The sequence below is a fragment of the Lytechinus pictus genome, chromosome 10, assembly GCF_037042905.1.
Source record: "Lytechinus pictus isolate F3 Inbred chromosome 10, Lp3.0, whole genome shotgun sequence".
NCBI classification, from domain to species: domain Eukaryota; kingdom Metazoa; phylum Echinodermata; class Echinoidea; order Temnopleuroida; family Toxopneustidae; genus Lytechinus; species Lytechinus pictus.
The window spans coordinates 24,470,991-25,047,706 of record NC_087254.1 but is presented as its reverse complement, the minus strand read 5'-3'; the positions used below and the strand labels follow the sequence as shown (position 1 = coordinate 25,047,706).

General features: G+C 35.9%; 25 protein-coding genes, 4 long non-coding RNA genes and 1 other non-coding gene across 32 annotated transcripts; 13 read left to right on the top strand and 17 right to left on the bottom strand.

The window, feature by feature from the left end:
• Positions 1-25,089: 25,089 nt before the first annotated feature.
• On the bottom strand, positions 25,090-27,697 carry LOC129270376 (uncharacterized). The gene has a single exon (XM_064106153.1). The coding sequence runs from the start codon at positions 26,185-26,187 to the stop codon at positions 25,156-25,158; it is 1,032 nt and encodes a 343-aa protein (XP_063962223.1). The 5' UTR covers positions 26,188-27,697; the 3' UTR covers positions 25,090-25,155.
• Positions 27,698-33,616: 5,919 nt separating this feature from the next.
• Positions 33,617-36,752, bottom strand: LOC129270375 (uncharacterized). Its single transcript, XM_064105659.1, has one exon. It carries the CDS (start codon positions 36,663-36,665, stop codon positions 35,637-35,639), a length of 1,029 nt encoding a protein of 342 aa, XP_063961729.1. The 5' UTR covers positions 36,666-36,752; the 3' UTR covers positions 33,617-35,636.
• Positions 36,753-43,070: 6,318 nt separating this feature from the next.
• LOC129270368 (uncharacterized) lies at positions 43,071-51,235 on the top strand. Its single transcript, XM_064106066.1, has 4 exons — positions 43,071-43,081; positions 43,612-43,687; positions 45,393-45,527; positions 48,842-51,235. Exons 1-4 carry the CDS (start codon positions 43,071-43,073, stop codon positions 49,781-49,783), a joined length of 1,164 nt encoding a protein of 387 aa, XP_063962136.1. The 3' UTR covers positions 49,784-51,235.
• A 3,782-nt stretch (positions 51,236-55,017) lies between these two features.
• Positions 55,018-58,718, bottom strand: LOC129269360 (ATP synthase subunit f, mitochondrial-like). The gene is made up of 4 exons (XM_064106065.1): positions 58,696-58,718; positions 57,958-58,115; positions 56,364-56,480; positions 55,018-55,504 (listed from the first exon to the last, which is right to left on the bottom strand). Exons 1-4 carry the CDS (start codon positions 58,716-58,718, stop codon positions 55,473-55,475), a joined length of 330 nt encoding a protein of 109 aa, XP_063962135.1. The 3' UTR covers positions 55,018-55,472.
• Positions 58,719-83,801: 25,083 nt separating this feature from the next.
• LOC129269352 (coiled-coil domain-containing protein 33-like) lies at positions 83,802-111,795 on the top strand. The gene is made up of 21 exons (XM_064105658.1): positions 83,802-83,889; positions 84,601-84,934; positions 88,109-88,338; positions 89,030-89,242; positions 90,034-90,185; positions 91,790-91,953; positions 93,194-93,303; positions 94,017-94,210; positions 94,956-95,076; positions 95,814-95,949; positions 96,265-96,398; positions 96,735-96,806; positions 97,445-97,651; positions 102,365-102,516; positions 103,296-103,570; positions 104,164-104,252; positions 104,614-104,803; positions 105,535-105,626; positions 106,057-106,143; positions 107,204-107,326; positions 107,904-111,795. The coding sequence occupies exons 2-21, from the start codon at positions 84,667-84,669 to the stop codon at positions 107,994-107,996; spliced, it is 3,102 nt and encodes a 1,033-aa protein (XP_063961728.1). The 5' UTR covers positions 83,802-83,889; positions 84,601-84,666; the 3' UTR covers positions 107,997-111,795.
• A 28,878-nt stretch (positions 111,796-140,673) lies between these two features.
• Positions 140,674-158,544, top strand: LOC129269351 (luc7-like protein 3). The gene is made up of 10 exons (XM_054906844.2): positions 140,674-142,747; positions 143,660-143,699; positions 144,354-144,492; positions 145,244-145,417; positions 145,881-146,054; positions 146,653-147,131; positions 147,587-147,681; positions 148,283-148,480; positions 152,035-155,129; positions 158,067-158,544. Exons 3-8 carry the CDS (start codon positions 144,382-144,384, stop codon positions 148,441-148,443), a joined length of 1,194 nt encoding a protein of 397 aa, XP_054762819.1. The 5' UTR covers positions 140,674-142,747; positions 143,660-143,699; positions 144,354-144,381; the 3' UTR covers positions 148,444-148,480; positions 152,035-155,129; positions 158,067-158,544.
• A 3,402-nt stretch (positions 158,545-161,946) lies between these two features.
• Positions 161,947-180,788, top strand: LOC129269350 (evolutionarily conserved signaling intermediate in Toll pathway, mitochondrial-like). Of its 2 annotated transcripts, none has more exons than XM_054906843.2 (6): positions 161,947-162,071; positions 171,504-171,665; positions 172,013-172,412; positions 172,885-173,105; positions 176,235-176,478; positions 177,957-180,788. In XM_054906843.2, the coding sequence occupies exons 2-6, from the start codon at positions 171,543-171,545 to the stop codon at positions 178,175-178,177; spliced, it is 1,209 nt and encodes a 402-aa protein (XP_054762818.2). In that variant the 5' UTR covers positions 161,947-162,071; positions 171,504-171,542; the 3' UTR covers positions 178,178-180,788. The 2 variants fall into 2 exon arrangements, with proteins under 2 accessions (XP_054762818.2, XP_063961726.1); XM_064105656.1 differs by having other exon boundaries at positions 161,971-162,071; positions 171,491-171,665.
• A 1,950-nt stretch (positions 180,789-182,738) lies between these two features.
• LOC129269357 (N-sulphoglucosamine sulphohydrolase-like) lies at positions 182,739-193,403 on the top strand. The gene is made up of 6 exons (XM_064105655.1): positions 182,739-182,916; positions 185,712-185,978; positions 186,909-187,062; positions 188,200-188,432; positions 189,196-189,371; positions 189,742-193,403. The coding sequence occupies exons 1-6, from the start codon at positions 182,817-182,819 to the stop codon at positions 190,417-190,419; spliced, it is 1,608 nt and encodes a 535-aa protein (XP_063961725.1). The 5' UTR covers positions 182,739-182,816; the 3' UTR covers positions 190,420-193,403.
• Positions 193,404-195,848: 2,445 nt separating this feature from the next.
• LOC129269348 (dual specificity mitogen-activated protein kinase kinase 4-like) lies at positions 195,849-226,503 on the top strand. Its single transcript, XM_054906841.2, has 12 exons — positions 195,849-196,271; positions 204,820-204,934; positions 205,819-205,879; positions 210,210-210,323; positions 211,684-211,803; positions 212,563-212,682; positions 213,074-213,125; positions 213,499-213,626; positions 215,071-215,148; positions 216,136-216,284; positions 217,558-217,603; positions 219,247-226,503. Exons 1-12 carry the CDS (start codon positions 196,250-196,252, stop codon positions 219,337-219,339), a joined length of 1,098 nt encoding a protein of 365 aa, XP_054762816.2. The 5' UTR covers positions 195,849-196,249; the 3' UTR covers positions 219,340-226,503.
• Positions 226,504-226,508: 5 nt separating this feature from the next.
• LOC129270016 (uncharacterized) lies at positions 226,509-232,387 on the bottom strand. The gene is made up of 2 exons (XM_054907446.2): positions 231,756-232,387; positions 226,509-228,619 (listed from the first exon to the last, which is right to left on the bottom strand). Exons 1-2 carry the CDS (start codon positions 231,931-231,933, stop codon positions 228,396-228,398), a joined length of 402 nt encoding a protein of 133 aa, XP_054763421.2. The 5' UTR covers positions 231,934-232,387; the 3' UTR covers positions 226,509-228,395.
• Positions 232,388-236,449: 4,062 nt separating this feature from the next.
• Positions 236,450-242,750, top strand: LOC129270015 (uncharacterized). Its single transcript, XM_064105654.1, has 3 exons — positions 236,450-236,883; positions 239,247-239,464; positions 240,281-242,750. The coding sequence occupies exons 2-3, from the start codon at positions 239,269-239,271 to the stop codon at positions 240,514-240,516; spliced, it is 432 nt and encodes a 143-aa protein (XP_063961724.1). The 5' UTR covers positions 236,450-236,883; positions 239,247-239,268; the 3' UTR covers positions 240,517-242,750.
• Positions 242,751-245,085: 2,335 nt separating this feature from the next.
• Positions 245,086-254,058, bottom strand: LOC129270013 (aquaporin-8-like). The gene is made up of 5 exons (XM_054907444.2): positions 253,438-254,058; positions 248,878-249,004; positions 248,086-248,336; positions 247,394-247,528; positions 245,086-246,252 (listed from the first exon to the last, which is right to left on the bottom strand). The coding sequence occupies exons 1-5, from the start codon at positions 253,674-253,676 to the stop codon at positions 246,207-246,209; spliced, it is 798 nt and encodes a 265-aa protein (XP_054763419.1). The 5' UTR covers positions 253,677-254,058; the 3' UTR covers positions 245,086-246,206.
• A 4,532-nt stretch (positions 254,059-258,590) lies between these two features.
• LOC129270012 (large ribosomal subunit protein mL62-like) lies at positions 258,591-266,717 on the top strand. The gene is made up of 6 exons (XM_054907443.2): positions 258,591-259,095; positions 261,685-261,733; positions 263,657-263,716; positions 264,518-264,600; positions 265,047-265,216; positions 266,209-266,717. Exons 1-6 carry the CDS (start codon positions 258,925-258,927, stop codon positions 266,294-266,296), a joined length of 621 nt encoding a protein of 206 aa, XP_054763418.2. The 5' UTR covers positions 258,591-258,924; the 3' UTR covers positions 266,297-266,717.
• On the bottom strand, positions 258,600-258,681 carry TRNAL-AAG (transfer RNA leucine (anticodon AAG)). The gene has a single exon. It is a non-coding gene; the product is annotated as a tRNA-Leu (tRNA).
• Positions 266,718-269,623: 2,906 nt separating the features above from the next.
• LOC129269344 (coiled-coil domain-containing protein 57-like) lies at positions 269,624-298,901 on the bottom strand. The gene is made up of 21 exons (XM_064105651.1): positions 298,829-298,901; positions 294,275-294,554; positions 293,427-293,615; positions 292,940-293,150; positions 292,265-292,422; positions 291,108-291,182; positions 289,829-290,029; positions 289,015-289,173; positions 288,400-288,562; positions 287,891-288,028; positions 286,908-287,136; positions 286,170-286,367; positions 285,596-285,696; positions 285,099-285,299; positions 275,405-275,464; positions 274,948-275,052; positions 274,175-274,423; positions 273,280-273,427; positions 272,572-272,781; positions 270,239-271,880; positions 269,624-269,974 (listed from the first exon to the last, which is right to left on the bottom strand). The coding sequence occupies exons 2-20, from the start codon at positions 294,511-294,513 to the stop codon at positions 271,636-271,638; spliced, it is 3,279 nt and encodes a 1,092-aa protein (XP_063961721.1). The 5' UTR covers positions 294,514-294,554; positions 298,829-298,901; the 3' UTR covers positions 269,624-269,974; positions 270,239-271,635.
• An 898-nt stretch (positions 298,902-299,799) lies between these two features.
• On the bottom strand, positions 299,800-308,557 carry LOC129269347 (uncharacterized). Of its 2 annotated transcripts, XR_010294878.1 has the most exons (6): positions 308,341-308,557; positions 305,632-305,725; positions 304,512-304,671; positions 303,323-303,478; positions 301,280-301,735; positions 299,800-300,944 (listed from the first exon to the last, which is right to left on the bottom strand). XR_010294878.1 is itself a non-coding variant. In XM_054906840.2 (5 exons), the coding sequence occupies exons 1-5, from the start codon at positions 308,484-308,486 to the stop codon at positions 301,569-301,571; spliced, it is 723 nt and encodes a 240-aa protein (XP_054762815.2). In that variant the 5' UTR covers positions 308,487-308,557; the 3' UTR covers positions 299,800-301,568. The 2 variants fall into 2 exon arrangements, 1 of the variants encoding a protein (XP_054762815.2); XM_054906840.2 differs by having other exon boundaries at positions 299,800-301,735.
• Positions 308,554-323,359, top strand: LOC129269346 (NAD-dependent protein deacetylase sirtuin-7-like). Its single transcript, XM_064105653.1, has 10 exons — positions 308,554-308,735; positions 309,745-309,882; positions 310,335-310,439; positions 310,944-311,020; positions 311,915-311,987; positions 314,392-314,490; positions 314,975-315,211; positions 315,769-315,849; positions 316,126-316,232; positions 316,793-323,359. Exons 1-10 carry the CDS (start codon positions 308,577-308,579, stop codon positions 317,208-317,210), a joined length of 1,494 nt encoding a protein of 497 aa, XP_063961723.1. The 5' UTR covers positions 308,554-308,576; the 3' UTR covers positions 317,211-323,359.
• Positions 323,360-328,578: 5,219 nt separating this feature from the next.
• LOC129270366 (uncharacterized) lies at positions 328,579-339,172 on the bottom strand. The gene is made up of 9 exons (XM_064105652.1): positions 338,741-339,172; positions 337,483-337,537; positions 335,803-335,874; positions 333,860-333,952; positions 332,413-333,060; positions 331,580-331,834; positions 331,073-331,235; positions 330,446-330,558; positions 328,579-330,171 (listed from the first exon to the last, which is right to left on the bottom strand). The coding sequence occupies exons 1-9, from the start codon at positions 338,741-338,743 to the stop codon at positions 329,918-329,920; spliced, it is 1,656 nt and encodes a 551-aa protein (XP_063961722.1). The 5' UTR covers positions 338,744-339,172; the 3' UTR covers positions 328,579-329,917.
• A 2,407-nt stretch (positions 339,173-341,579) lies between these two features.
• On the bottom strand, positions 341,580-374,772 carry LOC129270011 (neurogenic locus notch homolog protein 1-like). Its single transcript, XM_064105650.1, has 26 exons — positions 373,614-374,772; positions 370,280-370,319; positions 369,794-369,877; positions 368,751-368,849; positions 365,937-366,056; positions 365,164-365,451; positions 364,883-365,006; positions 364,042-364,172; positions 363,517-363,636; positions 361,862-362,155; positions 358,413-358,536; positions 357,624-357,748; positions 356,796-357,092; positions 356,017-356,140; positions 355,576-355,706; positions 354,796-355,092; positions 353,870-353,993; positions 353,195-353,325; positions 350,257-350,553; positions 349,667-349,790; positions 348,488-348,618; positions 347,320-347,616; positions 345,343-345,466; positions 344,923-345,056; positions 344,256-344,540; positions 341,580-343,849 (listed from the first exon to the last, which is right to left on the bottom strand). Exons 1-26 carry the CDS (start codon positions 373,614-373,616, stop codon positions 343,722-343,724), a joined length of 4,176 nt encoding a protein of 1,391 aa, XP_063961720.1. The 5' UTR covers positions 373,617-374,772; the 3' UTR covers positions 341,580-343,721.
• A 1,885-nt stretch (positions 374,773-376,657) lies between these two features.
• LOC135155693 (uncharacterized) lies at positions 376,658-392,121 on the bottom strand. The gene is made up of 10 exons (XM_064105649.1): positions 392,051-392,121; positions 390,933-390,984; positions 388,252-388,464; positions 385,789-385,899; positions 385,026-385,223; positions 382,387-382,680; positions 381,441-381,686; positions 380,662-380,815; positions 379,277-379,398; positions 376,658-378,363 (listed from the first exon to the last, which is right to left on the bottom strand). Exons 1-10 carry the CDS (start codon positions 392,063-392,065, stop codon positions 378,113-378,115), a joined length of 1,656 nt encoding a protein of 551 aa, XP_063961719.1. The 5' UTR covers positions 392,066-392,121; the 3' UTR covers positions 376,658-378,112.
• A 1,200-nt stretch (positions 392,122-393,321) lies between these two features.
• On the top strand, positions 393,322-395,878 carry LOC135155787 (uncharacterized). Its single transcript, XR_010294959.1, has 3 exons — positions 393,322-393,475; positions 395,008-395,077; positions 395,798-395,878. It is a non-coding gene; the product is annotated as an uncharacterized LOC135155787 (long non-coding RNA).
• Positions 395,879-406,622: 10,744 nt separating this feature from the next.
• On the top strand, positions 406,623-410,713 carry LOC129270364 (low-density lipoprotein receptor-related protein 4-like). Its single transcript, XM_054907757.2, has 5 exons — positions 406,623-406,721; positions 407,187-407,588; positions 408,216-408,381; positions 408,847-408,968; positions 409,582-410,713. The coding sequence occupies exons 1-5, from the start codon at positions 406,700-406,702 to the stop codon at positions 409,893-409,895; spliced, it is 1,026 nt and encodes a 341-aa protein (XP_054763732.2). The 5' UTR covers positions 406,623-406,699; the 3' UTR covers positions 409,896-410,713.
• Positions 410,293-423,562, bottom strand: LOC129270010 (uncharacterized). The gene is made up of 8 exons (XM_064106152.1): positions 423,473-423,562; positions 420,858-420,911; positions 419,556-419,813; positions 419,066-419,254; positions 418,625-418,861; positions 413,462-413,624; positions 412,859-412,977; positions 410,293-412,608 (listed from the first exon to the last, which is right to left on the bottom strand). Exons 2-8 carry the CDS (start codon positions 420,898-420,900, stop codon positions 412,304-412,306), a joined length of 1,314 nt encoding a protein of 437 aa, XP_063962222.1. The 5' UTR covers positions 420,901-420,911; positions 423,473-423,562; the 3' UTR covers positions 410,293-412,303.
• A 6,529-nt stretch (positions 423,563-430,091) lies between these two features.
• LOC129269343 (UPF0764 protein C16orf89 homolog) lies at positions 430,092-459,339 on the top strand. The gene is made up of 9 exons (XM_054906836.2): positions 430,092-430,507; positions 437,298-437,438; positions 438,319-438,499; positions 441,380-441,500; positions 448,238-448,415; positions 449,095-449,214; positions 453,512-453,568; positions 454,385-456,654; positions 456,825-459,339. Exons 1-8 carry the CDS (start codon positions 430,153-430,155, stop codon positions 454,462-454,464), a joined length of 1,233 nt encoding a protein of 410 aa, XP_054762811.2. The 5' UTR covers positions 430,092-430,152; the 3' UTR covers positions 454,465-456,654; positions 456,825-459,339.
• Positions 459,340-462,545: 3,206 nt separating this feature from the next.
• Positions 462,546-465,157, bottom strand: LOC135155863 (uncharacterized). The gene is made up of 3 exons (XR_010294984.1): positions 464,870-465,157; positions 463,681-464,162; positions 462,546-463,352 (listed from the first exon to the last, which is right to left on the bottom strand). It is a non-coding gene; the product is annotated as an uncharacterized LOC135155863 (long non-coding RNA).
• Positions 465,158-468,613: 3,456 nt separating this feature from the next.
• LOC135155862 (uncharacterized) lies at positions 468,614-474,372 on the bottom strand. The gene is made up of 2 exons (XR_010294983.1): positions 474,208-474,372; positions 468,614-469,848 (listed from the first exon to the last, which is right to left on the bottom strand). It is a non-coding gene; the product is annotated as an uncharacterized LOC135155862 (long non-coding RNA).
• Positions 474,373-479,753: 5,381 nt separating this feature from the next.
• Positions 479,754-481,630, bottom strand: LOC129270009 (uncharacterized). Its single transcript, XR_008585503.2, has 2 exons — positions 481,341-481,630; positions 479,754-480,631 (listed from the first exon to the last, which is right to left on the bottom strand). It is a non-coding gene; the product is annotated as an uncharacterized LOC129270009 (long non-coding RNA).
• Positions 481,631-492,174: 10,544 nt separating this feature from the next.
• On the bottom strand, positions 492,175-529,754 carry LOC129270363 (uncharacterized). Its single transcript, XM_064106064.1, has 37 exons — positions 529,727-529,754; positions 528,873-529,378; positions 528,024-528,192; positions 527,101-527,273; positions 525,922-526,570; positions 524,657-524,800; positions 523,850-524,041; positions 523,209-523,435; positions 522,491-522,638; positions 522,062-522,156; positions 520,701-521,618; positions 519,753-520,054; positions 519,179-519,360; positions 518,223-518,480; positions 517,242-517,399; positions 514,023-514,182; positions 513,608-513,681; positions 513,198-513,260; positions 512,094-512,219; positions 511,018-511,143; positions 509,803-509,926; positions 509,175-509,233; positions 507,945-508,196; positions 507,078-507,462; positions 506,181-506,452; positions 505,359-505,586; positions 504,240-504,341; positions 503,643-503,758; positions 503,019-503,184; positions 502,171-502,449; positions 501,623-501,820; positions 500,938-501,141; positions 500,092-500,310; positions 498,894-499,023; positions 497,682-497,935; positions 497,120-497,291; positions 492,175-495,626 (listed from the first exon to the last, which is right to left on the bottom strand). Exons 1-37 carry the CDS (start codon positions 529,752-529,754, stop codon positions 494,203-494,205), a joined length of 9,282 nt encoding a protein of 3,093 aa, XP_063962134.1. The 3' UTR covers positions 492,175-494,202.
• A 15,332-nt stretch (positions 529,755-545,086) lies between these two features.
• Positions 545,087-549,681, top strand: LOC135155861 (uncharacterized). Its single transcript, XM_064106150.1, has 3 exons — positions 545,087-545,438; positions 546,749-547,010; positions 547,765-549,681. Exons 1-3 carry the CDS (start codon positions 545,415-545,417, stop codon positions 547,827-547,829), a joined length of 351 nt encoding a protein of 116 aa, XP_063962220.1. The 5' UTR covers positions 545,087-545,414; the 3' UTR covers positions 547,830-549,681.
• Positions 549,682-557,598: 7,917 nt separating this feature from the next.
• On the bottom strand, positions 557,599-570,535 carry LOC129270008 (pre-mRNA splicing regulator USH1G-like). Its single transcript, XM_054907440.2, has 3 exons — positions 569,891-570,535; positions 561,496-561,667; positions 557,599-561,068 (listed from the first exon to the last, which is right to left on the bottom strand). Exons 1-3 carry the CDS (start codon positions 570,052-570,054, stop codon positions 560,229-560,231), a joined length of 1,176 nt encoding a protein of 391 aa, XP_054763415.2. The 5' UTR covers positions 570,055-570,535; the 3' UTR covers positions 557,599-560,228.
• Between the last annotated feature and the right edge of the window lie 6,181 nt (positions 570,536-576,716).

Sequence of the window (576,716 nt, the reverse complement as noted above, 5' to 3'; positions counted from 1 at the left end):
CGCAGTAGGGGCTCTTCATCTATAACCATCAAATAGCTCTATAACGCCCCCGTTTAATCACGTTCAATCACTCGGGTACAGGCGGGGGAGGGGGGGGGGGTTTGGTTCCACACCCAAGAGGAAATAAAAGGAATTATAGGAGACAACGTATAATGGAATGAATGGAAACAATGAAATGTGTTATTTGCTGAATATAATGGAAAAATCTATCACGTAATATTAAATAATTTAATTTCAATAGGCAATATTTTCCAGCTCGCTTTGCACGCTGGCGACTTTTAAAAAAATCAACATACAAATCAATATAATGACAAATAGAAAGAGTAGAACCAACATGCAGTGGATGTAGGATGAAATTTTACCACATTGCTATGTTATGCCCCCTCAAATATATTTGGTTCATTACGTAACTGGGTTGAATAAATATGTTGTGTAAAAGCTATAATCTGTATATACCCGCGATTTGATTAAAATAGCGGCAATCTTCGAGGTTTAAATGGCTTTGATATCAAGAAATTCCGGGGGCTCCGCCCCGGACCCCAACCGCACAGCACTGCTGTATATGAGAATGGAAGGGTTGGGCCATTGGCCCTCAAAAGTTCTACAAACAAGAACAAAAAAGGAGAAAAGAAAAGCAAAGGAAAAGTGTAGGATATCATTTTATTTACTGAATATAATTTCAAAAATATCTCAAAGTTAGATTCTCATGAAAAGGTGATTTTTTTTTCTCGCCCCCTCGGGACTTATATTAAGCAGATTTTTAGCACATGTGTGATACTGCGCCCCTCGGTTTTTTTACTCTTCACGCTACTGCCGCAAAGAATCCTGCTCACAGTGGCGTACAGACCACAAAAAATGAATGGAAAGAGAGAAGAGTGAAATATATATTTTTCTAGATATCATGTCAAAATCTATCACAACATTGGATTTTTGTATTAAAAAGGTCAAAATTTTCGCTCGCTTCGCTCGCTCGCTACTTTTTTTTCAAGATAAATTCTGCCCGATACACAATATCTGGCCCTCTCAAAATAGTCGCCTCATTATACCATTACGCCTGTTCATACAATGATATGACCGGGAAATTGTTGGCTCTCGCCCCCCCCCCCCCCCCCCTGGCCACCGACCCCTGTTACGCCGCTGACAGAGAGCGCCTGAGTCAAATAAGAGCTGTACATGAATCTAGGGGGTTCCCAGAGGGTCTCCATGAGGCTGGAAAGAATCACACCTCCCCAGCCACACTAACTCTTATCCAGTTTCGGTAACACCCTCACAGGAGGAGAGTATATCATGTAATGAATATGAGGGGCTTGGTCCTCTTCAGCCCAGGGCCCGAATCAGAATCTATAATAATCACACCTGAAGAACACCATCAGGGAAACGATATAGGATCGGAGGAATTGGTCCGACCCCGATCCCAATATGTAATCTTCTCTCCCTGTTTCTAGTTCACATGATATCACATCTATCAGGATTAAGGACACATCATGCCCGGTATGTGCCGCGGGCGAGACAAAAAACGGGGGCCTTGGAGCGGGGTTACTGTAAAAAGGAGGGTCCTCGGAACGGGCTTCGGAACTACAAATGTTTGTTAAAACGGGGGTCCTTGGAACGGGTCGCCTGTGTGTGAGTGCGTATGCATCCCTATGGAACGTGCATGCAGCTAGCCCGGCGGCACGGGCGCCGGGTGCGCTAGCGCAGAGGCGATGGTCGGACAGCGCTCTGCGGCCGCTTTTAACCAACATTGCGGCTCATTGTAGCAGATCAATACGGCCGGAACGGCGTAACGGAAAATATGCGAAGCTTTGGAGCGGATTTCTTACTTCTTTTTTCTCGATAAGAAGAAAATGCTATGCTGTGGAGCAGCTTTCTTTGTTCTTTTTCTCAACAAGACAAAAATGCTATGCCTTGGAACGGAAATTTGAGTGTAAAAATGGGGGCCCGGGGGGGCACTCGACCAAAAAAGTGGTAGGGGTGTGCCGCGGGCGAGGCCTTGGAGCGGGCTAATTGGAAAAAGGAGGGTCCTCGGAACGGGCATCGGAACTACTAATGTTTGTGAAAACGGGGGTCCTCGGAACGGATCTCCGTATCTATGTGAGTGCGTATGCATCCCTATGGAACGGGCAATCGTGCATGACGCAGCTAGCGCGGCCTCCGCCTGGTGCGCTCGCGCTTAGGCGATGGTCGAAAAGCGCTCTACGGCCGCTTTTCACCAAAATTGTAGCAGATCAATGCGACCGGAACGGCGTAACGAAAAATATGCGAAGCTTTGGAGCGGATTTCTTTCTTCTTTTTTCTCGATAAGAAGGAAATGCTATGCCTTGGAGCGGCTTTCTTTGTTCTTTTTCTCAATAAGACAAAAATGCTATGCCTTGGAACGGAAATTTGAGTGTAAAAATGGGGGTCCCCTCCGCGGCACATACCCACTATGCATTATATACTGAGTGCCCCCCCCCCGGGAATGGGGGTCCCCTCCGCGGCACATACCCACTATGCATTATATACTGAGTGCCCCCCCCCCCCCCCCCCCCGGGAAATCATGTTCAGGGAGAAGCATTGATAGTTCCAACAGGTGGCCATGGTGAATTGAAGCAGTTGTTTGGCCAGACCTCCTGGGATGCACTGGGAATGCGAGACGGTCCCTCCACATCTCACGATGAGGAAGGGACTCTCTTGCATGCGGAGATACTCCACCATCTTTGTGCATCCTGTAATTGATCCCGCCTTGGACACCACATAATAAAGAAATGGAGAGGGAGAAGTGAATTCATTGCAATGTTGTACGATGACCAGATTTTAAAATTTCATGCAGGGTTGTGTTTTGTCATGTTTTACATTGTGTAAAGCATAATATATCAGGCATGTACGGTTGACCTGTTGACGACATACGCATGCACTTCCCCTTTTAGACCACTTAACATGCTTAAGCCAAAGTATATCTCGGGAGGATAATGTTAATTGTCATGAGAACAATGATATGCGTGAAAACTTTGTCGAATAAAGACATTCCAATGTTGCAATGAAAATCCCTAACTAACTTTATAAAGCAATATGAAGTGCAATATACTTTGTAAAGAAACTTGGCTTTGATTCTTGCAAACAATATCAGCGATATTTTTAATTTGTGAGGACATGACTTAGCTTTTTATTTATTAATGTTCACATGTCATTGGAGATTGCGTTGTACCTTTAAAAAGGTCAAGCGTTGCATTTCAGTGAGCAGTTTTAATTATGCATATGCGGCTAATAATTTGAGCAAATGATTTTAACGTCACATGTGCCCAATTTTCTTATGGTACATGTTAATTAATTACTCAGCCAACGAGAAACAAAAGAGATCATTAATAATCTATGTCCCACCTCTATTTTAACCCCGTACTTTAAAATATTGGGTTTACCCTACGGGGTTCATCTGGTCATGAAATTACCAGCATGGATATAAGACATCGGGCGATATTTTGAAGTCGCATTAAAGAGATTCTGAAATTATTTTGACCGTTTACAAGTAAACAATTACCTTCAGAATTAATAATAATTCGTTACGACCTTTGAATCTCACTGGGTAACCCAATATGTACCGGTATGATGTTCGAACTCTTCCCTCTTAAGGCACATAATGCCCTCAGTTGAATTAAAGGTCAAGTCCACCCCAGGAAAATGCTGACTTGAATAAATAGAGAAAAATCAAACTAGCATATTGCTGAAAATTTCATCAAAATCGGATGTAAAATAGGAAAGTTTTGACATTTTACAGTTTTGCTTATTTTTCACAAAACAGTGATATCACTATTTCTTTTGTTTTTTATTGTTTGAATTGTACGATATTAAATTTTTTATAAATTTGACAATAAGGATCAACTTGCCTGAACCATTTAGTATTACACAATGCTAATTTCACATGTTCAGGGAGGAATTAATCGTTGTATCACTTGACAATGAGGAGAAAATTAGAATATTTCATATAATAAAATACAAAAGACATAGTGAGTGGATAACGTCATAGTCTCCTCATTTGCATACCAGCCAGGATGTGCATATAGCTGTTTTGTGAAATTAAGCGAAACTTTAAAATGTCATAACTTTCTTATCTTACAACCGGATTTGATGAAATTTTCAGTGTTATGCTTGTTGAATTTTTCTCTTTTTATTCAAATCAACTTTTTGTTGGGGTGGAGTTGTCCTTTAAGATCTAGCTATAGGGCTTATATTGTTAACATCAAGAGTTGAGGGACATGATACATGTTCAATATTGAAGACGTGACACAAATTATTTTACAGTACGTTTTTATTGAAATGTCATGCTTTATTCTTTTTAAAGGATTTTTATTGGTTTTGGGCTTATGCAAGTTTGAGACAAAGCCCCAAAATTAATCATTCTTCCAGCGCCGTATCCGGGCGCCGTATAGAATTCCTAGACAGAGACATGAGAGAGGTGGATGGTAGTGGCCCTGATTTGAAGGAAAATCGTATCAAGGCTGTGGTGGACTTGCCCTCTCTTACAAGAGATGGGGCAGTTACTCGGTCTTGTCGACTATCATCGTGTATTCTTCAAAGAATTATGCTCAGGTTGCAGGGCCACACTATATGGCCTCACCAACAAACATGAATATAATATGATTTGGACGGCAGAACATCAGGCCGCCTTTGACCATTGCCCTGTCCTTTCGCTACCCCATCTTTTCACCCGTCATTCGAGAATAGCTTACGAAGAATCAAGCCAGGCCCAGGCTGCATGGATTTCCTCTTTGTCCCCGGGCCTTAGAAACGTCAATGCGAGGGTTAAAGGCATATATAATGGGTAGATCATTCACAATTTGTACATAACATAAATACAGGTGATTTGAAAGAAAGCTATTACCTTCGGCCTTGATATTTTTGGCTAAATACGGGAGGTCTTCGTCGGGTTTGACCTGGGCTCTTTCAGATTAACGGACTAGGTTTAGTTTAAACTGAGAAGTCTGCCCGACGTACTGGACTGTCTAGATTATACATTCCAATTGGAAGGTCATTCAGTGGTCAATCAGTCGAGAATAACGTTCAGTTAAGCACCTCAGATATGAAGAGATTTAATTAAACAAACAAGCTGCCCTACTTTGAGTTAATGCCATGTGTGGATGTCTTTTCAGCTCAGACTCCTTACCATGGGCATGAAGTTATATACAACGGATTTGCCCCTCACATTTTCCCGGCCGTATCCCATATATATTTCACGTAATAAGATGGATAATAAAAAGAGATTTATGGGGATAAATCTTGTCGGCCGGGAGGTGTGCTGTGAAATATAGTATATGGTAGTACATACGCATGTATTTGGAACACATGGCTTGCCATACTCGAGGTCGCACGTACGTACGCCCGTGCCGTACGACCACTGATCTCTCCACTGTACTAGCTTCAGTGTGCAGACAGCTAGCGTACCGCTCCAATGCACATGCAGTGGAGCGATCGTGTTCCTTTTGGGGGACAATCATAGAGATGTATACTAGTAACGCTAGAGGGCGTACTTCGTCAAATCGCTGTGATTACGTGGAGATTGGCCGCCATTGCTCGATAGGTATTCGCAGTCTGCCATGAGCGTACAGTACCTATGGGGCATGTACACGGATGAGCACAGAACATGACAAATTGATGACATATGAGCACGAAAGCATATGGAAAAGCAAAATTGTAAATATTGCACTGGATAAAAGTTCAAATACAACAAAAATCTAGCAAAACTGAGGTCAAAAGGCCTATATAGGCCTATCTATAGCGCATAATATAGGCCGATACAGCTATAATACAGGCAAACGATTTAAAGTCCCAATTGTTTTTGCTTAGGTAAAATTTCGATACATTAATATGACTTCTATTTTCTAATGATTTGGAAGAGATGAATATCAAAAATAACATTTAGGCCTAGGTCCTGATAAATAAATTTAATGTGTTTTAATATGATTTGATGTACATTAACCTAAGAAATTTCATAGGCCATATCACAGTGTCTGATGCATCTGAGACGCTGTATCGAAAAAAAAACCACGATTGTATTTTTATAGTTCATAGTTTCCTAATTACTATTATGCTGATTGCTGATAATTTATTTCTTCACTTTAGATAATTGTTATAATTCATTTTCCATATATATCTACACAATAGGGCCTATAATAACTCGATCCCTTTTCCCCATGTCTTACACGCTGATGTAAACCAACATCACAAAAACTCGCGAATCATAAAATGACTTTTTATTGATATTTGGAAATGATTTACGCATTGATTCAGTTAAAAATTGATGATTTAGATTTCCTTTGCTGGCAACCATCCCATCATATTTATAAATATGTATATAAAAGTATACTTTCTTACTTGCGATCAATGTATAGAAAAGTTTGTTGACAGCAAAATTTGCATATCAAATGCGCGCATGCAGTCGTACAATTTTGCAATGTACAGGAGGCCTAATGGGGGGTTGGATGTTTATGTACAGTGTTATTGCCTTGCAAACATTTTAAAACTTCGGAGAGTAAACAAATCACAATGCGCAAAACAATTTTACTTTGATTTTCTGGAAAGTATAGACTTGATTCTCCCCGGCTGAAAATATGCTGATCGGCAAACTGGCTGAAATATTTTGTGTATCGCCGTTGTTTCTGATCCTATAATGATTGGACCAATATCATGTGAACAAATCAAGGATAGAATAATAAGGAGAGGAAGAAGGGGGAGAAGGAGAGAAGAAAAGGGGCGGGATTATGATATATAATTTGTATTATACTATAAAGAATATTATTACTACTGCAAGAGTGTATAAAACTAATATCATGAAAGACATCAATGCAAACTTATCATAATTATGAAAACGGTTGCAAAATTGTGAGTACTAAAACCAAACATAATTATGAAACAATAATATTGCAAAAGTGACAATACTTGGAATAAGATATTAAAAATCCTAATTTAATCTCAAATTTGATACCTGCCTTGAAATTGTGTTAATTAACTGTGTCTGTGTCGCTTGAATAAATGAACTTTATGGCAAATATTTGTAAGCACTGGCACCGGCCTAACATATAAACAGATAAACACGCGTTTTGAATATCCAGTTTTTGTTTTTCATTTTAAAAGTATAACTGAATTTGATTTTCTAGTTTTCTTCCTTTAATGTCATTTGCTGGCCTATGGACCTGAGTTTGGTTATTCGATCAGTTTTTTTTAAATAAGATTTCCATGGATGAACAAAATTATTATATTATGTTAAAGGTCAAGTCCACCCCAGAAAAATTTTGATTTTAATCAATAGAGAAAAATCAAACAAGAATAACGTTGATAATGTCATCAAAATCGGATGTAAAGTAAGAAAGTTATGACATTTTAAAGTTACGCTTATTTTGCACAAAACAGTTATATACACAACTCGGCAACACGCAAATGAGAGAGTCGATGATGTCCCTCACTCACTATTTCTTTTGTTTTTTATTGTTTGAATTATACAATATTTCCATTTTTACAGATTTGACAATAATGACCAACTTTACTGAACCATAAAATGTTAGAATAATTGTAATTCCCCATGTACATGGAGGAAGAAAACTTGTTTCACCTTCCAATGAGGAGAAAATTAAAATATTTTATATATCATATAATAGAATACAAAATAAATAGTGAGTGAGTAACGTCATCAGTATCCTCATTTGTATACCGACCAGGATGTGCATATAAATGTTTTGTGAAATTAAGCGAAACTTTAAAATGTCATAACTTTCCTATTTTACATCCGATTTTGATGAAATTTTCAGTGTTATGCTTCTTGGATTTTTCTCTATTTGTTCAAATCAACTTTTTGTTGGGGTGGACTTGTCCTTTAATTACGGCGTCGCGGAATGATTTTGAAAGTGATGGGGTGCATAAAATCACAATCATTTATTATGTGTAATGTTCATTTTCATTTCAGGGAGGGGTCCGGTCGCGCCTCCTGTATTTTATTTTGATCAGTATGTTAAAGCGAATTTGCTTAGGTGTGTTTGTTATTTTAATTGCACACACGGCCCCTAAAAAGCGAATTAAAACAAATCTAACTTAAAGTGAAGGGAATTAAAACTGTCATTTTTGAAAAGTTTGAACAAATTAGGCTATATTCTCGACATTTTAAATCAATATTTTATTTTCGGGCCATATAGGCCTGCATATTTTGGGGAATTTATTATGTTCCTATAAGAACAAAATCAGCACGTTCACCAAATAACACAAATTTCAACATTGATGGTGTAACGGGAGGCTCACCAAGAACAATAATGAGATGCCCTTTAATAGCGCATGTAGATCAAAACACTAACTTATACAGAATTATTGTACAACTTAATATATAAAAATGATAGGCCTATATTTCATACAAATTAAAGCAAGTTACATATCATGTAGGCCTATATAGAAATTACAAAATATATCCAACATAAACATAGAATCAAAGGACGTAAATGTGGGAAGGATGGAAGGAGGACGATGCAGTTAAAGGTAGGGAAATCCAGAGAAGGGCTAATTCACTGCAGTCTTTTTAATTAATTGTCAATCTTTCTATTAATGTCCGCTGTATGTTTTTATTTTTATATGATTGTTTATATGATAGTATATCAACATTGTTATCTATTACAGGCCTATAAACGGACAGGTAAATGCAAATTATTTAGAATTTCATCCCGAGAAATCAGGTTTTTAAAATGCCAAATTGATAGCATAATCCCCATGTAATCACTCTAATAGTGTATTGAGATGCAATTTGTCATTCATATTTTCGATTTTTATGAGGTTGTGTTCTTTTCTTCAAGAAAAAGGCCGGAGACGGCACCCCTTTTCACAGCGTTACAACGCACGAGCTATGGGTACATCCGGGTACTTTTGCGAATCTATACCTATCGAGCAATGGCCGCCACGCTCCACACAATCACAGACGTTAAGTACGCGCGCCTATGGCGACTCCGCACTCTAGCGTAGTTAGTATACATCTCTATGGGGACAATAGAACTCGCGGGCTTCAAACAAAGGACCGTCCCCGCAGATCCAGTTAGTGGAGAGATCGGTGCGTACGACCAACGCACCCTGGCGGGCGAGTTCACACGCACGACAGAACAGAACTGGATTTGGATTAGAACTGAAAGGACGTACTTACCAATCCTTTGGTTTTCGGTTCTCAACTGGATCTACAGCAAGTTGTATTTCGTAAGTATTAAGTTATAACCACTCGGATATTCACAACAATATATACATATATATGTTGTATAAGATCAATGTAAAATTAATGGAACATGTACATGTTTCAATCATGTCTCAATTTGTAATGCAATAATGTACAGGGTGCTACATAAGCACAAGTGTTTTGAAGTGAAGACCAAACTACTTGCCCAAATTGGGCAAGCGGCAAGCAAAATTCTCACAGTACAATGACCAAAATTAGGGTCGATATGATATATTGACCCTAATTTTGGTAAGATAAAATCACTTTGCTCATTTATGGAAAAGAAATGCAATAAGAAAGTAGATCATAAAAAAGAGACAAAAAGGTCAGTGGTTTATAAAACCGCAAAACTTTCTTTTTGAGAGGTAAAACTTTTTTCATTGATTTTTTTTTCAGGCAAGTGAAATAGATTTTTTTTGCAAGTATATTCCAAGTATTAAAAAAATCACATGCCCGACTGGGCAAGTGCTTCTAAAAAGTTATGTAGCACCCTGATGTACTTTAAGCAAGGTGCCATGGCGAGTGGTCTAAGGTGCCTGACTATACATGGAAAGTCCGGGGTTCAATCCCTGGCCGAGGGCCTATGCCCGTGAACAAGGCATTTAATCGATAATGCTCTTTCATCCTGCATTCAAATAAATGACAATGCTTACAACATTCTTAGTAACTTGGTGTGCATTTGCTCATTTAAAAAATGTCAATTATTTTTTTTTCAAACATATTTTTCAAACACTATATGTTTATACTGATTAATTGATTTTTTTATTATTGTATTTGTTTTAATTGTGATTAGAAAATAATCTGAGAAGTGAGGAAGTCAATTTTATTCAATTCAGTATAAAAATGCAAATAAAGATCAATCATTAAAGGCCTGCTCCCACTGCACTTAAGGATGCAGAGAGGATGTAAAATGGAAAAGAATCTTGCCATCCGTTGGAAAACATTTTGTATCCGTTTACACTCTTTGCATACGTGTTTCATATGCTCTTAAATCGAGCATCCGTCCACTGTGTTTACATTATTCGCCTATTTGTCCGTTGTCTGGAGTGGATGAAAACGGTTTGAGCCACTCCGAAATTTCGCTTGTCTGCTCGTATCCGTTATGAATATGTTTTGTGTCCGTCGGTTTGATAAAATGAATGATTTTCTTTTTTTACATATAAACTCATTCCTTATTAGTTTGACATTGTCAGTTGTGCAACTTAAACTATGTGAGATCTTTGCTTGAATCAGATGACTTGACCAGGCACCTCTAATGCAGGCAAAAATTATTATTATATTTTTATAGGGGGGGGGAGTGGCTATTTTTTACAACATACTGTATCAGTCTGCAACATTGGATAAGCATTAAGATTGAGATGAATGGGGATTTTCCAGTGCTATTTTTTAAAATACCAGGGCTCTTTTGAGCATTACAGGGGCAGAATCAACCCGAGCACCGCAAAATCTTTTCCCTGCTCTAATATCTCTATAAGAATACAGAACTAATTTTACCTCTCAATTTCAACATTATTTTCACAAACCTTCCAAAACAGAAAGTTTATATTGAAACCAAATGTTTTTCTTTTTGATGATAAATCATGAGTATGATAAGGTAATTTTATGCTATATAAAGGTGAGATTGTAAAAAAAAATATGTAAAGTGGGCATAAAGTGATATCTTACAGTTGCCAACTCTACCGCTTTTGGCGATAGTATACCGCTTTTTACATATTTTGACCACCTACCAATTTTACTTGTCATTTCCATAGAAACTACTGCTTTTTAAAAGAATATTTTGATAAGAACCTATCTAATATTATAAAAAATGGACGGTATCGTATGATGTTACAAAATCAAAATTATCATGCTGTAAAGTCTTGTAAAATGCAAATTTCATTCTACATACTTGATTGTTTTTCCTTGGTCAATTATCGTACTTAACTCTTTCGCACATACTGCATGCACTCCATTACTGTAATCGGATCAGTTATTTAGTAGTGCATGCAATGTCTTTTCAAAATGCAGCCACCTATAAGAAATGAAGATACCCATGATGTAAAATTTAGATTTTAGATTTGAAAACATGCCGCAAAGGGGGGAAATATAAATATATATATAGAGAGAGAGACAGGAAAATTTGTTATTCTTATTATTGGCTAAGACTTAGAGTCTAAATTTAACCTCAGTTCTTACTTTGTGTGAAAATTCAGCAGCAGGCGTTGTTGTTCATTAAATCCAGTTTGAACCGGTTTGAGAAGAAGTGCATATATAGTACATGAACAACACACTGTGTTACAGGAGGCTGCACAAGGGGTCCTTTTTATAAAGCTGAACATACATGGCAAGACTGATATCCCTTCCTGGTGCTATTCCTATTTAGCTCCAGTCGTGCGTAACTTTAAGAACTGCTAAATATCAAACACCACCCCGGGCTGCCAACATTGACACATTGAGCATGAGCCTCATTTACATCAATAATGATTTCAATGAAATGGCTGCCAAAACTTGAGAATGAATGAAGCGCTGAAAAACTTAGGAAAAGGCTTTTCTGTCTTTTTTCTAAAGCTGTAAAAGTTCTCCCCTTTTGTCCTATCAGCCCTTGATCTCTTCTCATTTTGTGCATGTGTGAGTGTAAGACCTGGGGTTAGAGTAAAAATTTAGGCAGTACACCCCTTTGCAATATATTCAGCAATATAAAGAAACCACATACCTGATAGAAAAAACATTGAATGATTAAAAGTGTTTTTCATGTTGCAAACGTTTGCTCCATATCAAGCCAGAAACGGATACACCCTGATAGCTATATTGCAGAATACACTGATGAAACTTCACAGCCCGAGCTCCCAGGGGGGGGGGGGGGGCTAGCTGTTACACCCACAAATGTAATAATCGCCCACAAATGCAATAACGCCCACAAATGTAATAACACTTTACCTACAAATGTAATAACGCCCACAAATGTAATAACACTTTACCCACAAATGTAATAATTTTTGATCGCCCACAAATGTAATAATGCCTTTACCCACAAATGTAATAAATTTGAAGGGATTTTTGGCGGATACGTTCTAAACTAAAATCCTATAATAATACGTTCATATAGCACAAAAGTGCAGTCTTTTTTTTTCAGACCCGGTTAATTCAAAAATTATAATATAAGTCCAAAGTCTTTTTTCCAGACCCGTTTGTTAACAAAATTATAATATAAGTCCAAAGTTGTGGGTAAAGAGCATTATTACATTTGTGGGTAAAGGGTTTTAGTTTTTTGTTTTAAGTAACCGGGTCTGGAGAAAAGACTACGCTTAAAACAACAACAAAGACATTTATTCCACCAGTTTTAATTAACTGGGTCTGGAGAAAAGGCTAAGCTCGATTTCATTTTTATTCCACTGGAATATCATTATGGTATCTTAGTTTGGACTTATATTATAATTTTTGAAATAACCGGGTCTGGAAAAAAGACTTTGGACTTATATTATAATTTTTGAATTAACCGGGTCTGGAAAAAGACTGCACTTTTTTGTTATATGAACGCATTACTATAGGGTTTTAGTTTTTAGTTTTAAGTCACCGGGTCTGGAAAAAAGACTTTGGACTTATATCATAAATTTTTCAATAACCAGGTCTGGAAAAAAGACTTTGGACTTATATTATAATTTTTTAATTAACCGGGTCTTGAAAAAGACTGCACTTTTGTGCTATATGAACGCATTACTATAGGGTTTTAGTTTTTAGTTTTAAGTAACCGGGTCTGGAGAAAAGACTGCGATCGATTCTCAATTTACTCTTAGAGCATATATCCACAATACGCGCCATATAAGTTAAAACAACAACAAAGAAATTTATTCCACCAGTTTTTATTTACTGGGTCTGGAGAAAATACTAAGCTCGATTCTCATTTTTATTCCAATGGAATATCATTATCGTATCTTAGTTTGGACTTACTGAGTATATTATAATTTCATTATCGTATCTTAGTTTGGACTTTTATTATAATTTTTGAAATAACCGGGACTGGAAAAAAGACTTTGGACTTATATTATGATTTGTGAAACAACCGGATCTGGAAAAACGACTTTGGACTTATATTATAATTTTTGAATTAACCGGGTCTCGAAAAAAGACTTTGCACTTTTGTGCTATATGAATGCATTACTATAGGGTTTTAGTTTTTAGTTTTAAGTAACCGGGTCTGGAGAAAAGACTACGCTTGATTCTCAATTTACTCTTAGCACATATATTCACAATACGCGCCGTATAAGTTAAAACAACAAAAAAGACATTTATTTCACCAATTTTAATTAACTGGGTCTGGAGAAAAGACTTAGTTCGATTCTCATTTTTATTCCACTGGAATATCATTATCGTATCTTAGTTTGGACTTATATTATAATCTTTGAAATAACCGGGACTGGAAAAAAGACTTTGGACTTATATTATAATTTTTGAATTAACCGGGTCTGGAAAAAAGACTTTGTACTTATATTATAATTTTTGAATTAACCGGGTCTGGAAAAAAGACTTTGTACTTTTGTGCTATGTGAACGCATTACTATAGGATTTTAGTTTAGAACGGATTCGCCAAAAATGCCTTCAAATTTTTTGTGGGTAAAGTGCATTATTGAATTTGTGGGTGAAATTATTACATTTGTGGGTAAAGTGTTATTACAATTGTGGGCGTTATTACATTTGTGGGTAAAGTGTTATTACATTTATGGGTGCAACAGGGGCCACTTACATTGACGAGTGGATACCATGCGCGGCCCCAAAAATGCGTAAAAAGGATGTCTTTTTCAAGATAAGGCACGTTACGTACGTAACGTAATAAGGGTGTAAAAAACACTCAAATAATGAAAAAAGGGTATCTATTTCGCTAGGATAGCTACGTGTTTAGGGTCAGATTTGCGAGGGTATAAAAAATTAAGACTAAAATGTCTTATAAAGGATGTACTTTTTGCCCCAACTGTCAACACTACGTGTTTAGAGTACGATTTGCGCGAGGTGTGGGAGCTCGGGCCGTACTATTAGTACTACGAACTACTAAACCCAATGATGTAGGTAAAGGTAAAACAAACGACCAACGTCCGTGACATAACAATTACTTGTTTAGGGGTTCAATTCAGGGAATTCTTGCCAAGAGTATTTGTTTCTAATACTTGCTAAGGGTAGGGTTTCACACGCCAATACTTGTTAAGGGGTGCATTTTCAGAATATACAAAATACGTGTTTAGGGTGCTTTTCGTGACCCCATGGTCGCGCATGGTATCCACTCGTCAACAGGCCCGAGCTGCAGTGTAAGCTTTGCATTTCAATGACTCTCTGTGGAGCGTTGTGGCCAAGTGGATTAGTCTTCGGACTTTGAAACAGAGGGTCGTGGGTTCAAATCCCAGCCATAGCGTAATTTCCTTCGGCAAGAAACTGATCCACAATGTGCTGCACTCAACCCAGGTGAGGTAAATGGGTACCGGTAGGAAGTAATTCCTTAAAAAGCTGTGTGCGCTATGAACGCCTAGCTTAGCCGGGTAATATAGGAGCGCCTTGAGCACCTAACAAGGTGGATATGTGCGCAATATAAATACCCTATATTATATTATTATTATAAAGATACCAAAAACATGAAATTTGGTTGATATTTAGAGCAGCAATGGCCAAATAAAAAGAGGTGTTTTGGTCCGCACCAAGCTCATTAACAATGCAAAACCACTCTAGTCATGAATATCACTTGGATAAAAGAAGCCACTTTTTGAGGGCTTGCCGACTGACTGTCGTGCATGTTTCATGACTAGTAACAGTTTTTATAAAGAAGAAAAATCATTCTTTCAGGTCATGTGTTTGGATTTAAAAAAAAGATATTGTAATATAGGGGGAACTTTTGATATAAAACATGAAACAAAAAAGTTATTTCCATGCAACAAAAATTGTTGTTTTTACTCTTAATTTCTGTTTGAGCACAAATGATTTTTAGATTATGATAAAGCTGCAGATCTAAGCTTTAATGTGATATAATTTTTATAAGAAGAGGTATTTTAGATGGGTCAGCAGCCAGCTTTTTATAGGCCAAGTACATTTAGCAGCTCAAAAACAAGAATACTGCTCTCTGATTGGTCATAGAGGCCACACACCCACACAAATTCAAATTTTCCCCACACTAGGCCTCTGAAGGTCACACTCACCATGTGGTAATCTCTTCAAATTACCCGTGCCTGTTGTTTTGAAAACATTATTAAGCCAATCACAACTCTAGATTTTACGCTACTTAGAAATTTCAGAAATATCGTCTTGCATCTTGATGAAAAAGACTGGCTGCTGACCCATCTAAGGTGTCATATATCAAGAGTGACATTGTATGAAAGTAGAGACCTTGAGCTTTCTGATGATATAATAATGTTTGTGCCCAAAACACAACATTTTGCACAATTTGCCAGAGAAAACAGAGGAAGAGAACTTTTTTTTAGGCCTCTTTTCAGGCCTGAAATTCACCTATTTATCAAAATATTTTATTCAAAAGAAATAACCAATATTAAAGAGTAATGTTTACTCTTTTCTATGGTACAAAAATAATCAATTTTACTCGAGGAGAAAATGGTTAAATTCCTTGAGAAAAAAGTCTCACAATTCACGAGATTTTGTAGGGACATGAATTCAGCCACTAGAGGATAAATATTGCTCATTTGCTCATTAACAAAGGGGCTTGCAGACTGACTGACATCGTTTTGTTTGCAGCCTTCCACTCTGCAGAAAATGCTGCTCAAATCACAGAACTGAGAATTCTATAGAATATTGTTGATCTAACAATCAGATGCCTCAAAGACTTCTCATTGTATGTTCCTCCCTCCCCATTGCTTTTCCTCTGCATTTTCTTCATTTGCCTCCCTCTGAAAATTATTTTGGGTTTTCCCAGTGACGTACTATGTGGTTCAAAATAATGGATCGTTTCTTCAATTGTGTTTGTATGGTGATCCCCAAAGCTTTACACACAATTCTGAAGGGTAAATGAGAATAAGTTTGAGAAGATATTTATGATTCCTTTTGTTTATTGTTCTCTTTCTTACTAGTCATCTTCATACCATTTCTATAAGACGGATATCCAACCTTGCGAATAAAATGAAATGTGTGAAAGATGAAAATGAGACAGTTTCAAAGAGAGAGTTGATAATGAACAAAAAAGCTTTGGCTTGAGATACACTTAAGATGATGTTAATTTTGAATTTTGGACTGTGACTGTTTAACAAGTGGTGGGGACTACTTACTTAAAGGACAAGTCCATCCCAACAAAGTTTGATTTGAATAAAAAAAGAAAAATCCAACAAGCATAACACTGAAAATTATATCAAAATCGGATGTATAATAAGAAAGTTATGACATTTTAAAGTTTCACTTAATTTCACAAAACAGATTATATGCACATCCTGGTCGGTATGCAAATGAGCAGACTGATTACGTCACCCATTCACTATTTCTTTTGTATTTTATTATATGAAATATGAAAAAATCTAATTTTCTTCTTGCATGCGAAACAAATTTTCTTCCTCCCTGAACATGTAGAATGAGCATCATTTTAACAGTTTACAAATAAAACAAGTTGGTCCTTGTTGTCAAATCTGCAAAAATTGAGATATCGTATAATTCAAACAATAAAAAACAAAAGAAATAGTGAGTGAGGGACATCATCGACTCCCTCATTTGCATATCACCGAGTTGTGCATATAACTGTTTTGTGAGAAATAAGCGAAACTTAATAATGTCATAACTTTCTTATTTTACATCCGATTTTGATGAAATTTTCAGCCTTATGCTTGTTTGATTTTCTCTATCATTTCCAATCAACATTTTCTGGGGTGGACTTGACCTTTAACTATCAGGATTTTTCTTTTCTAGAGAAGTAAAATGTCACTTAGAGAGTGTTAATATTTGCCTGTGATCATGAATTTTCATCACCCACATGAATGTGAGTTTCACATTTTATAAGCAACATGTTTATATGGGAATTGTGTAGTTGACCGAATAACAATTTATAGGTCAAGTATCAGATCGTGTGCCATTGAATAGTAGAGGGGATGTGAAATAAGAAAATGTCAATCCTTAATTGAAAAAGTGGGCAGAATATCTTTTACAATGCATGCTCTTCAGTTACCACTCCAATTTTGTTATGTGAGCTTATACTCAGAAGCAAAATTTGAGAGGTCCTTTCGCACTAGCTACCTAGAAAAGTGGAGATTGGAAGAGCCATCACATGCTGTGTCTATATTAATATGGAGGAAAAATTTGAGAGGTTCACTCGCATCTTAATCAGCCAGAATTTGCTGGTATAGAGCTTAGAATTTGATTATCTGTTTATGTCCTAAAATATAATTTTCATTACATCTAGATTTTTTGGTCATTTTATGTATTTGAGCAAAAGAATTATACCACACATCACTGTGATGGTGGATTTAATTTGAAATCTCCAATGACTTATTAAAGAAACAGTCATGACTTGCTCATTTTTTGTCCAAATTTGTCCAAAACATAACTTCCTTCAGTCCAATGGTACCCATGGGCATGTACATGATATTTTTCTGTGTTGCAAATACGGTTGTTTGATTATATCGTTTTCACATGAATGTGCTATTATGACCTTGCACCCACGCAGCTGTGCAAATATTTATTCCATGGTGGAAAACTTGACAAAAATATATCTTTTTTTATTTGTATGGATACAAACATGGCTCAGCCATATGTGCCTTGTGTTATTGGTAGGCCTACATCAGCACTGGGAATTCCCAGTTCTTTAGTTGAGTATTATAAATGCATAGAATCAAAGACATTGATGTCACGCATGCAGCGCAGCGCTAGACCCCAATTTGCATTAACGACCCTTCTATTTTGAATTTGTAACAGACTTTATGGGTGATCAAAAACGTGGCCAATGAAAGTCAAAATCTTGTGTCCCTTATTGCGTCGCTTTGCTGGCATTTCACAGTGGCGGATCCAGGGGGTGGCGCAGGGGGCGCGCCCCCCCCCCTAATATTTGAGCGGCGCCTTCGGCGCCGCTCAAAAAAAAAAGAAAAGTAAAAGAAAGAAAAGGCGCTGCTTGAAAAAATAAAAATAAAGGAAAGAAAAGAAAAGAAAAGGCGCCGCTTACAAAAATTATACACTGATATAATATTAGCAACAGTAAGGAAAGACTATCCCCCAGCAAAACACAATCATATCATCTTCCTTATCTTTTCTTTTAACAACCCTTTTCCCCAACAACTTCGCCGGTTAAAAATAATCAGCAGTGCGCTGCCTGCATATAACTGGCGCCAATCAAGAATAATCAGCGCCACCTTAATCTAAATCGGCGCCGGACAAGAATAATCAGCGCCATTTGGTTATAAATCGGCGCCAGTCGAGAAAAATTGGCATTGCCAGAGTCTTAACTGGCGCCGATCAAGAATAATCAGCTCCACCTAAATCTAAATCGGCGCCGGGCAAGAATAAACGGCGCCATCTGGTTATAAATCGGCGCCGGTAAAGAAAAATCGGCGCTGCCTGAGTTCGTAACCGGCGCCGATCGAGGGTAATCAGCGCCACCTATATCTAAATTGGGGTTGGTCAAGAATAATCAGCACCACCTGGTTAGAAATCGGCGCCAGTCAAGAATAATCGGCGCCTCCTGGTTCTCAATCGGCGCCAGTCAATTATGAATTGCCGCTGCCTGAATCTTACGTGACGTCGGTAAAAATAATCAGCAAGACTAGTTCTAAATCGGCGCCGGTCAAGAATAATCAGCGTCCCCTGGTTCCAATAAATAGGCGCCGGTAGAATAATGAGGAAGGGCCTATTGCCAACCAAATCTAGATCGGCGCCGGTCAAGAATGATCAGCGGCACCTGGGTATACATTTTATTTTTGAATGGTCATAACAAAGCTTATCGCATGCCCTTACAGAGTGGACTGGGGCGGGGCAGTTGCCCACAGAATGACAGATGTCATGATATCTTTAATTTATTTAAAAAATCCCAGAATCAAACAAAAGCGTAGAGCAAATTCTTTAATTTTGATCTTATTTTCCAATGCTTTAATAAAAAGAAGGTCAGTCACTTTTCTTCTTTACACATTCCACATTGTGCTGCCTCTATGGCCTTTAGTTTAAGACAGCTACTATAGTGTTTTATGAAGATGATTCGATATTTTAGCCCAAAACTTTGCTAAAACCCGTTGCTAGTACCGGGAGTGTATAATTACGCAACCAGTCGTACATTGAGATTGAGCTACACAACTCGTTCTTTATTTAAAATCGTGCTTAAATTATCCGCTTCTCAGATTGGAATATAAAAATTTTCAGCTCGCGCTTCGCGCTCGCATAATTTCTGTAGCAAGACCCCATACTTTTCATGATAAAATAGGTGAATAGAATGTCCCTTTTTCAGGACTAAACGTCAAAAGAACTCCCGCTTCGATTTGCAATAATCTTTTGCTGGATATAATCTTGTTCTTTATTACAAACGTCCATTAAACTGTCATTTTTTTCGCGCTCGCATCTATTGTTTTTTTAGATACCCATCTTAATCATTGGTACCAAAAATGCATAGAATATCAAGCTTCTGGTCAGAATATAAAGAAATTTCAGCTCGCCCTCGGCACTCGCATTATCTGTGTAGTGAAATATGTATCTTCCTCATGAGTTACTACAAACAGTCCTAAACAGGCACCTTTTTCCTGTTTTCAGGTCAGTATACTAAAAAATTTCAGCTCGCGCTTCGCGCTCGCATTAATTTGTTGGTGAGATATGTGTTTCTATCTCATGAGTCATATAAATATATATATATATATATATATGCATATGTGTGTGTGTGTTTGTGTGAGTTTGTTTGTTTTGTGTGATATCGAGCGCCTTTGGAAAGTTGATTCATGAGTTTGCCCCTCAAATCTTAAAAAAAGGATCGACGCCCCTGTATATATATATTTATATATACATATAGTAAAAAAAACTTGTATCTCTCTTAATATACAAAAGTATTGGCCTCATCGCAATAAAAGGGTTAATACACGAGATTTTGAAATCGCACACACACTAACATTTTCATGAACTTGATGTAGATGTGAAAAAAATATTCAATTCCATTCTAAGGTAAAACTTGAGATTTTATCATGCTTTCAAACGAGACATGCCAGAAACAGGCTGCCTATTATTTGTTGACATTACCCTCAATCAAATGCTATACGTGCAAAAAGTATATATAATTATCATCTATATAGAGCGTTTTAGCCATACATCAAAAACACGTATTTTGGTCTCCATCATTGCCTGTGCAGTATCAGAGCGTATCCCTAAAATGACCAAAATCCGACGAATATCCCACAGGCTCCTGTACAAAGGGTTGTATAGATGATAATAATTATATTGGATGGTTTTATTTCATGAAATACCAGAAATATTAAACTCGTTAGGGTCAATATTCCACTCATCTGCGATTCGTGGAATATTTTCCCAAACTTTTTGAATATCTATGGCATCCATTCTGAGCCATACAATATAATATTAATATTGATGAGGCTTCATTCCTTGTATGGTTGAATTTTTCTCAAAGCCGGTCTCGTATAAAGATAGAAAATTATGATTTTGTAAAGGCCTTTACCAATAAATTTGTACTCATCGACACCTTAAAAAAAAACCTCATTCGACGTGTTAGCCGGAACCTGATTTCGATCACTCAGCTGTTCACGAGTTATGCAAGGTTGTTGCAATTAAAAAAACTGATCAGTGAAAAGCCCCTCTGATAATTTTGCACAGTTCAGACACACTTGTTTATTTTATGTAAATCATGTGCACTTCCAACGATGCGAAGACCTGTAATTGGGGTGTAGCGCTGTGCCGTTGATTTCTCTTGGAACAGACACTTGGTGTCTATTCCAAGCAACTTTCAACAAATATGGACCAAATTTAATTCTGTTTAAAAAAATAGCACAAAATTATTCAGTGCAGTGCAAACCCAATCTATCCAAATTTGCCAAAGCAAACTCATGACATCATTAGAACAAAGTCATTTTCCAACTTTCTAAAAATTTTGCTCCGCCCCCATTGTGAGACAAGACTATCATGCATTCTATCAAGAGATTTTTGTCATAATTAACTTCTTTCTTTGCAGTCAATATGATTCTTATGAAGAAATGGCGATTCCTTTAATGTCATTAAGTTCTTTTCCTTTATCTCATTTTATGAAATTTGTACTACATAATGCATTTTTTTCTTTATATACACCAAAGAACAAATTAAATGAAAACAGGAAATTAAATGAGCAGGATGCTAAATATTTTTATTTATATGGGAGGTGATTATAAGAACATTGTTACATTTGATTTCAAAAGAAAAGTTTCTCTTTGTTTCAGAAAAGTATTATATGAACAACACAGGACGTATGCAGACAAGGCATCCAATGACATCACACAATCACAAATTGTTTTATATTTTATTCCATTATATATGAAATAAATTAATTTGGTACAATGTTTCTGATTGGTGCGATTCACTGTGCTTGCCATTGCACAATTGTTTACGGCAATAAAACGTCAGGACCATGTGATATAATGGCAGTTACTCATATAAACTCATATACTCATATAAACAGTTGTATATTCATTCATATCTCACTCTCATTACATCTTTTAAACATTGAATGTAATAGCTAGAAAAATAAATGCAATACAGCACTTCTTTTTTTGTAAAAAGATACAATTATTTCAAATGTTAAACATATACATGTAGGCGCTTATGGTCTTCTGTAAATTAAAAATATCAAAACTACCGTATATAGTGTCTTGACTCGTGATAAACAGTTTACCATGAGATGTGTAATTTAAATTAAAAAAAAATCATAGTTTTCAATCTCCCACCTTACTTCTTTAATTATTCAATTTAACATTTCATACAATTCAAAAGTACTTTTTACTGTTTTACTTGTTTTCAAAAGTACAAAAGTATTTTTACAAGCATAATATATTGATATGTGTATATTGCATGTAAGATGAAATCACATACTCCTAAATATTAGCAAGAAAAAGTGCATATATGTTTTAAGCTACTATTGCAACACTCAAAAAATTTATACAAACAAAATTATATTAAATGGTACATCATATCAACAGAACTGCTGTGTTTTTTTATAGACATAATAGGACTTCATACTTTCTTGAGTGTTAAGTTGGTACTTTCAAGGGCAACCACCTTTTTGTATACACAAGTCTTACACTGCAAAACAACAGTGTTAAAACTACACCAGTAAATGTTGTGAGAGGACCACACCAAGCATACACCATGGTTCTTATTCATGGTGTTAATTGCACACCCATTGGTGTCCTGTTTGTTTTGTGTTATAATACAGCTCCATTGTGTACTTGTACATGCACTTTTAACATTGTGGAATGCAGTCCTCTTATAACACTGCTGTCACTGGTGTTCTACTAGTATTTAACACCATAGTTTTAACATAGTAGTTTTAAATTTTCATTTGTGTTTTTTTTATTCCAAGTGACAACTTTGTATCAACTGAATCAAGATTACAATGTCAGTATGAACTATGGGTAATTTTTTTAATCAAATATTATTCCAGATACCTTTTCTCATAGAACATTATCATTTCATAAACCATTTCATATTTACAGAAAATTCTATAATAGAAGAGTTAAATCTGAAAATATATATGTAAATGATACAAACATCACAACAACTTCAAACTCAATAGACAGCAACATATAAAGGCAAAGTGAGATAACTCAACAGAAAATTGTTTAAATGTGATTAGGTATAATGTTTTGAAACAGCAGAGAATAACATTGGTAATTTTATTGTGGCATAACAAAGGAATTGTGAGATTTAATCAGCTCTCCTCATAGATATGTATACATGAGTAAATAAATAAAAAAATATATACATATGTATATACATACATGTATTTATGTACATATTGTTAAGAATGAATTTACCATATCTCTCTTCTTTGACATCCATTTTTATTCTGACATTTTTAGTGTTGTAGGATTTGATTTTCCTGTTACGATTCAAATCAACCTGATGTTGGAGTTGACTTGACCTATGATCATAATAATAACTAGAATTTTAATTCGTCATGAGGACGAATTAGGTGATCTGTCTCTGATTTCATGATCAGGAAGACAATTAGCATGTTTATTGAGATCAATATGATCATCATGATGAAAACGGAACTTGTCTTATGAAAAGAACGTGTTGAATACTCCTTAAAAAGAGGGAAATGAAAAAGTTGTGTGAAAAAGTGTAGGTCATACACATATTGAACAGGAACATTGTACCTTAAAAGGGATTTTAATCTCTTTTATTGCCAAATGTTTTTTTGGATATACATTGTAATGGTCATAAAGGACCATTTGTGAAATGTTGAAAATAAAAAAAAAAGGAAAAAAAATCTCATGTTCACCCCTGCCCGCTGGGCTCGAACCCTCGACCTTAAGGAAGCAAGTCTCATGCCTTTATACCCATTGGGCTAAATCCCATAGACTTAACACATAAGCAAATTAATAGGATCTCAAATTCAATTTTGCAAGTGAAATACAGGCATGATCCCGGCATCTGATCGGAAAATGGGGACCACAGTTGAGATAGCTTACAGTCTCAGCTACAACATACTCCAAGCTCAGAGAAAACCGACAAATAAAAATGGAGATATGGCTCGCGAAATAGAGGAATGTAAAATCCAGTTTTGAGAAAAAGTCATTTCCAATAGAGATTGCACACAAAATGAGCGAAAATGACATGCCTCTATAACTTGCCATTTTTCAGGATGATCCGTTCCTTTAAATGTTGATATAGCCCTTACAATCAAAAGAGTATGTATTCAGCTACAACATATAAAAAACTGGGCGAAAATTGACCAATATTTACGGAGTTAGAGTCAAATTTGCATAATTGTGATGACGTCATATAAGTAGCAAAATGGGAATTTTGAGTTCCGACGCAATTTTGATGACGTCATGATAAAATTTCGGGTCAAATGTGACATGAAATCATATCTCCCATCCATACTCTATTCCAATATGAAAAAAAAATTGGGGGTCAACGGTCTTCTTAAAGAGCTATAATAAATTTTGTATAGGCATGTTTTTGCACATACTGTATATTGTCTATGGTTAGTGCACGCGCGTGCGCGTGCTGTAAACTTTGATGGAGGCTAATTCCGTTATTACATTGTACTTGTCGTAGAAGGTTGATCAAGGTATCAAATTGTTCAGAATTATATTAGCGGTGCATTGATATGAAAAAAATGGCGATCCTATTTTGCATAGCGCCGTTACGCGCGTGTAAATTTTTGAAATGCTTAAAATGACCTGATTCATACTCTACTTTGGTCAAAAAGTGATTTTGAGCATTTTAAAATTTTGATGCGTGCGTACGCGCACGTCGTGACCTTTACATGACCTTTGATGACATGGACAGTTGACCTTCGACCTGAAGTTAATGTGATGTAAATATGGTTAATTTTTGATAATTGATAATGAAGATATGATTGATTAAGTGAATTTACAAAATGGCGTCTAGATGACGTCATGATGACCTTTTGACCTTGAACTTGTTTTACACAGATGACATGGTAAGTCCCCATATCTGATGATATTTTGAAGAAAGTTGATCATGTCGATTTTGAGATTTTATGGTCACAAGAAAAGGGCGGAAAAATAAAAATAAATAATAAATAAATAAATAAATAAAAAAGAAAATTCGTACGAAATTAATAGTTGATCTGTCGATTGACAGATCACCTAATAATAATAATAAAGGTATATTTACCCAGGGTAGCCACTTCAGTTCCAACAACTGTTCTCCCAGCAGGCCCTGCTATTATTACCCGGTTAAGCTAGGCTACCTATTCGGTGCACACACCTAAAGTGGCTCTGATTTTATTGTTTATATTGAAATTTTCATTATTGATGATTGATCTACTAAATTTTTGTATTTTCCTTGATTGATTAATTTTCCACCATTGACCCATTTTCCTTTATTTGTCCGTTTTCCAGTGCAGGACCATTTAGAAGGGATACCATTGTCTTTGTAGAACCTTGCCCAATGTTCCCATCATTTCTGTTTCTTTTTTTCATTTTACAAAGATACACCAGACTTGATACTAGCAATAAAAAAGTTATAGAAAAGAAACAGGACAAAGTAATAAATTGTTTCTTGTAAGTGTATTCTCTCATGTTATTTGTAGGTTTTGATATAGTGGTAGAATGATTATAATTAGGGTTATTTTTGATGGCAATAGTGGGATGATACATTGTTGAACTTTCTGACGAAAGTGGACAAGGATGATTACTGTCATTATCATCTAGATTCATACTAGTATCATTACATTCACATCTTGGTTTATCTTCAAAGACACTAGAAGAGCAGCAAAATACTGGCTGTGATTTTCTGATGAGAATAGTCTGTTTCAATAAAGAGCCACTTTCCACAGGGTCGGTCAAGGGAGGCATCCATATACCATTCTGATAGCATTCAATCTTTCCTGGTATAGTACCAGCATTAGCTGTACAGTCTACTGCTACCCAAGCTCCACCCCTATCATCACCCATAACACACAATGCCTTGTCAGGAGGATAATCTACCTGAAGCCATACTTTATGTGTATTATCACCTAATATGTCACCATCCTTGTATACAAACAAGATGTATATCCCTTGATCACCTCTCATGAGATCACTTATTGTAAGTTCCAGAGAGCAGCTTCCATTGTTAATTATATTTGTAACCTTAAATCTTTGAACCTGATTTTCAGGCAAAAACAGTGGTGACCCATCTGTTGTTCTATAAAACGGCCATCTGTTTGACTGTTGTAATGTAGTTTCTGTCCTATCACATGGATATGGGAAAATCATGATTGCTTTTTCCCCTTCTATTTTAGGTGATGCTGGAAAATTACACTCAGATTGAATTGCAAGAAAAATTATAATTGTAATAAGAAAAGCAAATCCATCAGACAATATGGACAAGAATGGACTCATTTTTAATTATGTAGGAGAGATTCTCTAAGAAAATTGAAATTATGAGGGTATGTTATACAAGGTTGAAAACTGAGATGACAATCACTTTAAATTATGAATTTAACCACTTGAATCGAATAAACTTACCATTTGTCCAAAATGGTTTCCAAATGGACATCAATTAAATTGATTATAAATTTCCTTGCTATATAATATCTATGTTATTGCTTAAAAATATAATATAGACCTTCTTGTTAAAGTAAATGTATACAAAGTGTGAATAAATTTGATGAAGAAAACAGACTTTGCCACAAATTTTACATCAAATCAGTTCAAAATGCTCTGATGAAAATTTCATGTGGCTTTAATGCCTGCAAGTATACTTTTTTATTTTATAGTTCTGATATTTTTATATTGGCTTCTCATGTCATTCACAATGGAATGAACAATGAAGTATATGTTTCTGATATCATTCAACTGCTTATTTTGAATAACGTAACAGTCATTAAACCGAGCAACAGCTACAGCAAGAATGTTGGTTGTCACAATATGCTCCAGCTTCTGTTGCTGATGACTTTTGAGATTTTGTAATAAGCATCAGTTAGAGCCAGATGACAAAAATAAAAGCGCCACTTTACTGTCAAGTGCTTGCACACTATTCAACTTTTCATAGAGCAACAGCATACAGATTTGTAGCTTGTCAAATCATCAGATTTATAGAAAGAGATCTTGACATCGCAGATAAAGTAGATCCCTCCTCAATCATTAGGACTGGTTTTGATTTGACGAAACAATGACAAGGAGAAGTATGCATAATTCATCTGAAGAAAAAGATGGAGAGGGAAATGATAACATAATTTGTCCATTTACTGATTCATTACACCAACCAACAACTCACATCAAATACAAATAACAATTTCTGTTCCTCATAAACCATGCATTTGTTTCATGGATGTTATTTATTTATTCTTTTATTTATTGAAATTTGTTTAAGTGTAAAAGGGGTAGCCCAATCAACTTAACCTGGGTTTCATTGATGCCTAGCTGTTGTAAGCAATATTCCAAATATATACAATTTATGAATTAACCCTTTATGCCGCCAAACAATTGATCCCTATAAAAAGTAGAAATAAATTTGTAAAAACGGAATTAAAGACCAAAAATAAAATATTTCAGAGAAAGAATAGACAGATGAGGCATAAGGAGCAGAAAAAAGGGAGAAGAAAAAGGTATAAATTTGGATGACCAATGAAAATGTATGTATAGGTCTATATACAATTTAACAAATATGAATAAATATGTTGATGAATAAATGCTACATTTACCTGAGATTAAAAGAGTACTTTAGTTTTATCAGATATTAGCAATTGAAAAGAGATGTTATATTTTCTCTTGCTCCTTACTACCATGGGCCTACTATAGGTCCATGGTACTACCCACCTTCCTTCGTATCTTTAGTCTAACCATGGACCTACTACTCTGACAGAGTAGTAGGTCCATGGTCTAACCCAATTATTTGAAAACAACATCATGCACTTTCATAACCAAGTACATCAAACCATGGACCTAGTAGGTCCATGATCATACATGTACAAATATAACGGCTAGACAATTGTCTAGAGCACTGCTACTGTATAGTAGTACATCGATGGAAATATCAATATCAACGGCCATAGTCAGGGTCACTCTTTGTCAAAGACATCTGCAATATTTCTCACATTAAAAGGTATAAAGACAATTAAACACTTACCTACAACTCTCTTTCCAAATTGTTTTGATGATATGCCTTTGAATTGATAGAGAATTTGAAATTATAGGCAGATCTGATAAAGCGTCAATCGCAATTTACCTACAACTCTCTTTCCAAATTGTTTTGATGATATGCCTATGAATTGATAGAGAATTTGAAATTATAGGCAGATCTGATAAAGCGTCAATCGCATTTTGTTTGTTTTGAAAACACTCCCAGGTGTCTTGAAAACACTCCCAGGTCAGTTGGCAAGAGAGAACAAAAATAGCATCAAATCGGCTGCAAGCTGGAAGCGTTCTAAAACAGCAGTGGCGGCAAAATGATCATAACATTGGGGCCCATTCACACCATGGATAATCATATGAAATATCTTATAAAAAAGAATCACACATGATTGAAAACTAAGTACTGAAAAGTGGGCTCTTCCAAATCTGTCAATCTTTGTAATCTAACTTGTTCATATATCGGAAAAGTGATAATATAAAACAACATGTATGAACTGAACACAACGATGCAGGAGGTGGTTATCATTTTCATGTTTATTAAAAGTAATCATGTATGCATGAAATCCCCAAATTGAATGAGAAGTACTTCATGATTTGCTCTGTATATGGGCTGGCTGTATATTTTACTAATTTGCCTTACTCAGCATTTTCCCTACAATCTAGGTCTGATGATGAAGCTGGATTGAGGACAACTTTCTTCTTCATCCTCTTGAAAAATTAATTAACCTTTCACATACAGTTTTCATATATATTTGGCTTTTGGTGCAGATCGATTTTAGACTGAGATAAAGGTTATGTTTTTATTGTGACCAGCCCTTTACAGATGGATTCCCCCCCCCCCCCCCCAGTTGTGATATGATATGTTGGGCTTAGGTCCAAAGTCCATGCCTTGAGTAAAGTAATACACTTGAACAATCAGTTTCTTTCAAATCCTGGTTGACAGGGATCAACTTCAAATTTGGTTCATATAAAGAGGTGCTAGAACGTAAGTGAACCCTGCTACAAAATGCACTCCTTCATGCTGAGTGTTGAATGTAATATTTTATCACCTTACTTCACAATTAAATATCTATAACATGGCAGAACGTGGAACACTTTTATGAAATATGTTCACTTTCTGGTGAGGTTCACTAGCTTTTTAACACCACTGTATATATGACATATATGAAGATGATCTGATGAGTGAAGATGAATAGCTAATTAATTATATTCTGACTAATTAATTATTTAGCTAATTATATTCTAGGGTCACGAGGTCAATGATCAAAGGTCACTTGTCAAATGTCACAGAAAGAGTTGCGTTTAAACGCAAGTAAAAAAATCAATCGCAAGTCCCAAATGCGCGCTGTTGATTGGTTGAAAATCAAGTTGCGCTTGATTTTTAAAGTTGTGATTGATTGCAACTCTTTCTGCATCCACTAGATTATTCAGGAATTCACTTGGTACCTGAATGAATTGATGATTAGTTCAATAGTATTTCAGATCAATGATCTCGGCATAATTGTGAATCTGTCTAGATTCAGAAATAACACCATTCCATGCATAGACACCCATCCAAACACACACACACACACCCAAACACCCTCACCCTCCCAAACATGCACACAGGTCCACCCCCACTGACCCATACAGCTTGATGTATACAAAGCATGATAGCATTTTCAGTTACAAAAATAAATACAAATATGTGTACAGTCATGTACCTATTATACCATATAGACACACAAAAGCAAACAACAGAATGTGATAATTGCATGTGCATCAGAAGTTTATAGTTATTACCAAAATGACTTCACAACAAAGTTCGTTAGAAATTTCCAGTACAGTAGATACATGTTTGAATTTTCTGTATTGATAACTGATACAAAATACAAAGTGCCTTAAAAAGACCCCCTAAAAATATCACAAGTAATTGCACTATTTGTATGCAAGATTAAATGGAAATTTCAAAACTTTTTTTGTCCACACAAATTAAATTTTCTGATTCTTTTTTACCTTTGAATAAGATAGAATTTACTTAAATTGCATTTCTTGATTTTTTTTCTGTGTATTCTCTCTCATACAGAAACACAAATTCCTTCATTTAAAAAAGAATTAAACAGGCACTGAACTACAATGAGCTCTAGTACACTATGAATCTCTTGACATGAGGTTATGTGCGTAAGGATTATCTTGATACTCTTTGAAAATATTATTGTTAATTTGCTGTAAAAAGTATTATACTGATTCAATTTTCATTGAAAATCAAGGAATTATTAGAATCTTAATGTGAATGATTTATTTCTTGGCAATTTTTTTATATGAAAGAAAATCAGTAAACTTTTAACTTATTTTAATGTATAAGAATATGTAAACATATCTAAATATTGAAGCCTGGGTAGGGATCAAGGACTCTCTTTTGGTGGGCTAGGTCTTGAGCTTGTGCTGCAGTGGATAGGGCATAAGCTGTTTCATTATTCTTTAATTAATTAGCTCTAGAGCCACTTTTCACAAATTACCTTTTAATGATATCAGTTTGATAGGTATCAAATAATCATCTGCTCGTGTGCAAACTGTAATCATGAAGTGGCTTATTTTGTCTTCAAGAGATATTTTTCATGTATAAAATTTTAATTTGACATAAAAAACAATGCATTTTGTATAAACTGAAAAATTCCCCTTATCAGATTAGGATAGAAGAAAGAATTCACTGAATACTAAACAAAGAACAATATTTCTCTACTTTTTCATACACAAACAAATAATGTAAAAAATAAAGATATATGCTTACAAAATAGACAGTCGAGTTACGATGCATTAAAGACGTAAAACCCTTAAATTATAATAATCAATGTATAAGCATGAAGTGCAACCTACTCATAAAATGCATGAATTAAGTACATTTGAATTTGATGTGAAAAGGCAATATTTCAGTAGATATTTATCAAGGTTTTTTTTTCCTGCGAGACACACACACACAAAATAAATGCATAGTATGTACATGTTGTATATATTTGATGATTTTTTTTTAGGAAATAAACTTATACAAAAAACACCAATTTTACTGATATTACAAAATAAAGTGTTGTTATTATTATTTATTTCGGCAGTGCAAAGTATAAAAATTGGTACAGTGTAGTACAACACATAATAAACATAACAGAGTATAGATTGAGCACCCACTGGACTGCCAGGGTCAAATAAAGTTAACTGAATTACTGTAGTCAATGAAGACCATTTCACCCTATCCAGTGGGTGCTTACATAATACAGAAGCGGATAAAAGAGTGAGTATGAACAAAAAGGTTTAAGATCAATTATAATAGAATAACATAGGTCTACTTGATATCACTTCATCTTAACTTACAATATCAATATTAATGAATTTAAATTTAAAAATAAAATAGTCGTTACGAAGATGTAAAAATAACAAGGATAACTGCCACGATAACAGAATCCTGTAATAATAAACTCCTGCAAAGATGAATATGGTCATTCATTACTGGTTAAGCACAAAATTGTTCCTTAGTTCATTCGTCCATGAAATACATGTAAGTGAGTTAACAACCACCCCAGAGCGCAAACTTACTGGCAATTCATCCCAGTAACGGGGAAAAGAATTAATAGCTGATAGATGAAGTCGATTTGTTCGCGCTCGGAGGTGGTTGAACTTCACGTCCTCCAAATGCTGACTGTTAATCATAACGGAACATCTGACTGCATCACAACGTACAATACCATACAAAGCCTTGACAACATAAATTAGTAGTGAAAATTTCCTTCTTGATTCCAATGTTTGCCAGTTGAGTTTTAGTAATCTGTCATGATAGGACATTTCTTGTTTTTTTTTTTTTTTAGTATTATGCGGGTGGCTCGTCTCTGAACATTTTCGTCCTTTTGGGATAGATATTTTGTATGCAAGTGCCAGGCTGGTTGACCGTACTCAGGAATCGGAAGGACAATTGTTTTGAATAATAGTGGAATAAAAATGGATGGAAGTGAGGGATGGCATATTATAGATCACTTTGATAGTACAAAAATTACTATAAGAAAAGATACAAAAAGAAGATATGAATTCCCGGGGGGGGGGGGTTTTTTCAGTTTTGGACTTGGGGTGCGCGTGCACTCGTTAAGGGTATGAAAAACACTGATTTTCAAAAAGGGTAGTTTTGAAAGACTGGTCAATGGTCAATCACAATGTCAAATGTTTTTAGGGAATGTTTTTTCCAAAGCTTTTTTTTTAAGACTAGCCAAACGTATTTAGGTATGTTTTTTTCCTAAGCTTTTTCTTCAGGTCATATTCTGGCGACAACTCGTTTAGGGGCCATAAATGTGTAAATAAAGCCCACGAAAAACTTGTGTAGGGGGTATTTGAAAACAATTTGGCCATGCCTGTGTACAGCAATACATTTGACAGCCCCCCCCCCCCCCTGGGATGAATACATTTACAATGTAGACAGTTGAAGTGAGATACATAGAGATTAATTGCACAACTCTTAAATAATCATGGTTTTGAAATGAATCACAAGCATGTCATGAAAACATTTTTTTACATATAAAACAAACATCAAAATGTAATTATTACATGTTCATGAGAGGTTCAGGTTTTATTATTAGAAATATTTTTTTTCATGTTACAAAATAGACAGTTCAGGAACGACGTATTAAAGACAATGATCAATAAACATGAAGTACAGCTTACTCATAAAATGCGTTAATTAATTAATTGAATATATTTGAATATAAAATTCATGATATAAAATGGCAATATTTCAGTAGGTTTTTATCAAGGTTTTTTTTTCGTGTGAGACACACAGACACACACAAAAGGAATGCATAGTATGTACATGTGTATATTTGATGATTTTTTTAAAGGAAATGAACTTATACAAAAATACCAATTGTACTGATATTACAAAATTAAGTATAGACACAATAGTGGAATTAAAATGGATGGAAGTGAGGGATGGCATATCATAAATCACTTTTCTAGTATGAAAATCACTATAAGAAAAGATACAAAAAGAAGATATAAATACATTTTCAATGTAGACAACAGACATATAAAATCTGTCATACGAAAGCATATTTCAGTAAATTCTTATTCATGGTTGTTTTTTCCACAAAACACACAACCACCAAGAGAATTTTACATAGTAATTTACATGGTATATACATGTTGGATATGTTTTCTAATATTTTGGTAGGAAATTAATGGATACAACTTAGAATTGTACAGGTATTGCAAGTAAAAAAATCTATGAAAATGTCTCATACCTTCCCAATAATACATTTCATGTACATTCTCATCAGATTTGTCAGCCATCTTAATAGTCAAATCTATCCCAGTGAGATGTTCATTGTAATAAATGTGAAACAAAAATAAATATAACACCAAAGAGTTTTATCAAAGTCAGAGATGTGAAATTCGAAATATTTATTTCAATTTTGTTTTAGTTTCAGAAAATAGTGATATGCACATTGCACACCAAGGGCATATGCAAATGTGAAAGGTAGTGATGGCATGTACACATAAGCATTACAACTGCTTTGTTTTTTTTTCAATAAAATTAAGATTTAATATGTGAAATGATGATTTAATATAGAGCTTCTTTAATACCAAATCAATGAAATTGAAGTATTTGCCATTTCACACAAATAAGAAACAAGAGGAGTAGTGAGTGTTAAATATTTTTCATGGTTATTTTTTTCAATTTTCTCCAAATATTCACTCATTTTTTTGTGCATGGAGTTGACTTCTAAACATATTTGAATTTTATATATTTTTTATTTGATATTTCATTGCATGGCTGGCAGAAGGGCGCACACACTAAATCCTATCTAACCTATAAAATATGAAATTATTTCAGACCAAAGTTAGATGAATGAATAAAAAGATGAAATTGAACATGCATAGTAAATTTGGTCTGAAATAAGTTGATATTTTATAGGTTAGATGGGATTTAGTGTGTGCGCCCTTCTGCCAGCCATGCAATGATTCTTAATTGAGTCTATTTTAGCTATTCAGTTTCAAAAGGAACTTACCAATATCACACACATCATAACACCCTCCATTACAGACACCCTTACACAATCTCTATTTTAAGAATATATTCATTAAGGGTGCTACATAACTTTTTAGATGCACTTGCCCGACAGTACAAGTAAATTTTTAAATAGTTGGAATACACTTGCCCGAAAATTGATTTCACATGCCCAAAATCCTTGAAAAAAGTTTTACCTCTTAAAAAAAAAACATTACAGTTTTAGAAACCCTTGACCTTTTTTTTCTCTCTTTTGACTTGAACTGATGTTCCTTTTTCTTGCATTTCTTTTTACAAAGTAATTTTATTTTGCCCGTCATGATCAAATTTAGGGTCGGTATCGACCCTAATTTTGGTAATTCTACTGTGAGAATTTCGCTTGCCCAATTTGGGCAAGTAGTTTTGGTCTTTACTTCAAAACACTTGCCCGACTTTAACTTTTACTTGCCCTGGGCAATCGGGCAAGTCCTTATGTAGCACCCTGAGGGTTGAAGTGGCTTATCACCAACTTGAAGTTTGGTAGTGAAATTAGATGCAAGTTAGCTGTAAATGGTTTTATGAATTGACAGCTTAGTAAGGAATGACTAATTTGGCTGGCAATAAAGATGTCATAATTCCTAGTATGTGTTCTTTCATTTAAAAATGGATCTTCTTGTATATGTCATGAGAATGGATGAATAGGCCCATGCCTATAGCAGGTAGAGAAAAATTTAATGAGCTTGAAAATATGAAGACTATCACATATTACTATCTGCCATCTGCCTAAATATTTTTATCAGATTATGCTACACAAAGTAACCATTTGTCACAGGTATAAATCATTATATAAACCAGTTGGAGAATGGAATCAATAGTTTCAATACATTCTTAAATATCATTGTCAAAGTGCAGTATGTGACTGACCCTGAAAAATCCAATGAAGCCTGTGAACATTCTACAAATGTGAAAAATGTCATTTTAGCTATTATGACCTGTGATACCCAGTGCATTTGATCATTATTTTTCTATTTGCAATATTTTTTACACAGCTGCCTTCATGGAGTAAATTTTTGATATTGTATATTTTTAAATGAAGAGTCCCAAAACTTGCTTTAATTGCTGCTGCTGCTGCTACTGATGATGGTGAGGTATACATTGGCCTTTGTCATACCTATTAGAAAATTTAGAGTTGATAGTTGACATACCATTATGTTTGGTGCTACAAGATCCATGAATTGCACTGAGAAGAAATATAAATTAGCTTTGTATTGTACAAACATCAGAGAAAAAGCACACAGGGCGGCAAAGTTGAACAAAGCAAATAGAAGTTATAGAACCTAAAAAAAAATCTAGTTCTGACTGGCTCGAGAGCCTATATCAGCCCATTAATCAGGGCATTTCATTTTTCATGGAACTTGTTCCTGAACTATTTTCTGTTTGATTTTACTTCTTTTCATTCTTGCATTTATCATCGATGACTGAGTGCGGAATAAAATCAGCACAATGTTCCTTGATTTATCATTTTATTTGTTTATACTTTCTCTCTCTTTCTTTCTTTCATTGCGCCTTGGGCACTCTGCCGAGGGGATTTGGCGCATTACAAATCCCATCTATTATTATTATTATTACAATCTGTAGGCCTATCGTTTCAGAAATTGTGGATTGGAGGTTTCTTGATGAACTGGTGGCAGTAGCATTCACTTTGTTCTCCAATTCAAATAAATCTCACCATTGTACTTTCTTGAGCATCGTTATTATTATCTTCAAACCTTTTTGATGAAGAAGCGCCATACAATCTGTTATTGTTGGTACTACATTTCTGTCTCCTCTTTATACAAAGGAGACATTGGATCATTACTACAATGACCATAACAATTGGTGAAATTATGAGTGCCATTTTCAGATTATGTGGGGACTTATTACAGGCATCCTGGAATTTTGTGGATGTTGATTGGATGTAGTTTGTAGAGGTGACAGACAATGTGATCTCTGAAGCTTCTGGACTTCTGTACCGAGAGGTTGTTGGAATTTTCCTTGGGACAGTTGGGCATGGCGTATTGCTGCTGGAAGGCTCCAGGTACAATGCAGTATCATTGCATGCACATACATCTTTATCTTCATTGAAAACAGAAGAACAGCAAAATACAGGGTGTGATTTTCTGATGAGAATAGTCTGTTTCAATAACGCATCAGTCTCAGTTGGTTCAGAGAGTGGAGGCATCCATTCACCACCTTGATAACATTCTATCTTCCCTCCAATGCTCCCCAGCGGAGCTGTGAAATCCACAGCCATCCAGTTTCCACCCTTTGCTTCCATTCCGACGACCGATGCCTTTCCTGGAGGATAATCAACTCCTAGCCAAATCCTCTGTGTTGCATCACCCAGTATTTCCCTATCCATATATACAAACAGAATGTATGTCCCTTGATCGTCTCTTGTGATACTGCTAATTGTGAGGTTGACAAAGCATTCTTTAGGACTGTCCTCATCACGTGTTAACTCTACTCTGTATCTGTGCTCCTGACTTTTCTGTAAAGACAGTTGCGATTCATCCGTTGATCTGTAAAATGGATTTCTGTATGAATATTGTAACGTGACTGACGTACTGTTACATGGATATGGGAAAATCAGGATTCCATCTTGCCCTTGCATTAAAGATAATGCATTACACTGACATGTTTTCAGAAATATGGGAATAATGAACAACAACGCAACATTATGGTGGATAAATAATCCGTCCATTTTTACACTTTTTATGGATTGAAAATTAAAATTGTGTTGTTTCGACCTATATTCTGATTATTCTGTCTATTTATTTCTTAATTTCTCATGATCAAATAAAACCCAGACTGCAATACGTTATGATTTTCTTGAGAAATATTACAATGGTACAATAATTTTTATTGTGCTTAGAGTCATGAAGCTTTATGCTCAATATTTTTAGTGCTCTGTTCTGATGTATTTCATAATTTGAACACCTTTTGTTTTTGTTGGTTGGTCCTTGATGAAGCGTGCTGCTCATCATCTTTGAAAGTTACTTGATGGATTGCTTGAAGGTTGAAAGCTTTCTTGTAACTTAAACTTGACGATCATGAATAAGTAGAAATCTACTGCTCCAAATCCTAAAACAAGTAAAAAAAAAAAATAAATAAATAAAAGAATTAATCAGTGTTGGGTGCTTTGAGACATATTTGCCGAACTTTTGCAGAAGGAAGCAAGTGACACATCAGTCATCTTTGAGTTATTGTTGTTGCTGAGACATGTATTTATGTTGCACGTTCAGGCAAAATTTTGGGAAGAAATTATCATATGGAAAGATATCGAAGAAGATATGCTGTTAAATTGCATTGATGCCTATGTAAATGATGAACACACGTTGCTTGATTACAACAAATGATAATTTTGTAACTTGCTGCCTTTTGCCAAAGTACGGCAGATATGCCCCGGTGCAACTCACAATATGGCTTGCTGGAATCGACAATTATCAGTCCTTGCAGTAAGCTCTCATGAGGACAAGGCAATATTTATATGTAGAAAATTCTGGTTGTTGATTTCATTGTTGTATTTGGATACATAATTAGAAAATGTGTTAAAAAGTGATTGGGAAATTTGTAAATCATCAATCTAAAAAATAGGCAGTCTATAGTTAGCCTGTATAAGAGAAATATAAGGAGCTGCAGGGTGATAAGAATTATTTTGAATGTTTGTGTGAAACTTTGTTTTCAAAATTTTATTTAAGAAAGATGATAAGGAAAAAGTTCAAACACAAAGGATTGTTCTCCAAATACCCTTTCATTCAAACATGTATGACAAAAATAAATGGAAAACAACCACAATCCTATACTACAGGCTGCACTATATGGTCACACTGTACAGTGCTTTCAACACTCAGAAGAATGTAATCTATATATCTCATTTTCTTTGTGATTCCTGAAAGATTGTTAGTCATTCTGAGAAAGTTTATTCCACAATTTAATGGACAATAACCACACAAATGTCTCTTCTTTTACTATATCCAAGGCTTGCTTATACAATGCATAGTGTATTTGTCTGGATTTTTTTTAAAATATCGTTTGATGACAATGAGACTCCTTGAACTTATGAATGAAGTTCTATTCAAAATTAGTGTAATTTGCAGTGAAAATTAATAACAAATTCAAAAGTTAAATTAAAAAAAGAAAGAAGGAACACATCGTACCTTTACAATAGCAGGAGAAGTCATACATTCTGGTAGTGTTCAATAAAGCTTTGCTGTTTCCATGTTGGCTGGGCCAGCCAAAAAAGCTATAAAATCCTCCAATCCTCCATATTAACTTGTGCAGTACGAGGAATCATGCCCATGGAGCTTCAGTGCACCATCCGTTGTCAGGTTGCTATGACACCAGGTACAACAAAAATCATTCCCACATCCTGTTAACACCAAGGTAAGCAATTAATGGTACACTCAATTTTATGATTGATTGTACAATGTAGTCAATGCAATCAATCATAGAAAAATGTTCTACGATCATTGCTAAGCTTTGTGTTACAGGGCCCCAGATCAGATAACCACCGTGACCATCTCCCTGGCAACATCGTGTTTATTGAGCATGAATAGTACATTGAATGATGCATTTGCTCCGTGGGGGATTTTTGTTTGTTTACAATATTCATTATTCTCTAAGTGAACATAATTAACAAGGAGGCTAGCTGTTTGCACAATTTAAAACTACCGGACGATCAAGGAGAAGAAAAAAGAGTACTTAGTTTTCCATTATTTTTCGTTGGAACAATAATAACTATACAAAATTAAATTGATAAAATAATGGTAAATAGTAGTGATTTTTTACCTTCTTGCTAAGAAAGCATAAATGCTAAAAAGCAAGCAAACGGAGGACCGACGGCTTAAGGTCTTCTCCGAGGGACCTGGTAATGAGGATTTAAATGCCATACCAAAGGGCACTAGTGCAACAAGTGGGAATCAAACCCGGGTCACTGGAATACGGAACCCCGCTCTACCGACTGAACTACCAATAAACTTATTGGCGGAATCAATTTTGAAGTCTTAACCTAAGGTTTAGTTTTTGAAATGTCATCACAACTTTGAAAGTTTATGGATCTAGTTCATAAAACTTGGAGTTATCCCCGGGGGGGGGGGGGGCACTCGACCAAAAAAGTGGTAGGGGTGTGCCGCGGGCGAGGCAAAAAACGGGGGCCTTGGAGCGGGCTTATTGTAAAAAGGAGGGTCCTCGGAACGGGCTTCGGAACTACAAATGTTTGTGAAAACGGGGGTCCTCGGAACGGATCTCCGTATCTCTGTGAGTGCGTATGTATCCCTATGGAACGAGCAATCGTGCATGACGCAGCTAGCGCGGCCTCCGCCGGTTGCGCTCGCGTTTAGGCGATGGTCGAAAAGCGCTCTACGGCCTCTTTTCACCAAAATTGTAGCAGATCAATGCGACCGGAACGGCGTAACTAAAAATATGCGAAGCTTTGGAGCGGATTTCTGTCTTTTTTTTTCTCGATAAGAAGGAAATGCTATGCCTTGGAGCGGCTTTCTTTGTTCTTTTTCTCAATAAGACAAAAATGCTATGCATTGGAACGGAAATTTGAGTGTAAAAATGGGGGTCCCCTCCGCGGCACATACCCACTATGCATTATATACTGAGTGCCCCCCCCCCCCCGGGGAGTTATCAAGCATCACTGAACATCCTGTGCAAGTTTCTGGTCACATGACCAAGGTCGAAGGTCATTTAAGGTCAATGAACCTTGGTCATGTTGTGGATTTGCCATCTTAACTTTGAAAGTTAATGGATATAGATAATGAAATGTGGACATAGGGGTAATCTAGTATCATTGCTCATCTTGCCTAAGTCGTAGGTCGCTTGATCAAGGTCAAATGAAATGTAGGGTCATTGGACGTAGTAGCATATTATCATATGAATGGTGTTTTTTTGTGAATAAATTATTTTATAGTCATTTTCAAAGTCAGCACTGCTGCTATATTGAATTGTGTAATGCAGGCAAGACTGCGCTCTGCTCTACTTGTTTAAACTATTAGCAAGACAAAAAGGGTTTCATCTTTATACTCAGTTTGTAAGGTATATAATTTTGAATTATATCTTCTTTTTGTTTATTTATTTTCTTATTAATACTCTCCTCCCCTTCATTTTTGTCTCACCTGCGAAGCAGAGTGAGACTGTATGCGCCGCTTTTCCGACGGCGGCGGCGGCATCAACACCAAATCTTAACTGAAGGTTAAGTTTTTGAAAAGACAGCATAACTTAGAAAGTATATGGACCTAGTTCATGAAACTTGGCCATAAGTTTAATCAAGTATTACTAAACATCCTGCCTGAGTTTTGAGTCACATGACCAAGGTCAAAGGTCATTTAGGGTCAATGAACTTAGACCATGTTGGGGGAATCAACATCAAAATCTTAACCTAAGCTAAAGTTTTTCAAATGTCATCATAACTTAGAAAATATATGAACCTAGTTCATGAAACTTGGACATAAGTTTTGTCCAAGCTGAACACCCTGCCTGAGTTTTTTAGTCACATGACCAAGGTCAAAGGTCATTTAGGGTCAATGAACTTTGGCCAAATTGGGGGTATATGTTGAATTACCATCATAACTTTAAAAGTTTATAGATCTGATTCATGAAACTTGGACATAAGAGTAATCAAGTATCACTGAACATCCTGTGCAAATTTCAGGTCACATGACCAAGGTCAAAGAACTTTGGCCATGTTGGGGGTATCTGTTGAATTACCATCATAACTTTGAAAGTTTATGGATCTGATTCATGAAACTTGGACATAAGAGTAATCAAGTATCACTACACATCCTGTGCGAGTTTTAGGTCACATGATCAAGGTCAATGAACTTTGGCCAAGTTGGGGGTATTTGTTGAATTACCATCATAACTTTTGAAGTTTATTGGTCTAGTTCATACAACTTGGACATAAGAGTAATCAAGTATCACTGAACATCCTGTGCAAATTTCAGGTCACATGACCAAGGTCAAAGAACTTTGGCCATGTTGGGGGTATCTGTTGAATTACCATCATAACTTTGAAAGTTTATGGATCTGATTCATGAAACTTGGACATAAGAGTAATCAAGTATCACTACACATCCTGTGCGAGTTTTAGGTCACATGATCAAGGTCAATGAACTTTGGCCAAGTTGGGGGTATTTGTTGAATTACCATCATAACTTTTGAAGTTTATTGGTCTAGTTCATACAACTTGGACATAAGAGTAATCAAGTATCACTGAACATCCTGTGCAAATTTCAGGTCACATGACCAAGGTCAAAGAACTTTGGCCATGTTGGGGGTATCTGTTGAATTACCATCATAACTTTGAAAGTTTATGGATCTGATTCATGAAACTTGGACATAAGAGTAATCAAGTATCACTGAATAACCTGTGCAAGTTACAGGTCACATGACTAAGGTCAAAGGTCATTTAAGGTCAATTAACTTTGGCCATGTTGGTATTTGTTGAATTACCATCATAACTCTGTAAGTATATTGGTCTAGTTCATAATACATGGACATAATAATACTTGGAGATAAGAGTAATCAAGTATCACTGAACATCCTGTGAGAGTTTCAGGTTACATGACCAAGGTCAATGGTCAATGTACTTTGGCCATGTTTGGGGTATTGTTGAATAACCATCATAACTCTGAAAGTGTATTGATCTAGTTCATAAAACTTGGACATAGAGTAATCAAGTATCATTGAACATGTCATGTGAGTTTCAGGTCACATGACCAAAGTCAAAGGTTATTTAAAGGTCAAGTCCACCCCAGAAAAATCTTGATTTGAATAGATAGAGAAAAATCAAACTAGCATAGTGCTGAAAATTTCATCAAAATCGGATGTAAAATAAGAAAGTTATGGCATTTAAAGTTTTGCTTATTTTTCACAAAACAGTGATATGCACAACTCAGTGACATGCAAATGAGTCAGTCGATGATGTCCATCACTCACTATTTCCTTTGTTTTTTATTGTTTGAATTATACAATATTTTAATTTTTACAGATTTGACAATATGGACCAACTTGACTGAACCATATAGTATTAAACAATGCTAATTCCATATGTTCAGGGAGGAATTAATCGTTGTTTCACTTGACAATGAGGAGAAAATTAGAATATTTCATATTTCATATAATAAAATACAAAAGAAATAGTGAGTGGATGACGTCATCAGTCTCCTCATTTGCATACCAGCCAGGATGTGCATATAACTGTTTTGTGAAATTAAGCGAAACTTAAAAATGTCATAACTTTCTTATTTTACATCCGATTTTGATGAAATTTTCAGTGTTATTTTTGTTGTATTTTTCTCTTTTTATTCAAATAAACTTTTTGTTGGGATGGACTTGTCCTTTAAGGTCATTGAACTTTGACCATTTTGGAGGTAATTATTAGATTGCTGTCATAACTTTCACAGTTTATAGATTTAGTGAAATGTGGATATAGGGGTAATCAAGTATCACTGACAAGTCTTAGGTTGCATGATCAAGTCAAATGTTATTTATTGTCAGTGAACGTAGTATTTTATCATTATATGAATGGTGTTTTTTTTTGAATAATTATTTCATAGTAGTTTTCAAAGTCAGCACTGCTGCTATATTGAATCGCATGATGCAGGTGAGACTGCCAGAGGCGCTCCACTTGTTTGGCTACTACATCTGTACAGACTGTTTTGTTTTCTCTTATTTTTAAATTGTTATTGGTTTCATTTCATCAGTTACAATTTTTTTGTCTCAGAATTACATTTGAATATATTGCTCTCACTATAAACTACTCAGTTTATATTTTTGTAATGTTAAATGAATGAAAAATATTTTGACTTATTCTGAACTTTTTACATTACATTTCCTTTAATTCATTAATCTGTAATAATTAAAGGATAACATGCTCAGCACTGATGAATTTATTATCATGCAATCAATCTCATCAGACTCTTTAGATTTTAGAGATATATTTTCTACATTTATTTAGGGGTTAGGCTTTTTCATCATTAGAACAGTTTTCTTGCAAATTTTCTCTTTTCTGTCATGAAACCATGCTATCTGTTGAATTAATATGATTATTATTTCTTTGGTATCACCTTTGCCTGGGAGGCTAGAAGCGAACTGAATCACTATGACCCACAGGTCTCTCCTCCCGATATAACTGATTAGGTGGGAATGCAGGTGGACTACTACACAAGGGTATTCCCTACCTTTCTATTCTGCATTTATCAGAACTTCAGAGTTTATTTTATAGTCGTTCATAGGAAAGAAATGACCAATAAGTACTGACATTACTTCCATGTTATTTGTCAAATTATTGTTATTATTATTATTATTATTTGTTTTGGCGTCACCTGTGCCTGGAAGGCGAAAAGCGAAATGAATCACTGTGACCCGCAGGTCTCTCCTCCCGATATAACTGATTGGGGGGAATGCAGGTGGACCACTACACCGGGGTTTCCCCCTACTCTTGTACGAATAGTGCATTGGGTTCTTAACGTGCAAAGGTGGTGACTCTCCTCTACACGGGACCTCCATTTAACGTCCTATCCGAGGGACGGGTTCACAGCTTACATCAACCCATTTTGATTTTAGGGAATACATTTGATGTAATTTACATATTTTTGTAGCATTTATTTAGTTCATCATATTTTGTTTTACTTTTCAACCAGGAGTTCCTCATTAAACTGTGAAAAGATAATTGAACTACTGACTTCACATCTAACATCATCCAAAAACCTACACTTGGTAAGTAGAACAAAATTGACATTTCATCTTAAATTATTACCTTTTTTAGAAATATAAATATGTATAGAATCTAGCAGTTTGATTGTTTTCAATTTGCTTTTCAGAAAAAATTATTATCAAGCATAGCAGACCTTCCAACTAGTATGTTTTTTGCGTATTTAGTACGTTTTTGCAACCAAAATACGTCAGTTCGTTTTTTCTTTTAAAAATATGTTTTTGTAAAATAAAAATAAAATATATATTTTTTACAAGATCGTAATTTATTGAGAAAAATCATCTCTATATGCACTCTTAAAAACGTTGGGCAACATACGGTCCACACAACAATTGGTTAAAACTTTATCAAATTCTGAGTAGCTTTAAACCAATAATGTGTGCTTTTGGTGAAAACTACACAGTATTGGTTGAAAACTACCCAGAGTTGGATAATGTTTTAACCAATTGTTGTGTGGACCGTATGTTGCCCAACGTTTTTAAGAGTGTGTCTTTATTTCATAAAACTTACACAAATATGGTCATTAGATCAATGTAATTTCAGGTAACTTGTTTTTTTTTCAATCATTGTGTTATAACCAGGGTGAGATATACACATGTTTCAATGTTTTTTTTTTTTCATCTGCAAGAGCAGTGCGCATTTTAGCTTGCATGCAGCTTGAGCGCCGTGATAAGCGAGTGCGCCACACATTTTATTATGAAATACACTTTTTTGGGGGGAAAATACAGAATACAATTTTTCATTCCCAGAGGTTGGCAGGTCTGGCATAGTCTCTCTTCTTAAATGTATGTGTAATGTACCATTAGGTTCATAGAGTCCAAATTATAGATATCATGAAAACATCTACTTACATTTGATAAAAATTATTTGGAGTATTTAGAAGTTTTAAACAGCTCAGACTTTAAGACTCCTAGATAAGTATCTATCGATTAGTTTCAATTTTTTTCCTTGATAGTAAAAATATTCCCATTGATTCATTATTCCCATTAAAATCTGTATCAGAAATTCAATGATTAAGATTATTAGATCTATTAAAATTTCATATCCCAAATTTGTGATCCATGCACTAATGAATGGAAATGATACCTCATACTCAAATAAATCATATGGGAATTCTATAAATATATTGCAGGTAATAAAAATTGATAATCTTGCATTCACTGAATGATGACAATTCTTCTAATGATGTTTTTTTTAGTCCTACTTTCCTTATTGCATGCTTGATACAGGTAATTATTATCTAAATGTTATTAAGATCGCTTGCCATTTGTGCTACCTGTAGTATGAAGATGAAGTAGAAAATTAAGATCGCTTGCCATTTGTGCTACCTGTAGTATGAAGATAAAGTAGAAAACTAATTATTTAATTGTTGAACATAATTGTTTCTAAGTGAAACTGTGCAATAGCCACCCTAAAAAGATGTGATAAAGAACCAATTTATGCTGAATGTATACAGTTTAGAATGTTTATGTTACTTTAATCATTGCATTTCTGTTTCTTTTTATTCAAAGTGTAAATAAAACACTTTCAGATTCAGGGTTTTGTGCTTTCAATCAATGAGTTTTCACCATTGGACATAACTTGAATTGGATGCAGTGATATTTAAATTGTTCCCACCATATACATGTAGATCAATAGTTGAGTGAAAATCTAGCGTTCTATTTCTAGTTTTCTTAACCTATCATTTTGATATTTCTATTTTTTTTCTAGCTATGTTTGTTCGGTATTGAAGGAATTCTAAAGGAGGATGTCATCTCATCAGATGTGGCTCTTAGTCTGCTCAGTTCTCACCTTAAATCTTTGCAAGATAGTCAGGATAAAGCAGTCAGGGCAAAGTCACTCAAGGTATATTAGTCTTAATGAAACTTCAAATTTTCACTATGGGTATTTTTGGTAGGGCATAGATTTTTGAGTGCTTGCCTGGAAGTGTATTTATTGAGGGTAAGAGAGGAACATGGAGCAACTCAATCCAAACTAGCTTATCTGTTACCATCAATAAAGACAACAGTAACTTGATTACTGACTTTGTATATTTGAATCATGTTCCCTAACTAGATTACCTGCCGATGGAGATCCACGACTTGAGTCTTGGGAAAAGACAATTAATTTCAGTCATGATTTGTTTGGATACTGCATGTAGACTCATTTTCCCAGTTAGAGAAGTAGTATTCTTGAGTAACAACAAAGGGAAGGGGAAATTTAGTAAATGTGTGCCAGATTAGACCTTTACTTTCCAAGTCATTCTACACTGTGCAATATTCAAAAGCCATGATTTCATGAAATCTGGGGCCCTGTTTCATATAGACTTTCAACTATGGTAATTTTGCCATAAACTATCCTAGAAAACCTTCATTGTGATTGGCTTCTGAGCCCTAGATGCCATAATGGCAAAAGATACCTTAGTTATAGTTCTTTGTTAAACATGTCCATTTTTGAGGGCATGATTTATATTCGCAATTCAAATAACCATTTCTAATTTCGAGATGTCAAGTTACCTGACTAAACACCCTCTATGTTGGTGGGCAGGTAGGAAAGAGTGTCAAGTGCTGTTATGTAGATAGCTACATGGAGGATTGAAGGGTTGGGGTCAATAGGTATGTGTGTATGTGTAAGCAGGGTGCCTGTGTGGGTGTGTGGCAGTGTGGAAGTTTAGATGTGTAAGATGTGTTACTAGTTTTCAGGGTGGATGGGTGGGTGTGTGGGAAGTAGGTATGTAGCTTGATGTGTGAGTAGTTGTCAGGGTGGGTTGGTTGGTGTGTGGGAGGGTAGGTGTGTAGGTTGATGTGTAAGTAGTTGTCAGGGTGGGTTGGTTGGTGTGTGGGAGGGTAGGTGTGTAGGTTGAGTAGTTGTCAGGGTGGGTGGGTTGGGGTGTGGGAGGGTAGGTGTGTAGGTTGATGTGTGAGTAGTTGTCAGGGTGGGTGGGTTGGTGTGTGGGAGGGTAGGTGTGTAGGTTGATGTGTTAGTAGTTGTCAGGGTGGGTTGGTTGGTGTGTGGGAGGGTAGGTGTGTAGGTTGAGTAGTTGTCAGGGCGGGTGGGTTGGGGTGTGGGAGGGTAGGTGTGTAGGTTGATGTGTGAGTAGTTGTCAGGGTGGGTGGGTTGGTGTGTGGGAGGGTAGGTGTGTAGGTTGATGTGTGAGTAGTTGTCAGGGTGGGTGGGTTGGTGTGTGGGAGGGTAGGTGTGTAGGTTGATGTGTAAGTAGTTGTCAGGGTGGGTTGGTTGGTGTGTGGGAGGGTAGGTGTGTAGGTTGATGTGTGAGTAGTTGTCAGGGTGGGTGGGTTGGGGTGTGGGAAGATAGGTGTGTAGGTTGATGTGTAAGTAGTTGTCAGGGTGGGTGGGTTGGTGTGTGGGAGGGTAGGTGTGTATGTTGATATGTAAGTAGTTGTCAGGGTGGGTTGGTTGGTGTGTGGGAGGGTAGGTGTGTAGGTTGATGTGTGAGTAGTTGTCAGGGTGGGTGGGTTGGGGTGTGGGAGGGTAGGTGTGTAGGTTGATGTGTGAGTAGTTGTCAGGGTGGATGGGTTGGGGTGTGGGAGGATAGGTGTGTAGGTTGATGTGTGAGTAGTTGTCAGGGTGGGTGGGTTGGTGTGTGGGAGGGTAGGTGTGTAGGTTGATGTGTAAGTAGTTGTCAGGGTGGGTGGGTTGGTGTGTGGGAGGGTAGGTGTGTAGGTTGATGTGTTAGTAGTTGTCAGGGTGGGTCGGTTGGGGTGTGGGAGGGTAGGTGTGTAGGTTGATGTGTGAGTAGTTGTCAGGGTGGGTGGGTTGGGGTGTGGGAGGGTAGGTGTGTAGGTTGATGTGTGAGTAGTTGTCAGTGTGGGTCGGTTAGTGTGTTGGAGGGTATGTGTGTAGGTTGATGTGTAAGTAGTTGTCAGGGTGGGTGGGTTGGGGTGTGGGAGGGTAGGTGTGTATGTTGATATGTAAGTAGTTGTCAGGGTGGGTGGGTTGGGGTGTGGGAGGGTAGGTGTGTAGGTTGATGTGTGAGTAGTTGTCAGGGTGGGTGGGTTGGGGTGTGGGAGGGTAGGTGTGTAGGTTGATGTGTGAGTAGTTGTCAGGGTGGGTGGGTTGGTGTGTGGGAGTTTAGGCGTGTAAGTTCTGTGAGAAGTTGTCAGGATGGTTTAGCAGTGTGTGGGAAGGTAGGAGTGTAGGTTGATATGTGAGTAATTGTCAGGGAGGATGGGTTGGTGTGTGGGAGTTTAGGTGTGTAGGTAGATGTGCGCGTAGTTGTCAGGGTGGGTGGGTTGGGGTGTGGGAGGGTAGGTGGGTTGGTGTGTGGGAGTTTAGGTGTGTAGGTACATGTGTGCGTAGTTGTCAGGGTGGGTGGGTTGGGGTGTGGGAGGGTAGGTGTGTAGGTTGATGTGTGAGTAGTTGTCAGGGTGGGTGGGTTGGGGTGTGGGAGGGTAGGTGTGTAGGTTGATGTGTAAGTAGTTGTCAGGGTGGGTGGGTTGGGGTGTGGGAGTTTAGGTGTGTAGGTACATGTGTGCGTAGTTGTCAGGGTGGGTGGGTTGGGGTGTGGGAGGGTAGGTGTGTAGGTTGATGTGTGAGTAGTTGTCAGGGTGGGTGGGTTGGGGTGTGGGAGGGTAGGTGTGTAGGTTGATGTATGAGTAGTTGACATGGTGGGTGGGTTGGTGTGTGTAAGTTGATGTGTGAGGGTTTACTGACGGTTGGTCTAATATCGCTTGGTCTAATCATCAGATGGGCTACCAACATCCAGGCTAAACCCACTTAGTCCATATCTCTGTTGTTCTAATGATCACTTGGTCTAATAGCCAATAAGTCTAATAACCACTTGGTCTAATAGCTGATTTGTCTTATGACCACTGTTGTCTATTATATTTCACAGATTTTCCACATATTTGTTATTATGTTATTCTTGATTTAGAACAATCAAGTGTCGTGTCACTCTTGATATTCCTAAATGAGTATTTGCTGCTTGGTTAGTTGGTCAGTCTTTTGCAAATCGCGTGGGTCAAATTAAGTACCCAATATTAGGATCAAAGTTTTATGCAGACATTTCATCATTGATAATCGCATATTTTAGCTTATTTTCAATAGAAGTTATCATAAAGGTAAAACTGTCAGCTTTGAGTATCAAGTCATATTTCTTTCATGTCAAATTTTGAGTCTATTCTGGTTTATTCAGATTCTGGTCTTTTTTTCACCCTCAGATTTTACGGCAGTTGGAGAGGCTTGAAGCAGACACTAGTCTAGATCAGCCATTGATGCCTGAGGGGCAGCTCAAGCCCCAGTCAGTATTTGAAGCTGCTGGTCAGGATATACCAGGACCCTTAGTTAACACAACTTCAATGAAAGCTGCTGTTTCAAGAGAAACACCCTCTGCTATAATAGTTGGCAACTCAAAAACATCTGGTGGTTCTTTGTTCAGCGGTATGACTGTAGCAGCCATGCCCCAAGTAAGTCCTGAAGATCAGGTATCAACAGGGATGTCTTCAAGTGCTTCCTGTAGGACCAAGGATTCTGAAGGAAATCCAGTTTCCGATTTGTTGATAGACAACCAGTTCATGTCAGAATCAGGCTCATCAGAAGCAAACCTACTTCTTCCAGATGCTAAGGCAAATTTAGTATCAAATCATGAAACACATGGAGACAGTACTCTGATGAGTTCACCTGTAACCCATGGTGTCATTCCTGTAAACCCTGTAGGAGCATCAGAATATCAAGACGTTGTTCATCGAGAGGCAACTCAGCACAGAAGTGTGGATCCCATAATGTCCAGAGAAGCAGGATTTGCAGACCTCTGGAAAACAGTGTCCCCAAAGAAAGCGTCTTCTCACCCAAAGTCTTCATCAGAACAAGTTCTTTCAAAGCTCAGTACTGTAAACCCTCAAGTCGATATGCCTTCCCAAAGACATCCCAGCGGTGCATTTCAACAACCAGTCATGACTGCCCAGCATATTTCTCAGATGTACCCACAGTTGTCATCTGTCATGTTGAGTGGGACTACCTCGGTGCCAATCAATCTTGCCAAGAAGCCAACGACAGGGTTTGGATTCGTTGTGGACACTGATGATGATGAGCAGCAGAAAGCTGGAACAAGTAGAGATGCCTTTAGTTTCATCCAAGATGCAATAAAAAATAGTAAATCATGATAAGAAGGAAATAACCTTCCAGAATGGTATTTCATGGCAACGTTTCTACCAGTACAGATTATGGATATTGTTCTAAGCTTCTTGCATGGGTGTAAGGAGCCTGTTACATATAACTAGTTAATCAAATGCATTTCCCCTAATGAAATACAACTCGACAACCGGCCAAGTGAATCCATTTGTTTATAAATGCGTTTAATTCCAAGAATTACCTTTAATCAAAATATTCTGTTCTACTGTATACTAAGATTTTTCATGTTTTTTTGAGAAAATATCAAATTTGTGTCATTCAAAATCATACCTGTTGAAAGTAAACGCATAATTATTTAAACCAAATTCAATTTGATATAAAACTTTAAATCCGAGATTCTGAATGGTCCTTTTATTCAGATAATTTTTCAATCATTGATTGATCTAAATTAATATGACTTTTGATACATTATTGGCTTTGTTTTCATAAATAGCTGTTAATTTGAAATTCTAGTTCCCATTTAAGTCATTCAAGTAATTAAAGGATGAATATTATGCACATCTATAAATAAAGTTTATCTTATGGCCATAAACTGTTTTGTGTAAAGTGCACCCCCCCCCAAAAAAAAGAGAGAATTATTGAATAGTTTTATCCTGACTTAATCACAAATATAATTAACAAATGACATATAATTGAGAAGCTAAGACTCTCTGCTGCTTTTCATGTGATACATATTTTTAGAAAAACAATTTTGAAGAAAGGATACCAAAAAGTCATTTGATGGATGGTAAACGAATTTAGATAACAATATCACATATCTCAAAACCTCCAATTAATATCCATATCCATTTTATAAAAAAAAGACGTTTTACAGGCTGGCTGTCGGACTTCATTGCGTAGTCCTCTTTTCTATCATGTAAAATAGAATTATTGAAATACTAGTAACAGTTTAAAGAAATGGGACTTCATTTTGTCTTCATTTTCTCTATATACATTGTGCATTGAGCGCTCTACAGAGTGGATTTTGCACTTTATAAGTCACATATATTATTATTACTAGTATATCATATGGTAATATCCAAAATATATATAACTTTTCAACAAAAAGGGAAATACGCATATTTCTTATTTGATAGAACTTACTCAGGTTTTTACTTATAGTTTATTTTTAGAGGGGATAAGTAATTGAATACATTCTAGCTAACAGAAAAAACTTCAGAAGTAGATTTTTTTGCAAAATCATAATTTTGCACTCATTTATAGAGCACAGAAACTAAGCCCTTCCATCAATAGATGTATTACAAAAGCTCCTGATATTATTCCCAATTAATAGAATTGTTTGCTTGCTTGGGCTATAACCTGTCTTTCTAAGAATCTTTGATGCTATATTTGAGAGTTGTTTGCCTCAAGAGCTTAAGCCCTTGATTTGCGAATATCCATCTGTGTTAATTTTTGACAAGTGCAATAAAGTATAAAGTCAACTAGTTATTCAATTTAATTGTCGAGTTTTTATTTAAGTTTGTTTGGTTAAATATGATCTATTTAGTTTGTATGTCAAAGTCTGTCTAAAGCTTTGTTAAATATTCAATGATATAATTATTAACCGTATCAGAAATCTGAGCAGGGCAACTTTGATACATTGTTGCCTGCTTAAGAGTGGGATCAAATGGCCGGTCAATAAATTTCCAATTGTTTATCCACGGGCCCAATTTATTGCCCGCTCAGGAAAGTCAATGAGAAAATACATGGAAATGTACCGGGCAATAAGGCAGAGCTAACATCCGGATATTCTACACATTTGTATACACGTCCTAAAGTTGATGGTTGATAATATTTTAGTGCCTTTCCTTGATAAAGTTATCATTTTCCATGATAGAAGACATTTAACCACTTCATCTTACAGGTTTGTTTTTATTAAAGGAATGGTTCGGGCTGAAAATATTTATATCTAAATAAAAAGAGTAAAATTCACAGAGCAAAATGCTGAAAATTTCATCAAAATCGGATAACAAATAACAAAGTTATTGAATTTTGAAGTTTATCAATATTTTGTGAAAACAGTTATATGCACATTGTCATGAATATTCATTAGGTGGGCTGGTGATGTCACATCCCCACTCCTTTTTCTTATATTATTACATGAAATCATAAATGCTTCATTTTTTCATACATGTGTAAATGATGTGTCTCCATTATGATGAAATAAGTTGCGGCAGTACATTACTAATGCACTTCATCAGTTGTCAATCCAATTGTTTTAGTTCTTGGTAGAAAAATTTTCAATAAACCTTATTTCATATAATAAAATACAAAAGAACAAGTGGGGATATGACATCATCAGCTCATAAAGCCATATTCATAAAGACATGCCTAGAATTGTTTCAGTGGAATAATGCAAATCTTTAAAATTCAATAACTTTGTTATAAGTTTGTTATCTGATTTGGATCAAATTTTACTCTATTTATTGAGATATAAATATTTCCAGCCTGAACCATCCCTTTAAGTAGATACCGTTGAATAGTGTATCCTGAAATTTTTCTTTGTATGCTTGAGAAGTAGTTTTACTTATTTTAAGATTTACAAGGCCCTCACAAGTTTTGTTAAGATTTACTTTTTCAGCTGGTCAAACACATGGCAATAGCCAGGGGCTGTGAAGTCATTTCCTCTTCAATTTGACCTGAAAGTACTGGGCTGTTTCAACACCTAAATGCCGAGATTCAACTCCACCCCCAAAGCTTACAAACTTTTTTTTTTTTACTAAGAATGATATTAGGGGAAAGCAGAAGACAAGTATGAGAGGACCTTCTGGAAAAGTATACTCACAGACCAATATGATGACTCTTCTCTCCCTCTTGTCCATTCTCACACTCCCTCTTGTCCATTCTCACACTCCCTCTATCCCAATTTGTTTTCTCACAAGCTATCATGATTCCTTCTATCTCATTCTCCTCATTGTTTATCTTTATCCCAATCCTTGCACTTTCATTCTGTCTCATCATTTTCTCTTCATCTGTATCTCCTGAAGTCCATTTTGTTTGCTACACTTCATCTCTTCTCATTCACTCTCATCCACATTTATCCTATTCTATCCCAGAGGATAAACTCATTACAAATACTTTATCAAGCTACAGGAATAGCTCAACATGACCACATCATGAGAAAATATCACTCTTTCTCTTCTTTCTTCATTCCTTCCCTACATTAGTCCCCATTCTGTCCCTTTCTTTCTCTATCTTTATTTTGGTGTGTTCCTCTCCCAAAATTTGGTTTAAATTTCTTGATCTGTCGAGTGTGTCAAAGAGTTTTGTCTGTGATTTGCCCTGAAGGATGTTATAAGCTAATATAAGTATGATAGGCTCAGAGAAAATTAGTAAGTGAGAATCACTGACAAGAACTCTTCTGCATGTTGCTGACTGCAGCATTTATATAGCCATATGAATTAACACCACTTAGTCAGATTTTAAACTGCCATCCTGTATGTGGGTGTTTCACAAAGGTTTCCAAATTTACACTTGAATTCTAATGTGTAGGGTATATAATCCATCACTGTATCAGTAAGATCAAGCTCATGGGACCGCTCTACCATGTTTTATAATCAATGAAATTATGTGTTCAGTACCATGTGTAACAGGTATGGAAACATCGCATTTTGTCTGACCAAACTCTTTTGTGAAACACCCTCCTAGTCTGCTTAGTGTTGGGTTCAATCAGGGGCCCATTTCATAATTACTTGTAATAACAAATCTGCAATATCAAACTACTGAAAATCTGAAATCATTCAATATGATTGGCTGATAGTAAACTCATGGGCCCGTATTCTGAAGTCGGGTTTAACTTAAACTCAGGTTTAAAGTTGTGGTTTAGGTATGGATAGCTAATTGGTACATAAATCACTAACAGTAGAGATATCATATTTCAGCTCATTTGGCTCTCAATTCATTCATAATTGTCTAGGAAGTATAAATAATAATTGTCTTCACCATTAAAGAATCAGGAAAGAGCACAGTAGATGTAAGAAACATACAACTTAACAAAAATTTTGACACTTGGCTTCTCATAATTTTAGCACAGAGTTAGACCATGGTCTAAGTTAAACCTGACTTCAGAATACGGGCCATGCATTTGTTTAACTAGTATCAAACTGGACCCAGGACTTGGCCTTATAATGTCATCTTGTCTCATAATCAAAAGGTGTTATTTCCAGTCAATAACCCAACTCATCAAATGACCATTACATTTCATCTCGGTTCATTCCATTAGATATATAATACCGAGTTGTTTGAGACCTGGGTCCCGTAACACAAAGGTTAGCGATTGATCGTACGCATGATTTTCACGATTGATTGTACATTGTGTCAATGCAATCAATCGTAGAAAAATGTTCTACGATCATTGCTAAGCTTTGTGTTACGGGCCCCAGGTGGGTATTACTATTAGCTAGCACTTTCAGAGCCAAGGTTGATAAAAGATGGAAATATTTTGAGTCAAGGAACTGCAGCATACCAGGATCACAGGCCATTGCAAAGAGTTGCTTTAAAAAAAACTTATGAATTAGATGAATGAGTGAAATTAAATTCACATTCCATTTTTTGGGGGGGACATTTGATATTCTTTGTGGAACAATCCCAAGATCAACCAGGGATCAAAACGCTATTGGAGTGGACTCATGTAGCAATGCACCCAAAGTCGGAGTGTCTTTCCATAAATTCCATGCATTAATCCATCTTGGATTACAAAATACAAATAGCATGTCAGTATCAGTTTCCACTCTGAAGAGGATTTCACAAAATGATTTGTCAATGATTTTTTTTCACTCCTGTTATAAGCTATACAATCGGGCCCAACCGGCACAGATTTCTGACCACCACCCATAAAAAACACTGGTTCCATCCACCACTTATTTCGAATAAAGTGTTTAAGAACTAACTCCTTGCAAAAAGGAATTGCACTAGCATTCATTTCCATCTTTAATCTTGTTATATTTGCATAATTTACATTAAACATTCTTATATTTGATAAAGATTTGCTAATGTAACATTGTTATTACACTGATGTTCCTTCACTTTTGTCTTTTAGACCACTAACTTGGCCTGATTTTTGTTTTGTTGTAATGCCGTGAAATAGCGACCACCACTAAAACGGGACCAGATACATGTAGAACACTGGTCAAGATATTACATGAAAGTCATCGCCCCCTTCCAGTTACCACTAAAATCAATAAAAACACAATACTTAACAAAAAGAATCAGGTATGCAAGAAAAGGCTCACAGGTTAACAACTCATTTTAATTCTCATATACTCTTTCTGCTCTGTTACACAGCAAAATAATACAAAGTCCTACATATCATTTTACAAGACAGTCAACAGATGACTGTCAGCGGGCATTGGTCAACTATTGATTCCACTCCACAGAGTATTTCTAATGAGGTTGGGGGACTTCTGATGGACTGAAAATGGGACCTGGCTGAATACGTAAGTGGAGAATTGCTGTGGTCTTCACATCAAACGCGACAACTTGTCAGATGGCAACCCTTTCCACATCATGTTCAAATTCAAATTTCCTTCTAATTGGTGCATTTCCTGATGTTTTTATCAATAGATCATGTTAATTAATTCCACTTTGGTTGTGCCTATTGAAGACAGAGACTGAATTATCTTTATAGCTGGGAGTGGGAATAGTGACGAGGGTAGAGGTCGGGTCAAAAGCAGTCCATCTTCATCACCAATGATGCTTTCTTAGACGATGTTCCTCTGTAAAGGCAAAACATGAAAGATACAAACAAGTGAAAATGAAGTGACAAATTATTTTCTTTGTAACAAAGAGATAAAATCATCTCTTGAATGATAAGCCAGTTCCTTGATACAATTTGAACAAGTGCAGATAAAGAGAGAATCAACAATTAGAAAAAAAATCTCAACAAAAATGCTTGTAACATGTTAATGAATGTAAGATAGTAATGTGTCAAAATCAAAAGATGATTGAGAGCAAACTTCAAATTATAAAAGAGATGCTAATTGCAAGCCTGGTTATATCTTGGATTTCATTGAGCACAGGTAACTAACTGCTGGGTAAAAGAAGCTATGCTGTTAGTAATCCCATTTGAGCGAAAGATGCCCATCAATGTGAATGTCAAATATTCGACCAAAAATCACTGCTAATTTAACGTTTGTCATCACATCTCTTGATTCTTGCAAAGCTAAATACATTCTTCTCAAGAAGAACAAACAGTGGATGTGTTTGTTTTGGCTTCTTTTTACACAAAGTTATCAAACTGTACTAAATTTCAAGATAGTAACAAGACCTCAAATTACATACACTCATGTATTTTATCAACAATCCCAATAGTTTCAACCTTGGCAAGTTTGATGGCATTAAAAGACAGAAAAGTTGGAGATGGAAAACTAATGGGAAATTGCACTTAAAAAAAAAAAGAAGTTTTTAGAAGTCTTGGCCCGTTTCATAAACACTTGTGTCTATTAAAGCTATTTCTCCATGTTACCTAACATGGAAACCTGTTTTCATGGTAGCTACAGTACCATGATGGCAAAGTTTCAATGGTATTAAATTAATTGTGAAATGGGTCCTTGATAATAAGAATTCTTTACTCACTTTCAACCCTGAAACGCCACATGTAGTTAAGAACGACAAAAGTAGCTATAAACTGGCCAACAGGAGCAATATTGCCTCGTACTACATTGATATATTTGTTGTAATACCTTGTGCGACCTGTAATTGTAGATAAAAATGGCAAATTACATTTAGATTCATTTAGGCATTAATTAGGTCAACTAACCTCAAATATGCAAAAAAATATGTTCATAATACTTAGAGCAGCATAAATACAATAAACCTAACATTTGAACAAAGGATATAATGATACCCAAGAAGGGGAGGGGATTGTCAATAAGGTTGTTTTGAAAGGATGAATCAACAAGCCGAATACATATATGGAATGCTAAATGGGATGCCAAAACATTTTATCATTTTGCATGAAAAGATACAACCTTCATTATTTTCAAAGTCAATTTTAGTAAAACACTTAAAATATAATGTGTAACAAAAAAGGTAACATATCGAAGCCCAGTCTAAGTTTTGGTTAATGACCTCAAAGTGATGGTCAAAAATACAGTGCATTACTACATTAGATATGAAAAAAAAATGTTTCAGTTGAAACATGTTTTCTATGTTTACAGGAACATGTATTTAAATTGAAATATTTTTGCATACTTCTTTTCTATTATTGCTCTCAAGTATTGAATAGGCTAATATGTAGCTTTCTGATATCCAATCGCTACATTTGCATGTTACATGTTCCAATAGTGCTAACCATGGCTTAATTTTGTAAGATTAGAATGACAAATGACTTTGATTAGAAGTGCTTTAATCTACCATCCAGGCATCCACATACTTATATTCAAACATTCACTAATAGTACGATGGATTTAATCTCTGTAACTGCTGCATTATGCTGAGTAAAATGACCTTACTCGGCAATGTTAACACATCAGTTTTAATGTAGCACTGTTGCTTGGCCTGAGACTGCCATAGAGCCTTGCCAATTGGCAAAGTTGGCAGAATAGGTTCAAAGACAGTGCATATCATCTTATCCACCTTTGATATGTTCGCCCTTAAGTTCTTGATTTAAACTAATAATTTTCAACACTTTACCAAATGAAAAAAAAATAGGAAAAGATGATTACATTTGGTTATTCAGATAATTGCAATTTTTTTAGAAAGTTTTCTGCTTCCTAAAAATGTTATTGACATCCTTCATTATTTAGAGATCAATTAAGAACACAAGCTATATTTTAGATTTATGGTACCATGGTGATGGACAAAACTGGAGCAAGATTATAATTTACAAATATAGCTGGCTAAGTCTGGCAAAAGATTTAACAAAAGGTAAGCCAATTTTATGCATAGAGCCCTGGCCTCTCTCTCACAAACTCATTTTTTTAAATGTCTTAATTTCTATAAGACCTGAAACAACTCTCAAGTGATTTTAGTGATATTTCCTATAAAACAGTCTGATCCACCTCACATCAACATCAATTTTAACTTTGGGAATTATGTGACTCCTTCCCCTTGAATATATGCTCTAGAATAAAAAAAAATATATTCAAAGCATAATGCTGCAATTGATTAAAAAAATTGACCCAAGATACAGTATAACTATCAAGGCTTCATTGTATCCTGTTCTTACCTCTTCCTAAGGCTCTGACAAGACCAGCTGGTGTGAAGGAGCAGGTTGACAGCCACCTGGGAAGCTGACCAAGCTTCACCTCACTCAGTCTCAACTCTGCAATAGCTAAACAATACAAAAAGACAATACATTCAAATAATATAGTCAAATATTGCCAACTGTCACCAAATTAAAAATCTGTATTCCCAGAGCGACTACTTATCTGGCATGTTGAGATGAGGGCTCGCATTTCTCTGCTAAGATCAAACTTTCTTTTGTCTAATTTAAGATCTTCCAAAACTTATGGAGGGACTGTATAATACAAGGGGCAGGTAGAGGTAGGTGACTAACTGCAAAAAAAAACCATATAAACCATTGTCTACAATTTTTGAAAGAGACAAGTGTATCTGTTTGAAAGAACCTGGGATATTTATGAAAAATAACCTCAATATTGAAATAATTACACAGATAATATTTTCCACTTGATTAAATGAGAATGACACCCTTGAAACAAGTTGAATTCATATAAAAAGAGAAAAAAATAAACAGACAAAATTAAATATTTGAGACAGATTGAATGAATAACCAGAAAGTTTTTATCACTAGAATATTGATGTAGATCCTCCCATTCCCATTGGCAATGGAACCAAGATCTGTGATGTCACACATGAGCAAAGAAGAGATGTTTTGGGGTTTACTTTTAGTGTCTAAAGAGGAGAGTAGTACATACTTGTATGTAACATCACAGATCTTGTTTACATTGCCAAGAGGAGGATCCACATATCTGACAGTGTATAGTGGTCAAAAGCACAATCAGGGTGTGCAACTATTTTTTTGAACTTTCAATTGCTTTAACATATGGATGCATCATTTTTTTTTTGCATGCTGATTGCTTATACTTTATCAAATAACCCCTCAAAATTTGATGAGAAATAGATGAATATCACTGAAATTTACAATGCAGATATAAAATATCCCCATCCTTTTTCAAGTTTTTTTTTTTTTCAAAGCAAAATGGGCATCGTAAGCAAATCTTCTGCATCGCAATGTACACAACAGATAAAATACATGCTGGCACTGCTCTGCTGTGTGTCATTTTAAGATACGTATACGTAAGATAACATGTATTTCAGATAAAATATGAAATTTTATGGGGTAAAAAGTGACCTCAGAATGCAAGTTTCATTATTAAAGGACAAGTCCACCCCAACAAAAAATTGATTTGAATAAAAAGAGAAAAATCCAACAAGCGTAACACTGAAAATTTCATCAAGATCGGATGTAAATTAAGAAAGTTATGACATTTTAAAGTTTCGCTTAATTTCACAAAACAGTTATATGCACATCCTGGTTGGTATGCAAATGAGGAGACTGATGACATCATCCACTCACTTTTTCTTTTGTATTTTATTATATGAAATATAAAAAATTCTAATTTTCTCCTCATAGTCAAGTGAAACAGTGATTAATTCCTCCCTGAACATGTGAAATTAGCATTGTTTAATATTATATGATTCAGTCAAGTCAGTCCCAATGGTCAAATCTATAAAAATTGAAATATTGTATAATTCAAACAATAAAAAACAAAAGAAATAGTGAGTGATGGACATCATCGACTGACTCATTTGCATGTCACTGAGTTGTGCATATCACTGTTTTTTTAAAGATAAGTGAAACTTTAAAATGTCATAACTTTCTTATTTTTCATCCGATTTTGATGAAATTTTAAGTGTTATGCTAGTTTGATTTTTCTCTATTTATTTAAATCAACATTTTGCTGGGGTGGACTTGACCTTTAAGATAAAATAGAAAATTTTAATAGAATCCAAAGATGGATCAAAGATGAGTCAGAATACCACCCCACCAGCATATTCAATTCAATCATTACTGGCACAACACAGTCAGTCACACTCGGTAGATCTAATGTTACACTACAGATACACTCACTCTTATTTTCAATCACCACACGTGACACATGAATTTATCAATGATATTGGGTCAGATGCAAAAAAGTAGCAATTGCTTTTGCTAGGCTTTTGCTTGATTCCGTAAGCATAAATATGAGTGAGCAAATGCTATTGCTAGTAAATTCAAGCAATCGCTAACTGACTGCTAGCATTTCCTTGACGGTTAAGCTATTGCTAGAAGACATATGCATAAAGCAAGCTTTTCACTTTTGCGTTTAAGTACTTGCTTGGGTTTTTCAAGCTCCAACAGAGCAGCTTGAGCGTTTGCTTGATCAGAGTATTTGCGTTTTTAATGTTTATGCACATGAGAGAAAACCCCTATGTGTACCGCAACCTACATGCAGGCCTCTACAAAAAACATTTTTGTCACTTGCCCTGTTTGGCAAGTGATGAAAAAATTTGCTTGCCCGATAGAAAAAACTGCTTGCTCTATTTGTTTTATAATTTTGTTTTATTATGACGGCACTACTCTTATTTTTAAAGGTCATACAAAATAACAATTGAGAATCATGTACAGTATAAAAGAACACACATTTGAAAGTATATTTTCAGCAATGTAGGCCTGAGTCATTGCGTTTATTTTGAATTTTTTTCGCCATTTATAAATGGGGCTTAATTTAAGGTTAAAAAAAAACCTTCACCAAAAGTTGCTAAAATTTCATATTTTGCATCTTTAAATCAACAAAATGGTTATCTGTTTGCCATATTTCCTTAGAATTGTTTTTATTTAGTTGGAAACTAAAGAAAGCCAGTGAAAAATATTCAGCTCTTTATTGACTCTGAAAAAAATCGTTGTATGATGTAAAAAAAAGAAAGAAAAAAATCAAAAGTGGAGTGGCTAAAATTTCACATTTTGCATCATGAAATGGTCATTTATTTTCCATATTTCCTTTAATTTTTTTTTTTAATTAGTTGGAAATTATCAAGAAAATTAAGAATATTCACCTCTCTCTTGTCTTTTCTTCATCATTTTATGATGTTACAATGGGTCAATATTTTTTTGTTGTAGTCCCGCATGTAAATTTTCATGGGTTTTTTTTTCATGGTGTTGCAGCATTGATCATTGATCGTATCGTTTAATCGTTTTGATCGTTTTACACTTGGTCAACATGAAATTCTACATGTGGGACCACAATAATAAAAAAAAATTTACAGAGTGTAACATCATCAGAAATCAGAGTAAAGAAAGAGAGTCAAGAAAGAGCTGAATATTCTTCATTTTTTCAGTAGTTTCCAACTAAAGCAAAACAATTTCAAGTTAATATGGAAAATAGATGGCCATTTCATGGATTTTTGCAAAATGTGACATTTTAGCCACTTTTGGTGGTTTTTGCATCGGCAAATTGCTCAAATTGCTCAAGTAGCGCATGCGCAGTCATTGCACACATAGAACGTAAGATGCGATGGCACAGTTTTTCGAACGAGGTACCTGGCGATTAATTATTGGTAATTGGCACTGATTTTACATCAGTTTCCACTGTTTTTTTACTGGTTTGACATAATCTGAGAGATAGTTGTGATTATCCAAAAGATATTGAAATTTAGAAGGTCTACTGATATTTTATTTCCAAAACAACCACTTGCCCGATCGGGCAATTGACTTTGAGATATGCTTGCCCGCACGTCATTTTCACTTGCCCCGGGCAAGCGGGTTTGTCGCGCCCTGCCTACATGTACTTGTTTTCTTCCTAAAGCAAACCAAATGCCACATATATGAATTCATAAAAAAGAAACGAGTTTGTTAGACACATCTGAGGAAAAGATTTTATAGGAAAGTGGTAATTTGCACTGCAACACCTTAGTGTTCGAGTCTTGCCTTTTCTGTGAGTCATGTTCACACCAGCGTGACGTCTCTATTGATCAAATTTATAAAAATGCTATCAATTGCTTTCTGAAGGCAAGAAAAGGGTTGAAGCACTAGCAAGGGGTTATGCATATGGAATAAAGCAATCGCTGAAGCATGACCTTTTGCTTGCCAGCAATTGCTACTTTTTATGCATCTGACCCAATGTCCCATTACATTTCAAAGTTATAACTTGACGTTCCACAGTTTAAGTGAAATCCATGTCATTTCCACCAAACTTTGCAAACAGATACTTTAGCACCTGAATATTCCAAATATGCAAACATTAACATGGATGACTGGGTCCATGTGTTGATTTTTTTGCTATTGAGCTTCAAAGTTCACCCAAATGGATGTTCTTAAGAACTGCGCATTCTAAAAAAATTAAATGAAGTCCATGCCATTTTCACCAAATTTTGCAGAGTTACTTTGGTATCTATGCATTATGAAAATGCAAAAAATAATATAGGTTTATGTGCTTATTTTATTTCTATGGGACTTCAAAGTTGCTTTATTTGAATGTGAAATGTTGTGCAATGAAGAGAATTATGCCTCTCTTAGACCTCACAAATTCACCAAATGAGTTTAAATCATCTTTACTCTGTCGATATCGCATCAAACTTTCAGGATATGTAACTAAGTGGATACCACAGTAGGAGAATATCTTTTAATTGGCAAAACTGTATCTGTTTGGAGTCAATAGCGCCCTCATTTGACAAAAATGGTGCATAAACTTCCAACAAGTGGAATGCCTCTGGCCGTCTCACCTGCATCACGCGATTCAATATAGCAGCAGTGCTGATTTTGAAAACTACTATAACTCGCACAAGATGTTCAGTGATACTTGGTTACTCTTATTTCCACGTTTTATGAACTAGACCAATACACTTATAGAGATATGATGGCAATTCAACAAATACCCCCAACGTGGCCAAAGTTCTTTGACCTTACATGACCTTTGACCTTGATCATGTGACCTGAAACTCGCACAGGATGTTCAGTGATACTTGATTACTATTATGTCCAAGTTTTATGAACTAGACCAACACACTTTCCAATTTATGGCTGTAATTCAACAAATACCCCAATTTGGCCAAAGTTCATTGACCCTAAATGACCTTTGACCTTGATCATGTGACCTGAAACTTGCACAGGATGTTCAGTAATACTTGATTACTATTATGTCCAAGTTTCATGAATCAGATCCATAAACTTTCAAAGTTATGATGGTAATTCAACAGATACCCCCAATTCGGCCAAAGTTCATTGACCCTAAATGACCTTTGACCTTGGTCATGTGACGTGAAACTCATGCAGGATGTTCAGTGATACTTGATTAACCTTATGTATAAGTTTCATGAACTAGGTCCATATATTTTTTAAGTTATGATGACATTTCAAAAACTTAACCTTAGGTTAAGATTTTGATGTTGATTCCCCCAACATGGTCTAAGTTCATTGACCCTAAATGACCTTTGACCTTGGTCATGTGACATGAAACTCAGGCAGGATGTTCAGTAATACTTGATTAACCTTATGGCCAAGTTTCATGAACTAGGTCCATATACTTTCTAAGTTATGCTGTCATTTCAAAAACTTAACCTCAGGTTAAGATTTGGTGTTGACGCCGCCGCCGTCGGAAAAGCGGCGCCTATAGTCTCACTCTGCTATGCAGGTGAGACAAAAACTAATCTTCAAAAGGCGTGATTCCACTTGAAAATAAAAAAAAGTATAGTTTAAGCTGCACTTTATTCAAAATCCATGTCATTTTCATCAAATTCTGCAAAATTGTAGAGGAATGCATTATCTTAATTACGAAGGTGTAGGGAAGTTAAAAATAGGGGGTCCATGTGCTCGTTTTTAAACTATCGGTGTCCAAAGTGTTGCGAGTTGGCTTGAAAATCGCCTAAAATGCGCCAAAAACAAGCAAAAGTCTGATAATACTGTCTTAGGGAAATCCATCTTTGTTTTGGTCAGTCTCTTATGCGTCTATGGGAAGAGTGTCAAGAGTCCATGATGAAGTATATGTCAAAATTTTCTTTAAAAAACATCATCATGGAGTCCTCAAGACTATGTCTGCCTAGTATTACACGGACGAGTCCTGGGCTTCCCGGGCCGGAGCTCCCAGGGTTAGTTTTAATAAAAAAATGTGGATGCATCTCATTCAATTTCAAAACTAGATCAAAAGCTTCGGTCTCTGTTATGTTGGTTGTTCCACTGAGCTCCGTTGGCTCCACTCACCAAATACAGAGACCGAAGTTCTAGCTCGATCTGTACAGGGGACTCAATGGTCATATGTTTATGTATTATTTAAGTTCGGATAAAACAGTAAAGTGAAGCTGCTAGACAGCCGAAGCAAGTCACTGTTTTTTCTAATGTTGTAACCCGCACCCGTTGCGGTACGGGTTAACCTGCCGGTATGCCCTCGATCGCGGGTTGCGGGCCGGGCCGAGTTCATTCTCAAACCCGCAGACCGTCATGCGAAAAAAAAGGGAGAAGTAACAACGCATAATAAAAACATTAACTATGAAAATTGAGTTAGGATCATGTGCTTCTTACGTTGCGGATTCTTTTAGAGACGTAGATATTTCCTTTTTAAAAAATGCTGGCGTATTTTTGTCTTGTGAACAGTGAACAGGACTGAGACAGTTCGACATAAATATATCGAGTTGCTCTTTCGAAGAAAGAGCGCGCGCCAGTGCAGCGCAGCACAGTCGAGTCTAGTCAAAAGCAATCGCATAGGCCAATGAAACTCGATGTCGAGTTTCCCGTCCCATTTTTTCCAGCTCATAATGAGGATTTCATTATTCATTCTTTTCCAGAAGATAAAAGTTTGACCTTTTGTAACCTTTGAACGCACTTTTATTCTGTGGAACTGTCTTGAAGCCAGGGAGCAAATCAATCGTTGTTTTTCGGGGGTTCCATTTTCATTTTTTGGGTAATATTTCAGGGTCTCCATTTCTACCGTTTTGGAGGCTACTTTTTTCATTTCGGGGGCTCTTTTCAAATGCTACGTTTTTGTATTTTGAGGAATCCCTGTTCACTTATTAAATTAATTATTACTTATTGTTTAATATTGCATGATTTTAAAGTTATTTTTTTCATGCTTAGAATCTTGGATGTGGGTGTGTTTGTGTGAGTGTGACTATGAGTTGAACTTGGATATAAATGAATTCAATATCTAATTTCTACTCCATCTAATTCCAGTACTTGGCCATGTAATAAAGGCCCACATACCCTAACTTTTCCTGATGTTCTTTGAAAACGCAGATCTCCACGAAAATTGCATTTCTCTATGGGGGAGTCTAAATTTGGTGAGAATGAACTCATTCATAACTTAAATATACATGACAATGAAGAAATCATCTAACTTTATTGGCAGTTTTGAATAATATTCCCGAAATATAAACTCTGTCTGAAACATAAAATCACCATCATTGAGGCCTTTACAGAGCGAATTGTCCCCCAGAGCTCTGGCAGAGAGACAGAGCTCAGACTGGCTAGCTAGTACAAGCGCCAATGCGTACGTGCGTGAGCCTCCCGTCGGCCTTGTAAAACAGATTGAGTTTTGTTTGATGATTTTTTTGTCTGATATGCCGTATGACAACTCACCAATGCGAGGTTACTAGACTATGGGATTTATTGAGGTAGCTCGACCAAACCTCGAGCGATGTTCGTGCAGGCTCCACTCCACTTCACTACCGCTACATCGGGTAGGTAGAGCGTAGTGTAGCAGAAGTGAAGTTGAGTGGAGCCTGCACGAACATCGCTCGAGGTGTGGTTGAGCATGCAGTGTAGGGACAGTGATTTTCCGCGATCGCGGAAAACGGACGGAATTCACGGAAAGGGCCTTTTGAAACGGAAAGTGGCATTTCAAACGGAAAATCACGGAAAACGTATTTTCCCTCAAAATACACAGAATAGCAACAGAAATTACTCCAAACTCACAACAAAATGAGAATATTAAATGGCCAAAAAAACCCAGAAAACACGATCTCACTTCGCTACTATCATGACAATTCACACATCGTGACTGCACTCGACATCAGCACACTCGATTGTACCCCGCACCGTACCCGTACCCGGCCGGCCGGGTTGGGCTAGCTCACATGCACACATATCGTTCAACTCCTTACACGGTCGTGTGTTGCTGCCCTCTACGTTTGAAGATGTAACAGCACGATATCGTGGTCTTAAAATCCAAGATGGCGGATTGGCAATAGCCGTTGACTGATGATAACAATGTTCAAAAACCCCCAAAATTATCGATGAAATATCATTTCACCGTGAAATAATGCTAATAATATGAAAGGTGAGGATGTATGCATGCTAAATGGGTTCATAAAAATATTTTATGCACCCGCATAGATCCGATTAGAACGGATTTTATTGTGTTGTAGGTACAGTAGCAGATACAAATTTTGACCAGTGCGAGTGTGCGTGTTGTGATTTTGCTATTCAATGTGTAAACGGAATTGTCACTTTTCCGTGTGTACAAAGTCTATGGGGAAACGGAATTTCCGTTTTCTGACATGCTGAAACGGAATTTGAGATTTTCTGAAACGGAAAAAGCAATTTTTTGAAACGGAAAATCACTGTCCCTAGCAGTGTCATTCCATTCACAAGAAAAAAACAAGAAAAGAATTACAGGTACTTACATGATATACAAGTAATTGTGACTGAAAAGCTTATATTAATGTTTTATATCAGTTCTGAATCTAGATCTATGTCAAAATAGTAAAATAATGAATTATTTTCAGAATTTGATTTTTAAACGCGGTCCAAATTTCATAACCCGGGCGACGACGGGAAACTGAACATCAAATTTGCTGGGCAGCCTGGGCTACATGTAGCTAGCGCGCGCTGAGCTGCGGCTCCGATCCGAGGAGTTAATTGCGCAATGCTTTTGATTACGAGATCAGAGCCGACCCATTTTGGGTACAAAGTAACCAAAAAAAACATTTTCTCTCCGGAATAAAAGGCGAATTTGCAAATTGTAAGTAAATTCACTCTAGGCTAGGTCAGTAGTTGGCATATATTTTCATGATTTGAGCCTGTATAGTGTGGGGATTGCAGAAATAATTTTCATTTTTCAAAGATAAATTTACTTGCGGGTTAAAACCCGACGGGTCAGCGGGTCCCGCTTGCAAATTATTGGATTATACGGGACGGTACGGTTCGGGTTTTCACTTGCGGGTTACAACATTAGTTTTTTCCCCTTTTAAGTTTACCCCGTTTTGGTGCATTTCAGGCCAAAACAAAATAACAATCTTTATTTTGGTAAAGTTCTTTTATATATTTTTATGAAATAATGACAAAAATCGATGAGCCCCGTCCGGGGGATTTTGCATTGTTACCCCCTAATAGCGGCTGCACGATAGCGAGCAGTCTGTGTACGAGGAGAAATTTTTAAAAAAATGTTTAAAAAACTTGAAACAGACGGCTAGCGGCTGCCAGCTGTCTATTTCAAAACAAGCATGCAAAGTACTTCTCTGAAGTACCGTAATCTATCTAGAGTAAAATTGACATTTAGACGATGGGGGTATTCTAAGCAGTATACCGTCCACGAATACGGAGTGCCCACCTAGCCTGGAGGCGTCTGGGGAGTAAAATTATTTCTACTAAATGTAGGCTTACTCCCCATGACGCCTGGCACGGCAAGGCATTGGGCCACACGAAGGAGAGTTTTTGGAGAAAACAATGTTGCTCCAAAATACTTGATTTGTTTAATTTGCTTATCACACAATTTTGTAAATGGAAAAGAAGTTCATTTTCCCCCATTATACACTCAATAAGATTTTTTTACACGAAAAATAATACAAATATTAAGAAAAATCATGTAAGAAGTTGAGCAGATACTCACCGATGATCTTGTCGCCATATTTCCTTCTTTGACTTTGTTCGTAGCCTAGTTACAAGATGGGTATAATAGAGTGCGACAATATCATGAGCAGTGCCAATAAAAAAAATAAAAAAACTTCAATCGGCTGATGAATATCGTGAATTGTAAAATACTTGCAAGCAATAGCTCATAAATATTTATTGGCTAATGCAAGTATTTTACAATTCACGATTATCATCGGCCGATTGAAGTTTTTTGTTTTTTAATTGGCACTGCATGCTCATGATATCGTCGCCCTCTCTTATACGCGTCTTGTAACTAGGCTACGAACAAAGAAGGAAATATGGCGACAAGATCATCGGTGAGTATCTGCAAAGGCGGGACGTCAATATCCGGGAGGGGTGTGCAAACGCGTTTGCACGCCCTCATTACTTTTCATGCACGGGCTTGCACGCCACGAAGTTAATGAGGTTGAATTTGCATATCAATAGAGCACCCTTGCGATCATCGCGGAGTGACATAACGAGCGCGTGCAGTCGCGTTCTGGCACTTCTATTGTTCCCGGGCATTGGGCTGGCAAGCCTAGAGGAATTTATTGGCGCGTGTAGAGAAGTTCCTTACCTCAATTGTTTGCCGTGAAATGTTGTGAGGGTGCAACTACTAGTATAATGAATGACGATGTGTGCCGTAATTAATTGGTTGGAAGGCGTGACAAGTATTCAAAGGGACAAGAACCTGGACGCAAAAATTTTGCTCCGGCGAATCGCTTATTCATGCTTACACCTTCGTCACATTTGCTATACGGCGGCCGTACGGCGAGTCAATAACAGGCGTTTTAACATTTTATGTACGAGCTACATAATGTGGTTTGTATAAAAATGAATAAAACGGCTGCATTCGACTCGCCGTACGGCCGCCCTAGAGCAAATGTGACCAAGGTATTAGTACCTGATGATGTGAGCTTCCAAAAATATGTATATAATTCCCGTAAATTCCTGACAAAGATGGAAAGGGAAATAAATTTTGTTTTGGCTACCAGCGGAAGTAAAATGCGATCCGTCAAAGCGTTCGATCAACCGCGGCGACCGCGCACAACGTCTACAGGCGCTGGACCCACTGAATCAGCTTGCAGAGCTCTGTTCGCTCCTGAAGATGTGACTACAACCGTGCCTATAATAATTCCAAAAGCGCTGACAAATACGGCCGCATTGTCACTTGTACGTGATTCCTCCAAATTAGTCCTCAAAAAAGTTTAGTCACGACTCAGTATCGTTCTTGCGGTATAACCGCACGCTTAATATTAGTTTAATAGATACCATGTGCGCGCAAGCATACACAATACAAGGTACTTGAGGCAGAGCTTTGCCGCTATGAAACAAAATTATCTTTACGCTACGTATAGCTCCAATAGCTCTAGCTTTTGCAGTAGCGTACGCAGAATTTTTGAAAGGTAGAGTTCGAGTTCAATGAAAATTTGACAGAGGTTTTCACCCCCCCCCCCCCCATTAGGTCTTTTCATAACAAAAAAATTACAAGCAATTTTTTTTTTATCTAAGTGGAGGGGGGGGGGGTGAACTCCTGCAACATTCCCTGACCTTACCTCGGTCATTTTTGCTCTATGACGGCCGTGCGGCGAGTAAAAAACAACCGTTTTAACATTTTTTTTTGGTAATAGCTACAAACACGTGGTCTGAATAAAAATGGATAAAACAGGTGTTTCCGACTCACCGTACGGCCGCCGTAGAGCAAATATGACCGAGGCATTAGGAACGCAAAATCATGAGGATGGAAACTTGGATAAAGCAATGTTCATTATTCAATATTTGTTATGACTTCTCTTAATATCATGAAATGGCTGAGCAAATTACTTGTATATTTCTTAAAATAACTCAAAATGATGAAGAAACGAGTATTGATTTGAAATTATGAAATGATGAAGATTGACTTGCATTTTTACATTACAATTTTTTATTTTGCTTCTCAAAAGGGGGCATGGACCGACTGTGCCCCCCCCCCCTGCTGCATCCTCCAATGCTCATGGGTACTAGCATTCGTATTTATGCATACAACTTATTGAAATCCTCATCCATTCCCATTTCCCAGTCATGTTCAGTTCTTAATCTCCTTTGTTATTCGTTCTTTGAGTAGTTCGTAGTGGTCAAGAATTTGTTTAAATTATTCTCAAGACCCCAATGCACTTGATTTACTTCGTTTTAGGAAAGATAACTCTTAAAGTCCCTTTGAAGCTTTGAAGTGAATGCCCCGGAGTGACTTGAATGGGTTCGATTAACTACACCGTCTCGCACGTGTTGCGAACAAAGAAGGTGTGAAAATTACAATTAACAACTAACAATAGGAAGAATCCGTTTCAACTGAAGTTACGCAACGATCTCTGATAATCTCTAATTGTGCTTTCTTGACCCCAATGAATCCTCCCAAACCACATTGTCCAATGACGGAACTACTACAAGTAGTCAGCGTTTGTGAAAACGGAATGATGATCGAGGATGATATAATGGTGATGGTAATAATGATGTTGGTGATAATGAAGAAGGATAAGGAGGATGAGGATGAAAGCGGTGGTAATGATGATGACGATAATAACATTTTTTTGTTTTTTAATCTATAAACATAATGATGTGTGAATAAAAAAAGACATTATGATCGTGATGATGACATCGAAAAGAAAGGTAATGATGGCTGATTATGATAATGGTGATGATTATGATTGTAATCCCAACGATGATGGCAATGACAAGAATGGTGATAATAATAATTATAATGTTGTTATAATGGTGATGGTAATAATGATCGTAATTGATCACGAGAATATTTATTACGACAAGATTGATGATTATGGTAGCAATATATTTTGATGATCAGAGGATAATATTTTGCTGTGGGGGACAATAATGATGCACCCTATGAACAAAGGATATATCCTCTGCTCCGCTGCCCGCGTTGATGATTTATTAATGTTTTATGATGAATTTATTAATGTTTTATGATGATGACGGTGATAATGACAGTGATGAAGGTGCTGAGATTAATTATGATAATAATCCTAGTTTTGATGATTACAATGATTATGATTATGGCGATTGTGATGGCATGACAGTGGGGGAAGGGGCATGCTTGTCGAGATTGAATTTCATTTGAAAATTAAAGGTAGGTCCTAGACTGAACAGTTTCATGAGTGTTTCTCACCAAGGCGAACTTCTACTTCAAGCTAATTACGGAGCTGCAACTCTCTTTAGTTGGTTCGAGATTCGACCCATGAACCTCATATACAGAGAACGAATGATCAATAACCAGGTAACATAATGGTATACAATGTCAATTATGGACGAATTTTTCTCCTTATGTCTATTTATCATATGGTTGACATCACAATGAGGCAAAATTTGATTGCATGGTGACTTCTTAAAAAGAATCCTAAGTTTGGGATTTTTAAGGGGAAGGTAACACTTATGCTGGATTTTCCCCAACAAATATGATTTTTGAATCTTGTAAGAATGATGGTTGAGTGAACAGGAATTGTAAATTTAGTGAAGCCTATTCATCTTGTAGACCTAAGCAGTGTGTTTTGTGAGTCGGAGTAATGTGATGGTACCTGTTACAAGCGAGAGGGCGAGATATGGTAAGACTTGGTTGAAAGGGCATTCATCATCTTTTTGTCATTTTACAAATAAAATTCTTATGTATCTCCACCCCCCCCCCCTCAATTTCCCAGACCCCTCTCACTTCCTGGATGGTAGCCTATTCAAAACTTATTTGCCACTGAAGTGACCAGTGGCTGATAGTCATTTTTTTTTCTTTTTATTGAATGATTACCAAGAAATTGACTTGATTATAATTTATGAAATACTTTATTGAAAAACTGAATGTTTGATTGATTACATTGCCCATTGAAATAGTTGATTTATTGATAAATTGTTGATTGATAGGAAAAGTTGATGCCCCAATTATCATTAATTAATTATCATTAATTAATTAAATTAACATTCTGCTCTGGACTTCACGCGTACATGACAATACAAATCAGTCACTCAACAGAAGGGGAGGGCGAGAGAGAGGGAGGGGGGCTAAAATGTTCTGTTGACCCTTTTTCCATCAACCTACTTCTCCCACTTACGTCAAATCTCACCCCCTATTTTCCTGACTCCAATGAACACATGACTGATTACGACCCTTTATGTGATAATCGCTTCTCTTCAAGTCGGATCTGACTTTTAGATAATAGATAATCTACACATTTTCGTTTCACGAGTCTTATTATGGTATCGGCAAAGTGAAAATAAAAGATCAATACAGTCGAGCCATAATAGAAAAATTACGAGGAAATTAATTACGTGCAAGTCAAATATCTTAAGAGTTCAGAAAATTTTTAATACAATTAGAGCCAGGGGAGGGGGGGGACTTACGAAATAAGGTATACGGGGATGTGCCGCTGAAATGGGTCGCTCTTTTGGAAGAAATCTCCGGGAAATCTCTAAACATGGGGTATGGTTTTATGCTGGAAAATCCCTAAACATGCATGGCCCAAATTTTTAGATACTTGCTTTTAGATACATGGGTTCATGCCCCCAATTTTTGTCTCGCCCACCAGAGGTGAAGGCGAGACTTAGGGATCCAAATGTCGTCCGTCGTCCGTCCGTCACAAATCTAATGACACATAACTCCACAACCGTAAGTCGATTTTCAACCAAACTTGGATGGTAGATGGACTTGGGGGACCTGCATGTTATGCTGCAGTCGGAGGTCACATGGTAAGGTCAAAGGTCATGTTCAGGTCAACGTTAAAGTTTACATGCAAGACTCTCTTATGACACCTAACTCCGCAACCGTAAGTCGCTTTTCAACCAAACTTGGATGGTAGATGGACTTGGGGGACCTGCATGTTATGCAGAGACCGATGCGAGGCATATTTCGGAGAGGCATTTTGAGCGTTTTTTAATCGGCGATTTTCACCTTATGTATTATTTTCGTTATTTTTGAATGACCCACTGATAATCCCCACATCGTTACCTTTCCATTGACATATAATAAGACCACATTCATAATCAATATAGTTCTCCTTTAATGATACGCGTACCGCCTTGACCGAACTGTGCGAAGTCTGTGTGGTCTGTGTGTAGACGATAGACCGGCCCATAAACACTATTTCTTGGGAGTGCATAAACTGTCATAATTAGGTTTATTGTGACATAATAAAATTAATCACTGTAATCAATTAATCACTGGGGCAAAGGATTAAAATGGTACCCACAAAATAAAGGGAAGTACACGAAGTGAAATTTTGTACTTTTTGCATGTCATGGATGAAGACCCTCATTAAAGTATTGCATACGGGTGGACGTTTTTGTGCATAGCTTATTTTGTGTTTGTAAATGGTATTCCGTTCTATAGTCTGAATTCTTAACCTTATATCAATTCTTTTCTCTCTTTTGGGGATTTTGTAGATTAGCATCTATATCCTGTATTTTATGTTATTAATAGTGTTATGTAATCCAGGCCCCCGCTCTCGCTTTTAAAGGGGTCGATGCATGGAGTCGATTTAATTACGTTGTGAATCTATTGTTCAAGGGATGTGACCCCCCCCCCTTCAATAGAATGACATCACGAACCAGCAGCAGTGGGCCTTGAACCGATTTGTCTATGCTTATTTATGTTTTATAAATAAATTATCACATACAAATCCTTTACATCAAATGTTCGCCATAAATTACACATCAATGATAATTGATAATATATACTAGGCCAATATTTACATAAGATTGAAGTGATCAGGAAAATGAACAGAGAAAAAAAAAGAGAAGCCAGAGTACATTTCATTAAAACAATATCATACTTTTACTGTAGTCATTTACATCGCATTGCATGCCTATATTTATTTTTATTATAATGTGATGTTTGTTTTTAAACTTTGAATAAATAAACTTGGACTTGATTTTGATACAGTGACCTGAATGTTTTCATAATTTTATATGGCCAACCTCTCCTTCCGGCCCTACCGTTCTATTATGTTTCTTCCTCCCATTACAGATCCTCTTCCTCTTTTTCTCCCTCCATCTCGAGTAATCACTTTCTTCCTTTCTCACTGACAATAGGGAAGGGGTGCAGCTCCGATCGCCTCCGTATACATCGAGAGGTACACATCGACAGGGCAAAAAAAAAATCCTTTTAATGGAGACCACCCTGCTGATGTCCACGTTTAATGAAGTGCATATACTTTCACAGTATTGACATTTCAGAAACTTTTTTACATTTGCTAAGATTTGATGTACACGAGATGACACTCAAAACTTCTTTTCTAAAATCTTGTACCATTATTTGAGAACTCGGTGTAAATACCAATAAATCATGTAATGGACCTCAACACTCTTCATGTAGTCAGCATGTTCGATTGATACACGTTTGTAAAAAGTAAAACACACACATTAATTATATAATTGATTTATTTGTTTTCTCATGTCTTAAAGATAAAATAGACCTATGTTTTTATCATAAAGACCAGCCGCCATTAACAAATTTAATAAATATCATCCCGTGTCGTTTCTTTGATCGTGTAATGTTTAGAAACATAGCTGCTGCATAATTAGTGTGATTCATTTTTGTTTTGTCAAAATTATCTCATCGGCGATTCCGTTAAAAATGCCCTATAATGGGACCTAGAGTTACATGTATATTTGTATTTTACGTGCATTAAAGACACCGACAAGCTATGAATCGGCTTGGAGAAGACATGCACGCAACTATAATAGAGTCTATAACCATGGACCTACTAGTACACAGTAGTAACATACAGACAATGAGGCATTCAGCATGTTCAGGGTTCACATTCAAACCGCTATACGCAATCTATAGCATAACTTCAGTTGAAACTGATTTTTCCTATTGTTAGCTGCTTTGTGATTTTCACACCTTCATCCATTGTTCTCAAAACGTGCTAGACGGCGTAATTGACCCAATTCAGGTTCAAGGGGTCGTTATATAGGATCGTTGACTTCAACCAAGGACCTATAGATGTACAGTGCAGGCACATTATGGCCCACTCTAGACCGTTGCATGAAACCACCCGAAATATCTTAAATATTCATGAATGCATAATGAGGGCGCGAAATCTGATGATATTATGGCCTGAAATCTGGAAATTTCAAGCACCTTTGTAACTATAAATATGATGCATCAAGTTAATATATTTAATAATTAATGCGAACGCAAACCGTGAGCCAATTTTTTTTTATAAACTGTCATGAAAAGGGGATTTCAAGTAGTTTGTTGTATAATCAATATTGAGACATACATAACTCGCCAATCAAAATGCAAGCGTGCAGCGCTAGCTTAGGCGCGATAGCTCAGTCGGTAGAGCGGGGGTTTCGGATTCCGGTGAACCGGGTTCGATTCCCAAGTGGTGCGCTAGTGCCCTTTGGTAAGGCATTTATCCTCATTACCAGGTCCCTCGGAGAGGACCTTAAGCCGTTCGTCCCCTGGTTGCTTGCTCACAGGCATTCGTGCTTTCTTAGCAGTCAGGTAAAACAACCTCGGTATAACCTTGATACGATTTGACAATCAGACCCAAAAAGGGATATTTTGAAAAATTATGGAATGCACGAGAATAATAGGTACCAATCAAAATTCGCGAGTGTGCAGCACGAACAGAAAATATTAATATTCAGACCATAAAACTGACATGTTTACAGAGCACTTTTAAAAAATCAATTTGTAAATCACACAAAATAATGAAGTTAAATTTCCGAGTTGAAATGTGTTTTGTAAATTAACTTTCAAACTTGATATCTAAACTCATTGAACAAGATATGAAAATCACCTAACAGGCAATGCGAGGGCGAAGCGCGAGCGAAAATTGTATAGAGTGACATGAAAGATTTTTTCCCCCCAAGTCTTTCCCTCATCTTATTTTATTCACTCGTCTTCCTCTTCTTTTTTCTCCTCTCTTTTCCCTCCTCTTTTCCCTTTTTTCTATCTTTTTTTGCTCGTCCAAGAGGAGGGGGGGGGGGGGGGGGTCCCTCGCGCCCCGAACCGCCTATGCTTTACGGAAAACATGGTATCATAATGAAATGCATATAGAATATATTTTAACCTGTTGTCACCTTCAAACAATCTTAAAAGATGTCCTGATAGATCGCAAATAATTATGAAAGGCTACCAACTGACTTCTATTTTGTCTTATTTACGTTTCCAACATCGTCAAGAAAAGACGTATTTAATATTTCTTAACGGAGAACAAGGGATCATAACGAAAGGTATATATCAAATCTATTTTAACTTGTTGACCCCTCGAATTTTTTTCAATCATGCCCTGATAGATCGCACACCCATCTGCGATGTTTGTGACTTTTATTTTGTTTTATCTACGTTTCCAACTTTGTCGAGAAAATGCATCTTTAATATTTCTTAACGGATAACAGGGGATCATAACGAAAGGTATATCAAATCTATTTTAACTTGTTGACCCCTAAAAACAATTTTAAAACATGTCCTGATAGATCGCACACCCATTTGAGATGTTTTTTACTTCTATTCTGTTTTATTTACGTTTCCAACATCGTCAAGAAAAGACGTATTTAATATCTCTTAACGGAGAACAAGGGATCACAACGAAAGGTATATCAAATATAATTTAACTTGTTGACACCTAAAAACAATTTTAAAACATGTCCTGATAGATCGCGCACCAATTTGAGATGTTTGTGACTTCTATTCTGTTTATTTACGTTTCCAACATCGTCGAGAAAAGACGTATTTAATATTTCTTAACGGAGAACAAGGGATCATAACGAAAGGTATATCAAATCTATTTTAACTTGTTGACACCTAAAAACAATTTTAAAACATGTCCTGATAGATCGCACACCCATCTGAGATGTTTGTGACTTCTATTTTGTTTTATCTACGTTTCCAACATCGTCGAGAAAAGACGTATTTAATATTTCTTAACGGAGAACAAGGGATCACAACGAAAGGTATATCAAATATAATTTAACTTGTTGACACCTAAAAACAATTTTAAAACATGTCCTGATAGATCGCACACCCATCTGAGATGTTTGTGACTTCTATTGTTTTATTTACGTTTCCAACATCGTCGAGAAAAGACGTATTTAATATTTTTAACGGACAACAAGGGATCAAAACGAAAGGTATATCAAATATATTTTAACTTGTTGACCCCTCGAAAAATATGTATCACCAATAAATATGAGATGCTACCAACTTCTATTTTGTTTTATCGACGTTTCCAACTTTTTCGAGAAAATGCATCTTTAATATTTCTTTACGGAGAACAGGGGATCATAACGGAAGGTATATCGAATCTATTTTAACTTGTTGACCCCTAAAAACAGCTTTAAAACATGTTGTGATAGATCGCACACCCATCTGAGATGTTTGTGACTTCTATTCTGTTTTATTTACGTTTCCAACATCGTCGAGAAAAGACTTATTTAATATTTCTTAACGGAGAACAAGGGATCACAACGAAAGGTATATCAAATATATTTTAACTTGTTGACACCTAAAATCAATTTTAAAACATGTCCTGATAGATCGCAAACTATTCTGAGATGTTTGTGACTTCTATTTTGTTTTACTTTCCTTTCGTCAATTACATTTCGTCATGGAGAACGGGGGTTCATAACGAAAGGTATACAAAATATATTTTCACTCGTTCGCCCCTCAAAACAATTTAAAAGCATGTCCTAATCCGCCACCGTTTTGCTTGCGCGACTCTCGTAAACACGGATGTTTTTATTTTTATTGGTACTTTGTACAGGAAGCTAGCCCCAGGCATCCCCTATTCCCCCCTCTCGTAGATCCGCCCGCACCTCACGCGCTGCATTCGCTGCAAAGCTTCGCTGCAAATGTTGATCCGACGTGCACGCCGAACACTGACCTCATTTTATGTGAAGTGTACGCTGGCGCGCTGTGTGTGTGTGTGTGTGTATGTGAACCTGCGCTATTCCGTGTATTCTCGTGCGACGCTCCGGCGGATTAGCCAATAGCGATCGAGATAATAATTGCCCCGTTCCCCAGCGTGTACGGATTATGCAAATTAGCTTTAATGTAGAATATAACGGTACTTCGTACTAATCTCTTGGAACTCCTTTGCACACTCATTATGGAACAATGGCTATGCACGCGTTGGAACGCATTTGGGGTTTTGACGCCTCGCCTAATCTTACATGATTTTTCTTAATATTTGTGTTATTTTTCGTGTAAAAATTTTTTATGAGTGCCTAATGGGGGAAAATGAACTTCTTTTCCATTTACAAAATTGTGTGATAAAACTGATAAGCAAGTTAAACAAATCAAGCATTTTGGAGCAACATTGTTTTCTCCAAAAACTCTCCTTCGTGTGGCCCAAACAGGCCAATGCCTTGCCGGGCGTCATGGGGAGTAAGCCTACGACACGTTTAGTAGAAATAATTTTACTCCCCAGACGCCTCCAGGCTATGCCTATGCCCACCCCCCTGCATGCTGCACACACTCAGTCACACTGCACTGTGTCAGTCACACACACGCATACCATACCGGCGGCAAGTCGCAGCCTCCATCCACCCGAAACTCTTTTACGCTCCGCCGCTGCTTCCCCGTACCGTGTAAACTTGTTACCGGTAAATGGTGCAGTTTTTTTGCGGACTGAGCCGGGCCGAGGCCCAGTTAATTCAAACGACCGTGTAGTACATTCGTACTAAAAGTTAAGGGGAACATAACCAGGAATTAAAAATCATAAATATTTCTTATAACTCATCTCATTCCTCAATCAACATTCTTCACAATCAATCACTGTAATATACAAGGTTTTAAACAAATAAATTAAAAAATTGTACCTTTGTCGGCCATGTTGAAAGTAGACCAGGCGGAAGGATATCCAACGAGTGTCATGCGATCTCTCTCCGCTCCGAATAACACTTGCATGCGCCCCAAATAATATAGGCCTAACTATATTTTTTTTACATGGGATGAGGGTGTGAAAGCGAAGCGACCAAGTAAAGTCCAGTGGTCTGCCCTTCAAGTGGTGTAAATTGAGTAAAAGAATTGAGGGGCTGATTAATGAATAGGGTCGGTACATTTATTCTTTTCTCAAACACTGTGCAGCGCGGCAAACCTGCCCCCCCCCACCCCCCAAAATATATATCTATATTTCCCAATAGGATTGATTTGATTTGATTTATCATATTCAACGTTCACTTAAGGCATGGTAACGGGCTTGACTCTGGATTGGTGCGGAGCAGGGCTCGATCAAGTCAAACAATTGGCGGCACCTATTATATAGGGCTGAATTTAACTGAGGGTTGGGGGAAGATTATATTTTCGAAGAGTTTATGATCAGTTTTTCATCTTCAATTAATGGTGATAAGTTTAAGGATTTTCTTAATCAATTTTGATGCATTTTAAATTCGGAAAGTAGTGTTACCAGAAAGCTTCAGCCTTTTATGGGGGGGGGGGCTCGGGCAAAAGGCCCCTTGACCGTACTAACGCTTGGTACGACATGTAGGTGACCCGAAATCTGCATGCAATGCAAAACAATTTTTTAACAGAGGATGCTGATGTAAATTTAACAAGCAAAAAGGGGGTTCACAATAATGGAAGTCAATTTGGTTCAGAGAGAAAAAAAAGGTTCCTACAAAATGGGGGTAATTTTGGTTACATTTCTCCTTTTTGCCACATCAACGAGAATTTCAGGCGTGCTGCCTTTGGAAAATTCTGACACAAGGCACAAGGAATGCTTCATTCCAGCGTGACCCCCGCTTCCCAGGGCCATTGTAAAACAGGTCCTATACAGTTTGAAAGTGGTGGGGGCTGACTATGCAAAAATCATAATCAGATGGTCATTTTTAAGTTTTGTAAACGGTTTTGGAAAAAAGTGCGGGGGAGCTAGCCCCCCTCCCCCGTTTCCTTGGCCCCTTCTATAATGAGTCTATTTCCCACAATTAAAATTTAGTTGCAACTACGATCCTGTCCCACGTAATTGAAGTACAGCCCCAAAATGCACTGGGGGGATGGGTTATATTTTTATTCCTTATCATGCCCATCGGCTGCTAGAAGAACCGTGGAAGTTGGTCTTTTGATTTAAGTGAAATTTAAGTGATTTTTTACTTTATTTTTTAAAAAGATTTTTTTTTCACCAGGCTTATTTTTTTCTTGTTGCGCGAAGCTCGAGCTAACAATAAAAAAAAATCTTACATCAAAATGGAAAGCTTAAATTGGATAAACTTTAAGTGCAACATTCTAGGTGATAACAAACATAATATACATTTAAAATATATTATATTTCATTTCATTTCGTTTATTTCCGTTTTCAACAATTACAGTTTGTTTTGTACATTTTGACATACAAAACGTATTTCAAGTACAGTATCCCTGTACAAAAATTATATTCAAGATTATTACATATCACGTTGGAAATGGAAGCGGAGCTTGTAGAGTGCAGCCTCCTAATAAAATATTCTTGTAGTTATATAGCAATAGCATATAAAAATCAAAATAACAACTTGAGCATAAACCAGTTAAATGATATATATATATGTATATATTTGAAACATTCAGTATTTCATGGGGGTGCGCATTACCAGAATAGTAGTAACATTGTATTCTGTTTCTGTTCAATTCTGTTGAGGTAACGCCAGTAGGAACTTGGCAAAACAGCTTTCCGCCGCATCAACGCTGAACTTGTATAGGCCTATTAATCAGCCTTAGTGGCTGATCGTTACAGACGACAAAAATTATTCTTGGGCCTAGGCTTCGTTGGTAAAAGTTGAGTTAATGGCAGAAATGGAATTTGAACTTACAACGTTTCAGTCATGAGTCCAGTCATTGGCGGCGGAAGCCAACAAATTTAGGGGGGACACCAAATTTTTTTGACAAGCAAGAAAAAAGGGTTATCAACCTAAATTTTAGGGGGGATCGTCCCCCCACCTCAAATTTAGAGGGGGGTAGGTCCCCCCGCCCCCCCCCCCCGCTTCCGCCGCCTATGAGTCCAATACTCTAACCACTAGACCACACGACCCATATTATCATAAATACCATACATACAAGTTTTTTGTTACATTAATAAAACTTATATTCCTCATGGACCATTTTCATTGGTTTTTTATTGTATGAAAATACCCACTTTTGATTTTTGTATAATAACCCTATAGTCCTCACAATATCAAGAAAGCTCTGCCCCAAAAGAAAACCGTATTATGAACAATCTCAAATGTTTTCGGGGCATTTTTGTGTATTCAAGAACTTTTTTTCTAGTCAAATTGTTATTCACTGCATGGTGAATGTTTCTATAGATCAAGCAATCTTGTTTGATTCGCTCTAATTTTTTTTCATGTAACTTTTTGTCAAATCTTCATATCAATATTTCACAATTATCAGGTGAAAAGGAGGCATGGTGAATTAAAATACTACAACATTTTGGAACACCTGTAAAAATTATACTTTGATATAAGAGATTGTTTTATTGGTATATGCCGGCCCCTAATGTCTTTTCTCAGAAATGGGCCATAAATTCAAATTCTTGCTCATGCATGCATTTCGCTATACTAATAATTATTGTTTGTGCTTATGATCGGTAATATAGCCTACTTAAAATTCATTTCCATTTTTTTTAGGTTGCATGGTTGAAGATTCACATCGTGGGAATACAAATCATTGACAGAAACATATACACTGAATTGGGACTTAAATGGGCTGCCTGTTATTGACAGTTTTCAGTAATTATCCCAGACTCTGAAAACGGGCAGGGCAATGCAGAGATGAATGTTTAAATGATTAACAATATTCATTTTTGCAAGAAAATATTGCTTATTTTCCCATATTATATAAGTTATATAATGCCCTTTTCTTGCGAAAATCACCGGCAGAATGACTGACATGCATGTAAATATTTCTTTCTTTGAGAGTTTTCATTATGACCCTGAAACTAGGCAGATGATACTTTTGCATTATGGAATTATTTGCTGTCCACGATACCCGGCCTGCCACCCCCTGCACCCCTCCCACATCTAGTTCATCTGTGTAATTTAATTTGTCGGAAGGAGAGCAGCATGCATGCAATGGTCATATACTTTGATAGTGGATTGGTTTGAAAGTGGGTGGGGGGGGGCCGACCATGCCAAAAAAAAATCACAATTAGATCGATGGTATTGGTAAGCCTAATTTTTACACGGTTTTGGAAACAAAAAGTGGGTGCGGGAGGGGGGTGGAGCCCCTCGAGCTTCCATCCCCGGTTCCATGGCCCCTGCTACAACATCGTTGGATCTGGAGTAACTAAAGTTAAGTGAATAATTAAACAGGGGCCGCGGAAACGTAGGGCTGCATGGCCGGGGATGAAGCCCCCCCCCCCCCCCCCCACTTTTTTTTCTCCCATATGAATTTGTTGTGTTCACTTTAACGCGCACCGTGGCAAATCCCCTATTCTGGCGTCAAAAACTTGACAAAATAGACCCATTTTCGGCTCTTTTAACTCATATCTCAAAAACCGCTCGAGATTTTTCACGGGTTCAAACGGTTTCTTAATCTTAGACTTGTTCTACATCTCATGATATCTGTCATTTTATATTCTGATTGAAAAAACAACCGTGTTTTTTTGACTGAAAATACACAGTTTCGGCGTGTTTTTGTGTGAGAGAAGCACTTTTTGCACTGTTTTGGGCTCGATCTTCTCTTACAGCGTCGGACTTTCGTATCAAAATGTCTCAGTTCAAAGACTATCAGATAGACAGGTTGTAACTCTTTCTTGTGATATAAGGTTCAACCTAATTGGTTGAAAAAAACCGCCGTGTTTTTTAGGTCAAACTTTACAATCCAAAGAACTTTTTTTTTGTATTTATCACGCATAATCTACGTTAAGTGATTAGCCGCACTGCGCACGATTGTCTATTTTAGTATGCCTATCAACTCTTTATACTCTTTCCTCTCCTATCAAAAATTGAAAGGGGGTACAATATCCTCGTCCTAGATATAAGAAGAAGAAGAGAACATTTCCTTTTCATTACATGTAAAATCATGCCCATTCTTGAAAAAAAAACATTCGTCACTTCTAGGTTAAACTTTACAATGCAATTAACTTTTTTGTTCTTATCATGCACAATATCCATTAATTGGTCGCACTGTGCTCGATTGGATTTTGGTATACGATGTTCAACCTGGCAGCAGCGCGTTTTGCGTTAGATTTGGAAATCCTCGTTCCCAGACAGGGATATGTAACATGTAAGCTTTTCATACATATAAAATTCATATTGATTGATTAATATTTAGCTCCGTCAATTTTCACGTTAAATCATGCTTGTCTCATTTTAAGAAGCCAAATCCAGGGATGAATAATGTGTGCATACCGGTGCATATACGTATACGTGCAGCGAATGAACGATGTATACACCACACAATACGCCGCGAATACCTAGCTTTCTATGCAATAATCACGTACACACACAATGCGCGCAGTAGTAAACACCGCGTCGCTAAGACAACTGAACCTGAACTCGGGAGTACATCGAGGGAAGGAGTACAGAATCAGAGAAAATTATTCTCACTTTTTGGTCAGAAGAAAACATTTCCTTATATGTCTATATCTTAACATAAACAGAAGCTGCTCCGTTATCCTTATGTCGTACCACAGTCAATATCATAAACAAATTACAGTGATTCTATTTTGTCACAATTAATAAACTTAATTAGGGCAATTTATGCACCCCCAAGAAGTAGTGTTTACGGCCCGGCCTATCTCTACTACACAGACCACACAGACTTCGCACAGTTCGGTCAAGGCGGTACGCGTATCATTAACTGCCATATACAGCCGACCCAAGCTGAATAAAACCTTCATATTAGGTGAACAAAATAGGGGGTAACAAATTCATGAACCCTGTCAGACACCCGGGTCAGACATAGGCCTATACAAATGATCGACCATATCTGATTGTGGTTTTTTACATGATCAGCCCGCCCCCCTTTCGGATCAGCATCCCCCTCCCCCCACTTTCAACACCGTTCCGCGGTCCCTGAATGCAGAAAGTAAAGAATGTGTTCGTTTTGTCTTTTATATAGAGCCTACATGAATTTTGAGCGACATGTGCATTGGAAGCCGCTTTGGGCGGCCGGCCGCGTCGGCGAGGCCGGAGGCTGTGGCCAGGGCTAGGGGCCGGGCCCTTTCGTCGTCTGCGCTGCATGCGTACGTACGTACGTACGCTGCAATGCTGCGCTGCATGATCGAGTTAGTAAGCTTTATGAAACTATGACAACATGACCCCTGACCAGCTGTTGCACATACGGGTTTCCTCTTTGTGAGTGAGATTTTGTCTTTTATTGATGAATGCGTGCTTTGGGCAATGTTTGTGATAATCATTTAATTCATGACGTCCTATTTATTAAAATCTGTACTGTGCCGGCTCGCTTTCTGTGTCGCGCCGCGGCCGCCTGGGGCTGGCAACTGCGATCAGGACAAGTTACGGTCCTACATATTGAATCCTGTGTTACCCCCACTTGATTGATTTCGGCAACCTATGACTATGTCAGACTCTGAGTTTTGTGTGCAAATCAAAATGCATTGCACTCGCTGGGATGAAAAAGGGGATGACAGTAAATAAATCCACAGAAACAATGATTATTTCTGTCTTGATCTTCTTAGTATACCATGTATACTGACTCTTGCGCTTTCAACAGTTTGTAACATAACTCATATTATGTTTATGAGTCATAAGACCCTTTTTTGGTATAGATACTAGATAGGCCTAGGGTCTATTTTATTTTTAGTAATATTGTCTGGTTCAAATCCAAATCAGTTTAACTTGGACATGGTTCATACATTTGTTTTATGATATTTGTTATATTTTTATGACAAGTGATAAAATCACCTTGAAAATTGAACATCCCTTTTTAAAATTTTAGGCTTGGCTTAGTTTCACCAAACCAAACAGCTTCAAACTAAATTGATATGTTGATCTAGAAATCTAATTATAATAATCTATTTCTTTTCTTTCTCCCTCATTCAACAGGATTCAGGACTTGTACATGCTAAATTGTAGAGCAGATCTGAGACCCAAAGTCGTAGAAGAAACACCATGAGCCTTGCTGGAAACAACTCTTTCGTCTTCTCATTCAAACTCAACAATGTTCTCATCAATGTTGTGGGAAGTGTCTTTGTACGGCTCACCATCTTGTCTCCATTAAGGAAGGATCTTTTGAAGGATGTTGTCAACCAATCAGGCGAGTCTGGAGAAGAGGTCAAAGGTCACATATTTGTCACTGATGCGGTGACAATATCTCCCGAGTCCCAGCATGGATATCACTCATTGACCAAAAATGATGTCACATTCTATTTACCTAAAGGTAATTTCATGATCATGTATTCAAGTCTTGGATGTTTTCAGCCCTACAAGTGGCAAAAATAAATTATGGTATTTTCTGAACAATTTCTTCGTATATAGCCAAATCTGGATACAAGATAAATTGAAAACTGAATTTGAAAATTTATTGTGCAATATGCATAAACCAAGGCTCCACATTAACTTTTTTTGGTGGTGGCCAGTTCGGGCCACCAAAACCTTCAAACAATTTTTTTGGTGGCCTGATATTAAAGTTTGGTAGCCTGAAAAATATAAAGAAAAACATTAATCAAACATGAATCAAACTTCTGCAATATTAATTCTGCAGCCACTACCACTAAGTTCCTTTCACTTTGTACATCTTGTATGTAAATCTTGTTTGTTGTTATTTTACTTTGCAAGCCTTTGAGGCTTTTTGGGATACCTTTTTCTTTCATTATTATTTTTTTTTTCAAATCTCATCTTAATGTTTCATGATTATATTTGTATATTTATGTTCAAAATAATGTATGATATTTGTATGTTTTTACATGTATATATTATTGAAAGAAATATATGAGAGTATTCCCACTCTCCCTCAATACAATACTTTGCTAATTGATTTGTGGTAATATAGAAATTGTTCTATCATTGTAAATATGAAATGATTGAAAGAGAATAAAAGAATTGTATTGTTCCCAGGTTGTGTGGACTTTTTTAAAAATCTCTGTATAGACACACACTCATAATGGTAAAGTAAATAAATAGTGCATAGCAAACTCAGATAGATGTACAAAACGATGATTTTTCCTTTCTTCCTTTTTTAATCCTAAAACCTAGATTATGCAGGCCCCAAATCCAGTTTATTTTCTCTTTTCCAGCATATTATAGCAGGAGAAAAATCAGAGAAAAATATGCTGCAAAATTAGAACAATGCATAAAAGGGGGAAACAAACAAAAATAATTTTTAGTATATATAATAAAAAAGAAAACAAAAATAATAAGATAAACAAGTGAAATAAAACAAAAAGAAAATTAAGAAAGAAAAAACAAAGAACAGGAAAAAAAAATTAGAGAAAAAAACAAAAGAAAATGAAAGATAAAACAAAATTAATAAAACTTGGGGAAAATTATTATTTTATTCAGTAGAAACATATTCTTTAATCAGGCATATTCAATGGGAAGGGGTATAAATGGTTTAACCACTATAAAAAAAATGAAAGAAAAAAAATAAGGAAACGGCAAAAATTATATCTGGAAAAAGCAGTGTGAGGAAAGTCCTTCCCTATATTTGCCAAAATGCTGGAAAAATTCACATTTTATATCAATGAAATGCCTTCCCAAAGTATTTACTTCCTCAAGAGTGGTTTAAGAAGTCATTTATAAACAAGAAAGAAAGAAACTGTCTTGTTTATTTTTGGCTAGAAAAGACACAGCTTCGAAAGAAACCAAGTATCAACATATATACAAATGCACACTTGGGACTGTGATGTACTCACCTATGTGTTTTATGTGTATAAATGCATTTGGAAATCTGTCTTTTTGAGTCAAAAGAGAGGTCATAATTCCTCTTTTTGATGCTTGCAAATAATCAGGTTACACCAGATTTTAGTAATATGGACTGTAGAAAGGGCATTTCATTGTAAAATGTGACTTTGACGTAGATTTGCAAAGTTCTGTGGAAGATTTCTTAGCAGCAACATTTCGTATCGCAGCTGAGTCTGAATAGTCTGCTATAGCGCACAGCTAGCTGCAGTGGTTTCATGCATGCAAAGCTCACGCCAGACCGCCGGCACGGCCAGCTGGATAATAGTTACTGTATGCTATATATAGCGGTAGGCCTACATACTGTCATGACTATGCAATCTTTGTGTGTGTGTATTTGTGTGTAAATTAACAAAAAGGGCGCATGACGAATTGGCTTGCAATTTGAACTGTAGAAAGTTGATAAATGCTTGCAATATATCGGGAGAAAAATTGCGCTACTTTGATAATTATTGGTTGCCCGATTCGGGCCACCAAAACTTAACATTTTTTCAATAATGGTTGCCCGAGGTGATTTCTGGTGGCCCTGGGCCACCGGGCCACCGGGCCACTGCTAATGTCGAGCCTTGCATAAACTGTTTAATTAGATTTTCTGCATGTGTTTCTGGTATTGGTATCATAGTCACAGAAATGGTGATGATGATTTCTATTGTTAAAGGGGAATCCAGCCTTGGCCATAAAATGTTGTGTTGGGAAGGTGAAAAATAGATTAAACAGAATGGTGAAAGTTTGAAAGAAATCGGACAAGCTATAAGGAAGTTATAGCTGCTTTAAAATTGAGATCACTAATACTATGTAGATTTCAAATTGGCAACTGGGTAAGTAAATTATGACAAGGGGCAAGGACAACTTTCCCATAGGCCATGTACTTTATTATCAGGGATTTGTGGTTTTCTCCTAAGTACCCATTCCCCTGGGGCAGTAATCTAAATATAACCCAGGTAGTAACTAGTATATTGTTTTATGCCTCATGAAAGAAAAATATAATTTGAAATAAAACTTTTAGGAAAAATGACATTTTAGCCATAATATGTATTGGAGTACATGGAAGAGTAGTCCTTGCCTTACATCACTATGACATCCCATATGCGGCCAATTTGAAGTCTCCATGGGTATAGTGATTACCAATATTTACAACTTTTACAAATTCATAACTTTCTTGTTGTTTGTCCAATATTGTTGAAACTTTCACCTATCAACTTGTCTGATTTTTCTTTTCCTTATAAAAACAAGTTTTTATTTGGGTTGGATTCCCCTTTAATGATAATGATGATGATGAATATTGTTATTGTTACGGTACTATTATTATTATTGTTGGTAGTGTATTATTATTATCATTATTATTATAATTATTATTATTATTGTTATTATTATCATAATTAATATGAAGATAGATAATATATCTACATCATCGTCATCATCATCAATCATTTTAGCTGATTTCATAATCTTGATGAACCTTCTCAATCCCCATGGTCTTCGTCCTTTAGTTGTTATATTCAAAATTGGTTTCTTTTGTATTCCGCTTTGAGCACCCTTGTTTGTCTGAAATATTAAATGTAATATGTAATGTAATATCCTGAATTAGGGATAGCCTGTAGTAAATAATTGATTGGAAGTGATGCATCATATATTTATTTTCTTTTCCTCTTAGGCTTATGTCAAGACGGAAGAGGTAAAGAGGTGAGCCTGGAGATAGCCGTCTTTGATCAGATAGAGAATGTGAAGTTAGCCGAGGCTTCATTCCTCATTCACCCAAGAGATAAGAAAAGCTCACATGTTGGACCCAGCGATGAGATATACCAAAAATCTGGAGAATTGTTACTTGTCACAACACTTAAAGAGGAATCTATCCTAGTCCAGCTTGGCAAAGTGAAATATGAAGTAAGTTTATCAGGAAAGTCCATCAACTGTCAAGTTGGTTTCATGGAAATTTTAACTAAAAACCAAAGCCTGTAAAGAGGGTTTCTAATTTTTGAACTTCTGATTTTTTGGTGGTCATATGTGAGTAAATCTCTCTAACATAAGTTAATTCCATAGTACTTTTTCATAGAAAATTGAAATTGATTTTACCTGTGTGTTCATTATATAATTAGAAACACTATCATTAATTATCAGAAACACTATTGCTTTGGTTAAGCAAAATGAAATGGTGTATTTTGATTGGATGTCTGATCCAAATAAGATATCTGTGTGTCTTTTTTCCTTGTGCATTAATAACACCTATTCCAAATAATTGAATAAGCTAAAGATTTCAGGATATAATTTTTGTCCCTAGCTTCCTAAATTCACTAAAATTTAAAGGTAAATGCTAAAGTAGCCTTTTTAGAAAGAAAGATAAAAATGTCACAGAGAGAGGGCACTATTTAATATTTTTCATAGAGACTCGATTGTTTAACAGAGATATAACAGTTAGTACACTTTTGTAAGATTAGCTTGATCTGTGTTTTTACTATTGAAATGGCAAGTCAGAATTATATTACATGACCTAAAGGAGCAGCTCGTATTTATTGTCACAAAAATTAAAACTTTAGAAATTCATTTCTTTGCTATACTTAATTCATTTCACTTTCAGGCCAGCCTACGATTACAAGATACCCCCTCACCAATCCCCTCCACCCCATCCCCTCTACCTTCCCCTACCATGGTGCCTACACCAGAGCCAGAACCCCTACCAGAAGAGATACCAGACCCCCAGCCAGAACCTCCCCCTGTGGCTGTACCAGAACCAGAGTCGGAACCGGTAGTCAGGCAGCGCACTCCAACCCCACCTCCTATGCCACCTGTGGTGAGTTCTCCTGAGTTTAGTGAGATGACATAATCATACTAACTGCAAACAAACTTTGAAGATAGTTGACATGTATATACTGTGAATATTATCCCTGGTATTGCATCGTAATTTGCTTCATAATTTTCTAAAGATTCCTGCACAAAAACTCTGTGTAGAAACTAGTTCAGAGCTTTTCTTTTATGATCTGAAATGTTAATCAAATTTAGTCAGGAAAATTATTCCCTGATGAAGAAATCACCATACGATTATGCGGGTGGTCCGTCTGTCCATCAGCCTGTTGTTAACATTGAAGATTGAACTTCTTCCTCTGTTTTCGCCCAATTTGTTGGATTAAAAAAAAAAGAAATTTACCCTTCCACAGGGTTCCTTTATTGACAATACAAAAACACTTCTTCACAAAACATTTTGATACATATACAAAAATATTTCACTAAAGATCAGTTCATACAATACATCCATGAATCGTACATATTAAAAAAGGTAGAAAAGTAGACTCAAAAACATTTGTTGGATATGATGGTTTCTACATCTGTTTGAAGTGTATGACACTTACTGTGAATCAATTCTAACAATATCAAAGTCATTGATATGAATTAAAATCAAGAATTTTGAATTGTCATAAGCATGTATTAAGTTCTTGTTCCTGACATATGGTACACATGTACACTCTGTATCTTTTAAAGCACTGTTTTGTATGGATTGATTTCTTTGTATTCATGATTACTATCACTATTGATTGAAACTGATAGTGATAACAACTTGTGTAATTCATATTGGCCATTCCATAGGTAACCTTTGACCCTCCAAAGCGTAGAGAACCCAGCAAACCATCGGGTATGGTAGCACTTCCAAATCATGAGGAAGTAGTTGTAATCATTCATGCTGCCAGTGGCCTGACTCTCCTCCAGGACAACTCTACCCCTCGCCCTTATGTACTAGGGTAAGTACTGTTACCCTGGAGTGTTTGGTTCATCCACATTAATTTTTTTTTCTTTTGAACTTGGAGTAAGTCATGTTTCTGCTGAATCTCAATTTGATTGAAGTTACAGTGTGTGCAAATGAATGTCAGATATCAGGAAAGAGTTACATCAACATTTTCATCTTACACTGACAACTTTCCTTGAATTTGATTGGCTGAGAAGCACTATTCCTATAGGAACTGTATTATAAAACATTTGCCAGGTCCTTTAAAGAATTGGTCCCCAGAAAGCCTAAACCAGTTTTATTAAAACAATTCTTTGATCCCCTAATATCTGTTAATATATATGTATGTGAAAAACTTTATATGTGAATAACTTCACTGTATTCATTTAGTGCAATGCTATTTATGCCATATTTGAAATGTTTTTTTTTTTTTTTTTTTTCTTTTCAGATGATCATTTGCAAATTTGTGAAAAACACACCTCATTACATTAACAGAGCTGCCAAGTAGTACTGATTTTCAGTATTTATTACTGAAAAATGAGAAGAATACTGATAGTTTCATGTAAAATACTGATCTCTAAAGTTTCAGTTGTATGTGTGGTCCTATGGTATTTTTTGAAAATACTGATTTCTTCACCGAAATACTGATTTTCAGCTTAAAAAATACTTAAAGGAGAATGAAACTCTTGGAGCAAGTTAGCTTTTGTGAAAGCAGAAAAATCAAAGAATAAGATCAACAAAAGTTTGAGTAAAATAGGACTAGCAATAGAAGAGTTATGAGCATTTGAATGTCGAGATCACTAATGCTATGGAGATCCTCCCATTGGCAACGCAACCAAGATCTATGATATCACAGATGAACAACTCTCCCCTTTTGGACACTGAAAATATACCCCAAAACATCTCTTTTTGCTCATTCTAATCATATGACAAACGATTCATCAATGATATAATGTTGTGAAACCTCTGTACTTGTCCTCTCATAAAGAGAACACCTCACCTTGTGATAGATTCTATAATAAGTGAGAATATAAGTGAAATAAATACTAAAGCAATGAGGGAGTTGTACGTGTGTGACATCACAGATCTTGGTTGCATTGCCAATGGGAGGATCTACATGGGATTAGTGATCTCAATATTCAAATGCTCATAACTTTCTTATTATTCATTCAATCTTCCTCAAACTTTCAACAATATGTTTCTTTGAATTTTTTCTTTGATATGGATTCAGCTGGTTTCAAGGGTTTCATTCTCCTTTAAATGTTCCTTTTCAGGTTGGCAGCTCTGCATTAAGTATTTTGGGGTTAAACCATACTTACATAAATAGAATAGCAATTGATAATATATTTTTTCCTTTAACCCATAACAGAGGCATCTAAAATTGATAATGTATAATTAGATAGCCACCCTATACCCATAATTCTTCCTGAGAAGAATCACTTTTCTAGGGAAAATTTTATGAAGTTTTCAGTTAGGTTTTCACTGACAACTGATCATATTACTGGTATTGTGACAGCTGATTGGCTGAGAGTAAAATTGATGACAATATGTTGCATGAAAGGCTTGATAGTTCTTATCAGAATGAACCAACTATTTTTTCACCATTAACTTGTGATATAGAAAAATTGTACCTGGTTCTTCCAAAGGCAAGACAGCTGTTCCTCAGGCAAAGGCTCCCTGGCATAGCACCCACTCTACTGTTGATCCTACTCTGAGTCCTATATGGGAGGATGTTATTTGTTGTAAAATACCTGCCCCTGAAAGTTCCTCAACTCAATCTGATGGTAAGTGAGGTGAATCAAAAAGAAATAAACACTCAAGACCGTGTTCCAGTCATGCATAAGGTCACACCCAATTTACAGATGGCTTCATGAAAAGCCATTTTGGGAACAAAAGGAACTAATATTACATTCACTAACAACAAGTTTACAAGAATTTACCCTCCTGTATTTAATTGGCTTATTTGATGAAATGAGCTATCTGTATTGACAATTTACAACATCAAAATTGGCCTGTTGCATAAAGAGTTGCGTTTAAACACAAGTAAAAAAGAATCACTAAATCGCAAATAATATGTGTCAAGTTGCATTTGATTTTTTAGTTGCATTTAGTCGCAACTCTTCTTGCAGCAGGCTCCTGGGGGTGTATGATAAATGGATATGATTGATATTTACAATTGATTGTAACTTTTTGTACATGAATTGCCCTAGACTTGGAGTTATGCTTACTTTTATAATTCATTGTATCTTTTGTTTTACGGAACCTGATTTTTTTTATTTTCAAAAAGGTTGAAATGTAAAAAATCAGCATACATGTTTCGGTATATTATTGTCAAGTAATAGAAACTGAGGGTCTTAACATGTCAATTCGAATGGTGCATCACGTTTCTGGTATGATTTATGCATTCTGTAGTTTATACCCAGGGGGCTACTTACATTGACGAGTGGATACCATGCTCGCCAAAAAAAAAAAAAGTAAAAAGGATGTCTTTTTCAAGATAGGGCACGTTACGTACATAACGTAATAAGGGTGTCAAAAACACTAAAATAATGAAAAAAGGGTATCTATTTTGCTATGAAAGCTACGTGTTTAGGGTCAAATTTGCGAGGGTATAAAGACTAAAATGTTATATAAAAGATGTACTTGTTGCCGCAACAGTCAACACTACGTGTTTAGAGTCCGATTTGCACAAGGCGTACGTGGGAGGTGGGGCCGTACTTAACCAAATAATGTAGGTAAAGGTAAAACCGACGTCCATGACATATTAAAATATCGCTGTACTTGTTTAGGGGTTCAATTCAAGGAATACTTGCCAAGAGTATCGTTTTGTTTCCAATACTTGTTAAGGGTAGGGTTTAACATGCCAATACTTGTTAAGGGGTGCATTGTCAGAATATGGAAAATACTTGTTTAGGGTGCTTTTTGTGACCCCCATGGTTGTGCATGGTATCTACTCGTCAATGGAAGTGGCCCCACCGGGAGTTTATAGTTAAAACTATGTATCTGTTTGGTCACACTTTGCAGTTCTGACGTTGAAGATTGTTGATCAACCTACCAGAATTGACATCTCTACATTTGAGCTCCCACTCTTCTTGCTTGAACCATTTCATCACTATCACTTAGACCTAGTACAGGTAAGATACCAATAATCTGTTCATTTTAATAGTTACACCTATAAGGAAATCATTTGGAATAAAGTTGCCACATTTGGTGATTTTGCTCAACGACCCGTTGCTAAACACTTTATCAGGAAAAAAAATTAAAATCTATAATGATTGTGCCCATTTTGATTGTACTAGTATCTTTTAGTCATTGCTAGATTGTGTGTTTCAGAGAAAGTAGCCAATTAGATCATTAGAATAGAAATGCAATTCAATGTAAACATAAAATAAATTGATTTTACATAATTTTGAAAACTTGAAATCCGACTAAATAAGGTATGAATAATTTGTCTGAAATGTAACACCAGCTTTTATAAAGGAAAGCTTACTGTAAAAATAATAACAATAATAATATGCAACATTTATATAGCACTTAATACAAATGTTTCTAAGTGCTGCATACTATTACCCCGGCTTTCCTGATCAGACACTCGAGCATTCAAGGAATATCTTCGTACCTGGTACCCATTTAATACACGTGGGTGGAAAGTGGCAAATGTAGATAAACGCCTTGCCGAGGACATGAGTGCTGCAGTGGGATTTGAACCCCGGCCATTGTGGTTCAAAGTCCAGAGACATATCCACTGAGCCACATACCTCTACAATGATATCTTATTAAACTACTGTAGTCGCAAGCTAACATGTAATTTGATGAAACAATTATCTGCATCTTTTGATATATACAGGCGATACCTTTATCACCCAGTTCAATCCATCTCTATGTTACCGTCTATCGTAAGCTCAGCATGCTACCTGAATGTGGAGATTTCTCCTTCCATGGTCTTGAAGTAAGACTAGTATCAGTGGACCATCATCTTTATGATGCTATGGGTTGCATCATGGCTGTTACCAAGATTGTTCCTGATTATCAGAAGTATAGGTGGGTGTTTCATCAAGCTGTCGTAAGTTACGGATGATTTACGCACGACCGGTGACCCTTTCTTATGGTACATGATAATCCCAATGTTGCTGTTGCATAGCACCTAAGAACATGTTCCAGTCATTTGTAAAGATGTGCGCAACTTTAAAAATAGCCTCATATAAAACCCTCACCAGGGGCCCGTAACACAAAGCTTGGCAATCATTGTAGAAACATTTTTTATGATTAGCATTATTGACTACAATATAATTATAGTTAAAATCAAGTGTGTGATTAATTGCTTACCTTTGTGTTATGGGGTCCAGGTATGATAACTAAAAAAGTTATGAAGGTTAAACAAATATTTTTTGATCGATTGATTGATTGATTTACTGATTGTCTAATTGACTTGTTAGTTGGATGACTGATTGTTAATTGGGGTTTTGATTTTTTTTTACACCATTTGCAGGAAATATTGAAATTGAATATAACAATAACAATTGAGAGATTGAATATAGCAAACTTAAGATAAAGTAAGAATAAAAGTAATACTACACTATAACTAAATCTTTCAGTTTCTGCAAATGCTCTTTGCATTTTTTATACTTGGAGAAGATGTTGATAAAAAATGAGGTATACAAGAATTTCATGTGAATGGCACATGTTATTCATGTGCAAATTTATTAGACTTTAAACAAATTCAATTTTTTACAAATCAAGATGATCAAATTCTATAATGGCATAATTTTGTTGTTGTTTAAACCAGAGATGCCTTTCAAGACCACACTCATCTCCTGAGTGTGGAACCATTAGTGGTGGAGATGCCGGTCCCTCATCCATCTTCGTTTCTCACTGCAACCAGGGGTAAACATCAAGGTTATTCACAGGTGAGCAATGAAAAATATACCTCAAAGGAGATAACAGGGGCCCGTTTCATAAAACTTGATATGATAACACATTTCAAAGAACAGCTAAAAGCTACCAAAATCCTTCCAACTGATTGGCTGATAAGTATTTTTTCTTATAGATTGTGCATTTAATATTGTAATGGGACCCAGATAGGTACAAAGCCTCCAATGTAAGGCAACTTGTAAAAATAAAGATGCTATGCACTTTTCCTTCAGTCCCCATTGCTTTGTCTATGGTGACTGTGATGATTTGTAATGCAAAGCTGCTTGCAGGTTTCCTGCGGGAAAGACTTGGCTCTGACTTTTATTTTGACATTTTCATAGCTGGTTCCTACGACAGGGCGATAAAAGTCAATAAAAAATATCAAAATCAAAGTTTCCTTGGAAGCTACTATTTATTACAAAATAAATAGGTAGGTTTTTGTTTTTCAATAGGGCTTTGGATATTGGATTGTGTCCTTTAATTGAAATACACTCTGACAAGGGTCAAAGATGACTCTTTCAGATGTATATATATATATATATATATATATATATATATATATATATATATATATATATATATATATATATATAGGCATTCAAAACATTTTCAGAAGCCCTGTAATTCAGCCATCCCATGGTTGATAAGAAATTTATGTATGAAACATGTAGCTATTGAAAGGGATGGTCTGTATCAATGCCAGTAAACATTTGGGTGTTTATTATTTGTACAGCTGTGGCTAGCTGATGTTTCTGAAATCACACAGCCCAAGTGGGACCATTCCTTTGTCTTCTGCCATGAAAGGGAGCTGGCATCCATGTTTGTCAGCACAGCAGCCGTGGTGGTTGAGCTTTATGATGTCAATTCAGGTAATTCTTTTTTTTTTGCTCTTTGGTAAATGTATTGTTAAATTATGCACATTAGCATATTGATATTTCCAAGATTACAATAACTTTATGTTATTTCCTATATCCACTGTAGATTGTTAAAGTGAAAAACTAAATTTTTAGTGGCAAGTTCACGGTTAGTGAGTGATATTTCACACACCAGAGGAGGTGTCCACATTGAGCCAATGAAATTTCACTTTACACAGATCAACGTTTGGTGATAGAATTTCAGGTGAATTTTATGAAGTCTATGGTAGATGGTCTTTACAAGGGAGTGTTTTTCTTTTTATATTACAGCCTATGATGGGACGAGATGGCACCCTCAGAAACCTATTGGATTTGCAGTGGTTCTCTTGGATAACAGGGTTTATAATGCTTTGACCAATGACAGAGGGAAATTAGGTGTTCGGATTCCTAATATACCGCTTCAGGTGAGGTATTATGCTGGAGTATATTGAAAGAGAAACTAATATTTCTGTCACGTTTGTCAAACTTTGTGAGGATTTTTTCTTATTTGTTTCTTATTAATACAAAAAGATATAATGAAGAAAAAAATTGAAAGTCTGTCATTTTAAAAGAAGAAGAAGAGCAAGAGGAGGAGGAAGAAGAAAGAAAGGAAATTTAAGAAAAAGATATAAGAAGAAATTACAAATGAATCAGAATCAAATGAACATTCAGATTTTGAAATGACAGTATTATTTTCATTGACAGTATGATTTTCAATTGACCCTTCCACAATATTCTCTTTAATATTTGTTTGTTTGAAGATGTGTATTTTACCAACTCGTGGCAAGCAGACGCCTTCCATCTCAATTGCACTCAGGTTACTTACATCTCGGGTAAGTCATAATTCATTATATCTTTCTTAGAGATTGTCTGCACTACCATTCCATAACTACTACTCCTCCCCAACCGAATGATTGTTCTATTAATGAATAATAATAATAAACTGGTGCTTATATAAAGCATAATCAGTATAAACTGCTCTATACGCATGACTAATACAGCTCTCCAAATTTACACTACAACAAAAAAGATATGTTATTCTACTAATTTACCAGACCATAGATGAGCAGATTGTTCCATAATTTGGGGCCACAAAATTCCAATCTAGCTTCTTCCCTTTTTGAAAATAATGAATATTGAAGCGGACAAAACTCTGTATTTACTGGCTTGCCACAAAAACACAAGCTGCCTTCAAAATACATTGTACTTGTAACAATCACCTGATTGGTTTATATTTGTGTGTGTTTTAGGTTTATATTACAGACATGTATCAATCAGAAATGATTATTATTAAACGTATTGGACAGACCTTTTATCACTATCAAAAAGAGCACCACTCTTTCTACAGTAACTGTCAGATATATCACATTTTTTTCAGATAATACATCTGGCAATTCATTTCATGAAAGGCTCGACAGTCATATCTGATATCCAAATACTCACTTTTCCATCCTTCATTTAATGTTTGTAGGTTCCAGATTCTTTACCATCCGTGTCTAAATTGGACACCCTGCCGTCAGTCGATGGTTTTGTCTCTCCTGAGACTCCCAGAGACCTCTTACCTCCAGCTGAACCCACCACTGGAGGTTTGAACCCAGAACCCGTCTATTCTCCACCTACTACGCCTCTGCCTCAACCACTCTATGATGTGATAGTTATAGACACCAGGAAAAAGCTGGTGAGTTTGTTTTATTTTGAGACACATTTAATTTCTTTCAGATATGGGATGAATCACACTTTGATAGTATATATGGAGAGCTGGGCCTGTATTCCATAAATGAGATAAGCATGCTTAATGCTAACCAGGCTGGGCTTTTTTGGGTGTTAGCTGGCCGGGTGGGGGGGGGGGTGGCTGTTGAATCAACCCTCCCTTGTGATCTTGAGATCTCTGCTGCTGGTCGCACGAACGCCGTTAAAATTGGCATGGTAATAGTGTGGGATATAGTCTACAAGGCTGTATGGTGATTTTTCCAAAAGAATTAGATTTTTTTTATATGAAATGAGTATGATAATTCATGGGTAAATCATATTTTCCCCTCTAATTCACTAAAAAAGCTCCTAGAATACCAGTCTTTGGTAGTAATATTCTTTATACCATTGCTAACAATGACAAATGAAAAAAAAATCCTTGTTTGAAAGTGAACTAGTTATATGTATTTTATTGTTTCATGAATTTCCTATGTATTTCTTAGTTTTTTGCCAAATTTATCGCAGAAAGTTTTTGAAGTAAAATATACTAAAAATCCATCAATTTCAGATGATGAAAGTAAAAGTTCAAAGATAAAACAGACTTGCTTTGAAACCCACTTTTGCATTCATGTGGCTAATGTCAGTGATGTTGAAGAGTTAACAAAAAAAAATTTTTAGGTAAAAAGTGAAGAGAATACTTTATTATTACGTGTCCACGTTAACATTGCACCCTACACATTAAGCAAAACTTCTTTAAAATTAAATACATGTATCTGTCCATTTACATCCCTATGTACACTATTTATTTACATGTATTTGCAAATATGGCACATTTTGCATCTGTTCTATTGAATACGACTTCAAATGAATTTATAATACTGTGTGTTGTGTGGGAAATCTCTTTTTTTTTCTCAAAATGATGACTTTTGAGTTTCTTGAGTACTGCGTTTTACTTTAAAAGGTTGGCAGCTCTGTAGAAAGTATTTAAGGCATTAAAATTATATGAATCAGAGTGTTTAATGATAGATTTTTTTTAATGTAATATTTTATCAAACAAGCACATTATTTCATATCAAATGCCATCAATTTTTATGATATTTCATATGTAATCAGAGTAGCCGTTCATATTCAAATCAAGTCAAGTTGTACCTAAAATTTTTGTCTTCTCACAAATTGAAAATATGATATATGTATATAAAATGGAAATTATCTGGAATCAAGAGTTTAAATGTTAGTAATTTAAAGAGAGATAGCAAGGCCAATGATATGCAAAACTTACGGACAATCACCATAACAATAACCACAAACCAATATTACAATAAAATAACACTGCAGATACATTTTTTGCAATATTCTCAGTCATATTGCTTCCTATATGCATGTATCATACTTTAAAAAATGTTTGATACATGCTGATAGTTTTTTTTTCTTTCTTTCTTTCTTGCTTAATTATTATTTCTTTTCCATTTTCTTTCTTTAATACAATTTCTGTTCATCTTTCTTTCTTTCTTTCTTTCTTGCTTGCTTAATTATTTCTTTTCCATTTTCTTTCTTAAAATTTCTGTTCATCTTTCTTTCTTTCTTTCTTTCTTTCTTTCTTTCCTTCCTTCCTTTCTTTATTTCTTTCTTTCTTTCTTTCTTTCTTTCTTTCTTTCTTTCTTTCTTCCTTCCTTCCTTCCTTCCTTCCTTCCTTCCTTCCTTCCTTCCTTCCTTCCTTCCTTCCTTCCTTCCTTCCCCTTTTATTTTATTATTATTGGCTGCTGGTTTATTAAGTTATTAAGTCAAAGATATTTTTATACATTTTGCTGAATTCATATCATATGTAAACTATTCAAATATATTTATTGCTTAAATTATTTTTTTCAGTACATACTTTTCATATTTAGGATTTTAATACATAGCAGTTAAGGTACCCAGGAAGATATACAAGGAGAATGAAAGATTATGGTTGAATTATCCTGAATTAAAAATAGGATATAAAGGCAGCACAAATGAAATTACCAGGTAAAAAAAGAGACTTCAGTTCAAGGAGAAATCTTTGAACAAAATGAGAGAGAAAATAGTGGAAAAAGGGGAAATAAAGTGAAAATGTATTGTATCAGTAGGAAATCACTTCATCCAATTGAGTACTCATCTATTGATTATTAATCAGTTTCTTGTCAACAATCAATATGGTATTATCACCTTTCACAATTATTGCACCTGCTAGCAGTACAGTCAGTTTGAATGGACTTGTCCACTTTTAATAGGGGTGATTGGATTGATGAGGGTGGGATGGAAATTAGCAGAATATTGACAATATACTCACCAGTAATGATCAATTTATGTTGAAATAGAATTGATTTTAATTTATTCTTGTAAAATGATATTTGTGTATTCTTTGTAATTCATATTTTGATAATTCTCATAAATCACAATGTACCTACTCAAAAGTCTGACTAAGAAAGTATTTTTCACCCTCCAAGTAAAATGGATCAGTCCTCTCTGGTTGGTTGCCTGGGTAGTGTATAAACAGCATGAGTCCCTTGTGGCTTGGCCATGAGAAGAAAAGCTGATCTTTGATCCCATCTTTCTTTCACTCCCTGTGTGTGTTTTTTTTCTTTTCAAGATCCTTTGAATAGGTACAGAGTCAGATTTAGGGCAGCTATTCTTGTCATATTGTATTGCGTAGTATTGAGTGTAGAGTACAAAAGCATGAAATATAGCGTGCAGTTGTCTGTATAGTTCGTTTTTCAATCTTGCCAATGGTTCTTGGTCTTGAAATGATAGATTAGAACAAAATCTTGGAATATGAGTGGAGGTGCATATTACAGGCCTTTTACGGCTGATCTAGAAGAAGTGAGTACTGCTTTATTCTGAAATATTCTGCTTCTAAAAGTTTTTGGGAAAAAAGGATCTTTAGTTTATTAGGATACTTTTCAAATATTTTCATATTTACAGTGCATTGTCAGCTGAAGTTGAGCTGAGTGTTTCTTCTTGTCAACTTACAGTACATGTATTTACAGTTGAAGAATTATAAGATGATTTTAAAAAAGTACTTAAGACCCTAGCTGTTGTATGCATATATAGGTATACATACAATGTATGCGAAATATCAGTGATTCATTTTTATTTTGTTCTCTGTAAGAACTAAGAGAAACCAAATTCTGGAAAATAAATTATCAATACACTTTAAAAGCAAAGTTCTAATACTACATGCACATCAGACATTTCACAATCTTTCTCTTGTATTGTCTTAGAAAATAAATGTATATGTGCATGTACAGTGTATACAGGGGTAACCCACATACACAATATTCCAGTACATGTACACCACCACACATATTGATCATGTATTGTGTGTATAATTCAGTCAGATTATTATTTATTAATAATTGCTTCTCATATTCATTAAATCTCTCTTCATGTAAGTAATTAATCTGCTTTGATGCATCGTGAAACTAATAAATCCTGGGCCCAGGTTCACTTAACAGTATATCGAATTGGAATGATAAATATATATGGAATTCATTTAAGGTAATTAAAGAATACTACAATTCAAACGGCTGTGAATCGTTATTTGACTGGGAAGTGATAATAGTAATACATGTAGGTTTCATCAAATTACACTGGATACAGAAAAATAACAGAATGTCATATACCCTTCATGAATCAGATAAGTGTATATTGTAGGTTTTTATCATTTGACGAATGGCTTTTTAATTGTCAAGATTTAAAAAAAACTGTAATAAGTCAAGTATATTTTCATGTTCCTTTATTTATCTCATTCAAGATTTTTTTTCAAAGAGTTGGCCTACACTACATGTATAAACAATACTTTCATGTCTTTTGGCCAAATTTGAGTAGTTTGATAATATTGTTATAAAGATCTACGTGTAATTGAAAAAATATCACAGAACAATTTGTTTTAGCACTATTTACAAGAAAATTGTAAGATTTTATGCACAGTTTTTTGTTATAAAAGTAGATGAAAAATATACTTTTAAAATGAGGAAAGCACATTTCACATAAGATGCAAGTACTGGTAGTCAGGTAAAGCCCTGCCCCCTTCTTCACTACAGTGTTATCTCACCCTTAATTGGGCAATGAAATAAGCATAAATAAAAAAAAAAGCACATTGCCCTTGCAATAACAGTTAACACAATAGAATTATGTTCTCTTTGCTTTCTGTGTGCAATTGAAAGATTTGCACATACATATATATATAGAAAGCAAAGATAACATAATTCAGCTGTGTATAATTACATGTACCTTTTGGTTTCAGTGAATGAGACACACTGTTACTTTCTTGTCAAGATGACTGTATAAAATTATCTTTCTGAAGCGAAGTTGAGAATAGATGGATCATACCGGTGTGTTGGCTCAGTTGGTAGAGCGTCCGTCTCACAACAGGGAGGTCGGGGTTCAAACCCTGGCCGTATCAGACCAAAAGACATTAAAAGATGGGAGTTGCTGCTACCCTGTTTGGCTTTCAACGTTTAAAGGGATAGAGCCTCGTCGATCTGGTGCTGCACAGCAGCTGCTTGACCCACGATCAATTGGGCAAAGCAAATTTTCGGAGTATTTCATTTCATGTCTATTTCGAACTATAAAATATGGATTTTCATCATTTTTTTCATACAAATTGCCTCGGATATTATATTTCTGTCTCCTTCCTCAGCAGTATATATTCATGATGTGTTTATTTTCCTTTTTTCAACAGTCCTTGAAAGATGATGACCTCCCACCCAGTGATGCCCTTCAGAATCTTTTGGATTCTAATCCTCAAGATCGCTTGGTTCAGCCTGGAGAGAAGCCTACATCTACCAAAGGATTGATACCTACCAGGCTCCCGCCCCCTTCAGACAAGCCACAGTATGTAGACAATACATGAAAGAGAGAAAAGGAGACAGAGAGAGATAATGAGAGAGATTGTGTTTTATTGTACATATCAAATATTCTTCATAAATTTTAATCAATCATATATTAATCCAACTGTCATGGTTGTCACAAAGTGAACAAAAAATTAAATTCCATAAACATGTAGTCAATTGTAATTAATGAAAAATTACCAGTCATTTATTTCAGAACAATGGAAAGAAATTAATGACGTTTACATAATTCAACTCATTTTGCCCTCTTTATATTTTGAGTAATTTACACGCACATGAAGTGAAGGGTTATCAGTCAGCAAACTATATGGGTTAGGGGCTTCAGAGCTCCAAGAAAATGTTGCAGTTTAGTTTCTAAAAGTATATCAAATTTTAGAATATTCACAAAATTTAAAACTGTCTGAAAATTTGTGAAAAGAAAGAATTTCACATAAGTGCATGAGAAATTTCAACTAATATGTTAGGGTTTACAGTCCTCATTTAATTTATCTTTTGAGTCAGCAAAACCCAATTCTCGCACTCACAAGACCTAGTTCTTCTATCATACATGGTAACATTGTTCCACATTGAAATGAGGAGGAGTCATTGAATTATTTCTATATATCATCCAGTATTTGTATTTTTTAAATGTTTGGTTAAAGATACTTGAATAAGGTGGTATGATTTTCTTTTGTAAACAATAATATTTACATATGACAATGAGGACAAGATACTCTAGTGTTCATTCCCATATCTGGTGTGAATTTTGTATTTTCCTTGAAGATCAAAGGGAGGGAAATCCCCTGTCAGTGGAGGTCAAAATGATCAGACGCTTCTCAACCTGATCGACTCACAGCAGAGGGAGATTGAGAGCTATCGGCAGGCTATGAAGAGGATGGGAGAGGAAATGGTACAGCTACAGGACGCCCTCACAAGGATAGAAGCAGACAACTCGCGCCTTCGTCAGCAGGCTAACATGTATGAGGATACGACCAGGGCGATGGTGACTGATGCTAAGCTAGAAGGCATGAGCAAGGCAGAGATGCTAGAGAAATATGGTAAGGAAACACTCATCAAGCATTTCTTAAAAGAGCACTAAAATCAGATCACTCAATAAGAAAATAAACAAAATGCTTTTTTTCCCTTAAATTTTAAGAAGAGGTGAGATTTATATATTTACTATAATTATAGACTACATTATTTCGTTATCTAGGTGCATTTCTCAGAGTTAAGTCATGCTTAAGTGCCAATGCATACATGATATTTGATTTGTTATCTTATTGATTAATACTTGGTAGAGTGCGTCCAATGAGTAGGACCAATTTATTATATACCACATGTTACTGGGAATATAAGTGCCATTTTAAGTCAGACTTACATTTTTATGAAATACCCCATGTTATGGATGTTACAATGGAGGTTTTGATATATTTTAGACCAGAAATCTGCTTCAAAATTTATCAGACTCACATTTTTATAAAATACCCCATTTCATTTAAAAGAAGTGTAACTCACTAACTTGTTTGTTTATTACATTTTCCATACTCTTTGCCTGCCAGATTGGAGAGCTTTATTTGAGGTATTGCAACATTACAGGAGGGGGAATAGGTGTAAAATAATTCATATGTTATCATTCCTTTTTATCATGCAGTGACATTGAAGCAGTCCCTTTCAAAACAGGTAGCAGAAGCTGCTAACTACAGAGAAAAACTCCTTCATGCACAGAATGACCTGATAAAGGTACAGTCTGTCCTTTAGTTTTAATCATTAAGTTTTGATGATTCTTCCCAAACATGTGTTGATTGAATGTCTCGTGACTTCAGAAATTTATTTGACTCGGGTTGAATTAAACTAAGAATATGTAAAAAAACAAAAACACTTGTTTTGCATATTCTAGTCTGGAAATATCTTCAAATGGGTAGGTTATTTGACATATGAAAGGTCAACAATAGACTATAAGGTATGTAATTAATGTCAGTGACTGCAGTTTGCAGCACAATGATACACAAAAAACACATTAAAAAATTAATGTATTTGTTTCTTTAGCACTCTTACAGGGAGAAATCAAAACAATAAAAATGAACAATATTTGTTTCTTCAGCACAATGACAGGGAGAAGCGATACCTGGATCAGCAGGAGGCCTTGCTTTCCCAGTCAAAGCTCCTTCAGGAGAGGCAGGATAAGGTCAAGAAGCTGGAGCAGGCTTGTAGGGAGCAGGAGAAAGCACTGGAGAAGATGGATAAAGCATTGAAAGGAAAGATAGGCAAGCAGGGAGTCCGATTTAAAGAAGGTAAGTAAGAATGCCATCTATCCGTTTGCATACTTACCAACTGGCAATAATCTTTTTGATTTGATAAGTCCGCTCTCTTTTACTTGATTCCGAAAGGCAAACTAGGCCCATATGTCATTGTTTGCATACATACCAACCAGTATCATATTTTTATCTTAACTTCAGTAATAATTGAAGCAGTAATTCAATGCTTCAAATCAGGATCAATTATCATTATCGTCTTTAAACATTCTAACGTAATTAGTATAAGCATGTCAAGCATAGGGAAGCAATGGAAGCTAGTTAAGGGCCAGATTCAACCCAACAGAAAGTTCATTTGAATGAAGAGAAAAAAGAAAGCAAACCTGTTCAATACTAAAGATTTCATGAAAATCGGGAGAAGAATTAGAAAAAAAAGTTATTACAATGTTAATTGGTGATTAAATGATGTCACACTGTGACACACACATTTTTTATGTTGTATTGTGTATATTAGATATGAACTGTGGCTATTTGTTTGGAATTTAAAATAAGGATTAAATGGATTGAATCATAGCAAGTTACAATAATTTTGATATCACTTGTTTGCTGTGCACCCAAACCCATGATTTATATCATAGAAGACTTTTTTCCCATTTTTTCATATAATAAGATAGTGGGATCATCACATAACCTGGCTTCAACATTTGCATATTGTCCTTGTTATGCATATATTCTTAAAATTGACAATTGTGTTAATCTTCTCATCACAGAATCACAAGAGACTACAGCACTATCAGCAGATAATGCCAGATTAAAAGCAGAACTAGAACATATGAAAGCTCTATCTGCTTCACAACCAAGGGTAAGGCAATATATTATTACTGTATGTTTCTGTCCAGTGGGTGTTTGGAAAGACATTTTTTGTTCAAAATGGCTCCCTAAAAATAAAGAGTAATTTTAAAACTTGATGCGGGAGGGGGATGCCGCCCCTCTTTTCAGCCTATATTATTTATTGATACTCCTTCATCCATGAGCTATGAGTCACCTTCAATAATTTGAATAATTGCCTAAATCTTAGTATTATTTCAGACCAGAATATTTAAAAGGTGTTAATAATATCTTCTAACTCAAATTTCACCTATTTAAAAGTCAATTTCTGTGGTGTCAAGAGATTTGACTTTATAGGCAAAGTCCCCTGTACCTTACTTTAACATCGGTCCATAATTTCTAAGGCTACTTTACATAAATATTGATGGCAGTAGTATTAATTTTTTCCCTCTCGTTTCTCTCAGGGAGGTTCAGCAAATGAAGCTGAGAAGCTAAAGATGCAATACATGTTAGAGAGAGCCGAGAGCAGAGTATCCTCCTTAGAAAGAGAGGTAAGTCAGGAGAAAATATTGTTACAACAATAGATCGGTCCTTTATCATGAAATGGTTCATACCATTTCATATTAAAACAGGGCCCTGTGAAATGAAAGATGTAATCAGTCGTGCAATTAATCAAAACTGTAAGTACTTGGCAAATCATCTATAGAAATTCACGTTTTGTTATCAATATTGATGCTGTCTCTGTATGTCTCTGGGTCCAAATTGGAATTACCTTATATTGGAAATCTTACTTCATGAAGTTTAGAATAAGCAGTATCAAGTTTGATCCCCCCCCCAAAAAAAACAACAACATACAATTAAATGAATACAACAACTCATGAAAAATAGATAGGTTGCAGTAACAGTATCTCCCACTCATGCACCTCTTTTAACCCTAAAGGATCCGGGTTATTTGGACCCATCTCACAGCTGGGGGGGGGGGGCAGGTTCCTCCCCCCTGAGATCTTGGCCTTCAATTGCGCAAGCGCCGCGAAAATTTGCACAATAGAGGTGTGCGATAAAATCTACGAGCCTGTATGGTAAATTTTTTTTTAGATAATAAAGATTTTTGTTGAATGAATTAATTATGCTAATTTATGCATGAAATAGCACATTTGCTCTAATCAACTATCATACGGCCCCAAAACTGCTAATTTTTTATTCACAGACTCTTTGTTGGATCCCGATCAAATTTACTTAAATAACAATTTGATATCGCAATTTTTTAAAATGTATTTTATTGTTTTTTAAATTTCTTATGTATTTTTTTTTTTACGTTTTTTTTTTTCAATGGAAATTGTTGCAGACTTAATTCTGATCATAAACAAGATAAAATTAATTAAGTTTAATCAGTAAAAGTAGAAATAATGATACATATATGAATTTTGTCTAAATACCCAATTTGCATTGGATTTGTACATGAATTCACATTTTTGAGCAGTTTTGGGTCTGACATGCACTTACATAATGTTGTGTAATTTCATAATCGCGTATCCTGGCATTGCAAATGAAGATAGAAGTTAAAGAGCAAGAACTTGTGGTAAAAATGATTTTTGTTTTTGTTTATTAAAGCTCCTAGGAAAAGCCAAAGAATGGGGAAAAGAGAAGGCAAACATATCACTAAGATCAGACGATTCCTTGAGACAACGCTCATTACCACCCTTACCTTACTATGACAGAGGTAAACCACGACAGGTAGGTTTGCTGAAAGTATTTTAAGGAGAGGAGCATCTATAAGTAAAACATCTCTTTGTATTCGGTTCATATCCAGCTAAAAAAACTAACTATCGATGATCGCTGTTATCAATGATAACATTGCCATATGTGATAACTTCCAATGAAAGTTTGATGTTAATTGACTGTTGACGGTCATTTTTACTGATTTTGACTGCAGACTAATGTATGTGATCGGATATCAATAATTGTACATTTTGCAGATTTCGGAATCGTTGGTTGTATCACATGTAAAGGGAAAACTTATTGTGCACACCTTACAATACTTATCACGTGACAGGCATTTTTAGGTCCATTTCTGAGAAAAATTAGTGATAAAAAGTGTCTTCTTTTGATTAAATCGTTGGTTTAGAATGAAGTAGGCACAATGTCTAATGCTGATCAATGTAGGCCATCTTATCTATGTTTGGTAGCTTAAATAGATGCAATCCCTTACTTCTCTCTAGTAAATAATTTACTATATACCTGTGATATCATTTGTAAGATGTATAAAAGTATTTTTTGTTTTCTCTTCCTTGCTACCTCCCGCGTGTTACAGGACTATACCGATGCATACACAGAGAGGTCCTATGGAGGAAGAAGACCTAGACTAGGATATGGGACACCTACAAGACTGAGTCCCCTCTACTAGACCAAAAGGCCAGATATGTCCTATCATGGAAGAAGATCTAGACTAGGATAGGGACCTCTACAAGACCGAGTCCTCTCTACCAGACCAAAAGGCCAGATAGATCCTATGGAGGAAGAAGTCCTGGACTAGGCTATGGGGCACCTTGAAGTCCTCTCGACTAGATCAAAAAGGTCAAATGTGTCTCATAGAGGAAGACTACCTAGAGACTATGATATTGGACACCTGCCAAGTCCTCTCTACTAGATCAAAGGACTAAATAGTTCTTATGGTGGTAGATGACCTAGACTAGGATATGGGACAACTACTAGGTCCTCTCTTCTAGACCCAAAGGCCAGATAGGTCTTAATGTGCAAGAAAACCAGACTAGGATACAGGAAAATACATTTTCTTTTCTTAGCAGAAGTATCCGATTAGCATAACAATGCTTGCGTGAGGAGTGTCTGAATTCCTAAACATTCGGAATTCACTGACCGAGTTCGACACAGCACAGTACGGACGTCTTATTTTCAACGCTTCTTCCACGTGTTAAACTCTATAGGCCTTATCGTAATAGATCTACGTTTGGATTCGATGTTAAATATAAAATAATGGCGAATCAAGAAATTAACCTCGGGTTATGCCACAAATTAAAGGCAGTTTCAGAAAATTTTACTCAATAATCTGGAGTCTCTTCGCCTTCTTGTAAGCAATGCTACAAAGGAAGCATTGGCTCGTTTAAAGATTGGGCTGGCTGTTTGATTATGTTGATTCTCGATACATTGCCCGGGTCAGCGGAGCTTCTACAACTAAAAAAGGGCGTCGGAGATGTCTTTCGAAAGGTAATAAGGTTCAATATGAATATAATTCTAGACGCCAGGAGGAGTTGGATAAGAAATTTGCCTTATTAGAGTAAGGTAAGCAGCGGGCGCAGCCCTTGCTTTGCTGAAGTAAGGTATTGCAGATATAATTAAAAGGAAGAAACATATCAGAAAAGCAGATGAATCTGAAGCAGGTTAGTGAGATAAAGATGAATGAAAATTCCAAACTAGGCTATTGCTTTTGAAATTTATGAACGGTTGTACATAATAGATATGGCCTTATGTTGTTAATGGAAGCTGTTCGTTTTTCAGCGGAATTACTTTATGACTTAATTATGGGAGATTAATCAAATAAATATATAGAGATCATTTTTATATTTTAGGTTGGTCCGCATTGGATGAATACTGATGAGGGAGAAAAGAATGAGGCAAGCTCAGGCTTGTGTAAATAGAAAGCGTAAGTTATTTCGTTCAACAAACAAAGGTTATATTGGGCAAGAATGTTGGAAATTTTCAAGGTTCTTCTACTACTTCCGACAACTTATTTCGTATACCCTTTGGGTCAAGAAATCGATATTCGCTTGGCAGTGTCGCCAACTTATATGTACAAAATAGTTGGCGCGGGTATGCAAGTTGCCTCAGACCACCGACGAACGTTTTGCCTGTGGTAGACATGGGCACTGGAGAAGTTGCCCAGGTATCAGGAAGCAAGATTCATCCGTCAGAGATAACAATGCTCAACAGAGTTAAATGATCCATTGATCATGGTCAAACTGAGCAAGGTAAATGTCAGTTTTGTTCTGTATTTGACGAAGTGTGGTATTTGAGAACTGAAGAGTAGAATGATCAGAAGGGCGTAGCAAAGGAATCTATTCTTGATTCTACCTAGTCCATAATTATATGTTAAGAAAAGATGTGTTATTTTGGTTGAATTCCACCTCTTACTAATGAACCTAGACATAGATATGACACAGATCAAACAATCTGGAATATATTGACTACTCCTGGTCCGTCAGCGGGCCCTTCTAAATTAAGAAATACAGAAACAGAGCATTGTTGAATTTGTTTCGGTTGGGAAACATCGAGTAACGTTAGTGTTGATTCGACAAGATGTGCAGGGTAGGAGGAAGAATTTTATTTGAGAAATTATGAGTATGATCAATGAAATTCAGAACCTTTGGTTAAAGGTAGATTGAATGCTTCCTTACAATTTGGAAATCAACTGATGCATCTCAATTTGTTGTAGATGTCAATGAACATGGTTACAAATTACCTTACAATAAGATGATAAGTCAGCATTGACATCGATCCCGATTTCGTTTCTGAAGCCATTAACGAATTATTATTAAAAAGGGTTTGGTTGTTGAATCCACCACTGCACCCCATGAGGTTATCCCCTTTCAGATTCAATTCAGAGTTCAGATATAAAAAGAGACTGATTTTTGGTTAACGTTATGTCAACTAACACTTGTGGAAGAACACTATTATACTTGAAGACTGGAATGTAGTCATGTCTTATTTAAAACAGGGAGATTTTAAGCTTTCCTTTGAACTTAAGCAAGGTTATCATCATTATTACATTTTTCAAGTGCATGAAAAATTGTAGGCTTTAGTTGGGATTTTGGTAGTGGTACAAGGTTTTTCTCCTTTTAGGTGTTGTCATTGGGTTGGCAACAGCTACCTTTGTTTTCATTACACGATTTAAGCCTATCGTTAATCATTGGCGTATAGAAATGGTATTTTCATTTTTTTTTTGTATATAGATGATTGGGTCGTGCTGCTTCCTTTGATTCGTATGATACTATGGTCAAGACGGTGAAAAATGACTTACTTGAAGCAGGTTTGATACCAAATGTTGAGAAATATCTCAATGGACTCCTGTCCAGTGTTTGGATTGGTTAGGAATACCACGGGAAAGCAGAGTAGCTTATATAAAGATTACTGAAAGAAGGATGAAGGATCTTGAGTTATGTTCAGATTCATTTCAAGCAGAATTGCCTGAGGTTTCAGAACGAAAGATCGTAGTTATAGTTGGAAAGATACATTGTATCCAGTGTTTGGCACAGTTACTCAAATTAAAACCAGATTTATGCATCACGAAATCATCCGGAGGGTACATTGGGATAGGACATAATGTGATCAATAGTGATGAATTAATATTCGTGTTCTTCTTCTGGAGAAGAATTTGCATATTCTTAACGTAAACATTATTTCTGCTTATTCAGTTCCACAGACTTTCATCTATTCTGATGCAAGTCCATCAGGCTGCGGGGCCTGGGTTTCTGAGTGCGCAGGCATGAAATGGGATGAGATTGGTTTGAGTTTGAAATGGTTAAAAACTCCACTTGGAGAGAACTCAAGTCAGTAAGTATGACACTGCAAACAGTTGTATCTCACATGAGACATAAAACTGTCAAGGTCCTCTGTGATAATAAAGGAGTAGGATCGATTGTAAATAAAGGAAGTATGATTGCAGAATTGCATGAGATGAGTTTACACATCTTTGAGTTGTGTAAAAGAAACAACATTAGTCTTCACGTTCATTGGGCTCCCAGAGAGGAGAACCGTTTTGCAGATGCATTAAGTCGCATGATAGATTTTGATGATTGGGGTGTGTCAGATGAATTTTTCGGATTTTTGGACAAAATCTGGGGCCCTCACACTGTGGACAGACTTGCGGACGATTTTAATTTCAAAATTAAGAAGTTCAATTCTAAATATTGGTGTCCCCTAATAGATCATGTTGATCCCTTCTCATGTGATTGGTCGGGCGAGAATAATTGGTTGGTTCCACCTATCGAATGTATAGCATGTATAGGGCAAGTACTTAAGCATCTGAAGGTTTTGTTCTGCTAGGGGGACTTTGGTTGTTCCCTTCTGGCCGTCTGAACCCTTCTGGCCGATTCTTTTCTCTGAACAAAGTGATTTTCGTTCCTTATTCTCTGAATACTTCAAAATTGATAATCCTCAAGGAATTTTCGTTCAAGGCAGAAATAATAATTAAAAAAAAAAAAAAAAAAAAAAAAAAAACGGTTTGTGAGAGATGGCTGACATGAATGCTGGTATGTAATAAATCCATTTGATGGAGGTTAATTCAAAATTATACTGTTGGAATGCAACATGTAATTTTTACACGGCCGCATGGCAGATAGCTGCATAGCTAGGATCCACTTATGCTGCAGAGCAAAGAAGTGGTGATGAAAATTGGAGAATGTTATGATTATGTAAAAGGATAACCATCGTAAAGGTTGATAAGGAATTGATATGAGATTTCATTCTCAAATTAGTTACAATTTACTGGCGGCGGAGCTCAGAATGAAGAAATTGGTGATAATTGAAAACATTCAAAGTCTCAAAATTACAGAATTCTTGTGAATGAAATGTTTCAGAAAGTTTTTTGCAAGTGTTTTAAGGCAAAAATAAATATTTTCGCAAAGGAAATGAATCCCAAAGCTATTGTTTTGCTAAGCCTTCAAGACGATTGAAACGAATTATGATATGGAATTGTGATCTAATGAATTTCATACTGAAATTTTAGTGAAAATATAAAACCACCTGGTTTGAGGATAGCTGCATAGTTAATGTTTAATTTTGCTGTCATTGCTGTAAAACGTATTAGAAGTGATTAAATTTTGAGAATTTGATAAGAATGACTGAACTTGAGAATTTATCACAATTTGAATATATTGTGTTGAGATAAATATATACCAGCTTATAAGTTTTGTTTATTTTTTCTTAAATCCAGAAATTCTCTTCATGAAGGATATGATATAACTTTGAACAAGGTCTTGACAGCTTCGAGAGCTGATAACACTATGAGTAAATACAACAGAGCGTTGAATACCTGGAGAGATTAGTGTAAGCAAAATAAAGTAAATTCTGACACAGCAGAACCAGAAGATATTAGTCGCTATCTTATTCATTTGTATCAAAGAGAAGCTCCTTATTCGAGGATAGAATCGGCTTTTTACGCCATTAAGTGGCATTTTGACTGCAAGCCAAGGATGAATGTTAATCCCTGTGATCGCAAGTTCATACATATTGTTTTACAATGTTTAAAGAAATTACTAAACAAACCGATCGTTAAGAAAGAAGTTATAACCCCAGACATTTTGAAAGCAGTTGTTGAGAAGTATGGATCTTCAACGAGTCTATTAGATATTCGATTATGTGCTATGATTTTGATTTCCTACGCAGGCATTCTACGATTTGATGAAATGATACATATTCGTAAATGTGATTTAGACTTGTATTTGTCTCATGTGAATACTTTCATCATGAAAAGTAAAACCGATATTTACAGGCAAGGAGCATGGGTTCTTATAGGTGCTACAAATTCCCCACCTGCCCCGTATTAGCTTTGAGGAAATATTTGATTGCAGCGGGGCTTAACGATGCCTCTGATGAAGTATTTCTTTTTAGGCCTCTAAATTACTGTAAATCCAGTAATAGTTACAAGTTAAGACGTGGACAGTTGTCTTATACTAGATGTTTAGAATTATTGAGAGAGGCTTTGGCGAAAGTAGGGTTGAATCCAAAGAGTTTTGGCATGCATAGCCTCCGAAGTGGCGGAGCCACAGCAGCAGCGAACTTTGGTGTTCCAGACAGGTTGTTTAAGAAACATGGTAGGTGGAGGTCGGAGACTGCTAAGGATGGATATATTAAAGACAATATGAAGGATTGTCTTTCAATTTCTATGAATTTGGGGCTTTAGAATTATTTTTATACCGGGTAAATTAGCCTCAGCCTAGTATGATTATACGTATAACTTTGTTAAAGATGGATTGTAGGCGTTCGATGAGATTGTTGAATGAGACATGTATTATTATCATTATACATTTAAAGTTGGTTAAATTGAAATGATTGCGTCGTGTAACTCATTTTCTTGTTTACCCGTTCTTTGATTGACTGAGAGGGGGAGCTATAAGTTTAGCTTGTCTTGCCGTCGAAGCTTGGTGCTCCCCTCGAAACAGGTATGTTTTTTGTAAAGTATATAAATGTTTTCTATTTCAGGTGTTGATGTTGTTGCACTGGTTGTGCTTAAGGATAGTGAGGCGTGACTGAAAATAATTTATTCACGATTGAGAGTCGAATTAGGGAATAACCAACAAGACTAAGTCTTCTCTAATAGATTCGAAGGCCACTCTTTACTCATCCCCATGTCTGAAAAGAAAGATTGTTGGATCATTAACAGAATGGCTAATGTTGGTCAGCAAACACTTCTATACCTCAGTGATGATGTCAGCAAAGATATCATTATTATGATGATCAATCCCAAACTGTGCCCTGAAGCATGTTTAGAATAAGAAGGTTGATATTCAAAGCTTACTCAATATACTGGTAACAATGCAAATTTTCCTGGAAATAGAAATATATTTCTTTGGCTATTCAGTAATCCCTTTACTTGTATCTTTGATTCCATACATGATTAAATACATTAATCTGGAAATAGATCAGAGGGTATGCATGTAGATTCAGTTCAGGGTGTGGTTATGGTAAAAGGGACAAAGTGGGATGGCAGTATTTTCAGCAATAGATTGATTAAGAATGACAATGAAGTTGCTAATAACAGCAATGTTTAATGACATAGAAATCAAAAAGATTAGGCATCAGTAAAAGTTGTCTTAACCTTTCATTCGTTTGCTAGTATATTGTGAAATTTGGATTTGTACTTTTTGTTTTCTATATCAGTTTATTCAGTCAAAGTGGCATCAACAATGACGCTTTTAACCAGATATTTTCATCCATCACCGGTACAAGCAAGGTATCTTTGAAAAGCTGAATACTTTTTTCTCTCATTTATAGGTCAATTTGATTAATTACATTAGCTTTGATTCTAACTTTTTTTTCACAAACAGTACAGTGATCCATATACATACAGTGGTGCTAGAAAGTTAGTGAACCCCGGTCTCTTGTAGAGCAGTTTTGTACAAAAAAAAATTGTATGCCTTCATTCTGAATGTTGAATGTAGACAATAACACTACAATGTTAGCGAGCCCAGAGAAACAGACCTCATTAAATGTAATATTTTATCACCTGACTTCACAATTAGATATATATAACATGGCAGAACTTGAACACTTTTTATGTATACATACATTTTCTGTTGGGAGTTCACAAACTTTTGAGCACCACTGTAATAAATAGTTTGTTACTTTCATGTAAGTTTTTATTGTTTGATATGGATGTTTGGTTTATAATAGTTAAAGTAGTAGCAGATTGACTATGTGAGTTCAACCTCTTATTCCAGCGTTCTGTATTCAGATGATTCCATCCAGAGTTCTTTACTTCTCAGTGAATATCCGTCCAAACAGCTTCATCCATCCACTTTTTAGCACATGAGCAGTTGGCTCATGAATATCAAAGTAAATTTGAGAATACATTTTCTTTCTATCGCAGCCCATCCAATTTCCAGTTACATCAGACATTGTGATCATGTTATTTTATCAAAAGTTATGATTTAATGCTAAGCAAAAAGCAAAAAAAATCTGGAATCCAAAAGGCTTTAGAAATAAATCACTGGACACTTGACAATTCCCCCTCATAGCTATCCTATCAACTTTCCAAACTAGATCATCCCATGTCTGACACCCTGTCTATCTTATGACAGGGAAAATCTGCCATTTGCCCTTATTTTTTTTCCTCGACACATTTTTCTCCCTTTCTATTTTTACTCAATTATTTAGTCAACTCAGTATACCTTTCATCTCTTTTCAAGTGTATCTCAAATTTAATATATTCCTTTTGAAGTAGCGATAGCCTGCTGTAACCCATCCTTTGCATTTCAATTATTTTTGTGTACTTAATGAATTCCATGGAATATGCACACAAAAAACCCATCAAAGAATCTGTACAAATCAAAATAAAGTTCATGATTAGATATTTTGCTTCCCAACTCAATTTTCTTCGTTGTTTGAATTGTGTAACAAACTGTGCTTTTTAATCTGTGCTTCTCTTGATCTTGCCAGTACATGATTTTGTTTATTTCTATATTCATGTACATATGTATAATATGTAATGTTTATCAAAGATTTATATGAAAAGTGTACAAGTTTGTGAATACAAAAATTATAGACTTAAGTAAGTTTTGTTTATTAAAGGAAAAAGAGTATTGATATTTTGTTACATTAGTGAAATGATGATACAAATGTGATTTGTAGGTTATTATTTATGTTTGAACTCAAATGGTAAATGTAGCTTTTTAGGTAAGCAGAGTAAAAGATTAAGAAAAAGAACCCAAATGTATTTATACACGTTATTGGAAAGATATGTTTTGTTTTAGGAATTAGATGTAGTCTTAAATTACATTAAAATCCAACTAAAGTCATTAAACAGTATAAGATAATTCGTAGTAAGAGCAAAATTTCATATATTATTAAGGTCTAATTTCTTGGTAAAAAAGAACTCTTTGGTTTTCAATTAGGCCTAATGATGAATCTGAAATAGAAAAATCTGTACGCATACACTCCAGTTGTGGATATTATCATGGCATGTATTCAACCAAAATAATCACCCAAGCATTTGACTGCAAGTTTTTATTATTTTATGTATATAATTGGTGCATTAATGACCAATTAGCTCGGTGGATCTCGCTGGATTAAAAACCGTACTTTGGACGAACCAACCACAGCCCTCCAAAATGGTTTAATATGGCTAGATCCACCTCTGAATGGTTTGCATGTAAACTTATATGTCAGAACTTATTATAATAATGGAAAAAATATATCACCTTGATTTAAAGTATGTTCTCTTGATATTATTGTGCACTGGGACTGCTCAATTTTGAAAGTAATGTGAATTGTAAACTGTATGTATAAGTATACTGAAATGAAATAATATCAATAAATTTTGTTTTATGGATCAGACTTCAATTAATTGGTACAGCAGCTATCATTTTCTTGCAAACGTAAAATATGTTTATGCTTGGTTATTCCTAAGATTCATCATTCTAAAAATGCAAATTGTGTATACCGAGATGTTAGTTAGTCCAAACATGAAAGGGGGTTTGTTAAAACATTTATGGGATTATTTAGATGGTTCCTCATATTCGATAATAAAATAATAAGGTTCCGTTTGAACATTCAATAGTCCAAGAACGAAATAAGGTTTGTACCGTAACTAAAATAAGTAATGAGTTATATGACAGTTTTAGCCTTATTTTTTTCTTCAGACTATCAAATCTTCAGAATGATGCACCTTATTTCATTTTTTCTAATCAACAAACCTTCAGTGATGTCACAAAATAAACAAGCCTTTGGTGTCCTTGGATTAACCTTCAAAGAAGTAAACCTTCAGAAAAACAAGCTGTAACTGAAAAATTACAATGTTTAATAGGCCTACATATGTAAATATTTGGCAACACTGACAAATTATGGTATTAGAAGTGCAAAGTGAGAGAGATATGGTTGTGTGTTTATTTTCACTCAGAAATTAATGCCTTATTACTTCTCAATTTCCATTTTTATTTCAAAGTTTATTTGGTGACATCACTAGTGACCATATATATTGAAAGAAATGAGAATGGTGTATTCTTCTAGAGTGTACACATCTGTAAGGCATGATGTCCATGGTGCTATGTACAATCATACAAATTCATAATTAGATATATTAATATAAAATATTTCCTAAAGACTCTGGAGATATTTTTCATAAATGAATGTATGAACAGTGTCAGAAGTAAGTATAGGATATTTTCCTTGGGATATTTTGAACAAATGGCAGCATCATATAATTTTAGAAGATCATACTTTTTTAGACAATAAGTAATGTCGTGAATTAAAATGTCCCTTTTTATCCTGTATTTGATTTTTGTAAAAGCTTCATTGTTACGCTTCTATAAATTTTTGTTGTTGCTCAAATTGAAAAGAATGTATTATCAGTAATGACTTCTTTAAATTGAAAAACACCGTGACCAAATATATTCATGTGCATAGAGTCATCTAAGCATTTTGACATAGTGGAATAAGAATTAATACATGGGCAAAAAGAAAGAAGAGTAAGAATAGAGGATATCAAGTTAAGTTGTCCCTTGAAACTTGTGAGTCTTGGGTTCGGTTTGGCATTTATGCCCGTCAGCAAGCCGAAAGACCCGCCAGAATGATAAATAGAAAAGCTTTTAATGAGCAGGCTGTAGGGGTTGCCGCAAACCAGAAACCAATAGAAATGAGTATAGAATGAAAGATATATGCACCATTAGAAATGGAAACCTTTAAAAAGTGTAATTTCAAAAGATTGGACACCACCAAAAAAAAAACATGTCAGTTTGGTAGAAATGATGATTATCATTATATATAATTTTTCTTCTCATTCTCCTTCTTTTTTGTCTTCTTTTTCTTCTCATATTGTGATTATTATTGTTATAATTGTTATAAAACTTTATTTAAAAATATGTAAAGCATAGTACCATTTGTTACCTAATTGTTGATTTTCTTATATGTGTTAAGGCGACCGCACACCTTACTACTGGTCTGCGACCCGATTTAGGAACAAATCGCATTTTGCTCATTTTCTGAAGATGTGAAGAGAACATATCATTTTATTTGAGGTTGAAATTAATTGAAATAATAATATTATAACAATTTTGAAAGATTGCAAGCCCTTATTTTGGAGTAAAGTCCAAATTAGGTTCAAATCGTAGCCAATCGTAAGACTGCTATGACGTCATTACGACTAGATATTAAATTCGCTTTTATTCTAAGAAGGATGATAGCATAGTCACAAATTTGATCATAGGTATTCGTACAATGATTTAGAACATTACACAGTAAGATATTCCAAGTCTCAATAGTAGCATCAAATTCTATTACATTTTATTCTGAAATCGGGTCGCAGACCAGTCGTAAAGTGTGCGGTGGCCTTAACAAATAGGCCTGTACATATATAGCATTTCAAGTTCTTCCTTTTTACCCCTTAATTAGTTTTGTCACTCATGTCAATATATTCAGTTGCTTTGATTATATACATTATAACCTTGGTTCCATATCACAATCATGATTACGTATGTAGGAGATAGTTAATTATATAGCTAGCTCGCAAGGTTATTTGGCTTTTATAAGTCTATTCCTATCTGTGTTAAGGCAGCGATTTTGATATTTTTGTTGATGTTTTTTAACCTACAGGAGGGGGGCCGGGCTACATAGTTGTACTTATTATTTTGCAGAGATAAAATTGAACAAGTAAACTATGAACCGGCCGAGACATCATTATTATTATCACAATATCATCATCATCATAATCATGCATCTTCGTCATTTTTCATGTCATCATTGATCACCATCATCATCATTATCACCAATATGATTATCTGACATGTGCTTCTATTAGCTTCATTGTCAACAAGTGTGTTTGGAAGGCCATATATGTTCTGAACCCCCCCCCCCCCCCCGGGGGGGAATCGTCCTGTCCAAATCCATGCCGATTGCAAAATGCTCGCGATACCGGTAATCGATATTAAGCAAGATGGCGTCCGCCGCGGCTGCACTACTTGATGAGTTGATGGGCAAAAATCGAAATAATGCCCCTGATGAAACGTCTTCTGGCATACGATGGAGTGATCCGGAGGTAATTGTCTCCCAGAATATTGTGTTGTAATCATTTCCAATTAATTATTTCATTTGATATGTACATTGAAGTGTTTTGTATTGATGAGTGAGTGACTGAAACTGAATGCGCAGTGTTGCGTCGAATTGTGTTCTTGAGACTGACTAACGTTAGACCGAGGCCGAGTCACCGGGGTCACCATGTGGTCAGGCCAGGGGGATTTCCGCCGAAAGCGCCGGGGCCGGGGCTCGGCTAGCCTGGCCTCGGCTAGCCTGGCCTGGAGGCTTCTGGGACTGGGGAGTAAAAGTCATCTACTCTACGTAGGCTTACTCCCCATGAAGCCTGGGACACTAAGGCATAGTCATGCACGTAACGGCCACAAAACTTGAAACTTTCGCCTCCGAGATTTCTACTTTCCCTCTAAAAAAAAGTAAAACTAAAACTCAGTAAAATAAAACTTAACACTAAAAATCACTAGTAACAGTAGGGATGCCACCCCAAATTTGATAAAAAATTGAAATGGTGTAAATTTAGTTTTAAATAGTTTAACTGGAATAAGCTTTGAAGCACGAGTAAAATGACACCAAGATCATCAAATTGGACCAGGGGTTGCCGAGATACGGTCAATTTAAATTTTGAAAAAAGGTTGATTTTCTGCCAAAAAGTGGCCAAAATGGCAAAATTGTGTTTTTTGCCATTTTTACAGCTACCCATTTTAAAACTTGATGAAGTATAGAGGTTGCTTGTTCTTGGGCCTTGGGGCACCTAACATGTTAACCACCAACAAGTACCGTAAGTAACGGTCTATTAACCGCACCTTTTTCTCGGCGGGATAGAAGCAAAAGTCGGGGGTGCGGTTTATCCACGGTGACGGGTATGAGCCAGCCTGTCGTAACCCCTCCCGAACACGTAAGACGTCTGCCAGTTCACAACACTTCGAGTGGCCGGGCGTAGCCGCCCAGGGCAATGTCATTTAGACGGGTATGAGCCGCGGGTTATGAGAAGCGATTATTACAATCTTAATCAAATATTGTCCATAACAAGCGCACCCACCTTCATGACACTAATTTCGACTTTATTCTCGATTTAAAGCAGCGAAGTTCTCTGGCTAAGTTCAAAGAGACACCAAGCATACTCGGTAATATTTTGTCACAGCTGAGCGAGAGTTGAGTGAGCTGAGCTAGCTTGCGTTGTATTGTGGCTATAATGCGACTTAAGCTGGCGCTATTCACTTTAACCCCTCCCCTCCAAAGTCCTGTTTCGCGCCAGCTTATTTTTTCTTTCCCGTTTGCTTTTCATAAGATACCATGTACACCACGCACGAGAGAGACGGCACAAAGCCGTAAAAACAACTGGAAAAAATGCAAATTTCTTTGTTTCTTGAACCTTATTGTAATCCGTATCCAAAATTCATGCTAAGACATCGAATGCTAGACAAATTCTGAAAGTGATTGTGAGGTTGTGATGCAAGAAATGTGAATGTTTCTTCCTCCTACGCCGGGAAAGACACATATCATAATTTGATAAGATGTACTGGTACCGTATCGTAGTTTGCAATGTACAAGAACGGCAGTGCTGTGTGTGTGCACTGTGACTGTGAGGTGAGTGAGTGTGTAAGTGGCCACAATTGTCGGGACCTTTCTTTCTTGCTAACATTTGTTGATGAATTGATCAAGAACAGCAGATTTCCGCATACCGGATATCTCTTTGGATACTTTGAAATCTTTAACTTAGTTTTTGTTTCTTCGTACCTCAAATATGCATGTAAATGTGAGGATTTTTTTGTTTTTGTTTTTTTTGTTTTAGTCCAAAGTTGGGGGTGCGGTTTATAGTCCGTTACTTACGGGACCTGAAAAATTGGGTCCAAAACTACTTTTCGTTTTCATATAAACATAGTTTAAAAAATGGGGAAAACACAAATTTTCGCCTATGGCACCAGAGAAAATTGGCAAAAAATGACTAAGTCCAGCTAATTATTATGCGAAAATGGCTTAATTTGAAAGTGGATGGGCAATTAATCACACAATTTCACAGAGATGTAGTGTTTGTAATTTTGATTCATATACACTTGGCAAAAAAAGTTCTTGGACACTTAGAAAACTTAAAATAAACATAAATAATCATAAAAAGCAGTCTACTATACGTAGGCTTACTCCCCATGGAGCCTGGAATTGCTTCCCATACGGCTACACATACAGCCCCAAAACCCTTTCCCTCTAAAAGATCTAGCCCTAAATCATGTACATGGGCATGATGGGGTAAAACTTCATTTCCGACATTTCTACGATATTGATTTCATTTTTAAACAAGAATTCATTCAAAAACGAGAAAAATGTTATGAAAAGCAGGGACTCGATTTTAAGGCACGCGAGACCTTTGCGCGCTACATGCGCGCCTTAATCCATTTTAGGTAGCGCGATTAATAGCGCGCCTCGCAATCGCTGAGCTGCGCGGAAATGCCTAAAGTCGCCCTCGAAATCACCCAAAATCATGCTTTCGGGGATGACATTAAATCTGAATGTCGCCCCCGAAATTATTGCCGAGTGATAACAACTCACGGCCCACTAGCGCCATATGCTCGAGCTCCGCTTACCATTTAAAAATCATCCAAAATCATGAATAAGCCTTGAAAATAGCGAGGAGCGCAGTTTCAAATTCCGAAGTTGCGTCTTTTTTTCTGTACCACGTATTTCCATACACATGGTACCAGGTATGGAAAAAAAATCAACGCAACGGTCGGGAAACAGTTGCATGTATAGGGGTCCATTATGACCATTATGACTAACACCATGTGCTATTTCGAATGCACATGTTTGCCCTACAGATATCACAATTCTGTGATAAAATAATTCGAATCTAGTAACCTAGCATTTGGTGAGTTGTCATTCGGCTTTGCTTTTCAAAACGGCCTATTAACATCCAAAATAAGTTACCTTATTTATTAATTATAACTAAAAAATCATTTGTTTTCTTTTTCTAGGGGATGTCATGAGGTAAATATCAGACAATAAATCATCAAACAAGGCCGGTGGCAGGCTCACGCACGCAAGCATTGGCGCTTGTACTAGCTAGCCAGTCGAAGCTCTGTCTCTCTGCCAGAGCTCTGGGGGACAATTCGCTCAGTAAAGGCCTCAATGATGGTGATTTTCTGTTTCAGACAGAGTTTACATTTTATGTATATTATTCAAAACTGCCAATAAAGTTTGATGATTTTTTCATTGTCATGTATATTTAAGTTCTTAATGAATACATTCTCACCGAATTTAGACTCCCCCATAGAGAAATGCAATTTTCATGGAGACCTGCGTTTTCAAAGAACATCAGGAAAAGTTAGGGTATGTGGGCCTTTATTACATGGCCGAGTACATGGTATTGTACTGGAATAGATGGAGTAGAAATTAGATATTAAATTCATTTATATCCATGTCCAACTCACAGCCACACACACACGCACACACCCACACACACCCACATCCAAGATTCTAAGCATGAAAAAAATAACTTTGAAAATCATACAATATTGAACAAAAGTAATAATTCATTAATAAGTGAACAGGTATTCCTCAAAATACAAAAAAGTAGCATTTAGAAAGAGCCCCCGACAAAAAATTTAAAATGGAGCCCCCCCCCCCCCCAATTTTTTTTTGTCAGTGACTTAACTTATAGCCAAAGTCAAAACCTCACTCAAACAGGTTTTATAACACACAATCTAATTACAATACATTGTAAAACAATTATATTTCAAGAATTACAATAACAAGTTTAATGAGGTACAGCATAAATATTGCATATTCGATTGTTTCCTTCCTTTGGTTGTTGATTGTAACTTAGTACATATATTTCCTCCATCCGTTTTGTTAATTGGACAAAAAGCTCCCCTTGTATGTTGAAGAAGAGCTTTTTGCAGTGCTCCTCTACCGCTCTCCTTAAAAGTTCTAGGAGAGCTTTTTATTGCTCCCCTCATAATTATAAAACTGAGTCCCTGCAAAAGACGGGAAGAGCTTACGGTCGTGTTTACGTCGCCATCTTGATTTCTTTGTCTTTCGCTTGGAGACAGCACGCAAACCGCGCGATTTGCATGCTGTCGCCAAGCAGAAGACAAAGAAATCAAGATGGCGACGTAAACATGGCCGTAAGCTCTTCCCGTCTTTTCATAACATTTTTCTCGTTTTTTTAATGAATTCTTGTTTAAAGATGAAATCAATATCATAGAAATGTCGGAAATGAAGTTGTACCCCATGTACATGATTCTAGGGCTAGATCTTTGAGAGGGAAAGTAGAAATCTCGGGGGCGAAAGTTTCAGGTTTTGGGGCCGTATATGTAGCCGTATGGGAAGCAATTCCAGGCTCCATGGGGAGTAAGCCTACGTATAGTAGACTGATTTTTACTCTCCAGGAGCCTCTAGGCTATCTCCAACGTGGTCAAGTGTTGGGCTGACGGTGATACTTGGCAAATGAATTTCAACTTGGAGAATTAAGTGGGTAGTTATGCACATCACAACACAAGGACAGGAAGAGTCAAACGATTCACTTAAGCCCCAGTCACATATAGACCCCGGACCATCCCGGATCTGATCCGGGGTGGTCCGGGGAGAGATTTGGTTGGCGCCTTGGGCATCCTTGGAGGTCCGGGGTGGTCCGTGTTGGTCCTTGAACGTCCGGGAAGCCAACACGGCAGTTTTTGACTGTCAAAAACATCCGGCGTCATCCGTGGACTGCCGGGTTGGCAAAGCCATCCGGGATGGTCCTTGTAGCTGCCGTGTAGGTCTTGTGGCTGCCGTGTAGGTCCGTGTAGCTGCCGTGTAGGTCCGTGTGGCTGCCTGGAGTATCCTTGGCAGTCCGTGTTCTTTTTTCCCATCAAATCTTTACAACGCTATTTACTTTATGAACCTTTCAGGAGTTGTTAAACAGTTGACACAAACATGCTTAATTAATTTATGATTAAATGGATGATTAAACGATTCAGGATATTTTCTTACGCTTTGGAGATTGGCCCCAACCTAATATTTGTAAACTTAGTACATGTACATGTATGAATAATTCTTTTTCTCTTTTTTTTTTAAATATTTACCCCAACTTTGTCTGTTATTATTATTTCACATTTCATTTTCTTAAAATAAATGTTATGTACCTGTTACATCAAAATTGTACATTAAGTTTTATACTACTGCCCTGCATCGACAGTTATGTTTTCTATTGACTTTGTAAATTTCTTTCCTTTATTGTGATTTCAATAAAGTGATATCAAGTCAAATTGAAATTAAATTTGTCGTTCAAGATTTAAAGTACTTAACAACTACTGTTAAAACAGTAAACTGTGTTGTATAAAGAAACAGCGTTTTTACTGGTTAAGGAAGTTCTAAGTTTTGATACCTTTTTTAAAAAACAACACAATATAATGTTGCGACAAGGATGAGGAAAAAAATTAATAAATAAATATCAGCTCATTATTATGAGCAGATTTTCATTTGCCGTGTTGGTCCTTGAGCTGACGTGTTGGTCCGTGTAGCTGACGTGTTGGTCCGTGTAGCTGACGTGTTGGTCCGTGTTGGTGACGTGTAGGTCCGTGTTGCTGACGTGTTGATCCGTGTTGGTCCTTGTAGCTGACGTGTTGGTCCGTGTTGTTGACGTGTTGGTCCGTGTAGCTGACGTGTTGGTCCGTGTTGCTGACGTGTAGGTCCGTGTTGACGACGTGCTCTGCCGGCATGATCCGTGTAGATCCGTGTGAAGATGCCGTGTAGATGCCGTGTTTACAGTCATCAACGCTCAATCCGGGGCAAAACGATCCCGGACCTCCCCGAATCATGCCGGCATTGCCGTGTTGATCCGTGAGGATCCGTGTCTATATGTGACTGGGGCTTTACCACCTTTTGGGAGTTTAATCTAAGACTAAAATAAAGGCTGTCGACCAATGTTGCTACCAAATTTGGACTCAGAGTTTACTTTTCAAGCAACGCGTCCTGGGGTAAATCATGTTTTTTTACAAACGAAATTGTAAATGATGCCAACAAAATTTGGAAAGGAAGTAAGAAGGAATTTGTCCAAATGTGACATTGCTGGCGTAAAGAAAGCTGCATAACTTGCCCTACATGTAGTTCATACCTCGTCCTAAATTGGAATAGAGTAAATTTTGAAGATGCGCTTCTAAATTTGCGAGAAAATTATTGTACTTGGAACAGAAACAAGGATTCTGTGTACAGAGGCAATGCAAATAGTGTTTTTAACCCAATATGTGTTGACTTTGTACACGGAATCACATTTTTGAACAATTTTAGGTCTGACATGCACTTACAAAATGTTGCTTTATTTCGGAACCACGTACCCGCAGTCAGTCCGCAGCCCGTCCGAAAGTGCTCTATTTTATTCAGCGGTATGCATAGCCGTCCGTGGTTATGCATACGTAATGAGCTGTGGAGACGAACTTTCCGATCGGTGTTTTTTGCTCTTAGAATCGTTTATTCCTCACAAAATTGGTCTTATTTTATAGATAAAACTTTGAAATTTCTGATCAGCTAAATAAAATGCACATTTAATGGATTTTGAAGACCGATATTTAGCTTAGAAAAAATGATTTTTTTCAAGAAATATATGTGAATAAACAGAGCGCATTTTTGCATCGAAATCACACTTGCGTCAAATTGATATTATAATCAATATAAAGCGTAGACATTCTTCTTTACGACTGAAAAAGAATTATGAAATTTCATGATGTAGCAAAGTCAGGAACCACAAAAAACCACGGCAATGTCCATCGCGAAATGATTGGAATTGCAGTAGAATTGCCGACGCGTTCTGATTGGTCAACAGCGGCGCACAGACTTACAACATTTCATATAGCTTAAAAAACCCGGAAGTAGTATGGAAGAGATCGATGGCGAGTTGCGTAAGCACTATGTTTTGACGTGCGTAAGGACCCTGGTTCGAACCCGCCTAAATGTTTTTTTTTTTTTTTTTGGGGGGGGGGGGGGGGGTTGATGGGGATATGTTTATGCTTTTTCTTTAAATCATATTCCTTCATCGTTCCTACCCAGCTTTATTCTCTTTTTACTTTCATATGAAGTTCTATTTAGGCCTGTATTTATTAAATCATGGAGCTATTAATAGCTCTATGATTAATTCTTACTTCTTCTTAATCACTGCTTTTGATTTTCAAGTTCTTGATTACACTTATTTGGGCAGGGGTGGGAAGGGAAGTGAGTTAAAGGTCAAGTGCACATCAACAAAAAAGTATTTGAATAAATACAGAAATTTCCCTGTTTTAACACAAAACAGTTATATACACAAAACAATATTATGCAAATAGAGTTGATTATGTCACTCACATCACATTACTTTTTATTATATAAATTTTAGCAAATTTGATCTAAAAAATCTTTCTCGAATCACAATAGGTTACATTTATGGAAACTACGAATGTTAATGGAGGAATTAAAATCCCTCTCAAAATTTGTTAATGAAAATTAAAATAAAATATACATGTCATGTACATGTATCAAACAAAAAAATTCACAAGAAATTAGAGTGCGTGTGACATAATCGGTTCTGTAATTTGCACATTGACCAAGATGAGCATATAATTGTTTTATAAAATTAGGCAAATTTCTCAATGTCAAAATGGTAATTTTTTGAATTTTGAATCATAGTTTTTATTAAATTTTCTGCAATACTTTATTTTTCTTTAAATTCAAATTAATTTTTTGGTGGGGTGGACTTCTCCTTTACTCTTTGCTTGGAATAGGGAATGCACATTAATATTTATCCACGAACAAAATTGTCTAAACATATGCAAATCAGTAATTGGACACATGCTCACTTTCCTTTCATCCAGGCCACTCCCTCACATCCCCCAGGTTTACAGTCTTATAACAAAAATTATGAATTAATTATAATACCATCACACCATAGCTCCATGATCACACAACATTCATACAGTGCTTCACAACAAATATTTCACTTCTGTTCATATATGCAATAATTACTGTGGAAAACAAAAACAAAGGCGTAACCACATTCAAATACCGTTTAAAAGGACAAATATATTATACCTTTCGAAAAAAAAAAATTGTGAACATACATGGCACTTAACCTTCAGCACATTAGATAACATATAACAGAGTTGCTTGAGAACAAAATATAATTATGGGGCATTGCAAGAAACTCATGTTCAATTGCAAATCAACTACATGTTTGTGTTTAATCAAAGGACTTACCCTTAATTTTGGAATGTGTGATTGAGTGGAAAGTTTCTTGCAATGCATTAAAAATGTTCTTTGGTTTTGAATTGTGAATTTTTATTTTTGTCAAGCTGGTTTCATGTCCAAGTCAGTATTCTTAGTCCTCCCCAAAACTGTGCTCTAATTTTTTTATTCCAATATCGATAAAGATCAATTTTCTGTTGTATCATTATCAGTCCAAAATTTGCAAACGAAAAAAGGGCTTTGTCCAAATCATGGTCTGACCATTATAGTACATGATGGAATCTCCCAGAATGAAGTAGCAAGCAGAGACCAGAGTCAGCAAGATTGCAGATCTGTGTGTAGAAGAGACAAAAAAGGGAGAAATAGTCTAAATTATTCAAAGTATGAATTATGTTACATGTAAGTCAATTAAGAGACTAACCAAGTACTGTCTGTGACAGCCACAATTTTTTTATTTGAACAAAATGGTTTATAAATACTACTGAGTACGGTAGTACCAGACTTTTTACTTTGACTTTAAAACTGTTTATAGTCTCTAGAGTAGACTGTCTGAGCTAATCATCATTTAATTCTTAACCGCAGCCTGGGGCAAAAATCATCATGGCCCATGGGGCTCAACTTCGACTAATTAAGAAAAAAGGTTAACAATTTTCAACATAAATTAAGAAATATCTCAATCTATAAAAACTTGATGGAATTCGGAAACCTGATAATCATTGAATAAAACTTTAGAAGGGATCTACTTATTAAGCTTCGTTTATATTAAGTCTTAATAAAAAAAAAACAAGTCCACCGTCCACAGTCACATATATAATGCGAACCATCTGCCATCATTACAGAAGTTTCAACGTATGGGACCAAAGGCGAAATTCTACCAACCCGCGACGAACGTAATTTTGGCATTATTTCGCGCCATCGTGGAGTGAACGAGAAGGTTACTTCCGGGTAAAACGTAAATTTCTTGATTTTTAGGGTATCATTTTCTCTAAAATAAAAATATAAGGTGAGTTTGCGTCAAGTTGGTTCTGACATATTTTGAACAGTGACTTTTCTTCTTTCTAAAAAACCCCGATCGAAACAATTTGGTTATGTAGCAAAGTCAGGAACCAAAAGTGAAATTCCGACTACAAAATCGCAGTTAAAATATTACTAAAATAAGCATCAATTAAAGAGGTAAACATGGTAGGTTGAAAATGTCGAAATATGGAGAATTATATACCAAAATGTAGATGAAGGTCTTGAGAATAACTTACCACAATTCGTTTCGACGTAAACTGAAGTTAGCGACCAGTACAGAGCTATAACTTCAGCCCCTCCCATTCAGTGGGAAAATCAAGCCAAATTGATCGCACGTTTTCCTTCGGAGACCGCTAGAGGGCCGCTGAATAAATCTCCGTGAATATGCTCATTATCGCGCGAGCTGCGGTCTGACTGCCCGGGCATCGCAAATTTGGTCTCAGCAAGGCTTGAAAGTAAAATGTAATTGAGCTGTAAGGTAAAAAAAATGTTGTGGTCGCGTAGTAACAAAATTTCTCATGGAGGGGTCAAATTGACTCCCTCCCAAATTAAGTAAGGGTCAAAGACAGCATTTATTCAATTCTTTGTCCAAAATAATGTAGAAGTTGACACAAAAATCATTAAAATAGCTTGTGCAGAAGCCAAGATATACAATTTTGATGAAAATGGGTGGGGGTCAATGACCTTTTTGTCCCAAATTGTTTTTTTTAGGTCAGCCAGTGGCTGGATGAAGTCTTAAATGGGGTTTTTCCACCAGTCATATTTCATGCGACATGATTTTCGGGTACCCGCCCGAAAATTATCACGGGTACCCGAAGACAAAAATACCCGAAAGTCTCAGGCCTACTCCTGAGTAATTTGACGCCTTCTTAGAAATATCGGTCAAACATTGAGGGGGTGCCACCTAAAAACAGGGATGCCACTAGGTGTCCTCCAAAAATACTTAAACTTATCGTAACAGACTATAACCCGCACCCGTGAATTAACCACACCCCCAGCTTTGGACTAATCACACACAAAAAAAAATCATCACTTTCTCTAAATCCTAATCCTCTAAAGAAACAAAAATTAAGTTCAAGATTTCAAAGTATCAAAAGAAATTACCGGTATACGGAAATCTGCTGTTCTTGATCAATTTACAAATGATAGCAAGAAAGAAAGGTTCCGACATTATTGGCCACTTACACACTCACCTCACAGTGTTACACACACACAGCACTGCCATTCTTGTAGGCCTACATTACAAAGTACGAAGCGGTGCATCACATCACGATATCATCAAATTATGCTACCGTGTCTTCCCGGCGTAGGAGAGGAAGAAACATTCATATTGCCCACATCACAACCTCACTACCACTTTCAGAATTTGTCTAGAATTTGATGTCTAAGCATGACTTTGGATGCGGGATTACAAGAAGGTTCAAGAAACAAAGAAATTGGCAATTTTTCAGTTGTTATTTAAGGCTTCGTGCATGCCGTCTCTCGTGTGTGGAAAAAAAAGCTGGCGCGCGGGCACTAATTTCAGAATGGGACTTCAGGGGAGGGATACAATAAATAGCGCCAGCTTAAAGGGATGGTTCGGTGCTTAAAGTATTTATAGCTTAATTAATAGAGTAGAATTCACTGAGCAAAATGTCGAAAATTTCATCAAAACCAGATAACAAATAACAAAGTTATTGAATTTTAAAGTTTAGCAATATTTTGTGAAAACAGTCGTCATGAATATTCATTAGGTGGGCTGATGATGTCACATCCCCAATTGTTCTTTTGTATTTTATTATATGAAATTAGGTTTATTCAAATTTTTTCCTCTAAGAACTAGAAAAATTGGATTGACAACTGATTTAGGCGGGACGTCAATATCCGGGAGGGGTGTGCAAACGCGTTTGCACGCCCTCATTACTTTTCATGCACGGGCTTGCACGCCACGAAGTTAATGAGGTTGAATTTGCATATCAATAGAGCACCCGTGCGATCATCGCGGAGCGACATAACGAGCCCGTGCAGTCGCGTTCTGGCACTTCTATTGTTCCCGGGCATTTGGCTGGCAAGCCAAGAGGAATTTATTGTCGCGTGTAGAGAAGTTCCTTACCTCAATTGTTTGCCGTGAAATGTTGTGAGGGTGCAACTACTAGTATAATGAGTGACGATGTGTGCCGTAATTAATTGGTTGGAAGGCGTGACAAGTATTCAAAGGGACAAGAACCTGGACGCAAAAATTTTGCTCCGGCGAATCGCTTATTCATGCTTATACCTTGGTCACATTTGCTATACGGCGGCCGTACGGCGAATCGATAACAGCCGTTTTAACATTTTATGTACGAGCTACATAATGTGGTTCGTATAAAAATGAATAAAACGGCTGTATTCGACTCGCCGTACGGCCGCCCTAGAGCAAATGTGACCAAGGCATTAGTACCTGATGATGTGAGCTTCCAAAAATATGTATATAATTCCCGTAAATTCCTGACAAAGATGGAAAGGGAAATAAATTTTGTTTTGGCTACCAGCGGAAGTAAAATGCGATCCGTCAAAGCATTCGATCAATCGCGGCGACCGCGCACAACGTCTACAGGCGCTGGACCCACTGAATCAGCTTGCAGAGCTCTGTTCGCTCCTGAAGATGTGATTACAACCATGCCTAATAATTCCAAAAGCGCTGACAAATACGGCCGCATTGTCACTGGTACGCGTGATTCCTCCGAATTAGTCCTCAGAAAAGTTTAGTCACGACTCCGTATCGTTCTTGCTGTATACCCGCACGCTTAATATCAGTTTTATAGATACCATGTGCGCGCAAGCATACACAATACAAGGTACTTGAGGCAGAGCTTTGCCGCTGTGAAACAAAATTCTCTTTACGCTACGTATATATATAGCTCCAATAACTCTAGCTTTCGCAGTAGCGTACGCAGGATTTTTGAAAGGTAGAGTTTGAGTTGAATGAAAATTTGACAGAGGTTTTCGCCCCCCCCCCCCATTAGGTCTTTTCATAACAAAACAAAAAAATTACAAGCAATTTTTTTATCTAAGTGGAGGGGGGGGGTGAACTCCTGCAACATTCCCTGACCTTACCGCGGTCATTTTTGCTCTATGACGGCCGTACGGCGAGTAAAAATCAACCGTTTTAACATTTTTTGTGTGTAATAGCTACAAACACGTGGTCTGAATAAAAAAGGATAAAACAGGTGTTTCCGACTCACCGTACGGCCGCCGTAGAGCAAATATGACCGAGGCATTAGGAACGCAAAATCATGATGATGGAAACTTGGATAAAGCAATGTTCATTATTCAATATTTGTTATGACTTCTCTTAATATCATGAAATGGCTGAGCAAATTAATTGTATATTTCTTAAAATAACTCAAAATGATGAAGAAACGAGTATTGATTTGAAATTATGAAATGATGAAGATTGACTTGCATTTTAACATTACAAATTTTTATTTTGCTTCTCAAATGGGGGGCATGGACCGACTGTGCCCCCCCCCCCCCTGCGTCCTCCAATGCTCATCATGGGTACTAGCATTCGTATTTATGCATACAACTTATTGAAATCCTCATCCATTCCCATTTCCCAGTCATGTTCAGTTCTCAATCTCCTTTGTTATTCGTTCTTATTCTCAAGACCCCAATGCACTTGAGTTACTTCGTTTTAGGAAAGATAACTCTTATCTTCCCTTTGAAGCTTTTGAAGTGAATGCCCCGGAGCGACTTGAATGGGTTCTATTAACTACACCTTCTCGCACGTGTTGCGAACAAAGAAGGTGTGAAAAAAAATTAACAACTAACAATAGGAAGAATCCGTTTCAACTGAAGTTACGCAACGATCTCTGATAATCTCTAATTGTGCTTTCTTGACCCCAATGAATCCTCCCAAACCACATTGTCCATACAATCACGGAACTACTACAAGTAGTCAGCGTTTGTGAAAACGGAATGATGATCGAGGATGATATAATGGTGATGGTAATAATGATGTTGGTGTTAATGAAGAAGGATAAGGAGGATGAGAATGAAAGCGGTGGTAATAATGATGACGATAATTTTTTTTTTTTTTTAAATTTATAAACATAATGATGTGTGAATAAAAGAACAAGACATTATGATCGTGATGATGATATCGAAAAGAAAGGTAATGATAACTGATTATGATAATGGTGATGATTATGATTGTAATCCCAACGATGATGGCAATGACAAGAATGGTGATAATAATTATAATGTTGATATAATGATGATGGTATAATGATCGTAATTGATCACGAGAATATTTATTACGACAAGATTGGTGATTATGGTAGCAATAATAGTGATGATCAGAGGATAATATTTTGCTGTGGGGGACAATAATGATGCACCCTATGAACAAAGGATATATCCTCTGCTCCGCCGCCCGCGGTGATGATTAATGTTTTATGATGATGACGGTGATAATGACAGTGATGAAGGTGCTGAGATTAATTATGATAATAATCCTAGTTTTGATGATTACAATGATTATGATTATGGCGATTGTGATGGAACGACAGTGGGGGAAGGGGCATGTTTGTCGAGATTGAATTTCATTTGAAAATTAAAGGTAGGTCCTAGACTAAACAGTTTCATGAGTGTTTCTCACCAAGGCGAACTTCTACTTCAAGCTAATTACGGAGCTGCAACTCTCTTCAGTTGGTTCGAGATTCGACCCATGAACCTCATATACAGAGAACGAATGATCAATAACCAGGTAACATAATTGTATACGATGTCAATTAAGGACAAATTGTTCTCCTTATGTCTATTTATCGTATGGTTGACATCACAATGAGGCAAAATTTGATTGCATGGTGACTTCTTAAAAAAATCCTAAGTTTGGGATTTTTAAGGGGAAGGTAACACTTATGCTGGATTTTCCCCAACAAATATGATTTTTGAAACTTGTAAGAATGATGGTTGAGTGAACAGGAATTTTAAATTTAGTGTAGCCTATTCATCTTGTAGACCTAAGCAGTGTGTTTTGTGAGTCGGAGTAATGTGATGGTACCTGTTACAAGCGAGATATGGTAAGACTTGGTTGAAAGGGCATTCATCATCTTTTTGTAATTTTACAAATAAAATTCTTATGTATCTCCACCCCCCCCCTCAATTTTCCAGACCCCTCTCACTTCCTGGATAGTAGCCTCCCGGGGGTAGCCTATTCAAAACTTATTTGCCACTGAAGTGACCGGTGGCTGATAGTCATTTTTTTTTCTTTCTTTTTATTGAATGATTACCAAGAAATTGACTTGATTATAATTTATGAAATACTTTATTGAAAAACTGAATGTTTGATTGATTACATTGCCCATTGAAATAGTTGATTTATTGATAAATTGTTGATAGGAAAAAGTTGATGGCCCAATTATCATTATAATTAAATTAACATTCTGCTCTGGACTTCACGCGTACATGCATGACAATAAAAATCAGTCACTCAACAGAAGGGGAGTGCGAGAGAGAGGGAGGGGGGCTAAAATGTTATGTTGACCCTTTTTCCATCAACCTACTTATCCCACTTACGTCCAATCTCACCCCCTATTTTCCTGACTCCAATGAACACATTGCTGAGAGCCACATGATAATGTTGAAATGTTGCCCAAGATGTGTAATTTTTGTTCAATTTAATAATTCATAAAACTTGCTTAAACATTCCTAACTGGTTGATCAATAATTTATCACAACGCCCATAACATTGCAAGTTCCAAAGCCAAATAATTTGCCCCTCAAAAACTGACAAAAAATGGAAGGCTAATTCCAGCCCAGCATAATTTTCATACCCTTTGTTTCAATAGGCAGTGTTCGCTCAAACGTGATAGTATTTCAACTTTTTGGTGTCATATGAAAGTTGATTTTAATGGCTTCCATAACATGTAAGTCTTTCCCCCCAAAGTGATATATTTGGGGGCGCACTGTGGTAGTAGAAGGGAATAATTATAATGCCCGTAAAAGAAAAAATGATAAAATAACCAGAGAACCAAATAAACGAAAATCCATACTCCACAACCCGAGCCTCAAAATAGAGGCTCTTTCAAAAGTCAGGCAAATGCAGAACTTGTTCTTGTACAAGTGACTCGACCCTGGCCTGGTACTTCTCCAGTACCCAGTAGAGCCGAGACGTCGCGACGGTTGCCCGTGGATCTACCGGTAGTCAACGCTTGTGCAGTCGGAGGCAGCCGGACTTGTGCAAAACAATTCCACTCACAAAATTTACGATTGGAAGCCAGCATTAAGAGAAATGTAACAAAGTCGGGTACAAATACATATTTCTAATATACCGGTAGATATAAAACTTTAATGCATGACTGATTACGACCCTTTATGTGATAATCGCTTCTCTCCAAGTCGGATCTGACTTTAAGATACTAGTACTAGATAATCTACACATTTTCGAGTCTTATTATGATATCGGCAAAGTGAAAATAAAAGATCAATACAGTCGAGCCATAAGAGAAAAATTACGAGGAAATTAATTACGTGCAAGTCAAATATCTTAGAGTTCAGAAAATTTTGAATACATTTAGAGCCAGGGGGGGGGGGTACTTACGAAATAAGGTATACGGGGATGTGCCGCTGAAATGGGTCGCTCTTTTGGAAGAAATCTCCGGGAAATCTCTAAACATGGGGTATGGTTTTATGCTGGAAAATCCCTAAACATGCATGGCCCCAATTTTTAGATACTTGCTTTTAGATACATGGGTTCATGCCCCCAATTTTTAGATATTGGCCTTAAACATGGGTCCATATCCGGGGTCCATATTCTCAAATTTGGGGTGATAAACTTTTTGGTCAAGTTTTAAGCCCTTATGATGCATATCAATTCCTTTTATAGGAAAAGCGCTCCTCACAATTTCCGTATATTTGGCACCGGCCGTTTGGTACCGCCTTGACTGAACTGTGTGAAGTGTGTGTGGTCTGTGTGTAGAGATAGACCGGGCCTTCAACACTATTTATTGGGGGTGCATAAATTGCCATAATTAGGTTTATTGTGACATAATAAAATTAATCACTGTAATCAATTAATCACTGGGGAAAAAGGATGCACTTCTCTTCACAAAATGAAGAGAAGTACACGAAGGGAAATTTTGTACTTTTTGCATGTCATTGGACGGATGAAGACCCTCATTAAAGTATTGCATACGGGTGGAAGTGCTTGTGCATAGCCTATTTTGTGTTTGTAAATGGTATTCCGTTCTATAGTCTGAATTCTTAACCTTATATCAACTCTTTTCTCTCTTTTGGGGATTTTGTAGATTAGCATCTATATCCTGTATTAAATAAACTTGAACTTGATTTTGATAATAGTGACCTGAATGTTTTCATAATTTTATATGGCCAACCTCTCCTTCCGGCCCTACCGTTCTATTATGTTTCTTCCTCCCATTACAGATCCTCTTCCTCTTTTTCACCCTCCATCTCGAGTAATCACTTTCTTCCTTTCTCACTGACAATATGGAAGGGGTGCAGCTCCGATCGCCTCCTTACATCGAGAGGTACACATCGACAGGGCAAAAAAAAAATTCCTTTTAATGGAGACCACCCTGCTGATGTCCACGTTTAGTGAAGTGCATATACTTTCACAGTATTGACATTTCAGAAACTTTTTAACATTTGCTAAGATTTGACGTACACGAGATGACACTCAAAACTTCTTTTCTAAAATCGTGTACCATTATTTGATAACTCGGTGTAAATACCAATAAATCATGTAATGGACCTCGACACTCTTCATGTAGTCAGCATGTTCGATTGATACACGTTTGTAAAAAGTAAAACACACACATTAATTATATAATTGATTTATTTTTTTTCTCATGTCTTAAAGATAAAATAGACCTATGTTTTTATCATAAAGACCAGCCGCCATTAACAAATTTAATAAATATCATCCCGTGTCTTTTCTTTGATCATGTAATGTTTAGAAACATAGCTGCTGCATAATTAGTGTGATTCATTTTTGTTTTGTCAAAATTATCTCATCGGCGAGTCAAAATGCCCTATAATGGGACAGAGAGTTACATGTATATTTGTATTTTACGTGCATTAAAGCCACCGACAAGCTATGAATCGGCTTGGAGAAGACATGCACGCAACTGATCTATATAACCATGGACCTACTAGTACACAGCAGTAGTTAACATACAGACAATGAGGCATTCAGCATGTTCAGGGTTTCACATTCAAACAGCTACACGCAATCTATAGCATAACTTCAATTGAAACGGATTTTTCCTATTGTTAGCTGCTTTGTGATTTTCACACCTTCATCTATTGTTCTCAAAACGTGCTAGACGGCGTAATTGACCCAATTCAGGTTCAAGGGGTGTTATAGCTATAGGGTCGTTGACTTCAACCAAGGACCTATAGATGTACAGTGCAGGCACATTATGGCCCACTCTAGACCGTTGCATGAAATCACCCGAAATATCTTAAATATTCATTAATGCATAATGAGGGCGCGAAATCTGATAGTATGGCCTGAAATCTGGACATTTCAAGCACCTTTGTAACTATAAATATGATGCATATATTTAACCATTAATGCGAACGCAAACCGTGAGCCAATTTTTTTGATAAACTGTCATGAAAAGGGGATTTCAAGTAGTTTGTTGTATAATCAATATTGAGACATACATAAATCGCCAATCAAAATACGAGCGTGCAGCGCTAGCTGAGGCGCGATAGCTCAGTCGTAGAGCGGGGGTTTCGGATTCCGGTGAACCGGGTTCGATTCCCAAGTGGTGCGCGAGTGCCCTTTGGTAAGGCATTTATCCTCATTACCAGGTCCCTCGGAGAGGACCTTAAGCCGTTGGTCCCCTGATTGCTTGCTCACAGGCATTCGTGCTTTCTTAGCAGTCACGTAAAACATACTCGGTATAACCTGATACGATTTGACAATCAGACCCGAAAAGGGATATTTTGAAAATGTATGGAATGCACGAGAATGATAGGTACCAATCAAAATTCGCGAGCGCGCAGCACGAACAGAAAATATTAATATTCAGACCATAAAACTGACATATGTTTACAGAGCACTTTAAAAAAATCAGTTTGTAAATCACACAAAATAATGAAGTTCAATTTCCGAGGTGAAATGTGTTTTGTAAATTAACTTCCAAACTTGATACCTAAACTCATTGAACAAGATATGAAAATCACCTAACAGGCAATGCTGCAAGGGCAAAGCGCGAGCGAAAATTGTATAGTGACATGAAAGATTTTTTTTCCCAAGTCTTTCCCTCATCTTATTTTATTCACTCGTCTTCCATTTCTTTATTCTCCTCTCTTTTCCCTCCTCTTTTCCCTTTTTTCTATCTTTTTTTTGCTCGACCAAGAGGGGGGGGGGGTCCCTCGCCCCCCGAACCGCCTATGCTTTGTGGAAAACAAGGTATCATAACGAAATGCATATAGAATATATTTTAACCTGTTGTCACCTTCAAACAATCTTAAAAGATGTCCTGATAGATCGCAAATATGAAAGGCTACCAACTTCTATTTTGTCTTATATTTACGTTTCCAACTTTGTCGAGAAAATGCATCTTTGATATTATTTTCTTAACGGAGAACAATTAAGGGATCATAACGAAAGGCATATCAAATCTATTTTGTCTTGTTGACCCCTAACAACAATTTTAAAACATGTCCTGATAAATCGCACACCAATCCGAGATGTTTGTGACTTCCATTCTGTTTTATATACGTTTCCAACATCGTCGAGAAAAGACGTATTTAATATTTCTTAACGGAGAACAAGGGATCATAACGAAAGGTATATCAAATCTATTTTAACTTGTTGACCCCTCGAAAAATTTTCAATCATGCCCTGATAGATCGCACACCCATCTGAGATGTTTGTGACTTCTATTTTGTTTTATCTACGTTTCCAACTTTGTCGAGAAAATGCATCTTTCATATTTCTTAACGGATAACAGGGGATCATAACGAAAGGTATATCAAATATATTTTAACTTGTTGACACCTAAAAACAATTTTAAAACATGTCGTGATAGATCGCTCACTATTCTGAGATGTTTGTGACTTCTATTCTGTTTTATTTACGTTTCCAACATCGTCGAGAAAAGACGTATTTAATATTTCTTAACGGACAACAAGGGATCAAAACGAAAGGTATATCAAATATATTTTAACTTGTTGACCCCTCGAAAAATATGTATCACCAATAAATATGAGATGCTACCAACTTCTATTTTATTTTATCTACATTTCCAACTTTGTCGAGAAAATGCATCTTTAATATTTTTTTACGGAGAACAGGGGATCATAACGAAAGGTATATCAAATCTATTTTAACTTGTTGACCCCTAAAAACAACTTTAAAACATGTTGTGATAGATCGCACACCCATCTGAGATGTTTGTGACTTCTATTCTGTTTTATTTACGTTTCCAACATCGTCGAGAAAAGACGTAATTAATATTTCTTAACGGACAACAAGGGATCACAACGAAAGGTATATCAAATATATTTTAACTTGTTGACACCTAAAAACAATTTTAAAACATGTCGTGATAGATCGCTCACTATTCTGAGATGTTTGTGACTTTTATTCTGTTTTATTTACGTTTCCAACATCGTCGAGAAAAGACGTATTTAATATTTCTTAACGGATAACAAGGGATCAAAACGAAAGGTATATCAAATATATTTTAACTTGTTGACCCCTAAAAACAACTTTAAAACATGTTGTGATAGATCGCACACCCATCTGAGATGTTTGTGACTTCTATTCTGTTTTTAATACTTTCCTTTCATCAATTATATTTCGTCATGGAGAACGGGAGTTCATAACGAAAGGTATACAAAATATATTTTCACTCGTTCCCCTCAAAACAATTTAAAAGCATGTCCTGATCCGCCACCGTTTTGCTTGCGCGACTCTCGTAAACACGGGATTTTTTTTTTTTTTTTAAATTGGTACTTTGTACAGGAAGCTTGCCCCAAGCAACCCCTACTCCCCCTCTCGTATAGATCCGCCCGCACCTCACGCGCTGCATTCGCTGCAAAGCTTCGCTGCAAATGTTGATCCGACGTGCACGCCGAACACTGACCTCATTTTATGTGAAGTGTACGCTAGCGCGCTGTGTGTGTGTGTGTATGTGAACTTGCACTATTCAGTGTATTCTCGGGCGACGCTCCGGCGGATTAGCCAATAGCGATCGAGATAATAATTGCCCCGTTCCCCAGCGTGTACGGATTATGCAAATTAGCTTTAATGTAGAATATAACGGTACTTCGTACTAATCTCTTGGAACTCCTTTGCACACTCTCATTAAGGAACAATGGCTATGCACGCGTTGGAACGCATTTGGGCTTTTGACGCCTCGCCTTAGTGCATTAGATATTTATTGCTGCAACTTATTTCATTATAAGGGAGACATATTATTCACACAAGTTTAAAGTATGAAATAATGAAAAAATTATGATTTAATGTAATAACATAAGAAAACGGAAAGTGGGGATGTGACATCATCAGCCCACCTAATGAATATTCATGACGACTGTTTTCACAAAATATTGCTAAACTTTAACCTTCAATAACTATTATTTGTTATCCGATTTTGATGAAATTTTCGGCATTTTGCTCAGTGAATTCTACTCTATGTATTAGATGTAAATATGTAAGATGTAAATATATTCAGCCCGGACCATATCTTTAAGTCTTACTATAACCACAATGCAAGCTCTCACTCTCGCTCGGCTGTGACAAAATATTACCGAGTATGTTTGGCGTCTGTTTGAACTTTGCCAGGGAACTTCGCTGCTTTAAATCAATTACTTCAGAATAAAGTCGAAATTAGTTTCATGAAGGTAGGTACGTTTGATAATCAAACTTTTATGGACAATTCTTGATCAAGATCGTAATAATCACTTCCCATTACCCACGGCTCATACCCCTCTAAACGACATTGCCCTAGGTGGCTACATCCGGCCACCCGATGTGTTGTGAACTGGCAGACGTCTACGGTACATGTTCGGAATGGGTTACGACGGGCTGCTGATTATTATTTTCTTGAGTCTTTCTCTAGCCTTATCATCATAACAGACATCAAATATGTTAGCTACGGTATATAAAATAAACCAAAAACGATTTCCCTGTGAAAAACCTTCGTTCAGGGGGAAATGGACTTGGTTTTTTTTTCAGGCCGAATCTAGCTCAGATATTACATCGTGTTTGTGAGTTTGTAGAATCTATCGCTACATGCACAAAGTCAATTGATTTCCGAGTTTCGGAGCATCGGATGTGCCAGCCAATAACGATCGTGTTACCATTTTCGGTTTATGATGAACTGAAAATGGTAACATGAACGTGATTGGCTGGCGCTTCGTATGCTGAAGGTGCAAAAGAAACATGGCGACGATTGAACGATCTCAGTCACATCATCACTTGAAAAACTTGTATTTTTTTATATTTCGAAGGTAATTTGTGAGATTCAAAATGAGACTTGTGTACTTTTGTGATGAGTTACAATCACGTCTTAAACTATGCAATACAAATCCAATACATGTACGGTATACTGGTAAGCAATTTTCGGGTATCAGGTATTGATTTTTCTACCCGGGTACCTGAGGCATGCGGGCGGGACCAGGGTACCCGGGTTTTAGACCCAGCCCTACTCAGGAGCACAAACTGCATCTATGGAGCTGGTTCTCTCTGTGATTGGAAACATTGACATTTTCTCACCTTGTATAGCCCACCACTATTTTTAGTCTTTTTAGATCCATCCATCACCCATCGTATACTCAATATTATAATATTTACTTGTCCTCGGTATTCTCTTTAAGATGAAATAAAAATGGCAATGTACATGTATGGAATGTTATTATTAAAAAAAAGTGTGTGTTTGAGAGGGGGAAAAAAGTAAAACAGAATGCTGAAAATTTGAAAGAAATTAGAATAAGAAAGTTATGGCAGCAGTGTGGTGATCCCTAAGACTATGTAAATTTCAAATTGGCAATTTGCTAAGTGAAAGATGACACGTGACAGGGACAACTTTCCAATGGGGTTTGCCCTTAATTATAGATTTGTGAGTTTCTCCTAAGAACTTATTCCCCTGGTGCAGTAATAAAGTTATAACACAGAATGTCCTCGTGGAAGAAAACTTCTTAATAAATTACATCTGAGCCATTTTGTGTATTGGAGCACATAAAAGAAGAGTCATATCTACCTTATATCACAGTGGCAATGTCTCCATGATTACATGTATAGCAAGATCACAACTTTTAAAAATGCAACTTGTTGGCTTGCTATTGTTCAAACTTCACCTACCTGCTTTGATTTTTTCTCTAAAAACAAAAAAAGGTGCATTTTAATTATTTTTTCAGATAGATAATGAAGTAGATATTGTCATTTTTATAAATAATGAAAACTGATAAAAGTCAAATTCACCCCAGAAAAATCTTGATTTTAATCAAAAGAGAAAAATCAGACAAGTATAACACTGAAAATTTTATCAAAATCGGATGTGAAATAAGAAAGTTACAAAATTAAAGTTTCGCTTATTTTCTACAAAACAGTTGTATGCACAACTCAGTGACATGCAAATGAGAGAGTCGATGATGTTCCTCACTCACTATTGCTTTTGTTTTTTATTGTTTGAATTAAGGACAATATTCCAATTTTTACAGATTTGACGATAAAAACCAACTTGACTGAACCAGAAAATGTTAAAATAATGGTAATACCACATGTTCAGGGAGTAATAAAGCTTTTTTCACAGTACGGGAAGAAAATTTAAAGATTTCATATAATGAAATACAAATGGAATAGTGGGTGAGTAATGTCATCAGTCCCCTCATTTGCATACTGACCAGGATGTGAATATAACTCTTTTGTGAAATTAAGCAAAGCTTAAAAATGTCATAACTTCTTATTTTACATCCGATTTTGATGAAATTTTCAGTGCTATGCTTGTTGGATTTTCCTCTTTTTATTCAAATCAACTTTTGTTGGGGTGGACTTGTCCTTTAAGAATTTCCTATCTGACTGTGTAACCAAGATTTCATTTCGTCTCAATCCCATACTACAACACTGCATGTTTACATCAGACAAACACCAATTATGAATTAATCTCACCTTTTTCTTTTCCTATCAGGTTTGTAAACACTATCTGGTGGATTTCTGTCCAAATGAGCTTTTTGTGAACACAAGATCTGATTTAGGTGAGTTAAGCATTTTTTTTTCTTCCAGGATTGAACAAAATCCAGTCAATATCCCAGATAATTATCATGCCCCTGTTTTGTTTATTTATTAAACTAACCCCCCCCCCCCCAAAAAAAAAAAAAAAAAAAAATCATCATTCATCATGAAAAGGTTACATACATTGGCATTCGGCAGGGTTTTATGTTACAGAGATGGCATATGATTGCAGAGGCAGGGCTTTATGTTACAGAGATGGGCAACTCACAGGAGTGCCCATACAAGAACCCTTGATTATTTGATTTTTTTACAAAGCCATAGGCCTTTTGAAAACTAATTTTAAACAGTTTCTTCCCCACCACTATATTAAAGAGTTCATTCTTGGCTTTGATAATAATGAGACTGTGGAAGAAGTAAGCGTAAATGCCTGTTAGTGGACCAATAGCTGTTTGTCTTCCTAATAAAGCAACCTTCTATTGTGGATTAAGTGGAGATTTCACCCTGATGTCCATTTATTTATATTTGATTAAACACAGGAAAATTAGATAAGGTGTTGTGATCCATTAAAGTATGCAGAACTGATTTTTAGTTTTTATTCTATAGTGATGTCACATGCTAGCAGCTCATTTAATACAAAGTCAATAAACCAGCCTTTGTAAATGGTAAAAAAAAACCTAACATAGAAGCATCAAGCATGTATGAAATCTGTCTGGTGATGTTTTAAATGCACATGTTCAGTGTTCTGACAAAAGTGCATCCTATGGAATTTATGATATATTGAGAGCTATAAGCTACAAAACCACTGTTATACAAACTGAGGTATCATCTGCCTTCTCTGTTTTGGAGTAGCCCAAAATTTAATAGAAAATAGTCAATAATATAAGTATTATGATATGAAAAAGACATATTGAGATTTTTTTGTTATTTCATTTTAGGTCAGTGTGAGAAAATACATGATGATCATCTGAAAAAAGAGTAAGTGTACTATTTTTTTAGCAGATTGTTAGCATTCTATTTCTAGAGCAGTTTATGTCAGGATTTTATTGGGGGGCATTCAAATTATTTATATCTTTTCTTTTAGGTATTTCCAGTTGAATTATCAGTTATCAGGTTGTTAAATTGGCTCATTTTCAATTCATTTGTTTTTGTTTAGTGAATTAATCCTTTTCAATCTCATGAATATTTCATGAATATAGTTAAGTCCACATCAGCTTTTTTGTTGACCACTGGTAAATTCATATTTCTTACATTCCTTAAATGTTGAAATTATCTTTATCAACACTGTGACAGTAAATTCCCTTTACATTGTTAATTACAGAATCAAATAAAATAACCACCAAGTATTAATGTATGTATGTTTGTCAAATGATTCTGAATAATTAGCCAAATAAGTAAGACCTATGAAATCGTTCTCTGGTATAGGGTTTCTAAACTTTGTATTAAGTCAGTTGCTCACAATAAGTATTACAATGAACAAAAGTTTTAATTTAAACTTGAGATGCTTTCATTTATTTGGCTACTAGATTCATGTCATTGTAACTTCGTAAGCAGGTTCCCCTTCCCACATGTTACCTGTACCCATTTCCTTCCATACCCGCTGACATCTATTTCATGTCTTTTATTCTGCAGTTACAAGGAGAGTAGCCGTTTTAAGCGGATGAATTATGAGGAGGAGTTCTTGCAATATCTCCAACAGATCATGAATGATGTTGAGAAGAGAATCAAGAGAGGCCATTCCAGACTGGCACTCAACAGCAACAGAGCAAATGTAATCATCTGTCTCATCTCTCTTTATTTAGAACTAATTATAATCAAGGGCTGAATGTATATTTCAAGATTGATACTGGTCAGGATATTTTTGCAAATTTTATATGTTTTTTTTTCCAGGAGCAGTATGTCTGGTGATTTGTCAGTTTCTTCTTGAAAATACTTTGATTTTTTTTCTATTAGGGCTGCATAGTATGATGATAATGGATGATATTGGGAGGCAATGTATCGCGTTCGGTAGTATTGTAAACAAGTGGGCCTCTTTTGTGTTTCAGACATAAATACTAGCTCAAAGTTCAATCATCAGTTATAACCAGCCGAAAACCCAGTCATTCACAATTCAACTTGTGGATAATGAAAGTCTAGAGAAAGGGTCATAATACTTTCAACACAAACCATTTCTTACCTCCCCCCCCCTTTTCAGTGTACATTGTCGAGATATTTTTATGCCAGCCAAGTGGCAGACATTGAGGATGTGTGTCTTTTATTGATAGGAGACAATATTTCAACAATATTTTCCTGCTAAACCCAGTTGTGCAATATCATGCAGCCCTATATAGTTTGTCTTTTTTGTTTAAATCTTGAAATCTTGGTATTGCAAAGTCGCCAGTTTGCCCCTGCATTGTACACACATGCTGCAATTTCTCTAGCTTGTTAAGAGTAATAAAATCAAGGAAGAAATCAAAATTGAATTGAATGAAAATTATGTCCTTGATGTTATGAAAGCAACCTCTCCATTTTGTGTTGTGCAGCTGACAGCTCCTAATAGAGGTCCTGATGAAGAGCAGATTAAGATCCTATCAGAACGCATCACCTCACTCCTAGAGCAGGTGGAATCCTTAGGCTGTGAAGGAAGGGTAGATGAAGCCCAAAACGTCATGAAGCTATGCGATAAACTAACCATGGAGAGGGCAGAGTTGCAAGCTGTAAGTATTAATGAAAGTCAGAGTAAGAGGCATTGATATAAGATGAGCCATTTGGTAGAAGGCTTCTGTTTGGTTAGATTTGCCTCTTGCCAGTGCACAATTAGATAAGTCATGAGCATTGGGTATACCAACAATTTGTGGTTACTTTTTTGTTTACAAATTCACTTATGGCCCAGATGCCCATGAAAAAGCAATAATTGTACTGACATCACTGACATTGTGCAGGGAAAAAGGTCTGATAATTTACAGAATATAACCAATAAGGAAAATTGTTGTCATAAGTTCCACTAGATGTTATGACAGCTGACTTTGAAATGTGAATTTAAAAAGTAGTGAATGTGAAGCTACAAAGTCAAGTGAAATTTGCATAGTGCAATGATTGGATTCCCAATCATGTAACCACTCACATTAGAAAGTTTGTCAAGAATACCCTTCACGTTCTTTCTGTACTTGATATTACCAGGCATCAGAGGAAGTATTGGACACCATTCTTTCCCAGGAAAAGCAGATGGAAGTGTGTGAGGTTTGCGGAGCATTCCTCATCGTAGGTGACTCACAGACAAGAGTAGATGATCATCTAATGGGCAAACAACACATGGGATTTGCCAAGATCAAACTCACTATTGAAGAAATTAGGGTAATTAATTCTACTCTGTATGGCCTGAATTCATGAAGTTAAGAACTTTATCAATGTTTACATAAAATCCAAAAGGAAAGGTTTGAAATGAAAGAAGAATATTACTGATGCCAATTTGCAGTTATGGCACATAAGTGATGAAATATGTTATTTGTTTAATTTACTTGTTAAAAAAGATAATTGCGACAGGGTTCATTATACTTCTGAAACTCCCTGAACAAGAGGCTAATCTAATGAAATGTTTTGAATTGATTCCAATAGTAATACATTCATTTGGGCAATTCCATAAAATGATCAACCTTTTTGTACGTCCGACCCCATTTATAAACTGACCAAGTCATGGTCAATTAGAGAACGTTACAGACTGTCAAAAGAATAAGAAATCAGAGACAAAAAAATCATGAAGGTCCCACATATAGGGGGTCGGACGTACATATTTTATGGAATTGCCCATTTGTAAATGTTACAAAATGGCATATAGCTTTGGAATCAGCATTTTTTAAATAAAAAAATACCTGTAAATCTTGCTTCTTTTTGTCCAGATATGTTATTGATTATATGATTGAAATATGATTTTTTTTCCTTTTGTGTTTCACAGGACAAAAGGCATAAACTAATAACAGACAGGGAAGATAAAATCAGGAAAGAAAGAGAAGAGCGAGAAAAGGAAAGAGAAAAGGAGAGGGAAGAAAGAAGGAAAAGAGAACGGGAAAGGGAAAAGGAGAGGGAAAGGGAGAGAGAAGAAAGGCGCAAGGAGAGGGAAAAGAGAGAGAGAGAAAGGTCAAGGAGGCGATCAAGGTCGAGATCCCGTGATCGGAGGAGGAGGAGCAGGTCCCGCGATCGTCGCCGCAGCAGATCTCGTGATAGACGTCGTAGCCGCTCTCGGGATAGAACACGTGATAGACGAAGGAGCAGGTCAAGCGAGCATCGCCATCGAAGCCGATCAAGAGATCGTAGGAGGAGTCGTTCCAAAGAGAGGAGAAGGGATAAGTCTAGGAGTAGATCCAGGGAAAGAAGACATAGCAGAAGGGGCTCTAGAGAGAAGAGCAGTAGATCAGAAGAGAGAGGTGATAGTAGGTAGGTGGGATACCACTTCTAAAAGAGGCATGGCTAGTCCAAAAATTTGTATACACTACCTGCTAGTTTTTAAATATACAGTGCGTTTCAGAAAAAAGGTAATCCAAATCTAGAGGGTTGATATTCAAATTATATTGAATTTTGTGAAATTATTCTGCATGGATGTGAAAGAGAAACTAATCTGCTTTCCTTTGATACCCCATTTGTGCCATGCATGAGCAAATTAAGTGATGTTATAGACAACAGGTTCAAATATTTTAATGAAATTAACATATAAAATGGGTCTTTCTGATTTTGCAATTGCTTTTGATGAAATTGTCAGTGTTTTTTTTATTTTTCTTCTGTTCAAATCAACTTGATGGGGGGGGGGGGTAGACTTCACCTTCGTTAGAGATTGCAAGTCTTGTAATATAGAATCTTGGATGATAAATTAACATAATTTTTTCATCTTTCAGGAAAGGAAGTCGTGACCGGTCCAGGTCCAAGTCTCCTGCAAAGGATACCAAAGATGAGGAAAATATGGATCAAGCCCCACAGGAAAATCAAGAAGGTAGATGTTATTTAACACTCTTTATATTTTCTGCTTCTTCTTGGATTCCATTTTTGAGAATCAGTATACATGTATTCAAGCCTGTGTATTTGGTAAAGGGCCAACTATCTGAAATATACTGAGTAAAATCTGACATTGCAATCTTACAAACATGTATTGGCCATTGATTCTTTGTTTCCAATTGTTGATTATTTGTGGAATTTTGAATTAAAATTTTTTTTAGCTATACTCTCTGTGATGTTTTTATTTATGTTTTTAAATTGCCCTTTGATGACTTATCTTAAAAACTTAGCGATTGGATATAAGATGAGATTTAAGACAAATTTAATCCGGATAATTTCATCTCATCCCATACTGACAAATGGTTTTATAAAAAAAAAAAATAGCAAGATATTCAACTCATTTTCAAAATCACAGAAGTTATCAAGTGAAACACAATTTTGTCACTATTCATATCATAACTGTTCAAGGGGATAAGCAGTCAAATTGTCTGTAAAAGCTGACAATATGTAAATAAACAGTCACACCTGTTGTCCAATGAGTATCATGTGTAACAATTTCTAAACATTTTTGTTTCTTTTTACTACTTTAATGCTCATAGACCAGAAGATCGGAGAAGAGGATTCCAGCAAGGCAGAGGAGAGTATGGATACAGTCGACCGAGACCAAGCTACCACTGATGACGGCGAGATGGGTGAGGGAGAGAAGAAGGTCAGCGTGAATGGAAGCGATGAACCCCAAGTCCAGATGCCAGCATTTTAACCATCCAATACTCAAGGTGACACTCAACTCTCAACAGGTGAGTGTTCTAACCAAAGGTCCTAACCTCCCAACAGATCTACACATCGATAACTATCTACCACCCCCCCACTTCCTTCAACACAACATACAATGACCCCACTACATAACTTGTATCCCATGTCCAGTTATATTGTCACTCCAACAAGATACCTATATTCTCTTCTTTCAGTTACCGTACTGAATCAATATTTTATTTTTGAAAATTGTATCCAAATCAGAAAAGATGACCACATACACTTATCCAGTCACACACATTAACATAGCCAACATGAAAATAAAAACAATATGAGATTTTCATTTAACAATTTAGGCCCCCTCCCCCATTAATATACTACATTACTTCACCTTCCTGAATATTTACCTGTGAACTCTCCCTTTTAATTCCAAGCCAATGTCTTTTTTTTTCTACCATTGTGAGAATTGTTTTGACAAGTGCTGTTTCCGCAGGTACAGTATGCCATTTTACACTAGGCCCAGCACTGCCTCTGTATTCGTGATTCTGAGGCTCCCATTCACAGCTCACACACCTCTCTCATCAGCGTATTATATGAGGTATGTGGACGTGAAACAACATAAGGTGTAGCACAGTTATGCAGCTCTTTACATGCGATGAAAGTAAAAACAGGATGCATTGCTCTGTGTATTACAGTTCAAAGACATAAATGAAAAGATATATGTATAAAATAGAAATCTCTATTAGAGCCTGTTGCTACTCTGCTTCAAATTCTCTATGTATGCTAATTCTTTATATTTTTTTGTAACACACACAAAAAAAATACTTATGCACTTTAATATGATGTGTTAAAAATGAAAAATGAAGTACATGTTTTTCTTTCCTCGAGCACTTATGAATCGTAAACAAAATGAACAGCTGCTGTACATTGTTTATCAATTTTTCATACCTGTTTCTGTTTTTGAATTGTAATACAACGCAATGCATCCTGACTGCCTAAAAACCATCAATATATTTTCATAGTATTATGTGGGTGTGGGTTAGGGTAGATTGCTTTCTTTTACTTAAGAATCCCAAACCAATATTTTAAAAATTAATCATGTCATGGAGTTTAGGAAATGGTAATTTATGGTAGCTTCTGATCTCTTGAAAATTTAATAAGTCAACTGGAAATTAGGGGTCTAGATCTTCAATTTACTATTTTTGTAATGGATTTCTTTTTCTTGTTTTGGGCCTTTTGTTTGTATTTGCTTTTAAAAAGAAATTTCATGGTACTCTTTTGCAGTATTGACCAGCATGCAATTATTTTTTGCAAAAATAATGATACATGTATGAATTTTGGCTGAACACAATATGTTTATAAGTAATTTTCGGTCCAACATGCAGGTATACATTTACCTGTAACTTCAGAACTGCATCTCTGGGCGTAGCAAATTTGGTCTCGAAACTTTCACGAGAAAAAAGTCATGAAACATCACAGCAAAGTCTTTCTACCATTTTGAATTTTTTATATCAAATAGAATCTTAACCCTTTCCAAATTTTTACATTCTTCAAGCATGTTTACCAGTATTTCTCTGCATTGTGTGACTTATGAAAGGAAATGTTAAAAAAAATCAAGATATGGTCATAATTCAACTAGTCTACCATTTTGCTTGGAAGTAAAAACAAACGCGGATAATGAGAAAGAGAAAAAATACCAAAATATCTGAAAGAGGTATAATTAGTTGATATATATTATCCTTAGTTTAGTATGAGCACCAGTGAACTTTGTAGAATACAGCATCTTATTTCTATTGTCAAATATATACGTAATATTAATCACCTTTTTTGCTTCTAGGACATCCTTTTTTATCCCATAAAATTTGATTACTGAAGAGTACTCCATGGCATGTCACTTTTGTATAAATGCTATGTCACCACTTATCATTGTATTGCACTCCCATTCATTATGAGGAAAGTCCACAACAAAAATTTAAGACTTTTTTTTATAGAAAAATTAAAAACAGAGACTATGGTACCAATGATCTGTCATATACAAATATACATGTAAATATTTAGAAGAATATCGTTCCATTTACTTTTCAAACTGAATTTGATATTTAGGATTTGAAAAGAAGAAAAAATACACATTTATAAAGTCGTCCAAATAACTATATTGTAATTTGTATTTCCACTATTAACTCAAGATGAAGGCATTGCAAATATGTATAGAAAAACCTTCCTATGCACCTGCAATGTGTTCCTTAAATAAGTTGTTTATACAAAGAACATGTAGACTTCATACTGAAGAATCCAGTCTGCTGACAAGATTTTTTTTTCAATCGGAGAAGCTTTTCGGTTATCAGGAAACATCAAACAAATTATCAAAATATATCCATGAATTATGGTTGGGTTGTTAGATAGGTCTATTAAATTTATCAAGTACATAACTGATGTGTAAAAGGAAAGGTATAGAGGGTTGTGTGTTTTATATATTCATTTTTTTTCAAATGAAATAAATCCATGTACCAAGTTACCCATGTGCTGAGGTATGGCACATCGGGTGACGTTAAATATGAAATGTATTAAAAATGCTTGAAGCCGGCTGAGTCCTGAGATGATGGAGAGAGAACCCACCACTGTCATGGCTTGCGTATTTCCCGCATCATGTGATAAGCAACAAAGGAACATGGTTCATTTTTCATGCTTACACAGGTACCTCAATCCACGTTACAATATTCTGTGTCGGGATGTATTTTTCTCCTTTTTTTTCCTTGTATGCATCCACTTCTGTAATATATTACTTTTTTCAGCAGGCCTTGTTTTTGCAGAATGTTCTCTGTTCTTTATGGAATTTGTGACTTTCTATTCTTAGGCAACGAATACAATTTTGTTTTCATGATCAGTTTGAATTAATCCCTGGAGCATTGAAAGAAGCCGTTTTGCGACCAAAATTATATACTTAAGAATATGTACTTTAAATATTTGACATTAGAAAATGAAAAGTTTTGTAATTGTCTGATTTTATATAAAGTAGAAAAAGAAGGCAAATAAAAATACAGCAATATGTCCTGAACGAATCTTCTTATTAAGTATGTTTTCAATGCCAATTCTAATTTCTGTCTCCACTATTCTTTGTTACATACCTCCCTTTTACTTTCCTATGAAAAACATTGAAACTGTAAGGTTTATTGCAATTATGCTAGATCGTTTTTTTTAATCATTTTTCTATAAACAAATAGGAACATTTTTTTTATATATGACTCCCATTTTAACAAGTTTGAGAAAAAATGTTCATTTTATTCTCATCAAATAAAAAAAGAAAAAATTCTTAAAGAGGAAAGGCATTGGTTTTTCTAATTACTGTAAATACTCAACACGCCTTTACACATAAGTAATTTATGCTTTTCAAAATGAGCAGTGGAAAAAAGAAGTGATTTAGGGTCTTCCACACTTTAAAAGTGAAAGTAATGAACTTGCAATTCTCTTCATCCCAGCTTTTTATGTAAGTTCCAGTACATGAAATTCAATATTGCATGCTCCTATCCCACTCATCTTTTTATAAAAATGTTGTCAATATTCTTCTAATGCTTGGGTATGTATCTTCTCTTTGCTCCAGAACTCTTTTCAGGATGTACGGTACACTCCAGGATCTCACTACCTTGGAGGGCACTCCAGAGGGCGACATTTGGCATTGGCATCAATCCACAACACTCTTGAGTTGCTTCAGTATAGGTTAGAGCTTTAATTAGGCAACACTGTACTTCAGTATGTTATGAAAGTTATTTTTGTAGTTTGTTTTTTTACATAACATGGAATTGAAATAATTGTTTTTTTTCCCTGTTTGCACTTGTTCTATACATGGTTCATCGGTGTAAAGATTGTACTATGGTTTCAATGCATTTCGTGTGTATGTACCCTTTTTTGTCAGTCTCAATTGAGTATAATTATGTCCCTGTCAAGCAAGGAAGGTCCTTATGTTCATCAAACCTGGATGTGGTACTATCCGATTTCCTTGAACAGATATTATGTGGCCATGCATTAGTCTTCACCTATCAGGTATGTGTAGTTTTAAGATATTAAAAAGGACTATATCTTACATCTCATTTGTTAGCTTGCTTATCGTACCAATCAAAGTGAACATATTAATAAATCCAGACAATTGTGTATTGTAAGTCAATTTTGGGATAAAAACAAGCACATTCAATCTTTCTTTCCCCTGCAGAAAAGTTCATGTGAAAACTGCAAAATTGATTTGTAGTATATTGATATTTAGAAAGATAATAAACAATGATTTTCTTGTGAGTTACCCAGACTTCACTTGAAAAAAAAAGTTTTGTATCAGCACTTTGACCATGGAAACCTTGGTCCAGTCTCATAAAGCTTGTATGAAAATGTAAACTTTGAAGCTTCTGAAATCGCAGCATTTGATTGGCTAAGAGTAATTTTCATAGTGCATGATAACATGCTTTGTGAAACCTGGTCCGATTACGAATCCCTTTGGAATTGGAGAATCAATTTCAATCAGATATTTTTGAGATCTCTGTCTTAAATGTTATCCAAAATTTAAAATTATAACAATATACTTTACTGAAATCTAAGGAAAGAATTTACATTCGAGATTTAAGGTGATAAGTATTATTTGGGAATTTATTCCTCTTGTGCATATTTAATATTTACACAGAAAATTATTAAGTTGATTGTTTTAATCAAGCCTCTGAAATTATTATTTTGGATAATATGATGGAAAATGTGTGTGATAGTTGTTTGTCCATTTTTTCCACCTCATTTTCATGAAAATAAAGTTATTTTTGTTACACAGAGTTCTGAACTTATGGGGCCTGTTGCATAAAACTTTTTTACCGGAGAAAACTCTGGTAAAAACTGAAAACTTAAAGGTTAGTCTGATTTCTGCCATTGACTTTAAGACAGGGCAAAAACTCCGGTAAAAAACAACCTGAGATTTCTCAGGTAAAAGGTTTTATGCAACGGGCCCATGATGTCCGATGTTATATTTTTAGGTTGGGATGTGATAAATCAATTTGCACCTAAAGTACTTCAGAATATCATACAATATGTAAGTTGGGTTAAAATCATACTGCTGGATCATTCTACTACAAGTATTTAAACATGTATATTCATAGCAGGAATTCTGGTTATTATTTGGGGGATAGAGACATTGATTGACAAAATCAAATATATGTTGTGGATTTTTTTATGTGAATGAGGAGCACTACATTGTGGAAATTTATGGCCTGTAAAAAAAGGTGTTGATTTGATCATTTGTACATATTTAATCAAAGAAGTGGGTTTTTTTCTGTTTTTTTTTCTCCAAGAAATGCTGAAGCGTATGTTGTTCTACATTTGAGAATTACATTTTGTAAATGAATGGAGGAAGAAGGAAGAAAAAGAAAACAGGAGAGTATTTCATGAAACAATAGTTGGTGAATTTCACTGACAAATGTTTTAAGCAACTGAAATCCTTGCATCTGATTGGCTCAGAACAAATTTGTAAGTGAAAATCACTGACAAGGTGCTTCGTGAAGTACTCTTTCTGATGATTGTTTATATAAGTGAGACTTAATCAGTAGCTACAGATACTTATCTCAGTATATGCAAACTTGGGGAGGAAAATCAGTTTATACCTGTCTGTATATCCAAGGTAGATTTGTAAAAGAATTTTCAATTATTTTTGGAATGAAAGGATATAAATTATACTTATCTCTGAAAGAGGTGAATTTAAAATACTTAATTATTTGATGGGCTAAACAAATGGAAAATTTTCAACTATTTGGGTTTAATTGTGACAGTCATGTACAGAGATATCTAGGATGTGAATGCAGTATTTGATATTTACTACATGCATGAAATGAGCTTCAACGTTTTTTCCATATATTTTTGTTAGTACTCTTTCTGTATGCTTGCAATGAATGATCTCCATATAAACACATGAGGGAGAATGTAAATTAATCTTTCATCAAATTGAAGAGATGGATACTTCTTTGATTTCCTGCTTACTTGTTTAGAATGAATACGACAGCCATAGGAACCGTTTGTGTACCTCGATGGGCTGAAGGGATTGGCTCTGGGTTGGGGAATTTGGGAGTGAGTTTCTATGCTAGCTTTGAAAAGGAAATAAAGCCCCCCCCCCCCCCTCAATCAAGGTCCAATCTGGACTAGAATTACACTTAATCCAGGGACGTCCCTGCTTAATCAAATCTTTGAAATAAAAAAATATGGAATGATATGAACCTGCCTGTCAAAAATCTCATACTGTTTTGCCTTCTTGACACCTTGGATAGCATTTTTAAGTGAGATGCAGGAAGAGCTTGATATGTGTACTCAGAATGTAACATTTCCTGTTTTTTTTAACAAGATTGTTTGCATCAATAATTTTTCAAACTTGAACTGCCCAAGGATGCATGATCTTGTGTACAGGAGAAAGGCAAATGATGCTTTATTGGTGAACATCTTACACTATCATTTATTGTACACATTGTTAGATGTAAGAAAAAAAAAGAAAATGTCACTTCAAAATACATTTTTCTTGAAATTTGTTGAGAAGCATTTTGTATGAATGATCCTTCTAAAGCGTTGAAATGACAACCAATCCCAATGCCACCATTTAGTCCAGGATAGGCCCCATAGAAACTTGACCAAACCTTGTTTTTTTATATATACAATATTTTTTGATGGTTTCTTGTCAATTCGAGGGTGCTGATTACGAATCTGGATGATGCCACTCGTGTAACCTTGAGCATTTTCCGCAAATTGGCAAAATCCAATATGGCCGCCAAAATATGCAAATTACCCATGAAAATCATAAAATTGTCCGCACATTGGCTATGAAATGCATGACATTGTGTGGCAGGAGTGAAATACTCTCTGAAAAAATAATTTTTGACAAAATATTTATTTTCCTGATATTCAAAATGGCTGCCATAGGCCATTGTATACTCTATTATGTACAATATGAATAGGGAAAACTAATTTTCACAAAAATTAGCACTAAACCGCAAAAAAATCGCGATGTATGAACGAAGTAATATATGCCAATCATCAGTACTAACGAGATATATCATTTATTATGTCATATATGGGGACATTGCTGTATTTTGGTATCTAAAAGCCGCCACTGGCCCAAAGAGTATTATGTACAATGGCAATGGCCTGGGCCCAAAAAATGACAAGAGTGAGCACTAAAATGCATATTATTAAGATAAACAAGGGGAATACTGACTAAAAACATCATTGCCATTAATATACCATTTATGTGATAAATGCTGTATTTTGACATTCAAAATGGCCGCCATAGGCCATGTACAATGCGAATGGAGAAACTAATTTTCACAAGAGTGAGAATCATAAAATGCATATAACTGTGATAAACGAGTAAAAATATTGTCTTAAACATGTTTTCTAAGTGAATACATCGAATATTGGTCGTGGAGGTAATAAATGCTGTACTTTGAAATCCAAAATGGCTGCCATAGGTCTTAAAAGTATTGTGTACACTGTATTTTGATATCTAAAAGCCGCATGGCCTGGGCCCCAAAAATGACAAGAGTGAGCACTAAAATGCATATTATTAAAATAAACGAGTGGAATACTGACTAAAAACATCATTGCCATTAATATACCATTTATGTGATAAATGCTGTATTTTGACATTCAAAATGGCCGCCATAGGCCATGTACAATGCGAATGGAGAAACTAATTTTCACAAGAGTGAGAATCATAAAATGCATATAACTGTGATATACGAGTAAAAATATTGTCTTAAACATGATTTCTAAGTGAATACATCGAATATCGGTCGTGGAGGTAATAAATGCTGTACTTTGAAATCCAAAATGGCTGCCATAGGTCCTAAAAGTATTGTGTACACTGTATTTTGATATCTAAAAGCCGCATGGCCTGGGCCCCAAAAATGACAAGAGTGAGCACTAAAATGCATATTTTTAAAATAAACGAGTGGAATACTGACTAAAAACATCATTGCCATTAATATACCATTTATGTGATAAATGCTGTATTTTGACATTCAAAATGGCCGCCATAGGCCATGTACAATGCGAATGGAGAAACTAATTTTCACAAGAGTGAGAATCATAAAATGCATATAACTGTGATATACGAGTAAAAATATTGTCTTAAACATCATGATTTCTAAGTGAATACATCGAATATCGGTCGTGGAGGTAATAAATGCTGTACTTTGAAATCCAAAATGGCTGCCGTATGTCCTAAAAGTATTGTGTACATTGTAACATGGGACATATAATTTTGACAGAATTTGGCTTTGCTTGGCTCTAAATATTGCATATAATTGTGAATTGATAAAGGGTGAAATATTGTCTAAAACCATGGTTTCTACCAAGATATATCATATCATGTGTAATTAAGTTGATAAATGCTGCATTTTAAATTGAAAATGGCCACCAAAGGCCCTTATCGTATAATATATAATTTGAGTGGAGACAAATAATGTTCACAAAAAGGGCATATGGTAGCCATTTTGAATGTTGAAATACAGTATTTATCACCTAAATTACATAGGATGTGATATATTTTGACATAAATCATGTTTTCAGACAAAATTTCACTCATACATCACCATTTGGCCAAGCAAAGCCAAATTCTGTTGAAATAATTTGTTTCCATTCACATTGTGCATAATACCATAAGGGCCTGTAGCAGCCATTTTGACTTTCCAATAACAGTATTTATCACCTAACAGACAGAATAAATGATATATCTTAATAGAAATTATGCTTTCAGACAATATTTTACTCATAGATCACTATTACATGCATTTATGGTGCTCACTCCTGTGAATATTGGTTTCCCACTTTGCATTGTACATGATACTGTTAATGTCTATGGCGGCCATTTTGAAAGTCAAAATACAGTATTTAACACAAACTTGAAACCTGAATTATATATTTCGTTAGAAAAGATGTTTTTAGACAGTATCCCATTAATTTATCACATATATATGCATTTTAGTGCTCTCTCGTGTGATTTCTTTGCTCCTCTTTCTCATTGTGCCTAATACTTTTAGGGCCTTTGGCAGCCATTTTGAATATCAAAATAAAATATTCATCACATACATGGCATATTGATAATATATTTCGTTAACAATTATGTTTTTAGTCAGTATTCCACTCGTTTAATCTTAATAATATGCATTTTAGTGATCACTCTTGTGAATTTTTTGGCCCCCATTGCCATTGTACGCAATACTGTTTGGGCCAGTGGCGGCTATTTTAGATATCAAAATACAGAAATGTTCCCATATATGACATAATAAATGATATATCTCGTTAGTAATGATGATTTGCAAATATTACTTCGTTCATACATCGCGATTTTTTGCACTTTAGTGCTCATTTTTGTGAAAATTAGTTTTCCCTATTCATATTGTACATAATAGCGTATACAAGGGCCTTTGGCAGCCATTTTGAATATCAGGAAAATAAATATTTTGTCAAAAATTATTTTTTCAGAGTATTTAATTCCTGCCACACAATGTCATGCATTTCATAGCCAATGTGCGGACAATTTTATGATTTTCATGGGTAATTTGCATATTTTGGCGGCCATATTGGATTTTGCCAATTTGCGGAAAATGCTCAAGGTTACACGAGTGGCATCATCCAGATTCGTAATCAGCACCCTCGAATTGACAAGAAACCATCAAAAAATATTGTATATATAAAATAACAAGGTTATGCCTCTTCTATCCTGGACTAATTCTGATTATGATGAAGAGAGTGGGAATCGTCACCTTTCTTACCTCTTGCTGTGATATTTAATTATACTCTATTCGACTATTCCTTTACTCTCTGATTGAAATGCTGTTTCTTTCTCATTATATTTTGTTTAATGTGATAAACCATTCCGATTTTGCAGCTAAAGTGGTTGGGAGTTCTGTTAACAATATAAAGTTAAAGGACCATTGACTTTTCAATTTCACCTCGGTAGGCAAGGTCTAAATTTGCATGATAATTGATCTCCTATTCGATAATAGTGACACTATTATATGATAGTCATGTAAAGCTTATAACTATTCCTTGTCCTACGATCTTCCTGTAAATAAAGCAGTTAAATAATGAATAAACATACTTGATTGAATTCTGTTTGTCTTTTGTATAAACTGTAGCTATTATGACCTATGCATTTTTTTTAAAGAATACCACACATCATTTCCATAAATTTACATCAGAGGGATGTTGCTTTTCAGGCCACGATCCAGGCATGTGTTCATGTTATATTTTACACAAAAAAAGTACCGGTAACAATAAAAGACCACTAAGAAGCAGAACTGAACTTATTTCTGTTTCCTATGATTAATTATTCACATTCCTGATATCTGAACCTTGTCCCCTTCCCCCTCCCTTGTCTTTACAAGCCTGAAATTTTGAGAGAAAGAAGAGAAATAGAGAGAAGGGGATAAGGATGGGGGGAGGAGAGAGTCAGAGAAAATTGGGAGGGAGGAGGAATGGAGAACTGGTATGGAGATTAGAGAGAGAGAGGTGAGAAATGGAGCATGTAGTAAGAATTGAAATGGAAGGTGATGAAAAGGAATGTAAAAAATAATTTTTCAATAAATATCCCCTCATCTCCCTTTAGTTTTTACCTCCTGTATACCGGTATATCTGGGCTATTACAAAAAGTATGTATGTCCGACCCCATGTTTGTGGGACCTTCATGACATTTTCTGTCTCTGATTTCTGGTTCTTTTAATAGTCTTTAATGCTCTCAAACAATCATGACCTGGTCAGTTCATGAAGTAAAGTAAAACTTAAAAATGGGGGTCGGATGTACAAAAAGGTTGATTATTTTACGGAATTGCCCATCTATATCTTCACTTTTTGGAGTGGGATGGTATATATGAAGAGATATATACAGGTGATGAAATGTGCACTCGGAAGGCTACTTCAAATTTCGCAAAGAAAAAATGCCGTTGTGAGCATCTGCCCGAAAAAAACAATTTTTATGCAAGTGCATCAATATGACTGCCAAATGCAACAGAAGTATCTCAAATCTAAATCAGTTTATGGTGATCTTGGGAAGGGTGATTTATTTTCTCAATGGGGAAGCAAGGATAAAAATGAAAGATGAGAAATATAAGATCATTCCCTTGGTAATGGTGTGTGTATATGAATCCTTTGGTCACAAAACTTAGTCATCTATTACTTATTTCATATATATACTACAAGGAGAGCCATTACTTTAGGTTGTCCAGGTTTACACATGAGGAAGTGCATTAAAGGGGAAATTCACCTTAAAGAAAAAATTATTGTAAAAATACCAGAAAAACATTGAAATATTGGTAAAGGTTTATGGAAAATCCATCAAAGATAAAGGAAGTTGTTAAAATTTCAAGTTTTTTTTATTTGTGACTTCATATACCAGTAGCTGCTCCTTAATGTATAAAATGCATTTTTTTTTCATTATGACTAGATATTTTTTTCTTTCAAGCATCGCAGTGACATAATTTGTCTGTTGACATACTGAAGGTACAATAAAAATCATTTTCATTTTTGTTGTTGAAAAAGGGACATTTTATTGATTTTTTTACTACATGATACCGGTATATGGTTAAGCTGCTCGCATATATTGTGTACCATTATATTTGCTCTGGGGACAATTGCTCTGCTGTGAATTCCACAAAATTATGGAATGGCCATCTTCGACCCTGGATTTAATACCCTATCCTCTAATCCTAAACCTAACATAAAGCCCTATACCCTAACCCTATATCTTACAGGAAATAAAGCCCGGAGCAATTGTCACCAGAGCAAATGCTGTGTCGCCGCTCGCATATGACGTCACAAATAAAAAAATAAGACTTCTAATAACTTTTAAAGGAAACCAAAACCCAAGAAGAGAAGCAATCTTATTGGAAAGAGTAAAATGGGAGGAACAATTTAAAACAAGTTTCCATCAAAATGGGTTATAGAATAAGGGTATTATGGAAGTTTGAAAAGTCTTGTACTTTCTATGGGGATCCTCAAATTGACAAACATGCTTCAATCTGATTTTGTGGACAACCCTCCATTTGTCTTGTACACTTGATATTCCCCTTTTTTTTTTACAGATTTCACATCTCCTCCTGACCTTGACATACGGTATGTGGTGTGAATTATATTTTCCAATGACATATTTTATGCTCAGAATGAGGCAATATGCAATTTTAAAGATAATGGGGAAAATCTGTAAAATTGTGTACAAATCAGCCATTTTGAAGCATGGACAATTTGAGGATCCCCATAGAAAGTACAAGACTTTTTAAACATCCATAACTTGCTTATTTCACCACCGATTTTGATGAAACTTGTTTTAAATTGTTCCTCTCATTTTACTCTTTCCAATAAAATTGCTTCTCATCTTGGATTTTGGTTTCCTTTAATACTTTGATGGATTTTTCTCAAACCTTCACCACTGTTTTTTTTTTTTTTCTTCACAATAAACATTTTTTCAGGGTGAACTTCCCCTTCAACATATTATAATGGTGATGGCAATGATATTGATGATGATATGATTCAATTCAAGAAAGATAAAAGCATTAATACAAGTTAAAAAATATAACAACACAATGGGAGGTAGCAACTCTGTAAGCAGTGCTTGTGATGATCGAGTGCACCATAAAGACATATAATTCATAAAAAAAACTTATCCACACAAAGTACATTATAAATAACAAGTGAAAAAAATCAGGGCAACTCTCTATATATATATTATATCAAATGAAACAGTAAATAAGTCGTCACACCAATCAACCCACAACTGTAACTACTATATAAGCAAATCCCGTAAGCAAATCTCTCAATTTAGGGATGATGATGATATGGGATGGTGATGATGGTGATGGTGCATGGTGATTGTATTTGATGGTGGTGATGATGATAATGAGGTGATGATGATGATAATGATGCTGGTGGTGGTGGTGGTGATGATATTGATGGTGATGATGATGATGATAAGGTGATCGATGATGAGGTGATGATAATGGTGATGATATTGATGATGATGAGGTGATGGTGATTATATTGATAATGATGTGGATGGTGGTGGTATTCATGATAATGGTGATGATGATGGAGTGTATGAGTGGATGCAAGGCCATAGCTATAGGTTAAGTAACCCATCATCTAAATTTAAATTTGCATTTGAGCCCTAATTTCCTAAAATGCACGTAAAAATGCAATTTCTTATAAATTTTGTCAATGATTCATTAATACCCTATGAAAGAGGTCAGCAAATCAGAAATGAAGTTGAAAGTACTGTGTTGAAAAATCAACCACTTCCAGAAAAAAAACTATCTAAAAATCGCCACGGTCATGACGGTGGATGATTTTTTTTGGGGGGTGCCTGCATGGCAATTCTCTATTTCATTTTAAAATATACACCATATATCCCAAAATAAAATTGCCCCACAATTTTTTTTCACTTGGCATCCCATCATGGGATCATGATTCCTTAAAATTTTAGAAACTGAGCTTTGCATGCATGCAGCAGCAGTATTGGAATTGTTCGCGAATAATTACGCATGCTCCCTCCGATCCGGATCCGATCGAAGTAAGGAGACGATCGACAATCACCAGAGCGAGCTAGGCCACAGCAATGAATTAGCAAAGCCAAATAGGGTAAATATTTCTACTTATTGAGATTTATTTGTGTAAAAACTATATGTCTTATCATGCTGCAATATGAGATCCTCATACATGTGGTCAACAAAGTCAGACCAGACTTTCCCTTCCACTGTTTTCATCGTTTACGGTAGGCTATTGCGTTTCAGGCCGGGCTTAACTTTGGGTGCGCGGTTCGGTCCCATCAATATGGTTTTTGGTGTTTGGGGGCACAAGTTTGGGCGCTCATGCAGTTTCGCACCAGCCGTCTCCCAGAGAATATCCTGGGATTTTCTCCACCAGTAATTGTTCACAAATGTCATAACAAGTCTCAATTGAATTTCAAGGTCATTATGCCCAAAGCTTTTTCCAAATATTGTGATCGGAATGGCTGTAGACGTAGAGTCTAGGCCCCCTAAACTTCTAAAGCCTTTACTTTAGTAAAGGCCCTATTTCCATTTTCACTTTCAAAACTTTCGAACTAGGCCTAAATTAAAGTAAAGCCTAGTAAAAAAGGCTAGGGCCTAAGCCTAAAGCTAAGTTTCAGCTGACCAGTACTAGTAGAGGTGCACGGCCAATTCATATGGGAGACAATCTCCCATATTGGAGACTTGCTTTGCAAAAGAAACAACACCAACAAAATGAAAAGCATGATTTTTTCCATCCAAAATTTTGTCTCGCCATGCTCACTGCGGTCAGCTAGAAGTAGAAGAATAGAACTTAGAAGCCCATTTGTGTGTGGATGTTATAAAATAGGTGTATTATTTCAAGCATCGCGATTGGCCAATACGCGTCACATGACACCCAACTTTTTTTGTGCACTGCACGGCAGTGCAAAAGGTGCGCAACGAAAATTGACATTGCACGCTCAAGCAAACCAGTGCGGTAGAAGTCCAACTGTAACTTTTCAAGAATTTGTTTCTGTGTTGCTATTTTATAAAACAAATAATGCACTTGCTCTGTCGTGCGTAAAAGTAAATGCAGAGAAAGCTCGGTTTCTTCAGATGGTGCACGCTGGGCACTCGCCGCCAGCGGCTCGTGCACAGTGCGGCACCTATCTAAAGAAACCTCGCGTGCTCTGCATTTCCACTAACGCACTCGACTGCATGCATTATTTGTAATTGTATAACATGAAATTGACAACAAAAATAAAACAAAAGTAGACGGTGGATTTTTAAAGTAGACTGCAAAGCCAAAGGGGTGATTTTTCATGAGGAATCTGTTTATCACATTTTTATTTGCTGCCAGGTTAATCCCTTTGCAGCAAATGTAAACGAAGGAAATTGGTCCCAAACTGGAGACTGAGTGTCTCTGAATTATTGGATACCCAAAATTCTTTACAAAAGTCTCTGATATTGGAGATAATCTCTCTCTTGGGAGACACTCTCTCATATTGGCCGTGCGCACGTCAACTTAAGTTTAAAATCGTGTTTAACGTTAGTGAGGTGATTACTATTACCGACCGGCCTTGTACTTGTAGTTGTATTACTGAACGCGTACATGATCGTACACATCAGAAAATAATTTCATAATGCTCAAAACTTTAGAACATCCAAAGGCAAAGCCGGCTTTCCTCTTGTTCATTCACTAAGGTCTAGATAACCCAATGAGCTCCAGGACTCGTCCGTGTAATACTAGGCAGACAGGGATACTCTTCAAAATGGGGTAGAATGGGATCACAATCAATAGCACTCCAAATAAAAGGGGGAAAAGAAAATTATGCACTTAGCCACTTACCTCATACATGGATGAAGGTCTATCGTGACACAGAATCCTGACATTGAGGCACGAACTGGACCCTCAAAAAAAGGAAAAGTTAGACCTCCATGTCGCGTTCGTTCTCGGTATCGATAGGCCATTTTGTTTTCAATTTTGAAAGAAGGAGAACGAACGAGGTAGAACTTATCCTTTTTTTGAGAGTCCAGTTTGTGCCTCGATGTCAGGATTTTGTGTCACGATAGACCTTCATCCATATAATCGAGGTAAGTGCATAATTTATTTTTTCTCCTTTTATTTGGGGTGCTATCACGACCCCATTCTACCCCATTTTGGTGAGTACCCACTGCCTAATATTACACGGACGAGTCCTGTGCTCCGGCCCTGTGCTCAAAATCTGTAATGGCAAAAATGTGAGAATTGTGTTGTGATGTGAGACTGGTTGAGGTAGTTATGTTGAGCAGAGTAGGAAATAGTTTTTATTTTTAGGGGCTATCTTTTGAGGGCTATTTCTTATATTTTAAGGGAGCTACATTTTTGGGGGCAACAAACAGCTAGACCGGCACTACTAGTATGCAATAATAAAAGCAAATATTGTTCTGCTATAGAATATTGATTTTCAAGCTTTTTATTAACTCGGCGTGGACCAGGAGCCACATTTGAAGGCAAGTGGCTCCTGGTCCCTTTTATTTTTTGGATGACCAGGTGCCACGTTGGTGGAACCAGGAGCCATTTTTTAAATGAAATTTCAGTCAGTTCGGACATTTTTAAACTGTCAACTACGCATCAAAACTGCAATAACTGTATTAAGATAAAGGAGAAGAAGAGAAAGAGAATGTTTTATTTTTTTTTTTCAAATTCAAAGATGACTACTAGAGTACCTTGTAATTGTATTTTAATTTTGTCTATCATGTATGAGGCGCCGAATGTACCATTATTATATAGAACAATTATTTGTTATATAATCATTATTTATTAAATAATAACTATTATTTATATATAATTTACATTTTATTTGTAAATAACTACTATTATATAAAATATCATTTCTAATTATTTATATATAATTCCAAGTAATACTTCATTATTTGTAAATAATAATAGTTCGACATTCCATTATTTATAAATAATGATTATTTGTTTTTCATTATTTATAAATAATGATTATTTGTTTTTCATTATTTATAAATAATGATTATTTGTTTTTCATTATTTATAAATAATGATTATTTGTTTTTCATTATTTATAAATAATGATTATTTGTTTTTCATTATTTATAAATAATGATTATTTGTTTTTCATTATTTATAAATAATGATTATTTGTTTTTCATTATTTACAAATAATGATTATTTGTTTTTCATTATTTATAAATAATTTGTTGAGTTTTCCATTATTTATAAATAATGATTATTTGTTAAATAATGAAAACGTCTACTTCATTATTTATAAATAATTTTTTCGAGTGCACCATTATTCTCATTATTTATAAATAATCATTATTTAATGTTCGAGTTTTCCATTATTTATAAATAAAGATTATTTGTTAAATAATGAAATATCTACTTCATTATTTATAAATAATAATTTTGTTTCAATATCCCATTATTTATAAATAATCATTATTTATAAACAATTTTTACAGTTTGCCATTATATACAAATAATCATTATTTATATACAAATAACCATTATTTATTAAATAATGCCATTATTTATTAAATAATGCCATTATTTATTAAATAATGGAAAACTCGCTATAACATGCAAATGTGGGACCGCCCATGATATGAATATTCATGATGCGATTTCCTTTTTCGTGATTTTTCTTCACAAATTTTTGTCCATTTCCTCTTCATAATGACATTTCTTGAAGCAATTTTCTAGGGATATGGTCTGATTGTAATATTCTTCATTTTCTATATAACTTCGTCTTCGTAGAAATATCAAAAAGTGTAATTTTATACGATTTTTCCTACAGTTCACAATCCCCATAGGCGCGCGTGTACGGTAGGGACAACCGGTGAATCGACGGAGTGCTCTTCATCGAAATACTACGTTGGTTGGTCCCCGGAAGTGGCGGGCGGAATTTAGCCCGAATCCTCGATGGAAGTCGATCAAGTGCATATGAGCTGAGAGAGTGAAATATCAGTGTACTTGTACAGGCCCTTCTACTTTTTATAAATATTTCTTGTTGCTTTTTTTGTTAAGTTAATTTTTCCTGGTGTAGAGATAAGTTTCAGTTCTAATAATGCACTTCAAATACATTTTGGAGTGTCTGTTTGAGGCGTTTGGGGCGATTTCACCCTGGCCCCAAAATGCTTGCAACGACAATACGGGGGCATGATGACCCCTAAATTTTTAAAAACTTATTTTTCTATTGAAAATTATCACAAAATTCACCAAAAGTGTGCACGAAAGCCTTCGTATTTCACTTTTAAAACTCCGAAAAGTGCCCAAATGACAAGCTTGGTCGCTTCGCTGTGTCGCTTTCAACTTGAGAACGTTTACGCGTCTGCTCCCCCCCCCCCCCTCCTCCGAAAGAAATTCTGTATACGGCCATGCTCTAAAGAGCCTGGCACATTGATTTATGTATACTTTCATTTTCATTATTTTTATCTCATTATCAACATGGCCTTACGCAGAATTTTTTCCAGGGGGGCCGGGGCCGGAGCATGACGCGCGTAAACTTTCTCAAAAAAATCTTGAAAGCGAGACAGCCACGGGACCAAGCCCAAATGACAAGCTTTGTCGCTTCGCTGTCTCGCTTTCAACTTGAGAACGTTTACACGCGTCTGCCCCCACCCCCCGAAAGAAATTCTGTGAACAGCCATGCTCAAAAGAGCATATGGCACATTGATTTATATGTACTTTTCATTTTCATTATTTTTATCACATTATCATCATGGCCTTACACAGAATTTTTACCGGGGGGGGGGGGGGCAGCTAGGACGCGCGTAAAGTTTCTCAAAAAAATCTTGAAAGCGAGACAGCGACGCGACCAAGCTCAAATGACAAGCTTGGTCGCTTCGCTTTCTCAAGATTTTTATGAGAAAGTTTACGCGCGTCCTGCTCCCCCCACCCCCCCCCCCCCCCCCGGAAAAAATTCTGCGTAAGGCCATGATGATAATGAGATAAAAATAATGAAAATGAAGTATACATAAATCAATGTGCCAGGCTCTTTAGAGCATGGCCGTATACAGAATTTCTTTCGGAGGAGGGGGGGGGGAAGCAGACGCGTAAACGTTCTCAAGTTGAAAGCGACACAGCGAAGCGACCAAGCTTGTCATTTGGGCACTTTTTGGAGTTATAAAAGTGAAATACGAAGGCTTTCGTGCACACTTTTGGTGAATTTTGTGATAATTTTCAATAGAAAAATAAGTTTTTAAAAAATTAGGGGTCATCATGCCCCCGTATTGTCGTTGCGAGCATTTTGGGGCCAGGGTGAAATCGCCCCAAACGCCTCAAACAGACACTCCAAAATGTATTTGAAGTGCATTATTAGAACTGAAACTTATTTCTACACCAGGAAAAATTAACTTAACAAAAAAAGCAACAAGAAATATTTATAAAAAGTAGAAGGGCCTGTACAAGTACACTGATATTTCACTCTCTCAGCTCATATGCACTTGATCGACTTCCATCGAGGATTCGGGCTAAATTCCGCCCGCCACTTCCGGGGACCAACCAACGTAGTATTTCGATGAAGAGCACTCCGTCGATTCACCGGTTGTCCCTACCGTACACGCGCGCCTATGGGGATTGTGAACTGTAGGAAAAATCGTATAAAATTACACTTTTTGATATTTCTACGAAGACGAAGTTATATAGAAAATGAAGAATATTACAATCAGACCATATCCCTAGAAAATTGCTTCAAGAAATGTCATTATGAAGAGGAAATGGACAAAAATTTGTGAAGAAAAATCACGAAAAAGGAAATCGCATCATGAATATTCATATCATGGGCGGTCCCACATTTGCATGTTATAGCGAGTTTTCCATTATTTAATAAATAATGGCATTATTTAATAAATAATGGCATTATTTAATAAATAATGGTTATTTGTATATAAATAATGATTATTTGTATATAATGGCAAACTGTAAAAATTGTTTATAAATAATGATTATTTATAAATAATGGGATATTGAAACAAAATTATTATTTATAAATAATGAAGTAGATATTTCATTATTTAACAAATAATCTTTATTTATAAATAATGGAAAACTCGAACATTAAATAATGATTATTTATAAATAATGAGAATAATGGTGCACTCGAAAAAATTATTTATAAATAATGAAGTAGACGTTTTCATTATTTAACAAATAATCATTATTTATAGATAATGGAAAACTCAACAAATTATTTATAAATAATTAAAAACAAATAATCATTATTTATAAATAATGAAAAACAAATAATCATTATTTGTAAATAATGAAAAACAAATAATCATTATTTATAAATAATGAAAAACAAATAATCATTATTTATAAATAATGAAAAACAAATAATCATTATTTATAAATAATGAAAAACAAATAATCATTATTTATAAATAATGAAAAACAAATAATCATTATTTATAAATAATGAAAAACAAATAATCATTATTTATAAATAATGGAATGTCGAACTATTATTATTTACAAATAATGAAGTATTACTTGGAATTATATATAAATAATTAGAAATGATATTTTATATAATAGTAGTTATTTACAAATAAAATGTAAATTATATATAAATAATAGTTATTATTTAATAAATAATGATTATATAACAAATAATTGTTCTATATAATATTGGTACATTCGGCGCCTCATAATCATGACCAAAATAAAAAAATAAATATAGAAAAGGAAAGAAAGAAAAAGAGAACAAAAGAAAGAGAAAGAAAGAAAAAGAGATAAAAGTGATGATGAAAGAAATGAAAAGGAAAAAGGTAGAAAGACAGAAAGAAACAAAGAAAGAAAGGAAGGAAGTAAAATGAAAGTATAAAATAGAAAGGATGGATGGAAGAAGGGATGAAAGGGGGAAATAAATGAGAGTGAAGGAAATAAAAAGGAAGATGAATGAAAGTTAATGGGAAAAAGAGTCTTAAGCAAAAAATAAAGAAAAAAATTAAATGAGGAACAGGCAAAGAAAGAAAAGAAAAAGGAAAGGAGGGAAAGAAATCCAAGTAAAGCAAGAAAATAAAAAAAATAAAAAAAATGAAAAAAGGAGGGGAAATTGAAAGAAATAAAGGAGGTATGGAAGGAGGAAAGGGTTAAAAGAAATAATGGAAAGAAGAACTAGGGGAAGGGAAAGAATTGATGAAAGGAAGGAGAAACAGACAAGGAAGAAAACTGAACAAATGGGAAAAGAAGAAAAGGAAAATGGAAAGAATGAAAGTGAAAGGAAGAATGAAAGAAATTAGGAAAGAATAGAGGATCCAACTGAGGAAAGAAAAAAGGAAAGAAATATTGATGAAAGGGTGAAGTTAGGAAGAGAGAAAATAAAGATAGAAAAGGATTGATGGAAGAATTGATAGAAAGAAGGAAGATGGAAGGAAAGAAAGAGGAAAAAAAAATTCATGTTTCATTTTGGCTCAAACTGATACCTAGATCTACTGTAGTTACGTATGAAACCAGCTTAATCAGCACACAGCCCCCCACACACAAATGCATACATGTATATGGGACTGTAATGTACTCCGAAATGTCAGGACAGTCAATGCTCCCCAAAACCTAAGGCTATTTCAGGGACTCAGTTTTATAATTATGAGGGGAGCAATAAAAAGCTCTCCTAGAACTTTTAAGGAGAGCGGTAGAGGAGCACTGCAAAAAGCTCTTTGTCCAATTAACAAAACAGATGGAGGAAATATACATGTATGTACTAAGTTACAATCAACAACCAAAGGAAGGAAACAATCGAATATGCAATATTTATAATTGTTTTACAATGTATTGTAATTAGATTGTAAAACCTGTTTGAGTGAGGTTTTGACTTTGGCTAGAAGTTAAGTCACTGACAATTTTTTTTTTCGGGGGCTCCATTTTATTTTTTTGGGTCAAATTTTGGGGCTAATTTTGCATTTTGGGGGCTCTTTTTAAATGCAACTTTTTTGTATTTTCAGGAATACCTGTTCACTTATTAATGAATTATTACTTTTTGTTATTAAAATATTGTATGATTTTTAAAGTTATTTTTTCATGCTTAGAATCTTGGATGTGGGTGTGTGTGGGTGTGTGGCACTGTGCGTGTGTGTGTGACTGTGAGTTGGACTTGGATATAAATGAATTCAATATCTAATTTCTACTCCGTCTATTCCAGTACAATACCCTGTACTCAGCCATGTACATGTAATAAAGGCCCACATACCCTAAGTCCCTAACTTTTCCTGAAGTTCTTTGAAAACGCAGATCTCCACGAAAATTGCATTTCTCTATGGGGGAGTCTAAATTCGGTGAGAATGTATTCATTAAGAACTTAAGTATACATGACAATGAAGAAATCATCAAACTTTATTGGCAGTTTTGAATAATATACATGAAATGTAAACTCTGTCTGAAACAGAAAATCACCATCATTGAGGCCTTTACTGAGCGAATTGTCCCCCAGAGCTCTGGCAGAGAGACAGAGCTCCGACTGGCTACATGCGCCAATGTGTTCGTGCGTGAGCCTGCCGCCGGCGTTGTAAAATAGATGGAGCTTTGTTTGATGATTTATTTTCTGATATTTACCTCATCCCCTAGAAAAAGAAAATAAATGATTTTTTAGTTATAATTAATAAATAAGGTAACTTATTTTGGATGTTAATAGGCCGTTTTGCAAAGCCGAATGACAACTCACCAATGCTAGGTTACTAGACTCAGAATTGTGATATCTGTAGGGGAAACATGTGCATTAGAAATTGCACATGGTGCGTGGTAGTCATAATGGACCCCTGTTTCCCGACGCGACCGTTGCGTTGATTTTTTTTCTCCATACCTGGTACCATGTGTATGGAAATACGTGGTACAGAAAAAAAGACGCAACTTCGGAATTCGAAACTGCGCTCCTCGCTATTTTCAAGGCTTATTCATGATTTTGAGTGTGGATATTGGATGATTTTTAAATGGTAAGCGGAGCTCGAACATATGGCGTTAGTGGGCCGTTGAGTTGTTATCACTCGGCAATGATTTTGGGTGATTTCGAGGGCGACTTTAGGCATTTCCGCGCAGCTCAGCGATCGCGAGGCGCGCTATTAATCGCGCTACCTAAAATGGATTAAGGCGCGCATGTAGCGCGCGATCGCTCTCGCGCGCCTTAAAATCGAGTCCCTGCTATTTCTCCATTTCAAGAGCTATTTTTACAGGTAACAAGCAATTATGTATTGAAAGCAAATATCATTATTCTGCCATATCTTAAATATTGTTTTTGACAGATCTTAGGGCAACTCTAGAAAGAATTAATTTGGGGCGACCATTCTTTCTAGATTCACTCCAAAATTGAGTAAACAAAAAATTTTCCTTAACATCTAATAGTAGTAACTTACTGTGGTAAGAGAAGAATGGTAAGAAATTAATCATTGGTACCGTTAATTATTCTTGGCGATGCTATACATATCGCCTTATTCTGAAAGTTGGATACCAAATATGTGCAGCCTTTGTTTTTCAGGACAACATAGAGATGTTAAATACATGACAAATGTGCCTTCAATTTATTGATGACTACCTTGCTTTCTCAGTTTTCATACACAGATATGACTTAGAGTGTGATCCACCCAACACACTATAGCCATGGCTTCATTAGGGCGTCATATGATCCTGACTTGCCTCAAGATTAGAACCATTTCTTCTCCAAGAAACCTCCCACTACAGTGTGTGCAAAGACATTTTCCCACATTCTTTCAGCTAACCGAGGTAAGACTATTCAGCCATAATGTTTCTAGAACAAAAAGGTCATACCCAAACTTTTATTTAGGGAAAATATTAACAATGTATAAACAAATATTTTGTAATACAAAAGGGAAACAAAAAGCTCATTTAGAACAATAAACACTTAAGGAAGTAAGTTTTTACTTGTATTTTGAAAGCATCATTCATGTATTTGTTTGAAAATGCTTCAAAAATATGCTTACAAATCCCACATTGCATAAAGCAGCATCTATTAAGACCACAGTTTCCTAAATATGTTGACAAAACAGTTTCTGATTGAAACATGTTCTTATGTGTTAACTTCTAAATCAGTTTATTTTTTGTAACTGCAGGCTACACAATCATTTCACAGCTGTGCTAGATGCCTTAAAAATTCAGACATCCCGCAAGGATCAGGCATCTCTAGAGTCGAGAGAAATACCATGGTCCTCTCTAAGACCCTCTTTGAGGAAGCCTCGCAGGATTCACCAAACAAAGGTGCCTTCAAGGATGTCGTCACCACCTTCACAGAGTTGGACAAGAGACGAAGAGGCCACATTCAGTTCATTGAGACGGCACTGAGATACATGAAGGCCTTCGGTGTGGAGAAGGACGTTGATGCCTACAACAAGTTGCTTGATGTCTTTCCCAAAGGAAAGTATGTTGCTAAGAATGCATATCAGTCCATGTTTAATCACTACCCGGAGCAACAGGTGTGTGGTATCAAGGTTCTACAGCAAATGGAAGACAATGGTGAGTCTTAAACCATCCAAAGAGGACAATAGAAAGTTATTTTAAAATTTCCACTATAACCTCTTTATATTTTTTAATAAAGCTTTTCAAGGATCTAATTATGTCAAGGATATCAAAACATGTTATGATATTGCTGTGTAATGTATTCCTCTCAAAGTGACTGCTTCTGTATCTAGAACAGATCTTTACTCATAAAACTTCATGTAAACTCTAAATGAAGAATGTATGATTGCAGAGTAATCTTGGAATGAACTGTTTAATGAAAAGGCTGATTTAGAAACTACAGTTTAGACTTTCAAATGCAGGGTTTTTTGTGCTTGTGTTATGTCCTTTGGAGATTTGGCATCACAGCTTATTGTGGGGACTTTTATAATCAAACCCAAATTAAAGTTGGTTTATAATTTTTTGTCAATGTTCACATGTAAACCTAATATATTCATCATTACTAATTTTCATATCTTTCTGATGGAAGGGGTCTTACCAAACAACGATACCAAGGAAATCCTTATCAGTGTTTTTGGTCGGAAGGCCCATCCCATCAAGAAGTACCAGCGCCTGATGTATTGGTTCCCTAAGTTCAGGAACATCAATCCTTTCCCGCTCCCCCAGGAGATGCCATCAGACCCCATTAAACTCAGTGAGATTGGACTGAAGAGGATATCAGAATATGAAGCAGAATTCACGGTCTATAGTGTGAGTAGTATATCCTTTCCTCCCACAGGGACATTCACGGAAGGTGTCAGTATGCAAGTGAGGAGACTGATGACATCATCCACTCACTATTTCTTTTGTATTTTATTATGTGAAATATGAAATATTATAATTTTCCTCATTGTCAAGTGAAAGAACGATTAATTCCTCCCTGAACTTGTTGAATAAGCATTGTTTAATACTATATGGTTCAGTCAAGTTGGTCGTTATAGTCAAATCTGTAAAAAATGAAATATTGTATAATTCAAGCAATAAAAACAAAAGAAATAGTAAGTGAGGGACATCATTGACTGCCTCATTTGCATGTCACTGAGTTGTGCATATCACTGTTTTGTTTAAAATAAGCAAAAGTTTAAAATGTCATAACTTTCTTATTTTACATCCAATTTTGATGAAATTTTCAGCATTGTGCTAGTTTGATTTTTCTCTAATTATTCAAATCAACATTTTTCTGGGGTGGACTTGACCTTTAAGTCTGGATAACTTTGGGCCATGTACTAAGACGCATCTCTTTCTGCAAGGGGCCCATATAATGCAAAAGCAGAATTGGTGCAATTCTCTCATCATGTATGAATACTGAAAATTGTCGCTGAGCTATCTCACATCATGGTATTAAGACAGGACTTAAAGCTGTTTGTAAAAGTGTTTTTTTGTATTTTGCTTATATTGTATGAATGCATTACTTTATATTGCATTTTTTAAACATTTTTTAATATTAGAACATTAGGAAATGAAGGGTAATGGGGTGATTCCATACGTGTCGTACGGGACATTTAGAGAACATTTGACAGTTTTTTGACAAGAAAAACTAAAAATATTCCAGTAACTAAAGGTGATCATCAAGTACTACCAGAGTGTTAGAAAAACCAAAACTTAACACGACTTGAATTCACATCCTATATAATACAGATTTAAAATAGTAATGTGTCGTACGGACGCAGAAAAAGTGGCTTTTTCGAAACCTCAAGTTTGTACTCTAAAGTCTGTGAGTTGGACAGATAATTTTCATAGAAACTGAACTCAAATTGATATTCAATTACCTAAGAACAAACACATCTATGAAAGAAAGCAAAATAAACATCCATGAATAAATAAAGCAAATTACAATTTTCGAGAACATTGTGGCGTACGGGACACTCAAAATGTGTCGTACGGGACATCTCTAAATTGAAGCCAAACTTTCTTACTTTATGTCTCTTTGACTTCTTCAATCACTTTATTTGGCTGATGATAATGATAATCCTATCAAACTAAAGACATTCATTATGTTAGAAACCGCTATTAGTTGAATATTTCTGTCAATATATCATAAACAAAATAATGTGTCGTACGGGATACTTGTGTGTCGTACATGACACTTCTGTGTCGTACGGGACGCTTGTGTGTCGTACGGGACACTCGTGTATTGTCAGGCATTTGCGTGTTGTACTGGGCAGTCTGAATAAAACAATGAACTTTTTATCAATCAGAAGGGGAGCATTGCCCCTAAATTTTTCCCTTTTAATGAAAAGTCTTTTAATAAGTAGTCATTCAGGACAATATAATTAAGTAACCTCAATATATACAATCGGGAGCAATATGTTATTATTTTTTTTCATGATGGGAAATGTACAAGGGTTCACAGCATTTTTACGAGCTGAAAAACTTGAGGTGTTGTGTGAAGTTATATTTTAGTTAATTAACTGATGATTTCCAATACACTATTTAAACAATGAATTAATGAAACTGTTTGTGTAAATTATGGGGCTAAATGTTATAACTTTTCATATAAAATGTATCTATATACATGATATATGTCACAACTCTCATTTTAATTCCACAAAATATTTTTTTTCTAGAGAAATGCGGTTCTACTTTTTCAAACCTTTCTGTATTTCATGAAACCATATAGTTTGTCTTATTTCCAGATTTTTTTTTTAACAACATGGTTCGTCTTATTTTCCAGATTTTTTTTTACAACTTGAAAAAAGTAAGGAGTTTCAATATAAAAAAATTAGTGATCATCAAGGGAAGTCCAAATAGTTGTTTGATATGTAATTTTTTTTTTTTTACATCTTATAATAATTCCACATTAGCATGCAAGAGGAAGTCATCTTCCAGGCTAGGGTGAATCAAGTATAAAGGTTTTCTTTTCATGCTCAGTGACAAAGAAATTAACCTGCTCTGACCAGTGAAAAATCACCAGTTTAGCTGAAGGGATTCACAAAAGAATACACCTACATGAAATCAATTAGAATAGTTAGAATCACCTATTTCATGTTCTATGGAGATAAAAAAGTATTTTTTCAGTTCACTTTATGTCAAATCAATTACTTGAATTAAACTAGGCCTACTATTTGTAGTTTCTGAATCCAAATCCTGCAATTAAATGCATTATATATTGTGTGTTGTACGGGACATGTCCCGTACGACACACACTGTGTCGTACGGGACAACTTTTAATAGGACAATTATTGAAAAATGAAGGGCAGTGATTAGATCCTTATGGGACAAATCGATCACCCATGGGTCAAAGAAAGAGAAACTGATATTGTGAAATTGCATCATCAAAAATACATTTGTAGGAAAAACTTTTGCATTTTCATGTGTCGTACGGGACATTGCCAAAAATAGGTTCGGAAAAATCAGGGCTGCCCCTATTATGGATCATGAAAATGTTGTAGATATTATTTGGAACCATCAATGATACATTATTCCATTGACCTGCAATATTTTCAATCTTCTCGTGCTTTGCCAATAATTGTTTCAGGCAGTCTTTGTACTTGACTATTTAATTAGCAAAATTATTGAAAATTTAAAATTCTATTGTTTCCCCCCAAAAAAACTATATCTGACTTCACTTTTGGTTAAAACTCATAATTTTCATAAAATTTAGGTATCATTGTAAAATATCACACTACTTATGACTTATTGAAAGCATGTTGAAATTTATGATATTTTTGAAGTTCTAGTGTGGAATCGCCCAATGATGGAAATTTAGAAATATTTGTCACTCAACAATTATGTAGCATTTTTTTTGGTTAATGATGAACATCTCTTGTCCAATCATCAGAAAGATGCTTTGAAATAGTCTTTGAAAATCTAATTATTGTTTATTTATTAATTGTGTAGTTTGATAGGTCTAGTGAGACATCAGTAATATGCCAGGGCGAGGATTACTCTGATCTCCAAGGCCAGGACTACATCGCTAGTGTGCAGAGTCCAGACCAGAAAGAGGACCTGGCCCAGCACCAAATCTTCAGACCTCTCTATGTAGAAGGACCTTACACACTATGGCTCAAAACAACCAGACAGCCGTACTATGTGTTAAGAACAGACCCAATGGAGTTACAGGATCCCATCATGTATGACAGAGGTATGAACCAAGTTAATTGTAATCTTAATTCATGCCTGTCATTTCCATTAGTATGTCATCAACTTTTTTGCAGGTCCAACCCCCATCTGTCTCCATTCTTACCCTTATTCATGAACTGCTAAAAAAAACTTTGATACTTTATGAGCATTACAATTCAAGTTTTCATATGAACAAGAAAACAGGCAGAAAATAATGTCAGAAAGGTGCTACAAATAAGGGGTTGGAGATGCATATTTTATGGACTTGTCCCGCTTTATACTTCATGCACCAAGAATCTCTGTGGTCAGTGTTTGTCTATATCTACATGAATATTCACACTTATATTACTATTATAATCAATAAATGTGGTAATGAAAGAAAAATTATAATGTTGCTAATTTGAAGAATGAAAGCTGGTTTAATAGGGCTTCAAATAATTAATGGTCCTAAATGAGAAAGATAATGAGATTATGAGGTTCAATGAAATGAGATATTTAATGAATGCAAGCATACTGTGAGGATCTATTCCGCCGAGGAAGTCTCAGGTGACACGACCTCTGCAAGAAATGCTCCTGGCTTTATTTCGTCTAAGGTTTGAGTTAGGGTTGCAATAAGGTTTATGTTAGGTTAAGGGCTAGGTGTAGGATAGGGTATAGCGAAAAAATCCATGTTTGAAGTTGATCATTTCATTAGTAGGAGGATTTTACAGTGGATCAATTGTTGCCGGAGCAAATGTTAGGGAACCAAGTCAAATACCATGTCTACTCTATGTTGTCTGTATAATTACATTTAAAGTTGAGGCCAGAAGTTTACATACACCCAGGAAATTCAAAGAAAAGTTGACACTTGCCAAACATTATAAAATATTTGTGCTATCATGACAAATTTTATATCATGTCATGTGCCTTCATCACATTGCTTTGTCATCAGGAGCTAAAAAATATTTAGGTGTCATTTTTTCCCCCAAAATCTTCATATTTTAGACAAATTAAAAATAAAAATTTTACAGAAACATTTTGTATTTGTGCTAGTTACTTCTCAACACAAACATTTCAGATTTTACTTTTTTGTTCAGTGGTGACATATCATTATAGAAAATGTAATATAAATCATAGATTAGACATTTATATATCTTTTATGAAACGATGTTTGAAAATATAATAACAAACAATAGAATACATATGGCACAAATATTACTTTTTTTTCTTCAAAGAAAATTCCACCTGAAATATACTTTAATCCCTAAGGCATCCAAATGATGTGAAAGAGATTAATATGATCTTTCATTTGATACCAAATTCGTCATGGTAGTATTCATATTTCTGAAGATAAAAGTTTTACGATGCTTGGCAAGTGAACAAATTTCACTGAATTCCATGATGGGTGTATGTAAACTTATGGCCTCAAGTGTATGTAGCTAAAATAAAGAGCACACACTTTTCGTATAAAGCATGCAGAGAAGATTTCAGATATCCTTTCTTTGGCTTCCTTACCTTCAGGTCAACTTCCCCCAGCCCCTCGAGAAGGCAATGTCTACGCCATGTGCATGACCAGCGATGGAAACCGAGCAGTGTTGAGTGAATGGATCAATAGACTACAAGATGAAAATCCTCACTTAGCGAGGCTCACAGTCATTTTTAACCTGTTTGACAAGAAAGGTGATGGCCAGGACACCCAGATTCATCATATAGGAGAGGGAAACAAGATGCTTGGAAGTTGATGTTAATTGAACTGAGATAAACTTAATTGGATAGAGTATTTATAACCCCCACTCTATCAGGTGTGTAGGAGTTTTTAACCTATTCTACAAGACATGCAATGGCTAGGACACCCCCATTTATCATAGAGGAGAGAATCTTTAAGATACTATGATGATGGTGGTAATAGAAATGTGAGCACCCAGATCTAGTCAGGCTCACAGTGATCTTTAATCTGTTTGACAAGGAATACAATGGCAATGACCCAAATGATTCATCATAATACAGATGGAATTTAGACACAAGGGAGTCTAGAAAATACTATATTAAGAAACTGATTTATATAAAGAATTAAAATTCCTCACCCAGTGTTTAACTTTCTTCATCATATAAGGGAGGGAACTAAGATGCTATGAAGTTGATAGGAAAATGGTTATGTATGGAAATTAATAGGGAATATAGAACCCTCACCTATTGGAGCTAACAGTCATCTTTAACCTCTTTCAGCTCACAAAGAATGTTTTGTTCTTAATGATTAATGTGCAAGATGCTCGGTAAAGGGAAGCAGGTTGAATTTATCATTGTTGCACCCTTTTGAAACTAGGAGAGAGTAACATGTCATTTATCATTAAGCTGATTTGCATCCTCAACACAGACATAGAATCTGTTGGTTGTGTGTAAATGGGGAAGTTGCCATAGTAAAACCATGCTTCTCATTCTTGTTTTAAATTTTGATTGTCCTTGGCAAGATCTGTGTCAGTGGAGATATCAAACACACAGCTTATGCCATGAAGCAATGGCCAAGGACCCTTTTTCTCTAGATGTCACACATCCATGTTGTAGTGACAAAAGCAGTTGGTAATGAAAGTTGTTATATGTGGCATGACTCTCGATACCCTATTAATACTCCCCTACATCAGAGAATGCTTTGTCTGTCATCAAACCTTTAAGGATATATTGGAGGATTTCAAAAATATTCAATTTAATAACACTTGTATATGAAATGGCTGTCAGATATCACAAATGACATGAATGGATAATGTGTTACCAAGTCAAGGTCAAAGGTCAATTGAGGTCAATGAACTTTTAATTTATATTTTTTTAAATCCAATTTTTGACCAAATGGCCATCTTCTAATTTTGGAATAGCCTTAGAACTCTCATTCTGACTGCATTTGGGCTAATTCCAACTTTAATGTGACTATGGTACAGTTTTTATAATGGAGCTAGCACATAAAGAAAAAAATAACAGCTTTCCATTACAGGTTATATTCTGGTTCTCAAAATTTTAGATATGTGAATAATGATACTGGTTTTGACCATCTACTTTGTCAGGAGGTACTTGATAAGAAAAAAGCTGGTTAATGTTTGCCATTGAAAGGGCTTAGAGTTGGTTTACTTCTTAAAGGAGATCCAAACCATGAGCCTTGTGAAGCACCACCTAAAGTCCTCAACTACTCAAACCTGGCCAGGTTGCTAACCCATAATGCAACATTCTGAACGGCTTATTTTTATATAGACCCATTTACTGTATAAGCTAGTTTTGTGGGGGCTTATTTTCGTGAATTGCCGATAGACCGCAAAATTAACAACGCGCAAAATTATTGACACATTCAGTAATCAGTGCCAGTGTCCCCAACAGCAAAGCTTTGCTATTGTAAACATCCTGTGTGGTAAAAAATTGAGAGATGCACCTATATATATATACAAAAAATAATGTTGAGAAAGTACAGTTAGTAATTCCAAAAGTTAGCTAGAATTTCACTTTATATTTCTCGAACAAAATCAGAGCCTAAATTATTTCTTATCCCTATTTTTATCAATATTCAGTCTTTCACTGTAATATTACAATGTATTTTCCATGAAATGATTTGATTTTGTTGTCATCTGATTTACTCTATACACAGGTACATTGCCAGCTATTTGCATACTCATTCATAAGTCACATGACCAGAGGTGTTAGAGGTGTAAGATTTTGTTCACCATTTTTGCACTTAAAACACATCTTCCAAAGATTGCTTTTTACAGATCAAACTGTGACAGGATTAATTTTTAGATCTAAAGGTACAAAAAAGGTGAAATTTAAGCCACTTTTCTAATACTTTTTAACTTTTTTTACAGGGACATATTTATGTACAAAAGACAGGTCAGCATGGGGACTTTAAGGAGCATATTTTTGTGGATGTTTTGCACCATTTTGCTTTTTCTGAAATTCTGTGGAAGTGTTGGGTACTTCTATTGATCGAGAATTCAACAACCCGCGAAAAAGTCAGGACCCCTGCGATTCGAAAATAATTTCTGTACGCGAGTGTTAGTCAGTTCACTCCCTCTCTGAAAATTGTTATTACTGGTATAGTTGCCAAACCAAAGCCATATTGCAAGTGGATGTCAAAAGTGGAGATCAAGTTTTCAAATATCCGTCATACCTACCCATGCCCATGCATGTTCACTGTTGAATTTACTCATTTAGAGTTTAAAAGAATAAAAGATATTTCTCATATTATATGTCAATCATTGATATTATGTTTGTGATATATGATTACATTTTTGAATATATCAAACTTGTTGAATTTTTTTGTTGGGTTTTACTTTCACTTTCTTTATAATAATATATTACATGCATGTCAAAGTCAAATGCATTTTGTTGTCTTGAAATTTTTGTGCATTTTCTTCAGAATGTCAATTGTACAAGAATAACACTGAAATATTTCTTGTTTTCAACATGAATTTTTCTTTCTTCAGAAGTAAAACAATATCGTTTTCCTCTTCAGCAGATTTGTTCATTTGGTTCAGGAGTGTGAGACTGTTTTTTCTGAAATTATTCAAATTCGACACTGCCCTGGGAATATCAACATTTCCCTTAAATTGATAAAACTAATTTTAACCTACATGTAGGCTACCGTATAGATTCTTAGAATGTTTCCGAATATGAAAATTTGAGAGTGTTGGATTGACCAAATGGCTCAAGCATATAATCAAAAGCCTTCATTTCTACGCAATCTTGGGAAATTCACAGAATAACAAGTTTAGTAATGAAAAAAAAAATGTAATGGCAAAGTAATAGCCTTCTAGGGCTTAAGATTGGTATCAATTAAAAACAAATAAAAAGATGTCTAAAATCATTTTTCAACTAAATTATATAACACCACTGGCACTGAGCATAAGAGTAACTTTAATCACCCTACTGAGCCAATCTCTCTTGACTTTATGGGAGTTTCCTGTAATTGCGATCAAATTTAAGAACATACTGAATTTTCCACTGAGATGCCTTTCAATCCATGTGACCCTTTCTTTTGCTAAATGAGATCCTTTCAAAATGTCCGTTTTTACAAGGGATTTCCCTAGTAAACTCTATAAACTTTGGAAAATATCAAATTTTTCTTCTAGGTGTCTGTTTAATCCAAAAATATCTGATTTCAACTTAACTTTATGGGAATCCAAAGGGTTGAGAATGATGAGGCATCCAAGAAAAGTTCACCAGTTGGGAGTAAGGTCAAAGTATGTGATTATCTTCTACATGTATGCTACATGTAGCTATTTCTTCATAGGACATACATTTTCCTTTGGTAGGGTTTTACCTCCAGAGGGCCATTTGATAAAGCGGTTTTGTAATGGTAAAGTTACAAATACCTTTAACTACGTACTGCCAAGATCGTATTATCAGGATACAAATCTGATATAAAAGAAAAGACATGAAAGCCTGCTCACATTTTACCAAAGAAAGGGTCGTCAGTCTTGTCTGAAGTTGAGTGCAAGTAACTTTTTAAGTTAAGAAATTTATAAAACTGACCCTGCCCCCCCCCCCCCCCCACTCCGGGTCGGAGGGACTGCATGCGTGTTCCCCAAATGTCCGGTAAAGGGCTATTTTTTTCACAGGACAAGTCCGCGGGCCCATGGATTGTAAAGAAAGGGGGTGTTTTTTTTCTCTCTCTTTGGACTCCTGAGATATTTAAAAATCTTTCCTAATGTAGTAATAGAGGGTTCACACAGCAGCCATATTGAAGGACAAACAATAAAAACCTGTGCATCAGACTGAAAAGTCATTGTTTTCATGGTTTTGCTATTGTTTTATCCTCCATCATGTCATCAGGGAACCTCTATTACCTGAGATGAAGGGGGAGGGTTGTCTTTCCTGGGATAGGGGGTTGGAATATGAGAGCCCACCTGAGATAAGGGGGTACATTGAGCAGTATACATGTTCCGGATTTAGGGGGGTCTCGAGTCCAAGGCACGCGAAAGGGGGTTCAGAAATTTTGGCAGACATGAGATAGGGGTGCTTTCAAAGGGAGGGAACGAGCATGGGCCTACCCTAAATAACACTAGTGGGGGGGGGGGGCGGGCCCCTGACATGGCCTAGCTTGGCTATATATAGTATAGCTTGTAGATTGATGATTAATTAAATAATCAGTGTTTATCGAACATTGGGGAAACAATTAAAGGGTGGTGGTGTTTCATAAAAAAAGTCTTTAACAAAGAAAAGTTGTATATAGGTCGGGGAGGGGGACCGCGAGGTGCTCGATCCATTTTCCGGACCCTGGAAAAATTAAGAGAGGTATACGCCCCCGACGCGACCGATCACGTGAAGTTTGTCACGTGACATGTTATTATTGACTCTACCGTATCACTTAATTTAATACGTTTGCCGAAACAAAAAGGAGAAACCATGAAACGCGTAGTTTTAGCCTTGCTAATGGGTATTTTGATACCTGCTGTAGTTTTTGCTCAGCCGCCCCATGATAAGCGAAATGTTCTCGTGATAATAGGTAAGTTGAATTTGATTGAATTCTTGTGACCTGTGAAATTGAAATTATGAAAAAGGGCTCGACGACGGCGGCACACAGCCGTCACTTGTTCACTGCAACCATCCTGCTAACCCAGGAAGCTCCCGCTGCGCGGGCGGGAGCTCCCTGGGTTACCATCCTGCCTGTGCCTGGCTGTGGGGAATCTAGTACAGGTAGGACTATGTCATGCCATGAAAATATCACTTTTGTGACCAAATTACTAATTTCCATACAGTTGCAATTTATTTTTCATAAGTAACTTAGGAATAATTTTTCTATTCACCAGAGCGCTCAAAAACTTGAATTTTGGGCATATTTTTGTGTACGCCCTCTATGGAAAGTAATATGGCAAGAAAATTTTCATTTTTCAATCTCTATTTTTAATTAAGAAAAAAATAATTTGAAGAATCAAATTTACTTAAGAGCCAAGTGGTATGATGAATAGGTGTAATGGAAACTGTCAGTGACAGTGTAAAAAAATAAAGCATTTGTCCCAAAGAAAAAGAGAAAATCAGCCAAATATTGCCACCCTTATTTTGCAACACATGGAGATATATTATTAACAGAGAACAAGGTTATTATATCATAACCTTGTTTCATTGAATGAGTGACAGCCGCCCACTCAAGCTCACCGCTGGAGATGGAGCTCCGATGCGACGGCGGAGCCGAGACGAGCTCTTTGACTTTTTGTCCTGAGCCCGGGGGGGGGGGCACTCAGTATATAATGCATATAGTGGGTATATGTGCCGCGTGTTTCAGGAACATGGCCAAGATCAAAGGTCATTTAAAGGTCAATGAACTCTGGCCGTGTTGGGAGTATGTGTTGAATTGGCATCATAACTTAGGAATTTTATGGTACTTGCTCATGAAACATCGACATAACGACATAAAGGTAATCAAGTATGAGTGATTGTTTTGCACATGTCTTAGGTCACATGATCATGGTCAAAGGTAATTTTGGGTCAATGGACATAATATTTTATTATCATATTAGTTTTTCTTCTGTGAATGATCATTATTCATTTAGCTGTTTTTCAAAGGAAGCACTGCTGCTATATCGAATTGCGTAATGCAGGCGAGACTGCCAGAGGCGTTCCACTTGTGTATTTTATTCTATGAGAGAATACCATATTTATTCAAATACTAGAGGTGTCTTTTCTTATTTTGTATTGTCGGAAACAAAGTTTCATTCATCCCTGAACATTGCTGCACCTACCATGATTTGGCAATCTAAATAAACTGTCAAAATAATGTGCTAAATAAAAGAAAATACAGAAAAATAATAGTCATATTACCCCTATGAACACAATTTCTGTTTAATTTTCCCTCGTTTCTAATTTCTTTATTACCAAATAAATTCCCTATTCCTTATTTTAGACCTAGACTTGTTTCTATAAAACCATCTTTCCATTTATTCTATCCCCTTTTTATACCTTTCTCCTTAATTCTCTTCCTTCCTCCTACTTTTCGTCACAGTAGTAAACCGATTTGATATTTAGAAATGAAAGCCACAATTAGCAAGAGATGATGAGACTTAATGGACCTCTTATCACCATTATCTTTCCCCATTGGAAAGTCAGCTAATTGAGCGCTATATGGGACTTTTCAGAATACCAAAAGTATCGTAACTACTCAATTAAGTCTTCGCGCGGTCATAAAACATACTACATGTATTGCAAGTGCGCATAACACAACCCTACCAAATAAGGAAAGGGGCACTTAAGTGACTTCAGAATTTACCAAAATGCTAATTGAGCCCTAATTGACTGCTATTAATTGAGCTTTCAGAATACCGCCCCTTGTCTTTACGTAAATGCCTGTGATTATAGACATAGTCATATGTGTACGTAGACCAATGATAGATCAGTCTATTTTGGTCAGGGATATATGATCCACTGAGACTTAACTTAGACTAGACTCTAGACCTAACGTTAGACTAGGCCTAGATCATGTCTTAAGTTTGTCATGTTTATGGAAGAATGACAAAAAAAATCAGAAAATGTTAAAAAACTTTGCGCTAACACTAGTTTCGTACCGGCTGACTTCGAGCAAGTTTCCCCACCAGAAATTGTTCACAAATGTCTCATAGCAAGTCTCTCAACCGATTTCAAAACATCGCATGCGAGGGTCGCTGGTCAAACAGCATGAATATTTATATTATATTGGATCGCTCAGAAAACACCAGAAATATTCCAAGAGTTTGGGAAAATATGTGTAAATATTCCACTGATTCGTAAAATATTTTCCCAAACTCTTGGAATATTTCTGGTATTTTCTGAGCCATCCAATATAATATAAATATTCATGCTGCTTGACCAGCGACGCAATGTTTTGAAATCGGTCGTGAATAATTACGTGTGAGGAATTAGATACTGGCCCAAAATCACCAATTTTGAGGATAACCGGAGGATGGACACGGAGTGAAATAAGGGTTAAGAGTAAGAAACAAAACTATTTTTCTTTCTTGTTATATTTTTTTTCTATAATTTTTACAATAAACCACCATTTGATTTGATCCCACCTTTGTCACTCGGTATATCCGAACTGGTTCACCGTCCCTATGTTCGGGCAGGTGGAGCGTAGTGTAGCGGTGGTGAAGTGGAGTGGAGCCTGCGCGAACATCGCTCGAGGTAAACTGACTCATGATAAGTTATGTTCGTGTTTTTTTTGTTTTTTTCAAATGTAGTTATTTCATTGTTTTCTACATATTCTTAATTGCCATGGTTATGTGTTTTTTCCCATCCTATCCCAAATCAAATGCCACCCATTTCATGCAGCTGATGATGTCGGGTTCGAAACATCTGTTTACAACCACACTGCCTGCAAGATGCCCCATTTGGCAAGGCTGTCACAGCAGAGTGTAACGATACGCAATGCTTACACATCAGTTAGCAGCTGTTCACCTAGTCGGTCTGTGATCCTGACGGGAATGCCGCAGCATCAAAATGGGATGTACGGACTCCATCATCAGGAAAATCACTTCATGTCCTTTGATACAGTCAAGAGTTTACCTCTCCTTTTAAAACCATATGGAATTCATACAGGTACATGTAACGTCATTTAGCCTAACCCATTCTACATGTATTATGCGACCTGCACCCGTCATCCCAAAACCAGCAATAAGTCTCCAAAATGAATCCATAGATCTTTATTGAGTTTGAAAAAGCACATCGCTTTAACAAATAATTGATATATAACCTGGCAAAATTGATCAGCAATAACCCATTCAAATACCACACAAGACCAATTTACTATATTAGCTATTTACAGAGAACAATCCCAGGCGACTGATTATTGGTTTGGGGGTGATGGGTGACATACATGTAGGATCTGATGTAATTTTGTAAGTACATAGCTATACGACTCAGACAAAATCACTTTTTTTTCAGGTTCTTTCTGTTATACAGATAAAAGTGAAATAGAAATGACAGCATTGTAAGAATTCTTATTCAAAGAAAGGCTATTAAAATAAGTTCTGAATTGTGATGTTAAAACAGTTGTGTGATAATCTATGATTGAAACTTATTTGGTTTGTATTCTGAAGGTAATGGTAAGCTAACTTTGCAAAAATCCTGCAATATATTTATACTTTTGTTTAGAGCTTGGATCAGGTATTTATGATTTTGTGAACTTCCCTGTCATTTGATCTGCTGTATGAATTTGACTATCTTTGTTCCTGTGCAGCAATGGATTTGCAGGGTCCACTGCCAGACACCTATCAAATTAAAAACCATGAATGCTATGGAGCCATCGGTTGTGCATGTGGACAAGTGTTTTTGTGGGCTAAGTTTTAATTGTGATTTCCACAGGGGCACCTCCTTACACAAAAATAATCAGTACATTTTCAATACTACCAACTTTTTTGTTATGTTGTTGATCAGAGTTAAAATCTTTATTCCTTCATGGGATACTTTTCTATCTCTACTTAGTCTAGAATGTTTTCTTCTGTGTTGATTTTTCCCTCTCTTCTCAAGGTATGATCGGAAAGAAACATGTTGGGCCAAAGTATGTCTACAAGTTTGACTTTGAACGAGACAGTGATACCCTCAACATGCTTCAGTGTGCAAGGAATATCACTCAGATGAAGCTTTATGTCAGAGAGTTCTTTGCAGAGCAGAACAATTCAACGTATGTTTATTTTTTTTTAAATGATGCACATTTAGCTGCATTTAAATGTCATGTTAGTATGATGGTTATGACATTTTACAGTTTTGTGTAATTCAACAAGGCACTTACATGCATAACACATGTTATATGCAAGTGATGACATCACACCCCCGTAATTTGTTTTGTATTTTTATATTATGTGAAAAATATCAAGTACATGTATTTTAAATATTTTATCTCACATTGGTTTGGCTTCAACTTGAGCATGTTGAATTGCCAACATTGCTACTTAATATTCAATAACAAGCTTCTTTCTTATAAAATCTACATGAAATTTAATGTTGAAAATTTTCATAACATCATTGTGCATTTAACTGATTTGTGAAATTAAATGAAATTTTAAAATTTTATTTCTTTCTGTTTACATCAAATTTTATCAAAGTTTTCTCTTAGATCATCTGCTTGTCTTTATTCATTAAAATCAACTTGTTATTTGGGTAAACTTTACTTTTTAAGGTAATACATGATCTACAGATAAAACTAGATTACAACCGGCTTTAGTTCTGAATTTTTCTATAGCCTTGTCACAGTCAGCAGGTTTGCTATAGTACATTGTAAGAATCAGTCTATTAGACTGTCATAGTAGAGGGCCTTGTATCAGGAGTAGATTAAACTTTGGAATGACCTTTGAACTATTATAGAATGCAGATCACCTGACATGGCTTTCATTTCATCTTGAGTTTGTGTTGATTTTGTAATAGTTGGTAGGTGGGAAGAAACAAATATTTCAAGTGGTCTGTATTAGTTCTTGACATTTCACCGGCAAATGACCTGAGCAATGAAACTCTTTGTTAGTATTAATGGGGGTTAGAGACAATTCATGAGAGAGAGAGATAGAGCTAGAGAGAGTCTGTAATTCATAGTAAACTAAAATAGGTGTAGAATTGTGGGAAATTTGAGGTAGGAAGTAAAGGTGAGAAAGAGTGAAATGAGAAGGAAAAATAATGTTGGAGGTAGTTCATCGGAAAATGGTATAAAAGTACAGCTGTACTTTTGGATTTAATCCTCCCGTCCTTTATTGGACTGAAACTATTAATTTTTTATTTTTTGTGGCAGCGGTGGGATTAACCATACTTCACTTTTCTGATCTACTTTCAGCCCATTTATGTTGTACATGGGATTCAATGACGCCCATCGATGTGAAACTGGCAAATATGGCACTTTCTGTGAGAAATTTGGCAATGGAGAGGAAGGTATGGGGATCATAGAAGACTGGAAACCATTCTACTATGAACCCAAAGATGTGGAGGTTCCTTACTACTTACCTGATACCTTGACAACAAGAATTGACATCACCAAACAGTACACCTCACTCAGCAGATTAGATTCAGGTGAAGAACTGAACTAGCATTATAGGGCAAGTCCACCCCAACAGCAGTTTGATCACAATAAACAAAGAATAATAAAACAAGTTTAACACTGAAAACATCATCAAAATTAGTTATAACATTTTAAAGATTTACTTGATTTTACAAAACAGTTTTATTCACAACATGGGCGGTACTCTGAGAAATATCACCCTTAGCTATTGGTGTATGAAATATTTGTAATATGTAGTATTTTGTTAGATCTTCAATCTTGCCATCTCTCTTCTCCCTGCCTTGATTTATTTTTGAAATGTAAAATAATCATTGTTGTAAATTTACTTTCTTTGAGAGGAGTGCTTCTTTAGTAGTAGCAGTAGTAGTAGTAGTAGTAGTAGTAGTAGTTGTTGTTGTTGTTATGGGAGGGGGCAAGAAATGAGAGGGAAGGTATGAAGATGAATGGGAAGAGATAAGTAGAGATGAAGAAATGAATGGAGTGAAAATACAGAATAGAAAGGAGAGGGAAGAGTTAAAGAACTTAGGCGATCAACATAGAGGGAGAAGGAAACCAATTCAATTTACTGTATCATGTTTTGTTCAATATCAATAACAATTATCATTTTTCGAATTCAAAATTTCAAAGTGTTTACATCATCAAATCATCTAAATTGGAATAATGATAAAAAATTATAGAATTATAGAATGTTAAAACGAAGTTTTATCAAAGCCATCATGGAAATAAAAATATGTGAGAATTCAGGTATATGGTGTAACTTCTTTTTCTCTTCAGGTATCGGCATGCTGTTAGCTGAATTAGAACGAGTTGGACATCTGAACGATACTCTGATCATCTACACAGCTGATAATGGTATCCCATTCCCCAATGCTAAGACAAATCTATTTGAGCCAGGGATGGGAGAACCGATGCTTATCTCAAACCCCTTTGACAAACACAGATGGGGACAGGTATGTATCTATTAATAATCATTAACATAAATGATATAATATTTTGATGCACTTGAGTGAGATATCAGATATATTGCATTTATCAATGATGCATGCAATATATCTGATACACCACAAAAGAAGTCCAATATCAATATTCATACAAGCCAATTTCCATGACAACAGAGATGCATGCAGTTAAAAAAAAGGAAACAAAAATAATTTTGATCATTGACACGCATCTTACTTGCTGAGAGTAAATATTTTTTCAATAGTCCCTCAATAGCCTACTTAGCACAAAAAGCTTTGTCACATTATGACTGCACACAGCAAAGATTGTCTTACCCTTGCCATTTTCAAAATGTTCGAATGTGTTTGTTTGCTGTCCTAGGTGAGTGACTCCATGACAAGTACAATGGATATAGTACCCACAGTATTAGACTGGTTTGGTATACCTATGCCTGGCACGGAGGAGAAGACCCCCAAACCAGTTCCAAAGACCACTGACCCTCCAACTTTAGAGAAGACACAGCCATCTGGCACCAAACTCACTGGTCACTCCATGATACCAATCACTGCAAGTGAGCCTGTCTCAGGATGGGACCATGTCTACGCCAGCCACAACTTCCACGAGGTCACCATGTACTACCCCATGCGAGTCCTCCGCAACCGCCGCTACCGCCTCATCCATAACCTAAACAACCGAGCCCCGTACCCCTTGGCCACCGACCTCTATTCCTGTCCAACTTTCCTGGAGATCCTCAACAACACCATCAGCGGGCAGCCCACCTACTGGTTCAAGACCCTCGAAGACTACTACTACCGTGACGAGTGGGAACTCTATGATCTTCAAGATGACCCTCATGAGTTGAAGAATCTTGCCGATGACCCTGATCATCAAGAGATAAGGCAGAACATGACAGCTCAGTTACATTCTTGGATGATGGAAACTGATGATACCTGGCATTGTTTTCCACATGGTGTGCGGTATGGTCCTAATAATGGATGTGGTCCCAAGTACGATGAACCTACTCAACAGGGAAACCCTCAAGTTAATATCATTCATTGATTACCAGTGCTTAATTTAGATGAAATATATTGATATGAAAGATTCCAGGTACCGAAGTATATATTGAATAAATGTACATTTCCACCTCGCTCTTTTTGGCCATTTTGATCTAGCCCTCTCTAATAACTAGCTTCATCTCAAGCTAGCCTCCCTGTACTACATTCACCTGAAAGCCTCCCTCAGAAAATATACACATCTCTATGCATGGGTGAGATGTTAACTGCAATATCAATATCAAAAAAAATAAATAAAGAGTCATCCACAATGCCAATGAAGTTTATACAAGCCTGCCACTTACAAAATATGGGGAAGTGGTGTCCAACTACATTACACCTAGTCTGCAAGCACAGACTCAAATTTGACACTCTAACAAAAACCATGTCTAGAGAGAAGACTAGACTCCAAACTCTGTCTGTGTGAAATAGAGTCAGCCACAGTACACAGTGAATCTAGTCTTGCTATTTCAGACTCTTCATTATGTACTATGCATCTTGCAAAAACGAATGGTCTGTGCCTGCAGACTACTTTACACCAAAACTATATTTATGGATGGGCAACAGTTCCTGTGATGTTGCCATATGAGAGGGTTTGAATTGGACATACTGCTTGAAAATATGAATTCAAGTATGGGAGGATACTTGTCTTTTATCACCCCCCCCCCCCCATCGATATTCCTTACTTTTCCATGAAATGGAGAAGAGTATTTGTTTTTCTTTGTATCTACCTCAGCTTATTAGTAAATAAGCACACACACAAAAGTAAAGTATGGAAATCTTGGCTGAATTCTGAATACCTTTGAAATATTTATGGAAGTGTATCCGATTATCGTTGCACTTATAATGAATTTTATTAAGTGATATCACGACCAGTATTTTCTTCAGTATCAGACTACTACTTCTACCATAAATACACGAATGATAATGTTGAGACCATTTGTCTTTGTTATGCTATCATCTTTATATCACATCCTCTTTTCATATAATATATGCATCATTTTAATGGTTTGAAAAGGTACTTACGTACTATGTGTTTTCTATGGAAAAAAGTTGGACAATCATCAAAATCATTGATCTTACTAGGTAGTTGGTACTAGACCTAGTACTTTTACTAATATGAGGTTATATTAACAGAGACGTTTCAAATATGTTTTGCCCCTTTTTGTCATCTTTCTTTGAAATTCCCTTTGGGACAATGTTGTGTTTGTTGTTGTTGAAGATTATGTCAGTGCATGAAATCATTTTCTGATGTCGGTGTAATAACTATGTCTGTAGTCTTGTAGATTATTGCAGTGGCAATGTTACTAGGTTGGGGCTGTATGTTTCCAAAGTACATTTGCATTCATTTTCTTTTAGATCCAATGTTAAATGGAAAAATGCCTGCCTCCTTTGTATTGATTCTTGCCCCATTCTCTCTTGCCTGCATTTCCAAAATTTTACAGGATTTGCAATGAAGGCATTGTGCGGGATGCACCATTATATTTCAAATTTTACAGGATGCGCCCGCACATTCTGCATCCCCCGACCCCCACGAAACTGATTAAATTTATGATGTGATTTATTTTGACTTAAGAAATAGATGGTTAAAGTATGGGGTCTCATGGATGGATAGGCCAGGATTTCACCCTGTGAGACAGGGCCCTGGGATTGATTTTTTGACCGGGGGTGCTGAGGTAAATGGGTTTCACTCCATAAAGGAATGTCATTTTGGTCCAGAAAAATTTGACAAGCATACATGTAAAAAAATGTTTCACTACAAAATGAAGGTAATTTGGGTCCCGAGAAATTTGACAAGCAAAAAAAAAAGTTTCTGTACAATTTTTTTTTAAATATCTCCATTTTGTCACACCTTCCCAAAATTCCAGGTTTGCTGCCTAAGGAGAATAATACATGCAGCACCCCCATTCCCAGGGCCATGCCATGAGATTGTACTGGCTGTAGATATCCAACTCCATATTTCAACTGTACAAGTACAAGATGTTCACAAACCCCGTTTTATTTTTTTTTCTTTTTCTTTTACACAATGGGTGATTTCAAGTTTGGTGTTGGTGTTGAGAGCGTAAAAAGGCTGCTGAACCGAATTCCAACACCGAGCTGGGTGTAGAGGAACAATACCGATTGCGTTACTGATAGCATATGACATCACGCCTCTGTGCTGCGCTGCTAAATCATCTCAACTTCACGCGAGAAGTCTTGGCGAATATCCGAGAGAAATGCATTAAATTCTCATCGTACAGAATACCAATGCTTTAATTAATTCAAGAATTCAAAGAGTAAACATTATTCTTCATCAAAATATATAAAACTCAAATGATTTGTACTCATCTTTACTGTAAAAGCTAATTTTACAGGGATTTTTCATTGTGTTCACCGAGATTTCCAACACCGAGCTTGAAATCACGATTTTCCCAATCCCTGGGTGGGGAAATTGCACGTAGATTGTCAACACCAGCCGCAGTGCTGGATTCAGCAGACGACGTTCAACACCAGCCTTCAACGCGAACTTCCGGAAATACATCATATTTTCCGACGTCAATCCCAACACCAGCCTGATTTCAAGTACGATGTTGTTCCTTGTAGCTGGTGTTAGTTTTGTCACAAAATCAACACCAGATTTCAACACTGTTTAAATCACTCAATGGATATATTATTCAAAGTGGTTTCAAAACTGTAGATTCAATTTTTGCAATGTCCTCAGTTACAAAATGTTCTGTATCTTATAACATTTTTCATTATGACTCTACTACAAAGTTTCACTGTGAAATATTTAGAAAGCTCATGAAGGCTGAATATGCTAATTATATCGTTTTTTTAGAAGTGAGGTTAGAATGTATAATGGGCATGGATGAATTCATTAGAATATGTGACTTGTCAAGTGTCTTATTTTATTTTTTATCTATTTGATTTTTTTATACTGGTGTTTTATGTTTTTTTTACAAATTAAGAGGATATATTAAAAGCTATATTTTAGTATCATTCTTAAACTAACATAGTTTTTTTTTGTCTCTGTGCTTGCATGTGATTCAGTTTTGTTGAGTTTTATCAATCCTGTTATAAGATCTGTAAGTTGACCATTTTGAGGAGACAAAGAAGTTAGATGAATAGATTGTAATGAGAGAAATTTGATTTCAGATTTTGTGAGCTCTTTGGTATGTATTAAAATCCCCTTCATACCTAAAAATATTATACCTGCACTCCACCACAATCAATTACCCAAGAAGAATGAGTTTTAAGATCAGGCGCCCACCAGAGGTGAAGACGAGACTTAGGGATCCAAATGTCGTCCGTCCGTCCGTCACAAACCTTATGACACATAACTCCACAACCGTACGTCGCTTTTCAACCAAACTTGGATGGTAGATGGACTTGGGGGACCTGCATGTTATGCTGCAGTCGGAGGTCACATGGTAAGGTCAAAGGTCATTTTCAGGTCAACATTAAAGTTTACATGCAAGACTCTTATGACACCTAACTCCGCAACCGTAAGTCACTTTTCAACCAAACTTGGATGGTAGATCGACTGGGGGGACCTGCATGTTATGCTGCAGCCGGAGGTCACATGGTAAGGTCAAAGGTCATTTTCAGGTCAACATTAAAGTTTACATGCAAGACTCTCTTATGACACCTAACTCCGCAACCGTAAGTCACTTTTCAACCAAATGTGGATGGTAGATCGACTGGGGGACCTGCATGTTATGCCGCAGTCGGAGGTCACATGGTAAGGTCAAGGGTCATTTTCAGGTCAACGTTAAAGTTTACATGCAAGACTCTTATGACACCTAACTCCGCAACCGTAAGTCACTTTTCAACCAAACTTGGATGGTAGATCGACTGGGGGGACCTGCATGTTATGTTGCAGTCGGGGGTCACATGGTAAGGTCAAAGGTCATTTTCAGGTCAACATTAAAGTTTACATGCAAGACTCTTATGACACCCAACTCTGCAACCGTAAGTCACTTTTCAACCAAACTTAGATGGTAGATGTACTTAGGCGACTTGCATGTTGTGCTACAGTTGGAGGTCACATGGTAAGGTCAATGGTCATTTTCAGGTCAACGTTAAAGTTTGCATGCAAGAGTCTCTTATGACACCTAGCTAACTCCGCAACCGAAAGTCACTTTTCAACCAAACTCGGATAGTAGATGGACTTGGGAGACCTGCATGTTATGCTGCAGTTGGAGGTCACATGGTAAGGTCACAGGTCATTTTCAGGTCAACGTTAAAGTTTACATGCAAGACTCTTATGACACCTAACTCCGCAACTGTAAGCCACTTTTCAACCAAACTTGGATGGTAGGTGGACTTGGGGGACCTGTATGTTATGCTGCAGTCAGAGGTCACATGGTTAGGTCGAAGGTAATTTTCAGGTCAACGTTAAAGTTTACATGCAAGACTCTGTTATGACTCAGGTCAACGTTAAAGTTTACATGCAAGACTCTGTTATGACTTATAACTCCGCAACCGTAAGTCACTTTTCAACCAAACTTGGATATGGTAGATGTACTTAGGCGACCTGCATGTTATGCTGCAGTCGGAGGTCACATATGGTAAAGTGAAAGGTCATTTTCAGGTCAACATTAAAGTTTACGTGCAAGACTCTTATGACAAGTGTTGGCCATCCCAGTCATTTCACAATTAATTCTGTTGTGTGCCCTCGCAAATCACGATATTTCTGCTTATTTTCATACGTGGGCGAGACACAAAATCACTTTTGCCTTGTGTTTTGAGTTATTGAGTGAATGAGAAGATTAATTGGAATGAAAAAAAGGAGGAGAGAGAAAGGGGAGAGGTGAAGGATAGTTTCAAGGAAAAGATTGAGCATATACATGTACTGTATTAAGAGAGTAAATTGCCAATTTGTCTACTACCAACTTGTCCACTCACCACATGGTCTACTTTCATTCAGTCTAATGCCATTATATGTACATCAACATTACCAAACAACCATTTGGTCCATTGCAATCATCACTTTGTCTAATCACCATTTCATAACCAGTTGGTCTAATATCCGTTTCATTTTCATTCATTTTGCACAATTAACACTTTGTCCAATTAGACCAAATGGTATTTGGACTGAATGGCTATTGGACCAACTGGTTAATAGACAAAATGGTGAGTGGACGAATTGGCAATTAGACCATGTGGATAGTGGACAAACTGATGGTAGACCAAATGATAGACGAGTTGGCAATTGGATGAATCGGCATTAGAAGAATTGGAAATAAACCATTCAAGGACAGCTGGGGAAGGGGAGCAAAAAAGGGAAAAAGAAATCATAACTTGATGGAAGGTGAGCAGTGAGATGTGCAGGTATGGGGATCATAATATTGAAATATCAGAGGAGATACATAATTATTTCACCAAAATGGAGAAATAGAAATGTCAGAGGAGAGCCCCGAATGAATGTCTCCACGATGATTTTCGTCGAGCGCCCTCTCCTGCTGCTGTAAGCAGTTCGGAGATGATGATGACGACTTTGCTTGCCGAAGACTTCATCTGAGATTTTCATTTATAATTTCTGCTGCGTTTTACCGATATGAATACCATATTTTGCGACAGGATAATTGGAATATAACCTTACAATTGGAAGATACTATATATTCATCTCTAAAACTCAGAGAGAATTTTGTTTCTGTACGATCAATCCAGCACAGCACCAGCCGGGCTATCTGGATCTAAGTTCTGCGGGCATTCGGCGATTGTGGAGCGGGTGCCTGTCCGTGTGTGTGTCATCTCGCAGCCGATGAGTAATCGGGGAACCGGAACGTAGTCGTAGCTGCAGAGCCAGAAATTCTTTCGCACCAAGTGACAGCAGGTTGACAACCGATAAAATTATGGCGCTGGCAAATAGAGATGGTGAGTGACTCATTCTGACGAATATCCCTTTTTAGTGCTACTGACTGTCTTACTGGAAATGGACTGTCAAGTTTTAGTTCATAAACACAGGAGGCAATTTATTTTGAATCAGTTATAAACTTATTTCTTGATTATTAACTTAAGTTAAACTTAATTTTTAAACTTAGTTTAGTCTTTATAAAAATAGGAGGCCTAGCCCTAGACTAGTAGACAGTGTCAACTGTCATTTTCAATTTCACTTGTCAGCAGAATTCAAAACTTGACTTCTTGATCAATAAATAAAAATAGAGAAGTGTTTGATCTACAGTGCGCAGTGTTGGTGTTATAACTTATATCATAACCTTGTTCATTGAATGAGTGGTGTTGTCTACTCTTAAGTTGAATTGAACTTAGTCTTAACTGAAGTTGAAAGTGAAAGTTGCAGGGCTTGCTGCATGTGCTGTAACACTAACACTACAGTTCAGTGCCGATCTCCGAACAGCGGAGGAACTGAAACGAGAGAGAGTTACATGTAAATCCAAATAGGCCTAGGCTAGATTCTAGCCAGGCCAGGATCGGACTATTTACGTTAGAACTAAGATCTAGGTCATCCCATTCCCATATTCCTTGTTCAATGAATGAGTGGGTCATCATAGGATCGGTCTAGATCTAGGTCATTCCAGGGCCCCGTCTCACAAAGAGTTACGATTGATCCGATTAATCGCAATTATGGACGGCAAGCAACATGCAACATCAACATATGTTATTCATGTTTGTTCAAAATATTTTCTATGTATATTCATGCATTCATTGTTTTCTTGAAAATTCACTGTGCTTCTCTTTGTTTACAACGGACATTGTGCAAATTTCCTATAGAAAAAATTATGACACTGACGGATTTCCATAGAGTTAAGATTGATTGGATCAATCGTAACTCTTTGTAAGACGGGGCCCAGAACTCAGCTGGCATTTATTGGATGCCCATTGATTGGACTCCATGCCCTTCACTGGCATTGTGTCCTTTTCATTTTTTCCCACAGAAAAAAGGTAGAAGTAGACCTAAAAGTAGAACCTAATATAAAATGTCCATATTTGAAAAGTGGCCTTGCCTTGAATTATTGACAATTATTAATCTGAAAAATTTATTATGTTTTTTAGTAAAACTCATTCTCATTTTATTCATTTTTTTTGGGGGGGAGGGGGTGAGTTGCTCAGATCTCCCATTAAGAGTATTAGATGCCTAGATGTACTCCACTTTGATATCAAGTTGTTGATACATTTAAAAAATCAAAAAGTAATTTGCATATTAAATGTACATGTACTTTAGTCTTTCGGGAAGAGTTCCATATGCACCCCCCCCCCCACTAAAATTGAAAATAAAAATATGGAGAAGATTCAATATAATATATCTAGCCCTAATACAGTATGATGGGGGAGTGAAAATAGATATCAAAATATGGCGTGTACTTAATTGTCCATATTGGGTAGATTGGTTTATTTAATAAAAGTCAGTATGTGTCTGCCTAGACAAGTCGAACTGTAATCGCTAGAAAACCTCTTCTTGTATCAGCGCTTCTCGCTGGCATAGTGGGAAAAGAGCTTGACTGCAGTTACAACGAGGTGAGTTCGAGTCCCAACTACATTTTGTAAGATGTAAGAAACACTAAAAAAATCAATAGAGAAATCTGAAGTGAACAAACTGGAAGTCTCAACAATCTTTTGATGTTTTTGGTAGGGGGTGCGATATTGAACTCATTCCAGTCTTTGGGGCACAAATTGTGACATTTCAGCAGAGCGCGTTACGGAACTGATTATAAATTAAAGGAAAATGAAACCTTTGGAACAAGAAAGCTTGTGTGAAAACAGAAAAATCAAATAAACAGATCAACAAAAGTTTGAGAAAAATCGGACAAATAATGAAAAAGTTATGAGAATTTGAATATTGCGATCACTAATGCTATGGAGATCCTCTAATTGGCAATTCGATAAAGATGTATGATGTCACTTGTGAACAACTTTCCCATTACTTTAGTATATATTTCACTTAAACTGCCTCTTTTATCACATCTATCAATAGATCTGTCTAGAGGAGGGCATGTAATACAGATTTTCAAAGAATACATTATGGATAAAGAGTTTGTATCACCATAAGAAAGACCAAAAAGAGACATTTGGGGGGTATTTTATATTCCATCAAAGGGAAAGTTGTTCACAAGTGACATCACACATCTTTGTCGCATTGCCAACTGGAGGATCTCCATAGGATTAGTAATTGCAATATCCAAATGCTCGTAACTTTCTCATTATTTGTCCAATATTTCTCAAACTTTCTTTGTTCTTCTTCTTTTATTTTTCTGTTTCCACACAAGCCCACTTCACTTGTTCAAGAGGTTTCATTTCCCTTTAATTGTTTATAGGCTTTGCATTTTTATTATTAAAAGACTACATTTTACAAGAACTTTTGTCCCATTTTAGACTAAAAATTTCTTTAGTTATTTAGCAGAATAGTGCATGGGCAGTGGTATGCACTAGCAAATCGGGAGAAAATGTCAAACTTCAAAGTATGGCAATTATTGAAATACAAATTAGTTTTTTATAGATCTGTATCTCAGATTTCCTACTATACAATGTACATATACATTGTATGTTTCTATTTTGAAAAGAAAATTGAAAAATTGTGATCTACTTGTACAGATGTGTATGTAGATCTATGCTACTGGTGTCGGGTGTGGTACATGTGTACATGTACATGATACAATGGAGCATGTGATCTCTGGGGTTTTTTTTTGTTTTTTTTTACAGTTTATGAGTGCATTCGTATACTTAAAAAAAAATTGTGGGATTATGAGAATTACAGAGAGGATCAGAGGAAGATACAGTATGTACATGTAGGTACATGTAGGCTTGCAATTTTAATTTATTCTGAAGTCTTTACAGATGGGTAATTCCAAGCAAAAGTGGACATTTTCCACAAATTTATATTGGCTCTATTTCAAATCTGGATCAAATTTTTCTATCAAAACTAATATGGAATTTCTTGAATACAAAAGGGGAACATAATTAGCAACAATTTGTTTTTCTTACGCATCTCCTTATAGGAGAATCCAAACCGTACAAGAAATTCCATACATGGGACTACATATATTGTTTTTACTTAATTTTAATTTAACAGAAAACCATTGCTTGTTTTGTTAAATTTTCTTTTGGATAATCTGAAGGTCATCATTTTACATCATATCAAACAAAAATTTTAAAATATAAATTCATTTTACGCTTCCCGTGAGTGGATATTTTTGATGTCACTCCGTAACCGTCACTTCGTAACTGGGTATGGGTTTACGTTTTAAGTCGTAATTAATGAAATAATACACCAATTTTTTAATGTAATGCAGCATATTAAAGCTACATTGTAGAACAACATAGAATCTAATCAATAAATCAAAATTATGATAGCAATTCAAAATTCACAGAGTTTTAGCAATATGTTTTCTCCTCAAATATGCATGTCCATTTTGCGTCACTCCGTAACCATGTTTATGAATATTCGTATCTCATTAATTCATTGGATCAAAATAAATGTTATTATTTGGAAAAGTGGGTTTCAGCAACTACTGTCAGGTACTATTTCTTTGCAAATAACTATTCAAATATGGCCGATATCTTTGTTTTCAAGAATGCAATAATAGAACATTAAAAAACAAAGTTCTAGATGTTGGTTCATTTTTAAGTTATTTTAAGTTTTCAAATCATAGAACAAATGTGTGTTCTCTTTGGGAGACAAAATGTCCCATACACCTGTATGTTACTGTCCCTTACAAAACTTGTCCTCTCAAACTTCATTCAAGGCTTACCAGGTACAAAAAATACAAACTACAACTCTTACAGTATGTACAGTGTATGACATTAAACGTTACAGCTAGAAAAAAAAGTATGCTAGAGTAAATGAACCTTTCCTCACATCAAACTGCAATATAAAAAGTACATGTACATTCAGAGAGATGTTTACTTGAATTATTGTGGTTATTGTAACACAGTACGTACATGGATATGACATCAAAGTTCACAGGTCATCAAATTCTTCTCTGGGTATCTACATGTACAAACATGTACATGCACATGTGACAAATGTGGATGAGAACAAAAATGTACTCATTAGTGCCTTATAGATTTTATGAAGGGTAAAAAAGTCTCTGATTGTCCTACATACTGTGTATATAACATGCATGTTTTCATGGACTTGCCCATTACATGTTGGCCTATTGTTTTGTTTTGTTTTGGTTTATTTTTACATATTTGTACATATATGGAACATAAAACAGTATTACTGTTTATCATATTTGAGTTTTGAATATTTCTTCCCTATTGTAATTCTATCAAGAGATTGTTATTAATCATTTTGAAAAAAAAATCCTTTATTGATTGAAAGAGCCCAGTGCACTCTTGAAATACCCAGCATCTTTTTTTGAGTAAAAGTTCTATAAAATCACTTGACCTCAGTCTCACAGTTCAGATGACTCATGAATTCTTAGATTTGCCCTGGGTATGATGACTATGCTCTAGGATGTATTGTGTACACCTGTATCCACTCCCATGGTATATCCTACATGTAGTTCGCTCACCTGTAGAATCTCCAGTGTGTGATGTGTATATACACTGTAGTTAGATTAACCCTTCACATACCAAGGGATAGCAACTCTACTGGATTGTGATACAATTGCTGGTGCAATGGTACATGTACAGTTTGCACACATACCAAGGCTTCATCAATTTGAATTAATTATGGAGTACTATACTTCCTAGAAACTTTGATTTCAAAAGCAGTACATGTTCCATGTAGGCTCATGGGAGTCAACCAATTGACATTTAAAAGGAAAGAAGATATTTGAAATGAAAAAAAAAAGTTATTTTATTACCCCACCCATCAAACTCGTTGTTTTAAATTATTATTTAAAAAAACACAGTTTTGCTGAATTTTATTGTGCATCAATTATTGATATATTTTACTCAATCATTTGCCTACATGTATGGTAGTTATCCATAACTCTTTATTTTTTAAAGTAAAATCTTGAAGCTACATGTATGTTTCATTTTAAATTTTGAATCCAAAATAATTGTTACCTAGTGGTACATTTACGTACTGTGTAATATAGTATGTACACATATTAACTCTATTTTTTATCCTTTAGTGTAGACCTAACCTTTTTTTAGATTCAATTTCAAGATTCATTCCTTCAACTCATGAATTTGTTTTCTTATCATAAAATGTACATGTAGGCCTACATAAAAGTTGCTTCTACCTCCATTATTCCATGGACATGTACATGTAGGTCCCCCAACTTGTATATTTTCTCTTTTTCCTCGGTCAAACCAAGAAAAATGTATCCCTAAACCTTGGTACAAGTAGCCGATATTCGAAACATTCAAGAGAAGAATGAAGCAAACATATTATACATGTACATACACTGCATACATACTGTAGAAGAAATTGCCAAAACCTTGAAACCCTATATATGTATGCATGTACATGTAGGCCTATTACTAGTAGATGGAGGCCTTCATGTAGTATTTACTTCTATGCAACATAAAACAGGTCATTGTACTTTACCCCCCCCCCCAAAAAAAAAAAAAAAAAAATAGTGAAGGCCTACATGTTATACATCATGTACATTGTACATCTACATGAATAGCTCCATGATGAAAGCTATTCATGTACGCATACAGACATGTACTGTCTGCATGTATATTACAGGTCATCGTACAATGTACTTGAAAGAAAAATAGACCATGGCATTTTTTAAATACAGTGTACAGTACATGTAGGACAGGTCTTCATTGTACATTTAACCAAAACTTTGCAACTCTATTAAAGCCTACTCTCCAGACTACATGTACAGGTCATTGTACTTTTTAGTACACAATGTATGTACTGTACATGTACTGCCTAGTTTAATGATTTAAATTTTCTGTATAGGCCTACAATTTCAGTCATTATATTTGTCAAATCTGCCATTTTCATTGTACAGTGAACTGTGCACAACGGGTCCACAATTTCAGCAATTTACATGCGTGTACATGTACAAATAGACTTTTTAAAAGAGTTATTAAATGGTCCGTATTAAATTAAGACTGCACTGAACGTTACAAGTGTGTGACTGTAGATTGAATCTGAACAACAGATTGAAATTTGAGCAGTGCGACCTTCTCTCAGCAAAATGCAGGAAAGTGAGTCACAAATTGGGGTCAATGGTTTTCATGAATCACGGATGTCAGTCAGGGAGTTTAGTAAGGACTTTGGAAATGAATTGTAAAGTCAGCATCTGTGTGTGTTATCCAACATTGATTAGGCAAGGTTGTAATTATGTTGCTGGTAGTACCTTCTTGACATACATTTATGTAGGCTAATACAAAGTACAGTATGGATTCGATTTGTTTCACAATAGGCCCTACATGTACAGTCCGACCTCTCATATCTCTTTTCCGGCCTCAAACTCTCTATTATCCGGCCAATTTTTTTTAATAAAAATTGTTTTTACAATATTTAATTACTGGGGAAAAGGGGGGATTCCCAACTCAATGAGAAAGTCACATGAATTACATGTACATACTGGTACATGTACATGTATGATGTATGTATGTAACATGTATACATTAACATCAAATTTTCCTCTATTTTTTGCATTCTGACATTTACATGTACACACCCCTAATCATCGCAAGGACATGGGCAGATACACAGTATCTACTCTCTTTCACATTGCCACATGTACAATGTACATTTACTGTTAGGTCAAATACATGTACATATACACAGCCCTTGCATAGTAGGCCTACCTACCGTATTCAAATTTGTGTAAAGATTGATTTTAATTAGGCCACCAATGTCATGGCCATGTACACAGGACTATCGAGGTGTATTATGAGGGCAGTTGTATAAACCAGTGACTGTAAATAAATGATACTGTTTGTTGATGCTGTCATATTTATGCTGCTTTTACTGCACATGTTCATTTAGATGTAGGCCAAGAGGTATGTACATGTAGGGCCATGTACACTACCAGTCTGTTTTGTGGAAGAAAAGGTAATGAGTCCTGTATGTTTTGGGCTTTAATATAAAAATAATTGCATATCAACTCTCAATCATTATTCTAAATAGACAAGATTCTCATTTCTCAAAATGAGTACATGTATGAAAATGCAATGTATTGCCTTGAATGTGTTCTGTAAACCATGAACTATTTCCTTTATTTTGAAGACACAATACATTATGATTTGTATAAAAATACCTACTGTACAAAAGGTACTGCCAGATTCCCAAGTAGATAATTGTACAGGACTTAACTTGCACATTGTATAGCAGGTCTACATGCAATCATAGAAATTCCATAAAAAATTGACACACTGCTTTTTAATATGCCCTTCCTATAAGTGTACACACACACACAAAAAAAAAAATACAAATCCTAAACCCTCAGAAAATTGTTAAAGGGGAATGAAATCTTTGGAACAATAAGGCTTGTGTCGAAACAGAAAAATCAAAGAATAAGAACAAAGAAAGTTTGAGAAAAATCGGACAAATAATGAGAAAGTTATGAGCATTTAAATATTGCAATCATTAATGCTATGGAGATCCTCCCATTGGCAATGCGACAAGGATGTGTGATGTCACATGTGAACAACTTTCCCTTTGAGGGACTATAAAATACCCCCAAAATGTGTCTTTTTGCTTTTTCTTATGGTGATACAAACTACATGTATTTATCCATGATGTATTCTACTATTCTTTAAAAATCTGTATCACATGCCCTCCTATAGAAAGAACACATGATTTACTGATAGATGTGATAAAAGAGGCAGTTTAAGTGAAATATAAACTTAAGTAATGGGGAGAGTTGTTCACAAGTGACATCACACATCTTTGTCGCATTGCCAATATGAGGATCTCCATAGCATTAGTGTCACAGTATTCAAATGCTCATAACTTTTTCATTATTTGTCCGATTTTTCTCAAACTTTCGTTGGTCTGTTTCTTTGATTTTTCTGTTTTCACACAAGCTATCTTGTTCCAAAGGTTTCATTCTCCTTTAAGAAAAGATCCGGGCCCCGTCTTACAAAGAGTTACAATGTACGATTGATCCCATCAATCGTAACTCTATGGAAATCCATCAGGAAATTTGCAAAATATCCTTTGTATAAAACAAAGGAGAACACACCAAATTGTCAAGAAATCAATGAATTTATGGATATACGTTCATTTATCTAGAAATTTTGTTAACAAGCATGCATTTTATATGTTAACTTTACTTGGTTTCCATTGTTGCGATTGATCAGATCAATCGCAACTCTTTGTAAGACGGCCCCAGAAAGTATTTTACATAATTTACATGTACATTTTTATTAGATAATAAAGCTGAAACTACATGTACATGTAATAGTCAAGATAGCAAATGTCATGACTCATGGAATCATTCCTTCCCCTTTTTGTATTCAATTCATAATGCTGTGTAGTGTGTACACTGTATGCTTGTTATTTATTTGGCTAAAAAAAAATTATGATCATTTGTTTTTCCAGCTGAACCAGGAAGGCGTGGTCTTTCTCTGAAGTTGAAGATACATACAAGTACACCAAACCTTGTAGAGAACCAAACAGATTTTAACAATGGACCCAGTCAGGAGAGGGAACAGTTGTAAGTTATTATTATTATTATTATAAATATTATTATTGTTATTATTATTATTATTATTGTTATTATTATTATCATTATTATTGTTAAATAGGTATTAATATAATAGTTATTATTAGTAGTAGTAGTAGAAGTAGTATTAGTACATGTATTAGTATTATTATTATTATTTGGAATTTAAATTTTAGCAATGAAAGTGAAATGTAATTTCTTTTACTGTAGCCTACATGTATGTATGCATGTGAGCCAAGTTGGGAAGTGGTCTCATTTAACACAGAGGTTAGCAATATATCGTACATTTGATATTTTACAATTAATTGTATGTAGTCAATGCAATCAATCGTAACAATAAATGTTGTATGATGATATTATTAATAATAATAATAACAATAATATTGAGCTTTGTTTCACGGGTCCCTGCAAAGGATTTCATCAACATTTTTCATCTGCCAATTTGTCAGAGCTGACTACTTTCCTTGATTTTGACTTGCTGTGGTACAAACTGTTGGATAAACATACTTTCAGATATTTGACAAGTCCTTTCATGAAACGCTCCACAAATGATTTGCAGAACCAAAGTGAAAAGAAGGGGAACAGTTTACTTTTATTATTGTATTTCATTATATAGTTATTTTTCCAATTGCATTTTTACTTGATTGAATGTGCATGTGATTGTGAATGTATTCATCTAGAGATTTACTTTCCTTTATGTCCCTGCCGCTCTCCTGAAGTACAGTAGTTATGTTTGCTGTATTATTATTATTCATTAAAAAAGAGAGTGGATGACATCTCCACATATGACAGTATTTGATTTTTAATTAATAAAAGACATGATTATAATAGACAATGCATCATTGTTTTACATGTACAATGTTCCCATTTTACAGAAATTCAATGAGATCAAGAAGCATGGAATCAATTGGAAAGTTAAGCATATCCCCTGATGAGGTAAGTTGTGATTATTACAAAGCAGAGTTTGTGTCATGCCAATACTGTACAATATTTGACATAAGATCTGTAAGCAGCAGATTCGTTAAACTCTCCATCTACCAATTTTTCACAGGTTCCGAAGTTGATTTTTTTTAATTCTCTGCTCTCAATTGCATGTTTTTCCTTCTTTACTTCCATTTAATCAGCTCAAATATGAAAGTTGCATGCAGGATAACTTGTCATAATTTTCACCCTCAGTTCCCCTTTTTCCTGCTCTCTTTCACCTTCCCTGTATCTACCATCTCTTCATCTTTCCCTTTTCTTCCCTTTTAATTCCCCTCTTGACCTTAATCACAAGCTTCTATGGATCATGAGGAAGCACCTGAATCTATTCAAATTAAATTCAAAGTACTCAGTAATTCAACAGTGATTCTTATGCATGTACAAGTAAGTTAGGAAGCCAGTTTGTGGGAAGTGGCATGCAGTGTTCGATTCATGTAGGTTCAGGCTTGCAAATTTAGATGACACGAATCAAAATAATTTTTCATTCAAAATCCCCAAATCTATCAACTTATTCATCATTATTTTGTACCCTTTTATCATACGTTCTTAGCCTGTTTTAAATATATACTCATCTAGTAATGGATGGGAATAGTGACATTCAATTTTTAGGAGATTCATCAAAACTTAAAATAGGTTTAATTCAAATTTCACAGATCTCTTGATGAATCGTCATAAGGCCCTGTAATTTAAAATGATAAGCAAATATAATGTACACTTTACAGTTACTTATTGAGTAGTTTATGGGATATATATGTGAAGTTAAAATAAAAATGATTGATTAGAAGCCTATCAACAAATTATGAACAGCATTACTCATCTGTAGGAGTTTTATTCATAGGTTCTCAGAGATGACATTTTCCATAGAGAATATTCAAGATGGCATATCTATTATCCCAGTTTAGGTATCAAATCCAAATTTCCAATTGAATATTCATTGCATATGGTGTGGAGTGGAATGGTAATTGGTAAATCAATTTATCCAAGAAGACATGTACTGAACCAACCAATTGTGGTGGTAAAACATAGTAAATATGTCGCAAGATATCTTGTTTCCATGGAGAAATCACTGAAAACTTTTTTTTTTAAATATTTTTTCTGCTTCTTTAGTTTCCACTTCATTTCAGTGTTAGAGTACGCAGAGATACAAATACAGTAGCCCTGCAATTATTCCTACCGTCATGGACAGTACATGTACATTAATTTTATTTCTCAAATATTATTAATCATTTTCCTTGTTGTTGTCGGTGTTCCCATTTTTCTTCTTTCTTAATTTTCTCTTGTTTCCTCCGCCTCTACCCACCCCCCCCCTTCTCCCCAATCCTCCAATCCCCAGTGTAAATGCATTTCAAATGTATAGTAGAGGGACATGATGAATCATTCATACCGAAGCAGTGTGACCAAACATCTGGATGATCAATGCATTAACCATCTACTTATTCATTCATTGCTTTGGGGCCCATCGGCCATCTATCTATCTAGTATTTGGGACAGGGTCACCTCGGGCACATCCTGAGGTCATCCTACCCCCCCCCCCCCATGTGCACAGTGCACATTCATCTCGCCCAATTCCTTTGGTCATTGCATTGCTGATTACTGAATGCTTCTTGCGTCGATCACGCGCCAAGCAGAAAAAAAAAAAGAGTATTCTATTGCCAGCCAGCGTGTGTCCATGTATATGCGTGTATAGAAATGTGTGTGCTCACTTGCATCCAGCCATGCACTGATGCCCATGCATTCTGCTCTAACTAATTGTGGGTGGAGGTTGATAAATATTACAGGGAGCTCATTTTGCCGAGGGGCGAATGGCAATTTTCTATCAGGTTTAATGTGTTGGATGGCTGTTGCATTTTGGGTATTTGTTGGGGTATACCGTTTTAAAGGGATGATTCATAGGGATAAGGGGGTGATTTTGAAGACAACATCTCTTCCATTGAGATAATGGATCTATCCTGCTTGTATTTAAATGTTGGAACTGATACATGTAGCTCTTGGTGACCTTTCATGAAGAGATACGCAGTAATTCTGTCATTATACAAAGTGTACCATGTAAACCTTGATTTTGATTGGCTGCGAAGCCCTGTTATACTGGCACAGTATATACCATACCATAATGGCAAAGTTTAACATTCTCAAGGTTGGCAAAATACAGTATTGAATTATTGAACTTGGAAGAAATCAGCAGTAAATTGTAAAGCCAAGTCCACCCCATCAACAGGTTTTACAGAAAATAACATGTATTAAAAAACAAAAATAAGCAATTAAAACTGAAAATTTCATCAAAATTGAATGTTAAAAAGGAAAGTTTTATTTGTAGAACATTTTAATGTTTTCTCCAAAACAGTGACATGCTCACCCTGGGCTGTATGCAATATGGAAGCAGATGAATAACACACTATTTATTCAGTACTATCATACAAGTAGAATGAAAATATTTACATTTTTATATCTTAAGGTGATAAAGAAGCCCAATGAGGAATATCAAACCAAGTTTTACACAATTGGAACAAAATTGGTATAATGATGCATACATGTATATAAATACATGTAAACACCTATACAAGCGATGACTGTGGTATTATTGGATTTGTGTTACATAATAGTGGATACCACTGTTCGATTTAATAAAACATGTCATAACTTTCATTTGACTTTCAATTTTCTTTTAACTTCCATTGCTACATGTACATGTATGCTTGTTTGATTTTTCTCTATTTACATGTAGTTGACTGGACTTTTTGTTTGGGTCACAAACATGACTTTTTGATAACTTTTAATAGTGAAGCCAATATTTTTTAAAATTTTTGTCAAGATTGGTAATGTTCATTTTGAGGATAGTGTAAATTAATTGGGAGGGAAGGTATTATTCTCTTATATAAAATGAAACTAAATTGTAAGGACTACATGTAATGTAAATTGATGATATATTTTACTTAACTGGAAATTTCATATATTTGATGAATAAATGTTGAAAAACATACATGTACTGTACATGTACACAACAGCTGTAGTCAGAATCAGGAATAATGGGAAATTCAGCGAGTCAACTACTTCCTCTTTCAAAATTACAACAGTGACATTTTGTACCTTTTACAGTGTAATGTGCAGTGTGTGTAAATTACCAGTGCTACATGACACTTGTACTTTATCAAAACTAATAGCACTTTTGATACATGTACAGTATATCACTGGCATAAAATTCAAGTAGTAAAGGGGGTGGGGTGAACTGTTGTGTCATCCCTCCTTGAAAAGTGGGATGTCATGAATTTACCCTCGTGCCTTATATCTACGGTACATGTACATGTACATGAAGCCTGCCGTATATTAGATGGAGGATAGAGACAGGGTTTGGTAGTGATATAAAAATTGACATGGATGTTTGTAAAAGTCTGATATTTTCAGCCTTTCAGAACAGCTCCATGCAAACAATGTATTTCATAAGCAACTTTTGTTCTTTGAAGGGTATAGTTTCAGATTTTTGGGCCACACCCCCTACCCTTTCTAAATCCAAATCTCCCCCCCCCCCCCCGAACGTGTACATGTAGGCCTACGTGCCAGCTCCCTGAATAGCTGTACATTGACATTGGTTCGTACAGTACATGAACGACATTGTTCAAACAGTGCCAACAACAAATCTCATATTGTTTTTGATATTTTGTAGCCATTCCTGAACTAAATTTGCCGTAATCATGTTGGAAATTTTTTTAAGTAAAACATATTACCATAGGTGCTGTCAAATCTAACCAGTCACAAAAAATAAAATGTTGCCAGTGTGAAATGAATCTCTCAATATCCCCCAAAGAACAGCAAATTACTATACATGTATAGGTAGTTAAGAAAAAAAAACTTTTTCAGGGGCTCTCTGAAAATCGCAGAGATATTGCAATGTGAAAACAATCAGAACCTTGTGAGGCAAGATACATGTTCATGCACATGTGGGATGTACATAAAATGTGAGTCTTTTTTAACTTGCTCATATGCAGGAAGTTCCAGGAACTAATATTCTTGTGGTTGTGAACATGCAATTTAGATAAAGCCTGAAGAAAGTTCTTGTACTTTACAGGTATTTTTTATCAGATGGGTGTGAAGGCATCCACAGTGTATCAGCTGAAATACTATACTTTGAGCAGGCCACTGAAAGTTTTTTTTATATATATTCTGATTCATAAAATAAAAATGAATATTTTGATTTGAAATAAATTTACATTACAAGCAGGTTTATTTTGGCAGATCATTTTTCGCATGTGAAGAGGGCTTTTATTCTTTCACTGTTTCTCTTATTCTACAGACGTATGAGTTCACATCAGAAGACTTGGATGACATGGGAGAGATCGGAAGGGGTGCTTTTGGTTCAGTGAACAAGATGTGGCATAAACAGAGTCAAAGTATTATGGCTGTCAAGGTAAGGAATGGTTATAGTGATATTAAAAGAAGTTGATTGGGGTTAGGGGGTGTGTCACCAACATGTTTTTATATCAATTTTCACCTTTTGCAAACTACAATGTACATTGTACATGTATCCTCTTTTTTGTGTGATTATTTCTGAGAGGCAGTCCGAGAGTCATGAATTTTTTTGTTTTTAAAATTCATCAAGTAAATATTACGTATTAATATGGACTTTAATATGATGGGAAACTCTCTAAATATATTTTAATTTAATTTAAAGAGTTTTATTTGAAGCAGACTTGGGTTTTCACACGTAGAAACTCCCTTTTTGAACCTTCAGTGTGTAGAGTGTACTCTGTAGTTGCTTAACCTCAAATGTGCATGCACACTGAATTTCAAAGACCAATAATGAAACTGAAACCATTTGATACACATTATTTGTGGTTCTCTTGACATATGAGAGCAAACATACTGTTCTTTAAGTTACACATATAATTGTGATTACATGTAGGATCAATTTTGTTGTGGATACCTTAAAAGACAAGATAACTTGAGGCATGTGATAATTTTTTGTTTGTCTATTTAATATGAGATCAACTTTGGAGAAATACACTGATTGCCTGCAAAAAGTTTTTGCTGGTAACCTTGCATATTTTTGTAATAAAATGGTTAAATCTGATTGCATTTCTCATTATTAATGAAGTATCAACTTTGACGATTACTTTTACCGGTATCCCAGGGCCTCATATTCTGAATAGCTTGTTTCAGTGTAAAGGGAAAGTTATCCCTGAAGATGAATTGGCTTTGATAAAATCAGAAACAGAGAGCAGTATTGGTGGAGGTTTGGTCAAAGTTTGTAATAAAATGTAAGTTTTTTTTTTTTTTTAATGTGATTGTGATTGTATTTGTGGAGGAGATACATCATCAGACACATTAAGTAATTTGTATTCATCATGATGCATTAAAAAAAAGTAATTTATATTACATGATATATTTTGGGGAGCTGCTTGCATTTGATGTCACAAATTAAAAACTTTCAAATTATTAACTCTCTTATACTTTCATCAATTTCCGTCAATATTTTTTTGCTCGCAATAAAAACAACTTATCTAGTCAGGGTGATATTTCTTTTTTAAGTTAGAGCTGCCTTTCTATGCTACTGAAACCATGGCATTACTTGACACATGGGTGATGTGAAATTTTCAATATTAAAGAAATTATTGGATTTGTAAAATCCTGAAGGCTCTCATGTTTTCTCGAGTCCTGTTCTCACAATCTTGTTTGTCAAATATGTCAGACTACATTCACGACATGCTCCCCCTTTTTGTCTATTCATGCCTATTCTTACAAACTGTGTTTCCGTTCTCATATGGCAGAGAATACGTTCAACAGTAGATGAGAAGGACCAGAAGCAGCTCCTCATGGATCTGGATGTTGTAAAGAGAAGTGCTAATTGTGTCTACATCATTAAATTCTTTGGTGCTCTCTTCAAGGAGGTATGCAACCTTTCCGTAAAAAGATTGGTGTCTTTTTAATAAATGAAGCAAATATTCTACACTCTTTATCTGCACATAGACGTACTGTACATGTATTTTTGTGAACATTTTCGACCAATCAATGGTTCCATGACATTTACTCCTTCGACAATCCTACTACCGAAAATCCACATGTTATGCCAACTTAAACCTGAACTTCAAACCTAACCCTAACCCCAATCATAATCCTCATCATTCTGAACCAAATACCATATCTCAACTCTAATCCTCACATTATATTTTCAGAGAAATTTGCATAGGAGCAATTGTCCCAGGAGCTAATGTCATGTTTCCTTATCAATGTTTCCTTGTCAAGTATAATTCTGAAATGACATTGTGTGTTCAATAACTGACCGCTAAACTACATGTAACAGCCAAAGTCATCAGGGTAGGTCCTCTGTAATGAGTATTAAAGAATGTGACAACTGGGCTAAAAAATAACTACAAAATTGTCTTTGAAAAGGAACTCATCCTACTTATTAAAATATGAATCTTTGAAATTCATTCATAACTTTTAGACACATTCACAGAGCATTTTTCATTAAACAATTATCATAGACCACTGATAGGTTCTTTTAGGTCTATCACAGTTCAGTATTAAAAACAATGTCCAGTTCTTCTCTTGCAGGTTTCAAGTAGTCATGAGAATAAAAGCATTGATGATTATGATGATGATGATTATAATGGTGATGATATGCTGTATGTATTTTGTCTTTAAAGGGAGATTGCTGGATTTGTATGGAGCTTATGGATTCTTCTCTTGATAAATTCTACAAGTTTGTGCATGAAGTCCAAAACACATTTATACCAGAAAATATCATGGGAAAGGTTGCATATGCGGTAAGTGTGCGTGCGCATAATTGAGTTATTTCTGATGTGTATTAATCAGATATGTAAAGATCAGATGGGTTATACCAAATTTCATCCAATTTTGATTTTAAATGACTTATCAGTGTGCAGTGTATATGATATGTAAAATATTTTTTGTATAGATTAATAATAAAAGTATCAGAATTATTTAATCTTGTACTTGTTATACCATGTACGCGTGGACCAGAGATACATGTATATCTATTACAAAATAGGAACCCCTTTCTTAAAGAATTTTCAATTTATATTTTAAACTATGATGATAACACTCAGCAGCCATTCAAAATCAAGGTTTCCATGGAATGTTTAATAACATAGTATTTAATCTTTATGGACCCTTTTGATTATTTTCTTCTCACAGACTGTAAAAGCTCTAAATTACCTAAAGGAAACCCTCAAAATCATTCACAGAGGTAAGTAATGTTTTTAAAATATTTCTTTAGCAGATTGACTACTGGGGAAAGTATTCTTTCCTTTGAAGAGAATATGTAATATCTTTACTGCCAAAGTCAGAGTGTTAGTACTTTGAGACTTCTAATAATAGTGTGATATGATAAGTAAAATGATTATCAATATCATTAAAAGAAGAAAAAAAATTCAAGACAGGAGAAATGAATTCAAGAGTTTCTTTCAGTGATGATTGGTAAATACAAATGGTAATATCCAGCCATCACTTTTCTGATTAATTATTTGCATTGCAATGCTTATTGCACTAGACAACAATGCTATTAATTTCCATTTCATTTCTAATTACCGGTAGGCTTCTTTTGGTTTTGTTTGATATAGATGTGAAACCATCAAATATCCTCTTAGACAGAGGAGGCAACATTAAATTGTGTGACTTCGGAATCAGTGGTCAGCTTGTAGACTCAATAGCAAGAACGATGGATGCTGGCTGTAAACCATACATGGCTGTGAGTATATGGTGCTGATTGAATTGGATGGAGGCATGATAGCCTTGCTAGTATTTAAAGGTGGTTGCATTGTATCAATAGGGACTTAACCCACAGTGATGCGGAATGAATCTTACAACGCGATCAATTCCTCTAAAAATGCAAGTCAAATCACAATGAAGTCTTTGTCGAGGATCAGTGAATCGGAGCAGCAGTTTCGTTCAATGTTTCAGAGCTGACGAAAAATTGCAAATATGTCGTCTGTCCAGAGCCACGGATGAAACTGCTGTTGCGATTCACCAATCCTCGACAAAGACGTCATTGTGATTTGACTTGCATTTTAAAGTAATAGGCGCGTTTTAGGATTCATTCTGCGTCGCTGTGGAAGAAGTCTCTGTTGAAAATTTTAGGGGCAAACATATTGATTGGCATGAGATAATGTACGTATGATTCAAGGTCAAATTTAGTGTAAGATATTTTCCATGGGAGAATTCTTTCGAGCATTTAAGCTGTAATCAAGCTCAAAAGAAGAGGAGGATATTCTCACTAATAACTTTAGCATACCAGTGTCTCGTAAAAATGTTTGTGAGTTACAAGTGACTTTACGAGTGACTGGTGACCCATTCATAGGAACTACATGTAAATCAACACCTATTAAAATAGGGTGTACGTATATCATATACCATAGGAAAGGATCACAAGTTATTCGTAAAGTCTCTTGTAACTTCCAACAGCTTGATGAAACCCTCACTAGACATTATAGTCTGGTATGTTTGTATTTTACTTGTGAATCAGAAACTCACCTTGAGTACATCTGAACCGGCGGCGGGGGGGGGGGGGGGTGCACTTGACCACCAAAGTGGTATGTATGTGCCGCAAGCGAGACAAAAAACGGGGGCTTTGGAACGGGCTTATTGTAAAAAGGAGGGTCTTCGGAACAGGCTTCAGAACTACAAAATGTGAAAACTGGGGTCCTTGGAACAGTTCGCCTGTGTGTGAGTGCATATGCATCCCTAAGGAACGTGCATGCAGCTAGCCCGGCGGCATGGACGCCGGGTGCTCTCGCGCAGAGGGGATGGGCGGACAGCGCTCTGCGGGACGCTTTTCACCAAAAATGTAGCGGATCAATGCAGCTGGATCGGCGTAACGAAAAATTTGCGAAGCTTTGGAACCGATTTCTTTGTTCTTTTTCTCAATAAGATAAAAATGCTATGATTTGGAACGGAAAGTTGAGTGTAAAAATGGGGGTCCTCTCCGCGGCACATACCCATCATGCATTATATACTGAGTGCCCCCCCCCGGGTCTGAACCGCATCTTAACCTGAATTACGGTAGGGTTTATACTTTGTATGATAAGTTCAAATAGGAAAAAGACATTGCTCTGATGTATTACTAATTTCTGAGAGAATGTAAACGGAGCTGTAAAGTGATTTTCTATATGTATCTTTTCCTCATTTCATTACAGCCTGAGAGGATAGATCCCTTCCAATCAAGACCTGGTTATGATATCAGATCAGATGTATGGAGTCTAGGAATCACAATGGTATGTGAAATATTAGAATAGATTTACAAGCAATTTTACTACTGCATTCTGGGGAAGGGGTGTTTCACGTAGAGATAATCATGACTTAAAATCATATGTATAATCCAAATTGTTTCCAGTATGTAACATGACCATGTTGGTGAGATCTTGCACAGGAGATATATACTGCTGAATTTTTATCACTGAGATTTAAATATTATATTCATCAATCGCACTGAAGCTTAAATGAACTCTTATTCATGCTTACCTCTTCGTAGAAAAAAACAAAACACAACAGCCCCCTCCCCTCCTGAAATGACAAGACCTTAGATATCAATATTTTAGGGAAATATTTTTTTGTGGTTTTAAACACTATATTGGTGGCCCAAACAAGTTTGCATCAGTGGAAAGATATAATACAATAAAACTAGAGCCAGGCATTTTGAATGATTAAAAACTTTTCTCTCAGAAATGCTTAATTCGTGACCCTAAAAATGGTGTAAATGCTACATGCATGTATGTGAAAGGGACCTATTGTGAAGCCTAAATTTTTATTGATAGCCCCATAACAAATTAAGTTGTGTGCAATGATTTGACAGTGTAAAATAATGGAAGAAAATCAATGGGCCTTAAAAATTGCTGAACTTCACAAGTTTGAAAATATAAGAGTGCTACCAAAATGGGGAGACCCGGGTCCTATAACACAAAGGTTAGCGATTAATCGTACACTCAATTTTCACGATTGATTGTACATTGAAGTCAATGCAATCAATCGTAGAATAAAATGCTCTATAATGATTGCCAAGCTTTGTGTTTCAGGCCCTAGACAAAATGATAGAGGAGCAAAGAAGGCTCTTCTATTGTTATTCAAATTTTCAGGTTGACAATTATTTATTTTATATCAATGGATGACTTAAATGCATGAAAGATATTTCCCTTAATTCACACCAGTGTGTAGACAACCATTTGCTTTTGAATTAAATCGTAATCTTGTTTACTCCCATTCAGTATGAGGTATCAACAGGGGAGTTCCCCTATCCTAAATGGAACAGTGTTTTTGAGCAGCTCTCTCAGGTCGTCAAAGGTGACCCACCAAGGTTGAAAAACAGTGACAAGCATTGCTACTCAGAAGACTTTATTTCCTTTGTCAATAAATGGTGAGCAATTTCACTTGGTTTACTTTCTTGAATGTGTAGCACTTGGTACAAAGTTTCTGATAGCCGACTAGAGAATGTTTGTCATATTAAAAGAATAACCAACCTTCAAGTTCCATGTACTTTCACAATTAAGTTTAGATGTGACATGCATTTGAAGAAGAATGTTAATTCATCATCAGTAACAACAACAACATCAATATCAGAAACATCTACAGCAACAATAACAGAAATATTCCACATTGTAGCAAACAATAACTATTATTAAATTATTGCTTCGTAACACTTACTGAGAAATTTCTGCTTGGTGCTCAGATTGGATCTTTAATCTATAAAAATGACTGGGCTATTTTGGAGCCCCCCCAATAAAAAATATAAAAAAAATAAAAAGAAATGCATTTTAGTAGTTTGTACTACATGTGTTTTGTATTCATTTCTTTTTTATTTTGGATGTATTTCATTGTTTTATGATCTACAAGATTTATTTGTACTCACAGGTAACACGTTAATACATGTACTTGAAATAATTCCATGAAAATATAGTTTTGGAAAACAGCATCTGTGATATATTCTCTAGCCCCTATTGACTTCACATACAAACAAGGGCAAAATATATTTATGCGTATTCGTACATGTGGACATTCATTTTAATATCGAACGGCAGCACAAATTGTAAAAAAGTAAAAACTGCATTGCCTTCGTTGTTTAATATCACTTTTGAATAGCAAACACACTGCAATCTAATTTTCCCTTCTTCCTGACTTGTCCTAAACTACCAGTATACCATGCCCACAAAAGTGGCTGGGTATTGCACTCTGGTATTGTACAGGTAATATTTAGGGGATTCCCCCAGTTCAACTTTGTATTAGATGTAGTTTGTAGAAGTGTTGAAGGGAGTTTTAGCTGTGTTAAAAAAGTCCAGGGGGTGCGGTAATAGTGTTCTTCTTTATGGCTTATTGTATAATGATAGTAATATTGTAGAATGATGTACATTTGCAGTGTCAGTTCAGATATTTGGCCTCATTACAATAATAATCATGTATGGGCATGATATTTTGCTTATATAAGATGAAAAATCAATATAAATTTGATTATATTTATACAAGAATTTCTTCTTTTTCAACATATTTTCAGCCCTAGAAAATATCTTTTTGTGAATGAAAGGACCCATTTTACAAAGGTGATTTTCCTGCTTTTTTTTAGATAGTAATATGTAATGTTATATTAATTAAAATGATGAGAATACAATGTTTCCATTGTTTATTGTTTTTTACAGTCTTACAAAGGATGAGAAGTACAGGCCAAAGTACAAGAATTTATTAGTGAGTATTTGGAATTCATTTTTTGGTTAATAAAGACTTTGATAGATTGAATTTGTAGTTTTAGCTATAATAAAAACATAAGTGTAGATAGAAATGAAGTGAGAAAATAAAGAGAGAGAAAAAAATCAGCATGCCAATGTTATTAGGAAAGTGCAATAGTGATATCGGCATGCTATGCTACCATAGATTATAACATACATGTGTAAACTTGAGGGTCTTGAATCCCATTGTGGTGGTGATTTTTTGACCTGATTGCTAAGAAAGCATGAATGCTTGTTAGCAAACAGAGAACCGATGGCTTAAGGTCCTCTCCGAGGGACCTGGTAATGAGGATAAATGCCTTACCAAAGGGCACTAGCGCACCAAGTGGGAATCAAACCCGGGTCACAGGAATCCGAAACCCCCGCTCTACCGACTGAGCTAAGAAAACATAGCGATTGATTTTAATTAGTATGATTGATTGCACATTGTTACCATTGCAATCAATCTTTAAAAGTAATTCCTACAATAACTTGCTAAGCTCTCTTTTATGGGGCCCAAGGCCATATTTCAAACTATAAGTAAGTAAACGCACAACTGATGACCCTTTCATTATGCTAAATGAGAAACTCTAATATGTTCATTGTTGAAATAAGGAGGTTGTATTTTCTTTAACCCTAAGAAAACTTTTAAAGAATCTTGAAGTCTCTTTCCATTCAGATGGTAGTTAAAAAGTAAATTTTTTATTTTCAAAGATCGGATATCTACTGAATCGGATGTAAATAAAAATAAAAGGGTTATCACTCATGCTTTAATTTGAGCATACTGTATAAGCTGTTATATTTGCGGGTTTTTTTTAATTTTCATGGCTTGCCGATCGGTCGTGAATTTAACAACGTACGAATTTTTTTTGACATTTGACATTTTTGACATTGTAATTGGTAACAATGTCCCCAACAGCAAATCTTCGCTATTGCAAACATCCTGTGTGGTGAAAATGTGGAAATAAGCACCTATATCTGTACAAAAAAAAGGTTGAAAAAGTTAAGTGAGTAATTCGAAAAGTTAGCTAAAATTTCAATTTTTTATTTCTCAAACAAAATCATAGTCTAAATTATTAAATAATTTATTTAACAATTAACAAAATCAGAGACTAAATTATTGAATAATTTATATTAAATAATTTATTTCCTGACTACATGTTTATCATTATTATTTAGATGTAGGGTTTTAGAGGCGCAGATATTTTTTGACATCTTGCAAGGTTTCAAAGAGACAAAATATAAAAACTGATTTCTAACGTATATGCCTATCCAATATTTTCCATATTGGATGAAATGAATATTTTGCTCCGCCCGCAAGATTATCATTGGTTAGTAAATGATTGTGTGCATGAAGCTATTGTTACATCACACTGAAATTACATTGCGTATTAGTTGCCAGGAGGTGTAGCAAAGGAGCGTCAATTTATTCACTCATATCTTAGACCCATGACTGTTTATATACCGTATATATCCCCTAAATCCTATTTGTTAAATGGAGTATTTGACTTTATCATGTACACAAAGCCCTCATTTATAATCTCACCTCTTCAGTTAAAGACATGTAGGGTCACTGTTTCATGCCCTTATTCATATTTCTCTGTTTTTCACTTTTTTTTATAGGAGTACAAATTCATCAAAGAATACGAACACGCCAACATCGACATCGCAACCTATGTCTCAGAGATCCTCCTTGCGATGAGTGGACAGAGTTGAGCCATGCTGTTAATTTAATAGACTTTCACTGTATATCAGGAGAAAACTCAAAACAGCCAAACATCATGCTCTTTGATAGTGCTATTCTTCATGTGTTTCACCATAGGACTCTCTATGCGTGGGACTGTTTTGAAAGGAGTCTTCTGATCTTGGGAGCGTTCACATGGCGTTTTAAATGGGACTTTTAATGGGACTGCTTCACAGTTCAGTGCTGATGAGAACAAAGGGTTCTGTGGGAACATTGCTGTTGTTCTTTTTGTGCTTTTTTATTGTGTTTGGGATATTACATCTAAAGTTTCATTTATTTCCCTCCTTAAAAATCAAAACAATTTTGGTGATTTGCTTGTAAGTGAACATAGCCTCGTGTTGCCAGCAACAAGGGTGACAGTATTAAGCCTTTTGGTCATGTTCTTTAACTCCCACCATCATCCAGATTAAATGTAATTTTGCCAAAAGGAGTTTGAATAAGCAAGAACTTGATCTGTTAACTGCCAATAAAATGGGTGCCCAGTAGGTTGCAAATCCAATATGATATGCTGAGTAATTTGAGCTTGGTTTCTCTTGTTGGAACGCTCCCCAGGGAGTAGAGAAAGTGCGGACAATGCATCTGGTTAAGCCAGGTCTGATGACCAGGAAATGATATATCTGTATACCACCTAGCAAAAATCATCCCAATACATTGTGGAAGATAATTATTAGGGAAATTCCATAAAGTATGTACATGTACATTCAACCCTACATGCGGGACCTTCATGAGATCATTTGTATTTTGTACTTCATATAAAATGATTCAATGCTCTCAAGTTTTCTTGGCTTAAGTAGTTCACGAAGTGGAATAATGATGGAAAAAATGGGGGTCAGACATGCAAAATGGTTGATTGATTTAAAATGGAATGGCCAATTATGATTTCAAAATGATCTTGAGTGGAGCATTTGATAAATAACTGTCTTGTAAGTGAATTCCACAGACAAAATGGATCTTCACTAGAGGAAACCTGTCTGAAAACTACATGAGGAAAGACAGTCACAAAGCTGGTATCCTCTTGCGTATTGTCTGCCGATTGTATCTTATGAAGTTCTCAACCAGTCTCTGGGGTGTTTCACAAAGATATTGGCAAGTTAAAGATGGCTTTATGTGTAAATGTCTGTAAGTATGAATAAAAAAATATGCACTAAAGGATTCTGGATGGTAATTGCTAAGAAATTAGCAACATAGCTTGGCATTTCAGTCAAATTTCAGATTTTTTCCAGTCAAAAATAATACACTGTCCCACATGTGCTTTTCTGTGGTGTCGATCTTCACTTTGATCATTTTCAGCTTAGATTTCATGATTTCACAGAGTTCAGTCTAGGTAAGAGTACAGATCTATATCTATGACGATAAAGTGACAATTTACTTTGGTTTTACAGACTTTCTCATAAAATCAGTGTTCATTGCAATATCATTAATGTATCTTTAAGTCTGAAGCTGCTTTTGATTTCTGAAATTATTTATCAAATCTAATTAGTGATATAGGAAATGTTAAAACAGGAAAGCCATTTCCAGTTTCATTTATGGTCTGAGCAGTCTATTTTTCAAATCGCTTGCCCAAGTTTGATATTCCTTTATTAAATAAAGTCATTTTGCAAGATTCCTGTCATCTTGCTATCAACTGACTTCTTTTGAATAAGACTTGACAGTAATTGATATTTATTTGCCAGAACTTGTGCTTCTAAATTTAGCTGCATATCGATTGTTTTCTGTGCATATGTACGTGTGTATATGTGTGTGAGTCTCTCTCTCTCTCTCTCTCTCTGTTTGTTTGTATGACTGTCTGTATGTTCCATGCACCATTGTGGGGGTTCAATGGGCACAATGAAAAAAAAACTTGTTATTAAGTAAGCCTCCTTCATGTATGTCATGAAAAAGCTCAACAGAAATTTCTGCAGTGTTTAAACATTGAAAGACATCTTACTTGTTTTTTGCATTATATGCATCAACTCTCAAATGATGATTTGTTCAAACTGTGCAGAAAAAAATTGCTTTTGACAGTCTCATCCATCCACAATGTGGTTTGTGACAAAAATACTCTGCATCTTTAACAATTTATCTGATGCCTCATGTCCTGCCAATTTTGTAATAATAATAATATACAGTTCTTGTATAGCGCATATCACAATTATGAATAGTATCTCTATGCGCTTCCAAAGGACTTGGATATTATTACCCCAGCTGTAGCTTGGTAGCCGTAATTCCTAAGATTACAGCGCACACGCATTTCAAGGAATAAATTCCTGCCAGGTACCCATCCACCTCACCTGGGTTGAGCGCAGCACAATGTGGATAAATTTCTTGCCCAAGGAAGGAAATTACGCCATGGCTGGGATTCGAACCCACGACCCTCTGTTTCAAAGTCCGGAGACGAATCCACTGGGCCACAACGCTGTACATAAATGTTGCTCAAGATTTCATATGACATCGTAGTAAAGCAAAGTAAAACTCGAGGCAAGATCTCAAAGGTTTTTGTGCAAAGGAAACATGAAGTCAAGGTATGCAAAATAAATCACTGTAATATTTGATTGTGCACATGTTTTGTTGCTTTGTGAATTTTAGCAAACTTTATTTAAAATGAATAATTTTTGGGCAATCATGGTTACAATGAATTAATTGCAATTATGATAAGCTGCATACAGTGTATGCCAAGTTGTAAATGTTCTAAAGGGAGTTTTGCTGCTATCAAGTGTGAAATATATGTATATCTGCCATGTTTTTTTATTACAACCAAGACGAAAGGATTAGTTAGTGTAAGTTTCAGTATTTGTAGTCATTATCATCATCATAATGATATAAACTTGAATTGCCACCACCATCATCACTGATATAATAATCACCATCATCATCATCATCATTCCCACAAGAACCAAACTTTGCATCAGCATACATATAGATTCAGAATATATACTACTTTATGATGTATAGGAGGGTTTCTTTCTGAAACCATGTTTGATGTGTAAAACCAGAAAAAAACTGTAGTATGTGTGATGCGTTGGTACTTTTCATACTAAATCTCATTTTGCAAAAGATGCTATTGTATAATTTCACATGACATGTCTCTGAATTCTTATGGTTTTCTGTAACAACATGGAAATCTGCTCTCATTTTCATGTTAACATGCCATATTGCCAAAGTTATTTGGGTTTTTAAGGAAAGTGACAATTAACCAAAGCCAATACCGCGAGTGCTCTTTGCAAACACTCAGGAAAATGTCATAATGTCATAATGTGCACTCCTGACTAGTTTCAGCTGTTTCTATTCAAATGAAGTCTAGATAGTAGGTATTAGATGATGGTTTATTTTCAGTTGGTCTAATAATGCCAATTCATCCAATTGCCAACTCGTCTACTATCATTTGGTCTACCCTCAATTTGTCCACTATCCACATGGTCTAATTGCCATTTCGTCCACTCTCCATTTCATCTAAAAACCAGTTGGTCCAATAGCCATTTAGTCCATGTACCATTTAGTCTAATTGGACTAAATGTTAAATTGGCAAAATGAAAATGAAACGAAAATGGGTATTAGACTAAATGGTTGTGAGATGAAGTGGTCATAGGCAAACTGGTGATTAGATAGAGTGATTATTGGACCAAATGGTTGCTAGACGAAATGTTGATGTACTGAATGGCATTACACTAAAAGAAGGTAGACAATGTGATGGGTGGACGAGTTGGCAATAGACAAATTGGCAATTTACCTTAGATGATATGAGGCCCATCGCAGATAGAGTTGCTATTAAACACAATTCTAAAAAATCAAACTAATCAACTAATCAGAAGTGCCCATTCGGTAGTTGCATTTGATTTTTTTAAGTTGCATATCAATCCTTTTTAAAAATCAAACCGTTGGATGTCAAAACTATGTTTATGCAATAGTTTTGAAGCTTTGTAATATCTAAATAAGAATACAAACAGTACTATCCACAAAGTATTGTCAGCTTAGGAAGTGGCTTACTGATGATCTACTTTTGAAAAGTTTTCCCTACTTCAAATAGGATTGTATAGATAGTCATGCATTGGATATTAGCTTCCTAGCTATTTTTCTTCTTTAGAATAACCCATTTAGCTAATCTTAAGGATAGCAAAATCTGTCATTGAGTATTGTCACCTGCAACAACAGAAACCCATTTATTGCAATATCAGTATTGATAAAATAGCAAAATTTATAAATATTCTGGGGAAATTTAATGAGATAATGTGAAATTTTATATCTAATGCATTTATAATGTATTACAAAGTCACTGGCTACCAATTAACTGGTATTTCTTGTTGCTGAAAATGAATTTACAGATTGTAAAAATGCTAATAATATGTTTGGTAGCATGGTATTACTTAAATGTAAGTTACCAGTGGACTTTCTTTGTTTAAAGTGAACAGTGTTAGCTTGAACGTACATAGGAAATATGAGAATGGTTCAATGGAGATAGAAAATTGTGAGAATTTGATATTTTTAGAAGAGAATCATGAATTTCATAGGTAATTGAGGAATAGGAGTGCAAAAATAGAATTTACATGTGTGAGTGTTTAATCGTGTTTGTGGACTCTGATGCCAAACTAATACAAAGAGAAATGGAGAAGTGAGGCCACTAGCTTTTTAAATGTATATTTGTGCTTGAAAATGCATGGAATCATGCAATTTGAATGGATATTTATTGCTTAGAATTGTGTTTTCCCATGCTTTGGATATGACAAAAGTTTTTGTTTTGTTTGTTCATCAAAAGCATAAATTCATGAAATGTGAAAAATCATGCCTTCTCCTGTTTTGTTCAATCACAAATTTGCCATACTGTCTTTACGTGCTGGGGAAAGACGGTGAATTTGTAAAATTGATATCTTGACACCCCCCCCCCCCCCACACACACACACACACCCCACCCAACATGGTACTTTGAAAATTGGGTTGTTTTCAGTTTTCTTATAGTGATGATGAATGGAGCACATTTGTATTTTGGAAGGCTGGTCATGTGTGACATTATTGAAGTGGATAGTTTGATGAAATATCTCCTCAGCCCTAAGATTCATTCATTGATTTTTGTTATGTTTTGAAAGTTACCTTTTTAATTTGCACTTGAATGTGCAGTGATTTCACTCTTGCTTGTGTCATCTGTGAAATGTTGACTCTTATTCTGATACTTCCTTCTGTTATTTTTAAATACAAAATATGATTTATTATGATCAATTTTCTGTTTGGATATTAGTATCTTACAATCAAGAATTACGATTTGTCAACTGGACATATGAATGAATCAAGAACGGTTCATATCTGATCCTGGATGCTATGTCAGATTTACTGGAATAATGCTACATTGTAATCGACTATATATCTCTGAATGAATCAATTTAATTCAGCTTAAATCTGAGTTGTGTTTTTTACCCCAGAATAATTGTTTCAAACTTTCATCTGGATTTAAGAGACTGAATTAGAAGTGTTACAGAAAAATGATGTCCCTTTTTTTTTCATTGTTCATCGGTTAATCCTAAATTTGCTTGCCTTGATCAAACAGGATGTGTAGTGTCTCTCATATGTTTATTATTGCAACATATCTTGAACTGCAAGAAAAAGCAACATCATAATGGGCATCTTGAAAAGTTTGTCACTTGGGTATCTTCCCAAAAGTCAGCGATGCATCTTTCACAGAGGTATCCTGCAAGCACCTTTTTATCACTTATCCTCACATTCATAATAAACAAAATGTGGACTTTGTGAAAGCTGCTATGAAGATCTTCTGTGAATCCCACTGTTACAGTGACTCTTCTGCATTCACCCTCATTTTGTCTATTATGATTGTGAGGATTAGTGATTAAGAGACTTGTATGATTCCTCTGTGAAAGACGATGCACTGACTTATGGTAAGGCGCCTTACAATGGGTAGACAGACAATCAGAAGGGATGAAGGTATTTTTATAAAATGTTTTTAAGAGATTTAACTCGCATTGATCAGTATTCTTGTGGGTCTGCTTTTCTGTAAAAAGGAGTCTGTATATTGTTTGACCATAGACTAGTCTATCAAATGGAAAATATTCAGTTTACACATTTTAGTTTAAATGCATATCTATTGCGCTTTACATTCATGAAAATTGTTGCATCTGTCATTAATTCAAGAGCACTTGACGCTCTATTGTCACACCTTTCTTTATTCAAGCTTGATGTTGGCATCAAACTTGTCAGCATTTAAGCCTGTCTAGAGGTTCGGTTAAGGTCCAATAATGGAAATTATATTGGAATATCTTCTGATTTAATTTTATAAAAGTGTTTGACTGTTAAACTTGTATTCTTCCATTTATTTTTATTGAATGTTTGAATTTGTTTGAGAATGTTTAGCATCCTCTCTTGGTAATGTTCTGGTTTTATTTTCATATCAGAAAGTTTAAACGATCTTACCCTGAGCCTTTTAATATAATATTTCACATTTGAGAAGTGGCCTCATGCTGAAAAGCAAAATAAGCTGTTATTTTTATTTTGTTCTGGATCTCGACCCCTCCAAAAAGTAATTCATGTGAAATCGCATAATACATCCATGAAATAATGACAGCCACTTGGGGAGGATTTACCAAAACTCAAATATTAAAAGAATAACATAAATTGTTATTTGCAAAGGGATATTTTTTTCTTTAAATAACTGTAGCCTGTTTCATAAAGAGTTGCAATTATGGTTACTTTGATTCTGATTGGCTGCTGGACCCTGTTACCATGTTACCTCGCCTTAATGACCGAGTTACAGCTGTTGTCGTTTATGAAACAGACCCTTGGTCTATGGTCAGACCTAAATGGAAAGCAGACCCCAATGTTTATAAATATACATGTATGCTAGAAGAAATCATGTAATTTGTCTCCTATGAACTTGAAAGTAACTTAGTAGAGAAGAATAGATATTTGATACAAGAATATTATCAAAGATGTTGGTTGTTTTTGTGTTTTAAACAAAATATAGAGAAGAATGTATTTATATATTATCTATATGACTGTTGGATTATTGTATGTCTCGTTATAGCCATATTATTTTGGTTCAAAATGGAAAATGTGATATCTGTTGTAAATGTTTATGAACTACTAAAAAGCCGTGTGTGTAATGATTTGTTCTGTTATACTATCACTGAACATTAAAAATGACAAATAAACAATGAAAATGTTTGGTTTTCTTTTTTTCTGTTTAATGAATCATTGTGATAGGTATGTCCAGAGGGAACAGAAAAAAAGAAGGAGAGAGAGAAGAGAAGAGAGCATGAAGTGAATAAAGATGAAAAAAAAAGTCGTTATATAAAGTGAAGGAAAAAGAAAACAATACAATGAGCTTTGAAATCGATTTCATATCATTCTTTAATTGCTATTCTGCATTTCAAATATTATTTGCACTTAAGAGACAAAGGAGAGTAGCAACCCCCCCCCCCATAAAAACCCCAGTTTAGATAAAGATATAAAAATACATAAGGAAGAAGCGAGGCTTAAAACGGTGAACGGAAATGGGAGAATTATTCGCATTTCACATATTTTCTTATGCAATCGTGAAATAAACTGAATGATACTTTAACCAGGTCGTGTAGATTACATTTTTTCTAATCCGAGAGAATATTGCACGGCACCATTAAAGAAAACCTACCAGTCTTCCTATTATTCATATTTATCAATCAAACACAATCCCTTTAGCTCCCAACATGGACAGATTAAACAATAGTGTTAATAGACATTTAATTAGCTTGATGTAAAACCTTGTACTTTTTATTTAATTATGGTTTATTACGTGGCAGTCATGTGACACTTTTCATCATTTAAGTTATGATGGCAACATCAGGCTCAAAGAACAATCTGAAATATATTATGTGGATTCAATTTATCATATTAAAAAGTTCATATTTGTATTTTTTGTCTCTGTCAGAAATATTGTAGTGCGTACAGACTCCAAACTCGACCTCAAAATTTTATATACGCCAATGTTTTCAGATTTCATTTTGTATCATAATCTGTTTCTGGATTTACCTTCGTGGCCCTTAAAGTGGGAGTGCTGGGGGTGCTGAAGCAACCCCTCCCCTAAGATGGGGTGCTGCGTAGGCCTATGTCATACACCATAGGCAGCAACCCCTGGGGATCAGATCAGTATGCTAAAAAGTATTAATTTGACCAAAATCACCTTCAGTTTGGAGTGATAACCATTTTTTTTTGCTTATCAGATTCTTTTCTGACCAAATTCACCTTCATTTTTTTGAGAGGCCATTTTTTCCTTGTCAATATATATTTTTCAATACCAGCACCCTCTCTTCCCAGGTCCCTGTTAACATTTTCTGTTAGGAAGGATCTATACTAACTGACTTTGTCCATCATTTTCAAGGGGGGGGGGGGGGGGTAACTGGTTAGTCTGATAATCCAATACATACTCATGAATTGAATGTATTGAAACGGCGTTGGCATATATTGGCACTTTTTTAGTGAAAAGGTATCAGAATTTTAATTTTTTATCCCAAATGACCTTTACTCTATCACTTGGAAGGCCATGGTAAGGACTGGTGATCAGTTTTTTTCAGGTCATGGTGAAATAAGCGACTTCACTTATTCATCGAATAAAATATGGGCTATTACACGACGCATAGCTTAATTTCTCTTTTTATTTCTTCTTTCTTCTCTTATTTTCCGCCCCTTTTCTGTCTTCTCATTTTTTCAATAAATTCCACTTAAGGGGTCATCCCCTTGCCCCATGGCGCTTTCACTGATACAGTGCCTGTCATCTTTTCGTCCTTTTTAAAAGTTTTTATACCGAATATTTCTTCACTCACTTTCAGATGCACAAATTTTTCGTACGGTATGCAAAGCGTGAATATACGCCCATATAACCAACTTCTCGTTCTGCGTGAAAGGTAGATTTTAGATAAAACGGCAGGTCGATATATTTAAACAAAAGTATTAAAATCCTGGTTCTTAAAACCATTCTATATACGACTCGCACAAAAACTCTCACTTAGGCTCAGCCCAAAGTGAAGTTAAATTTGAATTTGATTACTAAATTTGAAACAAGTACGAGAGAAGCTTTCTAAGCGTTGTGAGTGAAGCTTTCTACGTCGATAACAAAACTGGATCCATTTTTCTTCCACACTGCTGCTAACTTTCCTTCTTTTAACACTTGACCACCGGCTTTGGTCAGTCTGACATAGCTCCATTCGAAGAGCCGTTCGCTGTCCATGTCATCTCCGACTTCCTGCACGCTGATTCCCAGTTTTGTCCCGCCAAGTTTTCGGAACCAGCGAAAAACAGCCTCTGGTGAAATGGACAAGTACAAAACACAAAAGACAAGTTAAATATAAATGTATTAAAAAAAATGTTTTAAAAAATTTATATAAACGTTGAATATATGATGGACACGTACAAAACACAAAAGACAAGTTAAAATGTATTACTCTCCAGAGTCGTTGGATTACATGTATAGGCTATATTACTTGTGTTTCCAAAGATAATGTTCATATTAGTATTACCTTTAGTCAATATTGATCAAACTACAAGCACCCCAATTTAAAGATTTATATTTAAAAAAATGTTAAACAATAACAAGAAAGGAAATTTTTTGTCCATGAAATGATATATATTAACATAAACATTATTATCTTTTCATCCCACTCCCTCTTCAAAACGAAATTAATGATGGACCCGCCCTGGCATATCTTTAAGGGTTTCACGCATTGTATTTTTTTCCACTGAGCAGTAGAAGACCTTTCTTGGTATCAATAATTAAATGCTTTATCCGGAAAGTTGTCATTTGATAACAACACAAACTTTTTTTGTAGACATTAAAAACATATTTCTTGCCATCAAGAAGTCGGTTAATTGGTTTGAAGGATTGAAAGAAAATGGATTAGATTTTAAAACGACATTCTATGCATGCTCCGACCGTCCGACGTACCATATCTGTTAAACCGTTGGTGGGTGTTTCATAAAGCTGTTCGTAAGTTAAGGACGTTCCACAGTTAAAGTGAAATCCATGTCATTTTCACCAAACTTTGCACATAGATACTTTAGAACCTTAATATTCGAAATATGCAAAAATTAACATAGGTCCATGAGCTTGATTTTTTGCTATAGAGCTTCAAAGTTCACCCAAATTGATGTTCTCAAGAATTGCGCATTCAAAAGAATTTGACATTTTTAGACCGCCCAAGATTACTACAATGAGTTTAAACCTCCATTACTCATTCAAAATACATGAAAAAGTCATCAAATTTCGCAAGAGAGTTAATAATTGTATCGTTAGAATGGAAAATCTATTAATAGTGCTATTTGTTTGCAATTTTAAGTTTTACAGCACTGTCAGTTCTTAAAAATGGCGTAAAAGATAACAAAATCCCAATCTAAAAAATGTAAAATTTCAGTAACAAACTACAAACGTACAATAAATGCTGCACTTTATTCAAAATCCATGTCATTTTCACCAAAAATTGCAGAGTTGTAGAGGAAGGTATACCTAAGAGGTACAAACATTAAAAAATAGGGGTTCATGTGCTTGTTTTTAAACTATCAGCATTTTTATTAGAGCAAATGTGCTTTTTAAAACACCAAAAATGGGCCGAATGCTTAGTATCTATGTGAAGAAAAAATCAAAACCACTCTACCATTTATTCAAACTCGGGCTAATATTCGTGATTCTTGGCAGCACTGCAGAGTAAAGTATTTTGAAATTGTAGAGAATATTTTTTGAATGGTCCATGGAATAATTCAATTTTTTAGCTTCATGAAATAACGCATCGGATCTGCAGTTAAAGTGCAGAAGATGAGAAAAATCAGTTCATATCCGCAGCTAATTAATCACCTGTTCATCCATTGTGACGTCAGCGCGCAGAGTGTAAACTATGCGCAGATCATAATGCGCACAAATATAACTGTGGAACGTCCTTAAGAGCGACTTTAAGAACGATTGGTGATTCTTTCTAATGGCAAATATGGTATATTCATTAGCGATGGTTTTGCGCGTAAGAAAGGATCACCAGTCGTTCTTAAAGTCGCTCTTAACTTACGAACAGCTTTATGAAACGGCCCCCCGGGGGCGGGATGCATCATAAAGAGGTACGCATAATTTTTACAATTGATTGTAACTTTTTGCATAAAAGTTTTCCATAGACATACAGTTACGATTAATTGTACAAAATTATTGATTATATCTTTTGTGCTACAGGGCTGAAGTGTGAAATCCCCAAAGATACAAAATGCTCTTCTCTCACATGAGTATATGTTGCATATTATATATTGTATTCAGGCGATTCGACGTGTGCGACCTTTCACATTCTACGATGTTTTAGCAGCCGAGGTTTTCAAATGGCAAGTGCATTTATAGAATCGGTTAGCAGACCATGCTTTTTATCCCTTAACCTTCTGCAATTTCTAAATTTAGAAGTAAATCGATTTGATGGCTTAGATTCTTTCAAATTGGCAAACGTTTGACCTCCTTTGGATGGAATTCTACTTCTTTACAGGGATGCATTTTTTCTTACTTATTCTTTCTTTTAAGATTATTGCGAACTATAGTTTTTATAATTAACGTATGAGAGGTATAAACAAAAACGACATTGCTTGATATGCCCATGGTCTTCATTATACTACCCTCCCCATATAAAGGGTGGAGCCTATAGGTATAAGGCATGATAATAGTAACATCAAACTACTACTACTACTACTACACTACTACTACTACTATACTACTACTACTACTACTACTACTACTACTACTACTACTACTACTACTACTACTACTACTACTACTACTACTACTACTACTACTACTACTACTACTACTACTACACTACTACTACTACTACTATACTACTACTACTACTACTACTACTACTACTACTACTACTACTACTACTACTACTACTACTACTACTACTACTTCTTCTACTTCTACTACTACTACAACAACAACTACTATTACTACAACAACAACAACAACAACAACTACACTGTAAAAAATGAGCTTGTATAGTGACTGCACTACGAGTGCTGATTTTTAGTTCAAATTTAAACTAGAAAATCAGCACTCGTAGTGCAGTCACATATACAAGCACTTTAAGTGCTAAAATAGCACTTCATTTTTTTTACAGTGTACTACGAAGAAGAAGAAGAAGAAGAAGAAGCAGAAGGAAGAAAGAAAGAAAGAAAGAAAGAAAGAGAGAAAGGAGAATTATTATAATTCATGAAGAGGAAGGCATATAAGGAAATTAAAGGGTATGCGAGAGGGGTGAAGAGAGAGAGAGAGGAAGGGTGAAGAGATATATAGAGAGAAAAAGAAAAGGAGAAAAAGAGACAATCAGAGTCACGGTGAGAAGGGATGATGCAAGCGCAAAACTAAAGAAGGAAATGCACTGAGATTCATAGGATGCTAACAAGCACCTAGCTATCCACTGACCTGGTGATTTCTCCTCCATGGGGCTACACCCCGGGTACATCATGTGAGCATTGGGTGAGTAGAGTTTGCTTCCGATTCCCGCCAAATCCTCGAAGTTGAAGAGGGTCATCTGCAGACGTCGCCTTTCGAGCACGAACCCGCGAACCGCAGTCCTAGTCGAAGACGGAGTGGCAGCCATGTTGAAACATTAATGTCAAGCTGAAAGCAGTTAGTGTTGTCTCCAAGGCGAAATTAGGACACGAGATTAGGTCGTAACCATATCAATTTGCAGATACAGGAAATTCGAATGGTATAGGATACTAAGAAAAGTCCAAAATCTTGTTGACACTAAACTTGACATTAGAAGCGCATTTATAGTTAGAAACCGATCACATTTAACTGATCATGGATTCAACTATACTGTAACTGATGATTATTCGTCAGATTATAAATTTAATGAATGATTTCCCAAGCAGCATCCCACTTCACTTAGGAATGGTTGAAAACGGGTCTGGAGATGTTGAACCAACCGAGAGGAGAGAACCACGATGAGCAAACAGCCCTTCGAGGGATGCAAGAAAAAGGAGATGCATATCAAACCACTTTAGACGTGCACATGTCATTATACATCTTGTGTGTAGTATACTGGAATCAAACAGGTGACATAGTCCTTTACTGTATGCTCATGTATACAGTCAGCTAGGGGGGCGTTCACACTTGATTTGTAAATCAAACTGAAGAGTAAGGCAAACGACGGGGATGAGTGCATGAAAACCGTAGAAATCGTTTTCATTTCATATTTTATTTTGTAACCGCTATTGTTTGGAAACAAAGTATTGAAGAAAATTGGAGTATGATAATTTCTAAGTTCTTAAACATGCTAGAGTTCGAATTGAAAAAAAAGTAAATAATAAGGAATTGCTGGAAAAAAAGAACGTGAAATAAAGAAAGTGAAAAGCGGGAGAAAGTAAATTTAGAAAATAAACAAAAGGATAAAAACGGGCCGAGGAGGGGGAAGTAAATATAGGAATGCATAGAATATCAGGACGACGAAGAAGAGGAAATAAGGGAAGGAAGAAGGACCGTAATCAGTTTAAAGTAGAGAAAGAAGAAGGAGAAGAAGAAAAAGAAGAGAAAGGAAAAGAAGAAGAAACTTAAAAAGAAGGACAAAATTAATTAGAATAAGAAAGTGGTAACTCGGGAGAGAATGGAGGGAGGAGGTATAGTATTTTGAATCGTTCTGGCAAAGGGGGTTACATGGGGTATCATAAATCATTCGAAATCATGATGATGGTTAATCATTCACAATGGGGGCAAAGTGTGTTTGATTAGTAAATGATGTATATTAGCTTTTTGAACGATGTAGTTATGATGTTAGTGAAATCTATAACATCCAAAATAACTATTTTGACGTTGGAGCGAAATGTTATATATCAAGTGAACATCCCCCTTTCTCATACATGGAAAAGAGAAATAGATAATAGAGCACATTCCAGAATTATTACAAAAGGATGGGTCAATATTGAACGTATTCCTGTGTAACTATATATCCCGCATTATATAAGATTATCATTGGCAATCACAACGACATCATGTTCGGATATAATGACTCAGCCCACAATGTGTGCATAATTCATATCGATATTATAAAGTGGTTCGATAAAAGGTGAGCTGATAATTCTGTCTGGAAAAAGGAAAATGAATGGATATGACCAAAAGGCAAATATGTTATAGGTCCCCGAACTTTTTTTGCACTTAACCAATTTAAAATATTATAATAATACGTTATTAAATCTTGTTCACTACTTTCGTTCCTCAGTCATTATTCATCATTTTGTACGATGTATATCTTTTTTTATTACAAAAAACGAAATACAATAAACGAACTGGTAAAAACGCTGTGAAAATTACATAATGTCTCGAATATTTGTTGCTACTAGTTACAACGAATGATTGAATGTTTTATCACTGAAATCCATTCCCCCAAATCGTAACTAATATTTTATATCTATTTTTTACCGCTTGCACTAGAATTCAACAGCTGTTATTTCCGCATTGGTACACCGTGTATTTAAACATATTTTTTCTATCGATAAAAAGAGTTTGCATTAGTTATGACTCATCACCCCATCTCTCCCTCCCTCTCTCTCTCCCATTCTCTCTCTCTTTCTCTCTCTGAAACAAAATCCATAACTCTGTGTTTGCTGGAGGTGTTATCATTGTCATCAATGTGACGTAGGCTGGCGAAGCTCTTTTCATGTTCGGGGTAATGAGGGGTGAGAACTAGCACCACCTAATAGAGCTCCAATGAATTTGAAGAAAATGTTTATAATTGGCTGGTGTAGAGGTCAATCATGAATAAATTTAAAAAAATCATTAAGGTCGTGGAAGTAAATATTTTTGTGGTTTTTAAATAGAGTAAAGAAGAATATGAATCTTGCTTATAAATAAATTGCATTTCAGAGTGTTGTAATGAAATGTCAGATACATAATTATTCAGATGTTGTTTTCAATCTCAAAGCAAGAAAAAAGAGAATAAATTTTATGAACAATTTATAGGTTTAGCAGAACCAAATCTAGGTAAAACATGACTTTATTTTAAATAAGAAAAAATGTAATAACAACGTTAAAGTTTGTGATAAATTGGATAATGAATTTAAAAAACCCTCATAGCATAGCCGATCAAAAATAAGATCACATTGTTAAAAAAACCCTGATTTTACAGGGGGAAAAGAAGATTTTGCAGAAAGCAATAACAGAATAATTCTGTAAATTCATAAAACAGGAATAAAACTGCAATTTAATAGAACAGGTCTGTTTAAAAAGGGGAAAAGGGTGTTTTCTTTAAGGAAATTTGTAAGGTTCCATACACCAAATACCAATTTCCTGTAAGATTACGCAATCTGGTATAAGATTACAGGTGTTCTCGAGACTCTGCTGCAGGAACTTCTTTTATTTTAAGGATACATTTTCTAACAGTGCAGAATGTCACTCTCAAATTGATAATTTAATTAGTAGATTATGGAAGTTGATGAGGACAACTCTTCCATTTACTTTGTAATTCATTATATCAGAAATGGTTTTACCCTGTTTGTATAGCCATTTCCCTCGGATAAGTAATCAAAATATAACTATAGATAACACGTTTTTCACAAAGAACTTATACTTTTGAGTGAAAGTTATTTTAAAAGATTTTTTTAGTTGATTACCCCTTTTTCGTCCGATTCCTATAAACCAAATATCGACCCTTTTTTCGACAGAACTTTTTGGGACAAGGTGAACCCCTACAAAGGGTTAATTATTTGCTTAGATTATTATAATAGGTACACACGATTGCAGCCGATCAGATTTCAGAAATACTGGAGACAAAACAAAACTATGATCTTTAAAAGGCTAAGGGAGGCTTGCTTGCTTCAGAATGACATTAAAGAAAACATGACCACATGACATCATGGGACAGAATCTTGTCAAACTTACTGAAATGTATATGGGTATCTGCAGGTAAACGGGGGGGGGGGGGTGATAACGTCCCCATCATTATGATTGCCCCTATGAGATGTTGGATTGTACAAAAATACGCACCAATTCAATTTTATTCAATTCAATTCAATTCAAAATTTATTTCAATCAATCAGTCATAAAAATACAGGTATATACAAATTAGATAAAAACATGTGATTAGGAGCCCCTGGAACTTTTCATTTTAAAAACTTGTGGGTGGGGCACCTCCATGATACAATTAAATGCAAATAAATATAAGACATACATAAAGAGTAAACAACAAATAACATTGAAATACAATTATAAAACAATAGGCTAATATAGGGGGGGGAACAAGAGGTAATAATTATAAATCATAGTGACCTACAGTGTGCTATTGGCAGGATTTTCATACTGAGAGAAAAATTCAACTTTCAGAAGTTTTTAAAAATTATTTAGAGTTTTAATTTGTTTAATATCATTATTCAAATCATTCCACAGCTTGATTCCTCTACAACGTAGAGAATTTGGGGTAATTTTAGTTTTTGGAAGATGAAGATCTGCTTAATGACGCATAAAGTATGAATGGTAAGAGGAATTTGTGTTGAAGAGATTTATTAAAAATATTTGGCAAGAGATTTGAATGGTAACTGCGCTTCGAACCCGGGTTTCGAATTTTGAGACCATTGCTCTATACCAAAATGATCGTGGCTTCCCATGCAAATACGAAAGAAGATGAATTCATGTCTTGACGAGTTTTTTTTTTAATAATCATAATAACTGCAGCAATAAGATTGAAAGACAGTGATACACGTCGGAGTTAATAAAAGTTGGCTCCAGAACTCCCGGTAAAATAAATCTTGCAAAGCCGTCTGCTTCTTATAATTGGAAAGGTTTTGCAGAAATGGCGCCAGTAACACCCCCGGCTAACAAATGCCGATCTTAGTGTACCGTGGCGCCATATTCCTCCTGATCGTGAGGCTTGTTATTATGAAGAAGTTATAACTCATGCATGAATCATGTTCTTTAAAGCTCATCCCTAAATTATGAATAACTTCTCTGAAGTTTTGCACGTGATAATGATAATTTATCATAACAATGGTATAAAAGAATTCTCATCGTCGGGATCGTTGCGGTTGGAGATTCGTGCACCCCTCAAAACTGGAGCGTCCTCGCTCTGCCACCTCGCCTAGAGTTCCATGCATATTATCCAGTTGCCTACCGTATGTGTGTGTGATGTGGCGCTTTCTCGCCGAGGGGGACGCATCAAGTGTGTGGAATTAAAACTAAGGGCAGACGACACTCTAGCAGACAATAATAGGAGTCTCATAATGATTTTTAGGTGCGTTTTTAGAGATCTCAGCTTAGCATCGTCGACCGGTATGTCTCTACCTTGCTATATTATCTTCATCTGACATTCAAATCACCTGCAGTGTCGTGGGATGTGTTTAGGAAGGAGAGGGTTAGAACTACGATGAGCGTGATGACATTCTCGAATCTGTATTAGGGGTAATGAAAATGCTTGCTCTTCCTGGCATTACTCGCCGACAATTTGTAGGGATCAATTTTGTGAATCAAGTCCACTTTCGCCGCGGCATCAATTTCAACCTTTACTCGATTCCAGCATTCCAAGCCTTCCCCGTTACTTTGGGATAAGAACTTAAAATCAGTAAGTATGCTTTATAATATTCATATTTTTTTCTATAATTTTACAATATAGCAAATATTCCATAATTAAACTTATTATTTGTTGATCGTTGAATCAATTATGATTCACCCATTCGTTTGTTTTTCATTATGCTCCAGTGCACAAGGAAACTATTCTTCTTTTTTTTGCGGGTGAGAAACTAAAACTGAAAACGTCGAACCGAACTTCAGCTGGAATTGTGAGTGATTAACTATTCGTTTATGAAGGTTGTCTAAACAATGACGCATAGTTCAAGAGTCTGGCGTCTACAGCTGCAAAATGCATACAAAACAGCTTTCGATGTGTCAAGATACATTTTGATAGATCCATGCTTATCTCTATTCAACTAATAAAACATATCCTTTGAAATGTGGAATCTAAATTTAAATAATTCACTGCGAAGATTTTCTAGCAACATCATGTGTCTGTAATTAAACGACAGGTTCCTTGTCGTTGGTTTAATATTGTACTAAATACTGTTTCAATAATTCTCATGAAAATTCAATTAGAGAATTAGGCTTCACTGAGGTCAATTCTCCTCATGCACTCCTCTTTAGTAAAGGTATGATTGAAATATATTAATATCATATGAAAGAGTTTCCGGGATGATTATGCATGCATGGCCCTGGGAAAAAAATCCTTGGGGGTGCTGCGTGTGTTATTTTCCATAGACAGCACCCCCGGTGCTGCGTGTGTTATATTCCATAAATAGCACCCCCTGCAAATGAGGTAGATATGACAATTGGCAGAAATGTATAGTGAAAATGAACCATATTTTTTAGGGAAAACTTCATTTTTTCGCTTGTCAAATTCACTTCAACACCCCCACTCAAAATCGTTCCCAGGGTCCTGTATGCATGTATTATACACTGTAAAAAATGAAGTGCTAATTTAGCACTTAAAGTGCTTGTATAGTGACTGCACTACGTGTGCTGATTTTCTAATTTAGATTTGAACTAGAAACTCAGCACTCGCAGTGCAGTCACTATACAAACACAGTAAGTGCTAAATTAGCACTTCATTTTTACAGTGTATACCAACATGAAATAAAAATGTGAACTTGCAAGAATACAGCTTTAAGAGTATCGTCCTTCATCAAAATATTTTGATTACTATTTGAACATTTTAAAATTTACTATTCACATGATGACTAATTCTATGTTTGATGTTTATAACCACAAATGACCACCGTGGTGATGATAGTTACCAACCACCTTAACAAAGAAAATATGTTTATTAAACCAATTTTGCGGGTTACAGTGGTTGGGTATATATCAATTAATTCGTCATAATGATTTTATCTCTTGTTTATCCTATTTATTTACATATTTCCGCATTATGAGAAGGGGCCACCCCTTTCTGTCAAGCTATATGATATATGCTAAACAGGTATTCAGATTTTGGTCGGACGAAGGTGTGGGGCTGAGAACTTCAAATTCATACCCATGTCTATTTTGTTTAGCTGTAATAGACACCAATAGGATTTTGGGGATGAAAATGGACCCATGTCTAAAGATTTTGATTCTTTAATATTTTAAATGGCCAAGACTCGTATTTTTCGTGAGAAATATGACCCATGCCTAAGTTTTTTTTTATGGAAAGGGGACGAATGTTTCAGGTTCTGTCATAAAAAACTGACCCTTCCCATTGACACATACCCAATATACATGATATACGTATATCCCTTCTGGCCCTATTGCCCCCCTTAAAGAGACTATACGCCCCTGCTTGTATGAGCTCTATCGAATTTTATTTATGTAATATAGTTTTGCCCAATTTTGGTGTTAAATAAACAATATATGTACCCTATTTATGAATTCCTGCAAAACAGTCCTTAAAAAACGTTTCCTTTTTTAGATCACGATAAAAAAAAAACAGGTTGCCTTTTTGCGCACGATTAACTTTATAGAAATGTATCCTCGTAATAATTCTAGAAGGCCTTAAAATGTTAGAATGTTAAGCTCTAGGTACATTAAAATATACAAAAAGGACAGGCCACCGAGGCCACCGTTCGTCATTAGCGTACGGAGGGGGGGGGGCGGGGGCCGGGGACCATGCCCAAAAAAGTTCTACGACAAAAAAAATGATAAAACGATTATCGTTTGCGGTGCACAGAATTTCGTTATTTCTCGGAGTTTTGAATGAAGATTTAAAGCGCTAAACTGCTAAAGTAATGTAAAATTTCCAGCAATAAATACAAATTCAAATGAAATCAAGGCTCAATAATTTAGGAATATTAAGGCAATATCTTTCGATTTCAGCTGATACCATATTATGCTTGATATTCTTTCCAGTGTAAATAAACACTTTTTTCTTGCTTTGAAATCAATAACTATTTTTCTCAGAGATTGGCCGACCAGATTCACAATGGCATGCAGCGCGTCATCAGCGACCACGGGAAACGATGAACTTGACGTCTCGATCACGGAGGCGATCATTCAAGCCCATTCTATGTACGACGAACTCTATAACACCCGGCAGCTCGAGAAGGTGGTCGATTGCATCTATGCCGAGGATTGTTGCGTCATGATGGAAGGGCGTGATGTCATCAGGGGAAGGAAAGGTGAGTTGAATTGTGCAATAGTTTTCTGAGTAACCTTAGATCATAACTCACGATTGCACGGGGTCAGTTTTTGGTTATCTGTATATAAAATTTGACATTTTATTCTTTCCCTAAATAAAATAGATATATACACATAACTGCAAGTCGTCATGTTTTAACATCTTAATAAACATAACTTTGTAGGCCTGTAGCGCAGTTTTCATATTCAGCTGTATTACCGTTCATCGTTGGAAATGACAAGCCATGTCTTGGCTTTTAATGCACCACTCTTTTTCCCTTTGTTGGATTACTCTTAGAAACTCATTACCATTCGACCTTTTGGGGATTTCCAGAGCGGAAAGGTCACCGTCATGTTAACTATGAAAAGGATAATCGCAAGCTTAAAAAGCAGTCTCAAGTTATGAATAATGATAACCTTTTAAAAGCATATAGAGAAAATGAAGAAAGCTATCAGAAAAAGAAAGTTGGACAGAAAAAAATAGAGATAGAGTGATGAGGAATGGGAGGACAGAGTTAACGAAAAGGGAGATGGAGATAGATAAAGGATTAAAATCACATCGAATAAAATCTACTAAAATTTGAAAATAGTCAGAGGGACGCTTCATAGAATTCCTATTGAAAATGACTAGCTAATTTGTAATATAATACAGAAAACAGCGTTAGGCATGAACTATACTTTATTCTATGAAGGCGAGATACCACGATCGTGTGCGGTTAAGCTTGAATTGATGACGTCTTTATGAAAATGAACTATGATTAAAAATCAGATTTGATGCACAATACTAAGATTTTGTTAAACAATTTGGTTTCTTACAGCTTTACTTGAGCTTCTCTGTGGCTTTTCAAAGGACCCAAGTCACCATAGGGTTGAAAGCACAGCGATGGAGATTCGTGAGATCACAGCACCGGGACAGAGAATTTACGAGCTGGGTCGCTATTCATTTTTCGACATCCCAAACACGGGACGCGCCGACGGCAGACACGTGATCGTCTGGACTCGAATTGGCGGGAAATACCTGATCACTTTGCAAAGTATAAACCCGATTACATGAGGGTGATCGTATGCAGGTGTTTTCTACATCGCAACAGCATTTAAACTCTAAACAGAGTGAAAACAAAAAAGCTATAAGAGCAGACTTTTCTTGTGAAGAAGTGAGCCTAGATTGTTTAGATATTGCACTAGAAATTATTTTTCTTCTATTTTCTAAGTACCTTTGAGGCACGGGACACTTACATTTTTTTCTCCGAATGTGGTGCACGATTCTCATTAAACAGGAACAATTATGAATGAAGAGATCAAATAGATAGAGTATAGCAAGCTGATATTTACTAACAAACACAAGCCCATCGTCGTACGATTGTGACTCCTTCGGTTGCAGTGCAATAACTATTTTGTCACCGTTTCTTCTGTGACAAGTTAGAACCGCTAAAGCCCGCGTGTCATCCTTTATTCAAAGTAAAATGCCTTGCTCAAGGGTAGGAGTGCTGTGTCAGGAATCGAATCCCAGATTTCTATGTCATGAACGTTGAACACGATATCGTCCTATCGATAGTCATAACCAATATGTGACTACATTTAATTCTTATGAGGCTAATAATGTTAACTCGAAAAGATCATTTTTCTGAAATCATGAATGTACCAATAACTTCATCTTGACAATGAGAATAACTTTATTCAGAATGGATGGGTGTTGACCAAGCTGTCCTTAAGTTAGCAGTGCCTTCATCACGAGCGACTGTTGATCCCTTTTCTTGTGGTAAAACTAAATGATATACACCAGGGGCCTAGCTGTTGCATAAAACTTTTGCCAAAAAAATCTGGCAAATAAACAAAAACTCTGGCAAATACATTATGCCACGCCACTACACATTAAAAAAATCTAGTCAGAAATAGCTATGTTCTAGTAAAATACGACTGGAAAATAGTCAAATATGATTAGGATAACAGTTGCACCCAGCTGACCCTATTAACTAGTCATTTTTGACTGATTTGTTTTTACTTGTCAGAGTGTATACTCCAGGGCACGGGGTAACCATGGAGAGGGCCATCAGGAATCTCGCTATCGAAACGTAATTCATCGAGCTCTACTCTGAAAAGTAATTATAATTACCAATGTATATCACCCCTTGAATAATGCAATGATTTATTATAGATTGTAACCATTAATCGTCGATGTCATCATCATCATCATCATGATCGCCATCGTCATCATCATCATAATCATCATCACCACCACCACCACCATCATCATCATCATAATCATTCACCGTTATCATTAATATTATCATTATTGTTAATATTATTCTTTTTTATGCTTGTTACCATTGCAATATTCTTTTTTTCTGAGAGAATCATTTTCATTACAATATTGGAAATTAGAATTATCATATTAGTACACAGTTTGCACTTTGACATTATATCCCAACAATTTTATCTAATCAAAGTCCTGGATGTTGTGAATGATGAAGTTTAATTTTGACGGATTGGATGGTGTTATTTTTTATTGCAATTTTCAACTGACTCAGCTTCACTGCTCATATTCTCTCCCGGTATTTCCTGCAATAAAAGTTATATAACACAGAGATATTATTATAAAATATTAAAGGGCTTTTTCTATGATAGAAATTATTTCTAATGAGATTGAAATGTGTATTGATATACACTCTAAAAAATGAAGTGCTAATTTAGCAATTAATGTCCTTGTATAGTCATAGTGACTGCATGCACTGAGTCAAAGTTCAAATTTGAACTAGAAAATCAGCGCTCACGGTGCAGTCACTATACAAGGACATTAAGTGCTATATAAGCACTTCATTTTTTTAAGTGTAGAAAATAATGCATTAATTTTACCGAACACAACTAGAATGCTCTAATAATGTGTGTTTTTTCAAGCATCTCAGATAATGCACACCTTCATGGCCGGGGGCAGGTTTGCATCCCTTCCTCACTCGATACTACATTATGTGCACCCCAATCATGACAGTGCCCTGATCAGTGTTTCGGCAAAGATCTGCATTCATACTATCAAATTATACGACAATGCTGGAATAATGGAAATTTTGAAATTCGATACTACCCACATCGCTTAAGAGTTGAAATGGTGATTACGTGTGATAATGCAAATGAATATGAGAAAGAAATGGGAATGAATAACATTTTTTTTTCTTCAAATACTTGAGTTGAATATATAACAGCAGTTTACTTTATATAGCATTTGTGATCGCTAATGAAAATGTGTATCAACTCGTTATTACTGAATAAAGAACGCAATACAAAAACCTCTGAGATTCCTATTTGTTCAAGTCTAATTATAAAGGTTATTTGGAAAAGAGTCCGACAACAGGTTTGCATAAAATGTGCCACTTCTTTTGTCCTTTGATTAATTTTTAATTCTTAGCATTTTTTTTCTGTATTTCTCCTTTTCTATCCCCCTTTCCATTTCCCCTTCTCTTTTCATATCTCTCCCTTTATCTCTCTCTCTCTTTCTTTGTCTCCCACTCCTGCATCATCTTCCTTTCGCAGCTGATATTAGGTTTCATTTACCATGTTCTTGTTTCATTTCACGTCATTAAGAGTTATTTTCCGCCAATCCTTAGTGTATCAGCAGGAACTATTGAAATCAGTCTAAAATGAATAAGAACAAGTGAACAATGCAATGAAAATAATACAGAACCCTATTTATAAATGAAACCAAATTACAATTGTTTTTTGCTCAATCCGAAAGAAATCTGATTTCATAATAATGCACATGTTTAATCTTAACAAAAAATAAATAAATAAACAATATGGCACAAATCCCTACACTGATTTGCGAAATCCCTTTGTTACGTCACGCCTAGCTCTAAAGCATTTGCGCCAATCACACAACGCCGACTGGAACTACTTCGCACAATAGTGTGATTTCATTGTTACGTCACCCCTAGCGCTCAAACTTTGCACCAATCAGAAACCGCAAAATGTGCCGTGACAATGAAAGGCCAAGACGTAGCTAGGCGCTTAACAACACACGATATCGAGGACGCTAGCTATAGCTGAATGCCAACCGAGAAGAGCGTTGACAAGATGCAATGTCTAAACCACTTGTTCTTGTAATCGAGTTTTTAAAAGGGATGAGAAATGTGACAAAAGAGAGGAACAAATAAAACCAGTTGGCAGATAATGTAAGTTAAATTCTCACATTAGAAATAATAATAACCTATCGATTTTTTGTTTGTTTTAAAAGCTTTAACTTTATCATGTTTATTAGTCCGGTACTGGTTTTCAAATAATATTGATATAGTATAACATAAGATTTATAAAGCGTACTTTTCTTCAGAGCAAATTTAGTAAAAAAAAATACACCACTCAATAACATCATACAGTTCATTTAATGGAATGATAAGATATATATGTTAATCATTATTTCCAGAAACGGATATTGATTCGGGAACGAAAAAGAAAAACACATCTTCTGAAGACATGAATGCATCGCAGGCATTGACAGGCAATAGCCAAACAACCGAAAGCGAAAAGGAACTTTGCCGTGAACAAGAGATGGCGTCCTTTACATCGTTACTCTCAGCAAGTTTAAATCATGGCAATGGCGTTTATGATCCGGTTAGCAGTTCAAATTCCACTCTACCAGGAAATCTGACAACGCGCTTTCAGAAGCTTTCACTCCGAAGTACCACCGATGACAATTCTTTGCAGAATGGAATTGATAAGGGCGCTGATCACCAGGGCGACCGAGACAATGGTGTCGGTATTCCAAAGAGTGTGTTATCTTCGCCTGATGTTGACATGGTGGACGAGGTCGTGGAAGACTGCGACGAGGGAGTATCGAGGCATCGAAACAAGTTTGATCGAATTCGGCTTGATGAATATCGCACCCATCTTGTCGACCACGCAAGCGAAGTCATCCAGTCGTTCTATCAGACATGTAATGTTCGACTAGATAGTATGAATAACAATTCCAACATCGATCCGATACAGATGTTGACCTTGCCGTTTTCTTTAGATTTACCAAATACACCTGGCGATGTCGGCTTATCAATTCCAATATCACTAAGACATAAAACCGTCAGACAGTTGTCGTCAGTGCAAGACGAGCTCGTCAAGAGACGACCACGGAAGAAAGTGTCGTTCACGAGTGCGCCATCGGTCAAATGGTTCAAGAAAGATGATAGGATTGAACTGCCAACAAGCAGATTAGGGAAACGTAATCTCATCGCCATGTTAAGACAAATCGTACTCCCCCAGAGGAGATATAGACCGAAAGAAGAGAGTACGTGCAAAAAGAAAGTTATACCTATCCTTACGAAAAAGTATAAGCGACTTAAAGCATGATTGTGTGTATCCTTTTGAATTTTTTCAAAAATAATTTTTTTGAAATACAAAAGTATACAACTTGAACATGAAAGGTATAATAACGCAGATAACAAGAAAAATAAAAGTTGATGTAATCAACAGCAACAGCATCGACATAAAAAATACAATAAAAATACAATTTTGTTGGTGAACTTAAGATTCGCTTGCAGTATTAATGAAATAAAGACCTTTAGGCTTCTTGTTCTAGAATAAGTAATAAGAATGGTCGAGGAACAGCTATATTTCCAGAAATAAATGAAGTGAACACAGATAATGTTTATAAACTAGGTGGCAAGTTTATTACCAGTATAAATCAGATTATTTTTTTTATACAAAGGTGACTTTATTCGTAATTTGATTATCAATCAATTCAAATCATGTTTTGCGCAATTACGAACATATTGTGAATTAATTGCACTTAACTGATATTCAAAATATTGTTTTTTTTGTTTAACCCACCTTAACTCGTACTTGGTCTTATTTTATGTATTCCTACAACAATGTATGGCTTGCATTTTATTTTGTTTACACATTTTAATCTAAAATGACATGACTGATAGCAATGGAAAGGGGCACAATTAAACATGAACGACAAACTATGTTTTATTACAATTTCTACTTGAGTTTATTTGATAATTGTGTCATGATCTGTTTTGTACAAGCTTACTATTAACCTTGCTAAATAATTAAATAAGTCTAAACTACAAGAGTGCAATAACAACGCTTTATCAAACGATTAACTCTTAAAACTGAAGTAGTGATTAAAAAAAAGAGAAAAAAAAGCTAAGACTGGCAATATATACAGAAAAGAAGATTACAAAGTAGTAAAGCACTTAAAAATATACAACTACTCACCTTAATTGAACAGGTCAAAGCAATATTTTAAAGAATGTGCCAGAAAGATTATACTAAATGCTGACTTATCTGCTTATGTAATTTTGCTTTTAAAGTACTTCACTACTATGTACACTAAAAATTTGTTTATGGTGTGAGTTGCTATTTGATAAATTGTGCAGAAATGATACAATATTTCTCTTTACCAGATGTAATATTTGTATTCAACATATCTAAAATTTACAGTGGGTTGTATAGACTTCTGATATTTTCTCGATGTAAATATCTTGAATGTCTTTCTCTTAAGTATGAAAATATCAATAGTTTCACGTGCGACTTTGTTTTAACAGTATAGAGTAAGTAGCTTCATCCCCATATAATCTAGTTTAGAGTGTATTTTCTATTTTTGTGATATATCCGGATAGAAGTTATTTTTCATTAACCAGGTAAACTTTTGTTATTTATGGTTAGGCAACAAGATGTTAAGTTTGTGATGACCCTCTTCCATGTTTATGTAGTCCAGAATGAGAACATGTTGACCTATATGGTAGTTGTCTTGACTTAATGTTTGAGGATGAAACGCTTCTTCCTATCTCCGAGAATCAACCTAAAAAAGAGGAAAGATGAGGGATAGAAAATTAGATCAATATTGTACATTATTATTTTGTTAACTTATCGTCACATCTTAACATAAAAAAAAAATTGTCCCGCACTGTCATATAAAGTTCAGTTCAGTTCATTTATTTCAAATTCCATATAAAAATAACATTACAAAAAATACATATATTTTTACACAACAGGAAAGCAAAGATTAAACAATAATTTGGTATACATGGCATATACGAATAATGTTAACATATTGTAGTTATAACAGGAATTACGGGAAAGCCACAAAAAGCCAGATGGCTTGTCGAGCAGGCTACCCTAGTAGGGGGAAATCAATCATTGTCAATATTAAAATAAAACCAGATATAAAACTATATTGAAATTAAATTAACAGAAGAACAGAAGAATATAAAGCTATTACGAAGAATCGAATAGTATGATGTGGCTTAATCTCGTTGAACCATAAGAAGTGGAGAGATGAATTTCACGTTTCAAGAGTAATCATAACTCTTTGAAAACCAAATCTCTTTAGATATCATAAAGAGGTAGATATTTCTCTTAGAGGCAAGATAACAACAATTATACCATTAATTTAATGCTATAAGGGACCTGATTCTAATTCTATGCTTTTCCTTCCTCCGTAATGCAGTTTTGAATTTCCAATATAATTATCAAACTACTAGTTTGAATGTATTGTTATGTTATATTGCTAAGTAATATGAATTGTATTTTTCAAATATTGATTTTGATTTGTATAAACTCTAATTACTTTGCTGTTATTGTGGAAATATAGGAAATGAATTGAAAGTTATATTTTTATTAGTGGGGGTGGGGGGCAAGACGCAATTTCTAAAAAGTGGAAGTTAAGTATTTCGTGCACACCTTTGGTGAATTTGTGAAACTTTTCAGTAAAAATGTAAGTTTTGAAAATTTCTGAGGGGGGGGGGGGGCACTGACTGCCCTTCGCCCACTAGCGTACCTAAGGGGGGGGGGGGCAGACTGCCCCCTGACGAGTCACAACTCATGCAGGGGACGTATCCCTGCCCCCCCTGACGAAATATCCTCCAAAAAATTTGCCCCCCTTCTGGAAAATCCTAGGTACGCCAGTGCCCTCGCCCCCTACTCGCTGCATACGGACATACCTGTACAAGAGACCTGCCAAGAGACCACCAATGGCTGGACCAGCCCAGTAGATGTAGTGTTCTGCCCAGAAGCCTGATATGACCGCGGGTCCAAAGCTACGGGCTGGGTTGAAAGATGCTCCAGTGCAATGATACCTGTATTTTAATAACCAAGAGTGAGAGATGGGGAGGAGAGGAGGGGTTAGTTTAGATTAAGTTGAATGCATTGTAAAGTAAGATGGAAATATCATCTATACCACATTAACCATTGCTTACACATATATCACAATTAGCTTAAAGATACGGAAAGAGAGAAAAAAAATGAGAGGCAGATCATGGGGTAAAAGTTCCAAACAGTCGCGAGCGAGAATTTTTTTTTTTAATGTGAAAATCTAAACTTATGACAGATTTCGAAAAAAAAAAATCCCTTTTGCTTTTTTCCTTTTCATTTCTCCTTCCCTTTCTTTTCTTGGCCGAGAAAGTTTTGGGGGCCCAGCAGTGGCCTCCAAGTCTCCTTTCTTAAGTGACGGGATAAACCATTATTTTCAAGTCAAACAGGAAGATGATGCTGTTGTTGTTTCTTTCTTTTCGATTGTTACAAGTAATTTTATAAATATTGTATTTGGGATTGAAAATCGATAAAATGAATAGCATAAATCGAGGTAACTCAATATTATCTCGCGGTTGTAATAATTTCAAAGATTGACTCTTACGCGCAAATGATACTGACGAGGACCGCGAATCCGTAGGCGAGAGGGCCGGTGACCTGGCGGGCTTTCGTGTCAAGATTAGACATGAGGTAAACGAGATAGATCATGGTACTGAGGATGGCCTCAATGACCACGGCGGTTCCCTGTGTCATGTCTATCTGTCGGTTAGCGTCATACTTGTCGTAAGGCACCAGTCCACGGTACTGGTTGCAGCCTCCCTTGATGTCGTAGTAGGAGTCATTGAGGACTACGGCCTGGTGTGATAGAAATAGAGAGAAGTTGTAAAGGCATAAAGGGGTTGAACGATATAATAGGAAGAGATTGAGAAAGAGAGAGAGAGGGAGAGAGAGAGAGGGAGGGGGAAGGGGAGTTCCTATCTATGGACCCTATGGTGATCAGCACCACCACAATCAACATCATCGTCATCATCATAACCACCACCACCATCATCATCATCACCACCATCATTATCACCATCACGTCATAATCATCATCATCATCGTCATCATCGTCATCTTCGTCATCTTCATCATCATTCTCATCATCCTCATCATCGTCATCTTTGTCATCTTCATCATCATTCTCATCATCCTCATCATCCTCATCATCGTCATCTCCGCCATCGCCATCATCACAGTCATCTCCATCATCACCATCTCATATTAACAATAGGGAACCTCACAATTGTTTCATGTAACAAAATATCAATCTATTCTTTCTTTTATTCTTATTTATTTTTTTAATATTCGGACTCGATGTGATTTCCCCGACACAAGCAGACTCCAAAGATATTACCTTGACAAAAGAAGCCCCAATTAGAGCTCCGAGTATCTGGACAATGAAATATAAGATGGCGGCGAGTGCGTTGACTCCTCCAGCCAATGCCATGGCAAATGTTAATCCTGGATTGAAGAGGCCTCCACTGTTCATAAGAAAGGGGGAAAAGACAAATTGGGAAGGGAAAGGGGAAGGGAGAAAGGAAATGAACAGAGAAAGGAGAAAAGACAGAAAAGGAGAAAGGAAAATATAAAAAGAGAAGCTGTTATTTATTGCGATGCATATTAATTGATCAACTTTTCACGGAAATTTATAAAAGAAATCCTTCTCTTCCTGGTAACAGTTACATTTAACAGAAGGAAATCAAATATCGTGTTTGTGAACGGGAGGGAGGGGGGGGGGGGGGCTATTATCGTGTGAATATGAGGTATACACAATATCATCGTAAAAACAAGAAAAATCATTCGAGAATTTAATGTACTTTGCACTTGCATAATCGCTCCATTGCCTCTATCATGACTATATAAATCGTCTTTTCCTACGATATTACATGACGAATAAAAATGAAATGAAAATGGCAAATGAAAAAAATAACTATGCTATAAAGGAAATACCTGTAGAACAAGTAAAACAATAATTTCAATCAACGGGACAACAGAGGAGAAACCCTATAGAGCTATCAGAACTATGTTAAAAACAATATATTTCTTTAATGGACGTCGCCATATATTACCATTACCACTTTGAATACTATCATCTATCATTTTCATTTTTAAAATGTCTAAATTTGCTATTACTTGCGGAGCACCTACTGGCGTATAGCTTACAGGGCCCGGTGCCCCTCGAAAAAGTTCCACTCCCCCCAAAAAAATGTAGAAAAGGAAACAAAACGAAAGGAAAGGAAAAAAAGTAAAATAATATTTCATTTTCTATATATATTTTCAAAACCTATTACAAAATTATCTTTTCGTATAAAAATGTCAAAAAGTTTGCTCGCTCGCTTCGCTTACGACATTAAAAAATGTTGCTCCCTACACCCCGTTTGGCCCATTGGCCCCTAAACCAATTTTTTTTGTGCTCATTACGCTACTTGGAGCAAGCACGGTGAAGCACCCCTAATTGTGCAGTTAGATTGATTGATTGATTGATTCTTTATTTCCATGCAAAAGATAAATCATACAACAGAAAATATATTGACAATATTTCACGGTAAAATAACAATAAACAATCAATGCATGGGAGGGGACAGTCATAAGCACAAAGGCTTGAAAAAGGACGCCCCTCAAGAAAGACTACGGCCCTGAATAAAATAAATATAAGTCATATTTAACAATAAAAGCAGGGCCAAAAGGAAAACACATCAAGCATGTCAAGAATAAATCAAATGATAATAACACACCAGCCGTGTATCGATTAATATTACTATGTTTAACATAGATACGTCGTATAAAATAATACAAAAAATACATTATGCAATATGATGAAACTGATGATAGAACAATATCTTAACTCAAATAAGTGCTAATAATGGAATGCTTAAACTCAACCTTAAATTTGTTCAATGTAGGTGCACAACGTATTGTTAAAGGTATATCTTTCCAGGTATCTGGACCAGTATGTCTTATTGACAATTGGGCTAAGGCGGTTAGCGGGTTTGATAAATGTAAATTTGTTGAGGTTCTCGTAGGATAATTGTGAATAAATGAATTCAAAAGGAACATATGATCAAATGTTATTGGTAATTGACGCCAGTGAAACCTAAACATAAACAAAGCAATTTGAAATTTATGTATATCATCAATTTTTTAAAGTCTTGAAACGGTTAAAGAGGGGACCAGTATTTTCATAATAACCTGCTTTGGCATACAAACGAATAGCTTTCTTTTGAAGTAAAAGGATATGGTGATTTTTTTTATTTGAATAAGCCCCATACAATATTGCAATAAGTGACATGTGGAAGTAAAATAGAATTATAAATTGAGAGTAATGTTTGGGGAGGTAAATAGTATTTCATTTCATTTATTTCCATATTCAATTAAAAACAAACATAATCATCAAATCACAAACAAGAATATATACATATATATCACATACAGAAAAAACACCTATAAAACTTTAAACATTATACCTATACATATTGATACAGACGTCAATATTTTAGATACATGGTCATTCCATCTTAAAAACTCATCTAAAATGACAACTAAAAATCTCACATTATTTTTTTGTCCGATAGAAATCCCACTTATCTTTATTTCTTCTGTATAATGATCAGCTATTGTTTTGGAGTTCTTGAAATTAACATAATATGTTTTTTGCAAGTTTAAAGACAATTTATTACTTTGGAACCATGTGGATCAACCAGTAACCTATATTTTGTTAGCATTTTGGAGGATCGTAGAATTTTGTTATTAGCTTATTAAAATGCTGCAGACCAAGCCTTCAGATTAAGTAAACATTTTGATTTACCATAAACTAAGCGAACTGCGTATTTGCCTGTTGAGTCATCATCAATCTGCGTCACGTGATTATAACCCAGTATATTTTGTTAATGATATAAATATTTCAGTAGGGTTTCCTTAATGAATTGAATTTTATTACCAAATCCCATTACATGAAATAGTACATCACAAATGAACATAAACATTTGGTAATTGGAGCTAACATAATAGCGAGATGCTAATCGAGGTTACACCCAAAATAATGTCACTATAATATGCGAATGATTTGGAGGACATTTGAAATTAATCATTTAATCAATTACATGTATTTTACAACTTAGGTCATGCATCACTTTGAAAGACATTTGGGGTTCATTACATCGAAAAAAATCGAAAGTTTTGGACTCATCGAGTATTATCTCCGAGATTGGAAAGAAGGAGTTATCGACTAAGAATTATGATAGAAACATAAAAACAAACACCAATTCTACAGTTATATTGGAAACCGAAACTTTGTTAGTTTCAGTTTGGAATTTTATTCAGAATACTTTTTCGAAAGATCAACATAAAATTGTATTCTTTAAACATATTGACGTATAACCGTCTTAGAATAACACCATCCGTAGATTATACCCTACACGCTTATTAGCATAGCATTACATGTATCACTTTTCTTTCAGAATCCCATTAAATCAAACATGTCAAAAGTGTAACTTAATCCTGCATGTATACGTTGTTGGCTAATAAATAAAAGACTTATACCCTATTATGCTCCGAGAGTTATTGATGGTGAAAACATTAATTTCATGTGCCATTTTAGGCCTACTCATTACTAAGCTTTTTACCAAATAGAATTCAGTAAAAAGTTATTTAGCAAGTTATTTTGGTAAGTGTTAAATATGTAAGGCTATATATAGGGCGGCGGCGGCTAGGGCCAAGCAGAAATACTTTATTCACCAATCTCCTCTAAAATATTCTAAGTTGGCTTTTCTATTTCAGTACATCGACCAGGGAAGTGTTATAACACTTCCCTGCATCGACTGTACATTCGGTATTCGGCTACTCATTTTCAGATTGGACATATACAGTATATATATATTTTCGCCAGGTACACACTGCAACATTCTGTCATATAACCTATATACAATATGTATCATATGTACCTGAACTAATACTGACTACAAATTAAACGATTAATTAAAAAAAAATCAATAAGGATAAGGAAAGGGGTAAATTGAATGGAGTTGAGAAAATAACAAAATGATAAGACATAAACTAAAGAATTCGTTTGGAATTGATGAATGTATAGTAGCATTGGACGTATATAAAGTTAACGCTAGTTAAATGGCTATACATGTAGTCAAATCGACAAAACGGAGTTGAAATAGAAAATTTCTAAATGGCAGTCGTGCAGTATTTTGTTTATTTCACAATATCATGAAAATACACATACAAATCATCAACATCATTAAAACACAATTAAAAGTGCTTTGTTATTCTTGGATCATTTTTGTTGTTTGAGATCTAATTTATAGGGGAACAAAAACAAAATGATAAATGTGATTTTCTCTTTGAAAATTCAAAATTCAGATGCTGCCCGCTATTGCTTGTTGGTAACCGTTATTAACATTTACTAAGCCTGTGGGAAGCCATTTGCATAAATTGAAAGTAAGGAATACAAGTTTTACAAAATATGCACCATTTATCGTTGTTTTATTGTGATAAAGTTATGATAAATTCGTGTTTTTTGAGGGGGGCACTGTATAATTTTCAAATAAGTTTAGTGAATTTCACGACATAGGTCACTATTTTGATAAACATATAATATTATTTACCGGAAGCATATTTATATTTGACAGTCGAATGGGTCAACACAATGTATCAGAAAGAGTCGTCATTTTTAGTGTAATAGAAACGCCATTTAAGTACCACATTATGTTGCACATCTTGCATGCAACCTATATTACACTACAGGAATTTAAAAAATCGTTTTAAATGGCACAATTTTACAATATAATATGTATTTTTATGTTATTTGTGATGAATGCCAAACCAAATAATTTCAAAGTTAATAAAAATTTCAGACTTACAACCAAGACTTCAAACTATATATAGCTAAAAAATAAACCCAACTCACCTGACATTCAAGAATGCTGAGCAGAGGAAGGCGATTCCAAGTCCTTCTGCGAATGCAATCAGCGTTACATCCATCGTAGTTACTGCCATACAAGCAAGGAAGGTGTAGATCATGGTTCCAGCGAACTCAGCAAATGTCGACTGGATGAACTTCTCGAAGATCGACGTCGCTTTCGACAGTTCGACGATGTCGCTGGCATCGATCGAAATTTTGTCATCTCTATCTCTCCTGCGTGCCATTTTTGTATTGCTACTCAGTCTAGAATTTATCCCAAAGTATGTTCCAAATGGGGAATTAGAATAGCAGCCTTACAGTGACTAAATGGTGCCAGTATACTGGATAGCAGATGAATGGCTTTCCTCAGGTATAACTGCCAAAGATTGAAGAAGAAAAAACAAGCGTGAAGATAAAAAATGGCGGTAAAAGAACCTTATGAGCAAGTGGTTTTTTCATAAACGGGCTACACCTTAGTATTTTTCACGGACGCACACGCAAATATATCACTCGAAGAATAGTTCGGGGCCCTTTAACATAAAACTTAAAGATTGATAGTAGAGTTGGTTTCCAAAACAGGTTGTGTTCATTTTTATGTGCTATCAATGGTAAAATCAATGGTACAATGGATTGTTAAGCTTCGTGCTACAGGGCCGTAATTATTGATGAGGAAGACGCCACGCTATTGGCTCGTTCTAACGGCATTTGTTTGAATAGTTGCAAAAGCAAAGTATGCATATTATTAATGATTAACCCAAGATGATGTTTGGGGGAATGTTTGGTATATGAGTGTTGAGATGATCAGATCAATGTAAATGAGCTTCACCTCTCCCTATAAAGCCATTTTGGATGTTGGTTTTACATGACTATTTCAAACCGTTAAATCAACACATGTCTTTTTTCAGTCTCCAGTCGCTTTAAATGGTAATCGTATTCGCATTCTTATTTCCAATCACTTTATAGTAATATTAAAAGGTGAAGTTCGAGCACGAACAATCATAGGTTGATTTAAACATTGAAACACATATAGCACTGAGGTCATCATTAATAAAAACATACATTTTAAAGTTTCACAAAGCATTATACTGGTATGCACAGAGCGAGTGTTTCTAACCGATAAATATTGGTTGATTTTTACACTGACCCCCGGAATCCCCAAAGTAGTCTATAAGAAAACCCATTTATTCTACTAAAGTCATCAGTAACTGTAAACAGGTAAAAAAGCACGTTATTTAAGCAAGTTTGTTGAACAACCATTTTTGCCTAAATTTTTAACAAGTTGTACAAAGGTTTAAACAAATTGTTTAGAAAGTTAAACAAATGTTTAAAAGTTAAAACAAAGCTAACAACGTGCTAAATATTTTTAACAGCGTTTTTACAGTGTTTATGAAAACTCTTTTTTTTTAATATAGCACTCTGAAACATGTTAGTTTTCATCCCAAATAAGTTACTCTAGACTGAAGTAACAAAAACCATGAAATGCCAAAGTCATTCATTTGTGATTGACTTTGCAACCTACGAGACGTCCGGGACATATATTGCTTCAGCGGCTAAAAAACAAGGATGGCTCAAAAGCATGGGGCAGGGTGGGCGAGCGCTTGATAGTCAGTTTGATAAAAAAAATAAAGAAAGAATAGGGGAAGGAAAAAAGGAGGAAGAAAAATAAAAGAAGAAAAAAGAGTATTAATGAAAGAGGCTTTATTCGTGTAATTTTATGACACCCTTTTTGAGTAATTGATAAAAATATGTCACATTTAGAAGGTGTTGCCCCCTCCACTACCGGCCCCTACCAAAATACCCTAGAGCCCCCACTTGTATAAAGATTGTCACCACAGTCCAAAGTTCAGGTGATTCAGAAATTTTGATTGCTTTAAACATTAACAGACAAACCGCGTACCAGGAGTCACCCTTCAGTGGGAACCAAACACAAATTGCAAGTTAAAGATTAACCATGTTCACATAATTTCGAAGAGTTTTCGTATTATTCATCTTTGCGTCCATGTACCCATCTCAAGAGTGGGTCCATAGTGTACTACCACTCAGAATCAGACTTTGAGCGAGTTATATCGCTTATTTATGTTTATTTACTGAGGTCATGATTAAACAAATAGTGTTCTAAGGTGGCACCTAAACTTGTATTTCACCATCTCACACCAGATTCAGTTTATCATTATTATTGTTTGATTATGGACTCATTGATTACAAAACTGGAAATTAATTAAAGAAGAAAAGTTCATCTGTATATCTTATTGGGTGTGTGTGTGTGTGTGTGGGGGGGGGGGGGGTTTCACCAAACATCAATAATTGATTATTATCTTGGTGCGTATTATGAAGTTATAATTCTTCAGTTAACAATATATTGTCATAATGTTGATGTCACTAGAACTTTCAAGCGAATAAAATAATATTTGAAAACATACACACTCACAAAATATTTTTACACAGTGTATGGTCATGTACACCATAAAACGAACTAATTGAAATTATTACATTGATAAACAATGGTTTGCAACTGCTCCCTCTGTTAAATCATGGAGCTATGTGTTAACTGAATTAATCAAAATGGCTGAAATAGAAAACTGCACCCAGCTGATCATTTCATCTGTATTAGATTTACAAGTTATTATAGGAGTGCATTTTTGTTAATATACTAGTATATGCTGAGTATAAAGAGGGGCTCTAAAGGAGAACATATTTTTTTCCTTAATATTGGACAGACTCTTGAATAAAAAAGTGGAATGAATAATGTCCATTATCAGAGTTTCAATAATATTGACGATGAATTTTAACCGATTTCCGATTTATGTACACACTTTCATAAAAAAAAAGCACTGTGATGATTTATGCCCATTCAGGACAAGAAAAAAATTATATCACAGTAGACTAGACATGATGGAATTAGAAAATATTTAAGAAGTAATATTATTTTTCTATCACTCACTGCAGGGGCGGAACGGTTTTGAAAGTGTTTGTGTGTGGAGCGGCGGGGGGGGGGGGGGGCTGACAATTGTAGAAAATCACAATTAGATTGTAATTTTTACGTGTTTGTCCTGAATCTGGTCCACCAGTTCCCCGTTCCGCGGCTCCAAAGCACATTATCAAAAATGGCCGTCTCAAAATAATGCTAGCTCAGTTTAAAATTGGTATGACGATCGAATGTATCCTTTTCTTGATCTATATCGGAGTTCAGTTCCCATCAGTGTGCATACAAGGCTTAGGCCTACGCAGTGTAATGTGGTTTATTTTTCCAAATTATCGTTATCAATGTTATTTTCAAAATGATAACACAAAGAATATATATTTGTATTTGGCTCTTTGGAAAAAGTATTAGTGAAGGGGGGGGGGGCATTGTTGGGCGGGTACGTAGGCAAGCAGATTAAAGATTTGCAAAGTCTGAATTGATTTTAGTTTATTTACCAATATAAAAACAATAAAATTACAACATAATACGTGATAAAATAACATTGGATAGATCGCTCTACTCAGCTGAGCCATTACAGCACATTTGTTCTGCCGAGGGGTCCAGCTATATCAAACAAAAAAGATAAAATTCATATTACAAAAATAAATTCATTAACAAATTTGTATAAGGGAGAAAGAACAGCAACCCCACCCTACTGTAGAAACCGAGTACCTATAACGTACCCACCCACCCCAAAAGTACCCCCAAATTATATTTTTTGAACTTTGGTTTAAAAGGAAATATGTCATAAAGTGTCCTATAATGAATTTGTTATAATTAGAAGATGATTTTATACTAGAAGGAGATAAATAATTAAATTGCGAGGCTCCATCCGCCAGTGATGAAAACATTCGACGACGTGGCTTAGGTAAAGATATAAGTTTCCAATTGAGAGCAATGAATAGTTGTGATAAATAGTATTGAAAGAATATTTTAAGTAAGGGGCACTGAGATCATGAATGATTTTGAAAATCATGGAGTTTATACATTTTTGTCGATGACATTCCAAAGATTTCCAGTTTAGGATTTGGTGAATATATACGATATGATTTTATGTTTGAATGGATATATCCAAAGTATTATTCTTCCAGCTGTGTTTTGCAACTTTTGCAATTGGGTAACACATCCTTTATTACTAGAATCGTACACTACACCAGCAGAGTAAAAAATAAGACGAAAATTTGATTGGTAGATAAATTTCAAGCTAGCTTCATTAAAACTGTATCGAAGACGGCCACCAAAACTTATGAGTTAATTTGCTACTTTTTACCATGGACCAATTCATTTACAGTGAATTAAAAATGTTGTTTGTCCCTAACGTCAGTCCAGCTGGGTCATCATCATTTTACTTACTAAAGTTAGAATTTTCTTTTACTTTTCCAGCTTTGAAATATAAGGAGGTAACTTAAAGGAGAATGAAACCCTTGAAACCAGCTGAATCCATATCAAAGAGAAAAATCAAAGAAACATATTGTTGAAAATTTGAGGAAGATTGAATGAAGAATAAGAAAGTTATGAGCATTTGAATATTGAGATCACTAATGCCATGTAGTAATTTCTGAAGGTTTCCATGGCGAAGAAGAATAGTGTAGTAGGTTTCACGGTACACCATGTATCTTTCTTGGGCATATGTTGGTCCTTTTCAGGACCAACATATGCCCAAGAAAGATACATGGTGTACCAACATATGCCCAAGAAAGATACATGGTGTACCGTGAAACATACTACACTATAATGCCATGTAGATCCTCCAATTGGCAATGCGACCAAGATCTGTGATGTCACACACGTACAACTCCCTCATTACTTTAGTACTTATTTCACTTATATTCTCACTTTTATAGAGTCTATCACAAGGTGAGGTGTTCTCTTTATGAGAGGACAAGTACAGAGGTTTCACAACATTATATCATTGATGAATAATTTTGTCATATGATTAGAATGAGCAAAAAGAGATGTTTTGGGGTATATTTTCAGTGTCCAAAAGGGGAGAGTTGTTCATCTGTGACATCATAGATCTTGGTCGCTTTGCCAAAAGGAGGATCTCCATAGCATTAGTGATCTCGACATTCAAATGTTGATAACTCTTCTATTGCTAGTCCTATTTTACTCAAACTTTTGTTGATCTTATTCTTTGATTTTTCTGCTTTCACAAAAGCTAACTTGCTCCAAGAGTTTCATTCTCCTTTAAAAAAATAAAAAGATGTGGCAGCGGTGGGATTCGAACCCACGCCATCGAAATGACTGGTGCCTTAAACCAGCGCCTTAGACCGCTCGGCCACGCTACCTTCATATCCTGACGTATGATAGCATGATATATAATACACGTAACATCACAACGACAGGAGTGCTCGTAACATTGCTACTACTGTGCATGCATCACTGTGCATTGCTGTGCTCAAAGCTGAAGCCAGGCTGCGATTACGGCAGTCTAATAATTTGCATGCGCAATATTACACTACAGTCCCATGTATGCGTATCGCCGTATGTAGCTGAATTATCTAATTCTTCCTATTCCTGACAACTGTCAAATGTCGAGTATGATGATGAGACGTGCTTTTTGCCTTTTTGTACATCGGAGGAATCTCTGCGTGACACCAAATCGTCTGAATGCTGGACATTTCCAGAGCAATTACAGTTTGAACAAACTGTATCCACACAGCGAGCAAGATTTTACAATTTCAACGAGCAAAGCACATGAGGTACACAACAAGTTGGATTACACTAAAAATATGAATTCAATTGTTGTTATCATCTTATCTTCTATTTTGTTTTCTAATTTTATTTCCTAATAATTTGTACTAAAAATTGATGAGACTTCGCTTGAAAATTTTTCCAAATGACTTTTTATTGATATTTCTAAAATTGAGTGTCCAGACACAAAACCTGTCCGGACATACAATTACAACAACTGGGTACAATTCTTTGACTACCTGTTTACCTGTTTCACCAGAGAACAATGAATAGATTCAGTGGACCAAATATATTGTTCTCTGGTGAAACGGGTAAACAGGTAGTCAGAGAATTGTGACTGGTAGTATTTGTATGGCAAGTAGACAGCTGGCAGCCGTCTGTTTCGAGGAGTTTTTTTAACTTTAAAAAAAAAAAATTTCTCCTCATGCAGCCACCATTAGGGGGTTAACAATGCAAATTCCCCCCGACGGGGCTCATCGATTTTGTCTTTTATTTCATAAAAATATATAAAAAGAACTACCAAAATAAAGATTATTATTTTGTTTTGGCCTAAAATGCACCAAAACGGGGAAAAATAAACTTAGATGAGGAAAAAACAGTCACTTACTTCGGCTGTCGCGCAACCTCACTTCCCTGTTTTATCCGAACTTAATACATAAACATATGGCCATTGAGTCCCCTGTACAGATAGTCAGTAGAGGCGCACGGCCAATATGGGAGACTCTCTCCAATAGGGGAGACAATCTCCCACATTGGAGACTTGCTTTGCAAAAGGACAAAAGAAACAACACCAACAAAAGTATGATTTTTCCACCCAAAATTTTGTCTCACTGAGGTCAGAAGCCCATTTGTTTTGAGTGTGATTGACAACAAAATTCCTTATCAAAATAAAAGTAGACGGTGAATTTTTAAAGTAGATGGTGAAAAGGGGTAATTTTTCATGAGGAATCTGCTTATCACATTTTTATTTGCCGCCAAGGTAATCCTTTTGCAGCAAATGTAAACAAAGGAAACTGGACTCCAAAACTGGAGACTGTCTCTGAAATTGGATACCCAAATTCTTTACAAAAGTCTCTGATATTGGAGATAATCTCCCACATTGGAGACAGTCTCCAATATTGGCCGTGCGCCTCTACTGATAGTGCTAGAACTTCGGTCTCTGTATTTGGTGAGTGGAGCCAACGGAGTTCAGCGGAACAACCAACATAACAGAGACCGAAGCTTTTGGTCTACATGGCAAGTTCCCCCAACTCCCAAGTCTGTGCAGTCCCCCACTCCCCCTTGTCTGCGCACACGCATATCTGTGCGATTCTATTTCTAGTAAAAGATACGCAACGAACACTAACTTTACACATGCAAGTGATGCAACACAGATATTCACTAAAAAATTTATCCAACTCAAAATGGTGGAAAAATAATGAATTTTGGGCATTTCATGTGACGGCCTCAAAATGCAACCTTTCTCATCAAAATACCCGAATCGTGTGCAAAGTGCGCAGACATGGGGTACCATTTTTTTTTCAATCTGAAAATGAATGCCTGAGGTTTTTTCCAAGAAAATCCTATACTTAAAATCTTTATGATATATTTGGTACACTTACTCATAATATAACGAACATAATTACTGAAAGATTTTGTGAAATAAAAAGAAATTCATGTTAAATCTTAACTAAAATGGTAAGTTGTGCAGACTTGGGGACCACCATCATACTGTAGATGATCAAAGACAAAGTTAAGCCAGACATAACAGGTTTAAGAATAATTCATATTCTAGAATAATCATGTTTGGTTATACATGTACTGTAGTTATTGGCAAGATAAGTAATGGATCGAAGCTGATGCAAGTGCAATTTTAATTGTAATTGAGAGTGGAAGAGTGATAAGGGAGAAAAATTATTGTGATTTATCTATTTGATGGGTTTTCCCCAACAGTCATAACTAGACCTAGATCTAGACATGTTTATTTTTCAAACAAATTATAACTTATTGATTACAAAGTTCCTGAAAGTAATATTTTACATGGACAAACAATCTGTCCAGACATAGATCTTCAGCAAATTAATAGTATAATAGATAGAAGAGATAGAGAAGGATCGAGGAAGATGACGAAAAAATTAAGGAGTAGAGGAAGGAACAAATATTGGAACTGGAAGGGGAGGAGGAGGAGGAGGAGGAAGAAGTAGAAATGATAAAAGGATTGAGGAGGTTGGAGGATGGGAATGAGGAAAGTTGAATTTTGAGACCTTCACATGTAATGTCTGTAATAAGTAATTTCAAAAATCACAATTTTTTATAGCTCTAGATGAATATCTCTATGAATTGCAGGCGTAAGGTATGTGGTCGTTACTTGTCTTTTCTTAGAATTGTGCAGAAGGTGTATGCGAAGAGACATGGGGGGGGCACTCAGATTATATTTTGATGGGGGTTTGCCTCATGAAACCCTGAAATTGAGTCTACACATTTTAACCTTTAGCTTAGGGTACCACGCTATACATTGCAAAATATAAAATTTTAGTGTTTATTATGTATTCCTAACTAGTCAGATTATGTCACTATCAGAATTTTATATAGTTTACAATCTGTTTCATTCTATTCAGACCACAGATCAGAATTCTGGGTTAAAGTTCAGTGGACAAATTCCAGTTGGTAAGTATAGTTATGACCGATATGAAGCTTCTTGAACATATTGATCTCAATTAGAATACCTCTGAAAATTACAGTAATTTTAGACAGTTATTCAATCATTCTTTTAACACCCCTTTATCTTGCATGTATTTGGTAACATGGATTATTTGAAGCAGGCCTACATAATTAGCTTTTATTCTCAAATTGGCCACATTTTCAATGCTACACTTTCCTTTAGATACTCATATACATATGAAATGTTTAAAGGTCCAGTCCACCTCAGAAAAATGTTGATATGAATCAATGGAGAAAAATCAGACAAGCATGATGCTGAAAATATCAAAATTTGATGTAAAATGTGAAAGTTATGACATTTTTGTTTTTGCTTATTTTACACAGGATCACTTTAGTCACATGCAAATGAGAGAATCAATAATGTCTCTATTTTTTTTTAATTATTTGAATTACACTATATTTCAATTTTCACAGATAAGGACCAAATTGACTGAACCATAAAATGTTAAACAATGGTAATTCCACATGCTCATTGAGAAAATCAAACTTTTTTCATAAAACAATGAAGAAGAAATTAGAATATTTCATGTTTCTTATAATAAAACAAAAGAAACAGTGAGTGGGTGACATCATCAGTTCCCTCATTTGCATACCAACTGGGATGTGCATATAACCGTTTCTATACGTGAAATCAAGTGAAACTTAAAAAGGTCATTACTTTCTTATTTTACATCCGATTTTGATGAAATTTTCAGTGTTATGCATGTTGGACTTTTCTCTTTTTATTCAAATCAACTCTTTTTTTAAGTTGCAAGTTAAAAATTTGTGAATTTCGATGTGAAAAGTGATTTCGAGGTTTCCAATGCATTCATATAATGGGCATTTTCACGGTAACTGACGTTACACGGCACAATTTTACACACTTTTCATTGTGTGTATGATAATAATTGTAGTCAATTCAAGGATTACAATGATTATTTTCATTAAAATGTATGTGATAAATAATTAATAGAAATAAAAAATTCATATTTCACAGATATTTTCATTGAAACTTAAGCTTAAATGATTGAGAGATCATGTTGCTTTAAAATGTGCACAGAATATGCATTTTTTTACTTCTCTTTCTTCTGATGTAGTTAGGATGTTTTTTGTTTTTTTAGGGTTGTGCTAGTTATAATTATAATTTTTATTGTTAATGTTATATCCATTATTTTGTTTACTATTTTATTTTATTTATTTATTATTATTAAAATATTAATTTACTTATTCTTTTTCTTATTATAATAATATTTATTGTATTATATTTAATTATTATTATTATTTATCATTATTATTTTATTATTATTATTTATAATTTATATATTTATTTTTTGGGGGTGTCACTTTGTGGATAAGGCCAAGTAAGGCAACATTTCATATTTCCCACTCAGGTTATTTGTTTTTAAATAGGTGCCATCATATTCTATTGTTTTTTTGTTTTTTTTTAGATGGCTGCATCAGTGCCCCTTTGTATAACAATTACCATTATGGTAACTTTGCTGTGCAATAGTAACTTGCATGGAATCCTTGATGTTTATTGACTATTGATCAGTGTTACTATGGTAGTTACCATTGAATGGCAAAGTTACCATAATGGTATCTTTTATGTAATGGGGCCCCTATATTTTTGCCCAACTAATGTTTTTCCATCCACACAAAACATTAAAATAATGGAATGAATCTACATTATCAATTTATCATGATGGTAAGCATTTTATTTAAAATGTTTTTATTGTATTCAAGCACACACTTGTCAAATGTATGCATGCTCCTATTGGGTTTTCAGGATTTAAAAAATATATTTCTTTAGAATTTGAAAGTGAATGCAAAGCAATTACCAATCTGGAGAAGAATAATGAGTATTTAATTGATTATTATTTTTCATTTCAGATAAGTTGATGGTGAAGTACAGCAGAAGTGGTGGAGCAGGGGGTCAAAATGTAAATAAAGGTAATACATGGTTTTCTAACATATCCCTCCTTGAGCTGACAGAAGTATGCCATGTGAAAGAACATTATGATAATTATTTTTCTTTCAATAAATGAAGTATTGTGATCACCAGTTTACTATTTTAAGACACTTGCCCACATCTAATGTAAGGTTATTTTTTTAGATTGAATTTTCATTAGAAAAAAATCTAGATATTGAAAAGAATATGGAACGGGAAATCCTACGAAAGGATAAAAATTACCATTTTATCCATTGAGAGATAAAAATCTTAGGATCTCCTTTGATTTGATGAAAGTTAAACTGCTTTTTTAATTTATTTATTTTTTCATGGGAATTGGGATACAATTTGCTTGTTTTAAAAGGAAGCCTCTTCAAAATCCTAATTGAATTGAATTATTCATGTTGAATGTTTCTTTTATGACCCATGGAACTAAATGAAAATCATGATTTATATATATGTTAAAACATATTTAATAATTTATTGTTATTTAATTAATGACATGTTTAAAAATGATCTAAGAAGTGTCATCAATATGAAATTACTGCTTTTATTTTGAATACTGAAACTTGCAAAGTTTATAAAGGTCTAACAGTGTGAAGATGAAGGTGAAAGACAGATTTCAAAATCTGTGAATTGCACCCTGAAATTGACAATAAAATGTTGAAGCATAGAACCATTGAATTGATTTGGAAATGATGTAACTTTAAATGCAGACTAATATAATAGTAGCCTAATATTCTTGTATAGTCCAAGTTAATGAGAAGGATACATACTGATGCAAGATATTTCATTTGATATAGTGGAAACGAAGGTGGATGTCAGGTTTCATGTTGCTACAGCAGAATGGTTACCTCAGAATGTTAGAGATAAACTCCAAGTTCAGGTAATTGTTCATGTTTTAATGTACCATGATAAGGTGTATTTGGCAGGATGGGGATGGGGGGGGGGAGAATTGTGTGTGTGTGTGTGGATTAGGGAGTATATGTGATTTGTTTTGGGCGGGGAGCTACTTGAAGGGGAAGAGTTGGAGGGAAGAGGAGAGAAGTTATTAATAAAAAATGTATTTGGTTTGAAGTAAGGTTTGATTGGAAGGAAAGTGTAACTTCTTAGTCTGTAAAGTGTTTTTTTTTCCTAGGACATATGGGTACTGAGTATTTTCCCCCTTTTTTAATGGAAAGGGGGATGCTGAATAATGCAGATAAAAATGTCCAAGGAGAACAGCTTTTTCTGTTGTAAAAAATTGTTAGTATAACAGTTCACTATCAGCATAGGATTTTCACAATGTAAATACAGAGCACTATATTTTCTCTTGTGTTTGTCCCAATTTAGCAAAAGAATAAAATAAATAGCAGAGGGGAGATGGTATTGGTGTCTGAACGAACGAGGTCACAGATCAGAAACTTCAGTGATTGTCTTCAAAAGATCAGAGATATGGTTGCAGAGGCAGAGCGCAAACCTAAGGAACCAAGTGAAAAGGACAAGGCTGTAAGAAGATTAAGGTAAAAGAGTAAAGAAGGGAAAGTCCGCATGGGGATTGTTTCATTAAGCTGTACAGATACCTAATGCATGAACAGTAAACCTTTCTTTGTACTGGATAAAATACCCCACATTTTCTGTTTTTCACGTAATTGGAATGCATTTCTATAACCCTATCAAAATTTTGAAATATATTGAATTGAAACTTTAAATATATTGAAGGAGCAAGTAGTGGAGGAGAGTAGAGGTGAGGGTGACTTCTTGAGGTGAATCCAGCAACCCTCGTAGTGTAGGACTAAACCAGATTGAAACGTGGATGACTTACTGACTTTCACTCAGATGCCTCTTTACAATGAGAATTTTAATCTACAAAGATATTCTGAAGCTTATGGGTATCAAAATACTGAAAATCTGATTTAGCACCCAAGAAAGGGTCACAGTTCTTGTGTAAATTCGGTCATAATTTTTGAACAGCACATGAAGTGGTATTAATACAGTCAGAAAAATTTGAGAAATATATCATTGAAATCAAGAATTTCATGGAGTTTCTTATGTTTCATTTTCTGATCTTTATATTATGCAATTGAAAGAAAGAAAAGAATCATATTTATGTTCTAAAATAACAGTATTTTACAGTTAAACCAAAGCCAATGCTGCACCTTTTAACAGGAATTCTCTTCAGCATTTCTACATCACTCATTGTTTTGTGACCAGGGTAAAACTTGAATGGGGGCTTGGGGGCCCTCAAAATGCTCATGAGAGCCCTGGAAACTTCGAGAAGGGGCCCTTGTAACCCCCATTCATCTCAATTTTAATGCTTATCCAATGTTACAGAGCAACATGTAGACAGAAAGTTGTGAAAAAGTAGCCCCAGGAAAAAAAAAATTGCTTGTTTATGACTTATGAAATGGGAGGATTTTAAGCAAAATGATGTCCAGTAGGATTTTCACTGAAAGACATTTCTTATATAAAATATAATTGGAATTTCTGTTGTCTACCTTTTATATCATTCTAGAGTGGAATCTGCAAACAGAGAGAGATTAAGAGTGAAAAAGGCATACTCGGCGACCAAGCATGAACGACAGGTTTCCTTTGATGATTGAGCAACGAAAAAAAAAAAATTTTATGGAAAATATATTGACTCATTTGACATTGAAGGAGGCCACTTTCAGAAGAAAATGTATGTGCAGGGACGTAGATATACACTGTATATCAAATGCACAGAAGATAGCCTGGAATGTGATTTTTAGCAAGGTGGATTGCTCAGCCTGTGTCAGCAACAAGCATTGTTAATATGAGCCAGAGAGAACACCAGATGACATTGCATGAAATCGATACCAGGATGTCAACATCAGTTGTGCAACAGAGCATTCATAAAGGGATTATATTTAATTTCATTATTACCATTGCATTATTTTTTTTTGGGGGGGGGGGTTGGAAGGATAGAAATTCATATTTCTATAAAGGAGATTTTTTTTCTGTTTATAAATATAAGTAAAAGTAATGAAACATTTGAAAAATCCTAGATGTGGTTCTGCTGGTATACTTTGTTCATCTCACTTGTTTTATGCAGCTGGGAAGGGAAGGCATTCAACTACATTTTAGTATATACAATAACTGCCACAAAACAAAATGTTTTTAGTGATCAAATCTACATGCTTTTTTCACCCAAATTATCCCTCCCAAAGTGATCTATACCCCTAAATATAAATGAAATTGTGGTTATCCAAAAATTTAGAAAAAGAGGAAAAAGACACACACAAAGCAAAATGCTGAAAATTTGATCAAAATTGGATAACAAATAACGAAATTATTGAATTTTAAAGGTTTGCATATTTTGGTGAAACGGTTCTGGGCATGTCTTTATGAATGTTCATTAGGTGGGCTGATGATGTCATTCCCTTACTTGTTCTTTTGTATTTTATTATATGAAATAAGGTTTATTCAAAAATTTTCTACCAAGAACTAAAACAATTGGATTGACAAGTGATTAAGTACATTAGTTATTTATTGCCGCAACTCATCTTAATGGAGGCACATCATTTACACATGTATGAAAAAATGAAACATGATTTCATGTAATAATATAAGAAAAAGGGAAGTGGGGATGTGACATCAGCCCACCTAATGAATATTCATGACGATGCGCACATAACTGTTATCACAAAATATTGATAAATTTTAAAATTTGTTATTTATTGTCCGATTTTGATGAAATTTTCAGCATTTTGCTCTGTGAATTTTACTCTATTCATTTAGATATAAACATTTCCAGTCCGGACCATCCCTTATGCTTATTAAACAAACCTGTATATTTTAAGTCATTTGTGCATAAACACAGGTCAAATAAGAAAGAAGGGAATATGTTGACACGCAGAGAGAATTAAGGGGGAGGGGGGTAGAAAGAGGAAGGGTATTAGAGGAAAGCATAAAAGAGGGAACAAATAGGCGATAAAAAATGGTCAAGTGAAAAAGAGGAGACAGATGATACAGAAAGCTGTAAGTAGAAGAAAAGGAAGGGAGGGGGGAGTATGCAGAAGGAATGGTGATTCAGGGGAGCTCAGAGATAGTCATAAGAGAAAACAGTGTTGCTAAGGTGAGCACATAATACGCCGCCTGTAACGTGGAAAATGGAGTTATTGGTCAAGCAAGAAAAGTGGAAGGTGGCGACTTCACCTTTGACCTCACAATCAATAGAATTCCTGGAATCCATGCTAGTATCACACACACCAAATCATATGAGCCTAGGTTAAGTTCAACTTAAGTTATCGCATTTACAAGGACTTTAGAAGGGTAAGATAAAAGCATGTCACTGTGACCTTAACCTTTCGACCTCAAAATCAATAGGATTCCTGGGATCCATGCTAGTATCATACACACCAAATCATGAGCCTAGGTACATCAACTAATGTATCGTGTTTACAAGGACTTCAGAAGGGCAAGATGAAAACATGTCACTGTGACCTTGACCTTTTGACCTCAAAATCAATAGGCTTACTGGGATCCATGCTAGTATCATACATACTAAATTATATGAGCCTAGGTTATTAAAGTTAAACTGAAGTTATCGCGTTTACAAGGACTTTAGAAGGGTAAGATGAAAGCATGTCACTGTGACCTTGACCTTTCGACCTCAAAATCAATAGGCTTCCTGGGATTCATGCTAGTATCATACACACCAAATTATATGAGCCTAGGTTAAATTAACTAAAGTTATTGTGTTTACAAGGACTTCAGAAGGGTAAGATGAAAACATGTCACTGTGACCTTGACCTATGACCCTTTGATCTCAAAATCAATAGGCTTCCTGGGATTCATGCTTGTATCATACACACCAATTCATATGAGCTTAGGTTAAGCTATTGCGTTTACAAGGAAAAGTTAACGGACGGATGGACACCAAGCGTGATACCATAATACATCCCCTAGGATGGGCGTATAAAATAATAAGGAGTGGGGGGGGGGGTTGGGTTGTGAGAAGAGGAAAGAGAGGGAAAAAAAAGAGTGGAGTGGGAAGAGGAAAGAGTAGTTGTCCCAAAATAAAATGCACATATGGTTTCAGTAGCTTACATGTACATTGTGTTCAACAATTGATTAGCATTGTACCAAGCTCAGCAATATTTTTCATGGTGTCCAGACACCTTGAGATAAATCATCTCTTCTGCTGAATAAATTTTTATAAAATGATTATTTACGTGAAACTTCTAGTCTTAAAATCTCCGACCCAGTTTCATGTCATAATTATTTCATTATGTCGCGACTAGTCATGATTTTATTATTACGTCATAGAGTTACATGTATGTTGTATGATGTCACGAGTCTTTCCATGCACAAAAATCGACAATGTACCACCTTTTCAAGCAATTTTAACGGCAAACAATTTTCATCTCCTTGTGACAAAAAACTACCTTGCATCTGCTATTTTAGTTGTTGCTTCAGATCCTGTTGAGTCTGTATACAAAATATTGCTGAGCTTTTTGCACTGTGTCTGATTTATATGAACCATTACCCATCGCTTGCTTCTATTGAGGACAGGCAGTTGACAATTACAATATACGGTAAATGCATCATTACAGGAATATACTGTTAATGTCGAGTACCTCCTACCCAAAGGACTTGGCACTGAGAAGCAACTAAACTGGACGAGTCATTTTTGTACACGAGGTTTCTTGTTTCCTCCAATAAGTAACTCCAGCAGAGTATCCTTTGATTCCAACAACATCAAATTGGGAGGGAAGATAGGGAGGGGAAGTGCAGGGGTAAAACTTAATTGTTTATGGGGGAGGGGGTATATACCGTACATGGTATTTGCAAATGCTACGCAGTTAACATGTATTAACTCAAATGTAAATGTTCTATATTTCTATTAAAGTTTTATATCATTCCTTCATTGGTACTCGACTCTCCATTGACAAACATGATACAAGCAGAATTGACAAGCGATATAAATATTCAATAATATTAATAATTTATTTTTTCTATTGAAAAATAAAAACATTTATTTAAATTAATACAATATTTATGAGACAGTTTTCTTTAAATATTTGATTGGAAGATTTGGAATGCATGCAGTAACTAATACAGTAGGCCTATATAAAAAATTGTGTTTATCCAATATTACTGGACAAGTTTACTGAAGTTAAAATGAAGAATGAAAGGAAATGTAGTATGATGTTACAATCTGTTGCTCACCCAAGTACACTTTTTTGTAAGTCTTGAGATCGCCTTTGCAAAATATAGGCATATTTAAATGAAATTCACGTAGGCAAGGCAAATGGACCCTGTGTTACCCACAGACAAACAGTAAATATTTAATATCAATTGTATTTTTTTCTTTGGGGGGGGGGGATGACTTCCCAGACTCCCCATAAAATCTCTTCATGTAAAACTGGTGAACTGGGCAATTATACTGGGTAATTATTTCATGTTTAGGTGGACATTTAACCAAACTTTATTTTCCTCCTCAATAAAAGGGCTTTGAATTCATTTATAGACTGGTCATGCAAAGGGATTTCATACTCAACTACAGTTTTTCTACTCCTTACAGGAGAATCTGGATTCTGGACTGTACAAAAAACTAGATGTATGACATTAAACACATATTTTCAATTTTAGAGAAATAAAAAAATATATATATATTTGTTATATAGATTCAATTGGATAATTTCGGGGACATTTTGTCACTCCAAACTTTTGGAAATTTTTCAGAAATAAATTGCTGAACGTATGAAAATCTCAAATAAATAAAGCTAGACAAAAAGTAAAATGACTGTATTGTGACCAAAGATTTTGTCATTATTTAAAAAATGCACAAATATTCAAGGCATAAGCCATAAGGGCATAGTGCAGTGATGTTACATGACATTTTGCTAGAAAATGTCATGCCAGAAGTAGGCTCATTTTGTGATTGGGTACTGATTCAATGGAAAATTGGCTTCAGTTTTAAGTACATAAGACTATTTTGCATTCTAATTGCATCCACATATTTGCATTCCTAGTAACAAAATTAAAAGGCTTTTTGACAATGACCACACGGTGAGTACCATAAGTAAATTTTCTGAAGATCAAACCCCATAGCACCACCTGTTCATTGCTGGTCAGGAGATTCACCCACTCCACAATGCTACTTCTGTTAAATTACCATCAATGTAGGTTGTCATTACTCCTCAAGGACATTCAACATGGAGAACCTTCATGACCGTATTCTGAAGTATAGTTTAACTTAGGCCATGATCTTCAAACTGTGATAAATTTATAGGAAGCCAAAATCATCAAAATTTTATTTGTCATGTTATTTTGCACTTTCCTCATGGTTTAATGGTGAAGAAAAGACCATCTTTAATACTTATGATTCCCAGACAGTTCTGAATGATGCGTGTGTAACATATAAATGAGCTGACAAGTTGAACCTGTTCTGTTAGATGTTTGTGATACTATTGGCTATCCATAGTTAAACCACACCTTTAGACCAGAGTAACCACAAATTTAGCCCCTTTTTCAGAATAGTGTCTTCAGACATCATCACTGATAGCTGGGACAGGTTTCAAGAAAGAACTTGTTGGATGTTTGATCCAACAAAGTCTTTAACAATCAGACATCTAGGCTTCTCTGCCAATCAAAGTCAAGCAAAGTTTTCAGAACTGACTTGTCAGGCAACAATGTAGGTGAAATGCTTCCCTGATATCTGAACAGTCATCTGATTTCATCATTAACTGAAATTTTCATCATCACCTTATATCATCAGCAACACCTAGCAACTCCACTATTAAGCTGATAGTTTTCACTGTTACCTCACATCGTCATCGACCCTTAAAATCTTTCTGTCACCTGACATCACATTTGAAATATCCACCATCACCTGAGATCCTAACTCTCACCTGACATCGCATTTAACATCTCCACTGTCACCTGACATCGTCCCTGTCACCAGACATGTTTACTGTCACCTCACATCATTACTGTCTCTAAGTGCATAATTTCTAATTTTTCTCTTGGGAGGCTGTAACTTGGGTTGTATCTTTCCTGCTGCCTTGGAGGATAACTCTGGTTTGATGGAGGGGTTTGAACCTCTGACCTGGTAGTGGGTACTATGTCCAGCAACCTCTAGGCCTCCTGTACAGTGGCGCTGATGGGATTGGTGACTGGATGGAATGGAGGACTGAGGCTCCTCTGGTATAGGAGAGTGGTCTGTTAACAATGCAAATTTGTTGTTGTTGTCAAATTAGTGTATCTGAACCATTGGACACAAATCAAGACACTTTATAAAATATACAAGTAGTCACTTCAAGAATATCATGTAAAATCTGGAATAAAATGGAGAAAATTCTTTTAAAAATGTTCAAAGTAGATGAGATGTGACATCATAAATTTTCTTAGGCATAATTTCTTATGTGGAGCGTTGTGGCCCAGTGGATTAGTCTTCGGACTTTGAAACAGAGGGTCGTGGGTTCGAATCCCAGCCATGGCGTAATTTCCTTCGGCAAGAAACTGATCCACAATGTGCTGCACTCAACCCAGGTGAGGTAAATGGGTACCGGTAGGAAGTAATTCCTTAAAAAGCTGTGTGCGCTATGAACGCCTAGCTTAGCCGGGTAATATAGGAGCGCCTTGAGCACCTAACAAGGTGGATATGTGCGCAATATAAATACCCTATATTATTATTACACTTTTGCATGGCAAAGGAAAATTTGGCCAAGGGCCTTCTTTATCAATAGGATTTACCTAGATATAAAAATATATTTCATAATAATATTTCTGTTCAAGTATTGTCCTTGATTTTTTAAAATCAAATATTACTTAACATATTTTATGTTTCAGCAGGAATTGAAAAATATTTATATTAAATGTACACATTGATATGGTATCGATAGAGCTGTACCTGGTATACGCATTGGAGAAGGTGATCTGAAAAATAATGGGCTGGCCCCATCGTCAAGAAGACGCCACACATCTTGCATAGACTCCTCCCCTAATGATGACATCATCAATGGTGTGTGCCTCTGATTGGCTGATGAATCACTGCTGGGTGCCTCCCCATCTGAGCTGTGTGAGTGATGAGTTCTTATGTGTACTTGGGGAGAGGGTTTACCTATGAAAGAAAAATTTGTAAACATTCCTAACCTCAACAAAATTCTTATGTTATGGAATCTTTGTCATATTTTTCCAATCTGAGGAATAGACAGCAAGGCTAATATAAAATAAATCTCAAAAACTTGAGGAACCCATTCATTTGAAAGACATTTTCATATTAAAAAGTTTTTTGTTGTTGTAAATTTGTTGTCATCCTAAAGTATGGCTATCTTGATGAGGTTAGAAAAAAGATCAGTGTGGTTTGGGAGACAAAGGACTATTTCTAATAAGACAAAATGAATCCTACATTTTCAATACCTTTTATTTTCTAAGTAAAATGAAAAAAAAAATCCATGTAATTAAAAGACTAAAGAATATCATTTGAAATAACTGGGGGAATTTCACTTCAAAATCAAATATCATGAAAGAAAGTGCTAACGAAGACTACAAAAAAATAATTAAGCACTGCACATGTTCAAGATACAAACCTAACTGAATAATTTTTGCAAGATCTTACTTTGTGAATAGTTGGTTGGAAGAGGTTGTGTGTCTTCAGCTAACCTAGGTGTGACCTCTGGTGTTGTATCAGATGATGAGCTTAGCTGCACCTGTATGACATCTGTAACTTCATCGTTATGACTACTCCCTCTGGCAAACTGCAATTCCTACAGCAGAAAATATACTTTGATATCAAATGATTGGATAGGGGAGGGGGTGTTTCACAAAGATTTAAATCTAACTAAAAAATTACAATTTCATAAAACAGTGTTAACATTTCCTTATTTCCCTAATCTCATTGGTTAAGTCTTTTGTTGATTAACATTTATTGGCCTTTAACAATGGATATTTGTCCAATTGTTACACCTGCCTCAAAAAGAGCTTGCCTGATTTGAAAGCAGTTACTTATGCTGACACCTTAATGAGTAAGACAAGTACAGAACTGGAATTATGGTTCATCCTGAGTTCACCCTGGAACAAAATTCACTGTTGGTCAATGACCATGCAAGAACTCGGGAGCGTAACAGAAGTGGTGCAAGTGTTTCATTGTCATTAACAAGATGTCCAGTGTCCAAACAGAAAAACTTGCCCTTGTTCCTTTGTTTCAGTCTGATCCCTAAAATGCCCATAGCTACGGCATCCTATGAGATAGGATAACCAATATTTGTCTCATTTTCTTGTTTAAAGAGATTCATAATCTAAATCCATCTAGATTTAACCAAATACATGTAGTTCAGATCAACAGGGCAATTACATTAATTAAATTGTATTGTCTAAAAGCCAATAAAGATGGCAACAAATATCTTTTTTATCAATGTTATGTCAATTTATCATTTAGCTAACAATGTGGAATTAAACTTATCTGTAATATATGATATTGTTATCATTATCAGAAAATTTGGCCATGACTTTACCTGCTTGGTGAGAGCATACTGCAGTTTCTCCAAGTTTTGAAGCTTAAAAGAGACCTGCTCTGCCAGCTTCCCTGCTGTCACACTCCTCTCTCCTGCAGCTGACCTCTGACCCTTTGACAGTTGGGGAGGAGGTGAAGGTCTGTAGAGGGCCAGCTCTGATCGTAATCGATTACCCATCTCAATAAGTTTCTGTTTTTCCTTGGCTAGTTGACTAATATGACGTGCTGCTGTCTTGAGTTTAGCTTGCAACTGGTGGCAAAACAAAAGACCCCAGTCGGTACATATAGCTACATACTTTTGATTATGAAAATACCCCATAATTTTGATAGATTATCTGTGAAATGATGAATAATGGCCTGTTGTTGTTGAAACTTTTACAAGAAATAATCAAACATGGCTTGGGATTAAATATGGTCAAATAAGCAAATTTGATTTTAAAAAGTCTAGTAAATTCTTAGTTAGCTGTAGAAAATGACATTGGTAAAAAAAACCGAACATTCGATTTACCCCTGTTCATCATACCCCCCACACACATTAATTGAGCTTTATGTGTACCGTGTATGTACAGACCCCCCCCCCCTCCTGTATCCAGTCTGGTAGTCTTTTACAGAGAAAAATCTCCATCCTCTGAACATGAACACTGACATCCTGTCAAGAAAGGTTTCACCATATTCTTGTACCATGCTCCAGGTTATCTCCATCGGCCATGACATAAAGGGGCCCATAAATTTACCAATCATGATGGAAATGGTTAGCCAACTAAATATACTTACGCCATCACGGTCTGCATTTTGATCATCTCCCGGATGAGTTCTGACCCTAGCCAGCTGAGACCTAAGATTATGAACTTCTCTCTGAAGCTGGGTTACCAATGGACTCTGATAAAAATGATTGCAACAGAACATAGAATTAAATGATTGGTAACAGGTTTGCTTCAGGTAATCAAAGGATGGGGGTGATTAAATATATAATTTTTTTGTGTCATTCAGGCCTAGTTATTAAGAAACAAGTGATATATTTCTAATTATTGAACAATATGATTTTTTCTTTTTTTCTGCAAGTATTTGTCAATTAATAATCATTTTTCTTCAAGATTATGCTACAGATATCTTTTGAGTATTGTTTTCTGACCAGTACAAGCTATGCAATATATTTTCATTTTCATTTTATAAAACAATGAACTGGTAACAAATTCAAACAAAATCTTGTTGTGAAGTAAATATAACTAACCTGGATCCCATGCCTGTTAGTTGAACCTCGACCAGCAAGATCCATAGTCAGAGCAGAGACCTGGGAAGCAAAAAAAAATAATAATAGTAAACACATTGCACTAAAAGCAAGGTAGCTTGAAAAAAAATTAACAGTCAACTTGTTTGGAGCTTCTTGAAGGCATGTATAACAGAAAGTGATATGAAATATCAAGCATTTCCAGTAATAGTAATTTGGATAATCACTATCATTCTTTTTCTCATGACCATGATTTTATAACTCATAATCTACTTTCAGTGTAAAAATATACAGTATGTGGATTTAGGGGGCAGAAAATAAAGTCTAATACCATTCTATAAAAGCTTCAGTGTCTTTGAACAGGAGTCTTGCTTCTACACCAACACTCGTGTGAAACACTAATGTTTAATACTATACTTGAAATCATCCCATGTTAACTTACCTGGGGTCCGTTTCATAAAGCTGTTTGTAAGTTAAGAGCGACTTTAAGTACGACTGGTGATCGTTTCTTACGCGCAAAACCATCGCTAATGAATATACCATTCGCAATAAGAAAGGATCACCAGTCGTTCTTAAAGTCGCTCTTAACTTACGAACAGCTTTATGAAACACCCACCTGGGGTCCGTTTCATAAAGCTGTTCGTAAGTTAAGAGCGACTTTAAGTACGACTGGTGATCCTTTTTACGCTCTAAACCATCGCCAATGAATCTACCATGTACCACAAGAAAGGATCACCAGTCGTTCTTAACTTACGAACAGCTTTATGAAACACCCACCTGCTGTCCTATTAAAGGTTACTTCCAATTTGGTTTGGGTATTTTGGCAGGTGTCCTGGGGGCTGTTCGTAAGTTAAGAGCGACTTTAACCCTTTGCGTGCGACGGGCTTCCACAGAAGCCCAGCGAGTCGTTCACTTAGCTACGACGGGCTTCTACAGAAGCCGAGATATGTTTGGTTTAATTCAATGAAGTTTTTCAGCTCTTTCGTAATTTTTATGTACTTAAACCTCTGCCACTATTTCCTTTATAAACCTATTTCGATAACAGATTGAAAAAAATATACAGCTACGTGGGGAAAAATCCCGAAATTAGGAAATCATTTCAACTTTATCCGATTTTCTCGTTGGAGTCTGACGGGGAGAATAAATTTTGTGACGAGCACGTATGCGCGCACAAGGCCTGATCACGTGATTTGTTCTGATCACGTGATTTGATCCATATCGTTGTTCTGATAGATATACGCTATCTTTTCTGCAAGATCGTCACGTAATAAGCTACGCGTTTATTCACCATTTTCGTCTTATTTGTTTCATCAAGGAGATATCACTTTAGATAGAATGATATCTCCTTGGTTTCATTGATCGATTGTATTTTCAGAAAAACAAAAAGCTTGTTATGTCTTAGTACTTTGAGCTGATCTTGGTGCACTTTTGAACTTTTTCCCTCCCCATTATCCTCCTTCTTATTATTTTTGTCTACTATTCTGAAAAAAAGAGAAAAGAAAGCAGTTAAGCACACCATTCATCTTCTGCTCTTTTCAAAAGGGAAACGTCCATGTAGTTCATGATATTGGCACTATCCGAACAAAAGAATGTCTGGGCGGCCACTCAAATAAATTCCTTCCGAAAAGAGCAGGATACAGATGGTCAACGCCCCGAACAAAAGGAAGATTAGTGTTTATCGGCAGGATGACCCATTGAATGCTTTTCGTACTTAGCAATACAAAAAGCTTTTATGAATACTTTTTTTTCGACCAACAAACCGTATCTAAAAAGAAACAAGTGGAATGCCTCTGGCCGTCTCACCTGCATCACGCGATTCAATATAGCAGCAGTGCTGATTTTGAAAACTACTATAACTCGCACAAGATGTTCAGTGATACTTGGTTACTCTTATTTCCACGTTTTATGAACTAGACCAATACACTTATAGAGATATGATGGCAATTCAACAAATACCCCCAACGTGGCCAAAGTTCTTTGACCTTACATGACCTTTGACCTTGATCATGTGACCTGAAACTCGCACAGGATGTTCAGTGATACTTGATTACTATTATGTCCAAGTTTTATGAACTAGACCAACACACGTTCAAATTTATGGCTGTAATTCAACAAATACCCCAATTTGGCCAAAGTTCATTGACCCTAAATGACCTTTGACCTTGATCATGTGACCTGAAACTTGCACAGGATGTTCAGTAATACTTGATTACTATTATGTCCAAGTTTCATGAATCAGATCCATAAACTTTCAAAGTTATGATGGTAATTCAACAGATACCCCCAATTCGGCCAAAGTTCATTGACCCTAAATGACCTTTGACCTTGGTCATGTGACGTGAAACTCATGCAGGATGTTCAGTGATACTTGATTAACCTTATGTATAAGTTTCATGAACTAGGTCCATATATTTTCTAAGTTATGATGACATTTCAAAAACTTAACCTTAGGTTAAGATTTTGATGTTGATTCCCCCAACATGGTCTAAGTTCATTGACCCTAAATGACCTTTGACCTTGGTCATGTGACATGAAACTCAGGCAGGATGTTCAGTAATACTTGATTAACCTTATGGCCAAGTTTCATGAACTAGGTCCATATACTTTCTAAGTTATGCTGTCATTTCAAAAACTTAACCTCAGGTTAAGATTTGGTGTTGACGCCGCCGCCGCCGTCGCCGTCGGAAAAGCGGCGCCTATAGTCTCACTCTGCTATGCAGGTGAGACAAAAATTGTCTCATTTACCGACAACGCAGGTGCTTATGACATCCGTCAGTGATTCATATTGCATAAAAGCGCTACCCCTGGGTGATGATGCATATAAGGATGAACGAAGAATCATTTAGGGAAATTATAGAAAAAATATGTTCAGATGTCACAGAGAACGAGAGAGAATGAGAGACAGAGATAAAAGGGGATTAGACAAGTGTGCTTTTGCTAAAATTCCATGAATATCTACTTAAACGAATAACAACATGACTTTATTTTTTGGTTAGATTACTTTTAAAAAATCCCACAACGTTTGTTTGTCGCAACTCGGTCCCCAGACCCTTGCCATACTGATGACTTTTTATCATTATTCTTGTTTGACCTTGCCCCCTCCCCAGATGGAAATGTTCTGACCTACACTCTAAAATTGCTTGTTTGTCTCCTCTCTCCGATTTTCTGTTTTTAATTGCGAGTAACGCGGTAGAAAAGATAAGAATAAAGACCGTCCTGGCCACTTTTTTTCCCCGTTACGACCCCAAAAAAAAATTGCATTTGGGGCGCTTACCATGGTTAGCATCTAAACCAAAATATGTGGAAAAAGATGTTATACAGGGACAGCAATGTTTTTTATGGTGCAGGGGTTGAGCTGTGGGACGGGGGTGAAGTGGCAAAAAAAAAAATCACAATTTGTTAATTTATGTCATTTTACAGAATGAATTTATAATAGGTTAGGTTTAAGAAGCTCTTCATCTTATTTCCTTTTCTCTCCCAGATGAAAACTTTTGCATTGAAAAGTTGCCGGAAACATAATCACTTCAAATTATAAAACCAATAATGAACTAAAAGTTTCCTCGCGCGAAATGGAGGAAATAAAATGATACAGGATGATAATTTGTTTGTCTGGTTTGTCATCCGATAGAACCCTCTCAATCCTACAAACTTTTATTCATGTGTGACCTACACCCCCCCAAAAAAAATTTTGATACCGACCCAAATTTTATTGATTTTCCTACTTTTTCGCCAATTTCTTTCTTCTTTTTTTAAACCGGCAAATAGCGTGGTAGAAAAGATTCATAGAGGAAAACAAATTGTTTCCGTTACTGCAAACAAACATTTAGGGCGCTTACCCTGGCTAGCATCAAAACCAAAATATCTGATTTTTTAAAATAAAAAACAGGGGCCACTGAGCGTTTTTGATAATGGAGGGGTTGAGCTGAATGTGGGAGGGAGTGGACCGGCCCAAAAAAATCATAAATTTATATAGACTTCAGATTTTTTTGTACATGTTTGCTGAAAGGGGTGAGGACGGAAACTTCCTACCAACTGCGCTGCCTCTGTACTATGAGATTGAACGATTAAAACGATAGAGACAAAAATGAATTCTAACTGTTGTGAATGTTTTTTAATGATTTATTTATTACTTTGTTTTCGGCTGTGAAATCAAGGAGACAATATAACAAAACGAAGGAGATAATAGAACAAAACGAAAGAACATGATTACGGATGCTATAATTTATTCAAGAAAAATTACTTTCTCTTACTTTCATTAATTGCTATCATGGCTCTTTTTGAGGGAATAGTAAGATAAAGAAAGAAACGTAGAAAGTGACAAGAAGAGAGTTGGGAGGTATGATTTCAGACTTACAATTTTAGTCACTTTCATTCGTTTAACACTTAGAAATAATTTCAGGATATTACAAATCGAATACCGGTGCGCAAACTTCAGGAACAAAATTATTTTATCATTATAATACTAGTAGCTGCATGGAAAATCAAATTAAATGAGACATATAATTTATGAAAAAATCTAAAAAAGAAAATTACTTTTAGTGAAAGATTGAGGCCTGTCTTGCCATAACCCTAAGCCCCAAGTTCACAAATAGTTAAGTTGTGCATTTTTATACGATGATGATGATGATCATCATCATATTGTCTTTTGCGAAAGATATCTACCCATGTTATCAATATAGAAAATGGAAGATGATATAGAATTCATTGTGAAATGACAGTTACAATAGTAATTTTAAAAGGTTTTTCGAGACATTATTTGAGAAAGTGGGGGAAAACCCCCCAAAATTTTCGACATGATGACTACGATGCAATAGAACAAGAGGCCCACAATTCCAACCATCTCCGATACAAGTTGGCAAAAAGGAGGCATTCTCTCGGAACCGTTTCCGATGAAGAGAGAAAGAGAGCGGGGAGACGTTAGATGTAATGTAAAATGACAGGAACTGAGAAGAAAAAATCAGAAAGGATTGAGGGGGATGGGGGCGGGTATATACCTCGTAATCCAAATCGGGAAGAAGGAAGACGATACAGATATAATTTAAATGAGAAGAACTCAGAGAAAGAAAGGTGTAGAAGGGAGGGGATATAGAAAGACGATAGATATAAGGGAATGAAAGCTGTAGATAATACATTCGGTTACAGGTTAGAAACCAGAGAAAGGGAAAACGAGGAAATCCCTAATTGGCACCGTTTTATAAATACATTATACATGTACATTTTATATTGACAAATGCGCAATAATTTAAACAAATTTACCATCCGCCAGTCAAATAGAAGGATTTCAGTAGCTTTCAAGTGTTATTGAAAATTTGTAAACAAATTTTATATAAAACGGGCCCCTGGTTAATTTTTGAACCCCCCCCTCCGCTTTCTCTCGTTCTCTCATCCGATATTGCTCTTATTTTTGTCTTCTATTTCAAAGGAAACAAACAGAAAATAAAGGAATTTAGAACACCGTTTATCCTCTGCTCTTTTGAAAATGAAAACGTCCATGCAGTTCTTGGTCTCGGCACTCCCCAAACAAAAAGAAAGTCATGGCGGACGCTCAAACAAATTCCTTATAAAAAGAGCAGGGGACAAATAGCCAACGCCCTGAATAAAAGGAAGATTAGTATATTTCGTCAGGATGACCTACTGAATGCTTCTCGTATTTAGCAATACAAAAAACTCTTACTGCTTTTCATATTAGGACAGTAACATTCAAAAAAATAAATGTTTACTCATTTATTGACAAAACATGGCAGGCGCTTAATACATGGCAAGAACATTTTCTTCTTGAGCATGACAGTGCTTTCTTCACAAAAAATACAATTTCCCCTGGGTGATGATACATAGAGGGATGGAAGAAGATGCAAGTGAGATTTAAAAAAAAGAATAGAAAATGCAAATCGAGATTCATGTATAGGAGAATGATAAAACGACAGAAAGGATGGAAGGGAAAAAAGAGGAAATGGACCAAAAAGGTATAATGTAAACCATAATGTGCGCTTTTGCGATTGCATGAATATTTACTTATAAAGAATCATAGAATACTAGTCCCTCACCTCAATTTGTAACTCACGCCATTTTATAGAATGAATTTGTCATGTTAGGTTTGGAAGCTTTTCATCTCATTCTCTCTTTCTCTCCCAAGCAGGTGAAATTTTTTGCATTGAAAATTCGAAAAAAGCATAATCAGTTCAAACGCTAAAACTAACAATGAACTAAAAGTTTCCTCGCCGGAAATTGAGGAAATAGAATAAGAATTTACGTTGAGGCATCCACCTAAAAAAAAAAAACATGTTTGTTTGACGTGTCCCGACAAACCCCTCTCAATCTTACACCTAACCCTCCCCCTAAAAATGTTATTAATTTTTTTCGCCAGTTTCTTTCTCCTTTTTTTTCTTTTGTTTTTCTGGCGAATAGCGTAGCAGAAAAGGATCCATATAAAGAAAAAAAAAAGACAGGTTGACCTTTTTTTTTGGGGGGGGGGGCGCTAACCCTGGTGAGAATCAACACCCAAATATTTGAAAAAGATGTATAAATATATTTAATTTAGATGCTACAATTTCAATAGATAAAAATAATTTACTTTCTCTCATTGTGATGAACAGTAATCGGTAGCATGGTTATTTTGGAGGGAAAAGGGAGATAGAAAAATGAAACGTAGAACAAGACGAGGAGAGCGTTGGGAGGTATGATTTCAGATCCACTATTTGAGTCACATTTACCCCCTTCGCTCTTTGAAATTGCAACAGGAAAACAAATCGAAGACTGGTATGCAATCTTCAGGAACAAGATAATCGTTTTTTAACAAACTATAATTCATTAAAAGAGAAACCAAAGGCGATTTTTAGTGAAACATTGAGGCCACCGTCTTAAAGCCCAGAAGCCAAAAATCACAAAATAGTTTCGGACTTTCGTTGCGCAGCATCATCATTGTACTTGCAAGGGAACATTCACCCTTTTTTATTCATTCTGGAAAATAAAGGTATTTGGTATGCTGTGATTTCACCCCAAACGGATTATCGTCGTAATTATACACTTTGCAAATGATCTGTATACAAGGGGGTAAAGAGACCATTCATGAGGAGCGTGACAATCACTGAACTAGAATACGTGGAATACTTGTCCCTATTCCCAACGTACACAAAGCCGCGCCGCCATTTTGCTAGGTCAATACTGGCTGGTCGACAAATGCTGCGTGTAGGCAGATGGGAGAAAGGAACGCAAAGAAACTTCCTTGTGCTGTTTAAAGTTTTAGTTTGCTTTGTTACATCATGATCTATATGTTATTGAATACTTTCATAACTGAAAATGTTGATTTAGTCACATTTTTGTATTAAAGGGGAGTAAACATACAGACATGAAATCATAAAAAACTCGACCTTTTTCACGCGCACACTGTGACAAAGAAAGGCCCACAACAAATATGCTTTCTGAGTATAGGCCTACAAATTGTCTGAACAATAAAGGCCTACTAGCTGGTTGCATTATAAAAAAAAATTCTTTTAACGATTAGAAATCATGTCCCTTTTCTCTAGCTTTTTTTTTTAAAACCTCCCTTCTCATTCAACTATTCATCTCACCTCATTTTCTCTGATTTTCCTCTTCTGTCAATCTCTCTTATCCTCCCTTTTCTCCATCCCCTTCTATTTCTTCCATTTCTACTTTCATGCCCCTCTCTCTCTTTACCATTTTGCCTTTCTCATTTCAACTTTCTCTATATAAATTTTGAGTAAATATTCCCTTCCCTCTCTCTCATACTGTCCAATCACACATTCAGGGTGAAAAATTGAATAGAAGTTTGAGGACAAGAAGGTTGTTACTTTTAATGAGCCTTCAAAGTTGGACCTTCGTGTGCTCAGTCATGAAATATCTACTAAGTACAGTGTATATAAAAATGGGCACAATAGAATTTGAATTCTTATGAAATTTAATTTGGAAGAGCATGGATGTTGCACGACATGTGCTTATACATCAATACACCTTTACATAAAGGAATGGGTGATGGATAAACAAAACCAAGTCAACTCTAACAAGTTTACTAATTAGAGCACAAATCAGAAAAGCATAGCAATGGTAATTCCATTAAAAAAGTTGTGGCACTAAATTTCGCTTATTTTCACATACCAGTTATATGCATATCCTGGTCAGTATGAAATATTCCACATGTCAAAAATTGCACAAAAAGACCACTACCTCTTGTCATATATTTCCAGGGTGACCAGACGTCCCGTATTTCCCGGGATCGTCCCGTATTTTGCTCCTTTGTCCCGGCGTCCCGGCAAACCCTTCCCGGGACACATCTATCTGTCCCGTATTTGTAGAATATTGAACAAAATGTAGTTGATACATTTAAAAGTGACGAATTTTCATCAAATAACCAAACAGATGACGAAGCAGAGACAACAATTAATCGATATAACTAAACTTTTGAAAGTTCTGCGGGTGATTTTTTTCCTAACCAAATACATTGCAAACGAGCTGGCTTCCTGCCTGGGTGCAGTGGCATGCAGGCTCTATGCATGTAGGATCGGAGCAGATTCTCAATGGTGCAAACAATCACACATGATAAACAGTTTTCCACCAAAATAATCACAAAATCGGCGGGAAATTTTTATGATCATAATAGATTCTCAGATTACTGATTTAATAGGAGGAACAAGTTTTTTTAGTTTTCATAACTGGATCTACATGTAGTTGTTTTAGCTTTCGTTTTTAGTCTTGTTGTGTAGGATGCCGGCGCTGTTTCCTCTAATTTGTAAGTTGACAATGTTTCACTTTGAAATTTTATTCATTTCTAAACCACTTAGTTTTTCAAAATTTTAAAGATATATCTAAAAAACACCAAATATCATTATCATTTCTGTTAGATGAATGGATTGCTTTTGTTTGCTTTAAGTTTGAACTTTTTCCTCTTTCATTTTTATATATTTCTAGTTCAGTGGTGACAATAGGCAATGAAAAAAAGCACCAGAGCAGACAACAAAGCGGTATCGATCGAACCCGACTTGTCCGCGCGTGCTGATTGCCCTTACGCATTTTTGTACACAGTGCCTATTGACTTGGGAAAAAGCAAAGATTTGGCAAAATAACAGTACTTTTTCCTCGTAAATTTCTTAACTATTCTGTTGATTTGAGAAGCGAGACCTTTAGTTTTAGAAAGAAAAATGTCTGATCTTTCATCTTTACATTTACTAAAAATCCTGAAAATACTTCAGTTTGGTGCATTTAGCAATAGATTAGGAAAAGACCGCCACAGATCCAAATACCAGCAATGTACAAAAACAGCTCCGCCGCAGGGAGAGGTATCCGGTTTCGCGGGCCCGCACGCAAAGGGTTAAGAACGACTGGTGATCTTTTCTTGTGGTAAATGATGTTCACCATTATATGTTCATTGGTGATTATCTAACGCGTAAGAAAGGTTCATCAGTCGTTTTTAAAGTTGCTCTTAACTTATGAACAATTTTATGAAACACCCATCAGGCACCAACACTAGTTTTAAACACCATATTTGAAGTAACCCGAAGTAAAAAAAACCTAATGTAAACTGCCCATGGGTGGTTGCTTTCATGTTGGTTTTGGTGTTGTGACTAATGCTTAACACCAACATCAACATTGAACACCAAACTTTAGGACATCCACTCTAACTCGCATGCTGCCGAAAAAATGATTGCTTTTTGTGTTTTCAACACCATACTAAAAGTAACCTCACCTGTTGCCCAAGGGTGGTTGCTTCCAGGTTGGTCTGTAAGGTACCCTTGTAATACTCATCTGCTTCTCTCCTAGCCTCTAGTAACTCTAGTTCTAGTTGACTCATCCTCTGAGCAGTGGAAGCAGACTCGGCAGCATGGCGCCTGGCCTGGGTGGATAGCTCATACCTTAACTGATCAACCTCTGCCTGTTTCTCTCTCGGCTGTGAAAATGAAGCATAATTACTTCAGCATAACAAATAATATATGAGTCCCCATTTTGCCTGACCCATTATTACCTATTCTTTTCTAAGCTATTTATTTTCTTGGCAAGAACTAATGAAACATAGAAAAGGGTGAGAAGAAGAGATTGAAGAAAGAAAATAAAAAGTTGTTGATCGGGAAGAGGAGCAGAAAAGTAGAAAATGAAAACAGAAAAATTAAGACAGTCATAATTTCAATCCCACTATCAAAGTTTTTCAGTTTCTAACTACCAGGAGAGACGGTAATGCCTACCTACCTGATATTGTTTCTGGCTCAATTCAGTTTCTAAATGACTCAGTCGAGCCTGATATTTCCTCAACTCAGCCGACGTTGTGACCTTATCTGCTCGCAGGGCACCTTTTACAGATAGAACAAATAAAGATCACATCTAGTTTTGATGGAATTCAGTTATTGGCATTAATTATACTATCATTCCTGTAAACAAATATAATTCAAGCATTTCACAACGCTCATGCCCTCATGGGACATCACTCCTTCGTGCTCATTATGAGAGATTGGTCGATAACAGTGAGCTAACATCATACATTAGCCATGGAGTTTCTCTTCCATTCCAAGTGATTACAAGCCTCAGCTCTCTTAAAAATTACAGTTTTCCTAGGATATACACAGCTACATGTAGGATTTAACAGCTACTTATACTTCTACAGCTTGCTCTACTGATAAATCCATATTTTCCCTGCGCTTTCTTGCTAGGTAAACTATTTCTTTATTTTTCCTTGTTAGCCAAATACACCATGGTGGAAAGATACGGACATGAGCTCAGGATCACCAAAGACAAATGCAAATGTAAAAATACATTTAAATCTCACCAATAGTATCATTTAGGGACTGGATATGGCTTTTGATTGCATCATTTTCAGCAAGATCAATATGAATCCCTCCTAGATGACCAGATGGTAACATCCCTCCATCTTGAATGGTATGTGCAAGGGTGGATAGTCTTTCCTCCAATCTCCTCTTTTCAACCTTAAGTTCTCTGCACTCTTTCTCAATGGACTTGACATATTCTGGGTAGAAAGGAAGACAGCCCATTTCCTATAAGTTTATTTTTTATTGCTAATCAATTACAACCCTATGAATAACTTCCTCCTTTAAAATAGAAATTTACTTTTTATCGATCTGACAATAACCTACTTTACATAAAGAGAAACTCAAGCATACATACATTTCTAGGTAGATAATAACACTCTATCTCATGATAAGGGGGGGGGGGGGAATGAAAGTATTGATTAAAGATAAACTAAGTGACAAAGTCCATGATGTAGTGGTGTATTGGTACACATATAATTGAGCAGAATATCCAAAAAAATAAAATGCACCAGGAACTTTGAACTGCTATAAGAAAGAGTGTAATATTTTTTTACCAAATGATTTATTGATAAACAAGAATAATCTAAATAGATGGGTCAGAGTTCAAGTGAACTTTCTACATGTACCTTCAGTTAGGGAAGCTCATAGCTCATGTCTTGACTTCTCCCCTCTATTAAAATATAATCCATTTAATAAGAATAAATCAATCAAGACGTTGAACTCAGAGAACATTCTACCTTCAGTAAAGGGGACTTGTTCATTCTTCATGTCCTCCCCTCTCATGGGCTCATCTACCCTCTTTCTGATGTTTATTCCATCTTTGTACCTTCTGTCAATCTGTCTTTCCATCTCTTCCATCTCTCTCTTCATATCCTTGATGACTGCAATGAGAGATTCATTCTGGGCCTGAAGCTCTTCAACCTGGCTGGATTCCAACTGAGCATTCTCCATTCCAGTATCTCGACTCTAAATGACATTTTTGTGTAACAAACATGTATTCAATTTATATTCACTTGGGAAGTAAATATCACGGGGGATGTTTAACATCGAATTAATTAAACAAATCAGTCATGCTCAAGTGCTACTATGTTCAAAGCATGATCGCAATGATGAATAAGCAGCAAGGTGCATTCTTGAGCATGAGCTGACTAATTTGCTAATGATTATATACAAACTGCAATATGATACCATGAAAACAATAAGCCAGTTCACGGTTAGCTCATGATCAACTTTTCTCTAATGACCTTTGTGATTTTTCATTAGGATAAGCACTATCATTTTCAAATGTTGATGTTGCGTAAGCTTTACTGGTAGAGTATTCAAATTCTAAGAACAAAAGGCATTGTATAGACCAGGTGACTAGAATAGTACATCAGGGATAAAGTTTGGAAATCTGTTTTATTGTCTGCCTTTGGCACATTTGACTATTGTTTAGGCTACTGTCAAATACCAGTGATTATGAAGGCTCTATTTATTACTCTTCAGCTTGGATGTGATAAATATTTTGAAAGGAATACATGAATAATCATCAAATCACAAATGCCTATGTCAGTGAATTTGAAAGCCACCTTCATGGTTGTCTCCAATGACCTTCTTCTGCTCGTGCGCAGTTTACAACCGTGAACAGGCTTATTCCCAGAAACGCCCATATAAAACATGTGCTAGAAATATATTTGGGTATTAAAGAGATAGAGATGGTGGAATTTTTACTGGAACTCACAGGAATCATATCCCTGTCGATCTGTAGCTTGTGTTTTCTTAACGTAGCTACAGCTTGGTCCCGGTCTCGTGCTAAGACTCTGTTCAAGTCATCTCTTTGCTGCAACTCCCTTTCTAGTTCCTTGGTCAATGCAACAGCCTGCAGAGTATAAAGTCAGGAGAAGAAAGGTATGGACGTAATATTAGATGCACCATAGTCTCCATATCCAAGTTGGAGAGCAACATAATGAGCAAAAGAAAAAGAGACAGAGAGCAAAAGAGAGAAAAAGAGAGAGAAAGGGGGGGGGGTGGAGTTGCGTATTGACTGCCATCTCCTCCCCATCCCTTATAATGATGTGAGTTATTATTTTTTTTAAAGATAGGTATCACTTTCAAATTACAAATTCAAAAATATGCAGGAATCCTTCCATCTTTATGACACAAAAAAAATATGAATATCTAAGAGTGCCCTTGTAAGAAGACACCCCCCTTGCAAAAAAATAAATAAAAAAAATAAAATACTATGCTCACTTGATCTCTAGACTTTGTAAGCTTATCAATCAGATCCTCAGATTTAGCATACTGGTTCCTCTCTGCATCTTCATATCTCCTTTGCCAATCCAGCTCCAGCTGTGCCTTTGTACGCTCCATGTTTTGCTCCTTCTCTGCAGCAACGACAAGCTCCTTCTGGTATCTTGAAGAGATAGTATAGTTGGTGGAGATATCGAAATAACTATTGCAAGCTATCAAATTATCAGAATTATATAATTTAGGAAGAGTATCATCCAAAAACTTTTTCTCTGCAAAGAACTACTTTTCAAATGCCTTCACGTATGCAGTTAGGGCGGAGCTATTACAGGTTTTTTTTTTACCAGTAACCATACGTGATTTCTTTGGTGAAGACTGGTGGACCACTAAAATAGAGGTGAGCATAAAAAAAGTTTCACCAAAGACTACGAATATCAACCACATTAAGGCTTACATTTCTCTATCTAGATCTTCACATCAAAACATACACATGATACTACATTTCCAAACCTTCTATCAACCAAATAGAGCTATGGAAATAATAGTACTGAGCAGGATTTCTGAATATTCTTGCTTGAATGTTTTTGTTTGTATGCAAATATACTGCATAAAAGGTACCTTTCAATGTCTTGTTTGCGGCATTCTAATTCAGCTCTGAGTTTTCCCTCCCGGTCTCGCAGTGACTCAATCACAAGGTCTTTTGATACCAAGTCCTTAGATACTTTGGATACCTGGCCATCAAGCTGGTTTCTTAGCTCTCTGGACTCTTGTTGATGTCTGCAAAATTACAAAAAAAGTTATCTGTAATAATGAATCCTTTCCCCTTGTGCACATTCAATATGTGAATTTATTAATTGTGTATGTATTTTGTTGCTATTCAACATTTAACCTACTTACTTGACCTTAAATACCTCAAACAATGCTGATGACAATATCAATTAATATCATCTACAATTGGGCACTTCCATATAAAAAAAAAATCACCTCACTTCATATTCATGGGAGAAACGGTCAAATTGATGAATACCGAAATGCTTGAATTAAACAAAGCTTTTATACATGTATAAACAAAGGAATCCTGCCATGATAGCCAGTACTTGTAAAATGCATGTTAAATTGATATGCAAGATATATTTTTTTTCTGTCAAAATTGCTAACTTTGCTGGTTAATGTGTTACCATGGTTGAATATGATGATATCATGAATGTGAGCAGAAAGCTCTTGGCGAGGACGTAGGCTAGGCCAACCTCGAGGTCTCATTTTGTCGGCCTTGGCCTTGCCCTTGGGGGAAAAGCAAATCTCCAATGGCCTCGCTGACTCAGAAGTACCGGTCTTGACAACATCCCTAGATGTTGGAATGAAAGTATTTAGGTGATCAAATACAGGTTAGGTTGAGCACATTTAGCCACCTCAAACATTATTTCTAACTCACTTTTCAATAAGCATCTCTTTATCTTTCAGTGCATCCTGATGCTCCCATGTCTCTCTCCTCATCTCCACCTCTTTGTCCTCTAGGGCTCCTTCTAGCCTCCTGATCTCCTCTTGGAGCTTTCTCTCTGTCTCCATCTGGGCCTCCTTCAACCCAAGCATGGCAGTCTCCTTCTCCCTGGCATATCTGTCCAGCTCCTTATGTCTGACATGGAGGGGATAAAATAACATATCAATAAAAGTCACTTTTATGTTTCAATGAGAAAATGACCAGAACGATCAAACGATATTCTCTCCATCTCCTAATTCTCTATCTAAAAATGAATACACCCCTACACTACATCCCAGGGAAAACTAACTGGACACAGCGTTAATTCAGCTATGATTTTTCACTCTCTTTTTAAAATTTTTTGAAATACGAAGTTTGGTTACCACAGCAGTAATATTTTGCATAAAGATATTTTAGTGGTTTATATTAGGTGGGAAAGTTCACCAGAGTTTAATGTTGCTATTGACATTGAAATCATACACGTATACTTCGGGAAAAAAAACTAGGAAATGGAAAGAATATGAGTTGATAAATTAAGTGAGAGATAATGCAAATTGTTAAGTACCAGTACATTGTAAAATGAAAGCTTATTTGAAAAGCTTCGGGCCAAACACAAGTAGATATTGGAACAATCTCCCCATCAGATATTAAAAATCTGAATTCCACAAAACATTTAAAATCAAGTCTGAAGAAGAAACCTGAATCCACATTAAATACAAAGTAAAGAATGGGGGGGGGGGTGGGGTGGGGATCAACAGGGCACAGACATTTTACTAATAATTCTGAATTTGAAGGGGTATCAGGCAGAAAGTGTCCTTTTCTATTGTATTTTCTAAATTTCTTTGTATGCCTGCATTCATGGACCCATCATATGAATCTTGAATTTGAATCTTGTATGTTTAATGGAATAAATACTAAAGAAATATCATTTATATTATCAATATCATTTTTATCATCATTATTACTATCATCATCATCATCATCACTGCCGCCATCACCATCATCACCACCACCACCACCACCATCATCATTATCATCCTCCTCCTCCTCATTGTCATCATCATCATCACCATCATCATCATCATCATCATCATCATCATCATCATCCTCCTCCTCCTCATCATCATCCTCATCATCACCACTGCCGCCATCATCATCATTATTATCATTGTTATTATTATTATCATTATCATGTTATCATTATGATGATGATGATGATGAATTGTTGACTTACTTTCTGTTGAATTCCTCCTCGGCCCTCTCAACTGCTTGCTTTGCATAAAGCAATTGTGACTCAAGCTCAGTAATTCTGTAAATAGATTTTAAACTGATTTTTCAGTAGAGTTTAGAGTTTGTGAGGAGTATATATGAAGTTTTTTCACCACATGATGAGAAAATTCCAAACAAACACACCCACCAAGAAAAAAAAAAACTCAAAAAGGGAATGATACATTTATTGTTAATTGAAGTAAAATCCTTGACTTGAATTGACTGGGAAGCATTATCAATTCAATTCATTTTTATTTTTCACAATTCAGTAAACATTACATCAAAACTGCACATCTTCAATCAAAGTACAATGAAAGAAACATTAAATAGAAATAATGCTAACCTCAACTAATAACTGATAACATAATTTGTAAAATTGGGCCTGGCAAAAGAAGCTAGGCAGTGTTTGTGACAAGTTGAAAAAAGCAACATAGCAATCATAAGTAACGTTTTGTCATATTACAACCAATTATAAATAGTTTTTGAATAGTGTACACCACATTGTATGAAACTGCAACTCTTTAGTCATTCAAAGGCATATCCCCCACATTTACTTCTGATACCTGTTTTTAGTGCTTGATACATTTAAAGAATGATTCCTGGGGGCAGTTTCATAAAGCTGTTTGTAAAATTACGCAAGAATTTAGGCACGACTGGTGACCCTTTCTGTGCCACACAATATATCCTCATGTAGCTGACTTAGCACCTAAGATCCTGTTCCAGTCCTGCGTAAAGTTGTGTGTAACTTTACAAACAGCTTTATGAAACAACCACTGGGTGGTAGTTGGTAGGAACCATTTTAGAGTAAAGTTACTTCTAATACGGTCCTTTCATATTCAGCTGCAATTTCTATTTCATATTAAAAAACCCAAATCAATCAAACTTTATATGCATTCCTTATGTATCAAATAAAATCAGAGTTGCCGATGTATTTTCTTTGTGACTCTAAAGTGGAGCTGTAAAGGACCTGATGGTAGAGGCTCTGCTCGGTAGGGAGTGAATGACAGGTTCCAAGATTATCAGGCCGCACAGGCAATCTAAATTACTGGGTGCAAGCCATAATTTATAAATAAATGTCTCTACACTTTGATGCTCTTCAAAATTGTTTAAAAAATAATTTACCTCGCATCCTTGATACCTCTGAGGTCACTCAGCTCCCATTCTGTCTGTTTGAGTTTCTTTTTCAGGTCATCCATCTTGGTATCACTGTTCTTGAGTTCTGTAGAGGTCTGTTGACTCGCCCCTCTCACCAGCTCCAATTCCTTGCTCAATAGTTTGGCCTGAAGACAAAACAAAAAACATTGTGCAACTGAAAAACTAGATATATTCTTGAAAGCACCTTTCAAAATTATTTGCCCTTGCGATTGGCAGAGAATACACATGTATTACATACCTAACTTTTACAATTTTCAAAATAGATTGATTCTTGACTGCACAGTCAACATTATTGCCACTGTCATTGCCTGATCATGAATGTATTATGCACTCAAATTATAACATTTTGAAATAATGACCTTTCTGTCCTTTGACCTTCTGTCTCCAAAATGTAATCAGATCATTCTCACTCACATACGCATACCTCAAGTTTGAAATTGATCCTTGAAAGTTTCTTCTGTTATAATAATTAATACGAAAGAAATATTTTCATGAATATGACCTGGGAACATAAACCCTTGATATTGTGACCCTTACCATCTATTAAGATCATCCTCCCTTCAAAAGGCTAACATGAACTTATTCACGTGGACTTAACCTTTGATAGCCTTCATCAGCCATGCGATAATATTACCCTCTTACCTTCATTTCATGTGATAGCACTGTTGAGCTGAGCTCATCGATCTTGGTCCGATATTCCTTCTCTCTCTTCCTGGAAGCATCATCAAAGCCAGCTGACATCTCCCTGCGCTGAATATCAAGCTCTTCTTCGACCTCACTGATCCTCCGCTTCATATCACGCCTCAGTGCCTCCACCTCATCCCGCTCTGTCTGCAGTTCAGCGTCTTTACAACTGAGCATAAATAACATCATATCACTTGATAGCTTGTTCCATGTTGTAGGTTGCATTTGGAAACATGAAGGCATTCAATTAAAGGCATAGGCTGACATTGATAGATCTTTTAGAAAATACTAAACTTTGATTCATGTTTTAACTTGATATTGTTCAATATGTGGAAGAGAAAAAATAAAATATGTGCAGACATTTTCAAGATATCTGTAATTGAAAAATCATCATTTACTTAATACTGTAGATTGAATTAAGAGTTTATTTCCCTTTGATACTAACATCTTGTATTGTTCCACCTCAGCCTGTTTTTCCCTAATCCTCTGTTGATAGTGTCTTTGAAGATCCTCCATTGCCCTTTCGTCCTGACTCCTTCTTGTCTTTAGCTCATCGATTTGAATCTTCAACTCACTGACTGCGGCCTCTCTGGATTGCAGCCTGGCTCTTAGCTGCTCTTGCATTACTTCAAGCCTTCAAAATTAGGATCATATCAAACAACAATTGCTAGTATCACAGCAATCTAAATAAACTTAAATCTGAATATGTTCTGATTGAAGTCATGTGTATCTCTAGCTACTCTTTAGAATGAAGGATTCGAGGCTATAGATTGTAGCAAATGCTGACCCATTAATTTCCATGCTAATGATTTTTACTTTTCAACAAACGTTAAAGAAAAAAATATTACCAGTAGTTACCAATAGTCCCATTCTCCCAAAATATACTATTAACACCGGTATCTGACACAAAATGGATTTGGAAACATCAAGCTACAAATGCACCATCTTTATCAACTACAGCACTGTTTGATATTTCTCAGGATTCAAAGCACATGTTTCTTTTTGTTTTAGTCATCTACTGAGTACAATGGAATGCAATTAGGCAATGCATAAAGGTCAAAGCATCAAGTCATGATTTCATTTCTCAAACTTATAAACCGTTTTAATGTTTGTTCAGAGTCTAGACACATTTAAAAATCTGCTCCATAAAAGACATGTTGCCTAGTTTATTGCAATGCGATATCACAAATATTATGCCCTGTAGCATATGAAAAAAGAAAAATAAATTAAATTACATGGAGATTATGATTTAAAATTTCATACAGAAAGAAAGAAAGATATTTAAGTTCTTACTGATCTAATTCCTGATCCCTCTCTGCAAGGAGTTTCAGATTGAATTTGAAATCTTCTTTGAGCATTTGAAACTTCTCTTTGTGCTCTTTCAAGGTCTTGTCCTTTTCTCTTAAACAATCTTCAAGACTTTGGGCATGCATGGCCTGAAGATGGCGCCATTCCTGCTCCTTTTCGGCTGCAAGTCGTGCAAAGGAGGCATTCTCAAGACTGGTTACATTATCTTCATGTTCCTGTGCCATGGATCTGGTGGTACATGTACCTCAAGCAGAGTTCTGTCAATCTGTTAATGATCAAGTAGAAAAAAATCTAACCAGATATTAATCTACACCTAGATAGGATTAATATTTGCCTGACATGGCAGACAGTTTAGGTAGATCTACATGTAGACTATTTGAATTGTAGTCTATCTATATATAGACTATGTCACGTTAAAAGTTAGATCTACTTTTTTTTGCATATTTTACAAATTTTGACAGTAGATTCTAACGTTAGATAGGGTCTACTACATGTAGATCTTTTCTGTTTTCACAGTTAGGCCCTAGTCTGAGATTCTGAAAAAAAAAATCAAAAGATCTACAATAGTCTACAACAATGTCAATGCACACAGATCTATCTTCTAACGTTAAGTTACAATGTAGTTTTAAATGGCTCCACACTAACTTTTTTTCTTGGTGGCCAGATCGGTCCACCAAAATCATTAATTTCATATTCTTGGTGGTTCGAAAAGCAAATTTGGTGGCCCTAAAACAATAGAAAACATTACAATTTATCAAAACTTTGGTAGCCTGCCTGGGCCACCAATTGCAGGCTTTTACATTTTGGTGGCCCGACTCTCATTTTTGGTTGCCCCGGTCCACTGCTAATGTCGAGCCCTGGTTTTAAGTTTAATTAACAATAAGTTTGCGAGAAAGTGGCCAGTGGCAGTGCACCTTGTCCTAGCATTAGCTTAGCCAGGACTCAGCCTGGAGGCTCCTAGAGAGTAAAAATCATTTACTAATGTATGCTTACTCTCCATGGAGCCAGGGATTGCGTCCCATTCGCCCCCAAGATTTCTACTTTCCTTCTAAAAGATCTAGCCCTAAATCATGTAAATGCCTGGGATACAACTTCATTTCCAACATTTCTGCGATATTGATTTCATTTTTAAACAAGAATTCATTAAAAAAAACCAAGAAAAATAATATGAAAAGACAGGGAAACCTTGCCACGATGTTTACATGTATGTCACCATCTTGTTTTCTTTGATTTTCGCCAAAGCTACATCACGCATATCTCAATATGCGTGATGTAGCCCATCATGCATATCTCAATAAGCGTGATGTAGCCTTGGCGAAAAACAAAGTTTCTGTAAATAGTTTTTTTTTTCCATTGCCGATTTTGATTTCACACATTTTCCTATGTTTTATTATTGCAAAGCGCTACCGGTACTTTATCCACTTGACATGTTTGTAGCAATTTTCATATTTTGCTTGTCTTTGGTTACTTTTCATGCAAAGGTATGTTTATACTCTAAACACTCACATTTGTATTTCTTGCATTTGTATCTGACAAATAAAATAAATTCGATTTTTCACATGCAGCCTCTCATATTTTCCTTTTTAGTCTCATACAATCAGACATGTTGATTTTGTTTACTCCATTCAAACCTATATTTTTACCTCGACAAATTTCTAAAGCACAATTCGCAAAAATCATTACTAGAAATAAGTATTCTATAAAAATTCAGAATATTTCACTAATAAAATGTTGAAATTACTTAGTAATTGTTAGTTACTTCAATTTGTTTGCCGGACATAGGTCTCTTTCATTCACTGTGGTCTAGATCAGGGAAATAATGAAAAATTCGATTTGATCCAGTTATCGGTTATGTTTGTGAATCTTTAAAGTTTTTTTCTTTTTACCTCACAGTCACAGAGTAAGCTCCATACATCAATTCTACAAATTACAATCAGTAATAAATAAAACATTATTTGATCTCCATTTATTAAAACAATGAAAACACATGACCTTAATTTATGAAAAGCCGTCAATCAGAAATAAAACTATAAGGTTCAGGTGACTTAGACAGCTGGCAGCCGTCTGTTTCGAGGAGTTTTTTAACACAGACGGCTCGCTATCGTGCAGCCACCATTAGGGGGTTAACAATGCAAAATCCCCCTAACGGGGCTCATTGATTTTTGTCTTTATTTCATAAAAATATATAAAAAGAACTGTACCAAAATAAAGATTATTATTCCGTTTTGGCCTGAAATGCACCAAAACGGGAAATAATAAACTAAAAGGGGGAAAAACAGTGACTTACTTCGGTTGTCGTGCAACTCCCACTTCCCTGGTTGATCCGAACTTCATACATAAACATATGGGCCTATGGCCATTGAGTCCCTGTACAGATCAAGCTACAACTTCGGTCTCTGTATTTGGTGAGTGGAGCCAACGGAGTTCAGCGGAACAACCAACATAACAGAGACCGAAGCTTTTGATCTACAGGTGACAATGAAGACCAGGGTGACCGGACGTCCCGTATTTTGCTTCTTTGTCTCGGCGTCCCGACAAACCCTTCCCGGGACGCCTATTTGTCCCGTATTTCAGAATATTGAACAAAATATAGTTGATACACAGAAAAGTGTAGAATTTTTGTCAAATAACCAACAGATGACGAAGCAGAGACAACAATAGAATCGATAACTGTAAACTTTTGCAAGTTCTGCGGTGATTTTCTTGCTAAACAATAGGCCCCAAAGTACATTGCAAATGAATAGTCTAGTTACGTGCACTGCATGGCTTCCTGCCTGTGTGTGGCAGGCTACTAGCTAGGCATGTAAAGTATATGGGATCGGAGCAGATTCTTAATGGAGCAAACAATCTCATATGATAAACAGCTAGTTTTCCCACCAAAATCACAAAATCGGCGGGAATTTTTTTAATGATTATATTATGGATTCTCAGATTACTGATTTGGGGATGTAATCGGAGGAGCAAGTTATTGACATTTCATAACTAGATCTAGTAGTTTCAGCTTTCGTTTATTGAGTCTATAATTGTGACCAAAGCGAACTTGGGATGAGAGATGCCTGTGTAGCTGTGAATGTGATGCCGCGAGGTTTCATCTTATTTTTAAGTTTGACAATGTTTCACTTTGAAATTCTATTCATTTCTAAAACATCTAAACAATCAAGAAAAACCCAAATATCATGTTAAGACTTTTGTTAGATGATTAGATATATTTTGTTTGCTTGAAGTTGAAGTTTGAACTTTTTTCCTTTTTCTATCCTTCTAATCATTCCTGCTTGCCTTTTTTGTTCCATCGATCTTTATTTCCAATCTTTCCTAGCTTTATTTCCTGATCCTTCTCTCTCTATTCATTTTTCCCTTTCTTGAATTTATTCTTTCTTTTCTTTGCTTCCTTCTCCCTTCCTCTCCTTTTCGTTCTTTCTCTCCTTCCATTATTTTCTGTCTTTTTTCATTCTCTCCTCCCTCTCTTTAATTCTTTTTCTTGTTTTCCTTCTGATTATTTTCCTTTATTCTTTCTTTCCCTTCCTTCCTCCGTTTTTTTTCTTTCTTTCAAAGAATGACTAGGAAACATTTTCTTTCCTTCATTCTTTGATTCTTCCTCCATTTTTTTAACTTTGTTTTCCTTTCTCTCCTTTATTTTTTCTTTTGACATTCATTCATCTTCCCTTACTTTTTTTTATTTATTCATTTCAGAGAATAACGGAAACGTTTTTTTCTTTCTTTTTTTCTCTATTTGTTATTTATCCTTCTTTTATTTTTTACTTCATTCATCTCTTTTTCTTTCCTCTTTTCTTTCTCTCCTTCATTCTTTCGTTCACCCTCCCTTACTTTATTTTTTTTTTCCAAGTCTAACATTGTGTAGAGATCTACTTTGTCTTTAGCCTTCTTTGTTGATTTCTTTTTTTTTAAATTAAGACCTGGATCGGTCGATCCGCTCGTGCATCGTGCTTTGTCGATTGTCCCGTATTTCATTTTTTGAAATCTGGTCACCCTGATGAAGACTAAATCTTTTTTTCCGATCGGCGATACGGTACTAATAAAAGTAACGTTAAAACTATCGCTTATCGAATAAAACAAAGTCAATGAGTTATGACAATGTCACGGAATCATGGAATGGGAATTGGAATGGAAGACAAAATTGCCTTCGGAGTTCGGCTTCGTGAAACGGAAAGCGCTGATTCGTCACCAAACTTCCTAGAATCCTATTTCGGAAGAATGGTCCTAGGAGTAACGTTAGCACGTTCCTACACATCGCTCATCTCGTCATAAAACAGGCCCCTGCTGTGGGAGGTGTGCCGAGCCGGCCTACGGCACGGGCGCCCGGCTTGGCCGGGCAGCTCGCAAGGCCAGGCCTGATTGAGGCTGAGCTGTCTCGGCTGGGCGACCGTCGGTCGCTCAGCATCAGCCAGACAGCAAATACATGATGTTACTATGCAAATTAAATACAAGCAAGAACACAAAGTGCCTAAGAGGACAATGCCAGCACTGTTTGTGAAGTAAGATCACGGTTAAATTGATACTATCGAAAACTGAAAAACTCACCCGCAGGAAATTCTCAAATTAACCGCTACATTTCGAGTGAAGATAGTCGATGATATTGCACAGAATAGAACGTTACTTGAAGCACGGTACGGTATCTGTGACTGTTCTTTACATTTTTTTTTAGGGGGGGGGGGGGGGGACTGTATTCACTCTTTCATGGGAGTCCGCGCAAAGGATTATCTTTTGTGCTGGGGGGGGGGGGGGGACGACGCAACAATAGATGTCCCCGCCATGAATGAATGATAATCCTCTGCACTGACGCCCATGCACTCTCTGCCCCACCCAGGGACCAAATGCCTTATTTTTTAGTGATAACCTTCCCAGTCCATGGCTGGACACACACACAATAAAACAAATCAAAGGGAAAAATAATTAAGAGATACCAGGTCAAAATACATTGCCTTGAAAATAAATTATTTCTATCTTTAAAGAGATATATCATATTTGGAAAGTTTTTGGAACACGTTCTTGAAGCTTAAAGAATCACAAATTTATATTGGTAATGATAAATTAAAAAACTATTGCCATTGGCTAGGTAATTGACCTGAAAATTGAAAATAATATCCCAGCATATTGATTAAATTAGCATAATCTGTCTCCACATGGAAATTTAAGCACCCCCCCAAAAAAAACCCAAGAATCGGTAAATCATGCAATTAGATTTTTCTCAGGTAAACCTACTACCTCTATTTTTTGTTTACATAGCCTACATAATATGATTTCTGTTTTAAACTTTGTCTGTTACTTTCACTATATATTCCCCGGTCGCCTCTTTCAGTCTCCTCTCGCTCTCTCTACCTACCTATCTACCTATCCATCTCTCTTTCTCTTGTTTTCCTTGTGATTTTAGTTCTTTCACTATTAAACAATTTCCTACAACACAAATTGAGCAAAACAGAACCACCCTAAGATACTATTTACCCATACATCAACTTTGTTGGGCATGAATAAAATTAATATATTCTTCAAGATATGTTTTTTTTAACCATGTTTCAATCATTTATTAAGGCATGATTAAATATTAAATATTTGTTCTGCTTCACAAGAAACATATTTCATTTGAAAAGTTTTATTTTCTTATTTGCATCTGGCATTACCTGGAACACTGAGTAAAAGACGACGTTCTGTTTGTGTTCAAAACAGTGCAAATTGTTAACATTGGAATTATTCACATTATTTAAATACCATTTCAACATGCATTTGAAAATCAAATTTTGTACTGTTTCCAGGTATAGTGTCCACTCTCAAAATTCTTCCTCCCACTTTAATGCAACTTAATGCTTGTTGAATGACGATGAAATGTTTTAAAGCACAGTATTTCAGAACAAATTGGAAGACAAACATTCTAGGAAAGACATTTTAACAGCAGCAAAATAAATTCTATGAAGATAATACTGACTTGAATTCACACCCAAAGTAAATACATGTAGTAAATGCATTTTCAAATGAAGATCAAATTTTGCATAATTTTTTGATATATTTGGAATTTGCTATAAAAATGAGAAAAAATATTCAAAAGAACAATTATTTCTCATGAAAAAAACTCTAGAGATATCAAAGCAAATAAAAACATGTACATTTGAAGCTTGGTATACATAAGATCTTATAAAATATAACTGGTGTGATTCCCTGTTGTGACATGTTCAAACTGTCATCATTATTCATAATACTTCAACAAGGCTCATTGAATACATAGTATATATTTGTGCTATGGAGCTCATAGTACTGAAGTGTTATATGCGATCCTCTATCACAAAACGACCATTAGGACTTTTAGTATAGAGACCCGACAAGAGAAAAGGGTGAATCACATGGCACATCAAAATGTTCATTATTTGGCAACATTCTGAATTATTGATCTTTGTTTGATGCACTCAATACTGACTGAAGAACAAGTCAGAAATTTGGAGGGGGAAAAATCCACTGATCATGAATTATCTTTGAAGCCAAACAAATCTCATGCTTTTTTTTTTCACAAAGACAGATTTTTTTGGTAAAATTCATCACTATCATGATTCTAGGGCTATGTAAATAAAGGTTTACAATCAATACTTAATGACTATTGGCTAATCAGGTTCATTTATTTAAAACACTGACCAGGAATCATTCTTTTATACTTGTGTTTAATTGTAAACCTTTCTGTTAACAGGCCCAGGGGGGTGTTTCACAAAGATTTAAGTATGACTTAAATCGCACTTAAATGCCGACGCGTATCTTAAATGCAACGTGCAATCTAATTGATCAATATACAATAGTGCGCGTCCTCTTTACATGATCTCACCAATGCGGTCATGGCTTTTATACCTCGCACAACTAGGCATTTAAGTGCGACTCTAAGTCATAATTAAATCTTTGTGAAACACCCCCCTGATGGTTTAAGCCAACAGAAGACAGGACCAGGGTCCCGATTTATAAAGACTTGTTACAATAACAAATACACAATTTTTTTACAAGTTTACTATCAGCCAATCAAATCGATGAATTTCAGTAGCTTTAAATTGTAACAACTTTTATGAAATGGGGCCCAGGTCTTTCTGCAGGGAACATTGCTCAGCATTAGTTCCTTGCAGAAGGCAACTGAAACACGCGGAGTGGGGTTCGTACTAAGATACAAGGTACAAAGTACTGTTAAAATGCTTTAACACAAGCAAGTAACAATTTAGATCCCCCTATAGCAGCATTGTAACCATGATTAGATACTGTGGGAATGTTTTGAAGCAGGACCATGGGAACAAATATTTTATTTCTTTCTAGGTTTTTCTTCATCCCCATCTCCATCTCCAGTGCTCTTCCTCTTGTTAGATGGTCCATTTTTGGTTTCGAGTACAGAGGGGTCTAGCTTACAAGCCATGTAATGGGTCCATAGGGCCAGTTCCACTTTATGCGGGGTCCACTCTCCGGAGGGATCTGGACAGCAAGAATGTTAAAATGAAAAATCTGAAATTATTGGTGAGCCTTCATTGAAGACAACAGGATATAGTTCCTCCAATAAGTAAAACATGCAGTGGTTTCAAGTACATATTAAAACAAATCAGAAGTCTACAAAAAGTAATTATAAGAGGAGATATAACATACTGTTTGGTGGTACATTACATAATTCAAGGTTGAATAGGCAGTGAACACGACATTAGATGGCACAATATAGGAAATGTCCAGTGAGCGGAGACAGAAAAGCTTGAATACATATTTCCAGATGAAATATAAGGAAATGGCAAAATTTAGATTAAGAGCAATGTTTTACATGGTAGTAATGTACATTGTAAGTACTAAGATTTGTAGAAAAAACAAGTGGAACGCCTCTGGCGGTCTCACCTGCATCACGCGATTCAAAATAACAGCAGTGCTGACTTTGAAAACTAATATAAAATAATCATTCACAAAAAACACCATTCATATAATGATACAATACTACATTCATTGACATTTGACCTTGATCATGTGACCTAAAACTTGTCAGTGATACTTGATTACCCCTATATCCACATTTTATACACTATATCTATATACTTTGAAAGTAATGACAGCAATCTAATAATAACCTCTAAAATGGCCAAAGTTCAATGACCTTTGACTTTGGTCATGTGACCTGAAACTCGCATGAAATGTTCAGTGATATTTGATGACTCTTATGTCCAAGTTTTATGAACTAGACCAATATACTTACAGAGTCATGATGGTAATTCAACAAATACCCCCAATATGGCCAAAGTCCATTGACCTTTGACCTTGGTCATGTGACCTGAAACTCGCACAAGGTGTTAAATGATACTTGGTTACTCTTATTTCCACATTTTATGAACTAGACCAAAACACTTACAGGGATATGATGGTAATTCAACAAATACCCCCAACATGGCCAAAGTTCATTGACCTTAAATGACCTTAGACCTTGGTCATCAGGTCATGTGACCTGAAACTCAAGCAGGATGTTCAGTAATACTTGATTAACCTTATGTCCAAGTTTCATGAACTAGGTCCATATATTTTCTAAGTTATGATGACATTTCAAAAACTTAGCCTTAGGTTAAGATTTTGATGTTGATTCCCCCAACATGGTCTATTAAAGTTCATTGACCCTATTACATTTGACCTTGGTCATGTGACCTGAAACTCAGGCAGGATGTTCAGTAATACTTGATTAATCTTATGGCCAAGTTTCATGAACTGGGTCCATATACTTTCTAAGTTATGCTGTCATTTCAAAAACTTAACCTTCGGTTAAGATTTGGTGTTGACGCCGCCGTCGGAAAAGCGGCGCCTATAGTCTCACTCTGCTATGCCGGTGAGACAAAAAATTCAATTAAAAAAATACGAATTTTCAGCTCACTCACTTCAACCACTTAATTTTTTTTTTACAGAACACAACATCACATTATTAAAATCTCAGCCCACTGCAACATTTATACCACTGGTCAACTATCCACCCTATCCACATGGGATTTTAACTGTTCAAATTCATTCTCTTTCCACAATCTCCTTCCCATTGTACATTACCTTCCTTTTTGAGTCTCTTCACACAGTCTTGAACCTCTACTGCATATCTTTTATAAGCAGCTTCAGTGTAAGCCAGTGGGGACAGGCCTGGAATAGGCAACATACTTTCATCTGCCATGAATGGGGCATGTTCAGGGGCTCCTGCTGCTAAGACGGCTGACAAGAAAAAAAGAAAAGAAAAGAATTGAAATGAATTAATATTCCATAAGTTAATGATTGTTATAGCAGCTAAATCATTTGGATAGGAATAAGTAATATTGCTCAACATTTAAATCAACTGCAATACAATAGACTCAAGTACACCCCCGGTTGATGCTTCATGTATCTAAAATGCAACCTAAATGACAAGATCTACGCTTTGAAACTTTAAATGGCGTCACAACCAGGCAAACATTTCTACCCTGAACATGGAAATCCAATTATTTGATACCGTTTGTATAGTGACCCCTCTACACTGAAAATGAAGATAAAAGCATTGAAAATAAAATAACAGCAACGTGATTTTGATAAAACTACTTATAAGGACTAATTTTGAGATGTTAGGATGAGCAAAGGTGCAAACATCACTGATCCTTGAGCAGACCCACCCCCCATCAAGCAAGGATTCTACCTTGAACTGTAACGTACAGTATCCAGGGGACTAGGGATATACCTGGGGGCCGTTTCATAAAGCTGTTCGTAAGTTAAGAGTGACTTTAAGAACGACTGGTGATCCTTACGCGCAAAACCATCTCTAATGAATATACCATTTGCCATAAGAAAGGATCACCAGGCGTTCTTAAAGGTATTGTTTAACTACTGAGCAGCCGATTAAAAAAATTCTCAAACCAAGATGAAACATGTGTACAAGTGCATGTATTAGAACTAATAAACCCTGAAAACAACCATTATTGAGAATGAAAAGCTAAAACTACAAGGCAAACCCCGATTTTGTAAATATATAGGCGTCTTATAGACGCCTAAATAGTACACATTTGGGATGAAATTAAGATGATGTTTTCGGTCACTTTATATTTCAATTTTTGAAGCACTAAATAATTATTTTCGAACGCAATTTTTTCTGGACTTCATTTTTGTAACATATCACAGACACAGGTAACAAGTGTGACCTTCTAGCTCAGATTTTTTAAAAGTCAAACCAAAGTTAACCAATCACTTTAACTTACAAACAGCTTTATGAAACACCCACCTGATGCTGTTGCTGGACCAACTGCCTTTAGCACAATCAACTCTTTGATGGCAGCACCCACGTTGGGTAACTTCTTGAAGGCTTGTCGGCTAGACTTCTCAACAAGGTCTGGGCTGTTGGTCTGGACCATTTCAGTCAATCTGGGTCGGAACTTTCCTCTCTGGTGAAACGAGAGAAAATTGAGAATATGAGTGACATCAGAAAATTCTGATAAAAAACAAAATAGAGGAGCAAGCTATAGGTGTTTCTAGCTAGCGGCTAGCCCCTGAGCTTTGAATACTTTGTTCGATTAGAATGTTTTGATGCTACTATAAAGGATAACCTCAAATGTAATGATTCTATGCACTTTAAATATCAAAGCGGTTCTTTAGTTATTGCAACAAAAGCAGCAAAAAAAAAAGAAACAAAAACCCACAAACAACAACAGCAACAAACAATATAATTCCTTTATGTAAATCCTTAAGCATACAGCATAACTTGAGGTCCCAGGGACAAGTCTCTTTCTGTACTTAGGGCCCTGTTTATAAACAACTACAAGGCATCAACTGATATTTGCCGCACTAAATCCAGGTGTAGTGGTTTGGAAGAATTCATATCACGAAAGCAGAAATAATTATATGTAAAAACAAGGAAAACAGTTGTACTTGGGACCCAATAGTCATCAGCCTAGTATATAGTATAGCAAAGTGTCCTTCTGGGAGAGTTTGCATTGGGCTGGGGAGTTATCCTATAACCCAAAGTGCAGAAGTGCCTTCCAACCAATGGCCCGTATTCTGAAGTCAGGTTTAACTTAGACTACGGTCTACTCTGTGCTAAAATTATGGGAAGCCAAATTTAATAAATCTGTTTATATTGTATATTTCTCATGTTTACTATTTCTTTTTCTTTTGCTCTCATAATGAAGAAAAATACTTCAGTTATCATTCCCAGACAATTATGAACAACTTGGGTGTCATATGATTTGATAAATGGAATATATACTGTACCGTTAGGGATTTGTCCCCCAATTGGCTCTCCATAGTTTAACCACAACTTTAAACCAGGGTTTAATTTAAACCCGAGTTCAGAATACGGGCCACCAAGTCTCCAATCCCTGGTAAATGTAACAGAATTTACTTACACTCAATTTCCACTTCATAAGCTTTGTTAACTCCTCATGTGTGATGTATCTTTCTTTCCTTCCTTGTATTGACTGTGAAAGTTCTGTTTGAAACCTGTATACAACAACAACAACGACAATAACTCACTTGTCAGTTAAAAAAGAATGCCAGAGTATAATCTGTAAGACCTACAATTGTATGATTACAATGACTACACTGTACATAAATTATTGTCCTATTATAAATTTGATGTTACCATTATCAACATCAATATCATCATCATTGATGTTAGCTATATCTTTATTCATTATAATTATCATTATCATTAAAGGGAAATCTAACCTTCGTCATAAAAATATGTGAGAGAGGAGAAAAACAAGTAAAAGAGTACTGGTAAAAGTTTGTAAGAAATGGAGCAAGTAATAAGAAAGTTATAACTGTTTTAAAATCAATATCCCTAAGACTATTACATTTCAAATTAACTGAATAAGTAAATTATAACAAGTGGCAGGGACAACTTCCCATAGGCCATGCACTTAATTATCAGGGATTTGTAATTTAATCCAAGTACCTATTCCCGTGCCAGGGCAGTAATAAAAATAAATAACCAAGGTGAAAAAAATGTAACCAAGGTAGCACATTAAAAATCTCATCATTAAAGAAAAATATCATTTGAATTTTGAAATATAACTGCTTTTCTTTCTCTTCTAAGGAAAACTTTTTTTATTTGGGTTTGATTCCCCTTTGATAATCAATACTGTTATCATTATCCCACTGGGGGATCCAGGGGGGGGGGGCAAAGCCAGCCCGTGCCCCTCCCTCCTTTTCAGAGGAACGATTAAAATTTGAATGTGAAGATTTTTTTTTGCTTGTCAAATTTTTTCGTGGATGAAAAATCCTTTTTTTTTTTGGAGAACCTTTTTTTTTTGCTTGTCAAATTTTTCCTTGGGGAAAAAATGTGTCCCCCCCTTTGGAAATTGTGGATCCGCCCCTGATTATCACTTCCATCGATCATCATCATCATCACAAGGGTTATAAATTAGTATGGGTCCTTTATTCCTTGAATAAATTCTGGCAAGAATATTGTTGACCTTTCACATGAAACAATAGCTTGTTAATGGCCATGCATGGATCTTGGTTATTTACAATGTTGTGCAAAAGCACTTTGCAAGCCTTAAGTGCTTGTACTGTTGCACCACAATAAAAATCTTAGAGGGCACTTTATCACCACAATCACCTAGCTGTATTATTGTTCGTTTTATATAAAAATCATTGTTTTGCATTTATCATTAGGGCCTCATAACTGTTATTAATAGTGATAATATCACTGTCTACATTGCAAATGGCTAATAATCTATAGACTCAACAAAGAGAACCGATATGGTGGTTGCAGACTGCAAATGCCTAGTAAATTTACCGAACCCCATTCAAGACAGGCCTGGGATGAAAGGATTACATTCATAAAATAGCCGAAGAATGTGTCTTTGAAACAGATATAGGTCTATATATAGGCAACAATGATACTCCTGCATCAGGCCTGCCTCACGCTGATACTTTTTAGGCTTTTTTTTGGCTCATCTTTCAAAATTCTTTCTTGGTTCTCATACGGTTTAATTTCACACATTTGTTAGAGGATTACTATGGAGTAACTTTACAATCCAATGTCATAATCGATTATGAGAGCAAGGATTTAGTCTTCGAATGAGGCATCACACACACCATCATATCACATAGATCTGTAATTGATTCATGACATTGGATTCTAAAGGTAAGCCATTAATTCAAAACTATATTTTAGAGGTCTATTATTAATAGGGTGTCTGGAGAAAAAAAATATTTTTCTTATTTCAAGAAAATATCACATTTTCTTTGTGAATTTGAAGAGAAATGACCTTCAGACTGACAGAAATGTAACATTTTTGAAAAAAATCCAATTATTGGCTTCAAAAAAGAAGAATGAAATTAGGTAAATTTTCAGCATTTCTCTGCCATAGACTGTGTAGTTAAGAAATGGACACACACAAATCCAAATTTTTAGCTTCCGAGAGCTGTTATAAATCTATTATTAATGCCAAAAACTTGTCCATAAAGATCGAGTCCAATAGGATTTTTTATGCTCTTTCTGATGGTATGATTTTTATAAAGATTTGAAAACCAGATCACAATGAAAAATTGCGACAAAGTGAACAAAATTGTGCAAAACAGAAATTTCATTTTCCCATAGAAAACGCATGGAGAAATGGCAATCTCAACACACACAAAAATAAGGGTTTGCAATTTATCTCTAAATCCTTATTTAAAATGACCATATAAACTTGTCCTTACTGTCAAAAGAAGCCCCCGAGTTTTCTCTTTCCATACATGCCAAACACAAGTTAATAATCAATTCAGATCACATTTTTCTAGTAGCCTGAACTTCCCCGAAAAAATGTGCCATATTTTCCCCTAAATTAGCCTGTTTTATGCTGACACTTTTCAGTGTGGCTTCATTATCAAAATTGTTTTGTATTCCTAGCTGACTATGATAATTGATAGAAACAAAAGTCTATTTCATATCCCAACCACTAACTAACTTAATAAGAACTAATCGTCATGTTCGTCAGGCCATATCCCTTGTCATGACTGATGACTGACTGGAAATCATCATCAGCAGATATCTGATTTGTGTGTTGTCACTCAGTGAATCATGATGATGATGATTCAGTCCTCGACGCTCGACCCCGTTTTACCACTTGTCAAGGTCCAGCAAATTCTTGCTCCCACCAGGTTTCTGGATCTTAGAAGCCTTGAGATTCAAGACATGGTTGTAGAGTTTAAGAACTTTTGTCCATTCCTCAGCAGAAGCCGTCTTGAAGAAATTGGTGGTTGCAGACATAGCTTAATGCGACAGGTCTCAGATTTTAAATGCAGTATGCACTAGCTCCTTACTTTTTGTGCGTAATTTGTCTCGTTGACTTATTTTGAAATGATCGAAAATTTCAGTTGCGCGCCGTTGGTCAAATTGAGCGGAGGAATGTCTGGAAAATCGTCTTTAGCAATAGATAGACCAGCAAGAAAATGTCGGAAAGTTTCTCATACGACCGCCCTTTACAAAAAACATAAAGCGAAAGAAAAGGAAAGTCAGGTAAGGGTGTGAAATAGAAAAGAATATCAATGTGAGTTATGCAAAGCAAATTTTCCCCGTGACACATGCCCCATTCGTTAACATCTGTGTGGGGTCTCGTAATTTCTCGCACATGATTGTCAAGTCTCGGACTCACTCGAGCCTCTAGACAAAAGTGAATGAACGCGCGCATTTACGCATCCGAAAAAAAATTCAATATGCTTAAAACCTTGCAACATCCTTCCAAAGGGAACTTGATTGAATAAAACGATGAAGAAAAATGGTCAAAAACACATTTTCAAGTTTGTTGAACATGTTGAACTTGAAGTTGAACTTGACGGGCCTCGGACTCGGAGGCTCAGGCCTCAAAGTAAAAATAAAGATATAATAACTAGCACTGTCATTTTGTTGATTTCTCAACTTTTCCCACAGAAAATACATGTTCGGTAATAGTTAATACAGTATGATGGGGTGACCATAATTTGCGCACATTTTTTTATCATGAAGTTTATTTTCAATCAAAAAAATTCTCACAGTTCACACTACATTAATCAAAATCATAAATACGAAACGGAAGGCAAGATTCAATTCCAAAGTCAAATTAGCTTGACGGAATTATAAAGTAGGCGAAGTGTTTCTTTCGCCGGTATCGCGATCTCAAAATTCCATGACGATCGACTAGTGCGTGCTCGGCTGAAAATGTGTCATAAAAAAGTGTGACCTTAAACTAAAGGCTTAATTTGTGCATGATCGTTTCGCAAAGCTTTAGAAAATAAATCACTTACAAAGGTAAGATAATTGTATCAGATGGAGGTTAAAATGCCATAAATTCGGTTGATGTCATATTAGACTTATTTGGATACCTCTGCTTGCAAACTGGCGATTTCTTGATGCTTGTCGAGAAGTTCGGATTTTCTCGGAGCAGACGCAAAAGCTAACACAATCGAGGCAGTTCACAAATTCGGTCAGTTTGTCCTGAATCGGTTGGTCAGCTTAAAATTCACATTGAAATAATTTATTATCATCCCAGGTAAGGGCAATCCTGAAGAAGAACCAGGCTGATAGGAGTTCAGAGGAGGAATGCATCATCAAACAAAACAAAAAGGTTGTCAAGGTTCTGGAAAAGAGGGCGCAACTGAGGGAGCTTAATCGTCAGAAATCGCAAGAGGTATGGAGACATTGGTCAACCCTGGTTGAAATACTGAAATGACTTGAATAACTGAAATAGATCCCAATGTCAACACATGGCATTGTCTGGTTTATGTTTTTAAACTATGTTTTTAAGCTTGGTGTACAGCTGGAGGTCATGAATGAACTCTTTACAGCTGGAGGTCATGATGAATTTTTTACCCAAAGTCCCTAGAAGTCGATTTGACCTATATCATCAGGTATAGAGGTTTGAAAATCTACATGGATGGAATTAGAGTGTAAGGACTGGTATGGGTAATGATTAAAGCCTCGAGAGAGATTTTGTAAAGGGTTAATGATTATATTTGAGTATGTACCATTCCAATTTTACATGATTCAATTTTCGAATTTTTAGATATGTAGCACCCCCTTTCAGATCTTTTTTTTTTAAAGAGACCCTTTGAAATAGTTAACATTTTTTTTTCTACAAAGATTCAAGATTCTGCTGAAGAACTAGAAATCAAGGTTTCAGAGCTTGCAGAAGCAGTAAAGCATGCAGAAAACCTGGTCATCTACACAGGAGCTGGAATTAGTACAGTGAGTAATGATGGTAGAAGTTTTGATATCCAACAAGAGGTGGGCAAGATAGGTGTCAAAATTGGCCTTATTACAGAACCAAATTGTACATTCTAAGCAGACTGTTTTCCTAAAAAATAAAAAGTAGGGGCTATACATAACACATTTACATGTATAGCCGTATAGCCCACCCATGTGAGTTACATTGTGGCTTTCTGATAATTTTATTTTGTCTAGGAGATGGGCTCTCTGCAGTGGTAGGTTTTCTCCAATAATAAGATTTGAATAAGTAGATAGAAAAGAAGTGTATGTTTTTACCCTTCAAGGGAGGGGGCTAAATCTGAAAAAGAAAACACTATATGACTAAATGATGATTAGTTATGTGGAAAAGCATATTATCCATAAAAGAGTGATATTCAATTTCTTTTCATTTTGTACAGTTTTTGTTTAGCATGAATATATCTGTTCTAGGCAAATTTTTCATGCGTGTTGAACCTCTTGTGTAATTTATTATGATTTTGGCAGGCAGCCTCTATCCCCGACTACAGAGGACCAAATGGAGTATGGACATTACTTCAACAAGGGAAAGGGAGTTCACTTCAGTAAGACAACAGTATTTTCTTTTATATTTTTACTCTGTGAACTGCACCAATCATTATAGTACTATACACTATAAATTGACACCATACAGTACACTTAAAACAACATATAATATACTTCACTAATAAAGTGCTTACTCTTCACTAATTACACCTTCACAAATTGACACACTTGAAACACCATATGACATACTTCACCAATTGCATATAAGGCAATTTACAAATTAACCCCATATAATCCTCTTAACCAATTACACATACACTTCACAAATTGAAACCACAAACACACTTCACTAATTACACAATAGGCCTACACTTCACAAATTAACACCTTATACACTTCACAAATTGACACCATAAGATAAACCTCATTAGTTTTTACACCAAATAATTCACTACACCAATTAACACCAAATACTAAACATAAATCTGTAATGCTGCTATTTATCTGGCTTGATATGAATTTGACACCAAAGGATTTTTCCTGGCCATTTTCAGAATTCTAATAATCAAAACCATGGTTTAAAACTGTGTTTAAGTCATGTGATGCCAAACATGTCCAAAAAATTGTTTATACTAAATGGGGAAGAGAAGCAAGGGCATATAAACATCCAAGGCTAATTAAGGCCATGTATTTCATTGTATTCGAATCAAGCTCTAATTATCATAGATTGGGATTGTATATCGCTTTTCGACATTGCCTAATTAAGAAATAATGTTTGTGTTGATTGTTGTCATTACTATGCACACACATCTGAACAGTTTACAGAATGTGATCATCAGGATACACTCATTGGAATATATAGTGAAATTCAACATTATTATTTTGATTGTTATTATTTCATGTGTTGAATTCGTAGCTGAGAAAGCTTTCTTACTTTCTGTTTTGTTTGTCAGGAACAGCTCTTTGGTGGATGCAGATCCAACCCTTACTCACATGGCTCTAGCCAAGCTGGTGGAAGAAGGCATGGTAAGCTCTTAATACCAATCTTATATGACTACAATAATGATTTATTCATCCATGCATTCACTTTGTTAACCCTAATTCTCCCGGGGGGGGGGGCCATAATGGCCCCCCCCTTGACAATTTTCGCGATATATCTGCTGCGCAAATTTTTTTGACCTCGCCGCTCACTGACTTTTTACTTTCAAGTCTCGCGCAAATTTTGAGACCAAATTTGTGACGCCCGGGTATACGGTTACGACATTACGCAACATTATGTAAGTGCATGTCAGACCCAAAATTGCTCATAAACGTGATTTCATGTACAAATCCAATGCAAATTGTGTATTTAGCCAAAATTCATAAATGTATCATTATTTCTAGTTTTACTGATTAAACTGAATTAATTTTGCCTTGTTTATGATCAGAACTAAGTCTGGAATGATTTCCATTGAAAAAACAATAAAAAACAAAAAGTAAAAAAACAAAGAAATACATAAGAAATTCATAAAACAATAAAATACATAAGAAATTGATTTCCGAACCGAAGTTTTTTTAATTGCGATTGTTAAGATTGCTACAAAGAATTTTTTTACCAAAAATTAGCATTCTAGGAGCTTTATTTAGTGAATTATAGCAAAAAGTATGATTTATGCATAAATTAGCATAATTAATTCATATAAAATAAAATCTCATTATTTTGGAAAATTTTACCATACAGCCTTGCAGATTACATTGCACACTACCAGTGTGCAAATTTTTGCGTCGCTCGCGCAATCGGCGGCCGAGATCTTAAGGGGGGGCCATAATGGCCCCCCCCCCCGGGATTGACAAGAATCAAAATACCCCGGGAGATTGAGGGTTAAATTAGTATTACTTCTCATATTGAATTTTTTTATCAGTGGATTAATGACTTCATGAATTAATGTATATATTATTATAATTATGATAATCATACATGTTTGTATAGTGCGTATCACTTACTTTAACAGAAATCTCTTTGCGCTCTACAGTAATGCGGCATAATTACCTTGACTTAAGCAGAGCAGCTGTCACATGCTCTGCGTTTCAAGGAATAAATTCATGCAAGTACCCATTAACCTCACATTGTTTGAGTTCAGGACATTGTGGATCAATTTCTTGCTAAAGGGAATCATGCCATGGCTGGGATTCAAGCCACAACCCTCTCTTTTAAAGTCCAGAGACTAATCCGCATGTATTCATTCATTGATTTTTCTTATTTTTTTTATTAATTGATTTATTGGTATGTCATGATTGACAGAGGCCCCTGTTACAACCGGTAATGTCGCAGCAATACCTGATGTCTTATTAACGGGTTATTTACATCTTGGATCAACATTTTATCCACAATCCGGAAAGTGTGACTGGGCCTGATATTAATGCTCTAATAGGGCTTACATTTCTATGCAGTCGGTACAGCCCTTTATAGCTTTTGGCTATCCAATGGTTTGGCATAATTGGGAGCGTCACATACAACTTTACACATGCCCGATGACCTGTTCTTTGGTGCCAAAACAGATTATCAATCATTTTGATTTTCATTTGATAAAGTTTAAATCCAATATTAAACTTTCAGATTTAAATTCTTGTAGTAATTAAAATGCAAAGTTGTCTATTTGTCAACAATGTCAGAGTGGTATCTCGTAAAAGCCCCTTTATTATCATGTTACCAGTTTAAAAAAAATCAGAAGGGTATATGATAAAAGTCCCAAATCATGTTAACAGTTGTCAAAAATTTCAGAGGGGTATCTTGTAAAAGGACCTTATCATGTTACTAGACCTGTGTTTTTCATCTATGGCCTTTTTTAAAAGTGTGATCTATATAGCTATATCCATTTTTGTTGTGTACATGAAATCCACTTTAAGTAAATTTTAATCCATTGGAAGAAAAATGCCAGCATTGTGGATGCCAGGTTGCTAATAAATTTGATTTAATTCAATTCTGTCATGTTAAGTTGTGTGTAAAGTCATGCTAAAGTTTTGCATAAGTAATTAAGTAACACCAACATTAACACAAACACTGAGGCCCAAATTCTGAAATCAGGTTTAATGTAAACTCTGGTATAAAGTTGAGGTTTAACAATGGATAGCCAATTGTGACACATTCTCTGAAGGTAGGCCTACAGATTCAATTTATCAGCTTAATTGACACTCAAATAATTCAGAACTACTAGGAAGTAGTAACTAAAACAATTTTATTCATCATAAAAACATAACAAATGAGCACATTAAATATTAGAAATATATAATGTAAACAAAGTTTTGATAATTTTGGCTCCCCATAATTTTAACACAGAGATAGATCATGGCCTAAGTTAAACCTGAATTGAGAATACGGTCCTAACAATCAACATTCATAACATTGATGAATGCTGAACATTGATTTATTTTTGTATCAACCCTGTTACAGGTGAAGCACATTGTATCCCAGAACTGTGATGGTCTTCACTTGAGGAGTGGGGTTCCTCCGGATAGGTTATCTGAGCTCCATGGAAATATGTACATTGAGGTATGCTGTTGATCATTATACCAGCTTTACATCATACAATGTATAAATCACTCATATACTTGCTATATCAGAAGTCCCTAAAGCACTCTATAATAATGCAGTATAGTGCACCCTGGGTAATGAAATATTATTATTGTCTACATTTTACCATGTTCAGGCACAATATTTTACAAGAAGAAATTGTGTTTTTGCTCAATATTCCTAGCTATGCTTGATTTGATTGGGAGTGACTTCTTGGATTACTTGAGCTAAGCATAATGTCTAGTTTTTGTCAATCAGTGGGAAGCATTTGAAAATGTTTATATTTCATTTGTTATATATGCAAATATATCGTCAAATATTAATTTCTTATTACATTTGTTTCATAAATTGATTAGTTTCTATTTTTTTGTTTAACTTCCCTTGACAACTATGATATTCCTGTCAACTATTTTCTTATGAAGTAATTTGATGTCTTTAGAATGTTCCATCTTTTCATTTGTAGGTTTGCACAGAATGTGAGCCAGAGAGGCAATACGTGCGACTGTTTGATGTTACAGAACAGACATCGCTCCGGAGGCATAAGACAAGTCGGGACTGCCACAAGTGCAAGGAACCTCTAAGAGACACCATAGTTCACTTTGGGGAGAAGGGAGTGGTAGACAAACCCTTAAACTGGTCTGGTGCCATGGATGCTGCTGAGGATGCAGATGCTATACTGTGTTTGGGATCCAGTCTAAAGGTAAATGCACTTTGGTGAGAAGGGAGTGGTAGACAAACCCTTAAACTGGCCCGGTGCAATGGATGCTACAGAGGGAACTGATTCTATATTGTGTTTGGGATCCAGTCTGTAGGTATTAGTGTCATGTTTCAAGTATAAAGCGTTTGTAGAGAGCTCCTTCACAAACCTCAAGATAGTGCACTTTCATTGCCTAACTTCACAAATGTCATTGGCTTACCACACGAGGTGATGATGATTCCTCTGATGTGCATGTCCTGACTATAAATCGGAACTGTAATCATAGACCATTTACTATATGCATTTGATTTTACTTAATAACCTTTGTATGACTAAGTTGCAACTCTTGATTTATTAAAATAAAGGTGTTGTTCAAGTGTCAGGTCATTACTGTACTACAATGGCATACATGGATTATAAAGTGAACAAAATTATTTTATCAATCACTCTAGTGTTGCAGTGAATAGAATGGGAGCATGCTTCTCTGTCAATGATTTTCAGAAATTTGTGCAGCTCAGTTAGTTTGTTATTAAACCAGAGGTAAATTATTGTCTTTCCAGGTTCTAAGAAGATACCAGTGCCTTTGGAACACAGACCGACCAAAGAGTCAGAGACCAAAGTTATTCATTGTCAATTTGCAGGTGAGAGGGCAAGAAACATTCCTAAGCGTGTTGAAGTTCACCATAATTTCAAGTTGGTTTTAATCCTAATGGGGTCCATTATGGCCTCCTTAACGCTTTGCATAATACTTCCTGAACGCGAAAATATAGCGCCCCGAAATGTTATGACTATTTTCTTTGAAGTAAGCATAATAAGAACTGTAACAATGGCTCAAAAATGTGCAATTAGCTCTCAAGCATAGGCCTACAAAAATACATTGCAGCCTAATCATTTATCAAAATTTTCCTGCATTTCAGTGGACGCCCAAAGACAGCCAAGCATCCCTAAAGATCCATGGACGATGTGATGATGTGATGTTACTACTCATGAAACACCTAGATCTTTCAATACCTCTTTATACAAGGTAAGAATGGCATGGATTGCAGAGAAAATCATTGAAAAGTCATTGGGTATGTGTATTATGAAACCAGGGCCCTGTGACGTAAACATAAAATCTGTTTTTACAATTGTTTTTAACTTCATTTGCATTATTTGCCATTGATTAATGTTACAATTGATTTTACAATTTAATGTATATTTTCAGGGGTCTGTACTTAAGCTTGCATAAAAACAAACATCAAACCAAGAGTGTTAACTTTCTATGCCATACCTATATGATTTCTGAATAATTCTTCCTGCCAAATCATACCTAAATCTGGGTCTTCATTTATTCAATATTCAAGTATCCATCATTGTAATCATGAGATATGGATTTCAGGACACCGTTTTCAGCCTGTAGAAATTTCTATGTTGGAACTTCACATCACTTTTTTCTTGTCAAACAAGCTTGGATATTCCAATTGTAAGTGGAAGGCGAATGTCAGTATCCATAATGCGTAAAGAATTATCGTTTGTAGTACTTAGCTTTCACTACTTGGACATAATTTGTTTAGTCTTATAGAAGTCTGGTGATTCTCATTACAGGAACAGTGATCCGATCTTCAAAATGGCAACTCCTCTGAAGCCCCATGAAGAGGGCAGCTATGTGACAAAATCCCTTATAGATGTGACTAGAACATTGGACTCTGAAAGTTCAAACCACAGTGTAGACAGTTTAATCAAGACTGAACAAGACAGCCTTAGGAGCACACACGCATCAAGCCCACTCTCAGAAAATATTAAATCCGAACTTGGATTAGAAAAATACGAGGACAATGAAGATACAGAGGAGGAGAAAGAGATGGAGGGACAGAATATTCCTATGCCATCACCAGAGGGCAGCGTTCAAGTCGAGGGTAGTATGCCAGGCTGGTTCGGCAAAGGATGCAGGAAGAAGGTGGTTAGGAAGGTTGGCAAGAGGAGAAGGCGATCAAGAGTATCCAGCGTCGAACTAGGGAGTTGATTGTCCCTTGGTCCTGAGTAACATTTGTGAAATTGAACAGAACAAGGAATATTCTCAGGTTACATAATAAATCTATCTGCTGCCAGTTTTTTTTTAATAGTGAAGAATATATTTCAATAATAAGAAGCCTTTCTTGTGTAGTATATCAAATCAGGATTCAATGTCTGTATAACCTTGCAAAAGGCTTTGGGTATTTTTGTTTTATTTGTACTTCATTCATCACCAGAGTGGCCAATTAAAGGATTTCTAAAATGAACAATTTCTACATCTTTTCACATTCTTACATGTTCTTAATTTCTTATGTGTATTTAAGCCCCCATATGTATTTTGTTTTTAAAACAACTCCTAATCTTTTGAAAAGAAAATGTATGTCGCAAAAGATTAACTTTTGCATAGGTGACATTTTCCATAGACCCTATCCTTAGATGGCTTGGCTATCAAGCTCAATGGGTTAATCTTCTTTAGATCAAACTGCAAGCTTTTAGAGAAACCGCATGCTTTTTCACAGGGTGGTTCTCGTATCCCATAACCCTTTGAACCCTGCTTTATATGGGACAATTGTGACTCCTTGCGTTATTTACAAATATATTGTATTGGTAGAATGAAGTAATAAATTTGAAATTAAATCATGATCTTCTATTTCTATGATTAAAGCCTGAGCGGCATTTTGTTTTTGTTGGAACCTGGCTATGCTGATGTACAGTTTCTTGTGTAGGTGATATCTCATCTTCAGTGTTTGTTTCATCCTCAAAATCTCTGCGTTGACTGTAGTGAGACTTTTAATATCTTCATCATATTCAGCAGATGATTCATTGAGTATTATCACACAAGCCTCAGAAGAGTAGTATCTTTTGGCCATTTGTAATGTTAAAACCTTCCAAATCATAGCCGTTATCAGCATTAGATGATGTTTTTATATTTTCTTGCATCATTTTTTCAAGCGATTCTGCAACACTTTTCTTTCTTCCTGTAATCTTCTTGTAGAGGCATAGTGATTTAGTGATGTTTTCCAATTTGTGACTTGTAACGGTACTGATATTGTGGTTAGCGAAACAGGAACGGTCCAGGACAGTAAAGCCTGGTTAACTCTTCCACGCTTTGTGGTTCCCGCGTAGTTTGCGCATGGGCACGCACTCATGCAGGCCATTGCGTAAACTATGCATGCCAGCTTGTGGATTGCTGCCTGGCACGCATTACAAATTTGTGAACTGTTTGTGAACTTTGCGCAGCCTAGTCATGCCACTGCGTGTTGTCGAAATATAAATTTCTTGGCGCAAAAAATAGTAGGCACACCCCCGGGGAAGAAGCACGCAGTTTGCGACTAGTTCACGACAGGGTCATGCATACCTCACGCAGAGGTTGCGCATGCAGTCCACATGATCATTTTAAGTAAAAGGTAATATTTTCACCATGAGATTATTATTTTTTTTTAAGTTTTGTGTTTTGTAGTAATAAAGTCTAGCGAATTTTCTTTTTTGAAGTGATTTCTGATACGACATATATATATATATATATATATATATATATAGGTTAAAAAAAAAAATATGAAAAAAAATTCAAATCTGAAATTGTAAATCTTGCTTTTTTGTCAATTATGGTGCTAATTATTGTTAAAAGGGCATCCTTGAGAGATGTTGTAAGCGCGAATCACGAGCTCAAACTTTTGGACATTTTATGGAAAAAAGACATGAAAAGTAAACATTTCGAGTAGTTTTTGTAATCTTGAAAAAAGATGTGTATCTAACTAAAGAATTAACGCAAGCGCTAAGCGTGAGCTGAAATTTTTGCGGACCAGAAAAGGAACCTGTTAAAGACTGCAGTTAGTGACTCGTGAATAGGATACATATCTCACCGATCGAATAATGCGAGTGCAAAGCGCGAGCCGAAAAATTTTGATATTCTAACCTGAAAACTGGACGTTCTAAGTATTTTTAGTAACCAGAAACAGAATGAGTACTTTAATTAACGATAATTGATGCAAGCGTGAAACACGAGCCAAATTTGCATCATTTTCCAACCTGCTAGGGGGAATCCTGCTCTTCCGTCATCTACTGCCTCATGCAAGGAGCAGTGCTTCCACGTTCCTCCATCTGAGGCGCTACCTTCTGCTCCAACATCCACATACAGTTATTTGTATCCCGCGTCTGCAACTGTCATAAAGACGATGCTATGGAATCTTTACAGTTGTAAAATAAGGACCCAGGTTTTGGTGGCTTCCTAATGGCCACATGCTTTCCATCAACAGCACCCAGACAATTATGGTAGTTCCATTTTGAACTGAACTTCAGGGCCACATCCTTCCATTTTTCTTCAGTTTTGGGACATTTGAGGAATTCTTCCTTGTACACCTCGATTATGACATTGCATACTTCTGGAATAAATCTGGAGATTGTGCTCTTTTCCACTCGGAAGCTATACTGTAATGTTGCATACAAATTTCCAGTTGCCAAGAATCGCAGTGACAGCAAGTTTTAGTCCTACTTCCAATGGTTCAGTCATAAATGTTGTTTTTTTCTCAAGACAAGGTGTCAACTTCTCTACCATCTCTCCAAAGACATCAGGCGTGGTCTTCAAATAGTTTCTGTAGCTCTTGTGATCCTCTCTGTAATTCTGTCAACAAATGATCAAAAAGTCCATGGATGTTGCATCTTTACAGCAAGTCTCTCACCCAGAACATCCTTGTTTTTCTCTTCCTACCCTTCACCTGTTCCTGCTCCTTAACAATACTTCTCTGCTGTTGGTGGACTATTAATCCTGCAGCCTCCACATATAAGCACTTCCTTTGCTCAAAATTAGCTGCTTCGGTATTAAGCATCTTACGCTAGTGATTGTCTGAAGTAGATTAGAAACCCTACCCTTGGAAGATATCTGAAACATGATTGCCGTTTGGCAATGTTGAATGGTGTGCAAACATGGCGGGGCAATATGTTACGAATAGTTCACGCCATGCATGAACTATGTGTGTCAATGCCTGCCATTAATTGGCGCGTATTGACACACACTGGCGTGCATTTGATGCGGGGCAAAAGTGCATGCAAGTGTCAACCGGGCATAACTGTTGTGGCATGAAGACTCTGGTTTGTGTAATTCTTTGTGCAACCAGCTGCCTTGGTGATTTCCTTAATTTTGTTGCCTAGGATGTTCACGCCTAATGGAGAGTTGCAGTAGATTTCACCCTCTGCTGGAACTGTATGTTTTGGTTGCTGCCATAAACAATCCAGCGCAGAGTATAGTGCTGATTTGTAAACCAGAAATGTTGATACTGGGCACCTGGAAGAACCTGGAATCTCCTACATGTAGCCACTTTATCCTTCGTCCTTGTTTACTCTTCTGACCTTGGTAAGCATATCACAGTGTGTGATGTAGGGAAGCTTCTGCTCATCTGTTAAAGTCATCTGCTTTCATGTCATGCAGATTTTCACCTCCTCTGTTAGTAAACTAGATCATAATGATTTTGGCCATATCTCCCTTACTAATTGTTCTTTTTATGTTTGACATAACCTTTTCCAGCTTTTTCAATTGACACATTATTGCTTGTTAGGTCTTGTGACTATGATGAAACTTGCCAAATTTGTTAATATCATGGTCTTGAAATGATGATGTAATCCATACCTGATGCTGAGTGTTGAGTTCTTTCATGTGCAAATTTGCAATTAAAGGCCAGACTTATGATTGATTTTTGGACCTTAATTTAACTTCTATTAACCACATTACTTTCTCCTTTTACATCAGGCTGTCCATGAATCACATTAGCGATAATTTCCTACAACATGCTATGTGATACCGTTCAGTGATTCCAACTCATTTCTCAATTTATCATTGTAGTTTAGTAAGGGTTCTTCTCTTGGCAGTATCTATTCCTACTCTTGTCCCTGCAAGTTTTTGTGGAGTGTAAAAAAAGCATTAAGTTAAGAAATGTCATTTTTGAGCAGGCAAAACCATGCTTCCTAGGCTCTGCTGGTATTCCTGGTTTCCTACAGTAATCAGCAACATTTTTCCATGGCCCCCTCACAGAAGCTGTGTTGCAAATCTAACGCTCTTTTTAGTGAAAACGGCAAATTGTGCTGATGGGACAATTTTTTACTTTTGACTAACCACTTTATCTATTTTTATTTATTTATTTGGTTTTGTTTACACAGGGTAACCCTGTCAGTGGACTAATTTCTGCTTTTCTTGGGGACCCTGCAAATAGAAAAATACATATAAGAGTTACAAATAATGACCAAATAAACAACCGACCTGCAGGGAATATACATACATGCAGACATACCTAAATATATGTGTGTATGTAGAACATTAATGTTCACATATAGTGTGTATGCATATATACATGCAAGTATACATTTGCTGTGGTCATATACTTATTAATTTAATTTGTATTTACTTGCTTGCTTCCACTCTCTGGAACCAACCAAGTAGGGTTTGTTGTTTCAATTTAGTGGTTTCTCACTATCCAATAGGATGTAGCGAAGGATTGCCTTGAAACTGCACTACGGGTACCACTATCCAGCTGATTCCAAAGAATGACAGCACTATGAGAGAAGGGTTTTTTCCAGCCTGCGTGCATACAAGTGATACCACCATTCTGTACCAAGTTACTGGTTCTATACGAGTGACCATTACTTGAGCTTACCACGAGTTTACAGAGATAGATTGATGCTTCCCCGTTTAGAATAGTGTGCATGGTTTTGCATTTATGGTATATCCACCGATCTTCAATCAATACCCGGCCATTTCAGTAAACTTTGTTTGGTGATTGTGCAACTAAGTAACAAATTGAGACACTGAATTCTGATTCGGGGAACATTCTTTTTATGTAATGTTTACATTCTACTAGTCAGGTGTCATAGGTTAAAATCAAAACTATTCATGCTCTTTCCAAAAAAGATATCTATCATGTGCCAAATACGGAAGGTTGACAAATTGCTATGATGTCACAATCTCTATAATAGGTTTCATCAAAGAACAGCAACATTTCACTTATTTCAGGAAATTCATTCAAATTAGATCAAATTTGCTATAAATAAAGTCAACTGTATATTGTGTATAATTTTAATGTTTGACATGTTTGTTGAATGTTCTCAATGTCTGTAACGAGTCTTTTGTATTCCAACTCCAGAATTACCACTGGTAAAGTCAGATGGTTGGTTATCTGATCGATTAGTTACATGTAGTTTATAGCCATATAAGAGAGGCTGAATGAATTAGAAACAAGTGAAAAGTGAAATCCTTGATTCTGATACTGGACAAGGATCGATGAAATGCATGTACCACAGACTTATCTTCTTTCTCTTCATGATTTCATTGTGCATTAAACAGGAAATGGACCAGCATAGATAGAGCAATAAATGTGGCTAACATTGTCACATTGTCACACTTTTTGTAGTCACAGATATTTTTAAATCTGACATGATACCTCATTTTGTCACACATCATGTAGGCCTTAATTTGCACAGAACTATATTTTTGGACGATTTTGTATTTGAAAACACCAACTGATAGCATTAATAAGCAGGAATGAATGAATGTATTGTAGAACAGGAACCCATTTTTTTTTAATGAATAGACTTCAGTCTACTTGTCAATAAACTGTTCCACATCCTACTTTAAGTATGCTATGCGTCTTTTCATTGCAGCTTTCCTGCACTCCGATTATTTGTAATGAAAAGGACCTTGCAGTATTCCTGTGTGTGGAAGATATGGTTCTAACTCTTGAAAAGGTTCCTGAAGTTACGTAGACATGGTGAAAATTATGTTGAACCTGGTGAAAATATGTGGTAATTTGTGAAAATTAGAAGTTGAAATAAGTGTGTAGTCTTTCATTTTTCAGCATTTCTTAAAGCACAATAAAAGCAGATACACTTCATGAACTTTTATTGAGTATATATGTTGTTGAATCTTTTCCAAAGAATATGAAATAATGAAACAATGTCACAATTATTTTCTTGTGGGAAATGTATGGGGTTTTTTTTAATGAAAGATTTTGAATATTAACATCAATACACAAACAACTTGTATGTAGTATCGATACACAACAACTTAATGTATCATCAGTAAAGGGAGTTCACAGCTGGTTGATTTAGCCAGGTTATGCTGGTGTTTACAATACAGGCCATTTTATAATGCAATCAATTTCTTGATATGAAGAATTCAGTTCTTGATTTGTGTTGTTAATCCTGTTGTCAATACTTGATGTCATCATTCATTATGGATCCTAAACATTGCAAATTTTATTTTAAAGGCATTCTTTTAGTGGATGCAATGATTGTTTTTCAAAATTTTGTTCATTAGAATTTGAAAATAAGTTTGACTAGCAGAGATTGCAATAGACTTTGTTTATTTACTCTTACTATCTTCTGTTTATTTTGTATATATAAATGTTTGTAATTCTATGTGTTTTTATGTTATGCAGGGCCCCCATGTAAAACAGTATTTCAATTACTGATGAGGTTCCCCTGTTGAAATAAAACTACATAGATACATAAGTAAAACAAGAAATAGGATAACATTAGTTCTTAAAATGTGTTGTTAACAAATGGCAATTGTTGATAACAAGAAATAGGATTATAGAATGTGGCTTGTCATTACTGTATCTCGGCAAATGCTGGCTAAATCCTCCTAGGCCCCGTCTTACAAAGAGTTGCAATAGATCCGATCAACTGCAACTATGGAAGGCCAGCAACTTCAACATCTAAAATGTTAGTTCAACATGTTTTCTAGATATGCTGTATATATTCATACATTCATTGTTTTCTTGAAAATTTAGTCTTGTTCTCTTTGTTTTTACAAAGGACATTGTGTAAATTTCCTGTATTATGAAATGTATGTATTTATGTATTATGAAAATTATGACATTGGTGGATTTGCATAAAGTTGATGTTGAACGGATCAATCGTAACTCTTTGTAAGACGGGACCCAGGCGTGACATTCAGAAGCTATATTGCCCATTTTATTTCACACATGAAGAAATAGAAGACAATTTTGACATGCCGTTTTCTATCATCATTTTGAAAGTTTATTCAGATTAAAGAGTCAGGTAGCCTTAGCACTCATGAAATATGTGATTAATCATACAATCAATTTTTTTTACAGGTAGAGAGTGAAGAACATTTGAACATCAGAGTAAACTTTATCACATAGCTTACAAACTTATTACAGAATTAAATGTTCTCTGAAATAATGACAATTTTATATTTGTTGAATTAAGATAAGTCCCCTTCCTAAAAAAAAGATGTATCCTAGTATCCTTAAAAAAAATCACTTCTGGGGAGCGTTTCATGAAAGGACTTATCAGATGTTTTATTCGACAAGTCCCATTTTATCCGACAGTTACTATAGTAACAGTGGTTCTAGACCAATCAATTCAGGGAAGGTTGTCAGCCTGAAATCAGGTTTTTATTTCATTAAAATCAGACTAAACAATTGACAATGTGTGCCAATCGGTGGGTCAGCAATGTCACAAACATTTATTTTTATTCTCTTAAATATGACATTACAATTATTTTCTTTTTTCTTCTCCAGGAATGTAAAACTTGGTTTGGGTTTTCATGAATTGTGGAAATGTCATTGCTATCAGTAATGGCATCAATATGGGGCAAACGGAGGCAAAGAGTCTCATAATTGAGGGGGGGGGGGGCTGCCCCATGCCCTCTACCTCCATAGTTAGAAATCAACCGTTTCATAAAACAACAAGCAAGAAATTTTGCTAATTCGAATAGTGAAATAGCACTTGTATATATGGCTTGAATACAATGCTTAGATGGCATCAAAAGCCTTCTTACAAATTTATTTGTTTCAGTCTTATTATTATTATTTTTGTTTCTATTTATCATATAACCTGACCAAGAGACATTTCCCCCTAGCCCTCAACTGGTGCTGCCACTGATTACCATTATATACTTGACACCTGCTAGAAGCATTTCTATGAATAAAATTGAAATATTCAGACTTCATAATAGACTTAAAGGGGAATCCAGCCTTGGCAATAAAATGTTGCGTTGGGAAGGAGAAAAATAAATTAAACAGAATGGTGAAAGTTTGAAAGAAATCGGACAAGCAATAAAAAAGTTATAGCTGCTTTAAAATTGAGATCACTAATACTATGTAGATTTCAAATTGGCAACTGGGTAAGTAAATCATGACAACTTTCCCATAGGCAATGTACTTTATTATCAGGGATTTGTGGTTTTCTACTTAGTAGACATTCCCCTGGGGCAGTAATCTAAATATAACCCAGGTAGTATATTGTTTTATGTCCTCGTGAAAGAAAAATATAATTTGAAATAAAACTTTTGGGGAAAATGACATTTTAGCCATAATATGTATTGGAGTACATGTAAGAGTAGTCCTTGCTTTACATCACTATGACATCACATATGCGGCCAATTTGAAGTCTCCATGGGTATAGTGATTACCAATATTTAACACTTAAAAATTCATAACTTTCTTGTTTGTCCAATATTGTTCAAACTTCACCTTTCAACTTGTCTGATGTTTCTTTTCCTTATAAAAACAAGTTTGTATTTGGGTTGGATTCCCCTTTAACTGTAATTTGCACTATATAAAGATTTATTATTATTATTATTATTCATATGATAGAATTCAACAGGGAGAATAGGCTTACATCACCAAGGAGCTAATTCACTTGAATGTATGTATATCACTGTTTCACAGAAATGATAAAATCATACATGTGACTGTTATTGTTCAGCTGATTTTAATATACTCGAGGACTTGATAACATGATGGATCACCCTTGTAAAATGTTATGAATCAGAGTACAATATGGTCACCTTTAATATATTCATTTTACACTTAATTACTTTGGAAATGAATTATTGATTCTCAAATTTAATTAATTTGAAAGGTGCTGCTAGTTACACCTCATTTCATTCATGTAGGCTCTTAATTAGCAAAGGCTCTTTGATGTCGATATAACTGTCCTTGGAACAACATCAATCTAAGTCCATTTCACTGTGAATTATTAAAGTGCATGTTCATATTAAATAATTAGCAAATCCAATTTGTTTTCCTACATGCAATGAACATTTACAATGCAGTGCATGCATCTATGCAGAATTAAGCTGTAACCATTGCCATTGGGAAAATATTAATTTAAACTTTGCCATGTAAAATAAATTAATACCATGCATTTGATTAGCCTTTTTGACACATGGAAAGTAATACAGGGGGCACAAACTTAAATGGGGGGGGGGGGGTGTTCTTGGCCCCAAGACAATTCTAATTTTCCAACCCAAAGTATGCACCAGATACTTTAATTTCAACTTAAAAAAAAAGCACTGAAAATCTGCTAGGTGTTATTGGTCCTTCATTTGTATGTATTCATTTCTTATTCATTATTTATTATTTCATTTACATATTAGTAGGATATGTAGTGAGGGCAATTGCACTTATATACATATATTTATTTGCAGAAAGAAATGTATTTTTTAACAAAATTTAGTTTTTGATAATCTTTTTACACTTTTTCATAAATCAATAAAGACTTATTTCTTCCAATACTCAATGAATATATGTATAATACAATAGTCAATCGGCAGCTAGAAACTCATTTGCTCCAAAAATGATTTTTTTTTTTAAATGATAAAATGGACAGTAGTTCTTTTCAAAGAGTGTATGTTAGATTTGTTTTTTTTTTCTAAAAAAAAGATGCATTCATTGTACTTGAAATATTAAAATGTATAGACGTAAAGTATAATTTACAACACTTAATTCTCTTCTGAGTTACCATCATTTACACCTGGATCCTGTTTCACAAAGACTTGTTATAATGTCAAACACACAATTTCTATTGAAAGTTTACCATGAGCCAATCAGATTGAAGGATTTCACTAGCTTTTAACTTATTGCAAATTTGTTATTATAACAGGTTTCATGAAATGAAGGAGAGATCTCCTTGATGAAACGGACCCCTTATACCATTTTTAAAAGTACTTTGCTTTATTTTTTTCTTTCGAAGCTACATTTGTTCCATGTTATATGTAACAGATTATTGATCTAAACCCTATTGTATTCAAAACGATTGATGTTACTCTGTGTGCTAGCAATACAACATTTAAGTATATTTGTGTATAGCAGTTAATGAAGAACTAATCATGAGCTACTATTCAATAGCAATTAAATCTTTCAAGTATATTCTTAGTGACTTTCTAGATAATAAATATGCATTGATATCATAACCACAATATTGTTTTGTATCAAAGTTTTATGTTCTAATATGGATTGATTGTATTTTGTATACAATCTTACAGTTCATGGATTCAGGTTTGTTAGAGTATCCCTGTAAGAAGTATGATAGGATGTTTCAGAATATCATATTGACTACTAGAATGCTTGTATTTATGGCATACAATATAAAGTCAAGGGAGAGAAGCACTTTATATTATATGTCACGAACTATCGTCAAGATGTATATTAGAACAAACCACCCCTGACCTGTCTTGAAGGCCTTTCCTTACACAGCTGTCAATACCTAGTCTTAAAGTTCAAGCTCACCCAAACAACAAGCTGATTTGAATGAATAGAGAAAAGTTAAACAAGCATACAGTTGTGCTCTAAAGCTAGTGAATCCCGCCGCAAAATGCACTTGTTCATGCTGAGTGAAGAATGTAGAAAACAACACTACAATGTCCGGTGAGCCCAGAGAAACAAACTTCATTGAATGTAATATTTGATCCCCTGATTTTATATTTAAATATCTAAAATATGGCAGAACTTGAACACTTTAAAGGTCAAGTCCACCTCAGAAAAATGTTGATTTTAATAAATAGAGAAAAATCAAACTAGCATAATGCTGAAAATTTCATCAAAATCGGATGTAAAATAAGGAAGTTATGACATTTTTAAATTTCGCTTATTTTTCACAAAACAGTTATATGCACAACTCAATGACATGCAAATGAGAGAGATGATGATGTCCCTCACTCACTATTTCTTTTGTTTTTCATTGTTTGAAATATAGAATATTTCAATTTTTACAGATTTGATAATAAGGACCAACTTGATTGAACCATAAAATGATAAGACGATGGTAATTCCACATATTCAGGGAGAAATGAAACTTTGTTTAAAGGACAATGAGGAGAAAATGGGAATAAATCATATTTCATATAATGAAATACAAAAGAAATAGTGAGTGAGTGATGTCATAAGTCCCCTCATTTGCATACTGACCGAGATGTGCATAGAACTGTTTTGTGAAATTAAGCGAAACTTTAAAATGTAACTTTCTTATTTCACATCCGATTTTGATGAAATTTTCAGTGTTACGCTTGTTGGATTTTGCTCTGTTTATTCAAATCAACTTTTTGTTGGGATGGACTTGTCCTTTAAACATGTTCATTTTCTGGTGGGGTTTCACTAACTTTTTTTTTGCAATTTTTGATATGAAATCAACAAGTTTATTTGGATGAATAGTGAAAAGTTAAACAAGCATATTACTAACAGTGATTTTTTTTGCAATTTTTAATATGAAATTTCAAATATTTAAGTGTTTGTTTAGTAATGTAAAACTTTGTTTGGTTCATCATGAAATATTTAGAATCATCATTATAGTTAATTTTAATGGTAGAGGTCCTCTTTACTATCAAATCAACATTTCAGAGTTGTTTATGTTTAATATGATAAAAAAGAAATGGTGAGTAAAGTCATGGACTTCCAAATTTAGGCTGACCAGGATATTTTTAATCAGCTAAAACTTTAAAGTACCATAACTTTCTTGTTTTACATCCAATTTTGATGAAGCTGTTAGTGGTATCCTTTTCTATTTTTTCTATATTTTGTTCAATCTAATTTGTTGTTTGAGTGGGTTTAGCCTCATATCGTCTGGGGTATCTATGTTTCAGCATGTGTAGACAGCATATTGTGTCGGAGGGGGGGTTCATAAAGCTCTTTGAAATGTTACACACGACTTAATGAACAACTGGAATATGAAATGCCATTGTACAGTGGGGATTCTTCCATGGGATACTTGACGATAGTTGTGATACATATACCTTTAAAATTAAAAATCACAAATTTTGATTAAGAAAATTATTGATAAATGAAACAGAGCAGGAATGCGTACATCCACAAAGTAAAGACTTTGTTTCTTGGTGAAAGTTCCGGTACTGAAATAGTGATTGCCATTCTGATCATGGTAATGGGCTTGTCCGGGGCTTGCAGGGGCGGATCCAGGATTTTCCAAAAAGGGGGGGGGGCAAATTTGACAAGCAAAAAAAGAAAGAAAAAAAAAGGTTTCATTTCAACCACAAATTAAGGGTATTTCGTAGCCGAAAAAAAAAATGAAAAGCAAAAAAAAAAAGGTCTTCAGTTTAAAGAATGGGGGCACACCTCTGTTTTCATGGCATTTTTACATTACAAATTTTTAATTCTGTTTCTCAAAAGGGGGGGGGGGGCACATGCCCCCTGGATCCGCGCCTGGGGGCTTGTATTATAAGACTACATATTATTTGACTGTTGCATCATGGGTAATGATCCAGACACAAACATTTCTTTAGCCGATATTGTTAAAAAGCTGCAATGTCATATTGGCCTTTATTCAATTAACTTCATATGGCAACAAAACATATTTTGCACTTTAATGTTAAAACATGCAAATGTCATTTCCATTAAGTCGTCAGTCACTTAACAAAAAGCTTTAGGAAACATACCTTAGGCCCGTAAAGGTAATATCTCGCTGACTGGGCTAAATAACTGCTATTATAATGTCCGTGATGCATATTTCATTACTATTCCAATTCCAATTAGTCACGGAACCATGATTATCGACGGTGTAGATATTCCCATTTTCAACCGTGTAGAAATGATTGTCGAACCACTCCAAGTCACTTGGTGAATTTACCCTTGTGGCGTGTGACACTCTTTCGGTGCCGTCAAAGTTCATCTTGTACCAGTCTGTAGCAGCGGTTATCGTTCCGACAGCAAAATGAATCTTATTTTCTGTAAAGGAAGCACGTTTTGAGGAAGAAATGTTTATGTAGACAAGGGATTGTGAAGGGTGAACAAAAAAAAAAAAACACATATACTTCTTAGGCCCAGGTTATTCTTATTTTCTTCACTCCTCCAATGATGTGATATTCGCATAAAATCTGTTATAAGCGATAATTTTTTTTTCTCCTCCTTTTTAAATGAATTTCTTTCTCCCAAGCCCTTGAATGTCTTTCTAAAGGAAATCATTGCAGTTTTTTAGGGGAAAATAGAAGAGATGACTTACGTGCACGATCAACGGTCAAGCCTTGTATCGCGTGAGACTCTTGAGTCAGCACACTTCTGCTGGAAGTGGTCGTTAATTTTTGTATCTCTTGTACTGTAGCATAGACCACCGCTCTGTCATTGAAAATGAAAATGACTTGCGTTAATGTATTGGGCGAAAGCAAGTTAATTTAAACAAGAAACATCATTGCACAACACTTTTTATGAACTTCTATAAACATAAAAGATTGCTCCATCACGCATTTTATTTACATCCTTTCCAAATCAGTCCGGAGCTGGTAAAGGGAATTAAATATCTTTTTTAGTTAGGTCAATGGATGGAATTATCTATAGAAAGTGATTATTATTGGCAAATCTGTGATATTTTTTATCCATAACTTGAGTGGTCACCATGTTTGCCTTGACCATCTTCCCTTGCAGCATTATTATCATGATTATGTTCTTATATCCGACCTCAACAAAGGAAGAAGGGGGGAATTTTGATATTCCATGGGATCATTGTATGTTAGAAGAAGGCTTGCTAGTCTCTCATATTATTAGTTGCGAAAACTGCTCTAATAACCTACAGAATCATTTCCGCAAGCGTGACGCCCCCTACGACTTGTCCTTTGAAAACTTTAGAACTTACCCTGGGATGGTTGCAATGAACTGCACATTGACAGGTACAGTATCGACAAGGATTTGCAAGCTGTAATCTGTCAACACCAGGTTGGTCATTACAATTCGTGAGTTAGACGAGCAAGCAATGTAGAGTTTGCGATCAGTCTCGTCGATAGCTATTTTCCGAGGCCCTTAAAAAAATTGAAGACAAAAAGACGATCAACGTATTGGAATGTTGATAACCAAAAAAAACGCAATCAAGATATGTATTTTGTTTGTTTTCCTCCTTCTCCTTCTTCTTCTTTTTCCTCTTCTTCTTCTTCCTCTACTTCTTCTTCCTCTTCTTCTTCTTCTTCTTCTCCTTTGTCCTCTTTTCCCTTCTTCCTCTTCCACCTTTTTCGTTTGTCATTAAACATGATTCAATATCCTTTTAGATTTCATAACAAATCCATTCGATTCAAAACTCGATTCAGTGCTCGACTGGTCACTATTCACCAAATTCACTATTTCAAATCCCTCAAGCCCTAGAATGTACCTTGACAATAATCGTCTATGTTCTTACACCTCCTGGATGTCCCATCGAGTTTTGATCCGCAGACCTGACTGATTCCCAGTGCTCCAGCTTCTAGCAGGATGTCTAACCAAAATACCTCCTTGTCAACCGAATCGTAAGTGACAGACTGGAGTTTGTTATCAATAAGGAGGTTGAGTGCTTGAAAAGCGATTGTAGGGAGGTCTGATATCTGAATTGAATTGGAGCAGTGATCAACGGCTAAAATCTTTAGCGAAGCTGAAAAAATAGACAAGAACAGAAAACAAACATTAACCTCATCAATATTGACCAGGGTATTTTTTGGTCTTGTGTTTCTCACCCGAGGTTTGAATAAAAATTTGGCTTTTCACGGACTTTGATTGAGCTATTCCTTCATCTTTAGTACTATTCTATTTACATAATCGATAGTTCACGCGTAAACTGTTTGAAACCTGATGATTTAAATTTCTAGCCTGCACCCAGTAAATAAAATCGTATCCTCGATCTGAATAATAAGTCATAAAAAATCTTGGGCCAGCGGGATTTGAAAACTTATAGAAGCTCGTTTTTGGAAGCTCAAACTCCGTCTTACAATTTTTTAAGTTTTTCTGTTCTCATCACTTTTTTGTCCGGTTCCAATGTAAACCCGTATTTGGTTTCTGTGTTGTTGTTCAATCACGTACAACTACATGGTTAAAAAAACGAACAAAGTATGAATAAATAAAGAAAAATGAATAGATACATGAATTAATGGTTGTTAATATCTCAGACTTGGTGAGTTCAAACAAAGTATGGGACTCGTTCTTTATCCATAATTATAGTATACAGGCTCTTACGAACTGACGGATCAACTGTTTCTGCTGCGTTTGTGGTTGCCGATGTGCTTGATTTGGTCATTGTCTCAGTTGTGCCAACTGATTCTGTAACAGATCCCTTTGTTGTGCCTGGAGATGTTGTAACCTCTCTAGTCGTAGGTTGGCGTGCAGTTGGCAGATAATTCGTAGTTGCCTTGCTCATTGATGATGTCCTTGCGGTAGGTTCAGATGTAGGGTTTGCAGTGGTAGGTTCGTTGGTTGCTTCTGTGTCCGTAGTTTGAACTAATGTTGTAACCACATCTGGAGCATGTTCTGTAGGTGTCACCTTGGTTGTTGAAGATGTACTTATGGATGCGTTGGGTGAACTTGTTGCAGGTGGAGTGGTTGTAAGTTTCTTTGTTGTTTGGAAATCACTCGCTGGTGGATACTCTGTTGGCAGAGGTGTTGAAGAAGTAAAAATATTTACTGCCGAATTCGTGTCCATGTCCATGGTTTCCAAGTCAGTATATGGCTTGTTTGGTATCGTCGGATCTGATGTTACTGTATGTTCTGTTTTTGAAGTTGTCAGCAGAGGCAGAGCTGGCGTCATAGTCGCTACTGGATATATTGTCGAGCTTAATGGCAAGGACGTAACGTTAGAAGAATGAGTCCTTGGGACGACCGAACCTCCTATTGATATATAACACACAATAATCAAAATACATTCAGATTCATAATTACTTTTTTTTGCAGATCTTTGTTCAAAAGTTGTCACAATTACTCGTTATACAAAAAAAAAAATGAAATAATGCAAACCTGTATGCATTTACAGTATTCGTCTTAAAGTATTTCCAAACTATTTATTCAAAATGAGTTGTGGGATAAATCCAAAACAATATTTCCTTCCATGAAATTATGTGATATCAATTAAAGTTGACAAAAATTCAGGGATATATGCATAATTTTTTTTTTATTCTGTAAGATGTTACCATGATCCCGGGCGATGATCCTACTAGTTTTACTACTATCAAAAGTATAGGACAAAGGACATTACATGATTCGGAAATCGCACATTTCTTTTACATCAAAACAGATCGTATTGTCAGATGTACAACTTTTTGAAACCTGTAAACAGTTTTGGTATAAGGTTCAAATAAACATTTTACTAATCTGAGTAAGAATTTAAACTCATTTTTAACATCAATTTTGAGCGATCCGTGTTAGTACACAAACAAAACTATCTGTATTTTGGATTGTATGCCAATTATTCTGGATATGTAAGAAGATCATTACAGGTTATGATAAATGATAATTGGCCAGTATCTACACGGATTAAAAGTCCTAGATAATAATACAAGCCACTTGTCTCCTGCTGGATTAGAATCCGCAAAACAAATGCTTCATAAAGATAACGAATTGTTCAATAAAAAGAGTGGGATATAGGGGGAGGAGTAAGAGATGGAGAAACGGGAAAGCAAGCAATACTCACGCCTTACGCAAACATTCATTCTCATACTCGGATCAGTTAAACGATCTCCATTCTTTGCACACATTGTATATTTGCAGGTTTCCAAAAGGCAGTCTGAAACAAATGATATTTGTAACAACTCAGTTAGTAGTTGCATGCCTACGTCATTATTCAATTCGGTGGAGATTCGATAGCTTATGGCAGTGGCATATGAGACAAACAATTGAGGGGGCAAGATATGGCGCATCGGGTTAAATTCATAAAAATTGGTGATAGATTTTGACATATTCAGAAAATAATATATTTATCATATCCTTTTTTCTTTCCTTTTCTTACATTTCTCTTGTTTTCTTGGTCATGAAATATATATATATATATATATATCATTATTTTTTTTTTTTTTTTTTTTTTTGGGGGGGGGGGGGGGCAGGCGCCCCATCTGTACACCAGTGGCTTATGGGTCATTTAGAAACGTAAATGCATATGCAACGACTGATATTTTAACGATGTATTAAGATTGGATTCCGTCAATTGCAAGTGAAACAAAAAGTATACACTAATTACTTTTAGAGAAGTATACACGAAACTGTCAATTTTTAAAAGTAAAAAGATAGAAAACACCTTTTGTGAATGGAATCGTAATTATGAAATAAATGATAATGATTTGCCCTTTTGGTTAACTTTAATAGGTAAGTACAGATAGTGAAAAGTAGTGTTGGGGTTATTGCAGGCTTTTCAGCCATGATTACTCCCGTAAAAGAATCTCAGTCACTGACTTTGCAATATAAGAATACGATTTTCCACTTCTTCGTGTTCTTTGATAATAGTTTAAGCCCGTTTCAAGTGGGCAAAATAATTACATTAGTAATTATAATGCGTTGCTTTCAATGAATAGACTCTTTATTTGTAAATCTGATTATATACCCCATTAAGTCAGCAACCCGATCTGCAATGCGACAAATATCAAACAAACATTTTCTTCTCTGGCAATCATCGAGCTGATATGATATATTAATTGAAAACTGATCATAATCAGGTTACTATTCTTTTCTTTTTGTACGTTTTCCGCCGTTCATGCATGTTTCCATAGAAATGCATAAAAATCATACATCATAACAAACAATGGAGGCTGAGTAAACTACTTTCGGAGCAGAGTACACACAGTCTTACACTTTCATCGATTTGACAGGATATTAATTATTTGAAGGGTTGTAATATCGATTTCAGAAAATGTGATGTGACTTGAAACCTAAGAGAGCAGCGGTCTTTTGTCATGACAATGGAATATAGGTAACGTGACCAGCCATAAAAAATCTCTCCTCCATAGTGTGCATTGTACACGTGAAAATGACAAAAAAGGCTTGCCAGGGTACATTCTTATTGGAATTATTCGTACTTTCATAAAAATTAAAAATTAAAAATCATTATGATTGTCTGATATTAAAGCCCAGCGCACACTATGCGATCCGAATTAATTGAAAAATCGCTTTTCGATTAAGTGTGAAAGTTCCAAGAAGTAAAATTATTATATTTGAAGTTCGGCATATTGTCAGGAATAGGCCTATAAAAACATAATATTGCTTTGCGGCAAGCCTCTTGGTCGGAGTAAAGTAAAAATCGGCTTAAGGTCGCAGTCGATGGTGCCGCAATTACGATTTAGAATTTAATTTGCCTAAATTCCTGCAGGGAGGCTCGAACGAGACTGAATTTCGATTTCAGTATGCCTACCACTATTCTGAACTTTCATCGCGAAGATATTATTGCTAGGAATGTTCATTCCAAATGTTATTACAATTTCTTTGAAATCGGATCACAATGAACCGCATATAGTGTGTGGGCTTAAAGTGAACTTCTTGAATTTTATCAACATCTAAAAGCCAAACAATAATCCATTTTCCAAAAGACACCAGTGAACTAGACAAGACTATAGATTCAACGATGTTAAAAGAATGACATCACTTTACCTGATAGGAAATGGTTGACATTTATCATGTTGTTATGAGCTGAGGCCTTCAATGAACACCCAAAGGGTAAGACTGGATGTAGATCAAGTAAACAGTCAATGACGAAGACAGAAGTAGCGTGATATATGAAAGAATAGGTAATGATCAATATCAATTTTTATGATTTTTAAGTACAGAATAGGCTGCCTTTGTCAAAGTTTTACAATTGTCTTTGAATATTCTTGCCATCATAAGATCACAGAAATACTGGAATCCTCTTAATGATAATAAAATTAATCACTCACTCACTCACTCACTCACTCACTCACTCACTCACTCACTCAATCAATCAATCAATCAATCAATCAATCAATCAATCAATCAATCAATCAATCAATCAATCAATCAATCAATCAATCAATCAATCACAAATTTAAATGAAGTAAAATCACGGTATCAGTTACGGCCATATTAACGATAAATGTTACCACAAATTCATTTTTTTTTCAAAGTTGTAAATGTGTCTCTGCGTACTAGGTTCAGCAATCATTATCATGAATCTTTCCGAATTTCAGCTTTAATCTTTTAACACAGAACAATTTCATTATATTTTAATTTTACAAGTACTTGATAAATTCAACTCGAGATTGATTCAATAATCACTAAATCATTCATTTGGTTGATAATGTCACAACATGAAATAAAATCTGTATATATCCACAAGTTGATATATTCTATATATATCTAGATTTTTTTTTTTCATCCTACTTAGGATATAAAGGGAATATTCAGTCTGAAATCAACTTGACTTTCATCATGACTTGTGACGTCACATGTGAATTGTTGCATCAATATACATTCTATCAATTTTCAGGTTCATGATGACTAGGAATATTTTCTTTCCATAAAAGAGTGTATAGAAATATTTTGTCTGATGGTATATCAAAATGTACGTGTAAAATTATTTTATAGAATTTATCTTACATGACATACGGGGAAGCTTCTCTCATGTGACGTCACACATCAAAAACTTACAAATTTCACGATTCTGTTTATTCTTAAGATGGATTTTAGCCAAACCTTTATCCATGAATTTCTCTATTTTTTTCAAATTCTATTAAAATGACTTTTATCAGGGCCCGGGGGGAAACTGACATTGACGAGTGGATACCATGCGCTACCAAAAAAAAAACACGTAAAAAGGATGTCTTTTTCAAGATAGGGCAAGTTACGTACGTAACGTAATAAGGGTGTCAAAAACACTAAAATAATAAAAAAGGGGTATCAATTTCGCTAGGAAAGCTACATATTTAGGGTCAAATTTGCGAGGGTATAAAAAAGACTGAAATAAGGATGTACTTTTTGCCCCAACAGTCAGTTCTACGTGTTTAGAGTCCGATTTGCGCGAGTGTGGGAGGTGGCGTCGCACTAAACCCAATGATGTAGGTAAAGATAAAACCGACGACCGACGTCTGTGACATAATCAAAATATCGCTGTACTTGTTTAGGAGTTCAATTCAGGGAATACTTGTCGAGGGTATCGTTTTGGTTCCAATACTTGTTAAGGGGTGCATTTTCAGAATATGGAAAATACTTGTTTAGGGTGCTTTTTGAGACCACATGGTCGCGCATGGTATCCACTCGTCAATGGAAGTGGCCCCCGAGTATCAGGGTAAACTTCCAATTTAAATTAACACTTACGGAGTATCAAGATGAAGAAACGAGTGGAGAACATGACGGCATCATTGAAAAAAATCTAAATAACGAGGAAAGTAAATGGAATCGTTTAAGTCAACTTAAAACCCGATCGTGTGTACTGATATATATATATATATACAAATTCAATAACATAATTTCTATTGAATCGATGATTTACCAATTATTTTCAAGGTCAAATAGGAGGGAAATTATCAAAATTTGAATAATCGATTAAGTCATAATGAAAATAGAAAATGCACAACTATTTTCATTACCAATTAAATTGCAGATATCCGTCTTAAACCTAAGCCTACAACATGGCAATAACCTGTTTCCATATCATCCATATATGATTCTTCTGTTTTTGTATAATATATTTGTTTTGGGATTTGATTTTTTTTAAGGGGACGGGGTCTGCGGCATACTAACGTGATCCAAGCAGAAACGAAATCTGCAATTTGGAGCTAAACATTTACTCAAATTTTCTTCAAAACATTTTCTTTTTAGGAGAAGATTGATTATATCATCACAAGCATGACAAGCTACTGCCATGTCCTTGTTCAGCACAAAGACTGATTGATAAATCAACTTTATTGCACATGACTTACAGAAAGCTAATAATGCCTTCACTAACCGTAAACTGTGACCACGTTGATCATTATGAATCCTTTCCTCTTGATCGATCATATTAATTACACCCTATTCCATAATTACTCTGGCGAAAACTGATATTACAAAAATTATCATAGGTCATACAAAAACTTTATATCAAAATCGAAACCTTACATAGGTCCTAATAACTACCCATTTTCCTAAAACAACCATTAGGCCTATCTTAGACAGAGTCCACTCCCAATGTTTCCGGCAAAAGAGGGGATAAATGGGTCACGTTACTCTTGACTATATCGTCAAAATTAACGAATGCAACTATTGCAGGGGAAAATAGGTGTCATTGTTAACTTTCAGACCTGTCTGCACTTTTGATTTTTGTAGGTTGTTAACGATAATAGAAATAATGCTGACCAAGTTCAATAGCCTACACAAACACATAATTCATACTGGTAAAATAAAGGGTTATCTCTTAGTCGCATTAGATGCGAACTGAAATAAAAGACTGAAGTGCCTTCCGGAGTTCAAATTGTTTTCTATCGACAGTCTTTATACATCTCCACATACTCTTTGCAAAAATAATAAATAAATGAATAAATGATTGAGCATAATGCCAAGATTATTGGAAATAAAATAAAAATAGTATACTCACCATATTTTTTATTTATTTAGTGCGCTATTTCAAGCTGTTTGCACTATAAGATAGGTAAGCCAAGTATACACAGTTCTATGTATGTTTGACGGTTCGACCAGACTCACTGAAGTAACGGTGATGACATTTATCTATGATCATGTTGCAGTAAAAGTATTTTTGATAGATAGAAAGAGCGAGCGAGAGAGAGGATTGCCCAGGATGCATATGGGAACTATCTGTGATTGGCTGTTATCATTTCGCAGAAACGCCCTCATTGGACTGAACGATAATTACAATCCAAACCTTTAAGTAGTAGCTCAGGAAAGCATCAAGGTAAGTTTTCTCATGTTGTAATAGGTCCATGGTTTTCTGAAACGGCATCTTTAAAATTAAAGCCCACAATACTCAACCCGATCGTCCATGCGTTTGACGGCAATAGGCTTATGTGAGGACATGTGTTGTGTGAGTGTGCAGGTCTACGCGAGGGGAGGCAGACGAGTGGGTGTGTGTGTGTGGACCGCTAGTTTCCGGACCTGGGAATTACGTAGGGTTTGCGTCTTTTGGGGTGGATCATTATTGGATGCGCGTAAGTAAGCAGTGGTGGAGGGTGGTGCTACGGTATGCGTGTGTGTGATCTTTGATTGGTGAGGGTGTGCGTGCATGTGCTGTGCAGTCGCAGCGCCGAAATGGCGTAGAGTGTATGAATGTATGAATGTGCAACCATTTTAAAGATTGAAATGGATAAGTTCGGGCGTGTGTCGACAGGATTGAATGTTTGTATAATTTGAGAATATGAAATACTAAAATGAACTTATTTATTTCAAGGTCAAGCAGAAAATATTCAGATTTTAGTAGAAAAATAAAATAAATTGCAATGGCCCCCACAATGGCCATTAAAAAGAATTGTGAGGCCATGTTGCAGGAATGATAACGATATCCAAGGGAGAGACCCCGAGAGAGAGAGAGAGAGAGAGAGAGAGAGAGAGAGAGAGAGGGAGAGAGTGAAAGAGGGATCGTCTGTAGTAGTAGTAGTATGGGGGTTTCCCTGTGTTTGACGAGTGGGTGTGTCATACAGGGTACAGGTATAGGTAGATTGAATGGGTGGGGGCGCTATATTGTTTCTCTCTCTCTCTCTTTCTTTTGTGAGGGGTCCGCTGATTAAATGCTTACTGCGAGGAATCTTCTAAAAGGGGATATCAATATGCGTGTATGTGAGGATGTGGGTGTTTGTGCGCGGGTGTTGCGCCGTGTGAGCGTGTTGGGCATAGTTAATTTACTATTTTACAATAACATATTCCAGTAATTTCCCTCTTTTACAAATCAATTTACGTTAATGTGACCCTGATACTGTAATAAGCAATTTTTTTTAATATTTGAAACGTTACTTTAAATTGTTAATAATGGTATCATAATAAAACGAGTATGAAAAAGGTAGGCTATAGGCGGGGAAGCTATATATAAGCCATCGACCAATATAAACTAATGCGTGTATATGTATGTAAGGGAGGGTGGACAGGGAAATGTGTGGGCATTGAGCACATGGTCTGATCGTGGAATGTTTCTTACTCCCACACCTCTCTGTTATCATTGTCTCACGTTCATTTCACTAGTCTTTTTCCCATCACTCTACATATATTTTCTATCCGCAACCATGCATCCATCTCGTACTTATCGGCTCCATATGTTTTTACAAATACGGAAGAAATCTTTATCAAAATTGATTTCCACACATCGTCCTTTCGATAAATTTAAATACAGTCACAAAAACACTCCAAGGTGGAAAGATATTTCAATGCAAAGTAAACACACGGCTTGAGAGCCTTTATTCTCCTTTTATGCACAAGTATAATTAACATCAAGGTTAAGAAGTCAAAACGATCAACGTGTTTAATAAAATAATGCCCTTCTAAATGTAACAATTGTTCTTCCCTCATGACTTCTATTCTTCCCATGTCAATGTAATACTCTCTTTTCACTTTATTTCCTATTAATTGCATTTTCAAGAACAAACTACATGATATTAAAATCTGTATTCCAGTCTGCCCATAAATTGATGTATTCAATAGAACTATTCAAAGCTGAAGTAATGCAGAATCATATCCCTTTTGAGCACTGAGTGTGCATTTTGCACAGCTGATTTAAGCAATTGTCATATTTTCATTTATCCCTCCCATTCGTTCAAGGAAAATTAAGTGAAAGACTAGAGTTCGTAAGTCCTAATTACCAGTATCAAAACCGTAGTAACGAAAAGAGAAATTGAAGCAAACATTTCCATAACAAGAGCTATAGTATTTTCCCATTACAATTAAGCTCTGAAAAGAATTTTAAATGAGGTTCATTAAAAAAAAATCAGATGTTATTATGTCTACATCAATACAAGGAGAGCGGAAATTAAACGAAAAATAGATCCTTTAATGTGTGTCCCCAACATTATTTCGCTTAAGAACATACTTAAAAAGCTATTGTTAACAATGTCAATGAAAGCATGCAAGGTCGAATGGTAAAGTCTATCTGAGTTCATGTCGTGATTGGAAGTTTGTGCGTTAGAGTGGTGATAGTGTGAGGCAGGATGAGAGATGGCAATCATACGACAGGGGGAGAGAGAAAGAAATTTGTAATTATTAAAATCAATACGCAAGAAGAACAAGAAATAAAAACTTGCAAATACTTAGAGAAATTAGGCTTATTGAGAGTACATACATGTATATAAATATATGATAGCATAATGATATAACGATAATAACGCCATATTAACCGAGGTTGGCCAATTTTAACAGTTCACCCGGCGGGTCCTGCTTAACATGATGTTATTAGCACGGCTTTACCCGTGGCCACGGGAACGATTTTTTTTTTATAGCTGGGGGTGCTGAAGTAAATTCGACAAGCAAAAAGAAAGAAGAAAAAAAGGATTAAAACACCATACATTTCTCTTATTTGACACACTAACCAGAATTCCAGGGGGTGCTGTCTATGTAAAATAATACACGCAGCACCCCCTGGAAAATCTTGGGGGTTCTTTAACCCCAGCATCCCCGCTTTTCAGGGCGATGGCTTTACCTGGGCTGCCTGGGCGCTTAATCATTAAAGACTTTAGTATTGTATTGAATTAGCTGAACAAACGAGTACGACAGTACAAACCAGTACGACAATACACCAGATGGTGGACTGTACTGTTTCCAGAAGAAGAAGAAGAAGAAACCAGATTCTGAATAAACATTTATATACATTTACATTTAATGTTATTGGCTATCTATAATTCAATTTATCACTATTACGTGATGAAATGACAATTAACAACACCAGTGACACATTGCCAATGAACTTGACCCACGGCGATGATGATAGAAACAAAATATTTTACTCTGCTGAAAATCCTCAAAATAATAATAATAATAAAGGTATATTTACCGAAGGAAGCCACTTCAGTTTCGAAAACTGTTCTACCAGCGGGCCCTGCTATTATTATTACCCCGGCTTTAGCCGGGGTAATAATATGCACACTTTAAATTAAAATTAAAATGCACACTTTAAATGCCTACAAATAAACACTATTCAAACAAAACCACAGCATGACATTGCAAATGATTGAATGTATTTTTGCAATTGCAGATTAACACTTTGAATTTTTTTCGAATCTACACCGCAGATATTGCATCTATATAATCTTAAAGATGATTCTAGGACATGTTTGAAGCATACAGAGAGTTTTTCATGTGGCAATTGTTCCAGGGGCTACTCTTCAGGAGATGGAAGGGGGCTGGTTATGGGGCTAATACCCCTGTAAAATTTCAATTAATGGGAAAAAATGAAAAGTAGAAGAAAAACAGATAGTGTAGTACAAAGAGTCCGAAAAAGTGGTGTAGTACAAAGAGGTGAATATCTTATTTTATCCACCTGTATGGTTTCGTAGAAATTTGTATTACCCCCATTGCCTATGGTAAATTGCCAATTCGTCTACTCACCACGTGGTATACTTTCATTTAGTCTAATGCCATTCCGTCCATCAACAATTCGTCTAACAACCATTTGATCCATTATGGTCCAATCATCACTTCGTCTAATCACCATTTCGTCTCAAAACCAGATGGTCTAATATCCATTAATTTTCATTCATTTTGCACAATTCACCACTTAGTCCAATAAGACCAAATGGTATATGGACTCATGGATATTGGACCAACTGGTTATTAGACGGAATGGCATTATACTAAATGAAAGTGGACCATGTGGTGAGTGGACGAACTGGTGGTTAGACCAAATGATAGTAGACGTACGAATTGGCATGATTAGAATTGGAAATAAACCTTGCCTATTATGCAATTAAAGAAATTACGTCACTCTCAGGTCGTCTTGCCACTCAGCCATGGTGCTCCTCCTGATTTTGTCCTGACGTTATTTTCTTATCATAATTTCAAATCAAAATTTGGGTTAGAAGCGTTTCATATCCTTGGGGTAAAATTGTGTGTGGATGAGTTTAGTAACCTAGGAGTAATAACATGGGTTAAAATCTGGGAAGGTTTCATTATTTATCTGTTCAAACTTGTTCATGGGAGTAATTGTCTCTGTGGTGAGTTTTATGAATCGTTCAAAGTGTTTGCCTCATACTTTGAAAACATATCCAACCATTTACCCTAATCCAAATTGTAAATATATCGCTCTATGATTATTTACCCCGTTAAAAAAATATGTTAAAAGTATTTCGATATTTTCAGAGTCCATCTGCTCTATAAAATACAGTGCGCATATGACGTAACTCATAAAGAAATAAATAAATCGACATTTTAAGGTTCTACATGACATTTTGCGTAGATGTGAGACTTCATGATAAACAATTGCATACATTTGTCTTTGTACTACTTCATTAAGGGGTCGGGTGACCGTTCGATGTTTGTCATATTCTTAAGATTAGACAGAATGAAAGGTATGTTTATTCTTGTTTAAAATTATTATTTATCAGAATGTACAAACATATTTATATATTATGCATGTGTTGAATATATTATATTAGTATTTGACAGACGGTATTGTAGAGATTATCGCATTCTTTGTCCTGCCATTTGTTGTCGTCTGTTTCCACGGCAACGCATCCCTGGCTCTCCCCTCCATTTGGTTGGCCAGACAGCCAATCTGAATGATAAAATCACCAACACGAATGGTTATGACTGTGTTTAATCAACCAATTTACTTTAAACAGCAAATTGATAAACGATTAAAGTATGTCGGATTGATATCAAGTGAAAGCCCCAAGCAAGCAAAGGACCAAGCAATATGAAAACTACCTTCATACAGATCATGTGAACGTAATTTTGGACTCAATACATTTGGAAAAAAAAATCATTATCAAACATAACTGGAAGACAATTGAAACAAAATAGCAATCGAGGCTGCAAACGAGAAATATAAAGATAGCTGGCGGGAAATTCAATTAAAAATAATGAAAAAAAAGAACAGGAGGACGTTTCAAGTATTAGGTGCTGGCCTTCCAAAAGTAAGTTCGCCAATGGATAGGGTATAGTACTAGCGCACAACTTACTTCGTTCTCCGGCAAGTGTACCTTCCGCGTCTGAGAAACATTCGAAGTCCCCGTCGGTCTGCCTATCATTGCAGTTGACCCAGATGAACAGAGTAGATGATATTCCCCACAAAGTTTCAACCTCGACAATCTCGTCATCAGAGCCAACGAAGAGGAGTGAGGAGTCCCCCGTGATGGTTGCATTCACTGTCGCTGGGCTGAGACTGGTGCAGTAGCTAACAGCCTCGTCAAATCGTTGGTAGTAAGGGTACAGGTGGTAGCACTTGGTTTCCGAGCATCTCCATTCTTATATGAAGTAAAACAAAGGAAGCATATATTTCGAAATATTTGATGAAGGCACTTCCTAAGTTCTAAGGCACATACTGCAACTCTATATCCTTTTCTTACGGACGATAAATGCGTATGTAACTTTAATGTGGATGATATGAAATAAATAGGTGTTTCAGTTGATCATGTGCTTTGCTATTTTCATTACTAGTAATAAGGAGAAAGGGGCAAAAGTTGTATGAAGTTGATCATCATATTTTTGCTATTAATGTCAAATTCCAGATTACAAGGCTGTTAAAGTAAAGTGCAGAATCAAACACGTGAACACATATGAAAATTGGATGCGGAAGAGGGCGTTTCCACCCTTGTTTTATTATTTTAATTATAAGAATTTACTTACCAACAGCTTCATCACATATATCCCCAATCCAGCCCTGGCTACAGCTACAGTTGAAACCTCCTATGCCATTTACACAATTTCCATTTACACACGGGTTTGTGGGAGTGCATTCGTCTATATCCTCAACAGGAACTCTAATTTTGAAAGAATATAATAATGATTCACTTACTGTACCATCAATCTCAACCACATGATCTGTTACTACAAAAAGATATGTAAAAATTGCACAGTTGTAGGCAACTCTTAGGAAATATCGGAATATATCGCCATGACTTCTAAAAAAAAACCGATTTGTTTTCTTCATTCGAAAGCAAATAAAGATATTACGAAGTCGGCTGCATTGGCCTATATGTACCACTCTTCTTTATATTCTTTATTTTTCTGGATCAATTTTCAATCTTCATCGAATATCATACCTACCTGTATATCTGACACACAGTGTTGTATGGTTCAGTGCAACTTTTGTCTTGCCACTTGTTGTCACTTGTTTTTACAACAACGCAGTCTTGACTGCCCCCGCCATTTGGCTGGTCGTATCTCCAATCTATAAATGCAAGATAATAAATAGAATTAGATGGATCCTTGATCACGCGGAGTCATGCCTCGTCTACTACCACATGCATCTGAACAGTAATTACTGTACACCAAAGTTCTATAATTTTCATCATCCACATTTGCAGTCATGAACCAAGTTCAATTCTAATTCATCGCTGAAATTGACGTTAAGGTGACCGCACACCTTACGATTGGTCTGCGACCCGATTTTAGAATAAATGTAGTAGAATTTGATGCTAATATTGAGACTTGGAATATCTTCCTGTGCAATGTTCCAAATCATCGTACGAATACATATGTTCAAATTTTTGACTTTGCTGTCATCCTTCTTAGAATAAAAGCGAATTTAATATCTAGTCGTAATGACGTCATAGCAGTCGTACGATTGGCTACGATTTGAAACTAATTTGGCCTTTACTTCAAAATAAAAGATTGCGATCTTTCAAAATGGTTATATTAGTATTCTTTCAATTGATTTTAATCTCAAATAAAATGATATGTTCCATTCACATTTTCAGAAAATGAGCAAAATGTGATTTGTTCCAAAATCGGATCGCGAACAGTCGTAAGTTGTGCGGTGGCCTTTGACAATGATCCATATGATCTTTCGACCATAGTACGTGTAACAAAACATTTGATCAGGGACCAGTTTCGTAAAGAATTTCACAATCCTAAATTTGCCATTATTGTAACTTCTATGGAAATCTTCATGGTGATTCTCATTATTATTACCATGGGAGCGATATTGTAAACGTTACAATATTTGTAACTCTTTATGAAACCGTTCTTGATCACTTTTATTCCTATAAGCATACTATGATAATAATGATAATTATAATATTAATAATAATAATAATAATAACTGTATTTATATAGCGTTTTTTTCCTGAGGATACAAAGCGCTTGCTATTATTACCCCTGCTTTAGCTCGAGCTACCATCACCGGCGCTCAGTGCATGCAAGGAATTATCTTGCTGGGTACCCATTCATCTCACCTGGGTTGAGTGCAGCACAGTGTGGATGAATTTCTTACTGAAGAAAAACACGCCATGGCTAGGATTCGAACCCACGATCCTCTGTTTAAAAGGCGAGAGTCAGAACCACCAGACCACGACGTGTCGCGCCCACAAAGTAATGATAATAAGTTAAATTTGATTAATCAGGTTTTTTTTTTATTATCTCGAGAGCGAACGATTTCCATGACGACCAATAAGACATGACCTTCGACTTTATTTACCTCCAATATACAAATGATGGTTTCCTCCGGATACATACCCACTACATCGATTGTCACCACCCCTAACCGGAAGCACATTAAATTGCCAACTATTTAACACCATTATACAAATTAGATGCATGCATTGATTAACACTGCAACACTTATGCAGCAATCTTTTAATGGAGAAAGAATAAAATAGTAGAACTTTTATTCCAAAAGACTGATCATTTACCAATCAGTAAAGTTCTTTATTACACACGCTCTAAATTCCAAGGATTTGAAATAAATCCAGATCGGCTGTAAATGGTAACCAGCTGAATTTTTAGTTTATTTTAAATCTTAGAGATTGATTTTTAAATCTCAAAAGATTTAAATTGATTTTTTAGATTTATATTTAAATCGACAAGGATTAAATCTAAATCTAATATTCGGCTGGTCACTATTCACAGCCGATCTGGATTTATTCTAAATCCTTGGAATTTAAAGTGTATAGGTCCATAAGAACACAAAGGTATCAACGAAACTGGCATATGAAATCTAATGTGTTTAATGTTCTAATGCTTTACAGATCACATTAGGCATGCTTAGCAAGATCTTCATTTAAAATGGATGGTGGAACGTACGTCTGATATTAGTCAGTGTCCCTTCATCATCGGCCGTGCAGACAAACCGTGTATCCGAATCCTCATCAATGCAGTTCACCCAGACATGGCGAGTTGATGAGAAGAAATCAAACAGAGTCTCGACCTCGGTAATGGCTGTGTCGGAACCGACGAAAAGAACAGATGCATTCCTGGTACCAGTTACGATGGTCTGGTTTAAAGTGACCGGGTTAAAACTGTCACAGTAAGCAACAGCATCATCAAAGGTGACTTCTTCAGGTGAGACATGGAAACACTTTGTATCGGTGCATTTCCATTCTGGGAGAATCAAATAACCACAGAAACATATATTTATCAAAGGGCAAGTCTACCGTCGAGTCAAACTTGGCTTTAAAACATGACCGACACATTAGCATCTGCCTAGATGTGACGTCAAAATCCTTGACAATTTATAACTTTGTCATTCTTTGAAGAATTTAAAACTTCAGTCAATATTTATCATAATCTAGTGTTCTGCTCTTAATAGAACCAAACTGAATGTCAGTGTGGACTTCCACTTTAATCTTACAATTATGAAATCAAACAGATTTAGATCAATATGATAAGAATTAGGATATAATTTTATAAGACGGGTTCTTTTAAAAGATCAACGCAAATATCAAACATATTGTCTCTTATTCTGAAGACCAGTGTAGCTTTTCGTGCTATGGTCTACCTTCGTACTAAGATTATGGGAAGCTAAAATGTCGGAACTTTGTGGACGATATCATGTCCAATGCGTTCTTTCCCCACACTTCAATGGTGAAGAAAACCATTTCATTTATTATTCCCACACAGGTATTAACAAAATTGAGCACCAAATGTGACTAATATGTAAAATTACCCCCAAAATGTATGTTTTATTTTACGTGTAACTTGTAATACTTTTGAATATTTTCGTATTGTCTCACTTTTACCTGTTTTTTTTTATAGTTCATTGACTTGCTGGCAAGCAGTCTGTTATGACTGAATGTAAGTTTTACAGTGATTAAATAAATACTATGCAGTACTATACGAAGTTAATCATCTGTTAAAGATTTGTGTCACAACTAGATATCCATAGTTAAACAACAACTATAGTCCAGAGTTTTGATTAAACACGAGGTCAGAATACGGGCCTTTGTTTTCGGAGTATTGACCAGAGGCTTACCAACTTCGATATGGCAGAAATCACCACGCCATCCCTCGTTGCACGTACATGAATACACTCCAAGACCATCGTTACAAACGCCATTTTGACAAGGATTACTTGCACACTCATCAGTATTAGCAACAGGATCTCTGTATGCCGGGGGGGGGGGGATATAAGGAAAAGGGTATTAAAACAACGCACTGATCACAGTAATTGTTTTTTCAGCTTAAGTGATGACACATCCTCGAAAGTTTGCATCATTTACAAGAACATTCTATTCAAAGTGAGATCACTGATTTTAGATGTGTTAGTCTTTTACTACAACAAATATCTAAAGACTGCTCAATTGTGTCGCAAATAAAGGAATGGTCCTGGTTGAAAATATTTTTATTTAAATAAATAGAGTAAAATTCACAAGGCAAAATGCTGAAAATTTCATCAAAATCGAATAACAAATAAAAAAGTTATGGAATTTTAAAGTTTATCAATATTTTGTGAAAACAGTAATATGCATATCGTCATTAATATATATTAGGTTGGCTGATTATGTCATATCCCCACTTTCCTTTTTCTTATGTTATTACATGAAATCATAAATGTTTCATTTTTTCATACATGTGTAAATGATGTGCCCATTATGATAATATAAGTTGCGGCAGTAAATAACTAATGCACTTAATCAGTTGTCAATCCAATTGTTTTAGTTCTTGGTAGAAAATTTTTGAATAAACCTAATTTCATATAATAAAATACAAAAGAGCAAGTGTAGATTTTACATCATCAGTCCACCTAATAAATATTTATATCGTTCTTTGTTATCCGATTTTGATCAAATTTTCAGCAGTTTGCTTTGTGAATTTTACTCTATTTATTGAGTTATAAATATCTCCACCCTGGACCATCGCTTAAATTAATATAAACAAGGTTTCATAACAATTCAAACACGAACAGATTTATATAAATTTTATTTCAATGTAAAAAATGAATCATATTTTATTAAATGATTATACTACTGATGAACATAATGATGAAGAGTAGTGACCCATTGTCTTAAATGCGCTACATCTAGTTGAACACACGAAAAAGATATGACATACCCAGGGTTCTGTCCACGGAGGATTATTCTATTGAGAATTGTCACTGCACCCCCAGTAACAATAGATAATCAATCCTCTGTGGCCAGGTCCATGGACATACCTGTATATTTGACACACGGTGTTGTAAGTTTCTGAGCAACTTTTGTCCTGCCATTTATTGTCGTTCGTTACAACGGCAACACAGTCCTGGCTTCCCCCACCATTCGGCTGGTCATATCTGAAGTCTGGTGAGTGAAAAGTAATTCAGTTCTAACTTGTAAGTTAAGGCATATTAGGTAGATTTCGTTCTTAGAACGGCTAGTAAGCACATTTTCACTACAAAAATATTCAATTTGAATGGAAGGCGAAAGGGAAGGAACAGAGGCCAGAATGTTTCATTTTTTTATTTATATTTAATACTTTGTTCGTTGCGTTAAGTACTTGTAACGAATTCAGGACTTTAGATTCAGAGGATTCTGACTATAGTTTAATAGCAAAGCTCTTGGCTTCTATAATATCATCACCTTTAGGTAATTTATAGTCTTCTTCATGTCAGTTTCTTTGATTTATCCGACTCTTCATTGAAGCAGAAAATCCAGACATAGCGATATTAAAAAAACAAACAGGTATCTTGGTGATTTTTGCGTCGCAACCGACGAAAATAACAGATGTGTTCAAGTTTCTAGTAAAAAAAAACCCTGGATAACTCACTCCTAGTATCTGTTAGTGTTCCTATGTCATCCATGGTACAGACATAATTCGTATCAGAGTCTTCATCAATACAGTTCACCCAGACATGACGAGTTGATGAGAAATAGTCAAATAGCCCCTCAACTTCGGTGATTTCTGCGTCGGAGCCTACAAATAGAACAGATGCGTTCCTGGTCCCAGTTACGATGGTTTGGTTTAAAGTGGCAGGGTTGAGACTATCACAGTAAGCAACTGCATCGCTGAAAGTGATGTCTTCGGTGGAGAGATGAAAACACTTGGTCGCTGTACATTTCCATTCTGTTAAACATGTTAAAAAGTACGATAATAAAATTACATAAACGTTAACAATACTAATAAAATGATAATACCTATTATTACACATTATTACTTAATATTACAAATATATTATATTTACTTAACATTAATCATTGGTTACAGGGCGCCATAAGTGTCTGGAATCATCTGACTGAATTATGAATGAAAGTAACAAGGTTTCATTCCTCTGTATGAGCCTGAATGAATAATGGCGTACTTGGGGGGAGGGGGTACTTGGGTACACGATCCCCCAAAGTTTCAAGAACAAAAAGAAAAGACAAAAAGGCGAAACATGATATAATTTTCTGAATAGCATGCGAAATCTACATGTTTGCATTAAAAACAAAAGATCTTGCAAAATGTTTAGCTTTGAGATTGCGAAAGGTGTTAGGAAGTATTATTAATAATGACCAGACAGGATTTTTACATGGTCGGTATATTGGTGAAACTATTCGCTTAGCCTTAGATATGATTGAATTTACAAATGAACATGATATTCCAGGTTTTATGTTAATGGCCGACATAGAAAAGGCATTTGATAAATTAGAATGGTCCTTTTTACTTCAAGCTTTGAAATATTTCAATTTTGGTGAAGATTTGATAGTATGGATTAGAGTTATGTACAATGATATATATTCTTGTATTTTGAATAATGGACATGCTTCAGAATTTTTTCAAATTTCATGTGGAGTAAGGCAGGGCTGCCCTTTAAGTCCTCTTCTTTATATCATTTGTAATGAAATTATGTGTTTATGGATAAGGGGAAACAGTGATATTAAAGGTATAACAGTGAATGGAATAGAAATTAAGCTTAACTCTTATGCAGATGACACGACATTTTATATAAATGACGTCAAGTCTCTAAAAATCATCATGTATATTTTGGACGAATTTAAGGTTTTTTCAGGGCTTTGCATTAATCGAAATAAATCTGAAATTGTGGCACTAGGTTATTATAAAGCACATCCTCCAGACATATCCTTTTCCGGATTAAGATTTTCTAATGGCCCATTTAGATTATTGGGAGTATATTTTTCACCTGACTTAAAAGACATATTTGAATTGAATTTCGTTCCAAAGCTTAAGAAAATAAAAAATGTTTTAAGAGTATGGAAAATGAGAAATTTAACTCCAATAGGGAAAATAACTATTTTGAAGTCACTCGGCCTTTCACAAATTATATTTCTATTGTCTGTATTACCAAAACCTCCAGAAGATTTTTTGAAAGAATTAGAACATTTAATTTACTCTTTTATTTGGAATGAAAAACCGGATAAAATCAGTCGTCTTACAATTATTGGAGACTATAGTCAAGGTGGATTGAAAATGTTACATTTATCTTCCGTAATTTCTGGCTTGAAAATTGCGTGGGTTAAACGTTATATGAGCACAGAAAATAAAGGAAAATGGAAATGTTTTTTCAAACACAACTTGGTCACCTTTGGAGGAGAATTGTTTTGGACATGTAATTTAAAATACGATGATCCCAAAATATTACAAATAAAAAATAAATTCATTCGAGAAATCTTAATTGCTTGGAGTTATTTAACTTTCTCTCCTAATTTATCTGAATTGAATATAAAGAATCAAGTGTTATGGAATAACTCATTGATCAAAGTAGATGGGAAAGTTATATAGAAACAACTTTGGCTTAAAAATGGGATCATCAGTATTAAACATTTAATGGATGAACAAAACTATTTTCTCTCACATACAACTTTTTTACAAAAATACAAAATTAATTGTAATTTTCTTGAATATTATTCATTGATTTCTGCAATACCCAATGAATGGAAACATTTTCGTCAACATCTTGTTGAGAGTAGAACAACTCAAGAAGATTTGTTGTATAATTTAAATAATGTTTTTAAGGTATGCAAGTTTATCCATAGAATTTCTGTTGATAAAATCTTAAAGTCCCCTACTTCGCAAACAAAATGGGCATCCATTTTAAATGAACCGGTTAATAATTGGAATAGATTGTATATGATTCCCTTTAAATGCTGTCTTTCAACAAAACTCCGCTACTTTCAATATAAACTTTTCAATCGGATAATGGGGGTGAACAAATATCTTTACGATATTGGCTTGTCTGAATCTAATTTATGTACATTTTGTTCTTCCTCTGTTGAAAGCATTTCACATCTGTTTTGGGACTGCCCTGTAACTCAACAATTCATTCAAAACTTCCAAACCTCTTTTTTTAACAATGACGTGTATTTGAATACGAATTTATTTTTGTTTGGTTGCCCTGACGCTCAATACTCTACTGTAAACCGTTATATTCTTTACGCTAAATATTTTATTTTTTCGACACGTTGTAAGGGAGATCGGTTGTGTTTTAGTTCTTTTAAGAACGTATTGAAACGCTATTGTGAAATTGAAAGGGTTCTTAGTAAAAAACATCATAATTTTGTTTTATCAATAGATAATAGTACGCATGTACAGTTGTTGTAAACATGTTTGCTTCATGATTTTTCTGTAAATTGAATTGATTTCGTGTTTGATTTTGAATAAAATCTTTCTATGAAAGAAAAAGAAAAAAAATCTATAGTCGTACGATGTGTTCGCTCGTAAGTAAAAAAAAATTCCCCTTTATGCACCTTGTTGGTTCATCACTTACCAACTATGGTATCGCATAGTTCTCCTCTCCATCCTTCATCACAAGTACAAGTAAAACTCCCAAGACCATCTGTACATACTCCATTTATACAGGGGTTACTGGAACACTCGTCGATATCGGCAACTGGTACTCTTTGTATAGCAAATGATTAACACTAAGTATTTCATTGATATCTTCATAAATTGTCTTTATTTACAGAACCAGCAAATTCAATCGAGGTCTTTTATGATACCCAATAACCCCTCCCCATGCGACAAAACATGGAAATACATCTTATAGTATAAACACAATCTGTCAGGATTATTCAACCTCACTCCTATCTACAGAGAATGAAAGACGCACAAAGTCAGACGTGCTTACAAACTCACATCCTTGCAGACCTATGGAGAACACCCAACTACAAACACCTATACACACCCTCACACACACTCACCCACACCCAGCCTCACACGCATCGGTCATCGGTTGTTTCCGTCACTTGACAACTTTAAAGTATTCATCCAGCTTGCAGAGTTAAATGTTTCAAGTAAACGGGTTCACGACAGTAAAACCCCCAATATCAATACCTATCAATCTGTCTGTCAATTTTAAAACTATATCCATTTTGTTCTCTTTCCAAACAATTTACCTGTATGCCCTAATATAACAATGACAATACATAATGTACATACGCACCTGTATATTTGACATATTGTGTTATAGGTATCAGTGCAACGTTTGTCCTGCCATTTATTATCATCTGTTACCACGGCAACACAATCTTGACTACCACCACCGTTTGGTTGGTCAGACCTCCAGTCTAAAGAGAATAACAATAAAATCTGTTTATAAGCCATGAATCGGCATGTATTGAGTTCGCTTGTTTTACACCTCACAATATTAATCATTCACCAAGAAAATATCATAGGAATCAAATGATTAAGTAACCAAATGCAAAGCGTAAAACAAGATAAAAGAATGGGGGATAAGAAACTCAGCCAGCACCTTTGACATGTTTGAGAGAATAAGGGAAGACAGATTAAATCATTCGATCATATTATAAAATCTTTATTTTTCCATCCTACCATCGATATTCTTTTGCCGGGGTATCTAGAACTGGCAGGGTGTTATGAATGACATTTTTAACGTTTCAAATGCCATTTGTGTTTGCTAAATACTATTTGTTTATTTTATGTGTAGTTTGACAAAAATAGTATCGATGTAAAGTGGACGTGCTGAAGAGGGACACGGGAGTGACAAGCACCAGCGAGCTGGCGACCTTAATGGGGGACAAGGAAGTGTGGAGGACCCAGGTGAGATCCCGGCAGAAGCCGCCTTAATCAAGAAAGCAAAGTGTGTTCAATTCAGTGGCAAGGCTGCCTTGTGGGATAAATTTTATACCCCAATAAACATATACATACAGTAAAAAGGGTTAAAGTTGAGATAGGAGCTTAAAAAGAAGGAAATGGAGCTACAAAGTGAAGGGAAGTAGATGTAAGAAAAAAAGGGAGGAGAGGGGTCACAAAGGAATCAACATGTCAATCCTAAGAAATGAAACATTTAAAGACAGATAAACAAGAATAAGCGATAAATAAAGAACAAAATATTAAACGTCCACTTACTTCTAGTACTCGTCAGTGTCCCTATGTCATCCATGGTACAGACATAATCTGTATCTGAGTCTTCATCAATACAGTTCACCCAGACTTGACGAGTTGATGAGAAATAATCAAATAGACCCTCAACCTCGGTAATTTCTGCGTCGGAGCCTACAAATAGAACAGATGCGTTCCTGGTCCCAGTAACAATGGTTTGGTTTAAAGTGACAGGGTTGAGACTATCACAGTATGCAACTGCATCGCTGAAAGTGATGTCTTCGGTGGACAGATGAAAACACTTGGTCGCTGTACATTTCCATTCTGTTAAACGTGATAAAAAGAGGGATGATAAAATTACACAAACGTTAACAATCCTAATAAAATAATAAAAATTGTTACACAAAAGAAGAATAGCAATTCATTTGGTTATTCATAAATCAATAAATAAATAATGAAAAAATATATCATTGAAAGCAAGAAGCGACAATTTTTTTTCGAGGCTGAACAAGACTATGCTTGATTTTAAAAGATACAAAAACAATTAAAACACATTATTTAGATGAATGTTACATTTATGATTATAATGGGAAGAGATTTTCTTTGTGAAATGGAGTATGTTGAAGTTGTTTGTATAAATATAGTTGTTGGTATAGTTCATATAACTAGCATGCCAAAATCTACATTTTTGCATTAAAAAAGTTCAAAATTCATGGACGCTCTCATTTGCTCGCTAATTCCCCTGTATAATATTATACATTGCCCGGCCCCTCGAAGTTTTTTGGCTCATTAGGCCCTGAAACTTACCAAATATGGTATCACATAGTTTTCCTCTCCATCCTTCATCACAAGTACAAGTAAAACTCCCAAGACCGTCTGTACATACTCCATTTATACAGGGGTTACTAGAACACTCGTCGATATCGGCAACCGGTACTCTTTATATAGCAAATGAATAACAAATATTTCATCGACATCTTCATGCAGTCTGTACTTAAAGAACCAGTAAATTCAATCGATCGTTTCAATCAATAATGAGAATCAACAAACTTAAAGGATTCATCCAGCTTGCAGATTTTGATGTGTCTAGAAAACAAGTTGATGATACTGAAATAACCCATTTGATAGTATATTCAAACATTTTCATTACTTATCAATCTGTCTGTCTATTTCAAACTATATCCATTGTGTACTCTTTCAAAAAAATAAAATTTTGGCCCTAATATATTAATGGCCATACATACACACCTGTATATTTGACAAATTGTGTTATAGGTATCGGTGCAACGTTTGTCCTGCCATTTATTATCATCTGTTACCACGGCAACGCAGTCTTGACTACCACCACCGTTTGGTTGGTCGGACCTCCAGTCTGAGAATAAGGGAAAAAATGTATTATCAGCCACAATCATGATTTATCGTCTGGAATTAACATGTATTCGTTGGGTTTCTGGATATAGTACTACGCAAGATACACCACAAAATATTAATCGTTTACCAAGGAAATATTTAACATATGTAAAAGCTAGCACCTTTTAGAGAATAGAGGAAGAAAGATTAAATCATTAATCATAAAATATAATCTTTATTTCTTTATCTTATGATCATTATGCTTCGAAAGGGCATCTAGAATATGGAAGGGGTGTTATGAATGTGCTATTTCAATGCTTTAAATGCTATGTGTCTTTCTTATATGCTACTTGTGTATTTTGCGTGTAGTTTGTATAAATTATCATCAATGTAAAGTGTGCCCAATGCAATCGCAAGCTGCCATGTGAGATGTATTTTCATACCTCAATAAACGGATAAATACAATAAAAATTGTTTTAGTTGAGATACGATTCAAAAAGTAGCGAATAGAGCTACAGAGCGAAGGGAAAAAGATGTAAGAAAAAAGAAAAAAATAGAACAGTTGTCATAAAGAAATCAACATACATGTTAATCCAAAGGACGGAAATAAATATCTAAAGACAGAAAAAAGGCAAACGATAAATAAACAAAAAATAAAAAATAAAACGCGAACTTACTTCTAGTACTCGTCAGTGTCCCTATGTGATCCATGGTACAGACATAATTTGTATCTGAGTCTTCATCGATACAATTCACCCAGACTTGACGAGTTGATGAAAAATAATCAAATAGACCCTCAACCTCGGTAATTTCTGCGTCGGAACCGACGAATAGAACGGATGCGTTCTTGGTCCCAGTTACAATGGTTTGGTTTAAAGTGACAGGGTTGAGATTATCACAATAAGCAACTGCATCGCTGAAAGTGATGTCTTCGGTGGACAGATGAAAACACTTGGTCGCTGTGCATTTCCATTCTAGAAGATAGTTAAAAATGGGGGAAAATAAAATGTGAGGATTCTGAATTTTGTTTCCTTTTTCAAAATGAGAATGCTCGAATCTAATAACTTAAAATGACAATGGTTTTGATAACATTATTTTATTTTGATGACATTCATTTAATGGTAGTTAATAATGAATAATTATTCATAAACAACTAATTTCCAAGGCGATAAGAAAAAAACTTTCTTTCTACAACGAAGCTGATGTACAAGAGAAACTACAGAAGATCTCCATAAATTGTCTCAAACGTGGACTATTATGGCGTACACACGTAGCAGTCCAAACATGCAAACCGAAAAGTCCCTATTGACTGTCGACTGAAGTACATATATTACCGACAATAACATTGAACTTTACCAAAAATAAAGCAGACCCAATTATGTGAAGGTATGTAATCGTTAACTAGCCGAAGAAACATTTTGGAAAGGTATTGGAAAGGTAATATAGTTTATTAGCGGAATCGTAAGAGCAGTGTATGTGACAGAACCACATTAATTCAAATTTACCTATGTCACAAAGATTCCCTGACCAGCTGTCATGGCATGTACATGTAAATATTCCCTCACTTGCGACACAGTCCCCGTTCTGACATGGGTTGCTCGTGCATGGATCCACGTCTTCAAGAGGTACTCTGTAAAAGGTGAAGATGAATAAGTAAATGCTAATATTACTTACTCTTAGAGAGCCATTCAACAAAAATAAAGTGATGAATCTCTTCATCTTTCAAAGCTAGTAAACGAACCAGCAGCCATGCAAATCACTACCTAACGTCCACAACTACGCAAACTGGTCAGATATTTTTATATTTACCCATAAAGCAAACATCAGAGCTGTTTTTTTCTCAGTACGGTTTTTCCTGCTCGATCGATCAATTGCTCTAATTATTGGTATTTTGACCGACCGACAATTGAATAAAAATTACATTCTGATTCTGTGTCTCTAGTACACAATTAAAGGCTGGATAAATTTGATAAAGTTGTAATCACATATATGACATCAGCAAATGAAACAAAGTGAAGAAAGTTCAACACTGAACTATGCGGAAGTTTACGAAAATTCACTTAGGCTATTTCATTGTGATATCAAGTATTGTACGGTTCTATGATTATAGAGAAGGATAAATGATAAATGTGAAAAAAATATCAAACGCTATCAGCCATCGAACGGTGGCCTTGTGTGCAGCTTAAGTAGCCACTGTTAGCATTATTGATATTTTATCTCTGTATAATCCTGCCCAGGCACACATCAACTAGTAAAAGCGTTATAATTTTTGTTCTTCTTCTGAGTGGACTTACATATGTATCTGACAGACTGTATCGTACTCCTCTGAACACGGTTTATCCTCCCATTCAGTGTGTACAGTACTCACAGCAACACACTGCTGGGATAAACCACCACCGGGTTGATCAGATCTCCAATCTAAAAAAAAACACCACCACTTTTTTCACTTGTCAGAAATTATCTCAAGGTTGAAGGCTGTTTCATTGTGTTTAGCTCTTTTTTCTTAACTTATCAACCATTTTTAATCTTCGCTTTCAACTGCAAAGAGAGAGGGAGAGGGAGAGGGAAGCTAGTGTCTTAAAAATATACATATAGATATTGTAAAAGATGAATGTCCCCATAGTCACTCAAACTGTCATTATGATTATAAAAACTGCCATCTTGCTAATCTTCAGAAGTAGAATTCATTATCAATTAGAGTTCTGTAGCACTTTGTGCGTGTGTGTACGTTAACGCAACATGTAAAGTGGACATGTGTGTGATTTTGGGGGTAGGTGGGCGCACACGCGCACATGTGTATGTGTGTGTGAGGGGGTGGGGAGGTTGACTGGTATCTTTGCCAACATAGAGCACATCTTCAAATCAGTCAGTCTCTTACATAGAGTGCTATCATGAGTAGATATTAAACTATTCAAAATAATCTATATTGATATTTATACAGTTTACTTGCTATCGGTATTCATTATTATTATTAAGGGTTCCTTTTATAATATGATATTAATGTTGATGAGTTTGTCACGGACATTGATGTAAGAGTATCCATTTAGAATGATTTGTTGATTTTCCTGTCTTGTGAAGATGTGAACCTACTGCAAGCTTTATCATTTTTCATTTCGAATAAAATTGTCTTTACTGATGCATCATCTGTGCCAATGATGAAAATAGATCCATCTTTGTAAATATTCAACTTTGAAATGACCACTTTCATACACGAAATATGTAAATTCACAACTCTATAATTTTCTTGAAGGAATTCGTCATCATAATAGAAATACTCTCTTTGAGGGCAGTTCATTATCTGTTTTGATTGCTGCAGCACTGTGTGTGTACGTGTGGAATAGTGTGTGCTTTTGTTAAATTGTTTAAAAGAATCTATGATGATTTTTTTATACAGTTTACTTATTATCAATATTCATAATTATTCTGGAAGGGTCTCGTCTATTATGTTATACATGTTGATGAGTTTGTCACGGACATTGATGTAAGTGTATCCACTTAAAAATTATTTGTTGGATTTCCAGTCTTGTGAAGATGTGAACCTATTAATAATAATTATACTTGCTTATATAGCGCTTAACGCCTTTTCAGAAGTCTCTAAGCGTTCTTCAAGTAACACAGCATAATTGTTTTAGCAGAGCAGCTGTTACGCACACTGCGTTCAAGGGGAAAATTCCTGTCAGGTACCCATTTACCTCACCTGGGTTGAGTGCAACACATTGTGGATCAATTTTTGCTGAAGGAAACTACGTCATGGCTGGGATTTGAACCCACGACACTTTGTTTCAAAGTCCAGAGACTAATCCACTAGGCCACAACGCTCCTACTGCAATTTTTGTTTGCCATTTTCCGTTTCGAATTTCATATGCCTTAAATAATGCATTATCGGTATCAATGGATGTTAAATAAAGATAAATACTGCATGTAAATATTTAGGTATTAACGAATCTTAACTCTGGAATGACTATATCCAGTTTTATACAAGAGAATGAAATAAAAACCTATATTTTGTTAAAGAATTCGTCATATTTTCATCAAAGGACTGCCCTATTTTTGTACTGCAAAAGTTTAATTGATTACTCTAGCACTGTGTATGGGGGAAGGGCTTTAGTAAAATAATTGCAAGTAACTCCAAGTTTTACAAAATATGTAATTGCACACAGTACTAAGAGTAGGTTACATGTTTTCCACCAGAGATATCTATGATATTAGTTGGACAAACTTGATGCAGGTAGGTCAAAACATTGATCCATTGCAATGCTCCTTGTACATTCAGAGAGAGAGAGAGAGAGAGAGAGAGAGTTGGTTAAAAAGATTTTAATCTCCCTTCCAAACAAGAACGATTGGAGGCATATACATTTTGACCTTCTGACCCGAAGTTGCAATGCCTCAACGAATCGTTACGAAATTTCTTTCTTCAGACATTAACGCAACCTCTTACCTAGGTCAATTGTACAAGGTGGACAGTAGTGTGGGTGTGTGTGTGTGTGGGGTGTGTGTGTGTTGGGGGTGCGTGTGAGGAAATGTGTACACACGCATGTGCGTGCATCTGTCTGGGGGTTTTGAAGGGTATATTTGCCAACATTAGCTTTATAGAACACATCTTCAATTTAGTCAGTCTCTTACATAGAGTGCTATCATGCGTAGATATTAAACTATTCAAAATAATCTATGATAGTATTTATACAGTTTCCATTATCATCAATATTCATCATTATTCTCTAAAGGGTTCTTTCCATAATTAATATAAATGTTGATGAGTTTGTAACGGACATTGATGTAAGTGTACCCATTTAGAATGATTTGTTGATTTTCCTGTCTTGTGAAGATGTGAACTTACTGCAAATTTTGTTTGTCATTTTCCAGTTCGAATATAATATGTCTGTACTGATGCATCATCTTTGTCAATGATTGTTAGATAAAGATAAATCCTGCATGTAAATATTCAGGTATTAACGAATCTCAACTCTGGAATGGCCATATTAAGTTTTATACATACAAATGCCTCAGCGAACCGTTGAAATGAGTATTCTTCCTTCAGACCTTAACGCAACATGTTACCTAGGTCATCGTACAAAGTGAACATGTGTGTGAGGTTAGGTTTCCTACGTAGTTTCCCTCAGGGGCGGATCCAGGATTTTCAGGGGGGGGGGCACAATTTGACAATCCCCCCAAAAAGTATTTCAAACAAAAATTAAGTACATTTGGTACACAAAAAATTTGACAAGCAAAAAAAAGTCCTCACTTTCAAGGGGGGGGGGGCACACTTGTGTTTTAACGGCATTTTTACATTACAAATTTTAATTGTGCCTCTCAAAGGGGACACGAGCTGGCTGTGCCCCCCCCCCCCCCGTGGATCCGCCAGTGGTTTCACTCATGTTGTGTCAGATTTATTTGAGGTGTTTTAAAGCTATTCTAAATATTCACATTGTGATGGTCATCTTTAGTAGTTATGATGGTGATGGTATATATGCATATACTCAATTTGACCTGTACATTCTTCAGTATGTCTACACAGTTTTGTTTCAACTTGTGAGATCAATTGCAAACCTGGGGCCCGTAACACAAAGATTAACAATGATCGTAGAACATTTTCTACGATTGATTGCATTGACTATAATGTACAATCAATCGTAAAAATAAAGCGTACAATAAATCGCTAACCTTTGTGTTACGGGACCCTGGAGAGAGAAAAAAAAAGAAAAACGTGCCAAACTCATCAGGTCAATAAAAATAAAAATCTTACTAGTGTCAGAGGTGATTGTACCATTGGCGTCGATTACGCAGACGAACTGGCCTTCGACGGACCGATCGTTACAGTTGACCCATACGTACTCCTCTGTAATACCAAATAAAGTCTGAACATCTCCGATCTCCGCCGAGGTGCTTACGAACAGCAGTGACGTATCTCCTGTTTCATCTATCGGTGATACTGGGTTCATACCATCACAGTAGGCCAGTGCACCATCGTAAGAAAAATTTGAACTTGCATGATTATAACACCTAGCCGTTGTATCAGAGCACTGCCACTGTAACTCATCTAGAAAGCACACAGGGAAAACGGAATAAATAAAGATGATTGTTACAAATAGAATGGAAGCCTTTGTAAATAGATCGGTAGTGATGCATAATCTAGCAGTAGGCTGTTCACATATGTTTAAAGAAAATAATTGCTATTGTCTTATATACATAATTGTCAGGTATTGATAAGAAAGTTGGGATATTAATCTGGGGCATTTTAAGTACACTTTTATCTCCAGGCAACACAATTAGAAATATCTTTATTTTCTTCATTGTTCATTTTTTAAGAAACTAGTCTGATTTGAAAGTTATTGTAATGCAATGACTTCATTATTTACGCATGTCATATAAAAATGAATTAAACCGTCTATTTCTTAAGGAAAAACAAAAATGGATATATTGGAATCGCACCCAGCTCATTAAGTATAAGAAACATAAAGCCCATGTCACTATTTCTTTTTCAGTGCTCCCCCCAAAAAAATATTTGAAAGAAATCCTATGAAAAATGATATAAGTGAAATATCGTGAAGCTATCCCCATCATAATATTGGTAAAGGCCTTTTGAAGTGAATGACAAAAAGATTGTTGACAATCTTTGCGCCTGAGTGAGCAACAATATCTTTACAAAATTTTGTATAAAATGACCCGTGTAAAACTTGGATGGATAAATATTGACATTTTTCATTAAGATGAAATGGACTTTACCTAAAAGATTGATTTGATTTGTTTCTAACCTTTTTTCTCAACATGTTTCCCGAGCTTTACCTGTATTAGGTACCGAATGAATGAGGCTTGATTTATCTATTCTTTTATCCTTGGGATACAACGCCAAGTTTGTGAAAATATAGAACAACATGTATGAAAAAAGTAAGCTCCCTAATATTGCTTATCACGCTTATGCTTAATATGTCTATTAAAGGAAAAACATATAAAATGATTTTTTTGTCCAATTTTATGTCCGCAGATCCACCTGGCACAAGCAACTTTTTTTTCAAGTTTGTTTCATTCCCCGATCCCTTGAACGCAACGTGACTGTCAGGTTTTTTTTCGGAATTCACCTGCGAGCATAAGCATTAAAAAATGGGCAGTGCTCAATCAAACCTAGTATTAGGACAACAATCATAGTACTATCTCATAGAAGAGATCAAAACTATTATGTGAAAAAAAAAAACGTCTGTGATGTAGTTTCTTTCGATTGCTATGACGCTTTGATAATGTAATTGTTTTTATTGATAAGCGCATAACATGCATAATATATGAAATATCCAAACCTCCAGTTTTTGAGCTTTGACTTTAATGTATACCATGTTGCTTCACATCTCATTTCGTGTTTCTTAAATGTTCGAGTAGTTTAACGTGGTAATTGATGAAATCACTCACCTAAATCACATCTGATTCCTGTCCATCCAGTGTTGCATTCACATGTGTATCCATTGGTTATTTCCGTGCACTGTCCATTCAACATGTATGAACACGGGTTACTGTCACAAACGCTGGGAGCTGAGGAGTTAAATTGTACATGTTTACCATGCATGCGAAATGATAATAAAAAATTGTTGCTTTTGTATAATTTCTTTTCAACAAATTGCGTTTGTCAATCTGCTGGAAGGGGGGGGGGGGCACAAGCAAAGCACCACCTATTCATGGGACCCAAGGGATGAACAGATGTAACATCCCCCACATAAATAAAATCGCTTTCAATTGTCTGAGAAAATGTAATTTCGGGGAAATTACATCACACGATATATGGAGGACCTGCTCGTCTGTGACGTCACAAGATCAAAATTTTCAAAAATTCATGAATTCGTTTTTCTTTGATTTTTTTTCTCGAAAAATCAAACGTTTTTTTTGTCTGCTTTTATTAAAACCAACTTCTTCAGGGTTAACTTCCCCTTTCATACTCACGAATAAGTTGGTCACATAGTTCTCCTTCCCACCCTGCATCGCAGGAGCAAGAGAAGAAGTAAACGTCATCTGTACACTCCCCGTTCTGGCATGGGTTGCTTGCACATTCGTCGATATCCAGCGGAGAAGAGCTGCAGTTAAAATCAAATGCTCAGCTTGTGAATTCTATAAGTATATACTTTTGATAAGTATACAAGTACACTGTTAGCTTTGCTGGCAATCAGTTATTTACATTCAACTTTTCGAAAAGTAATAGAATTCAAAAATATATATATATTTTAAATTTTACACTCAGACTTGAAAACAGGACAAGTAAAACAAACATTTATAATCATGCTACGTATATCACTACACAAACAATGCGAGCATAATGCGCGAGCTGAACATTCTGTATAAATTGATACAAAAGGGGACATTAAAGGATTATTTCTTTAGGGATTCACTAAAAGCACAGATATAGCTCTCCAATTAACTAATGCGCATGCGAAGCTCAAGCAGACATATTAAAGATTTTGACAAAAAAAAAACAGATCACTTCAAGCAGATCTCGTAATCACGAATAGGATAGGCCTATATATTCCACTTATATAATATTCCGAGCGAAGGCTGAAATTTTTATACGTTTAGACCAGAAAAAGAGAGTATTTCATAAACTATTTACTTATGGATCACTGAAGAGCATATCTTCATACAGTCGAAAAACTGTTTTGAAATCTTCCCCTTAATATCGCAATCAGTGGTATGATGTGCAATTTGACAACCGAATCTTTTTGTAGAGATGTTGGAAATCCATAATCTGCTTGTGTGATATTATTTTACTCTGAACTCTAACCATACTTACATATGTATCTGGCAGACTGTGTCGTACACCTCTGAACATGCTTTATCCTCCCATTCAGTGTGAACAGTACTCACAGCAACACACTGCTGAGACAAACCACCGTCTGGTTGGTTCGATCTCCAGTCTGAAGCAATATAATAGGCAATAATTATTTTAATTTAGGTCCGTCTCAATGAAAATATTAACATACAGATTTATACTCTCAGAACAGAATGACTGCCCCAAAACACAATCAAATAATAAAAAAATTAATGCAAGTTGGAGCATGAAATTGGTCTTACTTCTTATGGGTGTCGTGGTGCCACCAGCATCGATTACGCAGATGAACTCGCCCTCAGTGATAGTGTCATTGCAATTGATCCAAACGTACTCTTCAGTTATGCTTAAAAGGCTTTCGACTTCTCCGATCTCTGTGCTCACAAACAGCAATGAGGCGTCTCCTGTCTCTGGTATAGGTGACACTGGGTTCTTACCGTTGCAGTAGGCAAGTGCAGCATCGTAAGAAAGCTTTGCAGGTGAGTGATTGTAGCATCTAACAGTTGAATTAGAACATATCCATTGTGACGAATCTAAAAGTGGATCGTTTGGAGAACACAGATGAGCAATCATACATGGGTAATTATTGATTTTACAATCAGTGTTAGTCCGAGACGGTCTCAAACAAAAAAGAGCTCGATCGACACAAAAAGAGCCCGAGACTTTAAGGTTAGTATTCCCAGTTACTTACATCTGCTTGTACGCAAGATATAATTATAATTATTGATATCATTATGTTGTTAAGACAAAATTATAATTAACATGTAATTTAAATTATCGACTTGCGAAGATAACGTATCTGGACGTGTCAATATAAGAAGTCTATTATCAAGTAATGGCTCTTCAGTGAAAGCACCCGTACTTCAAATCTTCTGCGGTTTTGGAGAAGTCATAGCAGTCTCACGGATCTGGGGCACTTTGCCCTCCTCCTCCTCCTCCTATATGTATTAAAGCAAAGAAAAAAATGGGAAAAGGTGAGAAAGCCATGGCGAAAAATGATAAATACAACAGGACTTACCCAAATCACAGTTAGATCCTGTCCATCCGTCCTCGCAAACGCAGACATACCCATCGCTAGTCTCGACGCACCGTCCATGGAGCAGGTGAGAACATGGGTTACTGTCACAAGCTAGAACGGCTTTTAAAAAGGGGATCAAAAGAAACTTGGAACAAAAACAAATTCATACATTTGAAGTCTCTGTCGGAGATTGAATATAAACAAGGTGAATACTATTTGAAAATTTAACTTTTAAGCAGTTCATTTTCTCCCATTTCCTTTGTAAATCTAGGCGAGGGGTGCAAAATACAGCAACTATTGCTCAGGAAATGATAGAAGAAAAAAATTGGCACTATAATCCTTCACATATATACTGATATATATATATATATAATATATAACGATATTACATTTCGCGCGTTGGACATATATGAGATAAAAGAGGCAAAGAGGTAATGCATTATACTAGTTCCAACAGAGTTTATTTCTAAGTCCAAATTTTCGACGTAAATCCCACGTCTTCTTCATTACCTCTTTGCCTCTTATATATATTTATTATTTATATATATATATATATATATATATATATATATATTGATCATTTTGAATAGTGGTGCCAAAATTTACACCACTTTCCTTACCAATGGTTGCTATTGTAACAAAACTTATCCTCACAAAAAGGCATTTTAAAGAAAACTACCACCCAGAACTTAATCAAAACAACTTCCGTAGCTTCCTTGTATGACCCCCGATACACGACCAGGATCCCCCCATCGCACTGAGCCATATATTCGAAATGGCATCCAAGATGGCCACCAAATACAGTATTTCCTTCAGTATTTACTTTTAAATACATCATTGCAACATAAAAATCAGTGTTGAAATCCGGTCCGATCAGTGGAGGGTGATAGCAATATAAAAACTACTTATTCTAAATTTTGGGGGCACTCCAACATCAAGTGCTATGTTTACGAGGGTACATAAATATGTACATAATACCATCTATCTCATCTGGTTTTGAGTCATGATATCACGATTTTTGTCAATGGACTGTTTTAATGGTTTTAATTGTGACCAACTGTTGAATTACGGTTGGGCTACCCATGCATATCAATATGCTAGCGAGTGAAGCGAGCGAGCAAATTGTCAGTAGGTGTTCAAATCCATGTTTCTTAAAAAAAAATGAAATAAAACAATCGAAATGTACTAAATGAAAACTAATTTACTCATTGCTTACAGGTGAGATGAGAATGGAAAACGATGTCATTATAAATATCAGCAATAAGGGTGTCTTGAGAAATGAATTATATGCCATCACAGACCACAATATAAGCTTCCCGAAACATGGAAAATAGCACTTTGACGCAGAGGAAATGAGAAGTATCTGTATGACTGTGCCATTAGTGTCTCATTGTAAATTTTAAATGAAGCATGAGGTAGGCCTATACTAGTCTTGTACAAACTACCCCCTCCCCTTTTTCTCAAAGGTACCGTGACAGGACCCTTCCCCATTCACTTTGGTGTACTTAACGGATGTATTGTATTGGTAAATATTGGTGTGTGTTTTTTACTTGATTGATAAGAAAGCATGAATGCTTGTAAGCAAGCAAGCAACCAGAGGACTGACGGCTTAATGTCCTTTCCGAGGGAGCTGGTAATGAGGATAAATGCCTTACCAGAGGGGACTAGCGCACCAAGCATGCCAAGTGGGAATCGATCTCGGGTCAATGGAATCTGAACCCCCCACCGCTCTACTGACTGAGCTCTCGCGCCTCCCGATTTGTTTATGATCAAAGTTATTAAAATGTTTTAAAAGCCGTTGAAAACATTTTAATTCATTAATGACTCACGATAACCTTGCCACGAATATAACCTTTGATATACAATGCTGTGCATGACTAAACAAAATTCATGAATTTTACTATCAAATGAAGTTAATAGTCATTAGGAGCACCCATTCACTACTCATTGTTATTGGCATCATCAAATATTCAAAGCGAGAGGTGCTCGTTCAGATGGCACTAACATGGAACCATGACGTTTAGCAATTGATTATTGTGTGGAGTCAGTTTATTAAGAGAAAGGTTATAGAGAAAAATGTTATATGGATAATATTCAAGTGCAATCATGCTCGAAAAACAATTGCCAAGGGAGCTAGAAATATCAGGGAGGGTGACTAGTACTCCCGCCCTATATCGTTACCATGGAACTGCAGTTTCAAAGTAATAATTACAGGAAATATGTTTTAAATCCCAAAACGCATCTTAATTGTTGAATATTATTGGTCCATAGCCATCCTATGTGCTGGTTGCTAATAAAAAGGTTTCCCTAGCAACCGTTGCTATACTTTTTAGAGTTAATTTTGGCACCCCCTGAATGTTTAGAATGTTGTTTGATCATGTGTGTCAAGTTTTATGTTCTTATCACAATCTGAACATTATTTTCACCTCTCGTCTTGACTTTTAATCAGTATGAGGGTAATTATGTGTCCAACCAATTTTGAGCAGTATTTTGTACAATGCGGGAAGCATATTGTCCAGTAAGGTTAAAAAATAAGCAGCAATTACTTTAGAATGAGCAAATTTTTTTCATCACACTGGTTAAATAAAAATGCCCACTGTTGGTCGGACACAATTACCCTCACGGAGCATTTTAACCCAATATTTTTTTAGAGTTAGTTGGCTATGTATATCGATTTTTTATATTTCAGAATACCATTCCTATCGATTAGTAGAATTGATTTTCATCATCATTGCGCATTGTGTTTCATAATAATGACGCATACATCACATACATCTCTTCATTCATGAGCGTGGATCGCGTGGAAATACTTACTTCGTCCACAGTTGATTAATTGCTCGCCAAACCTCGACATGACCGCAGCATCTTTGGTCCTCTCACATGAAGTACTTTTGCATTTACGTCTCAGGCAATCTAATATGATACAAATATATTTAGAATGAAAATAGACATGATAGTTCTAGTACGTACAAAATACAAATGCATGTATATTTAAATTCATGCACTTTGAGTGGCCATGGGATTTGACAGGTCCACATAAATTAATTTAAAACGCACCACTGTGACAGTATACTCAAGTGGAACATAACGTGAACACACAGTGTGGTAGTAGAAAGTCTGGATGGGGGATAATATCTTAGAGGGTTCACCTTTCTGGAGGGAAAGGGTTTAGATAGCAATGTTTCGTCACCACCTTGGCCTTTGTCATGATGGATTTTTTTAGCATTTTGCAATAGTAAGATTAAAGGATATGTTACAAAGTTTTCTTTTTATGGATTTTAATGAAATTTGCACCCCCAATTGAAGTTTCCCCATTGGCGTTCTTACACACCTGCACACACACTTAAGCAGGCCTGTTCTTGCTATTTCCACGTGGGCTTACTATTTATCAACTTCAGACAGTTTCCGCAAGGTTGAATATTGAATGTGAAATCAGGAGTGGTGCTACTGCTAGGGTATTTTGATAGGGGTTAGACGATTTCGAGTCTTAAAGAAAGAGAGAGGGAGAGAGATAGAGAGAGAGAGGGGGGAATTATGAGAGAAAGGAAGAAAAAGAACAATTAAAAGGGAAAGCGAAAACAATGATACATAACGAGAGGTATTTGGTCTTGTAAATCTGTTACCGATGTAAAAAAAAATATAGGCCTATGACGTAGTCACATGATCGGGGCAGGACGAAGTAATTTCCTCAATTTGTCAAAACTTAGAATAACCAAAATGCTAGAGAGATTGCAATATATATTCTATTATATAATATAAATAAATAAATAGAAGTTAAAACATACGTTTATTATATCAAAAGCTCGACTTCACCACGGAAGTGCAAAGCTTGAAGGAAAGCAATAATAATTTCTCACCTGAAAATTGACATTTTCGACGTCCTCCAGTCTCACCATCGTAACACGTGATTTCTGACATTCCAGATACCGATAATCCAAATACTTCAAGGTAAAAAAAAAATCGACATAAATTCGATCACACCTATTATCTTTCACACAGTCACTGGTATAGATCGAACTTAAGTCAGATATTTTAGCTTTCTTTTAAATTTCGCATTTTCTTTTCTACCACAAAAAGATAAAAATATCTGTTTATGAGTCGATTCCTAGCATCTTCCAGTAATAATAATACCAAAAACATGGAATTCTTCACCATGTTCACATGGCTGTTTTAAAAGCCGCATGGAACTCATAGATTGTAATTATAATTAATTTTCAAAGTATTGATAGGGAATATTCGCGTAAGCTTAATTAAGCATTCAGCCTCATAATGCACTCACTGCTTTATCAATATCTAAAACGCTATCATTCAAATAAGAACAACCTGAATGAAAATTAACTTACGGAGACAGATCAGGCTGGCGATGATTATTGCTGGTGTGTCCTTGAAACGCAAAATCAATGGTAGAGGCAAATGATAACATCATTTGTATTATATCAAATTAAATAGTTGATATTGGTATACAACCAACAATAAAAGCAAACACAATACAAAAACACATGCATTTTCTTGTGCGTTCAAAGTGAACAATGATACTGATATTCAATTGAGATTTCAAAGCAAGAAATTACGTAAGCATTCCAGATATCATGGAGATAGCAGGATACAGATATCGCTTAGACCAGTACCGGCCGCACATAAACGTGTTTAGCGTTTCTGTACATATATAGGCATATACAGATCAGTTGTTAAACCGGCCATGTCACGATACCTTATGTCCAAACAGCGCGGGTTTTTTAAATCAAAGTTTGACATCTGAATCCGTTATCTTTGTTATAGAGCTAATAGCCTTTCTGTTCTCATTGAAAGCATTTTGAGACGTTGCTTTTACAATGCACTTGGCCAACTGTTAATACCTTCGCTAATGGACGCATTGTTGTCGTCCTGTGGATCTTATGAAAAGAAAAAAAGCAGTGTTCAGACTATTTCCCGCTTACCGGGACATATCTCCCTGGTCGCCTATCTTTCTAAAATCCCGGGGAAAGAAAACAGGAGACGGTGGATTTTTCTCTCGAGCGTTCATACTGAGTTTTCCGGAGGATGTCTCGGTAAGCGGGGGATAGTCTGATCACGGTGATAGTGACAGTATTCTTTTGCTAATTCTCACAACCCTCAATTAGTAGGTCACAAAACTGAGCTTGGCTATGCAGCTATGCAGGGCACTGGGAACAATTTTGTTACTGGGGGTGCTGATGTTAATTTGAAAAGCAAAACAATAAAATAAAGGGTTTAACTATAAAATGAAGGTCATTTTGGTTACATTTTCCCCCTTATAGCACCTTCCAAATACCTTGGGTGCACCCTATGGGGAAATATTACACGCAGCATCCCCAACAAAAATTTGGTGGTGCTTCAGCATCCTCAGTACCCCGCTTGCCAAGGCCATGTGACTGTGATCACGTGAAGCTAGCCTTGTTAGTAGATTGGTTAATTCATTGACAGAATTCTCTCCAAATTACCGAATATTACAAATTATCTAAAGACCCAGACTGAAGCTAAAAGTGAAATTGACAAATAGGGAATATACAAGCTAAATAAAAGTGTAAGAAAAATACAAATTAACGGGTTTCGACAGTAGGCCTTATCGAGCTTCTAAATATTTGGATATGTAGATCATAAATTAGATGTTTTTAAATCAAATTTTAGAGGAAAGCGGCACATTCAGTGATTATTCTTTTTTTCTTGGCGATTTCTTTGCTTGGCTCTTATTGGGCCCAAATTGCTATGCCTGGAAAAGTTGTTACACAAAATCTGAATGCGGTTTGAATTGGAAAGCTGCGCCATGTGAGCGGGATAAAAAATATGGTAGAAAGTATTCCAAGGCTATAGATCTAATCAGTTCAAAGAAAAGATATTCATGATATCTTTATCTGATAGAAGTAAAGAAAATAAAACGCGGAATCTGAAAAGCCAAAAAAAAAGAAGGAAAAAAAAAGACGCCAACTTTTTCTGTGCACAAACCTACGGAATCACAACATGACGTCATGGTCTTGGGACCGGTGCAAAGCACAAGAAAACCTATTTTCGAAACCCGATAATTGGAGCTATTCTTAGGCAAAAACAGATGGTAAGAGGTAACAAGTGGAATGCCTCTGGCCGTCTCACCTGCATCACGCGATTCAATATAGCAGCAGTGCTGATTTTGAAAACTACTATAACTCGCACAAGATGTTCAGTGATACTTGGTTACTCTTATTTTCACGTTTTATGAACTAGACCAATACACTTATAGAGATATGATGGCAATTCAACAAATACCCCCAACGTGGCCAAAGTTCTTTGACCTTACATGACCTTTGACCTTGATCATGTGACCTGAAACTCGCACAGGATGTTCAGTGATACTTGATTACTATTATGTCCAAGTTTTATGAACTAGACCAACACACTTTCAAATTTATGGCTGTAATTCAACAAATACCCCAATTTGGCCAAAGTTCATTGACCCTAAATGACCTTTGACCTTGATCATGTGACCTGAAACTTGCACAGGATGTTCAGTAATACTTGATTACTATTATGTCCAAGTTTCATGAATCAGATCCATAAACTTTCAAAGTTATGATGGTAATTCAACAGATACCCCCAATTCGGCCAAAGTTCATTGACCCTAAATGACCTTTGACCTTGGTCATGTGATGTGAAACTCATGCAGGATGTTCAGTGATACTTGATTAACCTTATGTATAAGTTTCATGAACTAGGTCCATATATTTTCTAAGTTATGATGACATTTCAAAAACTTAACCTTAGGTTAAGATTTTGATGTTGATTCCCCCAACATGGTCTAAGTTCATTGACCCTAAATGACCTTTGACCTTGGTCATGTGACATGAAACTCAGGCAGGATGTTCAGTAATACTTGATTAACCTTATGGCCAAGTTTCATGAACTAGGTCCATATACTTTCTAAGTTATGCTGTCATTTCAAAAACTTAACCTCAGGTTAAGATTTGGTGTTGACGCCGCCGCCGCCGTCGCCGTCGGAAAAGCGGCGCCTATAGTCTCACTCTGCTATGCAGGTGAGACAAAAATGCATAAAGCTTGTAGAGCGGTGTTAAGCAGTTTTTAAGCTTTCGTTTGGTAATTGGTACAGGTATTTTAATATGTGTCAATTCCACTTTTGGGTACAGTCTGTGTCTTTGATGCCCGTTTAAGGATTTGGTAAAGAATCAGCCATGTAAACTGGACTCAAACATCATGCAACAATCAAATATTACAAAAGAACAAAAGTCACTGAATGTGTTTTTAGCCGTTAAAATTTACAATTGGCATTTTTCAGCCTTGGTAATTTTGACGCCCTCTACGTTCGTTGTTGATCATCTTTTTATTAGCATATATATTATTTTCTAAAGAGTTAAATGCTGGGACAAAAATATGAATTTGCTTTTGAAATCGATAAACTAGATATTTATACTTTACGTAATGAATTCTTATCTCATTTCTATTTTAATCAAATCAAACATTAATAGATTAGATGCCAGAAAATATCGCAAATGCCCTCTATCACTCTATCAGTATTATACTTTATAATTGTTAAAATTCATTATGAGTGCATAAATTCGACATCATTTATGTGAATTATGTACATACGTGTACAGGGATTTATGTAACCTAATATGCATAATCGAAGAAAAAGTAACCACAAAATTATGGGAGAATAATCAGTGAACTCACCATAGCTGTACGTTGCACTTGCAATTTCCACTACCTCAAAGTCTGCACTGACCGGCACCTCATGAGACTTTCTATGAACGATGAAGAAAGTCTTTTTTGATGCTCATTTAAAACTCTTAACTCGACTGACCGTAAGAAAGCAACAATATATCATATAACCAACAACCATATTCCTTATCCGATTTTTGTTTTCTTAAAAATGTGTTGAATTTTGAATGTTTGGTTATTTTAATCGCATCTAACCTTAAAAGCAAGAGATGATGGTGAATAAGATTATACCGGCAACAAGTCAATACCATACATATGGCGGTTTCACACACAGGGCATCCATAGACTCATGTGACCGTTAAATATCTGTACCTTCATAATCAATTGCTCTCGGCAGTCATTTCTTTCTCATATAAAATGAGATCGATTATGAATAAGAGACGAAGTTGTAATTCCTTCCGCCGTTGCTATACTATCCTTGGCATGCCTCGGGGTTGTGGAGATACCATACCCTTTGATACAAATGCCCCTCCCTTCAAGTTCAAAACCTTGCTTACGTCGTCGGCAGTCTATAGACAAGCCAGCAACAAAATAATACAGGGTTTTCACTCGCAAATGAAGCCATTTCTCCCGCACCTTCCACCACCCCCACCCCTATAACGCGCTCGGAAATACACACTGCAGTCGCAATGATGCATGATTAATAACGTATCTCGTTAAGCACTTTCTATAATCAGATATTCAGGCTTGAACTAATCAAGAGATCCTGTTGCAGAAAAAGAACAAAATATTGACAGACCTTGGAAAATAATTCATGAGTATGTAACCAGAGGTAACAAAACTTTAAGGTCATGGAACACTTCGTATTTAATTGTTTTTTTTTTGTCATAGATAAATTTGATATATATGAAATGAAAGGCTAATAATTACTATGACATTGATTATATTTTACCTAGCCCAAAGTAAGGCATGACTGCAATTAATGGATCCCAATGTCAATGATGTCATAATCTTACAAGGGTTGTATAAAGATACACTGCAAAAAACCTTGTCAATAATCAACAAAAGAATAAACAATATCGATTCTCAAGTTAATTTCATTGAAATATGTTTACTAACTCATGTAGGATTATGACATCATTGGCATCTGGATTCATTCATTGCAGCCATGCCTTACTTTGGCGCAAATCGAACTTTACACCACGGTAAAAAAAAAAAAACCTCCTGATTATCCAAGCGTTAACACATAACACATAAAAATAGTTTTAAATCATTTGTGAGAAAATAATCTATAAGGCCATATACGATAACTATTAAATAATTTTGTTCATGAAATCATGTTCATGAAATACGTTTTCTTAAATTGGGGATTTATGAGGTGTCAGTTTTTTTTCCCCACACGTTATACATGTATATTTTTTTAAGTTTACTTAAAATATTTTTCGGGGGAGATTTGCTGCATGTGTTACATTATGATTACTGTCCCAGAGGAAGATAGGGGGGGGGGGGGGGGGCACGCGTGGCCTAGGTGAAAGTTATCCTTACCTTTTGTGATAATTTACTTACCCAGTTGCCAATTTACACAGTCTTAGGAATCTCAATTTTAAAACAGCCATCACTTTGTTATTACTTGTCCAATTTCTGTCAAACTTTCACCAATCTGTTTTACATATTTTCTCCTCCGTCACACAGCATTTTATGAAAAAGGGTTGGATTCCCCTTTAATCATAATTATCTGGTATATTGTCTATTAAATTAATTGGATGCTGGACCCCGCAATATCCGTGTTTTTTATCTCTATTTTTTTTTGCCTTTTCTGTAACGGATCAGCCAATTTGCCTATTACAGACGTCCAGGATGTTACCATTGATATATGATAACATCACCACGATAAATAATCAAGAATCAAATTAATTAGCGAGTAGCTACCCCCGTTTACATCTGGTCAATAATGCGTATCACATAATAACAATATAATTTCCGTTCTTTCAATCAATTAATGAGCTATGGTGAGTAGGAAAGCATGTACAATTAAACTTTACAGTCATCTCAATAATATGGTATTTAAGGCTTTAAACGACATTTATCCTCTATACCCAATATTGCTCTTCCAACGTGCCAGTATACTAGCCAATATCATTTTCTCAGGTCCAATTGAAAGCTAATCTAGGGGTTTTTCGCAGTCGCGACAGGGACGGATCCTACAACAAAGAAAATCTATTGTCAAGAACCCTTTATGACAAAGAGATTTTTGTCGAAAACTGGTGAATCAAAACAGCAGTTTCGTCCTGGAATCCGAACAAAATCCGACGGTATAATTCATACTCATCCGCTGGGAACCCTAAGAAAAATATGCCACTTTTTACATTTAAGGGTAAAAGCCCACAATGGAAAAATATTTTCTGGTATAATTTTGCACCTTTAAAAAAGGTGAAATTGTGCGCAATATAAAAATATAATTAGGCAAATGAATGCACTATTGGACAACTGGATAATAAAACCAAGTAACTTTGGTAATAACAATGGTAATATCAATGATAATAGTTACATTCGTATGGTGCAGAAACGCTTACCACCATTCAGAGCGCACAGTTGTCTGTCTACAAAAAAGTTTGGAAATCTGACTTTGATCGATAATCACTCCTCGTTTTTAGTGAACATTAATGCCTGATTGATACCAATGAATAGATCATAATTTTCTTTAAAATGATACCCTACATGATATAATTTTGGTTCACATGGAGGTGCAGTGCCTTGAAATGTGGGGCAAGGTCAAAATTGAAAAGTTGCAAAATGACACAATATTGAAAGTCACTGTTATTTTTTCTCGTGGTGATGAGTTTCTCAGCGGTTTCTTTTGTTTTCATGCACCTCAACGTCAACATTAACGTGGAATCAAACACATCTCTGCACAAGCAAGCACATAACAAACAAACAAACAAACAAACAAACAAACATGCATGGGTATTTCAAAGCACGACTCAAACCATGTTATCTAACAGAACCATCACTAAACATTCCACACCAAAACATCAAAAATGAAGAAGCAGGGGCTTGATTTGAATGGATTTTCATCTTTATTGACACAGACGAAAGAATCATGTTCTTTATTGACACATCATGACTATTTCTGCTCGTTTTGCAGCTTTTAAATTCAGACCTCATCCAACACTTTTGAATCGTGCTCTTTTCGTAATGGCATGATCATAACAAGCATTGTATCATTTTAAACATAATTAAATGATCTTTTGAATGATATAAAATGTGCATTGTGTAAAATTAGAAGTTGGGAGAAATTAATGGTCAAACCCAGATTTCCAATCTTTATTGAGGGGTTTAGATTATTGTAATCTTCAATAAATATGTTGTCAAATTATCTCTTATACTGAAAAAACTAAAATAAATTTGATTTCATTTTTTCTCACCTGAATTGCAGAGCGAAACTATTCGTGCCGCCTTTCCGATGGCGACGGCGGCGGCGTCGTCAACATTGAAATCTTAACCAAGGAAAGTTTTTAAAATATCATCATAACTTAAAGTGTATATAATCTAGTTCATGAAATTTAGATATAAGGTTAATCAAGTATTATTGAACATCCTGCCTAAGTTTCAGGTCACATGATTAAGGTCAAAGGTCATTTAATGTCAATGAACTTTGACCATGTTGGGGGAATCAATATCGAAATCTTAACCAAGGCTAAACTTTTGAAATGTCGTCATAATATAAAGTATATGAACAGAGTTCATGAAACCTGATCATAAGTGTGATAGTGTATCACAAAAGATCCTGCCTGAGTTTTAGGTCACATGACTAAGGTCAAATGTTGCTTATCAACGATCTTTGACCATTTTGGGGGGTATTTGTGGCATTGTCATTATAACCTTGACATTCTATGGATCTAGTTCATGAAACTTAGACAAAGAACAATTAAGTATTCCTGAATATCCAGTGCGAGTTTCAGGTCACATGATCAAGATCAAAGGTCATTTAGGGTCAACGAACTTTGATAATGGATAGGGGTATTGGTGGAATTGTCATCATAACTTTAAAGTTTATAGATATAGTTAATGAAACTTGGGACATAAGAGTAACCATGTATCCATTAATATCTTGTGCTTGTTTCTTGACACATGACCAAAATCAAAGGTCATTTAGGGTCAATGAACTTTGGCCGTGTCGGGGGTATTTGTTGAATTGGTATCATAACTTAGAAAGTTTATTAATCTACACAATTTGTAGTTCATGAAACATAACCATAAGGGTAATCAAGCATGAATGATCGTTTTGCACATGTTATAGGTCACATTATCATGATCAAAGGTCATGTTGGGTCAATGGACATAGTATTTTATTATCATTTGAGTGTTTTCTTTTGTGAATAATTAATTAATAGCTGTTTTGAAAGTTAGCACTGTTGCTATATCGAAACGCGTAATGATGCAGGCGAGACTGCCAGAGGCGTTCCACTTGTTGAGAAATTCAGCGCACAAATAAAAATCGAATCGTCGGTTTAATATTCTCCAAGATATATTTCACTGACATGAGGGCATTCTATGTGATCGGTAATTGCTCCTTTGTTAACCTGATATATATTCCCTTGTGACGTGTAGTAGATCTTGCCTTTAAACACCATAAAATCATCCACATACACCAGTCCCTCTGACAAAGTAACATTGAGCACCATGTCGTTTCCGGAGAGATCCATTTGCATGATATCGACGTTTCCATTGAAAAAATCTAAGACGAAGAAAACTCGATTTCCTGCGAATTAATAAGTGTACATATATGTATCAAAATAGTGATGTGGTTATGTGGGCCAAAATTATTAGAAAATGCATTTATACAAGTTAATTGTTTATGATTGGGCATTTTGTGACGCTTGACTGCCTGACTAGCACTGAGAATACGTTAGCCATGAAAACAGTCTTTCCGATGCAACTTGCTATTTCTAATCTTTATTGTGAAACGGGGACCATGTTCTATATAGTAAAAGGGGTATTTTTTGGTTTACGAAACAGAAATATTGTACTGTCATTGCATTTATTTAAATCATTTTCAAAGGTAAAGGCCTAGTCTATGGCAGAAGGAAAATATATAAAATCCGGTCGGATAGGGCTTGTATCAAAGTCAATGTTAAGCAGCTTAAAATATCTTCCCAAAATTAGAAGGGGTGTACATCTACCCCTAGGATTTAATTCTTTAAAATACTATTATGAAAATGGTTGTCTATTCAATTGAATTTCTAGGCATAATACAGAACATCACAACGTTAAATATTAGATAATATGGGAGCATAGGGCGGAGGGAATGGGAGTGAAGAAAGTTTCAATGACCTGCCATTGGTAGAAATCAAGTAACACATTTTATAGGCGCGATAGCTCAGTCGGTAGAGCGGGGGATTCGTATTCCGGTGACCCGGGTTCGATTCACACTTGGTGCGCTATTGCCCTTTGGTAAGGCATTAATCATCATTACCAGGTCCTTCGGAGAGGACCTTAAGCCGTCGGTCCTCTGGTTGCTTGCTTACAAGCATTCATGCTTTCTTAGCAATCAGGTAAAAAATCCCAACCAATCAATCAATAACCTTGCCCATAAATATAACATTAGAAGCAAGGACTTTTTTTTTGGGGGGGGGGGTGGCAATTCAGATTATTATGATTCAAGAGCTACTTACGGACAAAATCAACGGAAAGTCCACGTATTTCCTGAATGGATTGAGATGGGATCGAAAGCATTGTACTGGTTCGCTGCGGGGTTGACTTGTATATCTTCTTTGAGGTTGCCCAGAAGATTGCTCTGTGAAAAAAAATACACAGGTATAATCACGGAGACAATAGAAAGGGTTGCACAAAAGTAAGGAGGTTGGAAGGTGTTCGTTATAGGGCTACATAGGGGGTTGAAACATGTCTAATCTGACCCCTTTTTCGAGTTGGATATCAATATAAGTTTAGATCATACACAAGCATGACAAATATCTTATTAAAGAGATCGTTACTCACTAGCGTACCTAAGGGGGGGGCAGACTGCCCCCCTGACGAGTCACAACCCATGCAAGGGACATATCCCTGCCCCCCCTGACGAGTCCTGAAGACCTTTTTTTTTTTTTTTGCATGTCAAATTTTTTGGCGGACGAAATTGCCCCCCTTGTGGAAAATCCTAGGTACGCCACTGTCGTTACTCATTACCGTGGTGAAGCATTGTTATTTTTTGAGGTCTTAGTTTATCAGGTTTATGTTTTAAAAATTATGTTTAAAGGACAAGTCCACCACAACAAAATGTTGATTTGAATAAAAAGAGAAAACTCCAACAAGCATAACACTGAAAACTTCATCAAAAATCGGATGTAAAATAAGAAAGTTATGACATTTTAAAGTTTCGCTTAATTTCACAAAACAGTTATATGCACATCCCGGTCGGTATGCAAATGAGGAGACTGATGACACCATCCACTCACTATTTCTTTTGTATTTTACTATATGAAATGGGAAAAAATAAAAGTGATACAACGATTAATTCCTCCCCATCATGTGGAATTACCATTGTTTAATACTATATGATTCAGTCAAGTTGGTCCTTATTGTCAAATCTGTAAAAAATGAAATATTGTATAATAAAATTCAAACAATAAAAAACAAAAGAAATAGTGGGTGAGGGACATCATCGTTTGTCTCATTTACATGTCACTGAGTTGTGCATATCACTGTTTTGTGGAAAATAAGCGAAACTTTAAAATGTTATAACTTTCTTATCTTATGCTAGTTCGATATTTCTCTTTTTATTCAAATCAACATTTATTTCTGGGGTTGACCTTTAATCTATTGCCTATTGTTCAGAGGGAACGACTATAATACATCCATGATGGAAATTATAACATGGAGAGAAAACACAGGACTACGCCTTACGATTAAAATCATCAGACCCTATCTTCCTATACAGAGTATATTTATATCAAAATGTCAAAGACGGAAAATACCAGAAGCGGCGCTTACAGAAAAGGGCCTATATTTGAAATACCGAATACGAATACAAATAATAATGAAATGAATCCGTGAACCCTACCGGTCTGTAACTGCCATGTAATCTATGTCTCGACTTCCAGTGTGAGTAACATTTAATAGCAATGCAGTACCATCTAAGTTCATAGAAGAGACAGATTCCTCACAGAAGAAGTAAACCTTCCTCTTCACCATATCAATGTCAATCCCTCCTGGCTCTGCGAAAAATAATGAAAACAACGACAGTGATTGCGATAATAATTATAATAACACTCATGAACATGACAACAATAAAGGCATTAATATTAAAAGAAAAAAAAACAGGTGGAAGAGAGAGAGAGAGGGGACAAAATAAACTAAAAGAAGGTTCGTATCCTTTGATTGCAATCCTTTGATCCGCACCTTCCAACCGGAACAAAATGCAACAATGTAAACTAAGAAACAGGTTGAACAAGCTTATATCTCTTTCAGAACAATTTGGAAATAATTCTCGTCATCTAGTGCACCTGTATGATAAAAATTAGATACGTCAATACATTTTGGTAATGTTTGGTTATGCTCGCCTCCAAGGCAGGAGAAAACATAATTTTAATGCTTCTGTAAAGACTATGTAATGTTAATCATTATTTATTTATGTATTTATTCGTTCTTTCATCCATTCATTTATGTATTTGTTAATATATTTTCTTATCCGTATATTTAGTTATTTATCTATTTGATTGTTTATTTTTTCTTCATATCTTTTTATTAATTCATAAATGTATTATTTACTCATATATTTATTCATATATGTATTTATTCATTCATTTTATGAAATTGATTATGGAATGAATGTTATCTCACCGTAGCAGTTTCCTGTAACATCCCAACAAATCTTATTATTCCCATCAGGCGTCGCACTGCAAATCTCATCTGTGTATCCAGTTCGTAACCAGTACACCCGTTTTTCGTCAGATTCAAAGGCTATGTCTTCTGGCCACTCGCTCAATAAGGCATTCTCTAAAACTATCGGCGAGTTTATAGAACCGAGATCAAATATGAGTATGTCTCCGCTACACTCATCAATTCCAATAATTGCTGGGGTTCCTACTGTGAGAAAATCAGCAATGCATGGAACATTACGCAATGTTATTAGAGCCGTGTTCTATGTGCAACAAATTCCGACAATTATTTAACTCAATATACTCTTTATGCCACTGTTGTCGTAGTCATTCTTTACTCTTCGGTTAAATAGCCAAAATACCATTCTTCAATTGCAAGTATCCTCCTTGAAAATATCACAATTTCTTAATTTTGTCGAAAAAGGCCATTTGCATTTCATTCATACATGAATTTGCTTTTCTGGGGACAGTATGCAAGTAGCTAGACTGCAAGATATTCTGCAACATTTGATACCTGTACCAAGGCGTCACAACTTTCGTCTTAAAAGCTAGGTGCTTGATGGGAGATTGCTCTTAGAAACAGTAACATTTTAAAATTTTGAAACTTAATTTGAAGTTAGAAGAAATAATTATAAATGATTGTATTTTTTTCAGGGTGTTTGGTCTTTTTCATTTTATTCAATCACATACCTCAATGTACGTGCTTCAATTAAGCTTGTTTCATTTTATTTAACCTCGTCTCATGTTAAATAATTAATTGATTATTGTTATTTTGAAAATCTACAATCGGAAAAAAATAGATACTGAAGTAAAATAATGCGAATTTTAATAGTAGATAATTTATGAAAGGTCAAAGTTGTGCTTCGCGAGGATACAAACGTTTAGATAGGTGAAAATTATCAATAAACCTGAATTCGTTGTTCCCGTCTCCGTAGTGGTAGCCGAAGATTCTGGTTTCGCAGTCGTTTCTTCACCTTCATGCGCTCCTGTTGTAGAGTAACCCGTCGTCATGGTCGTTGTCATTCTATTCGTCGGCGTCATCATGTTTGATGTGGCACGCGGCGTGGACATTGGAGACGGACTGTTTTCGCTCGTAGTAGACATTATTGGATGGTGGGTGGTGGTCACTTGAAGGGGTGTAGAGGTTACAGTAGAAGGGTTAGATGATACATCCAAGGTTGTCGAATCACTAGTTTGTTGATCTGCCGTTGAGAATTAGTGTTGTTGAAAGTTATTAAAAAAAAGTATTTAATTTTATTGTCATTACTACGTACTGCTCAGACGGCGCTAACAGGACTGTGAACATGTTAACGTGGCGGAAAATAGGTCTCCAGGGGCCCGTCTTACAAAGAGTTGTGATTGATCCAATTAATCGTAACTCTATGGAAATCCATCAGTGTCATACATTTTTCTACAGGAAATTTGCACAATGTCCTTTGTAAACAAAGAGAAGCATAGTGAATTATTAAGAAAATAATTAATGCATGAATATACATCATAGCTAGAAAATATTTTGAACAAACATGCACAATACATGTTGACCTTGCTGGCCGTCCACATTTGCGATTGATCGCAACTCTTTGTTAGACGGGGTCCAGATATCATGTAAACTACGTTATACCCCCATCTCACTAGATGTCGATTCCACTGCGATCGTCAAAAATCGACAAAGCGTGGTATAACGTGGCTTGATCGTGCCTTGATCTTTTCAATCTTCTCCGTCGTACCTTGATCTTTTCTGAAGCGGCAAGGATCGCCACCATCTTTATGGTCGCCACAAAATTTTGAACATGTTCAAAACTTACGTAGCGAGATCGCGGAGGTGCTAAAGCGCATCACAATCGAGTCATGAGCGTATTACAAACGACATATTCGTAGCTGTAACGGAGCCCCAACGCATAAAGCGTAGTATAAGCGCATTAAAAGCGGCACCGATCGCCCGTGGTTTTCAGGCCCGTTCCCAAGACAATTCTGCTACGCTGCTTCCGTTTACAAGGCGAATGCCTTGCGCTCGACACGCTTCACACAGCTTCCACCACGACGCTTCCTTCTTTGGGTGGCATGTGGCACACGTTCTCAGCCCGCTACAGGCGTTCGCGTTGCGCTTTTGCTGCGCCGCTGATGACTGGGCAGCGATTGCGCAACAACCGTCCGCGCTGCTATAAAACGCCGTGCCGATGGTGGCGGATTATCATATTTGCAACAGATTACGAGGCGATACCACGGCGTTTTCAAACATACCTCCCAGAAAAAGGACCAGAAAAGGGAAAGCTGCCCAAGCTACCCCTCTTAGGCCGGCGGTCGAAGAGGAAGATCAAGGGGTTATGGTGGTGGTAGAGGAGGAGGAGGTAAAGGAGGAAGAGGAGGGGGTACAGGAGGAGGATGGAATTCTTACTGCTTAGCCAGCTGGAAAGAGAAAAAAAACGCTCACATGTCTTGATGACGAAATGAGTTACCTCTGCAGAAATAAATAAATTGATTATGTTTTGAAAAAAAAATTGAATTCTAACCACAGTGACAGTAGACAACATCAAATTTTGTTAATGATGCGATCACTAATGTATTGATTGGGAAAGGCAATCTTTAGGGAGATTCTGGCATTGTGCCCCCCTCCCCCTCCCTTTTTATGCGTGCTCTCACATCAGTAGACTACTTCTTGTCAGCAAATTTGAAAGGAATTTACCAAATATTTTTGAGTGACAAACTTTGTGGAAAAAAATAAACAGAATATCAAAGATTTTTATGCTCTTTTATGAAATTCTGGATGCATCCCTCATATTAACTATTAGGCTCATCGACATCTTTTGAATGAATTTTAGAAATATTGTATATTATGACTTAGGTGACAGCCAGGATCGGACCCTGTATCTTTTTGGCCTCCTCCTTCTCCTGTCCTCGCATTCAACTTTTAACTGATGTTCTTTTAGAATGCCAAGATGTATAAGTCCAACCTAATTCTGGACATCCATGTTGGTCGGAGGTTGGCAATCGACTGAAAAATGTGCCATGTGCCGCGATTAGTATGCCGATTGCTTGAAATCGTTTCAAGAGCCCATCATGAACGTAACATAATCGCTTCATTCGTAGCACCACCGTACCGAGGTCCTAATTAGCGTATGAGCCTCGTTGTACGATCGCTTTGATCGCAGAAGCAGCGCATCACATCTGCCTCGAATCGTCGCAAGAAAGTGGCATCGTCGTACTTTCAGCGTATTACCATCGCCTTCAGCGCAGGTCGGTCGCATAGAAGTTGCAGTGCAATCGTCTCGCAGGCTAAAAATAGAATTCGAGGAAGATTCTGCTACGATTTGCGGGATTTACACAGATCGCCATGGTCGCCACGATCGCCTTCCTAGTGAGATGGGGGCCTTATGTCCATAGAAGTTCTCGCTACGCCCTCAGTACGCTGTAGCGTTCCCACTGCGTCATGACAATTTTTCTTTGACACAGCGAGATCTGCATGGATGGTATTGTATTTACTGATTAACGTTGATGAAGAGGAGGTATAAAACTTAAAAATAAATATAAGAACGTCTCTATCAAATACCTAGCTCTGTAGTAACTGAGTTCAAGACTTGACCTTCTGTTGATGTTGCTTCTGTCGTCATCTGAGGATCCTCTGATGACTGTGTCGATCCAGAGGTCCATGTAGAGGAAGGGTCTGGGTTGAAAGTAGTCGTGGACTGAGGATCTAAAGATCCTTCCGGCGAGGAATATTCTCTGATTTCAGGCAGTGGAGTCATGGCTGTCAAAACACAAACTTTTTTCTGACATGCTATCAACCGATCGAACTTCACCGTATTTCTTTAAAAATGATCTTTATCTGCAATTGGATATTGACTTGGTAATGCCTTTACTTGGATCGTATACCATTGTCATTGTGCTCAGTAATTCAAGCGTAACGCGAGAATATAACCGAAATATTTTGACGTTAACAATATTTGAAGTTGCGGTAATCTGAAAAATTTACACTCTAAACGATAAAGTGTTAATTTCAGAAAATTGTGTAGTAGTGCTAAATGTGCTAGAAACAACACGTGGTGTGCGACAATAAGCATAAAAGGTGCATATTGTAGCACCCTATAAGTGCTGAAAAAACAGCCACTAACGTGCAGTCACTCTACAAGCTTGCTACATTTAACACTTCATTTTTATTAATGTTTAGGCTACTTTAACAGTCTTAAGATTAAGGATTAGTAAATAAACATGCATATATTTATAGAATTAAAGTCAGCCTTTATCAAAATGACCAAATGTAGACCTGTGATGAGGAATATGATGGCATCACACTGATTCTATTGATGACTTACCGTCCATACTATATTCGCAATTCGTTCCGGTGTATTCCGTGGGGCAGTGGCACTTATAACCATCTATAGTTTCTTCACACCATCCTATTCTACAGGGATTCACACCACAGTCTGCAAAAAAAAAAAATCAGAGATTGTTATTTCGAATAAGTTTCATCATTAGCTGCCTTATGATCTACCATTACATGCTGTCTTTAAAAAAATCGTATGTACATTTTCGTTGAACTGTCTGCAACCTTTTTATTCTTGTGACCAGGGCCCCGTCTTACAAAGAGTTACGATTGATTTCAAATATATGGAAATCCATCAATGTCACAATTTTTCCTTCAGGAAAGTTGCTCAATGTCCTTTGAAAACAAAGAGAAGTATAATGAATTGTCAAGGAAACAGTGAATGCATGAATATACGTCATTTCTAGAAATATATTTTGAGCAAACATGTATTTTAGATGTTGATGTTGCTGGCCTTCCATAGTTGCGATTGATCGGATTAATTGTAACTTCTTGTAAAACGTGTCCCAAATCTCTCCATTTAGAAGTAAACTATACTCTCTAAGGGAGTGTTTCAAGAAAATATCGTTCGCAAATTTCAGTAGTGAATTTACAGGTTATAGATCAATTTTATCTAAAACAAATAAATGTATAGTTGTTGATGCAAGGAGAAGACCAGCGATCGGTTGCAAATTTACAATTAATTGGTAGACTTATGATTGATTTGGGGACCTAAATTGACTAGCAATCGATTGGAAGTTTCATGCAACACCCCACAAGCCACCCCTAACTCTTTGAGAAACACCCCCTGGTTTTAGCTAAGGTTTGTTTGAATACTTATTATAGTTTAAGATAATTGCGTTAGAACATTCCCTCCTTCATTTGCCCACCACTACAAACTACTGAATGCGGACTTCAGTAGGGGGGAGCGATCTACCAATTATGTTTGTTATCTCTCATTGACAGTGTGTTATAAATGGCTAATCTTGAAACTATGTTTTGAGGCGACTGTTAATAATAAAGAAGATGAATTACACTGCCATTGTATTTGTGTAGAGGGACTAATATGTTTTTTTTTTCAGAGAAAAGCGATCTGTTTTTAACTTGATTATTATAGACTAGTGGATTAGTGTTTTATAATTTGAGTGGGCCTACCTTACAAGACTGCACTGCTGAAAATGTTGTATTATAAGTAATGAACTTGGACAGATATGAATAGTGGGACTTGAGATGGGATTTATTGTCTGCTGGTTCGTCTGCCCTTTCAGCATGTTAAGTGTAAATGAGCCAAAAATGGAAAATGTCATTTTTTAACACTTTACATCCGATTCTCATCGACTTTGATGTAACGACTTCGTTTTATTTTTCTCTATTTAAACTACTCAACTTGTGTTAGAGTGGACTTGACATTCAACTCGTTTAATACAGATTTTGCAATTTACAACGATTAAAAATTTGTTCCTCTTTTCCGCGTCAATAATAACAAAACATAAGTAAAACACTGCTGTTTTTTTTTTATTGAATGGAGGGAATTGAAATGCAGGTTTCTTTTCACGATATAGGCAGGATGGGGGGGGGGGGGGGCTTTAAATGGGCTAGATGTTTTTGACATCATTCTAAAATCTAAAACCAGGTTCACAAGTTTTGGGGGGCCTTTGCAGTTTTTCCTGCCTGTGAAACACGAGGTGGCGCCATTATATATTTCCCATCACTTTTGGTAATATGAAGAAAATCTGTGAGATATAAATCCTGTTGAAGGAACAGTCACCTCTACGAAACGAACTTAAAAAAATCAAGGCGATAATATACAAAATGGTGTAATGTAGTTACGATTGGTCTAGTTTCATAATATGACGGTAGCATGCTCTTTGCGGCGAGCTTTCCTGCTTCAGATACCAAAAGTGCGTATTTGAGCATCCAATTGGCAGACGTTTTCTGCCTGTGAAACACGAAGTGGCGCCATTTTATTTTCCCATCTCTTTTGGTAATATGAAGAAAACCTGTGAGATATAAATCCTGTTGAAGGAACAGTCAACTTTACGAAACGAACTCCAAAAAACCAAGGCGATAATATACAAAATGGTGTGATGTAGTTACGATTGGCCTAGTTTCATAATGTGACTGTAGCATGCTCTTTGCGGCGAGCTTTCCTGCTTCAGAAACCAAAAGTAGCCTATTTCAGCATCCAATTCGCAGACGCTTTCTGCATCGAGCCCGTCAAATGACAAAAATTGACAGATTAGAGGTCATTGTCCAGAAGTTGGTGGATCGTGAGAGCACATCGTCTTAAGATTCGGATCAGACAAAAAATAGCAAATATATCGTTTGTCCAGAGTCCAGGACGACACTGATGTTATGATTCATCGATTTTCGACAAAGGCTGATTGGTTATGAAGGGCCTTTGACAAAAGATTATCTGCGTTATGAAAATAGTCTGCGAAGTGATTGTTAAAATGCCTTGACGGTTTCATACCTGGAACACGGCATATCTGAATACCGGTTACAACTGAATCTTCACATTCTGATACAGGGAACACGCGTCTGATAAGCTTCGGAACGGTTTCCACGACTGTCCCATCGAATTGTGTCTTGAGGGGACAATGGTGCATCCTCGGAACAGTGTAGTTGATGGTCCTTCCGGAGTTTGAATCTGGGGTGCACTTGCTCCCAGAAGATAGACTTGGCACTAGGGAGTGGAAGAAATGTAAATGTAATTAAAAAATATATTCAACGAAGTGATATAATTTAATTGAATTGAATTTATTAGAACGTCACTGGCATTCGCCAATATTTTGTTCAAAACAAGAACGGCAGCATGTCTCGCGAGGTACATGTATACTGAGGAATTCTCATCACTTGGACCTTCCTTACACTAGAACTGAACGAAATAGGAAATCAAGTGTACCCTCACTTGTCAAACTGGTCAATGCTCAGTTGTAAATGTTTAGCTATGTGAATGATTTTAATTTATATGCATGTATTTGTTCTTATTAATTGATATATTTTCTTTAGAATTATTATGAATTATTTTATCAGCCTCAATCCCATATCTCAAAGTAATCTCTGTTCCATTCTTAATGGATTTCATATCTCAAAGGTTGTGTTTTTTATTTAAATGTTCTATAACTATGATTATTTCTGTTGCAATAACTTGATTCTAAATCTCTATTTCATAACTTCATAATGACAATCAAATCTGAATTATATTTTTGACCTTTTTGTTGTATGATTTTAAGTTTTAAACAGTTTTTTCCCCCAATACACAATTATCAGAATCCCATGCTAGTATTATCTAATGAAATCTCACTTATGCATGACTCAGTCAACCAACTGTTTCTCATTTATATGTGAATAATTTTTAAAGTGTATGTACAATCTTCAAATGTAAATAAAATTCAATGTAAACATTGCACAATTAGTCTTCGGACTACAGCATTGTATTCTGTTTTATATTTAATAAACCGAATTGAATTGAAGTAATACAAAACAAATATACAATTGATAGATAACGAATACGAATTAATAGATAACGATGTTGAAATTATGATAATGAAAACAAAAATAACAGTGATTACAATGATAATGATGATTCTTACAGTTTTGATAATAACAATAATGTTATTGCCCTTCATTACAATTATTAAAAAAGCTTTGAAATATTCATTTTCTCTATAACATCACATCCACTTTATCATGTTTATATATCATGTACAATGTAAGCATTTGGAAAGTAGAACTACTTAAATTGTAAAGCGCGTAAAGTATGCTCAAGTGGAATAGTGTAATTTAAATGCTCAAATATATGCATGTTTAATGATAGTAGTACTAACAAAGACGAAACGACGAAACAAATAAAACGACAATGCTAAAAATAACGAGAATGGAAACAATAATATAGGCATTATAGCATATAAAAATAAGTTATAATGATGACGATAATAATGGAGCGCAAAGCATGGAAAAAAAATTGCCTATTGTATCTTATCCTTCCACGTTTTAATTTCGTAAAGGAAATTGATAGGATCAAGTCTGTGAAAGTAGCCACGCGAATTATCATAGTAACTTAGTAAGAAATAAAAGGGAACTACACAAAAAACACGGTCGTTTAAAGCTTGAAAAGAAATTTAAATTTGAAGCAACACAAGAAATAAATGTATATATATATATATATATATATATATATATACATATACAAATATATTATATATATATATATATATATATATATATATATATTAATGAGGCAAAGTGGTAATGCATTGTACTTTGTTCCAACAGTTTATTTTGAATTCCAAATTTTCGACGTTAAACATACGTCTTCCTCAGGGATACAATAAAGCTCACAGAGACAAGAACTGAAATAATAACATTCATGATTGTGGTAGTCATGGAACCGCGCACAAAACAGCATCACCATCATAATAATAATAAAAAAAGCATATTGGAGGCGCAGGCTGTAAAAATTATCGCGTGAGGATATCATTGTTACGTAACAATCACTTATTATGACGCCACCACAATCATGAAAATGCAAGAATAGAAAGGATAAAGGCTTATAATATATCAAGAAAATAAATTACGATAAAAGGAGGTGACAATGGCCTCCCAAATCACTCTATCTTGAAATCAACTGTTAATAATGTATGGAGGAGAGTAGAGCAATAATAATGATAATAAACCTATGAGAAATTCTTGAAATTATTTATAAAAATTGTATTTGTCCAGCCAAGACAGATCCCCTTATATATATATATATATATATATATAAGGGGATAGAAATAGAAAATGAGAGAGAGAGGAGGAGGAGAGATAGAGATGAATATATTGCTTTTATATTTAATTGTATATAGTACACATGTAAAGAGTATTATCACATTTTGCATCGGCTCGAGATAATTAATGATGTCACATAATCAATGACCTTGACGCATTTGATATTCTTGATGAGCTAGTTATTTGAATCAATCTCAATTTATTGTCTTTATCATATTCTTTACAATTTGTTTTAAAAATAAATCAACAGTCCGCTGTCATTATTGAGCGAAGTAAAGATGTTTTCAGGAGAGGCCAATCAACCGATCCTATATTGACTGCCATTATTATGACCACAAGTAATGATTACCGAAATTAAAGAAGAGTGTTTGTTGTATTTACCCGTTACCATGGTGAGAAGGATCACTAGCGTCCAACAGCGTCTTCCTGTTTTCTGAATCAACAAAATATATAGAATATGAATAAATTCTTCTGATTGTGAAAAGGTTTTTGGAAAATCATCTCATGATGGAAATGGAGTAAAGCATTCCGCTGACATAGAAAACAAAAATCATTTGACTCTTAAAAGACAGCATGATTTCATTATGAAATTAAATTTATGTAAAATAAAACCATCTTCATTGTAATCTACGGATATTCCCTCCACAGTAAATATTTTAAAAAAGAAGAAAAATTTGATTAAATCTCGATTGAATTTTAACCACTCATTCCAGTCTTATGTACCAGTCTAACCCATCAATTCATTATCAGTAACTGTAAATTACCAATAATTACCGTGACTTACAATTATTATTGTATAATCGAGATTTTCCACAATGTCAATATACAATTCCCTCTTTGCACCAATATGTCCTATTCGCGCTTTAATCGTTTTATAGGCATATACCTTTTAATGCAAGATTATATGCCTGATTCATTTTCAACACTTTGCCTAAATGATTATGAATGTTTTGTTCCCTTGGTACATATATTTAAGTGCACATCTCTAAAACAATTACACTCTTGATAGTACAGTCATGGGTATGATTAGCAGAAAAAAAATGAAAAAAATATATAAAGACAAAGACAATATATAACCCCCGTTGAGTTTATCAGTCCAAAACATCGTATTATTATCATTAAACGTTTACGAAGCTGGTATTTCGTATGTAATGAAGAAGATCGGATTAAAGTTCCTTAATGCAAACAGAGTACTACGTGCTCTCAAACATCACACATCTAATGTAAATACCAATGATACAGACATTTATACAGACATCAAAGCAAGCGAAAAATATTAGTTGAATAACAATCAGATGGGTATATGCTCAATCTGTTACAGCAATAAAGCCAAAATCTGACCCAAAAAAATCTAAAACTAAACCAAACTTATACAGTGTAAAAAATAAAGTGCTAATTTAGCACTTACAGTGCTTGTATAGTGACTGCACTGTTAGTGCTAAATTAGCACTTCATTTTTACAGTGTATAAGAATCTTAATTGGTAAAGATGGAACTCACCATGTATACATTCATCTTGAGGTCTCCAGTGCATCTGAATTGATTTGAATATACTGATCTACTTACTACTGCGGTCTTTAGAAATTATAGAATTGAGCAATTATGGGAAGATAATGACTATTAGATTTAAGAGGTCTAGAAGACACAAGGTCATGATATCCCACGCTTCTTTTAAAATATTGTAATTTCCGGAGCTCGGAGTTCGGCATTTTATTAGAAAAAGCTTGCAACAATTGGCAGTGGATATTTTTAAATGTATATTGGTGAATAAAGGGCACGTGACTCAATTAGTCTAGTAAGGATGAATAAAGTGAAGGAGGCGGGAAAATGGAGATATAAAGGGTGAGTGTGACAGAGGCTGAAGATGAAGGTGAAGAAAAACAGGGGAGGAGGAAAAAATATAAAGGGAAAGATGGAGAAGACAAAGTAAGATAAACGTGAGAAATAAAATACTCAACAGTTTTTGTGTTAAAACAGATACAAGTATCTCCCGAGGATAACTGACTATTACTATTAGGGATTTCACATCAGTTATGTCATAAGACAATGTCTGTATTATTTCATTTAATAACTAAAACGATTAATGGATCAATATACAGAATGCGTGGATAACGTCGTAAATGGATGTAGTACGGATTGATCGAACAGCGATCTAAATTGACATCACTAATGACCGATCGAGGGGGAAATGGGAAGAGAGAGACACAGAGAGAAAGAAGAGTGTTAGGGCGGGGGGGGGGGGAGAGACAGGGAATTACATAAAACAGAAGGAGCGTATAGGTATATTAGACATTAGAGCGAATACAGAATAGACCTTTAGACAGAGAAAAGGAGGGCGGAGAGAGAGGGGGAATGAAAAATAGCATGTAGGGCTCAAATAAGCTATTTGGCTCCACAACATTTAGTGTCTGTATCAATACACTTAATTAAAAAAAAGAATAGATCAATACAGGTAGCATATATATAATTAATTTGATCACACCAATTTCAAACCGACATTTGAGAGAGAGAGAGAGAGAAAGAGAGAGAGAGAGAGAGAGAGAGAGAGAGAGGGGGGGGGGGTAAGAGGGAGAGACAAGATAGATAACTGCAAAAAGGAAACATGTGTATGGAGAGAGGGAGAGTAGTATGGATGTGAGGCGGGGAGTGGGCTCCAGTATTGTATCGAATTCGTAACCTATTATGCATGCTTTGTTACTTTTATGCATGCAAGCTGTCCTCGGAAATAAGTCAAGTTATACACTTTCACTTGAAGGTGAAGGACTGTGCCTAGCTCGTTTCATCACTATCACTGTTTAAGTAGACCATTTCTCATCTTGTACTGACCTGATGTGATAAACATTATGATAGTTAAATAATTCCGTCATTTTTGAAGGGATGGTAGGAGTAATGAATGAGTTTCTGGGGATGAAGGTTTCAAAGTGGGTAAGTATAAAACAGTTAATGATTTTCGATTCAACCATTGCATGATCATGATGATTATGCCCAATTGTATTGTACCGTATAACTGCATTTTTTGTGCTTCGTTTCCCTTTGTTTCATTCCATATATCTAACTATGTCTAAACTGTTTACACGCAAACACACCCACCCTCGCGCGCCTACGCACACACACGCCTGAATGAACGCTTGAAGTGATAAATGTCTAACGTAGCAATATGCGTCGATGAAACATGAAAAAAGATGTCAAATGTCACCATCATGTTTGTTTTGTTTGTTTGTTTTTATTTCACCATGCAAAATCCAATTAAGATCAATAACCTATCTGGTTCCATCACTTTTGCTCCGACGACAATTGCTCCGATGGGAAATTTGCACGTTAAGCTAAACATAAAACGTTACATCTAAAGCTAAATAAACCCCAAATCCTTATCTTTACATTATTCTGAACCAAAAACTATATTACAGCCCTAACTCTAACCCTGATGCCCTCCGAGACATCAAGACCGGAGCAATTATCGCAGGAGCAATTGTAGTGTCACCACCTGTAGTTTTACATTAATTTGCAGATACGTGTACATGGTAGGAAGTAAGCACAAACAAAAGGTGTTTATGCCTAGAAACAATTTCCTGTCAAAAATAGCTGACCCACTATACACAATGTTAAAGGACAAGTCCACCTCAACAAAAAGTTGATTTGAATAAAAAGAGAAAAATCCAACAAGCATAACACTAAAAATTTCATCAAAATCGGATGTAAAATAAGAAAGTTATGACATTTTAAAGCTTCGCTTAATTTCACAAAACAGTTATATGCACACCCTGGCTGGTATGCAAATGAGGAGACTATGACGTCATCCACTCACTATTTCTTTTGTATTTTGTATTTTATTATGTGAAATATTAAATATTTTTTATTTTCTCCTCATTGTCAAGTGATACAATGATTAATTCCTCCCTGAACATGTGGAATTAGCATTGTTTAATACTATATGGTTCAGTCAAGTTGGTCCTTATTGTCAAATCTATAAAAAAAATGAAATATTGTATAATTCAAACAATAAAAAACAAAAGAAATAGTGAGTGATGGACATCATCGACAGACTCACCTAGTTGTGCATATCACTGTTTTGTGAAAAATAAGCGAAGCTTTAAAATGTCATATTTTTCTTATTTTACATCCGATTTTGATGAAATTTTCAGCACTATGCTAGTTTGATTTTTCTCTATTTATTCAAGTCAGTATTTTTCTGGGGTGGACTTGACCTTTAAGATGACAGCATCATCACGTTAAAGCGTTTCATTGCTTTATGTTTAGACTGGTTGCATATTTGCTTCTACCTGGCCCCTTTAACCAGCATAAACCCCTAAAGTCCGCCAAGAATGCAAGTTAGGAAGCATGACAGGAAATATTTAAATCTATTAAATCTATAAATGATACAGTATTACAATCACTTGTGTTATTGATTTTGGTATTCTTGTCATCTTATTTAACTATATAATCCCTGATTTTTACAGAGCTCTGTGTCTCCCCAGCAGATAAGATGTTGTGTATTCTATCATACCGTCCTCCTCATCGTGCTCATAGGTAACCTACATCTACGTAATTCTCTACTTTTTTTCTCTTCGACTCGAATCGATTTCACTTTTTTCAACCTTATGTTTTCTTAGAATGACATCTATGATATTTTCACCTTTTTTATATGCTGTGTTTAAAAGAAAAAATAATGCAGTTTTCGGAAGGTCCAGAATTCATTCCAGTATTGGCATGATTGGTGATGAGATCTTATTTAATTAAAATGTCATTATGTTTACCTTGAACTAAGCCCTTGAGTAAATGCAGTGGGATGTGAAAATTAACCACTATAAATGAAGATTCTATGTAAATGATAGGGCAAAAACTTAATAAACATATACACAATGAACAACACAAAAGGTCTATAGTATAAATAGCCCGATAAATAAACGTTAAACGAAACAATGCTATGTGAAAAAAACAGGCAAGATTTAACTGTTATTCATTGCTGAAATTACAATGAAATCTATTAAAACTGAGTCAAATGAGAAAAGATCACTAACAAGATATCTAGTCATCAGACATATAAATGTACAAAGAAAAATTATTTGATAAGACTGGAATAATTGTCCCATCTTTTGAGAAATATGATTATGGGTTTAATAAGCAGAATAACAGGGCCATGGTAAATAAATTTTATGCATGTGATAGGTCAATAATATACAGTCGTGAGATTATTGTGAGCTGATATAAAAGTTATCAATATTTTCATATTTTGTTCTTTATTTCCAGCTTTGTCCGTCACTGATGCCACTGGTTCATCGGTGTCCTGTAGTTATGAAACATCCGGTCGAAGGAAATGCAAATTTTCAGGTCACTCTCCACTAGTATTTTTATTAAAATATCCTTAGATAAAACAAACTGTTTCTGTTTATGGTAATTCCCGTAGGAACTCGGCAGGACAGCATTTAGCTGGTAAACGCCAAGCTGGTATGTAACCAATTACCTAGAAAACATTTTACGTCTAGGTTAATCAGTCATAATGGCTGACCTTATAGACGACATATATTACTCTCGGGCCTTTTTATCAAAGTGGAGACAATGGCAGAGTTGGGATTCGAACTCACAACCTTGCGATTATGAGTCCAATGCTCTAACCACTGGACCACACGGCCCGTATATATATATATATATATATCAAACATACAAATTCACATATTGCTGAATTTCCTTATAATATAACAATAGACAATATTCCTCTAAAAAGAAAAAAAAATAGGTGTCACTTTAGATGAAAATTTAACTTGGATCGAACATATACGTTGTATAACCACCATTATCTAGAGAAAAGTCGGTTTACTGTACAAAATGAAACACATAATTCCACATACAACCCAAGTCACACTATACAATTCATTAATATAACAAAACCCCCAATATTGTGGAATTCAAAGCTCGTATCAAAGCCATTATGGATATTGAATATTTTTTTGGAGAAGAAAAATGGTAAATTACCTGTACATTTAAAAAAAATGGAGATTTGATATTTAATTTGTCTTATTGATCTGTCTCTACAAATCTATACATACTTAAGTGCTGCTCTGTTTAATCATGTAAATAGCTTGTTGATTTGTTTGATTTATATTGTAATTTATATTTTGATCAATAAAGATTGAAAGAAAAAAAATATTACCTTATACATCGTTGTAGGATCTTATTCAAAGTTAGATAACCCTTTTGTTAAAGTCCATGTTTTGTTAAACTCTTTTGTTAAACTCCATGTACAGATGTGGACTGCATACCTTAGTAACTAAACTATAGGCATGATAGGTTGCCTGGTATTTCAACAGGCTGGGTTGTCATAATAAGTAGACTATAGGTTAACAGGTGTGTAGGATTACAGACTCTTTGTGTTACATATTTCTGTTCGGTGTGCTGGCAAGAAAAGCCAAGCCAGCTCACTCTGACTTCTGATTTTGGAGAGGAAGGTCCGTTTTGGGGTGTTTCCTAACCAAGGAAAAGGGCGTGTGCCACAGTGCGGGCAGGTTCCTTTCTACTCATGCCGAATTGTAAGTAATGTTTGGTTTATATGGTTTTAATGTTAATACAATTCTAATGCTTAATATGGCATGTCTGTTTTCGGAAAGAAAGATAGATTTACATATATATATTCTGCTCATTTTGTCACCAAATTACATATATTTCTTATCTTACTCCATTCCTCAAAGTGAATACAATTATCTTTACTAAAATGAACAAAGTTGTATTTTGCTATTTAAAGTCGTACAATTCTGTGTCATTTATAAAAAGCTTGTTTTGCAAATTATGAATATTTCATGTGATACCTCCGGTGAAGGAAACGTATTTTGCAAGTCTGTTAAAGTCAATTATATAATCGATCTACGATTCAGAGAGAAAGTTAATTATATTAGATTTCTCCACACTGTTATGTATTTTTTTACTATCACAAAGCTCATGCTAATAAAAGCTTGTTATTTATTTACTTTGATAATATGACAGCTAATTTCGATAAGCTGACATCTTTGTGAATAGAAAATTGTTAGGGTCTTTGCTGTTAAGTATTTGGTCTATTCCTATTTTAGGCGGCTGTCAACCTAGGGTCAACCCAGGGTTAATGTAGAGTCAACGTACGTAGGTCAGGGTAGCACCTATACCCGCTATGTCAAGGTCATGAGTCACAGAGGGGAATGACTCACTTCAGTCAGCCGAAGCTTCTGTCGTCGGACTCGACCATAATTCTTCCTAGTTATAGAGCTTCAACTCAACTATGGTTCTTCGTTCTTCAAGGACACGTGTCTTCGCTGATGATGTGCGTCGCGTTTTCATCGTCCCATAATTGTTCTTCGTTGTCATCGATCATCGACATGTTCTTCGTCGTAATCGTCTCCTCTTCGTAGTCGCCGTGGTTTGTCGATCTCTTCTGTTTTTCGAACTCCACATTTACGCGATTAAGACTTTCGGTAACATAATTTAAAGGCCTATTTTCAGATCGATCTCTTCCCATAAACAATCAATGAAGATTATACTCTTATGTATATATGCAATTTTATGATTTTCGATATGCAAAGATTTATTGAATATCCATTTGCCAATATACTTATGTTCTCAATGATTGAATGTTAATGGCTTATTATATTTTGTGACATTAAATTGATCACTTCATTTATATCTTGAATATCCTTTGGTCTTTTATTCAGGGTGGTTAAGTAGCCTGTAGATTAATAAGTTAACTAGAGCAGTTTCGCTCGTGACATTTGGGGGCTTGTCCGGGAGGTACTTAGCTGTAAAATTCCTAGTTAAAGTCAAGGATTATTCATGTTGAAGGGAAATAGTTAACTGTCATATTCCTATAAATTTTCAAGGCTTATTGATGTTGAAATTTGCGAGTGTAACATGTATGTTCATGAGATGTGTTTATTGGTTTTGTCCTTCTGATTAGGTATTTCAGATCAGTGACATTTGTGACGGTTCGAGGAGACGGGAACTCTCGCACTGTGGTTGCAAGCTTCTGGCACAAGCAAGTGACATTGGGATATTGGTAAGAGAAAGCAAATTCTAAACAAAGAGTCTGTTAACCTAACATATTTATTTCTAACAGTTTAGGATCAACCATGGATTCAAATTTGTTTGAGTTAGGGAGAGAGTTAGGCTTTACAGGTCAAGACCTTTTGTCATTTGTTGAACAGAGAGAAAAATTAGCTCGAGATGAGCGACATGCAGCTAGGGAAGATAGGCAACAACAGATCGAGTTACAAAAACAAGAGGGAATGTTATTAGATAAGAAACTTGAATTAGCTCGTATCCAGAGTAGTTCTGAAGTAGGAAGTAGTGACGGTGACCGTCGTTCTTTGGCCCCTTCCCCTAAACTCCCTCCTTTCACGGAAGGAAAGGATAGTATGGATGCATATCTTAATAGATTTGAACGTAATAAGTCTTAGTGCTTTACTTCGTGGTAAGTCGTTAGATGTGTACTCAAGGTTGTCAGCTGATCAGGCAAAAGATTGTGCAACACTGAAGGATGCTTTGTTGAAGAGATTTGAACTCACGGCAGATGATTTCCGTAAGAAGTTCAGATTTTCTAATCCCGAGGTAGGAGAGACTCCTAGTCAGTTTGTTGTGAGGTTGTCCCATTATTTAGATACGTGGATAGAATTGTCTGAAGCTCAGCACTCATATGATGGTATTGTACAATTACTTCTAATGCAGCAAGTCTTAGAAAAAGGAGGTCAAGCACTAGCATTATTTCTAAAAGAAAGAAAACCAAAATCTGCAGATGAAATGGCAGGTCTGGCAGATACATTTGTTGAGGCACATGGGGGTCACTATGGAGTACCTAAAAAGAACTCCCCCTTGAACCATAAGAGTAAACCTAAGGGTAGTACTGCGGTATCCAATGCGCCAATTGCTGAGAACAAGGTTAAGGGTGAACAATCAGGCCATCGTAGGAAGGGTCCATGCTTTGTTTGTAACAAAATGGGTCATTTTGCGCAAGATTGTAATGTTAGACTCCAAGGCGCGAGTTTAGTTAGTTCTCAGAAGCCACCAATAGGTAAGCGTAGGAACCAAAAGAATCAGTTAAGAGAAACTCAAGATTTAGTAGGGAAACAGACATCAGGTAGTTGTCCCACTTGTAGTTCTTCTGGGTCTCAGGAAACTCAGATCACTGACAGTATAGAGTTAGGAGAGTTCTTAGTGTCTTCTGCTGAGTATATTGAATCTCCTTCTAAAGAAATTCTAGAAATAGAAAAGCATAGGGAAGTCACTAGTATGTGTGCTACTTGTAAGCGACGTTGGCATGATAAGCTTCCAGTTAGGAATGGAAAACTTGAATCACATGATGTGAGTGTCCTTAGGGATACAGGTTGTTCAGGTGTAATCGTGAAGAAGTCACTGATATTGCCAGAACAGTTTACTGGTCAGTCTAAGTGGTGTGTCTTAATTGACCAAACAATTAGGAAATTCCCAATAGCTAGGGTCAACATTGATTCTCCTTGGTTTGTTGGCAAGGTAGAAGCGTTGTGCGTAGAGACGCCTGTATTTGACGTAGTTCTTGGTGAAATTGACAATGTGAGACCAGCGAAGGATCCAATTCCAAATTGGAAACCTGGTCAACCATGCAAGTCGCATGACAATGTGAACATGGCAGTTCAGACTCGAGCTCAAGTTCGTGAAGCTCAGCGGCCACGGCCGACTCTGAAGGTTCCGTCAGCCATACCTGATGTTTCTTCAGAAGACATCAAAGAGGCTCAGATGGCTGACCCAACGCTAAAAAAAGCAATGGAGTATGCTAGTTTGAATAGTAAAGATCGTAAAGATAGTGAAATTTCAGGACATAGTTCATATTTTGTCTTTGATGGTGGATTGTTACACAGGGTTTTTCAACCAAAGTCTGTGCTTAGTGGTAATGAAGTTAGGCAGTTAGTTGTTCCTAAACCTTATAGGCAAGCTGTGTTGAAGTTAGCTCATGAGAGTATAATGGGGGGTCACCAAGGTGTAAAGAAAATCACTGATAAGGTCTTAGCTAATTTCTATTGGCCTGGTGTCCAAGCAGATATTACTCGGTATTGTAGGTCTTGCGATATCTGTCAGCGAACAGTCCCCAAGGGCAGAATTTCTAAGGTCCCTCTAGGCAAGATGCCTGTGATAGATGTTCCTTTTCTTAGAGTAGCTGTCGATTTGGTAGGCCCAATTAAACCAGTAACTGCTAGAAAGAACATGTATTTTCTCACGATAGTAGACTATGCAACCCGCTATCCTGAGGCGGTTGCGTTGGCAAACATTGAGACTAGTACAGTAGCTGAAGCTATGGTAGAGGTCTTTTGTAGAGTTGGGGTTCCCCAAGAGATTCTATCGGATCGTGGTACCCAATTTACCTCGGGGATGATGTGAGAAGTAGGGAGGTTATTGTCGATTCGACAATTAACAACCAAACCCTACCACCCCGCTTGTAACGGGTTAGTTGAGAGGTTTAATCAAACACTTAAGCAGATCTTGAAGAGAGTATGTGCAGACCGTCCAAGTGATTGGGACCGGTACTTGGCACCTGTTCTATTTGCGTACAGAGCAGCCCCTCAGGCTTCACTTGGCTTCTCGCCTTTCGAACTCTTGTATGGCAGACAGGTTCGAGGTCCTCTTGAGATACTTAAGGAACTTTGGAGTGGTCAGGCTAATGATTCTGAATTGAAGACTACATATCAGTACATTGTTGATCTTAAGGATAGGCTTGAGAGTACCATGGAAGTAGCACAGGAAGAGTTAAGTAAGTCAACCTCGCGAAATATGAGATACTATAATGCCAAGAGTAGGGTTAGGAAGTTTGTTGCCGGAGATAAGGTTCTGCTTCTCCTTCCATCAGATCACAACAAATTGCTGTTACAATGGAAGGGTCCTTTCAAGGTAGTCCATAAATTGAGTGATCTTGATTATCGTCTCGACATGAACGGAAAAGTGAAAACCTTTCATGCTAATCTCTTAAAGAGATACATTGACCGGGCAGAAAAGCCTGATGTTCCTTCGTCTGTTGACAAGTCTGAGGAAGATACCACTTCTGCTGGAGCTTTAGAGGTAGTTGTTGGAGCTTCAGTTATAGATGGGTATGAGGATAATAGTCAAGAGACTCCCTCTATTCCAAGTAGTATAAGGATAGGTATCCCAGTGTTAGAAGCACAGGAAACCATTGATGATGTTGAACTTGGTTCTGATTTGTCGACTCAACAGAGACATGAAGTTAGTTCTCTACTTGAGGATTTTCCGGATGTGATGACTGATGTGCCAGGTAAAACACTTTTAGGCAGTCATTCTATTCGTTTGACTTCTGCTGATCCCATTCGACAAAGACCATATCCCGTCCCACATGCATTTCGTTCTGTGATACAGGATGAGACAGAGAAGATGGTCAAAATGGGAGTGATAGAGAAGTCAAATTCACCTTATTCGTCCCCAATAGTCATAGTAAAGAAATCAGATGGCAGCAATCGTTTCTGTATAGATTTCCGTAGACTGAATCGCATCACAATATTTGATGCAGAACCTTTGCCAAGTGCAGATGAAATCTTCGCTAGTCTTTCTGGATCTTGTTACTTTTCTAAGGTGGACTTAAGCAAAGGCTACTGGCAAATCCCTTTGTCAGAAGATGCCAAAGCAAAGACAGCTTTTCAGAGTCCAAGTGGATTGTTCCAGTTTCGTGTCATGCCGTTTGGTTTGGTCAATGCACCTGCCACTTTTAGCAGGGTTATGAGGTCTTTGTTGGCAGACATGAAACACGTCACTAATTATCTGGATGACATTCTCATTCATACTTCAACTTGGTCAGAACACATATCTACCTTGTATGAGCTTTTGGGAAGATTGCGAGCAGCAGGGCTCACTGCTCGACCCAGCAAGTGCCAACTCGGTTGCACAAAGGTAGAATTCTTAGGGCATATTGTCCAAGCAGGTAAGATCCAACCCATGTTGGATAAGGTAGAGAAGATCCGTGATGCTAAGAAGCCTGAAACTAAGAAGCAGCTTCGTGCATTCATCGGATTAGCCAGCTATTACCGGCGCTTTATCCCAAATTTTGCGTCGAAAGCATCACGTGTGACAGACAAGACAAGGAATCGGGAGCCTAACCAGTTGAAATGGACTGCTGAAGAAGAGGCCGCCTTCAAAGTTTTGAAGGAAAGTCTCACACAGAGCCCCATCCTTTGTCTGCCTGATGTTCAGAAGAAGTTCATTTTAAGAACAGATGCATCTTCTACTGGACTTGGTGCTGTACTCCTTCAGGAGCATGATGGAGAGAAACAGCCTGTTGCTTATGCAAGTCGCAAGCTTCTTCCGCGTGAACAAGCCTACTCGACTATTGAGCGTAAATGTCTCGGATTGGTATGGGGAATAAGTAAATTCCGTGTTTACCTTGAAGGTACAGACTTTGTCCTTGAAACAGACCACAAACCACTTATATACCTCAATCGAGCAAAATGTATCAACAGTAGGGTAATGAGGTGGGCCCTTTCCCTCCAGCCATTTCGCTACCGCATTGAGGCAATTCGCGGCTCCGAGAACGTAGGAGCAGACTTTCTCAGTAGGTTGTAAGAAAAAAGGCACCGAAAATTGAAATGCATGCAATTTAAAAGATTGAAAATTGTATTGCAAAATAAAACTGATTTAATTTGATTTAAATTTGGAAAACATTTAAGTCGATTCTTTATACACCTAAACCAAGGTAGTAAATTACTGTAAGTGCTATATAGTGAGCATAGTAATATTTCACATTTATCCTGCGAATCATATATTTTTACACATTGAATAAGATTAAACTCATTTCTGGAAGAAAATCAGAGCATTTTCTTGAAATTGGGGAGCAATTGTAGGATCTTATTCAAAGTTAGATAACCCTTTTGTTAAAGTCCATGTTTTGTTAAACTCTTTTGTTAAACTCAATGTACAGATGTGGACTGCATACCTTAGTAACTAAACTATAGGCATGATAGGTTGCCTGGTATTTCAACAGGCTGGGTTGTCATAATAAGTAGACTATAGGTTAACAGGTGTGTAGGATTACAGACTCTTTGTGTTACATATTTCTGTTCGGTGTGCTGGCAAGAAAAGCCAAGCCAGCTCACTCTGACTTCTGATTTTGGAGAGGAAGGTCCGTTTTGGGGTGTTTCCTAACCAAGGAAAAGGGCGTGTGCCACAGTGCGGGCAGGTTCCTTTCTACTCATGCCGAATTGTAAGTAATGTTTGGTTTATATGGTTTTAATGTTAATACAATTCTTATGCTTAATATGGCATGTCTGTTTTCGGAAAGAAAGATAGATTTACATATATATATTCTGCTCATTTTGTCACCAAATTACATATATTTCTTATCTTACTCCATTCCTCAAAGTGAATACAATTATCCTTACTAAAATGAACAAAGTTGTATTTTGCTATTTAAAGTCGTACAATTCTGTGTCGTTTATAAAAAGCTTGTTTTGCAAATTATGAATATTTCATGTGATACCTCCGGTGAAGGAAACGTATTTTGCAAGTCTGTTAAAGTCAATTATATAATCGATCTACGATTCAGAGAGAAAGTTAATTACATTAGATTTCTCCACACTGTTATGTATTTTTTGACTATCACAAAGCTCATGCTAATAAAAGCTTGTTATTTATTTACTTTGATAATATGACAGCTAATTTCGATAAGCTGACATCTTTGTGAATAGAAAATTGTTAGGGTCTTTGCTGTTAAGTATTTGGTCTATTCCTATTTTAGGCGGCTGTCAACCTAGGGTCAACCCAGGGTTAATGTAGAGTCAACGTACGTAGGTCAGGGTAGCACCTATACCCGCTATGTCAAGGTCATGAGTCACAGAGGGGAATGACTCACTTCAGTCAGCCGAAGCTTCTGTCGTCGGACTCGACCATAATTATTCCTAGTTATAGAGCTTCAACTCAACTATGGTTCTTCGTTCTTCAAGGACACGTGTCTTCGCTGATGATGTGCGTCGCGTTTTCATCGTCCCATAATTGTTCTTCGTTGTCATCGATCATCGACATGTTCTTCGTCGTAATCGTCGCCTCTTCGTAGTCGCCGTGGTTTGTCGATCTCTTCTGTTTTTCGAACTCCACATTTACCCGATTAAGACTTTCGGTAACATAATTTAAAGGCCTATTTTCAGATCGATCTCTTCCCATAAACAATCAATGAAGATTATACTCCTCTTATGTATATATGCAATTTTATGATTTTCGATATGCAAAGATTTATTGAATATCCATTTGCCAATATACTTATGTTCTCAATGATTGAATGTTAATGGCTTATTATATTTTGTGACATTAAATTGATCACTTCATTTATATCTTGAATATCCTTTGGTCTTTTATTCAGGGTGGTTAAGTAGCCTGTAGATTAATAAGTTAACTAGAGCAGTTTCGCTCGTGACAATATACAATATACAATATACAATATATTTTGGGCATCTTGTGCAAAAACTAATATTAATACAATATACTTACTACAGAAAAAGGCCTTTCGAATTTGTACTGATTCGTAATGTTTCTCACACACAAACCCTTTATTCCATAAACTAAAGACTCTGACAGTATTTGACATAAATTCACTTCAAAGTTTACTGCTGATGTTCAAGTACGTAAACAACATGCTCCCATATTCATTCCACAATGTTTATACTATAAGAACACATCTATTCATTCATACCCTACACGTAACTCTTCCAATATCAACCCAAAATTGCTTATTGCGCAGGGATCTATAAAGGCGATCGCACACCTTACGATTGGTCTGCGACCCGATTCCAGAATAAAATGTAGTAGAATTTGATGCTAATATTGAGACTTAGAATATCTTACTGTGTAATGTTCTAAATCATCGTACGAATACCTATGTTCAAATCTGTGATTATGCTATCATCCTTCTTAGAATAAAAGCGAATTTAATATCTAGTCGTAATGACGTCATAGCAGTCGATTGGCTACGATTTGAAACTAATTTGGCCTATACTCCAAATTAAAGGCGTGCAATCTTTCAAAATGTTTACATAAGTATTCTTTCAATTAATTTTAAGCTCAAATTAAATGATATGTTCCATTCACATTTCCAGAAAATGAGCAAAATTCAATTTGTTCCCAAATCGGATCGCGAACAGTCGTAAGATGTGCGGTGGCCTTAAGACACCATGGTCCCAATTTATGGAACTCTCTACCAGAGCATATAAAAAATTGCTCGTCTCTTTACTCATTTAAGGTTAACGTTAGATCCATCTTATTATCAGAATATTTGAAGTAAATTTTCTGTATCAACATAATCATCACCATCAGCTTACACCATCACCATCATCATCATCTCCATGGCCTTCATCCTTCACCCCATCTTCAACAGTGTCACCATCATCATCCTTATCATCTTCATCTTCATTATTCAAATTATGAACTGATATTTTCAATTCTGCTGTATAGAGGTATTATTAATTTTAATTAGTTTTAAATATAGGGTTGTCATTTTTATTTCAAGCAATCTGCTTATGATGACAATGCTTCTCCTTCAAATTGTGTTTTTGTTATAATTTGGTAGTAGATCATATTTGTATATAAATATATTCTGTTATCAAATCTTTTTTCTATGATGTAGGCCTAAAGCAGTTTTTATTATACTATGATTGTTGTGTTATTGAAAAATGTATTATACGAATTATATGAATGCAAAAGAAAACAATCATATCAAATCAAATTACCACTACAATTTAAAAAAAACTCTGGTCAAACTCCATAATATGTTACAAGAAGACGAATTTCTATGCAAAAAAAGGGAATATGTTTGCAGCCGTGTTCACAGTTTTAAAAATCGGAATACATATTTCTCCTCTTTCTTAAGGAAATGATCCATCTCTGTCTACAAGATGTTGCGGTGGGTATACGTTCATATATGACAACTGTGACGATCTAGCTTAACCTACGCTAAATGGAGAGAATCACTCGAATATTATTATTGTGATATAATTATTATCATTTTCATAATTTTCAAATTGACTATCGTAGCTGCAAAGAAAAAAGCTGAAGTGGCCACCCTCTATTTTATTACCATTTCGTATTTAACTCACAGAGTGTCTCAAGACAGGGTGTCCAGGATCGTGGTGTGAAAATGAGGCAGGTCACCAGCTGTTGACTGACCACGCTCGACAAATGGGACAAAGATGTTGGCGAAGTAAGAAACATGCAGTTCCATACTAAACGTGTGTATCGTATGAAGTAATCATTTAAAAATTATTGACGTCCGCCATTAGTTGTAGCGTTACGAACATCAAATGCTTTATTGGCTTCTGCCATTTGCTGTTCCATCTGTGAATATTACATTGATGATACTGTAAGCACTACGTATCATTGGCGTTTGTCATGTTTGATGAAGCCAAGTATTATGATTTCTTAAAATGATTGCGTGTATTCAGGGTACTTTTTGTGAATTCAAAAGAGGGCTAAAATAATTAATGCATGACGCGATGGATCATTTACATTTTTTTACAAGTCCAAACATTCTTTAAGATGCTGTACTTTGAATCTATTTTAAATAAAGAAACTACTGTTTGAACCGTTTCATTAAAACCTACTGGACATTAATCTCTTTTTAACAAGTTAACTATTATTGACGATTTTCTTGTTATGCATTTGGTAGAGAAAACAGAAAGTTTAACGACAATAAACACGTCAACTCAAGAGGAGACGTCTGACGCACCCACGACGACCCAAGGAAGATCCACTGAGGAGGTCACAACCACATTTCAAAGTACATCGGTAAGCCCACTACCGACGCAATATGATCAGACAACAGCCACCCAGGTTCCAGGCAACCTCGTCACCAAAATACTGATAACCGATGCACAGAAAAAGATATATCTGGCAGATCTATCGACCTTCACTTTCCAACTTCATATATCTCTTCAAGGTGAACCGTGGGATATTGATTTTGATGAAACGGGACAAAAGATCTACTGGACTGATATATCAGATAATGGCTTATGGCGTGCAGACATCGATGGTTCCAATGCCGTGAGGATAAGGACAAGCACATATGATGGTAAGTTGTGTGTAAAATGACATGACTTTTATGCATGATAGTGTGAATAGTGTAGGTGTAAATTCATGATTGATCTTCTGGTGAACATTACGGCACTCCCATACCCAATTTTGAGCTCTTTTTAGGTCTCTTCCACCAAAGAAAACCCGAAGAGCAGTAGATCTGAAACATATTTTTCTGAAGTGACTATAGCTTACTTTTCAAAAAACCTAAATACATTGAATAACGTCCAAAATTAAATCAAGATTAAATAACTGCAATAAACATAATATTTGATGTATGAATCCGCACAACACAAATGCCCAATACATCTAAGTAAATATTCATGAATATTAGAAAATTGTGAATGTAAAAATAGTTTCAACTGCGAGTCACCCCACCCCTTCCGCTCCCTAACATCTTAGTGTTTCCCTTATTTGGGACAACTCAATGATGAATATGGAAGAAAAGGTAGTTCATTTACCTTTAGATTTACTAATCAGGCAAAATATCATTTGCAAAAAGAATATGCCATGTGACCTTTGTGAATACTGCACGGAAGTGTGTGCCGTAGATCATGCAGATATACTACTTTTTCTATCTTCATGATATTACGTCTTTAATACAATGTTGGTCAACTTGTTGCAGGCCCTAAAGGCTTAGCTATATCCCAAACATCTCGTCAGGCTTTTTGTGCGTATGATGGTAGCCATGTCGTAACTGCTACCGACCTCAATAGCCCAGGCTCTGAGATGGTAATTATAAATCCTACAGGGAACAATCCCAGGGCTATCGTAGTTGACGACGAGCAAAAGTAAGTATTTATTTTAATAATATCGCATATAGGACGGCAACTTTTTATTGTTCATTCCATCATTTATTCAAATTCAGCAAGTTTTTTATTCTACATTCATATGAATAAAAAGAAATATATATATATAGGAACGATAAATTGGGCTATAAAAGAATGATAACCAATGTAACAGGTTTGAAAAAAAACTAGAAAAAATATTCGATGTTTTTTTTATTTATTCATTATTATTTTTATTTATGCATAGTCATTTTAAGAAATAACGTATCCATCTCTCGTCAATCAAAATTTGTTCATGGAGTTACTTCCTCATTTCCATATTCTGTATATTTTCTCCGATAGCTTAAAGATTTTTCGATACGAATTTTGTATAGTATTTATTACTAAGAGCATGACTTCCGTTATTTTGAAGATTGAATCAACCTAGACTTCTTGTTGCATAAACTGTAATATATATTTATTCATCAGCGTCATTTATTGGACACGTGACAAAGGTATAGACAAGGCAGGGAAGGACGGCAGCAGCAAGGCAGAAGTATACAACAATGAAGATCTTTCAGATATAGACGGACTCTCCGTTGATGTTTCAGGTCAGATCAATCATCTTGAGAGAGAAAGAGGAAGAGAGGCAGGGCAAATGGGTATTTTGTGTATTCAAAAATCATGTTCTTCTACATGTATAACATGATCTCCATTGCATTACGTAATATTTTGACATTCACTTGGTTGGTAACTATGATGTCCAAAGCGTATTGTAGCACCCACTTTGCAGACGCTTTCTACAACGCATCAATTCCTTTGAAAATGCCCGTCAAATCACAATGGACAGACTAGAGGTCATTGTCGAAAATTGGTGGACCGGGACAGAAGTCTGAAGATTCGGACCGGACGAAAAAAATTGCAAATATGTCATTTGTCCACAGTCCAGTACGACACCGATGTTTTGATTCACTGATTTTGGACAAAGGCTTCTTTGTTATGAAGGGCTTTCGACAAAAGATTCTCTGCGTTATAGAAAGCGTCTGTGAAGTGATTGCTAAAATGCCCTAAGTACTTCATCAACAACTGCCAGAAAATTATCCTTATAGCCATTGGAAAGTTGTTACGGTGTAACTGTTGATATGTCTGAATTCGAGATTAAAATATTCGTAGTTTCTTGGTGATTTTAATAGGTGTATGTGTATCTTATTTTCTGCATTGCAGGTCAAAGACTCTTGTTTTCCGACAGTGGAAGGAAAAAGGTATTTATCTTGAACTTGAATACGAACTCAGTTACCGAACTAACAAGTTCATATGAGCCCAGTGATATCGCCTTCTTCAACCAAAAATTATATTTATTGAATATCAACCCGACGGCTATTTATGAAGTCAACCATTTGGATGCATCCCCGACTTTTGTAGAGCATGTGGCATCCACATACACGGCGCCACGCCGCATGCACATTCAAACTGTCATCATGCCAAATTTAGATGGGATGGAGGAGGGGGAGGAGGAGTCAGAAGAAGAAGATGATTAACCGACAGCATTTACGTCAGAATAAGACTTTTAAAACTGCTATATATGATATGGTTATCAAAAACAGCTACTTAAAACCAATAACGCAATCACTCTTCACATTCGATACTAGCGACACTGTATCATGTTTCATGGTACATTGGTAACTGTAGCATAGATTTGTAACAAAAACCATGTGGTATGTAATCTTTGATAATATTTGTTAAAGAACTTAATGATTGGCCAATTTATTTTTGGCGCCACGTAGATATTATCGAAGCTTAAATAATAACCGATTTTGTACTTAACATTATTCCCCTTGTCAGTCACATAGGTCACAAATAAGAATGACTTTTTCATACTGTAGAATGACACAAGTCTTTGAAAGGAATGCGACAAAGTTTCTTACAATTTCTTTTCAAAATGATATGTATTATTTAGATCAAGTTCGAGCTACATGTAAAACTATGAAAGGTTTTCATTTCAAAGAAAAAAAAATGGAAATAAGGTATACAGGTATATTATCATTCATTAATTCACTATTCGTGAACTGGCGTTTTACTACATATTACTGCTTCATAACCTCCACAATTAAACAAAAAGATAAAGTTATATTGTAAAGGAAAGACATTAATTTTCATGAAATTTGTCAAGTACAGAAACCTGCATTATAATTCATGATATAGTGGATTAACTATGTTTAGGGACTTGCCCTTATACAAGCTCTCTTTAATAATTTGTAATGAAATGTAATTGAACTGTATGTATTATTTTGAACATGTACTTGTACTGTTACTTCGATTAAATTATTTTGTTGAACAAAATAAATCTAATCTGCTCTAACAAAGATATGAAATTAGTCTTCTATAAAAGGACATAGGATTATAAAGCTGTCGGATCCGGTTCTAGTCATAAAATACGTGATCGTCAGGTTTCAAACAAGTTATCACAGTCGATCAATCAGGTTATTAGCTTTAACATGATGAACATCATGTTGCGAGGCATTGAAATTCTACTCATTAATTCCAAAATGGCATCAATTGCCATTAAAAAAAATGTTTAATAGTCTTTATTGATCAGTTAGTTCAAAAACCTATCCATGATCCATGATCATTCGTATTACACGTTTACATGCCTTTTCTAATACTTGGTGCTGTCAGTTTTACAGGGGTTCTGTCAAGTTTATACTGTCAATTTATCTTGACAATCGAGGCTTTAAAACGATACATACTGCAAGGAAATAGGCTGGGATGCACTGGATGCACCTGCACCCCCACCCTTCAGCTGAGGCATAGGAGTTCCGACACTGGCAAGCAAAACGAAATTTGTACCCCATTTTTCTGCTTTCAACAGCTGGTTTCCAAACTTTGTTCTACCTCCCCAGGATGTGCACCTCCCAATGCACAAACCAGCCTACGCCCTGTACAGAAAGGTTGTATGCTAATATTGTGGACGCCATGACGTCCCCAAAAAATCGTTAAGTCGCATTACACAAAAAGGACATCGGAAAAATGACTGATTACTTTTTTGATATATAATTCTTTCAAATAAAAACACTTTTACCAGTTTCAATATCTGCAAAACATACATCCATCTCACATAAGACATTTGAATTTGGGAAGCAACTTCAAGTTTCTTTTGTGGATACAAAAAATCCGGTCTGTCGCATTACGGTCAGTGGCATTAGACTTTTCTGACACCACAAATTTGACATTTTTTTAACCCTTCCTGCAACTTACATTTGAAAAAAAAATATGTGATGTAAAATATGGTGACCTTCAGATTATCAAACTGAAAATTTTACAGAACAAACAATAGTTTTCTGTTTAATTGAAATGAAGAAAAATATATATATGTAGTTCCACGCATATAATTGTATGGTTCGGATTGATGACCTTCAGATTATCAAACTGAAAATTTTACAGAACAAACGTTTTCTGTTGAATTGAAATGAAGAAAAAAATATATATGTAGTTCAAGCATGTAATTGTATGGTTCAGATTGAAGACCTTCAGATTATCAAACTGAAAATTTTACAGAACAAACAATAGTTTTCTGTTGAATTAAAATGAAGGAAAAAAATATATATGTAGTTCCACGCATATAATTGTATGGTTCGGATTCCACTATAGGGAGATGCGTATGAAAAAAACTTAAACTTTTTATTGGATCCAGATATGAAATAGAGCCAGTATGAATTTTTGGAAAATGTCAGCTTTTGCTTGGAATCGCCATATACATAATTTGATAGAATATTACAAAAATAACATAACGTAGTTGCAATAGCACACAAAGAGTTACAAAAGTCACAGAATATAACATTTAAATAATGTAGAACTAATTACCTATTTAGAAAAATACAGAATATAACATGATATTGATTTGCGGTGAAGCAATCGAAATATGAAACTAAATTAGTATTAAAAATACTTAGAACTGGCCGATGAATATCCCGACCGGATCGTCTAACGAATCAACCGCGGTGAACTGCAAATCACGAGAGTCCTTGGTGTAGTTCATCATGCAGAAGACGCCAGGCTTCGCACCGGCTGTGGCTGCATCACCGGACGTCGTGAGAAACATGTCCAGGCCATATACGCTCAGCTGTGTCACAAAGGGGAAGTCAAGGGCTGGAAAAGACGAGGTAAGTTCGACGACATTGTCGGGTTCATTGAGGTCGATGTAGAATACTTGGTGAATAACAGTGTCTAGGAAAGCGATGACTGTAGTTGAGCCTGGTAGAAAAAGAAGGTTCTGACATTGGTAAAAAGGAGAACATATTATCAAAAGGTAGTACTTTTGTCTTTGGCTTCAAGTAAATGACATTTACAGTTACGGTTATTATGACTGCAAGCTGTATAATCCGACAGGTATCACATGAACAGGAATCGCGTACAGAATAAATGTTTATTCATATTATTCATATCACTCATTTTAATTTATTTCTTCAAACTTGTTTTAAACTTCCATAATATCATCCTTTACCTGAATCAACAGCAAGTCCTGTAATGTTCCTGAGTTCAGGGTTGTGGTAGATGGTTTGTCGCCTTAATGAAACGAGGTCTATTCTTTCAATTCCACCGTCGCGTGACCAGTAAAGTGACCTGGATAGATATAATTTGAATAAGAACAAACACATATTTTTTTTAATTGAGTTAATATTACGTGCATATGGATGGGATTTGTTTAGGCATTATGGAAAAGTCCTTGTTAACTTCTTTGAATCCAATAAAGCAGGGGCAAACCGCCTCTCCCAGCAGCTTTCTTGATGGTCATCTGCACCTTTTTTCTATTATGACGATTTGAAATTTGGGGATTTGTCAAAAACACGATTCCTGATGACTTGACTAAAAGATGCCTATGATATTTTTCTTAAGTTGTGTATTACACGTTTCTACAAAAAGTTAAATATATCATCGAAATTTCAATCGAAAACAAGTTCACGCTTTCGTTCTTTGATCAACATTAATTGACTTTCCATCTCGATGTGGAATATTCTAGCTGCGTTACAAAACATTTTCAATTAAATAAATGTCAACCGTGCAACAACACCATCACCAGTTTTATACATATTTTATTATTGCAAACCTTCTTGATTTATCAATGGCGAGTGCTCTTGGTTTTGGTGTGTACATAATTAGTTCCTTTTCACATTTTGGATATCCAAGATGGAGTCTTGTAATCTTATTTGACTCAGAGTATGCGCAGTACATCAATCCACTAGACTCGATGTATGATATGCTTACAGGATCTGTTAGGATAAGAATAGGAATGCAAGAACATTATAGGTGAGCAACATAAAAAAAATGATATTGGTTTGTGTATTGGGTTGTAACATCGAGTCAGGTTTGACCATTTTTCAAGAGACACATGGGGCCTGTTGCATAAAACTTTTTACCTGAGAAAACTCTGGTAAAAACTGAAAACTAAGGTTAGTCTGATTTCTGCCATTGACTTTAACACAGGTCAAAAACTCAGGTAAAAACAACCTGAGTTTTCTCAGGTAAAAAGTTTTATGCATCGGGCCCCAGATACCGAAATTTAGGAACCTGTTTAATAAGACTAGATATTACTATGACCTAGACATTTGTTGGAATTAAGAAATGTTAAAGGTGATAGGTTCAAAACTTGCCAGTCGCCCCTCGGTATATATATATATTTTTTTTTTTTTTTTTTTCCTGTAAATTATTTAAAGGTAGTTAAGTATATGGCATAGTGTATTCTATTCGTTAGGTACTATTGTTTAATTCCTCCCCTTTTTTAATGACCGACTTAACTTAGTTTCCATTTAGCTTCTTGAACAATTATGACTTGTTGACTCTCTCGGCGCAACGTGGCACTACTCAAACATTAGATAATCATGAAAATTCCAATTACGATACACACATACGAAATTTCATGGATAACAATACCGCTGATCTTAATTACAATTTCGATTCCAATGATCAATGCGGGCAGCTCGTTACGTCACAATATTTCACAGAACAACATTTCAGATCATTCGTTACGTCAGACAAAGCCGAGGAAAACCCCTTTCTTCTCCATTTAAACATTCGCAGTGCAAGCAAAAATTAATAACCAGTTTCCGCAATCGTCATTCATTGGTTTAACTGAAACGTGGTTCTCGGACAACCCATGTTCCCTCTTCTCACTCCCCAATTTTAATTTGATTGTTAATAATAGAACAAAAAGACCAGGGGGTGGTGTCGCACTTTACATACCGCAACAATACGACTATACTCTTATAGCTAACATGACCATATCTAACGATGTTTTAGAAACACTTTTTGTTGAAATCAGAAATCCAAGAGGTAAAAAATTTATGCTAGGTGTATTTTATAGACCTCCACATTCAAATGCCAATGCTTTTTTAGAAACCCTGAATGAAATTTTACTAAATCCTCTTTTGAAAAATAAAGATTTTTTTTTATGGGTGACTTCAATATTAACTTAGTAAATTGCAACTCTAATAGCACCTCGCAAGAGTTTCTTGAAATGTTTCTATCACATTCTTTTTTGCCCCTTATTACGAAGCCGACAAGAGTGACGAATAACTCAGCCACTATAATAGACAACATTTTCAGTAATACAATTCGACAAAATCATAAAGCTGGTATTATTCTTAGTGACATCTCTGATCACTTTCCAATTTTTGCCAAATTATCTACGAATAAAAGTGTCAATAAAGAAACATTTAATCCTACATTCCGAAAGATAACTGACGACAACATAACCAATTTGATTAATAATTTAAACATAACAGACTGGTCTACTGTATATGACTCCTCGGACACTGACGACGCATACAACTGTTTTATTATCATACTTACCTCTTCTCTAGATACCCATGTTCCCCTTACAACCAACAGAAGATCAAATTATGAACAACTTATATTATAAATACATAACTAAACCAAGTGATACATCTCGCTACAAGTACACTTCATATAAAAACACTCTTACATCTTTACTCCGTATTGCGAAAAAAGAATATTACACTTCTCAACTCGATTTATACAAAAATGATATGAAGAACACATGGAAAATCATCAATGGTGCATTAAACAATAAGAAGAAGAGTTCTACAATTACAAAAATAAAATCAAACAATACCATCACTGATGACAATAACATAATAGCAAAAGAGTTTAATTCATATTTTTCACAAGTTGGCAACAATTTAGCAAGCAAAATCCCTCAAACGAATAAATCTTACAACAATTTTCTCGACAACCCAAACCCAAACTCCATTTTTTTTATCCCACAAGTTCAAGAGAAATCATAAATATTGTTAACAGTCTGCAGTCCAAAAAGTGCCCGGGGTATGACGGTATTTCCAACCTCCTACTTAAGAAAATTATTTTGGCTATCGTCGATCCTTTGGTGCATAAATATTTAATATTTCTTTGAACACAGGAAGGGTACCCAGTCTTATGAAAATCGCAAAAGTAGTCCCTCTTTTTAAAAAAAGGAGATAATCAGCTCGTCTCCAACTACCGTCCCATATCATTGCTCACCTCGTTATCAAAAATTCTTGAAAAACTTGTCCATACACGAACTAGTGCGTCCTTTAAAAATAGCAATATCTTTTCGGACTTTCAATTTGGGTTTCGCGAAAATCACAGCACCTCGCATGCAATTTTATCTTTCATTAACAAAATCACTACTTCCACTGACAAAAGTTGTCACACTGTCGGTATTTTCCTGGACTTCTCCAAGGCCTTCGACACCATTAACCACGAAATTCTATTACGGTATTAGGGAGAAGGCCTTGGAGTGGTTGAAGAGCTACCTTACAGACAGGACTCAGTTTGTATCAATAAACAATCACAATTCATCCAACCTTCCAATTACATGCGGGGTACCACAGGGTAGCTTACTCGACCCTCTTCTTTTTATCACTTACATTAATGACATCCACAAAACTTCAAATTTACTTTCATTCATACTCTTTGCTGATGATTCCAACATTTTCTTTTCTCATGATAACATAAACCAACTTATTAGGATTGTTAACTCTGAACTAATGCATGTGACTGAATGGATCAAGGCAAATAAACTCTCACTTAACTTACAAAAGACAAATTACATGCTATTCAGTAATAGAATAAATAGTTTGCCCGACAATCTCATTTTTTATAACACTGTCCTTGAAAATGTTTCTGAAACAAAATTCTTGGGTGTACTTATTGATAATAAATTATTATAGAAACCACACATCGACAATATATGCAAAACAATTTCAAGAAATATTGGAATTATCAACAAGCTCAAATTTTTTCTTCCATCTCGTACACTACTTACACTATATCACACCTTAATATTACCATACATTAATTACGGTATTTTGGCATGGGGTTGTGCAATCCAAACACAATTACATAGGATACTTTTGTTACAGAAAAAAGCACTTAGGATAATATTTCATACACATTTCAGATGTCACACAGATAAATTATTTTTTGAAAATAAAATCCTTAAAGTTAATGATATATATTTGTTCCAACTCGGCCAATTTATTTTCAAACTAAATAAAGATGATCTCCCCGCAATTTTTTCAATTATGTTCTGCAAAAACTCCTCTGTACATGATTATCCTACAAGACAACGAAACTCTTATCACCTACCTCCAACCCGAACTTTACTTGCAAAAAATTATTTTGTCTTTTCTGGTCCCGTATATTGGAATTCCTTGCCCAACGCCTTTAAGGAATCCCCAAGCATCACAATTTTTAAACATAACCTTAAAAAGATGCTTATTTGCCAATACTTTACACAAACAAGTCAATCTACCATATAACCAAAACTATATACAACAAAAACTTTTTGTTTAACCTCCCAGGATACAACTTGCCTGCCGACCTTTTCCCGCACCTGCCATGCTCCTCTTTGCACCTCCAATTGTACCTGCACCCCCCCTCTCTCCCTACATTTGCTTCTCAGTTCCTCCCTCATTATCACAATAATTGTAACCATATTGTTATTATTTTTTTATTATTATTATTACTATTATCACTTATTCTAATTTGTGTCACTCTTTCGTTGTTACCTTTGATATTTTGTATAGCCTCCTTTTAAACTGTCTTCCGTCTCTCCTTTATATTATAGTTTTGTAATATACGTACTGAAACTAAGTTACGGGGGCTTGCCTCTCATACAAGCTTTTCTTTTCTTGGCAAGCCCCTCCGTTCTGTTTTATATAGTCATTATAGTCAAAGTTACTTTAGTTCGCATTAGTTCTCATTGTTTATACCTTACTCCGATTGAGGTTGTACTTCAAATTTGACTATGTATTGTTTGATTTTGTTGTGCTTTGTGAACGGAAAATGAATAAATCTAAATCTAAATCTAAATATATATATAAAATCAAAGAGTTCCGCGTCGGCGTCATAATGTAGAAACAAGAGAAGACTTAATAGAAACGCCGTGAGGAGACATAATCTTCCAAATTTTCGGTCATCATGGTCATAGACCTTCATCCATGAAGAAGGTCTATGACCGAAAATTTTGAAGATTATGTTTCCTCACGGCGTTTCTATTAAGTCTTCTTTTATATATATATATATATATGTATGTATATATATATATATATATGTATGTATATATATTACATGATACGTTTTCAAAGCAGCGATACCTATTATGGCTTGACAAAAATAATGACTCTAATGGAATATATTACGATGAATTAGTTTCCCTTCCGTTTCAACCTCATTATATGTAGAATACACTGTAAAAACGCTGTTTCATTTTTTAATACGTTAATTAAGCCCGTCACTCTAACAACTACAGTTTAAAAAAATTAAACAACTGTTTAAACTTTTTAATCAAGTTATTTAAAAAGTAAAAAAATAATAAACAACTTTCATAGTTTTGAATAATAGAAAGCACAACGTGGTTTTATAAAAAAATTTAATCAAACACATCTTGCATTGGTATCTTTTAATTGCCCTGTTCAAAGGAACGTCAATAGGGCATTGTATCAATCGCTTCTCAGACGCTTTCTATAATGCAGAGAATATTTTGTCAAAAGCCCTTCATAACAAAGCAGCCTTCGTCGAAAATCGGTGAACTAATAACATAAATTTTTTGCCCGGTCCGAATCTGAAGAAGATGTGGTGTCCATTACGATTTGACGGTGGGCATTTTCAATGTTGCAGAGATCGTCTGCGAAATGGATGCTAAAGTACGCTATTATTTATTATCATTCAAATATCTTCTAATTATCAGCAATCATATCAATTAACATACCTTCGAACAAGCCCAAGGAATATATCCTAGGGTATTCACCCAAAAGGTTCGAACCGTGTATTCGGTTGGTCTTAAGATCTGTCCAGAACACCCGAAAGTTGGAAGTGCTTATCGTCATTCCAATCGGGTCCACGTATTGAGGAATGGTCAGGTGTGTCGCAAACTGAAGATTAAGAGCACTTCCAACGAAGATTGTCTTCCTCGACCTGTCAAGGATAAGCATTATCGGACCTTCACCTGTTAAGGAAAAGAAATTTGAGGTTTCATGTTTGAATTGCCTATACAATGGCCAAAGAGACTGTTGAGATATAATTCACGATGCAATAATGTATTGTTGTTTCTGGCAAAGACAAGAAAATATATATACGCCTACATGGGGATAACGTACGCATTTCTAAACATGTTTCTCACGAGTTTGACAGAATATATTCCAGCACCTACCGAGGTGACTGAATACACTAGGTGTTGTCATTGCCGCATACGTTGTCGGGGTCGAATAACCCACCATAGAGGTCATTGTTGTCCAAATCGTCGATGTAGAGACACTATTTGTTGTAATCATCTCTTCGGTCGTCGGCATTTCAGTTGTGGATGTCCCCGTGATCTCAGATGATGTAGTGTTTGCCATTGCTTGAAAAAAAAGGGGGAAAAACCGTAAGAAGGGAATAATGAGTGAGCATACTATGGCAATTTTTTTGCGCTTTCGAGTAATCGATACTGATGTCCTTTCTTTAAAAAAAATCAAATATTAAAATTTATTCTGTTATGCCATTCAACTGATGAAATAATTATCTAATAAAATGAAGAATTTGAAAAAAGAACACTATAAACGCATGATGATTTTAATTTGAAAATACACTTTGAAATTAATAAAAGAGATACAAAATTAGTGGTAGAGCAATGAACTTCCCGAAATCCCGAAAGCACTTACAAGGCAGCTGACACACGAGAGATCTTGAAATACTGGGAAACCTGATGTTCGCTAAGTCAGGTATGGGACCAGGAACCAGTTGACTGGTCAAACCATCTGGGCCAGTTATAGACCGACAAGGATTTGATACGATGAAGAGGATTGTGGCATGGATGGGATCCACAGGCGATTCTGGCGTCGTGTCTAGATATTCATCGACACCGGAGCTACCACCACCTCCGCTGTCTCCTGGCGCGCAGGCACTGACTGTTGAGAGCCCTGGAAGTAGAATCATTGTTATCATGGTAATAGCTGGTTGTCTTTTCCGTGACGTTTAATGGCTGCAAACAGCACCCCTTCTAAATGCCTCCGCTTCATGGCGTTCACCCTTTACTAAAACTAGTTAATTACATTTGAACCCAGGTATATTCACCTTGAGATGCTTTTGGTATGGTCGCTTGGAAATAATGATATATAGATAAATTGAAAATAAAGTTCTATCAAAACTACGTCCGATTTCTGAAACTTGCCGACCAACTGAGGTATCATTTGATGGCTGAAGGAATGGGGGAACGACCTACAAGTTTCAAGGGACAGTGCATGGGTAATTTGTACAATCATTCTCAAAGGAATCAAAGCTTAGTTACAATTGTCATTGTTTATGACACAAAACTAAAATCATTATCAAAAATAAAATTGCTGTATCATTGTCATTCTCAATTTGAATATACCAATATTGATCATAATTATTATAAATACTGTTATTCCTATCATTATTATATGTTCTTTTGGCATATTAGTATACACTATTCTCATCATTATTGTAATGGTTGTTACTTTTATTATTATATATTGAAGTATATAAAAGACTAAGATACATCTTCATAATAAAAATACAACAATATTTAACATTTCCATAACACATATAAAAGGGTTCAATAATGATTATAGATTACATAAATTTCGTTAAACAGAACGTATAAATTAAAATCATTTGTAGATATTCAGTTGCCTGTGTGAGTAAGTACATACACCCATATTCATAAAACCTGAAACCCACCTACCCATACACACCCTCACACACAAAGCCACGCCCTCATGTTTATTATCTGTATGCACATCCCCATTCACATGCACCTCAAAAGGTACGCCGCAATACCACATTTCAAACTCGAAATGTGTGAAAAATAATTAGGTAACAAATATATTAGGTGAATAACCATCAGGAACATATCATAGCTTAGCGCCAAATTAACAAAATGAAAATAAAAACCATTGATATTTGCTACAAAGGAAATCCTTTCACATTTTAACTGTGGTTACCTGCCAGCAAAGACATGGCGATCATCCTCATGAGCATCCACATTTGGCGTTATTCTAAAAACAAATGAAAAGAAAAATTGTATCAAAAAATTGAACGATTATACCAAAGCGATTTTCATGAATTGACTAGCTGAAACTATATGAAGCATGGCCGGCTAAAGACCTGCAGAGTTTAGAGAGTAATAACCAGCAACCTATGAATGTCATTGAATCGTTGCTCGTACTTAACCCCCCCCCCCCCCCCCATTATCAGACAAAGTAATCATATAGGCCTACAACTGTCGTCTTTATTATTGCTATGTTGTACCACGGGATCTCTTTTAAAATGATCATTCTTTTTTAAATTTAGCATGATCTTTATCATGGGAGGCATTCCAGCATCATTTTGTTCTGCTTCGCTTCAATTGAATGCATTTGGCCTTGAAATGAAATATATTGGAAACAATATCCTAGCACGCAAGGTATTCGTAGCAAACATGGCAAATTATCAATGCTCCGGTATCCTAATATAGTTTTGAAAAGATGTATGTATCTTAACCATTTTCACAAAATGAGGTCGACTCTTGAATGGGGGAAATACAGTCAACATTCTACAAGATCTATATACCAATATTAATTATAATAATGATTTCAACGTATTTACCACGACCTGCATGCGATGTACTACAATGGGTATTATAAAAAGCTAATTGTGTAACTTTAAACTCTGCTACCATGGCTACAATTGTTGAAGAAAATATGGTAATGTGCATTGGCATCAAATTAATATGGATAAAAAGCTAATTGTATAACTTTAAACTCTGCTACAATGGTTGAAGAATATGGTAAAATATGGTAATGTTCATTGGCATCAAATTATTATTGATAATACATTTTCCTAAAAATAAATCAGCGTTTGGTAATTAAAACGTTTTATTTTGACGTTGTATTTAGTAGTTATTCCTCAAAAATAATTGATTAACAAAATCCATAGCATGAATGTAAAACCGAATCGATAAATTTGACTTTATTTGTATTTATGTGCATAATGACTATACCTTGTGTACTTTATCAATGTATGATGGCCACAAACTCTTAGATTTTTTATTTAAACAATACGATTTGAACAAATTGGGGAGAAGTGGGACAAAAGCGACCGAACTCGCCCAAACGGTAACCAACAGCAAGAGTATAAACAGTGAAACAAAGTATTGCTTTCTGTTACATAGTGTACTATTATAGTCCGTCATATTGCATAATGTACCTTTACTAACATAGGGGTATCCATATAAAAAGTAATTATATTGATGATTTTTAAAATAATAATCATAACAATATTTGTCATTTATAAGGCGCATTTTCGTATGATACAAAGCACATCAATGTTAAACAAAGAAAATGGCAACAAGGGAAGTGTTCAAAATATATCATCAAGCAAATTCGCCAAATGCAAATTTACTTTTAGTAAAGTTATATTTAGTAAATTTCCAACTAATCTACGAAAGACTCATAATTTTTCGGATTTTTGCATGTTCTAGTTCTCCGGAGTTCCAGCATTTTTTTTTCAGTTAGTTCTTTGGGCATGATGTTGTCATGAAATTATGAAAAGCGGTAGGGGAAGGCGGGGTAAGTTGTGACACTTTTTGCATTCTGCATGTTAGAATTCATATGACTAGTAATATTGTAGAAATAAGTACCTTGCCTTTAAATTTGATTCTTGGGAAATATTTTTCACCTATATATAACTTTCTACCCCCACACTGAAAGCCATTTTGACCTTTGAAAAAAAGCGATGTCAAATGGCTCAACTTGCCCCATCTGTGGGGTAAGTTGTGCCACCTTCTGGGGTAAGTTGAGCCACAAAAACTAAGTACAAAATGTTTGCGGGAAGAACCAGCATGTCATTTTTTTATTTAAATTCTTTTCACTTGCTAATTCTCTATAAAATTAATACTAACATCCTCTAAAAGTAAAAGAACTGTCATGTGAATTTGCTCCTTTCTGCCTGCATATCAACGGCTTTGTAAGTTTTTTTTTTATCATTATACATTACATAAGAATTACCATGGCTCAACTTGCCCCATGTTGGCTGGCTCAAATTACCCCAGTCCGAACTTTATGCCATATTTTCACATCCACATGCATCCATCATGTAAAAGACTATGACAAGAATGAGAATCCATACCTGGACTAACAATATTGTTCTTATTTCTTTATTATATTTAAAGACGTATGTGGGTAAAAAGCACTGATCTATTTCAAACCCTTTTTTACTTTTTTGGCTGAAATTTGTATTTTCCCCTCTAAACAGTACTTTTTGTTTCCAAGATGAAAACAACGTGGTGAGGTTAGGGGTTATGTAATGGGTCATCAATACATGACACCACCATAATGTCTGACTCATTCATTATTGGCCTGGGGGTGGTGGCTCAACTTGCCCCTATGCTCAACTTACCCCGCCTTCCCCTACATACTTACGAAAATTATAAAAAAAAATCATTAAAATAATGCTTAAAAAGTTCTGACATCAAACCAATTACAGTATGTTAAAACTAAACTATATATCTTAAAGTATACTAAAAACAATAAAATCATAGTTAATAAAGTATTTTTTAATTTAAAAAATGGGGCCTTACCTCTGTGTACAACCTCCGCAGCAAAACAAAATAAGTTGCTTACTCTTTCGTCCCCGTGCAACGTCTTTCAGTAGAAAGAAAAGCTTATTTAGGGATTGGCGATGTGGTAGTCGAGGTATATTATCATTTCAAATTCTCATTAGGAAAATGGAAAAGGCGTTAGGTCGTGTCCCCCTCCCTTCGCGGGGCCGAGGCAACACTCATCCGTGAAATTTGATTACTCACAAGTAAGCAGTTGTGGTGGGGGATGTCACCAACATTTTTTTCCAAAGGAATTAAAAAACACAATAATCGTGTACATGTATTTCATTTTCTGATTAGTAAATAGTGATGAAATATTTCGATTCTATAATACAAGTTGCTAATCTTGTTTCCGATCTCACTAATTAAAATCAATATACATGATATATTTGCCCTTGAATGTTGACTAATATCGCAACGCTAATCATGTTTTATGTGTGTTTTGTACATTAAATCCGACAGCATTATCATAACGTTTAGTATTTTCATGTAGGCCTACAGTATCACCCGTTTAGTATTGTGTATTTTGTCACACATTGTCTTGTCTTTAGATCTCCTCTACCAGATAACACTATTACGGGCATATTGTTACGCCTACCATATTGAAAAACTCCCAGAAAATGATTTGCACACAAAAATACACACCGTGTGAGGCTATGAAAGGAACCTATATTTATCATTTTTCTTCGTATTTTTAAGTCCATGGAAACAAAACAGATACAATCCAACCAATTAAACAACCTTGAATTGAATTAAGCAGCTTAATCGTAGGTAAGCATAAAATATTATGTTAGGGTGTTCGGCAGCTGGCGCTTAAGACATACAATGAAACAAATCAATAAAAATATAAAGTTCTTTTTTCAAACTTTTCAGTACGTCTAACCTATGTTAGTCATTTGATAAGTGGCTTACATAGTTGATTTCAAGCACTTTTTTCTCAAAGTATAATGTTTCTTTAAACAAGCAGAATGTCAAGTGGGAAAATAAATATTCCATATGGTCCATTCGTACATGGAAATCAGATATCGCATCCATTGCAATTTTCTAATAGTGGGACCTTCTGGGGGCAGCTAAAAACGCGTGGGAACAAAATGAGCATTTAGAAAAGAAAATAGAATATTTAACATTCGCATTGTACGCTTGTGTGTTTATTTACCCCAAAATTTGTGTAACTTTAGTTTGATACGCTTTGTAGGCTACACTAGCTTTTAATAGGTAAGTTTAAAACTATCTTTGGCATGTATTGATTTGGTAACCCCCCAAGGACATATATATTAATACATGAACCCCAAAACGGTTGTGGTGTGAAAGATAAAATATACCAATACAACGTGTTTTTAGTTTATTACACCCCAAAATATGTTATATTGATAAAATTTACATCAGGATTTAAATTGATTGGATGCCCGATGAAAATAAGATATCTGCTGATTTTTGTCTTGTTTATCAAAACACCTTCTAAAGCCAAGAAAGACAGTAGCTTTCTATAACAAATTACTACAAATGTAAAGTACTTTCTCAAACGTTTATTTTGAACGAAACGCCCTTTGTCGTGAAGGGCATTGTCAATACATTTTCTGTGTTCATGAAATCGGTTTCCGTCCAGATGCGAAAACTCTCCACTATCTATTTTTCCCCAGACATTAATTTATATTGGTTAATCATCGTTATTTGCACGATAGATCCTGTATCACGCGTTTTCATACTCTTAACAACTGTGCTTTCTAATGCAGAAAGGACGGCTGCATTTGTTTTAATAAGGTGAAAACTAATTGGCTGCCGTTTTTTTTTTCATTCGTGCGTGATACAATCAACTAATGGAGAACTTATGAACGACGATTTATCATAACTTAATCACAAATACAATAGATAAATGACCTACCAATGTAAAGCTTAGAATCTCCTCTTTCATCTGATATTACTTATTGTTCCTCATTCACGCATGAGTGAGCAAAAACAATATTGAAGAAAGGATACCAAAAACTCATTTGGCGGGGGGTATCTGAATTTCAAAAAGAAAATCACATGCCTAAAAAGTTCAATATCTGCTCTTTTCTTTGATACCTTAATCACAAAAAATGGTCAAGAAGTAAAAAAGTTATGTTCCCTCGAAACAATGCTTGTATTTCCATAATTTCATTAAATATACGTGTTTTTACCGGTTTCCCACATATTAAGCTATCGCATGGTTAACAAAAGACTTAATGCATGGCTGATCGTCAACAAAACGGAGTGTCGAGTGAGTTTGAACGCTAGCCTGTAAAACCTCTTCATTTTATGATATTATTGAAATTCAAGCCTTATTTCAAATAACCAGAACTTTCTTATTTCTCGACCATTTTCTGTAATTGAGGTATCAAATTAAAGAGCAGATATTGAACTTTTTAATTTTTTTTTTTTTTTTTAAACCCAGATACAGCACGCCAAATGACTTTTTGGTATCCCCTCTTCAAATTGTTTCTGCTCACTCATGCTTGAATGAGAAATAATCTAAGTAATTTCAGATGAAAGTGGAGATTCTAAGCTTTACAATGGTACGTCAATTGTCTATTGTATTTGTGATTATGTTATGATAAATCATCTATAAATCTCGGTTTCGTTTTTTGTGGGACGCACTGTATATATAATATATATAATTTTGTGAAATAAATGGATGAAGAAAACAATGGTAGGCGTAGCTTAAATCAAGGTTCCCCAGGCCAGAGCTATCTGCCCTTTGGAAAAATTGGTGATGCCGAAAAAATGTCTCTGCCGAGATTCGAACCTGGGCCCCCAGCTTTGAAATAAAAACGCCTTGCAAAAGGACACAAGCGCTACGGTGGGATTTGAACCCCGGATCATATGGCTCAAAATCCAGAGATTTAGCCACAACACCTTTACGAAACTAAACGCTAATATAATATTGCCGGTATTGAATTTGCGGTGCGATGAAACAGAATGAATCGGTCAAGCGTTCTAGTCATATTAGGGGTCATTCGGGGTACGCTGGAATAACATCACTCTGCAGTATTATCAGTATCTCGAACGGCTCTGATATAAATGCAACATCATGAACATGGTCCATTTAATATTCAATTTTAAGATGAAATCCATACTTCAGTATAATTCAAGTATTTAGCCTGTCATTCCTCCGGGATAGGTGTAGGGGTGCAGTATCTTTACACACACGCATGTATCATTCGACCCCATCCATCCTTAACGCACGAACACACACGCACTCACATGTCTTGGGCTTCAAAACAAACCTTAAACGCATTATTTTGGTGGTCAAAGTCATACAATATTTCTGTATTAATTCTTAAGTATTCTATAATTGAAAAATAAAGGATTTGTGTGGGAATGATACTAAACTTGATTGCATGAGCATCCTAATTGCAGTTTCCCCAGTATTCCATAATTCATATGTCATGTATGTGATGCAACAAGTGTGAAATGTATTTTTTTAGCGAGGAGAGTACGACTACGTGGAAGGTGATAAGAGTCACTTTGCCTGGTGGGATGCGTGTGGACTAGATTATTCCTTTGAAACATAGGCGTAAATATATCAGGCAATTCATCTTTTGAAAGCTGAAACATGAATATAAATCAGACATTCTAAGTATTCTATTATTGAAAAAAATAAAGGATTTGTGAGGGAATGATACCCAACTTGATTGATCATCCTAATTGCTCGTTTTTGCATTGTGAATATTTTGTCGAATAAAGTTTTATTGCAGTTTCCCCACCCGGCAAAGTGACTCTTATCACCTTCCACGTACTCGTACTCTCCTCGCAAAGAGAACAATAGCTTTTGAAGGATCCAGGTTTTGGAACAGTCTTCCCAATGAAGTGGTACATAGTACCTCTCTGAATATTTTCAAACGTAAATTGAAATTGACGTTGATTAATTATTATAATTTTCCTGTATAGGTTATATACATGATGGTAGCTCGAGCTAAAGCCGGGGTAATAATAGCAGCGCTTTGTATCCTCTGGCAAAAAGCGCTTTATAAATCCAACTATTATTATTATTATTATATTGTTAATGCGCGAGTAATAGTTGAAAATAGTGGCAAACACGTTTTTTTTTTGTCTCTCTATTTTTTTAATGTACACTCTAAATGCCAACAGTTGTAATACATTGGCATATCTTTATGTATTAGTTTAATTTTATCGTCCTCTCCTACAAATTAAGACTTCAATTTGTTTGGATCCTGCAGACCTGACAAGCTTTGTTTTTTTTATGCAGGTTCCCTCATATTTCACCATATTTTTTAATTGTCTTTGATTTCAAATTGCTGTATAGATGAATGCTGCCATGTCTTATTTTTATACGACGTTATTTCTTCGGATGTTATATTGTTTTTGTATTGTGTTCATAATTATATGAAATATGTCAAATAATGTCAATATCAATATCAAATGACATCAAGAAAATGCAAAAAAATCTTTAGTTTATACAAAAGAACATGTCACCTAAATTCACATTGCTTTTCAACATTGACTGATGTGCAATTTTTTTCTCTCCTCGCCACCCCCTCTCTTTCTTGTAACCTTTTCCCGACATTTCATATATAAACCTATACATATAATGCTACAACTCTTGATTTGTTTTTACTCTCTCCACTTGTCGCAGTAATCTGTTTGTGAGTTCTGTTATCATTTACTTCATTATGCTTTTAGGTGTATCATTTTTGCATCGATTTAACGTTAGTTAGCCTTTCGTGCTAAAAACATCTATTTGTGGTCAGAACTGAGCTATTTCTCATTATTTAATTTTGCCACCCCGAAAAATAATGATAATGAATGATTATAATAAGTAAAAGACAAAGTAAGTAGAAGGCAAAAAAAAGATATGCAAAAACTAATATAAATGAATGAAAAAATAGGCCTAAATATAATTCAGAAAAAGATATGACTTGTATTTTTATATCTAATATAAAACCGATGTATTCTGCCCTACAATTACAACCAATTCTTTTTGATTAATTTTCTACTTCTTAAATTCTTTTTTTTTTATTTCTAAATACATGTACCTATTTGCACAACTTTTTTTTTTAAGTTTAAGATTGCATGAATCAAACTTTTCAGATCTTACTGAACGGTCTTGAAGGTTTTTGTAGCATAGCCCCCTCTCTCGGCTAGGGCAAGGAATTGCCTTTGAAAATCTAAATCATTACAGTTTTTCGACCCATATCAATTCGGTAAACATTTTATTTAAATTTTGATTTGATTCCTAAGCACATTTACCCCGGCCGGTGAAGCCTTAACATTTAAATTTGTAAATAAAAAATAAAAATGGAAGCGTAGATGTACTTTAGACTGATGCTCCTTTTGCACGGGCACTCAGAATGATGGGATTACAAAATATCTCAAAAGTATGGTTGCCAGGACAACATCCACCTGATGATATTATCGCTGTTTTGATCTTCCTTACTTTAATAACTGATCGAATTATATTACTTTAACGCCCATTCCACCTGGATTCGACTATTGTTCGTTTACCGTGTCAATTAACAACTAATAGATGTCCATATTGGATGTCTATAGGGATCTAATTTAGAAGATTATTGGACGTAAAGTTGACAACATCGTTAAAGCTATTCCGATGAACATGTTAAAATTCACAGTGTACTCCAATTAGGAAAGCTAAGCATGTACAATTGACAAACATGAAGAATCATTTCGGAATTTTGATACATTTCCTTTGTTAATAATGAACCAGCTTAAATGTTCCAGGGTCGTATAGCCAGGAATTCTTGTGGGGGGGGGGGTTTGAATTAGAAAAAAGTTAAAATTTTCCCGATACACATTTCAGTTGGATTTATTGTGGACGGGGGCGGGGTCATTTGATGGAAACCCTGGAACTTTTCCATCCACCAAACTATTGAACGATTTTTTTTTATGTTGGGGAGCGACAGGGTCAACTCAGGAACCCCCCGTCTAAGTTCAGGCAAAACAATAATAAATGAGAATCAAAATTCATCAATATTAGTGATCGTATCAAGCAGTTCCCTGTGTATCGACATATTTTTAACGTTTGATTTTTTTACTGGGTGGTGTTGTAATATATAATTCCGTGAACTATCATTTACCATTAAAACCAGTGGAAGAAGATACAAAGTTCTGTGTCGGTCTACCCCCCCCCCCCCACCGTGACATGTTTCGGTCCATTTTATCACAGACAAAATGATCAGCAATTAAAGTTAAACGTGTAGCAGAGGAATAAGATGGTTTAAAGCATGTAAACCCTGATAATTTCAAAGAAGGCATTTTACGTTTAATTTTTGTAGAATATACTTTATGGACGAGGTAGACACAAAAATATATCTCAATGATTGATTTGTAAATATTCCTCCCATGTAGCCGAGTAATCCGTGGTTTGTTGGAATCTACTAGTATTCGAATTACACAACTTTGTGATTTCGCACGAATGAAGGGCTCTACAGTGCAAGCTTTATACTGTAAACTATTAAAACTTGAGTAGTATAGGCAAGATGACAGGCTTGAGCATAGAAGGCTGGGTTGAGTTGAGGTAACACGTTTGTTACGCAAGTTTCGTCACACATTTTGATCAGCTATATCATATTCATTGCACTGTACATACACACCCACACACCCATCCATATCACTCACACTTACTGAACGCACACTTGACTACGGAGCGACATAAACTTCTAATGATGGCTCAAACCAAGACGGTGCTGCTCGATCTTGCGCTTGCTCTCCTCCTATTATCACTGATTAACGTCCAAATCGTTAACGCTGACTTTTCCGACATCGACCAACCTCCCAATGACAACGTGGACGAGTTCGATAGTCGTGGAGCTGGTCCAGCCTTTGGGACGGGACTCAGCAAGGGTTTCCGAAACTGGATGCTCCGGTGGTTGGAAGGAGGTGATATTGCAGAGCTCGCGGGGATCGCGACACTTCCTCGGAGACTTCTGGTCGGCATAGAGAAGATCTTGAACTTCTTCGAAGAACATACTGATGAACTTCTCGTCGATGCCTTATTAGGCATAAAGATCTCAAATGGTAACGTAAAACAAGATAATTTTCCGTTTTTTATCATCTCCAATTTAACACTGGCGTTATAGGTTATATAAAATGTAACTGGTGTATCTTGACGTTACATTATTTCTGCACACAATGATAAAATGTTTAAGGATATGATGATATAATGGTTTGTCGCTTCCAAACCTATAATCTATCAACACTCATTTTTAATAATGGAAAGAGAGAGGGAAATATTTCATCTTTTGTTTAGTCGTGTGACATTTTGGATCATCAGCTAACCAAATATTATACTGACGTTGGATGAATTGGAAGGAAGCAAAATTGAAACAGGTGGGGACATTCAAAGAAACCTTCCATTAGAGCCTGAATTAACATTTTGCGAGATATAGTTTAATGTAAATTACATTCAAGTAAATTTTTTGTCATGAAAACAAATTATGGTATTTTTTTTAATATACCGATCAGTGGTGTGTAGTGTGTCATGACAAATGGGGCACGAAAACTCGCTCTTTTGCTAGGAGAATATTTGGTATTTCGCTAACTATATAACATGTATAAGGAGAGTGTTCCTCTCCCGCTCTTTGACCTTCCATTGAATTTTCAGAGAAAAATAATCTTAATTATCATGTTAAGATTTCACTTTTTGATTGACGAAGAAGCTTGATTGAAAATGGGGGATGTGTAACAGTATTACAAACAAGATTAGGTATTTCATTAGGTCTCAATGATGACTATATTCAATATTTATAATGATTATTTTTCTTCTCTACCTTTTAGTTTAAGTTCAACTTTACTTTTTCCTTTCCATCTTATACATCAAATACATATACAAATCAAATATAACTACAAACTGACTACCAATTATAGAAATAAAATACATGAGAAGCTAATACAGGGCACTAGGAACGATTTCTTAACAGGGGGTGCTGGCTTAAATGTGAAAAAAAAATTCGCTAAAAAATCAACTTGATTTTGGTTCATTCAAGAAACTTGACGAACCAAGAAAAAAAGAAACAAAAAAGGTTTTCACTACAAAATGTAGGTAATTTGGGTTAATTCTTACTATTTAGCAATGTAGCATAGCTACCAGATTTCCAGGGGATGCTGCCCATAGTGAATAACACCTCGCAGCACCCCCATGTATATCTTGGGGATGCTTCGACACCCCCGCTTCACAGGGCCATGACCTAATGTTTATTGGGTGACATCTATACTATGATCATGTTGATAATCAGTATCCTAGGTTCAATTTGGAAATCTAGATTCAAAGAAAATACATTGAAAAAAATTGTTATTTTTATCCCCTAGGGGTGATTCGGCGTGCAAAAAAAGAGTTTAAGGAGTATCAGGTACATGAGTTTTGTTAGACTAATATTTACGAGATCGAGTGCAATCCGACCAATAATTGGAAAATTTAAGGGGGTCATATGGCGGATCGGGCAAAACTTATAAAAAGTGGAGAGGGAGTAAATATTTTTGACATTCTTATTACGAAAATTAAATTTTGTGAAAGATTTTGACACGATATTCAGAAATTAATATCATAATTCACCCTTGTCTTTTTCATTTTCTGTTTTTCCCTTGGTCATGACAAATTTGGGAGAGTAGGCGCCCCAAGCCCCCCCCCCCCTCAAAGAAAAAATCTATACGACACTGGCATCGAGAGTATATAGGTCGTAATGATGCCGTAGTCATGGAGTCACAGAGACGTAACTCGGTGCATTACCGGACTCGGATATTTATTTGTAAATGACAATGGCTTCATACTTTCGTATGAAACCCTTCTCTTAAAATTCTTCGCTCTCCAGGAAGTTCTTCGATGGGTAATAATTAGATCAATTTCACTTGGAGAGAGGTTCAGAAAGTTAGACCAATGAAAAAAAATGGAGGGCAGATAGGTGGAATGATACCAAATGGAGAAATCAAAATAAAGGGAGAGGGGGTGAAAGGGAGAAATAGAGAAGGGAAGAGGAGAGGGGGCGCAAGGGAGTAAGAGAGATTGGGTAGGGAGTGGCGCGGAGGGAATAACAAGAGAGTGGTGTCCCTGACGAAATATATAAATTGACCATTGGTTTGTACACAGACGGTCTTCAGACAATTCATAACAAAAAGGTAAGATTTAAAAGTATGGGGATATAGCGATTGGTTATACAGAGTGATCGGTGGATTAAAAGATCAAGATGACCTAGTTGTTTCATCTTGAACTGATCAGCCTCAATCGGAGAAGGATTAATTACCATCTGCTCGGAAGAAAACACGGTATAACTTTACAGGGCATTGGAGATCACCTCAGTCACGATGGGGATATTGCAAAAAGTATTTAAAAAGTATAGATTCCAGTATATTAAATGTACACGAAACGACGTCAATGTAGTAATGATGAAGCATATAACTGATTCACTCTTTCTCGGCGGATACTTCCTTGCATCACTCACCGTTTAGTCATGCAGTTAAGAAAGTGGAATGAATATGGATACAGACTCAAGGGCCAGATAATTTCACTTATCTAATCGTCACTGTGGAATAACAAGGACGATATTACCATTATATGAGATCTAGGAATACTGATGAAAAAGGGGATTGAAAAAAAAGAAAGAAAACGTTTCTCCTGGGAGAAATAAGATAGGTGATCAGACATGGATCATCATGTTTGGAAAGTACATTGAATCCATTTCGATTAGTCATGAATATCATCCGAATGGGTTCGTTAAAATATGATATACAACTACATAAGGCAAAAAGTTTTCAATCAGACTCATTCATATCATAGACCTATAGGTCCATGTTCATCTGAAGTAGAAACGATTTCGAATTCATGTATATTTTTTTCCTTTCAGATTTCATATTGTATAAAGACATTAATCCAGTCTCATTGTTTTTAGAGTGTACATGTACATATTCAGGCTTAATAGTGTTGGACAAGGGGGTAGACGCGGACGGTGGATATGGCATGGCAAGACGTGAACAAGACCCCGAGCTCATGAATGGTTCTTTTTTCCTTGTTTTGAATAATCAAATCCATCTTAGCGCTGCTGATATTTGGCGATACATTAGTCTACGATCGTCACACTCGACCCAGGTGAGGTAAATGAGTACCTGCCGATCAATCAAGCTTCCATCAATTATTTCACAATACCTCACTTGACCTATTCAGAAAGCACAAGGGACATATTATTAAAAAAAACTTGAGTTATGGCTAAACAGCATTTTAAAATCTTCTGCATAAATTGGAGTGCAAATCAAGTAATTGGAATTACTGGTATCTTTATTATTACTGTTATTATCAAATTCCCTTTTACTTATTGCATATATTTCAGGTACAACGAGAATGAAAAGATCTATTGTGACGACTTTTCAATGACTATCCTCGAATGATCAATTCTAAACATTTGAATTATCTGGGCTAAACAATTTACAAATAAATCATTTAATTACTGTAACCTATTGGCAATCATTAATCAATCGATTTTCTTCTTATTAAAATTATCAGGCTTATTTGTATCCCAATGGTCGATAGTATTGACTGTTCACAATTTTATATTTTGTGTTACTACTTGCGAAGTAAACTGAATTCACAATTTCCAAAAGTGAGTTATTACCCGTACCATTCCATCTCTATGCTACACGTATGGATTGCATATTTCTTGTTATAAACCGTAATTTGTGCCGTTACCATAGATACAAAGGTGAAATGTGTAACCATAGTCTGATGTATTGACAATTGTATAACTTTCAAATTTGCTTTCTGGAAATAAGAGAAATTGCATGCAACAAAAGACAACCAGAATTATTTCAAATGTGAGCGCGACTCCTTTCTCCCATCGGCAAACAAAGGCAAGATAACTAAATTGTTGGGAAAAGCGGCTACAATTTTTTTGCAACATATCGTTACACGAGATTGATAGAAAATGTAAGGCATCTTGAGAAAAGTAACTTATCCCTGAAATCGATCATTCTCACAAGGGCTGTACCATTTATTAGGTGGGTAAATTTTGGGATGAACGTTGCAACACTGAATTGCGTTTAAAAGTAGTGTGATGGTCTTTTCCTTTTTTTTTTTTTTTCGTATCGTAATTACGCTGGAGCTGTATATATATATATATATATATATATATATATATATATATATATATATACATACCAAATATATATATATATATATATATACCAAATATATATATTTGGTATATATATACCAAATGAATATATATATATACATTTGGGATATATATATACCAAATGAGTTTTTGGTATCCTTTCTTCAAATTGTTTTTGCTCACTCATGCGTGAATGAGGAATAATCTAAGTAATTTCAGATGAGATGGGAGATTCTAAGCTTTACAAGGGCAGGTCATTTGTCTATTGTATTTGTGATTAAGTTATGATAAATAATCGCTAAATCTCGGTTTCGTTTTTTGTGAGACGCACTGTATATATATATATATATATATATTTCCATAAATACGTGTTTTCACCGGTTTCCCGCAGAAGCTATCGCATGGTTAATCAAAGACTTAATGCATGGCTGATCGTCAACAAAACGGAGTGTCGAGTGAGTCTGAACGCTAGCCTGTAAAACCTCTTCATTTAATGAAATTATTTAAATTCAAGCGTTATTTCAAGCCTTATTGTTTTTGCTTACTCATGCGTAAATGAGGAATAATCTAAGTAATTTCAGATGAAAGAGGAGACTTGGAAGATTTACAATGGTAGGTAATTTGTCTTTTGTATTTGTGATTAAGTTATGATAAATCTCGGTTTCGTTTTTTTGTGGGACGCACTGTATATATAATTATGATTATACGAGATCGTTGTCGGTTATCTATAGGAATTGTCTTATTTGTTTAGCAAGCTTGGGGATTTCTTCATCAGGCCATATAATTAAATCTGGCGTAGGGCACTTTTCAAGGATACAAGGATCTCTATGGCTCTATAAACGTATGCATAGATATGACGATTAAGGAATTCCATTTGTTGGTTCTGATACAGAAGAAACAAGAAGAAGAAGAATTAATATTCTTCAGCTCCAACGAAGATGTTTATCATTACTATAATACCAGGGACCATATGGTCCCCCACAAGTGTGGCGTAGATGCGGTAGACCACCGCATGTATGCAAATGAGCCTTGTTTCATATCTCGTTTCTAAAGTGTAACCCTGAAGAAGACGTGTTTGCGTCGGAAATTTGGTATTCATATAAATAATTTCCTTGTTAATCAGACTTAAGTACTCCGCCGAATTAATCCCCTTCTTTGTGATCCCTGATGATAGCACCCCGAGCACGCGCCCTCGCCCCCCCCCCACACCCAAATATTGATACATTTTCATTTCCCTAATTCACGTGGCAATAAATATATCAATTATTCATTCATATTCCTACGCAAATATTAAGTTTTTTTGTTGAAAGAATACATGCATGATTGCTATGCTTGTTTGATGGCTAGAAACATGTATTTTTCAATCCGCCGCGGGTAACATGAAAAATGTGAGCGCCCCTGCAACACAACACCAAAATTAGTGTAATGGATGCGATGGCGACCTAGCTCTGTTTGTAAGCTTTTAACAAATTACGAAGTCTCTATGTCCTCGGGAAAAGTATCGAATTCAAGGGGACAGAATGATAGGGTACGGCATGGTGACAAACCCTTGTTGTTATATCACTACTGCGTGTAAAAGAAGCAAGAGATAATTCGGTTCCTGGGGGAAATCGTCTTTATTTTTCAGTATGAAGATGTTTACTTTTCGTTGCGGCATTGCAACAACGGTCAACATTTGCCTTCTTTGATGCGCCTGAATCATTTTAATCGTGACTGCAAGAATTCCCTCGTGGTCATTATTTACAATGTCGTTCTTCTTCCCATACTTATAATTATTTAAATCTTCTTATCTCTATTTTGATTGTCTCTGATGCTCTCTGGTTGTCATGGTAACTTTGTCATCTTACGTCTGTTTAGTCGAATACAGTATCTTTGTCATATCTGGCATATAGTCGTTGCAGTGGCAATTACACTTCTTCATGAGTGTAATAGAGGTGGAGTTGGGTTATGAGCTGCAGCACCAGTAGGCGAAGTGATCGTAGAGTTAATATCATCAGCGTCATCATTTTATAAAATGATCATTATCAATATTATTGAGAAGATTATTGATCATAATGGTACCATTATACTTTTCATTTTCATTTTATTATAATTTTTATTATCATCATTATTAGTTATTGATGTTATTATTATCATTATTAGTTATTGATGTTATTATTATCATTATTGTTATTCAATTACTATCATTACTGTTATTATTACTGTTATTTTTATTATTATTGTGATGATTCTATTATCATTATCATCATTACTGTAATGATTGATTGACTTTTATTTATCTCTTTATTTTTCGTTTCCTTTTCAATGACCAACATACATGCAAATCAGAAAAACAAACCTCTAGGGTATCATCAATAAAAAACACATAAAATTACATCATTAATCAAATAAAGAACTAAACGTTCTAAATATATTATTGATTGAGTGCAAATTTAGAAATAAAAGAAATTAGATAAATACATGTGATGTTCCTAGAAAACGTAAACTGTAAATTGATTTCAATGCTAACAATCATTCAAAAGAAAGTACAGCAATTACAGGGGAGGTTAAATTGAGTAAATGTAGAAATTTGGATTTCGAGGAAGATAGATGCATGTCCGTGAATAAAATTGCTGACGGGTAGGGCCCCGCCTAAATGATAAATGATTAAAACAATTGTCCTATGATCAAATAATTTATGATAAGTTTGCAATTATTGTTTTCTTTTGTAGAGCAACTGAATGAAACTCTGCATCAGATTCCTGAAGACGACACATTGTTGGCATCAGCCATCAGCAAATTAATCAACCAAGGACGGAAAATTATGGAAGTTGCGGTTCCAGACACACGTAAAAGATTCGAAGATTTTGAAGGTAAATACCAATTCTATTTTAGTAGAAATAATAGACCTTTAAAGGGATGGTCTGGGCTGAAAATATTTATATCTAAATAAATATAGTAAAATTCACATAGCAAAATGCTGAAAATTTCATCAAAATCAGATAACAAATAATAAAGTTATTGAATTTTAAAATTTGTCAATATTTTGTGAAAACAGATATATGCACATCGTCATGAATATTCATTAGGTGAGCTGATGTCATATCTCAACTTTCCTTTTTCTTATGTTATTACATGAAATCATAATTGTTTCATTTTTTCATACATGTGTAAATCATGTGTCTCCATTATGATAAAATAAGTTGCGGTAATAAATAACTAATGCACTTAATCAGTTATCAATTCAATTGTTTTAGTTTTTGGTAGAAGAATTTTGAATAAATTTGATTTCATAAAAATTGTAATAAAATACAAAATAACAATTGGAGATATGACATCATCAGCCCACCTATTGAATATTCATGAAGACATGCCTAGAACTGTTTCATGGGAATACAAATCTTTAAAATTCAATAACTTCATTATTTGTTATCCGATTTGATGAAATTTTCAGCATTTTGCTCTGTGAATTTTTATCTATTTATTGAGATATAAATATTTTCAGCCTGGACCATGAAAAATAAACGAAAATTAAGCGAAACTTTTAAATGTCTTAACCTTCTTATTTCACATCCAATTTTGATGAAATTTTCAGCATTATGCTAATTTGATTTTTCTCTATTTATTCAAATCAATATTTTTATTGGGTGGACTTGACCTTTAAGGTTACGTGGAAGATGCACGAAAACAAAGGATGATCGAACAGAGAACAATGATGAGAAAAAGTAATTGTTATTTCTTTAATGATGGCAGTGATTGGTGGCGTTCTGAAAGTACACATGGACTGGCCCATGGTACCCAAGTCCCTCCCATCTGTTGATGAGCTGAAGTCGGAAAAGGACGATAATAAGGTTTCTCCGGAGTGCCCTCCTTTCTCTAAAGACACCGAAAGACTCTCTGATTACTGCATATCTCAGCTTCTTCCCGACGACGGGTAAGCCTGTTGTTACTTTTTTTTTGTTTAATTTTCTTTTCGTTAACAGGACCATGCTGAAAAACAGTCAATCTGAGCTTGTTATCCTGTATAAAGATAGTTTAATAAATAAATAAATTTTATACTTAATGGACAATTTCCATCTTAAATATATGCCGTCACTATATCTGCAACTACTTCTTCTACTAGCTTCCAATGCTACTTCACTAGTGTAATTGCCTTTGATTGAGTCGAGACCAGCTTTGGTTTAGGGCCGAGTAACGTGTACAAACCTATGCAAGAAAGTCTTCTTTAGTGGCCCTGTCATTTGGAACTTCCGGCTCCAATGTCGTTCCCCAGGTCGACTGCTAATACTTCTTTCGTGGGGGCGTCGTGGTATAGTGGTTTAAGACTCTCGACTTTCAATCTGAGACACGTGGGTTCGATTCCCAGCTATGTTGGTGTGTTTCCTTCAGCAAGAAATTCACCCAACAGGTGAGGTAAATGGGTACTGGTATGAAGTAATTCCTCAAAAGGATGTGAGCGCCGGAATTGGTAGACTAGCTTGAGCACCTAACAAGTACGATACCGGCGCCATACAAATCCTATATTACTTTATTATGTATTCATTTATTTCTACTATACTTCTACTACTGCCGGCTTATTTTATATGGACGGTCTTCGCACTCAGTTTCCAAACAAACTTTTCATTTCCTTGAGGGTTGGTGGCATGGTATTAAACTTGTGAACGATCACAAATCCATTTTGGGTCCCGATATCAATATCATGTCTTGCAATTCAGGTCAAATTTGAAAGTAATGGCTGATTTGCTTCCACATGGAGTTTGAATTGATTTGATACAGCTTGAATTGATATATATGATATTGTAAAATTGCATCAGATATTTCTGTTCTTGAATCACACTCAGGTGCTTACTCTGCTCATGCACGGCAACCCCTGGATGAAACTATGTTTTGCAAAAGGGAATCAGATTTTTTCCTTTACACCCTTTCACAACATTATCATGAATACACTAATCAATATACTTATCTGAAAATAAACCGAAACATTCATTTTCGTAAAAAGAGTAAGTCATGACTCATCTAGAATTCTATTTATATGATTTATTATTTTGACACCACCAATGTCATCCTAAAACTTTTTTTAAATATATTTTTGAGAAATTGTCTTCTCTGCTTATATTACATTTAACGGATGTCTACTATTAGTGGCACAATACTTGCAAAACTTCCATCATATTAAGGAAATAAAATGAAGTCCGTAGTATTGTCTCTGGTATATTGTCGGAGCGTACCCTTCTTCGTCGTCGTATCGAAGAGCAATTAGAGAGATACCATCTTATAACGACGATAAACGGATATGAAAAAGTGCACTGAATACATTTTTTTTTTCATTACATGACATGGTTGTCACGAGAGGGGTTCAGAGAGTTTGCAATGATGAGGATGTGAATGACGTGCTGTTTGAAAAAGGAAGATGGAAGAAAAGTACCGACCTAATGGAGGTCAGAAAAAAAGACGTGGGTGATAGTTGTTGCGAAAGCGAGAGGTAGAGGGAGAAGGAATACGGGTGAGGGTGTAGTAAAGAGAGTGGGAGAGGAGGAGGGAAATGATTAAAAAAGGAGAGAGAGAGAGAAAGAAAAAGAGAGAGTAGAGAGATTGCAGAGTAAAAAAATATATATGTGATATGTGTTGTATGCGATATGGGTCAGGGTGTGTGTGTGTGGGGGGGGGGGGGTTGCGCGCGCGCGTGTGTATACCCCCGAATGTATGGTCCGAAGAAAAGTTTATAATAAGAAAAGATGATACAAGAATAATTATTTCATGAAAGAGAGTGACTCAAGCAAGTGAAAAATAATTAAATAAAGAAAGACAAAATACACATGTATAATGAGGAATAAGAATTGAGTAGAACAGGTGGAAAGTGGAATGAAATGAATAAATATGCGACTCAGTTTCATAGACAAAGATAATGTTTTTATCATTATTGTTTACCAAGAGAAAATGAAAGAAACGTTATGAAATTAAATGCATTTCATTTAATGAGCTGGTTACTAATTAACTTTTCCAATCATTATCGTAATATGAATTCTATACCTCGTACGCTCAATTAGCGACATAACCGGAATCAAGATAGATACGACAGGTCGTCAATTTCCTGTTTCAATTACTGAATTGTTGTACATGTCCTATTGCAAGATCGATGAAATGAACTTTGAATTATTTTCATATCAATATCTTTTTGTCTGTATTGTTGTACCTTTTCTTTATTTAAAAAACACCTGAATACCTGAAATTGTCCTTCTTTTCATTTATCTATTTGTTGCCAAACACTTAATCTTCAAAATGTATTCACAGTTTGTAATATTCTCTTTGTTCTCGGCATTGCAAGGCATATGTTCCATCTCGAATGAAACCATTTCGAAATGGAAGACAGGAGAAAAAAAAATCAAAGCTTGCCTAAACCATGGCAGGGGAGACATTATCTAACCTCTCTTTATTCTTGTAATCTTCACTAAAATCCACCATTATGTGCACCACAATGTTGAATTTTAAATATGCCAAAAAATATTCATGATCAGTTTGGTTGCTTTGCTCCCTTGTTTTCATTTTTTTCTCTGTCAGGACAAGATCATGGTTCCAATTATATAGGCCCCCTAACACCAAGGCGTTTTCAGATTTGCAATTGGAATATTCAGAACAAACGTCGAACATCCATAAATAACCAAATAGTTTTCATTCGCTTTGCTCCTTTGCTGTCATCCATCATAATTTATCATTACTTATTCATCAAAATTGACTGATATGCTTGTTCACCGTTCTTTGAAATGTTTTTTTCTTTGGAAAAAACCATCGCTAATGTATCTCTCTCTCGCCTCAGGTTAACTGATGTTTCTTCTGCAAGGTGTCAGTTAGACGACGAATGCATCCAGAGAGTGTATCTATCTTGTCATGGATATGATCTTACTCATCAACTCCTTTATCTAATGATAGGTATTAAGGTAGGTCAGAATATTTACAGCCAGGTTTATTGGTGACCTTTTTTTTTTTTTTTGGGGGGGGGACATGATGAATATTCGTCTAAATTCAAGATCATCTTAATGTTCAACATCATAATATCGACCTGACTTTGTGAAGAGAAAAGGCAAATGCCAGCAACGTTTATTTGCGTATACCAAAGCGTGCTCTATTTCCCTATATCTAATTAATACTAAGTTGAAATAAAATAGAACATGTAACACAAAAAGTGAATGCTATAATTTGACGAAGAAATCAAATTAATACCTTTTACCAATAAATGCTTAATATCAAAAGAATCACTGAATACAAATGAATGCACAGCGAGCGCCTTATAAACATTGCCAATAATTTTTCAACATCCGTGCATTATAAATTTACAAATGTTACACATCATAGTAATGAAACAAACCAAACTAAATTAAAATTAAACAAAAACAGTTAGAGGGGATAAAACCAGGTCACCTTGTGAATTTTTGTTCTTTAGGAAAATTGAACATCTTGTTTTTTGTTCGAATATAATTAGTGTCTCCTTAACAGAAAAAGTAACGATTATCATGGAAATTACAATTTCTTTAAAATTGACGATTTGGTACATGTATTTCGCTTTTTTATCAATTTTTTCGTTGGCACGATCGACTTGAATCGGAATATCTAAAACCAAATCTATTTGAAATGTTTCAAGAAACATAAAAGCACAAAGAGGGTTAGATAAAAAATTGGGAATACCTGTGTGTGAAATGTTTAGAAATTGGTTGAGTCACATAATATTCGAAATGTGCGTTTTCATATATATTTTTGCCAATGCCATAACCGGAAAGCAGTGCACGTCTTTAGGGAAAACTGCGACGGGTGCGATTTCGTGAGAATCGTTCCCATCGCAGTTTGCAAGAGTATAAAAGACGGGATGTCGGTGTCTAATTGCGCTCTTCATTTTTAGATAACTCAGGTGTTTCCCAAAATAGATTAAACCGTTTTATTGTTATTTCAAATTTCTAAATTATTTCTACTTATCTTTCCCTTCTTTCACCATTCGTCAATTCTTTCTTAAGCCTTTTCGCGCACACTGAAAGCGGCACGTTATAACATCTCGAGATAGGCAACTAAAAGTAAGAATTATGGGAATGGTTTACCCTATCTCATCTTCATAGAATCCACCGCTATTGCAATTTCAAATTCAAGTGCCCTTACCAATTTGCCTCGAATGGGGTGTAATCTGAGAAGATTCGCCATTGCGTAATTGAACGAGTGTATAATTGATTCGATTGCGGACATAATTCGTAAAACGATACCGACGATGCAAAACAAAATTTCTCCTTCGCTCAAAAAGTATCACTCCAGCCTATTTCCCCTACTATTCACTCACGTCGTCCATCTATCACTGTCTAACGGGTTTTTTTCTGTGCTTTTCCTCGTTTTCATGAAGTATTTGAAATATAAGTTTATGCCTGGCTGTGTTAGTTTTTTTTACAGTTGATAAGTAAATCCACTGATTTTACTTCATTTATAATAATAATAGACAGTTCTTGTATAGCGCATAACACATTATAAATAACGTCTCTATGCGCTTCCAAAGGACTTGGATATTATTACCCTGGCTTTAGCCCCGCAGCCTTTTACAGCGCTGGGGCGTTTCAAGGAATAAATTCCTGCCAGGTACCCATTCACCTCACCTGGGTTGAGTGCAGCACAATGTGGATAAATTTCTTGCTGAAGGAAACTACGCAATGGCTGGGATTTGAACCCACGACCCTCTGTTTCAAAGTCCGGAGACTAATCCACTGACTAATCAATGTTATCAAAGATATGTTATCAATATCTTTTTGGAATTTTTGGCGACACCAGTGCCTGAGAAGCGAAATGTGAACTAAATCACTTCGACCATTGGGCGTATCTTTCTGATATAACTAATGAAGTTAGACGGACCATTTTACCGCGGCTCTGACCAAGGAAAGGAGTGGTCCCACTGTAACCATGGTAACGAAGCATTGTCTTTGAGACAAACATACTTCATTCATTCGCCAAAGGTGGACTCGAACCCACATCTTTATTAGCGTTTATGGTTCGACAGGCACACGCTTTACCACCTGAGCAAACTCTTCTCTTTGTCTTTCATTGTATATCTTTTCATTTCATTCAAGCGTAAACTGCTACACTGAAAAGGTTCATCTGATTGGTTTAAAATCAAGTTAATTTTCGTGATTGTGGAATAAATAATGTTTTTTCCCACTGCTATTGAGAATTAATCATCACAATTACCATAATGATAATCACCGAAAATTACAATCATGGACATCACAAATTATATTTACCATCACCATCACCATCACCACCGCCAACATAGACATTAACACTGGGACGGATCCAGGATTTCCCAAAAGGGGGAGGGGGCAATTTGGAAAATTTTGACAGCCCCCATAAAGGTCTTCACTACCAAACCGAGGTAATATGTTCCAGAAAAAAGAAATAAAATGTCTTACTACCAAATTGATGTCATTTTATTCCATGAACAATTTGACAAGCCAAAAATTCCTCATTGCATGTCATATTCCACTGAAAATAGTGTGGGTGCCCCTTAAGGGGAGGGGCGCATGTGCCCCCCCCCCCCCTGGATCCACCACTGATCAACACTCTCCTCATCATCATCATCAACATGAAATTCATTATCTGTCTCTTGATTCCACCCACTCTTTCGTCGTCGTCTTAATCAACGTCCATGTCAATACCACGATCAGGTATTCCTCTTTCACTCTGGGCCCCGTCTTACAATGAGTTGCGATTGATCCAATCACGCCCAACTATGGACGGCCAGCGACGCCAACATCTATTATGCTTGTTTGTTCAAAATATTTTCTAGATATGATGTATATTTCATGTATTCATTGTTTTCTTAATAATTCACAGAGCGTCTCTTTGTTTACAAAGGACATTGTGCAAATTTCCTGTAGAAAAATTTATGACACTGATGGATTTCCTTGATAGTTGTGGGTGATTGGATCAATCGTAACTCTTTGTAAGACGGGGCCCTGACATCAACATAGTTATCACTTCCATATTCATAAAAGTATTGCAATTGCTTATTCCTCACTTCTATTCTCATATGTGGAAAAGTGATATTTTCACACTGTCCTTCATTCCTTATCCGGTCGTTCTTTTTTGTCCTGATTTATTTCCATAATTTTAGATACTCGGTTGTTTCGATGTGTTTATAGACTAGACTGTAATTCAATTATCCGTTTGTCTGAATATATTTCGACCCATTTCGACAGTGTATTTATAATTAGAAAGGGAGTGACGCATCAAGAACATAGAAAAGACAGTGGAATTCAATTCGTACATATATATAATGTAATTTTGAAGTCATAAATGTTAAGTAAATGTTTTCCCCACAATTTTTTTTTTGCAAATTGCGAGGGAGGGAGCTTGGTTTAAAGGCTTACAGCTTCCGAACTGACATGTGGGTTTGTTGCTTTGCAGTTCATACCTTAGTTGGTAGCTGCAACCCCAGGTATGCCGAAAAATATTTATATTGGCCCGAATTTTAAACTAGAGAAAAGCCATGAGTTGTGTACTTTACCTTCTATTTCTAGAAATAGTGAAATTATTGCGAGACATTTTGCAAACCTTCCTGCGAGTGAGTGTTACTATGGGTCTGATAATGAGACTATGACTTCCTGCTCATGTCGGAAATACGTTGGCCTTTCATCTTAAAGGACATGTCCACCCCCAAAAAGTTGATATGAATAGAGAAAGAGAAAAGTCCAACAAGCATAACACTGTAAATTTCACCAAAATTGGATATAAAGTAAGATAGTTATGACATTTAAAAATTTCGTTTAATTTCACAAAACGGTTATATGCACATCCTGGGGCCCGTTGTAGAAAGAGTTGCAATCAATCGCAACTCTAACAATCACGCGCAACTTGATTTTCAACCAATCAACAGCGCGCATTTGGGACTTGCGATTGATTTTTTGGCTTGCGTTTAAACGCAACTCTTTCTGCAACGGGCCCCTGGTTTGTATGCAAATGAGGGGACTGATTAGGTCACACACTCATTTTTTCTTTTGTATTTTATTATCTGAAGAATGAAATATTATAATTTTCTCCTCATTGTCATGTAAAATCAGTGGCGTAATGAGCCAAACATTTTAAGGGATCGATGTGGCGTATCGCGTAAAATTGATAACGCCCATGTGTGAAACAAAGTGTTATTCCTCCCTGAACATGTGGAATTAGCATTGTTTCAACACTTTATAGTTCAAGTCAAGTTACTCCTTATTGTTAAATTTGCAAAAATTGAAATATTGTGTAATTCAAACAATAACAAACAAAAGAAACTAAGTGAGGGACATCATCGACCCTCTCATTTGCATGTCACCAAAATTATGCATGTAACTGTTGGTGAAAAATAAGCGAAACTTTAAAATGTCATTACTTTCTTAATTCACCTCCGATTTTGATGATTTTGATTTTTCTGGGGTGGACTTGACCTTCAAGCTTATTTTTTCATCTTTAACAGGTTTACTACTGGTAGCTCTTTAAGTTTTGGTAAAGTTTTGTATGTAGTTCTCACAGTAGGCCCTGGCGTAACCATGATTCTGCGTGCAGGATTTAATTACAGGAGTTATTATTACCCTGCTCCTTTCTTATACATCGAGTTCCTGAAAAGACAGAAGGCTCAATTCTTAAGTCTACACAAAAAGTATCACCTGTTAGAATAATTTACGTTATATGATCTGCATAATTTAAACGGATTTGGGGGTTCAAATCGTAAGAAAATGTATATTTCCCAGTTTTCTTTAGATTAATCATGCTTTGCCGTCTCTCCCCGCACCCCCTTGTCGCTTATTCATTTTTTCAACATGTTTATGGAAGGGTGGCATATTCTTTAATCAATTTTATCTAGATTAAATCAATGCATCGATGATGCAAAGAAAGGTCAATACATTTCTTTCGAAAATCATGATATTTGCTATACTTATTACGCTTTCAAATGCCATTTTGAGTTTGATATGCGCTGATAGATTGACAAGTGCGATGTTATCATTATCCAACAAAGGTCATGAAATAGCAAGTGACATGTCAATCTCCCCGCTGATTCTTGATTTCCATTAGCTATCATTTCGAAAAATTTGAAAAAACGCTCTTTGTCCTGATAATTGACGTCGCCATATTGATGTTAATATAAGATTTAATATAAGACTGAATTCTACAGCAATCATTAATAACAGATGTTATCGTTACCTTTTTTGTATTAAAGAAGATTGAAACCCATGAAACGAGCCAGCTTGTGTTAAAGAAGGAAAATGAAAGAAGAAAGTCAATAAAGGTTTAAGTAATATTGGACAAACAATGAGAACATTATGAGCATTTGAATGTCTAGATCATTAATGCTACATAGATGTACAACTCCCCCCTCCCCCTTATGAAAATATACCCAAACAAAACTCTTTGTAATCAGTCTACCGTCTATTGATATTACAAGCAACCATCCATGATATAATGTTGTGAAACCTGTATTGCATATCCTCCCATAAAGATAAAAAGAACAGACCTGATTGTAGAACAGACGAGATAAAAGAGAACATCGAAAAGAAATATGTATTACAGTAATGGGGAAGTTGTATTTTGTGACATCACATATTGGTCTCGTTGCTAATGAGTGGATCTACATAGCATAAGTGCTCTCAACATTTAAGGTTAAGTCCACCCCAGAAAAATCGTGACTTGAATCAATAGAGAAAAATCAAACAAGCATAACACTAATACCGAAAATTTCATCAAAATCGGATGTAAAATAAGAAAGTTATGACATTTTAAAATTTCGCTTATTTTTTACAAACAGTTCTATGCATAATTCAGTGAAATGCAAATGAAAAATTCGATGATGTTCCTCATTCATTTTTTTTTTTTTTAATTGTTTGGATCATACTATACTTCAATTTTTACAGATTTGACAATAATGACGAACTTAACTGAACCATACACCGTTAACACAATAGTAATTATACATGTTTTAAGAGAAATAAACTTAAGGAGGAAATTAGAATGTTTCACATTCATGTAGTAAAATACAAACGAAAGAGTGAGTGAGTGACGTCATCAATTCCCTCATTTTCATACCGTCCAGGATGTGAATATAACTGTTTTGTGAAATGAAGCTTAAAAATGTCATAACTTTCTTATTTTACATCCGATTTTGATTAAATTTTCAGTGTTAGGCTTGTTGGATTTTTCACTTTTTATTCAAATCAACTTTCTGTTGGGTTGTACTTGTCCTTTAAACAGGTTAAAATGCTCATAATTCTCTTAAATCATTCAATATTCCTCAAACTTTCATTGATCTGTTTTTTTTATTTTCTCTGTTATCATGTTTGTAATATGAATTCATCTTGGTTCAAGGGTTTCATTCTACTTCCATTAAATGATGCATGTATGGATTTGAGAAATATAGCAATAAGGATTCAGGCACGATTAAGCAGAAGGGGGGGGGGCACGTGTCCCGCTTGACCAGAATGTACCCCCTTTCTCGTGCTTTCCCATGTCATCACACGCCACTATCGTAGTGACGTATGGAAGTTACCTTTTGGAGCTGAAGTTCAAAACTAATAAGCAATATACTTTAATGAAGATGAAGATGATGAATTCCGGTGAATATATCATGTTGTACTCATACAATAATATTTGTCGATATTTCCCATTTTATCTTCCGACTTAGAGCGAATGTTCTCAAGTACTGGTAGACAGGCTACGAGAAATGGCACCCTCTAGTGTGCAAAAGCAACAAACAATAGAATCTATCATTGAAGGATTCTGCTTGGATATTTACAGGGAATCTTTGAATATCAGTGACGCTGGTTTCCCCTTGAATAAACGAGATCTCTTTATAGAACAAGGTATGAAAGAACATTGCTATGATCATGATTCACAATTTTTATATCGCCTTTTTATAAATTCTCTAAGACTAAGCACTCCGTATTTTAGAAAATAATAACTTAATAACCAAACAAACGTATACAGTGTTATAGCCATAATAGTAAGCAAAATATTTGCAAAATTAACTACCAAATAATTATAATACATGCACACGCTCACACCTGCGCACACTGTCCACACACACTCCCAAATACAAACACAAACATTTCATCCACCAAAAACTTTACTCACTGACTCTCCCTCACATGAACACACACATTCACAACCCACACAGTCACTCCCCACCCTCTTTTTAGAATTATCTTTCTCTCTCTTTCTTTCCATCACTCAGGCGGGCAATCACCATAAAAAAAAGAAAATAAAACAAAAAAAACATAAATTTGGAGGGTATACACACACACACATACTTTTTTCACACACACAAACACACCCTCACCCCACACATATATATAATTAAGGAGAAAAATAAAATGACAACGTTATTATTTTGTCATATTTATGTAACTTAAAAAAAGGCTGCTTTGTCTATGTCTGCATAATTATCCCTAGTATCGGGTTCTCATGCAATAAAATTCGTGTCCTAACATTGAACAAATTTCTATATTGTTTTGTTCTTCATTTTCTCCATCTTCTTTTCAGCTGTGCTTTGCGGTCTTCTCAATTATATTGATTTCTTTCGACAAGATTGGGTAGCAATAAATTTGAGCTGGCAGCAACCACAAGGTTGCTACAATTACAGAGATACCGAGTACAATGCAGGTAGGGAGTGCAGAGGTAATGACATTTTCATTACATGCATAATGCTGACTTTCTAGAACAATTAAGTCCTTTTTTTTCCTTATAGGAAATTTATATAATTCTTTCTTTTTATAAACCTCTTATGTGTCTGCTGTGCCTGTGAGCCTCATATAAATGTATATTTTGAATTTTACCTTTGAAATTTTTATTTTATTTTTTAAACATTTTGTAAAGAATTATTAAATTGTTAAAATGATTTTTTAAAGCTGAAATTTTGTGAAGTTCCAGTCTACCAACGTCCGTATAATTTCGATTAAGTGACATATTCTAAGAAAAAGCCACGTGGATTAATTTGCTTGTGCATTGATTATACACTTAGTTCATGCACTTGACTGAAAAGACAAATATCCAAAGTTTGAAATTAATGCATGTTTCATGCTATTCACATTGCATTAAATGGAACGTAACTAAATTATAAAACTAGACAAACATGACAAAGACACAACGGCGTTATTTCTGGATTGATTGAACAAATCTTTTATTGATATCCATCCTTTTTTCCATAGTTCTCTAATGCCTCTTTACTGCCACTTCCCTATCTACTAACTGACAATTACCTATCTACTTTATACCGACTAGCTACTTCTACTGCTTCCACCACCCGTCACAACATCTATACCACGTACCACTTTAAATAGTAGTAGAATTACTACCACACCACGGCACTACTTCAACGATTACTACTTCTTTACCATTACCACTACTGCTTATTATACAACTCACACGGTTACGCTTATTTTTAGATTTTGATATCACTTCGTCTCAGACTTAACGTAAGGCCTAATAAAGCAAACGTTTATTAGGTCAAATGAATTCAGTAAAAACAAAGTGTGTAAGTTCCGTATGCCGTATTTTTTTTCGTAAGGAATAGCAACATGTTTGGAGAAACATGTATCTAGTGATCAATGATATGAACCAATGAAAATAACGACTACTGTCGGAACTATGGCTCGATGATTTATTGCAATTTCTGTAGTAGGCACTATTCGAGTTCTCAATTCGAAAATATTCTGATGCTAATCGTTCATGTCGTAATACAGCTATTTTCGATACACTGTGATATATTACTGATATATTATTGCGAGTCTGCCGCTCTCTGTCGGAGAAACTTTAGCCGGAGAGGGAGTTGTTTAAGTTAGCTCTCTGTTTTGCTCTGACACTTCGAATTAAAGACGGGCAGTTGGTTACATGGCTCCACCCACTGACCTTTCTTCGAGGCCAGTGACTCCGCCCTATTATGATGCACGAATGCGTACGGATCAAAAGTGAGATATCCCTTTTCATCGAATAGGAAAATAACAATGAAGACGGATATTATTTTTCAAATGATGCTAAAAATACGATTCGTTAAATGGAGCAAACACTTAGCCTTCTGTATACTCTGGGGCCATGCTCCAAATATCAGGGAGACACATTTCCATACACGAGCAATGGTAGATATAGGCCAAATTATTTTGGCTATTTTCCAGGGCTGTCACGCCTTCAAGATTTGCTTTTGTGCCGTTGCCGTTTTGCCGTTGCAACTATTTCATTTATTGTGCAAAGAAAATACCACTTAAATTTTGTATTTGTGTATGATACATTTGATTATACAAGATCATTTTTCATTATCTTGATGTCAAATTTTAGATATGTATTTACCTGTCCAGATTTTTATGAAAAATATTGCAAAATCAATAAATGGAAATGAAATTAAATGAAACATTATTGTATAATTAGTTTACATTCACTCAGAGAATACCAGCTTTCATTTTACTTTTTGGTTGTGACTACTACTACTACTACTACTACTACTACTACTACTATATTACCACCAACACTACTACTACTACTGCTACTACTGCCACCGCCACTACTACTACTACTATTACTACTACTACTACTACTACTACTACCTATATAATACTACTACTAATAATATTACTACAGTACTACTACTACTACTACTACTACTACTACTACTACTACTACTATACTACTACTACTACTACTACTACTACTACTACTACTACTACTACTACTACTACTACTACTACTACTGATACTACTGATACAAATACTACTACTATACACTGTAAAAATGAAGTGCTAATTTAGCACTTAAAGTGCTTGTATAGTGACTGCACTACGAGTGCTGATTTTCTAGTTGAAATTTGAACTAAAATATTACCACTCGTAGTGCAGTCATTATGCAAGCACTGTATGTGCTTAATTAGCACTTCATTTTTTACAGTGCATCACTACTACTGCTACTACTACTTCTTCTTCTTCTACTACTACTACTACTAATACTACTACTAATACTACCACTATTACCACTTCTACTATCATGACTATTATCATATCTCCTGGCTATTTCTACCATTTTTTATATATATCAAATATATAAACTCCTCAAAAAATGTTTGGAAATCTGAATTCGATCGATAATCCCTCCTCGGTTTTTGTGAATATTACTTTGTGATTGATACCAATGAATAGAGCATTTAATTTTCGTTAAAATGATACCCTACATGATATGATTATGGTTCACATGGAGTTGCAGTGCCTTGGAATGTGGGCTAAGGTCAAAATTCAAAAGTTGCAAAATTACACAATATTGAAAAGTCACTGTTCTTTTTTTTTGCCGTGGTGATGAGTGAATTTCTCAGCGGTTTCTTATGTTTTCATGCACCTTAACATCGACATTAACATGGGATCAAACACACCTCTGCACAAGCAAACACATAACAAACAAACAAACAAACATGGATGGGTATTTCAAACCATGTTATCTCACAGAACCATCACTTTATAAACCACAACAAAACATAAAAAATGAAGAAGCAGGGGCTTCATTTGAATGGATTTTCATCTCTATCGACACAGACAAAAGAATCATGTTCTTTACTGACCCGTCATGGCCATTTCTGCTCGTTTTGCAGCTTTTCAATTCAGACCTCATCCAACACTTCTGCATGGTATCATTTTAAAGAAAATTAAATGATCTTTTGAATGATATCAAATATGCATTGTGTATAATTGGAAGTTGGGAGAAATTAATGGCCAAACAGTCAGACCGCAGGTCCCTATGCTAATGAGCAAAAAGGCCAGATTCATCCAAATCATCTCGTGGCTGAATCATCCTCCTTGCAAAATCTCGTGATTCGTGAGATTTTCTTTCTCTAAGAATTTACCTGTTTTAACCTCAAGTTAAATGAAATATTATTGCACCATCAGATAGAGTAAAAGTTACTCTTTCATATTGGTCATTTATTTTGTATACAATATTTTGTTAAATAAGTAAATTTCTGGCCTGAAAATGTGCCTCAAAACTGAATTTTCTTCCTCTGTTTTCTTTTGCAAATTGTGCAAAACTTTTTATTTTGAGCCTCAATGATATTTATATCAACATAAAGCTGAACTTCTGTACTTTCTCACAATGCCACTCTTGATATGCAGCACTTTTTAATCGGGTCAAGATCACACTTTTCCCACCAAGGTACAAGACGAGATTTCTGAAATTTTGTACTTGCATGAAATCCAGAGTTCTGATTGGCTGGATAAGATTCACAGAACAACAGGCGCGGGGTATTTGAGGAGATTACCACATGGGAAGTGTGGCCTTCCCACGAACCCAGGCACTGGAACCGTTGGAATTTGCCAGTGTGCGGTCTCTTTGACCAATCAGAGTGCAGTATTCTTGTTTTCAAGCTGCTTTATGTACTTGGCAAATGAAAAGTGTGATCTTGACCCGATTAAACCAATTCTTATTTTGAAACCTATATCATTTCAAAGCATACATATTCAGCTTTATCATGATATAAAAATCATTTGGGCTCAAACAAAAATAAAGTGTGAAAATAGCAGCTTTTGTCAGGTAAAAATATTTATTTTGTAGCATATTTTAGATCAAAATTTTAAGCTATATTACAAAATCTTTGAATAAATCCAAACACATGACCTGAAAGAATGATTCTTCTTCTTTACAATGGTACCAAATTCATGAAATTCGATGCACAATTAGAGCAGCAATGACCGAATGAAAAGAGGTGTTTTGGTCCGCATCAAGCTCATTAAATATGCAAAACATCTCAAGTCATGAATATCACTTGGATGAAAGAAGCCACTTTCTTGGGACCTGCAGTCTGACTGCAAACTCAGATTTCAAAACTGTTTTGAGGGGTTTATATACAGTATATTTATTATCCACCACTAATTATATTGGTTCTAATAATTTATTAATCAAATGCTGTGCTATTTGTTTTCTTTTTAACAGCAACTGGGAAATCCGTTTTCCACCGACGTGTGAAACGCCGCGAATTAACGTTTGGAGGTAATCTAATTAAGTGTCTATCAATGCCATTAATAAATTATAACAGAACAAATTACTTGATGTATTACAGCTTCAATGGCAAGATTTGAGTAGAATGGTCATATTGTTTTCGGCAAACTAGAGAATACCTTGATTTTTTCAGTGTTATAAAGTTGGTATTTAGACAGAAATACTCGATATTTTTATACGTGATAATGATAATGGTAATGAATTTAAACTAATGTTAATAAACATACGAGGAATAAGTACTCATCAATATAAGCTTCTTTTACTGCGACTATGTTTCTTCTCGTTTAGGTAATGCGACTACTCTTGCTTAAACACAAATAAGAAAATGTTGATATCAATTATGATAATTGTATTGCTATGGTTCAATGTGGTGTAATATGTCTCGGTAAAATCTAATCATCAATAAGTACCTTAGAAGCCATCAAGAACAGAGAAGAAGAAAATAACGAAATATTGGGAAAATAAGGGGGCAAAAATAAGAATAAAGAAAAGTAAATATTGAATTGAATGAGTTTTGTATGTTCCCTTTTCCTCTTTTCTCTGAACTCACACGCACACGCCCTTTGCCTCTTCTCTTCCTCCCCCCCCTCCTTCTCTCCCCCACCCCTGAACCCCCTTTCTTCCTCTCTGTTTAAATCTCTCTCTCCCTCTCCCTTTCTCTCTTTCGCTTTACCATGTTATGTTTCTCTCTACTACAACCCCACCCCTTCTATCTTTCCCACCCTCCCTCTATTATTGTTTTCCTCATCTGTTTCTCGTCCATTTCCACCCGTTCTCCTCATCTCTCCTGCTCTGTCTATTCCACAGATGGATGTAGTAGTCACAGAACAGGCCTTGCAGTGGCTTACTTTAGCGTCCTCCTCCGTCATATAACAAGTGCAATATAGATGAAACCGACTATCCAGATACGAGTTACAGATCGACCAACCGGCAATAGGATTTTTTTTTTGTGTGGGGGGGGGGGGGGGGGGGCTGGATAGAGTTCATTACATTCCATGGGTAAAATATCAGCTTTGATATGTTACTTCTTTGTTAGATATGAAAGTAGGCTAGAGACCAATCAAGGACGGGGGAATCGCGCACTATCTTTATTGATTTTAATAAGACTGTTTTTTCATCATTATTGTTTTTTATCATTTTTATCACTTGAAGTAACACTGTTTTTTTCATTATCATAGTTATTATCAATATCATTATTATTATTATTTATCTTATGTTTGGTTGTGCTGACACAGTAATCAAGTATATCCGCTAGAGGTTCATGATAAAAAAGAAAACACACAATCAAACGGTTATTTTTATGTTTTTGTACACGCTTGTTTAAACTATAAGGGGCTGGACCAAGACCCTGTATTGAAATTATTAGAACATATTTTTTTTCATTACCAACTGGATAAGATTTACTATTTTTCGTTCGCAAATACCCCTCCCCCCGCACTCAGGAATGAAAAGAACTTTAGGAGGCGTGTATCATAATACCAGAAATGTTTCGTTGATAAGTTTGTTGACTTTCTTTCATATTACCATTGGTTCATTTATATATACAGTAAAAATGTGTGCTCCATATTCCCGATGAATTAGATCTATACGGTAGAATAAAACACGCTATTAGGCTCAATGATACTCTTTATTCCTCCGTTTCATGTTGTTAAGCCTTCACTTGACATGAAGCCATATAACAATAATTTTCCAACCATTTCTACATAGCAGTCCTTCTAAAAAAGTAACAAAATTGTAAAAATAATAAAAATAACGACAATGGATAGCATACACCGATCTACTTGTTTAATGAATCAATACATATTTTAATTTTTTTCTCAAATCTTATACAAATATTCAGACACATATCCGATTTAGATCTGAAAAAAAATTAACTCTGGAGTTTCGTAGTGCATGCAATATACATTTTAAGAAGACACTTTTCTTGAAAATATATTTGAAGAAGACTATTCTGGGTATCAGTGGGTAACCAGCATAGCCTACATATAAAATAGCCCACAAAATTGTTCATGTATATACATGTACATCGGCCTATATTATGTCTATAAAGATCAGTTCAATAAATCATACAGCATATAGCAATGAAAAAAATTATTCGATTAATGTCTCGTACTACGCCACTAGTAAAAAAAAATTCACATTAACAATACCAAGATATATTTCCAAGATATATTTTCTATCAGTTTTTGTTCTATGGATACGTGAGCAATTGGCTAATAAGCCTTTGTTCAGTGACAAAGTTTTCAACAATATCCGCATTCCTAACGGTTGGAGGGTTACAAAGTTGAAAATAATATCTTGCAAAAGAACATCGTTTCCGGATTCGTATTCCAAATCAATTTATATGGACAGTAAATAATGGTGATATATTAAAAGCTTGTCAATAAAACGGATGAGATTAACGGGCATCCAACACCAAGAAGCCTTTAAAAAATTACGATTTAATTTCATGTGATTTTTTTTGTCGTTTACATATTCTTGAAATCAACTCTGAAATTACACATTGCAAGTAAAAAACCAAAATGAAAGGACTATGAATACGAGTTTACATTTCCACAAATACCTATCCAATACGGTTATTATGATTACCACGGGGGTGTATTACAAATAATTTTACAATTATATTATTCTCTTCTCTTTTTCATCGGTCGAGTGAGACACTATGCGGTCTAAAGTCCAGTGGAAAATATCAATTCAGGATGGCAAATGATGAATGACCCGACGACTGATTCAGCCATTCAATACACCATGCCCAACCTAGACTTCTTTGAATGGTAGGGATATTGTGGAATATACAAGTAATGAACCTCTTCTTTTTCATTTAACTTATTGCTTTACAGTGGGTGTGTGTCCGTTTATTTACCTTTAAGGGTGGAACGTGACAGGTTTACCACAAACTTGAAATCTGGCCCCTCGTCATAATAAAAAAGTATGAGGATTTTTATTCATATTGATAGCTGGTGTATATTCAAAGGTGACTAGATATTTTGAAGCGTCGGTGTGTCTTTTGTAATTTTTCCTTAATACTGAATACCGGCTGAAAATATCTCCAAAAGTTTCAAAGCATGCTTAAAAACGTATAACTAATAAACCTTGGTCACATTTGCTCTACGGCGGCCGTACGGCGAGTCGAAAACAGCCGTTTTATTAATTTCAATGCAACCACCAATATGAAGTTGGTACAAAAAATGTTAAAACGGCTGTTTTCGACTCGCCGTACGGCCGCCATAGAGAAAATGTGATCAAGGTATAAATATTGACTACACGGCAAAATCTTGAAAACAATATTGTGTGATTGCAGACGAAATAAACCTCGGGAAAGTGTATCGGATACTCTCCTTTCAACAAACACAATGAAAAGAAAATGAACAGTAGACATGGTAGAGGATTAAACTGATTGTATAATTTGCGTTGCATAAGTGACTTCATCACGTTTATTAATTTTAAAGTGTAAGTGTAGATAGTCTATCGTAATTGCTATTAAATAGAAACCATGCATGACATGATATAATTTAATATATCTTCACTGAATGGTGATCCCATAGTTTTAACTTACAATGGTTTCACGAGTCACTGTTATTACTGCTAGGTGGAGGTAAACGACTCATTTCTACTTGGCCGGACACATATTGAATTTAATTGACCTGGAAAAAGTATTGTCCATCAAAGAATCGCTATTATACCATGAATACTGTATAATGAGGTTACGGATTTGCATATTCGTACCATACATATATTTTTCTATAGCCGATTTCTCAAGTAATTATGCATGAATATATATTTAATGCTTGTGACCCCAATGCGAAAGAGGGCGATCAATGCATTACAAATATGTTTCATGTATTTGTCATGTGATCAACGTATAAAATAAAGCACCTTCATATCCAAAGTCTATCATTCGACTATGTACACCTGAATCAGAATGGTGTACATTGCATTGTGATAAACAGAAAGACTAATCAAAATTACATTCAATTGCCGATATATTAATTTTTCTTAATCTAGCTGACGTATCGAATGAATTATATCGAAGATATCCTTTTACATTTCTATCATATTGATATTCAAAAGCATTATGTTCTTGATTTCGATTTCTTTTTTTTTATGGAAGGATGTTTAATGCCCTTCTTTTTTCTCGGTGTGTAATCCGGGCTATTGTACCTTTTCCTCTGTTGTGCAAGTCTGATCAATAAAGTCATGATTAAAGAAATGAACATGATGAATGAGATTAGCTTCATAATTAAGCATACAGTTAATGAATTCGTAAATATACGCACAGAAACAGCTACAGATGTCATTTCTACAGTGATATTACCCCGGGCGGGGACACTCAATTTTGGAAAGGGTATAGGAGCGTGCAGCCAAAAAATCTGAAACCATACCCTTATTTTGTATCATAAATTTCGAGCCGATGGAATTAAGAAACATTGTCTACCAAGTGTATTGCCATGATTGAAGGGTCGACCAATTGACAGCGTTCTGTAAAGTGTCTGCTAGTCAAGTTAAAAAATATCCTTTAAAGAATTATCTTAGACTTAGATCAAATGTATGAAACATATTTGGATATTTAAAGGTCAAGTCCACCCCAGAAAAAAAAGTTGATTTGAATTATGCTGAAAATTTCATCAAAATCGGATGTAAAAGAAAAAAGTTATGACATTTTAAAGTTTCGCTTATTTTTCACAAAACAGTGATATGCACAACTCAGTGATATGCAAATGAGACAGTCGATGATGTCCCTCACTATTTCTTTTGTTTTTTATTGCTTTAATTATACAATATTTCATTTTTTACAGATTTGACAATAAGGACCAACTTGATTGAACCATATAGTATTAAACATGATAGTATTTGCTTTTGTGACGACCCTTGCAACCATCCCATTTAATGTGTAACAAAAAATACCACTAAATTTTTTTCATTTATGTATGATATATTTGATGATTTATGTACAAAAGTATTGTTCATTATCTTGATGTCAAAATTCAGATATGTTTTTTCTTGTCCAGAATTTTGTTATGAAAAATGATGCAAAAACCAATAAATGAAATGAAAATGAAAAAAAATAGTATTAAACAATAATTCCGCATGTTCAGGGAGGAATTAACCGTTGTTTCACAGGACAACAGGGAGAAAATAAGAATATTTCATATTTCATATAACAAAATATAAAAGAAATAGTGAGTGGATAACGTCATCAGTCTCCTCACTTGCATACCGACAAGGATGTGAATATAACTGTTTTGTGAAATCAAGCGAAACTTTTAAAAGTCATAACTCTATTATTTTACATCCGATTTTGATGAAATTTTCAGTGTTATGCTTGTTGGATTTATCTCTTTTTATTCAAATCAACTTTTGGTTGGGGTGGACTTGTCCTTTAAATAGCAACATAGTTATATAAGTTTCTAAAGCAGGGTGCATAAAAGGCATGGTAGGAATGCACTTGAGAATACTGAAATCTGATAGCTCTGTAGTGATAATCATTTATCTCTTAAAGACAAACATGATAGCAGTTTGTATCTCTGCGAATGGCGAACAGGCCATTTCCATGGGGGGGGGGGGTGTCGAGGACTTCGCCAAGTACCGTATTTCGTTCTTGGACTGGATGGGGCTGTGGCTCTGTCGCCGTGGTCGTTGGGGTCATTCGCATTAGAAGTATGATTACAAGGTGAACGAATTAGCTGGATTAAATGGATTCCGGCTGGCATGTCTGGAAGGCGTCTTCTTGGAACGGTTACTAAGGTACGTCTCAAGATCGCGTCTGATCTCCGAAAGAAGCGGTGACTCCTTTGTCTCCCTTTTCTGGACATCTCTTGGCTGTTGGAAAAAAGGAAATATTGCAACTAAAGAATAATAAAAGTGAGAGAGAAAGAAAATCAGATAAGAGAGGAGTAAGAGAATCATAGTAAGAGTGAGAGCGAGAAGGAAGAAGAAATGAAGAAACGGGAAAAAAAAAGGGGGAAATGAAAAAGAAGGAGTCTACTCAGCCAAGGATGACAGTTTTTTTCGAAAATCAAACGTTTCAGTAATAGTCTGAAACGAGGTAGTGTTGAATATGACTAAAGATTATTGCTCAGTGAGTTCCATTCACGAACACCTGTGTACCGAATATAATTGCCACCTTCCTGGTAAAATGATGTAAATTTATTCGAAAGCAAAACGAAATTCAAAACGAAGATAATTATGCAAGAACCTAAAGAGAAATAGGACATACTAAAAAGGAAAAAATGCAGCTGATCTCTGGTAAGTGCTTATTCGGAATTGTTTGTTAGATAAATATATTTACATACATCTCCATAATTATAGTTTAAAATGTTGTGTAATAGTTGTATACTTAATTACTCATTGATACTGATTCGATGAATTTTCACCTACCTTGTGGTATGGAGCCCCTTGACTGAAGCCAAGGAGAAGCAAAGATACAACCAGAAGCAAATAAACCCCTTGCTTCATAATTTATTCAATGTCGCCAGGTTAAAGTCAGCAGAAAAGCTTTAATTCTCTACAAAGCCACAACCAGGAAAGCCAATCGGTCAAAATCAAACTGCTGTATTTCTCCACAAGATGCTATATATTCTCGTTGACCTTTCACGCTTAAATGGCACTTGTCAACCAAAACAAAATTCGTCACCCACAATTTGGTCTTTACGGCACAACCTTCTTTTAAGTCTGTAAACTCATGGTAAAAACTTTGATAGCTCAGAATACAAGTGCCACGTGTTTATCGAAGTGTGAAGTTGTTACAATTTTGGTTCGCTGTCTTTCTCCTCTCTAAGATTATCTTGCTATCTCCCTTGATTTAAAAAAGAAATATATTTCTTCGTTATTGAGGTCATTGACAAGCATTCAATATCATATCCGATGCAGGTTTTATGTTCACCTTTTCACAGATTGAGCGCCAGGTATTTTACAACACACAATAGGCTGTTCGTATACGTACAATAAATAACAAGAACCCAAGAACTCGCTTAATTCGCCTGTATTGTAAGCACCCCGTATCCTTCCAGGTATCCCTCAAGCTCCTTCTTTTTCTTTTATACCCTTATCTCCATCGCATTATCTGATTTTAATGATTTTCGACTGCTTCACCCTCTCCACTTGATCCCATCCTTCCCCCTCTCTCTCTCACCGTCCTTCTCCATTTCTCCTTATATCTCTCTCCCGCTCTCTCTCTATTTCTCTTCCACACACCCACATGCATTCTCTTCTTCTTTCACCTTCCCTCTTCTTCACTCTTCTTCTCCCTTTTCTCTCTGTTACCCTTCTGTTTTCATTGTAAAATATCAATTTCATAAAACCGATGGCCTTGCAAAGGAATTTGTAAGGAATGCCCGTGACAATGGCTTTATTGTAATGACGGTCATGCTCGACTCAAGTGACGTAATAGCGTGCTAATAGCAACGCGCGAAAAGGGCTAAATTTATTATTGCAGAAAAGAATGCATTTGAATACGAATATGGATAATAAATAATATGTGGCTAAGGGACACACGTCTTCTGCCTAAAACACCTTGTGAGCAGGGAGGGCGCTACATGTGGGGTAGTTGGAGTTCGCCCCTCCTGTGATTGTAAGTACTTAAAAGGGGAGAAAAGGAGGGGGAAGAAAAGGAAAGAAAAAACAATAAGGTAGAGTATCTAAAGAGATGTATAGGTCATGTATCTCTATATTTATTTTCACTATTATTCTAATAATTTTAGTAATAGGGGTAATTACATCACATTAAGCTCATCTCGTCCCTCCCTATACCAAAAAAGGCATTTCATTTCCCTTTGAGTGAAGAAAAGAGTTTTGGCAATCTAAACAAAATACATTTTGCCATTGACACCTCACCTATTTTTGTTTTATCTTTTTTTTTATGGAGGTATAATTTTCGAAGTTGCGCGTTGCAAAGTTCGGACAGTATACCTACTTCAAGTTTGAGGCAAAACGCAAGCTTATCTTATACCTATAAGTGGGGCACTTTTGTACATTTCTTCTGAACGTTATTGTGCTCTTTTGATATTATATCATCTTGTTATTCACATTGACTATTATAATGCATATAGAATGTATCTGCTAGTACAACACAAATAAAAGTAAGTTTTGGGCATTTGTTTTAAACAAGTGGACACCTAGTTACCAATAATGCGTATAGCATTTTTAATTTATTTGAATGCAAGATAAAATAGAATTGCCGATAAAATGCTTTGCTCACGGGCATAGGTGCCGCAGCCATCGAACCGTGGTCTTTTCATGTATAGCCAGGCGCCTTAATTATAGACCACTCGACCACGAAACACATTTTAGTATTCTACATCAGATTTTTATGACATCGTCAGTGTTCTGACTGTTTGTCTTTTCTCTATTAATTCAAATAAGCTTTTTGTTGGGTTCGTGTACCTGACCTTCACACCTCATACACACAGATAACACACACACACACACACTTTTTTTCCTATTCATTTCGTACAAACAGACACCCGCTCGTTATTTTCTTACACAAATCTACACGAACACACACCTTTAATCTTTACTTTTCTGAGCAAGAAAAATACTTTAGGGAATTAGAAAGGGTGGAACTCGGATTTGGAAATGGTAGGGTTGTGCGGCCCCAAATCTGAAACCATACCCTTGAAAAACTGAATTTGCTGTAAAATGAGTGTTCCAAGAACTAGATGACCCTCTGCAAGTGGGGGTGCTTCGAAACTGCAATTAAATTGTTTAACGTGAAATGGGCCCTTTGAGAACTGACGACTGAATGAGGGGCTTAGGAGAGGGGGGTGGGTTGGTCAATAAAAAAGGATAAAATGATATCCTTGGGAACTGCTGGCAAGGCGTGAAAAGGGGCCTCAAGGGCCGCACATACCCGTACTGGAATTACGTGTGAGTGTCCCCCCCCCCCCCCCGGATCCGGCAACGTACAAAAGAGCAGCTTACAAGTGACATCATGCACACAAAATATATGAATCCATGACTGTTTTCTTTTGAATTATTCTCATCTTTACTGCCTGCTTTTGAAACAAGCTTGAGTGGATCTATTCAGCCTCCATAGTCATAATAATAATATCTTTAGGTGCGGATCCCTGCGGGTAGAATACAGGGCATACACACTCCTTTTTCTTCAAATTGATTTTTTTGCCCTAACTCATTCTATTCTATAAGTGTGAATCACCCCTTTTTAAAGCGACACCCTTTGTACGATTAAAAAGTTGCTTCTCTTGATTTTTGTTAAATCAATGCGTCTGAGAAAAGTTTGAAGAAATCGACTTTAAATGCTTTAAAATTTTGTTATCACTTAGTCCAGCTTTCAAGTAAATGCTAATCTTATTCCTATTTACTAATGTTTCCATTCCACTATTTTTAATCATTTATTTTTATCGTTTTTACTGCGCCAAGAGCATCTTCTATGGATACCGGTGAGTGATTTCTATTAGCATTTAATATTATTCTAGGATTTCCAAGAATTTCGTTATAATTTATCGACAAAAAACATTCAATGCAAGATTTACTTATAATATTTAGTTGTGTTTTGTAATCTTTATAAAATGTTCAATAAGATTTCGTCTTATAAATCCTCATTTGCTTCGTTTCCAATGTAGCTTTCTTCTATATGTTTTTTTTTTCATTTCCTTTCTTTCTCATTCACCTTATTTTTTTTATAACATTGATATTAAATGCCTCTTCCATTTTGTAGGCCACTCTGGGATAACACTATTTCACCATTTGAAGACATTTCTCAGAAAATGCAAAGAATTCTTGATTAATAATAATATATAATAATATTCATAAAGCGCTTATCTCAAAAGATGTTTATTAGTGGTTAAGACAAATAGAAAAATAAAGGAACTTCAGCCAAAAATTAAGTAATACACGCTTAGTTCACAGTAGAAGGTATGCAGCGGAGGGGCTGCATATGCTACGTGAGATGGCCATTTAACACAGGGGTGTGAGAGTTCAGATTTTTATCTGATTTCAGATTTTTTTTTGTTTTGATTTTCAGCTTAATTTCAGCTTATTTTTGGCCTTCCTCTGTACAAAAAGTATGGGAGCTCTTTCTATTTTAGACTTTTTCAACACTCTTCAGCTTTTTTTTAGATCTTTTTATTTGTGACCACTCGCACCCCTGTTAACAAAAAAAGTAGGTTTTTAACATGGATATAAATTTGTCTGTTGAATGTGCTGTTTTATGCATTTAAGTAGAATGTTGCCTTCACTATGCATAAACATAGATTCATTTGAAAATATATACCAAACTCCATTTGTGGCATTCTATAATACATGTAATGTGTTAAAATTTTTGCACTATTTCGTATCTACTGGTATCAGTGCATTTAATTGCTTAAGAACATAAGGAACATTAATTTAAAACATTTTATTTACTTAAGGTTTACAGTCAAGTAGAGTCATGGCTCTAAATAAGACAAAGTAATCCTTATTATCCTTTGACCCATGTTTGAGAGATTGATCCGATTTCTTGGAGGCATTGTGAAGAAGTTGATATTTCACATCAGCTCTAACCACGTGGTGGTCTGTCCCAGACGTCTTCAGCGTCTCGTTTCATCTTCCGGATGGAAGGATATAGCTTCCCTTCGGCGGCAAAGGCCTATTGAAAAGGAAGAAAAGTTGCAATATTTTTATTATTATAGAGATAAATAAATTGACACTTTTATTCGTCGCACCTAAACAACACTACTGGCGTTCTACTCATACTCTTATTCGCGGAGGTGGTTTACGGTACACCACTGTGGTAAGTTGTATAAGGACTAAGATAAGTGAATGGAGGTACATGTAGAAGCAAGATTGGCAGGCGAGTAAGCAAAAGATTTGAATGTAGATTATTCTTTTCTAAAAATGAGGGTAGTCCTCAAAAGGATTGTAAACCAGAAAATTGAGAGGCTTTAGTAGTTGGAGAGGTAAGAAGGCTGGCTTGAGTCGGCAAGAAGACTCGATCGATGTTTTGGGCAGGTTGACTGTTCGCCTCCAGGATTTCGGAAAATAATACTACCGTCAACTATCTCTAAATCTCCACTTCACTTCTATCTCTAACCACTTTCCTTAGTCCTTCTAGCACTTCCGCGATTGTATATATAACAATACAAACCTTTAAACAATCAACTCTTATTCTTGTCATCACTATTTTACTGGTATAAACTTGTGCACGTTTTGATATTTCTATGGCAATATGCCGTTGTTGTTGTTAGTATTATTAGAAGTAGTTTCATCTCACATCACAATAATTATTACAATCACTATTATTATCATTATCGTTATTATTAAACGACAAGAGAGATTTAAAACCTTTATGTTTACCTTGTTTAATTCATGCAATTTCCTGCCACCTCGCCCTTGACCGTAACTACTGCTGAAGAGAAGCAGCGTGAAAAGTAAACATATTTTCACTGTTTGTCACATTTTATAGTATTAACACTTCTAAACAATAAATTATTATTCTAATATATTTCGATAAAGTTTTTTGCAAATTGAACTTCTAGTTGTACAAAAAGCTGGGATCGATGAGTGTATTTCGGAACTGACCAACGTGTTGAAATGGTACAACGTGCAACTGGATAATTGTTTCTTTTCCGACAAGAAAGAACTGGTACCAACTGGTCAACGTTGTCAGACCTTGCCACATGACCGAATATTATTGTAGAAAGAAATTCCATTATGTCACAGGTCGTTCGAGTTTGTTCTGATAACTCATCCATATCAGCATCATGGACCAATATCGTGAACTTTGAATGTGTTCCGGCATCGCAGATGGTAGTGTGATTGAAATGTGGGTAGCATCTCAGTCTAGTTTCCAATATCAGGCTTGATCTTGATAGTTTGTAGCCATCCCCGCTATATATGAACACAACCTTGGTAGAACCTTGAGAGAACCTGAGATGTATTGACAATATTTTTCAACAATCAAAATAGAAGTGAAGGGAGAAGAAGATGATGAAGAAGAGAAAGAAGAAGAACAACAACAACAATTACAAATTCGGAGGGAAAACTGATGAGAATAGCTGAAGAAAGGATTTGAGAAGACTGAAAAGGGGAATTGGTAGGCAGAAAGGGGGAGGAAATAACAAAAGAGAAGGAGAAAGAATGGAAAGAGATACATTAAACATTTATTAAAGGAAGAGTGAAAAAAGCTAGAGAACGGAAAGGGAAGGTGAAAATAGACGCGAAAGAAGGGAAACCATGGAAAAGGAGAGGGGGAAGTAAACGGCGGAAATGGAGGTTAAAAGGGGACAGTTTCTGCCGCCTTCATTAGCTGTGGTTGATATTATTTATTTCCTTTGTTTTTCCCCTTTTTCCAACAAGGGAAGGTGAAATGAAGAAAAGAAAACTAGTCTGACTGCCGAATGACATTGTTTTTCAGCCTCATTGCTTTTTTTATTTTATTTATTCCTTATTAGGTACTATACCTTTTACGGAAATTACTTTTGGCAATCCTTTATAGTATTTTTTTCTTTTCATTATCGTATACATGTATACGGTCACCTGCTACAAGCTATGCTTTCGGAGTTGTCACCTCCATTATGTTATAACATAGACGGATGCCATAAGGTGAATAGAATAAATTGAATCTAACTTATAATGTCACTCGATTTTCGATACCAACGTACCCCTTGTATACTAAACAAGCTTAAATGTCACATTAAGCCGTAATTATTAGTAACTTTTTATAACTTTTCGATATTAAAACGTGTGCCGTATTAGAAAAAAATGTGCAACAGGATATTAGTAGCAGCCACAAGAAAAAAGGCTAAATTTAGGACTGCAGAAAATAAGGTAAAGGAATACGAATATGAACAATAATGATACTATTATATATATGTCTTAGAGGCACCCGCCTTAGCACATAGCAATTCACCAGCTTGCACAGACACGTCCACCCACACCCACTTTTTTAATCACTTCATAAACAATTCAGACAGCGTTTACATTTCCACTTCCCTCTTTTTAACTAGCTTATATTTACGGTAGATCAACGATGGGTAATTACTGTCATATTGTTATACCTACCTTCAAATTTCCTTGACTGATTTGGAAGCAGTTACTTCTGTTGAGCCCTTCACAAGTGTGATTGTTGTGGTGGTGTTTATGGGAAAGGTAATGTGTAGTGTGGGTGGGTGTATGTGCGTGTGTGCGTACAGGGAGTGGATGTTGAGTGTGTGTGTGTGTGTATCTACCTACGTGTAAGTGGATAGTTTCTGTCTGCACACTAGTAGTATATGTTTTTACACTTTGTTTCATTTTTCAACCAACTACTTGACGCAACTGAGATTTTACGAATTTCTGGAGATTATTTTGTAAAGTCAGGCGTGTATACATGGGTCTACATGAAACCGGTGCCAAAATATGCGGGGAGAATGACTCTCTCAGAGCATGTCAATAAATCAATGATCACATGTTATAACTTCAGACAAGACAATTTCAAAATAATGGGGATTTTTTTCTGACTCACTCTGTAGTAGTGAAAAGGGGCAGAAAGGGGAAGGGGAAACTAAAGAAGAAGGTATAATTAATATACATATATGAGATTTAAAGAACGTGTAATCTTGTCCCTCCTTACCAAAGTACTCCGGCGATGCCCCGGCATATCATGCTTATGATTGAGCTTTTATTGTAATTTCATTGCACATACAAGTATTCTGATAGTTTACCATCATAATTTTCACATTGACCCATAAACATACTTTTGTTATTAATTAAAAAAAGAATATCACAACTTTATCATTTAACGCCTAGTTTTGATTTAAAAAAAAATCAGCGTTCTGCTTGTCTTTTCTCTCTTTACTCTAATCAGCTTGTTAGCGGTTCGTGTACCTCAGACCTTCAAACTTACTATACTTACACACATGAATTATGTTTCTTTCACACACACATACACACCCATCCACCCGAACACCCACACACTCTTTATTTTTAGCGCACACACGCACCCACTCATTTCTGTAAAAATGCATTTAAGGGAATTAAAAGAAATGTGAATTAGCAGCTTACCCGTGACCCCATGCAGAAAAGAAATATGTAAAAATATACAAATTTATAACTTCCTGGGGCCGTTTCATAAAGCTGTTCAAAAGTTAAGAGCGACTTTAAGAACGACCGGTGATCCTAATTACGCGCTAAACCATCTCCAATGAATATACCATTTACCACAAGAAAGGTTCACCAGTCGTTCTTAAAATCGCTCTTAACTTACGAACAGCTTTATGAAACACCCACCTGAAATGATTTTCGTCATTTTTGTATGTTTTTATTTTAAATTCAGCATGTGATTTGATATTGCTCACTGGAAAAAGCATACGATTCGCCGGTTAACATTGATTCCGGGAAGGACAATCATCGAAGTCCCTTTGCCAAATGGGAAAGAAATATTTTAAAGGTCAAGTCCACTATCCTACCAAACGTTGATTTTTTATGAATAGAGAAAATCAAATAATCAAATGACAATGAAAGACTGATGTCAAATTAGACAGCGATGAAATTTCATTTTTTTTCTTTTCTTTTGTTATGCACAACACCGCGATATGCAGATAGGAGAGTTGAATATGTCATTCATACTCTATTCCACTTGTATTATATTTTATGAATTATTACAATGGCAGTTCCACATGTTCATGGAGGCCCCAAAATTTGTTTCAAATCAAAATGAGAAAATAGTTGAAATATCTCATACACATTTATCAAAATAAAAGAAGAAATAATGAGTGGATGACGTAATCTGTTCCCTTATTCCAGTACGTGAAGATCTGTTTTTTTTTTACAATGACTTTCTTATTTTACGTCCAAATATGATGTAGTCTTTCAGCTTGTTTAAATTTTCTATTTTTTTTTAATTGTTTAGGAATTATTAGAATGGCCTTGACATTTACATTTTGGAACCAATACACTTTCAGAAGATTTGGCCCATGTTTGGCGTTTCGTCACGTAATAGCTCCATATTATGTTGACTGTTTCCGCTGCTGGTCACAAAATATCCGACAAATTTATTGCCTTATGACAAAAATATTGTCATATTATACCATCTCAATAAACAAGAATATAAACATGAAGTCATTCTCTCTCTATTTAATATGAACGAGCACAGTTTTTAAGTGTACATTTGATAAACAGTTATGTTTCTTTTCTTTTCAAGTGGGGACAAAATGTAATACGTATTAAAATCAATAGACCCTTGAGATACAAAATTTAGACCAAATATTTATGGATCGATTCGAGGCCATATTTTACCAGCCTTGACCTTGAGTCAACGTCGGTCCATGTCACTAGTACAAACTATATTATTGAGGATAATTAGTCCTGCTTCCTCTTGCTTCAGAACCCTCAACTACGATTCCATCCTTAAAAATCTTATTTACCAGAAATATTGTAATTTATAGAACGAAATTCTAGCGCCGAAGGGACCGAGAACAACTTTTAATATTTCATTTTCTGAATTTGCCATTGCCACTGACATGAATGTGAAACAAATAGTACAGAGGGTATAGGAAGAACGAATAATCAAGGGCGTCAACTGAACACGCAAAATGTTTCATGTTCTCTCCCTCTCTATTCATCTATCAATCTATCTGATATTTGCATGGACCGTCGGAACCCTAAAATAATATATATTGAGTGTGAATTCATGTCCCACAATACATTATTGGGATTTGTGAGAGGTGCACCCTAATACTGCTGCCCTGAACTTATTAAAATCATCCATGATATTAATAATCAATTCACCCCATTCGCAAACCCAACTTTGAAAAGTATATTCAATTTTCTGAAGAGAAAACGTTATGAATTTCTGTTTGATTTTTTCTTTATTCCAGATCGTATGAAATTATGAAATAATGTGCTGCAAACATTAAGTATTACTCATTTAGTGCATTATACAAACGATAATTTTCATGACGATGTTTAGTCACCTTGTAAACATTCATAGGGCTGCCATTGCGTCACTTTTCTACGAAATTTATATTTCACTGCAAAATGTTTATTCATTTATTTATCTATTTATATATATAATTATTTATTCATTTATTCATTATATTTCGCATGACTTCTCGTTTGTATATTCTTCATTGGAATCCGATGAACTTCCAGTAACATGATGGTGATCTCTAAAATAACAATGTTTATGGTTGGTCTAGAATCGTGTGCTGTCAGAGAGATGTCCTCGTTGTAGAGGGTCTGTAAAGAATCTACCGTTATCCATGTACGTGCCGTTTTCGCAGTTGATACGTGTCGCCAACAGCTCTCTTCATCTTCCGTATGAGTGGAGATAGCTTCATATCATTTCGGGCGGGCTGTTATAGAGGAAAGCAAAACATACATAGCGCCATTTAACGAGGTCTATTTACAGTATAATTACCTATGTCCTGGTATCCTATCATTAATATATGTGTTCTTGAAGAAGCACATATTGCTAATCACTTTAAAAAAGCAGTGTTTGAAAATGACCTTTGTTGCAAAAAAGGTTAGTTTTATTTTTCTTCCGTTCATTTTATACGGTAATAACGGTACCACCCAAACCTTGGAAACGTTTCGAGTGCATAAATTCAAGGCAGATTCGGGATTATTTTGGAAGACTACAAGCGTCTGCTTGAAAGTCAATGTATCATCAGGCGAGCATTAAACAACTACTTCGTGCCAGTTTTGAAAACATCTTAAATGCATACGAACTTGCAACCTTTATAGCCCCGTCTCAACTTCTCAACTTCTCAAGTCTGGCATGGTTCATTAACCATAATGCAACATTCAGAGAAGCGCAGTCTTGTGATAATATACCCACCTGAATGATAACACACTAATTCACTATACTCAATGCATTCACATCGTAATAATTATCTTACCAATGAAGTAGCAAAACATGTACCTTTACTCTCAAAACCATTAATATTTTCTCTACAAAAATAAAATTATGTTTATTCAACCTCTGGTTGACTAATGATTATATCAAATGATATATTTTAAGTCTAGCCAGTTTCGTAGTTCATTTACCTATAACAGGCCTACGTTAATAATGTATGTGAAAATTGTTGCTCGAATCCCGCAGAAGGTATGAATTATAGAAAAACGTTTGGAACGCTATTTTACAAAGAATTTAGGCTCCCAGCAATTCGACCATTTTGAAATCCAAGATGGCCGCCATTAAAAATTGATTAAACATTTTGTTGAGTTTTATGATTTGAGGCACTGGATTTTAATTTCTATTTATTTATTTATTCGTTTCTGCATGTCATGACAATGTACATAGTGTGACCATCACAAAATGGAATACATTAAATTTTACATAATAATAATGTATAATTATTATACCAAGGTTGCAGACATGCAGTGGTATGACAATATAAGCAGATGCTTGAGCTGTTGTCACACCTTTGGATATATGAAATACATACATAAATATAAAAAAAATACTAAGAAAGTCAAAACTAACGATTACACAACGAAAAAACAAAAAAACAAAGCAAAACAAATAAACAAATTATCATTAGGCATACAAGCAAAGTTTTGGGCCGCTGATTTTAAAATATTGCCGCCCCCAGCGATCTAACTACTGGACAAGCCGCAAAAATGACCACAACTTTGAAAATTAAGATGGCTACCATTAACCTTTTTTATGTTTTATTGAGTCCTACACTACCCGTGGCACTGTAACTTGGTAAAATATATTTTTACGTTCTATATTAAGGTATAGATACATAATGAACATGTAATATATGCTAATCTTATATGCTATTATAAATTCCCAAGTTGCCTTTAAGGCACGATATTGGAAATGACTACATTTTCTCAAAATATTGATCATTGTAAGGGAGAAAGAATTACCTTAACTAGCTCAAATTAAACTATGGTATAATTGATATATCATTAAGAAATTAATAATTAATAATTATTAATGAAATTATTAATAATTAATAATTAATAATTATTAATGAAATTATTAATTTCATTAATTTAATTAGAAATTACACATGGTTGTAATAGGCCTACTCTAGTTGACATTCAAGCTACTTGATCTTATGTTGCTTGATTTATAAAGAACAGATGTTGCAAATGTTGGGGGACTTCTTATACAGTACATTATCAAGAAAAGGATTTACACTTTTAAAGAGTCCTGGAAAAATAATATTCTACAACTTGGGATAATTTTTTCACATAGGCCTATATTAATGGGCTTCTGTCCCTTCACACCTAAACTAAATACTGTGTTTTTTCCACTATGATTGATTTTTCAAAATTTATACTAGTACATCTAATCTAAATACTGTATTTATTTTTTTTTACTCTAATTGATTTTACGAAACTTTCATAAAAATGTGTCGCTTGAAAAAATATCTATGTACTTGAATTCAATCATTAGCAGGATGATATGTTTGAGTGAGCATTGTCAACTTTTGTAAAGCTTGCAGAATTTGTTTTGCCGCAAAATGCTGAGTTTTCATGCTGTTTCAAGAAAGGAGGTGATAAAAAATTATCCGTGTTATTCATTTCTCTTAATTTCTTTGCATTTTTTGTATACAAAAAAAATTAAAAACGAATGAATTGCAGCATTTTTTAAACAGTTTTGCCAACGAAATACATATTTTAACCATCCAATTACAGGTTGATTCTCCAAGCTAGATCTGAGGATATAAAACAAAACAAAACAAATTTTGTTTTGGTTCACCTCCAATACTTTGTTGTCCCCCCCCCCCTGCACAGCAGAGCGAGACTCGAGGCGCCGCTTTTTATGACGGCGGTGACGATAGCGTCGTCACCATTGAAACTAAGGTTAAGTTTTCGAAATGTCATCAAAACTTAACAATATGTGAACCAGCCACCCCAAAACCAACAATAAGTCGCCTAGGAAGGTTCTCTGTAAATAGCAAAAAATAGTGATTTGGTCTTCAAAAAGCAAAAAAAAGAGGAAAATTTAATTCATTTCAAAGAATACAGTTTCTTCTTCATATTGTCAAAATGTCAAGTTGTACAGTTGTATAGAAAACAAAATACAAGAGTTACTTTGACACAAGGTTTTGAAGACTGCTTGGAAGTTTCATTAAATTTGCACAGGGTGCACTCTCATGGTTGAGTGAACCGTGAACTTCAAACATTGTTTTCTTCTCTTTAATAGCCAATTTTTATAAAGCGCTTTTCCCAGAATGGCCCAAAGCGCGTTACAGCATATTATTCTCTTTCTTTGAATCTGTCGCTTAGTTTTAGTTAAATATCATTTTTAAGGCTTAAGATGTGCTTTTTCAAACCCAATCAAAATCTAAAAAAAAATCATTTTCGGCGACTTATGGTTGGATTTGGGTGGCTGGTCACATATGAACCTATTTCGTGAAACTTGATCACAAGGATTATCAAGTATCACTTATCATCTTTCATTGATATGTGTCAAATTATCAAGGCAGAGGTCATTTCGGTCTAATGGACTTTGACCATGTTGGGGTATCAAGAATGAAATATTAATTAAGGTTATATTTTCAAATGTCATCAGAACCTTTTTCATGAAGCTTGGACATAAGGGTGAAAAAAGTCACCGATTATTCATCAAGGGTTACAAGTCACGTAATTACGGTCCAAGGTCAGTTAAGGTCAATCAACTTTGACTATGTTTCAATACCATAAACTAAAGCAAGGTTAAGTTTATGACTTTTCAAGGTAATTTTGACAGTTTAAAATCCCTGTTGCATAATGGTTCATAAAATTATATAGTATTCACTCTAGCGGAAAGTTTTTTTACAATCGTATTCCTATATACACATCCGACTCGTAGCTTCAGGATATTAAAAATACTTCCTATTTTTTAACCGTAAATCCGCCGCGACCATTTCGCTGCGCAATATTTTTCGACCGCGCCGCTCGCTGACTTTTTTTAGACAAAATATACGATGCCCGGGTACGCGGTTAAATAATTGCACGCAACATTACATATGTGCATGTGAGACCCAAAATTGCTCCGAAATGTGATTTTGTGTACAAAGTCGATATAAATTGAGTTTTCCAATCTTATTCATTAAGATATGATTATTTTTATTTTCATCAGCTGAAATTAATTGATTTTAGCATAATCATGCTTTAAAAAGATTCTGCTATAAATTTGGCGAAAAAAAACAGGATTTTTTCATTTGTAATTGTTAGCAATGGTATAAATAATATTAACACCGAAAATTAGCATTCTACGAGCTTTTTATCGTGAATTAGAGCAAACTGTATAATTTAGGCATATATTAGCATAATTCATTAAAAAAATCTCCTTATTTTGGAAAAATAACTATACAGGATAATACAGCCTTGTAGATTACAACCCACACTATCATCATGCCAATTTTCGCGGCGGTCGCGCGATCGGCGTTCGGGATCTCCCCACCCCCGGTCATATAACACCCCCAAAAAGCCCGGCCTGGTTAGGGTAAAAGGATTCTTTCAAACTGTCTTTTTTATAATTACTTCAGCACATCACTGGTTTGCCTCTGTCCTTATCTCCACTAAGTTAACAACATCATCACGATTACAACGGTCAAACTCTTATTCATATCCATATATTGTTAATGAAAATTTAGAACAAGCTAAGTTCTTGAAAAACAACAAAACACAAAGCTAAACCATTATGAGAGGCTTTATACATATCCAATTATTTCAGAAAATTAGTGACGAGTGGTGGTGTTACATACCTCAATATCTTTATTCAATGGGATGCGGAGTCCCCCACCAAAACCCCCGTGGCCCTGGCCATTGGCAAAGCTTAAGACAAGTAATGTTACAAATAAGATGCATCGTTCGATTTGGTTTCAAAAGACACCCAGCAAAACAATCAAGAGGACGAACCGAATAGGTATGGCCTTCGAGAATTTGTGTTTTACCAATTTATAGTCGTGTATCGCATATAGATCATACTTTCTGTCTTAATATGACAGTTTTACACAAAAGATGTAGCGCGCATTCAATAGATGAGTTCCCAATCGCATTTTGCGCATAAGCAGTTAAGGGACAAATCCACCCCAACAAAAAGTTTATTCTCATAAAAAGACAAATATCCAACAAGCAAAACACTGAAAATTTCATCTAAATCGATGTAAAATAAATAAGCTACGACTTCACACAATAGTTATATTCACATCCTGGTCGGTATGCAATTAAGGGGACTGATGACATCACCCACTCACTATATCTTTTGTATTTTATTATATGAAATATGAAATATTCCCATTTTCTCCCTGTTGTCCTATGAAACAAAAATTGTATTCCATCCTGAACGTATGTATTATCATTTTTTACACATTAAAATTATAAGTCAGTCAAGTTGGTACTTATTGTCAAATCTGTAAGAATTGAAATATTGTATAATTCAAACAATAAAAAACAAAAGAAATAGTGAGTGATGGACATCATCGACTGACTCATTTTGCATGTCACTGAGTTGTGCATATAACTGTTTTGTGAAAAATAAGCGAAACTTCAAGATGCCATAACTTTCTCATTTTACATCCGATTTTGATGAAATTTTCAGCGTTATGCTAGTATGATTTATTCAAATCAACATTTTGCTGGGGTGGACTTGACCTGTAAAGTCATTTTCGATAAACCGTCAACATGGTGAAGGCGGGTATCAAAGTTACTAACAGAAACCATGTTCAGACGTAATTTCCTAGTCGGAGAAAAATGTGCAGTACAAGAATTAAAACTGCAATGATCTTCGGGAGCAGATCCTCCCCCCAAAAGAGAGAGAGAGAGAGAGAGGGAAAAAAAAGAGAGGGAAAAATTGGAAGGGAAATTAGAAATTGATCCGATATTGTTCAAAATCTTTTCCCTCTTTTTTATTGTCGTGTCTTATTTCCCTTTTTCCTCTAAAAAGAGCGGTTTGGAAACATTTTCAAATCCGAAATTCTGAAGCTCGATTTTTGGTCAATTATCGCGCAAATTACTGTTAAAATGACATTCTTACGAGCTTTTGCAAGCGCGAATCGCCAGCTCAAAATTTTGGACATTTTCATGTTGGCCTACTAATAAGACCTGAAAATTAAACATTCCGAGCAGTTTTTGTTATCATGAAAAAAGTGTATCTAACTAAAGAATTGACGCGAGCACGAGCTGAAATTTTTAATATACTGGCCAGAAAAGGCAGCTGGTAAGAACTGTATTTAGTGACTGATGAATATAATACATATATCATCAATCGAATAATGCGAGTGCGAAGCGCCAGCTGACAATTTGTGATATACCAACCTGAAAAGTAAATATTCTACGTACTTTTTGTAACCAAGAAGAGAATGAGTACCTTACTTTTCAATGGTTGATGCGAGCTCGAAGCGCGAGCTGAAAATTTCTTTTAGGCTCTATTCCAACCTTAAAACTTGACATTCTAAGCACTTTTTTGTAACCAAGAACATAATGATTACATTACTAAACAATAATTGATGCGAGCGCGAAACGCGAGCTGAAAATTTGTGATATTCCAACCTGAAAACTGGACATTCTACGCACTTTTTGTAAACATGAATTGAACTAAACAATAATTGATGCGAGCGCCAGCCATTATTATTTTTTTTAAACTAAAATGTATGATGTTTTACTTCAAAAAGGTACTTTATATAAAAAAGGGCGCATATCATTTTGAAAAAGCACACACGAAACTTTCCATTTAAAAAAAGGCATTTTTTTTCTGCATTGGGTGCACGAGCACCCTCAGGCTGAGAGTTTCGACACTGGCAAGCAAAATGAAATTTTTACCCCTTCTTCTGCTTTCAACAGCTGATTTTCCAAACTTTAGTTCCACCTCCCAAAGATGTGCACTCCCCCATGCCCACATACCACTTTAGTTCCACCTCCCCTGGATGTGCACCTCCCCATGCCCAATCCAGCCTACGCCCTTGCCCTTCCTAATGCTACTCCTTACCTCAATGTATTTATTCAATGCAAGACGTCCTGCTCTGCCGCCACCGCCAACAGGGCCGGGCCACCGACCGCCGGGATCGCCATGGCAATTGACAGGGCTTAGAAAAAGTGATGTTACGAATAAGCACAGGAGAAATGTTCGATGCATTTTTAGATTTGGTTTCCGGAGACACCCAGCAAAACAATCAAGAGGACGAATAGTCAGGTAAAGTACTGTATACTATATGGCCTTCGAGGCACTAGCGTACCTACGGGGGGGGGGGGGGGCAGGGGGGCAGTCTGCCCCCCCTGACGAGCCACAACCCATGCAAAGGACGTATCCCTGCCCCCCTGACGAGCTTGAAAGACCTTTTTTGCCCCCCTGACGAGCTTGAAGATCTTTATTGCCCCCCCCCCCTGACGAGCTTGAAGACCTTTTTTTTTTTTTTTTTTTTTTTGCTTGTCATTTTTTTTTCTGGTACGAAATCCTTTATTTGTGATTGAAGATCTTTTTTTTTGCTTGTCAAATATTTGGGCGGACGGTTTTGCCCCCCCCCCCCCCCTGTGGAAAATCTTAGGTACGCCACTGCTTCGAGGGTTTAAGTTTTACCAGCCATCGTTTATCGCATACTTTGGATCAACATTTCTGGCTCAAATTCGATTGAACAGATTTCAACAAAAGGTAGGCCAATACGCCAAATGAATTTCATTTTGCGAATGAGCAGTAAAGGTAATTCGAGATAAACCCAGTGGCGGCACCAGGATTTTTAAACTTGGGGGGGGGGGGCAAAGGCGGACACGACATTTTCCCGCTTCACAAAATCGAGTGCGAAGCGCGTTCTAGATATTTTAATATAGGCCAAACTGACTTAAAAAGGGACCTTTCAAGGACTGTTTGTAGTGACTCGTGAAGATATCTCATAATAAATAATGCGAGGGCGAAGTGCGAACTGAAATCTTTTAATACCCTGAGATAATAACTGGGCGTTCTAAACACTTTTTGTAACCATGCACAGGATGGGTAGCTAACTAAACAATTGATGCGAGCGCGTAGCGCGAGCTGAAAATATTTGTACGAGAGACGTGATTGGCTCTCCCACGTCAAGCTCCACTTGCATGCAAAACCTGTTGCGAGGGTACGTTTTCTCCACACTGTCACTGAATACTTCGATCACGAAATGAAAGAAAACCCAGAAGTTTTTCTAGATTTTGGATTTTCAAATTGATGATTTTGAAGATGAAGAGAAAATTGATGAAGTTTCTAGCTCTAGTGACGTGGATGGAGGTAAACTAGGGGAAATAACGCCTATGATGATGAGTCGGACATTCAACTTGCATGCCGATTCGCTACCAACTCATGCAGGTGCTAGTGCTAGCTGCACGTACCGCGGGGGGACCGCGGGCCGAAATAAATCCATGAAAATGAATTCCAGCCTGACCATCCAGACAGAGTCTCTTCCCTCTGTCAATAAAATTTACTCTAAAGAAGGAATGATATAACTGTACTTACAAACAAGTGAATATATCCGAATCTGAAGCCAAATCAACTCAACGAATAGCAGCAGACGATATGCACCGACGATAAACTTCACGTGGCTGGGATAAATTGTCACTCGTTCTGTTAGGTATAATTTCTACCCCATTATTTTGACAAAAGTACGAAACTCGGGGAATTATTTATCTATATAAAAATATAGTAACAGCTTGTACTATTTTTAAATTACGATAAAACCTTTTTTTAAGCAAAAAGTTGAGGTAAATTAAAATTAGATGTAAAAGATCATCCCCAACATGCGTAGCTCGTATGTGATTGTAAACAAACCATCCAAAATGCCGATTGAGAGATGTGCAACACGTGCACAGCTCGTCACAAGCAATGTGTGTTTGTGATGCTTTTTAGTAGGAAAGTAATATCTCACATTACATAATGTTTTTATTTTGGACAAATATGTGACTGAGCTGTAGTGGTCTTTTTATATATTTAGAAAGTGTGTTCTTCGGCCTGTATTTGACTAACATTTCAAAGACGAATACCCAAGATAAGATCTTTCCAAATGTTGCCAACCTCCTCGGGGGCAGATGTAACGCCATGTTACAATTGCACCTGGCACTTTATAAACTGTTAAAATTAGAGCTCAGAAAAGAGAATTGCATATCTTAAAACGTATCTGTCAATCATTTATTTGGTTTACAAGGAAAAGGTAGCTTTCAATGCTACCATATACACGTATAAGTTTAGAAATAAGGTCTACATACATTTGAACATATATCTGTCATTTTTGTTACTATGCAATAAAGTTTGCAAATCATTTGTTTAATTGTAATCAGAACCTTCAGTGTTTTTGTGTTTTCCTGTTTTTCATAATCTATATCACTTTCCTAGAAAAGAAAATGTTAAGAACACGAGAGTGTACTAATATAGGATCTTCTAATATCAAAATTGTAAATCTGAGTATAGGCTAACTGGAAATAAAAGCACAGTCCAGAGTATATATAGCCTCAGTTAAGTTAAAACATGAAAACGTTTTGTCAATCATAATGCTTTCTTTACAAAGAAAAATGTAACCATGTTTTACTGTTCACATGGCTAATGTTGTCAATTGCAGATAAAGAAAAAAAAATGTTACAGTTTCATGTGTTATAATTACCCCATAAGTGTGTTACAATTACCCCGTGTTGTGAGGCATTTGTAACACTTGACCTCTTGTTTTCAAATGATAATAGCTTCTAAATTAATTGTTTGACTTAATCCAAACATATTCATATGTCAAGTCAAGATATGCATCTTTCGTTTTATTTATAGGTTTAAGCAGGTATTTAGCTATCCAATTCAAATTTAGTAAATTTTGTTACAATTGTCCCCGGTCTCCCCTACTTCTTATTTATTGCACCTCCGACAAGGGGGGGGGGGGTTAAAGTGCCTAGGATCCGCCAATGAAAAAACAGCATGATTTCATCCCTGTTTTATTTATGTCTTCTTTCATCTTTTATTTTTCATACAATAATAATCTTCTTTTCCACTGAGTGACAAGAAAAAATGCTAGTGTTAATATTACTTCTTCAATTTTATGACAAATATTAATTCAAATTATTATCCATATCATTCATTTTCATAACAAATATCGTGTTTGACAGCCTGTTATTGTGGAATTAAGATAATTTGTATTTGGTCAATGGGTCGGCAACTAGCATTTGATAAAAGTATAGTTTCAGAAATGGTTCATTGACTTATCAAGAATACCATTCCCACACAGAATAACACAAAGGCAGGTCCCTTTGTGAGGCGAACAAACTACATGTATTATAATAATCCAACATCCATAAAGCCAAGCAAAATCAGTCTTGTTCATTTTCAAGGTAAAATATTTTATTTATCCGTTCACGTTGACACGGTCAATGCATTTACATAAAAAGGAGGGTATTAATACAGATTTACCATATTTCATTTTACACTGGCTCTTAATTCAGATCAAATCAACTTCCGTTTTTTCAACATTCGCATTCAAACTAAATCTATAAAGTTTAATAAATCTTCGTCTAGTATGAATAAAAGTTATTGGTGTAGGTCTATAATTGCCACCTTATTTAAATGACAAGGCGATGTTTCCTACAGATAGACTTTACCTTACAGACGACGAGAAAATGTTCTCCAATTATTCAGTTTTTGTCTAATAAAAATTGCTTTTAAAATACCACCCTCATCCATTAGTGTAAAAAAAAGCTGTGACTCCCAAATGTCGATATTATACATACACTTTGATTAATGTGCCTTTTTCTTCACTATCTCTATCGACGGACAAATCAGAAATGAAAGTAAATGTTCCCTTGATCCTATCAAGATATTTACGTTTTGTTTCGATAGATAATCATTTCCTTCATGTGATATACATGTACATATTGAACATCTTAAGATCTTGTTATCTCTATTTTTCTTATTTGCATTAAAGCCTCCATTCTTTCTCTACATAGAAATTATCATGGACATCGTCTTTCTATTTACAGTTTAATCATCTGCTCAGCTGTTATTTTCGGTCTCTGAATGAACAATCCCATAAGCATGAGGGTTGGGAAGAGCCAAGGTAGACAGTTGCGATTTCCATGTCTGCTCTACGGTGCGACAGGTTGTCATACTCTTCTGAAATCTGGGCGTCTGCTCAAAAAGTCGTCAATGGATCTTTTCATCTTTCTGATGAGCGGGGATGCCTTCATTTCTTTCAAGGTTTGCTGTTAGTAAAAAAAAACATGATACGAATCATCATCATCATGGACATGATCCTCATTATCATCTTTATCATCATCATCATCATCACCATCATCACCATCATCATCATCATCACCATCATCATCATCATCATGATCATCATCTTTATCATCATCATCACCATCATCATCATCATCACCGTCTTCATCACCATCATCATTACCATCTTTATCATCACCATCTTCATCACCATCACCACCACCATCATCATCATCACCATCACCATCATCATCATCATCATGATCATCATAATCATGATCATGATCATCATTATCAACATCATCATCATTATCCTCCTCCTCATCATCATGATCATCATCACCATCATCATGATCATCATGATCATCATGATCATAATCATCATCATGATCATCATCACCATCATGACCATCATGATCATCATGATCATCATCATAATCACATCATCATCATCTTTATTCTCCTCCTCATCCTCATCTCTATCATCATCACCATGTCGCGTGTTTAAAAGAAAGTTAAAAAACGGGGAAATATTAAGAAAATCATTTAAAAAAGAGAGTCGTCTAGATGATAGATCTCCATATACATTCTTAAGTTAAAAAATAATGACGAAATTTTTTACGGCCGTCTTATATACTCGCCCCCTCCCTGCCCCGGCATGACAATTTCCCTCCATGCATGGATTTACCCTACCTGATCATACAATCTTTCCCCCGTATGTCGATCCTCTTGGCTGTCGGCAGAACCGAAGAGAAGTAATACGATGAATATAAAACTCAGGACCACTACTCGATGCATCATAAGATTATATTTCCGGGAAAAACATATATGAATAATATGGTTTAAGTTTTAAAGACAATTCAGTCAGGACAGGAACGAAGTGTAATACTAAATCGGAAGAACAAAACACTCTCTTTACCTCCAATACAGCGTACACCAAGGCAAGTCGAGTTTGTTTTTTGTTGTTGTGAGAGAAATATAATGAGATTTTACAAAGAGTTTAAACCGCGTAGCTTGGCCCGGTAGCACTATTGTTCCCAACCCATGCAATTCACACTATAAACATGATAAATGTATTCACCAACCAGAAATTATTTGTGCTACGGTTCTCGGATCATGCATGGTATCTGACATTGCCTATGTCATGGGCATTATTCCAAACTTTTGAAGTTTTGTTTCTAAATTATATTTTTTTGTAGGGGGGGCACAGTACATTCTCCCTCTTTCTCTCTCCCTCCCTCTCCCTATTTCTCTATCCTCTCTCTCTCTCCTTTCTGTCTACGAAAATAATTTTGTTCCCTGTGAATGTTCGATTGGGCCAACACAGTGGCGTACCTGGGATTTTTCACAGGGGGGGCAAAACCGTCCGCCAAAAAATTTGACAAGCAAAAAAAAAAAAAAAAAAAAGCTCGTCAGGGGGGCAATAAAGGTCTTCAAGCTCGTCAGGGGGGCAGGGATACGTCCTTTGCATGGGTTGTGGCTCGTCAGGGGGGGGGGGGGGCAGACTGCCCCCTCTGCCCCCCGTAGGTACGCTAGTGGGCCAACATGAACAAAAGTACTATACAACAATGAGCCTATTTGAAACTCACCAAGCTTTTCAATTTCAACTATTCAGAGTCTGTGGGCCGATCAAACGCCATTGTCTCTATACAGTAACAATTTTGCCATATTCAAAATCCTACCCACGCGATAAAATATGTTAGGCGTTATGCTCCACGATATGTAGATAGATAGATAGAATGGTTTATTAAAAGATCATCGCAGCCAAAGGCCGAGTTGTGATCAAGTTTACAAACATGCAAGTTACATAAAAAGTTCTCATACAAAGTATCGTAACATTTTCTTAAATGATACACAAACCTATTATGTAAACTATGTGATCTTAGAAAAAAGTGTCAGTGGAGAAAAAGAATAATGCAGTGGTAGGTGAGCGAAAAGAAAGAAGGAAACTAGTCGAATGTAAAAGGAAGTCGTGAAGATGTAAGGATATAAATGGAGAGAATGGAAAAGAGAGGAGAGAAAGGGAGGAGAAACCAGAAGGAGAAAAAGAGGAAAAAAGAACAGATCACGTTCATCACATCTTGGCATTACACACCATATCCTATCATTTAGAGATGGTAGCAGGAATATTCCAGTGAGATTAAAAAAAAAATAAAAGCGTTCAATATATTAACATAGTAAAATAGTAAAATGATGATAGCAAACGATGTAATTATACTGTGGAATCGTCAACATACAAAGTAAAACAAAATTAGATTGATTAGGCCTACATGTTATTTAAAAGATTAACAAAGTATGAAAGAGAGCTACATTCACTTGGCTACATTGGAAACGTTTAGCTTTGCATTTATGTTGTTGATATTTCAATTGTGATCATAAAACATAATTACATTGCTGTCAAAGAGGTAAACTATTTGTAAATTGTGGATGCTTGGCAAGAGAACTGGCAAAGTCAATTCCTAACTGTTTTCGTCTTGCCTCTAACGAAGAAATATTGCACGTTTCCAATGCGTTAGTATAGTCTTCATACTGGCATCCAAGCATAATCTTACAAGCACGTTTCTGAATATTTTCCAAGGCAAGTACATGGCTTTTGGATAGGTTACCATTGTAAACCGGTACTCCGTAGTCTAAAATTTGGCGAATGTATCCTTTATATGAAGAGTTTAGTTGCAAAAAATGGGTTAGGTCCACTTTAGACCAAACCGAGATTAACCATGTTTTTTTTATTCTCATTTATTGCAATATTCTTATGAGAAACTAAATTGTCATGATGTACTACCCTATCATGTGAACATAAATTGGGTATAAAAGAAATATACCTGTCTTCAATTTTTTTTCTATATATATTTTTTAATTATCATTGTGGACCTAACCCCTTTTGCGAGCAAACTGAAATGAATCCAATCTCTTTGGATTGAAAAAAAAAAATTTTGCCACTTTCATTCACGTTTTCATTTGAATTTCAAAATTTCTTTGGTATCATCAAAGCGAATAAAAGTTTAGAGGTTTAGAGACAGAAAACAATAAAATTTATGAAATATGGACCTAACCCCTTTTGACAAATGAGTTCTTCAGAAGAGTTTGATTGCAAAAGGGGTTAGGTCCACTCGGGTCAACTCCAAGAAAATCATTTTTTTAATTCTCCCATATTGCAATATTCTTATGCGAAACTGAATGTTTATGACACCTTACCATGAGAACATAAAATTGGGTACCTGTCTTCATATTTTTTAAAATATTCTTTTCCAAAAAAATTATGTGTGGACCTAGCCCCTTTTGCAACCAAACTGAAATGGACCTAACCTCTTTTGAAAAAAAAGTGATTTTTCTTTGCCATTTTAGTTCACTTTTTAATGGGAATTTCAACTTTTCTTTGGTATCACCTTATAGAGCTACTAAAAATCTATACATTGAGACATAAAAATCAAATTTTTGATGAAAAATTGCCTAACCCCTTTTGCAAGTGAGCTCTTCATATATTAGAATAAGATCATCCGATAATACAACATTTGACCAGCGCGTTGCAACGCTGCAAAAAAAATTACCCAACGCTGCCCAGTGGCGTACCTAGGATTTTCCACAGGGGGGCAAAACCGTCCGCCAAAAAATTTGACAAGCAAAAAAAAAAAAAAAAAAAAAAAAAAAAAAAAAAAAAAAAGGTCTTCGGTCACAAATAAAGGATTTCGTACCAGAAAAAAATTGACAAGCAAAAAAAAAAAAAAAAAAAAAAGTCTTCGGTCACAAATAAAGGATTTCGTGCCAGAAAAAAATTTGACAAGCAAAAAAAAATAAAAAATCGTCAGGGGGGCAAAAAAGGTTTTTCAAGCCCGTCAGGGGGGGCAAAGAGACGTTTTTGCATGGGTTGTGACTCGTCAGGGGGGGCAGAGTGCCCCCCCTGCCCCCCCCGTAGGTACGCTAGTGACGCTGCCTTAATGTTGTTAGGCAACGTACATTGCATAATCGATAGAAGTGCACGCACATGTACATCGTCGGAACAAAAACGTTGGTTCAACGCTGTCCGTCAACGTGGAACCAACATTTGTATCAGCCTCGATGGAAGTGCACGCGCATACAACATCGGAACGAAAACGTAATTGGTCCAACGTTGTCCGGGAACAATGCTCCAACAATTGAACTGCTGTAAGTTGGTGGACAACGTTGCACTCTCGAGGGAAGTGCACGCGCATGCATCGTCAAACAGTGTTACAAAGTTGGTCCTTCGTTGTCCGGGATTAATGCTCTAAAGTTGTCTGGCAACTTAGCTCCTTATCAATATCGTTGCAACGTTGCTCGAATATTAATGTCATTACAACGTAAGTCAATCATTCAAGTTGAAGTACATCCTAACACAAACTATACCCTAATCCTTCTGTCTGGTCCTATCCTACATCTCAAGTAGATACGGTCATTGACTTCTGTAGTTTGCTATATTTGACAGGCTATTGCAAGTAACATTTTTTTTTACATTTAAACTTGAAATTTCACCTGAAATTAATGTTAATTGATACTTATTAAACTTAATTAAATTAATTGAATACATATTAATTAAACTTCATACTTTCTGAAATTTTCCAGGTAGAGAATTATCGGATAACATAGACAAGTGAATTATTTTTGTCATGTACTGAATATTCCTAGATTCAGTTAACGTTGGTCCAGTATCGTACCGAAGAAACCGATGTTGTGCCATGATTGCTTTTCGAGCAAACAAGATTCCAACATTGTACCATGCATCTTCTGACCTTCACATGTCTACTTAAAAACTTTCCAACCTTGCAGTTCCAAATCCTAATTTCAACATCTTATAATTGTTGGTGTGTTAAACAAATCTCCATCAAATCTTTCCACACACACACACCCTCACACAAACCACTCATTCTCTCTTTCCACACACCTGATACAATCCTCTCACTCTCTTTCCACACAAACAAACAACTCCTTCTCTAGCTCTTTCCACACACCTGATACAATCCTCTCACTCTCTTTCCACACACACAAACAACTCCTTCTCTCTTTCCACACACCTGATACAACCCTCTCACTCTTTTCAACACTCACAAACCACTCCTTCTCTCTTTCCACACATCCGATACAACCCTCTCACAATCTTCCCACACACACCCTCTCACACAAACCACTCCTCTCTTTCCACACACCTGACACAATCCTCTCACTCTATTTCCACACAAACAAACCACTCCTCTCTTTCCACACATCCGATACAACCCTCGCACTCTTTCCACAACACACAAACCACCCCTTCTCTCTTTCCACACCTGATACAATCCTCTCACTCTTTCCACACACACACAAACCACTCCTTCTCTCTTTCCACACATCCGATACAACCCTCTCACTCTTTCCACACACATAAACAACTCCTCTCTTTCCACACATCCGATACAATCCTCTCACTCTTTCCAAACACACACAAACCACTCCTTCTCTCTTCCACACACCTGATACAATCCTCTCACTCTCTTTCCACATACACACACACACACACCCTCCCTCACACAAACCACTCCTTCTCTCTTTCCTCACATCTGATACAATCCTCTCTCTTTTCAACACACACAAACCACTCCTCTCTTTCCTCACATCCGATACAATCTTCTCACTCTCTTTCAAACTACACACACACACCCTCCCTCACACAAACCACTCCTTCTCTCTTTCCTCACATCTGATACAATCCTCTCACTCTCTTTGAACACACACAAACCACTCCTCTCTTTCCACACATCCGATACAATCTTCCTACTCTCTTTCCACACATACAAACCACTCCTCTCTTTCCACACACCTGATACAATCCTCTCACTCTCTTTCCACATACACACACACACCCTCCCTCACACAAACCACTCCTCTCTTTCCTCACATCTGTTACAATCCTCTCGCTCTCTTTCAACACACACAAACCACTCCTCTCTTTCCTCACATCCGATACAATCTTCTCACTCTCTTTCAAACTACATACACACACCCTCCCTCACACAAACCACTCCTTCTCTCTTTCCTCACATCTGATACAATCCTCTCGCTCTCTTTCAACACACACAAACCACTCCTCTCTTTCCTCACATCCGATACAATCTTCTCACTCTCTTTCAAACTACACACACACACCCTCCCTCACACAAACCACTCCTTCTCTCTTTCCTCACATCTGATACAATCCTCTCACTCTCTTTGAACACACACAAACCACTCCTCTCTTTCCACACATCCGATACAATCTTCCTACTCTCTTTCCACACATACAAACCACTCCTCTCTTTCCACGCACCTGATACAATCCTCTCACACACACACAAACCACTCCTTCTCTCTTTCCTCACATCTGATACAATCCTCTCGCTCTCTTTCAACACACACAAACCACTCCTCTCTTTCCTTACATCCGATACAATCTTCTCACTCTCTTTCCACATACACACACACACCCTCCCTCACACAAACCACTCCTTCTCTCTTTCCTCACATCTGATACAACCCTCTCTCTTTTCACACATACAAACTCTCTTTCCACACATCTGATACAATCCTCTCACTCTTTTCAACACACACGAACCACTCCTATCTTTCCACACATCCGATACAATCTTCCCACACACACACAAACCACTCCTTCTCTCTTTCCACACACCTGATACAATCCTCTCTCTTTCAACAAACACAAACCACTTCTTCTCTCTTTCCACACATCCGATAGAACCCTCTCACTCTCTTTCAACACACACAAACCACTCCTCTCTTTCCTCACATCCGATACAATCTTCCTACTCTCTTTCCACACACACAAACCACCCCTATATCTCTTTCCACACATCCGATACAATCCTTTCACTCTTTCCAAACACACAAACCACTCCTTCTCTCTTTCCTCACATCTGATACAATCCTCTCTCTTTTTTCAACACACACAAACCACTCCTCTCTTTCCTCACATCCGATACAATCTTCTCACTCTCTTTCAAACTACACACACACACCCTCCCTCACACAAACCACTCCTTCTCTCTTTCCTCACATCTGATACAATCCTCTCACTCTCTTTGAACACACACAAACCACTCCTCTCTTTCCACACATCCGATACAATCTTCCTACTCTCTTTCCACACATACAAACCACTCCTCTCTTTCCACACACCTGATACAATCCTCTCACTCTCTTTCCACATACACACACACACCCTCCCTCACACAAACCACTCCTCTCTTTCCTCACATCTGTTACAATCCTCTCGCTCTCTTTCAACACACACAAACCACTCCTCTCTTTCCTCACATCCGATACAATCTTCTCACTCTCTTTCAAACTACATACACACACCCTCCCTCACACAAACCACTCCTTCTCTCTTTCCTCACATCTGATACAATCCTCTCGCTCTCTTTCAACACACACAAACCACTCCTCTCTTTCCTCACATCCGATACAATCTTCTCACTCTCTTTCAAACTACACACACACACCCTCCCTCACACAAACCACTCCTTCTCTCTTTCCTCACATCTGATACAATCCTCTCACTCTCTTTGAACACACACAAACCACTCCTCTCTTTCCACACATCCGATACAATCTTCCTACTCTCTTTCCACACATACAAACCACTCCTCTCTTTCCACGCACCTGATACAATCCTCTCACACACACACAAACCACTCCTTCTCTCTTTCCTCACATCTGATACAATCCTCTCGCTCTCTTTCAACACACACAAACCACTCCTCTCTTTCCTTACATCCGATACAATCTTCTCACTCTCTTTCCACATACACACACACACCCTCCCTCACACAAACCACTCCTTCTCTCTTTCCTCACATCTGATACAACCCTCTCTCTTTTCACACATACAAACTCTCTTTCCACACATCTGATACAATCCTCTCACTCTTTTCAACACACACGAACCACTCCTATCTTTCCACACATCCGATACAATCTTCCCACACACACACAAACCACTCCTTCTCTCTTTCCACACACCTGATACAATCCTCTCTCTTTCAACAAACACAAACCACTTCTTCTCTCTTTCCACACATCCGATAGAACCCTCTCACTCTCTTTCAACACACACAAACCACTCCTCTCTTTCCTCACATCCGATACAATCTTCCTACTCTCTTTCCACACACACAAACCACCCCTATATCTCTTTCCACACATCCGATACAATCCTTTCACTCTTTCCAAACACACAAACCACTCCTTCTCTCTTTCCTCACATCTGATACAATCCTCTCTCTTTTTTCAACACACACAAACCACTCCTCTCTTTCCTCACATCCGATACAATCTTCTCACTCTCTTTCAAACTACACACACACACCCTCCCTCACACAAACCACTCCTTCTCTCTTTCCTCACATCTGATACAATCCTCTCACTCTCTTTGAACACACACAAACCACTCCTCTCTTTCCACACATCCGATACAATCTTCCTACTCTCTTTCCACACATACAAACCACTCCTCTCTTTCCACACACCTGATACAATCCTCTCACTCTCTTTCCACATACACACACACACCCTCCCTCACACAAACCACTCCTCTCTTTCCTCACATCTGTTACAATCCTCTCGCTCTCTTTCAACACACACAAACCACTCCTCTCTTTCCTCACATCCGATACAATCTTCTCACTCTCTTTCAAACTACATACACACACCCTCCCTCACACAAACCACTCCTTCTCTCTTTCCTCACATCTGATACAATCCTCTCGCTCTCTTTCAACACACACAAACCACTCCTCTCTTTCCTCACATCCGATACAATCTTCTCACTCTCTTTCAAACTACACACACACACCCTCCCTCACACAAACCACTCCTTCTCTCTTTCCTCACATCTGATACAATCCTCTCACTCTCTTTGAACACACACAAACCACTCCTCTCTTTCCACACATCCGATACAATCTTCCTACTCTCTTTCCACACATACAAACCACTCCTCTCTTTCCACGCACCTGATACAATCCTCTCACACACACACAAACCACTCCTTCTCTCTTTCCTCACATCTGATACAATCCTCTCGCTCTCTTTCAACACACACAAACCACTCCTCTCTTTCCTTACATCCGATACAATCTTCTCACTCTCTTTCCACATACACACACACACCCTCCCTCACACAAACCACTCCTTCTCTCTTTCCTCACATCTGATACAACCCTCTCTCTTTTCACACATACAAACTCTCTTTCCACACATCTGATACAATCCTCTCACTCTTTTCAACACACACGAACCACTCCTATCTTTCCACACATCCGATACAATCTTCCCACACACACACAAACCACTCCTTCTCTCTTTCCACACACCTGATACAATCCTCTCTCTTTCAACAAACACAAACCACTTCTTCTCTCTTTCCACACATCCGATAGAACCCTCTCACTCTCTTTCAACACACACAAACCACTCCTCTCTTTCCTCACATCCGATACAATCTTCCTACTCTCTTTCCACACACACAAACCACCCCTATATCTCTTTCCACACATCCGATACAATCCTTTCACTCTTTCCAAACACACAAACCACTCCTTCTCTATTTCCACACATCCGATACAATCATCTCACTCTCTTTCAACACACACAAACCACTCCTCTCTTTCCACACATCCGATACAATCTTCCCACACACACACAAACCACTCCTTCTCTCTTTCCACACATCTAATACAATCCTTTCACTCTTTCCAAACACACAAACCACTCCTCTATTTCCACACAACCGATACAATCCTCTCTCTCTTTCCACACACACACAAACCACTCCTACTCCCTTTCCACATCCGATACAATCCTCTCACTCTCTTTCCACACACACACAAACCACTCCTTCTCTCTTTCCACACACCCGATACAATCCTCTCACTCTTTCCACCAACACACAAACCACTCCTTCTCTCTTTCCACACACCTGATACAATCCTCTCACTCTTTTTATACATACACAAACCCCTCCTCCCTTTCCACACATCCGATACAATCCTCTCACTCTCTTTCCACACACACACACACAAACCACTCCTCTCTTTCCACACACCTGATACAATCCTCTCACTCTTTCCACCAACACACAAACCACTCCTTCTCTCTTTCCACGCACCTGATACAATCCTCTCACTCTTTCCACACATACACAAACCACTCCTCCCTTTCCACACATCCGATACAATCCTCTCTCTTTCAACACTCACACTCCACTCCCCTCACCCTTTCTACACCCCCATTCCAAGTCCCTCTCACTTTCCACAGAATCTACTCTCCTCACACCCATTGCATTAATCTCGTACTTTCTTTCTTTTCACGCACACAATCCAATCCCCTTGCACTTTCTTCCTTTCCACACGTAAAATTCACTACAAATTTGTGGTTTTCAATCTTCTATCCCCCATGCAAACTTGGCAAAAATGAGTAGAATGAAGAGTAAATGTGTGCAACTATTCCATTATAGTTAATTTGTAGCATTCTATTATTTCTACTCAAACTTTGATCGGAACTGATTCTGAACAATGAATGAACATGGCTATCGAGAAATTAGTAGTACCCGTCTTACAACTAGAAATCAAGTTATGCTGTGTGCTAAATAACACTTCTGTTAGATGTTTAACTTATGGGTTTAACTTTACACCTAGATAATTTCAGAAAATAATTGCAATGTGTGTCCAGCCCCAGTTCACTTTAATTCTTACTTGCACTTCATGAACTTCTCAAGCTATCATAATTTATATGGTATTTATAAATTATTTCATGATCTAGAAGCAGACATGATTTTTTTTTTCAACCGACACATAGGGTATTGAGCAAACATATTTCATGGAACTGCACACCTTCAAATGTGCAAATTTGACTTATACTCATTTATTCAAATCAGATCAAATAAGAATCAAACTTTAAAGCCTATCTTTAGTTTTGGTAAATCCCCCAAAAGTTAATTTCACTATTCCAAAAATTTATATCATTATTCCAATGTATTACTAGATTACATAAATGTGTATTACAATGTAAAGTGTATAACATAAAAAAGTATTTTATTGAACAAATCTATATCAAAATTTATTCTATCAAAATAAAATATCTGAATATTTATTATATCCTTCTCAAGCATGGAATGGGCTGAAAATTTCAAGATATAATCTTTGTCTGTATCTTCCTGATAGCCAATTGCTAACACTGTAAAGTAAGTGTCCAATAGTCTATTTTTAAAGAAAAATAATATACAACCGAGAGTGTGTGGTAGATACTGAATTTCAATTTGAATGACCACTAAACTTTTGTAAAATTGGGATGTTAGATGAATCCTCAGCATAGGACACATTGTTGACCCATTGTCAAGGCTTTAGTCAGGGTTTAAAGGCAGAACCCTACTATTTGACCAATGGGAGGCTAGAAAAACCACATGAATGCATTACTCATGGATGAATATGCACACTTAACAATAATCTACAAAGCCAAACAAAAAAAATCAAATTCAGGTCCAGGCCATTTTCAAACTAAAATATTTATTCATCTATTCACGATCACATCAGGAAAAGGAAATGTATTGCGATAGACATGTATTAGAATATATATTTAATGCAAATCACATTCACAGCATTTTAATGCATTACATGCCCCATTCAAGTGACACATCTATGTTCATCTCATACGTAAATTTTTGACTGAGAATAATTTCAAATTCATCTGAATGTAACTGTCATCATCTGAGCAAGGCGGTATTTCATAAACATGTCTGTATGTTATATCTCATTCGGCACAGTAATTACGATTAAATAAGATGCACTTTTGTAGAACCAACTTATAAGATGTTAAATGGTTTGAACGAGCAGTCTATCGTCCATCCTTGGTTTTACTGGTGTTTCATGAATTCCTATTGTTTTTATTTCTTATATCTTGCATTCATCTGTTGACTTGACTGGTATATGCTAACAATTCCAGTACTGCTGATGTAGTTACCACAAGGGGAAGTATTCTGACAAGTAAACCCAAACATATTTTCTCTAGCATCAGATCAAGATAATTTGTAGTGGGTGAATAATGTGGCATCTGGCACACATTAAATTTCTAATTTAAGTTGCTATCCTTTTAATAGTGTTCAAAGTATTTCAGTGTTATGTGAATGGGATTAGGTGCTCTTGACGATGTATATACTGTGATATTTCATGGTGCTACTAAAGTAACAAGGAAAGTGTATCTTATAGGCATATATACAGATCAAGATAATTTAATGATTAAGTGAAATACATTATACAAAAAAGCAATGAAAGACTTACCATGAAAGACATGAGGGAATATATACCCTAGAACAGGTTGATCACAAATGATTTCAATTCTTATCTAAATAATTTGATTTTTTTTTTGCATACATTATTTCAGTAAGTAAAGAGAATCAAATATTATAGAACAATACTAAAATTGTTAAATGTTCAGAAAACAGTTGTCTGGATAACATGATCAGTGAGCACATGATCGTTGACACTGCCATTCATCCACTATTCACTATCATTACATGAAATTTATAATACCAGCTTTTTCCTTTTCCAAAATATTGTTTTCCAAAGTATTGTTTATGGTTAATGACATTTTAGAGGTGTCAAATCAAGTTCTTTACTTTTCAAGCATACAGTATATTGAATTGTTACTTACAATACAAAATATGATATGATATAATATCACTTTATTTGCAAACAATTAGCATGTTGAAGCATTAATGAACCCAAATAAGAATTTCCAGTATAATGTGAACTTCATTTTATTCTATTTAGTCAAATCAATTCCGTTGAACTATAATAGCAGGTGATACTCGGCAGTAACTAATGCTATAAGTCTGTTTGGCATTAAGTGTTTCCCTGTTATAGCTCAGGCTACTATAAATCTTTACAAATGTTAATTTCAAAACAATTATTCCTACATATCTAAAAAAAAAAAAACAAATAAGTGCAACATGTTTTCAGAAAATTTGATTTAATATCGGATCTATCATTCTAATCAGTTTATCAATTCAATATCACCATTTGTCGTCTGAATTCACAATCGGAAATTGGTCTAGGCCGCAGAAAAAGTAAAAAATAACAAGCAGATAAGACAAAGCTGGCTGCACTTATCACTTCAGATACAAACACCACCTTCACTAAATTATTAATTCACAGCAAAATTAATCTATTAAGAATCACAATAATAAACGATACCATTTGTACATATGGATGGCATTTACGGGCATTGCACTTAGCAGTGCATTTATGTACAGAGGACGGGAGCAATTAAGAGTGATTATTTATATATTTTGTGTGAGTGAATATTTCTACTTCTGAATCATGGTTGATATCTCGTACTTGAAATGTCGGCCAAAAGTATGAGAAAGATAATCCACCAATATTTCTCATTTTGTACTTTGTACAAAATTTTTGTACATGATTTGTCACAATATGCAGTTTGAATTAAAGTTGAATTTTAAATCATTCATTTCATTAAGTTTGGCATTTTGTTACATAACAGCTGTGTGTACAAATTATCCTGTCAAAACAATTTTTACCGGTCGTTTCTTGGTGGTGTTGGTATTCTCCCCCTTTGACCCACCCATCCCGCGGATGACGTCTTCAAATTGGGAGGCATCGAAGTAAACCTTGGCGATGCAGTCAAGGAGTTGGTCAACCTTGTCAGGGAACTCTGTCATAGGATCATGGTTGTCCATCTCTGTCACAGGGTTGGTCTTCTTGTCTTCTGGCTTGGTCTTGTTGTTCAATCCCACCCATTTCTTTAGCTGACCAATCATGAAGTCGACCATCTCATAGTCGTTGGACTGGCGGGTGATGTCTCGCTTCACTGAAGAGAACGCCTCGATGACGATGGTCAGGAACATGTTGACAAGTATGAACGTGATGGTGATCATGAAGAAAAAGAAGAAGATGGGGCCAAGGATCCGATTTGTTTCAGCAATACCAGCATAGTGAAATTTGCCCAACATGGCAGCAGACAGTGTTTCCATGGTAAAGATGAAGTCTGAGAAATCAAGGAGATGGCGGAGGTACATCTGGTGAAAGGCGAGTGCGTAAGCGATGAAGAAGATTCCAAACATGATACCAAAGTGGATCAGGTCTTTTGTGCAGCTTTGAATGGTGCTTGACAGGATTCCGATGCGTTTGTTGAAGCGAAGAAGTTTGATGAACTTCAGGTTGCCAATGAAGACCACAACACCTAAGAGGTACGTAAGTAATTCATTCCAGTAGGCAACATACTGAAGGTTGATCCTCTCAGTCCCATGGGTTGCCTTGAATTCCTCAAGGAGGTTGGCTGTGACATATTTGCGATAGAAATAGACAACTGTTGCTCCGATAGCACAAGCAATGATGATCCATTCAGCCAGGTTCCAGAAGGTCTTGAAGTATTTTTTAACCCCCTCCCGTCTCAGATTGTTGATTTCACGAACAATAAAGAACACTATAAATCCGAGGAAGAGGATCTCACAAGCAAGACGAACGGCCCCAAAACCTTGAGCGTAGGTGTAAAGACGAATGATATCGATACGATAGAAAGGTTCCACGCCACCAGTGGGCAGGAACTCCGCCAACAGACTGATAACCCCAAATAGATCCACCTGACTATTGTACAAAGCGATCTCTACAAACACTCCACGTGTGTACCTATCAAGCCAGGCCTCCTGGAAGAGCTGATCCAGGAGAGCTTCAACGTCGGTCTTATTCCCCTGAAGTTTGGCAAGATACCCACCTCCAGAGTAGAGGGCATGACGACCAAGTACTGGGTAACTTTCTATGTCATCCCATGCTGTGTAGTTATATTGCGGTCTGTCTGTTATGTTTGGATTGTAAGGTGTCCAACCGGGCCCGTAGTTTTCCTCATCTGAGTCCGTTACGGAGTAGGCAACATTACACTCCGGTACTATGTTTGTGAATTCAGAAACCACTTCGCACTCTCCTACGAGATATAGAAGAAATAAATGGGGAAATTACTCATAGAAAATACAATAATGGATAATAATACACAAAGAAACCCTTATGAAAACAAATTCATTTTATCAAAGATGTACCCTACACTGGAAAAAGTAATATTTATAGAAATAAAATCACAGAAAATGTCATGAAAACCAGATGAAAAATAATTAACTCCACATTTTAAATCATTTTGATGAGACAATTCTTATGAAAATGAATTAATATGCAATTAGTGCGATCATGACGTCATCTTCCATCTTTTTCTCTTGTCCATACATGAATTAACAATAACTCTCATTCCCTGCTCCAAGAATGCCAAAAATCGGATTAACTGTTGATCCAATATGTAACATCATCATATGAAACTTATCTTGTTATGACATTTTTAAACACATGATTAAGAAAAGTGAAGTCATTAAGAATTCGTATATCTAGTAAGGAATGGAAAAGTGGAATTGTGACATCATCAGCTATAAACCCCAAGCATATTTATGACAAAATAATGTTTTACCTGCATAATGAAAATTAAATAACTTCACCCAATTTTGAAAAAACATTTATTTTTGCTTCTTTGAATTAACCTTATTTATGCAAATCTTGTCACTTTCAGGCTGGAGTACCCATTTCACACTATCATACTTTCCAAGAGGCAAGCTACATGACTGTAAGATAACATCACAAGTCAGGCATTCTTAGGGTACTTTAATCACCTCTTTCTGAGGTAGAATTAAGGCTTCTGAGTGTGTTTTAGGATATTTTTGCAGATGATAAACCTAATGGTGTATTGATTTTGGGATTTAAATGGGCTTTAAAAAGCCTATCTGAAGGAATCCAAAATGTGCATTGCATTTGAGCCTGAAACACTTTTCTCCACAAGAGATCAATCTTGCCCGGTTCCAAATACAGAGTAAATGCGCACGCTATATGCTGTCAAAATTGTTGCCTTTGCCATTGCCAACCAAGAATATACAGCTGACTTCTAAAATTTCAAATGCCCTGTGACCTCTTACCTTTGACCTTGTGACCAAAAATATAATCAGATCCTCACATACACATGCCTGAGCCAAGTTTGAAATCAATCCCTCAAAAAAATCTTTGACTATTGTAAAAACAAGACATTACAACATATGTAATAATGTTTGTAAAGGCTTTTAGCTGCTCATTTCGTGTGAGGTTTAGAGATATGATCATTAAACAGGGAAAAGTTGATAAACACAACCTCGCTCCAGAAAAAAAATCAAGTATTTTCATGTAATAGAGATCTACTAATTTAATCACTTCTAATAGGTATACTTTCTTGGCACTGTGAAGAGAAGTGAGTAATGTAAAAGGGCAATAACGTTTCATCTTGTGTAGGTCTGCATCGATATAAGAAAGAGGGGCACATCATATGTTACCATGCACATCTTCTTTTTTACTGCTCTTATCTTGAATCCCTCTCCAACCCCCTCCAAAAGAAGTAATGTATTTACTTACCCCTTTTGACGCGAACCTGTCGTAGTACGGGATATCCAAGGATTAAAGCATTCTGGTCTGCAAGAAATCCTTCCAGTTCTGGACTTGGATCACCATTATACCAGGTTAGAGGGAATATTGTCGGTACAAGGGTGGTGTGAAGGTAGGCCCAGAAAGATGTATGACTGTTGATCTGTTTCCGGTAAGTAAGAATTTGAAGGAAAAAACAATAAAATTGTTTATATATTTAATAGCAGAAGCCTGACATGTTTGATAATAACCAAATCTAACACACACACAAAATCAGCAGAAGTTCATTGGGACCTTACAACAAACAATTTTTGGTAAGATAAACTACATGTATATAGTTCAATAGATATTTGACCCCTCCCCTTAAAAAAAACCATATGTATATATGTGTGAATAATTTAGTTTTACTCTGTATAGTAGCACATAAAATAAAGAGGTATGAACAGATCAAAATCATAATCAAAGGCTATGATGTGCAGTCATTAAAAGTGGTGTCATATTCTCAACCAGCAGTACCATCAGTATTATCCAATATCTTTAAGTTCAATCTTGCCTTGGTAAAGGAATGAACTGAATCAGGACCAATCACAAACTCGTTGAAGAAGTCTTCTTGCATTCGGTAAGCTGAAGGATCAGAATTGCCATAGCTGATGACAAGAACCACCCACAGATACACTACGTAGAAGAAGATCTCCCTGAAGATGGAATACATCCTAATCTCCTTGAGACGTTGTTCTCTGGCTCTTTCTAATGCCTCTGGATCAGGTGGCTTGTAGGGCAGTTTTCGCTTCTTTCTTGACACAGTACCTAAGGTCAATTGAAGCACAGGAACATGAATGCATCTCTGATGTTTGAAGAACTTCACTGGTTACCAGTCAAAAAGACGATTACATCTTAAGATTGCAATGTTTGCTTACATCTCCACAAATTACCTAGTACCACAATACATTTCATGCTTGTTTTCTCCAGGTCAACAATCTCATTATTCTTTACGTTCTAGGACAAAACCTTTTTGTTTAAAATTCCCAAAATGAACTCAAATAAAACTTAACAATGTGGTCCTAGTATTTGGAAAATTCTCTGTAGCATCATCTGTCCATGCTATTCAGTACAATTATTCCCAGATAAACTGAAAACACCTATTTTTACTATGATATTCTCTGTAATCACTTGAGAGGCAGAAATATTTATTATGTTATTTTATACTGTAAAGCCCTGTCGGCTTGTTACTATGGAAAGGTGCTACATAAATGTCAATACATGTATATATGTGCATGGATTTGGAAATAAGAAATACAGTTGAGAGCTGCAAGCGAATAAGAAAAGTTGGAAAAACAGTACAGCGACAACATTGTCATTATTCAGTTTTAAAATGGTTGATTTTACTAATTGATCGATTGACAGGAACCCCCCCCCCCCCGTACTTAGTCATGTGATCTCTGTACATGTGCAAATATTCACATTCAATCAGATATAAAGTGAGAATGTCAAGGATCACAATATCACAATTTGTGGGTGCGGTGTGGTCTAGTGGATACGACTCTTTTAATCAGAGGGGCATGGATTCGAACTCCAGCGATGGCATCTTGCCTTCAGCAAAAAATGTTCACGCATTGTGTTGCACTCAACCCAGGTGAGGTGAATGGGTATCCGGCGGGATTAATTGAATGCACCAAGCCCTTTTACAGCTAGAGCTAAAGTTGGGGTAATATATAAAGTGCACCACTGGATAGGCAACTAGATAAATGCTATATATTATTATTACCAGAGACTGTGTGGAGGTACTCTTCATCAGGTCTGAGATCAAATTCCTCTTCATCCTCTTCCATCTCGGTATCGTCATCGGCATTAGGGCTTTTGATAATACAGGCAATGAAGGTTGCAACCAGAAGAATCTGTACAGAAAAAGCAAGAGCACAGAGAAAAATTACAGCCTCAAAAATATACACAGGAAAATTATAATTACATCTAAGTCTTTAATTTTTAGAACTTCTAACGAATAACCGTTTCTAACAAGAACCCTAAAAAAGATCCTTTGGTACCTTTACCTCTTTGTATGCTGAATTAATTATTGGTCCTGTTTCATAAAACTTATCACAATATTAATCTACAATTAAAAACTACTGAAATCATTCAATCTGATTGGCTGAATCACAATGATATTACTAATATTTAAAAGCGACCCAGGGGTTACAATCTTCTATAGGATTTCAAATACTCCCAATGATCCCTGATCTGGCTTTTGAAAAATCCTACTAAGGTACTAGATTATGGGATGCTAAAAAAGGTCCTTCTCAGTACTCCACCGATTTCTCTTGAATTAATAGATAATTGGCCATCTGTGTCACATGACCAACATGACCCCATCACTGTCACATGATCACATCCCTTAAAGCCTGTCTTTAGTTTTGGTAGCCCCCCCCCCCCCCCCCCGTGCATGTCACTTTTTAATTTTGTTACTTCATATCAATATATCAATGCATGTGCCCCAAAACGACTGTGAAGCGAAGGATACAAATTAAAAATTTTGAGTCCTTTAAAAAAAAATTGATTTATAGATTTTACATCAGAATTAGAATATCTGCATTTTTGTTGTTGTTTGTACAAACCCTTCTCAAGCATGGAATGGGCTGAAAAATTCAAGGTATAAAATAAGCTTTCTAATGTCCACTTACTGAAAATGTAAAATAATTGCCCAACTGGCATTTCAAATAAATAGAAACACATTTACCAAAGGAGGGCGCTAGTTTGAAATTTAAATTCCTGATGGCCAGGAAAATGCCATATTTAAATTAAAATGGGTAAATATGCATTCAAGTACCACTACGGTTTGGAAATATTGAATGTTTGATGATACTCAAGAACAGTTCACATAACTACCCCTGTACCAAAGCTAAAGATATGCTATAAGAAGACATTGTCATATACCAAATCAAGAACAAAGTGAAATGATATCACTATACCTTAATGGGTTGTGTGAGGAAGATTCCAAAGACAAAAGACACAACAATTGAGCAAAGCCATTCACTAGCTTCCCGATTGCCGAACTGGATGCCATAGAACACCGTAAAGGTGGTAGCTGCTGCCAGAGTTAAGATTAACACAATCCAAGCAACAATGATAAACCACCAAGGAAACGAAAACTTCTTACGTCGTTTCGGTTTTTCCGGTTGGATCAAGACCTAGAAAGAGGTGATCAAATTCAGAGGTAGATTACACTAAATCTTTTTTATGACCAATAAAACTAGCAAGTATTGTTTCTAAGACTGTTTGTGATCATCGCCCTACAGTTTACAGATCATTGTTCAAGAAATTTCAAATCTGCAGCACCTGGAATTCCTTGTGGTGTAACTTTGGTGTCAAATTAATATGATTAAGCTAGTGGACAATGAATTTTCTTTCAAAAAAAGCTTGGGGGAATTTGATAACATTATAGACAAACATGTTCACAATTTTTTTGGCTGCAGTTTTGTCACTAAAGCATGTTTCACAAAACTTTTGTAAAACTAAAACATACTGTACTTCAATAATAAAATCTTCATTCTGAATACCTTTCTCCTAAAGTTTTTTATAACGCCAAGAAAGACTGTCAAAAAAATTGTAAATTCAAATCACGAGCTTCCAACAATTATATTGCTTTTAGATTATAGTCCAGGTAGTTATCATGGTTTAGAACGATGAACCCCCTTATCCTCCTAATCTGTATGTAAATGTTATGTTTGCTTGGGTTTATTTGAAATAGACAACAAATCAATCGCTCATAATAAAATTAACATAATAAAAATTGCATATTATCTTGAATGACTTACTGTTGCATCTCCTGTCCCTTGCGGAGTCGGGGATGAATCCCCACCAAAGTAACCGGCGCCTCTACCGCCTTGGGCCACAGTCTCGTCGTAGGTACCAGGGACGGGTGGGACAACCAGACTAGGTTCAGCCCTCGTACCTGCAGTTGGGTTCATCATGATCGCCGGCTTACTGCTTTCCTCAAGGACGATTCTACTTGGTGATGCCTGAGTGAGTTTAGAGAGGTACAAGACAAGGAGTCACATAGTTCAAAATGAATCATGACAACTAGTGAAATATTTATGATGATACCCATTAATCAGATTTGATTTTGCATGAAGTTGCAGATTATTTATTTTTCTCTACTTCAGAAACTTTGTTGCTTTTACCCCAAAACTCTAAAATATTGGCCTAAAAGACCTGACTTAATGTTAGCAAATATAACAATAAGACGGATGTAAGAAAATTGTAAAGTTTTGAGCAAACTAAGTCTAATTTTAGAACATCTTCTTTAAAATCTGATGGGGTTCCTTGAAATAATCAGTTTACTATTTATCTACCTTGAGGGAGGGGAAGGGAAATCTCAATCAAACAATGATTTTTCTTCTTTCTGATTAGATTTCTTAATTTCAGTTGATTCAGAAGTCATTCATATTTCTGTTATAGCTTGCAGGGATTAGTCACCACAGAGCTCAAATCTCCACTTACAAAGTCTTCCAACTTGGAGTAATCGGCTGGTGCCGTCTTGCGAGGTCGGCGCTTCAGTTTCCGAACAGGCTTGTTGACCAATGCGGCTAGCTTAATGCGAGACTCTCTCATCTTCCTGGGACGGGATTTCCGGAAGAATTGGACGACAAGAAGAGATACTGGGAAAACTATGAGGTTGGCCTGGATTCCAATGCTTATCTGTTAAGATAACGGATGAAGTCACATATAAGTATTTGAATGGAATCACAAACCAAAGCAATCACATTATTCATCAACAACCACCATTTCTACTCCAACTCCTTCATCTCCTCCTCCCATTTCCCTCTTCCCTCTGTCTCCTCCTTATCCTCCTCCTCTTTCTCTTCATCTTCCTCTTCCCCCTTCTCATATCACTATTACCACTGTTACAACATTATGAATTTCAAATGTGATCGGCAATGGGAATCCATTATATAAAAATACAAGATCACCATTACACTCATATTAAAACTTTTTCCAATCAGGTAAAGCTCTAGAGAGATGGCAGAAAAAAGAAGGCTGGCTGGTACCTGAGCAGGGGAGAGACTCAATGGGCCAATTTCAATGGGGCTGGTGGAAGCAGCTGGTGGGGTAACCTTGTAAAACATGATGTTCACAAGCATCTCCAACCAAAGGAACATCAGACAGCATGCAGCCCTCTGGAAACGGGTGAATCGACTCCCAGGAGGACGCGCGATGATGGAGAACCACAGGTGGCCATCGTTGAAATTCTTGCGGGAGTGGTTGCTGAACAGGTGGGAGAAGTTCTGCATCTGCTCCCGGCCTGCTACTGGAATAAGCCGGTCAATCTGAATGTGACAGAAAGGTTTCAATAAAACTGTACTTTTTCACTTGCTCCTGAATCTTGTCTGAGACAGGTTGCCAAATACAATTTTTCACATTTATACACCATCACCATCATCATCATTGGAATCATTATCGCCATCATCATCATCACCATCACCATCATGGCAATTAACACCAACACAAACCATCAACAACACCACCCATTAACAATATTGCAACAAAAACCAAGACCATTATCACTATCAACATCACCAATACTACCACTACCTCCACCAACATTGTTTCCAACATCATCACAATACCACCACTACCACAAAATCCCTCAATAGCATCAATATTAATTATCATCACAATCACCCCCACCACAACCACCAAATCTCCATCAGCAATATAATACCACCAAAAATGTCATTAGTATCACCGCCACCACCATGATTGGCAACATCATCCCCACCACAACCAATCCCTCATCATCATTGCATCCCTGACCATGATTGCCATCAGTTACACCAAAACTATCATCATCATCATCATCATCAATTAATACCATCATCACCATCTTTATTCCCACCTGTCCGTCGTCCTCCACCACTGAGAACCACTGGTTGACGATAAAATAAAACCTCTCCCTGGTTTGGATGTCTCTGATAGCAATGTATTTGACGTACCATCCTTGCATCTTTCCTTTGCCAGAGTTGTCATGCCAGATACGCATGTAGTTCAACGTTCCCAGAGGCCTGAAATTAAATCATATACAGTACATCTCAGAAAAAAAAGGTACCAAGATTTCAAATTTATTTTTCCAGCATAGTCAAAATGATATATGATATTCTATACACATCATCGTGAACCAAAATATATTTGATGGTTTTGAAATATGTTCCTGAAAATGGGTAAAAAGGCCGATACCAATACCAGGGTTTTTAGAAGGCTTATGGTCTAGCACTGAGGAGAAAGAGTTAAACAGAGCTATAGCTCTCCCAAAAGATTTTCTTAATGTAAATGAATCTGTTTTACATAAAGAAAAAAAGCAGCTGATGTTGTGATTAAAATCAGATTTGTAGTAACTTGGCAGAAGAATAGTGATAATGATTATACATTGTAAATGATGCAATGCAAACTATAGTCTATATGTACATTAGTATTTTAATCAACAAGTAGCTTACACTTCATGAAATTATTAAGATGGTCTTACCCGGGAACAGCCATAAGGAATCGGTCAGAAGCTCCTCGTCTGAATATCTTTCTCTTGTCATCCTCAAAGTCTCGTACATTTGTTTCTTCATTTTCACCAGACAAGATGAAACTAACCTTCATAGATGGAAACACACACAACAATTGTCAGAGATTCAATGCTCTGATAGGTATTCTCAAAGTCCAAAAATAAATGGAAAATGGATCAAGTCTTGCTGCGACACTAAAGTCCTTTGTAACAACATTAGTCTAAATTCTGTATCCCCCATCTTGAAGATATGGTTACAAAGATGGTTTGAATAATACACATGCTAAAAGTAAGGGTATGTGACTTATGGGGTAATAAGGCACTTAAGGACATATTGTGTGCATCCATTGGCCCTTTCTATTAAGTTCTGAATTGTTAGAAATTGGCTATGAATGAAAAAAAACCTCATTAATACAGAGATCTGAAAATCAAACACAAAGAAAACTCCCTACAGGGTGCAGGAAATAGATTTAATGATTAATAAGTGATGTGTTATATAATTACAAGACACCTACCCCCCCCCCCTGCAACACACACAAACTTTATTTTTTACTTATGTTCTTATCTTACTTTGGAGTCTGTTCCAGCAGCTTTCCTTTGCCCAGTCAAGACGACAATTTCATAGTAATAGTTATGGTTGGGGTTGTTGTCCGTCAGCGGTGTAACTCCAAGCTGCAATATAAACAAACACTTCATCAGCATCAGCATGACTAGCTGAATATTGCATATAGGTCCAAAATCCCTATGTTATCCATCAAAATTCAAGGAAACTGATAAAAATTATCACTTCACCCGTTTAAACTGTTAGAGTACCAAAATTCCAGAAAAAATAGGATAAGAGAAGTAATCCTCCTGCATTTTGCTTCCATTTCTTAAATTTACTGTGCGCATTTCTCTGTGTTGTTTTTACAAATGAAAATTTACCACGAACACTACACATATTTTCAATAATTTTCTTTTTTCTTTTTAAAATCCATATTTTATTGTTGATCGTGGGCCCGGCAGCTGCTGTGCAGCGTCAGATCGACAAGGTTCTATCCCTTTAGTTGTTGAACCCCAAACAGGGTAGCAGCAACTCCCATCTTTAAATGTCTTTTGGTCTGACATGGCCGGGTTTTGAACCCTGGCCTCCAGGTTGTGAGACAGACACTCTACCAACGGAGCCAACACACACAATAATAGCAAGCATGAAAACGATTGACTTAAGTCATCAAATGTAAAATAATGATACGTTTTTAAAGTATGGAGTTTATGGACTGGAAACATCATTCAAATTGGATTAGTACAAGAAATCATGTTTTTGAAACAATTTTTGTCCAATATCCAAGTATGAACTTTGCGATCCATTTTCACCTCAAATATACAGAAAGCAGAAGCATTGACATATTATTACATGAATCTCTCATACATTTAAGTCAACACATTGTGAATACAAAATCCAAACAGATCATATGCACTCCTGACTACATTTGATTATTTAGTCAACAACAAAAAATGGAACTGCACATATAGACAGATAAGACAATCAAGGGATTTCGGCATCCACATGATTTTTTTTTTAGTGGAGGCGTGATTGAAATTAAACAAAAACATTTTTTGCAACTGATTACAATAGTTAGTATTTCTCATTGAATTCCCTGTATCATATGCTCAATATCTTATCCAGCATTACACCATTTTCTATCCTACCTTCAATACGTCTTTACGGTCTCGACGTCGTGCCCAGAGTAAAATAAAGAAGAAGAACACATAGACCACGATGGTAGTGATGTAGATGGTGAGATTTTTGGTGAAACTAGCATTCTCAAAGATGTAGTTAAAGTCGAGAGGTGTTGGGGGAACAATCCAGGTACTAGCAAAGGATGTCAGATGGTTACAGCTGCAGTACTGCTCACTGTAGCTTGTACTGCTTAAAACCTTGGGAATAAAAACATCAAGTCATTTAGGTACCTCAACAAAGTGTAAGCTAAGTATCTCCCGCCCCCCTCCAATTTCTGAATATTTGCATAGACGAAGCACCGGAGGGGGGGGGGGAGTTGTCAGGAAATCCTGCATGCATTGAGTGTGTGACATTACTCTTTTTCAAGAGATCTTACAAATTCAATGTTATTCAACCATGAAAATATAACAAAGTATGTTTACAAAATCACAGAAAATAAAAAAATATAAATACAAAATTATGGTCACTACTTTAGCTCTTACAAAATCCTAATCCCCAGTACAATTATACAAATATTTGTATTTGAATTATCACCCGTGTCAAGTGCCTTTGATCAGTCACACTTAAGCCACCAAATACTGTATCTTTGTTATTATTAATATGTACCATTAAAACGTATGTCATTGTGGGTTTTTTGCAAAATGGGTTAAACAAGAATGAAACAAATCAACTTTCACAGTATTTTCTGTGTTTTATTCGAGTAAGGATACAATTTGCCAGAAGATTCATTGTGCTAAGCAAAATGATATTCAAATAAGAAAATTGTGATTTTTTTTCCCCCCGAGTCTGACCTCGCATCCATCCTGAAGCCACATCCCGTCTTCTTCATCCCAGTAAGAACATCCTGAAGTAAGAATGCGGAAACCGTAAGGCATCGAAAAATTCTGGCTGGTGTTTCCCGCTGCCCATAGAAGCTGGTTATCTTCTGCAGAGGACATGTCAGGGTAGTCATTGAAGAGCTGAACACAGTCAAGCTCAAGCAGCATGGCATAGTACTTCCTAGCGTTGTTCCCGACCACGGAGTTGCTGTAAAAAGCCTCGTAAACGACTTTGTCGGTTGTGGCTAGAGGGTGACGAAAGGATGAAGAATTCAATACAGTAAGCAAACATTGAGCAAAGCAAATGGTTACTGTAGTGTTGATTATGAGAAGTTAAGGAAATATACTTGATTTATTTTTCACATGACAGATTTAATATCAATAGCGAGTAAACATGAGCTCCCAGCCACGAGTCTCCCCTCCCCCATCCAGATGAATACTCATAATAGTACATTACAATAATGTGTAATACAAATCTCCCATTCCCATCGTTCTCAAGGGTGAGGAACATATATAAAGGCAACACCATAATATATTATTACCATGGCAACACAGTTTCTGACACACTCTTAAAATGTGTCTTGCACCCGTCACTCCGATTCCGTGACCATTGGGCAAAAATTTAGGCGGTCGTTTGATCCTCAATTTTTGCAATGGACCAACCACCCCACCGCTTGCCCGTCCTACCGTACGCTGATTAATGCATGATATACCCCCATTCAAATTAAATAATTGAATAATTCTTCATTTTCTTTTCTCAATGCTCTGGACAGTCTGTCAATAAACAAATAGTCAATAACTTCTTATACATCACTGATTAATATCATATTACTTTAATATCTATTCCAATACAAATACGAATGAGCCTACCATTTGCATCTCTATCGTAGCGGAACACTTTTATGTCGTCGAAGCTGCTTGCATTTGGGAAACCGCTGAATCCTAGGAGCAACGCATAGCATGATTCGCTCTCGGCCTGTATCTGGACTGTGAATGCTGTGTTATTGTATAGGATATCAAAGCTGTGATACGTCACATTGGTCACGTTCACTAGGGATTCAGAAGTAATCTCTGTCCAGCCTGGTTCTTCACCATTCTTCCGCTCAACCTTAATTATAACTGGCTCTTTGGTGTCAGAGACTGGAATGGGGTCGCCATCCAAAGTTTCTAAGACAACTTCCATGATGCCAGAATTGAGTGATATACGGTCAGAGCTCTCTTCCCAGTTGTATGAATTCAAGCGAGTGCTGATTGTCTTTTTATGATATTAAAAAACAATTGAAAAATAAGTCAATCAGTGCACTATAAATGCAAGTGGATGCATCTTGCACTACAAAATTAACATAGCAGCAGTACTGACTTTGAAAAAAAAACAATGATGAATTTTTCACAAAGGGAGAAAAAAATTATTTGATACTGAGGTATGTTTGACGACCTCAAATGATCTTTTATTGAGAAACTTGTTATTTGTTTCATATTCTTTGTGACATCAAATATCAATCTCCTATGTGTTTTATCTTTTATAGATTCAGTAATCTTAAAACAATGAACAAAATACAAATTCTTATCCAAGTTAATTGATCTAAAATGACAATGAATGTCATCCGCAACATAATCTCCAAAATAGGATAGTTAATTTATCAAAACTATTCTCACCCGTGCAATATCTGTACATCATTATCATTTTCATCATAATGTTATCATCTCTAATAATGCAATCACTAACTTATAGTTTACCGTTCGTGAAATTGGGACACCGCAAACGGCATCAGGGTCACTGAAGAGATTGGCTGTTGATGGGAGTGTGAGGCTACCAAATTCTTCATTGACTTCTTCATTTGTCAGCTTGTCACAGGTGTGCTTCTGATATGTCATGGTAATCGTATCTGACTCGATGTGAAAAGCAGGTTCCCTCGCAAGCATATTCGCTGCAAGGAGTTTCTTGCTGTTTTCTATCTTACTTCTAGCAGCCGTCACTACCACGCGACCCTGAAAAATTAAAACATGAACAAATTAATTTGCATGATCATTTAAATGAACTTGACACTGTGGTCAGGATTAAAATATGCAATTAATCACATGGTTCAAAAAATTGAGTCCAATATGTGCCAAAATATCAATTTACACTTGTTGCAATTAACCCAAGTAATATTACACATGATCAGCAAGAATTACTTTAGAACCCATCTAAAACTTTAGTAAAAGATAAATAATGTAAATTACACATACTTCAATATCATCTAACATTCTAATCTCGCAAAAATGAGGAGATCGATGAATCTTTTTTTAGTCCAATATGTGCCAAAACATCAATTTACACTTGTTGCACTTGACCCAAGTAATATTACACATGATATGCAAGAATTACTTTAGAACCCATCTAAAACTTTAGTAGAAGATAAACAATGCAAATCACACATACTTCAATATCATCTAACATTCTAATCTCACAAAAATGAGGAGATTGATCAATCTTTTTTAAGCCGTTTAATCTTTGTTCAATACCCCTATAAGGGAAGTTATTTCCTGATTAAGAGCTCTCTAATTAGATCCTTGGGTGGGTCTGCCAGATGGCGATATGTTTGCCGATGTGATAAACGTCTGTAAAAGCCCAAACACATATACACATTAACAGAAAGGCCTGTATTCTGAAGTTGGGTTTAACTTAAACTCGGATTTAAAGTTGTGGTTTAAGTATGGATAGCCAATTGCTAAATAAATGAAGAACAGTAGAGAAATCATATTTCAGCTCATTTGACTCTCAATTCATTCATAATTGTCTAGGAAGTATAAATAGATGAGTGGCTTCACCATTAAAGAATCAGGAAAGAGCACAGTAAATATAAGAAACATACAACTTTTAAAAAATTTGCCACTTTTGGCTTCCCATAATTTTAGCACAGATTAAGACCATGGTCTAAGTTAAACCTGACTTCAGAATACGGGCCATAGTGTTTATATTCTCACATTGTCCCTCTTCCTTTGAAGATTTTCCTCCTTCTCTTGTGTCCACTCAGTTGTTGAGGCTAATGAGAGAGCCAGCAGGTGAGGAAATAAAATGCATACATATTTCATCAAAGACTACAATTATGCTGATGAAAGAGTTCAGTTTTCAAGTACAAATTACACGCAATATTGACACAAATGTTCCACGAGACTGCTTTGGATTCGGTGTAAATGCAAACCTGCCCAAGACTGGTCCGGAACAGGTTTGCTTGATGCGCTACATGCTTATCCAAACAACAAACACAGTGCGCGCTTGGCGCCCTGCCAAACCTATCTCGGACAGCTTTGGTAATTTGGTGTAAATGCACAGAAAGCTGTCTCTGGGCACCCCAAGACTTGTTACGATTCCAGTGTAATAGGGGGTCAAAAATTAAAGGTCAACTTTTTGGAAACCAGTCTCAGGGCTCCCTGAGACTGGTCTCGGGTAGGAAATCCGGCGTAACAGGGGCCTTCACCATAGAAACAACAATGGGGAATGCAGGAGAGCCGCTATGAAAGGACGTATGGTGCCTTTAATGCTGGATTCCTGCTTAAAGACATGGGACACACGTTTGACAGTGTATTTTGAGTGTGAAATACTTTGACGAACCTTCACTATCCGAAGTGGAAGTTGCTGCATTGAGTGCACTCTGAAGGGCACTGAAACTCTGGTCACCCCCTGCAAGCTCAAAGTCATTGAGTGGTAATGACTCCTGCACACTCCTTGCTGATCCCTGCATTCAGTTAACAAAAAAAAGGACATAAACTTGTTGTTCTTGTTATCTTCAATATGCACTTAGTCTATTGCACAAATCGTCCGCGGTCTTCCGAACCGTCGTATCACACATACGACGGTGCAAACCCATTTCAGAGAAAATCGACTACAAAGTTTACTATAATTTTCACATCTAGTTCCCCAGCCTTAAAACATATTCATTGCTCGAAAAATACATGGTTGGAAAGACCAAGACAATTACTTGACAATGGTATCCTTATTTTTACACAAAAGCAAGGATCAGAGAAAATATCGCAAAATAGCTACATGCTTGTAATTTTGATTTGAGTGGTTTAGATTTCCCCCGTACAAAAACGCCATACGGAATTCAACAACCCTGACCCAATTTCAATGCGGGCGGTCAGTCAAAACGTTGTATCGCTTTTCACGTGCAAACTCAATGCAGTGTAGGTGGCCGATACGACAGTTTGGCTGACCGCGCGCATTGAAATCGCGGTCAGTCAAAAGGTCGTATCGCTCTGTTACGGTACATGTTTCCAATGGGATTTTCGCATTTTATTTTTAAAAAATGTATGGCATTGCCGCGAAAATCCTCTCATATCTCAGAAAATAAAATAAATTGCTGGCTAGAAATTTAGTTATGAATATAGTAGGACTTGTACTTTAATTTTCTGCAAAAATCTCAAAATCGATTTTTTTTTTTGGGCATAATTGACTGATACCACGGTTCGGATGACCGCCGACGAAATTACTGTACCCCTTAAATACACAAGAAGGGTTTACCATTCTGACCGATTATGGACGATATGGGCTCAATCCTAGATATCACGCCAAAGTCAATGACAGATATTCTCCAGTCACTAGTGGGCCTTACTGAACACCAAAGAGACTCAAGACCTTGCAGAAAGCGTTAAACGCTTTGTCACACAATTTCTCCGTTTAGATTAATATTTTGATTTGTAATATAGACACCATAATACAAATGATAAGGAATATAAAAGTCACTGAAGGTGCATAGACATTGTAGAATATGAGCTACAAACACACAAGGGGAGATTGTACCATAGAATAAATTCAACAAAAACTTACTTCGATGGTATTTCCCAGGATTTCAAATAGCAAAGAAACTGTTGTCGCCAATGACTCTGAGGATAAAGTATCTTTTTGTTCCTCTGTGACATCCAGTATTTTATCAGCAACGGTGTTAAGTGAGGTCTGCAAAGGCATTGGATATATAAAAAAATAGCTTCACAATTTCAATCACATCAGAATGACAAATTAAACACTTCTAAGGATATGGATAATGTGTAAATAAAATGTAAGCAAGTATTATTGTTACCATCATCATTAAAAGCATTGACAACATTGAAGATGCAGACAAGAAATCCATTTTGGAAGATTTGAGAGTAAAATGCTGTTTAAAATGATTCTTTAAATTTATAGTCGACAACATCTTCATTACTTCACCCAATTCTTTACAAATTTATAAAATAGGCTGCTCCATTCATATTGATAAAACCTGTTTGCATTGATAATAACCTTTCTTCTGTATGCATCCATCTCACCTGTTCCTGCTCCCAGTACATGTACAATTGCATTGGCAGATGGTATTTTAAAAAACTCTTCAAAACTTTATCTTGACTGATAAAAAATTGTAAAGAATGACACAAGCTAGACCTCAAACAGACACATTTGGGAACCCCAGAATCTTTCTGATGTGATAAGAATCTGGTAAAATGTTCTCGTTTAAAGAAATCGATGGCAGGATTGGCATACTGCACCCCATTTTTAAAATCCAAATCGCTGTTCTGCATGACTCTTGCAAAGGTGGTCATCATATTATGCACTATTTTTCGCTGCAATCGATGGCAAGATTGGCATACTGCACCCCATTTAATTTTTAAAATCCAAATCACTGTCCTGCATGACTCTTGCAAAGGTGGTCACCATATTATGCACTATTTTTCGCTGCAGACGGCCCTTTTGTAATCTCAATTTCATGACAGAATACACAAATCATGGGATTGATTGATTATCATTCATTCATTCAACCAATCAATCATATAAATATTCTTCATTTTCATTTTTTCGCCAAAATTTCATACAAACTCAATTTGTCATAAATATATCTCTACAAGATTTGTTTATTTGAAAACCATACTTACCAATGCAGATTGAGATAGTTCATTAGTAAATAAAGAAACCGCTACTGCAGAAGCTCCTAATATCTGGGCATCTTCAACGTTATTGACCTCCATTGCAGCTTGAACTGTGACTATCTGGCTTCGTATCTGTCAATCAAATATATTGAATAACAAGATTTAGTGATAGGTCTAATGGTGTGTTTCATTTATAATTCCTTTTCAGCTTTATTTTATTTCAAAACATGGCATCAATATTGGGTTGTTTCTATTGAGCATCAACAAAGTCAATAGATCATGGCATATCGAGAGAACATCAAGAGTATATTCATTAATATTGAGTTTATTTGTTCTGAAAACAGACATTCAAAATTTCCAAGCATTAATTATCTTACAATTATCAATGCAAATAAAAAAAAACATGGTTTTTTTTTCTAAATGTGAGTGCCAGTATTCATCCCTATCGTGCCATCACTAGCCTCAAGTTTGGGGGCTGAATCAGTCATCCCACCACTTGCCTATATATATATATATATATATATATAGTGTGATGATAAGTTTACTTCAACCAATCGCTGTTGAGTTGTGAATATTAAACATAATGAGATGAGGCGAGGCCAACTCAACAGATGACGCAGGACACCATTATTTGCTTTAGCTTTCGTCTTTTAATTGAGACTTCGTCAGAAGCGTCTGTAATTACAGACTATTGTGATAGTTAAGTATGACCGTATCCTATCTCGTTCTTTAGGAACGGCCATACTTAACTATCACAATAGTCTGTAATTACAGACGCTTCTGACGAAGTCTCAATTAAAAGACGAAAGCTAAAGCAAATAATGGTGTCCTGCGTCATCTGTTGAGTTGGCCTCGCCTCATCTCATTATATATATATATATATATATATATCTCTACATCTGTGTTAAAGGTGAATTTTTTGGTCTTCTTTCAATGTTCGTAACATTGCGCCTTTACGCCCTCTACCTTTGTCTTTACGTCTATATGTGTATTATGACGGAATAAACCCATTCATAGACTTCGCCCTTACGTAGGATGTATGCATATATATATAGCCTATATAAATAAATTCATCAGTTCTACCATTTAAATTTTGTTGATGATACTCACATATGCACGCATCGTGGTCTTCTGTAATTTCTGTGCTTCTAATTCACGTATTGCGGATGATGACTTTCGATGAAAAAAAAAAGACACAAGAAACACATAACTGAAACCAGCATGATAAAAAGTATATTAAATATATATTATACACACATATTTATTTCTACAATAATGTGTTTCAGATTGTATACCTGGTTCCTTTTTTTCATTTACAATAATACTTGTCATGATAATGATGATAATAATCGCAATATTAAAAATAACAACAATAATAATGATAATAATAATAACAATAATAATAATAATGAAGATAACACTAATAATAATAATAATTAATATTATTTATAACAACAAAAACAATAAATAAATTATATTAAGCAAAATTAAAATGATATCATGCCATTCACTGAACTTACAAGTTCTGTAACAGTATCATTTTCTGTTCCTAGGTTAACAGAGTGTGTTTCAATTTCAGTGTCAAATCTGCCATCTGAAACAAAAATAACAACAACAAAAACAACGGTACTAATGACAAGCAGATACTAATAAATGAAATGAAATTAAATCATTAACAATTAACACTGCGAAGGTAAAAATAATAGAATACTGCTGCACCAGCAGCAATTATCACATAAGCTGCCAAAAAAGGTGTCATGAAGCTAGTGAAACCCATGACCAAAGATATACATGATTTTTACAAAAATATATGTTTTTTTCCTTTTAAAATAAGTTAGAAATGGAATTTGGCCATCTATGATTTATGAGGATACAATGACTTTAATATCAAAGGAAAAACATGGGAGAAATCTACTAGCCATCAAGCTCACTTACTTGTAACTGTTGCATCATAATTCAGAGCTGAAATATCGATTCCGGTTCTTACTGTGACACTCACTAAGCTCCCTTCGGCTTCTAATTCACTGTATGAACTCAAAAGGTCTGTCACAGTATCCTCGTTAAGAATATTTTCTGCTTTCCGTCCAGGATTCACCTTGAGAATATTGAAGCAAGTAATAGGTTCTGGTAAATGTATTGATTTTTATTGTTCGAAGTCATTATCAGATCAAAATGAAAGATTATATCATAAAACATATGCTTTGTAAAAGGTCTGGGCCAGGATTCAATTCAAGACAGAATTTAAAGATTTAACTCAGTATTTTGCTCAAGTAAAATACAATATACATCCTTGGTATTCAATTGCATTTTTTAAACTTTCAATTGCATTTTTTTACTAAGTATTTTGCCTAAATCTAAAGTCAACCGCCTACAGTACCATATTTAAGTCTGGGTTGCGTGCAGTTTACAAACTTAATATGCACAGTCATGTACATTCTAAGCACAGATGGATTCATAGATTGCATGTTATTTGGCTCAAACTTTATGTTGTCCCAATAGTTATTAGTAAGTATTTCGCTTAAATTTGGCTTGATAAAGTAAAATACTTCGATGTTTAAACATTTTGCTTAGCCAAGTAAAATGCAAAGTGAGATACAAAATCAATACTGTCAATTGAATACCGGCCCTGATCTGGAGAGCGTTTCATGAAAGGACTTGTCGGATGTTATATCCAACAGCTACATGTACCACAGGAGTTGGGATTTCTCAGCCTCATTACAATCAAGAAAAAACATCAGGGGGGTGTTTCACAAAGATTTAAGTATGACTTAAGTCGCACTTAAATGCCAACGCATACATGATATGCAACGCGCAATCTTATTAATATATACACATTAGTGCGCGTCCTCATGACACAATCTGACCAATGAGGTCAAGCCTTTCATACCGTATGCAACTCGGTATTTAAGTGCGGCTCTAAGTCATACTTAAATATTTGTGAAACACCCCCCCCCCCCAGATCTGGCAACCTGTCAGACAACAACTGCTGATGAAACACTCCCCTTATAGCCCTTTTGGATTAGATGCAGATAGGGAGGACAAGAATACTTTGAATTATTTAAAAGCTGCTTTAGGAGACTTGATCCGCACTTGATCCACAAGACAGCTCATCTCTGAATTCATGAACATGACTCTCAAAGTGTGCAACTTCTGCGATCGAAGGTCACTCATTTTCTGTCCACAGTCTGTACTATGTACTACAATCCAATCAAACTACAAATTTTGAACGTTTTATCAATAGTGATAATCATAACAATAATCAGGACTATTTACTCTCTACACTGCGGATTGTTTCTCAATTCATGAATGCAATTTTTTTGCCAGGTCCGCAACATTCTGATCCGCATTCAATACGGACTACCGTATTTTCCGGTATATAAACCGCGGCCATGTATAAACCGCACCCCCAATTTTTTACTCTTGGAAAAAAAAAAAAAAAATTGAGGAAACCAGAAATAGTGAAATCTGTGTAATATTCTATATATTTGAAGGAATATCTTCATGCACTCTCCGTGATACTGAAGCAATAAAATATACGAAAAGATATTATTTGTTCGATGCAAAGTGTTTTTACTTCGACAATTTTGATGCAATTATCTCGCTCATGCAATACACAGCGATAATGCCTGTGCGTGGTGCTGAGTCTACGGGCAGCTGCCGGCTGCCCCGAGCTCTGCCTCTGGTACGTCCAAAGTGATTCGTCCTGACGTATGAATTTTGCATAAATACTCATAAAACAGACTTATTACCTGTTGACGACGAATTGGGATTGTGTTTACTTAAGCAACTCAACACCATCACATGACCAAATAATTTGAGAACGGACTGTTGGCCGAGCGAGACGAGCAGTCACGTCGGCTTTTAACTTTTTTTTTCTGAGCATACATGGAGGGAGCGCATGCCCGTTGCTCGTGAGTCGCCGCAGCCAGGGGGGGGGGATGGGAAAGGACGATCGGGCATTGCATCTTGCATTGATATTAAGTTTTTTTTTTAAATGAGAAAAATGATGTGATGTGGATGTGGATGAAATACAATTTTTTTTTTAATTGTTTTGTTGTCTTCTTGATATAGTTTTGTTAATGATATCGTATATTATTATTTTGTAATGATATCGTATATCATATTAAGGGAACATTGAATATTTATTTCATATGGGGTATTAAGATTATTCTTTCTTGGAGAATTGGTGGCCCTGAAAAGGGCCCGCCCATAAAATGGGCCAGAGGATTTAAAATCCTAGGAATTGCTTCCTTGACTTAATTGGCGACGTTCTCCATTGCTGCAAAAGCAATCAATACCGGTAGATGGCGCTTCAACACGTACAGTCTTCAAGTTTAGTTAGCTGCACATTAGAAAGGCCTCGAGCAAGATTTCTGTTTCTTTCTGGGATTTTTCTTATTTTTGGTTTGGAAAAGCGATAGTAGGCAGCTTCAAAATTTAGTGCCCTACTGTTCAGTATTAGAGGTATGACATTAGCTGTCAATTACACTAGCAGATCGGTCAAACAGAAGAGGGTAAAATCTTAACTACGTCTACGGTACTGCGCGACGCTCCGCCTTCAGTTTCCCTGTACGTCGCTAGGCTGCGGCGCGCCCAGCGCCGGCCAGCCATGCCAGCAGGCGCTACCGAGGAGCGCTCACCGAACATGGATTGGCCGTCCCGCGAACGCCACGACAAAAATCATTAAATTATGAAAAGAGAAAGACAGAGATGATGTAAAGTGAGTTTTATTTCATTCTTTTTACAAGTCCACGTTTCAAACATGTCACACATTCATTATATATGCTAAATTTTCGTCAAGTCAATTAAGTTTCTGAGGTCGGATTTCTCTGTGTTCGTGTATAAACCGCACCCCCCATTTTCAAGGTTTTCCCCGACGGAAAAAGGTGCGGTTAATACACCGGAAAATACGGTATTTGAGAATTCTATGAAATCTAACATTCATTACATACACTTACCAATTGTGAATAAAAAAACAGGTTCCTGAAAAATCTTGTCAATGCATATTTTTATTCTGGCACATGTATAAAGCTACTTCTACAGGCTTAAACAAGATGAAAATTTCAGAATACAATCTTTCCATTAAAGATTTCTGATGTAAAATCACTAAAACTGGAATTGTTCATTTAGTCAACAATGCGAACAAGAACTTACATATACATTTCCTACATCAACATCTGTGGCTGCTCCATAGCGATCTATGATAACGACGCTGATTCCTACAGTGTTGTTCGTTGAACCAATCCCGAGTTGCACCAAGGCCTGCCCCGTGCTAACCACGACCTTTAGCTGGCGGCTACCACCATCAACAGCTGTATAAAGACACCATTAACATCACTTGTGGATTAGAACAATGTATCAACCGTTGTATGCAATTTTCATTATACAATAGGAAGTGCTTTTTTTTCACAGCTGATTGTTTGTTTTTCTGTATTTTGTTAATCTTTTTCTCTTGTATAACAAAGGGCAAAAAATCAAATATACATTTACCAGAATATATAGAAAAGAAATCAATCACGGATTGCTTTGTAGATGATGCAACCAACAGAAACCTATGTTTCATAATACTACAAGAAATAAACAGATATACTAGATTACGATAAAGAACAAACTTAATAAATTCCCCAAAATAATACAGCCCTATCAGGTATGATCCGAATTCGTATGTCTCTTTATGTGAAACTAGTTTGCAATGATAATGACCCTGTCATAAGATTTTGAGCAATGTTTCTATAAAAGTTACTATTGAGTTGCAATTAAATATACATAAACTTGCTGGTGTGTGGTCAGTGGCGTACCTAGGATTTTCCACAGGGGGGGCAAAATCGGCCGCCAAAAAATTTGACAAGCAAAAAAAAAAAAAAAAAAAAAAAAAAAAAAAAAGGTCTTCAAGCTCATCAGGGGGGGGGGGGGGGCAATAAAGGTCTTCAAGCTCGTCAGGGGGGGCAAAAAAGGTCTTTTAAGTTCGTCAGGGGGGGCAGGTATATGTCTTTTGTATGATAAAGATTACATACAGCAACATGATAATTTCTATTAACATTTAAAAACTATAAATTTGAAATAAATATCAGAAATGCTGGTATCCTACATACTCACAGTTCCCTTTCAAAGTGACAAACATTTAGAAAACATTACCGAAGAATCTGTAAGAGAAAATGCCGTCTTCATCATGCCAGTCAAAACAATTGATGTAAACAGAATCACCGAGCTCGATGGACCGAGAATCGACATCACACTGACCACCTTCTGGGGGTGTGTTCAACTTGGCTTCAATCTCTGTGATGCCAACTACTCCCCCAACATTGGTAGCAGCAAGCTGGATGACATAGTCCACTACCAATGGCTGTAGCTTGAATGCCGAGTGCTCGATATAGATTGCATCGGTGGTTATACCTACATGTAAAATAATGTAAAATTTTAAATAGAAGTACATTACAAATACTTTGGAAAGGGTTCTATTTAAACATAACTTCAGAATGATAAAGAGAGGTGGTAAAACATTTTGCAGAGAGGGTGGTGGTGGAAGAGGTCTAACGAAAAACATATATAATAAGCCTTTAACAAGATATATGTGTTTCCCAAGTTACATGCATATTACCGCTATGAAGTCTGGTGGCAACAATCTGGAAAGATTAATTGACAATTACAGCAAAGATATAAGGCCCATACTAACATTATTAGTGTTATACTCTTATGCAATGATTTTTCTTCATAGAGTCATGAAGAAAATCAATACTGTAATGTTAGCTTTGGTCACTCACAAATGTAAAATGCAATTGAGTGGTATGTTCCACAACTGATTAAGCTTGATTTTAACTTAAACACTTTCATGGAGTGTTAATTATAACACAACTATTCAGTGAAAATTTCTTGTAAAACTAATTTCCTTTTGTGAGATAAGTATCATATAACTCCGCAATGAAGTTCAATTAATTCATTTGTATATTATCGTTTTCATAATTACTGAATAAAAATGTAACCTTGAATTCCATACATTAAGAAGTGTGGACTAAAATATTAATTTATCCTGGAGTTGAGACTAGGATGTCATAATACCATCCACTGTCTGTTGTCTCAGCATATTACTTTACCTGTGGCTAAATCCTTCCAACCAGTTAAGGGCAGTACGTGAGTACCATTGTTAAAGAGCATATCCCATTGGTATGTCACACCATCACAATCAGCAATACAATCTGATCTTAAGCGAAGGTCATCCGAAGGGTTGATTTTAATCGCGTTAAAATCTGAGGTTGAGGGCGTTCCTTCAGATAACCTAAAATTAAACATTAAATAGAATGATGATATTGTGAAATGTTGACAGGAAAAAGATGAAATAATCATCATCTTCTGGAATATTCCAAGTAGACTGCAAGAAACAAGCAACACATAAAAAAAATCATCAAAATTGGATGAAAAATAAGACTTGCATGTTGTATAAATTTCATTATTGAGAATTTTCCCCCTTTAAAATAAATGTGCAGAAAAAATGTCTAATAAAATAAGTCAGAGCAATGATGACCTGATAATTCAACAGTCCACCCTATTTTTTTTTATTCTTGAAGCAGAAAATATGAAGACTTTTATTATGAAGAAAGTCAATGCCGGGGTTATACACTTGTAAGCACTATACACAAGGATAGTCATTTTCATTATCCCAGTATTTACCTTATGACAGGTTGAGGGGGATTCCCACTGACAATTTTCAGCTGAAACGAGACCTCACCGGTGACGGTTCCTTTCTCGATGATCACTGTCATATCATAGGTCATGTTATAGTTCAATAATCCAGTATCGAGATTGAGAATACTTTGATCATGATTCAGTCTCCCGGGCCCAGTACCGAAGCAGCCTCCATCAAGTCCTCCATCACTTGTGATATCCACAGGTGTGTCAACTAGGTTCTTGTTTATGTCGAGCCGATATTCTTCGTAGAAACGCTTGCAGTAGTACTTGAATACAGTGATTCCCTATGTTTGTGAGTAGATGATAGACAGAAATTACGTGAAGCAATCATTGAGTTTTCACCTTTTTATGTCATTAAGGAAGATTTGAGTAAAGAGGTTCGATGCAAAAAATCACTCTCAAGATGCCATAAAACTCAAAATATGACGAAAAAGAGCGGTTATATTAACGCTTTGACATTTCTATGTACTGGTATCAACCCATATATAAAGAATGTGCCTTGTAAAAAAAATTGACATAATTTTTAATCATTTCTTTTCTTTTTATTCAACCGCTGATGTGAGATTAACAGAGATTGAAATCAACGTGTAAATCTGCCGCTTTGAGAAAAGGAAAGAGAATGTGCATCTATTTTCTTTGCATGCAAAAAACACTTGACAGGAAAAAGCTGTCACTTTGTGAGAAAGAAAAATAAACATTTTCACAAATCACAATAGCAATATAGTAAAACATTTAATGGTCTGAAACTTTGTGAGGTTGGAAATAAAGGTAAATGAAGTGAAAAAAATGCATAACTCTCAAAATAAAAAAAAATTATGATTTTGCTATCTTCTGCCAGTGTGTGAAACAAGGGAGGACAGGGTTTTAAGACATACAAGTCAATAAATCATTTGGTTTTATTGCTTAAATCACAATTGTTTGATGACATACCTGGTCAGTGATGTCACGATCTATAGAAGGATCGTATGAATAGCGCCCAGGATCTAAAGTGAAGATCTGTCCATGACCAACCGTAGTTGACGACAGCTGTCCATCAACAACTCTGGCCTCGAGATTGAATGGCAAAACACGTATGTACTCACGAGCACATGCCCTAAAGACAACACCATCTAATTTACTGCTATCCATGGCAACGCAGTATGTTATGCAGTAGTACCCAGGCGGGTAGGTGTACGGATTCAGTTTGATGTCCGCAGTGTTAGCTTCACCGATATAGAACGGGTCAGTCGGTTCAAGCTCCGTAAGATTCAGAGAGAGACCAGAGATAAGCTCACCATTGGTACTGTTGTATTCACTCACTGACCACGTCTTGATGTTGTCATGTATTTTACAACGGATGTCGGTCTCCGTCTTCAGAGCTATAAAGTTGAATGTCTCTACTAATCTTGGGTAAGTCCCATATGGGTGTGCATCGCTGAAGGATACAGCTGGCACGTTGCACTCGAGATACGTCACCGCAAAGGCTTCTTCAATGAAGATGTCGCTAACGAGATTGAACCCACGCACAGTGAATATAAAACTACCATTGTCTGCGTATGTATGTAGAAGATTGATCGTATTAGTTAGAGGGCCTATATAGTCTGCAAGTGGCGACTTCCAGTGACCATCGCATACCGCTTCACCGTACATTATGGGTGTCTGGTGGTCGCCATAGTCAATGACCAGACACGAGTTGTATCCGATCTGACCGATAGTGATGGAGAAGTTCTTGGGCTGGTTAGGAATGGTGATGTCTCCAGTTGTTACTTCTATTGAATGGATTGTCCTGAAAAGTTGGAATGTGGCAGTGATGATGTACCGCTCGCTGACTGGGTTGCTTGCGGCAACGGTTACGGTGTGTTCTCCAGGCTGCAGACAAGACAATTGAAACAAATAGAATCTTAGATGATTATCAGTTAATCTGAGGGCATTACACCTTTTCATATGGAGCAGCTAGCAGAGACAAATCAGTTCAGGAATGTGTTACATTTAAGTATTCAGTTGTACAATAAAGAATTACCCTTTAACTAACATAAATAGCTTTTACTACTCCATAAAAAATAGGAATACACCAGTACTCATTGTGATGTAAAACGACATCAATAAATACGAATCAGCTGCATAGTCTACAATAAGTACCTACAAGAAAACTGTACATTATACTTGTCTATTATGATATTGTCTTCAAATCTTATGAGAAGAGGATTATTATATTCCTATAAGATTGACATACACTTTTAATAATGCACAATAGTTAAATATTATAATGTCTAAATATCCAAAGAAATTAGTACTTGAGATTTCCTACATACCGCTGTATAATGGTGCACAAGAGTACCCTCAGTGGTATTCACAGGCACAGAACCAGCATCACCAAAGTCAAGATACTCAAAAGTAATATTAGTTCCTGAAATTTTAAGAACAATTTGAAAACATTAGTCATACGGTCTTCGATGCATTTTACACAATATAAAAAACAAGTTCCCTGAGTCGAATGGTATATTACTCAAGCAAAATGGTTTTGAGCAAAATAATTGAACCAAAGTGTTCTTAATTCATCATCATCATTACTTATTCAGCCATTCAGCCATAAAACACAAAAAATCAGGGGTGCATGCATTCAAAATAAAGAATTGACTATAAGAGAGGTATAAACTACAAGTGATTAATAAACAGGACAAAAATCATGAATCAAGTCAACAGATGGTAAGGAAATGCTTCTGAAATTAAACGCATCTTACCGGAGGAATACACAGGCTCAAATACTATGGGTCTCTCTAGTGGGTAGTTGTTTCCATAATCTGCTATTGGCGAACCGTTGGGTGGTATTTCTGGTTGGTAGAGGACTTTCAGGTAGATGTCTGGGGATATCACACCATACAGCTCAACCTAGAGGTAAAAAAGACACACAACAACATTACCACAACATATAAAACATTAATGTGTGACCTTATCAATGTTCAGCATTTTCATGGCCATATTTTGGTACAGCATAAACCTCCACATTCCAAATTTGCATGAATCAGTTCATAATAGCCAAAGGTATGGCAAATACTCGATAGGCTCCATTAAAATCAAAGTAAATTGGCTGTAAATTAGCTGTTTGGAACCACGCCAATTTGCACTGATTTCAATGAAGCTATAGGTAGGTTTTCAAACGGTAATTTGTTTGGCCCCTGTGAACAGATTGCTGCCCAATTTTGGTTGTGGATGTTTTCCATCACGCCAAGATATGGTATCAAAGACAATGAAATGAAAAAAAGAGGACTTTTTGGAACTTGATGGCTCCGGAACTAAATAAACTTCCTTTAAAAATAGATTTAATCATAATACATGCCAGTCTCCATGGCCCAAAGTCACAAAGAGACGTTTCAAATATATGGTTTGAACTTTGGTTTATGCGGGATTCATACCTTTATTAGGTGTGTACACTACAAAAGGGTCATTTACTGGTCATACCTTTTCAATGATCGTGATTGAAGAGACAAGATTCTCGATGGTCACTGTGACATAGAAGGTGCCCGGGAACTGGACCGGATTGATGTAACTCTCTTGATCTCCTTCGTTGTTTAAGGTCATGACATGGGTACTGTTGTCATAGTAACCACCACTGAAGGAGATGTTTGGGTCCGTGCCGTACGGTTTCCCATTTGATGCCAGGAGTTCTACTGTTATGTTGATGTAACCTATGAGAAAATGGATGATAAATGTATTGATAATCAAATCTAGGTTTAATTTCACAGCTAACCATAGAGGTAAGCATCTTCCGGAAAATCTACACTAAGAAAGGCAAAATCAGCAGATAATACTAATATGAACATTTGTAATACACTGGTATCAACCATGCATAGGTGCTCATGGTGAAGTCAAGAAAGGAAATAGAAACATAATAACAAGGGGTGAAAGTTACATGTGGAAATGTGTATTCTTATTAATGCTTGAAAAAACCTATCACCATTCAGAAAACCATCTATATTTTGCTCACAATATGTATATTGTGACTTATCATTTACACATGGGTGGTCATATTCTTGTATTCGGACTGTTCGAACTTGTTTGAGATCGTCACGTAAGCTGGGATCTACACATTTAACCCTTACCCTGTTCTGGACTGGGGTACGGATGGGAAGCGGGGGTGTCCGGCATGATTTTGTAATGTTCCTCGAGTACAGGATGTTGAATGTAGATGGTTTCAGATGCAGTCTCATTTCCATGGAGATTGGATGCAGTCACAGTTATAGTTATCTGGCCATTTGAGATATTGTAGAAGTGGTCAAATACAGGCAGAACAGCTTGATAAAAGAAAGGCAATGAGAGAGAAAGAGTTCGGGTTAGAGGCAACTGAGCAAGAAAAACATGAATCCCAAGTCTACAGAATAGTTACAATTCTAAATAAATCTTGCCCTTGCATTACTTGAATTGGCATGATTTTACTCCTATACAAGCTGCAGGCATTACATAAAATGCATTTAAACACTGCTCACGATGCGGCGACTTAATGTATGTTAATAGGGAATTAGTAATCAAGCAAGTCTGTGATTGTATTTTGAATGAAACAAACTACAATTAATATTAAACAGTAACAACTTGTATTCTCTATTTTTTGGAAACAAGACAAGACAAAAGACTTTGAAATCTAAATACTAAAAGGGATTCCTACAGAAAAATTATTTAGACTGCTACGAAAAAAACCTAAAATCTTGGCAGATGAAAATGAAGTATAACACTTAGCAGTTCTGTTATGATTTCATATCTATGATTTGATTAATCTATTTTCTTTTTAAAGCAAACATAATAATCAAACACAAAATAATACAAAATAAAGACAAATAAAGCGTTAACAAAGTGTTCAATATCTCAGTTACACAACCGATTGCATTCCCAAATAGAGATATTTGTTTTCTTACACAATCCAGTTAACTGAAGTATTTCGCCATCTCCCCAGTCAATGTCCAAGTCTATTGGATCCCCCGAATCAACAGAAACTGTCAATGAAATATCAGCTTCGCTAGAAAAGTATGGCTGGTCTGGTGATACAGTTATCATCATATCTACAAATAATAATCAGAAGAAAGAAAATAATAATGGATGTGCCTATGGGTTAAATTACCTTCACTGTTGCAGGTTAATGAAATATTTTTTAAAGAAAATACATAAGCCCTTCTAAAATTCAACATTTATGTGTATTCAACACTTCGCATTTATGTACAGAATATAACATTTATTGGAAAGGAAGATAAGTTTTTAGATTAGAGCACTGAAAGTACCATAAGAGTTATGCTTGAATCATTTAATGATAAACAAATACCAGTAACAAAATAATAACAGAATAATACTTGAATCTTTTAATACATTCATGATTTAATTTCTCTTAATAGATAACAGCTCCATGTTGTTGTTCCATGCTGCCATTTGAAAAACAAAATGTATACCAGTTAAAACATGTTTGACAAACACCAAATTAAACAAACAGCAGTAGAACAGCACAATACAATCTGTGAAAATAACAAGTTTATTAGTTTTGATGAAAAAAAAAGAATTATGAAAAGAAAAGTTATGCATTACTGAAAAAGAGGGTGATGTTCCTGTGCATGTATTTGGAATTTCAGCAAAACATAAAATACTCTGAAAAGAACAAGAAAAAACATTTTAATAATGACATCCTCGATAGTACAATAATGCAATTAATTAATGTACATTGGTTGCAAATTCAAGATAACAAGAAAAAAATGTGTGTGACTTTAATAAAAACAATTTAATGAGCGAGGGCAAGTATGTCTTGCCCAATAGACCCTTTGGAAAATAAAAGGAAAAAAATACAAAAGTGGATTAAACCTTTGTAGAAGTTACAAAGCATCATCAGTTAAGTAATAATAAACTCAGCATATTTGATGATACTAATCAAATACATGTTCATAGTACAATCAAATGAAAATCACATATAACACTTATTTCAATGATCCTCAAAACAAAATAATAAATCTAGAAACAAGCATTAAAATGGGAAGGCAAAACAACAGAGTAAGAGTATGAGTATATACAAACAACAGAAGGCTGGGGAAAAAATGAAGAATAGATACATGATAGAAGCGACATTGGATAGATAGGGGAGAGAGAATTGGAGAAACTGTACATGTGAGTGTGAGATGAGTTAAAACATTGTTTTACTTACTGCGAATAGGAATCTGCACCTCGACCACACTATCAGCTGTGACACCAACCGAATCCAGGGTGTTATTGACCCTTACTGAGATGGTGTTTGTCCCTACATCAGGGTATTCGTGCTCCAGAACAACAGAGAGAGGATCAATAGCAGCTATTCGAATGTGGAATTGCTTTGCCTCAGCGGTAAAACCAGAGACAAACTCCATTCCTGCAGTGGGCGTTGACGATGTGAGACTGAAAGCCACTGCTCCATCACTTGTATCGTATCTGACTTGGGCAGTCCCTGCATCAACAGCGAAACCAAAGACATCACCGATTTCCGCAATGGCAGTTCTGTCTGCCACTGGAATCTCGAAGTAGTTGTAGCCTGTAGAGGTAGCTGTCTGGGTAATGACATGTCTGACCCTGTAGCTTGCACGTGGAGGATCACCCGTTGACGTAACGTACCGATCTGGTTCTGCCTCGCAGACGGACTCGTCAGATTTCGATGCACAGCGGTGTTCAGATAAACAGAAGATATGCGTGGATGAATCGCAGGAGGTATGGTACAAGGGATTGGTGGGCATCAAGGTATCGTAGCCACAAGGAGATGATGAACACTGGTTGTCAATGAGACAGTATGTCTCACCTGCACTGCTACAGAATGGTTCTAGGATCTAATACATTGTAGTAAAGAAACCAGTAATTTAAGCCTGCGAGAACCTTCAATATAACATTTCATATACCACACTGGCCACACATTCATTAAAATAGTTTCATTACAAGCAAAAACAAAGGATACAGAGGCTCCGTAACAAAAATCTGTGTCACATCTTTCAAACATGAATTCTGTAAACCATTGATTCCCCTCTAGCTCAACCATTTTATAGGCATAACAAAAACAATTGGCAATTCAGGGATAGCTGTCCTAATATACATTGAGTGGGATTCCTGGTAAAACATGTAACAGATACTTTGTACAATCTTTCAACCCAATAAACAGGGATGTAGGCGAGGCCGGCCTCAAGGAATATTTTGTCGGCCTTGGCCTCGGTCCGAGTCGCGTTTACAAAGTCTATGGGAGAATGTTTTCTCCAGCGGCCTCGTGACTCAGACGTACCGGAATTGACTACATCCCTGCCAATAAATCTTAGATCATATACCATTGCAGAACAAATGATATCAATATGCACTTCATTGACCATACCAGAAAGTGAATTGTCCCGGTAGTTCCAACGTTGACTTCGACCGATCGGATAGCCCCATTATCAAGGAATTCCTGGCCAGGCAAAATCCACACAGTATCAGATGCCACAATATCATTCTGAAGGGTTGACAAGGCATACTGGGAGACAGTCCCTACTGAAAAAATATTTGGTGCTGTGGGGAAAGGACAAAAAATGCAAAAACGCAAATATGTCAGTAAAGAAATAAAGACTCAAGGAGGGGGAAGCGCTGAAAGATGCAAAATATGTGCATGGCCCAACAGACAAAACTGCTCTGCCGCAATATCCCAGATCCATATTTATTATTAACTACATCTGTATAATTTGTAATTCAACATTTATTTGTAGCAATTTATATGCCTATTAGCCTGTAGGTACTTCTGATTTGGGGTAATTCATAAACTTGATGAAGTAATCCTGGCGAAGTAATTATGAAGTAATTCGTCACTGCAGAGGCACACACATACACTATAGCTTGACCACCTGAGAATGTGGATATTATAGACTGATGATTTAGTACAGAGGCGTCATAGTTAGGAAAATAACAAATTTTGTGGAGGAGGGGTGTATGAATATTATGGTCACTCATCATTCAGTTGAACCCTGGCTGGGTCACTGTGAGGTAATTTGTGTTGAGTTAACCAATAAGACAGACAAAATACATGTTTGCATGATCTCATCTCAAAAATGCATCATACAGGTAATGATTTTTTATATTCAACCCAAGACTAAATTCTCTGCTTTATATCCATGTCAATGGAATACAAGGGAAATCAATGCATTTCCAGAAGTGATTACCATTGAGTTACACATGTCAAGTAGAATATTGTTAGTAAAACAAATTAATAAATAATAACTATTCAATCTCCCTAATATATTAGATTGCAGATTATTTAAAACTTACTTCCTATGTGATATGGACTTCCGATGTTTGTTGTCAGGGTCATATCAGAACCGTCTGTAACTGTAATCGAGCAGGAGAACAAAGTTGATGGTTCGACTACCTCCGGGCAATCCATACCAACATCAGTAATACCCATGTAGGTAGTGATCTGCGTACCTGCAAAGGCACTCTGTGCAAATAAACAAAACAGAAGAATGATGTCACTTCTGAAGCTTTTATAATAGACTTCATCACTACGATGAAAGGGAATTCCATGTGCTAATGCCCAGTATGAACACCACTTACACACCAGAGTCTGTACTACAAAGGTTTACAAAGAAATGTAAGTATGGTAAAGCAGTTCTGATTGGTTCGTGGTCTGTGTTTTGGGTAAATGCAGATACAACTATGATCCCCATTGGCCAAATTGCCATTTAAGAACTGATTGCAAACATTTGTATTACAGAGCCCAGGAGTCGTATTTACAATTATATGTAAGTTATGAATTGTCCAATATTCTATTGCTCAAATTGTGGTACCATTTCATTCATCAGCAGTGATCAGTGATTTCTGAAACTTTGCACATTTGATGTAAGCTGTAATTGTTATCTGAATAAGTCCATATCAATTTGATTTTATGTGACATCAAGAGCATGTAAACCAAATTATGAGGAGTCTTGTACATGTACATGTATCTTGGCAGGATTTTATTGCACTTTCTGTACTTGGTAATCTCCTGACATTAATCATACCAGAAATCAATTAACTTGCAATTTTTGCAACTTGTCTGATGGTCAGAATCAAGAGCAAAGGTCATAAAACCAATGATTTCTGCGCATTACACAAACATCCATTGCAAAGAAAACTTACCGAATAGCTGTTCTGGGCTAAGATGCTAGCAACATATTGACCGGGAAGTGCATACACATGATTCTTTGTCTGAACTGCGTCGTCTGCCGTGGCTGGTGATCCATCACCATAGTCAAATGACATTGTCACTGCTTCTCCTGTGACATCAGGTTGAAGGGACTGAGGTTGACCAACAACAAAGACATCGTTGGTGCTGTTGAGCTGTACTGCAGCCCGTGTCAGGGTGATACTGAGGACCGTGTCGCTATCAGAACCACCACAAAACTGAGCACTGTCACCACTGCAAGGGCGGTCACAGGTGCCAGCCTGGGCAGCACCGGAGTAGGTATCGCTACTGCACAGGCAATAGCGACCCATCGTCAGTGCAGCATACTGGTATTCAAGGGCGCCGCAGGTATCTGCACAGGTCTTGTGGTCAATAGCATTTGGGTCATAGTCACCAGCTGATGTCACAAAGATGCGATTTTGGACGTCCACCTTGTAGCATGCTTGAACGGTGAAATCCGCTGGAAAAGTAATCAGGAAAAAAAATGTAATTTAGATGAGCTTTGTCATACAAATTATCAGTGTATGGTCAAAGTGTCCAAAACAATATCAAAACATTCAATGACAAAATAACTTTTCTGGGGCCCTTTGCAGAAAGAGGAATGTTAAAAAGCAACTAAGAAAATCATGTGCAGATACAAAATGGGCCTATTTGATTGGTTTAAAATCCAAGTTACATTTGGTTTGTAGCTCAAGGATGTGTTTGATTGCAACTCTACAGGTATCAGCACCAGGCCCCTGGTAATCCACACAGTCTCTATGGAATAATAAATTGTTTTTTGTAGATCAGGGTCCAGATCATTGTATACTCTGTACAGGAGCCTTAGTGAAGCACATTCTCGTACATGTACACTCTGATCCTGTCATTTCTCCAAATGTGGATTGAAATTTAAAAAGTTAAACATTAAATGTGTGAGACTAAATAAGTTTTCACACCTACTGCATTGCAAAACATGAGTACTGTAAAACAGTAAAAAATCCCCCTTCCTTCTTATAGGCCCAACGTCTATCAACATTTGGCAATCAAATACCTCATGACCTAAAAAGCGTAGACACATATCAGCAACTAAGTAAAAATTACTTTTGTGATGCAATGGGCATACACAGACTTTGTTCAGAGGGGTTTTTTTCATCACAAGGTACTTCAAAAGTAATTATGGGAACAACAACTGAAAATTCAAACACCTTGTCCGCTGAAAGTATCTCATGAAGATATGAACCCACTACGGTATTTGTATGAAATATAATGATTATTTTGTTGATATGTATTGGGCCTACTCTCACTCCATCTTACTTTTCTCTCTCTTTCTTGGTCACTATATCAATCAACCCAAGATAGAGTGCCTGACTAACTTCTTAAACTCAATTATCAATCATCCTGGTAACTTTATATTCTGTATCCTAAATTCAAGATCAGAGATCCTTGAATACAATCCTACATAGAGTTTTTCACATAACTATTTTGCTATTCGGGATTAAAAATTAGGGAGCTGGGGGTAAGAGATTATCAAGCAAACTGCGCGGTTTGCGTGCTGTCGCCAAGCGAAAGACAATGAAATCAAGATTGTGACGTAAACACGGTGGCAAATTTTTCCCGTCTTTTCATAACATTTTTCTCGTTTTTTTAATGAATTCTTGTTTAAAAATGAAATCAATATCATAATGTCAGAAATGAAGTTGTATCCCATGTAGATCTAACGTTACATGTTTTAGGGATAGATCTTTTAGAAGGAAAGTAGAAATCTCGGGGGCGAAAATTTCAGGTTTTTTGGCGGTACACGCAGATGTATGGGAAGCAATTCCAGGCTCTGTGGAGGGTAAGCATACGTTAGTAAATGATTTTTATTATTATTATTATTATTTGTTTGGCGTCACCTGTGCCTGGGAAGCGAAAAGCGAACTGAATCACTATGAGTATGACCGGCAGGTCTCTCCTCCCGATATAACTGATTGGGGGGAATGCAGGTGTCATTTTTTCATTTTACTCTCTAAGAGCCTCCTGGCTATTTCTGACCAGCGCCTCTAACGTTACTGTTACTTATACTAGTGTTAACGAGTTCATGCGGCGCATCTAACATTAATTTTAAAACTTAAAATAAAAACACCCCTTTCAATGACAACGCATTTTGGAATTGGGTGGCACGCATGTTTACAGAAAAACATTTTGCTGCCCCCCCCCCCCCCCGGGCTATTTTGCCCCTGTGTTGCAGGAACTTCTGTGTGAGGGTAATAATAATATTTGGTTTGAACATGTCAGATCAGAGGCGCACGGCGTCTGATTGGGCTTACACACGTCCACCGGTACCGTACCGGGGAAGTTCGGGGGGCTCGAGCTGTGCGATCGCGCTACGTCGTTAAGTACTTGTCTTTAATATTAGGCCCCTTTCCCAACAAGCAAATTTGTACGACTCGACTCTTAGTACTCTTTACACTTACAGGTCTGAAAAAAATGTCGCCTGAGCTTACCTAATTATACGGATCCACATTTTCAGGTGCAAAGAAGGAAGGGTACTTTTGTCCCGAAGAAACGGAAGAACTGCTTGGGCTACATTCGGAATTCAAGGAGAGCGCCCAGCAGCTGAAACATCACACAGCTTATGAATATTAATGAGATACCGTGATACCGGTACTTTGTCCATCGTCGGCGTTTTTTTTTTCCGGGCCGGGGGGGGGGGGGGGGGCGGTGGTATTTGTTTCTTTCTTTTTTATTTTTGGAAAACTCCGTTATTCTTTTATCCCTGTGACACATGTAAAAATGATAGTTTGGGGACTTTTAGTACGATGTACATGTACTCATGATAGGGACATATATGCATTGTGGTGAAAAAATTCTTTTGCAATTTAATTATTCCAAGTTTGCTAATTAAAGGGATGGTCCGGGCTGAAAATATTTGTATCTTAATACATAGAGTATAATTCACTGAGCAAAATGCCGACAATTTCATCAAAATCGGACAACAAATAATAAAGTTATTGAAGTTTAAAGTTTAGCAATATTTTGTGAAAACAGTCGTCATGAATATTCATTAGGTGGGCTGATGATGTCACATCTCCACTTTCCGTTTTCTTATGTTATTACATAAAATCATAATTTTTTCATTATTTCATACTTGTGTAAATAATATGTCTCCCTTATAATGAAATAAGTTGCAGAAATAAATATCTAATGCACTAAATCAGTTGTCATTCCAATTTTTCTACTTCTTGGAGGAAAAAAATTGAATAAACCTCATTTCATATAATAAAATACAAAAGAACAAGTGGAGATGTGCATGACATCATCAGCCCACCTAATGAATATTCATGACGACTGTTTTCCCCAAATATTGCTAAACTTTAAAATTCGATAACTTTGTTATTTGTTATCCGATTTTGATGAAATTTTTGGCATTTCGCTCAGTGAATTTTACTCTATTTATTAAGCTATAAATACTTTCAGCCCGGACCATCCCTTTAAATTTTGGGCTAAAATAATGACTGGGCTTCTATACTCACATCCTTAAAAAAAAGTATAGACCGATACATGTAAGATTTCACAAATAACAGGTAGCATCTGTATTATAGGCATATGAACGGCAGTTCGTAATAATTTCTCTATATCCAAAATGTGTGTCATAAACGGATTGGTTGACTATATCACAACACTTAAGTATTACGAGTATTCAATTGTATATGCACACAGGCCCTGGGGCGGAAATCTCTCAACAAAGGTAGGGGGACCAGGGGCTGGAAAATTTGACAAGCAAAAAAAAAAGGTTATCACCCCCAAAGTTAAGGTAATTTCGACCAAAAGAAATTTGACAAGCAAAAAAAATAAATAAAATGAAAAAGAATAAATAAATAAAAAAACCAAAAAGGTTATCACCCAAAAAGTAAGGCCATCTCGTCCAAAATACATGTTTTATTTCGATTTTGAATGATGTATTTCTTTCCATCATAAAAGACCAATAATAGTAGGGGGACACTGTGTCCCCCATACTATTCTGGGTAGGGGGACGCGTTGCCCCTGTCGCCCCTGGGATTTCCGCCCATTATGCATACATGAATTTATAGGGACCTGACAGAAATGAATTGTGGTGAAAAAAGTTTGTTGCAATTTAATTGTTCCAAGTTTGGCCAATTAAATTTTTGGCTAAAATGATGACTGGGCTATATACTCACATCCTTTTTTTTAACGGTTACCAAATATAGACGGTCAATAGACCGATATGATTTCACAAATAAGAGCTAGGTAGCATCTGTTCAGTATACAGGCGGATATGTCGGATGAGTATGGCAGACCGTTTAGATGGAAAGATGCAAAAATAGGGGTTTCACATTTGTTGAATGCTTTTTGCTTCTTGACTGCTACAAGTTTATGCCATCAAAATGGAAATTATTCTTTCTATCTCAAAACTTTCATCCCTTTGTCGACAAAATTTCATTGATTCCAACTTTGGTGGCATCACTAAAGAAGTAGTAGGTGTACCAAAGTATATTTTTACACATTTTTTTATGAATGAAAATAATCCATCAATTTCGAATATATTTACACATTTAAAAGACGCTTATGGGTTTCAACAAGAAGAAATTTTAAAACTACCTCTACGTATTACTATAGATACGAGACTTCGAGTTCTACAATTCAAGATTCTTAATAATTTGATTCCTATCAAAGTTTGGTTATTCCGTAAGGTAACGGATACACTTTGTACATTTTGTAAAGTTTCACCCGAAATTCTAGTACATCTTAATTTTTTTCTTGCCACGTCGTTAACCAATTTTGGAATAATACCAGTACACTTTTTGCTTCACTAGATCTTCCTGATTCCCTCTCAGAAAGATATGTTCTTTTTGGTATCTGTAAGCCCGTAATTCCCAGAAATATATTTATATTGAACTTTTTGCTCTTGTCAGTTAAACAATATATTTTTAGATGTTAATGTGACGAAACAAAACCTACACCTCCCCACTTTCTATTATCATTCGATACTGTTGAACATACCATAGCACAAAGGAAATGCAAATAAGAAAAACATGATGGCAAGTATCATTTTGAATACTATAAAGAGGCGATAAAAGCAGAAGGCTGTTTTTTTTTTCATAGGCCAAGTGCCTGATTTTTTTTAAAACAAACTGATGTTTTCTTATGTTATACTATTTTGTATGTTAGATATGTTATTTTATATGGCAGCGTCATCTTCATTTATTTGATATGTGATCTCCGTTATATCTTGAATGTTTTGTTGTGTTTATTTTTGCTGAAACGGTACAATAAAACATGAATTACAAAAAAAAATAATCTAAAGAACCTACAATCAACCGTGTGAATGTGTGTTGTTATCATTATTATTATCATTATATATATATATATATATATATATATATGTAGTACGGGGTTCTGACAATTAGACAATCCTAGTACTCTTAACACAGAGGCAGCCCAGCAGACATGTTGTCAGGATAAGAACTTACTGGCCAACTCCCAGTTTTTAATGACTCAAAGCCTTGTTGCATTCTTAGTAACATTCCATGCAAATTAGTTAAGGCACATCAATATTCATATAAATGTAAATTAGCATATCACAAAGTATAACTGAATATTCAAATATACAATCAAAAGATAGTCAAACTATATGCAAATTATCATCTAAGCTTGACTGCATCTACTAAATATTTTTATTTCATTTCATTTATTTCACTTTCAACAAAATCTAAATCAAATAAATACAATCATAACAAGTCGACATCATACAAAATATACCAAGGTCATAAAATCAACTTGAAAAAGATATGTTATAAGAAAGTTACATACAAAATAATCTTGTGTAAAGGATTTGTGATTTACAATTGGTGAAAATGGAGGATCCCACTGAAAAGCAAAGCTTGTATATTGTGGGCTCCTCAAAATATGACAAGCGAGAAATAAATTTTATATATATTATTATAAATTTTATATATTATGACCAATCAGAAAAGGAGAGGTGGAATGAGAGAGAGAGAGAAGATTGAGGAAAGCTGTATGAAGGATGGTGGAGTGATTTAATACAAAAGGACCTTGTGTGAGGAGTGTACAGCAGTTAATGTGTAAGAGAGAGCTGTACATGAATAATTGGAAGTTAAGATGAAAATGGTGAATATAGATGAGGGATATGGAAAAAAGGGATGATTCCTGAAAAAGAGTGGAAAGAAATATAAGTACGAAATCAATCCCTATAATTATATATATATATATATAAATATATATATATATATATATTTATATTTATAAATATATATATATATATATATATACATATATATATATATATATATATATATATATATATATATATATATATATATATATATATATATATATATATATATATATATATATATATATATATATATATATATATATATATATATATATATATATATATATATATCCGATCCGATTGACCGTCAGATAGACAGATTTTCGACACTATACCAATTATCGGGGTCGCCCTAGCCACTAACCCGTCTCTGTGGTCTAGTGGTTAAGGCACCGGCGTTCAAAGCTGGGGGCCCGGGTTCGATTCCCGGCAGAGACATTTTTTCGGCATCACCAATTTTTCCAAAGGGTAGATAGCTCTGGGGAACCTTGATTTAAGCTACGCCTACCATTGTTCTCTTCATCCATTTCTTTACTATATATATATATATATATATATATATATATATATAGATCGGCCCCACTTTTTAAAGTTTCAATTGGGATTTTTATATTTTTAAATTCAATAAAAACAGACTTGACTGATGTGCACTTTCAAAATACATTTCCTAGGCTATTTTCTGATGAATAGTTCGTGAATGTCCTCCACAAAACAATGTTTATTATATATACATTGCTCTTCCAACTTTAGCCATGTGGGATTACGATGTAATAAAATGAAATCCATGCAATATCGAATTTTAATTGCCCGCGAGTGAAATGACGCTCGTGGTTTAATATCCCAGAAGGCCGTGCAACGAAAGGGATCGAAAAAAATAGCCAATTTTATTTAATTTCCTGACAATCAATAATTGTCATGGTATAATTGGAAACTTGAACAATACCCCAGTGGCAAAACAAAGCGCATGAATGACAATTATGGATCTTTTCTCTGATATAACATAGATGGTTGCTACGAACGCGTGTAATTAAGAGCGAGTCTATTGACTGGAAATCAATAGTGATTTATCGCGCTGGTGGTCGTGAAGCCGTTTAATGAGGGCGGAGAAAATCGCTCTATATTAAAAAACCAAAATGTCAAAAATCTTCCTTCTATTCGAGTCGGGATTCTTTATCCAGAGCTCAGTAACTCTTTTTTTTTCTTCAAGAATATTCTATTCGACCCCTTCGCATTTTCCTCATGACCATTTGTTTCCCTCATCATCTTTTTTCTACTTCCTCCTCCATTTTTTCCCTTTCTCTCCTCCTCTTCTTGTTCTTGTTCTTCTTTTTTTCTTCTTCTTCCTTCTTCTTGTTCTTCTTTTTTCTTCTTCTTCTTGTTTTTCTTCTTATTAATCTTCTTCTCCATCATCATCATCATCATCATCATCCTGTTCTTACTTTTCTTTCTTTCTCCATCTCTCTTTATGCTCCAGGACTGCCGCACCAGACTAGAAAGAAAACATCCTTTTTGCTTAATATTGGTGGGTCCATTAAATTTCTATAGAATTCGTACTTCGTCAGTAGTATGATTACACAGACTCATATACGTATCCTCCTTCTCTCTCTCTCCCCCTCCCTCAATCCCTCCCTCCCTCTCTCTCCATATCTCTTCCCCTCTCTCTCTTTATCTATTATCTCTTTGTCTGTTACCATGGTTACCTGCCCAATAAATATTCCTTAATGGTTCGTGTTACTTGATGATGTATGCTTCAAATGTTTGAAATTTATTAGTGATTGATGTCATTCAAACAGTTCTCTATTCATTGGTTGCCAGCATATCAATATTAAAGAAGAAATTAGAAAAATGGCGGGAAACGGTTCCTTAGACAAGCAAGAATGCAAAATGATAGTATCGTTACCTAGTAACGAAAAGCCGGAGGAATATAAAACTGTAATGGGCAGGTAGCATTCGAAGTGATATCATACATATTTTATTACCATGTTTGATAATGGGTTGGGGATTTTTTTTTAAATCATAAAAGTGTACCAACAATGGGGTTTGGAAATCTAATAAATAGACGCCGGAGTTGCAGCGGAGCACTCTGCATGAAAGATGCCTCTTTGGATGAGGTTTCCTTTTCATTTCTAGTGTATACAAACTAGATTTCAATATTTCAATTTTTTATCGGTTTCATTTACATTTTAATTCTTGTCAGCTAACAAAACAATTAAATAATCAAAACAGACACTGCTCTTTGATTATAATTGATGTTAGATTCATGCTGTCAAAATACTTTTATAACTATTCTTATTTTTTTGCCAAATATTATCTCAACAATAATAATAATGATGATGATGACAATAATAATAATAATATAATTACAATAATAATTATAATAATAATAATATTAATAATAATGATAAATGATAGTTATTACAATAATTACAATTAATAACAATAATAATGAAATAAGGTAAACATTGAAAATAAAAATGGAAATATTTAAAGCAACTAAATGTCTAATATATCAAATATAATTTTACGTACTATATAGTAAATAATTGTCAGTATTGGGGACAATGGGTACTCAATGAAGTAAAAATTACTTTAGCTTTTGCACCGCTAATTGCATAGCTTACGAATATAAGAAGCAAATATCTAAGTTTAAATTATGTTAGTTTTATTATGCGAACTAAACTTTGCGGCAAAAAATGAAGACAAGAATCTATAAAGAAATTCATACAAGATACAAGCCAAAAGGTATATTGATAACTTTTGGAATACCGAGAGTAAACTGTAAAGAAACAGAAGACGAGGACTTTGTGTTAGACAGCATGCTTCTAAATTATTTTAAATTTATATGGGTAACTTGTTTTGATAAGGTGACGAAGAATCTTCAGGCAAAAGTAAATAGCTAATGTGGAAATTATTAAAAGAAAAATATTTTTTTATGAACTTTTCTGAAATCATGAGTTACCAACGGCTAGTCACGAGATAGTTGTTCACTTCTTAGAAAATGTAGAATATCATTACAGATACACTGGAATTTATTTTCTATTGCGTATAGGCATAGGCGTTGAAAATTAGCGTCACCTGAAATAATAATAAAAAAGGGCGTTTAAAACGTTTACCTTTGATTTTTAGGGGTAGGAATCCTTAATTCACATCGAATACCTATATTATACGCTCAAAAATCGCAGTATATAAATTATTTCAATTAATAAAATGATATCATGGCCTGTGTGTACACACTGCAAATTTAATTGTCCTCCATGGGTATGGCGAGGACGGGTAGAAATGTAAACACACCCTACTGTTTGAATTCATTTTTGTTCAAACATTCATTGAAGCTTATGACGCCATTTATTAGACAGAATATCAATACACAGAACAGTGGAAACTAAACATTTCGAGTAGAATACGGTGAGAATTGGATGGGTACTATGCGACTTTTGAGAAATGTAAACTAAAGAAGGTGAGAGTGGCAATGAAAATAAGGATATAAATGATTCATAGAGTAATATAGTTGTCATGGTATTGCTGACGCAAAAAGAAGTTATGTGATGTTTGAGCCTGTATCACAATCTCTTTCATTTAGTCTCTATCAATATAAAATTTGAAATCTTTTTATAGTTTTTTAAGAAAAACGTATACTTTCTCGATACATCAAGACCTTACTTCCTCCCGCTTTGAGATTTTCACTTTCTTCTTGCCCCCTCCGCCTCTCTTTATCTCTATTTTCTTATTCGTCTTGTTCTTTTATCACTCACTTTGACTTTCATGCCTATCTATATTTCCCTTTCTTCTTCTCGCTCTCTGTCTTATTCTTCTCCTTCATGTTTTTCCCTTTTTCTGTCCCCTTCTTGTGTTTCTTTTTTTTTCTTCCTTATTATCATCATCCTGTTCTTCCTTTTCTCCTCCCCCTCCATGATGGTTTCTCCATGAATGCAGGGATGCCGCACCAACCTAAGAAGCAAACATCATCCTCTTTTCCTGTATATGAGTCAATGTTATATAATTTTTTGTACTTTGTCAGTAGTTTAATATAAGACATCCCTCTTCTTCTTCTTCTCCTCCTCCTTCTTCTTCTTCTTTTTCCTTCTCTTCTCCCCCTCCTCTCTCCCTACTTCTTCCACTTCTTCTCTCCCTAGACTTCGCAATCTTCTTGTTCGTTTATTCTGGTTCTTTGTCTTCGTTGTCATGTTCTTCCTATTTCATACGTTCTTTGCTCTTTCTTCTTCATGTTTTTTCTCTTATTCTTCTTCTCTGTCTGCCTCTCTTCCAGGCGAATCGATTGAAATTATTTTCTTCAAGAAAATCTTGCACACACGGCCCCTATATGATATTATCGATCAAACTTGTCTCGAAGTATAATGATAGACTACTATACCAGTCAAGTGTCTTTACACAGGGTACTTTGAAAGATTGCATAAGCACCTAGTAAAATCGATGTGTTTATTGATGATCGCGTATGGTTATTATCCATTCTCGGGCAGTCATTGGTGTAAAACCAGGCCGTTTTGAACGTTTCCGAAATTGGTAACATTGGAAGAGAAAGCGAACAGTGTTGTCTTTTATCTTATTTTCATATCAACTGAAGATCAGGATATTTCACAATCCCCTGTGCTAGTTGTATCGATGCTTGGAAAAATACACCTTGAACCTTAACAACTTAAAGATACAGGGGAACATAGCGAGCATATCATTCAAACAAATACCCAATAGTTGTCACTGATAAAATTAGATTATAAAAAAACGGCAACCCAACTGTATTATGTCATTTATCGAAACGAATCTAATTTGGGTTGATCAAGCAATATATTTAGATATTTTCCTTTACTAACAAACCCACATAATGATATTAATTCCAAAGACATTAGCCAATTTGACTTTACTGGTGGCGTCTTTCAGTCATACAGAATGATGTCTGTCTTTTCGTAATAATGAAATTTCAAATGATCTTAGTAAACCTTACCGCATAGAAACTCATACTCTTTCTATATTTTGGGTTGAATATCAATTGAAGCTATGAAAGCTTTGTTTCTTCGCAATGTTGATGTTGTTAAGCCATCGAATTAATATTCCATATACAAAAAGTTAGATTAAAGTAAAATGTTGCGCACTTACCTTCACTGGGAGCGTACAGCATCTGTAAATATCAAGAAAAACGCAATATTCAACAATTAATTTGTCGTAAACAAAATTACAACATCAACATCTATAATGGTTTAGATGTGTTAAGTATGTTAAGTACGCGTTTAATTTGTCATGATCATCAAGATCATCGAACTTCTTCTAATGACAAATGTTATTCAAACATTTAAAATGATATACATGCAGAATTTGTTTTGCAGGCATACATTATACTTGCACAATGTTTAGGCCTATTAGAACCATTAACATTCATCTAACACTTCTTTCAAAACTACCAACTTATCGTCGTATCCATTATGACGTATACATGGTTTTGGTGAATATGTAACCATTCAGACAAAAAGGCACGTCAATATGTTACCTCAATATGTGTCTTATTGAAACGACTTATCGGCATACGAGGATTCAAACGCGATTATCATGTATCTATAATACGTTGTATAATATATCGTATATTCATACGTCGTATAATCCATATTGTATAACCTTTATCAATATAAGATAATTATATCTCGTTTCAATTCGGGTCAAATCATACATGACACACGTAACTGGATCTGGAGAGCTAACCACAAGCTCATAATGAACTTTTTGTCCACTTCTTGAATTCGTAACGATAAGCGATTAATTTGTCTACATTATTGTATATACTTCGCATGTGACCAAAAATAGATGTAGCCTTTAAAACTATATACAAAAAATATTTTCAATATCTTTCTCAAAGTGATGAATGAATAAATAAATATTGATAAAGATTTGATTATAAATCCTTTCATAAAGGAATTTTCGGAAGTCAGCTATTGTTTGTAGATTTTAGTTTTTAGCAAACTCTTTACATAGAAAGAAAAAAAAATGATAAAGGAAACAAGGTATGATATAATCATCTCCCAAGATTGTCAGAAAAAGTAAACATGATAATGTTGGTACAATTGAGATAAAAGTTAAAAATTGTTTTTAACTTACCATGCTCCAAAATATTACCACAAACGAAGTGATAACGCACATGTTTTATTGTATTCTCTTTCGAAATATTCCACAGATAGTCACCAACAAAATGTCCGTTCGTAAATTAGAATATCATATTTCAGACATGATTTTTGTTTCCGCTGTGTTTTCAGTGGTTGCTTATTCAACGTGAATATTCCTGGAACAATAAGAGAAATACGGAGCGTTTTGGGTCGGTAGCAAAATAGGACAAGCCTAGAGACGAGTTCATAATAAATTGATTATCACTCCGATGTGAAACACTTTCGCCCGTCGACTTGCGCGCGCTTTATTCTGAAAAGATGAAAACATAACATTCCAGTTTCTCCTCTCTCTCGTCTCCCCCCCCCTCTCTCTCTACACACACACACACACACACACACGTATATATATATTATACTCTATATTATGAATGAAATCTCTCTCTTTCTCTAGCTTTCACTCGCCCTACATTAACACTTTTTTTTCAACATTTTTCATTAAGGACTTCATTCAAGTAATTTACATAAACTCAAAGTAAATAATTACAGCAAAATTGACAAATCATCATTTTATATTTACAAGAATCTACAAAAATATTTAACAAATACTGAAGCAAATAATGATGGGATGAAATGCCTAAAACGATATACTATTATACTAATAAAACTAAATACATACACACACACACTCTCTCTCTCCCTCCCTCCCTCTCTCATCCTCTCTCTCTCACCCTCATGTACACATGCACTCTCTCATCTACTGTCACATCCATCCTCCGGGGATCTGACAAAAAAAACGCCGAAAGTGCCCTGTTCCAGAATGTGCTTCTAACGTGCCCCCAGGCGTCGTCGAAGTCTTTTGGAGAAAAACAGTTTTTCAGTACCTTTCACTAGCAATCGCCATTCTTCACACTATTTAGGGCTGTAAAATTTGTTATGCGGATTACGCCATTTAGGGCTTTGACGTTTCTTCATAAGAAAAAGTCTTTATGAATCATAAAGTGTTTTCTTGTGCCTCTTTGAGTTTGTTGTTGTATAATGGTTTCTTCTATCTTCCTTTTTCTTCCGCTTTTCTTTTTTTTTTTCTCTTCCCGTTTTTCCTCACTACATGTAACATTATAGAGGGCTGTCACCCCTGTCCCCTTCCCTTCCATGGCGCCTCCCTCGGGTCTGAATGGTCCTATATTCGCCATGTTTACCAATCAATCATGATTATCGTGTATCAATACGTCGTATGACAATTCGATAAGTTGAAACCATCTGAAAGCAGGTTATGATAAAAGTAATTGATACCGTTGATAGGATCGTAGAAATGAGTGAACCGTTTATTTAATCTCACTTTTAAACTGGTGCATTTGCGGCAGGGAGATAAGGTTGCAGGTCGCGTGCAAGCGATAGTATTGTCACGTGGTGGTGTTGTATTGGGAATTTGATTTGAAAGCGCAGATATCCCTGGATATTAATATTAAGGTTGAAACATTGTTAAAAAGACCTGATACCTATGAAATGACAAGACATGGTGCTCGATGTTTTCCCCTCCTTCTTCTTCTCTTCTTCTTCATCTTCTTCTTCTTCTTCCCCTTCTTCTTCTTCTTCTAATGGTTTAAAAACCTATTCTCATCATGATGTAAACACATAGAACATAAACATTGCATCATGGCCAATGTCACTCTGACAATAGAATGATAAAACAAAGGTTTTAAAACACCAGATTCAAACGCAACTTTTTTTTCTTTGTTCGAATCATTGCCGGTTATATTGTTAGTCCTTTCTTTCTTTTTCTTCTTTTTTTGTTCTTCTTTTCCCTCTGTTAATTGCTTTTCGTGATTTATATTTTTTCATTAGTGTATGTAGGGAGGAAACCTATCTACCATCCAACTTGCAGCAAGACTCATCTGACTGGTATGATTCTGGCGGAGCTCACATGGCAGCAGAGGTATCCATTGCTATGGTAACCAGTCAAACATTAAGCGCTATCATTTGCATCGGGCAACACAACAAGGACTAATTAAGAGGACGCTCGCGTCATATATCGATTTTGTCGGTGTTCTCCGATACTCCTCATTCCCCCTCTCGCTCTCTCTCTCTCTCTCTCTCGCTGTCTATCTATCTATCTATCTATATCTTTCTTTCTCTATATGCGCCCAATCCTTCCACGCTTCACTCATTTCTCACTTTCTCTCACTTTAGCATCAAAATTATGTTTTTATATATATATATATTTACCTCAAGATATACAAAATACATTCAAATTCCAACATGATATAAACAAAGATGAGAAAATAGGATAGATAATGATAGATAATGATCTTGAAAATTTCTCAGCAAAAAGCTCAAGAGCGTTTGATTTGAAAAACCGATGCAAAATTTATAAGTAATTCATGATTTTTTTAAAGACATTCCATATCGACAAACTATTTTTTTGATTTCCCTTGACAATAATTCACCATGTAAATTGAATATTGGGTGTATACCAGAATTGCATTTATGTCTGCTGAATAATATTCACATATTTGATATCTATACTTATCACTACTTTTCCTTTTCAGTTAGTGACAATGTATATGTTTACAGTAAATTCTAATAATTTTAACAATTCACTTTGGAGCATTCCAAGATAACATGAAGAAAGGATTCATTTGTTTTTCAGTAAGTGCAAATGTTTTTTTTTTTTATAATTGTCCTTTTAAATAAATTGTACCTGAAGGGAAGAGCACGATTAAGTGTTTTGAAATCGTATTGCATCACTTTATTATTTTTCATTTATTTAAATTTGAATTTTAGTATAGTTGACCAATCAAAATCGATGGGAAGGTTAAATGATCCTCCCAGTGTCTTTTAATGCAACTTCATCTGTTTCCTTTATATCACAAAACAAATTATAAAAATGTTTGGATTTCATTTTTGACAACACAATTGTATCACCCGTTTTTATTACATAAGAGTCATTCCTGTATCAGGAATATCGTTGTCTTGCTTATGCACACGTTCAACCCAAATTCACTTTAGCGTCAAATTATATGTCCCCATATTTTCTGTAGCCTTTCCCTCTTCTTCCACAATCCTATCGCCTCTCTATATTCATTTTTTTCTTATTGAAGGGCTTGGGACGTTTTGAGGTCCATCGCAATGGGCCTCTATTAGAAATATCTCTTTCTCTACAATGTTTTAATCAAAATGAGTGATTTAAAATTACTCTCCAGAAACTTAAAATTTCCTACATCAAAGAGATTTTGAAATGAAAGCAGTTAAAAAGTCCGTTTGCAATCATCGGCTACACTACACAAAGTTTAGCAATAAATACATGTATCGTTACATGCAATGCCCCTTTATAAACCATGTAAGCTTCAAGTTATGCAGTGCGAGATTAATCCTTTGTAAAAGCTCTGAACGTGAATTGTTTCCTATCATTCTCAAAGCGAAGTATAATCAGAGGTTGAGATAAAAATATACCACCCTAGGGAAAAAAAAAGCGAATTCGATTCACCATTCACGAATATTTCATATTCATGCCTTTTGTTACTTCGTGTGCCAACAAAAGACTCCACATTTTAAATATCTAAGAAAAAGGCAGAGCGGAAGAAATTCAACCTACACGATGATTGGTAGTCGAAATTGATAAATAAATTAGTGTGAGTAATGGGTTAATAAAAGCAAAATGATTCCCAACACCTTGGACACAATAATCATGATAATTGCATGATAACATGACATCTCTGTTAAAAATGGACACTTAAGTCTTGGTCATAAAATGTCATAAAAGAAAAGAATGTAAAAAATGACATTTTTTGGCCACTATATATCTAAGGTAACAGATAAAAGGATGATTATATTATCGACTGTATCATTCGCAGCGTTTTCATCTTCCTTGCAGCCACTTTTTTGTGTTGTTATTATTTCTTCTATTTCTTTCCATTTCACGTAGAGATTTACCCTTTAAGTTTTTGACAATCGGTTTTCGGTGAATAGTCTTTTAGGTTGTATTATCATGGGACATTTCAGTTTTTACGAAATATATCTGTACAGAACTTAATAGACCATGTAGACCTTATCACGTATATAGTTCGTGTTCGTTGGTGTATTCAGATATTTGATTCGCATTACAACAAATCAGGCTTCACATTCTCCAAAAGTTGACACTTTCAACATTTCAGTTTCAATTTTTCATTTTTCCACGACGAGCCGTTTTCCTTTTGAGGAAACCTATTTTTATTAATCTAAAACTGTTGAGGAAATCGATCTTGCTAGGTACATCGGGACTCGGATGTAAAATAGACATGGAAGGAAAGTTCACGGAAAAGGTAAGTGTTCTCATTATTGCGAAGCTGAGATTTTAATTGAAAAATATATTTTCTTTTAAACTTTACGACCTTCATACTGTAGTTTGATTTGCATTTACGTGATATGATTGTTCAAAATATTGTTGATCATACTCTGTTAGAAAAAACAGAAGATTTTACAGAAGAAAAATTAAAAAACAGATTTTACAGAAAGAAGTAACCAAATAGTTCTGTAAATTGTTAAAACAGGAAAGATGTTTTACAATTCTTATAGAATTTTACGGAACAGTTCTGTTTTAAAAAGGGGGGAAACAGTTTTATTACAATAAATTTGTAAGGTTACATACACCAAATATCTATTTTCTGTAATTTTACACAATGCATGTAAGATTACACAGTGCAGTAAGATTACAGGTGTTCTCGAGACTCTGCTGGAGGAATTTCTGTTTTTTAAGTAGAAATTTTCTAACAGTGATCATTCATTTCATTCCCTTTTATTTCAAATTCTCGATAAAAACGTAAAACAAACAAGTCATATTGTATAATTTTATTATAGAATGTACAGGTTTACGCGTCAGAAATGAAGGTAGAGATAAAGAAATACAGAACAGAAACAGGTGCTGCTGAACCGGGGGCTGGGTGGACTTTGGCCCTCTCACATTTTCCAAAACCATGCAAAAAACATAAAAATGACGATCTGATTGTGATTTGTTTTTGCATGCTCAGCCACCCGTCCACTTTCAAAATCAACCCGCGGCCCCTGAGAAGAAAAATGAGAATATAGGGAGTCGATAGAGTCCAGTTGTCTTTCAAAGGGTTGGCTCCAATATCTGTAACTGAATAATGACAACAATGAATAGAAAAGGTTTAAACAGACTTCCGTGGGCGATATGGCAATTTTCTTTTCACAACAATTCAGGGTTATAAAGGCTGCAAATGCAATGAAGTATTTTTTTTACAATTGATTTTGAAAGAAAGAAGGGCATTTTTTATCTCTCCATAGGTATTTCGTTCCAAATCAAACTCCAGTGTACTTCACACATTTCTTAGAAGAGTCATATCTTAACAAGAGTAAATATGATTTTGAAAAAAAAAGACTCATAGCATGACATTTGATGTGAACATCAATACTTACAGATTGGTAGACTCCGCATCCATAGTGACATACCGCACGAATCTAAATGTATTAAGATGAAGGCGTTTGTTCACTTCTTTTTCATCGTTCCTTGAAATGTCAAGTCTAGGATTTAAAAGTTAGTTAAAACAAATACAGGACGTGTATGCAAGCAATAATTAATGTAATTAAATGGGATTTTTAAATCATGTACCAGGGCAACGACGCTTTAGGTTTAGATCATTCATCCACGTCAATTTTACGACCATCGGGCTGTGATCGACCATCAACATCGAATGATACTGTACTCCGGGCAGACACGCATCTTAAGGAACCTCGTAGCGATTTCGACTGCGACGACGCCGGTGCTGATAAGAGTAATGGGAAATCTCGTGTTTGTTTCGTCTGTCGTATCATCTGTATTCTGGCGAGCATTGCTATTTCAGTATTCCTCATTGTGTGGTTCTCTGCAATAGAAGGTACGCATAATACTTAGAACTACACCCTTGATATTATGTCACATCTATGAAACCAGCAAACCGACTGATGGTATGACATATTGGACGTAATCATTAATGTAATAGCTTTTTGAAGGATTGACGCATTAAACCAAGACCAATGTCATGAGAATGTCTCACCGACCTCAGACCGACAATCAACCGACACTAAGGCCCCACACACATTTGTATTTTGATTTATAAAAAAATATTAAAATCCGGATTAAAATCTGATTCTCTGATAGATTCCTGGTCAGTGCTTTGAATAAAACGAGAATGCATTCAATGGTCAGATGGTGATATTAATTGGTCATAGCCATTTAGTGATTGTAAAAAAAATGCGACAACAAATCAGTGGAATATGCCATTGACCTTAGTCAACTGACCTCGAATCGCTTGACCTCATTCAGTTTACTTTGAAAAAGATATCTAAGTATTCGATACATATGTCCAAATTAATAGTACTTGTACAAGTTTTACGGTTTTATTACATAGAGTAGACCCAGAAATGGGGAGAACTTCAGGGAAATACTAAACAATAACGATAAGATTAACAAATATATAGATAAAAGCACAAGCAGAAGTACCTCTTCTGCTTCTAAAAGTACCTTTATTGACTATGATAACAGTAGCCAATTAGCCAGCAGAGATTTAACTTTTTATCTGTGGGTACTATTTATTCCATTTGAAGTTCACTCTTTTCTTTACTCATCTCGTTTTTTCAAATTCAACGTAGCTGGCCTTCATCGCCGCAACCCACTTCTGGAAATGTCTCAATCGGATGTGTCGGCCGATCCATAACTGGTCATCGAAATGTTCAAATGTATATAATCGCAACTGTATTCGGACTGGGCTTATCAGGTTTACCTCAAATTCATTTTCTGGAAAGAGCATCAGATGAACATAATGGGAGAATTCAATTCTCATTCAAATTAGTAATGTATACACAACAAAAAAAGACCCCTTTAAACAAACATTCATAATTTCCGAACCACTGGGAGTTTTTAATATATTTTTACATGAGCGTGTTGGTAATTTTATAAGCTACCGTCTTAGTGAATGTTACGGACGTATTTTATGTCATGTTTCAGTGAGTACCGCCAGAAGGCAAAATTGTTACTTTTTAAAAGTCATAAGCAAAAGTTTATTCCAGTTTATTGGAACGAATTTCACATTCTCACCAGGAAAAATAGAACACTGGTAAAAAGTACTTTCTAAAAGACGATGCAACTTTTTTGGCTAAATTTCACGGTTGAATAAACACAGTCAAAATTTGCTAATTTTGGAATTTTTACACATTTCTATCTATGAAAATATGGGAAGAGTATATCTTCAACAATATTCATCATTTCACGGCTCAATGAACATTCAATGAAAATAAAAAAATACTATTTTTTAAATATCATTGGCAAATAGTGTTTTAATTTGGTAACTGATATTATTTTCTCAACATTTTTCATGATGTTCATGACCAATTAACATGTTTCAATGAAAGGCGTTTAATTAAACATTCACGCTTGAATAAACATGTGGAATGTGATGAGCTCTTTTTTACGTTATTGGAAAAAATGCAATTGCTAATAATGGATATCTGTCACAAACCTCCTTGCTTAGTTAATTTGATTTTATTTTTATGAAAATCCCGATGTTTAATGCTTCAGTGAGCACACAATATTCGAAAATTGTGCAAATTAGATAAATTAGAAAGTTAAAGGCCTTGGCCTCACTCTATGCCGTATCGAATGGTTATTTGTGTACACTATGGGTGCATATGTTTTTTTTTTTCAAAGCTGTTTTGAGCAGTATCATTTGGCAGTAATGTTTATCAACCTATGGACAGAATTCTATGCTAAAATGAAATCGATTATTTTGTTTATTTATGGATGAGTGAGCACGCCTCCAAGGGGAAAGGGGGCATTTTTAATGTCACAGACTCATTTTGAGGGGTTATAAAGTGAATAATGTGGGCAAATTCGGTTTTAAATGTAACTGATTTTGTGTTGTTTTTATCAACCATCCCGAACTTTTTACACTTTCATGGTTGAGCGAGCACACTCAAACTTAGGAATTGATACTCTTTTTTACTGCATAAGACTGTATTCTTTTCCTTAGAATTTCTCAGGATCAGTTGAATTTATGGACAAATCAGTGGTGGATCCAGAATTTGAAAGTGGGGAGGTGCCGAGAAATTGGGGAAGGGGAGCCACTAACATTTTCAAATGTTAACAAGTTACAGGGGATACTTCCATAAACCCCTTTGATGATACGTCACAAAAAGAATGTGCTCACTCAACCATGAACATACGTTATCAATTTTTTTTGTGGCGTGTCTAAATGCTGGATAGTAAAGCAGCTTTAACACCATGAAATTCACCAAAAAACAACCTTTGCCCAACTTTGTCATGTGTGTATTTACACAATCTGAAAACGACTCTTGTGGCTTTAAAAAATTGTCATTTTTAATTCAATCTTTGATTACTCATGCATGACCCAACCGATCCATCTCATTTCCCCCCAGGAGTTGCTTAATGTGTGTAAAAACCACCTACGAAATATTATATTTCAAAATTTTTCCGTTCAAAAGTAACAGCACTTTAATTTAGGGGGGGGGGGACTTACTTTTTTGTGTGTATATAAGTAGAAAATTGGTCATATATTGTGGCGTTAGTCGATCAGTGGCATAGTGAGTGAGTGAGAGGTATGTGATTGATTCCCGGTCGGAAAGAAAAGTCACTAGATTGAGTGGGTGATTGTTTTGGTGATGAGAGGATGGGTGAGTGAGCGAATGAGTGGGTGGGTTGGTGATGTTGGTGAGTGAGTGGGTCGGTGATGTGGGGGAGTGAGTGGATCGGTGAAGTTGGGGAGTGAGTGGGTTGGTGATGTGGGGGAGTGAGTGGGTCGGTGAAGTTGGGGAGTGAGTGGGTTGGTGATGTGGGGGAGTGAGTGGGTCGGTTATGTGGGTGAGTGAGTGGGTCGGTGATGTGGGGGTGTGAGTGGGTCGGTGATGTGGGGAGTGAGTGGATCGGTGATGTGGGGGAGTGAGTGGGTCGGTGAAGTTGGGGAGTGAGTGGGTTGGTGATGTGGGGGAGTGAGTGGGTCGGTTATGTGGGTGAGTGAGTGGGTCGGTGATGTGGGGGTGTGAGTGGGTCGGTGATGTGGGGGTTCCATGACAATTGCTCCGCCGACATTTGCTCCGCCGACAATTGCTACGCAAAATACGACAACTGCTCCGCCGACAATTGCTCCGGACAGTTGCTCCGCCGACAGTTGCTCCGTCGACACTTGCTCCGCCGATATGTGCTCCGTCGACACTTGCTCCGCCGATATTTGCTCCGCCGATATTTGCTCCGCCGACATCTGCTCCGCCGACATCTGCTCCGCCGAAAATTGCTCCGCCGACAATTGCTCCGCCGATAATTGCTCCGCCGACATCTGCTCCGATTATACGACAATTGCTCCGCCGAAAATTGCTCCGATTATACGACAATTGCTCCGCGACAATTGCTCCGCCGATAATTGCTCCGCCGACATCTGCTCCGCCGTAAATTGCTCCGATAATGCGACAATCATTTATTTATTTTTTTATTCGTACTTTCATACGCATAACAATTTTAGCACAGGCTGAAGGCGTCAATTTACCATGGAGCATAGCTCCATGAATTTACAAGGTTAACTTAAACTATGCTTGCATGATATATTAAATGTCATACACAGGGGCCGCGGAACGGTTTTCAAAGTGAGGGCTGAGTCAAAAGTGGGGGCTGTCCATGCTAAAAATCACAATCATATGGTCATTCTTACGTTTTTTGTACACGGCTTTGGAAAATTGGGGGGCTAAAGCCCCCCGGCTCCGCGGCCCCTGATACATGCATATAGAAAGAAATAGAAAAAAAGGGGTAAGCACAAAGGAGGGATAGATATTCTTAATGCTTATTCATGGTGGGGGGGGAGCATTTGTGTAAGTTTTATTACGTGCCTGGCGATTAAAATGAAAAAAAAAACACGCGTTTTCATGTAATTATTATAACCATATAGCTCCATGTTATAACAGTAGAAACAAATTAGACATACCCCATTCTTAGCGTCAAAATCGCTCAGACTGGCGAAATATGCTCCGAAGTGGAGACATTTGCTCCAGGTGAAATTCAACGGTATACCCCACCTTATTTTGTCGAAAACCTGTACTGTAGTCACGCAAAATGTTTACTGTCGGCAAATTTTGTGCCATACAAACATGACCAAGACATTCAGTAAGTAAAAAGTAATATTCAAGAAAATACCAACATGTGAAAGGCTACATGTCGTGTCACCTTCTCGGCACACCCCTCCACTCTGGTTTCCATATCCTCTCGTACACACAGTGCTCTCAGTCTGGTCTCCACATCCACATCATGTCATACACACCGTAGGTCTTTAGATTATGATAATACTGTATATAATAATGAGTTGCTTTTTTGTTTTATGTTGATCATGATTGTTTTCTTCACTGATAGAAAAAGGATAATTAATTTTTTTTTAATAATCCAAAAATAAAATCCATATGTTCTGTTTTATATAGTTATTAGTCAAGGTTACTTTAGTTCGCATTAGTTCTCACTGTTTATACGTTCTAATTCTTATGCATTATACCGATTGATATTGTACTTTAAATTTGACTATGTATTGTTACTTTGATTTTGTTGTGCTTTGTGAACGGAAAATGAATAAATCTTAATCTAAATCTAAATATGGTCCGCCAATAGTCGAATTATATTCATAATTATGTTACAATGTAAGTAACAATTTGTTGTTGATGGGGGATATAATTTTACACGTAGTTTCAAAAAATAAAAAAAAATCAATCAAACAAGATTTTCTTCTATAAATGATATACCTTCATGTGTATATGGCCGCCTATGTATTTTCCAAGAATGAACTATATGAGAAGAAAACGTGTGTTCATGTACTTATTATCATTATCATTGTACCACCATTATCATCATCAGCATCATTATCAGCATCTTCATCATCACCATCATTATCATTGTCGTCGTCGTTTTGCTTATGCGGAAATCAAACAAAAATGATTGTGAAAAGGGTTATGGAGGGAAAGAGAGAGAGAGAGAGAGAAAGAGGGGGAGTGAGTGAGAGCTTGAGGAAAAAAGGAGGTGTATGACTTATTATTTCTGAATATCGCGATTTCTGTTTATTCATGGGATTGAAATAGAAGGATAAACTTAACAAGTTCTTGTCATTATAATTTTTTATTTGATTTACTGATCAGAACATGAGATAATGAAATCATGAAGACTGTACGTTCTCGACAGTTTTATTAACGTTTTCCAACCAAAACTACACTTTAATGACTGCAAACACCTTCATTTTCACACACACAATTCAGTGAGATGCGTATTGGGTTTCATGAATTTGTAACTATATTATTGCTGGTATATATATTATTGTCTTTTAAAAATAACATTATTTGTTTAGACGTAATGAGAGAGATACATACATATATTCATTTATTATAATATATTTATATTGTCGCTTTGCACAGAATAGAACAAAAATACAACCGAAGTCTAGTTTTATAGTAACTCACCAGTAGCGTAATGAGCCAACAACAAAAAATGGAGGGGGCGAGACAAGGATGACATTTATTTTCCTTTCCTTTATTATTTTGTTTTCATTGGTAGGGAGAATGGGGGGATCCGTGACCCCTAGCACGCCCCTCCCCCATCTGTACGCCAGTGATGATCATACTTTCGTTTGAAACAAATTGAAGGAAAAAAAGTGCAAGGGTAGATAAGGCCGAAGACGTAAATAAAAATTATTGATACAAATATTAATAATTATAATACTGATAAATATACAATAAATCAAGCGGTCACCAATAAAAATAAACAACGTGAAAGAACAAAACGAGAAAGAGAGAGAGAGAGAGCCCGCGCGAATGTATGGTGTATAAGTTGCTGGAAAGCAGAAGAGATATTGTGTCTAGCACCCCCCCCCCCCAAAAAAAAAAAAATTCTCTCCCCGCTCAAGACCGGAGTGAAACCAATGATAATAATATATGAACAAAAATCCAGATTCACAATTTCAATGGGGAGTGTGTCATTCCCCTTCTCCGTTACAATTTGTCAAGTGGCAGCGGCAGGGAGAACAATTTGTTTTGTTTTTTAAGCAGAAAGCTGTGATGATAGGGGGAGAATAAAATAAATAAAACATTAACGAATAACAAGAACAAAACAACGACAAAACAATTTGTATCAGTATGAATTTCTTATCATTTAACATAGACCAACTTGGAGAAATAAGATGTTCATGCAATTGTCGTATAATCGGAGCAGATGTCGGCGGAGCAAATATCGGCGGAGCAATTGTCGTATAATCGGAGCAGATGTCAGCGGAGCAATTATCGGCGGAGCAATTGTCGGCGGAGCAATTTTCGGCGGAGCAGATGTCGGCGGAGCACATGTCGGCGGAGCAAATATCGGCGGAGCAAATATCGGCGGAGCAAGTGTCGACGGAGCACATGTCGGCGGAGCAAGTGTCGACGGAGCAACTGTCGGCGGAGCAATTGTCGTATAATCGGAGCAGATGTCAGCGGAGCAATTATCGGCGGAGCAATTGTCGGCGGAGCAATTTTCGGCGGAGCAGATGTCGGCGGAGCACATGTCGGCGGAGCAAATATCAGCGGAGCAAATATCGGCGGAGCAAGTGTCGACGGAGCACATGTCGGCGGAGCATGTGTCGACGGAGCAACTGTCGGCGGAGCAATTGTCGGCGGAGCAACTGTCTTATTTTGCGTAGCAATTGTCGGCGGAGCAGATGTCGGCGGAGCAATTGTCGGGTCACCGATGTGGGGAGTGAGTGGATCGGTGATGTGGGGGTGTGAGTGGGTCGGTGATGTGGGGGAATGAGTGGATCGGTGATGTGGGGGAGTGAGTGGGTTGATGATGTGGGGAGTGAGTGGGTCGGCGATGTGGAGGAGTGAGTGGGTCGGTGATGTGGGGGAGTGAGTGGGTCGGTGATGTGGGGGAGTGAGTGGATCGGTGATGTGGGGGAGTGAGTGGGTTGATGATGTGGGGAGTGAGTGGGTCGGTGATGTGGGGGAGTGAGTGGGTCGGTGATGTGGGGGAGTGAGTGGGTCGGTGATGTGGGGGAGTGAGTGGGTCGGTGATGTGGGGGAGTGAGTGGGTTGGTTATGTGGGGGAGTGAGTGGGTTGATGATGTGGGGGAGTGAGTGGATCAGTGATGTGGGGGAGTGAGTGGGTTGATGATGTGGGGAGTGAGTGGGTCGGTGATGTGGGGGAGTGAGTGGGTCGGTGATGTGGGGGAGTGAGTGGGTCGGTGATGTGGGGGGGTGAGTGGATCGGTGATGTGGGGGAGTGAGTGGGTTGATGATGTGGGGAGTGAGTGGGTCGGTGATGTGGGGGAGTGAGTTGGTCGGTGATGTGGGGGAGTGAGTGGGTCGGTGATGTGGGGGAGTGAGTGGGTCGGTGATGTGGGGGAGTGAGTGGGTCGGTGATGTGGGGGAGTGAGTGGGTCGGTGATGTGGGGGAGTGAGTGGGTCGGTTATGTGGGTGAGTGAGTGGGTCGGTGATGTGGGGGTGTGAGTGGGTCGGTGATGTGGGGAGTGAGTGGATCGGTGATGTGGGGGAGTGAGTGGGTCGGTGAAGTTGGGGAGTGAGTGGGTTGGTGATGTGGGGGAGTGAGTGGGTCGGTTATGTGGGTGAGTGAGTGGGTCGGTGATGTGGGGGTGTGAGTGGGTCGGTGATGTGGGGAGTGAGTGGATCGGTGATGTGGGGGTGTGAGTGGGTCGGTGATGTGGGGGAATGAGTGGATCGGTGATGTGGGGGAGTGAGTGGGTTGATGATGTGGGGAGTGAGTGGGTCGGCGATGTGGAGGAGTGAGTGGGTCGGTGATGTGGGGGAGTGAGTGGGTCGGTGATGTGGGGGAGTGAGTGGATCGGTGATGTGGGGGAGTGAGTGGGTTGATGATGTGGGGAGTGAGTGGGTCGGTGATGTGGGGGAGTGAGTGGGTCGGTGATGTGGGGGAGTGAGTGGGTCGGTGATGTGGGGGAGTGAGTGGGTCGGTGATGTGGGGGAGTGAGTGGGTTGGTTATGTGGGGGAGTGAGTGGGTTGATGATGTGGGGGAGTGAGTGGATCAGTGATGTGGGGGAGTGAGTGGGTTGATGATGTGGGGAGTGAGTGGGTCGGTGATGTGGGGGAGTGAGTGGGTCGGTGATGTGGGGGAGTGAGTGGGTCGGTGATGTGGGGGGGTGAGTGGATCGGTGATGTGGGGGAGTGAGTGGGTTGATGATGTGGGGAGTGAGTGGGTCGGTGATGTGGGGGAGTGAGTTGGTCGGTGATGTGGGGGAGTGAGTGGGTCGGTGATGTGGGGGAGTGAGTGGGTCGGTGATGTGGGGGAGTGAGTGGGTCGGTGATGTTGGGGAGTGAGTGGGTCGGTGATGTGGGGGAGTGAGTGGATCGGTGATGTGGGGGAGTGAGTGGATCGGTGATGTGGGGGAGTGAGTGGGTTGATGATGTGGGTGAGTGAGTGGGTCGGTTATGTGGGTGAGTGAGTGGGTCGGTGATGTGGGGGAGTGAGTGGGTCGGTGATGTGGGGGTGTGAGTGGGTCGGTGATGTGGGGAGTGAGTGGATGGGTGAAGTTGGGGAGTGAGTGGGTGAGTGGGTTGCAAAGGATGTGTGGGTGAGCGGATAAGTGAGTGGGTTGGCGGTGAGAGGATGGGTGAGTGGAGAGAGAATTATTGAGCTGGCTGGTGATGAGAAGATGGGTAAGTGATCGAATGAGTGAGTTGGTTGGTGATAAGAGAGTCGGTGGGGCGAGTTAGTGAATGAGTGCTTGGGTTGGCGATGACATTGTGGTGATGTTGGGTGATTGTGTTGATGATGGCATGATGGTGGGTTGCACAGGATGTATGAGTGGGCGAATGAGTGATTTAGTTGGTAATAAGAGGGTGGGGGCAAGTGAGCGAATGAGTTAGAGGGTTGGTGACGACATGAATGATGATGATGGGTGTGCGGGTTGCATATAATGGGTGAGAAAAGGAAAGAAGGAATTACAATTGGAAAGTCAGGATAAGAAAAGAATGATTGTTTTTATTTATAAAGAATGATGAAAATACATAGACAGCAATGAAAACAAGAAAGAAAAGACAGAGATTAAGAACTAAGAAGATTTTTTTATGTAAAGAAAAAGTGTTGAGATAGCAATGAAAGAAAGAGAAAAAGAGGGAGAGAGAAATAGGTTGGATGTGTACAAGTAACGCAACAAAAGGGGTTTTTAAAGGTAAACCCCGAAGAGAGAGAAAAAAGAAGTATGCAACAACAAGGGGCAATTTATTTTACAATATAATTTGTTGTAGTTTCATCTTAATTTTATTGACAAAATTAGTAACTTAAATTGGGAGTGCGTTCCAAAATCATGGGACCAGTGACGGATAATGTATTCCGTGCAAAGGTAGTTCTTACTCTCGGTATACGAGGAGCAGTTGCTTGTCTTGCGTTATGATTGTGAGTTTGATGGTTTAATCAAAATGTTCTATCAATGATTAACTTTATATTTGGGGGGTTTATTGTCTCCTAACTTTCAATGATTAGTTGTTTCAAACTTACTAAAAATCCTTGATTGATTACATACAGAAATTAAAAAACCCACAATGTTAGCTAGTTTAGCTTGTCTAAGCGCGATGATAAAGCATGTGGTAAATTGCTATTTATACAAGCTTTGCTTTGTTTCGGCAAGCCCCTTCGTTTTACTCTAAAATACAAACATCATCTGAGGTAGCTTATTTTTTTAATTGTGTTTATCTAATCTATAATTACATATGACTTTGTTATGTTATGTTTATTATATTATATGATATACAACATTGTAAAAAGAAAATCTGTAAATGAAATGAAATAAGAAAGTCTTTTTGATTGATTACAATATTTAGAAGTATGGATATCACATGCTCACATCGGTATTATTTCATCAGCTAAATTTCTCTGGATGTATGTTATACATATCAATTTGAGTGTCATGGTCGTCTACCAATTTTCCCTCGCTATTGCATTTTGGTCGATTTCAATTTCTCCATCTCGGTCAATAATTCATTTTCGAATTAATCATTGTAATTGTACGTCGTCGGCAATATTTGTCCCCCTCCCTCTCTCTCTCTCATCTATTGGGAGAGATGAATAAATAAATTTTAATATTTGTCCCAGCTAGCTCGCTCCGCAAAAAGATTAAAATTTCATGAACTCGTTTTTCACTAACATATCAATGTTTCCAACCTTGTGTGTATCCAATCGGTATCAACATGATTAAGGTAATTATTTCTAAAGAGTTTTGTTATAGTGAGAGATAGGGGAGCGTACGTTATTATTATCGAGTATTTCTTGGACATGTTGGATACATATACATCAGAAAATTAATTTACCATAGATCCTGGTCTATTTCTCATCCACAATTTCATCTCCCCATTCTCTCCCCCTCCCCCTCTCTCTGTATTAAGTTCAGATGGGTTTATTCACAACTCAAAACCTATTTCTATTTTACCGATGATAATTTCTTTTGGCATGATTATATTCATGTTCATGTTTTGCGTAAATGAAACGAAATACACTAGAGTTTACTCAAAATCCTGGAATTGTATCAGACAATTATTATTCTGAAGAGAATATGAATGTGAAAATGCGTAGACCATGACATAATTTAATTATTCCCCTTTCCATCTTAACCAACATCTTCCAAAATTTTATGTGACGATTAGAGGCATCATCTTTTGGTAATCTTGGTAACTGGAACTATGAAGTTGTTCTATAAGCTGTCCGTGACGTTACGCAAGACTTTACGGACGACTGCTTGGAGCATCTTCTCATGGTACGCCACAAGTTTTTCCTGATGTTTTTAAAGTGCAGGGAAATAAATTATTTTTTTAACTAAAAAACAAGAACCCACGATTAAAATTCCCGCTAACGGCAAGACTATGTATCCACCAAGACTATAAATCAACTTTAATGAGTTGATGGAAGTTAACGTGTTAAATAAAATGAGGTTTCACTCAAGAATCTGCTCCAGGAGTTCGTATAGTCATGCTTATCTTAAAAAACAGCTTTATGAAACCGCCCCTTCAAAGTTCATACGATATATAAGTTCGATGTGTCTGTATGTACTTCATAGTTGATGGGGGTAATCCATTATTCTTCTCCGACCAGATAAATGAAAAAAAATATGGCGTCGTGAATAGGTGTTTACTGATCAGAAAGGCGGATTTTTTTTTTAAATGTAGAAAGAGTAGAAACATGATATTTTGTTATCATTATTTATGTGACTGTGGTATTTATGACATATTTTTATATCCGATGAATAGATTGATAATTATTATTATTATATTTTCAAAAATTATACAAGAGCATTGGTGATTTTTTTTAAATCCAGGAAAGAGATATTGTCAAGCTTAAAGTGCAATATTATTCTTAATAAAAGTCACCATCGCCATCAGCAACGTTATACAAAAATAGTATTATGACAACTTCTAGTGTTACTATCACAAAAACATCGACATCATTATCATCAGCATTACCCTATATAATCTCCAATTGTGACTTTTAATTCATATGATATATAATGTTCTTGTATTTCAATTTTCAAAATTAAGTCGAGCTGACAAATACGATTTTTGCTACTGGAATTAACTCTTCGTTCATGTCGTTATCTGGTTATCATGGTTATTCCAGAATACGAAACCATACTATATACAGATCCAATTATTATTTATATCATCTTCGTAAGCATGCGATATCAGAAAGAGCACGAACTTACTGAGAATTCACATTGAATATTGTAAATAAACAATATTTCAAGCTTAAACTCTTTTTCATTATTTGTTTAACGAGAGAAATTCAAATCAGAAGCACAATCGACAAAATAGTTTTAAACTTAGTATTATTAGATTACCCATTAATTAGACCAAAATTACTGGTGTGTTGAAACAGTATGACCTAAAAATAAGTTACAATTAGAAGAGTTACTTAGTTTACTTCTAGTTGATAGCTTGCGTAATAAGCCTACTAAGTACTTACCTTAAGCGTTACGTAATATTAAAAAAGACATCTTAGAAAGATTGCTACTCCTCCCATTCCTCATCTCCTTCATATTCACATTATGATAATTGCTTCATCAATATACGACACTGACTTAAACGTTTGACAGTTTAACACTATTTTCATGATTATCACTTTGTTTATCACTCTATTCGGCATTATAAACAAACAAAAGACGAATACAAGCAATAGGATGAGGAGAGTCGCATGTATTCCGGGAATAATCATAATCAACTAAATAACTTTAACACGAAGACACCTCCTTTTCAATTACTGTCACTTCAGATCAACAACGTAATAATTATGCCAAAGAAGATGATGAATAAAAACTACGCTGATATGCCTTTTTTTCAACAGCGCCATCTTTCTAGATTTACCGTCCTATCGAGAATTGATTGGTATGTAAATATTGGTGCTTCTTTGGAGTGAAGATAAATGAGTGTGGTATTCGGGGCATCATTCCTCAGATGGAGCGCTACATTAGGACCCCATTGCCCTCTTATGAATTTTCAACTAGTAAAAAAAAAGAGGAATAAAAGGAAGAGAGGGAAACAAGAGTATCAAAAAGAGAGGTATATGAAGTGTCACTCTCCCGTATATATTACCCTTGTATTTCATTTAAGAATTGCAAAATTGTTTGGCACATTATTTTCTTTTTATGACCTTCAAGACAAGTAGACTATATACGACATGCAAAACAAGGTTCGTTAGCAAACATTGAAAGAGAAATAGAGGAAGAAAATTAAAAGAAAAAGGTTATAACAAATCCAGAGAGCATTCTTTGCAATAGTGGCATATAATGTTGAACTCTCATTCTACTTAACTGTATATAAATTTTTATTATATCTAAATTTTCAAAACCATTGGCACACAATATGGGTCCCACTTCGGCTAGACAAACTAAGCTAAGTGATATCATCAATGATTCGTGTCGTTGTTCAACTAGAGATTAAGTGCGTTTGTGGTTCCAACAAATGGCATCAAGTAGATTTTGATTGCGTTCAGTACTTGTATTTTTACATTGACCGTTTACGGCAAAGATTGCTAAATGATAGTATCTATATACATCGGTAAATGGTTTCTCTACCACCATGACCACATGTTCACATCGCGGAATCATGCATTGGACTAGGAGTTGCAAGAATTTCCTTTCTCCTGGCAATTGCCCGATTTAGCTTTCTTCTGGGACCTAGAGGCAGCTTTAGATCAACAATGTCCTGTTCCGTCAACAGCTCTAAGGCTTTCATGTCAATGTCTTCTTCAAAAAAGACAGGTATGTAATCCTCGAGGTCGTTAGTGGTAAGAAATAGTTCGATGGCTGACGATAATGCGTCGACCTCGTCTTCTAAATCGATGTCTACCTCAGCCCACATCGCCTCGTTACCGCGAAAGACGGTACTGATGGAATCACCTGGTTTAGCCGTCCTGGAGTGATGACTACCGGTGTCTTTATCAGTTGACAGTCGCCTCGGCTTGGTTGATTCTGACGGATGGCCAATGACATCATCAATGCTGTCATCAAGTGTTGCTAGGGCATCGTCAATATCCCCTAAATCACCCTCTCTTGGAAGCGACATCATCGCGGTGGCGTTGCGATTCGGAAGCCAGAATCGTGAATCCTGGTAATTCGCGCTTGTTTCCCCAGAGTTTTCGGTGCTTCCCGATTCTGACGCTGGTGCTCCTGTAGAAGACGTTCCGTCACCGTCACCTCTCTTACGATTGTGGTTCGATTTTCCCTCTGTTTCATCTGGAAGCTTACAAGAATTTCTCTTGCTCTGTCTCTTTTCTTTCTTTTCCATCTGTTTTTCGTGTTCTTCCACCATCTTGTCGACTTTCTTTACTCTGTCGTCTGCGTCTTTGATGGCTTTCTGCTTTGCCTTTTGAACGACTTTTTTGTTGGTCGCGGCCTGGCGTCCTGAAACGTCATCCAATATTTTGACAATCTATGAAAAAAGAACAAAACATAATATTTACATAATATATACAATATACATTTAGTTCTCCTGATAACCGTTGATAGCGTTGCCAATACGCGAAGATAAATGCATATTATCCAGCTCTTAAGACCATTCCTAGCCTTAACTATACATATTCAGCCTTATGCAGGGCCGCGGAACGGCTTTGAACGTTGGGGGTGTCCATGCAAGAAAATGAACACAAACACATAATCAGCTGGTTATGTTTACATTTTTTACATAATTATGTTATGAAAAAAGTTGGTGCTTCACCCCTACCCCCGTGGACCTGGCCACGGAGGATTATCTTTTGTTATTGGGGGTACTGTGACAATGCTCAGTAACTCGTGGACATAGCCCTGCCACCCCCCCTCCCAACTGAAAAAAATTAAATAAAAAGTAGTCCATACTTTACCTCTTCATAGCCTACTTCCGAAGCTAAGGCCATAGCTGTTTTATAATCGTTATTGAGAGCCCAAAGATTACAACCAAATGAAACCAAGTACTCGATGATTGTGATGTGGCCGTAGAGGGCAGCAACGTGTAGTGATGTGTGTCCCTGTAAATCGGCTTTATTTGGGTCGCCACTGCAATGAAAAATAGGAAAAAAATTGAAAATCTTGATATCAGATTTCATTCATTTAAATCTTTTCAATGATCTTCGTCGCAAAAAAGAAATAGGCCTACAATCAAAATGTTTTTTATACTTCAAAATTATAGTCATTTTGTTTTTTTACAACATTAAACCTACTGTTATGAATTAAAGTCGAAAAAGTATATTATTAGACTATTTGCTGCCCAAGTAAACGTCATAGAATTATTACATTCTGCATGTTCTGGGTAAGGAATAAATTATATTATAACTGGGGCGGTGCTGCCACAATGGGTAGGGGGTCTCAAAATATGGTGACACGACATTTTCTCCGGTGATAATATCTCAGATGGCCGCTAGGGTTAGAGTTAGGAGTGTAATAGATTGTTTTGTTCAGATTAATGTAAGGATAGGTTTATTTAGTTTTGGAGGTTAGGTTTTATATTTGGCTTATAACGTGCAGATTTTCAATCGGAGCAATTGTCGCCCGAGCAAATGTTATATGAAATATTCAAATTTTCTCCTCGTTTTCATTTGAAATAAAGTTGAACTCCTCCCTGAACATGTGGAATGAATATTGTTTAACATGCTGTGGTTCAGTAAAGTTGGTCATTATCACTCTAAAAATACGAAGAGCTAATTTAGCTCTTAAAGAGCGTGTATAGTGACTGCACTTCTGAGTGCTGATTTTTCTCGTTCAAATTTGAACTAGACAAATCAACACTCCGAAGTGCAGTCACTATACACGCTCTTTAAGAGCTAAATTAGCTCTCCGAAAATTCATTTTTTAGTGTATTGTCAAATCTGTAAAGATTAAATATTGTATAATTAAAAAAAAAATAGTGAGTGAGGGACATCATAAACTCTCTCATTTGCATATAACTACTTTGTGAAAAATAGGCGAAACTTTTAAATGTCATAACCTTCTTATTTTACATACGATTTTGATGAAATTTTCAGTGTTGTGCTAGTTTGATTTTTCTCTATTGATTCAAATCAACATTTTTCTAGGGTGGACTTGACCTTAAATAAGAAGTGCACAGATCTAAGGTTATTTCGGGGCAAGCGTTTTTCAGCATTGTGCTTGTTTGGTTTTCTACTTTTACTCAAATGCTATTTATCGTTGGGTGGATTAGCCCTTTAAGTTGTAACAAAACTTAAGCAAACCCCTAATCAGGACGTGAAATAATGAAAACCGTATGTGATGATCAATGTTCTAAAAAAAAACTAACACAGATAATTCTACTTAGGAACTCGTGTATCGTTTGAAAACAGACCAAGACAACAGAATGTTTCGCTTATTTTGGTTGAATATTTAACAACTATTATTTTTCTACCAGAGTAATTTTAATTTACCTATACAAAACATGATCATTATAGAATTTTGGTTAGCATGATATATTTCGAATTTTCTCAGTTTTCTTCTGTGGCCTTTTTTCGCAACTGGTATCAATTTTATTAGAATTAGATTCTCTCATGATTTGCTCAAAGTGTGCTGATAAGCAACACTTGATACTTTGTAAAGTTAAAAATTTGTATGATATCTTAATTTGATGAGATCCGTCAGACATGCATGTTAGATCTTTATAGACATGACTGTTATAAAACATACATGATCAGTGGCGTACCTAGGATTTTCCACAGGGGGGGGGGGGCAGAACCGTCCGCCAAAAAAATTGACAAGCAAAAAAAAAAAAAAAAAAGGAAGGTCTTCAGGCTTGTCAGGGGGGCAATAAAGGTCTTCAAGCTCGTCCGGGGGGGGGGCAAAAATGGTCTTTCAAGCTCGTCAGGGGGGCACGGAAACGTACTTTGCATGGGTTGGGGCTCGTCAGGGGGTGCAGACTGCCCCCCCTGCCCCCTCCCCCCCTGTATGTACGCTAGTGAAAATGATCAGAAAAAAAAATCGACTGATAAGATGGAAATTAAAAGTTAACATGAATACTTATAGTACATGTAAAGGCCTTTAAAACTTAACTGGGTGTCGCCTAGCTATTCTCTTCAGTAGGATCAAAGATCGAAGTACACACTCTACGTTATATTTTCCATGCAGAGTAAAACGTGTGTATAACCCTATAATGACCCTATAACTTTTCAGTTACTGTTATAGAATAAACATTACCGGCATAAAGTGCATATTGCGGCGTTAATATAATGTGCACACATTAAAAATATTCAGAAACTTCGACGATGTTGTAAATGACTGTTTATGATTTTCGATAGATTTGTTTAGTGGGAGGTACTGCTAGTTACATAAAACCAACATTGATTAATGCACTCTGGATTGATTTTTCATAATTATTTTTATTAGGCGATGTATGATCAGGGGTTTAGCCAAATTCATTCTGAGCGGTATCGCTTCCTATTCAATCGGAACCCCTGGGAAGGGAGACGGGCGCGCTTGGGGCAATGCGCCCCCACCTTCCCCATGTGAATATTCAGATTTTTTTTAAAGTAAATGATTATGAAGTAAATGTTTTTATATTCATGGTAATATCACTATGTTGGGTGCCTATTTATTGTAAAATATGGAAATAAAACATACAGGTCCTATTTACTTACAAATCCATTAATTATGTGTACTTTAGATTCTAAAGACTTGAATCAATCATTTATAATTCGATATTCGCATGAAGTCTACCCGCGGGAAAATAAAGAATCTCAATGTAAGTTGACATGTATGCAGGGAATAACCAGGTATTTTCCCATCTGCTGACTAATTTCCACCCCAATCAACAACCAAATATTTGATGATGGATTAGGGAAGATGTGAGTAATTGGAAAACTAGACAATTCATTTGAATTAATCACAAAATCAAACCATCGATAGGGCACCATGTGTATGATGTATAATAGGAGTTGATTACAATACATGCAAGCCTTCAAATTTATATTGCCAACGCACGAAAATCGCTAATATTGTTAGGAATATCGTTTTAAGGAGATGAGGTTGATTCTTTTATCATTGAACAGTTCAAACGGAAAACAAATTATCAGTCGGACCTATAGGTCACTGGCACAGGAATTTTATACATTCGTTCTACAACTCACTAGATTTGATTTGATTTGATATGAATGATTTGATTTGATTTGATATACTAATAATGAATCATGTTAGTTTATAATAGGCCTAATTATTAGAATAAATTGACTTTCGAAATTATTGTAAAATTTACAATATTACTGAATTGCATGCATGCTGAAGGATCGATATTGAATTAGAATTAAGTTTATTCAGTGTAAAACGTATACAATTATGACAAAGTAATCATGGAAAATAACGTAACATGGTACACACAATCATTAAGAGAGACAGTGTCCAGAGGAATAACCTCTGACATTATTTGATAACCCTTTGCTCCCAACAACAAATGTACTAACTTAAGAGTATATTAAGAGAAGTACATTGCACCATTGCACATAATCATTATCAAAATAAGCAATTTGCTTAAATAATAAAAAAATAAGCAATATGACCACCTCAAAGAGAAACTCATGAAATAATTCAAAATCTTTATCAAACAGAGTGCCGGTATGATGGTTTTAACATTCTTATAAATTTCCATACTGGTGTAGTGCTGCTGCTGATGATGGAGATGGTAATGGTGATGATGAAGAAATAAGTTAATCAGGGAAAAATTTATTTACTGAAAAAAAAATATATCGTGATATTCCTACTTGTCTAAGTTCACGAATATAGGGTACTTTGCTCTTAACCCTTTGGGTGTTCATTATTAACTCTTTACGTAGTTCTTTTTAATCTAATGAGCTCTTCACTTTCGGGGTTTATTTTGTAAAGTCTTGAGACAGAAAATGTACTATTATCATTTGAATTTGATATTTGAAGGTAAGAAGACAAATAAGGTGTGGAAAATATAAAATTTATCTAACATTCTTCATAAATCCTGACAGCATTATGATGATTTGATATAAACAGTAATAGACATAGACATTATCACATGCAAATATAGTCAAGAATGAAATGTTCTATCCAGTGGTGTACCTAGGATTTTCCAAAGGGGGGGGGGGCAAATTCGTCCGCCAAAAAATTTGACAAGCCAAAAAAAAAAAAAAAAAAAGCTCTTCAACCGCAAGTTAAGGACATTTCGCACCAGAAAAAAAATTGACAAGCAAAAAAAAAAGGTCTTCAAGTTCAAAGGAGGGGGCTCGTCAGGAATCAGTTTTGACTCGTCAGGGGGGGCAGTCTGCCCCCCCCCCTTAGGTACGCTAGTGGTTCTATCCTTGTTAGTGTAATCATTTTAAACAATGACGTAATGAACCAAATATATTTAGTTGTCCACATAGTGGATGAAGTAAAGTTTTTAAAAGATGCGAGCGAGCGAAGTGGTCTAGCAAAAATTTTCGACATTTTCAATAAAATTTTTTTCAGTATATTTTGACATGGTATTCAGACAATAATATAATATTTCACTCTTTCACCTTCATTTTCTTTCTTTTTCTTTTATTAATTTGTCGGGTTTTTTTTGGAAGCCATGGCCCATAACCGCCCCCCCCCTTCTGTTTGCCAGTGATTTCATTATTCATATACAGCGAAATATGAAGCGTATTTGATACCCAGGGTGTTTCTCAGCCGCAGGTAATAAACAATTGATATTGTAAAAGATGTTAATTTGCACGTTCTTTTAAACAAATTTATTCATCACTTTAACACGAATTTATGGGCTATTCATAAACCTGTTCAATGTATCTCGAATGGCATATATCCTTTAAAAAAAACGCTGTGTATATGTTAGGATGAAAATGAAACAAACAAAAATTAATACATTAATCTGACTATTTCCTCGCAATAAAAATATTTAACATTCTAATGACAGTACATACCACATCACCATTATCATTATTGCAAGTAGGAATATGTCATGATATTACTTGCGCACATCATCATACATGCAATCTTTCAAGAGACGCCTATCAGCCTATATTCAAGAATATTTCTTCAACAAATTTGTTTTACAAAGAGTTCTTTAATCAGTACACAATAGCGGTCAAAGTCCTCCCCGATAACATGGATAATGTAAGAGAGGTCTATATATAAAGTTCTGCTTACATATAATATCACCACTCCCAACGCCTCTGCATAATATCCATATATTTTATAGCATGCATACCATTATTAATCTCGATCATTCACGAATTCGATGGCAATGAGTGTAAAGACTAAAGTTTAACATAAAGCTTATTGGTGGTTACCTATAAAAACAAATAAAAAAACAAAAAACAAATAAAATCGCAATCTCTTACCATGTTCACGTTTCATATAACTATAAAAATATATTATTGACTTTGGTTATCATGATCTACACTTATATAGTGGATGATTATGCATTAACAGATATGAATTTTGTTGTACTTTTAAAAATAAATATATCACGCTGGGTGCTTATTGAACATGCTAAAGCAAATAAAATTCTTATCTTATGTTTTTCTGAAAGAATGAAATAGGGCAAAGAAGTAGAAATAGTTTAAGTTTTCAAAAGCTTATGATATTCCTGCGAAAAATTATTTTGATGTAATACCAATTTTTCTATATGTAACTTTGAAGTATATTGAGAATATACATAAATGCTCTAAATTTTATTGCAGGTTCATGCACGGCTCTATAAACACTCTCTTTTTTAAAACTTTTTATACATATTGTATTAGAGGGGAGCATATAACAATTAAGTTTGTTTTCAAAACGTATCTTGACATATCCATTATGATATAAGAATATAATCTATAGGCCCTAATAATCTTAATAGTATTCTTAGGTAAGTTTGTGATAGCTACAGGTTCTCTTCAAAATATTCACCATCCCTTTTTTTTCCGTTTCATGGTTATTTCAACTATTTCTTTCTTTGTTTCTAATATACGTTTAGATCTAACTGTGATTCAGTATTAATATACCCCTATAAATCACCGCGTATATTTTTAACTAATTCATGACTCGTTTCTCTATTTTTTTCTTCAGTTGAAAATGAGCCTGACAATTTTTTATTAAGAAGTTTAAATTTTACAAGTAATGCTATGTTCTGATGTGGGCTTATTATACATGTATATGAATAAATCGACTCACTTGAATAAATGAAATAAAACAATAAAATAGGTGACACTCACTTTCCACCAGTGATTGTATGCACACATGAGAACTACTTATGTCGTATAACTTTTGAAAAAAAGATTCAACAAAACAAAATGATTGTCCAACCAAAACATTCTCAAAGTCAAACACAATTCTCATAGACGCTATATTTGCATTAAATTCACATGATTTTTTCAATTTGATCATTTTATGGTTTCGGTTAGACATATTTTCACCCGCACGTCCACTGATGGTATATGAAATCGCCACTGTAGTTAAATATTCGCCAAAACGATAACTATAAAAAAAAATTCGGAGAATCCAATATCTTGTTTAGAAACGATTCGATTTTTAACTAATTTGTCCTTTATCTTTTTTTATTGTTGGTGCTCCTAAAAGTATACAGACTATACAGTTTGTATCGATTCTCTGAAATGTTTCCTATAATTTGCTTTGACAAGGCCACTACGAGTGCTTTGCCCCCCGGGGGGGGGGGGGCACTCAGTATATAATGCATAGTGGGTATGTGCCGCGGAGGGGACCCCCATTTTTACACTCAAATTTCCATTCCAAGGCATAGCATTTTTGTCTTATTGAGAAAAAGAACAAAGAAAGCCGCTCCAAAGCATAGCATTTTCTTCTTATCGAGGAAAAAGAAGAAAGAAATCCGCTCCAAAGCTTCACTTATTTTTCGTTACGCCGTTCCGGTCGCATTGATCTGCTACAAGGAGCTGCAATTTGGATGAAAAGCGGCGGCAGAGCGCTGTCCGACCATCGCCTCTGCGCGAGCGCACCCGGCGGAGGCCGCGCTAGCTGCATCATGCACGCATGCCCGTTCCAGCACACGCTGGCGATCCGTTCCAAGGACCCCCGTTCTCACAAACATTTGTAGTTCCGAAGCCCGTTCCGAGGACCCTCCTTTTTACAATAAGCCCGCTCCAAGGCCCCCGTTTTTTGTCTCGCCCGCGGCACACCCCTACCACTTTTTTGGTTGAGTGCCCCCCCCTCCCCCCGGGGCTTTGCCAGATTGGGTTCGTACTTAAATAAATCGCGTCAAAACAACTCATTCATAAGTATAGAATATCAGATATTGAGCCCGTGCAATTTGTTGATGTGGACTGCATCGATTAAAGTACAAACAAAGGAACATGTGTAGAATTCAATTCTCTAAAGCTAGAAGGCAATGTTTGCTGCTTAAAGGGAAAACCTGTGCATTCCCGGCAAAGAAGCATAAAACAGATCATGCAACAGTATAGCACGCTCGCAGGATTCAGCACTTTTCAGACCGGATGGGAGCAAGGGGTGACCACCTAACAATAATTTTTTAAGAACTGGAAAGAGACATAGGATTTTTACAAAGAGGAAGAGAAAGGAAGAAAGAAATAACACTATAAATAAAACCTGTATTATTTAAAACCCCCCACATTTATAGGTCGTTCTCCCCCTATCAAATTTCTATAATAGGCCCATAATTAATTTATCGTGGACTTTCAAAATACTAAATATGATTCAAGGCCAAGTACACGTCATCAGATATTTAAATACAGAATAAAAACTAAACTAGCGTAACATAGGTATTTCATCTAAATCGCATGTAAAGTCAGACAAGACATATCAAGCTTTTTTGTTTTTTAATAAATGAGTCGATGACGTCACACATTATTACTTTTATATTCTATTCAATGGAAGTATCACATGATTTAATGATAAATGAAGGTGTTCTTCAATGAATCACATTGCGTTACAAAAATGATAATTTAGATGTTCGCGGAGCAGTTATATATAACAACATGATTTGTTTTTAATCAGAATCGGGTGTAAAAATTCAGTCAAGCTATGGGATTGACATGTACATAACATATGCACAATTTCTTTAATCTATCAGCCACCCCGGTCAGCCACTCACATTGAAGGATTTCAGTAGTTTTTGTTATTACAAGTTTTATGTAATTTTATGTAATGTGTTACTGATCTAGAACTCCACCATTAGTAATGGTAAAGAGAAAATTTAGGCAAATGATAAGGGTGGCTTGCTCTCCCTCCAGTATTAAACCACTGACCCTTATTTTTCAAAATACGCCAAAAACCCATGCCCCAATTGCCCCCATATATACATACGCATATATTACAAAAACCTACCCTCTGCTAACAATCAACCTAAGTGCATCTATGTGACCATTAGTCGCAGCCCATAATGTTGGGGTCCTCCCGGACTCATCTGTCCGGTTGCAGTCCCGTTTAGTGGCCTCGCGGAGTGGGTCCAGGTGCCCCTCTTTTGCGGCTTCGTGAAACTTCGTCGTCATGGTCTAGAACAATAGTTAATACTTGAAGAGGTTCTCAATTCCTGTTAGATGTGTCCTTGTTCCCGATTCACTTTTCATATGTCAGAAGCAGGACATGGAAGAGTCTAGATTGAGTTTTAAATGAACAAGTCCATTGATAATAACATGTTATTGAGCTCGGTATCGGTAATGATTGTTTAGTAATATATGACTACTGGAGAACGTCAAGTATACTAGAGAATGCCGCATACAATGACGGCAAAAGAATATAACTTGTATCACAAAACAACGGGACTTCGTCTACCAGCCTAATGATTATCGTCCCAGCTCGTATCTATACGCACACTTTACCCAGATTAAATATGAATTTTGCTGAAGTGTGGCCGATCGATGAATCTGAAGTGTACGACAACTGTGGGCGTTGCTCAGGTAGACTTCGCCCCCATCTCAAGTTGAATTAACACTCTTCTATCTTCCGCGCAAGTATATTCCAAAACAGAATATAAATTGACATATATATATATACATCATCTAGAGTTAATCAATTCAAACAGCACTTTGACATGAGAATAGTTCTAGGTTATTTAAAGGGGAAGTTCACCATGACAAAAAGTATATTGTAAAAATAGCAGAAATAATAATAGAACAAAATATTGCCGAAGGTTTGAGAAGAATACATCATGGAATTAAAAAAAATGATTATGCGAGCAGATTTCCAACATATCGTATGGTAAAAAATCAATGAAATGTCAATTAAAAAGAAAAAAATTGAAAATGGGTTTTTACTGTACCTTATAACAATAGTCAAATCATTTCATACCCGGCAGTTTCTAAGACGAAAACAAAAATGAGTCATCACGAACCATTAAAAAATCATCATGCATTTTATATTACATAACATATGGGCAGCTGCTCGTTTATGACGTCACAAATCCAAAACTTAAAATTCTAATATCCTTCTTAATCTGTAATGTATCTTCCTCAAACCTTCTCCAATATTTTTTTCTGCTATTTTTACAACAAACTTTTCATCAGGATAAACTTCCCCTTTAATTGTTGGAAGAATTAATGATTTTGATTTACCGGGATATAGGCGTCTTACAAAGAGTTACAAAGAGTTACGATTGATCCAACTAATCGTCACTCTATGGAAATCCCTCAGTGTCATAATTTTTTCTACAGGAAATGTGCACAATGTCCTTTGTGAACACAGAGAAGCACACTACACTGAATTTTCAAGACAACGATGAATGCATGAATATAAATCATAGCTAGAAGATATTTTGAACAAATATTCATAATAGATGTTGACGTTGCTGGCCGTCCATAGTTGCGATCGATCAGATCAATCGCAACTCTTTGTTAGACGGGGCTCTGGGATTATTTCCCTGTTTGGCATGAAACACCCCCCCCCCCCATTCCGGATTGCAATGGCGTACATGGGGCTAGCAACAAAAGAGAGAGGGGGTAGAGAGGGGGGCAGATGAGATAAGGGGAAGTGTGGGTAGATAAAAGAAGGGGCAAACAAGAAAAATAAAATGTTATATTTTCATGGACGCGATCACTCGTATTTTGGAAATTAATGGAATTTTATTTTTTTGGGCTTATTCTTATGAAATGATTTATACTTAATTTTCCATTTGAAGTGATTTGTAACATAATCACAACTTAATTTCAAGCCAAGAATGAATAATGGTCTAAAATTGAAACTGAATAACCCTATGATCGTACGATGGATCAGTCTACGATTTGTAGGCGGCATTAGGGTTGGCTATGTGCTACGATTGTTTGTGTATATCGTACAATTTCATGTGATGGGCATCGATCGTAGAATGCCAAAGACAAAGCCATGCAGAGGCCGTACGGAGATCGCAATACCACTGTGTTGATCGTAGGAGGATGTCTTTACAATATATACCATGCACTTGCGCCGATCTTACGATGCCCATTCATTGTACGATACCCTTGGAATGACCATACGATGCTCCTACGATGTTTTAGGGCTACGATAATACCATTAACAAAATAACTTCCCCTACGAAGATCTGAATCCGTACAATCACGTAAATATGTACTAACAAAATTATGTGATACTAATAATAAATTCATCGAATTATCGCCAAAATAGTTCGACGTTATATGGGCTTGACGAAGTCCGACTTATACGGAACCTTATAAGTGCCAACCTACGGAAGCTTAAAGGTGCCTCCAGAAGACGAGATGAGAAGATGAGATGACCCATGCCGGCATGTCGACTTGTTTTGGACAAGAAGACAAGATGGCAAGTTAATGAAAGTCGGCATTCCGGCTTGTTTCAGACAAAAATACAAGATGACGAGTTGTTGAAACGCGGCATGCCAGCTTGTTTGTGACAAGAAGACGGGATGACGAGTTGTTGAATCTCAGCATGCCAGCTTGTTTGTGACAAGAATAGATGGCGAGTTGATGAAAGTCGGCATTCCGGCTTGTTTGTGACAAGAAGACAGGATGACGAGTTGTTGAATCTCAGCATGCCGGCTTGTTTGTGACAAGGGGACAAGATGACGAGTTGTTGGAACTCGGCATGCTGACTTGTTTGTGACAAGAAGACAAGATGACGAGTTGTTGAAACGCGGCATGTCTGCTTGATTTGTGACAAGAAGACAAGATGACGAGTTGTTGAATCTCATCATGCCGGCTTGTTTGTGACAAGAATACAAGGTGGCGAGTTGATGAAAGTCGGCATGCCGGCTTGTTTGTGACAAGAGGACAAGATGACGAGTTGTTGGAACGCGGCATGCCGGCTTGTTTGTGACAAGAGGACAAGATGACGAGTTGTTGGAACTCGGCATGCCAGCTTGTTTGTGACAAGAATACAAGATGGCGAGTTGTTGGAACTCAGCATGCTGACTTGTTTTTGATAAGAAGACGGGATGACGAAATATTGGAACTCGGCATGCTGGCTTGTTTGAGACAAGAAGACAAGATGACGAGTTGTTGAAACGCGGCATGCCAGCTTGTTTGTGACAAGAGGACAAGATGACGAGTTGTTGGAACTCGGCATGCCAGCATGTTTGTGACAAGAATACAAGATGGCGAGTTGTTGGAACTCAGCATGCTGACTTGTTTGTGACAAGAGGACAAGATGACGAGTTGATGAAAGTCGGCATGCCGGCTTGTTTGTGACAAGAAGACAAGATGACGAGTTTTTGGAACGCGGCGTGCCGGCTTGTTTGTGACAAGATGACGAGTTGTTGGAACTCGGCATGCTGGCTTGTTTGTACGGAAGCTTAAAAGTGCCCCCAGAAGACGAGATGACGAGTTGTTGAAACTCGGCATGCCGGCTTGTTTGTGACAAGAAGACGGGATGACGAAATGTCGGAAATCGGCATGACGGCTTGTTTGTGACAAGAAGACATGATGGCGAGTTGATGAAACTCGGCTTGCCGGCTTGTTTGTGACAAGAAGACAGGATAACGAAATGTTGGGACTCGGCATGCCGGCTTGTTTAGGTAAGAAGACAAGATTATTAAAGCGGGTGTACATTGTTCTATATAAACAACTCTTCACTTATGTCAGTTATTTATGCATAACAATGATTCATGCTTCATCGATGTAAATGATAACGAATCATTTTCCTTTTTTCTTTAAATAACAACAATGTATATTTCTTTATTACTAGATAAGTACACTTCACTTTTCAATTATTTATAAATATTGCCAATTTGTACTTTGATTTATTGATAATTACAATTCACTATTAGATTATATTTGATATAATACTTATTTAAGAGCCAAAAAATTTCCCGGTCATAATCATGGAACAGGTAATGGCGTCATGAGGCAAAAATTTTGAGGGGGCGATATGATGTATCGGGGGAAAAAAATGCGAGCGAGCGAAGCGAGCGAGCAAAAATGTTGACATTTTTATTACAAAAATCAAATTTTGTGATACATTTTGACATTATGTTAAAAAGATTATATAATATTTCACCCTTCTCTCTTTTTTTGTACGCCACGGTGAACAGGATTTTTGTTATGATTGTGCGCATCAGGGCGAAGCTCTATGTGCTCAAGGGGGCCCAGTATGGCTCGTGTGGCAAGAAGTAGCTTAATATAAGTCCCTAGCGAGCAAAGCGAGCAAGATAAAAAATCACCTTTTCATGAGAATCTAACATGAAGACAGATTTTGACGTGATATTCAGAAAAATATAGTACACTTTTCGTTTGCTTTTCTTTCTTTCCTCTTTTCTTATTTGTTTGGTTGGAGAACTTTTGGGGGCCATGGTCCAAACTCATCTATACAACAGTGCTGTGTGGGTGGGATCCGGGGCGGAGCCCCGGAACTTCTTGATATTAAAGCCATTTTAAACCTTACAGATGGCCACTAATTTTAATCAAATATAGCTTTTACACAACACATAAATTCAATGCAGTTGTGTACCGCAATCATCCAAATATTTTGATGGGGCACACCTTAGCAAATGTGGGAAAATTTGTAAAATGTCGCCAGCGAGCAAAGCGGGCCAGAAAGAAAATGGCCTTTTGAAATGAAATTATAATTATGTGATAGATTTTTACATCATAGCAAATATGTCAATTATAATTTTTTTTCATTCATCTCAATTGGCTGCCTCCTTTATTTTTTTTAATTTCCTCTTGGCTGTGGAACCACCCCCCCCCCGGTACGCCACTGCTTCAACGTAAAGCTTAATGCAGGAAGGGTCCATACAGGGGCCCGTTATAGAGCCCTTTAAATGTTACAGATGAAGAGCCCCCACTGCACGGGGTCTTGGACAGAGCCCCCGGTAGCTTTGGAGATTTAGCAAGTTTATGATCGACTTTCATACAACAAAAATACCATCCATCTTTCTGCCCGCTCGTTATCTTCGATCCTCGGCAGCCCGGTAGTGTTATCTTGTCCCTTTCTTTATTTTCCAATAAGATTTTGTCTCATTCCATTCGACCTTCATTTCCCGATTTTGTTTGCCTTTTTGTCATCTTTAATTTATTTCCGTCTTACTAATCATGCTAATGTATTTGTATATCGGGGAGAATTGTTCTTTCTCACATTTTCTTCTTTCCTTCCTTTTCCCGTTTTACCTTTTTATTTTTTTTTATTAGTTTTCTATTCCCTTTCCTTTTCCCCCTTTTTTCTCTTCTCTTTTTTTCATTTCCTTTCCCTTTCCATTTCTTTCTTTCTCCCCCTTTTTTCCTTTTCCCGGTTTTTTATTTTTCCGGTGAACTACGCCAGGGGGGCAGCTTGCACCCCCCCCCCCCACTGGACAAAAATACATGAAATTTTCACTTAGCTCGCAATATTTAATTGTTTGAATATTTATCGCCTTCAAGGGTAACTGCAAACAGTCCTTATAACAGGTCCCTTTTCGATCTGGCCAGAACATACATTAACAATTTTTGATCGCGCTCGCAGTTACATAAGCATCTTGTTCAGGATGATTAACATTGCACAAAATGTTCAATTTCAAGGACAAAATACATGAAATATAAAAAAAAAATTAGCTCGCGCTTCTCGGTCGCACTATTTGATTATATTTATATGTTCTTTTACAACAATAAAGCTAAGAAGGGTGTGAAGGTGTGTTTGTGGGGGGAGGGGTGCCCTTGCATGTGTAAATGGAAAACTCAATTGTGCCTCCTCAACCCTTGAGATTTCAGCCCATTTCAGCACCCCCACTGAAAAAAAATCGTTCTCAGGGCAATGGTAACAGTATAATATTCCCGCACTCCCTAGGGTTGCTCGGGAATATTAAGATACAAGATGGTTATGAAATCTGACAACTCCCATATTGAAAGCGGTCAACTAGCGATGCCTAAGTTTGCGTGTAACAAATAATATTTAATAAATTAGTCGAGAGGAACGCGAGATAATGTCCAATGTAACCAAATATTCAAGTTTCTGATTAGATGCTACATGTTTAGTGGCATTTATATTATAAGGAAAACTGTTACTCTGGTAACAATATAAACATTGTCCCAGAAAACAAAGCTTATACAAGATTCAGGTGGAGGGCTCCGTTGTAAAACAGTTTTTATAACCGAACCGGACTACCCTCCCCCTTATTCGAGTTATCATTTATAATAAATAAAACACGAAAAAATAAATGCTTAAAACTAAGAATAAATAGTAATAGTCGAACGACTTTTGCGAAAAAGTCTTGCTTTGATTAAATTGGTAAAATGACTGGTTTTGTGTATAATATCAGATAATTCCATACGAAAGTTTTATACGGAACTCAATATGGTCATGATGTAAGCTGACCGATTTACTTTATGATATAGGCCTAAAACAACACGACAAAACAAATAGTGCGGATTACGGTTGTCAAAGGCATTTTTTAAACTATTGCGATCCTTTTTCTGAATTAATTCGGGTATACACTTGGTTGTTAGTATAAAAATCCATGACGCAATGAGGTTACAAAATGTTTGCAATATAAAGTCTGCATATTGACTTGCCGAGTTCCATCAACTCGTCATCTTGTTTTCTTGTCCCAAACTTTACAAGTTCCAACATCCAGGTCTGCCAGCATCTCGTTATCCCATCTTCTTGTCCCAAAAGAAGACTTAATTTTTAACAACTGATCATCTTGTCTTTTTGTCCTTAACAAATCATCTTGCCAAGTTTTAACAATTCGTCTTTTTGTCACTTAACCCGTCTTCTCGTCATTTCATCTCGTCGT

Bases quoted from the DNA above. Each gene is read 5' to 3' on its own strand.
- LOC129270376 (XM_064106153.1), bottom strand. From the start codon at position 26,187: ATGAGTCCATTCTTGTCCATATTGTCTGATGGATTTGCTTTTCTTATT.
- LOC129270375 (XM_064105659.1), bottom strand. From the start codon at position 36,665: ATGGACGGATTATTTATCCACCATAATGTTGCGTTGTTGTTCATTATT.
- LOC129270368 (XM_064106066.1), top strand. The intron at 43,688-45,392 runs GTAAGTAGAACA...TTTTTTTTCTAG, and splicing joins CATCCAAAAACCTACACTTG to CTATGTTTGTTCGGTATTGA. The intron at 45,528-48,841 runs GTATATTAGTCT...TTTCACCCTCAG, and splicing joins TCAGGGCAAAGTCACTCAAG to ATTTTACGGCAGTTGGAGAG.
- LOC129269360 (XM_064106065.1), bottom strand. From the start codon at position 58,718: ATGTGGATCCTCCTCTTGGCAAT. The intron at 58,116-58,695 runs GTAAACAAGATC...ATTTGGTGACAG, and splicing joins TGGATCCTCCTCTTGGCAAT to TTGGCAATATTTGACTATAT. The intron at 55,505-56,363 runs GTGAGTAAAGAA...TTGCCTTTACAG, and splicing joins GTGGCGTTTCAGGGTTGAAA to AGGAACATCGTCTAAGAAAG.
- LOC129269352 (XM_064105658.1), top strand. From the start codon at position 84,667: ATGAGCCTTGCTGGAAACAACTCTTTCGTCTTCTCATTCAAACTCAAC. The intron at 84,935-88,108 runs GTAATTTCATGA...TTTTCCTCTTAG, and splicing joins CACATTCTATTTACCTAAAG to GCTTATGTCAAGACGGAAGA. The intron at 93,304-94,016 runs GTAAGATACCAA...TGATATATACAG, and splicing joins ATCACTTAGACCTAGTACAG to GCGATACCTTTATCACCCAG.
- LOC129269351 (XM_054906844.2), top strand. From the start codon at position 144,382: ATGAATTATGAGGAGGAGTTCTTGCAATATCTCCAACAGATCATGAAT. The intron at 145,418-145,880 runs GTAAGTATTAAT...TGATATTACCAG, and splicing joins AGAGGGCAGAGTTGCAAGCT to GCATCAGAGGAAGTATTGGA. The intron at 147,682-148,282 runs GTAGATGTTATT...TAATGCTCATAG, and splicing joins CCCACAGGAAAATCAAGAAG to ACCAGAAGATCGGAGAAGAG.
- LOC129269350 (XM_054906843.2), top strand. From the start codon at position 171,543: ATGGCTTCATTAGGGCGTCATATGATCCTGACTTGCCTCAAGATTAGA. The intron at 171,666-172,012 runs GTAAGACTATTC...TTGTAACTGCAG, and splicing joins CATTCTTTCAGCTAACCGAG to GCTACACAATCATTTCACAG. The intron at 173,106-176,234 runs GTGAGTAGTATA...TTAATTGTGTAG, and splicing joins CAGAATTCACGGTCTATAGT to TTTGATAGGTCTAGTGAGAC.
- LOC129269357 (XM_064105655.1), top strand. From the start codon at position 182,817: ATGAAACGCGTAGTTTTAGCCTTGCTAATGGGTATTTTGATACCTGCT. The intron at 185,979-186,908 runs GTACATGTAACG...TCTCTTCTCAAG, and splicing joins ACCATATGGAATTCATACAG to GTATGATCGGAAAGAAACAT. The intron at 189,372-189,741 runs GTATGTATCTAT...TTGCTGTCCTAG, and splicing joins ACAAACACAGATGGGGACAG to GTGAGTGACTCCATGACAAG.
- LOC129269348 (XM_054906841.2), top strand. From the start codon at position 196,250: ATGGCGCTGGCAAATAGAGATG. The intron at 204,935-205,818 runs GTAAGTTATTAT...CCCATTTTACAG, and splicing joins AGTCAGGAGAGGGAACAGTT to AAATTCAATGAGATCAAGAA. The intron at 216,285-217,557 runs GTGAGCAATTTC...TGTTTTTTACAG, and splicing joins ATTTCCTTTGTCAATAAATG to TCTTACAAAGGATGAGAAGT.
- LOC129270016 (XM_054907446.2), bottom strand. From the start codon at position 231,933: ATGGCTGCCACTCCGTCTTCGACTAGGACTGCGGTTCGCGGGTTCGTG. The intron at 228,620-231,755 runs GTCAGTGGATAG...CCATTTCACCAG, and splicing joins CATGGAGGAGAAATCACCAG to AGGCTGTTTTTCGCTGGTTC.
- LOC129270015 (XM_064105654.1), top strand. From the start codon at position 239,269: ATGGCATGCAGCGCGTCATCAGCGACCACGGGAAACGATGAACTTGAC. The intron at 239,465-240,280 runs GTGAGTTGAATT...GGTTTCTTACAG, and splicing joins TGTCATCAGGGGAAGGAAAG to CTTTACTTGAGCTTCTCTGT.
- LOC129270013 (XM_054907444.2), bottom strand. From the start codon at position 253,676: ATGGCACGCAGGAGAGATAGAGATGACAAAATTTCGATCGATGCCAGC. The intron at 247,529-248,085 runs GTAAGAGTCAAT...ATTAAAATACAG, and splicing joins CTCGTCAGTATCATTTGCGC to GTATCATTGCACTGGAGCAT. The intron at 246,253-247,393 runs GTATGTCCGTAT...CCTCTTTTTTAG, and splicing joins TTGGCAGGTCTCTTGTACAG to GTTGATTCTCGGAGATAGGA.
- LOC129270012 (XM_054907443.2), top strand. From the start codon at position 258,925: ATGTCGAGTATGATGATGAGACGTGCTTTTTGCCTTTTTGTACATCGG. The intron at 259,096-261,684 runs GTACACAACAAG...CATTCTATTCAG, and splicing joins CAACGAGCAAAGCACATGAG to ACCACAGATCAGAATTCTGG. The intron at 263,717-264,517 runs GTAATACATGGT...CATTTGATATAG, and splicing joins GGGTCAAAATGTAAATAAAG to TGGAAACGAAGGTGGATGTC.
- LOC129269344 (XM_064105651.1), bottom strand. From the start codon at position 294,513: ATGGCACAGGAACATGAAGATAATGTAACCAGTCTTGAGAATGCCTCC. The intron at 293,151-293,426 runs GTTAGTATCAAA...ATTTATGCTCAG, and splicing joins GAGGTGGAACAATACAAGAT to TTGTAAAGACGCTGAACTGC. The intron at 292,423-292,939 runs GTAAGAGGGTAA...TTTTGTCTTCAG, and splicing joins TGCTATCACATGAAATGAAG to GCCAAACTATTGAGCAAGGA.
- LOC129269347 (XM_054906840.2), bottom strand. From the start codon at position 308,486: ATGTCTGCAACCACCAATTTCTTCAAGACGGCTTCTGCTGAGGAATGG. The intron at 304,672-305,631 runs GTAAGTAAATTC...TCGTTTCACCAG, and splicing joins TTATGAAGTGGAAATTGAGT to AGAGGAAAGTTCCGACCCAG. The intron at 301,736-303,322 runs GTAATGTACAAT...CTTGCTGTCCAG, and splicing joins GAAGAGACTCAAAAAGGAAG to ATCCCTCCGGAGAGTGGACC.
- LOC129269346 (XM_064105653.1), top strand. From the start codon at position 308,577: ATGATCGAAAATTTCAGTTGCGCGCCGTTGGTCAAATTGAGCGGAGGA. The intron at 308,736-309,744 runs GTAAGGGTGTGA...TTATCATCCCAG, and splicing joins CGAAAGAAAAGGAAAGTCAG to GTAAGGGCAATCCTGAAGAA. The intron at 316,233-316,792 runs GTAAGAATGGCA...TTCTCATTACAG, and splicing joins TCAATACCTCTTTATACAAG to GAACAGTGATCCGATCTTCA.
- LOC129270366 (XM_064105652.1), bottom strand. The intron at 333,953-335,802 runs GTAAAGTGATGT...CATTTGTTTCAG, and splicing joins TGTCAACCATTTCCTATCAG to ACTGCCTTTTGGAAACCTGC. The intron at 331,236-331,579 runs GTACATTCTAGG...AATTTTTTTAAG, and splicing joins CATAGACGATTATTGTCAAG to GGCCTCGGAAAATAGCTATC.
- LOC129270011 (XM_064105650.1), bottom strand. The intron at 366,057-368,750 runs GTAAGTATTTCC...CCTTTTTAAAAG, and splicing joins ATTAATCAACTGTGGACGAA to CCGTTCTAGCTTGTGACAGT. The intron at 357,749-358,412 runs GTAAGTCCACTC...CACCTTTTACAG, and splicing joins ACAGTCTGTCAGATACATAT to AGTACCTCTTGAAGACGTGG.
- LOC135155693 (XM_064105649.1), bottom strand. The intron at 381,687-382,386 runs GTTTATTGATAA...ATTTTCTCACAG, and splicing joins GACGGGAACAACGAATTCAG to TAGGAACCCCAGCAATTATT. The intron at 380,816-381,440 runs GTGAGATAACAT...TATTTTTCGCAG, and splicing joins TGTTACAGGAAACTGCTACG to AGCCAGGAGGGATTGACATT.
- LOC129270364 (XM_054907757.2), top strand. From the start codon at position 406,700: ATGGGACAAAGATGTTGGCGAA. The intron at 408,382-408,846 runs GTAAGTATTTAT...TTTATTCATCAG, and splicing joins GTAGTTGACGACGAGCAAAA to CGTCATTTATTGGACACGTG. The intron at 408,969-409,581 runs GTCAGATCAATC...TCTGCATTGCAG, and splicing joins ACTCTCCGTTGATGTTTCAG to GTCAAAGACTCTTGTTTTCC.
- LOC129270010 (XM_064106152.1), bottom strand. From the start codon at position 420,900: ATGTGGATGCTCATGAGGATGATCGCCATGTCTTTGCTGGCAG. The intron at 413,625-418,624 runs GTATGTTAATTG...TTATCCTAACAG, and splicing joins TTCCTTGGGCTTGTTCGAAG to ATCCTGTAAGCATATCATAC. The intron at 412,609-412,858 runs GTAAAGGATGAT...TTTTTCTACCAG, and splicing joins AGGACTTGCTGTTGATTCAG to GCTCAACTACAGTCATCGCT.
- LOC129269343 (XM_054906836.2), top strand. From the start codon at position 430,153: ATGATGGCTCAAACCAAGACGGTGCTGCTCGATCTTGCGCTTGCTCTC. The intron at 438,500-441,379 runs GTAAGCCTGTTG...CTCTCGCCTCAG, and splicing joins CAGCTTCTTCCCGACGACGG to GTTAACTGATGTTTCTTCTG. The intron at 453,569-454,384 runs GTAATCTAATTA...TCTATTCCACAG, and splicing joins CCGCGAATTAACGTTTGGAG to ATGGATGTAGTAGTCACAGA.
- LOC129270363 (XM_064106064.1), bottom strand. From the start codon at position 529,754: ATGTGCTTCACTAAGGCTCCTGTACAGA. The intron at 518,481-519,178 runs GTAAAGTAATAT...TTTTACATGTAG, and splicing joins TTGGAAGGATTTAGCCACAG to GTATAACCACCGATGCAATC. The intron at 502,450-503,018 runs GTGGGAATAAAG...TGTCACATTCAG, and splicing joins TGGTGGAGGACGACGGACAG to ATTGACCGGCTTATTCCAGT.
- LOC135155861 (XM_064106150.1), top strand. From the start codon at position 545,415: ATGGAAGGAAAGTTCACGGAAAAG. The intron at 545,439-546,748 runs GTAAGTGTTCTC...ATCATGTACCAG, and splicing joins AAGGAAAGTTCACGGAAAAG to GGCAACGACGCTTTAGGTTT. The intron at 547,011-547,764 runs GTACGCATAATA...AATTCAACGTAG, and splicing joins GTGGTTCTCTGCAATAGAAG to CTGGCCTTCATCGCCGCAAC.
- LOC129270008 (XM_054907440.2), bottom strand. From the start codon at position 570,054: ATGACGACGAAGTTTCACGAAGCCGCAAAAGAGGGGCACCTGGACCCA. The intron at 561,668-569,890 runs GTAGGTTTTTGT...TTTTCATTGCAG, and splicing joins AGGTTGATTGTTAGCAGAGG to TGGCGACCCAAATAAAGCCG. The intron at 561,069-561,495 runs GTAAAGTATGGA...CTTTTTTCATAG, and splicing joins CGGAAGTAGGCTATGAAGAG to ATTGTCAAAATATTGGATGA.